The 576,716-nt window shown below is 42.8% G+C and overlaps 7 protein-coding genes across 19 annotated transcripts; 3 read left to right on the top strand and 4 right to left on the bottom strand.

Annotated features, from left to right (window-relative positions):
• Positions 1–80,948: 80,948 nt before the first annotated feature.
• Positions 80,949–89,105, top strand: LOC102689773 (piggyBac transposable element-derived protein 4-like). The gene is made up of 2 exons (XM_015360035.2): positions 80,949–83,267; positions 89,025–89,105. Exon 1 carries the CDS (start codon positions 81,253–81,255, stop codon positions 83,197–83,199), a length of 1,947 nt encoding a protein of 648 aa, XP_015215521.2. The 5' UTR covers positions 80,949–81,252; the 3' UTR covers positions 83,200–83,267; positions 89,025–89,105.
• A 21,716-nt stretch (positions 89,106–110,821) lies between these two features.
• atg10 (ATG10 autophagy related 10 homolog (S. cerevisiae)) lies at positions 110,822–198,885 on the bottom strand. Of its 2 annotated transcripts, XM_069187507.1 has the most exons (7): positions 198,530–198,878; positions 181,508–181,633; positions 181,220–181,342; positions 148,946–149,087; positions 147,436–147,533; positions 139,491–139,588; positions 136,669–139,084 (listed from the first exon to the last, which is right to left on the bottom strand). In XM_069187507.1, the coding sequence occupies exons 2-7, from the start codon at positions 181,631–181,633 to the stop codon at positions 138,973–138,975; spliced, it is 699 nt and encodes a 232-aa protein (XP_069043608.1). In that variant the 5' UTR covers positions 198,530–198,878; the 3' UTR covers positions 136,669–138,972. The 2 variants fall into 2 exon arrangements, with proteins under 2 accessions (XP_069043606.1, XP_069043608.1); XM_069187505.1 differs by lacking the exons at positions 136,669–139,084; positions 139,491–139,588 and adding an exon at positions 110,822–111,366 and having other exon boundaries at positions 198,530–198,885.
• Positions 198,886–231,200: 32,315 nt separating this feature from the next.
• ssbp2b (single stranded DNA binding protein 2b) lies at positions 231,201–389,177 on the top strand. Of its 2 annotated transcripts, XM_006626514.3 has the most exons (18): positions 231,201–231,332; positions 271,248–271,320; positions 274,521–274,582; positions 276,981–277,065; positions 335,189–335,278; positions 356,934–357,017; positions 360,461–360,520; positions 362,038–362,104; positions 362,490–362,560; positions 363,268–363,335; positions 365,916–365,964; positions 371,206–371,241; positions 373,858–373,912; positions 375,381–375,451; positions 376,393–376,471; positions 381,004–381,032; positions 383,018–383,116; positions 384,527–389,177. In XM_006626514.3, exons 1-18 carry the CDS (start codon positions 231,277–231,279, stop codon positions 384,554–384,556), a joined length of 1,164 nt encoding a protein of 387 aa, XP_006626577.1. In that variant the 5' UTR covers positions 231,201–231,276; the 3' UTR covers positions 384,557–389,177. The 2 variants fall into 2 exon arrangements, with proteins under 2 accessions (XP_006626577.1, XP_006626578.1); XM_006626515.3 differs by lacking the exon at positions 356,934–357,017.
• Positions 389,178–395,398: 6,221 nt separating this feature from the next.
• LOC102686048 (acetyl-coenzyme A thioesterase) lies at positions 395,399–421,144 on the top strand. 3 transcript variants are annotated; one of them, XM_069187502.1, is made up of 16 exons: positions 395,402–395,924; positions 403,374–403,443; positions 403,857–403,917; positions 404,745–404,846; positions 405,486–405,624; positions 408,197–408,353; positions 409,084–409,200; positions 410,101–410,251; positions 411,408–411,463; positions 412,068–412,131; positions 412,612–412,695; positions 413,742–413,960; positions 414,045–414,178; positions 415,199–415,327; positions 417,455–417,581; positions 419,496–421,143. In XM_069187502.1, the coding sequence occupies exons 1-16, from the start codon at positions 395,693–395,695 to the stop codon at positions 419,634–419,636; spliced, it is 1,983 nt and encodes a 660-aa protein (XP_069043603.1). In that variant the 5' UTR covers positions 395,402–395,692; the 3' UTR covers positions 419,637–421,143. The 3 variants fall into 3 exon arrangements, with proteins under 3 accessions (XP_069043604.1, XP_069043603.1, XP_069043605.1); XM_069187503.1 differs by lacking the exon at positions 404,745–404,846 and having other exon boundaries at positions 395,399–395,924; positions 419,496–421,144; XM_069187504.1 differs by lacking the exon at positions 413,742–413,960 and having other exon boundaries at positions 395,409–395,924; positions 419,496–421,138.
• Positions 421,145–421,168: 24 nt separating this feature from the next.
• zcchc9 (zinc finger, CCHC domain containing 9) lies at positions 421,169–429,121 on the bottom strand. Its single transcript, XM_015363928.2, has 6 exons — positions 429,039–429,121; positions 426,875–427,228; positions 426,250–426,400; positions 425,688–425,780; positions 424,084–424,152; positions 421,169–421,854 (listed from the first exon to the last, which is right to left on the bottom strand). The coding sequence occupies exons 2-6, from the start codon at positions 427,208–427,210 to the stop codon at positions 421,742–421,744; spliced, it is 762 nt and encodes a 253-aa protein (XP_015219414.2). The 5' UTR covers positions 427,211–427,228; positions 429,039–429,121; the 3' UTR covers positions 421,169–421,741.
• A 9,442-nt stretch (positions 429,122–438,563) lies between these two features.
• Positions 438,564–451,304, bottom strand: LOC102682289 (creatine kinase S-type, mitochondrial). Of its 2 annotated transcripts, none has more exons than XM_069187501.1 (10): positions 451,172–451,304; positions 448,229–448,398; positions 447,301–447,499; positions 446,956–447,051; positions 445,817–446,038; positions 444,938–445,023; positions 442,582–442,705; positions 441,218–441,352; positions 439,447–439,572; positions 438,564–438,802 (listed from the first exon to the last, which is right to left on the bottom strand). In XM_069187501.1, exons 1-10 carry the CDS (start codon positions 451,244–451,246, stop codon positions 438,686–438,688), a joined length of 1,350 nt encoding a protein of 449 aa, XP_069043602.1. In that variant the 5' UTR covers positions 451,247–451,304; the 3' UTR covers positions 438,564–438,685. The 2 variants fall into 2 exon arrangements, with proteins under 2 accessions (XP_069043602.1, XP_069043601.1); XM_069187500.1 differs by lacking the exon at positions 444,938–445,023 and adding an exon at positions 444,158–444,243 and having other exon boundaries at positions 451,172–451,300.
• A 3,330-nt stretch (positions 451,305–454,634) lies between these two features.
• On the bottom strand, positions 454,635–563,866 carry rasgrf2b (Ras protein-specific guanine nucleotide-releasing factor 2b). 8 transcript variants are annotated; one of them, XM_015363667.2, is made up of 29 exons: positions 562,718–563,866; positions 513,219–513,325; positions 509,156–509,303; positions 504,563–504,652; positions 502,708–502,961; positions 502,076–502,155; positions 501,450–501,643; positions 500,697–500,806; positions 499,690–499,808; positions 498,257–498,417; positions 495,223–495,289; positions 494,426–494,562; positions 492,124–492,206; positions 490,420–490,668; positions 488,200–488,292; positions 486,037–486,440; positions 482,528–482,653; positions 480,802–480,891; positions 480,168–480,274; positions 471,689–471,801; positions 470,260–470,320; positions 469,645–469,674; positions 465,647–465,750; positions 465,123–465,207; positions 464,341–464,538; positions 462,924–463,003; positions 461,373–461,490; positions 460,913–460,981; positions 454,635–459,830 (listed from the first exon to the last, which is right to left on the bottom strand). In XM_015363667.2, exons 1-29 carry the CDS (start codon positions 562,991–562,993, stop codon positions 459,738–459,740), a joined length of 3,846 nt encoding a protein of 1,281 aa, XP_015219153.1. In that variant the 5' UTR covers positions 562,994–563,866; the 3' UTR covers positions 454,635–459,737. The 8 variants fall into 8 exon arrangements, with proteins under 8 accessions (XP_015219153.1, XP_015219163.1, XP_015219186.1 ...); XM_015363677.2 differs by having other exon boundaries at positions 486,046–486,440; XM_015363700.2 differs by having other exon boundaries at positions 490,420–490,623.
• Between the last annotated feature and the right edge of the window lie 12,850 nt (positions 563,867–576,716).

Here is a 576,716-nt window from a genome sequence, read left to right as displayed (position 1 = left end):
GGGCTTAACTGTACTGAGCTGTAAAAGCTTCTCATCTCCTGCCTTGTTTTTAAAGACATTGTACTGCTTTTTGAGCTGTAGAGCTGTCGGTCCAAATGTTCTGGTGAAGTGTTTTCTTTCAGCATGAGACTGAGAAGAATCCAACTCCATTACCCTCACTTCGGCTACTGCGTTACAAGACAAGAAGCTAATTAAAGCCTTTCAAATACTATAGAACAAAGAAAAGAGTCACAGTACTGTATACTCACAAGAGGTATGTCCAGCTGCATTATGAATTCATTTTTTATCTATTTACGTATCATTTGTTTTCCACATTAGGTATTTCTATAGTAGTATTTCTATTTTTCTTGAATAAGTAAAAGCACAAAAAAAATGTCTTGTGCAATTACTGTTCATCCATTTTACAAGGGATATGACATGTAAAGCAGTACCAGGCATTAGAACATTAGAAAGGTTACAAACAAGATGAGCCTGTTCAGTTTTATCCAGTTCCTAGCCATTACTAACTGATCCAAAGATCTCATTCATCCTTTATCTTGAAATATCAGCTTCAACTACACTGTGCAGTCTGTTCAAGGCTCCCTCATCCTGTATACAAACGTTCAGTTCTTAGCCTCCTGTTCCCAGTTCTAAATGTGCGTTCCATGTGTGGTTAGTGCCTCACTACTGAATGTGAAGTCTGGTGTGTTTAATCTGTCAGTGCCTTTGAGGATGTTGAATACCTGAACCATGTGTTTTTAAAATATAATTAGATGCAAGAATCGTTGAGCATCATCGCTTTAGGGTATTCCATTTCATGCTCTGTACACTACATTTCACACTTACATTCGATGAGTAACCAGACCTGGGCACAGCAGCAGAAGAGGTCCAAAGAAGGGAAGAAACACTTAGGTCAATCATCACACAGGTCCTGCTGAAGTTGTATCTTTTGTTATACACTGTTTTCTTTTTCGCTTCTTTGGTTGGGCAAGATGTAGTTGAATTAGTTGACCCTCATTCAAACAGAAAGGCAAGGATTAAATCGGATCAGGTGGGTAGCTGCGTCAGCATGCGTAGGCTGCAAAGGAACGAGTAATAGGTTTAGTCCATGCTGAAAAGAGAAGAAAGAAAACACAACGTTTTGGCTGTGGAGCCTTCTTCAGGTGTGATTTAAGGATTAAATCATTCATGCCCGTGACTAACTGTGCCTTAGCCAAGGCATGATAATGAACACATTTTTCATTCATTTTACAAGGATCTTGAAAGCATCCTGTTCTAGAATTATGCAGTCATAAGATTAACATGAATGTTAAGTACAGCATACAGTTACACACACATTATATGTTTGGGTAGTTCCATGCAATTAATCGATCATTTTAGAACTAAACAATACTTTGCGTTCAAACCAGTGATTTCAAGGGGCCATAAATATAGAGACACTTTCACTTTAAGTCAATTTCAGAGTGTGAGACCCACTAAACCCGTCAAACCCTATGTGTATTTATTCGAGATGCTTTGAATGACCTGTTCTTGGTGTAACGGGTGCTGGTCCTGACTCCCATGAAGTGCGTAGTTTAGAACCCCATGCAGAGGGTATTATCCAGAAGAGACTGGAGAAGGGTTACTGGGAAAGGTGGGATGAGGAACAGGGGGTGGTGCCGACGGTGATCTAGGTGCATGGGGGGAGCGCAGGCGAACAAGTCCAAACAAGGGAAGTCCAAATGGGAAACTAGGGCGCAGTCCAGGGTCCAGGATCCAGGAGATCCATCCAAAACAAATGATTAAAACCAGGAACAGGATCAGGGACAGGAACAGGAACAAGGAAGTTAAAAACAGAGTGACGAGGCCAGGCGCTCCGAGCCCCGGACTCAGCTGGTCAGGACGGTGTTCGGAAGCCTGTGCCCTCAAGCTGCGGACGTAGGACCCTGAGCTTCGGGGTCACGGGGTTGAAGTAATAAAGGGGAAACCAGGGACAGGTGTACGTAATAAAACTTAACACAAATACAGTGCCCTCTAGAGGAGGGATGACGACTGTGACACTTGGGGTGTTCTGACGTCATTTTTTATATGAGGAGTATAAGAGTAGCAATCTTGTCAGAAAACACACGCTTCAGAAAAGCAGGTAGTCAAATCCGGCCCGATTAACTTTTCTGAGTGGCCCACAGCTCACTACTGTTTGAATCGCGAGGGTTACTTTTTGCATCAGAAAACTGAAAATCTTCCACCAGTGGCCTCTGCTTGTTAGCTCTGCTGCTCTCTCAGCACTAACGGCCGATTGCAGAAAAACACCTATTGCAAGATGCATTTTACTTTTAGCCTGTCAGACGTCAGCTTTAGCCTAGGTCACACGTGCCTGTGCTACAACTGACTCTTACCGTGAATTCATTTGGATTTTTGTTGCCTACTGGGATTGGCTCAGTCACGCAAATGACGTCTCCTGTACGCTATCTTGTTTGAAAGCAGGTTATGATTTCAAACTGTTCTAAAAGTTATAACTGACAATTAATGCAGAGGGTCGAAAATTCAATGACAAATGGTCAGAAGAGTACTTTTGTGTCCCTCGGAAAGAAAGGGTAATGTGTCTTGTCTGTCAGGAAACAATTGCCATGATTAAAGAATACAACATAAAAAGGCGTTACGAGACAAAACATCAGGCCACGTTTTTCAGTTGAAAAAAATCACTTCAGGGGCAGCAAACGTTTTTTAAGAGAAAACCTGAAGAAAATGTTGCAGCTAGTATTACAGTATTACAGCTTCTAGCAGCAACTGGCTAACCCTTCACGGGCAGTGAGTTTATTAAGCAGTGTATGCAAGAGGTCGCGGAGGAGAACCATTCCAGTCGCGACCTATTCCAGTCGGTGAGTTTATCCGCTAGATAGAGGATTTCACTCAGATAGTTCTTCAAGGTTAGTAGAAAGGTTTTAGTGGCCCTTGCTCTAAAACATTTGCCGACCCCTGCTCTAGTACTTTATCACCCCACCTGAAACACGAGGTTGTGGTTGGTATACATTATCAAGGCAGTATGTTCACACAAAGAAAAATAATTATATACAGTATACTCCTGTAGTGGAACAGTGAATTAATACAAATCCCATAAAAGTGCCTGTTATGTCCTTGTAGAATACATCCAAGCAACTATCATTATTATGGATCACAGGGACATTATTATCATATAAATTCTCCTAGCTATTCCAGACAGACTTCTCTTAACAACAAAGGATGCTGATCTCCTCTTCTTATGACAGGATCACTTAGTCACACTGTCTCACAAGGCTTGACTTCTCTAGCACATCCAATTTGGCAACGTTAAAAAGAAAGGCCACTCATAAGGTTTTTAGGGAATACAAACCTTTATTAACTCCCATTATGAGGAGGGCAAGGCATTTTCTATATTGGAAGAACACAGAAAGCTTCAAAGATGGGAGGGATGAAAGGATTATGCTAATAATGACAGTTGATGTAGTCGGCCCCTGGCAGTATCTGTTTCTATCAACATTTCTTCAATGGTAAGGGGAGGTGTTGATTACTTGACTTGCTTCATCTGGTATGAATTTGTTCTGGGCGTATTTGGCCTGAGCTGGAGTGGGTGTTAATTGGTTTAGTTTGTTAGATCTGAGCCTGATAGAGGAGAGAGGCTGGAGTTTGGAAAACCAAATCCCTCTAACTGGGCTCAGTGGACCCAGTAATAGGTATTACTATTAACAGTATTTATGTAGCTGTTGGATCATATGTTGCATGATCATACAGTATGTTGCATTTTTAATGCATCTCAGTACACTGTACATTTTTGAATATTTTTTGCCCCTGTTAAGAACAAAAAGTAGTGGAAATTCAAAAACAAAATCCTCAGTTCAGTCAATTTCCTTCTCCCCAAAATTGCACTGAACATACAAATGCCCAAATTACATATTTTGACATTCTTTTTTGAAGGAGTCTAAAAGCAAAACAAAAACATAATTACCTAAATACAGTATATAAGGAGGACCTAAATTCAATTAAAGTAGAAGAAACACAAAGTATTGGCTGTTGAGCCTTCTTCAGGCTGAAGACTACCAGGTGTCACCTGAGGACATTCAACAACCAGAACTTGTGTTTCTTCTCCTTTTAGCCTTTTACTTAAAATTGGGAACAGTCAGACAATGCGATAAGTTAGCATGGAAAAGTGTGTTTAATCATATTCACGGATGTTTACCACCGCACTTAAATAGCTCAACTAGGTAGCTGCGTCAGCATGCGTATCTGCTGACTTTCCTCTCCTTCTCACACCCAAAGAAGACTCCACAGCTGAAACGTGTTTCTTTTCTTCTCTTTTCAGTGTGGAATAAGCCTTTACTTGTTCCTCTACCCCTTTAGAAATGTTATCGAGTCAACGTCCAAGAGAATATGATTCTTAGTTGCCCATAAAGTTTCAAAAGGCACCACCTTAATAGATCGGTTTTGACCCTCTGCATCAGAGAATATTAAATCAGAGATCTGGTTTAAGGCTGAGAAGTAAAAGAATTACTGTATTTTTGTCAATGTGGATGTGGAGGAAGCACAGTCATTTTGGCAGCAGAGTTCAGAGAGAACACAATTTATTTAATCCGGTTTATTCTGTACCCGACATCCTTCCAAAACCATCAAATAAAGATATGGATGTTTGGATAAGATTCCATTACATTCGAAACAAATAACAGAATATTATCAGAGCAGAGAAAGCTTGAAATTGGGCCAATTGAGGTCAATTGTGCTAATGAGGGGTAATAGGAATTTATTTAATAATCTGTGCCAGAGATTCCAAAGGGAATTCAATTAATAAGGGTGACAAAGGGCATCCGTGTCTGGCACTTGTGCCGAAAGGAAAGGATTGAGATCAAGTATTACTAGTGAAAACTAAGGCCAGAGGTATACCATGAAGGGGTATCTGCACCATATTAATGAATCCAGGAGATAATCCAAAAGGTTCCAAAACCAACCAAAGATAATTACTTTCAGGCCAGTCAAAGGACTTCTCCACATCCCAGGAGAGGACAGAGCAGGAATCAGTCAAATGCATGTGAATGAGCCAAAGCAAGCACTGAATATTATCATACCCTAATCTGTCTTTCAGAAAACCTGTTTGATCAAAATGCACTGTAAAGCATTACCTGTAAAGCACTTTGATGGGAGTGTCCAGAAAAGCACTAAATAAATGTAAGGAATTATTATTGTTATTAATTATTTAAACACCAGATTTCAAAGCGGTTTTCTGATGTCCAGAATGTGTCTGATGTCTGACTCCCCCTGCACCCCTAAATTGGATGGATACATTTATTTCAGGACTTATTTAGATGGGAGGAGGAGGAGATACAGTTACCTCTTAAGTAACATTTAGTATCTTCCCATACATTTTCAGGGTTCTCTGCAGTTTATATTTTCATGCAGCGAGGTATTAAATCTCTGTTAGATGGCACATGACAATTTCGTAGTAGAACTGAATAAATGTAATACAGGTGAATAATCAAAGAGAGTAATTGGAAGGATATTAGTTTTAACCACAGATTTAAAACCACATAAAATGCATAGTCATTTTAATTAATATTCTTCAACTGCCAAACATCCAGGATGTCAAGATCATTACATTGTGCAGTCTTTGAGAAAACGTCAATTCTTTAACCAGGAGTTTGATTTGGGTCTCCAAGTAAATCCTGGCTTAGCATCACAGCTAAATACTGAACCACACAACAATTCCTAACCGTATAGATTGTACTTCTCTGTATCACTATATGGTTTAGCAAGAAGACCTGGAGTGATTGTTCTGGGTTTGTCAGCCTGATTAAGCAGAGCTTGCATCAGCAGACCTCAACATGTTGTGGTGTGCTCCACTTGGATTGTACCATTTGCTGTTGTCTCTCTTTAGCCTGGCAGGTGTCTCAGGAGAGGGACTGACAGAAGGCTGGACATAATATGTCTTCCCTCAGGAACACAAAGCAAGAAGGACCAGAACCCTTTTAAAATAAATAAATTAAATATAAATACATAAGTGTTTCCAATGCAGTTTGTAACCTGCCGAAAAAGGTCGGACAATCTGCATGTGAATGCTGGTCCAGACTGCATTCTTTTCCTGGTTACACTATATTCATTCTGAAGAGAGAACAATACAACCCTTTATATAGTAGCTAAGCAATGCTAGACTAATTGGTAAATGTAACCAAATTTATGTTACACCTAGATGAACAATACATTTACCTTGATGAAAAAAAAGCTCCAATCTGGTTTCTTACATCAACAGAAACATGTCCTATTTTATTGGAAGTAATCTCTTACTTCCATGAACATGTATTATGTATTAACAAAAAATATAGTTATGCTTTCATCCACCCTTAAATGATGTGATGTTGTAATGTTCAAGTAATGTTGAAAACACTAACCATGAATATGCTTTCTGGTTAATATTCTGAACTAACTCCAGCACAGTGGGCTAACAACCAATTAGGGAGAAGTAAGCTGCTGTTGATTAGATCCAGATTCTTTGGGGGAACTGCTGAGTCACTCAAGTTTAAAAGACAGTTTTAATTTTAAAAAGTTGCATCTGGAATCTAGGTCAATCTCCCACATTCTCCAGAAAAATCAAGGCGCTTCAAGCTGAAGTGATTCCTTTGTGATTCTGACATGTACTGTATGTCCCATTAATAAAAGAACATAGAAGGTAGCTGGATGTACTCCTTATAAATTATGGGCTCTCACTGTTTTACACTTGTGGGAAGAAACCCATCTAAACATACTTGGAATTTCACTTATGTACAGTATTTGAAGTTTTAGTCAGCATCCACGGACAGCTGTTTCACCCTTACTAGGTTTCATCAGCGTGGCACAGCTAACTTTGACTAGTGAAAGCACATACATACTGTATATATCTTATAACGAACGATTTTCAGTAAAGTTTCTTAGGAGCAAGCAGTCACTGTTAAAAACGATTCTGCTCACCAGTGTTGGGAAACTATTAAAATAATGAATAATCTTATTCTCAGAATTCATAGAGACTTAATGGGTTCCTTATAAAACGTACATAATAAATAATAATCCTTACATTTATACAGTAGCACTTATTCTCCACTCCAACAGCAGCCATAGAGCACCAGCACACTCCCCACACATCAGCTATCAGTGGGGAGGAGAACAGAGTGCTGAAGTCAGTTCAGAGACGGGGTTTAGTACTATAGGAGTTCATTATTGGAAAAGGCCAATGGGAAATTTGACAGGACTCTGGGGTAACACCCCTACTCTTTTTTCGAGAAACACCCTGGGATTTTTAATGACCGCAGAGAGTCCGAACTCCAGTTTTACACCTCATATCTGAAGGATGGCACCTTTTTTACAACATAATGTCCCCGTCACTGTACTGGGGCTTTAGAACCCACACAGACTGCAGGGTGAGCTATTGGTCCCACTAACACCTCTTCCAATGGCAACCTTAGCTTTCCCAGGAGGTCTCCTGTCCAGCTACTGACCAGGCTTACACCTGCTGAGCACAACTGGGTTGCTAGTTGTGAGCTGCAGGGTGATAAAGCTGCTGGATACATATACTGTACTAAATGCCTTAATACAATTATTAACTAGCTGTTAGTTAATAATCTAGGAATGCTTTCAAAGTTTAAGGCGTATTTGTGATATTTGGATGGATTTTCAATAAATGCTTAGAGATTACGATCCTGTTTCCTGCTATTAATCTTCCGCTTTACACTTTCAAGAAAAAATCAGGAGCTGAAAACTTGAGAAGACTATGTCACATGTTTAATGGTCCTGTACTCTTTCAGACTTCAGAATAAGGTTTCCATCATGAGCGAATCTGTATTCCAGCTGGTTCTCAGACATCTGACATGTTTTGTATGTTAGTATGAAGTGTGTATCAACTGAAACAGTAAACCCATTGCAGCCACTCTGTGGGTACAATGGGGAGGGATGTCAGAAACCGATGTTGTTAGGATGATCCTTCTTATAACCCCACTAGTGACCTGCACTGAAACCATGAATGACTCTTTCACAATGAATGAAACTCTCCATTCAATGAACAGCCTGGTGTTTGCAGAGTGATGGCCAAGACACAGGCATGGAGTTTTGTTTCATGTGAGGAAAGGAAAGAAAAAATAAATATCTGTGCTGAATAAAAAAGTGTGTTGAATCAGGATGTTGGGTGTTTTATTTAGCGCTGGGTATTTTTTATTTCCAGTATGGTCCTCTCACAGTAGGGAACCCTTCTTGCTTTCAACAGGTGTGAGTCCCAGAGAATGTCATTCTTCCCTTGCCTTGACTCTGATATGGTCAAAAATTCAAAGTTTACTGGAAATTCATTTCTAGAATGGCACTTGGTAGACCAAAGATTTAGCAGCTGAACTCTACAAACAACTTGCCTGGACTTCCCCTATGGCAGTAAAGACAATATATGCCTTGATACAGTATGTGTGAAACAAGAAATAAGAAGGCCAAAGACAGTGTTTGATATCCAGTAACTACCTACACTGATTATTATGACCTTCCCCTGGGCCACAAAATGGAAATTGAAGTAAAAAAGAAAAACTTCCAAAAAGATGAGCTCAGGTGAAAGTACATGGTTTGTGTCATTAGCAGTTTTTTTAGTCATTTTTGTCATTATACCAATTTAAAATGTCTTAAGAAATCTCGGATTGTCAAGTAAATCGGTTTAGTTCTGCAGAAAAAAGTGTCCACCCCCCCAAAAAAGTTTCAACTGAATTTTAAACACCCCAACATCTGCAATTGATCAAGGCCTCATCTTAAAAAAATAGCCGTTAAAAGTTTACAGCTTGTGACTGCTGTGTAATGTTACTGACCTAGCATGTGAACTTTGGGGTCATCTTGCCAATGTTTATATATTTATTACACCCTAGTGCTAAAAGAATTGCCACAAGCAGTGATTCAGAACTGAGTGTCTTTGTGAGTGAATATGCTTGTGACAAGAAAGGTCTCTGTGAAATTGAAAGCATCAGCTGAGATCCAGCTAGAAAGAAGGACAAATTATATATATTCATTCATTGTTGAGACTTATGGTTGTCTGATTTTGTGTGAGAATCAAAAAGTGCTCTACAACTACTGTATGTGTAAACATAATTGGGAAGATGAAACAATGATGACATTTTGATCATTTAAATGGTGTTGTTAGTTTTTGTTTATATTTGAATGTTCAAAGTCCAGTTCCGGGTTCATAATTTAAAATTACACATTAATTAATTAACAAACAGCCGCTCCATCCTGGTAAGAGTTGGGAACACACAGGGAACACAGAGAACACACACACTTTAGAGGTGTGAATTACACTAGGGGAACACTTCATGGGAAAAAAAAAATCTTTTTAATTGTTTGATAGATCATTTAGCCGAACTAAGGTTAGTGCACAATGGAACTACCCTGTATTCAGCTGTGGCCAGCTTTATTCCCATCTTTGCAATGGAATGCAATAAGATCTTCTGACCAGAGAGGTGAGGTTGCACAGTAAAAATGGATGAAGAGAGATTAAAATACCAGAAATCCCATCTAGCCTGTTAGGACAATTTTTTTTTGTCTTATCATCCCAAGCAGAAGTCAAGATATGCCTGCAGCCCCACTACAAGAAGATCAGCTGAGGAAAGAAATGATCCATTCATTGAATTAAGAAGGACATTTTGAGAGGCCAGACTGTGTAAACCAAGAATGGATTTTAACTACAACACCAGGTTTAACATCCCTATTCTTTGGGATCTTTAACAACCCTGAAGATTCACGGACAGCACCTCCTACAGTACACACTGGGACATTGGTTTGGAAATTGTGACCCTCAGGAAAGAGCTACTGGTCCATCTACATCGTCTACAGCAGTAGTAGATTTACAGTAAGTGATCTCACAACAGACAATTACAGACCTTAAATAACAAATTAACATGACCAATACATTATCCACTTGTCTGATATTTGATCAAACAAAAACTAAACCTCAGTAAAAGATTAGATGAATTACTTTGGAGCCCCCTTGTGATGAAAGTAGTCTAGATTAGAGAAGTCTTTCTGCTAACTTATTTGAAGTCATTATATATATAAAAAAAAACTTTTTGATTAACTTCCGCCACTCACTGAAACGTCTTTATTGATCTGATTTATTCTACAGATGTTGATTGAATTGCTGTTCTGGTTCAGAAGTCTCACGTCTGAGGTGTGCACCATCTTACATTCCCAGTGTGACAAAGGGGCAATTATCCTTGTTTCTAAACAAACAACTTGTCGGGTCACAACAAGAGGAAAAACCATGAATCTGTAGCCTCCTGACCTGCTCACAAACCGGATACTTCATGTACACATCTTTGAGGGCCAGCAGGGTTAAGGTCAGCCGTGGCTCCAATTACACAAGCTGACAAGCAATTCCTTTTCAGATCTGACAGCTACGAGACAGACATTTGTTATTTTCCCTTTTGTTTTATTTGTATTTGCTTGCCACTGCCAGATGTGAAGAGAAACGACAAGCGATATAGGCATGCCAAAAGACGAGTACTCTACCTGGCTGATTGCTCTCCTGCTGCTAATAGGTCAAGGTGTTGCAGGAATTACTGCTTTGGCACAGAAGTTCAGTAACAGCTGCTGCAGTATGTTACAAATCCCATTCCCTCTACTCTCCAGCCCTTGGAAACAGTATTTTAGACTGTAGGAGAGATTTTGTTTTCTCTCGGCATTTCCGCCACTTGTAAGAATTGCCCTGATGTAACAGTGACTCATACATATTCACACTAAGACCAGATGGACGGACTCTTCTTATTGGTTGATTCACTCCATTTATACCAGATTGAACCTCGCCTGTTAAGGATTTGGCAAAGCCTCATTTATCATAAAAGACCTGTATTCTTAAGTGTCCATATTTCTGGTGCATCTCTGTAAGATGGCCCCCCAGTTAGAGGCCAGTGTTAGCCTCCGGGCTACCTAACATCCTTAGTACATCAGAAAACGCCCAACTAGGAGTCAGCTGAAAGCGATTAACCTGTAGCTGTGCTTCAGACTTGAAAAGGCCGCTTCGCTGTGTAGAAACAGGAGGTGGCTGTTTATATTCTCCCAGGGCTGCTGCTTTTCCGGTTCAGTCCCACAAGCTGAGACCATAAAGAAAATGCACGGAATATAAATACTACTAGGTTTTACGATTGGAAGGGTGTTTTGAGAACATTGTCTACACACTCAGAAGCATGGTGAGCTGTAAAAAGTTAGGAATAACGTTTTTGCTTGTCAGAAGGTTTTTCACGTGTTGGTGGTCTCTCACAGCCTTAGCTGAGAAAGTCTGGGATTATGAGGTGCACGCAACTCAGGCAATTTAAATATGTAAATTATGTTGTCAGGAACAAACAGCGCTGTTTACTGATGGGTATGTGAGAATATGGTGAAAGAGGACAGTATAGTGCTGAGTTGTTGGCTGTTTGGTTGAGAGCCGGTTTATTTTATTCAGCATTGATACTACCTTCTAGCTTGACCTCGATTGATTGGAAGGCTGGTCTTGGTCAGTACTGGGATGGGAGAATTCTAAGGAAACCCATGCTGCTGCTTTAAGTCGGTGGCCCAGTAGGTGACGCTCTACCTTCTGAACCAGAATGTCCAGATCAATGCATCAGGGGTGTTCGGGAGCACCCAGATCCCATATTACAGCATAGGGTAATTAACCTTGGTGGCCTGACTAAATTCTACTCTTAAAGATACTTAATTCAACTGGTAAATCAGTTTCTCACTTTTCCAATTAATAAGCTGATAGTGAAGCCTCTTACATTGAAGTGCTGTAATGCTTCAGTGATGTATGAAGTGGGTCCTCTCCTATTTTATGAAGAGCTTCAATACACTCCGCAAAAGTGTAAGGAATGTGTATTACTGGGGTGCCAATAGACAATGCTATTTGTTTGCAAATGCACTGAAATAAATTGGCCCTTTGATTCTTTTCATTCAGCAAAGACATGCACACAGTTCTTTGCTGAGCCATGTTAAGAAGGGGGTCTCTTTTTAAAATTACCTTGGAAACCAAGATGGTCAGTAGGAATGTTGCTGTCCTTCTGTTTAAAGTCCAGGATGCAACAGAACATGAAATGTCTTTGTTCCTGTATACTGAGTTGGACCCTGACCAGGTCTTACCTGCTGTTGACCATCCTTTGCCTTGTTTATCATCTTTAACATTCCAGATATTTTAAATGACTGTTGTAGTCATGAAATCAAGAATTTGGGACAGAATCCATCCAGTTATTTCTTAAGATAAATCAAGACACTGTGATGCATCATACTTAAATGGCACTGTGATTTCAGTACCATTAAATATGATGACTATATGTCTTTTCATCTGATTTTCAAACTCCTTTAATGGGGTGGGCTTTCCTAGAAGAATAAAACACTTTATATTTTGATTTTTCCCAAATGATACAATTTATGTATTTATTTTAGCCTTAAACAGGATAAGTGACTAAAGATATTTTCAGACATTTGTTTTTTTGTTTTTTGTTCTTCCAAAAGTTCTTTTCAGATAAATCACCGTAGCCTCTGTCTTCTCCTGCGGAGTAAGCCTTTATATGTTGCTGCTCTGTGTAGCTTTTTTGTTAAATGTACCATCAGGACAGGCAGGCCTCTAAAGACATCAAAGGCCCTTTCTTGTCAGTGGAAGACATAAAATGGCTGGAGGCTGGAGGCCAGTTTGCTCTGTTCGAAGTCTTCCAGCTCAGTTGGAGCCCCAGCTGTGTCTGGTTGTGTCTGTCCAGAAAGCTCATGTTTGTTTCATGTAAGCAGTCTCAGACAATGAGCTGCTCCAATAATCAAGCAGAACTTTGACATAGAATATGACATCTCCATTTATAACAGGCAGCAGTTCCCCAGCAGGTAATTAGGCATTTTCTCCCAGGAAAGGATGACATTGACAAATGATGGACTTGATAATTAATCAAACATAAACCCCATGGATTACTATCTTTTGCAGTCTGAACCCATCCATACATCCAAGAAACGCAGTCTCAACATTAATAGTGTGATCACGTTTTTGTTTGGGATTTTTTTTGGGGGGGAGGGGGGGGCATTTTAGGCCTGCTCCCAGTTTTTTCTAATCACAACAATATCTGCCCCGGAAAACCACTACATGATTCACAACACTATTCAACAACAAGACTGTTCTGTTTGTAATAAGCATCTAAAATCTTAATCGGTTGGCACCTGTGTGGCCCAGCGGTTTTTATTCCAGAATACCAGCTGATGAAAACACTGGGTTTGAGTTTGGGTGGTGTCACTAGCTGGCTGTGATTAGGATAGTCCAGGCACTCAGTCAGTAGTGCCATGCACTGCAGGTGGCTAGTGTGAGGTTAGTAAACCAGGGTTATTTCTACGTCACAGTGAGCCCGGCTGTTTCCCGGGTCCTTGCAGGTGTGTGATGCTGTTGCTGTGAGATTTTTTTCTCTGAACCAACAGGACAAGGCTGTGGTGCCCTTGAAACCGTGTTAAATGGTGATAGGGTCAAAGATGGGCAAGTCAGAGGAGTCTGCCCACTCTTCCTCGATTCTCCCCTATGTGTAGCTACAGGGTGTGTACAGTAGCTCAGGGGCCAAGACGTGACAATTCTGAAAATCGATTATCGGAATCCAGGCCAGAGCATTGATTGATTTTGGTCAAGATGGCGGGATAGTGCTGCATCAACGGACTGAGACAGGAGTGGTTAGATCACCTTTCTTCAATGCAGTTGTGACAGGTCTGGTTTTCCCATCATTCCCAGGACCTGGATGGAAGAGAAGGCGTTGGCCTGCCAGTACTTTTCTTGGTAGATGATTTAGTTTTCAGCCGCAGAGTTATTCACAGGAGTGCAGCTTGTTGGGATAGGCTCCGGCTCCCCATCAACCCTGTATAAGGTTGGTTAGAAAATGAATGGATGGAGAAACTGATATTTCACAATGCAAAGTTAGGCTGCGCTTCCACAAGGTATGGTCCTATCTGAATATGAGTACTTTCATTTGGTCAGTGGTCTGATGTCTAGTTAGCAAAGATGTCATCTTAAGAGGACTTAAGAGCCATCAGACTTACAGTCCTGTCAGTCCTGTGTATTAGTTAGGATGTCTTTTAAAAACTGTGGTTCGTCTTTGTCGTAAACCACATACTGTAGTAACTCATTCTATTCTTAATTATGCTTGTTGACTTCTAAAGTGAGGTATTTCCCTCAGACGATCCGCATGCACATCTGTCTATATTCTGCTCCACAGTCTGACGCTGCATTTTTCCTGTGGTAATTTAAACATTTGTTTTTAATGATACCAGAATCAGCATCAGTATCATTTACTTGCCAAGCACACTTCACATACAACTAATTTACTCTGGTGTACTTGGTGCTGCAAAAACATTCTTCATACAGCAAACCATAAACAAACAAGACTATTAGACATCATTAAGACAGTGTACAGTACATATAACTACGAAGTCTGGTTAAGCAAAATGACAGCCCTAGGAAAGAAGCTGGTCAAATACCAGGTGGCTCTAGTTTTAACAGACCGGTAGTGTCTTCCTGAGGGACGTTTATGAAACAGGTGGTAACCTGGGTGAGAGGGGTCATCAGCAATCTTTCCTGCCTGCTTCTTTGCTCTGCAGTTGTAAAAATCGTCAATGGAGGGCAGATGACAGCCACTGACACTCTCCACAGCGTGAACAACACACTGCAGTTTGCCTCAGGAGCGAACAGACACGTTGCCAAAGCGGTTACAGAGGTAGTCAGAATGCTCTCAATAACAGCTCTATAAAACTATATAAGAACTGCTTTTTAGCTGGCGCAAAAAGTCGATTCTCTGCTGTGCTTCCTTTGTGTTACTGGTGATATCCATGTCCTGTTTAAGAGTTATTGGAGATAATAAGACCCAAAAGATAAACTGGATTGTGGTAAAAAGTTTACAACAAACAAGTTAAAGTTTTCAGTAACCAGCTGCCCTTTAGATTTGCAGCACATCAGATGTACACAGTAATCTTTCCAAATCCCAGAATTAAGCAACCATCAGTAAAAAGCAAATTCTTTATGACAGTCACTGACAAGGTTGAATACACACACCAAAGTGTCTCACAGCCTGCAAATATCTCCAGTAGCAGGTCTGTTCCTAGTGGTCTTTGTCAAAGTGAGCAGCTTACTTAAAGTCTTTTATAAAAGCAACAAGTCATCCTAACTGACAGGATTTTAAGGGACCAAGATGACACAGATGTATGTCACAATGGAAACTGCTGAGAATGTAAAAGACAAGACCACTAAGAGGGAAACTAATCAGTCAAACAGTCAGGAGCTCCAATTCACACTGTCTTTTGATGAATTCACTAACAATATTGTTATCCAGTACTTTATGATGCAAATACATCTTATATATATTTTAGATGAATACTGTACAAACATCCTAACTTTAGAATTTCTTTTTTTTCTGTTTCTGCTCCCTCCCCAATAAAGAAGCACTTCTTTCGTCTGTGCCAAAGCTCTCTTTTCATTTCCTTACTCTGAAAGTTCCATGTATCGCCCTGCAGTCCCTTCTGGGCAAACATTTCTACTCAAGTCCGATTGTTCAGATTTGAATACCCTGAAACAGATTTTTCACAGAAACAAGTATCACGTTTCCGGGACATCATACAGAAAAGCCACTTAATGTTTCTAGGAATTTGATCTTATTTCATACCGATAGAATAGTGAATACAATATGCCATATTTGGGATGTTGGTATATTGCCAGCAGCCATATCACCCTGCAGGTCACTGAAGCTCAGCAGGTGTGAGCCTGCTCAGTATCTGGTTGGGAGACCTGCTGGGAACTTGCTGCTGGGGCCAGTTGGGGACGCTCACCCTGTGGTCCTTTGGATGAGACGTAAATCCAAGCTCCTGACTCTTTGTGGTCATTTAGAATCCCAGGGCATTTCTTGAAAAGAGTAGGGGTATTACTCTGACGTCCTGTCCACATTTCTTCACTGGCCTTTACCATCATGTCCTCCTAATAATCCCCATCTCTGAACTGGCTTCATCACTCTGTTCTCCTCCCCACTGAGAGCTGGTGTGTGGGGAGCGTACTGGTGCACTATGGCTGCCATCGCATCATTGAGGTGGGGCTGCACGTTGGTGGTGGTGGAGGGGAGTTCCCATTACCTGTAAAGGGCCTTGAGTGGAGTGTCCAGAAAAGCGCAGTCTTTCCATAGCTGCCTCGAGTCATAAACAGGTGTGTTCGGTGGGGAGGCATGGCTCTCTTTTAAGAGCTCCACTTCACCGCCGAACGCACCCCGTAGATCTACACAAGGTTCAGGAAACTGTGGGAGCAGGTTCAGCCCACAAAAAATATGTCGTAAGAGATTCAGCTGACAAATTTTATGAGGCCCAAGAAATTTCCAGGGAAAAAGCAATGTTATAAACATGCCAGGCAATCTATGAACTTGTCATCTTTGAGTTACCTCCATGTATTTTGTGGAGTCTTTGTAGAAAATCATGGAGGTGAGTTCACAATGAAATCTTGAAGTCATATACTATACATGACTTTGCCTAAAGAAAAACTTGTAAACCCTAGTAAAGGCTCTAATGCAAGAACTTGGAACATGACACTTACTAAATTTGTGTCTGAAAACTGCATACTGCTGTCCACTATGTTCTTTTAGTACGCTATAATTTACTTGATGTATTTACTCTCCAAGTACTCCCGAGCCAACATCATCACATCCCTGCCTAGTCAGCAGTATACACATGCCATTCTTGGCAAAAACGATCAAGTTGTGACAGTCTGGCCAAGATGTCAAATTCCAGCTCTTGCTCAGTACTTTTTCATACAGTAATCAAATGCATACCTAAACCTTAAATTAAGATTAATATTAAAAGTTTCTTAGTGCTAATCCACTAATTCACAGGGCTAAGCCCACCTTACAGGAGAGTGCATGCATGTGCTAAATGAACAAATACTGTAGTTAGTGACCTTAGGTCTGTATGACAAAGTATATATATTTTTCCATTGAATCATTCCTTTTGCTCCTCAGATGTTGACTTGTACAGATGAGCCGGCCTAATGCTTTCCGGTCCTCCTTCCAAAGATCACAAATGTTTCCACTGAACTGCTTACAATAGAAGCCATAATCTCATTGGACTCCGGTCCAAACCTCAGATGCAAATGTGGCGCAGGAATAGGTGGAGTTGGGAAGTTTTTTTTTTTTTCATATTTTCTAACTCCTCAGGTCAACCCTTCTCCTGTACAGAAACCACTTCAGCCTCTTGCAGATCACCCGTGTCCGCTGGCAATGCCCTAATGATGCAGCTTTGCTTTATTTTCTGAAACCTCTTAGCTTTTACAGCCTGAATCTCCTGGAGCCCCGGTTGAGGGATTGATTGATTCGCTACAGAGGATTACTATAGCCTCTTGCTGACTGACTTTTGACAAGCCACTCGCTGCATTCAAAAAGGCAGACAAGAGTCCGCTTCTACATCAGCTGGCGGCCAGAGAGTCGATGAGTACTTCACTGTGTGGTTACTTTCAGATCCACAGCAACTCCTAGTAGCAACACAATGAGCTCTGTGGTCCCTTTCTAGTGAGTTCTTTAAATAAATAGTCACAATTTTCAATTAATCCCCAAAGATACGCTGGCTGCCAAGGTCTGTAGATGATCTCTTTTTCATTTCGTGAATTGGACTGAAGGGTCTAGGAGAACGAGACTCCCCTGAGCTATAACATGTCAGTTTTCCCACTCGGTAAGCTCTCACCCCTGCACTGCTGCTAATGGGATAATTGAGGCCCTTTTTCTGTTTTCTCAGGATACTGTTTTTCCATGTCGGAATCCCCCCTACTATGATGTAGCTTTCCGCTGTCTTGTGAGTGGTTCGCTGTTGACACAGCGCTCTCCTGGAATATCCTCTGCGAGCTTCAATGAGGCATTCAGACATGTCTTATCTTTTGAAGCCTCTGAGCTTTCACAGAACAAGGCTGCTGCTGTCCCCGTTTTCATCTTGGATTACGAACAATGGTTCCTTTTTCTGAGTCCATGTCGAAAGCTGGCCGAGAAACTCTTATTTATTTCTCCGTCAAGACGTTTCCTCACCCCATCTCCTTCCTTTGTGTGCCTGTAATCAATTTCTGTGGGTGAAACGGGGGCTAACCCCACCAAAACTCTGAAAGACACCTGGTTTTCTATAAAAACACTTCTACACGAATCGCTACAGAGTTTAGGTAAATAGGACATAGCTCATCTTCTTAACAGATATTCTGGTAGAATATAATACTGAACAGACTGCAAAGGACAAATCTTACATAGTTCACTTTAAAGAATGAAAAGAATATGCAGGGAGATTACTGAAGTGGTAACAGCAACAGTCAGAATATTAGAGTTAATTACTTTTTGTGTCAAATTATTATACTTCTTAGTAACAGTACGGAGAAAACAGGAACATCTCAAGCAGTGGAAAGATATACTAGATGAAGCAGAACAAAGAGCTAGACATGATCAATTCGGTAGACAGACTTTAAGCAGGCAGATAGGGGTGTCAGCCTCATTGCATGACACAAAACACATACAGCTGTGGCCCTACTGTTGAAGTCGCCAAGGGAACATCGAGACTGCAAGTGAACCAGAAGACAGAGCTCTGCAGACAGCGGGGAGCCTGTGGAGCAGCAGGCCAAGGGGATTCCTACCAGTGACAGCAGTACTGTTACCCAGCCTTGCTAGATCGAGAAATTGAGAACATCCAAAAAAAGGGTGGAAGGCTGCTCGTAAACGAGGCAAAGAATTAATTCCTTGTTTTTAACATTGCACATTTCATCTGAAGACATCCCAAATAGGACATAGAGGAGAGGTCCCACTTCTTTCACCACTGAAGTGCCGCCATTCTTCAGCAGCAGCCCTACGTGTCCGATCAGGTGGAGGAGTGGGGAACTGCCTCACCCATTGAATTGATAAGGGAGGCCAGATTGCACACAGTGACCTTAATCTTTCACCCAGCCAGCCCGCCAGGGCCTCAGTTTAACATCTCATCTGAAGAACCACACCTCCTACATACAGTCCCCCTTGTCGCTGTACTGGAGCATTGCTTTAGAAATTCGTAATGCCTGTGGGACTACCAACCACACTTACAAAAGGAAGCTGGTTTTCCTTGGAGGTCTCCCATCCCAGTACTGCTGAGGCCAGGCCTTGCTTGGCTGATTTTTTGTAAAAGGATCAGGCTACAAAGTGGCGATGCAGCTGCCTAAAGTGTAGGCAGTGTACTAAATTGAGTATTAAATAGGATTAAATAGGAGTGTTGACTTAATCAGACATTTTAGTGAACCTCCTCACCTTGAAGTTGGGGAAAAAACAGTCTTTTAGGAGCACTAGAACATAGCAGCCTGGTCTCATTAGTGTTCAGAGGGATGCACATTTATTTGGACCCAGGTGCATGAGCCAACATCCTCAACCCTTATGAATCAGCGCTCGGGGAGTATTTATATTAAGCTGTTTGTATTAAGGGTTAGTAAAATAAATATTGTAATTACACTGTGAGGAGTTCCAAACAAATGGGACAAAATTCACAGGAGCATCTGAGTTGATAAAATGTTACAGGAGGTTGCAGACATTTATATTAGTGTAGCAGTGTTCATGGGTTTGTTCCTTAAGATGAACACAAAGGACTTATATTCATCTATTCATGAAAAATACACTATTGAGTAAACATGCAAGTTGGTAGTGCTACTGTATATATTATATATTATGGTTTTGATTAACAAAACTATGCATTAATCATCTTGAACAACACAGAATGTTTACAGTTTGTACTGTGTGCAGACCTTGCTGCAGTGAACAACAGATGGAAGAGTTAAAAAAAGAACTACTGTATTTGGTTTAATGTAAAATACCAAAAAGTAGCTCAGAGCCATCATGATAGATACAATACAATGCTCTAAGGATTATAGCTCAATCTATAAATCTGCTGCAAAGTATCACAAAAAACAAGCCAGGCTCTCAAGAACACAAGAGTTTTTCAACTGGACAGTAGAAATAAATCTTATTTTATTTCTTAAATATTTGTCTCTGACTAATATCTTCCCATTATCTCTGACTAGAAAAAAACAGTAGTTACACTACAAACTGGTTGACATACCTGTATCAGAGTATCATATAAAAAATAATGCTTATGTCCTCCCCAAACTGAATATATTATTAATTAACATAGGAACATAAGAAAAAAGTAAAAATCAAGAAGACATCTAACCCATTTAGCCCATTTTGTATTTAGTAGTTAAAGGACCCACGTAACTCTTCCAGTCTCGTCTGTGGTTGTAATGGTTGTAAACCATTATCCAGCCAACATGTCAATGGAAGGAAGTGGTAAACTGGAAACTGTACCAACAAAGGCATCCCAGCCCAGCACTGAACCAAGGACCCAAGTCTACAAATATAATACTTAAACAAACTGCTCTTTGGCCAGGAGGGTTTTTTGCTATAACAAATTTACAAGCCCAGAATCAACAAGACCAGATAAAAATGATTGACTTATTCACAATATATTTTAGGGACTGCAGGCAATGTCTCTAGGTATGCATAAGCTGCTCCCTGCAAAACCACAAAAAGATCAGCTTCGTCTGAAGATATGCTGTATGCGTTTATATTGCACCTTTATAAAGGCAGAGCTGCAGTCACCTAATGTGACTGTTCAAAGACTGAAATTTCAACACAACATGGTACAGTACACCCTACAGGTACACAGCGACATCACAGGTTTCTTAATATTTTTGTACTTTTTTATAGCGTTTCCAGTCATGGTCTGAAAAAAAAATTGACAAAATTGATGAACAAATCTGCAGATTATTCAGTCAGTATGAAGCAAGGATTTGGGACCAGATTATAACCCATTTACTGTTTGTAGTAAAAAGGTCTGAAGTGGAGGTGGACTTTAGAACTTTAGAACTAATCAGAAAGCTTTAATAGGAGTAAAAAAAAATTCCAGGTAAATTTGATAAATCATGATTTCTATCTTTGGAGAAAACAGTTGCAGTTAGTTGCTTTTGGGAAAGCAAACCAAAACCCTTTTAAGATATCTGATAGTTTAAAGCAGCACATCACATCCGTTACAGTAGTGTCATTATTTGCATTTAGTTTCAGAGATTCAGAAATAAATTAATAAATACAAAATATAATAAATTAAAAAAATAACTGGCAAAATCAGAGTGCTCAACAGCATACTGAAATAATGTAATTTTGTAGTGTGGACTGGGTTAGCCATTGGATAAAACGGACCCCATTTTTGCAACTAAGGGAAAGGCTTGTCTGACAGCAAACTGCAAGACACTGAGGGAATTTGAGAGAGGCTTCATAAAACCATAAGTGGACAAGGCTAAAGCACCCTATCAATGAAAAACGGAATATATTTCAGCTTTGGTTTGGTATTATAAATGGTTTGTCTGGGGAGGGGGGGGTGGTTCTTCTTTGCCAACCACTAATAAAATTCCCCGGCGAGCCTCAGCACAATTTGGTTTCCTAGACCCTCAAAATGTAGGAGCCTTTCCAAAGGCTTAAGGATGGTCTTTGTTCTTAATGTTGTGGCCCCAAATTTTAAGTCCTGATTTTTATAAGCCTTTTAGTTTGCAGACAGACGTCTACAAAATGGGTTTAGCAGCTGTGCTCTTTGCTAGTGAGTGATGGTGAGAAGGATTTATATTATAAATGAGTAGGTAGGTAGTGACGAGGGAAAGAAGATCTTCAGTAGCAAAATAAAATTGAGGTTGTGCTGGGGAAAGTCACGGATATTATCCACAGGTTAAAAATGCTCTCTGAAAATTAATCACGCAGCTTTAAGATGGATGACCAGATACAGAAACACTAATCCCAGGTTAAGGCTGAGGAATTTGCTTTTCTGTATGTAATATATGCCATCTTATTGGAGCGCTAATAAAGACAAGACACATTTATCATAGCAGGCAGAGATATTAGCAATCTGAAGGGACGAGTATGAGAGACTCCATTCCTTCTTGTGTGGATGGTGTTTTAAAGGAATATGTGCAGTATAATTTCTGGGAATATCTGCAAATAACTGAACAGAACCCATGTAGGGGACCTCCAGGCTGGGGATTAGTGTGGAACCCCAGGGACATCTTACTAACTAGTGAGTCTATGTAACTGGGAGGAATTAGATGTACTTCCTATATTTAGAAAAATGTTTAAGGTTCTGAGCAGTGATCTTTTAAATCCTGTTTGTGCCCGTGGCATTGTTTTTTGGGTTGTTCATTAATTTGGACGGGGGTGTAAGGCATGCGCTATTACACCCCATACAGGATACGGTTTTCTCCAGGTGCTCCAGTCTCCTCCCAGAGTCCAAAGACATACTGTGTCTGTTAATTGGCTCGTATAATCACAGGCCCTGGTGTAAGTGTGTGGGTTTGTGCCTTTGTGTGCCCTGCGATGAACCAGCGTCTCATCCAGGGAGAATTCCCGCTGAAGACAATTGCCCCCACTTCTTCCCAGAACAGGCTCCTTCTCCCCTGTGACCCCGTACTGGGTAAAGTGACTAGAAAATGGACAGATCGAAGCGCATTACAGTACATATCAATATGAAGCAAGACAGTAAGGAATGCCTTAATCTACTTGTCTTTGAAACATCCATTGTAAAGAATTAAACAGTGGAAGAAAAGCAGGAAAGTGAATAAGTCTTTCATCAAGTTGTTTTAAAGATGTTTTGAATCGGAATGTTTGTATAGAATTCTTAACAAACATTCTGGAGAAGAATAACCCCAGGCTCACACTTACCTAAGCATTAGTGTCCTGTATCTAACATGCTGTACCAGCCCCTTGTGCTGTGACCCCAATGTGTCACGCCTGACATCCCTCCCTTGAGGGCGCCCAACTACTCCCGTTATTCCTCCTGTGATTGTTGCTAAGCTCCCCAGGTGTACCTTCTTAGGTGTATTATTTAAAGACCAGCTCCTCCAGTCCTCGGGGCTCAACATTAAGGTAAGGATGTCGCGAGGCCCGCCTAGCACCAGGAAACCCTACGTCCGTCTCCTGAGGGCACAGGCCTCATCCCCGACACCTCCCGCTCCCTGAGCCCGGGGTCTGGAGGATCTTGCCCCGTCACCCTTGGACCTCCATGTTTTGTCTGTTCGTGTTTTCCCCCTCCTGGGGATTTTAACCTTGTCGCGTCCCAGGATGGATTACTTGCTGCTGGACTCCCGGACTGGGCCCTGACCTGCCTTCGGACCTGTTAGGATTTGGATGCCGTTCTTTGTCTCCCCTGTCTCACGGACTGTCACTATTATTTTGTGCACTATTAAGTCCCTGTGTGTTCCCTTTTACCACGCCTCCTGTCTTCTCCAGCTCTTACCGCTTCGCAGAGGGTCTACCACAAGACCTGACACGGATCTCTGTCCGTGGACGTAACAGAATGATACTGTAGTGGCTGTTCTGCTTCACATCCATTTCCTTTTGCCTTCTCTCATCCATACTGTCCACTCACCTAGCGCTGCAGGGCCAGTGTCCAGGTCTCCAGGTTATAGATCATCTGCTGGAATCCATCAATAGCTTGTTTAATCAATTCACAGCCAGCAAACCCTCTCCATTCCTCCTCCTACCAGCTGTGTAGTCTTAGCAAAAAAATAGGACTGGAGTTCAATTGCACAAAACCTGTCATTTACAGTATTTAACCATGAAACAAAACATCATCAGTTTGGCCACTTTCCTTGCTCTCCTCATTCTCAAGCTTGTATTCCTTCCTGGATCATTCCTCTCCATCTGCTGAGTTTATATCGAAGGATCACACTGTTGTGACTTGTGAAAGTCTTTTCCCTCACACAATTTTCCTTGTCTTAAGGAATGAAGCAAGCACCTGGCAGCTGCTGTCATAAGCTCATCACTGCTCCTCCGCATACACTGATGATGTCACTGCCCTCTGGGGTTACAGTTAGACTGCACTGTCTAACAGTTTTGATAGTCACAAGAAGAATGTTTATTCCCATAAACTGAAATGCAAACTTCACCTTTATCTAAGGTTCATTTATACAAAAGGGTTTTAGAAAAGTAAAGTGTCAGCTTCATTTTAAAGCTATTACCTATGTTTAAAGACTGCTTCATACTGTATATACATAACTACTGTGTATAAGGTGGGTAGCTGCTTCAGCATGCGTAGGCTGCAAAGGAACAAGTAATAGGTTTATTCCATGCTGAAAAAATAAGAAAGAAAACACAACACAACATTCGGGTACACCATTGTGTTTTCTTTTTTATTTTTTTTCAGCATGGAATAAACCTATTACTACTGTATATTAGAACACCTTGAGAAATTCTGGGCATTACTGAACATTAATTTACTGCACAGATAATTTTTTTTAATAAACTGATTACATGAAACCTAAAGTTATGATATTTTTAGAAACATGTGCATTGAACACATAATAACTCTTTGGACCCCAACTTAAGATTCAAATCAACTGACAGTCATATCAAACCTCATTATTTAATAACAGAATTTTGACAAGTAATAGAACAGAATTCAGTTTAATGCAATTGTATATTTTTAGTTATTAATTTCTATTAAATTATTGAATTGTTACACACATTAAGTAATAGGTACAGTAAATCATTTAATAAAGAGCTCTTAGCCCATATATGAGTTTAAGAAATCAACAGGTTTTTATTATGTTCTTTATGTGGAATGTTTTCCACATTTTATTTCTGAGGAAACTGAGGAATACCTTAACTCATCATTAGTCTCTGTTGATATTACTTAAATCATCTACAAATTAATGCTGCATTTTGTCAAGTCAAAATTATGACAGAGTAGATTCAGTGTACTTTCTTTTAGATCATTTTTATTTCAGGGTATTGAGAAATACACATAGAAATGAAGAGAAGAATTTAAAAATGACACACATGCAAAAATTCATCAGCTAAATATTTGCTTGCATAGCCCTGCTCTTTCATAGTAGATGTACAGTATGTCAAAAAAGACCAGGAAAATGTTTTACATTTGCATGACTAAACATTTTTTTTCTCAATTATATTCTTTTCTGGGACGATTGTCAAATATTGCAGTACAAGCAAATGTAGCTCCTATTCTTAAATATAGCTCTTGTTTATTCATGTGTATTACTTATTCCATCTCTGTTGATGTGGTAAAATTGTCTCCCATTAAAAAGCCCAGAATACCACATGTACATCAAATCCTTCACCCTAATTAGTGCCATGCTTTCACAGTAAAGTATTACAGCAACTAAAATCCCATCCATCCGAAATCATAAATCTGGTTATTCCTGGTAAAGGTCAAGGAATCCCAGAATCCCAAAGGAATAAGGTACAAGTCAGGACTACACCCTGCAGAGCAAAGCATATTATATTGACACAGAAGGACACTTTAGAGTCAACCAGTTTACCTTGCCAGCACAGATTTGGAAGATGGTAGGAAACCCATAAATATTGTACATTGGGAGAACATACAGCATTCATTACATAAAAAATCAAACCCGAGATCCAAGCCTTCACATCCAAGCAGGAAATCTGGAACTTGTTTTCTTTACAGATTGAAAATACAGATAGAATGCTGAATTTGTTAAGATTTATAAGCACTCTGCTTATAAACATATACCTTATCACACAAATCATATTTGGTTTTAAACGGCTGTAAATCTTCCTGGGAAAAGGGAGGTGGCTTTCTGGGGTAAAGTGATGGGGCTTTTATATACCAAGGAAAAATAATCTTTCTATTTTCAGACACATGTTTAGGAATTTCTATTTAAAAAAATTGCACACAAGATGTAGCACAAGATACTTAAAAAAATAGGTAATTAGCAAAAAAGTGCAAGGAAATTAATCAAAATCACACAACAAAACTCTATGCTCTTCTTCAATCTACCAATCTACTACCAAGACCACTTCAAGTCCTTCTCTATACACACCAGGCAGCTAATCCAACAAAGTCTCATCCCAAGTTTTTCTTAAAAACATTCAAGAATCTCGCAAAACTCACATGCAGGTTCCATAGTCAGTCATAGGCATTATTCTGTCTCTCCAGACAGAAGATGTTGACGAACCAGTGCAAGATTCTGCTTTCTTTTTTATCATGATCTCACCAATTATCTTCTCCCAGCTGGCCAGGTGACTGAGGGTGGGTGCTTTCTCCCCGCAGCATCCTGGGTAATGCTGTTTAAAAATCCTGTCTTGTCTTAACCTACCACTTCTCACAAGGATGTACAGTACAACAGTGATGCAAAGTATTTAAAATCTTGAAAGGCGTTGACAAAGACACCCTGCATGGCTACATCTGGACTAATACTGAAACAAGGAGGTGAAAAAATAAGTTTAAAATAAGTCACCATAAATTTATGACTAAAAATGGACACTTTGCACATAGAATTGTGGGAATAATCCTTGGTCCTTCAAAGAACATCTGAAAAAAAAAACCTGGGATGTATAAACAAGTGGCACCTCGATAACCTAGTCTGGCTAAATGTCCTCCTCTTATTAGCAACCCTTACAGTATGATGCCTGTATGGTCTAAAAACCTATCCCCACCTATCAAGTATATGGTCAAAGTGACTCTGATAGAAGCCCAGAACAACAGACATACTGTACAATTACTGTAGGTAAAGGCGCACCCATCTAAAGCTTAATGAATGAATCTCAATATCATCAATATTATATATTGTGTATTAATCATGTTTTAAACATACTGTAATACCACGCCCAATGAATCTTTGTTGATGCATCATATTCATTTACTATGCTAATCAGTAAAATGCAATGGTTTTCACAAATGACTCTGGAACAAGACAGTTTAAAAAGAGTACAAAGCCACAAAGAATAGAAGAGGAACAAAAAGTATTTTTAAAAGGAAAATTCAGAAAGTGGAATTGATCATACTATTGTAAACGTGCTTGCTAGTATGTGTTAGTGTGAGTGCAGAAAGTGTATTTATTTATCTACTGTAGATGGTATTTTATTTTAGTTACTGTCATTGTTTTAATACTTTATTGCTTTTTATCTTCACATGAAACTTTAGGTGTCACAGCCTCACACAATCAGACACAAGCCTCCTATAATTGCCACAAATGCAGACTCATTAATTAATCACCCAATCAGTCACCACTGCACCAGAGTATTTGCTATGTGGTGCGGTGTGGTGGCTCTGTGGCTGGAAGGTTGTTGGTCCGTATTCTGTGGCCGACAGAGGAATCCTACTCCGTTGGGCCCCTGAGCAAGGCCCTTAACCCCAACTGCTCCAGGGGCGCTGTATAAATGACTGACCCTGTGGTCTGACCCCCAGCTTCTCTCCCTGTCTGTGTGTCTCATGGCGAGCAAGCTGGGGTATGCGAAAAGACAAATTCCTAATGCAAGAAATTGTATATGGCCAATGAAGTGATTTATCTTAAGGACTCTTTCCCATTATCTCAGTGGTCAGTATTGGGCTTCCCACTGGAGCTCCTCACTTTAGAGGTTGTGGCTTTGGATAAGTACACCCGGCTTCCACTAAAACCTGTTCCTCAGTTTTAACCATTCAACTTTAATTTTGTCTGTCGCACCGTAACATTAGGAGCTCATGAAAAATGCAACCTAATGGTGGTTTGCCTCTCACTTGCACATGGAACATCAGCTCTTTTAATCCGATTTCATTTCCAGTTCCTCACTGGTGTGAAATAATATAATTTAGAAACGCAAGGGGAGAGATGATAAATTAAGAATGGAAAACATTAGCTTATCAACATCAGTGTTTATCTGTGGGTTGAAGGTGTACTTTTGTAAGTAAATTAAGCTCCATGAATGATCCATCTTATGTGAGCTAAATTATCGTCTTCCAAATTTCATTTTTTATTCATCCCAGAGCAGCTTTTCTTAAAGAAACACTACTGTAGCTATTTCTGATATACTGTATCTCTTGTCAAAGTGATGTCCAGATGCCACGTTGACAACAAGGGAACATGTTTTTTCTGGTGCATATGTGCACTGTGTTCCCAGTTTCTTAATGGTTCTAGGAATTTATTAAAAATCAAGATTCTTTTGGCTTTACTGTCCCACATAAAATGGTTTCTGAACTACTGTATATGACTTTAGGAGGGATATAAACAAGTCAAGACTGTGGTCCAGTCCAGTACTCTGGCTTATAAGTACTTAGAGTTAGGAATCTCAACAAACCCTTATTTAACATGAATCAACAGCCTCTGTATTGTTAAATCATGCAGTCTCTTTAAAAAGGAGAGTCTCTTATTGTCTTTTCTGAATGTACTAACGCTTGAGTTCCATTTATGTCATCTGGTCTTAGTTCCGATGTTGCCTTTGAAGTAGTGGTTTGGAAGTACATTGTCATTTCTTTTTTGGGAATTTAAATGCCTCAGATCTCTTTAATGTCTGCCCTGTTCCCAGCTAAACATATTAAGAGTTCCTTTAAGCTGTCCATGTTAAACATACCTATCTGTCTTGGAGGTCTTTTTGTTCCTCATCTTTGGACTTTTTCCAAAGCAGCATTTTAATCATGTACAGTAAGAAGTAAGTACTTACAGAGAGCTACATCAGGGTACATAGCCTGCAAAGGAACAGATAAAGGGTTATTCCCCGTTGAAAGGTAAAGAAAAAAACACTACTTTTCAGCTGTGGAGCCTTCTTCAAAATACATTTTATAATGTTGTGACCGGAACAATTTTTCTTGGATCTTGTAAGAACAGACCTTTTTGATCTGCTATGTTCAAGGAGCAGCTTGTCTTACTGGTTCTAGAACTCCACAACACCGTAGGGAAATGTGTTAAATGGACACATCATAATTATTGTAACAAAATGCCCCCATCTTGTAGCCCAGAACTTCTTCCAAATCTTGGATATCCACTTTCATTCTAGTTTCTACTGTATATGGAGGCAAGAGCATAGGTTTGGCTTAACAATGTACATTACTGTCAAAGAACTTCACATTTCTGAATGTATTAAGGTGTTTTCTATGACATCTTAAATTAACTTAATATCTCCAATCCACCATTAACAGGGATCGGGCTCTGGGTGTATGACAATAACTGGCAAGGTTGACAACAGAGCCTGCCAGGAGTTTATCCCACTACTCCACTGGCCAGAACACAACTGGACTCCACATTCTATTTATCATAAGTGGCCTCTGATATTTGACTTGCTCAGCAGAAGAAGGGCTCTCTTCCAAATGCCAGTGAATGCTCTTTGTTTCAAGGAGTGCAGCTTAATGACTTTATTTACTGGGTTTGTGTAGTGTTCACAAAGGGATCATTTTGGGTTAGCTTTTTCCTGTAGGCTGAAAGACTCCCTTCTGTTCATCTGGGTGAAAGGGTAATCTGTTCATTAAAGTTAAATAGCAGGTATAGTAAATGTGCTGCTTTGCTACTTTTAATCCATGTTTATTATACCATGTAAATTAACACATGATGCTTTGCTTGCTGTTTCCTTTCTATAGCACAGTACAAAGTGTGAAATATTTTTTGTGATGGATCTTCTTATAATATCATTTCTATTTCAGAGGTCCTTCTTATGCTTCAGTGCACTTTAATCTGGTTTGATAAAAAGACCATCAGAAATTCAGGTCTATGCACTGTTTTTGGCTGATAGCACACAAAGAAAATAAGCTGAAATTTAAACTGACTGATGCTCCATATCACATCAGAAAATCATTAGGCTCACAGAAACAGCTGCAACAAATGGGTCTATGAACTTGGCAACACCTGAAATCAGAAATCTGAAAAGAAACAGTGAATGCCTCTGTGACTAGGCCTCATACCACTATGGAGCTGAAGTTCTTAACCACCTATGCCCCCCCAGCCATAATGTATGAGTCAGCATAAGATGTGAAGTGAGAGGAAGATAAGCCCAGTGGGATATTACTAATCTGCCTACAGCTAGTGCTGTAATTGCTACAGATGTTGTGGCCTGGGGACTGCACATTGACAAAGACTCTTACTGTCCTTATAGAACCTGTTGCAGAGGAATCTAGCAAGTATTCTTCAGTAGACATGTGACAACAGCTCATGGCCCCATCATTTGGGATCACAAACTGACAATTTTTATTCTTAATTATCAGAACTGCCCTCGACCTCTCCTTTGACGGTCACCGTAGATTACTATGTTATGGATAAATAGGCTGCACAAAGCACATACAGTAAGAAAGGTTACAAGCCAGTGGAGACCATTCAGGCACTTTCGCTCATCTGTTTGCCAGTAACCGACCTGAGGATCAGCCGTTTCTTCTACGAAGTCAGGATATCAGCTTCAAGACCAATTGACCGCTCTGTACCTGATTACGACGCCACCATGTGTAAAACAGTGCCCGCTTTTCTCCATTTTAAACGCACTTCCCTATAGTTTCCACTTGTGTGCTCAGTTAAATAAAACAAACTACACGCTTACTTCCTTTCCTTCCCTACTTTATTGCAGTAATACTGTCGTTTCTGATGCTGATTGTGCATATTCATAATAAATGCTGAGATATCTAAAGTGTTGAAGTGCTGTGTGTATCCTTGGTTTTCCTCTGGATGTTGCTCTCCTTTCACTTGATGTCAGTACAACACGATAAACCTGCAGTTTGTCCATGCAACTCAGATACGTCTTGTTGTAGTACATTAATTGAAAACAGGAGATGTGCAGCTTAAAATTATATGAATGGCTGCTCTGTTTTACGTTGTGCAACCTTCTCAAATTTTATCTGTCACTGAATTGTACAACAAACCTTCCAGTGATCACCCTTGGCCAAGGCCAGGCATTTTGTTGGCATTGGCACAAGGTGCTGCAAGGTATAATTTTACTGTTCCACTGGAGACTGGACCATATTTCACTTTTTTTTTACATTTATAAAACGTTGCAGCATGGCACATCACTCTTTCCCCACGTGTTCACTTTTAAATTCAGTTTGTAAGGTGATCAAATAAAATCACTGCTCAACTGAAACGGAAACTGCTCTGAGCAGAAATATTTAGTATGAGCTGATCTATGTATGTGCTATATACTATATCTGAGTAATTAACATTGTTTCTTTATGAGCAAAGATCAGGTGTATCTTGTACGGGCGAAAACAGTTAAACATAAAATAGCAACCCGCAGATCCACCATATTTTATTTCCTTGCCTTCTACACGAAAGGCAAGGCACCTTGTTTTCAGTGTATTTGTGCAGTAAACAGCTACAGCTGGACTTTTATTTTGGAATGTGCAGCACAAAAACAAGAGGGTCAATGAGAGGAGGCCTGTTTGGCAGTTTGATCCAAAAGTCTAATCCAGTCGTTTCTTGAAAGAAACCAGGGTATTACCCTCTTCAGTACAGCTGGGTAGCTTGTTCCATACTTCCACACAGTTTTCACTCATTCATTGTTCATCTGGAAGAAATCGACTAGGTTGACTTAGATTCTTTGAGGATTTTGAGTACTTGTGTCAGGTCCCCTCACAAACATCTCTGTTCAAGGCTAAAGAAGGTTCAGTTCCTTCAGCCTGTCAGTGTTGGGCGTTTCCTGGACCCCTAGAATGTGGCTGCTCTTCTCTCAAAGGACGGCAGAGCAGCTGTCACGATCGTCATCCCTCCTCTAGAGGGCGCTCCGACCCTTTTGTGTTTTTCATTATCATGTTCACCTGCCCCCTGTTCCGTTCTTTATTTAAACCCGTTGCCTGGGAAACCTGGGGCTCTGCATTAGAAGATGGGCACCTGGAGGCCCGCCTAGCATCAAGTAGCCCTACGTCCGCAGCTTGAGGGCTTAGGCTTCCGATCGGTGTCCTGACCTACTGAGTCCGGGGCTCGGAGCGCCTGACCTTGTCATTGTTTTTAACCTTCTGTACCCGTTACGGATCCCGCTCTAGATTTTAACTCTGTCTTGTCTTGGATGGATCACCTGGTTTTTGGATTTTGGGCTGCGCCCGGATTTCCCATTTTGGACTTCCCTGGACTTGTTCGCCTGCGGTCCCCCCTTGCACCTGACCACTGTCAGCACTGCCCCCTGTTCCCCATCCCATCCTTTCCTGACTGTGTTTTCCCCGTAGCCCTTTTCAAGCCACTTCCGGATTATACCGTCTGCACAGGGTCCTAAACTACACACCACATGGGAGTCAGGACCGGCTCCTGTTACAGCAGTAGCATCTTTTCTACACACTGGTGAAACGAGGATCTAGTAGCCCATTTATATGGTGTTCTAGCTGTTCTCTACTTTCCTTTCCAGCCCATCTGCAATGCCTGTAGCCACTCAGCAAGTGATTAATTACTGTCCCCAGTGTCATTAATTCCCTGCATGTCCAGTTGCTCCACACCACCTGGAGCCTGTCCTGGCCTCCTAAAATGAATATATTAACAATGATTAATTGGAATGTAATAACTCATTGCATTTTTATATTTCACTAGGAATGACAACGACCAAGATCGAAGCGTAATGAACTATTATGGAGCGGGTATTTGTCTTAACCAGCTTGGCTGAGGGCCGACCTCCTGGCCATAGGACGAGGAGGCCAGGACCCCCATGCAGGGTAACCAAGGGGTTGCTGCAGAGGTGGAGTTGGGATGGAGGTGGGATGCAAAAGTTGCACGCGAGGGAGAGAGATATCGCATTGGTATTTATAGCCTTTGTTGGAGGAAGGATGAGGGGAGTGATTGCTAATTACTGACGGCTGGGAACAATTGAGCGTGGTTGTTGTCACCCCTCCTGAACTTTCATTATATAAGTCATCACAAATATCTTAAAGTGCTTTACTGTAAGGAATCCAAGTGAGGAAGAAGGAGGATCCTATGCAGACGAGAGAGAGAGTAGAGGCAGCAAAAACTGTCCAATCCAAATCGTCAGACAAGTTTGTGGTCAAAAGCAAAACTAAGTCCAAAAAGCCAAAAGAGGTCGTTCGAAAGAGTTTTCCAAAAGGGCAAGGTGGGAGCTCTCTTGGAGAGAAATCAAAACCGAGCAAAGAGTAGAGAGTTCTGAGGGTTTAAATAGAGATGAGTGAAAACGATACAGCGGGTGGTGATGGTTTAACACATGTGGCGGCGCTTGTTGTGATTAGAACTGGTTCGCTCGTTTGTGGGTAGATCTCCGATGACTGGCTGTCGTGACATTTACATGTAGGAAGGGACCCAATTGATCAACCACTGAAGTGCAGCCCACCCCCCAACTGGATGATGTGCTGTACAACAACCTTTATACACAGCAGATCAGACGGAGAAGTAACAATAGAATTAAGAGTAAACTCTGCGGTGACCCAGAGCGGGATTCAAGCAGAATTAGAAGGTTAACATGCTATTCTTACGAACAGTGCCATCGCATCTTTAATGACCAAGTAAGGAGGACCTCACTTTAAATGTCCTATCCAATGGATGGCAATTCCTGCAGTTCCTACAGCACACCATCCCCAGTCACCACAGTGGGGTGCTGGTTTGAATTTGTTTGAATATTCTGGTCTAGAGATAAGAGCACCACCTACTGGTGCCCCGCCACTATGTGCACCAGAAACATGGTTAGCCTTTGACAAAGTGGTAACGTTTAAAGGTACGTTTTTTAATTGCCTTAAGTTGCAGGAACAGAGGGGTTTTGTCTTGCGTTCATCCGTTTGTTGAGAACATGGATGATTCATATGAGCAGATCACATTTCTCCACTGCTTGGTAGTCCACCGCCTGTGCTCTTTGCACTCCTGGACTCACACATGTGCACTGGCAGGTGTGAGGAGAGGTTTGCACTGCCATAAGACTAGGGTGTCAGGCTCTGCAGAGTTCTCAGCAGAACATGTTTTGATACAACTTTTTTTTATTTTTGACAGATTGCTGGCACCCAATTTCAAATTAATGCACAACCCTGATCCTGGAGTACAATCTGATCCTGGAGTACATGGTTTCTCATCCTGTTGCCCTTTGCTGATGATGCCTTTCCATTGGATATTCATGCTGACTTCAGTTGCTTGTAAAGAATCAGCAAAAAGTGCTTTGTATCACATGCTGGTAGCAAGTGTGTAGTACAATTTGAAACGTTTGCCTTGGGACTAAAAAGCTGTGAAGGCATTAAATTGTAGTCGAGATGCAACTGCTGTACCTTTAAACAAAGTACCATACTCAAATTGCTCTGCTGCCATGTTCTCCATGGGTCTCCAGGCAGTTATTGTAAAAGCAAATTTGTTCTTAATTTTCTTTCCTGGTGTAATACAAAAAGTAATAATTTAGATAGAGAGATTAATTAATTGTACATTTAAAATGCAGTGATATAGCGAATGATTTGTATGTAAAAGCATAAGTTTGAAATGCTGCCGTTTAATCTTGTAACACTGGTTCAAGAACATTTAGAATAGGGCAGTTAAAGCTCTAAAATTAGTAAATCAAGTTAAAATGTTTGCTTACGGTGGAAACGAAGGAACAATATAATTAAAAGGTGTACTGATGGATACAATTATATAACCTTGCATTACAGGTGAGTATGATCATTTTTTTTATCTACTGCCTATTCCTTTTCTCTCCTGAACTAAAATGTTAATAGTGTAATGGTAGCATTAGAAAATGTCTCCTTTGCTCTTTGGAAGCACGGGTGCATTTGAAAATCCAACAGAGGTACAGCACGACAGTATGACGAACAAAACTTGGAGAGCCAGCCCCATTTTGGCAGAATTTCAGCAGAACAATTGCCTTTAGGGTCTGAATTGAGGGGCCAGAACATGTTCTGCACATTTAATTTCTTACTAAATAACATGGGGGAAAGATTGTTCCAGACATTGGAAAACGTCCATATGGTGGTGTGTGATTGTCGGTCTATAATTTCAATGGCAGTTTTATATGTAAAATTACAAATGGCCTTTTCCTTATATACAATTGGCACAGAGTACAATAAAGTATATTGCTTAAATCTGGACACAATGTGCAATTTACTTCTTGGTGTGCTCAGTGTGAAACTGGAGGAGAGCAGGGAGGCCTGAGAAAGTAAGTCAAGCTAAAAGAAATGAAAGCGAAGGCTTGGAGATGTGATATTGCTGCTGCCTGGTGCAGAAATGGGCTGACCAGAAGAGGCAGAGCCAGAGCATGTTCTGCATCACAGAAATGCGGTAATGACCAGCCTCTATTGTAGATTAATGTGAGGATAATAGCAAAACCCCAATCCTGACCATTGCCCGAACCTTCCCTCTAAGCATAAGGGGTGTGGAATAATTCTTTTTTTTGTAATTGAGTATGTGTATCTGATGACGCAGAAATACACAATGCGATAAGCACGGCTTTCAGCCAGTTACATACAATGGGGACCTTGCTAATCCCCTGTAACCCACCTCATAAATCATTCCATATGACTTTCGAAAGCTTGTCGTTGGGTGGGCACCAGGACTGTTTTCTTGAGCAAGGTAGGCTACGCCGTGCCCCGAAGGTCTCCTGAGAGACACTGTAGCAGTGCTGCCCCAGCCAAGAGTCTCAACATGCCCTCCCAGAAGGGCTGACACTAAACAGACCTAGGGGTCAGTGCAATTCCAGCTCCCCGGCCGCCGAGCACATGCTGCACTGATTGCCTGCCTTTGTATCTGCTTATGTTTGAAAACAATACTGGCGCACAAACATCGGCCGCCTCCGTGGAGGGTCACCATGCCCCTCTGCTCGATCGCGCCGCAAGGAGAGGTCAGCGGCTGGACAAGCTGAGGTAGACAGGGTTTCTCAGGCGTACAACCAGCCCGACGCGGCAGCAGGCCAGGAGGCCAGTACGGCTGTGCAAATTGCACATAATGGCACCAATTTGTGCCGGCATTTCCCTGCAGAAGGCAATCCGCTCAGCTGCTGGGGAGGGACAGAGCCGTAATGTTCCACAATTTGCGAGGAACACCTCAGGCTGACTTCAAAAGGCCTTTGCAATTAGGCTAATGAGCCGCTTGTCACTCATTTTTAAGCAGTGACACATTATTCTACCGTGCGTAAAAGCACCCTACCCTGGCCAGTACAGCTGAAAAAAAAAATAGCAGCTTTGATTATCTCAGAGGAAGTTGAAGGAAGAGACTTGATGTGTGGTACTGTTTTGTGGGGATGCAAACACAACACTTTCCAGGCCAAGCTGTTGGAGCAGACATCAGGAAGTGTACCCACATAAGAAGGCGGGAGAGACCGAATTTAGGATCGCCACCAGGCTCCATAATCTTTTTCTGCTAAATTTAGAATCGCCAGTTTTTGTTATCTCTATTTTTGTTCTACCCACCCAATTTGGAATCGACTTGAGCACTAGGGAGGATGAGGTGGTGTTTGCAGACTCTTCTCATTATCAAGATAACTTTCTTTCAAGGAGTCACAGGAAATACAGCCCCATACCAGAGGTTCAGCAGCAACTGAAGGAGAGGTGTGTCACCTACACCCACCCAGAGGCCACAGGGATGACTGAGAGCCAAGAGAACCCTGGACAGCTACTGCCACTATACTGTAGGTGGCGCTAAAGGAACTACACACCCCTTCTTGGGTTTTTCCTCCCTTAATAAACTAGTGACCTGACCCAGGACTGGACCCACAATCATAGAAGTTGGGTAAGCTCATTTATTGGCTCAGATATCTGGGGGAACATACTTTAGTGCATGGCAAGCACTAAACAACAATAAATTTAATTTCTGAACCCCCTTCAGGAAACTCAAAGCACTGTACAGTAACATAGACGTACTGTAACACACATCACAAAAATAAAAGCAAAGGCGAAAAAGCACAGCCAATTGACCCAATAAATCCTAGCCAATAAAGCTAAATGATATGACTAGTGAAAATGTAGTTATTATTATTGGGCCAAGTATCAATCCCCTCACATTGATTGAACTTTTCAGGTGCAGAGCTGGCATAGGGTCTTTGAAATAACCTATAACAAATTAAATATATAACATAAATGAAATATACTGTATGTTATGTCATATAACAGCTTTGTTCCTGAACGATGACAATTGTTGCAGAAAGGTAACGACAACAATAAAGAGGTTCCATACAACAAAAAGGGTTATGGAGGATTTTTAGAACACATCTGGGAGATTATTTTAACAACTCGAAGACAATGGAATGACAACGTGTTTCGGTAACATGTCTTTACTGCTGGCGATTTGATTTGGGCAGAATAACTGTGGAGCTCAGGTGTCACACAGCTACCATCCACATACAAAACGAAGAATTCAAACAATGAGAAAAGAAGCTAAATACATATCATAGCTCAGAACTGCACAAACTAAACATATTCTGCACACCACTGTAAAAACAACCTTCTAAGTCAGTTCTTGAAAAAGGCCAGGAGTCTTGGCAAAAACTTGGCTTAACTTCTGCGGGTGGCCGGGTCCAGATTTCTCTCACATTGAGATTGTTGGCTTCCTACATCTTCTTACGCAGAACCAGTTCTTCTCCCTGGGTCATATACAGCAAACCCACTGACTATAAAGACACCAAATCAGTGTGCAGCACAAGCTTAGTCAGCGTTGTGAAGTAACGGTCAATCCGTACGACACCTGCTCCTGGGAGAGGAAGAAAAGAAGAACTGCTCTTCCCTGATATTGTTGGAAGCCTCATCTGTTGGTCAGGACAATTAAAAAAACACCTCGATAAAACTTTATATCAACATACCGGTTAATATAAATTTTCAATGATTTTCAATACCATGAAGTACAATATCTATATAAAAAATAATTTTAATAATAATTTCTTACACTTATATAGCACTTTTCTGGACACTCCACTCAAAGCACTTTCCAGGTAATGGGGATCCCCTCCACCACCACCAATGTGCAGCCCCACCTGGATGATGCGACTGCGGCCATAGTACACCAGTATGCTTCCCACACACCAGCTCTCAGTGGGGAGGAGAACAGAGGGATGAAACCAATTCGTAGATATGGATTATCAGGAGGCCATAATTGGACGCCAGGGTTACACCCCTACTCTTTTCTAAAGATGGCCTGGGATTTTTAATGACCACAGAGAGTGAGGACCTCGGTTTTATGTCTCATCTGAAGGACTGGGCCTTTTTACAATATAGTGTCCCCATCACTATACTGGGGCATTAGGACCCACACAGACTGCAGGGTGAGCGCCCCCTACTGGCCCCCACTAACACCTCTTCCAGCAGCAACCTTAGTTTTTACCAGGAGTCTCCCCTCCAGGTACTGGCCAGGCTCACACCTGCTGGGCTCCAGTGGGTTGGTTGTTGTGAGTTGCAGGGTGATATGGCTGTTGGCTTTTGTTAAAACAGGGTAATAATCTTTAATGCCTCTTTAATATTTTAATATTTAGAATTTGAAATTGTTAAACGTATTAGACATTAAATAGCAGGTAAACTGTATGAGTTTATTAGCTTGGTCACAGTTCTGGCTGTTTAAATAAAAACCAATTAATATAATTCAATGTTGGGATTGAATGGAAAAATTATTTGATTTGTAATATATTTTATTTTGGTTTTATGTGTAGAACGTCTGCCCATGCTGTAGAAAGTAAGACTGAAGTCTCACTGTTCTGAAACAGAGGCTTAAAGGAAGATTTACTATTCATAAATGTAAAGCCAGGATCCGCAAATGTGCAATGACATTTTGGTGATAGTTCGGGGAATATGCTTTTATTATCTTACAATTATTTTATTTAGAAATATGGTATCACTTGCTTGCACCTTTAGGAATTACCTAAAAACTAAAATGAATACTGAAATAGTTATATAATGTACTGTTCATATTATGTGAAAGAAAAAAGTGATTTTAATCTTTTAATGTTGGCTTCCAACGGATTTAATAGTTTATTAGCCTACTAAATTATTCTGTTTAAAAGGTAGGACTTTGATTTGAGAGGGAAAAAAGCAGAAAAAATAATTCATTATACCTTGTTAAAAAATGTTTCAAAATTGTGTTTTTGGTATAATATTATTATGTGCTAAAGTATAAAGTCAAGTTCATATTTTATCACTCTTGTTTACAGTTTTACATTTGGAAACATTTTGAAAAACAGTTTTGTAGAAGGGGGAATAGAAAAAATGTTATTGTAAAAGTTAGTCTTTGTGAATCTTTTTTTTCGGCAAGTCTTATAATCCAGACTAAATCCTCTTGACATGTTTTTTTTTCTTTTGTCTGGATTTGCTTGCAATGTATAAACATGCTAAAAGACAAGATTTACACTGCATGTTTTCCTCAATGAAATTAAAGAGCCTGTTTTCTCAGCATTTATTTTTAACACAAATCCGTGTTTGGAAAGCTCTCTGTAATTGCTTGTTGTAATAAGCACATGTTCCCAGGAAGTGTTAATGATGGAGTAACTAATAAACACATTTATTTCAGCTATGCTTTAGAAGTTGCTATGTCTTTTTCCTTTTATCTTCTTCTCTCTTTGGTAAAAATGTATCCAAAACTTGAACTATAGAACTATTAATCAACTAAAGAAAAAAACAATGTATAGGAAAAGGGTCTCTTTAAGTTTATTGTTTGTAAACGTACCTACAGTACTGGGGATTTAGTTTGATTGACCTATTATTTTAAATAAATCAGGGTAGAATTAAAGAAACAAATGTGAAAAACCATTGAAAACACCAAAATGTGAAAATGTTCATAAATTAATTTCAAAATTAAGGACATAAAAAAATAAAATGAAATATGCAAACAAATAAACAGATAAATAATCAAATAAGTGCCAACCACATGAGTATCGAAATATTATAAATCTTGAAGTATACTTTAAATAAAAGGATGGTTAAGCTTCAAAACCAATGTTAAAGGCTCTTAAAACAGTCAATTAAAGATATAAGTCAGAGTCTAGGAAAACATACACTAAATGGTTTAAAAAATCAAGAAAATATTCAAATCAATCAAAAGGAGTGTGATTCATGAAAAGACATTGCTCTACACACCAAGAAACAGGGCGTATGTACTGGGCAAAGCTGAGAAAAGACATTAAAATAGCCCCGAGGGAGACAGAAAAGAATATTTGGTAGTTTGGTAACATCATAATGAGCAAAATCCATCAAGCAGCTTGACTGTTAGGAAGAGGAATGAGCTAGGGAGCTGCTGCAAGGGTGTAGTTTGTAAGTTGGAAGGGGTGTGAACCAAACGCACAGAGAAATCCAGGAGGCAATGTACTATAAATATACGCAAAAGAGCGGAAATGGGACATGATCAGGGTCTAGCCTTCTTCTGAGCTTTTCTCATAAACTCCATTTGCAGTGGAGAATTGTTTACAGTGTTTTCAATAACCTGTAGAACATCCACAGTACTTAATAATAAATGAATATGCAGTGCAGGTTTTTCCAAAACAAGATTTCAATCTCTTTCAATATAATATAATTGTGCCTATTATATCACAATCTCCGTCAGAACTTGGTAATGTTAGTTAATAACCGACACTGAGTTTCTACAGAGAAACAAATGATGGAAGGAGACCTGATATGTTCAACCAAAGTAAAAACAGTTGCAGTACCCAATAGTACTCAGACACCTGCTTTACACAAGAAGTTAATTGGTTGAGTTAAGAGTTAAGTTAGTAGTTTATGTGGAACAGGCTTCTCAGCCAGGGAGATGAGACCAAAACCTAAGATTCTTTAAAGAAACAGTTGGACAAAATGTTAGATTAATTTCATTCACAAGAGAGCACATTGGCTGAGTTATCTAAAAGAGTGAATGGCCTCCTCCCCTCTCAGCCTTTCTTTTGTTCTTATGTTTTATAAAGAAGGGATTTTGTGTTTCATTTCAGGACATAGGACAAGTCACTGTCAGCAACTAAACCAGGGCCTTTTGTTAGAACCAGGGGAAAGAATTTACTTTACAACCGTAAAGCCTACAAACATGGGCCTCGCACTTGCCTCTGCACAGGATGAGCTCTTTAATCATGGGCTTGAGTCAGAGTCATGTCAACCTTTACTGGGATGGCTATCTCCAAGGAAAGGATTATCTATCTAGCTAAATACCCTTTCTGGCATGAGAGCACTTGACACAATGTCACAATGTTTCCGACTGTGATTTAGCAGGTGAGCTGACAATCTGAAAGTGACGGGCTGATTATACAGTATATGTCCACAAGGTTTTAAGTGGCAGCCTAATATTAGCCAGCTTTGATCCTTAGGGTTTACAAAAGAAGAGAGCAGGTATCACAAGTGACCATAGAGTCCTTGACTGAGGGCTGTTCTTTAGAGTTAAGCTTAATCTCTGTTAGACCTCCCCGAGCCCCTGGTCTGAGTGCTGCCTTGGCGGCTGCCTCTTCATGCGAGGGGGTCTGAGAAGCCTCATTAAAAGCAATGTTTTGAGTTTTTTAGTGTCAAGACCAGAGAATATGAAATGCGCTAATTCTGAAGCACAACTTACAGGGTTCTCAACATAACAATACCCTTCTCATTAAAAAAAAGACACCTAAGATTCTGTGAACATGTATTTTAGCATACAGTTTGTTCATGGGAATCTAATAATTAATCTTATTTTTTCTGATTAACCAACACTGATAAAGTAAATGTAAATGTGTATAACAGATGTGTTTGGAAAGTGTTAAACAGTATTTTCCTTTCAGTCATGTCACATAAAGTATAGACTTTTAGGCGTTATTCTTTAAAAGGTGTCATGTTGAAGGAATAGTACATAAATAGGAAAATATATTTTGTGGATATGATATGGCCTGAACAAAAACAACAAACACGGCAAACTATGTAGTTTATGTTATAATGTATGATCTTATTTACAAAGAAAATCAAAAGAACAAAGCACCTCAGAGACTTGGGGACTGCTTTGTGACTCTTAGCCAGAAGCCACAAATTCTGAACATGTAAGATCTCTCCTTCATAAATCAGACTGAGATTCACAAAGAATTTCAGGCTGTTGGAATGCAGTTCCAGCAACTGCTGTTCCTGGTTCTGTTACCCAACACAGGAAAAGAAGACCTCATCTGTTTATTCGTATAGGAAGGGGCAGGATTCTTCATTGGTAAAATAGCAAGAAAACAATTGCTATTGTTATACAACTGCTAACTTCTCTCTGCTGTGACTGGCTAGAGCATAAAATGTCGCCATTCCGTGAGTATCTGGGGGTAATTCCCTGCAGATGAGTCTGCCTGGAGAAACCTTCAGAGTAGAGCACATTAAGGGCAAATTGGGATCGCTTGTGAGCAAATTTAGAAATGGGACACCCTAAGCCCTTAAAGACATGAGCGATAGCACGCATATGAAGGGTGCAAAACCACTAGCGTGCGTATTGGGAGATGGCCCAAGAGTAGGCAGTGAGCCAGAATGGCTGCCGACAGCCCAGTAATTGAGCAAGGTGTTGACAGGGATCTTCAGGGATAATCAAGGTCCAGTTGCTGTATTTAAATCCTGTGAAGCAGAGCAGAACTCTTTTGGAAATGTCATGAGACGATGAAGAAGGTTTGATGGGCAATGTAAATAACCATCCACAGTGAAGCTCTGTGTCGTCTGTGCTGTGATTATTTGTGGGGAACAAGATTAAGTCTGCTCTACAGAGCCTTTAGAGCCAATCTAAAACATAGGCAACAGTTCGAAAAGAAAGCTAGGTTTTGTTTGTTGGTTTTCTTTGGTTATATTTATTTCCATATCCTGGTTTAAATTAAAAGAGTTAAACTGGGCCTCTTTTGTGGAAAATGAATGATTTTGTACTGCCATGAGATGGCTTCCTGACAGACCGTAACTGATAAGTTTCTGACATATCATTTTGCTCCAGAAATGCTCTGTATTGCATGTACCTTCAACTAATAATGGTACTGTTATAATGCCATGTATGGTTATGTAGTTACTTGTTCTATAATAGGGACTGTGAGTCAAAGCCCACCTACAGTATGAGCCAACTTCATTAAAAAGGGTGGCATTGCAGTCAACACCCAGCATGCAGTGTTACTAATAGGAAACATACTGTACACTCTCTGCCTTTATTGCATCACCAGTGCATTAGCATGACACACTGTGCAGAAGAGAAGTTTTCACTACAGTACCATAGGGGCTAGGGAGACAGGAGATTACATCCCTCTCCCAACACTACGTCTTTACCATTCAAACATACTGTATAAACAAATGTCACTTTATTTCAATTTACTCAACAAATCAAGAAAAATAAAATATAATTCATAGCATCTTCCTGGGTTCTTCTTTAGGTTTCATACATTTGTGTTCAATTAAAGATTAATTTCTTCTGTAATTTAGATCATACTTTATGAGGAATGAAAACATGTGCTGAATAAAAACTACTGGCAAGATTGAATATAGGATTTTTCTACTTTGCACTTTAATTTACTTTAATACTACGAGATTAATAATAAAGATGCTCCTTATAAAATTCACAGGAATTTTAAATGTGCAGTTTCAAATGTTTGAGCATATTTTTTATTGTATAGTAACACCTTTTGATAATAATAATTTTAAATCCTTTCATACTCATTTGAAAATCATTTTTAGGATATCCTTTTGATCACATAGTTAGAGTATGGGCTATCTTATGAGCAATGTTTTTTATTTTAATTTTACTTTGTAGTTTTAAGAATTGGCACAAATTTCCCCTGGGTCAGAATTTCCAAACTAATACTTCAGCAATAAGAGACACTCTGCTATAGAAGGTGTTATCCTGTAAATGAGATGCTAATCTGAGTTCCAGAATACATGGTCACTAAAGATCCTACTCTTCCCAATCGGAGAGATGGGAATCTACATTTTGCACAGTCTAGCGTCCCTAAATTTGTCTCTTAATTTAGCTGGTGAAGTAATTTCTCAATTATACACACTGATCTACCATATATTAAGCTCGCTGGTGGATAAACTGAGCTAACTCCTACTTCTTCATGATGAAAAGCACGATAGCAGTGCTTTATATTAGCAATTTATATTTTATTTATATAACTTTTTATAACATTAAAATATATTATTAAAATATTAATAATATATAATGTTAATAAGAATTGTATGCACTAGTGTTTGTCCAATCTTTACATCTACAGTATGTGCTTCATTGGTCATATAAAGCCATCTGTCTTACAGTGAACAGTGATTTTAAAACAAAATGGAAACACCAATATCTACACGAAACAGGGGAACATGCTATTTCTGCTTGAATATGATTGATCATTTTGAAAAGCTTGTTGTTATATCACCTATCCATTGAGCTAGATAACTTTACATATTATTTTATAATGTCACTTGGAGAGATTAATAAGATTTGCAATTGATTCGATTTGCAATTGAGTTTAGTGAATAGAAACAGAAAGTCTTTATTATATGGCTTTCATGGGGAAAAAAACTGTTTACAAAAGCGATTCATTTTGCATGTTTTAGGACATAAAGCAGTGCAGCAATAATTGGCCTCAAGTCATCCAGGCATGGATAACGACTGACTCTTTGACCCCATAACCTTGTATAGCTCAGTGTAAATCAAGAACTAAAAATAAACAAGCCCAGAGGCAAGTTTTCAAAACCATTTCTGAGTGTAGAAATGTTAAGCACCAGACAGCTTACTTTTACAAAATATAAAGCTTCTGGGTTTATTTGACTTGATTTTCAGAAACCGAAGTCCCCAAGCCCCAGTGCTTATCCTCTGAAAAAGGTAATACAGGTTGTTTAGTCTCTCTTCAACAGATCAAAAAGCTCTGTAGAGGCTAGGAAACACAGAGCCAGTCTTAACCACTCACCACTACCAGCAATATCTTATAGAAATGTATGTTTTTTCTGTGAACTCCAATTACAGTACTTGTGACATACAGAGGAACCATGCTCTTATAGAGCAATGATCGAACAGGTAGTATCTATTACTCTGCTTGGCTAATATTAAAGTGCAATGTTAAAGTTATGGCCTTCATACAATGGCTTTCTGTCACAGTTTGATTGTCTAGCAGTGCAATATTTGTTGTATTTTTGCCGATGTTTTTGTCATTACACTCTGGCACAGTAAGTGATCCACGTGGCAAGCCCAAAGTTGAAACCCCAGGAATCTGCAGTATATAATTAGACAGTAGTGCTTCTGTGACTGACAATGAGCTTTACTTTAACTAACATACAGCAGAATGTAATGAACACCCTGGCACTAGAGGACTACTACCACTAGAGGAGATACGTTGGATTCCTGGTTGGTGAAGCTTGGGCTTTTAACTTGGACTGGCTGAATTAAGACAATATGCAAAATCAGGATGTTGATTTCTCTCACTTTGGGCTCCATACAAGTTCATTTTCAATTAAAATCAAAAGCAGGTAAAATGCAGAGGTATAAGAAACAAATGAAGTAAAGACAGTACAGGACTTCATTCCCCCATAAAATCAGTGTCCTTTTTTGTTTATGTCTTTCCATAGCTGCACACTAAATCAGCTCTTGTTTGCTTAGATTGCATCATATCATATTGCATCATATTTTCTCACTTGTAACTCTTTAATGGAAAGTACCTGTACCTCACTTTTTTTTCCATCTACAGTAATTGGTTCATGACAAAAGAAAAGCAATAAAGTAGTAAGTCTATTATTATCACCTGCAATGGAGGCAAGATCTGGACTGGCTGCCAGTGCTTTCATGAGCTGTATGCATCAACAGAGAACATGTTACAGTACATGTTATTGAACTTCAGAACATAAGAAGCAGAAGAATGGTTACAAACAGGAGGAGGCCGTCTGAGACATCTCTCCTGTCTGGTAGTTTGTAATTAACTGATACAAGGATCTCATCCTGCCATTTTGTAAAAAAAGCCATGGTATCTGCTTCAACAATGTGACTGGGTAGCTAATTCCATACTCCCACACTCTTTTGAAAATAAATGCCCGTATAAATGCACTTCCACAAAAATAAGAAAAAGACAGGGAATATTCGATACTATTGCTTTAAAGAGAAATTGCAAACTGCATCACAAAAGCCCTATTCTTCAACACCTGACATCACCCTTTTCAGCCTAACTTAGAAGTTTTAACTTTCTTCAACAAGCACAAGATTTCACAGTGTGAGAGAGACATGAGGGGATAATACAGTGTATTCAGCAAAGCCTTTTAACTTCCTTGCCTCCCTACATAGCGCTGTGTCCTCTTCGATGACCTGAGATGCGTTTGTTTGTGTTTTCAGTGCAGAACCGGCATCTTTCCATCATAGCGCTGCTGGTGTGTGAAGGACTCTGCTGGAGAGAGCCTGACTCATGTGGGTCCTGCCTAGGAGGCTTCGCTGTGGGGGGGTGGGGGGTAGGTGGAGGGAGTAGACGTCTGTTATTCATTCACTGGGACAAACAAACGTGGCTCTAAAACACTCTGTACTAGCAAGATGAGGAGAGCAGCCTGGAATAGTAGGGAGGCCTTTCATCCACCAGCTCTGTATTACTCAGCACTAATAAATACATTTCTTCCATTGCCACATGCCCTTTGGCTAAGCTAGTAAGAGAAAGGCAACAACTTTGTTCTCGGTGATCCATTTCTAATCTACTAATGGAAAACATGTCAGGGGATGATATCATCAAAGGAAGTAGTCTTCAAATGATCCAACTACAGGCTCAAGGGCCCTGGTAGTATTCTTCTCTCATTGCCTCTTTTTGCTTTCAGTACAAATGTTGCACAAGAGCCGAGGTGTCCCTCCTGCTCTTTTAATTCCAGCAGGAAAAATATCAGCCCATGCTGTGTGTTGAATAACAGCAGACTAAATGTATATTTCAACACGGGATCAATTGAGTTTGATAATTCGGGAAATGTGTAATGGAATGGCTGTGCTGGAATGGAATTTCACTGCGATAGTGAAATAAGGTCTGTGAACATTACCTTGATGTCACAAAATTAGAAGTAAAACAACACTTGGTAATTTGCGTAAGGCACTTGAAGAACTGATGCTGAAATTTCCACTGAAGGGAGTTACTGGATCCAAAAGCGACTAATTGCTCCATTTTCCAGGTAGTAAAAGAGGTCTGAGGACATTTAACAAAGCAAAGTACAAAATGTTTAAATGGGTTGTTTTAAACCTGCTATTGAAAAGCCAATAAAAATATGTAGCATGTGTACAGTGGTTGAATGAGAAGAGTTTTTGGAGCCATAGCTCTATAGATCTCTAGATCTCTATAGACAGCTAGTATTATATCTACGGAATATGAACCACTACAAATAAAATCTACCAAAGAAAAGCAATTATCCACATTTTATATTCAGGACATGCCAATTTTATTTTGCTTTGGGGGGGGGTCTTTCAAGAAACCTTTGTTTTTCTGGAAAACACCTACAGTATGTTAAAGGTCAAGCTGAAAAAGATACAGCAGAAACCTCCTAAGGCATCAGTCTTAAAATTCATATGATCTACCTACAAAATTGGTGATTATGTTTGTTGAAGCTGTAGATGTGTTACTTCTTGTAAACCAAGATGTATAAAAAATGAAAATGGAAAACAGACCTTCACTTTTACAGCATTTGGCAAGTATGTTAATGTTGATATTCTCAATGTGTTGCATTAGAGTGGAGCCATGTGTAGTATGATTATTAAGTGAGGTACAGTAGGTTGTTTGATTCCGGTGAATAGAAAAGAATTGTGCATGCATTATTCCTACTTTGTAGAGTTAATAATTGAAGTCTGGGTGGAAAGTTAGATCCTAATCTCACCCTCTTCTGCTTGCCTACATACAGTACAGTATATTGTATAAAGTAGGTCTCAAACCCAGGGCTTCCCTTCCCTTATCTCTCCCTCCCACCACTCCATCTGCACCTTTGCAGCAGCTCCCTAGCTCATTCCTTGCGATAGTGAGGGAGGGAGATTGGGCAGCCTTATCCTCAGGGTTAGGCTGCCATTCCTTCAGCAAGGCAAGTCGTGCCAAATACCCTCTATATATCGTCCCTCTGTTGAAAACATTAGGATCTAATTGAACTTCTGAAAAACAGAATTGTGCAATGTGACTTTACCATAGCAGAATCACTTTCACTGATAGTTTTCCTAGAAACAATACTATTTGCCCATCATGTTCAACATTTTAATTCACAATAGCTGCACTATGTACAGTATGTGCAAATCGAATTCCAAATTAGACAAAAAGCACAAGAGTGCTATATTTGTTGGTAATTGATTTTGATTTTCCACGGGAACCAGACACCAGAAGTTTCAGAGAATGTGAAAATGAATACTTTAAGAATGAGCCCCCCCAAAAAACACACAGAATCAAAAAGGAGAGGCTCTGTTACAGTATGTGTCCTGTGGGTTAAATTCATAAGGAAATATAAGACAAACCATTTCATGAGGTTCAGTGCTACCTCTGCAGGGACTCCATAATCCCCTTAGAGTGCAGAGCTGTCTTCATACTACCATGAGTCCCTTAATCAGCTTTTGTGGAAACAAAATACCTGCATTAACTCCACTGGGCAATAACACAATCCATATGTTGCTACTTCCTAATACTGTAATCAAACCCCGAGGCTGTGTTTTACCAGGATCAGGGTGGTTATCGCTTTGTTAATAAAGAAAGCCCTTAAACTGAAAAAGAAAGGGCAATAAAATGGAAGAACAGCACTAGTGATTTAATCCTGAGATTGGACCTTTCCGATTAATTCTCAGAAATCACACTGGATCGCAAGCAGTACAAAAATGGCAATGGCAACATCTAAAAAATAAGGCATAGAGCTGTGTGTGTGAACTAGGTACAGAATCATGCCACAGGGTCATTAGATCACATGCCACATCCCTTACAGACTCAGTGAGGGGACTGCTGGGGAGAGGAGGCATGACATGACTCATTTTCTCCCAGTGACTGCAGGGCCCTGATATGGACGTTCTAAAACAGGAGCAAGAATGAAAATGGAAAACATACTGAGACTTTAAACACAGAGGGCATACGACTCTACTAGTGTTTGACTCCACACTTTTGTTTAGAATGAAGAGCAGCCTTTAAACATCAGTGTTGTCAAGTGAAAAGGAACCTGCGACTTCAGGAAGGAAAATCAGAGAAGCTGTTTAAACCCAGTAGACGTCTCCTGCTATCTGTGGCGCTCTGCAGGTGTGTTCCATCATGTTCTCCCTCTGTCACACCTCGTCACGGGCAGGAAGGGAAGGCTCTGAGGGAGGAGGCCAGCTGGAGCAATCTGTAGAAAACGTCAACAAACCTGCTACATCGCAGCAAAAAAAAAAGCCCCTCGGCACAAAATCAATCAGAAAGTTTGTGACAAAACCAATCCAACCATTTATCCACTCATCGTCAGTAAGCTGCTTATCCCGGTTAAGGTCACCGCAGAGTCAAAGTCTGCTCCCTCAAACACAAGTCATGAGGTGTCACTGGACTTGATGCCAATTTGTGGCAACATACACAAAGCAATTATTATCATAATAAGTGCACTTCCTTGCGTAACAGTGACAGTTCCTGTTTGCTGAACGCTAGCCAAGAACAAAAAGCCCCAGTCAACAAAAGCCTCAGAAGATGAAATGCAACCTGTGTGAGGGAAGAAACAGCAAACATGCCTTTAATCTTCACATGACACTACCTTTGTGTCAGGCTTCTGGATAGAGGGGGACTAAACAGAAAAATCAAAGCTAATAACTACTATGCATTAGTGACTGGAAGCTACTATACTATATATCTCCAAGGTTTTATCATGATGCTGTTATTTTCACACCTCTGAAATTTTTTCTAAACTAGTGAAGCCAATGCTCCATGCACAGCAGAACGATTTAAGTCACACATAAAGACTACCGAGGGCTTTGTTTAATGTATGTTGGGGTAAAGATCCCTTATGGATTAGGCACAAGTATACAAAGGTTTTTAAAATAGACTTCTTCAGGGTGGAAAAAAAAGTTTTAAAAAATCAGTTTGCTGCCATAAGTGAGTAATTTCTAATGCTTCTGGTCAAGGACAAGCTCACTTTCTCTAATTAAGGCCAGAAGCTCACTGTAGAATAGGACCCCCTTTGTTTAGCAGATCCGTGTGAAAGTCAGCAGGCAGGTCCCCTGACTCTCCTAACCACAGCGTTCAGGAGGACTAATTAGTGCTACAGATCCAGGTATCACACTGGTGAACACAATCACAGTGACTCCTTTCCATCTGAGGTGGAGCCAGATTAAATGCTTTTCCAACGCTGCCTAAAGTATAGACCTAACAGCGGCACTCTGTTGTATGACATTATGGATACAGATAGATCCAAGCTATTAACCCACACTCTGGGCTGTGAGTGAGCTTTCATTGCAGTCATAATGGTTGTGTTTTACTGTGTAGTTAATGAAATATTCACTCCAGTTGTATTTGGTTTATTCAGATATATTTTTACATATCGTTTATATTGTTGAAGTGTTTTATAACTGGGAGTTTTACATCTTTCTGTCACTGTTTTACAAGAATTTAGAATGATTCATGATCCGAGCTAGAAACCTTCAACATCCCAAAACTGTATGTGTTTCCAGTTTCGTGGCAAAGTCAGGGACGTGCTCTGGGAGAAGAGGGTCTCTGTTCTGCCATGGTGTTAATGGTTGCAGACCTCAAAGTGCTGTCATTGTGGAATAAGTGACACAGGAAAAGGTTCAGTAGGCTGTTGATTTTAAAAAACAGAAGCTATACAGTATTGTCTTGTACCTCAAAACTGGCAGCCCATTGAAGCTCAGCAGGTGTGAGCCTGGCAAGAGCCTGAATAGGAGACCTCCTGGGAAAGCTGAGGTTGCTGCTGGAAGAGGTGTTAGTGGGGCCAGCAGGGGGCGCTCACCCTGTGGTCTGTGTGGGTCCTTACACCCCAGTATAGTGATGGGGACACTATACTGCAAAAAAAGGCACCATCCTTTGTAAAATCGTAAAAAAGTCCTGAATTTCCGTGGTCATTAAAAATCACACTGCGCTCAAAATGTTTTACAGGTAATGCGTTTACCTGTGTAGCCCCCAGCTGGATGATGTGACGGCCATCCAAGTGCAAGAGTACGCTCACCACAGAGGGGAGGAGAACAGAGTGATGAAGCTAGTTCAGAGATGGGGATTATTAGGAGGACATGATTGGTAAAGGCCAGCGGGAAATTTGGCCAGGACACCGGGGTTACACCCCTACTCCTTTCAAGTAATCCCCTCGAATATTTCAAAACCACGAGAGCCAGGATCACAGTTTCTCATCTCATCACCAGATGCCGCCATTTTTACAGTATAGTGTTCCCATATGTAAGTTTAACTCTTATGTACGGTTTGTGTGTTTGGAATCTCTGTGGTTGTAGGAACGGGATATTTTGTCATCTCTGTTGTAAATCCGTCTAAAAAATGTGATGCTGTGGATCTGTGGATGGATCCAACTGGGATGCATTAGAATCAACTACCCAGAGGATTAGGGGATTTAAACCCTTGTGTTTGGTTGTTTGGGTAGAAAATAACTTTATTTTGGAGAAGTAATGCTGTTCAGGGGTGTTTCAGTAATTTCCTTGCTAGGAAAGAGCTGAAAATTATATTAAGGAATGGCTGCGGAAGGTTAAACCTAGAGTAGCTTAAGGTATCAGTTATTTTGTTTACTACAGTTTCTTGTTTATGGAAGAGGGTTAAGCCTTTGGCACAATACAGGGTTTTGTTTTTAAGACACTCTTGTGCTCTGTTTTTATTGGGGGAATATCCACCCTCCTTGTGATATCTTTGTTAGTGACAGTCCCTCAATACCAGCTCTTTGGGACATCGTTGCTGCTATCTCAATAGCCAAAGTAAGAGAATGCACATAATACAACCCATGAAAGGATGCTGGGTGTTGGTGGAGATTATACCCATCCAGTTTCCCAGGAAGACTGTCAGTACGAATGCAGCAAAGTTGGGACGTCCACTGAGCCTGATGCATGTACAGTACCATGTCTTGCATTCTTTCTTTTCCTAGTTTTGGGACGGAGCTTGCTGGATTTTCATAAAAAGAGCAGATTTTTATAATAATAATAATTGCTTACACTTATATATCACTCCTCTGGACACTCCACTCAAAGCGCTACAGGTAATGGGGATCCCCTCCATCACCACCAATGTGCAGCCCCACCTGGATGATGCGACGGCAGCCATAGTGCGCCAGAACACTCCCCACACACCAGCTCTCAGTGGGGAGGAGAGCAAGCCAGTTCAGAGAGGGGGATTAGTAGGAGGCCATGATTGATAAGGGCCAATGGGAAATTTGGCCAGGACACCGGGGTTACACCCCTACTCTTTTCGAGAAACGCCCTGGGATTTTTAATGACCACAGAGAGTCAGGACATCGGTTTTACGTCTCATCCGAAGGACGGCGCCTGTTTACAGTATAGTGTCCCCGTCACTATACTGGGGCATTAGGACCCACATGAGCCGCAGGGTGAGCGCCCCCTGCTGGCCCCACTAACGCCTCTTCCAGCAGCAACCTTAGTTTTTCCCAGGAGGTCTCCCATCCAGGTACTGACCAGGCTCACACCTGCTTGGCGTCAGTGGGTTGCCAGTTGTGAGTTGCAGGGTGATTTGGCTGCTGGCAAAACCTTGCAAAACCATTTTATGTATGGTTACTCCTTACAGACAGAGGTGGAAAAATATTATCTTTCCTTTCTTTGCTACAGTGATCAGGAGCTTTTTAATTTAATTGTACATGTTGCTGCAAAGATTTTGTAACCTACATGTCCTGCTCTGGTCTCTTATACTGTAAATGTGTATTAATTGCTACAATATTGATTCTGCTGGCATCTATCAGAATTACTGGCAACAGAATGGATATTCTGGCATGCATCACTGACTGCATTGATTAACTGAAATGAAAACCATGTTGCTCAATTACCACTGTCAAATTTTTCAAAGTACATTTTCCACATTTTCGGGCTTTGAAGCATATGTCAAATTGACCCTCTAATGATTTACTTTTTTAATGATTTAAAGATTTTTTTAAAAGAAAGACTGAATAAAGCATCAAGGTTGATTTTTTTTTTCAATTAAGATTTCAAATCCAATTTACTTTTCCACATTGTGATTTAAGGGGCTTTTTGTACCCACCTGGTACTAAAAGACAGCAATAACTTACCTGATTCCAAAGGTCTTGTTTCTTAATGTTGCTACAGTATGTATTGTATGCTTCTTATATTCAGAAATGATACCACAGTACAATGTGACCAAAATAATGTGGTCTACCTTTATTATCAGTTAAATTATTAACAGCACCATTCCTGGGCTATCTGTGCAAATTGGTGATCATCTTGGATTTTTCTTGGGGTGTGGCTTCATACAGGGGTGTGGCATTGTACAGGGGTGGGGCTTTAGTCAAGGGGTGGGAGTTCATGCAGGGGTGTGGTTTTACTCAAGGGTCAGAGTTCATGCAGGGGTGTGGCTCTGTAAAGGGGTGGGGCATCTCCAGCATGAGGAGGCTTGTTTTATTGCTGAACCAGCTATCCTTGAGAAGTGCACTGCAATAGGTGTCCCAAAAGGCAGTAGTGTCCCATCTCCGAAAAGCCTGGTTAGTAGCACTGAATTAGGTTCCTGTTGGACGCTTATTTACTTGTCATGTGAATAGTGTGTAGCCCAATGTACATTTGGACCAATCAATTGACAGTGCCCCCACGTAAAAATTAAAATAAAAAGGGAGATAGAAAAACTATTTAGCTCTACCTCTCAACAATCGCGGCCTCAAAAATTCTGCCTTCAATATTATTCACTCTGCATATGCCATAATTGTCTCTAAACTAGGTTTTTCAACCCTGTAAAGGTTTTTATTCCAGCCATGACTTAAAATGATACAGTAAATGATATGAATGCTAACTAACATAAACAATAATAGCTGTTTACAGCTCCTAAAACAAGTTAAAAGTAATTAAAATCTTACAGGTATCACAAGATTGCTTATAGGAATATCAGAATGTAAGAATGGTTATAAGCAAGAGGGGGCGATCTCATTGTCTGATCACCATGTTCAAAAAGAAATATGGCTGAAAAAGTAAACAACAAAACAAGCTAATATGTGTGTTACAACGCACATTGAAGAACAATGACATTTTCCCCTTTTTTAGATAACTCATATCACATTATTTTTCCAAAACTGTCACTTTGACCAATTAAGCAGGAAAGAGAGTTGACAAATTAGTGATACAATAAACGTTTTATCACAATTTTACCATTCCTGCCTCCAGTTAGTTATCTTTGGCTATGTAATCTAGGGTTAGGTCTAATGGCAGTAAGAGTGAAGGATAAGGTTCAGACAGCTTTAAAATGAATGATTTTCTCAGCAAGTCAAGATATCGTCATTCTTACGGAATCTTCTAATGTTTGTAAACCTGTGATTATTGACCAGAAACAGGTTAGATTAATCTTGAAGCTCCTGTCAGAGTTAAATCTGAAATGGCAAATACAATATAAACAGAGCATGTTAAATGAAACATGATACACTGGTAGTGAGTAGGGTTCTGTAGGAACAGCTAATGATGTGAATTATTTCAACAGTCTTTGGACCCTTCAGCCATTGAAGGTGATATAATCAACTAATATAACCCATTTAATCAGTAATTTCAATGTAAGAACAATTTAATACATCTATATCTGGTAGGGCCAGGAGCCATATTACCCAGCAGCTCTCAACTGGCAGCCCACTGAAGCTCACAGGGTTGAGCCTGGTCACTACCTGGATGGGAGACCTCCTGGGAAGCTATGGTTGCTGCTGGAAGAGGTGTTAGTGGGACCAGCAGGGGGCGCCCATCCTGCGATTTGCATGGGTCCTAATGCTCTGGTATAGTGGCGGGGACACTATCCTGTAGTGGGCGCCGTCTTTCGGATGAGACATTAAACCGAGGTCCTGACTCTCAGTGGTCATTAAAGATCCCCGGCCATTTCTCGAGAAGAGTAGGGAGTTATGCCGGTGTCCAGACCAAATTTCCCCCCTCGGCCTTTACTGTGGCCTCCAGATTTTCCCCATGTGTGATTGGCTTGCACTTGCCCTGATGGACTGGCGTCCTGTCCAGGGTGTACCCTGCCTTGCGCTCACTATTGGCTGGGTAGGCTCCGGCTTCCCGCGACACTGTATGGTATTAAGCAGTTTGGCAAATGACATGACATATTTGGTAGGATATGTCCTACCTGCTGTTTGAGAATCTGAGTTAGAAAGTAAGGCAGAAAAGCTTTATTTACACTTTCATTTTTATCAGTAATAAACCTCGAAAGCAAACAGTATTAATATATATATATTCATATATTTATGTGTGTGACTGTGAATGTGAAAATAATACTTTTGGAAACTGTTGGCTTGGCATTTCGATCGTTCTATAAGTATACATCTATTGCCCAGAAAGTAATTATTTTCATCTGTTGCTTTTCAAAATCCATTCTCAAACATAAATAAAAACTTGGTTTTGCACTAAAAAACCACAGATTAATTTTACCTGACAACAAATGACTGAATGGGGACATATATAATCCCCTGTCACGAATGTAATACGATGCATGCAATTGCTACAAAAAAAACCAGGAGATTAGTATTTCTTTCACAAATCACCATTGGAAACTGCTGTACAGAAACCTCTACAACTGTAAATAACGGTTTTAAGATAAAGACATCTCAGAATTTGGCAACTGTGTAGTGTTTCTGTCCTGCTATGAAGGAAATCTTGGAAGGTATTGGATACATTGAGAGAGTTGCGCATATTTAAATGGTGCAGGTGTTTTCCCTGGAGTCCGTTTGTAGCACAGAGGAGACAAAATCTGGAAAGACTGGAAAATACAAGTATTAAAAATCAGCCAGGCTAGTGTGCTAATAACAAGTCATTTTACTTTACCCAATGTTATCTAAAAATCATTGTAAAATTACTGCCAATTGATATGTAGGTAATTAAAAAACATAACCTCTTCTTTTTGCACAAAATAGTAAATATTAGAAATTTAAAGAGATGGTGGCTGATAATGTTCACAATTTTGTAAGTAAAATGATAACAGTGGTGAACCTGCCGTGCCAAACGTCATGGCATTCCAATCATTAATTCAAAACTGAAGACATAACAATTTACTCCTACAGTATCTTTAGCCAGTTAGGTATTTAGTCATGCACTTTGTAAGAACTAAAGAGTAAGCGAATGGGGCTTGCATCATTTCCAGAATCTGAGCACCATCTCAGCGGAATCACGATAATTTCGAATGGAGCTTTGTAGAGTGTCTTGCGATAAACTCCCACTACGAGTCTGATTTCTTTACAGTTTGTTTACTAATCTTCCTGTGACATTCATGAATTTTCTTCCGTATCATTGCGGGGGGCTTAAAGGACAAAATGCAGCATATCTTCAGCTTACCACAGAAATTCTTATGTTAGTTACTCATCCTTTATAGTTCTCCAGTGTTAATACTGGACTTACAGTTCTAAATATCTACTTACAGTGAATTAAAAAACACAATAATGTTTATTTAAAATGTCTAGAGGTGCCAGTTTCCCTCTCTGTCATACTATCGGAGTATTGTAGGCCCCAGAACCCAGAGTCTAAATCTATGACTTATGAGCTTTGTATGCAACTCAGCGAGAAACAGTTACACCATACATTTTTTCCAGCTTTGCTTGGATTATCGCCATGTTTGTTTTAAATTTAGATAGAAGAATACGCAGCAAGACAGAACAAGTTACGCTGAGCAAGGAAAATGACCAGGGTCCAGCAACTGGTGAAGCAGGAAAGACGTCCCAAGCAGAGTCCTTCCTGAAGGGGATGTTTAAAATTGCTCTCCTAGCCTCTCCTCGACAGCCCCCCTATAGAGAACTAAGAATATAAGAAGGCCATTGTGAGGGCTTCGTTTGTAATGTGCATGTCTGACACAGCTATCAGAGGTGAGGCTGCTTGCACATGGGAGAGACAAGCCAGCTGTACTTTATCTCCCATATCCCACCCTCTTATTGCCCAAACACTGACAGTAGAATGCTTTTAAGAATGAAAACAAGAACACACACCAAACTTGGCTATGATACACCACTGATAATTGAACAAATGCTCAAGCGTTACAAGAGGAAGCAGACATAATTCAGGGCTGAGCAGAGTCCTGACAATTTAAATTCAAATACGTGCCTTCAGGAATGAGAGATTTAAATGAACATTTCCCACTACAGCTCATAACCAGCTGCTAAGATGAGAGTCAGCAACCTTACCTTTGTATTAGAGGCCATTACGGACATCCAGTCACAAAGTGTACAAGCTGCTCACATTACTAAGCAACCCGTAGTTGTTACATTGGCACCTGTCACCTTGGTGTGTTGTTTAATTTCATAGACATTCATTACAAACCCCAAAACCCCATTAATTGTGTACAAGTTCTTCAGAATGGCAATTCTCATGTAGCAAGACTAAGCACGTTCCAAGCACAGACCCTTTAGAAAAGCATTTCCATTATTTGATGTTTCATTATAATACCTTCTGCAACACAAGACTCCCTTGGGATGCAATTAAACCAGTCCTCCATTAATTTGTGGCATGAAGTAATAGTGGTTTTGACAGACAACTGAAATGTGGTCTCAACGGGCACACACTGGCGTCTGACTGATGCATGACAAAGTCTCATTCTGCTTCGTTGTGGAAAACATCTAGACATAAATACACCAATGTTGAGGTAAATAAAAGATCAATGTAAAATCCTCACTTCTACTTTAATTTTGATTTAATTGAAAAGTATTTTTTTAGAAAATGTCCCTAGAGGAGTAATGTATCTGTTTACCTCAGAGATCAATATATGCAATGAATCCTTAATAAGATTTAAATAAAACAATACAATGCTGAACTAAAACACGAAACGCTATTCAGTTTTTTTTTCCTAAAATGCCTTCATAAACTCTGCTTTCAATCACTTAGATCAGAGAAATGGTTGCCAATTATATGAGAACAGATTTAAAAAAAATGCCCATCAACATTAATTCCCCTTTCTAGTAAAAACAGATTTCTTAAATGTCACAACACAATTAACAAGAAGTCAATGGCTATTATTAAACGTCAAGGTTTCAGCTGTAGAATATGTCCATGCTTTAACGAATAACAAAACATTTAGGAAAACTGCATATCGGTAATTATGTGAAAGAACAGATGGAAAGCATTTATTATCATACACATTTTTACAAGGAAGTGAAGTCAATAATTGGAGCACTAAAAAACTATTTCATGACAGAACTGGTTTTAAGGACAGTGCAGAACATCAGCATAACATTACCAGCCCAGAGTCCAGCCTTTCTAATTTTTCTCCCAGACACAATTTGCAATAGTGCACAAGGATAACACTGAAATGTGTCCTATCATTTAACACAATGGTGACACAAACATTGCTACTAGACAGTTTACCTGTTCTGAAAGTCTTGTACTAAAATCGAAGACACAGTCCCAAAATATTGCGAAAGAAAGCAGGGACTCTTTTTCAGACAGGCTTTCTTGACTGGCTCATCTGCTTTGTTCTCTTGGCTTTGAAATTTTCTTTTTCTAATTTTACGAAATGTGCTTTATTTATTACAAAGCACTCAGATATTATTGCTTTTTAAGGTGCAATATACAGTACAAATATATAAGATTGTGTGACCTAGTGGAAATTTCCTAGTAGATTTCCACAAGGTTAGACTGTCCTTAGTTTGGTGCTTTTAGAGCTGATAGGGATGTAAAGAAGAACAAGAAGGAATGGGAGTTCTCCTGTGGTCATTAAAAACCCCAGGGCATTTCTCAAAAAGAGTAGGGGTGTTACCCTGGTGTCCTGGGCAAATTCCCAGTGGCTTTTACCAATCACGACTTCTAAATAATCCTATGAATATAATCTATGAAATGTCGTCATTACTCTATTCTCCTCCCTACCGATAGCTGGTGTCTGGCTGCCGTTGCATCATCCAGGTGGGGCTGCACACTGGTGGTGGTGGAAGGGAGTCCCCATTACCTGTAAAGCGCTTTGAGTGGAGTGTCCAGAAAAGCGCTATGTAAGTGATTGAATATTATTATTCTAAAATAAAATGGTGGATGTTCATGCTGGTACAAGAAAATACTGTAATCAATGCTGGCATGTGGGCATTTAAATACTGAAACAAAGGAAGCACATTAACTTTTACAATTGAATTGTAATACAAAGATCAGGGTGAAGGTACACAGCTAATGATTTTCGTTGAAAATACTCGCCATCACTCCTCAAGAGTCCAGTCCGAACTGTTAAGAAGCTCCAGAATCAGCCTTGTGAATCCTGGGAGAAGGTCCCTCCACAGTAGCTTGATTGACTGACTGCCAGAAGCCTTTGGCTGCACTATGGTACTGGTTAATCAATCAACCAGACAGCTCAATGGAGACAATACCTCCTGATAATTAACTAATTAAGCTTCGCCTGCCCCAGTCCTTCAATGATAATGAGAGGTACTGTAGCTGGTAATGTTTGTATATTTGTTTCTCTACGTGAAATCTGTAGACAACTCTCCAGTTAAAAAGTCCATAAACTGTACAGTGAAATAATTCAAATATCCTTTGGTAATTTAATTAACACAATGTAGCTTGAAGCTGTTTGTAATGGTCCAGCCCACCAGTGTGTGAAGAACAGTGCTCTGTTGCCTGGATGTTTACAGAAGGGCCAGGCTCAGTTCCTGAAGGGCCTGGTGTCTTCTGGATTTTGGTCCACTCATTCTCTCAGTTACATCCATCCATTTTCTAACAGGGCGTATATGAACAAACAATAGCGAAACAGCACTGCCATTCTAGTCAATCTAGTACTGCACAAACGGTAAAATAAATATGACAAAATCATCCTTCCATCCATTGTCTAACCCCTTCATCCAATTCCAGGATGCAGGGGAGCGTGAGACTAACCCAGCAAGCGATGGGCGCAACGCAGGACTCACCCTGGACGGGACCCCAGTCCATCGCAGGGCACACACAGACACAAACACCAATTCCCCCCCAGGTCAATTCACCTACCAGTACCTACCAGTGGTCAGTATGTCTTTGCACTGTGGGAGGAAACTGGAGCACCTGGAGGAAACCCACGTGCACATAGGGTAGAACATGCAAACTCCACACAGACAGCACCAGGTCCAGAGATGAACCCAGGGCCCCAGCACTGTGAGGCAACCATGCAAACCACTACACAAACATTCACTTATACAGTAGGTTTAATTATTTAATTGATTTATTCATTTTGTTTTGTTTAGGTGTTTAATTGCTATTCCTCTGACCAGACTCTGAGGTGATGCACATGTAACAGTATCTTGTGAATGTGAATGTCGTGTGCAGTCAACTGTAGAAGACATTTGTAAACATGCTTACGTCTGTCTCATTTAGAAAATGAATAAGTTAGTTGTTTTAAATAACTGGTCAGGTTGTTACCCCCCAACCCTTTGAGCCCGAGACCCCAGGGTTAGGCCCAAACAAACTAGCAGTCCTAGTTTATTTGAACTCTTGAGTGTCCTGTAAATATCCCCATGTGAATAAATACATTAACCCTTAAATTCAGTAACTGGTGGCACATCCTTAAGCAGCAATGGGCTCCACTAAATGTTTGCTATAACTGGTTATCAGTGTCTTGCACTGACTTTGTCCCTTTCTTCCTTACAGAACTGCTGCAGCTCTGTTCTTTTTAGAAAGCATTGGTTTCTTCCAGCCTTTCCGCACACGAAAGCCAGACTTCTCCTCGTGGCTTAAGCATGAACACTGACATTGGCTGCAATGGGAGAGGTCTGCAGATCCTTGAATGTTACTCTGGTGTTGTCTGTGACTTCCTGGATGATTTTCCAGGCTTCTCCAGGGGAGATCCTGGCAGGATGTCTGTTCACCGTGGTCTTGAATATTTTCAATTTGTAGGCTCTCTTCCTGATTGAAGTGATTGAAGTGATTGAATGGTGCTTCAAATGTTTAGAAATGGTCCATCAGGGCATCTCGAAAAACATTGAACTAGTAAATATAAAGCCTTTTTGTTTATTTAAGAAAAGACTGGTTTTGATGAATCAAGAGTATCATGGCAAGAAATGGGAATTCATAAGCCTTCCCAAGAGGCACTGTAGCTGGCTTGACAGGCTGCCATTTAATTGTAGCGCAATGAAGCATATAGAATCCAGACATATCAATTAACATAGCCAGATTGTCTTTGGAATGGGTGAGGAGATCAGGAAACCTGCAGACAACTCACCAGAACACAGGAGACCATATAAACTCCCCACAGAAGGTGTAATAAGATGCTCAGATGTCTTCCCTGGAATTCCTTCTGAAATAAATCTTACTATCTAAACTGGCTACTAGCACACAAACCTAAACCCTTTCTGAAGTACTTGTGCTTTTTGGTCCTGACATCTACTACAAGTATATTATGGTCCACTGCTGTTCTTATCTAGAATATGTATCTATCTGGCGTGAAAGTTTTAAATCCAGTTGCCTCAATCATGTAAATGTCTCTAGATGATCTTACTTCTGAGGCACTGGCAGGCAATGAGTGTTTTTAAGGATTTAAAGAAACAGATGAAACAGGTCAGGATGTTCAAGGATATTTAATTTTGACCAGCTTTATTTAATTAGCTTTTTTTTTCACTGAAGAAGCTGAAATGGCTCTTGCCAACTGGGGAAAACATTTTCTTTTGGTTTCACGGGATTTGCAACTAGGGGCGGAATTTTTGTTCGGGCCAATGTCTTTATTTGTGGTTTTCAAAAGTCTCTTGGGTCTGAAGAGACTGGGATGAAAATTCACTAACACCTATCAGCAGTGGTTTAGGGAGTCCATGTTGTCCAATTAGATTCGAAATTAGCAACAAAGCATTGGCAGAGATTACAGCTAAAATTCGGGGTTTACCAAAAGAATGTCCTGACATCATTTTTCGACAAGATATCTTCCTCTTTGTTAGGAATAGAAGGAGTGGCCAAGCAGTGCATACACTGTAAAGTCACACAGCTGTGACTGCGGGGAAACACTGCCTTCTTTCTAAAAGCAGGACTGGAACATTTTGCACCATCCATCCATGGGAATTAGTGACACAAAACAGATATTGTATATATGAGTTTTAATAGCTGTTATAAACCTGAAGAAAGACTTAGAAACCAATGAAGGGGCACACAGTGACTCAGTCATTGATCTACATGTTGATTCATTTGTAACTCTGACAAAGACAAACAAGGCTAAAGCCTTGAAACAGGCCTATTGCTCAAACAGCAGGGGACACACCTCCTGCTTCTCACAGCTTATCTGTCTCTCATGACTTTCTCCTTATACAGTAGGTGCTGGTTAGTTCTGGAAAGAGTCCACATTAGCTGGGCACAATGGGCCAGAAAGTTGATCTGTATTTCTAAAGTATCCCCATTCTCTGTGAAATACCCTACTTACCATAAGTAACCAGAGTTGAATTTTGGGATATGCTTGGACGTCGTAGACCCCATTCAGACTTTGCCAAAGCTTTTTTTATTCTTATTTTCATTACATATTTGTTACAAAAAGATCAGCCAAGTGGTTGTTCCCTTAGGTCCAGTTGTTTTCTTTCTATTCTTCAGAAAAGCCAAATTTATCTCCATCAGTGACTGCCCCTCTGATTTGAATGGACACAGTTTTGACTTTACTGCTTTACTTGATACTCAAGATTTCCTATAATTTTTCCAAATCCTGGTGGTGCTTAAATGCGAAGAGATTAGTGCAGAGGTTTTCTCAGTGCTCATCATTCAATACCATTTTTCCGTTGCTTCTAAACCACTGTTCGAACATTAGTAAAGAATAAATAATGCACCATCTGTATTGTACTATACTATAGTAGGTGTATCTCTAGTTAATGTGAACATTCCAACTGAAAATTAACTTTCATTTTTTAGTAGTTACTACCTTCATGAGTAATGTCACGTAACAGATATTCTAACATTTTTTAATGTTGCATACAGTCTTGTTTCCTTTGTTAACACAATATTAGTGTTCTTTTTTTGCAGATTTACTACTGTATTGCACTATTTCGTGCCAGTCAGAATTGAACTGTGCTGCATTTATAACATTTCTGCATTGCCTGGAAAGTGCCTCCTCTCTGGCTGTAGCCAGCGTGAAACACGAGGGTAAAGGAGAAATATGAGCCCAAATTGACATGGAGTCTAGAGAATGCAAATGCATTGTAATAAACCTTGACTGCAAATAAAGATTGTTGGAAAAAAACTTTCTCAGGTAAAATTATTACTAAGTAAAAAAAACATACAGTGAAACAAAAAACTAAATTCACAACAGTTAAGTGCAGTATATGTGAATCACCTTGCATGATACCAAACAAGTAACCAACATTAACAACCTTCCTCCTTTTTGAGTGTTGCTCCTTGCAGTTAGATTTCACACAAACCCATTGGTACTAAGCTGTTCTTATTACAACAAAAGACATGCTTTCAAAATTAAAGTTGTTGCAAAGGTTTGCAGTTTGCATGAAGAAATCAAATATATCACGTAAACATCAATGTGCAAACAATCTGCAGTAAAGAAATTCAGATGGAAATTCAAGCAAACTTTGTACCTGCTGGATAGCTCAAATCCTACACTGTTCATCAGGCTCGTAGACATACAGTAGAGAATACTAAGGAACCAACAGATCAGCAATCGACCACATGTCTGATAAATAAATGAATGTGTGAGTATTGCTACATGGTGTTTAAATGCAAACAATACCTTATATTTATAAAGTGCCCATCTGTATTAACTATGCTAATCTGTTGCTCAAAGGACACAAAAGGGACTCACTTCATATGTCGCTGGAGGATAACTTTATAGCAGCACCTTGGTCAACCCAGTTACTCTACATTTTTAGTTGGGATAGCCTGGCATGTAGCCTCACTCAGCCTCATTAAGTAGCTTTATAGCCTGTGTAATAATGTCATTGTGAGTCTTGTTGGCCACCTAAACCATCAGAGATAGTAATACAAACGTCAATCCATTCAGCTGATAAGGTTCCAGTTAGTGACAAAGGAATAAGTAAAGGCTTATTCCACGCTGAAGAATAGAAGGAAAAAGTTTCAGCTCTTGAGCTTTCTTTTTCAGGTAACCAAAACATCATCTCTCTTTTCTATAATATCTGATGTAGTTTCACTTCCCAGATGTTCAATAAAAAGTTGCGAATTTTAGCAACTTTTAAAAAAGAACAGGACCAAAAAGATCAAACCCAATCAAAAAGACAATTTCTGTAAAAGTGTCTTCGTTTTGGCTTGCAGATTTAAAAATTTAATTTTTAATTGTGGTTAGCTATTGAGTTGAAATTCAATCTTTCTCATTGATTTGCTATTTTTATGCCTTAATGATAGTATCAAACCTTTTCACTCTTTTTGCTGTCCTACGCCAACCTACAGTACCACAGTTAAATCTTACGGTAATTGTAAGCCATAATTATGCTTTCTATACGGGAAAATATTAAAATTAGCCAGCAATTTATGTGTTGATATATACTCTGGTGAGTCAGAGCCCACATCTGAGCAATCACTAAACCCCCAGCTTTGAATTTTAACCATCGAACATTTTCTTTGTGCATTTCCTGGTTTTAATCAAATGCATGAAAAAATGGCACAATTCTGTACACATTTACTCTAGTTTTTTTTAATAATGGACATGGATTCTTTCCTGTGAGAATTAGATATGTGTTTCTCTTATGGTCACAAAAGAGTATGAAACTCATTTACCATGAAATTACTGTGGTAGGCTATATTTTAGCCAAGTAACTTGTACAGGAATATAGAATGAGAGCACAAGAGCAGTCTTGGAAGTCTACAGATGATCTATTCTTTTCCTCTCTCTCTACGTCCAACACTCATTTCTGGGTTCATGTTAGCGCTTTATTTCCTGAGCACTGGCATATCAGAATCAGGCAATAGTCATTTATTTCAATGAAAAAAATGAAAAAAAATGTCACACTTTAACATGTCAGTAAGAAAAAAAGGTACTTGGACCATTTACAGTAGTTGGATGTATTACAGTCCATCAGTCTGAAAAAACACAATTACACAATGGTCTTTATCTCCATCATAAATAATGTTCTATTCTGAAAATATTTTCATTTCATACTCAATATAATATATCAGATTAAGATGTGATCTGTTCAGCAATGTAATTCATTATAATTGTATCTAAGCTGAGATATAGTTTGCATGATGGCATTTTTCTTCTAATGCCTTATGAACAGGGGAATGCACTAAACCACCAGTACTTTAAAGCTAAAGACAGGAAAAGCAGCTAAAAAGAGAATATGTCAGTATTATGTGCTGAATTGTTTGCACTACATTGTCTCTGCATGAAATGTGGTGTACTGACTGGTTTTGACCTGGAAAGCTGGTCTTGAAATGGTCAAGCAGTGCTGGCTAGGTACAGCATAACAGCCACACCAGCTGTCCTGTTAGGGAAACATGACTGAGGCTGCCGTTCCTGTTCATGCAGAAAGCCTGGCGCGTATGTCATTTATAACAGGACTGACATTTATAATATTATTTATTTAGATAATGCCTTTGCCTGAAAGCTTAAACTGCCAAACTTATGTTTGCAGGCTTCTTTCAAGAAGCACTCAGTAGAGATCCACTGATTAATTGGTTACCTTCAACCAAACAAGACAGACTGTTGAAACTGTCTCCTGTGGTTTGTAACGTTTCTTATGTTCTTCTGTAAAACAGGTTGGTAACCAGCTCCTGGATGTACAATACTACATTTCTATACCATTTCATCAGCAAGCACATTCATGGCATTGTGGTACAATAGCACAAGTGCCCTTGCTAAGACAATGGGAAAACACATTATATTACTGATTATTTATATTAGTGCACATTGAAAGCGTAACAGTCTAAATTTTGTGTCAATAGCTTTCTTGATTATTTGAGTAGCACTATTCCTTGGGATAACAAAATACCCATAGTATTTTAACTGTATGGTAGAATTGAGCCTAGCCTTATTGGAGTTAAATGAATTAATAGGCTTTGAACTGGAGCACGTTTTGTTCCTACAGATCATGTATTGATTGACAAGAAACTAATTGGACATGGACATGGACACAAATATTTTGGCACTAATCTGTGAGCTGCAAGTCTGAAACAGGCTAAGGTGATGAAATCTGTCAAGTTTCAGTCCAAACAGTGAAATGGTTCCCAAAAAGATTTTGAAAGTCTTTTCAAACTCGTGGGTCAGGTTGCTCTTTTGCTTGGCCCAGGATCACCACTTGCATTGTTTCTGCCACTGGTTTGACCCAGTTTTACCAGTCTGGATTTGATTTACCACATGACTCACTAACAATAGTGGCTTAGCTTGGATACATAATTAAACTTAAATCAATTCTTTGTTCTGTTCAATTACAGAACCCATTAAAGAACTGTTAATTATAATTATCCTCTTTCTCTCAGACCAAAAATACAAGGGAGAGTAAACTGATTTACTAGTGCAGAACACATTAAAGACACATGCAGGTACTGTATAAGGCCACAATGCATGTATACCAAACAGTTTCTAGCACCTCAGCTGGAAGCTATGGTCAAGGTATCACGTTTAACAAAGATGTTCAGTCCTTGAGGGCTGCTGTTTCTTCTCATTTTTATTCCAACCTAGACTCTTGTGACCTAGTGTCTTGATTTGAGTCATTGATCTCTTAACTGGTCTTTTCACCACTGTTTTAAGGTCTGTGCTCACTGGCAATTATAAGTCACCCATAGAACCTAGTCTGTGAGTCAGTGGCCCACCATCACCAGGAGTGAATATCACTGGCTTAGGTAAAAAAAAACTACCTAGAGATCATCATTGTTAAATAATTGAAGACTAAAAGCAAATGCACAAAAATAAGTGAAATTTTGGTGATTTTCCTAGGCTCTCCCAGTCTCAGATGTTGTTTTTCAAATAGCGGTTGTCTTTATCCATGCTGTGTTTGCTTGTTAAATACTGTCAGTGCACAAAACATCAATTTGAGTTTGCCCTGGAAAAAAAAACCCCAACACATATCTATCACATCTGCACCAAGAACAGGGCTGTGCAGTGAGCTCAGCCTGTTTTTTATGTCTGGAATTCACGCTGACTTCTTATTGAATTCAAATGTCAGTTTCTGAATTCGCGGTCACATTCATGCAGCAATCAGAAGGATGGGTGTTGGCGATGGACGTTCATCTACAGACACCTTTTATTTCCAATCTTCTGCTCTGTGCTGCAACTAACATTTACGTTCTCTAAATGTTACACCTGTTATGACCACGCACAGCAGCTAATTAACCTAATCACCTAATTAATCCCTCGCACCTGTTCCCTTTACTATTTAAACCCTCACTTCCCACTTCCTGATGCTTGGTACTGGAGTCACTCACTCTAGCGAGCTCATTGCTTGCTCCTGGGAAACTCTCCCAGCTTCTTGACTTTCAGCCCTTACTCTCCGATTATTGTCTTTCCGACCTTCCCTACGGATCTGTTCGCTTCAAGATTCCTGACTCGCACCGCATAGGGCTGTGCTTACTTACCGGCTTTGTCGCGTCACAACACCAAAGCTTTTGCCAGGGCAGTGGTTTCCTTGAAGACTCCCTGGTCCCATCTGCAACCCTGGGCTCTGGAGCCATCTGCTGGCATGCAGCTCAGGTCAGAGTGCCTCCCTGGAAGAAATCAAGCAGACACAGTCAGCCTTTTGCTCCAAGCTGAAAGAGCACTATTTCGTTTGACCTTTCCATGTGACCCGAATCCTGACAGGAACTGGCAACAAACATACGTTTTCATCCTCCTCTGGGTTTTACCCGCTGAAGTGAAAGGACCCAAAACATCTCTGCTTGCTGTGTGGGAGGTTGAGGAAGCGAGAGTTGAGAACTTTTATCAATTAACGATGTATCGACGTATGCGATGTACGTGATATCTTACAAAGGAGAGATATATTCTCGATTGGTTTTCCTGACCGAAACAATGATATGCCTAGCCTGTCCTGTTCATTATTTCAAACCTAACAGAATGAACAACTTTGGTTTCCATGGAAAGGTTAAGATCAGTATGGGTTTTGCTAAATTTTGCAGTTCCTTGCAGGGGCTCGGTAGTTCTGTGCAGTGTATGTCATCTTGGCTCACTGCAGAGGAAAACCTTTTGGATCTCATCTAGCTTTCTTTACAACTCGGCCCTCATTCAAAATGAATAATTAACTCTTTATGAGAGCTAAATGCCTGCTCATCTTTTACTGGACTGTGTCTAATATGCGTGTAAAAAGCAATGTTGAAGTCTTTACTTTGAATATTCTAGGATTCCTTTGACTTTTTATTAATTAACTGCACAGGCTACATCAGGAATTACATACCTTTTTAATGCATATTAATCTGCAAAAGAATCCCTCAAAAATCATTAAAGGTGAAAACTTAGTTTTTTTCTTAAGATTTCTTTTTTTATACATCAGTATTGCTCATAATAATTCCAGAATGATACTGTGCTTGTGTGGAGCTCTGTATAAGAACAGTGTCTTCTGTGCTTCTGTTTTATTAGTGAATGCTGAAAGTTTGGTGACCTTGCTCTTTTCCTGTACTTTATCCTGACTTGTTCCAGTACCCTTGATCTTTCAGTGATATTAGAGTACATAGCTGGTGGTGTCCTGGCCAGATTGCTTCACCACAGAAAAGGGTAATTCAGCTACTGAGGACATATTGACTTGTCCTAAGCCTGACTCTTGAGGATCTGGCAGCAGAACTCAAGGACATGGAATTACAGATGTGTTACGGCTGTAAAAGAGCTGCAGTGCATTTTCTTTCTGTGTGCATTATCTGTGTACTGTAAATCTGTATTTGTCATTGTCAATGGCTGCCTTTGCCTTTCCCCTTCACTTCATGGTGCATCTGGCTTCTGGTAGAGGCATTGCCCAGGGCGGATCTTCTCGCCCTGGAAGAAGCGGTACTAAATGTTTGGCTATTGGATGTGCCTGAGCTAAAACCAGAGCTGGGGTTTCCATCTGCAATAAAACAGCAGACGGTTCCAGGCTCTCGGCTGTTAGACTGAAGAGTACCACAACACAACCCTCCTGCTCCTCTACCTGTGGCTCACTCTCACCACCAGGGCTCGGCACTCTCCGTTTCCTGGAAGAAAACCCATCACTCCATGCTGGGCATAGGTCCAGCCCATGAACGGTACACCACCCAGCCCCAGGGTGCCTGTCTCACACCTGGCCCGCCCATCGACTGTGACTCTCCCCAGCAAGGTCTGGAGGTCACTGCTGTTCCGCACGCAGGTCAAAGGAAGACTGGCGCCTCAGAGGCCACTCCTTGGTGTCAGTGTTGTCCTCCTTGCTATCTAGCTCCTTATTCCCGCTGGGAGAGCCAGGGCCCCTTCTTTCCCTCTCCGGGTATGACGCCTGCTGTGAAGCATCACCCACTTCTAACCCCCTTTCCTGAGGCTAGGCCACCAGACGTGTACTGCTTTCCCAGGGCAGAATGAGGGTACAGAACTGGCCTCCGTGAGGTCTGCCCCCGAACCGTGGCAGTTCATAAGGTTAGGTGCCGGCTGCTTCAGAGGAATTTTTGAATTACTCCCGAATACTGTTGTCTCTCCCTTCCAATATCACTTAGAACAAGGAGGAAACAGTTTAAAACTGTAGGATGGGGGTTTCCTGCTCTTTCGTTCATCCACAATTCGTTCCTTGTTTTCTGCAGCAGTCGCTGATCATGGGAGAAAAGCACGTCCTGAAAATCTAAATGCACACTCATCCCATTTATTGGCAGTGCACCCGTTGCAGGTAATTGTTTTGGGATCTGGGATGCAGGTACGTAACCTGCAGGTACTGTGATGGCTGTGAGCCTGAAGGCAGCCAAAAGGGAGAGGAATAATACCAGGTTATGATGTTCCTTTGCTCTCGGCGTGTTGTTGGATGTAAGTGGTGAAACCCGTGTTGGATATTGTTCTGCAAACACGATACATCCATATATGTGCAAGAGACAGAGTAGTGGGCACCCACCAGGCAATGAACAAGGGTCTCTGGAATGCAGGGGGCTAGGCAGCATAAATTAAAGATTGATCGACAAGATGGCACGGGGCCTTCATTGGCGTCTGGAACCTGACTACCCATGCAGGCTAAGAGAACTGCAGAACTGTGTCATTTTCCCTGCTGTGTCTGCCTTTCTCTAATCAAATAGAGGGAACCTGACATTTATGTTCTGGCTTAAGTTCTGATGTGGCCTTATTCCTCGGATCCTGCACAGCATAACACTAAATATGTCATCCATAATAAATCGTTTGCTTCACAGCAGCATAGCTTGTGTTAAAACACACGGATCCAGTAACCGGAGAAATTGTCCTGCAAAACCACACTGTCAAGCTGTCAGATTCAGACTGTTAGAAAATCATTTTCTTCTCTTCCTTCATTGGTACTGATACAGCATTTGGGCTGAAAACTCGGTTAATGCCATCTTGCAATTAACAAGCTACTAATTCCATAAAAGCTTCCTCAGACTGTTCTCGCAAAAATTGTACAAGGCATATTGAAGATGCAAAGATCATAATGAGACCTGAGCCAAATTAGGTTGTTTTTTATATTGAAACCCAGACAAGTACAGCTACCATTTAAAATGGTTCGTATGTCAGAAAATGTGATACAGGTTAAGGAGCAGGGAAAAAGCTTCTGTGAGTATTCAGGCAGCCACTTACATGGAGAAAGAAGGTAAGTACAGGTTGGCATTGTGAGGGAGGGCTGCATAACATAACAATTCCCTAAAACTATTTCCCACTTAAAACTATTCCCACAGCTATTTAAATAATTAATTGAAGGTCACAAAAAACAATTATGAGGGTGCATTTTTGCATGAACTGTAGCCCATTCCCAGCATTCTCTATGAACAGGTAGTACAGGGGGAAACGTGAGCTACGATTAGTGCTGTATCATTCATTGCTATCTGACATGTTACAATGTGGTTTAAATGGCAGATGGTTAAGTTATAATGTGACTCTCCTTAAATTCTGACACAAATTCAGAATGGGGCTCACCACATGGGTCCAAACCCGGGTCTTGCCGGCTGAGCTAAAGGAGAGCTTCCTCAGCCTGGGTGGCGAACATCCCTGTTACACACAGGGGCGTATTCGTTACAATATTATTTTAATTAATTGAGTACAAACCAATACCTCAACATGAAGAAACTGGTGCTGTGGGTTGTCAACTGTTATATACAGAATGGGTTCACTATATGTTCTTTATATATAGACAGTATTTGTGCAGACAGCACTGTAGCAGTTAGAAATTTTAGTGTCCGGACTGGACTTTTGAAGAATATTTACATTGAATTGTTAAATCACCCATCATAACACTGTAGGTTTTTAATTTAAGTACAATGAATACAAAATGAAACGCAAAAATGAGCAAAGAGCTAAATCATTGATTAGATCAGTTTGTTTGAATTAGCTGTAGATTACATCCTGACGCCTACATAAGCTTATTTGCTTTTACAAATCCCCTATTTTCCTGGAAATACAGGCGGCAAGAAAAAAAGGCCAGCACTCAATCTTGTTAACAGTGAATTGTAGGGGTTTTTGGCAGAGTTTCAGCTGCAGACTGGAACCAGATAAAGTGTGCTGTCCTTAAACCCAGACAGAGTGCTGTTCTTAAAAAAACCCAGCTTGGCCCTGCAATGTGTGCCCCACTGTCTTTGTAAGAGGCCTGCACTCGTTTACTCACCCAGAAAGCAATACCCCCCTCATCTTGTTCGGACAGGGGTTTGGACGCGAGCCGGTGAGAAAAGCCTGACATGGGGGTCAGAGTTATCCCGCACAGACCCGTTGGCCCAATAAAACCCAAATACAGTGCAGGGGAGAGCGAACACAGCCCTTTACAATCAGGAAAAGAAAAGAATGTACGAGCAGTTCACTGTGTCGTAAAAACCCACACAAAAAGGGTCATCTAGACCTTCGTGTTCTCCGGCAGTTTGGGGTTTAATCCCATGGAGGCCGAACAATGCTTCTTCACGGGAGATCCATCACAGGAACTCAATGACAAAATGAAGTGTGGTCGAGACCAATTAATTTGAACCAATTTGAGATTAGCCCAAATACAGCCCATTTATTAGGCTCTAACTGCTGTTTGGCTACTTGGAGCTTCTGTTTCCTTCACCCAGGGCAGTAATCAGCTGGAGACGTAACTGTGCTGAAATGATCTAATTCATGACTCTTTCGGGTCTTCAGGCACGATGCAGCTAATGTTAGCACGACCCCAAAAGGAGGAAATTGCAAGACAGTGGATCCTCTTCTGCATGTTAACTGTGTGAAAAAATACAATTGTCTGATTTCTTTCCTACTCTCTCTATTTCCCTACCTTTCCCATAAGGATCAAACACACATGAAAATCCAAATTTCCCTAATAGAAATCAGTACAAAACACCAAAAGGTCAAGACTAGAAAAGATCCATCTTTCCAGTGGGTATGTTATTACTCCTTCAAGCTATTCCTCTGTAATTGTTTGTTTAGTCTAAAACAAGCTAATATTTCAGCATATTTCTGGTGGTCATTCATTTTGTTTAGGGTCACATATTCATAAACTTTGGTGATGATGAAATCCAACAGCAATTTCCTAGTTTCCGCTGAATCACAAACTGAATTCTCTGCAATTAGAGTGCATCTGTGCTTTAAAACACAGATTCAGCCTACTGTATAAAGACTTTTGCTCTTTATTGGCCTTTATGTCTTTTCATTCTATTTTTGTCTATGGCAGAAGGGCCTGGAATGATTGGACAGCTTACTGTCTAGGTCTCCTCTGTGAAACCCTGCTAGTACAGTAGCTCTACATTAAGGCTCCATAAAGGCTCCATAAAGGATCTATTGAACAATAGCTGCGTTAGTTGTTTCAGCTTCTCACATGTGCGTCCAGCTTCTACAAGAAATTAATCCAGCCAACCAGTGGTTTTTATGTAAAGTCTTATTCAACAGCTAAGTTGAAGAAAGCAATATTCTGTAGGCAGCGGTGCAGACGGATCAAATTAAGAGCTGGTGTCTCTCACAGGTTTGCCCGATTACTTCTAGTTTTTTCCCTTACATTTAAAGCTACTAAATTAAAAGACAATGCTGACAAAATAAGGTCTAAAAATCTCATCACAACTGTAAGAATGATTGCTACGGTAATGATCAAGCATCTGCACTCACTGGCCAAAATATTAGGACGTGCCAATCAAACGAGTGCACTGAATGATAGAATGAGAATGAATGAGGCACTCGAGACAGCTTCCCCAGTCAGGACAGCCCCCAGTTCTCAATCCTCTTGAAAACTGCTGGAAAGCAGTGGAAAACACAGAACATGCAACTCAACAACCTCAGCTCAAGGTTATCCCATAGGGGGAAAGGGGGTTTGATTGCAGTATTTCAAAATCTAAGAACATAAGAATGGTTACTGACCAACGGAGGCATTTCAGCCCATCCCAGCCCATTTGAGTTAATTGATCCAAGGATCTCATTCGGCCGTTTCTTCACAGAAATCAGTGCACTGGCTTCAACCCCACGGCTGGCAGGTTGTCCCACGCCTCCACCACACTGAACCACCCCCTGCTCTTAGTTCTAAGTGCATGCCCACACATGAAGTGCATTTTATCAAAGTACAGAATATGCTTCACTTTCTAGGGGCACTAGAAGTGCCTGTGGACCCTGTACAGGACTGGGGGGAAAGATATAATCTTTTCCTTTCAGTACCTGAGGCGGTTTCATAGCCCGGACAGCTTAAAGAGTCTACAGCAGGTGGTAGGTCTTGAAGGGACATTTTTACGACCACTTGCAAAGTGGAAAGATTGAGAATGGACAATCACCTTGTGGGGTTTTTTGTACGTGGGTGGTGGTTAAGTCTTGCAATTTTAGAATCCTATTCTTTGTTTACATGTGTACATTGTTGTAATAAAGTTTATTTTCTTTAAAAAATTGCTGTGTCCTGTTCTTTCTGTTCAAATTTCAGCATCAGAATATTCACTGACCACGAGTGTAGTTCTTTTCCTGTCACGCCTCCCCAAGACAACAGGAGGCTTATTTTCAAAGGTTCTCTGGCTGTTAACACTAATACACTTTTATGCCAATATATTTAAAGGCTTCAACAGGGGGAGCTTGATATCAGTATGGTTAGTTAGTTATTTTCTGATGTGTTTTGTGAAAGAATAAATAATAAACTGTTCTCCTAAGGTAGAATTGGTAGTAAATATTAATACAGTATTTGCAAGTCTGCTTTCTATGCACTTCATACTGGACAAAAGAAATATTGTGCCAATGTGAAAAAAGACAGACAGAATTCAGAATCACTTACCGTTGTAGAATACTTAAGCTGGGCTGCAAAGGATTCAGGGTAGTACCTTCCTTGAATCAGATACATATCCGAGTCATCATTCAAATCCAGTTTTTTATTTGAAAAGTGTTCTGTGTGTCCCCGGTTTCTGTAGCGTTTCTACAGTTTTTGATAAAATATTGGTTGAAAAAAAAATGTACAAAAAAAAATGTCAGACTACTGTTCCAGCAAATACTCTTTGACAAATCAATAATCAAATTAATCTTATTTTTTTTACTATGCTATCCTTTTCTATATTGATTCAGATTATAAAGTTTGTAATCCTTAATTGTGAGCTTCATAATTAAGGATATTTGAAATTGAACTCATATACAGTAGTTTTGTAATATACAGTATAAACTAGTTATTTAATTAAAAAGTAGATCATGTTCTGGGTACCTACTATTTAGTTGCTCTATAAAAGGAACTCTGATCTACAACATTAATACATTTTAGGACAAGTTTATAGACCAATATTAGTCAAAACCCATAATTACTGTATGTCTCAGAATCTGAACTATACTACAGAATCATGGACATTGAAATATGTTTTCAGATATCTCTTAACAATACATACAAAGGCAAATATTAAAGAACTGCTAATATCACATATTCCTTTATGATATACTCAACTGCTATCAGTGACCTTTAACAGGAATAAGCAGCTGTCAGGTAATGGATGATAGAAGCAATTATAGCTTTCTAGCAACTGCAAAATACTCACATGGTGATTTGTAGCTGATAGAAATATTAGAAATAATCATCCTATTGTAGTATTTTGGATGTAAAAGAGCTTTTTCCCCAGTACTGTTTTCTCTGAATTGTTTCATGCAACAGCTATGTGTGAAAAGTCATTGCCTTAAGACATGACAAACATAGATGAGGAATAAGAGTGGAATGCAAGACTTCAATTGTATTCTAACTCTCCAATGTAAATAATACAAGTACATGTGAAAAAAGAGGATTTTGCTGGAGGTGCTCAGGAGAAAAATATACTTCACCTTTATCATCCAAAGAATGACCCTTTGAAGATCCTCTAGGCTACACTCTGAGAGCCACACCAGGTGCATGTTTCATTTTAAATTTTAAAGGGCTGTTTGTTTTCTGGAAATACTGATACACATGAAAACAGGTCCAAATTACACAAAACTGTTCTCATTAATCCTCCGAGTGCTGTATTTCACTCTTTACGGTCAGCTCCAAGCTCAGTTCGCCCCCATACCAGGTTTTAAAGATGGAAAACAGACCGCTGTATCAAAGCCTTCAGCGGCTAGTTGACAAACAGATTACACCTTCCACTGAAGGGATATCCTGTGACTAATACCTCCTCAACTCAGAGAGGAAGTTTCTGGGGGTCCACTGACCTGTTCGATCCCAAAACAAAACTGTCTTTGGTGCAACAAAACAATGTGCTGTGCCTGTCAAAGCATGCACCCATAATCCTGACACTGAAGAACACAACCCATAGCTCTGTCTCAACTAACCAGTATTATATATATATACAGTATGTGTGATGTGTTTAATTGCTTTTGAGGAATATGATCATGCTACCAATAAATACACAGTTTAAACTGTATTATACTGTATATGACTCCCACTGTATTCTTTGAAAACTTTATTTACCAAATAAAAGTAAAAAAAGTCATTTTATTCAGAACAAGCAACTACTGTATATGCACATACAGTATATAAACACAGAAACAGCAGTTTTATCCAGATGTAGCCAACAGTAGAATATACTGTATGATATGCATCAATACTAAAGCAAAAAATACCTGGCTGAAATGTAGCTGTTATTTTGGTTAACTACTGCCAGAAATTGATCTGCAATACGTGGTAATTTCCTGTTTGTGTATGTGTATGTGAACAGTTGTCAGACTACAGCTGGCTTTAAGCATCTTTACAGCGGATCTGGAAGTCATTCTGTTAAAACTTATGGTAATAGCATAGACTGTGCCAGCATCCAGACAGAGTCTTATGTATCATGTGAAATCTTCATTTTTTCCCCCAGAGTTTGTTGAAAACACTAACTTCTACCTCCCTGAGCAGGACGTTATTTCTATCCTGAGAAAAGTGTGTCGTCTAAAACAGCTCTCCATTCAATTCATAGTAGAAGTACACTTGCTTCTCTATAATGGTGGACCACAACACAGATTTGGCAAGAAAAAAGTATTTGCTGCCATTCTGCTGTGGAGAAAGTTGCCCAACTACTGACACTATCTTATTACACCCTTGTCAATATTCATTTTGAAATATACAGAAGACTTTCTGCTTCTTTGCTTTGTATATGCAGACTCACAGATTACAAAATGTAGCTCTGAGTCAGCGCATCACCTTAATACTTGCACTTCAGAGTATGGTCTTTCACTGCGTCTTGCAAACAGAACCCCCCCAGGCTCCAGGATGTACCAGCTGTCCTCTTTTGGAGAAGCCCATAAAGACCACTCTTCAGATCATTCCTCAGCTCTTCGTTAGCACAGTCGCTTTAATTCCTCTTCCAATCAACAGAGCACCACTTCCTTCTTCAGTCTCTGGAAGGTCAGAGTAGGTAAATCCCTCCTCACATCACTACATTCTATGAAACACAAACATGCCCAGTCTTCCCACTATACTTTAAATCAGCACTAATCACCTTCTCTAATGAGACACTGCAGCCTCAAACTAAATACTGGAATAGTCTGACAAAGTGATCACACTGATCAGATCATTCTTTCAATGATCATCACCGATCCTTAAAACTCAATCCTTGCAAGTTCTTCATTCAAACTCTGACTCCTACTCGACTCTCTCTGACACAGACTGCAAACCTGGCTGCTACTGCATGGGAGCCAAAAAGATCTGTTTTATCTAGACTCACTACATTAATTTCTGAGCTCTCCTGCAGGAACCTCGACACAGCCTCTAGCCCTTCTCCTCCTGGCAGCTAATACACTGTATACAAATGACCAATTACCAACAGAGCAAATAATATATGCTCTTTTACACCTGTGGAATTTCATTCATTCAATTAAGCCAGGTGTGTCTAATTTTCGCTGTAATAGCTGGCTTTAAACAAAGCCCCTACATTCACTCTCACAGCTCTCCTTGCCTCATAGAATACACACATACATAAATTTGCCACTGCAGTCCTTAACTTGTATTGAAAACAGTAAATGAAGATTGGGACTTTGTCATCCAATGATAAGACATACATTATATCTGCAAATCTGAGAACACAATGAAAATGATTAAATGATTATAGGGACAACCGGCACAACATCATTCAGTCAACAAAGGCTCTAATTCAAGCAGAGGTAAGCAATACATTAAACAAACATCATGTGGCATGCTTTGGTAAGACTGGTTTGACAGAGCTGAGAGTGACCCCTTCAGGACAGTAGAAGTACCAAAGAGCTGTCCTTTCTAGTAGCCTGAACAGCCAGGTCTGGGGGACATGGTTTCAAGTCTAAGTTTGGCGTGCAGCATGCTATGGCATGCAAGTTTTTATTTTCCTGGACCACAAAAATGATTGTTTAGAAACCATTACAACATAAAAACTGTAAATAGCAAGCATGCACACAGCTGATACTTGTTTACAGTACCAGGGCTTGTAGAGCTTGCACGTTTTCAAAGCCTGAAGAGTTCAGTTGTTATTTCCAATCATCTCTTCCAATAAAGCCCCATTTCTGGCCCCATTACAGAGTTTTGCTGTGTGCGTGGTTCGGGTCACTCCGCTGGTTCGCTAATCGGTTGTGGAAGCTGTTGGGTTAACTCAGCACTCCATGGTAAAATTCTCATTGTCCCTTTTATTTTCTGATTTATTACTTACTAAACTCACATTTGGAGGGTTTTCCACTAACATCCTCTCATGCCCTCGAGCCCTTAGAGCTGGTTTAGAGATGGAGAAGAGTTCGTTCCTGGGTTATATTACAGTATGTATCAGACAGCACATGTAAGCACTGATAGCCCACTTATTGGATTAGCACTGTTGAGTTTACCAACACAATAAGAAATTAAAGGCCGAGTTTCTGAAACTTGACCGAAAATGTTTAATAGGAGAATAAAACGAAATGTCACACACCACATTTTTATGTGTACTGTACCGAATACCTTACAGTATTGATTGATAACAATTAGAATGCAAGGCATTGCCATACTGTAACTGCTTGCCGGATAATGTTTTTCTGAAATGTATAACATAAGTGATTGTGTTCAGAATCTTACAGTACATCTGCATAAAATGCACTAGTTGTTCTATATACAGTGTACAGAACTATAACCTGTTACTAAACGTTTCACAGTGGATAGGCAGCTAGCTTTTCCAGTAAGGCAGATAAATTGTCTAGTTAGCTAACAGGTGAGTTTGATTTTATTGTTTTGTGTTTATATGTTCATTAAAGCCAGGAAACACCCTGGTCTGTTACTTCCAGCAGACAGACAATACCACAAGTGGGGAATGTCCACAGTAGGTTGATCCATACTCCCACAAATGTGTATTAAAATATGAAAAATAAAAAAACAGGACATAAAATGTAAAATAACTTTGACCTCATACATTCTGATATTGGTGTTCATTGTGTCTCAGGAGCAAGAATTGATCCGTCCTATTGTCAATACCTATCACATAAGGCGGACAATTTAGGCTACATTCTACTTGAGTAATTGCTCTTAGAACAGGGATCCCCAATTCTGCCCCTGGATACCAGTATGTCTGCAGGTTTTCTGTGTCTCTTTCAAGCCCCAGTTCCTAGAGAGCTGGGAGAAGCTGTTTAACAGGTCAAATTAAGCCAACAAGTAGGAGAGGATTCAGATTGTTAAGAGCCCAGCTAGACTGAAAACCTGCAGACACTCCAGCCCTCCAGGACCAGGACAGGAGACCCCAGCTCTAGGATTGTGTGCAATCCAAAATGGATCTCAAAACGACTGTCGTACAGTAGGAACCTTTAGGTATTGTAAGGCACGCAGTGCTGGTGCAGTTAATGGTCCCTAGATGGAGTTCTGGACGCAGGTCAGAAAAGATGTGAACCGGGAAAGTAACCAGCACTATCAAAGCCAAACCACTAGACGAGAGATGAAGTCGAGGACAGGTTCCGAATTCAAGGCCACTCGTAATATTAGGGAGAGGAAGAGAGGAAGTGCAAGGCAAGGCGTTCCTAAGGAGCTACCAATACCGAGCAGTGAGATGAGAGTGGGAGAGGGTTTAAGTACTGTATGTCTGGATGTGGAGGGTGCTGTAACCAGTGAGCTATCCGGAGTGGTTCGTGGGTCTGATCTGGGCCGTTTGCGGGGCCTGCCTCCAGTTGGTGCTGGGTTGGGGCGAGACCGTTGGTGTGGAGGGTTCCGACCAGCAGCGGGTGCGAGGAGCAGAAATGATCATAAAGGTATTACTTTTCTATTTATATCGGGAAAGCCTGACATAGCTTCACGAGATCCGATCTCTGGCGCAGACATGCCCTTGCTCAAGAGTCCCTATTATTACTTATTTGCTTAGCAGACACAATCCAGCTCAATCCTGAGCTGGTTCACCTCATGACTCGTAGTCAGAACACCTTCGAACTTTTTTTGGACTGGTACCCTTGATCCCCTTCTCCGTTTCCTCTTTCCTCCTTCCTTTTTACTGTCGGGCTGCTCTCCTCCTGTGTTGGAAAGGACCGAAATCACACGGCTCTTACGTAAGCCCACCTTTGCTCACATGTCCCTTCACGTCCCTGTATCTTGATGATGATTATTTGAACTGTTTCTTCTGTTTTCAGCATTATCTCATTATCTCATTTCTAATGGACAGACATGAAGCCTGGAGCAGACACCTTAAAGCTTTTTGAAATAATATACTCTATGTGTTTGCCAGCACAGGCAACTCTAAAAGATTTTCTGACTCAGGTTATTTCTAAGCGAACTCGACACATTTTAACTTGTCAGACAGCAGAAAAAACGGGGGAAAAGGTGGGAGGGTAAAGGATTAGGATTTATTCCCTTTTTGTTTCTTGGTTTTCAACAGATGTGTTTCAATATGCTTGGTAAGAAAACGTGAGCGGCACCTGAGCGGATTGATTTCTGTTACTACAGGAACTAAATACATTGAACCGTCATGATTCATATACGTCTATCCTAAACTACTGTTCATATTGTCAGAAGTACTGTAGCTATGCCAGTCACTACTGATTCTGAGATAATATAATTGGAATTGCAAGAAAACGTAGGGGATTTCGTTTTACACGCATGAAACGTTCTTTCTTTGATTGATTGAAGGACCACATGTCAAAACGTGTTTAAAGGAGAGAATCGGAAGTGTGTTTTTAATATTGCGTATTTTAACTGTCGGACAGTGTTCATTCATCAGTATTGCATTGTACAGAAGAAATGCAACGATATCCTACCAAAACCAACGTCAATAAACCGACACAACTATAATTGTTTAACTTTAGAATAGGGTTAAGCCGCAGATCATCAGGAAGAGGATTCTATGTTTGCAAAAAAAAACACAATAAATGAGTTTCAGTTTGAGAGATCACGCTGATTCTGCATTTCTCATCCACCTTAGGTCCAATATCGCAGACTGGGAACTAGTACCAATTTAAAGTACCAAGTAAAAACAGAAATCACCAGAGTATTCCTCAGTCTGTCCATTTTTCATTTTCTGATACTTGAGGGTTGCGAGACGCGACGGATATTATGTATACAGTATAGGTGTACCCTTTTTAGGTGTTACTCGCCGAAAGCGCCGAAGCTTAAAGAGCATATCGATGCTCAAAAACTGCTAATTTGAACTATTTCTGTTCTGGTTTGAAAAGGAGCAACTTGCAGACTTGACCAACAGTTTTCATGCAGGGTCCACAAAAAGCACCGCACGTCCCTGGATGCGTGCGCGTACTTTTTCAAACCTGCTTTCCCATTCATGTTTTACATCAAGGAAACCCCGAGATCTCAAATCTTCTCACTGCGGTCTGCGTCTCCGGTCTGTTTTAGAGAGGCGACTACAACCCAGCCACCCTCCGTGATCTCATACACCTCAGGGCTAAACCGCCGCTGCGGCTGCTGCTGCTTCTACTATTAATTGTTAATAAAAAAAAATGTGTTGACTTTGGTCTCCGTCCCCCCCCCGCAGACCTGGTTTCACGGCGTCAGGTATCATTACACCTTGCATAGCAGCAGTCTGACAGCCTGACGAAGCGCCCCCGTACTGTACATACAGTACTGTACAATACCGTTCAGCAGCAGGAGCGCCTACAAAGCAGGACGTGCACACAGCTTCTGACGTCTCTGGCCACACTGCGCATCCGAGAAAACTCGACCTCCAACGGAAACAAGGAGTTTCGAGCCGGGCAGACCAGGGGGCGAAAAGTGTCCAGCTCTCCGTAACGAAAAGAAAGTCATTCCTCTTTCCGTTGTTATGTTTTGCGGCTGGGTCTGGAAATATCCCCGCGCCAAAAGACCCATGCAAGGAGGCTGCAAAGCCCCGACATGGCGACAAGAAAGAGGGGAGAGCTTTTTACCGTTTTAGAGACCAGCGCCGAAACAGACAAGGACACGGTCTGCGACGCAGCCTCATTCCCCCTTAACCTGTCCGCAGACGTCAAGTGGCTAGAGATCCCTTTCAGAAAGCCCGACCGGGAGGGAGAAGAAGGGGCAGAGGACGAAGAAGGGGAGGACGGAGAGGAGGGTTTCGAAAGCGAGACGGCGGCAGCAGCTGCGGACATAGCTACCCGCGTATCAGCCGGCAGCTGCAAAGTCATTTTAGCCACTGACAGTGAGATCAAGCAGGAGGACTCGGACGATGCCTATGACGCCAGCGGCTGCCCGGAAAACACAGCCAACGACTCGGATATTGATTTCTCCGATCTGGAAGAGGAGCCGGCGGACCTCAGCGGTGCCATCGCGGAGCTAGACGAAGACTGCACCTCGCCGAGCTTCTGGGGGGAGCCTGACCAGCCCATCACGGTAGAGGAGTTCACTGCCAGCTCCGGCCCGCAGCACACGCTGGGAGCTGAAGCAGACGCCCGTGACTATTTCCGGCTGCTGTTCCCCGACTCCCTGTTCGAGCACATGGTGGAGCAAACAAACAAGTACGCCATCTACAGACAGCGGAGGAGCGGGAAAGCGGACCCACACTGGCGCCCCACTGATCTGAGGGAGATGCAGGCTTACATCGGCCTCAATGTCTTGATGGGCATCAACCAGCTGCCAGATTACGGCATGTACTGGGCCACTGACATCTTCATCGGCAACGCGGGCTTCAAGAAGACCATGACAGCCCGCCGCTTCGAGAAGCTGAACCAGAACATTCACCTGTGCGACCGGGAGGCTGAGCCGGCCCGCGGGCAGCCGGGCTACGACGGGCTCTACAAGATCCGGCCCCTGCTGGAGGTGGTGCAGGCCAAGATGTGGGAGGCCTACGCCCCGAACAGGTGCCTCACAGTGGACGAAGGGGCGATTGCCGTGAAGGGGCGCTTCTCTGCCACGCAGTACATGCCCTCCAAGCCCATTAAAAGGGGCCTCAAAGTCTGGATGCTGTGCGATTCCAAGTCTGGCTACTGCCACCGCGCTGACATCCACGTGGGGCGAGCCGGCGAGGACGCCGGCGGCACGGGCTTTCGGGTGGTGACGTCGCTGGTTCGGGGGCTGGAGGGCAGGCACCACCACATCTTCTCCGACAGCTTCTTCACCTCCGTCCCCCTGGCGCAGCGGCTGCTGGAGCAGGGGCTGTACGTCTGCGGCACCACGCAGCAGAGCCGCCAGGGCTTCCCGGACGCCCTGAAGCTGAAGAACGTGGGCCGGCTGGCGCCGGGCGAGTTCTTCCAGTGCCAGCACGGCAACCTCCTGGCCACCGTGCTGCGGGACACCAAGGTGGTCAGCTGCCTGTCCTCGAACGCGGCGCCCGGGATCGTGGGGATCAGCCAGGGCAAGCAGAGGGACGGCGCGGCGGGCGGCGTGCCCCGGCCCCTGCCCCTGCTGCTGTACCAGGAGCACATGCGGGGCGTGGACCTGTGCGACCAGCTGCGCGAGTGCTACCAGGTGGGCCGGCCCTGCAAGAAGTGGTGGCGCTACTTCCTGTGGTTCTACCTCAACATCTGCATCGTCGACGCCTTCATCGTCCTGCGGGAGAGCCGCGGCGGGGCCCCGCCCCCGGGCTTCGGCGGCAAGCAGTTCACCCAGCGCCACTTCCGCGTCCGGCTGGCGCGGCAGCTCATCGGCGACTACCAGGGCGCCCGGGGCGTGGAGCGCGCCTCCCGCAAGAGGCACGCGGACTCGCCGGTGGAGTACGGGCACCGCCTGGAGCGCATGTCCGAGCGCTCGCGCCGCTGCCGCAACTGCACCAACAAGGGCCTGCGGCACGAGAGCGTCTTCGGCTGCAAGATCTGCAACGTGCACCTGTGCCGCGGGGGCTGCTTCGCCGAGTTTCACAAGTGAACCCCCCGTCTCCAAACACGGTTGGACCACGTTTAGGGACTGCCGGGACCCCGGGGTTCTGGCAGCAGGTAGTACGATTGGGTTTTTTTTTCCGATCTGATGCCGATTGTGATCTGAAGAAAGCGGCAGAGCAATAATGAGCTTTTTTATTTTTTATACATCCATGTACAGCGTACGTCAAGATTTTAAAATCTCACGCAACTGTTTCGTGCCACTTTATACCGTACTTTCGAAAGACGATGCCCCCCCTCAGCTGAGTTATTCAGTTCAGTTTTCAGCAAAATGCTAAGCAAAGGTTTATCGTGCCATATTTGCAAAAAGTCACGTTTTAAGGAGATGACTCCTTGAAGGGTGCTCAGATTTTCTACAAATGTGTACTTTTTTATATTTTCAAGGCATTTGTAAGTTTAACCTGTAATATTTTCTTTCTTGCTTCTCAAATGGATAACAGATGCTGGTCTTTCAAATAATTGAAATTTATTTTTCATTGTTTCTAAGCAAAACATTATGGTGTCTTCAAGATTTCGAGGTAGGCCTTTTTTTTCCTCAGCCAGTTTTTTTTTTCTTTTGAGCTCCCCAGAGCAAAACCAGTAACTTTTTCCAGCCTCTTCATGGGAGCCTGCTTGAAAAGAAATCTGTGGGAGTTTTCTTGCATAACAGTTATCAAGGGAGCCCAGCTTGTAACTATTAACAAAATATTTTATTAATACCTTTGGTGAACACTGTATCTATTTGAAGGGACTTGAACCAATGCACTGCAGTCATCGATAGCCAAATAAAGACTTATCTAAAATAAGAATTAAGCCGTAGTGACTGTGCTAATTGATGCCAGCCAGTCAGAGATTAAGGTTAATAAATTATACCTCAAGTGCTATAAAGAAATCTGTGAAGTATATATTATAATGACCTTTGAGCATTCTTGCATTCAAGTCATTTTATTAAAACAAATTGAGCAAATTAAGACTTCTGTAGGGACTGGGTATTTCTACCCAGGGACTATGCAATATAGGATGATCCCAGCTGCTCTTGCGCCCAGGTTCCAGGTGTGTGACATCACCTCCTGGGACAGGTTCAGCTCTGCTGAGTCCTCTTACAAACAGCCATTGTTTCAGCCCATAGCGAAGTGGATTCCGAGTAGCAAAGACTGTGTGTTTCACCGAGCTGATGGAGACCCCCGGAACTGGGTAGTGGACTCGCCCTTTCCTCCAGCCAGATGGCAGCCGCACGTTGGGCTTGAAAATGGCCGTCTGTGCCCACTGCCCTTCAGAACAAGCGCTCATCCGCCATCCAGCCCCCCTACGGCTTTTTCTTCCACTGCATGCTGGAGCTTTTACCTTGCAAATGGGAACCATACTGAGAAACGATCTGCTGCAGAGGAGCAGCTGAAAAATCAAGGAAGTGCTGACAAGAGACTTTTACCACATGAAAGCTGCAGAGCAATTCCCTTCCCATTTCCTCTACTTATCGAGTATGACAGGGATAAGTGTGGGGAGGCCTGTGGCTTCCAGGCCGCTGTAGTCTGGCCACCCGTTTTACCACACGCAGAACTACTCCTGCCACACCACAGAACAGCTCATAAAGCCAAGCGCAGAGCATGGGAGACAGAGAACAGTCACTGTGCATGCAATGAGCTTACGGCTTTGCCGGTTTTGTGCTGCAAAAATAGGCCGTCTTCTGCTCCATCATTGAATTAATTGGTTCAAATACTGACGACCTCCAGAAATGTACAGGAGTACATTTGGGCCAGCTGCATTTTTTATACTCTTTTCTTGCTGCGTGTCCTGTTCCCTGAGTTTCTTAAAGGAGCCCGGCCCAGTGGTTTCAGCTGTTTTGCTCCCTGTCCATGAAACCCCATTCCAGTTGACGTCAGTAATGCTAAACCTAGATTCCTTGAGGTACAAATTGAAAACGTACCTTTTCGAATGTGTTTGTACTGTATGTAACTAGCTTGTAGCTAAAGGGTGCCGATTTAAACTCTGCAGTTTTCTAGGATGCCTCAGTATGAAGAACACTTTTTAAAAACGAACCAGAGAACACAAGTAGAAATTATGTGGAAGTGCATTCAAAACAGAGAACAAGACGGTACACCAAGGATTGTGGGAGTGTGGAGCAAACTGTCTGGCCATATTGCTGAAGCTGGGTCCTTTGCTCCTTTCAAGAAATAGCTGAATGAGATACTCATAAACCTACTATAACTTTCAAACATTTACCGTATGAGGTCTTATCTCAGTTGTAACATTTCTTTTCTTCTACCAAACGGGCTACGTGGGCTGAATACCTTCCTCTCATCTGTAACCTTTTTTATGGTCTTATGTACTTTAGCAACCTGAAAAAAAACTAATTTGCCTCTCAGTGTCCTAGTCTGTTTATAATTTCACTCGTGCCCTTCACTCATGTCTGAGGCAAAATTGTGTATGAGTTATAAGAAAAGATCACTTTATTGGCCATATACGATTTCTTTTATTAGGAATTTGTCTTTTCGCAAACTCCAGCTTACTCTCCATGGGACACACAGACAGGGAGAGAAGCTGGGGGTCAGAGAGCAGGGTCAGCCATTAATACAGCACCCCTGGAGCAGCTGGGGTTAAGGGCCTTGCTCAGGGGCCCTAAAGGAGTAGGATTCCTCTGCCGGCCGCGGGATATGAACCGGCAAAGGTGTTAAGGGTGTTCAAAAAAACTCTTTGCTATCATTTGTTTCAGTTTATGTGAGACAACTTGGATCATAAAGAAATTTGGGGCTATTACATATCACTTTCATCCCCATGTTTGACTGACTTGCACTGGCCCTGCGATGGACTGGCGCCCCGTCCAGGATGTAATAATAATAATAATAATAATAATAATAATAATAATTGCTTACACTTATATAGCGCTTTTCTGGACACTCCACTCAAAGTGCTTTACAGGTAATGGGGATCCCCTCCACCACCACCAGTGTGTACCCTGCCTTGCGCTCGCAGCTGGGCGGGTAGGCTCCAGCTTCCCACAACACCGTATGGGATAAAGCGGTTTGGCCAATGACATGACATATCACTTTCCTCTTGATTGTACTTTCTGACCATGCATTTCTGAAGAGGGAGGGGATGTGTTATATCCCAGGATCTCCCCAGTTTTCAACACTCTGCAAGGGACTTCTGTAGGCTAATCTTTAGACCGGTGAATGTTTATATTTGTTCATATTGAAAAGGCTACAATGTACACTAACGTTCCGTCTACTCTGTTTCTTATTTGATTGTAAGTGGGATCTTTTTTTGTATCTGTATCTGATTTTCCATTACACAAGGTTCTGATCATCTGAATGCTACATGGAGTAGAGTTATCACATCTCTAAGAACACTCATGAAAGAAAGAAATATTGGACACGAGAATGAACAATTGTCTTTGCGAGTGACAATTTATAAACAAGAAAAGACACTATTAATGTGTGTTTGGCTTTTTACTTTGTGAAAATGGGAGACACCTGGGTAAACATATACTGTACAGGACACCGAGGTAACTCTTTTTGAGAAACACCCTTGGATTTTTAATGACCATTCTGTACATTCTTTAAGAAATACGGTGAGAGTTAACACAGTAAAGTATTTGATAAGCCATGACTAATGACAGCAGGTGTACATTACAGCACTGTTGAGGTTCAGTATGTCACGATGAGAAGAACTTTGAGTTAGGCCCAGTAGTATCCTTTACTGAGAGGCAGGTACTGTGCATCTTAAGGCCACATATGTAAATTTTACATTTAAAAAATATTATTTTTTATTATCTGAAACTTAATTTCAGTGTAAAACATTCAGTGACAAACTGAATAAAACTCTTAAGACAATTTACCCCAATAACACACTGGTAAGTAGTCCAAAAGCTAAGATGGAACAAGTAACAGGCTTATTCCATGCTGAAAAGAGAAGAAAGAAAACAGGCTCCAGAGCTGAAACGTTGTGTTTCCTCTCTTCTCTTTTCAGTATGGAATAAGCCTTTACTTCTTCCTTTGCAGCGTACGTATGCTGACGCAGCTACCCACCTGAATCTTTCCACCTGAACAGATAAAGAATAAGAATCTGGACTCTGCACTCAAAACACGTTACAGGTAATACAGACTGGACTCCAGTCCCCTCATCACACACCAGCTCTCAGTGGGGAGGAGAGCAGAGTGATGAAGCCAGTTCAGAGATGGGGAACATTAAGAGGCCATGAATGGAAAAGGCCTGGGGGAAATTTGGCCAGGACACCGAGGTAACTCTTTTTGAGAAACACCCTTGGATTTTTAATGACCATAGAGAGTCGGTTTTAGTTCTCATCCAAAGAACAGAGCCTGTTTACAGTGTACTGCCCCTATCTCTATACTGGGGCATTAGGGCCCACTACTGGCCCCACTAACACCTCTTCCTCCTAGCCTTCCAGGAAGTCTCCTATCCAGGTACTGGCCAGGTTCACAGCTGCTGAGCTTCAGTGGGTTTCCAGTTGTGAGCTGCAAGTGATTTAGCTGTTAGCCATAAATAACAACATCCTTATTTTTCCATTTTTAAAACATCATTGACAGAAAAGGAACTTGAAAATGGCAAATTTCATTAACTTAAACCAGCTTCATCTGAAAAGCCTGTGTTGAAATGCTGAAATTTTATTATACGATGGAGATCAAGTTTTATTCTGGTTTTTGTCTAACTCTGTCTGTGTCCCTTCACTGTTTCAGTCAGCACCTCCCCTTCTCTGCCTTCAAATGTCTTTGATTTGGTTTTGGATGGAAGAACTCTGTCATCACTCTCATGTCCTCCTCTCTGGGTAAATAAACTGGAACAGGGACAGTGCCAGAGCAGATGGATCTTATTTGTTAATGACTGAGAAGCAGCGCTGCCTGTAAATGTTCACTGCAATCAGTTGTTCTTTTTCACATTCAACCTCGATCATCCATCCAGTTACACTAACGCACTTCCATCCATCAATTTTCTAACTGCCTCATCCAATTCAGGGTTGCAGGGCAGCCAACGGGCACAAAATGGGGTACACCCAGTACGGATGCCAGTCCATCGCAGACTAACACACTTTCTCATCCTTTTATTGTCCCACTGCCTGGATCATTAGACCCAGGATGGTGGACGCAGAAGAGCTCCTGTACTGCATTCAGATGACCCTGGTGACAGATACCAACCCTGGACTTTACAGAGCTTTTACAGAGATTGTCAATGATAATGAGTTTGAATAGCATTTGTGAGATAAGAATACCTGCAAAGTGAGCCTCAGGGCCCATGACAGAGCACAAAGGCAGCGCTGGGAATGAATACCAGATTGAATCCAATCATACATAGTATTTTAAAGGAACAAGTAATAGGTTTATTCCATGCTGAGTGAGTTCTCCCACTACATTACCTTTGCCTGCTGCCTTGTCTCTCTCTTACCTGAAGAAGGCTCCACGGCCAAAACGTTGTGTTTTTTCTCTCTTCTTTTTTTCAAATACCTAGCATAGGTATGCTAGAAATAAAAAGAAAATGGAAAGATTACAAATTGAAGCTTTTACTTGAATAAGGCTGTAGATGAAACAGAGGGAATGACATGCACATGTACGTACTGTATATACAGTACATATGTTACATTTAATATAGGGGACAGGTAAATACTGTATGTACATTTTATATTTAATCATAGCTGCCTCACACATTCCCTCTTGAGGAGATTGTGGATGTCCTAACTTTTCCTCCTGCCCTGCCACTTGGAACTTGTTGTCATCACTGAAGGTGACAAAAACCCGCAGTCCGATGATGAAGGCTACTAACTCATTTATTTGGCCCACACTTTCATTCACTGAGACTTACATTTGCTCTCACTTTTTATTTCAGTGGGATATTAAAGCAGCTACTGCGTATCGCCCTGGCAGCCCACTGAACCGGCAGCCCCACTGAAGCTCAGCAGGCGTGAGCATGTACCTGGATGGGAGACCTCCTGGGAAAAAGTAAGGTTGCTGCTGGAAGAGGTGTAAGTCGGACCAGCAGGGGGCGCTCACCCTGCGGTCCATTTGGGTCCTAATGCTCCTGTATAGTGACAGTGCCATCCTTCGGATGAGACTTAAACCAAAGTTCTGACTTTCTGTGGTCATTAAAAATCCCAGGGCGTTCCTGAAGAAGAGTAGGGGTGTAAGCCCTCTGGCCTTTACCAATTAGGTCCTCCTAATAATCCCCATCTATGAATTTACACTCTGCTCTCCTCCCCACTGAGAGCCGGTGTGTGGTGAGCGACTGGCACTATGGCTGCTGTCACATCACCCAGGTGGGGCTATACATTGGTAGTTTTGAAAGAGAGTCCCCATTTACTGTAAAGCACTTTATGAATAGTAGTAATATTAGTAGCACTTTGCTCCAGGGTCCAACAGCAGGGTCTCATCAGGAATCAGAACCTACAACCTTCCAGTTACAAGTCCAGAGCACTAACCACAGTGCTCCAGATCACAGATGTCCCACCATGGCACTGGGATTCTTTGCCATCAAACCTCAGAATTCTGCTGACCTTCAAATACTGAGCAGAATTGATCTGTATTTGCTTAATTAGCCCATGTCCTACAGATCCCTTTGATACTGCAATGACAGCTCCTGTAGTTCCATCAAACCCCAATTAACATGGGTGAGCGATTGGGACAGCTAGGTTGAGAAGAACAGTAGCCTGGCTGTCAGAACTCCCTCTTTAAAGAAGTGTGAGGCAGGGAGCTGGTGGAGGGAGGGCCAGGGAGAAAACGAAACACACCAAGGAGTCGGCAAGAAGCACAGTGTTTGTACATAGGCAGGCAGAAGAGGGGGAGGTTAGGATTCGACCATCTCCTGTAATTTTGTTTTACATTCCCTTAAGCTGGAGCAAAACCTCACAATGACATGGAATACAGGTCCATAAAATCAGTTTCTGTGATCGTCAATGTTTATTGTGTTAAAATAAAGCACAACTAAAGCTCGTAATTCATAATTGGCTAGATTCATAAAGCTCATAACTAGCTATGAATCCATTGTCTTCAGGGCTCCATAGTCATCTACATACAGTACAATCTTTCCAGATACATCTAAACAATATGAAAATATTGTGCTTTGAAATGTAATATTTAAAGAGATACCCTTAAATCCAGTCAATTGGCACTACATACATAGTGATAATCCTCACATGTGTTTGGTATCAGTAGTGTCTGATATATGCAATTTAAATGAAGAGGTGGAATTGCTTGAGTTCCTAAAATTTGCAGGACACTCACCCTTGCCTTCATGAAGAGAGTATGAAGTTCTGTTCATGTACTGCTAGATGGCTAATCAGCTGTATAAGCCTCTGTCTCTTACTGGCGGTCAGGAGAGAGTTGCCATAGCAACTTTGCTGGCATGGGCACAACCTGGAATTTATATGATGTCACTTGTATTTCCCAGAAACCACTGCAGGAAGCATAAGGATTGATAGATATAGCATTGTCATCTGGTAAAATGGTACAGCCTTTAGCACACTGTATTATAAACTGTATATGCTGTATTGGTTTATTTTCATTTGAATTCAGCATAGACATAATGATAATAATAATTGCTTTCACAGGGTAAAATATTTTTAAAGGTTTTTTTTGTTGTTGGGACATGGGGATTCTTTGGGATGAAAAGTGTTGCATGAAAGCAATTCCTTTTGTTGCTGAAATGTATGTGGGTTTCAGTGCAAATGACTGGTTTACAGAATCATTGTCAATACCCAGTGTCAGATGGTGCTAAGATATGATTCTCTGAAATGTGGATTCAATTGTGTCTGAACAGACAGTGTTTACATCAGATGGTAGGCATGTGTATTGATGCCATGTAGCATTTTTTACATGCTCATAAACATTTCAAAATGACAAATGAGCTAGCTAATGCAAAGTTTTGTTTAAAAAAATTAACCACACATTCTAAAATGCTCCTTAAAAGTCTTTTAAATGAAAGATGTAAGTTACAGCTGCAACTAAATGCAACTAAAGTATTTCAGATAAGATGTTTTAGGAGCTACACAAGTGTCTTTTAGGAGTACATGCGGTAAATCACAATTTAATGTCTTTGATCTGTTTTCCAACAGGAAGAATTTTTGATATTTTACATGCAAAGCACCAAAAGACAGCCCTGTTAATCTTAACCAAGAGCCCTGATGACTCTAATATAGTGTCACCAGACACTGATGTCTGGGTTCTCTACTTCAAACATACTTTATGCCACATCACTGTCATTGCAAGCAAGAGACGGATTCTGACATCAATACTTTCAAAGGGATTTCCTTATATGGATGTATTTTTTCTGTTATTTGTATTTCGGTATTGCTACTTTAAGATTTTAAGTGTTATTTGCAAAATATACAGTACTATTAGGGGTCCAGCCATTTGTTAATGAAAAGGTTTTATTTGATTTGATTTCTGGCCATAAAAATACTGCCATTTTGTTTTCTGTCAATAAACTTAGCTGTTCATGGCCAACATTTCTGAACATTTAGTTTATTTAAGCTTTATTACGGTATATTTCTAATTAATACGTACACCACATGGTTGTAGGGCAGCATGGTGGTGCAGAGTATGAATTAGCCTTGCAGCACTGGGGCCCTGGGTTCAATTCCTGGGGTGCTGTCTGCGTGGGGTTTGTACTGTATGTTCTCCCTGTGCTGGAGTGGTTTTTTTTCTGGGTGCGTCGTAGGCCAGACCCATACTGGTAGGTCGAATTGGTGTGAGTGTGTGTATGTTTGTGTCAACTCTGCGCTGCACTTCAGTCTCTCGAGAAATGCCAAATTAGCTGTAAGCTTCGTTGTTTTGGTCATATCAGCATCCAGATTTGTCTTCCATATCAATATCCAAATGTCCACTGCATTCTTCTTTGGCCCGTCTGGATTTACGATTCCACTTTTTTGTACCCATAAGGTGCACATCACACGTATCTTTTGGGAGTTTGCTTTCTGTGAGCACATTTTACCCTTTGCTACAATCGTAATGACCATAAGAGTTTTGCGAAGGCCCGCATCAGTAAGTCTTTCATTGTCATGAAGCACAATTCCCTTATCAAAAGCTACATTTCTTGAAACTATTGCAAGTCCTACTGCAAGTGGTAGGAGGTGAAATTTACGTTTCGACAGCTTAAAGAAAAATAACACTCTGTGGAGTTGAAACATCACCCCTTGATGGCTGACACAAGGATATGAATGGGGTGATAGCTACACAGCCATGTTGTTGGTATGATACTTTCAGGAAACAGCTCGATGATATGCTTGGATCAATTAAGTGTTACAAACCTAATGAGCTAGACAAACAGAATGCCCTCCTCTCATTTCTCATGTCCTCTCATTTCTTAGGCAATGTGGCTGAAGCATTGATTGCTATGACTCATAAACATAAACATATATAGAATTATATATATATATGTTTCACATCTACTGTTCTAGATCCACAGATTCCAACATGACCCCCCATGTTAGGAACCAACAATGAGGATTTTCTTGTTATGTTATCTGAACATTAGAACATATTTTCATGGTTGAACATTTTAAAGGCAATTTATTATTAAAAAAATAAATATGCATTTATTTCCCATGCAGGTCAAACTAGTTGTTTCTGTATGTAAAGTCATCTTAGACTTTATCCCATCCACCTTTAGACTAGAGTACAGTATATGGCTATGGACAAAGGCCAAAACAAAGATTTGCACACACTTTTAACTAAATGCATGCGCAAATCTTTCTTTTCCTCTGCAAAATGCATGCTGAATTACTTCCACGTTCAATTTCACATTTCCTTTCATCGCATCTTATTATACAGTACATGTCTTTACACATAAGAAAATTTGAATGCTTGTAAAAATAATGGAAAACATTTCAGTGGTTGCAAATGCAGAGTGTTTTATTGTCCCCATCTGTAACAGAAGCCACTAACTTCCTGCATCAGATGTGACATACCCCAAGGCACATATCGTAGAACCAGTGTTAACTACATTATGATTCTGCACAAATTCTGCTTTTAATGGACTTTCAAACATAAAAATTTGTGTGAAACTTTATCTCATTCTGGTTATTAGCCTACAGTTGCCCAGGAATTCATAAATCTATTCGTTTTCTCTCCTTTGCCTTCAGCCAGTCTCAAGGGAACAATCCCTGCTCCCAGATTACAAGAACTCGCTGATGTTTGAACTGCCACATTGTACATTACAACCCAAGAGGAAAAATTCCAACCACCACACCAGAAGGCTGCGATGCAGAGCCTTGACTCAGCTATTCACTCTCCTCCCCTCTTTCTCCTTTACAGGGGGGAATTTCTCCTAAATATGGTTTCACTTAGGACCTTTCAAGCAGTGGAGGAAGGAATGCAGTAACCTTGAACTGTGAAACAGCAGTTTTTCCAGCGTCCTAATAGGACAGGAGAATGCAAGATAAGAGGCCATTTCAATAATGAGGAACAGAAGGTGGTAATCTCTCTGAGTTGGTTTGAAATGCACTGCCTGGAGAGCAAATGTGTGAAAGAGGTCCCTCCTGCTAAATGGCCTGAGGGGCTGTAAGACTCCCGCAGTAGGTAGCACAGTGATTTATCAAGGACTTTGCGGGAGAAAAAACACAATTTTTCATTTAAGGATTTAAAGCCTGTTGTGTGTATCATCTAAGAAAGAAAATCCTGTGACCTTCAGAGTCTCTTTTGAACCCAAAAGTCAAAAAATGCCTTTTACTGTACGTTGTATTCGTCTTTATTAAAATATATCACTAACCGGTTCTTACAGTAAATGTGTGTTTTGCTCCAGGGAGTCTGAAGCATTTTGAACTCTTAATATGTTAAGAAGAGTCTTTAAATTCAGTATTGCGATAAATGAGCAAAACAAAGTAAATTACAGCTGTGTTCTCCACCTTGTACTGTACTCGTCAAGTCTGGGAAGCTGAGCAGGACTGGGTCTGGACAGTACTGTCCTGGGCAGGACAGTACTGGGATGGGAGAGCTCTGAGGAACACCTGATTGCTGCCATAAGTTCTGTTGGTGAACCAGTAGGTGGGGCTCTTCCCTCAAGTCCCCAGACTTTCCAGTTCAATGTCCCAGTCTAGACAGAATGCTGCTGTGGGAGGTGCTGTCCTTCAGATAAAGACATGTAACAGAAGTCCTGTCTCCTTGGTCACTGAAAATTTCATGGCATTTCATTTGAAAGAGTAGGGGTGACAGACCAGGTGTTTTGGCTAAAGTATTCTGTGATCTTCTACAATACAGAACAATCTAACCAAAAAAAACACCTAAATATGTTTTTCGGGTAAGTATTCAAATGAACTCAATACTTAATAGAAGCACCTTTGGCACTGATTACAAAACAGTCTTCTTGGGTAAGACTCTACCAACTTAGTTTAATTGTGCACACCAGCTTTGTGTCATTTCTGCCCATTATCCTTGACAGATTTACTCAAGGTCTCTCGTGTTGCTTGGGGATTGCTTACGGGCAGCAGTTTTCAAGCCTTTCCACAGATTCTTACTACTAGGAATCCAGTCAGAGCTTTGACTGGGCCATTCAAGGACATTCACTGCAGATCCAGTGCAGATTTTGCCCTGTCCTGCTGAAAGGTGAATTAGAGATAAAGATAAGATCACTTTTTTAGGCATATATAATTTTTTGCATTAGGAATATATCTTTTTGCATACCCCAGCTTACTCTTCATGAGACACACAGACAGGGAGAGAAGCTTGGGGTCAGAGCGCAGGGTCAGCCATTTATACAGCACCCCTGGAGCAGTTGGGGTGAAGGGCCTTGCTCAGGGGCCCAACGGAGTAGGATTCCTCTGCCGGCCACAGGATTTGAACCGGCAACCTTCCAGCCACAGGCGCAGATCCTGAGCCACAGAGACACCGCTCCACCCCCTTTTTTTTTAAGATAAGATCAATTTTCACCCCAGTTTTAAATGCAGAAACAGTTTTCCCTCTCGTGTTTGCTCCATCCATTTTTACTTTAACCCTGACTTTAACTCTACCAACCTTTCCAGGCTCTGCTGAAGCCAAACATCCCTGTAGATTGAAGTTGCCGGTGCCCTGCTTGAACGCAGGGATGGTGTTGACTGAGAGATGTGCTGTGTTGGGTCGGTTACCCTTCAGACCTTAAGAGGGTGCTGTGGAAATCACAATTTCAGCCTAATGGTTCGCAGTCTAGTCTAGTTAATGACAGTTTCAGATTTAAATGTGTAAAGCTGGCTTCCAAACAAGGTTGAAAAATCAACACTTACAACTCTTTTTTTAAGTCCTTTTCCTTACTTCTGCTGTAGCTCCCATGGAACACGTATTCAGAGGCAAAAAACAGATGGTCAGTACAGGGTATAAAGGCTGACTATTATTCTACACAAACTCCTAGAGTTAATTTTGTCCCCTCCCACTGACCTGCCACAATCCCTTGATTTAAAGGCAGGTGTCTGTGTTGTTCAAGGGCTACATGTCTGCCACGCTGTTCCTGTACAGTTCAGTTCAGTTGCTATCATTCATATTTCCCCTGAATAAATTGGTCTGCTGTTGTGCTTTATATTCTTGAGTCAATGGGGTCTCTTCATTGTAGTTTTTAAATGGAGACTGCTCATAATGACTTTGAGCTCATAACCTTCCATTGTCTTTATTAAGAGATACGCAAACAAATAATCTCCGAAGAAGTTTATCTGGGTATGTATGTACTTCCTACATACAATAATACATTGAATTGTCTATGTTGAAGCATTAGGATGTCTCTGGGGCTGGATTCTAACTGGATTGGAAAAGTCTGTTATACCAAATGCCTCACGCTTAGTTTATTTTTATATACAGTGACATGGTGCTGAAATTTTGCCTACCTCTGCCAAACTAAACCAAACTGGTGCCAAGTATCTGAGGCAGTTTTCATAACACCTTTTCAACAAGGTTAAAGTTTAACTGATTTCTGATACTTTTAAATACAGTAAACAAATTGAGAAATCATGGCAACATTTCAGAGTTTGTAACAGGCTTAAAGTGAATCAGAAAGATATCCTTTGATATGCCACTTATTTAGTAGATGGCTTCAATATTCCTTTCCCAAAAATAATGCAGTGCATCAAATGTGGTTTAATAGATTTTTCAAATTCTCTAGGGATGTTTTGTAATCCAGTATTTTGTTTTCAAGCTACAATCTTTAACAAAAGACATACTAGTCTTTTAGTGATTTGGTCAAATAAAGTACATTGAGTTAAGGAACCCAAATATAACAGTACCTTACAAGCAATACATTACATGATGAAAATTAATCATTCCAATTATTTACATAGCATTTTTGTATCCCAAAGTATCTCAAAGTCCTTTACACATACTGTATGAGGGGATCCCCCACTGAAGAGCAGCCCCTGTCCAGGAGACACACGGTAGCCAGTATGTCCCAGCATCTCCTCTACACGGCACATGAGGTGGCGAAGGGAGAGATGACTTCACCAATTGAATTAAAGGGGGCATTTAGATAGGCCAGATTGTTCAAGCCCAGAGAATTCAGCCAGGGCCAGGCCAGAGATAACAACACTACTCTTGGAAAAAGCACTTCAGTAGCCACATAGTTCAGGAGCTCAGTTTAACCTTTCATCAGAAGGAGTGCACCTCCAATACATAGACAGGGTGATGTGTGTAATATACCGTACATACTTTGCATGTATGTAATATACAAACAGTATGTAATAGTCCAGTTCATGATTTCAAATACCATTCAGGTCAAACATTTCAGCAATGGATGTTTTGGCATGCAATGAATATCTACGGTATGTAGTGATGGCACCGGTGGTTTCAATGTGTGAATGAGAGAGATGAAGCTGCTAATGAGACAACAGGTGCCGAAAATCAACTCCAACAAAGGAGCTCCCCTGCAGGGAAAGCCAGGGTGCCTTCTCATGGGAACCTGATGCCAAGGTATCTCCTGCCACCTGGGACAAAGCTTTTACCGGTGCAGAGCAGCTCCTCTCCTGCTGCCTTGTGTACATCTGTATAACCTGCCCATGGCCTGGGGCCCCTGTGTCTCACACATGCTGGCCTGCGCTCTCAAACATTACAACGTATTGAAGCTGTGCATTGTTTAGAGGAAATCATGTGTGCAAATGTGTTTTTACTTATTCCATATGTGCAAACGTAAGTGAAAGAATAGACCCTGTGCGCATATCACCAGGCACTGGCTTCCAAGAAACTCATCAATATATAAATGAAGTGGGTGACGGATGTCAGTACAAAAATACAGCAGAAACGTAATATCGCTTCACGGGACAGCAAGAAGACAGGGATAACTCAATCTTTATTTCTTAAAGAGGAGGGGAAAAAATTGTAATGAGCTGCCAAATCGTTATTAAAAATCTGGAACCAGTCAACAAAGCCCGTTCAAATATATCACGCTGTCTTTTGTAAGCCACATGCGGAATGTTAAATGGAGTTAAATTACAGCTGGGCACTTTGGAGCCAGAGTTGATAGAGCCCAGTTAGAGACGGCCAACCTCCACTGAGAGTTTTACAGTCTTTGTTCAGCATGACTGCAATCCGCAGAATTAATTCAACCTAAAATCGGTTCTGGAACGACCATCCAGAGCTTTCACAGTTTACTCATTTCAGTCTGAGCAATAACAAATCAAATCAGGGCTGAAAACGAACATTGGCCAGGGGTTCTGTATTTAAACAGCAGTTGCCCTGGATAGTTTCCAGCACATTGAACACCTCACTTGACAAAAGAAACAAAGCACAATCTCACTGTTGGCCAACTCATTTTGCACTGAATTAATTCAATTAAAGGGTGGCAGTGGTCTTTGACCTTTTGCAGTCATATTCAACATTCTCAGCCCTATGCCCACGTAGCAGAAATCAACAAAAGAAGGGATTTCTTAGAGCTACTGTGTGCTCTTGACATCTTATTTGCATCCCTCTAAAACTGCTGTAATAGCAGATGACCCCTACTAGTCAGATTAATGCATCAGTGACCACAATGCCAGTGTGAAAGTTTGTGATTAGCAAAACCTGCAGTGTACTTCAGGGAACTGGTAATGTGAACCCTGGAGTTTAAAGAATTAGATGCCGGCAATAATATGGCTTTCATGTTGGTTCCAGAAGTCAAATATGCACTACCAACTACTGTACCATAAAGTGTTTTTATCTACTTAGTTAAGGAAGAGAGCACAGTAACACCAGGAGGTTCCTTATTTTGCATATTTTGGAGAGCTGTTCCCCTTTAATCATGAGGCCAAGAGGGTTATGGCTTGAATGTTGTAATGGTATAAAAGTCATATTTGCCTAATTTACTGTGCATGGTTTTAAACTTAGGTTTGATCCATCATTCCTTTATAATGAACCTTTATTTTTCATTTTAGCCAGTATTCAGTATGTGCACTTCTGGCAAAAGACAAAATGTCAGCTTAAGCATCAGCTGCATTATAAAGACAGAAAACAGCTTCTATGAATAGCTGAATTTGTGTCTTAAGCAGACATGCACAGTAGTACTGTAAGAAAGGTCCTGTAAAACTGCCAGATATAACTCTGCTCTAGTGTGACAGTAACAGGAGCAATGGAATCATGGTGTGCTACATTACAAACATGGAACATCGTGATTTAATGAAAACATGGCATACAATAAAATGTCTTAGTGAATCAAAAGGATTTCTGAATAGACTTCTCGGGTACGTACGGTATGCACAAATACTGTATACTGAGAGGCATTAAAAATGCAGTAAATCTATTGGTTCCAGTGCTGTTGGTACCAGATCTGTTGATTATAATGTTGGTTCCAAGGCATTTTTATGCTTCTCAGTATATATATTATATTGTATTTGCAAATAACAAACAAAATGTCAGTTGAATGAGCCCAAAGAACAGCTTGAAACCCTGTTGTAAGAACTATACCCAATTGAACTGTCTAAGATTGAATTAAGCCCTAAACCCTAAAACCTAGACAAATTTCTCACTGATATAGCTCTTTAAATTCACAGGGAAACATTACAACCGGCACAAAACCATGTCACAAAATTCCCTTTATAGCAAAAGCCAACAGGGGCCCAACTCTACACCGTGGGTATAATGCACATTAATAAACCTTCTTTGAGATTTAGCCCCTGCATCTGAGGTGCTGCAGCTCTTTTGGCATCAGTGCTATTCCTGACCAATATACCAACTGCAAAAGTGATGTAAGTTCAGTTCAGGATATTTAACTTGTAATATAAAAATATATATAATAATATACAGATACTCACCATGAATCAAAATTTTTGTTTTTTGATATTATAATTTTCCATACATCATTCACGTTTCACTCTTTTCCAGAAAGAAGTATTTCCTTTCCTGTGGTTTTCAACAGCTCATAAATACTGAATTCAGGTTGTTGGCTGTTGAGACTATAGTATTATTACCTTGTCATTAAAAGGGAGAAAATATTATCTCCTTTCCAAGTGTCACATGGAATCTTTAAAGTCTTGTCATTTGCAATTCCCTGATGCCAGTTTGGTCCATTTAAAATCTGATCGCCTCCTTTTATTTCATCTACAGAGGTAAAACACCCCATCCAGAAGGAATACTCTGGGCCTTGCCAAACAGGTAAAAACACAGCACGTTCACAGATGCCATTTTGTTTTTTACTCAACCACTCTGACTGCAGGCAAGAAGAGGTTTCCAAAAACAGCATAGATAGAAGAGAGAACACAGCTCTCAGCTCTGCTTCACAATTTAAGCATCCATACGGAGTGTCCCCTTCTGCATCTCATTCCTGCATGTGATCGTTCCTCTGCTAGATCAATAATCAGCTCCACTGCAGGTACAGCTTTATTGCAACGAATGCCGGAAAAAACCCTTGTAGGTACAGCAGTAACCTTGTGCAAGGAGCTAGAAGAGTTGGAAGGCAAGTGCAGTGCTGGCAATCCAGGCACAGCTCTGGATACAGCTCAGACTTGTGCGTGTTCATCAGAGCACATCTCCGTCTCTTCCAGGAGCGGACTCTCGAACCACTCTTTGAACCCCAGTCTGCCATTCAGTGAACAGGGCAAGTGAGAAGACAGGACAAGAAATGTTTTTAAAGTCTAATCTGTTACTGGTAATATGGCTTCCATATAGCGGTATGAAGAAAGAAATCCATGAAGTGGAAACATTTTTGATCATCTGAACAGTTTCAAGACAGAGTCTTCTGCATAAACATCCATGTGTTTAGGGGAGGCTAAAGATGAAACAACGGACTTCAGGCCACACTATCACAGGTCCGTTTTAATCGCCTCCTAACCATTGGTGGCATATGTTAATGTTTATAAAGCACAAGAAACAGGGTCATCACACCCCTTCTCCTTCCTGGTAACGTCTCCAAGTTCACACTGAAGGCCATGCAAGAAACTGTGACAGGCAGGCCTTGCAGTCATTATACCTGACAGCTGGGCTCTTCTCAATTTAAACCTGCATTCCCCGGTAGTAGAAATGTGAGTTAGCCAGAGGGAGGCAGATTACTGTGCACCAGGGAGCTCTGTATCCATACAAACCTGTGAGCCGAGGAATTCTGACATTAGAGAGAATAGACAACGAGCCAAAGGCCCTCTTCGAGGCAGCCTGGGAAACTACTGAAGAATTTCTTTGTCTTTCTGGCTACTGTGTCCTGCATTCACATTGCGCACATTTTTCAGGAAACCAAGTTGTTTTTGTTAACAAGAGCAAAGGGCGCTACACTGCTGTTGCTACACCTACAGTTGGCCCGTTCATTGGCCACCCGTAACGGTCTACTTTTAAGAACGTCTACATCCCTCCTCCAGACCTGGCAACAAGTGAACTCCACCGGCTTCCCAAAGCGAAGGAGCATTCCGAGGATGGTGGGGAATTAATGGCCGTGCTGGCATGTTTAAATGGGCTGGAACAAGTGTTCTGTCTGGAGAAAACTGGGAAGAATTGAGAACACAAAGGAAATTGGAAGTGGTAAAGGACAGCGAGCACGCCTCCAGATGTTGTTTTTCTTAAATGTGTATGAGGAATGAATGAGAGACTGACATCCTGTCCAGGCTGTGTCTTACCTTGTGCCCATTGTCTCTTTGGACAGGTTCCAGCTATTTTCTATGACTCTATGTTGCTGATAACAGAAAAAACATGGATGGGTTGAATGAATTTATATCACGAATTTCCTAAGCATAGGATCTAAATGACTAATCTTCTAAGTGTTCTAGGGATACAAGTTTTTATTTTTATCTGGATCTCTGTATAGTGTACCTTCCTCAGTTTGTGGAAAGCGGTCTTCCTTTCTAGCCTCCAATAATCCGAGCAGAGATCATCTTTACGGGAATCTCTTCTCTAGTTTGTTGGATAACATCTTCACTTACGAACAAGAAAAATTATAAAACGCTCTTAGCACAAAGCTCCGTCGCTTTGTGTGTAATTCGTAAGTGTATTCAATTATTGTGATTTGGTCATTCCAAATATTCACAATTTATAAAATACAAATGACCACAAACAAACAGTTATTTTACATTTTGCACTTCTTCGGTTGGATTTCGCATGAATGCAGGATCTTATTTATTTCAAGATGGGCAAAAGTCTTCCCACATGCCCCTCGCAAGACACACAGTACTGTCTGACTACCTTAGAGGATCCTGGGAAGCCTGTTGACGGCCAGCCGCCATGTCTCCCTGCAACTCACAGCTGAGCCCACTAAAGCTCAGCAGGTGTGAGCCTGGTCAGTACCTGGAGGAGAGACCTCCTGGGAAAAACTAGGGTCGCTGCTGGAAGAGGTGTTAGTGGGGCCAGCAGGGGGCGCTCACCCTGTGGTCTGTGTGGGTCCTAATGCCCCAGTATAGTGATGGGGACACTATACTGTAAAAAGGTGCAGTCCTTTGGATGAGACTGCAAACTGATGTCCTGACTCTGTGATCATTAAAAATCTCAAGGCATCTCTCAGAAAGAGTAGCGCTGTATCCCAGGTGTCCTGGCCAAAGTATCCCCCTGCCCTTTACTAGTCATGGCCTCCAAATAATCCCCATCTATGAACTGGCTTCATCACTGTTCTCCTCCCCTGTGTGGGGAGCGGACTGGTGCACTATGGCTGCCGTTGCATCATCCAGGTGGGGCTGCACACTGGTGGTGATGGTGGGGAGTCCCCATTACCTGCGAGTGGAGTGTCCACAAAAGTGCCATACAGTGTAAGTATTATTATTATTGTTGTTGTTGTTGTTATTACATTTTTGAAAAATCAACCAAAAACTCTGTTTTAAGGGTAAGGTACAGACATTACTTCTCAGGTGCTTCCATCCAAGAAAAAGTATAAAAGCAGATGGCCACTTTCATCATTTATGGTAAAGGAGCTGAAACAATTTCCCGAGTCCTTTCCAGCAGCTAATCAAGGTTTTACCAGAAACTGCTGGATCACAGTCAAACCTGGAACGGCTGTGAAAGAGCCCTTTGCTTAGTCACCGTTGCTACTGGCAGATGCAGCTTCCCAATCCCTCTGTACCCTCTGCCCACTTTCCAAACGGAGGGGCATGATTTTATCCAATACCTCAAATGATAAACATTAGTAGACAGTACAGCTTCTCGGTAGGACGTTGCTACAAACAAAGAGCTATTCAATTTTCTTTGTTGTCCATTCTCATTAGTCTCGGCATTTCAGCACCTAATATTTTCTCGTATTCTGTCAATGGTGAAAACCATTGGAGACTGTCTAGATGCTGATTTGGTCTACTGCCCTTCTGCCCACATGCGTGAGCTGTGAGTATCCTAACTCCTGGGACTTCTTTTGGACCACAAGTCGTTAGAAAAACAAGAATTCTCACATTTGTACAGTTATCGTTCTCATACTTCGTCCCAGTGGTAATCTTTAATTTTACAGCTTCTGAAATCCTGGGGATTATCCTTGAGCATTCACAGAATCCAAAACAATGTAACACGATCCTTAGTAGAACAGCAGACTTTTTGGAACTATATATTTTGTATTATCAAAAAAAACAGGGGATGACTTTGGCCATACTATTGGCTGTTCACATTGTAAAATAAGCAGAACATTATAAATGTATCTGTCGTGATTTCTTTCCTGATGCATTAGAGAATTCTGAAGATATACGAGCGCTCTGTGTCCTTTTGGGGAAAAAAGAGAGCAGAGTACAGACCTGGCCCATAGTCTAAAACAACATGAACAATTACCATTTCATGGTTAAAGCGTTACGTCAGGTGACAGATCTTTTTTGTTTTTATTCGGGAAATCAACAGCATCAGAGAAGTCACAAGTACAATCCCATGTAGCTCATTTAGTTGCTGGTAATTGATCAGAAGACCTGGCCCAATTGTTTCCTGAAAGAATCCACAATCTGGCTGGATACCTTGTCCCAGGCCTTCATTTAAGTTAGAAAACTATCGAAATGACTAGCGACAACGTTTGGAACAAAACAGGACGGCCTTGCTTAAGCAGATCAAAATGATGTGAAGAAAAGCGTAGATGTGGTCAACTATGATAACATGTTGTGTTTTCACATGTTGTAAATTGGACAATATCACAAAAATTACATAAGTGCCAAATGCAAAATCTATGTACATGTATACTGACCATAACCTTGACGTTTGGAACTGAACCTGCCTTTAGCACTAGCATTTTGTTTGCCTTTGTAATTGTTTCTCGAAATGAAATGATTTTGTATGAAGATGAAAATTATGTGTCAATATGAATACCTTTTAACAGTGCTATTTGCTGGAAATGTAGCGCTAACAACTTTGTGGACAGATTCAAAAGTTGATCCCTGTGTTTCAATTCAGGATATCACATTTTCAGTATTTTACAAGTGTTTGCAATTGTAATGATTTGGCAACTGTTGGCAAAGGGAAAGAAGAAAAACTTTATCATAATGGATCAAAATAAGAATCAGAATCCATCTCTGTCATTACTGACAACTTTGTTGATCAGATTAAGTTTGAACACACATTTGAACTGAACACAATGTTCCAAGTGAGATCCCATGAGGGCATAGTACAATCTTAAAATAACACCCCTTGTTTTAAATCCTGTACCTCACTACCGCCTCATTTTAATCTTTAACGAGGCAACCTTTTAAAGTACTTCAGAAAAATCTAAAAGTACAGTACCACGTCATATACTCATCAGAGCTGATGCTTGTTGAAATACTGTAATTCTCTATTACATATCTTAATATCGATATAAAACTCAGTTCTACACTGAACAGTCGACGATCCAGAAAAAAAAAAAAGGTATTCCAGGAAAACGTCAAGCTAGCAGTCACATTTAGTCGCATCTTGTGGTCTATTTCTCAGGATCTGAGTGGCGGAATTTGGAGCATTTCTCTCAACCTGCTGAGAGTGTCAGGGGAACCACCGGCTGAAAAAGTGCGGACGCCATACCGAACCGTGATGGTTGAGGCTGGAGCCGAGTTTTCCGACGAAGCTCCCGGTCTTCCGGTCGACCTACTGTACAGTCCCCGTCCTCGCCTGTGCCGCTGGGCTCACTCGCTGTGACGGGCTGAGCAGCTCAGCAGTCTGGGAGGACCCGGGAGTAGAGTCGCTCAGCTCTTCTGGGTCGGGAGAATCACGTTAAGGGGCTTTAGTGGCAACGCCCACGGGAGCTGTACCAGGCACCGGTAAGAGACCCCAGAGCACCTCCAGGACATACAGTACTAAAGGGATTATACTGTATCTCTCAGCTAGCCTGGAAATGCCTGGAGGAGCTGGAGACTGTTGCTGAAGAAAGAGAAGTCTGGTCTGGCCAGATCAGCCTGTTATCGCCACAACCCTCCCCAGGTGTTAGAGGTTAGGAAGTAAAACGAGACGAATAATCCATTCTCAATGAGTTACATTGCTCATACTACACCCCAAACAAAGAACATCACGGTTAATTAAAACAGAAAAAAAAAATGATAAGGAGGATTTGTCTTTAAAATGGGAAAAGGAAAAATGAAAACCTGCTGTCAAGTGAGAGTTTAATAAGCTTTAATTACAGTACCTTTTGGACACAACTTAAACTATTGCACATTTTCCGTTTTGTCTGTATTTTGCAGTTGGGCAGTTTTATTGAGCTCACATCACTAAATATTAAAATGCCAGTGAGCTTGTAAAGACACCCCGTCTCCACAGGGGTACAGTTACATGATGAACAGAACCTCCAGAAGAAACTGCCTGACCCCAGCTCTTTACCAACTGAGAGACATCCTTGTGCTTGGCTGAGTAAAAGCTTCTGTAGTTTCATTATTCTGTGTGGTACCACTGTACCACAGTAGGTCAATGTCTATATACTGTATATAGTATATTGTAAACAGCCCTGAAGCAGTTTTCTTGGGCTTCTTTCCAGTAACTTGAAAACCAATAAAAGAAGTTGGTTTTAATTGACTAAACTTCAGATTTAAAAAAACCAAGGCCATTGGAGAGTTGTGCGAGACAAAAGCTGAAGCATGTATGCTTCTGTACAAACACAGTGTCTACATGTCTGCTTCCTCTTTGGATGGAAGCACACCGATAGTGTGTCTTTCGCCCAGGTGAGAAATCCAGATTGTGATGCTTGTTCACATCAACAAGAACTCAAAAGGCCATTCCATCGAGTAGCTGTTGAATTTAACATCTGGAAATCTGTATGTTATAACTGAAAGTAAAAATTAATCACAGCCTAAATTGCTCTTCTGAGAAAAAGGTAAGAAGAGATAAACATCTGTAAATCATAGGATGTATGTGTGTGTGTTCACTCCTATTAGCTGTTTTCCTCAGTACACTGTCACGCGTAACAGGGCTCAGACAGGGCTACGTCCATTATAGGAATTGACATCACACTCTTGGATCAACACATGAACTACAGAACTTTGTCAAGCGAAGATTGTCTTTCCTTCAAACATTTAGGCTATTTTGATTGCTTTTCTAACTTGTAGTTTAGTTGTTTGCAGGTGTTATTTTGTAATTACTTCTTTTAGAGTATTTTTTACATCATCAATTTGTGTAATTACTTGTGAATTACACACACAATGAGAGTGGAGGATCTACAGCTCTAGAAACCAGAAAGCATGGTTGGCCCTAAAGAGATTAAATGAAAGCTAATGACCACTTCATCTTATCACCATCACTAGCATGCAGGAAGTTATATTTTGAACACTGTCACTGTACTCTGTGGTGAATCCACATCAGTTTGCAAACATGGAATGAGGGCTCCAGCAGGTTGAACATGTCTTTTAACTAGGAGCATGAAGAAAACAGAGTGGAATTACACCCGCCACTTGTCATCAGGCTGAGGTGTTGGGGAGCGTGGCAGGTGAATGGAAAATGTGATAACCAATCACACCTGTCACTCTTGCTCCGTGGTACTGATTTGGTACTACGAATGTGAGCTGAAGAGGAAAAAGCTCATGGAACCATTGCGAGTGGATTGAACTCTCCGAGAATGTTCTTCATGATGTGTTTAGCAAAGGTTTAAAGAAGAAGGTAAGACCCTAATCTCACCCACTTCTTCCTACCATTTTCCTAGCTTACCGATTTAGTGTTTTGTTTTTGGATTCATCCCTCCACCCCATCTTTACCCTTGCACCTTCTCCCTGGCTCATTCTTCATAAGAAAGGGGTTGGGGCTGGGGGAGGGCTTCTAACAAATTCATTTTCAAAGAGAGGTCATTCTCCCCAGCCACATGAGTTATGCCAATCAAGCAAGCTCGTTTAAATCATGCCTCTACTGCACTTTAAATTTGCGTTTGGAAAAACTACTGAAACAACAATTCATGTTTTTTCACTTGATGATTTTCTATTACACGTTGAAAGACCTGCGTTCAGCAAACCATTTATGAAGACACATGTCGCATTGAGCATGAAAATATTGATTGACTTCAGCCGTGCATCTTTCTCACTCATATGTTCACAAAGTCTATTCTTTGCTTTTGTCTTCTTCTGTTACCTGTGCAGAACACGAAGCCATTCAAGGTGAAGATGTTTGGCAAAGTGTGCAGCAATTCAAAACGTTAGTTGATCCTCTGGGATCTCTCTTTACCCTACCTGTAAAATACATACTTCCAAAGGATTGGGCTGTGAAGCTCACAAGCCTAGGAACAAGGCAGAAATTTTTATTTTGTGATACAGTAGGTTATTTTAATACAAAATAATAAACATGCAGCCTATTATGATTATGTGCTTCAGTGGTGAGGAGTAGTAGAAAGGTACCTGTTCAAGCCTGTGCTTTTCTGTGATTCCACAACCACAAATTAGGTTTATTGATTTGGGAGAGAGAAAGGTTACAAAAGAGAGGCCTTTCTGCCCCTCTAGCCCGCTTGGTTTCTAGTAGCTAATTGATCCAAAGATCTCACCCTGCTGGTTCTTGCAAGTCATAAGGATTTCTACTTAAACAACATGGCTGGAAAGCACAAACCCTATGGGAAGAGATTGGAGGACCTGCTTGTGGACTGTACCCTGGGAGCTGAATCCAGGCTCCCAGTGCTGTGAGACAGCAATGCAAACCACAACGCCACGGTGCCACGCCCATTCCGATCGCCACACAGTACCTATAAATGATAGCAGCTGGGGTAGGAAGGCGATGAAGAAGCTCCCTTTATGGAGTGAATAACAGAGGTTTGGGAGGAAGGTTAGGTTATAATTTCACCCACTTTCGCTTGTGTACATACTGTATAAGTCTCGCACCCAGGACTTCTCCTCTTGTATCTCTCTCGTGTCCCTCCCGCCACTCCATCTGCACCCTTGCGGCAGACTCCACAGCTCATTCCTCACAACCGTGAACAGTGGTTTGGGCAGCCTTATTCTCGCAGCTAGGCTGCCATTGCCTCAGGTAGGAGAGAAAAGCCAAATACTCTCTACATATTTCATCCCTCTGTCACATGCACTAGTTTCTTACTGAACTACTGAAATAAGAGTCCTTCAGAATCTGTATTATGCCTTTCCATGATTTCACAGTGTTTTCTCACACTGATTTTAATATGGTATTTCACAGTAAACATGAAATCTCACTGCTCCATCACCATACCCATTAAAAGCTTGTAACAAATGTAGTTAAGCTTATTTCCAACATGCTGTGACTCTTAGATGGCTCTGCCAAATGTGATTTTCCCATAGACTTCACAAACGGAACTTTTAACATTGATGTAGAACACTGACTCCACACAGAAGCCTAAGGGAATGTCTGAAAGTACATCACAGAAGACACTCCTGGATCTGGATTTATGTACTGCTTATGTCGCAATGGGACCATAGCGCTGGCCGAGCTGCAGCAGCTGTCTTTAAAGCTCCCAAACCAGTCTGCAGCTCTTTGAAGTTGAAGATTCATAGAGTATTCACAAAGTTCTTCAAGTTCCCCTCGCTACAAATCACTTTGAACACAATGACAGAATTACATATTATATTTGTTATGCACAGATCATTAATAACAGCCATCCATGGCTGTTAATTTTGAATTTTTATACCCTAAGGCACAGTTAGAAGTCATAAGAGCCTTCATTCTGCCCGGCATTGTAATTGGCAAGAGCTCATTAATATTCATGCCCATACTTCTGCAAATTTGCTAATTTACCGCATTCTGTGTTGTACTACATCTATGCAGTAGTAGACATACTGTATATAGAGGTGTCTACATATTCTAAGCAGCATAGATGTGTCAGAGCTACTGTAGTAATATTGCCTCTCTGCTGTTAGATCCAAGATTTGATTTTGAGCTGGGGCACCTTCTGTGTTTGCATGTTCTGGTGTCTCAATCCTGGGTATGGTCCCCTCTGAAGGCCAGTGTTCCTGGCTTTCTGGTAGTGCATAGATACACATACATGTATTCCCATCTCACCACAGTGGCTTCTGGCCTTTCAATCCTGAGCCCTGTGGGCTCTTCAGAGAGAGTTGCCCCCTGTGTCCAGCTGCCATTATTTACTTTAGAGGAGCAGGGTGTATTTAGGAGACTTGCTTTTATATTTTTCCCCGATTTGACACAAATGTTGTAGATTTGAGATTTTGCACCCAATCAAACCTGTTTTCTTTGCATTCCCTTAGTCTCAGATGTACACAGCTAATGTTGATGAGCCCTCGTAGACACAGCCTGACTGTGGATACACCTGAGCATTTTTGATTCTAGTTGAGTTTGTGTATTTTAATGCTCAGATGTTACTGCACTCAATCAGAAATGTGCATTCATCATGTAAAAAGTTCCTTTTCATCCAGGTCTGTCAGGGTGGACTGACAAGCACCACTGACTGAGTCATAGTGCAGACCAGCAATGCCAAGACAGCACCACACGACAATCAATAGTACTAGTTGTAACCCTGGACAATAATAATATTTCCTTAGAAAGTAGCTTTTGCTGTATTTTCTTTGCTTCGTCAGTTTAGCTGCTAATAGTGTTGGCAGCCTCACAATTTAAGATAGGTAGGTACTGAGTGTGGTACAGAGAGATCGTCATGTGACCATTCTCAAGAAAGACATCCTCTGGGGCAGAGATGCAGGCAGGTGTTCTGGGAATAAAGATTTTCCAAAACGCTTCAAAATGTATCATGAATCCCCCAGAGTCTGTCGGCTCTGATGTTCAAAGTGGTGTAGATGAAAATGCAGTCAGCAAAGTCACCTTCTCCTTCCTCATATGCGTCTCAGGATCCCTTAACGCACTGTGGCTCCTTTCTTTAGTCAAGCTTCAAGGAGTGTTAGTGCAACCTGACAGCAATTCTCCACTGACCTGGTTGGACACTTCCTTTGGTTTGATTGAGCACGGTAAGCATAATATATACATACTGTATACTGTACATTACGTATGTTTCAAGGGGTTTCTTGGTACAATCAGAGTCATGTACTGTATATTGTACATTTCTTTCCTTTACTTCTTCTCTTCAAAGCTTGGGAAGAATTTCTTCCAGGCTGGTTTACATTTGGGCTACCCTTATTTGTGACAGAAATTAATAAAAGGACTTGAACAGACCACATCCTTAATACATAGAGTACCTTAAGTAGGAGTACATACTAAAAGCATGTACTCATAGTTTGCATAATGCACAGAAGAATCAGCAGTTAAATACCAAGGAATGAACATGCACAATATTTTTTACTATAAAAATGATTCCTGATGATTTCATTTCTGTTTTTTATCCAGTTTCCTCCTGGCTACAAATAAATGTATTCTCTTGTGTGGGAGAAGACATTGAGACCTTTAGTAAAGATTTGTTGCCTTAATAGTCAATGTGTGTCAAATAATATGAGTTGAACCAGATAAATGTCTTATCTATACAGAGTTTAAAACTCCTTTCCTCTTTTTTTCCTCAAAATCTGTGTAACAAGCTTTTTGCCAATTTTTCTCACAAGAGGATAAGTAATTGCATACAGGCAAATAATGTGGCCCTTGTTGCTTTCCTGGTAATTAATCATTTGCAGATCTCAAACTTCATGCGTACAATTATATATTAAAGATTAACTTTCCCCCTCAGTTTGTAGTTGAGGGATCCCATGGGTAGTAAACAAAGAATTATTGCTGAAACTGGTATCTTTTTTTAGAACCAGTGTCATGGTTTTCTACACATAAATCACTTTTGGAGTACAGGACAGTACAGCATTGTGGCAATAGATACTACTCTCAGATTGGCCTGGATTTCTTTAATTTTTAAGTTTACCAACTGGAGATAAAGGCTCTGATGGGTGTGTTAAATCTGTGAGATACAAGACTCACCATATTAATCCTTTTGAAAGATACATTTAATCAGCACCTGACACAATATGAAATGGCTTCAGATTCATAGATCTTTCCAAAACATGGATTGCAGCATGATTCTTTATTCAGAAATATTACAGATTATACAGCTGTATGATATTCAAAAGGATATTTTGGGAGGGTAAATGCGTGATACATATTTCAATGTTATTTTTTAGAAATACAGGACTAACTCGGAGAAAGCTTTATTTTGAATCAAACTCTGCCAAAATATTTTATTGTACCAACTTAAATGAAACTCGCATAAAAGCATATGAAAGGATAGAAATGAGAAGAGGCCATTATGTTTCCACACTCCCACAACACTTCGGTAAAGCCGTGCCTCCTGTTACTGGTTTGAAATGCACTTGTGCCCCCTGGTTCATGTGTTACTGTTCGTTCTGAAGAAGTGCTTTGAGGATTTTGAAGAATCCGGATCTGGCTAGCCAGGAGAGACTCGGAATTGGAAGAAATGGGAATGGACAGCTGGGTCGAGTCACGTCGTATCTTCTCTCTTCAAGCCTGGATAAGTCGAGTTTCTTCAGTCTGCTAGTGTAGGACATTCCCTTCAATCCCAGGAAGATCTGGGTCTCTGGACTGGAGCTTTTCTGTAACATGTGTGACGAGACAGAAAGATTTTTTCTTATTTACAAATGCATTTACAATAAAAATGAAATAGTGATAATAACCACTACTGATAACAAGTTAAAAGAACAAACTCAAGTTCACGTATCTAAGAGTCCTTGTCCGTAAAAGCGCTTCCGTCACGTTCCTGTAGATTAAGATGTTCCCAGGATTTTCCCTTTCATTTGTATGTGTCGCGCCCTCTGCAGCCAGAGGGCGCTCCTTCTCTGTCCTGTCCCTAGTTTCCGGTCTGCTGTCCTTCCGGTCCCTCTCTTTCCCTTGGGCTATATATTTCCGGGTCTTGCGCTCTGTCCTCCCTCAGCATTGACGTTCGGATGTCCTGAGACCCGCCTAGCACCAGGGCGCCCCACGTCTGCTCCCTGAGGGCATAGGTTTCTATACGGCATTCCTGAACTCTTTGCACTAATGAGCCCGGGCCTTTTTCCCGTCTCGCCGCTACGCATATGGGTCTTTTTCCGCTCTCCTGCTCCCCACGGTTAGTCCCTTTGGACGTCCGTGACAGTATGTCCACCAGAAACCGTTAAAAGAAGCCGCAAAGTTCAATATCCCTCGATAAATGGTAAATCCAGACACAAATCCCATCAGTACGTCAAGTGTTCTTAAAAACTGCTGAATCCTCCATAAGCAAAGTATACTTAAAGACTCCTGGAGAACAAAAACTCGTGTAACTGGGTCTGTCGTTCTTTAGAGACCCGAGCCACTTCTCGAACTTTCTGAACCCCTCACATGACCTGTCCACACCCAATGGATTACGTAATCATTCTAGTACATTCTGATTACAAAAACACAAAATCATATTCATTATTTACATAAAACAATGTTAGTAACAAATAATGAACATTCTAGTAAATATATAAAAAACAATTTAAAAATAATTATTCTGAAAACACATGGAAAAAGAAATTGCTCACGATGTTCTAAAAGAGGTCTTGCTGATGCAAAATATGATCTGAATCTCATATACAAGATTGTTCATGTGTTTGCGAACTATTTCCACTGTTCAAGGTCTTCACTACTGTGAACCAAAGGAAATTAGTTAAATTATTGAAGAAACGATCAGAAAATAATTAACAACCCTCTTACCACCTTCTAGCCAGATCTCGGAAGTTAAGCAAGGCTGGGCCTGCTCAGTACCAGGGTAGGAGACCTCCAAGGAAAACCAGGTTACTTCTGCAAGTTGTGCTGGAAGACCAGTAGGGGGTGCTCTTCCCACTGGACCTGATTTACAAACTCATGACCGTATGGTGACTGGGGAAACTGTGCTCTGGGAGGTACCATCCTTCTGGTGGGAGATCTGGATGACATGGACGTTACAGATCCCAGTTCACATACTCAGGGATCACACTCGGTTCAGTGACAGTCTTCTCTTTTCTCCATTTTTGCTCTGTTCCTTTAATCAAAGGGCTCTAAATTCAGGCATTTATATTTTTGGAAACATCGTTACACTATCTATATATACCATTTACTTTTGCCTCACTGGCTTTTCTGTATGCCAGTTAGACCAATGTTAAATTGGCACATTTTATCCACTGAACAAAATCAGGGGTTTGGCTGAGTGTTGGTTTTCTGTGTGGTATGGCACAAGGTTACACTACACTGGAGTAAAATAAAGAATTGATTTAACAAGCAAAAACTAAACAAATACAGTATCTTGGCATAATTTTGGAGATATTAAGGTAACAAATACAATTTTCTTTGGAGAGCAGTTTGTTACAGAATATTTAGAGAGACCACATGAAAATACAAGAATAAAATATTAGATGTACAGTATTTTGTACAGTCAATGTTTTAAATCAAAGAAGTACACACAGATAGGATTCGATTTAGCATCCATACACAGATATTTAGACCTTTTGAACAGACCTATTAAAATACAAACAGAATAACAAATCAATGACAATAAATTACATATCCTGCATATTGCAATTGCTGCAACAGTCACACTATATAATGACCTATGCTTGCATATTTTAAAAAACAAAGTGCAAATTAATTATTTTCATTATTCATATTATTCATACAGTATTTTGTAAGAATTGTGTTCTGAATTATTGCACCTTGAAATTAGAGCAGAAAAAGCCAGATTACATTCCGAAATTAAAGAATATCCAAACAGCACATTCTGGCAGGAATCCCAATGCAGAACGGAGCACAGCGGAGATGATTACACTAGGCGTGCAATTAAGAGAAACATTACTTTGCAATAAGCTCCCATGACTGGTATGAAGTCCAGAGAGTGGCAGAGGTGACAGAGAAACTGAGAATACCTCAGAAAGCTCTGACCCAAAAGAAAGACTGCATTCATATGAGCAGCACTTGGGACTGAAGGAGCATTTGTTTACCAGAGGTTACACTTGAAACCCAGGGGAGAAAACACACATGTAAAAAATTAGCAAATATTATTTGTTTAATTTCACCCTTGCTTGCCATTGGCATAGGGAAATAGGCTGTAATGTGCAAAAGGTCGGGTACAATTGCACCTACATCAAAAACAAGCCGTCTCTGACGGTAGAGGGAATCTGTAGCTCACTGATAGGTTGCTTTCATGTCTCAGTTCAGCCTGTGCTGTGAACACTTACTGTGCTAATAACTTCCTTCCTCGGCAGCTACAGTACATGGAAAAGCAGGTAAGGGCATTGCTGTTTGTCATTTCTAACAAACAGAAACAATATCCTTTGTTTGGTCCCCTCACGTAACCGAAGGCTGTGACGTAATTCTGGCATCTGTTAAAGGTTTGGTTTGCTTTTCTCGTTACACTAAGGCACTCATTACAATAAATTAAATCCTTTGGGAATCTTTTTCATAGTTACCCCAGGAATGGGATATGGATAAAAAAAATAGTTTTAGTTTTGGAAAAGTATGATTAAGAATAGGTTAACATTTCAGAATTAATGCTATATATTATACTGTATAAGCTACCAAGTTAAAACACGTTTTTTTTTAACCCACATTCAAGTTTAGAAATGGTGCCAGAAACTATAGCAAAATCCAGTGATGACTGTGGAAGAGGTGAGATCGCGTGTGCAGAGAGCACATGAAACAGTCCAGCCTTGTAAGGCTAGCCCCTGCAACACGTGATTCTCGTTTACTTTTTGGGTCGATTGTCTGGAAGTGTGGGGGTCGGGTGTCGCACAAAAATGTAACAAAAATGCAAGTTGGTTACACAGAAATAAGATACTGCTGTACAGTAAACAGTCTTACCTCTTCAGATTGTGTTTAGTATAATTTGGTTACAACCTCTTTACCTTAGTGATGTGACAAGTACAAAAAAATCAATAAATGAATGAAAAAGCAGACCTCCACTGCCCTCACAGGGATTCGATCCCGGGCACTTACAAGTTCCAAGCAATCACAGTGCCACTTCTGAGACAACAGAAAACAGCCACTTCAAAAAACCAGGTCTGAGCACTGAGCCCTGTTACACTTAAGAAGACCTTCAGAAACACAAAGCATTGTGTATTAGAAAACACATTACAAGAAAGGATGTCTTTATTCTATTTAGAAAGCCTGCAAACTGGCCAAAACAATACCTCATGATAATCAAGCCAGCCACATCAGACGAAAAGCAAGAAGAAAACGACAATGAACAAGAGAGAAACAGCATCACCACCTCAGGCTTCAGAAGGCTTTCAAATATACAATAATTTACAGTAAATATAGAGATGACGTTTACATCAATTATTGTAAAATACATTAATTCCTTCCTGTAAGCAGAGCAGTGACCAGAAAGATACTCACAAAGAGTTCAGAGCGATGACATTATGTCAGCTTTTTTCTATTTAATTTATACCAGCCTACTGGGACAGGTTGTACTAAGCTCACTTTACCCACATGAAAGCTTTTACAGTGACTTGTGTGTGTGGTGTCTGATGCAAAGCAGACTTGCATGAAAAACCAAAAGCCAGAGGGGACAAAGTATACAGGAACTGACTGAACCTGAGTGAATTTCTGCCTGCAGCAAAAACCACAGGATCTCATATAAAGTTACCTGCCTCAACCAGTGTGTGTCACTCCATGTTAAGCCCCTTGCAGCAATACCAGCCTGTGATAAGCGGTCTGTGTAGGACAGAACTGGCTCATAACCATTTCTAGAACCCAGAAAACAGCTTCTCTTTCTGTGCCCTGTTGCCCTTTGCCTGGAGATCCTCTTTCACAGCCCTGTCCGGGAAGGAAGAGGAGCCCAATAAAATGCCAATAAAATGGTCTGAGCTTTTCCTGAGCACCTGAGGTGCACACTCCTCTACTGGCCTCCCTGACGAGCCATTATCTCGACACAGCCCACCCTACGCTCAGTGGCGCTCCATCGGCTGTGTGATACCACCGGAAAAATCCTGGTCACGGCCACCTGGTATCCTGACCAAGGCCCAGACCCGTGACTCCTGAGTCATACAGCTCAATGCGCTCTCTGGCGAGCATCTTTTTTTGGGTTGAGTCTCTTGGGAGGCTCTGTGGTTTTGTAAATTTATCACATCATGAAACGGTGATCTTTCATCCACATATTCTCCCTGGTAGGTAGAGATCTAAGCCCCGTGGGCCTCGGGGCTGGAGCACTCAACCCCTGTCCTAAAGCCCACAGCTCAACTGCTGTGGTTGACAGAGAAGTCTGCGGCGGGCTGACAGGTACATAGTGTCTATCTAGCTGGAATCAGAAAGCCATTTCTTACTGTAGCAGCTGTAAGGAACAAGCGATTTGGAGCTTGATCACATAAGCAAATGACACAAGACAATACTACAGTTTCTAAAAGGATTTCAGAAACTTAGACTCTCTATCAGGCCTCAGGAAAAAAATGCTTTTATTTGACAATGTCAAGCAATCCAGACTGGGTGCAAACATATGCTTTGGTCTCTTTCATTTATTCCAGGATTGAACACACTTATTGTACACAGCTGCTTCACTGGTAAACCAAAAAGGTTCTGGATATTTGGTCTTAGTAAGTTGTTTGTTATTTACTGCACACGTTCAGCATTTTCTTATTAGCTTAGGTCAAGCCTAAGCGCTTCATGTTATCCATGTTGCAGTTGCGTCATTACAGTGAGGGTTCTGTCTCTACAAGAGGTTGATGTCACGATCGGAAACCCCTCCTCTTAAGGATGCTCCAGCCCTTCCTTGTTTATTCTTGATCTCCTGCACCTGCCTCCCGTTCCTGACCCCGTCCTATAAAAGCCAGACGTTCCTGGGCTCACCTTTGGAAGACGGACACCCAGAAGCCCGCCTGCCCGCCAGTCCAGGAGCGACTCGAAGGCATAGGCTTCACAACGGCGTCCTGACCATCTGGGTCTGGGACTGGGAGCGCCTGGCCCTGTTACCCCCTTTTATTCCCCCGACCCTTCGCCTGATCCCTCTCCGGCTTTTTAACTTCGTCTGTGTCAGGATGGATCACCCGGCTTTGGACATTGGCTTTCTCTGGACACTCACACAGAAACCCTTGGACTTGTTTGCCCTGGACACCCCCCGAGCACCAGTTCACCTTGGACACGCCCCCTGCTCTTCTTCCAGCCCCTATCCTAGCCTTTTTCCCCGTGTTTTCTCCCTCCTCTCCGGATTGTGCTGTCTGTATAGGATCCTGAAAGACGCTTCGTGACAGTTGGATGTTTTCTTTCTAATCAAATTGCCAGAACACAGTAGGTTCCGGGTTTGTGAACTTGAAACCATGTTGTGACACAGAGACATGGCGAGCTCTTCCCTGAATGATGATGCTTATTGTAGCCAGCAGTATCCTGTGAACTGTCCATCTTAAAAACAACATTGTTTTAATCCAGGTCCATAGATTAATTTCTGATTAGAGATATTTACTTTGTTTAGAAAAACAGGCTTTGCAACCAGAGCATTTTAAGGTAAAGAGTGAATTCATTTTAGAATTTAAAATTGTTCTTGAAACATGCATCCTTAAATAAATCATTCAGAGATTAAATATGGAGTGTGAATCTTGAATAAAGGAAGGCTAAAATCTACACAGAACATAATTCATATCAGGTCCTGACAGTAACTTGCTCTGTAAGCAGATTCTAAAAATGAACACCACAAATGTGCACCAGGGAACAGCAAGCAATAACATGACACTTATATTCTTTGTTGATGCAGTACAGTGTGCTAACAAAGTAATAAGCTGGAAGCAAACTTAAAATTAACATTTATTTCTTTAAAATAATACACACATACCCAATACACAACCTTCTAGGCTTTGTACAGACATTTACAATCAGGGAAGCATCAAAGCTCTGTTTTCCAGAAAACAAAGCTGTGTCTGGCAACTGGGGCATAAACAACATACAGGGAAAAAAGGGAAAACTGTCTCTTGTTCCAATGACGGCCCAGTCAGGATTAGATATCCCAACAATATCTAACAATATCTAACCACTGTAATATCTCAGCAATGCTTACTGTACCTATGCACCACCATGTCCCTCAGGAGGAAATAAGTATTTCCACCAATTTGAAAAAATAGTGCCATAGTACAGCGTCTGTCACTTTTGTGCTCAAATTATCTGTCAGACCTGTATTCCAGGTATTGTGAAGGAGGAAACTCTCCCAGGACTAGTTGCTTCTTGGCTACCCACTGCTCTCAGTTTTTGAATGTTCTTTATATCCTGTTTTAGTTTTTTTTAGGTTGTCCTGTCCCCCACAGAAGATGACCTAAAGATTTGACTGCAATTAGTTTAGTCCTAGTTAAAACTTAGTACAATGTATTGATCACCTCACTCTTAGGCCTGTGACTGACTAAAGTGATAAAATAAGGTATAGCAGTCTGGGCAAATCCTTGCACAGCTTCCTGTTATTAAACCTTACAGAATAGGATACTTTTGATGTGAAATTTAAATACTTAGAAAACCATAACACAACAATCCCAAAAGCTTCAGAGTGTCTAATGTTGGTAATGCTGTCATTTCTGAGATTTTAAAAGGTAGGCATTTTTTTAAATGTTTTAGCATTTTTTTTTTGGCTCCCCTAGTTGTAGTTATCGGTTGTCAGCTTTTCTCTTAAAGTTTGGAATCACTAATTACCTTTCTTCCATATCACAATCACTAATATTAATCAACTCAGCATTGCTTCTCCTATATTCATGCCACCACTACAGGGTTATGGAATTTCCTTCTTCAGAAATGTCCACTGTCTTAACCTTGTGCTTCTTATTCATACTTCAAGTATCACAGTACCTTGGCAGACGGAGAATGGAATATTGGATTAGTGGTACTCTCCCAGATAAGATTACAATTTAAGAGGAATGTGGGAGGATACATGGGCTGCTCGATGATCAGAAAAAACCCTGCCAGATGAAGCCCACCTGACTCCATCAGTACAGGACCAATCACATACCTCCAGCTGAGGAATCCTAATCAAATTCGGCTAATATAATCCCGATAACATAGCCCAGAGGTTGACCAGCAAAATCTGAACTACAGGGCTCAACCTGAACTTGAAATGTGTCTTCATCTTACATAGTTTTATACTGGAGGAATGTATTTCTCTGCATTACTCTTCCCCGTTCCCATTTAACACTGTGTCTTCGGGCTGGTTCCTGCTTGTAATCTAACACCAAGTCCTTATGTTCTGAGCCCAGTCTCTCAATATTCAAGTCTTTTCTAGCTTCAGATCTTGCTTGTGTTCCAGTTGTTAAATACTAAGTATCCTTGGGGCTTTGATTTGGATTAAATTCCTTTTTTTCGTGCTGAACTGCATCCTTCATTTGCCTGGCTCAAAGGAGATGTTTGGAAATAGGGGCTGATGTTTTGTTTGAGGGTGGTGGGGAAAGTGTCACTGTGCAAGGAAAAAGAAAGAACACTTTGTGCGTTTTGATGCCTGTGCCCACTAACCCGTTATAACAAACTATTCCTCTCCACACAAGCCTCGGTCTAAGAGCTCAGTCAGCCAGTTTTCTGCCTCACAAGAGAGAATGGCTGAAGAGATCTCAGTCCGACTGTCTCTTGGACTACAACTCGGTCGAAATGAAGCCAAGGAGGCCGTGGTTCATCATCCGCTTTCTGGCCCACCCAGCAGTTTCCAAAAAGTCAGAGGAGTATTAGGGGCTTGGAAGGGAGAGCGTAACAGTGCACCGGGAGTTTCTAACAATAGACAGTGAAACCCATCAGCTTGCATACTTCATTTTCAACCATCAAGCCGGGAATTATTTGGTGAGAACTATCTCGTGAAATAATTCTCACATACCCCATGGAAACATGGTCTGTTGTTATTTACAGTACGGTGAAGCAGTTCAGCAATATATGAATTGCATTTTGGCCTGCTAGTATTTTTTGTCAGTTCTTATTTTAACAAATGTGTGCTACTGGGACTTTACATGCCTAAGAGATTACATGGTTCATAACACTGCATGAAAGTGAAATTAACATAAGCAGGACCTTGCAGAGATTACACTGCTACCATTCATTATGCTCCTTCAAAGACTAGTTCTCCTTGTTTTACTTTCTGAGTTACAATCATTCTAAACATATTAGCGTTTTTTTCACTTGAAGCGGATATAGACTTACTGCATTCTTGACACTACTGCCTTACAGCAGCGTCTGTTACACCCTCGCTGTAGTCAGTGCTGCAATCTGTACTGGCGCTGTGCGTAACATGTCAGCAGCAAAGCACAGTGAAAGGGCCTGCATCCTGTTTTCTACAAATCAAGTTTTACTATTTACTAAGCATACTATTTGCATGCTTCTATGCACATTAACTGGAGTGTAAAAACACAAAAAATAGCTGTATGATTCAATGGAGATTTCATTTTCTAATTATACCATGTCAATATCCTGTCTCAATGGTCCATTGCTGCCAGAAAGTAATAGGATGCCTGCAGTGTTGCCCAATTACCATTAGTGCACCTGAGCTGCCTGTCACATTTTATGCTTTTTGTCATATTTAAACCAGATACTATTCATTAGGATTCTATTAAATTGTAGTTTAATACGAAACAATGACATCTTCGGCCTTTTGACTTCTAGTTTTGATATTCTTTGAGTTACTCAGGCGAGACAAGCAAAGCACTGACTGCAGCTTGAGTTGGACTGAAGAGTATCCTATTTGAAGTTAAAAGGGTCGTCACGGGCTCTGAATAAAAGGTGGTTGCAATGTATTTACTGAGGCTACTTTCTTAAAAGGTAAATGGCACGGTTTTGTCCAAAGCACCTGAGAAGATATACAGTTTTATCCCAAAGACTGAGATGTGATCAGACCAGGATCAGTGCCTGCCTGAGCTCATCGGGGACTGGAAAACTGTGTGTGACTGAAAGAAACGCAACTGCAGCAAAATGCCATGCCACTTGACATTTCCTTGCCTGAAATGGCACCAGTGAATGAAATCTGAACCCTGCATGCCAAGCTACAGCCACTGTCTTCTCACTCCCATGAGACCCTTATGATGTGGATAGTCACTCCTGCCTCCAGATGAGCACCAGTATGGATCATGGCCAGATGCCAGATGAGACACAACACTGTGCACGGGTATGAGCAGCAGGCATGAGTAAGTCTGACATGTGCCTGCTTCACTTCAGTCACAGTTTTGTTCAACCAATAAAAGGGTATCAGGTTTTCCACTGGTGTTGAGGCTTTCAGTGGAGGAAACATTTCCCCAGCTGAGCTGAAAGATCTGCTAAGCAATACACTAAGTCATGTAGACTGAGACATTGACTTAAATGATGCCTTTTCACAGTGTCTGGAGGAAAACTGCTGACTAATCGTCAAGGATGACTTGATTCGACCCACAGACTAGAGTCTAGACTGAAACTTTTAATCAAAACCAAGGTCTCCAACCTACAGCAGATGGAGAACAAAAGAATATTGCTGTGACCGTGTTGATTTGATGGGGACTCACAGGGTCACAGAAAACCTCTTTTTATCCAACGGGGTGGAAATTGTGGCCAAATGGAGGCCTCTGTGTTCAGCTCAGAAAAGAAGATCTTACTACAGTAGACTGTAGTAAGAGTACAGGAGAGTCAGATTGTGAGTTGAAGACACGGAACAGGGCAGGGAATGGGTTCTTCCAAAAAAGGGATAAAGAGGAACGTTTCATGCTTTTCCTAATTTGTTTTTAAGAGCGGACCTTCAGATTTATGTAAATTCCCTGGGAGAGGAACTTCCCCTGTCATCAATAATCTTTTACATGTTTTATCATGAGGTGCTCTAGTTTCTTTGCATTTAATCCCACCTAGTGGATATCCTTAAAAATAAAACATTTTTGCTTTTGTCCTTTTTATTGGATGGAAACTAAAGGAATGCCATAGGAATTATTTTCAATATGGACATCTCGAGTCTGCAACCAAATCACTTTTTTATGTGCAACACAGTCAATTGCCAAGAGCAGAACTGGCTGTTCTGACTTTTTCAGGCTCCGGAGGGTATTGCTGTGCAACAGCTCTGAGGCAAGCGAGTACCCTCACCCACACACATCCTGATAATTATTGTGTACAGCAACCATGCCTTGGAAACTTTCATCAGTACACTTTGTTTTAAGACAAAACGGATCTTTTATTTCTGAAACTATACTCAAAGTTATTTCTTCTTTCTTGGGAATTCGGCCTTTAAACTATTTTCAATTTGTCACTATTTGTTTACAAGGTGCCAGAATCTCAGCTTAATCACCGACAAGCATTTTTATTGCTCCGGAACAGTGTATGCGCAGCTCAAGTCCTCAGGAGTCCCATTCCAATATGTTTTCCATGTCTCTTTCATATAGTAATCAGTGTTGTAATAATATCAATACACTATTTTCTGATGGGTAGCAGTTTATATTGTGAAGAAGAAAAGGGTTTGTTTCAGCACAAACAGCTGTCATGGGGGATGCGAGTAAATACGTGCCGTTTAATCATTAGTGGTATCAGTAGTTCCTTCCTTCCTCCAGTGGCTGGAAGTGCTTTACCTCATCAGCAGCATCATCTGCTGCCCTGCCGCCCTCCTGGAAATTTGGGTTTGGAAAGTTGACTTAACGTTAAGAGACTGGCAGGCACTTGTTTACTTCTGTTGTCTTCCCATGGAAACTGTAGCCTGCAGTCACAGGGGCACCAACAAATGGATGCTGTGTATCAAGAACAGGAAAGTACACCAGCCACCACAGCAGGACAGCAGAGATACCTTCCAGCCTGGCCTGTCCAGGCTGGGGAAACAGACAAATCAGCCCCTCTGGTCCATCAATAAAAGGCCATCTGTTACACTCTGAGCAGTTGGGTAGCCAGATTAACATGCAACTTCCTTCTGATAGCCCCCCCCCCGCCAAAAAACTGCACAATTTGAGGCTATTTGGAGTCACTTTGAGAGACACAACTTCATTTGTCATTAGAATACAGGAAGGATCACAAATAAGAGGCCGCTTGGCCCATCTACTGTAGCTCATTCGGAAGATAGCAGCTAACTGATCTAAGGATCTCATCCAGGTGCGACTTGACAGAAGCCAGGGTATTATTCTTCCACAAAACTACCTGGCAACTGTACCCAAAAGTGAGATGCAATCTGCCTAATTATATTGCTGAACACAAAACCAACCCACCAGACTCACACCGAGCCTCAGTCTGAGCGGATGCCGATACAAGACTTCTGGATGACCTGTGACGTGGCCTATGTTGGTACAAGTGTGGTTTCAATACAGTGTTCAATAAAAAGGCCCTTGTGTTAATACACATATGGAGGTAATAGGATGTGCTGTCAATTATAAATGTCCTCTTTTAGGGTTCCTTCCCCTGGTTAGCATCCCACAACTACACATGGTCTGAATTGACTGATTATTGCCAAGTGGTGAATGTCGCTTGGAGACTGAATTAATGGACTGATTCCAGGAGAGGAGAGCACACTGGATAATAGTCTAGCAGTATGTGGACATTGCAGACAGTCAGTGCTCAGAGGAAATCATGAAAGTCCCTGTGTTTTCCTTTTATGGGAAGAGAAATGGCAAATGGGATGAAAGGAGCAAATTCATTTTTTGCTTTATTGGAACAGCAGAATGTCTGCTTTGTACTGTACTGCAGTAAACACTAAAACACTCCCTCTGACTCACACATGCAGTAGGCATACTCAAACCTCGTCTCTAATTCTGTGAAGTTATCGTGTGAAATAATACCTTCCCCTTCATGATTTGATTTTGTCTTTGTCAGATCCAAAGTATACTTTCTAGTCTGAAAACATACAACAGTGTTTCAATGAAGTGTAAGCAGAGTGTTATACTACAGTGGACAGGAATTTGGGTAGGTTTTATACAGAAAAACTGGAAATCACGCTCCATGTAAATACCTGATACTCACTGGACTGGCTTTTCCTGACTTCTATAAGCAATGTTGTCTAGAGAGCATCCTTCCTGACACATGAAGAATTGTACTACTGTACATACTTCGAAACCCAGTTCAGAGGTAAAGAACAACATGGGCTTCAGCCATCACCCTCAATACCCTCAGATCGTCCTCACACTCATCCTCCAACACAGACATGATGGCAAGGTTGTTAAGAATGGTGGATGGGCCTCTTTACACTAGATCAGAGCGCAAGCATTCACTGTCTTCGTTCACCCAAGTACATTCTGCACAAATTATCGGATGGCACACATGTCCCATCACTTTAATAGAAGTCTCCAGCACCTTCTACAACTCAACAGACTGTTGCTGTAAAATGCTGGAAAAATACTTTATTCCCACACAACAGCTGTTGGTTTTGGTTTATGAAAAGAACTCTGAGGAAGCAAACCTACAACACATACAGTACAGTATTTTAAAAAATCTGAATACAACTGGAAATGAGAAGACAATGAGGTACACATTAATCTTGGATTTGGCAAACCGGATTGTGAAAAGGATACTCATGCGTGGCGAAATACCGAGAGAGTTCAGAGTCCGTGTGGCAGCGGGGAAGCAGCCGAGGTGAAAGCGGGCGGTTCTTCAAAGGAACGATTTAAAGTGTTTTTCCGGAGGGTGGATCTGGAAAAGATTGTGAGCTAGATGAGAGGGGCCTAAAATAATCTTGTGAGCGTGATTGGGAGTGCGGCTTGAGCAAACGCATGGAATGGAAGGGGATTCTCAGCCTACTATATTTAAGGCTATTCTTCTGAGATAATATTGTACTGTTCACATGAACTGGAGGTCCAAACCAAAAGAGGCAGTGATCATCGATATTCCACAGCCCTGTAGATCTCGGAGGGCATTTGAAAAATGACCAAAGGCCGTCGACCCGAGAAACAGACAAATATCTGAAAACACTTGCAAAAGGACGCATGACAAAAACGTGTCACTGTAACCACAACTCAGCTTGGCCAAGGCCTGTAAGATCTCATTCATCATCAGCAGAGGGGAAAAACAGTAGAGTAAATTTGGGATGAATGTTACTAATGCCTTAGTCTTGCATAATCCATGCCAATGCTGTAATGAGAACAAGTGATTTCCCGAATGAGGTCAGGAAAAGACAGCTGAGATAATCAGCATCTTCTCACTGCTTCACTGCTAAGGAACAGACACGCCAGCTTATGTCAAGAAGCAGCTGGATGAGATCTTGAGCTTCTTGCACCAAAATGAGCTCAAATGGCTGAATGGCTTCTCTTGTGTCTAATCATTCTCATTTTCGCAAATTTTTATGACGCATCCAAATTTTGGCGACTGGGACCTTCAGAATACCAAAATAGTGGCTTCATGGTCTGGATCTATTCTGAAAGCACGATGCAGTCACATCAGAGCTAGTAACACAGTGGTGCTGGAGCGCTCCGTGTATGGATAAATTTACTCGGGCACAAACGGGAATGATGAAAATAACGGATGGTGTACAAGAATGGTAGCACGTTTCTAATTGTCTCCAAAAATGTGAAACAGCCAGAACCACCAGTGGGAAACTGTATTGGTCGTAATTCCAGCAGAGATTTACAGGAGCCCCGCTGCTGAGAGAAAGTTAAGACCAGATGTCTGCCTCCTGATAAAAGCATTTTAATCAAACAAGCTCTGTAGCTGTCCGTTCTGCTAACCCATCAAGACTAAGCAGATTGATCAGTATTACAGAACTGAGAAGGAGCTCAGTTAAATCCTCTTACCTGTGGGGTAGAGTACCCTTTAAAATGCATAAGATTATCTACCGGCTTCCACCCAACCCATGTCTGTGATTCCACACCTTGACTTTCTAAAGCCCTCCAGACCTGAACTACTATCAAAGAAAATACACCGCGACTGAAAATACAGTCAGATGCAGTCACTTTGAAATTTAAAGCTGCATTTGACCAGGTTGACTGATACTGTAGTGTACATTACTGAAGGCAACAGCTGAATTGGCTAATGTATAGTAACAGACAGCCATAAGTTCTTCTCATGCAGAGCTGCTGTCAAAGCGTCAAAGTTGCGATTTTCACAGGAGATGGACTCACCTACTATTGGGGATGTTTTATCCTTTAACAAAGCATCTATACTGTACATGACAGTGTTTTTTTAATACACCTGCAATTAAACATTTGCAGGGATTTTCAATGGCCGGTAGGTTATTAACACAAAAATGGAATTTGCCACTTCCAACTCAAATTGAAGTTTCTGTTACCGTGAAATTTAAGTTTGGGTTACCGTTATAAATCGGGATGTGACACAGTGAACAAACAGTCCTTTATTCACCATCATACAGTATATATTTCATCACCCTCCTGTTATTAACTCTTTAACTGTCACTCATCAGAAAACAATTTATTCAGAACAAAATAACTGACTTCTTTAGCTGACACTTCACTAAGCAGTTCATATTCATTTTCATATTGACTGAACCAAGATAATTGCACGCCATGAGGAACATGTCTTAACAGCCCAGTTGAACAGACAAAGGGCTGCATTATGAGGCTCCTCCATGAAATAGTTATTAGGAAACAGTGACTCTGTAACACTGAGAAGAGTGTCCCAATAAATGCTAAACTGGAATTATCCTGTAAAAACATTTCTTTGATAAAACTATACCATACATTTAAAAACGGATAGGAGATAGCAGCTCTGGTGGACGTTTCGGAAATTAAACCGTAAAAGAAAAGAAATAAGTGCTTCTGCCCAATCTGGACAAAGATGTAAAGCTCTCCAATTATCATATTTTGTGGAAGCATCCAATTGAGGCAGTGTGGCCTCAATAAAAGCCCTAATTATTGGCAGTGTTGTGGCAGACCTCTCTCTGATGTGGTTTGGAGTTACAATAAGAAAACATCTGCTGGCCACAGGTGGCTTTGCAAAAATGATTTGTCTTTTTGTGGGCTTCCTCTTGTCACACTGAGACAGGATGGCTGCTTGAGCACAGCCTGCTCTCCCTCTTCCAGCCCACTTCTCTCCTGCGTCTCTGGGCACTTCTGAGCCCTTGCTAATTTGCTGCTCAAGCTGTGGCGAACCAGAGGGCAGGTGTTTTCATTTCTGCTGAGGGATCCACCTGGGAAGAGGAGTTCAGACGAAGACAGGCAAAGGGATGTTTACTCAAGCAAACAAGTCTTCTGAAGCTATCTGTTTCCAATCTGTGCACGTGGGATATCATTTCCAAAACATTATCTCAATTTGCAATATTTAAATAAATAATCACAGGATGTGACACAACACTTCCTGCCCCTCCCTCTTCTTTCTTGAGGAAAAAAAATATGTATTTATGTATGTTCACAGAGGAGTTAAATTTAAGGCAGACTTAATAAATTCTAGCAACAGTTACTCTGTGACTTCTATACTAGAATAGAATACATGCTAGAGATAGCATGTCTCTTAGAAACAGCATCTTTGTTGAAGTGTATTTAATCTATGGTTTGATTCATGATAATTTCATGTTTAACCTGTGGTAACCCCTTATTGCTGGGGTACCCAAATTGTGACCCTTCCGATCCAATTCATTCTGGAATATTTCTATTCAGAAATCATTACTATTAACATCAGCACCTTAATAAGTTAGCTGTAAATCAGAAGGTTGCTTTGAGAAATTCAGTACTTTGGAAGAGCTATAATAATTGTCATGCAATGCACACCAAGGCATTATGGGTAGGTTGCACTAAATGTAAGCAGTGAGCTCTTACACCACTTTTTAAATCTTGGACTGGCAGTGAACCAGGCTGTAAATTTACACACCACATTTCCACTTGCTGAAATGAACAAGCACCACCAAGACAAAAACAAGACAATCATTCACAGAGAAGCAGAAATGACATACAGGGCAAATTTCTTGAAATGTGGAGCTATCACTTCGGATCAAGTTGGTGGGTCAGATTACCTGAAGTAGAGATTTCAAAAAAAGATGAGGGTGAGCAATGATGCTGAGGTGTTTCATAGAGGTAAGATTGTCAGAAATTATGCGTGAAACCCCTGGAGACCTGCATGAGTCTGTGCAGACTCATCTGAGAGCCGTGCTCAGCAGCTCTCACACAGGTGACAGAGCTAAACCTTTGAGGTCTCTGTTGCTCTTTCCCTTTGCTTTAATTTCCGTAGACCGTTTGCCTCTCGATAACCTGCATGCTGTTATGTTTTGTCTAACTGGCAGCCCAAACAGAGGTCCCGTGTGCTTCCTGGTTGTCCCCTGTAGTTAAAGAACAGAGGAGGCTGGGATTGAACTGGACAGCTCCTTACAGCTGTACCATGCCTGGAAGGTGACCCTTGACCCGGAAAGACCTTGTCCTTTAAAGTCCTAGATGTTGCATTTACTCAGAAATTCTAAAGGAGCAATTCAGAAAACGCACATTGGCAACAACAAATCACCACATTTAGGAGTGCATGTATTTGAAATGCCCATTTCATCACATCCTGTGAGGTATTTTTAATGCTGTTACTTGTAATGTATATAAAAACAAAGGTATTCAGAGTAGAGTGAGCTGCAGTGTACGGACAAATAAGTGAAAAGGAGTTTTCAATCATTTCAACCCTAGATACATCATACAAACTACCCTTTTACTTAATAACTTTTACATACCTCATATCAAATCCATCCAGGGTTTAGTTTGGATTTATTAATCTGGTAAAGTAAATTCTAGAGCAATACTAGTGTTCTCAATATGAGTATTTCTTAAAATGAAGCAATTTTACTGCAGCATTAGAGAAGGAATTAGTTACACATGGATATCTTAAAAGGAAACAGAAATCAAATTCTAAGGGTATTAGAGGTGTAGTGTTAGCTGGGGCATAAAAAGCCTATTTTTAATCCTGGTGTATTAGAGACTGTAATATACTAAAAGACAAAATGCAGCAACACAGTTGGTCCATGATGCAGATCTTACGTTTATTGTGGATGTGGAATTATTCTATTAAAGGTTTGTACAGTGTTTTAACAAAGCTGTGATGGTCTTGAGCGTTTAAAAATAACAGTCATTGGATTAGACAGATTTTTTTCCCCTTAAACCTGAGACAGGTTCTGAAGCATAATACGCTTTTTCGGATTACCTTGGAAAAAGGCTGGCACATCTTCTCCTCTTTGTGTGAAATGCCGTCTCCCCAGAAACACTGCAGGAAAGCTCATTAAACGGACAAAATGTTTAAGAAAAACCAACCTCTTAAAAAAAAAACTTCAGGTTGAATAATACCACAGTCAACTGTCATCTGACATAACATGGTTTCATTATGGAATGAAGCCCTCAGGTTGGAAGGGATGTCTTAGCTTGAATACACACAATTACAAAACGTAACATTTTGCAGGACTGTAATTTGTTTTTCACCCGCAGGATTGCTGTTGACTTCAGTTTTGGCAAGTGCGATTCAAACCGGACATGAAGCCATCGCCCTTACGCAGCCAAAGCCTTTCCGTCAAGTGTTCAAAATGGCAACATGTACAAAATGTTGTAGACGCTGCCAAGAACTGTAGTATGTTCCTCTCTTTCGTTGTCTCACTCACGTTAACAAGATGACACAGCCGTAACCAAACATTGTTGTATACCTGTACTGTAACCCGCCTCAAGGCATTACAGAACTAGAACAGTCAATATCGATCTTTGACAAAACTGTTGGTACTGCAGCTTGTTCTATTTTTTTTTATAACAATGAACAGCATACAAAGTCAGCAAATCATTTCTAACTTGAGACTGTATACTAAAACCCAAAACATTTTGAAAAAGCGTCAACACGCTTTGTATTGCACTTCTGTAGATATGTAGTTAGCGATTGTTTAAAGTTTAAAGTTCTCAGGGGTGCCCTCTATCGATCGGCTATTACAGGTGTATTACATATCTAACAGGGGAAAAGTGTGAAACTGGTCCAGTTATGGTCAATAACTCGACCAATGAGGGAATTTAGAGTTTGGGTAGAATGATACAACCACCCACCACTGACTTGCATCATGATCCCTTGGATCAAAGTTTCCTGACTTAAATGGTGGGGTGTTCATTCTTCCCTGGCCTGTGTACTGTATGTTGAGGATCCAGTACTCTAATGAACCCCATTGGAGCCACTGAAGAACATAAGGTCACAGACAAGAGGAGGACATTTGGACCATGTAACCTGTTGTCAATGAGTAGCTCGTTGATCAAAGGATCTCATCCAGCTATTTCTCGAAAGCGGCCAGCGGTTCAACTTCACCATGATGGCTGGGTAACTTGTACAGATACCGCTCTTTATCCAAAGAAAGGCCTCCCTTCATGTTGTGATGTGCTTGGCAAGGAGGAAGCACAGGAGGTGGGAATTAACCCTTTAAGAGCACAGTGGTGGTGCCCCTACAGAAAGGCAGTTACAGGTATGCTGATTTTTTTTTGTTTGTGGTGCAGGGGCTCTAGGTCCAAGTCCAAGCACTGAACACAACCCAAACGTGCTGAGAGAGGAATCATTCCAGAGAAAAGTTGGCAGATACATTACTGGGTTTAACATCCTACACTGCCTTGCTGAAGAAAACAAGCCTTTTCAGTCTTTAACAGACAGGATTACAAGGGGACCTGAGCCAAGCATTTAAAACCCTCTAAGGCAATGACAAAGACAAAGCAGTGCACTTCTTCAGAACAGAACAGCTGTAGAAACCCAAACTAGAGGACAGTATTAGCTATGAAAAATACTTGTTAATGCATGTAAACGGCGAATCCTATACACAAAGTGTTGTGGGAGTGTCGCATAAAGTCATGGTGCCAAAGCCAGGTCCCAAGTTCTTTCAAAAAATGGCTGGATGAGGTCCTTGGATCAATTAGCTACTGTGACCTAAGTGGGCTAAATGAGCCAAATGTCCTCATGTTGTTGGGAAACCTCCTCACTTTCTCAACAGGTCAGAGGTTTTAAAGTAGTTTTAAATAGTATAAAGGTTTACAGTACAGCTGTAGTTCTTACTGATAGGAAGAGGAGCACAAGTCCTGTTATCAGGGCCATACCGCCATCCAGTGGCAAAAATGTGCAGATGTAGTCACGACAGGCCTCTGGACCTGCACTTGCTGTTGGGCAGCTGAAAACTATACACGCTGTATCTATGGGCACGCTCCAGGTGATTGACGTAAACGAGAATTTAAAAAAAACTGAATGGCCAGCAAAAACTGTGTTTTCAGCCATGAAACACTGCAGAGAAAGGAGCTGAGCACCAACACAGAAGAAACTTCCCGCTTATGAAAAAGCAGTACATTCTACATTCTTTATAACAGTAAGAAGAGGATGCACACCTCGCTTACATGCTCGCCTACAAGACAGTGGTAACTGCCTAGATCGTCTAGGGTTTTTGAACATGGATCACATTGTAACAGACTGATCTTTTCTGACCCATATTGTGTAAATAGCAATACCTCATTCTCCGGCAACCTTAGGCTATAATACCCTAATTAAAAGAAAGACAGCAGGACACGTTCAGCTTTATTGAAAAATTACCCTCTTGCCACCAAACTAAGCAAGAAACCCTTCTGTGAGTAGTGTCATTAACGGATTAACGGACTAACCAGAAGCACTTTTGCAATTGGGTACACTGAGAGGTCATGCACACCTCATAAAGTGGGAAAAAAAGTGAAAAGTTATTACAACATTATCATCAGGCTTGGGATTTAAAGATCTGTTCGGCGCTCCAGAGGCTGACGAATACTGTATGTACTCACGACATTTCCTAAAACAAAACTGCTGTTTAGATGAGGCCTAGTTTGAACTCGTGCCTGCTGTTTCACGTTGTAAAAAAGTGATTTCCCAGTGCCGAAAGGAAATATCCATCCACACAGGAGGTAGTTTTATGTATGTCACATCAGATGAAATTGTTACAAACATCATGAGATACACTGGATTTACCCAAAAAAAAAAAGATGAGGCTTAAATCTTTAGCACAGGATTAAGTGCAATCATTGCATGGAAAAATTAGTTATTTAAAGGGGAACTGCAATGCTATTTTTCTATTTCAGGGTTGATGAGTGCATTTCAAACCACAATACAACTAAAATGTAGACAGTAACTTGTAAAACCTCCAATTTACAGCACAAAATGGACTCAATTTCCTGGATTCAGAACAAGGCAACAAAACTCGTAGTGATGTGATGAGGCCTTATTACATTGTAAACAAGCAGACTTATGAACACATTACTTTTAAATGTAACAGAAATATTGCTTTCAATTTCAAGATGGTTTTGCCAAAAAATACTTCCTACTTATTCACTCTGCATGCAGATAAGGTTGGAACATACCTGTGGTGAAATGTCTGCTGCACAACGCTCGTAAATCACATTAGTCGTTAAGGTGGCTAGTGAGCAGGAAGGGCCTCATCGCATCACTATCTGTAAGAACTTGAATAGAAGTTTGCGACAACATGGCGACCTACAGTACTTTCACCAAGTTCGGGCTTTTGTGCTTAATTCAAAATTTGTAAATTTGATATTCAATAACCGGTCTGAGAAATTGGTATTTTATTGTCTGGCATAAAGTCAATCACATTTTTATTTCCTATTTTATTTGCCATTAAATATATAATATACAATATGAGAAGGATACAGCATTTCAAGCCATAATTGATTGGCTATTATGAACAGTTTTAAACACCAAAAGGTGTAAGGTGAGGTGCACAGGGAGAACACACAAACGTCATCCCTTCCGAGAAGTAAACTCATGTAAACCAAAACTCATGAGGCAGCAGTGCTAACAGATTTTGCCATTCCCCCAAACCTGCTCGCATTACGGAGGACAATAAATCACACTAGTTGGCGTAGGTGCAGGTTTACAGAGTGTCTGTAAATAAGAGAGTAACTGGTTTGGGGACAGAACTGTTAATGTGACCCATAAACCCGAATTGAGTGCAGAACTGGGTACAGGATGAAAAATTTTGCCAACCAGGAAAGTGATATGTGAGAGGATGGAAACTGTAGAGACTATTGCAGACAACATCACTGGCTTGACCAGCATTAGGTGGACAGGCCGCCTGGGCCAGGACAATTCTCAGAACTCAAATCCTGTCAAAATTCAATGGGGAACATGGGATACACCATTCATTCATACACAGTAACCCACATCACAGCTGCGATGGAAGACAATCCTACAAGAAGCACAGAAGGGAATTGGGCTGTAAATGTTTCCGAACCTTGTGAAAGGAAAGGCAACACGTAGTTCAAGCTGTTCTCGCTGCGCCCAGAAGAAGGCTCCACGCCAGAAACGTTGCGTTCTCTTTCTTCTCTTTTCAGCATGGAATAAACCTTTACCTGTTCCTTTGCGGCCTACGCATCCTGAGGCAGCTCCCCACCTGAACTACTTCATAATCAAGGTGCTGGCTCCCTCTGCTGGTGATCTGAGGATTACTACACACATTCATAAACTTGAACGCAAAACCTTCACGCCCTATCGAATGCATGCTACATTAGACACCAAGAAACGGTTACAAAAAAACAGGTACTGCTTGTACAAAGCACTTTCTACTGCATGTTTACCTTATTTGCTCACTCAGAATAGGGTCAATACCCATTGAAAGTACATCTGCCAATGTAGTGCCCATCCATAATAACAGAGACAAAACCAAACAATTATAGGTCATTACGTTTTATTTCTTATTAAATGGTTATTAAAAAGATCATGTGAAGTAGAAGATTATCTGCAAGGTAGCAGGATCCTTGAGAATGGTCAACATCGATTTATAAAAGGCTTGTTTTGCAAAACTGGCTAGAATTCTTCGAGCAAACAGCCGCAGTAAGGGACATACCCAGAACATACAGTATGATCTGACATTTTTAGACTTTCAGAAGGGTTTTGATTATTCAAAATACTCAAAGGAACGAATGGCGAAAGAGGGACCAAAGAAAACAGACAGAAACTACAGGGTAGTAAATTTAGAACTGAGATCAGGACAAGATGCCCAGCCATGCTGTTGGAGCCATTTGTAAGCATTCTTAGAACCAAACCTGTTAAACTCCCCTCATCCCTTCTGTAGAGAACAGTTTATTTCCCTAATAAAATCTGTCTTGTATGACACTATTTGAGCCAGCTCAAGTAACGTACTGAGGAATTTCACTCAGTACTGTACTGTATGTCACCATGAGAAAGTTCTACACTTCGTTTAGAATTAAAGAAAGAATACACAATTCTGATTTTTTTAAAATTTTTTGGTTAACTTTTATTTTTCTTGAGTTTGTGGAACATTCTCATACAGTCTTGCCACCCAGTTAAAACAATTCTTGAAAACTAAAACACTCAGCTACGAGCCTCAAATTGTTAAGATTCGTAAAAATATATTTTTGTTGCAGCACTACAGGCGGTACAGATAAGGGTTCTGTGGCCCCACTCACTGGAACTGCCTGGTGGGCTGGGTTTGACATTCTGGCTTGTGCACTCCACCAGGTTCATTCAAAACTAATAGCTACTCAAAAATCATTGTGCTTTTTCATCCCTTTGGCCCAGCATTAACTGATGAAGAATAAAGGAATCGCAAAGCCTCAGGAACCTTCGATGTCCAGGACAGGGCCCGTTTAACAGCGGCACATCACTGTGCTCTGCCATTCAAGGCCCATTTAACTGGAAATAAATCTGAGTGCCCTTGCCACCCTTCCTCAGACACAAAGTAAATCTCAAGCTTGTGTTTGTATTAAACAGCACACCTCTGCGCCAGCTGATCAGCTGCAGCCCTTGAGAGCTGGTGTATTTACAGAGTGTGCTTCTGTACCTGTGGTGCACAAAGAGAGGGGGGGGGGGGAATTTTAAAACTGGAATTTTACCCAACTGGTCCTCTCTGCATCGACACTAAACAACGCTGGGGCAGCTGCACATCCAGAGATACTGAAACAACAATCGTTTTCATCTGGAAGCTCTACTGCACCTGTTTAATTTAATAGCTTCATTGTGCCAGCTCTTTGTCAGCTTTCTCTAGTGGTTTGTGTGACATACAATTCAATAGCTATCCCCTGCAGTCAATGATGACTGTCTTGCATGAACTGGTAGGACTGATACAGGATCCACACTCTGTGACAAGTTAAGCAGGTGTCGTTGCAGGAGGCACCTGGCTGTGAACCGCACAATCTAGACTATCTCTTCCTCTCGCTTTACTCCCTTGTTCTGATATCTTTAGGTCTCGAACTGCTGTCCTCTTTACCATATATTCATCCTCCATCTGGTTTGGGCAATACCTGGAGTCTCCCAGGACTTGATACTGAGTTTGGTTTTATAGGGGCGATGTAACACCCCTGTCTGACTCCTGTCCAGACTTTAAAGGGCTCTGCAATGAATTTATTAGCGAGAATTTCTGCATGCTTATTAATATGACGCGGACGTAAGATGCCGATTAATTTTGGAGAACGTGAGTACAGTATTTCAGCAGGATTTTCAAGAGTGCCTCGCAATTCACAGAATCAAAGGCCTTTGTCACGTCATTCACATGAGATCACTCCTAAACTGATCTGACTCGAAGCCTTCTGGTCTGGGATCAAGAGGCTGTGGAGTAAAGTACAGTACTTCCTGTTTTTAAAAGGTCACTCCCAGGGGGCAGGGAATGAAGAAATAACTCACTGGCGTTAGCTATACATGATCTTTTTACTCTTAGCCAGATTGCTTAGATTACATCAGAGTTTGACATTTTGGAAACAACATAGTAAAGAGATGCGCAGATAGAGACCTCCAATTACTGTAATCGTTATAGTCTCTAATAACTACAGTATGTATCTGTGGAAGGATACTGGTCTCTATTTGTACTGTCAATCAGTGCGCCTGGATCTTTACTGTTACGGTTTTGCACAGTATTGACCTCTAGCCATTGCATGTTCAAGTTTCTCTGAATAGAATACAATTCTCAGTTATAAAATACTCCAGTGATAAAGAAAAGATACAAATTTGTTCTGATACAACTTTATCAATCACATTGTTTACAAAATGTTTACAATAGGCAGGGGAAAAAAAGGTTCAAAATATGTTTTCTGATGTCTGCAGAATATTTTAAAAGAAGTGACGGGTTTCTGTTCAGAGACCCAAAGACAGTAGTGGATCTAGAAGTTACCACTTGCCCTAAAAAACAGCATCTAGAACACAGTTTATTTGAGCTGCAACGTGTAAACGTGCAAACGTGTAACTAAAATGTCCTGAAACTTTCAGTTCCTGTTCTTCCTGCTGAACCTGAAATAAAAGAGAATATGAGCTTTGCAAACCCTTTGAGACAAACTTCCCAAAGTTCTGCTAGCCCCACATGATATATCAAAAAGCACAGGACCTAAAGAAAGTCAAGAGATGTCTTTTTATCATTATGTTCAGGTGGGTAGCTGCGTCAGCATGCATAGGCTGCAAAGGATCAAGTAATAGGTTTATTCCATGCTGAAAAGAGAAGAAAGAAAACGTTTCGGCCATAGAGCCTTCCTCAGGTGTGAACAATAATTATAATTATATATTATTATTATTATAATATTATAATTATATAATACACTAGTAAGGAGTGTATAGTTTTTTACAAATTTAGTCATAACATTACATTAAAGATATTGCTGTTCCGGAATTAGTCTAGAGAAGAGCAACGGGATTTTTTCCAGGGCAGAAGGGAATTATCTTCTAGTATTCAAAACCTCAAAGACAATCCTTCAAGAAATGTCTGGGTGAGATCCTTGGATCAATTAGCTATTAATTACCAAACGGGCTAGCCTCTCGTTTTAATCATGTTTATATTCCTATGAAATATCTGCCTGTGCAAGGGGAGGGTAGTGCGGGTGAAGTTAAAAATCCATCTGCAAGAAGAAGCAGTACGGTAGTCGAATCACCATTTCCCCACTCAACAGGGCAAACTGTAATGTTCCACCTCCGCCACTAGATGTCAGAGTTGCTTTGCAGATGTCAATTCTATTACACGCCGAGCCGCACGGTACATCCGTTTTATTTTGTCTATTGCAGACGCAAGATGATTTTAATTTTATTTGAGAAGATAAACGACGGGAAAGCTAAAAACCGTCACATGTTAAAAAGTACTCCAAATTCAAAATTACAAGCATGTCCATCCATCCATTTTCTACACTCTTTATTCAATTCCGGGGTCACGGTGGAGCCCTCACCCAGCAAGCAACGGGGGCAAGGCAGGACACACCCTGGACAGAACACCAGTCGGCTGCAGGATTATAAGCATGTGTTTATAGTGACTATTTTTACATTTGGGGGTAGAAGGCTACTCCATTGCTTTACTGGAATTCTCAACAGGGTAGTTTTAAATTCAATCGGTCATAAATCCTTGCAGCAGTGGTCACCGAAGTGAAACGCCAGTTGAATAGGGTCACCTTTTCTCCCAAAACCCATCTGCGAATCTGCACCCAGCACCCCGCTTTTCTTTTACAGAAAAACTCCTACTGGAGCCCTGCTGTAGCTGACATTCACATCTCAGTTAATTGCGCAGATCTGTCCTTTTACAGTATTCTCCCATATGTGCCAGAACAGGACAGGAAAACCCAAAAGGCAGAAACAGGCGATGCCCAAGCCAATCGACTTGCAGGGAGTAGCCCGGTCCCCCTGCTGGGCCTTGGGGTCCCATTGATAACCCACACACCTTTGTCTTCTGCCTGCCGCGTCCCAGGAAAATGACAGCATTCTCAGAAGTCATTTTGCTTTGATCACACTTTTTATGCGTTCATTCAGGAACAGGGGTCTCTTTCCGCGCTGCTGGGGAGCCCCAAGTCGGCAGGTCTTCACAGACCACTCGTTTCAACAGGCTTGGAACAAATCGATCACCGTTCACATGAAGTTAATTGACCATTAAAATAAGTAATGCAGGGATCATGTGGGACTAAACCGAGTGTCCTTCATCCCTTGAAGACCAGAGAGCTCTTAATTGATCAGTATTTTACGGGGGTTCAGCCATCTGCACTGGGGCTCTCCAGGCGATTAGAGCACAGAATACCACAGAAACAGACATTGAACACACAGCTTCCAACTGTCTGACTTTAATCATTCTTCTCGTAGTAGTATTATTCTCCTATAAAAAAAAAACACATTCATATTGAAATGCAGCAGTTTTATCCTTTCACTGTTAGACCTACTTTGTTTTTTTGCTCTTTCGGTTGACCGACGTGAAATAAAACTGAGGATCCCATGCAGTCCAGCACTCCCAGCACCCTGCCTGATCCCGAGAACAGGCTAGTGTTCAGATAGTGGAAAGATAAGTCTGTGGAAAAATCGAACAACATTGCATTACAGATGTTGTGATCAGCCCTGGTGTTTTTCCTTTTCCAGTGGAATGGAACAGGCACATCTGAGAGCCGATTACCTACAGGAGGACTAATTACGTCGCAAGCCTGGGGGGTCCTTGTCCAGAAGGAAGACGGCTCAAGATGAACAGCAAGGCTCAACTTGCGTCACAAGAGTCGAGGCTGGAGAGGCTCTTCCCGAGCTGTGTTTTTCTCCTCCGGCAGTAGGGGGAGGCACGCCCTCGTGTGTGAGCTTGGCACCCACACTCCCCCGATCTGTTCAGTCACGTCCGCCACAACGGTGCTGTGATCTCCTCTGATTTCACTTCCAGATGTAGGCAATCAGAAGAGCTCGCCCCTTCTCGCCACTGAGGGTTGCTGTGTGGCACGGGAGCATTCCGCTTCCCAGGCCGCTGTCAGCTGATGGATGAGAGAAGGAATTTTTACAATTCGAATGGCTAGGCACCGACACCAGGGCCCCCATCCTCCACGGGAGGGGACGAGCTCGGAAACGGGCCGGGACTTTCTTTGAGGCTTCCGTTAGAGCACCGAACGGTCCGCGTTTCTCTTCACTTCGGCTCAGACCCCACGCAGTTGGTTGCCTTCCAGCACAGACCGCCGGCTTCACCTCCTCTACGGCCACCTAACAACTCGAGTCGCACCACTACGTCAACGATGGCAGGGGTGTGAAAAAAAAAAATGAAACGTTATGTATACTGTGCCACCCTAATAACTGCAGCTATTAAGAGGTCCCAGGGGGATGAGGCCAGGAACTGGCAGAGCAGACCAGTGGCTCCTCTGGCTGCTACAAAGACAGCAGTGTTGCCTTGGGTCCGGTTAGGACAGCATTCCTCTGAAACAGACCTGGTGGTAGAGATGCCTGTGGGTCTTGGGGCAAGACTAAAGAGGAGACTGTACTTCCCTTATTATAAAGAGGTTGCAAGGTTGGCAGCAGGAGGCCAGGAGCGTTATAACCGTGCACGCCTTAGGCGAAGGTTCGTTTCTTCCACCTCTGGGACGCACAAGCCCGCGCCAGTCTCTGAGAAGTCGCACGCCTGCTGGAAAGTTACCGGGCTGTAAAGAGCTCTCTGGAGGAGCCCCGGCTCACCGCAGGGCGCAGGCGCGGGCGCATCAGTCTGGGGCAGCAGGGCTCGGCCACGCCGCGGTGGCGTAGCTCAGCGGCAGGGAAAGACCCACCACAGGCCCCACCACGCTCAGCCAGGCTGCGATGTAATTCAGGCTCCTGCAGGGAGGAAGAAGCACATAAACGGAGTTGCGTTTTAACTGCTGTTTATATACAGTATATAAGTGCTGCTCACCAGCATTTGATCCGAGAAGCTTGTCTTATCAATATAAGATCTAATATAAAACCCAGGGTCGGAGAGACTAGGATAGGCTCCCTTATGATGCTGTTTGCAGGTCAGCTCAACAGCTACAGTAGCTCCTTGTTCATCAAGCTTTCTCTTAAGGAGAGAAGGTTTAATACCTTACATGGTTACATCTCCAGAGTCTTAGAAATGAATTAGGGCAATTCAAGAAAATGGAGAAACGCTGAGATGACAATTTTGAAAACCAAAAGAGGATCTTGTGCATAAGACTCAAGAAGCTGCTTGTTCAGGTAAGGGAACAGCACAAAGACACAAACCAACCTGTTTTCTCCTTTAGCTGCAGTTACTATAGGACTCATAAACTCCTGCGTCCTACAGGGATGGAGAGCGAAGAAAGGCTGCCCAAGGAGAGGATGCTCCTACAAACAGACAAGACAACAGTTTGTAACGACAAATCTGTACATTTTCTGTAAAACAACTTGCATACAATGAAGCAAACAAGCACTGTAGGCCTTTCGTTTTACACACAGAAAAGCTCCAATCCTTTTTATTCCCAAGACAAAAACTCAGAATCACCCTAGAAACAAGTTTAAAAAAAGCTACCCTCTTGAATGGTCCTCTGCACATGTACTGTAGTTTTCCCTCTTTATATCACCCTTTCAATAAAGCCAACCTTTCTCACTGCCAATTTCAATGCCCATCCAAGACGTGGTGTTTATATACTTATGTATTATACTATTCACATCTGTAAGTTAGAGATCATTTGTGCGCTCAGTTCTCGTGAATCAAAACAATTTAAGGAAACTATATTCTAGGAGGAAAAAGAACAATTACACCATTATCATCAACACGCTCCTTTCTTCCCCGAAAAATAATTTAACAGGTACATGGGGGGAATCGGGACACTTCAGCATATTAAAGGACACTGCCCAATAATGTCAGAACATTATTTACAACATGCCAACGCCCTCAGCATGCAACCAAAGCTAAGCCGAACTTTCAAACACAGACTGGCCAGCTCAACCCCACTGGACCTGAGTCTTCCCTGAGCTTGAAACATCAAGCTGGAGGAAGTAGGCAAACAAACTATCAAGCAGAGGAGCCCAGGGATGATGAAACGGTACTATAGCTTGCAGCGACTGCAAGCAAGGCACCCAAGACAACCACACGAATGGCTCTGTTCCTTGCCAGAGAGGAGTCTGGGTAATACAGTTCTTGAACTCAAAAACAAGATGTGCCTTTGTAATAGAATTCGATGAAATGACTGAAAAGATCAGATCATTTACTTGGCTGATATTTTAGACCTAGACCCAATGTGGAGGGTGGCACAAAGTAATCATCCAAAGGAACGGCCAATGCCAGGCGCTAGCTGTTGCGATTGTCTCAGCTGGGGCCTGGTTCTGCAAGTGTGCACTGTCACCTTCAGAGAAAGAAGGACATGATCTTGGGTAGGTGGCTCCAGTGAAATGTAATTAACACCTGATACATTCAATCACTCTTCGGCATTTAGGGGCTTATTTCGCTTGTTTAGCCAATACTAAACTTTGTACTAGAAAATAATCATCATCAAGAATGACAACGGCTTTTCATAAACTCAGAGAGAATGCCACCTGAGCAGGACTTCTCTTATACTTACATTGCAAACATCAGTACAGCCCCACATATATTGCTGGGTCAGCAACACATCCATTTACATTCACACATTTCAACCTACCATACAGTACATGTATTGGATTTCTTCAATGAATTAATAAAACAATTGTTAAAATAAGCAGCCAATAAGCCTCTTGCACGTACTCCACCCTATCCATGTCTAGGTCACATATGCCAGACAGTTGGTTGCTGTTTTCCCAAATTTTCCAGAATGAACATCGAAACACAAACCAGAGGGCACAAGTGAAAATGACTATACGGGGAAGTGCAGCTAAAACTGAGAACAGGAGACACTGAACGCAAAGGATTATGGGAATCTAGAATGCATTGCCCGGCTGTGTTGCCAAAGCTGATCCCATGGCACCTCTCAAGAAAGTGCTGGATGAGATCTTCAGATCAATCAACTACTGTCAGATGGGCTAGATGAAGTGATGGCCTCTCGTACTTCAAATCCTGGTCAGGATTGCAGCATCTCCAAACCCCACACTGCCTGCGGACACTGGACACCACGTCATAACGGCTGACAGCAGTCACAGACCTTATATCGACCCTGCCCATCTTCTCTAAACATCTCTCTTTGCACCATTCAGAAGCCAGTCTCAAATAAACGCCACCATCTGCTGCTCGAACGCAGATGCGAATTCTAGTTCACGAAAATCTCTTCAATTAACACGGAGCCACAACAAAACTGTCAGCACCAATATGGGATTTTCATCATAAACAACAGTCCAACGGTTGTTCTGTGCTTTAGCGCTGTAGCAAAGTACTGTGCCCAGCTTTAAAGACGTTCAGCAGGACATTAGTGTGTAACAGCATTCATTCCACACCGAAATTCCAAGTGTTGTTTTCAACAGCATGCAATTCACAAGTGTTTACCCCAAACCATTTTTTAATGATATGCCACTGTAACAGTACACAGAAAGACAAATTGACGCATTCTTGATTTTAGAACAAGCTGGAAGGCTCAATGTACTTATTTTATTTTGATTTTACAACAGGTATTTATTTTTTACAGAACAGACTTATTCAGTGCCATCAATAAGTATACTGAGCCTTCCCAGCTTGTTTACAGGCACAGTATTTAAACACTGACGTGACTTTTCCCCACAGGTGTGTCTTTACGAGCTTTATAAAGGACTGGTATGTAAACAGCAACCAGATCTCTTTGCATTTTTGACCAGTCTTTGGCACGTACAGATATAAAAGTTGAATACAGAATTACATAAAAGGGGTTTGCAAATACTATGAAAATAATTCACTCCCTTTTGTCCCTCTTTTTAAGCTGAAATTGCCAATAGGTTTATTTTTATTTTCTACCTCGGGTCTGGAAACCGCTGTTAATTAACCGCTTGATGTTTTAACCTTTCGGACCAGTGCGAGAGAAATGACCAGCAAGAATCGCGCACAAATAGGGCTCTGAGGGATCCGTCTGTTAATCTGTTAATTGTTCTGCGAGTCTCAACTGCAGGAGTGGAGTGATTCGTTATCGATAAAACGCCCAGCTCACAAACTGTTCAAGAAGTCATAAATTAGGTTCTTTCTTTTGCGGAAAGCTAGCGATAAACTGGGTCAGCGTTTCACGACCGGTGTGCCTTCAGACATGAAAGAGTCTGCCACGGAGTCGCACATGAGACAAATAAAAAATGAGTAACAAATTAAAACGTTTACGTGTCCGTTGTGTGCTGCAGAAACGGCGTTCGGTGTGTAGACAGACAGAGGTCACGCTCTGAGTCCGTGGGGGAGCGGTGTGTGGTTTCCAAGTCAGACGGACACAAAGAACAAGAAGAGAGAAGGCCCGAGAGCTGCCGAGCAGGGGCCCCGTGTGTCACTGCCACCAGCTCCTGCCTGCATGAGGAGACTGCGCACTTCGAGGCAAATTCAAGTCAAACACTGAAGTAAGTTTTGCTTGTTTAATGTTTTTTTCTTGTATAAAACCGAGAACAGGAGGCACTTGTTTGCCTGAAGGACTGTGGGAGTATGGAACAAGCTGCCCAGCCATGTTGTTGGAGCTTCAACATTCATAACCAGCTGACTGAGATCCTTGGATCAATTACCTACTAACTACTAAATGGGCCAGATGGGCTGAAAGGCCTCCTCTTGTTTCTAACCTTTCTTATGTTTTTATATTAATTAATAGTAATGTGTTTGGATGATGATGTGATGGGTTATGTGTGAGGAGGAGGTGGAAAAGCTTGAAAACTAACCTGGGCTCACTTGACCGTGGCAGCTTTGAGCTAACTAAGAGATGATGCTCTCTAGAAAAGTAAGAGCAGGATCATAACAAAGACCGGGCTCAAAGAGGTGAAGTCTGGGCTACTGGGCTCAAACTACGATCCACAAACCCGGCCTTATCAGTAGAACCTGTCAGAAACCCAGCGCTTTTCCTCAAAACAAGTACGATTACCTCACTCCCCTTTCCAAAAACCTGCGCAAATGGGTAGATAAAACTCCAGAACAGAGCGGTCGGGGAGTCTTTTTTCCTTCTTTCAGAGAGCAATAAAGTAGTTAACTTAGGAGTTCATTAACATGATTTGAACTCAGACACTAGTGGCTCGGACCTCAATCCAAGGTTTTGAGGTCTAGACTACTAACGTGCCCCCTGAGTAAAGGCTGATTTTAAGGAAAGAAAACAAATTCATGTTTCCCCACGGGAGCACAGCGGAATTTAGCAATTCCACTTCGGTGACTTGCTCTCACAGTGTCAACTTCTACTTGACAAAAAAGTTAGTTTCATAATCCAAACGGTTTAGGATCCTGATGTAGAGCCAGTAATTTGCTGCCTAAAGTGTTCTGGCTCTCTGCCTCTGCGCTGTGGGTTCAAGATGTTCTCACAAGAGTTTGACCAAAATTATAATCATCTGAGATCTTTCAGATGCCAGTATGCAGTATACTAAGATTACTTCATCTGAGGTTCCTGGTGAGAGACAGCAAACCACTAAATATCCCTGAACAGCCACTTCGTTTAAAAATGGATATGAGTGACTTAAGGAATACCTCATGCTGCAGTGCGCTCATCTTTTGGGATGAAGATGTCCACGTTTGGTTGCTCTCCCCACTTCTCCGTTTTTAATGGTTTTTGAATTCACTATACCCATTTCAAAAATAGTACGTAGTCATAACTTGAAAACCGCACATTTCGAAAAGCAAAGAAAGCTGGTTTCAAGGTTCAAAAACAACACTTGAAAATTGCCGTTATGCATACACACATACTGTACAGTACCACGCTAAGAACACAGAGACAATCCACAGGCTCAGGCAGGAGCCTCAGTGACATTAGGTTGGAAATCGCAAAATGAACAAAACGCGCAGAGGGTGAAGGTGGTTTCAGAAGCGCTTGTTACAGAGAGGTAATATAATAATCCCTTACAGTAAAAAGAAATGTATTATATTTACAGAACATTTGCTGACTTGATCTTCACATTCACACACATGGAAACAATGACACCCCTCCTTTCTGGCACCGAAATGTGCAGAACCTGCACAATGTCAAAGTGTGCCACCACTTCTCTATGGCATCTTAAGTTGAAAGCCATTAAAGGAGCATTCCTCTTCCTAAATCTCTGCCACCCTGCAGAAGAAAAAGGGTGTAAAGACTGCCTGGCTCCTAGCAGACCCCAGCTGATCCGAGCATTTCCAGCGCCGACGCCCTGCACAAAGGCAGTGGGGAACCGTGTGGATTTCAGAGCTCATCAGCACACGGTTGTTTGCCTTATCCTGAACTCCAGTCGGGGATCACAGCAGCTGACCCGCTAAAGGATCCCCCACTTAATATCCTTTCTTCAAATCCTAAACCTTTTCAGTTAAAAACATGCAGCTTGAAACCTCACTTAAATCCAGAAGCTTAATTTCTATTTATCTGTAAGCTAAATAACTCCTATCGTCACGCTGGCAGTTTTTCTTTTGGTGAGGGGGGAGGGGGGCATTTCTCAAATGATTTCTCAAGTGCAGGAATGTAGGTGGCTTCAGTAACGCCCTGCGAAATCACTGGACGATTCTCAGCTTATTTTAAGGTGGCCGTGGGTTTTATTTCTATTCGTGGCAAGTCTGTGTGGACGAGCTGTGAGTTTTGATGACTCCAGCGCTGAGCAGCACCACGCTTTACCCTTGTCACTGTACCAACACCAAGTTGCCTCCCCAGGCTCCGAATGTAAATTACAAGGGTTTCATGTTGAAACTGAAATTATACCCTTGAGCACAATATAGAGGTAGAAAATCAATATCTATTAGGGTGCATTTACAGTGCACAGGGGTCCTGAAATGGCTCAGGCACTACTGTGCCCTGAGAGATAGCATTCCCTCTGAAGATTTCAGTATTATCATTCTGCGCTGCTTGCAGAAGGAGGGTGCAAGTGGAAGCTGGCTGAGTCAGAGCCACATTTCTGCTGCCGATGGCCCCAGTGAGTCAGTAGCTCATGGGAGCTCCTCTGGCTTGGGGCGGCTGGATAGATCTAAAATAACACCAGCGTTACACAGGCGCCTGCGTCTCCGCTGGTCCGGGTGAGTCACGGCGCGTGCGTCAAAGCTCAACAGCCCTCAGCCCTTTCTGGAGAGGCGCGGATTCATTCACAAAACGAAGCATCTTCTCGGGGCTCGTTGGCAGGCACTGCAGCGTGGGTCTGCCCCCGCTGTGAGGAATGCAGGCTCACGAAGGCGAAGAGGCACGAGTGGGGTCCTTAGCCTCGCTCGGCGTGGCCGGGCGATAATTAACGCAAACGATTCACGGACTCCCGAACGCAAGGCCGGCAAGCCCGCGGGTGTCATTTCACCGGGGCTTCAGACATGCAGCCTGAAGCCAAATGTCTCACTTCGCAGCCCACAACGCCATGGGAGATTTTCTGCTGGGAAAACAACGTGCAGCTTTTCAGGTTAACCAGATGGACGTTTCCTGTGACAGACAAATAATATTAAAATGCATAACATGGGCTATTTCTAATTTGACAAATAGGCATTCCAGTGCTGATTAGAAAACAATTACTTTTTGTCATAATTAAGCACCGCTGGCAGATGGAGTAAGACACTAATTTAACTTTGCCACCTTTGTATCTTAAGAAAACATGTGGAAGGAATTCATTGCAAAGTTCATGCACAGACGATAACAAATCAAAATGAAGCTGCAGAGTGTTATGCAAATACGTTTAAGGTGCAGTTTCTGTATTTCATATAGCTGGGGAATTGTTACCGTCGCCGTGCAAATGTAAAGAATTGGACTGCTTCTTTGAGAAGCTCAAAATTGCATTTGTTTTCTGCATTTCCTATTAAACACCCCAGTGCTCTCATTGTTAATCACCTTTGATCCTCTATCACAATAGAAGCAGTCAATTGAAATGCAAATGCTCCCCAGGAATACATATCTGCATTCACGTCACTGAGCAGATCAATAGGGGACTGATCCTCGAGAGGTCTCACTGCTGAAGGCGTCAGGATTAACCCCTGCTGAAGCCCTTTAAGTGTTTAAAGGGGTTTGATTAACTTATCACTGCTGAAAAATATGGTAACAAATGTTTCGTGCCCCCCTCTGAAAGGAAAGCAAGACATATTCCTTACAGATTCGGGACTCTTTTCAGACGGTTTGCCTCGAGACCTTCCATTCGAAGGCAGAAGCGAGGCAGTACAAAGAATCCCCAAAACAGCTTCCAGGAGCTTTTATTAGCAAAGGGGGGCATCGTCTTTCTCCCCGAAGCGCCCTCTTGATGATCTCGGAGCACGCAACAGACAAAAACACCACATTTGGATCTGTACCCAAAAAAAAAAGGTCTCGGACAGAAACAGGATTTGTTTTTTCCCCCACCCCCGAGAAGACTCAGCCCGTGAACGGTTACTAACTTCCTTGGCATGTCGGCGTCGCCAGCGCCCGCCCCCGCCAGGTGTTGCAAACTGATGTCATAGTGAGCCAGGAGGAAGTGCCCACTGAGACCTGCGGAATTTCACTCCGCAGCTGTGCAACGCCGCCGATTTACAGTATATAAAAAGCGAGCCCCCCCCCCGGGCACACATGACAAGGTTTAATGTTTAATGTTTCTTTATTAGCCCTATACAATTTCTTGCATTAGGAATTCATCTTTTCGCATACCCCAGCTTTTCTCCATGGAGACACAGACACACAGACAGGAAGAGAAGCTTGGGGTCAGAGCGCAGGGTCTGCCATTGTACAGCGCCCCTGGAGCAGCTGGGGTTAAGGGCCTTGCTCAGGGGCCCAACGGAGTAGGATTCCTCTGCTGGCTATGGGATTTGAACCGGCAACCTTCCAGTCACAGGCGCAGATCCTTAGCCACAGAGCCACCGCTCCGCCCTAGTGGGGGGGTTAGAGACCCCGCAGGACAGGGAGCCTCCCGAGGCCTTGCTGGAACGTGGCTTGAGAGCACCTCCGAAAACACGCCCCCCGCCCCAAAACCCAGACACAGAACCAGGGAGACGGGGGGGGGGGGACCCTGGTGCGGCCATAAACTCAACTCGACTTGTTTTCGTAAACGCCCCGCGGGGTTTCAGAGCCAGGGAACCCGCTGTTCTGGTTGTTGTTGGTTTTTTTTACGACGTCTTTCTGAAAACGAAGCGACAGCTCGGACGGCACGTTGGGTTCGCGTGCTCGCCTCTGGAGGCACGGGGAGAGGGTTACCTGCTGTGTTATGGTGTCCCAGGGGCCCTGCAGTAGGCGCTCTCGGTAGTGCTCGTGAACACCAGCCCAGATCTCCTCCAGGCCCAGCGGCCGTCCCTCTGTTACAGGCACACAATTCAAAGTCACAAAACACTGCTATATCCAATCACTGCCACTAACATTAGTAAGACTTCTAGTATCACTGCCACTGCTACAGTCACGGCCACTACGATAAGATAAGATAAGATCACTTTATTGGCCATATACCATTTCTTGCATTAGGAATTCATCTTTTTCGCGTACCCCAGCTTGCTCTCTATGAGACACACAGACAGGGAGAGAAGCTGGGGGTCAGAGCGCAGGGTCAGCTATTGTACAGCGCCCCTGGAGCAGCTGGGGTTCAGGGCCTTGCTCAGGGGCCCAACGGAGTAGGATTCCTCTGCCGGCCGCGGGATTTGAACCGGCAACCTTCCAGCCACAGGGCAGATCCTGAGCCACAGAGCCACTGCTCCACCCTATAGACTATTGACTACTGATACCGTTACGTACCGCTACTACTGTAGTAACTACTACTGGCAATTAATACAGCTCCTTGAACTTCTACTACTACTGTTGGCAATTAACTCATAATTCTGCACCTCACACACTACTGCAAGTAGTGCTGAAAAGTCATAATACCACTACTCGCATGACAATTAATACTATTACTGACAATCCATTGCTGCAACTCCAAAAATGACTACCGTATCTTAATACGAGCTGTAGCAAAAGAAATTAGTCACAGAATTCAAGGACCATTTTAATGAATCTAAAGTATTTTGAACAGATCTTTCCTTCTTCCTTTGATTGTGAAAAAAGTCACAGTCAAAAAAGGAAAACAAAACAGTTGTATGGTCTGCACAGGATATGTATTGTTTAGTTGAATCCCAGTTTAGGCATTTCTTTACAGAAGGTGTTAATAACCTTCTAAGATTATTAATGACTTCTGGGGCCCTGGATTCAAGTCCTGGGGTGCTATCTGCTTGGCATTTGTATGCTCTCCCCGTGTTCGCATGGGTTTCCTGCGCAAGGACATACAAAAAGCTAGAAACAATGCTAACAAAATGACTTGACCTTTTATGCACACGTTCTGTCATTTGAGCATACCCCTGTAAAACATTACATGTGATTATGACATCCTGTGCAGCAGTTACCAAACCTTCTGTCCCTTGTGGAGCGGTGGCTCTGTGGCTCAGGATCTGCGCCTGTGGCTGGAAGGTTGCCGGTTCAAATCCCGCGGCCGGCAGAGGAATCCTACTACGTTGGGCCCCTGAGCAAGGCCCTTAAACCCAGCTGCTCCAGGGGTGCTGTATAAATGGCCCTGCACCCTGAGCCCCAGCTTCTCTCCCTGTCTGTGTGTCTGTGAGTCTCACTGAGAGCAAGCAGGGGTATGTGAAAAGACAAATTGCTAATGCAAGAAATTGTATATGGCCAATAAAGTGATCTATCTGATCTAAAAAAAGATGGAAAGATTTGAAAGGATCCAGGGCACCTAGGGTGGAAGCTCTGAAGTACAGCACTGGAACACGGTAGCTGCAGGAGTAGACCACATGGTACTCGTAGCGAATTACTTCTGTCGTTTTTACGATCGCGTTTTCTGTATCGCCTTCACCCGGCTCCTCTTCAACAGGTGTCTGAAAGGAGAGGACAAGACGCATTTTACTCAGGTTTGTCCGCCAACTCATTCTTCCATTCCAGAAGAATATTATCAGGTCTTTTTCTTCTTCTGGTCTTTTCTGTTCGGTTTTCACAACATGTATGGTCACTTGCTTTGTCAACCTTGTCGTGAAAGGCGCTATATAAAAACAAACTGATTTGAATTTCAACTTTCGACAGGTGGGTATCAGCTGAGCCTAAGATGCAGAGAAATGGGTGCAAAAAACTGTGAATTACTTAAAAAAAAACAATTTCCATTGACCCTTTTTCCTATAATAGTTTTTATTTGATGTTGTAGTTAAGGTCTCATTTATTATGGAAACTACTTTTAAAACCACAGAAACAATCTCCATTGGCATTGTATATTATATAAAAGATACAAACCAGCTGACTGAGAGAGTATGTCTATGGATTTTCTTATACCACCTACCTTACAGCTGGAGGATGTACTGTTGACGTTTGGCTTACACTGCGAACAGAGCATTATATTGTCACCTAAAGGCATCCTTTTAATGTGATTTGACTTCATCAAGCTTAATGTGGTTAACAAAGATGTAACTCGTGCTGCCAGCTTTGTAAACTATCCTCCCAACACAACTGCCTATCAGATTAGCACTTTAAACAGGCTTGTCTGCTTCAAGGGATCTCAGTAGTGAATAAACACAGACTACCTTAATCAGCACAGTGTTAATCCCAGAACCCTTGATAAGATGAGAGCTGTCATCCTTGAGTATTCCCTCTGCTGAGCAAGTGACAATGTTTATTCTTATTATACTTTTTTATATATTTCCCTTTTGAAACGACACCAACAAGACCCACACACCCCCCCACCGGCACAAAGCGAAATTTAGGAGAAAGAATATAACTGCTGTACAGAAGACAGGTCAAACACCTTAACTACAGCTTATAAAAGATGTGCGTTTCTAAAATCTCACAGAGGAAAATGCAGAAACTGCCTGAAAAAAAACAAAATTCTGCAACCTATTTCCAAGTACATGTACAAGCTACAGGTCAAACTGATGTGAAGATCTGTCGTTCCAGTCTTCCTTTTTAAAGCTCACAACAACAACGTGAAATGCAGGCAACTTGAGAAAGCATTCACAATAACCATATTATTTTGACATTCAAGAGGGGAGCTGTGTTAGTGTGCTTTGGCTGCAAGTGAACAAGTAAAGGGTAATTCCACTCTGAAAAACAGAAACGAGGAACAGCATTTCAGATGTGTAGCCTTCCTCAGGTATGGCATCAATTGACCTCTACTTGTTCCTTTGCTAATAAATAAGACGCCTAACTGGAGCTCAACACTGAAATGTGAAATTCAGACTTTTTTATAGCTTTGTTAAGCATACGACTGCAGTGCACAAAGCGCTGTCCAGAAGTCCAGAAGTCCGAACCTAACCGCCTGCAGATTGTTTACACAGGTTGTGCAGATTTTAATTCCGGTCCTTCGGCTGCAGTCTGATTAATTGGCTGTCAAAAGTTATCATTAGAGGTCAAGTCTTGGCACACTGAAAATCCAGAATAGACAGATAAACAGGAAATTGTTTAATTGGCTGAGGTTTTGAGGTTATCCTCGTGGTACTACTTGGTTGCAGTTTTTGTTTAGCTGGTGCCTGTTATTACAAGAGACCAAACTGTGCGAATATAAGTCACATCCTTTTTTATTGACTCCCTGTTAGTCCTTCTAGGAAGACGTTCGAGTCCAATTATAGATTTCACATTCCCCTGTTCATCGGCCTTCTCAGTTTCCTGAGCTGGAAACACTCACTACCTGCAGGGCCTGCTTACTCATCTGATGGAAGCGATAAGATCTTCTTTAGACTTTTCAAGTGCCGTCTTGAGTAACAACTGCCGTTTCGTGCCCAATGTCTGACAGGAAAAACCCACCAATTTAAAACGATGACATACTGGGTACTGGCATCTCCATAGAGTGTTGCTGTTCACCAAGTCTCACTTTGCTCCATGTGCTTTTGTTTCACAATTACAGCCCAAACACAAAAAGGTATTGTTGGCTGGTTCATAGCAACATATTGCCACAAAGAAACAGATAAGAAAAAGACATTCGTAATTGTGGTGTCAAAGGGTCTTTAAACTATAAGGGTCCTACACATAGCATAAGACTGCGTAATTAATATTCACGAGTTGAGCAGAGGTTAGGGCCCTAATCTCCAGACCAGAAGGCCATAGGTTCAATTCCCAGATGAAGACCCTGGCGCTCTATCACTGAGCAAGATCCTGTACCCCCCTTAGCACCAGGAAACCAAGCTGTTGAAATGGGTACCAACATTTTTATGTAAAAAAAAAGGTAATTGCTAAGGTCTCACTCACATTGGAAAAAAACAGCTGAACTAACACCTCAAAAAAATAACTGACAAAAAATTACTCTTTAGAGTATGATCATAAGAAAGATTACAAACAAAGCAGCCATCTTGCATCTTTGGATGCAGACAGCAGTATTTGCAATGTTTTTATTTTATAAACAAGCATGGCGGCAATCTAGTAAAAAAGAGTGCTTCAATTTTAATTATGACCATTAGGTATTATGCAATTATTAGATTGTTAAAGGTAACATTCAGTTTTTCTTATTAAATCAAGGTGCTACTTCATAGACACGTTTGTAATTGTGCTTTTTTCTACAGGACTAGTTCTTACAAGACTGGTGCCTGTTGCTCACCACTCTGGAGACATGTTTTCAGCGATCCATCTTAGTGCTTGCATGATTTTAATGAAACGAGCAACTCTGGCCAGCAGGAGTTTGACACACAGAGTATATAAGGAGCTACAGTACAAACAAGAGGAGGACATTCTGCCCTTCTTGCTCTTAAGATGTAGTTTAAAAGCTAAGTGATTCTCTTTCTTGAAGGAGCCCAGAGGTTGGGTCTCAGCCACCTTGGCTGGAAAGTCTTTTTCAAACATCCAGAACTCTCTGTTTAAAAAAGTAGGTTTCCAATTCTCCGTCCTATATTTATTCCCATTTAGTCTCCAGTTGTGATTCTGTGTCCTGGTGTCACTACCTGACTGATAAATAACCTTCTGGATTCGGCCTTTTTTGTATCACATAAGATTTTATTTACTCGTATCAAAAGTCCCATCTCTTTTGCCCTGGACTGAAGAGATTCAGCACCTAAACCTGTTCATGTACAGAATCACGCAGGCTGAAGGATCATTCCTGTTGTTCTCCTTTGAGCCGTTTCTAGGGCTACAATACCCATCCTGTGACATGGTGACCCCAAGTGAAAACAAAATTCAAAACGAGGTCTTACTCCAGCATTATAAAACTTCCCGAATGTGGTTTAAATTCCACATTTTTGCTGCACAGCCAAGCTTCCTGTTAGCTGTTTTCTTTGCTTCCTCACGTTGTCTTGATGAGAAGATAGAAAAATCTACACAAATACCTTTGTTCAGATAATTATATAATTCTAGCCTTCCTCACCCCTTTAGAACCTCAGGGTCCAATTCTAAAGTTTTCCAATACTGACAGCACCCGTTCCGTATTGAGGTCTTCTTTTGTGAAATTCCTGTGTGCCTTATTCAGTTCTCATGGTGACCATTTCATTTTCATCCTCTATTATTAATGCCCTACTATTTTATATGCAATTAGCGTGAGTTTTTACAGTTTTATTACTGTTATAGTATGCTCTGCATTAGTTTTGGCCTCAGTTGCAATGCTCCATTGTGCTTTCTCAGCCATCGCAAATTTTCTTTTTCTATCTTTGAATCTTAATCCCTGTTACACAGCCAATGGAGGGATCTCTTCATGATTTTTTTAAAATTTCTCCATAAACCATCAAAGGCATATGTTCTTGTGATTAAACTTATTTTAGTAAATTTTTGGTACCTTTCAACATTGTGCTTCTGATGTGTCACATTCCTTCTTCTACTAACCCCGAATTCATTTGTTACCCTAATACCGGATTCAAGCTTTAAAGATTTAGGGTAGAGAGAACTGTCACATCCAAACCACATGCACCAAACCTCTTCCTTTTCAGGGGGAGGCACAATCAAGATGGAGAACAGCAGAAGAAGCCCAGATAACGTAGGAAAATAGCAAGATAGAGGACAACGACCAGGCCAGGAAGACCAGCTCTGTCAAGGGTCAGACATAATTTTCACCCTCTGGAGTGGATGTCACATTGTCAAGAATCTCTGCAGTTCCTGCAGTTTAACCCTTACGGTTTCAGCTTTGAGGCATAAACATTGAAGAATGGATGCTACTTGCTTTAAGCTTGCTGTTAGTGTGGCCCTGTTGTTATTATGTTGTTGGTAGTGGGATTTCCTGATCCCACCAGAAATGGTTGGATAGGATCTCCCTACTCCCTGTTCCCTTCTTTCAAGACTTGTCAATCAAGTGTAACCTATCCTGCTTGTATTTGTCCCATTTGTTCCAGAAACCCATGAACCTATCCCCTCTTTGCTGCACCAGTCTTTACACTATCTTTAAAATCTCCCTGATCCCCCTAGTTCATTGTTACCACACACAACAGTCTTCATTTAATGTGAGAGTTCAGAAAGAGAAATTATTGGCATATGGCTATAATTATGTCTAGCAGCAAGTTGGAAGGTCTTTTGAGCCACTGTATGAGCTAACCTACAATTACAGTTTCAGTTTCGTTTACAGACCAGTCATTTTCAGCACCTGATGTACTCATACTGTCAGGGAAACAAGAACCTGAGGACTATGCAGATGCAAAAATATCAACTGAGATCAGGGGGAACTTTTTTAGGCGTCGTCAAAGCCAGTACCCTGGAATCTTTCAAGAAGTGACGGGAAGAGATCCTCATTTTTGCAAGAACCAGATGCTTTCCCCTTTCGTCTTAGCAAAACCCTGCATACTTTTTCAAAGTAAAAAAAAAATAATTAAAAACGAATCTACCTCTCTAACGTACTAAAAAAGAGGCGACTAAATCAGAATTCACATAAGAATGGTTAAGATGATTAAAATGACTCGAAGCCACCTACTGTAGCTCAATTCGCTTTTCAGCAGCTAACTGATCTGAGGGTCTCGTCCAGCCATTTCTTGAAAAGTGCCATCTATAACAACATGACTGGGTAAGCTTGTGCCATACTTCCATAACCCCTTGTGTAAAGAAATGCACTTCCCCTGGTGCGCGTTTCAGTGCTGATTCTGAAGAAGTCTGCTGGGTTGATGTCATCAGTGCCTTTGAGGACTTTGGAGTTTATAGTTTTAAGACTATAATTTCGGGAAATTTAGGGACAGACTGGGAGCACGCAAAGCACATTACTGCATTAACACAGCGAGAGTAATATTTCAATGTACAGCCAAATATATTACTTGGGCACAAATAGCGTCAATAGACAAGGGTGCATTTTCATTGCATTTTAATTTTAAATCACAACAAAACACATTCTGCCCCTTACACGACTGGAATTACAGCACGAAGAACAACGAGATACAGAGAGATCCTTCTTCACACCTTTATAAAAACACCCAGGCAGACTTGAAAGTTTTCTGTTCTGGAAGGCACTGATCCCATGTACAGTGAGCTCTTGAAATTGCCGATGAACTAAGGTGCCATTATCAATGCATGACAATCTCACTCTTGTAGTACCTTGTAAAATGCACTGTATACCTAAGTGCTGAAAACGTCAAGGTCATGTGATGAGTACTTCAGAAGAGTAACCCTTCTCTTGCCTGACATCACTTTTCCCATCTTGCTTATACTCGTCTATGTTTCTAATACTGTACATGCAAGAGCTCCTGGATGATGGGGACGCGGAACAAGGCTGATCCCTCGCCAAACTAAAAAAAAGACCTGGCTCTCTGCTGGCTCAACGAGCAAACAATGAAGAGGCAACAATGAGCTCAGATAACTGCTGTAGGTGTGGACTTAAACGTAGAGATATGAACCATTCAGCAATTGATCTCGAAGCTGGAGTTGGTCTTGGGCGAATTAAATGAACAAAAACAGGTACTGGGGGTAAAATGAGAACTCAGTGCCTTTCCTGTTTTATGTATGATGTGTGCTGCTTTCTCTAATTAAGACTGACTTTTAGTTGCCTAGGATGGTGTCAAAACCTTTTTCGTACTCTGGTCATCCTTATTGGGAACTAAATTCTCAAATTTTTCCATGTTTGTTACTTTGGATGAAATGAGAAATGACTCTCTGTATTTGCTTAAAATATACTGTGTAATAGATAAGACCTTCATATAGATATGTCCTTAATGATGTTGTATGCATTCAGTACATCAGCAAAACAGTGCATCTGTCTGTTAGAAGTGAGATTCTTTATTTGTGTATTGTCAGATGGAGGATCAGTCTTTTGACTTCTTATGACAGTATTATGAGGTTCACAGTTGGGGTCCACGCTCTTCCTTTGTTTTGTTTGTTGTTGTTTGTTGTTTTTTTGGGGGGGGGAGTTTCCTGTTTTGTTGTTGTTGTTCAGGATGGGGAACAATGGTACCCTTCTGAGACACAAGAGTACGACTAAGAATATTGTTTCTATCACTGATTTTGTCTTTACATTATCACTTATTAGCTTGCCATGAGACAGGAACCTCATCTGAAACAACAAGATGTCTGTAGATCAAATCTGTTTTACTCACATTACTCCACACTTCTGGAGAAATCAAAGCAAGGGGTGCTTTAATAATATTACCAAGGAATTTCTGAACATCTGTTTTAGGCTCAGGAAGAGATGAAGGTGGGAGACTGGTGCATTTGAAATCTACTATTTCACGTACAAAATGTTTTGAGTTTATACTGGGAGAACACGGAAATGTGATTCAGGATTCACATTTTGATCTCAATATCAATCAATCGAGGTTTATTTATCGATGCACGAGCAGTACAGCACACAGCGGTGTTGGCGGCAATGAAATGCTTTGTGTGTGAGCTCGTTAAGAGGGAGAGAAGAGTAGAAGGACAGCAATTTATAGAGATGAGATTAGGATTATAGCATTAGGATGTGCAGTTAGCAGTACGGAAAACAGCATAAAGTAGAGAAACAGACAGAAACGAACAGGAGCTCGTGGTGCAGCGGCCTTCCTCATCAGCGCCATTATGTCTTTTTTATACAGTACTTATGTCTGGAACATTGCTGTTATACAGAAATTACTGTATATAGTACCACCTCAAAGCAAACAAATCCTGTGAAGACTTAATTTTATGACATTATAATATGCAAGAATTTACCAAGTCCTGACTTAGTGAATATTAAACAGTCGTTAAGGATTCATGTAATTTTACTTCGGAAAAAAGGTACCATCCCAGCGTGTTTTTAACTGGTTATTGGATACAAAACCTAGTGGGCCGATAAGCAGCAAAAGCTTAAACGGAGGAGATGCAATTAATGGAGTACCCCAGGGATCTATACTGGGACCATAGCTCTTCTGAATTTATATCAGTCTGGATTCCCATGTAGTTAGTAAACTAGACAAGTTTGAATATTATAGCAAACTGGGAGGAATGGGAAGCACTGCAGAAGCAGCAAAAAAAATGAAAGAAAAAGGCTTAAAATCTGGCAAAAACCTAGGTGACATTTAATGTAATAATAATAATAATAATAATAATAATAATAATTGCTTACACTTATATATCACTCCTCTGGACACTCCGCTCAAAGTGCTTTACAGGTAATGGGTCTCCCCTCCACCACCACCTATGTGTCACCCCCACCTGGATGATGCGACGACAGCCATAGTGCACCGGAATGCTCTATGGCTTGTAGACAAATGCAGAGTGCCAATGCAGACAGCCTAAATTAAATTCAAATCCAAGATGGGAAACTAGTGTTAGTTTGACATTTTTACCTCTAGACAATGTAGAGGAGCATGAAAACGGACGAACAGAATGTTGCAATACTGTATATAAATCAAGGTATTTTGTGTTAAAACCACAAGTTTCACTAGTAAGACCTCATTTAGAGTACCATGCAAAGTCTTGGTGACAACCTGAAAAAAATGTAATGGCTGATATACACTGTCCAAAAAAGAGTGACCAATTATATTCCCAGGTTAAAGGAATGTCATACTGAGCAAACTAAACCTCAATCCAACCACTGTCAGAAACCTACAGGAACTCAAAAGCAATCTGAAAAAACATAGAACAAGGCTGGATGACCAGTCAGTCATACACACCCATGGACAAACTCCGAACACAAATCAACCCAATCCATGCCTTTGGAAGATACGGGGAAATCGGAGAACCAACCAAAACCCACACATATCTAGGGGGACCATGCCAAGTCCTCTCAGAAAGTAGGACAGTCCAAACCAACACAGCACCCAAAAGCTTCAGGACAGTAGTGCTCCATCACCATGCCATGCAGAAGCAAACATTCAAAAAGTCTTGAACAAAAAAAAAAACAGAAGAGTACCCGATTCAAATATGCAATGGAAACTCAAAGTTTGCATTTAAAACCTAAACAGGGGACACTTTATTTACACAGAGGAATGGGAATCTGGAACAAGCTACCCAGCCATGTTGTTAAAACCAACCCCCTGGCTTCTTTCAAGATGTAACTCCATAACATCCTTGGATCACTGAGCTATTACCAACCAAATGAGCTTGATGGGACATATGGACACTTCACTTTTGGATTCCTGTGCTCATATGTAAGGGATTGTAGTGTTTCATTGAATCTTAGGATTACTGTTAAAAGTTCAATAAGAGACATAGTTACATTAAAACAATCTTACAGTCAGCTTCATCAAATGTATCAAATGCTCAGTTAAACAAAAAGCAAAAAAAAAATCGAACTTAAGTACTTTTAAGGCATTCACATTGCAGGTCTGTTGTCAGAACTGAGTGTGAATGGGCAGAATTTAAATAGTTAAATATGTAACTTGAGATAAACTGTATCCTGGTGTGGAAAAAAGGGGTCTCACATCTGGCTTCTCTGTCTGAATCCATACATCACTTGAGGCCCCCACTTCAAAAATAAATTACCTGTGAGCACACTGAAACAATTAACCAGGAAAAGACCACGTAACCTAAAACAGCTTGTGCGTGGCACAGGAGCTGTGTGTTTCAGAGAGAGAGAGAGAGGGAGAACAGAGGTGTGGGTGGCATTGCACAACGGAAATCGAACTCACAAAAAAAAAGAATCTGAATTGTGCTATTCTAAAAAGGCAGCTTTTGTTTAAAAAATAGAAGCTCGGCAATGGGTTCCCACCGGGTTCAGCTGAAAATGCAAGTGGAGACAGGCAGCTGGTGAAAAACCTTGGGAAACGCTTCGACTTTATAGTGCCAGCTTTATCTGGTTGCTCCACTCACTGGAATATCTGATGACAAAACACGTGGGGAAAGAAGCAGAAGTTCACCGTGTTATAGAAAAAGAACTGCCGCTCTGGAACCGGGGAGGGAATGTCCCACACGGACACTACGGAGTATTCAACACCCTCAAGGGCACTGACAGACTCAACCCAGTGGACTACAAAATCAACAGCAACACATGAACCAGGGCGTACTATGTGGAAGCACATTTACAACCGGGAACAGGAGACCCATCTTTACCCAAAATAAATACTTGCATAATCCTTACGCTTACGGTACATACCTCTTTTCTGGACACTCCACTCAAAGCACTTTACAGGTAATGGGGACTGCCCTCCAGCACCCCCCAGTGTGCAGCCTCACCTGGATGATGCAAAGGCAGCCAAACAGCACCAGTCCACTCCCCACACACCAGCTCTCAGTGGGGAGGAGAGCAGAGTGATGAAGCCAGTTGATACTGTAGACGGGGCTATAAGGAGGCCATGATCGGTAAAGTCCAGGAGGGAAATTTGGCCAGGAGGGCTTTCGGAGTATTGACCAAGCTAACCAGGCACATTGTTAAAGCGGATATCTTTGCTTCTTTCACAAAATGGTTGGTTGTTATGCTTGGATCAACTCAATACTAACTACCAAAATGGGTAGATGGGCCAAATCGACTCCTCTTGTTTTTAAGTTTTCTTGTGTTCTTAACCAACAACAAGCCTTCGGGGGAAAAAACTGGGGTGTGGTGAGCAACAGCCGAGCAGGTTTTATTTTGTTGTGGTTGAGACTTACAGCTAAAAACAAAAAAAAAAGATTTTTATTATATCAGAGCACATAAAGTCCCCGAAACAATCTTCCAGCATAATGAGATTGATGCCTCAAACTTGTTTACGGGTGCAGAGAGAGAGAGGGGGAAGGAACCAGCAGATTTCTAGGGACAGCTGTAGGAAATGCGTTGCCTCTCCCACTAATTTCATCCTCACACTCGCTGGTCCAGACGTCCTGAGGTTCACAGCGAAGGTAGTACCCAAGACCACTCATTCATGCAACGCCTGGAGGGAGAGTGACTACTGTCAGAGAGAGAACCGATCATCTTTCGTGTCCGAAAAGCCCTGTTTCTTTGTTATGAGCAGAGCACAGTAACTAAGTAACTTCACAGCGAGTGTGCGGATCACTTGTTCTCATACTACTATGCAAGAAAATACAATGGTGTCCTTATGATTAAACTGAATGACTAAAGTTCACGGGCTGTTTTCCAAGCCCATGGCGAACAACATTACTAACAACATTAAATTATTCAGGACCTGCCCTCACTTATTTAGTTTCCAGCATGGTATTGTTCTTCAGAACCTCATCAAGCAGTTATCTGAGAGATCCCGATCAATCATTCTCCACACCACAGCTCAGCCCGCAGCTCTGGCAGCTCTCCCTCACACCACATTCGCACTGCTTTTCCACCCCCAGCCTCATCTCACTTTGCGAGCTTCGAACTTAAAATCAGTTTCTGGGCAGAGTGTAAAAAAAAATTGGGTTTTACTTTTCCTTCGTGATGACAAGTGCGAAAGATGTCCTTCTTTCCAACATGTGTGCACACGATTTGTCTTTTAGGCCTGTAATTACTCTGCTCACTCGTCTCTGGGCACCTAACAGAACAGTGTTTTGTTTCATTTGGAAACCAGAAATGAACAAAGTACTCTAAATAAGATTGCAACTGCAGTGTTGTGTAAACACGCCCAAATCTTATTTCAGAGCTAATCGCATTGTCCAAGCTATCAACTATAAAGATACAAGATACAAGAAAACAAACATATTGCTTGGATATAACTTTATAGAAAAGAAACCTAGAATGTCATCAAAGCCTCCATTTAACAGAGAAAGCACACATTCAAGCCACAAAATGGATACAAATGCGGGATCCAGTTCAATACCTTCTTGCCCACTGCAACTAAAACAATTCATCATTCATAACCATCATTCATAAACGACAATTTCCTTCTTTCCCTGGAGATTTCCTGTTTTAACAACATAAAAACTTTCCTTGTTTCAGGATTTTTCGCCATGCACGGTTAGTACTAAACTCGACAGCTCATTCAAATACCTCTCCAAAGGAGTAGAACAAAGGTCACAGGAGCCTGAGCAGTCCCGTTCTTTACTTTCAGCTTCCCTATGTTAAGCATTTATTAAGCGTATCGGCCTTGCAAATCCTTGTCCCAGTCTCTTGTAACAAATGCAGAACATGTCTTTAAAACCCACGCTGAACCCCGGTCGGCGATCTTTCTTTCAGGGCCTGCTTCATTTGTGAATTTGTGACGGGCTCGTCGTGCCGAGCACAGTTCCTTCGCAGGCCTGACGCAGGGCTCCGGCTGTTCCTGTGAGACAGTGCCCCCCCTGCGTCTGAGCTTGTGAGGCTGTTTCTCACAGGGTCTCGCCCTCTGACCAGTGCCTGCTGCCCTCCACTCCCTGCCTCGCAGCCAGGCCTCTCTCCCAGTCTGAAAGCTGAACGCCTGTTACAGTACCCAGCGGAGCTCAAGGGACATCACACACCCATCGGGTCATTTTCCACTACCGCCGATCCCGGGTGAGGGGGCATAATTCAGTTTTTGTATCAGAACTGAGAGGCAGACAGGCCCATCATGGCAGAAAAGCAGTATTCTTTAACAGACAGAAGTAACACTGACTGGAGATTAGAGATTTGTAAACATATTCCAAACATAAAAGCACAGAAACAACTTAGGATGTGGTGACTGGGTTAGAAAAGTGCAAGGGGTGGACATACCCAATACCAAAACCACTTCTTCTGCAGTTGTTCTCGACTGAAGTAAGAGGCACTCCAGTCGCAAGGGTGATGTTTAATTTGAGATGAGACGTAAAGTCAACATGGGTTTAGACAGAAAAGGTCTTGTTTAACTAACTTGAATTGTTTGAACAAGCAATACAAACAGTTTATACTCCTTAAGCATCGGATTTATTTAAATTTTGATACGGATGGGGGAAATAAAAGGTCAATTCTCAATTTAAAAGACATAGGAATCCAACAGAACGACTGCACATACAATACTGTAGATTGGCAAGAGGTTAACAAACAGGAAACAGAGCATCCTCTTCAGGGACATAACCTCTGACAGGGCAGCTGTAAGCAGAAGTGTACACAAGAGATCTGTATCAGGTCCACTGCTCTTCCTGACCTATATCTATTATTTAGATTCTGGTATAGTGAGTAAATTACTTAGGTCAGCATATGATACACAAATCGAGGAAGAAGCAAACACAGCAAATGAGGAGCAGAGGAACGACTTAAAAAACTCAGGCAAAACCATGGATTTGGCAGACAGCTGGCAAATGAAATCTAATGCAGATACGTGCCAAGTGATCCACACAGGAATTAGAACATGTGCTCTAACATTGCATTGTTATATATTATGTGTTGGAGGAAAATGATTGGGCATGATCATGTAATGATAAATCTAGGGAGCTTTATCTTCTCAATCTAGAAAGGAGTCTGAGAGTAAATAAAATCGTAAGGGGTAACGTTGGGGTCAAGCTAGGGGACTATTTCACTCACAGTAGCAAAACAAGGTCACGGGACCACCCCTGTTAACTAAAAGGGAATCCGTCAAGGTTGCAGAATAGCAAACGTTTCTTTGTGTGGAGAAGAGTATCTTCAGGTGGCCGAGATCCTTCAGAAACAGTCTTTTGAAATTTCACAACGGCATAGCCAATAATCTGCCAAACGAGCAAGATGGTCTACATGAACCCCTCTCATGCGCAACTTAACTAATGGTCCTCTTAACATTAGTTAATGTTACAGTACTGTGGCACCTTCTGTCACAAAGCCAGGGTTCCTAGGAGCTACACAAGTGTTTCAGCCATAGTGCAGCACAGGCGCAGAACTACAGGTAGCTCAACCCAGCCTAGAGAGTCAGGGGCGTGCTTTCCACCCTCAGTCTCCGCCAAAACAATGTTTCAAAAGCAAAACTCACCTGAAGTGTTTTATTGTGAGCGTCAAAACTTTGAAATTAAGTTTTAAATGAGGGCAATGGGATGCAAAAACCATTAGAAAGATGGTCGAACATGTTATCATCAACACAGCATGCTATGGAGTGGACTCTGATTATTATTCTAATATTACTATTAATGCTGGTGGGTAGCTGTGTCAGCATGCATAGGCTGCAAAGGAGCAAGTAAAGGTTTATTCCATGCTGAAAAGAGAAGGAAACACAACATTTTGGCTTCTTCAAACCCGAAGGCGGCTCCACAGCCGAAATGTTGTTATCTTTCTTCTCTTTACAACCTATTACTTGTTCCTTTACCATTAATTCTTATTATTCGCAGTCTGGCAACGACTACACTGTACTGCTGATGGAGACTTCTTTCCTTGTATTTTACCAGATAACTGAATCCAGGGATCCCATTTCCAGTGCAGGGGCTCCCTCCTAGGATGTGAGACCAAAACCCTGCAGGGTTAGTCTGGGGTCCTGAGCACCACTTCACACAGGCTCGTGCTTCTTCCTGCGACACATTCACACGCGGCTCGCACGCCCATCCGAGATCACAGAGGTGGTGGAAAAAAAGCCTACCACGCATCCAGCTCGAAAGGGGTTAATTTGCAGAGCGAGACGCGCACAACGGAGGACTTTGTGGGGGCCTGGAACAAGCCACCAGGCCATGGTTGTTAAAGCCAATACCCTGGCTTCTTTCAAGAAACAGCTGGAAGAGATCCACAGATCAATTAGCTGCTATCCACCAAACGAGCAAGTTGGGCCAAGTGGCCTCCTCTCGATTGTAAACTTTATGTTCTCATGTTCAGTGTCTCGCTGAGCCTGAGGGAAGCACACAGCACACAGAGGTGCATAATCAAGTGGAGATAATACCCTGCCTTCTTGCCTCTCATCATCTACTGCATCAGTAGAAAATACAATCTGATAAAGTGCAATAGAAAAGGCTACTGCAGATTCCCATAAAGCAGAATAAAATGCCAGTTATCTACACTGCACCTTTAAATTCTGAAAGAACACAAAAATGTTTGTTTTTTTCTTTAATCCATGGCACGGCGGATGAAAAGATTCGCATGCACTTGTAGCGGAGCATTTGCAATGCAAATAAGAAAAAAAAAACTGTGCTCTTCCATCTCCCTGCCCTGATTGAATGGCTTGTACTTTTGCCCAAAATGTCTAAAATGGTCTTCTTGCTTGTCTGCCAAGATTGAGGTTCATCTCACTGCATTCAGTTCATATTGTCTTACATTTAATGTGCTTTATTGAACAAAACATGCCTGAATGAACAGGAATACAATCACAGACAATTATTTTGTTGGAGTACCTAAATTCAGCTTTCTAATAAAACCATAAACAAAATATAAAAAGTAATTTCATACTCCTCACAAATGTATTTTGGCAATTGGCATAACTCTTATGACACAGATTTGTTGCCAATTACTGCAATTCCTGACAATTATAGAAGCATAAATACAATTATGATGAAATGCTGAAAAACGAATGACAAATTTGCGATGCAGAAAAGCAGCGAAAATGATTAAATTTAAAGAGCAAGATGACAATCCAGGTTTTACTACATATGAAAATTTGCAGAAAGTCTCAGCTCACTCAGAACTACAGATATACAGTAATTGCTGTGACACTGCATGTGAGCGAGCCCTTCTGGGGTGGTCTGCAACACAGCTTCGTCAGCCCATAAGCTGTGGAATGGCCAATTTCACCCATGACTATCACCTGCATAATCACAATGATGCATAGCGTACAGTATATGCCTTAAAATCACGGTTATGCATTCAATTATTTTCCATTTTTTATTTTTAATTAATTTAGTAAAAGTATAGATTTGTTTTCACCTTGACATTATACTGTAGAGTACTTTGTGTTGATGAGTGGCAGAAATTCTCCGTTAAATCGTTAAATTGTAAAAACGTCCAACGGGGGTGAATACTTTTTATAGGCACTGTAGCTGCGTCAGCATGCGTAGGCTGCAAAGGAACAAGTAAAGGTTTATTCCATGCTGAAAAGAGAAGAAAGGAAACAACGTTTCGGCTGTGGAGCCCTCTTCAGGTGTCAATAATATATCAAATTAACAAGTGGAAATTTATAAAATTGCAGTGTTTTCAAGTAAAGGCTGCTGTGAAGCTTTAACTAGGGACTTCTGGTCATTTCTTTTGAAAGTAACACCTTGTAACATTTTTACTTTTACAATAATAAAAAGCAGCCCTGGTCACAGATCTATTTTAAAATGATCGAAATGCAATTTGACAAAAAGGAAACAGAATGTATGAACTGAATGAAAAGACATTCAATGCTATATTCAAAAGAAAAAGAAATCAAAGAACAGTGTTGTGACAAGATACTGTGAAAGCTGCCTCTCTAAACCACTTGTGAGCTGAACTTCAGCTTCTTATATTTACTTAGTTTTAGCTGTGATGAGAACGCACTGGGCTCATGGGATTGAAGAAGTGGTTCACACTGTTCAGACAAGCCCCTACCTGAAGATTTTGTTTTTCTACGACTTGCTGAATTAGCAGCTGGGATAAAAATTCCTGACACTAAGGGGTCCTCTTATTTTTTCAACAGACACTTATGTCTTACTTTTAACCAACCACCTTCATTAAAAATGATTAATAGTGGAAGCTTTTGTTGACATTGCCCTCAGTGGTATTCCCTGACTCCAGCTGTACGGTACATTTGGAACAGGGTCACCCCAGCCTAAAAAGGACCAATTCACAAAATGATTAAATCCACAAGAGATTGCAGCTAGCAAGGATGTGCAGTCTTCGAGAGACTTATTCAAATTTAAAACACCATTCCTCATCACATCACAGCAACTTTTAAACAATCTAATTATATGAAGAACTGTAGCAAATAAGGAATTATGACTTAACTGTAAGAACAATAAAAACAGTATTACATGACTAATGGCTTCGTTTTCAAGGACAAGCTTTCCTTGAAAAACGTACCTGTACTTTAAGATATAAAATTAATTATTTTCAACGTGCTTGGAATCCCCTTTTCACTTATCTTCAATCAGAAGGTGTTGACCCTCTGCTTCTTGCACTTTCAATTAAAACATTACAAGTAGTGGCTGATAACTTCTGCTAAATTATTTAATTTTACTCACGGACATGTATATTCCCTGTACGGAATTATATGTATACCCCTTTTATGAAGGATGTTTTCGAAGTTTAATGAAATAACTGCAGGGATAACAAACTTGTAAAGGTAGTTTCTGAAAAGGTTTGGCAGTTTAGCGCGCAGACCCGCTCTCAGCGGAAGTCTGGTCTCAGCCATGGCTCTCCTCACAGAAAAGCGAGTGGTTTTCCACACGCTGCGTCACAATCAAAGGCCTCTCTCTCATGACTCTCCACAGCGGTTCATAAACATGAACTGCTCTCCAACTTTTTATTTACTTCTGTCTCCAGAAACAAGTCCTGCAGTAAGAGGGGATGTGAGAAACCATATCGCTGGTTCCTTCACAGTTTTCCGTCTTGGATTGCGATTAATGGAATGAGCCATGTTTAAGTTTAAAGGGATGTTACACGATCAAAAACAATGCAAGAGAAACTCATACACTAGAAACAAAAGGACTGCAAAAGATACGGGCGACATCATACAAGGACGATTACATATTATTTTTACGTATTGTGGAGACTGCAATCCACTAAGGGGTGTTACTTTAAAATGGAGATGGGTCAACTGGATTTTTCTCACTTTGAGTTGTCAAATAGTGTTGTTAATTCTGGACACAATCTATTAATTGATTATTAGGTGGTATATTCAATTCCAGAAAACTCCTCCGGATTACTCTAAATGACTCCAGTGAAGGAAAGGGATTATATTAAATATATGGCTTAGAGTAATTTTTGTGGTAGGGGAGGGGTTCAGATAATTAGCAGAATTACACCATGCTTCATTTTGTAAAGCTGTCCACGGAATTCAATTTTGATTCAACAAAACAAAACAGTTAAGGAATACTTTCCAGAGTTATTAAAGATAAGGATCGTTTCCTGTTATGACTGCTGTAGATGGGGCACAAGATATTAGATCTGTTAAGGACTAAAATAAAAAAATAAATAATGGAACGGATCAGATATTCATTATTTAAATAAAACTTGCTCTGGATCGAGGTCTATTCACACAGTGACAGGCTTCAGCCAAATGACAGTCTTAGACCAGGGTGTCTGGTGAAGTGATCTTTAATTCCAGATAGGTATCAAAATGTTGGTGCACATCTGGTACTAATTGAGAGCAGCGCCTTACATCAAGTTCGTACTAAACGCTTTGCCCAGAGTGACCTAGCTATTCTGGATTATGGGGTAGTCGACGGACTGATCACAAGATTATTTTCTGCTCAAAAGCCTGTATTTTAATACCACTTTATCACCATTTTCACTCCTGTAAATATGGGCTTCTTTTTTTTACCTTAACTCTGTGAAAAGTAAGGGATTTACGCACACACATCTGACAGAGGATATGTAACCATTCCATGTGCAACAGGGTTTCTAGATGTAATTAGGATCCATGCAGCAGTACCGAATTCAGCCCTTCAATCCTATGCAACCAGAAAAGCACTGTAGTATTGTATTGCTGGTCAGCTGTAAAAAGCTCTGAGCTTTTAAGGTCAGTCAAGACTTGCAAGTCATTTTCCCTAAAAAGTGTTTCCTTTGAGCCTTATGAAGGTCACCATGAAGAGCAAAAATCAGGCTCAGCTTAAGATTATTCCCTCATTCATCAAACCTTGCGAAACTAATAATAATTAACAAGAATTCCTTACACTTATATATTGGACACTCCAATCAAAGTGCTATAAAGGTACAATGCGTAGTGTCCAACTAAATGATGCAATGGCAGAGCCGGTACGCTCCCCACACACCAGCTCCCAGCGGGGAGAAGAGCAGAGTGATGAAGCCAGTCCAGAGATGGTAGTCATTAGGAGGCCATGATTGGTAAAGGCCAGGAAACCAGGGTTAAAACCCCTACTCTTCTCAAGAAACGCCCTGGGATTTTTAATGACCACAGAAAGTCAAGAGCTTTGTTTTATGTCTCATCTGAAGGACAGCACCTTTTTCACAGTATAGTGCCCCCATCTCTATACTGGGGCATTAGGACCCACACAGACCACAGGTTGAGCGCCCCCTTCTGGCCCCACTAACGCGTGTTCCAGCAGCAACCTCAGCTTTCCCAAGACTCCCATCCAGGAACTGGCCAGGCTCACACCTGCGGGGCTTCAGTGGGCTGCCAGTGGTGAGCTGCAGGGCGATATAGCTGCTAATACAAGGGCTTTCAAGAAAAGCATACTGGAAGAAGCTGATTTACTTTTGACATGAATGCACATTATGTTTTAATATCCAGGTCAAGCCTGATCTTATGTGGGATGGTGGTACAGATGAAAAAGAAACTTAGCAACTAATCTTCTAAATTCTATGAAAAACTCCAATTTCAACCCCACCCCCAAATCTCCACAAAATCACATTAATACAGTGGTTCCCTACATTGGTCCTGGGGGATTGCTGTCTCTTCTGCTTTTCGCTCTAGCTGAGTGCTCAATTGCCAGCTAATTGATTTCAATTTTTTGTTGGAGGGGATATTACTGAATTTGTGTTTAGCTCTTAAAGTATTGAATAGTTTTGTAATGGTCATCAAAGCACTACCTATTTCTGAGCTTCCGAAGCGCCCTCATTCAGCTGTCACATTCTGTGCAGCTGTGTCAGTCTAACTGACTTATACTGCATATTGTCATTCTTCTTTAATTAATTGCCCATTAATACCTGCTCAGAATTAAGGGTAAGCAACTTAAGGTGAGACTGCTTGACGCTCTGTGAGCAGAGGTTGTTGGAAACAAAGGGGATTTTTTCAACTCTGGACTGAGAGCAGAAACCAGTTAACCAAAAACCTCAACAAGCAAGAAGATTAATTAAAAGCATCAATTAGCACCACTGATTAAGAGTTCAGCTAGAACACAGACCAGGAGACAGAGCAGTACCACAGCACTATGGTTGAAAATTACGGCCATAAGGCATTTTTGGCCAGATGCTGATAAACTGTACAAGAGACGAGCAAAAAAGGTTTGCTGTGCAGTTTTTAGAATGCCTTTCCTCAAACTAAACGAGAGACATATTCTTCGACTCTCTTAAGATCCAAACTCAAAACGCATCTTTTTAGCAGAGTCTACTGTATGTCTGAATGCCCTGCAGTCAATCTTTATAAACCTACTGTATATGTTCGTTTAATTCTTTTCAGTTTATATTTACTTTTTTCTTTATCAAGACATACTGCACAGCATCCTTGGGTTTAGAAAGGCACTTTATCAATGAAAGTCATTATTACGTTGGGGGGGGAGGATTTTCGAAGGAGCTCCGAGGTAGCGTTTGCATGGCATTCCGGCTTTGCTGAAGCCAGTGTGGTGAGGTTCAAGTACCATAGAGTAAATTGGCACAGCTCCCCATCTGTGCACTGAGCAGGACAAGATCTAGAGGAAAAGCAACAGGGCGTTCCTTCCGGCAGCAAGAGCCTGGAGCTGAGGGATCATGAGTTTGCATGTAGGGCTCAGGTTTCTTTACGGTAGTACCACGAAGAAAACAGGAAGGCATGCCAGCCTATGGGGGGAAAAAACAGACTGAGCTTTTTTTAAAACGAACGGTATGTGAGACAAAACACTTCCATTTTAACTAACCCGAGCTAATTTTGTGGTAATATCATTTGGAATTGGATGCTGTCGAGATAAGAGAAGGAAAAATAAGAACAAGCATGGCAGACAAGAGTACTGTACAGGACACACTCCCTGTCTCAGTCAAAAAGGACTGGGACACCAAAAAAGGCTAAGCTGAAGTCTTGTTGGCTTTGTCAGTCAAGCATCTGTGTTCAGAGATAAATACGATATAATGTGCGTTTTATTTTTGGTAAACAAATAAAACTTAAAACTTCAGTCAATTCATTTCAAGAGATCACATGTATTGGGAAACTTTTACATGAAGGTAGATGTCAGTTTTTAGGTAACTGAATGATGTCCTACTGTAAATCCACTTTCACCATATTTTCTATGTAATCAGTTACACTGAGTTCTTGGGGTGTTCTCACTTCAGTTCTTCTGCAGTGTGTAAATTGTGTGCTCAACTGGAATTAAATCTACCAACCAACTTGGTCAAATTTGAGATTTTCTACTTCTTTTTCTCCTGAAATGCATTGACCATACATTTTAGTTTAGCTGCCTTCATTACTTCATCAATAAAGATGAGTGGGACAGTTGGTCTGTTCTGATCAGTCCATGGCATTACCTCCATTCCTATTCTAATATTATCACACACAAGGCATGGAATTACCCAGAAATAAAATCTATATTCTATGCATCATTCCCGTTTATCTCATGATCGCAAGCGCAAAGTGCTTGATGGGAAGGCAGAAATAAAAGTTTTAACTTTGTCATCCCTGTACGGTTGAAAGGAGAATTGTATACGAGACCTCCAAACAAGAAAACGAGGTCTCCACTTCTGTGGGTTGTGTGCTGGAAGGGTTAACCCAGCCAGATTTTTCTAAACTGAGACATTCTGCGTACCCTGAAAAGCATTCCGATTCCAAAACAGGAAGCCGCAAAAAGAACAGTTGGTTTTGCTAATCTTGCACAGATCTTTTGGAACATTTTTTTTTTCCTAAACAATTGTCGAAAGGACTCTCTCCCAGTCTACGTGCTGCCACATGCAGCTGAAAACCATCACCCGAGCCAGTTTACAGTTTGATTATCTGGGGTGTTTTCCAAGACGGCCTTCTCATCCACCAGCTAGCGGCGAACATCAGTTTGTCATCAACGTCTCCTCCAGTGGCCTTACGTCAAGAACCCTGCTACCCATTAACAGCAGACGTGCTTGTTGTGCCCTTTAACAGCCTGAAATATGTGGAGGAATGCAGGAGAGAGCAAAACTGTACAGAGCATTTGCGAGGCAAAAAACGAACTGTTCAGCTGTATCAAGGAGAAAACAGCTCCATTTTATTTTTTAGGCAGAAAGCCTGGCTTCTTCAAAAGGGATTAAGTCACTGTGAAAATATCCTAACATTAAAAAAGGGCAATGTGGTTTGCTTTTTAGTGTACAAAAAAGGAGGGGGGTCTTGCTATAAAAACAAATACTCCTACAATGATCTCATGACCACAGCACAAGTGATCCTCTAATGACTGCATAGCGCACGACTCAACCAGAACAAACCAAGGCAATGAAAACAGACTCCTGCAGTTCACACTCCGGAAAGTGGGGAAACCATGCCATTCACCCCCTTTGTTATCCTAACTAAAGTAAAAGGCACCCGGGTTATAAAACATGCTGCTGTATATTCTGATGAAGGATGCTATACTGAATGATAGGAAACCGAGTTCCCTGTCTGGATGCAACCAGCTTTCTTTTAACACTCTTATTTCTGAAAGCCGTATAGACATGTTCCTGCAAAGCTGGCTCTTGCACCAACCAAGGGCAGAAACAATGTCTGAGATCTGAAATAATCCACCCTCCACATGGCAAATTACAGGAGTGCCACTTGAGACAGACACGTCTGCAGATTCATAAAACCCAACTTAGCAGCAGAATGGAGAGCGAGACATGAAAACAAATCAGCAAACTGTAACATACTGTAAGTATTTAAGGCCACACAACCTTTAACATCGGACGTGTAGTCTCCCATATACCTTCACATGCACCTGGGTATGCAAATGTCAGACTAACCCCCTTGCCAAGCACATAGCTCATAGCCACTACAGCAAACTCAATCCAGGAAGAGACCAGTTTTGTGGACCTGTACGCTTATAATTGTTCTTCTCTGCAGGGTCCTGCAATGATCCCAGGGATATCGTTTACAACGGAAAGAATCACCACGTTAATAATGAGTTTGGGTTTCTGCAAGCGACCATCCTCTGACCGGTATCGTCTCTTAAAGCAGATTCCAAAATCGGTGGAGGTGTCTTAGGCACTCAAGAGTGTTCATTTTGATTACTGTGGTCCCTATTTTTTTTTTTTGGTGTCAGCCAAATAATACATTTTACAAATAAAGTTGAAAAAATTCATTCGAATTTTCAGATTGAAGTTTATTACAAATGTCTACATACTGTAAATAGTGAAGCTGACAACAATGGATCAATACTGGAGTACCACAACCCATAGGTAGATGTCTGGGTTCTGCTTTTAACAAAAAAAAAGGGTTCAAGTCTGTTCTATAGGGCTTAGTGCACCAGAACGAATCTGATGAAAGAAAAAACTGTTTGAAAGGGCTGAGAATCCATTTACAGAAACATTTCTTGTCAAGTTGGCACCAGCATTACTCTCCAACAAGACCCTTTATATACACCCAATTCATGCAGAACATTTTACCATGCTGATAGAGTCCTGGTGTAAATGTACTTATTTCACACCTGGTAACGCTGGCTCGAGATCAAAAGGACAACACGAAACCAACCGCCAAAACAGTACAAAATCTCGACCTCTCAGACTGATGTGAAGACCAATATTTAACCGACGCCAACTGCGCTAAATCTTAAGATCTAGAGGCACAACTTTTAATGTTAGAAATAAGATAATGGCTTATGGACTGACTCCAAAATATGTTTTATTATTATATAATTGGCCTAATCATTTGTAAATTATGTTTTTATTATTACATAATAATAAAAAGCATGAGGAAAGTCCTGGAATCTGTAGTACAGGTAATGTACCCTGTATATCATTGCAGTACTGAAATAATTATTGAGGTCTGGGGACACTATGCATGACCAGAATGATGATAAAAGACTTTTAATACATTTTAGATTTTTTCAGCAACTCTCTCTCTCTCTTATGAATCAGAAATGAAGCAGTAATTGATTGTTTTTATCTGGACTGCATTTTTAAAAGTACTTTAAAGCAATTACGAATTGTTGTGTTCTACAGAATGTTAGAACAAAAAATAATTTTCTCTATTCAGTTTGCTGAAAAAAAAAAAAGTAAATCACTTAGTGTTTAATTGCTCAAAAGATAACCAAGCAGCTTTCTCTAGGAGACACTTGGAAATTACATTTTCAAGCTCAACATTTCTTCATGGAAGAAAAAATGTTTAATTAAATGAGATGTTTCAGAATCAGCATACAGATTTAGTGCTTTTTCCCCCCCTACATTTTTCCAAGAGGACAGTAACATTATTATAGTTATGAGACACCACCATTTCATACACACTGTGTTCACAGGTCTTTGGTAAGTACCCTATACTATGAAGACTTCACTATAAATATCACTATTTGGTAAGCTGTTTGTGAGCCAGACTCCAATATCACCACAATATTTCATCTGAATTTTCCATAACAGAGGCAGAACACAAACATCTGGACAATCTAATGTCAGCAGTGTTGGTCGAACACTGGTGATCAGCTTGTTGGAGAGTGCATTACTAATGTCCTCTCATTAGAACAGTCCGAGTTGTAATTTTGAAATGATAAGCTTGCTTTGCTTTAAATTTAAATATTTGGGCTACCGATTCTCTTTGCTATATCAAGTATGCACCTGTTTACATCAAACCAGCTAGACTAAGCATTAGTCACAGTCAGCCTCATTTCCAATTTATGATGAACCAAGTCAACTGTCCCAAACTCTCCCACTGAGACATCAAGATGTCAGACACAGCATGCGACTTTTCGAACAACTACACGCACAAAAATGGAATATCTATGGAGAGAATTAAACACATAAATTATTTGAATTTGTACACCTGTCTGCACTCGATCTATGTGCATCTTAAAACATTTTATTAGCAAGTTAAACAGAAAAATTACCTAGGGGGCAACATCACATAGTCATAAAATGTGTTTATTTAAAGACGCATGCTTTTGCAACGTGAAAATTCTTGGTCTTCTGTTACCAGATCCTCTAGATGCTCTTCAAGCAAATTCACAGTGTTGTACACCTAAAAATCAACAGCAATTTTTACACTATGTTTTGTCATTTTAAGAAATTATTTAAAAAGTAAACAAAACTAAAGTTATTAGGCTGTCACCTTGCTACTGCTAACTGTGATATGTGATTGTTTTATGGAATAACCATATAATGGAACCAGCATCACCCTGAAGCTAGCCAGGTCTGCTGTTGGCATCAGCAATATACCAACACTCTTGTAAGGCCACTTACAGTACATCAGCCTTCTTTCCCACAGGACAGAAAAGTAATCAATTAACGAACATACGACATCCTTGGTTCAGCAGCCATATCGCCCTGCAGCTCTCAACTGGCAGCCCACTGAAGCTCAGCAGGGTTGAGCCTGGTCAGTGCCTGGATGGGAGACCTCCTGGGAAGCTATGGTTGCTGCTGGAAGAGGTGTTAGTGGGACCAGCAGGGGGCGCCCATCCTGCGATTTGTGTGGGTCCTAATGCTCTGGTATAGTGGCGGGGACACTGTCCTGTAGTGGGCGCCGTCTTTCGGATGAGATGTTAAACCGAGGTCCTGACTCGCTGTGGTCATTAAAGATCCCCGGGCATTTCTCAAGAAGAGTAGGGAGTTATCCCAGTCTCCGGGCCAAATTTCCCCCCTCAGCCTATACCGTGGCCTCCAAATTGTCCCCATGTGTGATTGGCTTGCACTGGCCCTGCGATGGACTGGTGTCCTGTCCAGGGTGTACCCTGCCCTGTGCTCGTTGCTGGCCGGGTGGCTCTGTGTTCTGTGACACTGTATAAAGCTTCACAATGTGACTTTTATTTAATCATATCAGGATGGAGAGGTGGTGTTGCAGAGAAGAAGGAACAGCCCTGGTTGCGGTCCAAACAATATTATTTTTAGGCAGTGGGGTCATTGAAAAAGATTAAAAGTGTCTTACTACTTTCACCATGCTGTGTGGGTTCCCTACTGATGACTGCTCGTTTCAGATAGGCGCTTTTAAAGATGCTTCCACCTTCAACAACATAATTGCATTTCCTCAGTCTTTCCATAAACCTGGGCTTGCTGGGATACCATGCAAAACAGCACTGCAGTCTTTTATATTTTTCTCTGCCATTTCCACATTTCCACTCACCCGAGATGATAAACAGATTGCCTGAAATGCAAAGACCTGCTGCTCAATTCTTTTTTTTTTTACCATGACTTTAACAGGCCTGAGGTGGAAACATTCACCATAAACCTATGAACAGCTGGCATTAATCTGACTTACCTGCTGCCCAGAATTTAAGAGTAGCAATGGGAAAAATATTTCAGTGTAGGATGTGGTAAGTCATCACACAGCATGTAGTACATGTTAACTTCAGTTCTAGAAAGTGGTCTGCACATAAGACAACATGCTTTCATCCCAAGTCTGTCGTAACATAGGTTATTAATATCCAGGGAGAGATTCAGGTCTGAAATATAGCAGTGTTTTTTTCCTTTACGTCAATAAAACAAGATAAATAATTACAATTCCTAAAACTGACTCCACCGTAAGAGGATGGAGGTGTATTGAATTTAGGTTTGATTTTTTTTTTTATTTTGAAAGTTATCCAGTTCTCTCAATGAGCATCAACTCTATTTCTAAACACATTAACTGCCCACGTAGGTTACTGCACATTTGGCTGAGAGTTCAGCACATCGGAAAGGTCACAGAAGTGGGGAGGCGATGCACTGTGTTCATCCATCCATCTGCTACCCAATTTATCCCGTACAGGGTTGCGGGATGGGGAGGCCGCAGCCTATCCCAGCAAGTGATGGCTGAAAGTTGGGATACACTCTGGGAGGGACGCCAGTCCATCGCAGAGCCATGATTTCACCATAGCTTATCATATACTTTCCACACCTCACAGCAGGGCCAATGTCTCCAGAAGCCATTTAACATCTGCAATTTATAGTCTCGCAACCAGTACAACACCCCACCACCACCACCACCATTAAATAAAATCCCTTTGAAACACCTTCCGGTGGGGCTAGTTTAGAGTAGCCAATCGAATTTAACCCACATGTGTTTAGGGGTTTGGAGGTAAGAGGAACCTGGAGAAACTGGCCAAAAGCCCATGTGAACACTTGGGGAAAGTGCAAACTCAGCACAGACTAGAGCTGCAAGCTGGACTTGAACCCGGGATGCTGAAACTGTGCCACTGCGCCGCCCGGGACTAAGCCAACTGCGACCTGCGTTACGTTATTAAATACTTTAAGTCTTACGATTCCCATGGGCATTACCTTGCTCTGAAAACCCCTTCAAAACTGGCATCGTAACGTCAGCATGCCAGAAAACAACTGCACGTTGACCACCGAAAGAGGTCCATTAGTCTTTTACCTCGTACTGTTATCATTAGATCAATAGAGACAGATTCTTCTGGTCTGATGCACGAATAAGAAACCACATTTAAAAATAAGAGCCATGATATTGGTAGAGAAGCAGGCCAGCACATGGTATATTTTGGCTGTGCTAATTGGACAGCCCCGGAATTATTTTACCCTCCATAAATAATAATAATAATAATAATTGCTTACACTTATATAGCGCTTTTCTGGACACTCCACTCAGAGCTCTTTACAGGTAATGGGGATCCCCTCCACCACCACCAGTGTGCAGCCCCACCTGGATGATGCGACAGCAGCCATAGTGCGCCAGAACGCTCCCCACACACCAGCTATCAGTGGGGAGGAGAGCAAGCCAGTTCAGAGAGGGGGATTAGTAGGAGGCCATGATGGGGTAAAGGCCAGGGGGGAAATTTGGCCAGGACACCGGGGTTACACCCCTACTCTTTTCGAGAAGCACCCTGGGATTTTTAATGACCACAGAGAGTCAGGACCTCGGTTTTACGTCTCATCCGAAGGACGGCGCCTGTTTTCAGTATAGTGTCCCCGTCGCTATACTGGGGCATTAGGACCCACATGGACCGCAGGGTGAGCGCCCCCTGCTGGCCCCACTCACACCTCTTCCAGCAGCAACCTTAGTTTTTTCCCAGGAGGTCTCCCATCCAGGTACTGACCAGGCTCACTCCTGCTTAGCTTCAATAATTCTGACATGTCAAAAACTTCAAAGTGAGAAATCCAGCAGAAGTCATGAGCCTGATGATGGGGTGTGGAACCACAATTACCTTATCAAACAAAAAGTCTTCACAGAACAGTAACATGATGACAGACAAGAAGCAATGAAGAAAAAATTCATTTGTTTTGGAAACATATACTGAAACCACATTAAAAACATCTAACGCTAACAGTTCAAATACTCTTATTACATTATTTAATCCTGTGATGTATAAAACAAATGTGATACAAGTAAGAAAACCTGGATTTTAAACTAATTTTCACAGTCAGTCCTCGAATCCCAAATTGGCACAAACAGGGGGGCTGTGGTTGCTTATGATCACCCACCAAAAAATAGAATTCAGCTCCACAGCAGTTCTTTTTATTAGCATGATAGATACATTTGTACTTCTTGGGTATTTAATTCAATAAATACAACTATAATATAGAAATAAGTATAAATTTGAATTCCCTACTAAATTTGATACCTTGAACTGTGAATCTATAATATAGTGAAGTATAAATCTTAAACTTGGTGCAAAGAGAAGGCAGTTCAGAACTTTGCATGGTTTTCTTGGAAGTGGCTTTGAACTAGTACAATAATCACAGTTAGTAATGATTGGGGCATTTTAATGTTTATTTTGTAGCAGTACATTTAATGCCCATTGGAGGGCGCACATACACACAGGGGAAGAACATGCACACAGCTTCACACAGAAAGCTCCCCTGCCTCAGATCACACCCAGGACACTGGACCCCTTCATCTATGAAGGAAGCCAAGTTCAAGTCCAAATGAGTTGTGCTTTTGTTGGTGGGGTTCAGCTCTTACCTATTTCTTAAATTTAATTAGTGATGATGAGCTGTAGGAATTCTTAGGTAATATAGTATGTCATCATACAAACATTCAGCTTACCCCCAAAAATGGAGATTTTATGCCTCAGATAAGCCACATGTGCATAGTCTCTCTGGGTACGTGTGTGAGGCCTGAGCAGACACGTTTCCCAACAGTACATAATTCAAACTCATAGTCCCAGGCAGATTTACAAAGCAGTTTCCTTAAGGCTCCAGGACATTTCAGTTAGTCTGCAATGCACTTACGCTCTGTGGAGTGGAAGAAAAAGGCACTAGCTCACTGAAGAAGCTATCCAACTTTGTATGTACAGTAGATCCGATGTGCTCTCTGAGGGTTACAAACCACTGTACAACCCAGTGTCATCTTAAGGATAAGGAATTGTGTCAAAATACAGTTGAGAAAAGTTTTGTGAACCCTTTGGAATCATCTGCATTGCTGCATTAATTGCTACTCATGTGTGATATGATCTTCATCTAAAATTATAATAATACATAAACACAAACTGAAATAAATAATACAATTGTACTTTTCTTGTCTATATCGAACACATTGTTTGAACATTCACTGTCTGTGCTGGAAAACGTATGTGAACCTTTAGATGTAGTAACTTGAGAAACCTCCTTCAGCAGCAACAACCTCGACCAAAAGTTTCCTGTAGCTGCTGCTCAGTCCTGCACATCGGTTTGGATGAGGATATTAAACAAACAGCCCTTACACTGGAGCAGGGGTGTCCAACCCCAGTCCTCGAGGGTTGGTCGGGTTTTCATTTCAAGTCCACTCTTATCAAGCTCCATCCTCCTTAACTGGACAAGTTTCAAAACTTCTCTCAGCCATCCAGGTACTTAAAACAGATCTTGAAAACCTGCAGCCACACAAGCCCTCCAGGACAAAGGCTGGGTATCCCTCTACAGTGGACACCTCTGTAGAGTCTTGAGCATCACCGTTATCTGCATTATGACAGTTCTTCCCTCTCACAAGAAACTGCCAGGTATTCTAGGTTGGAAAGAGCCAGATTCTGGCACCGGGGAATCATGCCACTCATTCTGTAAGAATCTGGAAACGATAAAGCCCTCAGACAAACACATCCAAGAAAACATCCTTTGCAGAGCTCAAATAAGAAAAAATCTCATTCATTTCAGAAAATCCCTGACTGGTGCACACTCCTTGGACTCCTGGTTGTCCACCAGCTTCTTCTCAGATGGGCCAGCACGATGGAATTAAAAAAAAAAACGTTTTTCAAAATTTGCAACCAGGTGATGTTTATCTCTTACGATTTTAAATCAATCGCATGAGCCGAACTCTCTCTAGCAAAATGAATTCCTGTTGTCCATTTTGATATTTATTTCCAGGATTCTGCGGCTAAGCGTTTCAGATCACAGCTCCAAAAGCGAAGAGAATTTCTTAACAGATTTGCACGCTACTAGGCTGGATGGAGGTGGACGCAGATTATTAAAAAATGATGATTCTAATAAGTCCGGCCTGTCAGACATAGAAATCAATTTCCTGACCTATTGTTGCTTTTGCTAAGGGATGACAAGTGCAGCGAAAATTAACATTCATGTGGCAGACGACAGAGCACTCTCGACAGAATGTTTTACATTGTCATTAATAATATCGTCCAAGTTACAATCTAGTTCAGATAAAGCAACAAAATACCTGCCCTCTTACTCACATATGACCAGAATTTCAACAGGAATGAAACGTGTCCCTTGTGGTCACTGGCGATGGTCATTAATGAATCCAGAAAGCCAGTGCCCCAGAGGAAGCACTAGACAAAACTCTTTTATTCCTCAAACCAGACACATTTACCGACATTGTAATTGAAATGCAAGTGGCGAAGCCGACATGCTACCAAATATTTACAGTACTGTCCTGTAGTCCCAAAATGCTGATAATATATTTCCAGAAATGCACGATCAGCCCTGGTTACAAGAACAGGAAAAAAAATCTCCATGGCTATGACAGACAATCAGACAGCCCGTCGTCAGTCAGATAAACTGGTATCAATCACATCAGTACTGCTGTGGATGAGGAAGGAAATAATTCTGAACCACATACGGACTTTTATGGGTTGTTTATTTTTGCAAAGCGCAATTATTTTAACTATGAATACAGAAAATTCAAAAAGAGCCCCACATGGGAAATATGTACATACCAAACCCGTATAAACCATATGTAAAACGTGCACACACAAGCAAGTATGCAAAAACAGGCACATAAAAACATATGCCAGCATTAGCCAGATTTTCCAGCATTAAACCGAGCTCAAATATAAATTGTAGGATTTAGTTAAAGGCTCTCTCGGAGCTTCCTCCAGATAATTGGTACAATGTGTGAGAAACGCACAGATTTTTCCTTTTTGAGTTTTTGCTCAGGCCTCCTTGTTTGTATCAGAAAGAAGAGAGGAGAACTGTATAGAGCAAAACAATAAAAAAAACCTGCAGCTGCCCCTAGGGTTTAGGTTACGGGAGAGAAGCAATCAAAATAATTTAATCCGTTCAGGACGCAAAAACCCAAACGTGTTACTCACCACTAGTTTGCTGGCCACAAATCTAATGGTCACGTGCGTTTCTCTAAGGACTGGTAATAATTACAACCCTTCAGATCATACAGGCCTATCCCCAAAGAAGCTCTTCACAGCTAGCCCACATACCCTCGGCCTGTCTATACCCTGCCACAAACTAACTGCCCCCATGAAAAGGCTTCGGGCCTGAATGGCAGACCACCTTGACACATTAATGGCTTACATTTTTCCCCCATTGTTCACTGGAGAGTAGACCTTCCTGAACGTACAGAGGACTGACTACGCAGGACGCTGCACAGGACGTCTGACATAGACCAAGTCTCCATCACAAAAGGAAAGGGATGGAAAAAAAAAGTCCTGAATATTCCTTGTCCAGTTTCTTCCATTGTGTAGGTCTTTAATATTCCTCTTCACCCCCAGTAGACAAGTGGTGTGAAAGTTTAAAATGTATGAAAGGGGAATTATGATTGAGGTGGAAGACTTACCTCTGTTCCCACACTCTGCAAATTTTCTATATTCTATTAACAATGGAAACTACAGTATAAGACAGGGATGAGATATGAAAAAAAGATGCATACTATAGAGTCTGGATGTCTAAGTGGTGTTAGGATTTGACAACACTGAACAGATGTAAAAATAAAGTAGTTTCAATCCTGCACACACAACAAAAAGAGAAGAGGTTATGGAAGTAGAAAAAATAAGTATTTCAGTAGAGACAGCAATATGCACTAGATATTAATTTCTTGATTTCTTCCTCAGCAGCTTCCTAAGTAGTAGAGGATGACAACATTATGCCGCGAATTACAGAAAAAAAAAACAATTGCATTAAAAAAAATTAAAAAGTAAAATTCATGTTATCATGGGAGTTACCATCCTTTGATCCGACAGCTTGCTAACCACAAGATACATCAGCTAATCCTGCACTAAAAACAACAGAGCTGGAATGAAACACCATTGTCCCCGATGACACAAAGATCACAGGGCACACCACTAAGTGCTAGAAAACTCCTCAAAGAGTGCATTTCTTTCACGGTTAATATGTCAGATTCTTCAGAGGTAGCCGAAGAAGCAATGTTTTCTTTTATTAATTACAACTATGCACCCTCATTTTAGCACACATTGAAAGGTGATGTCAATTATTTATTTTTTTTTACTGTTGTGTTTTGTATTTTCACTTTTTAAAAAACAATCCCATTTGGACCCTGCGTGGCCTTGCTCGGTGTGTGGCCCGCCATCGCCAAGCCTCTTCAAAGTCACCACAAAGGCTCTCAAAGATGCGCTCCAGAGACTGCGACGACTACAGAGGTTTCGTCAAGAGCCTCCTGCTGGAGACGCATAAATCACAGTTCAACTTCTGACACACTGGTCAGGCGCCTTCAAGTCCTCAAGAACAGCAAGTGTTTTCATGCAGGTAAAGCAGCAGTACATGCTGTAAACCGGTGGACGCGCACAATCGATTGCGGTACTCTCGAGCTGTAGAGAGGTAATCCTCTCGCCGGCAAAACCTTTTGCGCACTTTTCCGACCCGCTGGCTTTTCCAACAGCCTACAAACTGAGCATTTACCTGGGCTTCAAGCTCCAGCTCGGCTGGCTCATCCCTGGGGCTCCTCTGGCCACAGTCCCTGGAGGGAGCGCTGACCGGACCAGCTTTTAGGAGAGTTTTCTTCATGTAACCATCTTCGGACTCCTGCAGTAAAACCCATCGATCACTTAAAGAGCACAACTAATTTTATTTCAGGCACCCTTAAAAAAATAAAAAAAAAGTATCACAAATGCTGAATCCTGGCCGTACATTGTTCAGCAATTGAAATAAATGATTGTTTTAACAGTGCAGTGTACACACACACAGTACCTTCATGTCTTCCCAGACCCATCCATCACCGAGAGCCTGGGAGTGCAGAACGAGCTGCTTGCAGAACAGTCGGAAAGCTGCCTCTTCCAGGTAGAGATCCCGAGCTTTTTCCAGCTCACCTGACATCTACAAGAACAAAAACAGGTGTCCCATCAGCAACTGCATAGGAGACTAACCGATAGCCTATACACAGCTTGCATGTGGGCTCAGTATCAGTGCTGGCCTGCTACTATTACCCTGGGAGGCCATCTGGAAGGCAGAGCAGACCGAGGGTTAAAGGGGGCGATTGTGAGGGGGAAAAAAAAAGACACTAGAAGAAGATGGAAAGCATGAAAGAAAGTGTGTTCTTGAGTATCAAAACATTAGTCAGAGAACCAAGGTCAGAGAAGCTAGAAAGTTACTGATTGTGTGCCTCATCTTCTTATCTACCCTGAGAAACGCAAGTAAACTTGCATAGAGGCTGCTGAAAAACATGCATTCTTGGAGCCGCTGCAGGAGAGAGCTACATCACGTTGTAAAATATTTAGCTTTGAAGACAATTCTACTGGGTAGCTCTCTTTCCAGCAGGGGCCTGGAGGGTGCCAGCCAGTTGAGCCGTCTTTGGAACAGCTGCAGTAAATAAATGTGAATGTGTTCCATATTCTTGTTGTCTTGAAAGTCGGCTTTTTACCATTACACCCTATCGTCGGCTGAGGTTATGACTCAAAATACCAAGACCACTGTTAAAAGGGTTTCAAATTAGATTACTCCCCCAAGCTACCTTAAACTCTTCCACCAGAGATTCAATTAATGAGCTGTGGGAATACCTCCCACTTACCACTGCTCTAATACTCAGCATTACAATCCAATTTCAAAAACATAGATGAGCATATTTCTTAAAACCAGGAGCCAGACAAGTGATTCTAAAACGCACATACCAGTACGAATACTTCTTTAAGGTCCTAAATCTTTATAAACAATCTTGCTGTAACATCTTTAACCTTCTAGTGCCTGTCCGCACCATGGATCTCTTCTGACTGCAATCCGAGAACCACTGACTATTGTACAGAACCCAGTTCAATGCATATATTGTACTTTTGTTACAATGCATTTTGTTCTGTATTATTTCTTGAACTATCTAAAACAGTTTCAACAGTTTCAGAAACTGCATTATGCAAAAGCTTAGCGTTTACCCATTTTGTATTGTACTCATGGTATATTGTTCTAATTGTAATCTTTATGTCACCTTGGGTAAAGGCATTATTCCAATAGATTATATACTACTTTTGGCTCGGGGTCTCTGTGACAATTTGTTCAAGAACCAAGAAGAGGAGGTGCAAATATAGAAGTTATAATGATAGCATGGAAATGCTACATGTACATTATGTTCGGACAAGGCACAAACCAGAAGAATTGTCCTTGTTCACAAGAAGGAAAGAGGTCACCCATCCATTTTCTAACAGCTTTGTCCAATACCGGAATGCATTAGAGCCGGAGCCTATCCCAGCAAGCAACGGGCGCAAGGTGTGGTACGCCCTGGACAGGACGCTAGTCCAAGACAGGGTACACACAAACAGGCACACTCGCGGAAAGGGTTCAGGTTCAAGTAATTATTTTTCCCCTGTAGCCTATTACCATAAAAGCGTGATTAAGCATAATTCAGGAATCCCTGTACACCAACGTACCTCTACACTGCTCATCTAATGAATGAACACCCTGTAGTACAACTGATCACGGTCGCAAAGCAAAGACTGTCGACGCTCTGTTTTCAATGCACGTTAATAGTCAGGAACCACTTCTCACACAATAAAGTCTCATTCCATTTGTACCGAGTTCACCTCTATCCCTGTCGGAATGATTATCATTAGAACTGTTGCTGCAAAGTTTGATATTCTCTTCACGTAGCCTGTGGCTCAGATCATCAAAAATTTCACAAGCTGAAAACCTGGACAGAATCTGGAATTTTTTTTTTATTAATGACAGTTAGTGATGAAATTTCCTTGCTTATACAACACACTGTGCAATCCTCTACTATCAGACCTCATGTCTGTGCTGATTTCTTTAGTTTAGCATAATGCACAGTACATAATGTTTTATTTACAATTATGGTTCAGCAATGAATGACAACCTGGAAATATTTATTTTGTGTTTTACATTACTCTGTACCACTCAGTTTTTACCTTCAGTGACTAATGCCTGGTACTTTTTCTAGTATATAAATAGGAATGTAAGCGTGACTTTAAGTCCTTTTTGCAATATTTTTTTCTTGGTAGTGTACCATAAAGAAGTATTGCCGTTATCCACAGCATGAAACATTAAACTCAATGAATTTGGGAATTCTACCAAAGCACTTTTCAGACATGTATTTTTACCCATGATTCGGCGCTCCCTCATAGCGTCTCATGTGTGTCAGCTATGGTTCAGCCCACAATGACAGCACAACTAAACCCCCACAGTTCTGATGTCACAATCCTGAAATGGCTAGAAGCAACAGTCTTCCTTCTGGACCATAATTTCCAGCCCATTGCCCCCAGCGGGGCAACTGGGGCAGTTTGTTGTAGGAGGTGCCACTCTTCAGATGAGAGGTTCAACTGAGGCCCTGGATACTCAATTATTAGAGATAATCTTCTTGGGTCTTCTTCCAAAGAGTAGGAGTGTTAGTCTGGGACAATCTATACTATCTGGCCTTCTTAACATTTCACCTTATTTCAAATGGTAAAGTCTTTTCTCATTCCTGAGAAATGAGAACCGCTGTGTTTAATGGCAGTAATGGTGGATGAAGTAGGACCCCACTTATATGTAAAGAATCTTGGTGTTCTGCATGGAATTGCTCATGTTAAATTATTATTATACTTGTATTTTTATTAAGGAGTTTCATCTTGCTTTTGTTTGTTAAAGTTTCAAGCCTGATCCTTAAACCCTTAAACCCAGTAACAAAAACAATGAACAAATTTGACTTGCCTGAGCCTCTTTGTAGGAAAAAACAGCATACTTCAAGGGCAATAGTGTCCCAGGTGTTTGTTTCTAGAGATACAGTAAGCTGATAAATGGCACAATCACTGGGACCAAGTCAGAAGAAAGCCGGTACTACAGTATAGTTGGCTAGTTACTGATAATAAGTGGATAACTTCTGTACCGCAAAAGTGCAAAAATCAGAAATTAGGCTTACAAGTTACATCTGTAAATCATCAATTTTTAAAGACTTCGAACACTTCTTGGTCTTGATCAATTTAGTTAGTTGATTCGCTAAGCCAGGAACAGCCAGATGCAATCCTTGATCACTACTTGGCATTGGGGATTTTCAGAAATAACCCCTAGGAGCGGATAAAATGAAACTTCCATATTTTAAGGGTTCGTGGGTTAAAGGCGGCCTGTAAGATGCACTGGACTTTGGATTCCCCCAATCAGAACTGACCACCCATGACACACACAGCCAACAACTCAAAATTGACATTCCACTCAAAGTGCTTTACAGGTAATGGGGATCCCCTCCACCGCCACCAGTGTGACACCCCACCTGGATGACGAGATGGCAGCCATAGTGCGCCAGAACGGTCCCCAGACACCAGCTGTCAGTGGGGAGGAGAGCAGAGTAATGAAGCCAGTTCAGAGAGGGGGATTATTAGGAGGCCATAAATGGTAAAGGTCAGGATAACACCCCTATTCTTTTCGAGAAACACCCTGGGATTTTTAATGACTGCAGGGTGTCAGGACCTCGGTTTTACATCTCATCTGAAGGACGGCACCTTTTGTTACAGTACAGTGTCCCCATCACTATACTGGGGCATTAGGACCCACACAGACCACAGGATGAGCGCTCCCTACCGGTCCCAATAACACTTCATCCAGCAGCAGCCTCAGCTTTCCCAGGAAACCTCCCATCCAGGCACTGGCCAGGCTCCCACCTGCCGAGCCTCAGTGGGGTGATATTCACTGGAGTAGCAGAGTGATATAGCCGCTGGCTATCCTAGATTTAGGTTTTCACCGACCCATTCCTGACATTCGCAAAATTAAGAACAGGGAACTTTCTTGTGGTCATTTGTTTCTCAGAGGTTCATGCTATTGCCCAGTATAAACTCATCACTAAGTCTTGAAATTGAAATAGGAAGACGATTAAAACTGCGACTTTCTTTTCATATCGGTAAGAAAAAGGGCACAACTGGGGAAAACTGAACGTGGTCAAGATGCACAGTGCACATGGCTTTTCTGCGAGAAGTGTGCTTTCTGAACTCTGAAATCTAGATACAAGTATAATTCAGAACTAGGATTATGCAACAACCAAGTTACACATTACACATTTTTTTTACATTAGTTTAATTGGAAGTTTACTTACAACAGGAAGCATGAGATGGGTTTTAATGACCTTAATACTGTATCACAACAAATCAGCATTTGCTAACACTCTTTAACTTTTCCATGGCATTATCCAATTTAATTACGGACCACTCAACTAATTAAAAAACTAGCAGAATCTAGTAGTTACGTGTAAAGGGCCTTGTGACTTACCATGATATTGCCATGACAGGCCACCACATACAGTAGTTCATGTAAATATTTTTAATAAGCCCTTGATGCAGACCTAGGTCTAAATGGGTACTGTTAAGTGGCGATTCCAGTGGCTTATAAAGCAAACCATTGCTTATTATAGAGGTTACTGAAATGCATCTGAATCATTTTACCATTGAAGCCAAACACCATGCTCTCACTGCTTTGGCATTTAAAAAAAAATGTTCAAAAAGTATGTTCAAAACACAACAATCTCAGCTAAAGCAAGCCCATCCTTTGGACTCTAATGACACAGAGCACAAGGAACACAAAGACGAGTTCTTCTTTTGAAGTATTGACACTTTATAATATAGTCAGATAATCTCCATTTTTTAACCTTTGGCCTTTTAACCTTTTTTTAACCATTTAATTCACTTGCTTTAAATGTAGTTCAAGAAGGAAGCTGCATCACCATACGCAGGCTGCAAAGGAACAAGTAAAGGTTTATTCCATGCTGAAAAGAGAAGAAAAGAAACAGTTTTCGGCTGTGGTGCCAAAGAGGGCTACACAGCCGAAACATTGTGTTTCTTTCCTTCTGTTTTCAGTATGTTCCTCACTTGTTCCTTTGCTTTAAATGTATGCATTTTACTTAAGATACCATGCTACTGCTTTACTAGAGAATTGTATTCATTGCAGAAGCCAATTTTAAAATAAAAAGCACGTTATTTTACTTCTATAGCAGGCTTGATGTGTTTTAATGGCCAAGCACTTTAAAACTGGATTGTTTAAGAAGGCCATGATGGAGACTGATGTTAAAGAGACTGTATAAAATAAACTATTTTAGGATAGTTCCACGTTATTGTAATGCATTTTACATGTTGGTTAACAAAGCACATGTGGTACCACACACAGTGTGAAGTTATTCACATGCTATTACACAGCAATTCACAGAATGCATCTGAAAGAGACAAGAAGATAAAGTCTGCCTCTAAGCAAGAGCAATCCGTGAAGTTAATACTGAAGGACTTTCAGTGACTGATTAATAAAAAAAAAACATCAAGAATAAATTCACCAAATAGGTGGAATGACTGCAGGTCATAAGGCCAGCGGTCATCTCTTTGTTTTAGAAGTACAAGTTCTCCGATATTAAGAGCTTGTTTTGCATTTATTTTACACAGGCTGAAACAGAAAAGTCTTGATATGTTCCAAAGCCATAATTCTATTTAAAAAATATTACATTAAAAGATAAAATGTTGAAACTTCCCATAATAGTTAAAGTAATGGCTCTTAATACTTACAAAAGTTTTCAATATCCACAGTACAATGTGTACTTACTTCTAGTCCCAGTTTTGCATACTTTACTGTGGCAGCAGAAGGTGGCTCACTGCACACAAGAAGGTACATCACTCGAGTTTGTTAACATGAACTCTGAAAAAACCTTGCAAGCAATAACTCTTACATTTTACTGCACTGTTTTTTTTTCTTAAGACATGATGATTTGTTCTAGGAGCTTAATAGCAATGATGATGGCTAGTTACAACTAACTAACTAAAGGTGGAGCCCTAAGGGAATGCAACAGAATCCACTTTACCTGGAAGCATTGAGACAACTACTATCTATACATGACAGAAGTATTCAGATCAATGGAATTACAATGCAAAGAGTGATGATGATGATGATGATGATTATTATGGGAAAACTAAAAAAAATCACAGAAAGCTTAGTTTAAAGAGATTAAATGCAACATTTTTCCAAGGCAACACAAGAAAACTTTTTTTTTTTCTGGTAAGGCACTTTCTTGAGGTTTTCCATGTAACATTATCACAGAGTTTGTGTGCCAGGGATCAGGGAAAACCAAGCAGATTTATTCCACATGCGTAGCACTGCCAAGTAATGTAATGAGCCCTCCACTGCCCTGACTTTGGCTTTAATGACAGTGACATCACAAAATAACTTCTCTCAAGTTACTGGTGGAAAGGGAAAAAAAATCCCCCAAAACTGAACTTTCTACAAGTTGTTTCTTAGCATTTATACGTTTGAATTCATCAGGGTTTTCTCCTAAACCCGCTATCCTATATTATCGCTTTAGCACAGGAAAAAAAAAACCGTCATGGGAGATGTCTTCCCAAGAAAAGAAAATACTGTACCCGACTCAAATCGAGTAAAGCTTGATTTTTTAAATTAGGGTGTTTTTCCCGACAGTGGATTTAGAGCAGGAAGCACAACCTAAGGGCGCTTGCTGGTATTGAGCAGAGGCAGATTCTGGACATTACAGAGGAAGCCCCTTTGAACAACAAAGGCTAGCAGGCATATGGAACCCGTTATCAAGCCATCCCTAGGCTGCTGATTCACAGAGAGCTTACAAGACTGAGCTGGATGAAGCTCTGGGATCAATTAACTCCAAGGAACCAGATGAAGAGCAAATGGCCAGACGGCCTTCTGTTGGTTGCAACTTCCTTATTTGACTTATAAAGAGTTCAAACAGGCAGGGACACTGGGCACACTTTCATCTGCGGGTAATGGGGAACTCATGGCAGTCCCAGGCATGGGTCAGCTCTGGACAATAAACACGGGGCGATCAGTGAAACACCCTGAGCGTTGCACTTCTGCTTACCAGTAGGTCTTCTTGCCGATACAATCAACAGAAACTGACGCTCAAAAGGCTTATTCAAAAAACCCATCAAGTTAAAGGAAACTCTGTGCGCTGCTCAAAGGACATGCGCCCAAGAAAATTGCAGACACACACCAGGCTGGAAACAGAACAGATGAGACTGGATGCAGGAGAGAACTGGATGAGCCTCTTCATGTCCTGTAAGCCGCCACTGCTACACAGCTTCACTCATGTTCTAGCAGGTCCCAGTTAAGACAACAGAGTCCGGCCCTCCTGGCCTTTAACCTCCGCAGCTCTCCTCTGCATTAGGGCTCGCTGAAGGAATGAAGGACGCATGCTCTGGCACTCGCAAAAACACAAGATCAAGGTGCTGCATTGGAGGGGGGGGTGGGGAGGATAATCAGACACAAAACAACCGAGCAGATGGAGAATTAAAACGGGGAAGCCAGACCGTTCGAACAATCAGGTCACTGTACAAGTCCGAAGGAAGAAGGGTGAAGTTTTTAGAGCTGGATGTGGGTCCAAAAGGTCAGCTTGACTAATTGAATGTTAATGGACAACAGGAATGCATCTACACTCTCATGCGGACCAGTCAATCACCTCATCGGGACCCTCTCACTCCATCACCTCCTAACAGAGGGACAGCTGCTCCTGCATTTTAACCAAAAAAAGGCTCAAGTACTACAGCAGGAGTTATTCAACTGGAGGTTTGTATTGAAATAGCTTACTGTAGCACACGTAGTTGACAAAAGCACAAACGATTTGTTAAATATGTTACTTCCCCTACATTCTTCCTGCAGGGCTGTAGCAAAGTGGGGATGAATTCAACATTTGAAAAGGTTGTCAGATACTCTTCACAGACATGAGTAGCCAAATGGAACATTTTCACTCCTCTTCTTATCCAAATCGCGTAACACAAGGGTGGTCAACACTGGTCCTGAAAAGCCACCGTCCAGCAGCTCTTCAAATAATTCCATTTGTAATGTGGAAGGACTTTGAACTCATTAGCTTTGATCAGTTCATTAAGTTAACAGCTTCAGTGCAAAAATAACACCTACTGGAAGACCCCCTCCAGGACAGGACATTGGCCATACCATACATAAGACAACATACTCAATGCACAAAAGCAGTTCAGCCAACAGATTTCAATCAATAGAAAGCATCCAATCTATTCAACTTTCATTGTGAAGGCCCACTTCAAACATTACCTCACAGCCACAAACTTTACAGAGTAGGCGTCTTTATAATTCACTTTTCAGAAATACCGTTCAGAACAGCAGGACATTGTGTTTAGTCAGAATGCATCTAAAGCAAAAATTATTGCTACTGCTATTTAGCAAGAGGCAGGCAGAATTACTATTATACTACAAATATAGATGGATATTTAATTCATATTTCAGTTCAGTTCAAGAGTAAAGCTGGTGATAAAGACAGTCACAAAAGCAGAGGAAGCCACAAGGCTAAATAAAATGTTGCCAGCAATGCGGAGAAAGGCTTCCTGAATTCCTGAACAATGCCCTGGATCTGCAAGCACGCCCCCCCCTTCCCTGGACTTGGAGCTGATCCTGAGGCAATCCAGTATCGGAAGTCATCGAGGCAGGCCAGGAGTCAGGCCAGCGGGATGGTTTGTCACTGTATCAACGCACGCTGTTGTACACTGAACTCGCCAGTTAAATCACCCAGGAGACAGGGCCATGCCAGATCACGATTACACAGACCAAGGGGGTCAAGCTCCACAGAAAACTCCTTGCTGTCAGGCAATTCTGCGCAGGTTAGCAGAGCACTGCATTAGCTGCTCAACAAGGATGAGCAGATCAACCCTCCTAATAAGGCCTGATCATGAGGCTGACTCATACCGACACTTCCTCTAGCCCAAGGGTTCCCAATCCTGGTCCTGGTGACCCCATACCGGTGGGGTTTATGCCAGCCAAGCCCTCAGTTCCACAATCAAACCCTTCACCAACTCAAGAATAAGAGGAATTTGTACTGTCTGTTCCCAGGTCTTAAAGCCAGCAGCCATATCACCCTGCAGCTCACAGCTGGCAGCCCACTGGAGCTCAGCAGGTGTGAGCCTGGTCAGTACCTGGATGGGAGACCTCCTGGGAACAACTAAGGCTCCTGCTTGAAGAGGTGTTAGTGGGGTCAGCAGGGGGCGCTCACCCTGTGGTCCATGTGGGTCCTAATGCCCCAGTATAGTGATGGGGACACTATACTGTAAAAAGATGCTGTCCTTTGGATGAGACATAAAACTGAGGTCATGACACTCTGTGGTCATTAAAAATCCCAGGGTGTTTCTCAAAAAACTTTGGCTTGGCTGCCAAAGAACTGACGATCTACAAAGCACCAATGATCTCTGCAAAGCAGATTTCAGCACAACTCCAGAATAAAGACATAAGGCTAGGGTTATAAATGATTGGATATGTTTGAACTGCAAGGTGTAAAGTCCTTCACACAAACTAGATCATTAAAATGTCCTGTTGGAAAAATGGGTACAAATGCAAGCTGCCTTGGATGAAAGCATCAGACAAAGAAAACCGTAAATACATAAGACCCATTCCTCTACAAGATGTCTGTCTGTCATAGGGCCAAGTTTCTTTTTCAGATATTAGTGCACTATCACTGTGCTCTCTCTCCTCCAAGCACCTCTGGTGCTTGTACTGCTGGTCTTGACCTACACCCGCCACTCCCAAATACGAAAATACCAAAGCAAAATAAAAAATGAAACAGGGACAAAACCTTTTTGATTCTTCCTCATTTGTCTAAAGAGACATGTGTGCGTTATATTCAAGGAATTTCCGGGCCTCTCAGGAACAGCCTGTAGTGGTAGCATTAACTACCTGTTGCATCTGCAACACAGCACAGAGGGAGATAATAAGCACCACTAGATCCTGAGGGCAGGGAGGGTCACAGTGAGTCCGAGTCTAGCCCTGAACGGGATGTCAGTCCATCACAGGGCACACAAACACGTATAGAGCAAAAAAAGATCAGCGCTAAACCTGGACAGCATGCTTTCAGACTGTGGAGGGAAACAGGAGCATCTGGGGAAAGGAAAAAAACCTACATAAGACGAAGGAAGAACATGCAAACTCAACACTAACAGAACATGGTCCAGGAGACAAGATCAGTGAGGCAACAGCACTGATCCTCGCGCAGTCATGATGCCATTAAGAGGAATTTCGTGGCAACTTCAGCAGCATGAAGAAAAGAATTTTAAGACGAGGAAGAGCGCTGCCGTCGAAAACGTTTGAAAATCCAGAACCGGTGTGGTTTTTACATGACTTTAACAAAATACCTCCTGTAGAGTGCATAATAATTAGATTACTCAGACTTCACTTATTAACCTTTAATAATTTGATTTCAAACATTTTCATGCTGTAATGGAAAGCGTTTTGTTCATAATTGGCTCTTCAATTAAGAAAGCTAAGCCTTAGCTACATTGTAGAACAATTAAACACGGATTACAGTTTTACTCTCAGCCTTGTTTTACTTCAAGAAAAGTATGCTTTTCATTTAGGTCTTAAAAACTATTAATTAGTTGCATTTATATGGCACTTTTCACACAAAAGAGCTTTGCATATAGAAGGGAACCCAACATCCATCACCAGCCACTGAAGATAGGATCGAGCTGATAAACAGCAGCTATTCGGCACCAACTGCACTTGATCTGAAGTAAGAAGAATGACTTCATCGACTGAAATAAAGGGAAACTTCGGGGCAGAGAGATTGCGCAAGCCCAGAGTGGAATTTAGGTAGGACACCAGGATTAAATTAACATCCCTACCCTAATGCCTTCACAGTAATTATGATTTAACTGTTACTTCCAAAACGACTGAACAGATTTTTTTTCAGCTTTTTAAAAGTGACGATAAGCTAAAAAAAACATACCAAATGCCATGTGCATGATGCATCATCAAAGCCCACAGGCAACTTTATAAGAGAGCAGGAACGCCAGGAACCTCCTTATAACCCCATAGACTATTCTCCCCAAGCACAGCAAAGCTATATATCCGACTTCTGTGCCGTTGCTAAATGCTGGTGCATGCAAGGAGACCCGTGCTGGATGATTTTATGTAGCACCTTTCACGATATCCACAGTCCAAAAAGCATCCAGGTCTACAGGACAGTGTAACATTACTATTGCAGTTAACAGTTCACTCATGTAATCGGGGAAACAAACCTTTCAAACTCGTTAAGGCAAGCAGCAGCGGTTTTAATTTGATTCTGAAATCCACAGGGAGAAACCGATAGCGACTGGAGAGAGATGCTCACACATTGTAGTTAAAACCCAAGCAGCTCAGCCACATCCTTCACATTAAGAACGCAGATGAATCCCCAGCAAGGGGACACGCTACAGGCAGCACCACACTGCTCAGTCTGCTTTTTGCTGTGCTCTGTGTTTGCAGACATTCCCATCACTGCATGAGGTTATACAAGATGTTTCCACGGCTTTAAAATGCTATTTTTGACAACACCTCAACCACGACAGAAAACAAAACAGTGCGCAGCAACCTGGGCGCTGGTGGCAACATGAAGTAGTCTCCAGAGAGACGGGACCAACAAACCCAGAAACCCTCTGGGAGCAGAAGAGGCGGACCGAGATGCAGGACAATCGCAGCACTGGAACATCATCCTTACTCAGGCTACATGCCCTGCACAACCGCAAAGTGATGGCGAATACCCCGCGCAGCAGATAAAAAAAAAAAAGAAATCTTCAGCAGGCCTATGGTCGTATTATTCAAACAGCTCCCTACACCCCTTGAGCCTTCACATAGTCTGAGGGACTGAAATCAGCTTTATACCCATCAGAACAAGCAAAGGGGGTAACGGGTTTTAAAACAGAACTCTCCTACATGCGGCAGAAATTCTGGATTCTTCAACAGTAAAAATTAATCAAGCCGGCCAAGAAAGCCAATTTACAGCTACGCGGACAAAACATTTAAGACAGGATTTGTAAAAAGGAACAGAGAGACCATGGAGCAGACCCACTGCACCACCCCAAAATACTGCTGTTGTTTTTTTACTAAATGCTAATGATATGGGTCGTATCTGAACATTTCGGTTTGTAGCCGGCAGAGGAATCCTACTCGGGCCGCTAAGCAAGGCCCTTAACCCCAGCTGCTCCAGGGGCGCTGTATAAATGGCTGACCCTGCGCTCTGACCCCCAGCTTCTCTCCCTGTCTGTGTGTCTCATGGAGAGCAGGTTGGGAATGTGAAAAGACAAATTCTCGATACAAGAAATGTCTAAATTGCCAGCGATACGGCGCCCCTGGAGCAGTTGGGGTGAAGGGCCTTGCTCAGGGGCCCAATGGAGTAGGATTCCTCTGCCGGCCGCGGGATACGAACCGGCAGCCTTCCAGCCACAGGCGCAGATCCTTAGCCACAGAGCTACCCATCAGCTCAGTTCTGGCACTCAGAGAATATAAAATAGGTCTTTGTTGTGATACAAACAGCTGTTTTTCCTGGGGCTTCAGAGGGTTTCACTACATGCAGCTACGCAGCTATGACGGGTAAAATTTTTACCAAATACAAGCAGCAAAAGAAGGTACAGTGGGCACCAATCACAAGGCAGCAGTACCTATCCAGGTTCTTCCGTTTTCTGACCCGAGTATATTCTTAGTTGAAAAGTAACCAGAATTAAAACTGCCACTTTTCTTTCCAGGAATCACAACTACACACTTAATAAAAAAAGAGAAACTGGAAGCAGTTTTATAATAAAAACTTTTTTTTTTTTACCGTTGGCTTCTTTTTTTTTTTTTTTTGAGAGAGAGAGAGAAATACATGACGCTGTAGCCAAGCTCACATCAACACTCTGCCTGCGCATCGACCAGGACTGAGTCTGGAGAAACTCCAGGGCGGGGGTCCCTGTGCAGATCACCATCAATGAACTGTTATAACTACATTTCATTATGTTCATCATTAAATCCCTGCACGGCTAGCGGCGCGTCATGTACCGGGTGTCCCCCCCGGACAATGAGTTTTCCCACACAAGGCCGAGGGGAGAGGGACCATCTTCATCCAGCACAGTCCCCACGGCAACCCCAGTACACGGCAGACCAGGCGCCGGAGGGAACAACTACTGGATTAACCACCGGAACGAGAGGGAGCTTTTAGGAGGGCCAGGTTGTGCAAACAAGGGGTGAGCAGCCCACTCTCCTGAACGGTGCCATCGGGGGCCTCAATCAACACGAGCCACCTGGATGGACTTCTGCGTTTATCCTGAGGGCCCCCGGCCCCAGTCCTCAAGAGCCTCTGCCCAGCAGGCTTGATAGATCTCTCTAAATCGCCGGCTTATTAAGAGCGAGGACAGGTTTCAACGCGCCCAACTGAGACAATAACAAATTCAACGAGATAATTAGGGACTCGGACAGGATGAAAACCAGAAACCTTATGGTGGTCCTGGAGTGGAGTGGTGTCGCCCTGGTTTGACCACCTCGTGCACGGGGCGGCGGCAGTCGTCCGTGTGTCCAGTCCCCAAACTGGGGCGCCACTTTGTAAATTCTGATCCAGAGTGAAGAGCACCACCTGCTGGTCCATCAGCGCCACCAACAGCAGCAGCCTTGCCTTCCTTAGTTTCTCCCTTCCCAGTGCTGACCAGACCCTGCCCTGCTCAGCTCAACCACAGGCTCTAGAAAAGGGGAGGCCAGTTGGCTGTTCTGGGTTACAAAAGCAATGCTAAACTATTGCAATTAGTTTGGCCATCTTGCCAGTGTACATTTAATTAGTCTTTATACAGGAGGTTAAAAAATGAAATCACACGGCACGAGCTCACTGCTTATAAATGGCAGCGTCCCTGACTAGCTGGGAGAAGAGAATGGCGCAGTATGCGGAGAGGGCAGGTAACAGACAATAGACAAGGAAGAGAAATCTGACGTATGGACAAGGTCTCGTCTTGGCCCTTGAACATAATGTTTGTAGCTTGCACAACCATTCACCATTCCCGAGGCTAAACGTATCTGTAGTAACATAAAAGTCTTTATTGTGGAAGTGTAAGATAAAATAATGATTTACATGTTTTTTTCTTAATACTTTGCTGCATTTTTATAAGTAGTGATGCTATTCTGAGCCCATGTAGTGCGTGAGGCAGTGGACAGAGGTATTATTGTTACATGTTATTTCCTTGCCTTCATCGAGACAGAGCCACAATTTCTCGTCTACTGACAGTGTGCTGTTCAGCGAAATGAGTTTGTGCAAGTAGACAGGAGCGGTTTCCAGCTCTGTGTCCTGCGTTAAAACCTCCCTTTTGAGGCTAGGCTGTTCGACGATGTGACATTTTAGCCGAGACTCGGTTTATTACAATAATTGCTTGCATTTGCATAGCGCTTTGTACCCCAAACCACTTTGCATCCAGGAGAAGACCCAGTTGGTCCTCCCCTGAATTGTACCCCCTCCCTGCGTGACAGCAGCTGGCCATCACAGTCCCCCTGCAAAGCAGATCGGGCGCAGCACTCTAACGACCCACACTGCACCGACAGGTCTACACGGCACGATTCTGGCTTGTCTCATCAACGATTCAGGTGCTTTTCTCTCACCAAAGCATCATTCCCAATACTAAAGAAGAACGCACACCGATTGCCTCAGGTTTAGTGCGCAGGAGCCCCATTACATTGACACCGGAAAAGGAGAGGCACATCTCTCACCGATGTTGCTACAAGCCGGCAGGAGGCAGGGACGTCACTGGCGGCGATGTTCAGCACGGAGCAGAGGAGACCCCGGCCCCCCGGCAACTCCCAAACCCCCAAATCTAGCCCGACAGCACACAGCCCTGAGCGCACCCACACTTAGGGAATCCCACTCGCAATTGGCCCAGGTTCACCTGGGCTCAAGAGGGCACCAGCCTGTGCCCAGTGGAGCCATCTTTATCAGGGCCTCAGAAGCTCTATCGATCCAATCACAGTCTCGCTAAATTCGCACTTTACTCTTCACCGAAGGATCACGTAACAACATCTGACAACGGTAAAAGTAACCCGGGTAAGAACACAGTGTCTCGCAAAAGTATTCATCCACCTTGGACCTTTTCACATTTTATTGTGTTACAGCATGGAATCATGATGTATCCAACTGAGAATTTTTGCCACGCGTCAACACGAAGTACTCTACAACGTCAAAGTGAAGAAAAAAAAATCCAGGCATCTTACTCAATTAATTAATTCAATTACAGCAAAAATTCTCAGTTAAGTACATCATGGTTCCATGCTGTAACACAATAAAACGTGAAAAAGCCCAAAGGGGGTGAAGACTTTTCCAAGGCACTGTACGTCTGTACCACTGAAAACACAAGGGGGCCCAAGCCTCCGAGAAGCTCAGCAACATCAGCCAAATGGGAGAGCACCCCTCCCTCCTTCCCCAAGGGTGCAGAGGAGCATGGCACTCAAGAGGAGGCTGACATCGGCCACTGCCCCCACGAACCCCTTTGGCTTGCCAACGAGTTTCGGCCCTCGGCACCTCCACCGGCGCTTAAGCATAAAGAGATTCTACGGGCTGCGTGTCGGTCCCCCTCTCGCTGCCCACAGCACTTGTGGGTGTACTCAAACAGCCTCTACCGCAGGCGTGGATGTTGGTACGCAGGTACTGAAAAGAGCAGAGGAGAACGCTCAGAAACCAACTTCCGTCTCTGACGGACTCTTCATACAAACAAAGGCGGGCCGGGCTCACCCAGCTGCCTCGGCGGCCGGCCGGGTTTCACAAGGGAGGCCGTATGCACAGAGACGGGGGCTGAGAGCACGTTTTTGGCTACTGCCCGGGGGGCTCAGAGAGTGCTGGGGCTACAACTGCCGCGCAGCTGCTACAAACAGCCCATCAGACATTCCTATTCGGCGATCGATCCGTTTCTGAACGGCCGCCAGACGCCCTCCGTCTCGGGGGTGGGTAACCGCTCGGTGGCTTTGTGGCAAGAGCCCCCTGCGTCACACGGCGGCTGTATAAGGCGGTCTGTGTCCGAAACGAACTGGCCTGGGCAGGCAGGCCTCGCCACTGGACCCTGCAGGGACCCGGCCATCCCAGAAGGAATACCATTGGGTCTTCTTCAACACCGCCTCCAGAAAGTCTGCTGTAGAAGTTGCGGTCGGTACTGAAGACAGCAGGGCAGCGGTATTTCTTTCAATTTGGCTGTTGTGCACTACGATTTCAGAAAGCTGGCGTTTTCCTAGACTGAGATTCCGGGGTGCTGGATGGTAAACAAGAACTACCGACAGGTGAACCCCAGCAGGCACGGTGCATCCCAGGACCAATAGCAATTCAGTCCCACTACAGTACTGTACTCCAGGTTCAAGGGGGTTATAAACTGCTGAATCTGGTCGAGGAACTGATTTAGGTGGCTACTTTTGTTTTTCAAGCGAGCTTCCAAGACAGACAATCCCGATGTGAAAAGAATTACTCGTCAAAACCCTGAAAATGGACGAACCACGCGGATAATGTAACCACCCTTTCTCACCGACAAACTGACAACTGGGGGGGGGAAAAAAACCCGAAAAAACCGTAACGAGTGTTTTTTTTTTTAAGCCGAATCTTTCATCTGTGCAGTTAACCCCCTTTCCCCTCCTTGGAAAAACAATACCGCTTTAGCTTTGTATCATAACAAAAAAAAAAACGAAACACGTCCTGGCTTTAGCTTTTGCTGCACCACATCCACATCTTTTTTTAAAAAAAAACAAGAAATAATTTGCAGTCAAAAACAACAAGAATGTGGTCGAGCAAAAAAATCCAACCCCCCCCCCCAACAAACACAGCAAGCGACTAAATGTGCTCGTTACAGCAGACCGGCGTGTGTCGCTCCCCCCAGCAACCTTAATGACCGTGTTTGACTATGGATAAGTTATATATGCCTGCGACACTCGCGTTACAGACAGACAGACAGACAGAGAGGTAGATGGGAGACGCACAAGACAACACAACTTTTTTTTTTTTTTAGGTTGACAAAACGTCCAGCAGGAAAACTCTCCGTTTCTTACCGGGGAACTTCCGGGATGCCGGCAGCGGAGGGGGGCTGGCGGAAGAGCGACTGCCGCTCGGCGCGGGCGGTTTCAAGCCGCCCTTACTGGGGAATTACTGTGGACCAGAAAGGTCTTTCCAACAGGCTCGGAAGGGAGAGGGGAGGGAGAGGCCGCGCAGGCCGGCCCCGATACCTGTAAAAGCTCCCCCGCCTCGACGGGACGCCCTCCCGGGGGGCCGGCGGCGAGGCCGGGCCCCGCCGGCCGCCGCGGCTCCGTGCGGGGCGGGGGAGCGGCGCGTCTCAGCCGCGGGCAAACTTAGCGTCGCCCCGCCGGGCACCCGTCGGTATCTCACAGTAGGACTCTCCCAAAATTTATTCTTGGGAAGACTGACAAGCGGGGTCAAGAAACAGCTGTTGAAGTTAATGTTTCTCCCTCCCACTCCGTCTGACTGTAGTGCCCTGCCAAGACAAAATGGATTAGTTAGCTAAGCGGCCCTTTTTTTTAAATTTTATTTCTTATAACCCCCCCAGAAAAAGAGAGTTGAGGGAAGTGTGTGTGTGTGAGGCGACGGGGGGGTGAAAAAATCGCTTTAAACGTTTATTAAATCGGTTTAGGTTTTACCAGTAAAAAACCCTCCTTGGGGAAAAACATTGAATTGTCACAGGTAAACTTCGATTGGCTAATATGTAAAAAAAGCTCCTTTAAACTTATGAAAATACATTCTTGTTGCCATTAGTACTTCGGAAATATTTTTGTTCCTGTTTGTTGTTGTTGTTTTGCAATCTCTGGCCTTTTGCTTTTTATCAGACAATTTTGTTTTATCCAAATAATTTAACAGCTCTCTATCAAAGTATTGGTACTCTGTTTCTGTTGATCTTCTGTTGTTGTAGTATAGGTTGTGTAAGGAGTGGGTTCCTCACATCGAAATATCAATGCTAAGTCTCAGTTCTATTTCCAAGAACAGAAGGAACAGTTTTACACATCTATCATCTCAAACAGGTGTGGGAAAGTGCTGTTCCAGAGTGCCATCATTTCTGATATTGATTTTGGTCTAGGCTGGCACAGTGGCACAGCAGTTCACTCTTGCTGCTTCCTAGCGCCGGGGTCCCGGGTTCAATTCCCAGACCTGAGGTGCTATCTGCTATATGAAGTTAGTATGTTCACCCTGCGTTTGTGTGGGTTTTCTACAGGTGCCGCAGTTTTCTCCCACAATCCAAAAACATGCTGAGAGGTTAGTTAGCTTCTGGGGAAAATTCGGTGTGCGTGCCTGTCTGTGCGTACCCTGCAATGGACTGGCGTCCTGTCCAGGGTGTATCCTGCCTGGTTCCAGGATAGGCTTCAGATCCTCTGCGGCACTACAGTATATCGGATCAAGTGGTTAGAAGATGGATGGATGGAACGTGCTGTCTGTGGACCGATTGTCCTTACACCCTCCCAGACTCTAAAGATGAATATGACAGAGAGTTCGTAACATCAGCCATACAGTTCGGGTCTAAGTAAGCACTCATACAAAATTCGCACTTCTAATAAAAGTAAGGTATTTAGTGATTTTCCTGCTGATTCAATATAAGAAATAAATATACAGGCACTGAAAGGCATGGCCATAACAACACTATCAATTAATTTAATTCAAATAGCAGCTTTCATCCTAAAACGATCATAAAGTGCCTCAGTTATAGCAGGAGACCCACTTCAAGTGAACTGAAGTGCAGCCCCGTCGAGGTGACACACAGCAGCCGTGCGGCACAGCAGATGTGGAGGAGCAACGACGTTTCTTCCCCAATTCAAGCCAAATTGTGCAAACCCAGAGCAGGACCGAGCCAGGTCACCAGGGTAACACCTGCAGGCTTATGAACAGGGCCATGGGATCTTTAAAGAACAGGTACCCAGGACCGCAGTTGAATATCTCATTCTGGGCCAGAATTTCCAAACCAATGCCCAAGTGTGGTGTCAGGGAAAACTGTCTTACAGGAGGTGCTCTCCCTCATCTGCCACATCAAACTGAGGTCCTGACCTTTAAGTTCCTTAAAGACCCCATGGGATTTCGCAAACCTAGTGCTCTGGGCTTGTCCAATTTGGCCTACCTCAATTTCCCCTTAGTCCCAACTGGCCATTTCCCCATGTCAGCAATTAACCCACAAGTCTAGCTAAGCAGGCCTTTTTAATTAATTTATTCCTGAAGTGACCCCCCCCTTGGCAATTGAAAATCGCACTGTAATATGCCACAACTGAAGCGGGGGTGTTGGCGGAGGCTCATGGGTCAAAGCACGAGTCCTTGAGCTGCTGTAGAAGCAGCAGGCGGGCGTAGCAAACGGACAGGTCGCCGTCCAGAATCGTAGGCAGAGAAACCAGCGCAATTCTGCCCCGCAGAGACGCCGTGGAGGTACAGGGGCAGACCTGGGGCCATGGGGGGGAGGGCAAAAGGGGGTGTCACCCCCTCAGTTTTGGACAAAAGGATTTTTGAACACTTTCGCGTACTTAACGTGCGCCCTAAAAAGTAGTCGTGCTTTGTCAATGGTCAGATAACTGCACTAGCCCCGAATTCACCGTTACGGCATCGGACTGTTGGATGCGCAGGAGGGCTATCCGTCCAGGAACATGGTGTCTACGTTATCGGGTGTCGGCATTATTACGATCTTGTTTGCTCAGGTGGACCGATTCCTTGCAGTAGTTTATCCTCATACTTATAATCTTTATATAACTAGGACTGTAGTTATAGAAGTTGGTGCTTTGTGTTGGTTTTACAACTATTTTTTCCTAACGATTCAGAACCTTGTTACCGTCGATGAACGCGAAATGAACGCGTGAGGTATTTGGTCGCTCCAGGCAATAATAATCGCGAGAGTGCTGATGAATGTGAAACTGTACTTCATCACTAAATGCCAGATTGCTCGTCGTTATCTTCTATCATGAAGTACTAATCAGTGGCACAGTTGCGAGATTTCACTTGGGTAGTTGCACCGTCCCCCTCAGAATTTCAGATGCCCCCCTACAGATTTTTCCCCTGGCGCTGGCCCTGTACAAGGGTGTATCCAAAACAGAACTCAAGGAAGATTCAAAGCCAGAGTTGAGACATAGCAAGATCAGGAGTCTAGAATATAACATAGACAAAGCTAGAGAGCACAGCACCGGCTCTATAACAGAGACTCCAGCACTGCTCTGTTCTGTCTTAAACAGTTTGCTTCACCAGGAGTCGGGGGCTAGTGTGTTCACTCACAGGTGAAGCAAGCTTCTTGTTTAGTTTGGTTTCCGTGGCAACCAGCCTGATTGTCAGGTGGAAGAGGCGTGGCCGACAGACGCGACAGAACTAGCCTGCTCCACAGCGCCCCCACGAGGACGGGCCCGGCATTTTTTTTCCCCCCAGAAACGAATTCAAAAACACTGATCCCTTTTGGATTGGAAGTTTCTTCCTTGAGTATGCATAAGTACGGTCATCTTTTGTACTTTGCACAGAGCTTTACCACTTTCACATCATATCTTAATAATTTTTTTAGTTTTGTCTCAGTTTAATTGAATAATTGCATTTCAGAAACAGAGGGGGTCCCTTAACCCCTGATGTACCGTATATCTAACGGAGTGATCAATGATAAATTAAAACATATTTGGAAATGTTAATTATACTTTCACTCATTTTGTAATTAACTAGGGAGTATTGCCAGCTGGGAAGTAAGTGTCTTTTTTAATGGATCAGTTCATCCTCTAGCCAAGTTACATGAGTAAAATCCTGAATTTGTATTTCACATTCAACTTCATCATCACTTTATTTGGGTTTTTCTAATTACTGCACTGATCACCTATCAGATTTAGAAGTTGTTCTGCAGTTATAATGAAATATAAAGTATGAAGGGCTCTGCATCATCAAGACCCTTCTGTCACAGAGATGTTTTGTTTTATGCCGTATGTGTTCAATCTCACAACTAATTAAATAAAACAATAAAGCTATTCTCAAAGGTGTTTGATTTGTCTAATCTGACTGTGAAATAGAAAGATTTCTTAAATACAGATTGAGTGTAGCTTGTAACCTCTTTTGTATAACATTATACTACATAACAGTTTCTAGGAGAAAAAAATACTTTGAAATCTTAAATCAAATGTAGTACTTTCTGATCATATGTGACAGAGTAAGACAGTACACCTTTGATGCACTTTGATACCTTTTCTCAGAATAATACCTTGATGATTAAGATTCAAAGTACAACTACATAATACATAATAATGTCTAGTTTCTGTTAACATTAGTTTCTGTGGACTAGAAGCTGAAAGGTGGTGGTCTCCAGTTCTGGGTGGGAGCAGAGCTGTTGTGCTTTGAACAAGGTACTGTACTTGACTCACACAGCCTTGTTAAAGTACTCAGGGGTGTGAATGGGCACAAATGCAAGCTGCTCTGGATTAAGATACAGTCATAGCTGGACAAATGGATAATGCTCAGTTCTGAAACACTTTGTCGGTCCAGAGTAGCTCCGTTGTCTTGCCAGGTGTCGGGGGCCGGACAGTGACCACCGAGAAGACGACTCCCCTCACAGCAGCGATTTCGTGGGTGGCATGGCTGTGCTGGTACATGTAAGTGGTTCCAGTTGAAATGCTGTTTTGCGATAACATTACACATGCACAGCTTCAAGTCTTTTCCTGTCCACTGGCAACTCTTCATTCATTTTTGTCACACAACCGGGATTTTCATACCCCAGTTTTTGAAGAAGCAGGAGAAGGCACAGAGAGGGAAGGAATCTTTCATCGATGTAAGTAAAGTGCATAATTGCCGTCTTTAACACGAGTTTCATACATCTCGTTACACTTGATGCGGCCATCTAAAAGATGCAGTAAATATCACTGCTTATGGGCCACCTTTCCGTTGCACAACAAAGGTTGCGCTTGCACCTTTAACACTGAGAGGTATTCAGATACCAATATGAAGTATATCAATATTTAAACAAGCCTCTCAGCGGTCTGCACCAAACACGGCTTGAAAAGAACTGAACAGTATCAGTTCTATTACACACACAAAATTACAGCCCAGACAGCTTGACAATTCCTAATCTACCTGGTTAGTAGGTCTGTATAAGAATCAAGCTCAGAAAAAAGAAATATTATCTGATATCACACTTTCAGACACTTGTCCCATCTATGCATTAGACCAGGGTGTTACCCACCCTGGTCCTAGAGGGCTATACACCTGCTGGGTAGAATCCCCACTCATCTTAATTACCTCATTGAAACCTTAATTGTACTAACAATTTGCTTGATTGGAACTTTTGCAAGTTCCTGCTCTGAAGTTTAGGATTTAATGTTACATGTGGAATGCAACAGCTAAAAGGCCACCTCCAACAGGTTTAAGAGCTGAAAGCAGTCAAACAGTTCAAATTAATCCCATTGTTAAGTCAATTGAGGGATCAGGTGTGTAGCTGAAAGTTTGAGTGGGACAAAAAACAGCAGTTGTGTGGGCCTTCAATGGCCAGGGCTGGGAACTCCTGAACTGGAGAAACCTACTGTGAATTTAGATATAAAACTAATTGATCATTAGAAGGGAAAATGACAATCCATTATTGAGGTTTTGTCACTTCCTTCATGCTTCATACTTCTGAGAGCAGCAGTTTCTATTACTGAAAGTGACTCTACCAGTAAAGAGTTGGGCTTTATGATCCAGGCATCACTGGAGTGAGCTGGATTTTCCAGGTGGAGATGCAGTTAGCTGGACTCTGCCCAGATGAGGGTGGCGTATGTTACTCAGACAGTGCTCTCAGATTGCAACACACAAACCCCATGGCTTCCAAGGCACTTGAAGGCTTATAGTACAGTGCTCCTGTCAGGGAACCAGCAGGTAGCTTTCCAAGGAATCCTGTGCATAGCTATGAATCCTGCAGCATGCAGAGGCAAATAATCAAAATCCAGAAGCCAGGTCAATAGGAGAGGCTATAGATCAAGACAAACCAAGAAGGGAATGAGATCGTGAAACAGCGGGTTTGGGAATGTAACGGTGTTTGTGAGTCTGGGGCGTGAGAGCTCCTCCGATCAGTACTGAGCCACAGGTGTAGCCTGTGACTTCAGAGGACAGGATCGGTGGGTCGAAGATACTAACTAATTAAGGCAATTAGATTTATTTAGATTATCAATCTGCCGGTGGGGATAGATACACCATCTAGCCCTACATATCCCTTAATGCATAGGTACTGTACAACTGTGCTTACGAAACTGTTTGCTGTTGGACTCTATTTTAGAAGTACTGATATCTTTAATATTAAAAAGAACAAGGAGGCTATAGGTCATATTGACCAAATGTGTTACTTAATGGAGTTGTGAAGATCATTTAAGCCATTACAAATAGATTAGGGGAATCTTTTCCCAGAATATATCACCATGATCAAAAGTGTTTAATTCACGAAAATCAACACATCAGTTTCTTACAATATTTTTTCATACCATACCTCATACAAAACACCTTGGGAGGAGTGCTCTCACCTGATGCTGAAAAAAACTTCTGACCACATAGGGGTCACACTTTCACACCCTGAGATCCTCAAAGAAAACATTTTCGTTTTAAAGGAGGGCCTTCATACCACCAACCACCAAATCTGCTCTTGTTCAGAGTTCTCTCAATCACCCACAGTCAGCATCTGCCTCGTGCACTTTTTCTTGCAACAGAAGCTACATCACCCTGCAACTCACAACTGCCAGCACACTGATGCCTGGTCAGTTCCTGGATGGGAGACCTTCTGGGAAAGCTAAGGTTGCTGCTGGAAGAGGTGTTAGTGGGGACCAGTAGGGGGCGCTCACCCTGGTTCTGTGTGGGTCCTAATGCCCCAGTATAGAGACAAGGGACACTATACTGTAAAAATGGTGTTGTCCTTCAGATGAGATACAAAACAGAGGTCCTAACCCTTTGTGGTCATTAAAAGTCTCAGGGCGTTTCTCAAAAAGAGGAGGGGTGTTTTCGCTATGTCCCGGCCAAGTGATTTCACACTTGTACAGTGTATGTGGTATACAGTATGTGGCACTTGTGACCATTTCAGATGGCCCAGGGAGCATTGCGCCTAGACAGCAATCTCACTTGCTGTGTCTCTCGCTCTGTATGTCGGCGGTTATATCACCGAGGCAGGAAGAAAACCGGCAGAACTTATTAGCGCACCTCAGAGCAGTGAGTGTCAAAGATCCCACCACGGTGACTGCTCCTCATTTCATCTCTCCCAGCCATAATCAGACTGACCTTTCTGTCTGCATCCCTTCACAGGAATTCCAGGACACATCCTGCAGAAAGCCAGACATTAGAAGCCAGAATTATCATGAAATGAGGATAACACCTTCCCACAGCTCTCAGCGCTCGACTAATTTCTTTTTCAACCGTTCATTTAACAGATTTTAGCTTTTCACACTCCTCTTAGAACTGGCTGCCAGAGTTCCATTCATTTGGACACTTTCTTACCTCCTCTGTCTTTTGTTCTCTTTATCAGCCCTTTTACTTCATGTTTCTGCCTCCTCCCTCTTTCTGAAGAAGACTCTGTCTCTTCTTGCTCCTGTTTTATTTCGTTTTACTCCATTGTATTTATTTTTATTGCTTGGACTGTGATTTTAAAATGAATTAAAATGTATGATAATTTATGATTAAAAATCGTCAATGCAAATCATAGCTTAAAGTGTAATAATAATAATTACTTCTATTATTAATCCTAATAATTATTGTGAGGTATTTATGTAAAAATACCTTATTTGCCAGTTATGGATTTAGTTTTAAATTAAACTTTTCTTCACCATCATTAAAATGCTCAAAAGCATCGTGAGCACGACCAGCTAGCTAATAATTTTTCCTCCCTCTCCTGAAAAATGTAACACCTTCATGCAATTCTTTTGCAGCAAAATATGTAATATTAAAAAGCAGTTGCTGATTTCATCTCCTGCTGTCATGACAACTGTGCTTTCTCCTGCTTTCTTATTTTACATGCTGTTTGTGTGACTGGGTGGTAGCTAAAATGAGACCTTCTGCTTGTGTCTTGAACCCTATTCCTATGCCCTTGCTGAAAGGTTTGCTTCCTGGAATTCTGTCCATTTGCTACTGACCTCATCAATGAGTCACTGAAATATAGTCTTGTTTACAGAGGCTTAGATTCTGGATAAATCCTGGTAAGGATACGCAAGTATTTAAAATCCAGTTTTCTCACCAAAAACTGCAGCAGTTCGATTTCAATCCCATCATGCATCAGTTCCATTCTCTAGAGTTTCAGGGTGTAAACAGAGATACGGCACAGAAACAGTTAATGATGTGCCAAAGGCTTTTGTCTCTAGGTCACTTCTGGGAGCATTCTTCTCCTTCTTTTCACACTGTGAGCTGTGACATCCCACTGGATCACATGAAAAATTATCTAGGAATCACGATACTGATATTTCCATGTGTTGGGTCGTCTCCTGTTTGGCTACCAGAATCAAACTGGGCATCTCTTGTCAGTTTTAAATCTTCCATTCACTCAGGTGTTCCACAGGGGTCTGGGATCTTTATTTGTCATATTTCCAATGTTACCTCTTAATCAGATTAATTGCCCTCACAGATTGTCTTCACCACTGTACTAACGATCTTCACTTTCATATTCATTTTGAGGTCAAATAAAATCCTACTTATTGCAGTTTCTGCACTATACGGGTATCTCTCTTGAGAAAATCACAAGAAAGGTTATTCTTGTGATTTCTCGAAACAATCTGACTCGGTAGCTTGTTCCACACTCCCACAACCTTTTGGGTAAAGGGGTGCCTCCTCTTCTCTTTACACGCACTTCCACACAGTTTTCACTTGTGGCCTTTGGTTCGTGATCCATTGTTCTTTCTGACGAAACCCTCTGGGTACACTTTTCCAATGCCTTTCAATACCTGATAATCCTCAAAGGCATTGAAAAAGCGTACCCAGAGGATTTCATCAGAAAGAACAATGGATCACGAACCAAAGGCGATGGTGATGAAAATTGTGTACAATATTCTAAATGAGGCCTTACTAGTGGGTTATACATTATATGCTTTTAAGCATATATCCTGACATTTTGTTTGCCTTTATAATTTCTTCCTCACATTGTCTAGAGGGTGTAAATGATGTGTAATAGAATGTTTGTGATGTAGCATAAGTCCCACTTATCAGTCTGTAATGATTTGGTTCAGTTTTCTCACCCTTTCTAAGGATGGATTACATTAGCAATTCTCCTGGCCATGGCTGAAGTAAACAATGTGATGCCATTTTTATTTTCTATCCAGAAAGAAAGAAAATAATAGTCAAAAGAAGCCAATTTCAATCAGAGTTCTCTTTCTCCCAGTGTGATTTTAATGATCTGTGCAGAAGCAATGATCTAAAATAGATACCATTAACCAATGGATTTTTTTTCATACAGGCAATTTAAGAATTAAAACAGGCCCCGGCTTTAATTGCTTAATGAAGCACATGAGTGCTGCTGCAGATTCTCAGACATGGGTTTAATAAAATCTCCTGAGATAATTAGGATCACCCAGTATATTTACATCAAATGCAAAATGTATATACTGATGGATATATGAAGCACAATACCCAGTTCTAATGGATTTAAGCAAATATTTTAAACATAGATAACAAAACAAAATCACAGAAAAATGTGAACCAAAAATACATATGAAAGAATTTTTATTTTTATCAGTTAGAAATGTGACATGAGTTCAAAATGAAATAATTACCAATTCAGTATTAGATATGATCTCCCAGAAAATGACCACCGACCAGGCAGCACTGACACACAGACCAGATCAGCCTCTGGACAGACTGCTGTGGGATAGTCAGTTGATCTTCCTGTGTAGCAGCAACCAGTTGGGGAAGGATGCTCAGTTTCAGTTTCCTCCTGTAGATGGCAGATAATACATGGAACTGAACTGAGGAGAAAAATGTCCTGTTGTTGTGATTCTATGTGGTAGGCTACAAAAGTTGTAGAGGGACTTGCAGAAACAGAGAAACTTGTTCAATCAAGGGCATTATTAGTGTGGCATTGAGCAGCAAAGGTGTTAAAAGAGATTCCTTCTCCCATCATTGCACTTCTGCCACTCCACCTGAACAATGAAACACTACTACTCAGATGTTCTCTGGCTCACGAAAGAAACTTTCCGTCTTCCAGCTGTCAATGTCCTGAATTGTTTCCGAGTAAGCAGTTCATGTCTATGCAGAGGGCTCATGATAGACATTTTGTTAGTGTGCGGATTATTCCTGGAATTTCTTGTGCTGTAGGCTCTGTAAACAATTATGCAGATGGATCATAAACATGAAGCAACAAGACAAAGCCATTCATCCTGTCTAACGTATTTGGTTATTTAATCAAACAATGCAGATCAAGTGGAATACTGAGATCCTCTGATCAAATATCCAGCAGGAAACCCTGTGGTGTCCAGCAGTGACATCAGTGAAGGATGCAATGTTCCGCTTCTCCAGTCGGCTCTGGATCTCCTGCAAGCTGGTACTGTTTGAAGCTTATAACCCCAGAAGAATGGCTCAAGAGACAGACGGGTCAGAGTCGCCTGTCTGTTCTTATCCATGACCCTCATACGGGTACAGGATTGTGGCTGTAAACGAGATGTAGAAACACAATTGGCATTTCGAAATATGGCGGGTAGGCAGTGTTAAAGAATAATAGGCAGTTCATTAAAAAAAACACATGCAGACAGCATGGCTGACTGAAACATTACATATAGACCACGGGGATGTTCCTCTACTCATTCAGAAAAGAAACATCCACCTCATATGACAGTGAATGATGTTCACATTCAGATCTTGCCAATACTTGCAATACTATTGTTATACGTGTTGGCAAGCAAACGCCAGTCATTGAATCGGGCACTTCTTGTGTCATTCCTGGAGTCTTTCAATGCTACATTCTGACTTTAGATGTTTTCAACCAGCAAAAGCTTCTCTCCTTCTCTGTGGAATGGAACCACTGCAGTGCAATTAAAATTAGGCAGACGTGTATTTGGTCTGTATGAAAATGTGCTTTGTGCATGACTTTTCAAAAGCTCATCCTTCTTAACAAATTTTGTCATATTTTATGTCATTTCATACATGGTGTTAACTGAGGTGCGTGGACACGATGTGAACTGTAACATCACCTACAGGTATACATACCCCAGCCTCTTATAACATTTGTATTTTAACACAGTAATTGTCTGTCATTGCATAATTCATTTTTTTTTGTATATGTACAAGGTCAACAGCAAATCTTTGTAATCCATTCATAATTAATGGAAGACAAAATGATTAAATAAAATAAAATAATGATTAATTATGCAGTGAGAGGAAAAAAAGGAAAAGATCGTTCCAGTTATTGACAGCAACTGTCATTAGCTGCTCAAGAACTTCAATCTGATAATTGTACACTTTAAATTGCAAAACAGCAGAGAGAACTGCAATAAATAATGAAGACAGGAAGGTGTTTTTCCAGTTGAAGATCTGTAAATGAGCTTGACCCAATGAACCGTTCATCTAGTATTCTGGCCAGTCAATCACAGAGTCAAAGATCACAATGATATGATCTGGGGGGCACCAGTCATAAATCATAGAGTCACAGAATGATAAAACACATCATTTCCTAAGAGAAACTTTAGAAGGCTTCCTGTGAACAAGTTATCCCTAGTCCAATATGGTGAATATAGACATTTGAATGAGTGCCTGTCTGGGAGAACGTGTAAGACAAGATTTATTGTAATAAAGGAAACCAAGTCTAGACTTGACTTAAGCCTGCAATGTCTTAATATGAGTTTGAAAAGTTAAAGCACTTTCCAAGCCATATGCTAAGATACTTAGAAACCACGACTTCCAATGTAATCTTTCTTAACTGGTCCCACAGTACCAGAAGTCTAAGATAAACTATAAGTAGTTTATGCATAAATGTGATTTAATCAAGAGTCATTATAATATCACAGGCAACTTTCTTTGCTGTAGTAACACATGGCCAGAAAGAAGAGCAGAATGCATATCAGGAAAAGATATAATTGCTGTCTAAAAAACCGCTTCATGATCTTTGAAAGGCAAGGCAAAATGGATATAGCAGTAGGTGCTGACTTTTTACCACCTTTTAAAAGAGACAGAACAAGGAAAGACTTTCATCAATTTTAAAAGAGATTGAATAAATGGGTCAGCAGAGCAGACGTAAAATGAGCAGCACCTTTTACATAAAAATGGGTGATATCCCTGTGGACTGCAGACTTTATTACTGTCCATTTTCCATACCTCAGCTAGTACTTCTGATTCAGTAAATGAGCTGTGTCACAGAACTGAAAGAACTCTGAAAACACACAACCAAATCTGCATTACTGCTACCTAACATTAACTCACGGAGTATTCCGTTAATGCCACGTGTTTGCTCAATTATTGTGCGACTTTAATGTTATACCGAGATATAAAACCTCAAAGACAAAACTACTAATAAGCTGGTGTGCAGTTACTAAAAAAAAATGTGTTTTTTGGAGAAATTGTAAGAAAGAGGCTTGATTTCACAATTAAAGAACTTGTCAGAAGCGGGGTGGGATAGCCCTTCGCCGGGGACGGCGATTTAAGCGGGGGAGAAGGGTGGGAATTAGTGTGTGTAAGAGCAGGCGTACCAGAGCGGGTGACGTCACCGCCCTTCCCTGTGATAGCAGGACCACAGCTACTGGGCTGTGGAGAGATCTCTCTTTAGCTCACGGGGCTAGGTCGCTGCAGAGAGACGCGGAAGTCCCGGGTTCAAGCCTCCAGTCGGGATGGGGCCGACCAGATGCGGCAAGGGCGCCCGCCTGAGCCCCCGTTGCGTTACATACTCATTGAATGAATTCACCTGTTGTTTTGTGATAGTTCTTTACAGAATAAGATGGGAAAACTGAAATGTCCAAATACCACAAAAAAATAACGACACGGTAATTGTGAAATTCTGTGACTGTGGTAATGAGTCACTTTCTTGAATAAGTGCCATCACACACCACAGAAAATACATTCTGGACGGCATGCCAAAGCAGTGCATTGTTGAGGGACGACAAAACGAATCTGCATTGGATGAAACATTCCTACAACAGCGAACCATACAGTGACCATTTATTTGCTGACGCCTGCCCATATTCCCATGTCACCATAGCAGCAGGATTCAGCGGGGAATCCCCCCTGGAGTCTCAACTGGATCTGTTAATTCATCTAAGGCTGTAACGACAAGATATGGGCGATTATCAATACCACCTACGGGCAATTAAGCTTGCACTTACCCAGTTACCTGCCTTGTCATTGTCCCTGCTCAGTCACTGGGTTTTCTTGCCATGACTCGGTGTCCTAGCTTGATTTCTACTTTCCTTCCTGCTTTTGAATCTCCGTTGTGTACCGACTGCGCTTTTTGGGTTCCCTTGCGTTTGGCATTCTTGTCCTCTGTGACTGATCTTTGATCACGTCCTGGACAGATTCTCATGCCTCGAACCCCTGCCTGTTTTTCTTTCGGAATCTCTACGGCACCGTGATCAGTCTCTCACAGCTTGACCTCTCACGTCTTACCACGGCTTCGGATTCCCAGCGCAACGTTTATCAGGCTAGAGCCTGCCTGTGGATCCAGTCTCCTGTCTCTTGGCTGCTGTCACTGCCGCCGGGGCAGTGCAACAGTTTTTACACAAGCTGTTGCGTCTGGCTGTCACAGGAGCTACCCGGTGGCAATTGCAGAGACAGTAGACTGTGACAGGATCAAACCCGGGTGGTGTCTGAAGGGAAGATGCAATTTTAGGATTCAAATAGCACGTTCTGGTCAACAACAGCTACCTTCCCTTCCGAATACTCCAAGACACTTGGGCAGAAAGGTGTAACACCAGGTGGAACAAGACTTCGACCGCCAGTATTCCAACAAGCATTGATGCTTCACAGGGAGTGAAGGCAGAACCAAGCGGCCAGGAAAGAGCTTCCACCACCAAAGGTGCTGCATCAGGACCATCAGCCAGAACACGACCAAGGAAGAGTCATCTAAGCTCTTCCTCTCCACAGGACAGAATGGCGAATTCTTGATTGCCTCAGTCCAAGGCTGCAGCCTGTTTTCTTGAGGCTCCACTACGCCTATGCTGGTTCGAAGACTATCTCTGCTGCATCTTGGTGGATTCTGGCTAGGGCAAACCACATCACTATAGTTCCTCTCCACAGGATTAACCCCATCTCCATGCCAGGACCACAACAGCAGTGGCCAGACTTGGTTTTCTGTAGGTTCTGTCCATAACCTGGGGTCTTTTACTTCAATCTTCCACTCGGCCACTGGCAGCTCTGTCTCATCATCAGCACGGGTGGCGATACTTTTCCACCTGCCTGTAGCCTGCGGTCTTCGTCCTCTGACTCAGACAATTGGGTCAATGCAGTAGGTTTCATTGTTTGTGCTGCTTGTAGGGGTGCCATGTCCTGGATTTTAATTTCCAAAGCAATAACAAAATAAAACTTGGTAATAGCAATTCTCGATTACACTCATCAGTGAATCATTGTGGCATCACAGTGTGCGGAACAGGAAGTTTCTTGTTCTGAATTTATTGTTGTTATACAGTGGATATTACTCTCTAACTATTGCATAGTTCAAGCCTGTTTTCCAACGTGCAGTAATCTGTGATATGTCATTCTTGAATCTATTTTTTGGAACAATATGTAGAGTACACAACAGAATATCGAATCATAATACTGAATTCTCTTTTACGTTTTGGTCTGACAAAAATTGGAGACGTTTATAAAGATTTATTTTTATAGGAAGTCTGAAGATAAGCAAGTTTTTTTTCTTCACTTTACACACCTTTGTTACTAAACAGCTCTCATCTGTTCAGCGGGTAAAAGCATGCTGTTGTCAAAATACTCTGGAAATTCTGGAAATTGACAGTTGAATAAAATGAGCAAAAAATGTTCTTGACTTCAATAGCTTTTGATTAATAAATGTCATTAACAAATGTTTAATGTTTGACCACTGGTATTAATGTAGTTATTTCTAACTCAGCTGAGATTTCCAAGTTGTTTTTTGTCTGTAATTAGTCTGGCAGAAGGTAGTTTTACAGAGGGTTTATACAGAGATCAAAAAACAAAAAGCAAATTTTTCAATGGAGAAACAGGCACCCAGATCAGCCTTTTCATCATTTGTCATTTAACTATCTGAAATCAGTTTTTAAAAGGAAAATTATTGCATTAAATCTTATTGCTGGCAAGAATAAGATATAATGTGGGATTTAATTATTTTAAAATGAGATGCAATTTTCAAAATTCACTTACTTAGCTTTTGTAGGATAGCAGCAAATGTCTTAATAACTTGGAAAATAAACAATCCACTTTAAAGTGTTAATGTAATGATCCTCTTTGCTCAAATTGCTTTAGTATCACAAATAGCTTTAAATTTATCCTGCATTGAATGAGTAGCTGGAATACTGATTCTCCACTTGAACGCTCCAGATGTACGTAATCTAATGTGTGATTTGCTACAGCTCACACTGTACACAAGCGTCATGTTGTCAATGCTGCTTATGTCGTAGTAAATGATAATGCAATGGCTTAACTACCTTAACCGGTAAAAATCGGGACAGCCCAGATGGGCTGTCTCAGATCTCAGCGAACAGCGACTCGTGGGCCCCGTCGGTGCGTACAGGCGTTCAAAGGCGTAGTTGAAAGAAGAGTTTCTCTATACGGTTTCACATACAGTACTTCTCCTCCGTCTAGGACTCCGGGTGATGAATTTTCCGAACGGGGCGCGTCCGTCTGTGACGCAATAATCGACCATTTCCAAGGTGTCTGCCTACACTGCCTGGTTGTACCCCGGTCAGGAATGGCAGTGTGAAAACACAAATGGTCATTTCAAAATCGTGCCGGTTTAGCACAGATCATGGCCGGTTCAAGATTTAAAAAGACGAAATGCAACAGGTCAGATATTTTTGCACTTTATGAGCTTATACTTCGGTTAAAAATGTTAAGTATTCTTTTTGAAATCTTCGTAAGGTAAATACACACCACACACACCAAAAACACACACTAAAAATCACGTTTTAGCTGATTATCTCTGGAGCTCTGTTGAGTGCAATTTCTCTTGCATGTGGCGGATGGCAGTTTGAATGAAGAAGACATGAACCTACAGTAGCTCACACAAAGTGGATACTGGCAAAGGTTTCAACATGGCAGCAGTTCAAGCATAGTGTGTCATGAAGGAAAAATACAGTAGTTGGTTTCATGGTCCGAAAGAGTGCAGAATGTGTAGAAGAACACCCACACAATATAGAGACAAATGCATGAACCGGAGAGATGTTTACAAATGGAATAGTTGTGGATTTAATATAAGGGTTTAAGAGCTCTTTGCTGGACCGTGCAAAGTCCCATCACTAGCAAATGTTGCATGAAAGCAAAGGAGTAGATTGACTGAATAATCAGAAAGCCAGAACAGAGTCTGTAATAATGTTAGACATATGTGCCTTCCATCATTCACAGCCATCTCAGTCTTCGCAGTAGTGGCTATGACATCAGCTTAAAAACGCCTTTGCTGCAGGAGTGTGAGCCGGGATAAATGTGGTTCTTTATGGGAGGACATTGTTGAAAATGGGTACATTGCTTATCTAACAATATATTAGAAAATGCTATGTCCCTTATGGGTGATTCATCCCATCCATAATAATATTAAAAGCCATGTAGTCATGTCATTTGCCAAAATGCCTTATACCATACGGTGTGGCGGGAACCCGGAGCCACCCGGCCAGCAACGACCACAAGGCAGGGTACACCCTGGACAGGGTGCCAGTCCATCGCAGGACAAGAGCAAGCCAATCATCAGCTTTGTGTATGGCATTACACAAGAGCTAACAGATTTGTATATATCTAATCAAGGTGTATTTGAATGTTTATGTTTATTTTGTGAAGCTGCACGTACAGGGAATTTGCACCATGTGATATTAAACACACACACAGTTGTCTTTCACTTGACAAAAATGTTGTAACCTTCATGCAAATCCAAATTCAACCACAATTCATTTCTGACAGTCTTTAATTTGAAGAATACCTGACTGGTGACTGCAGGAATTAGACAGCCGAATGAAAACTCAAGACAGATTAAAAATCTTTTCGAAGGATAAGTGTACGTTCAGCATCAGAATAAAATGTCAATGTATTGTAATTACAGGGTGAAAACCTCTTTTCACACTGAATCTCAATTGGAAGTAAGTCAGCGTATGTGAAGTTTTGTCTTTATTGCCTGTTAAGGTAAAAATCTTACGGTTTACTTACCAAAGAAGTAATTGAAAGCTAGTGGAACTAATTTTAATGAAACATTGCTCTGGGACTGTTTATTTCAAAGCTGCAAGGTGAATCATTTGCATCCTGACAGTACCGTAACATATTCTAACCCTGGATACAGCTCAGATACGGATACAGCACTCTTTATTTGCTCACATACTGTGTGTTGTCATTCAAAAGTCTGAAAAGATTACATACACTCCCTCTTATTGTTAGCTGCTCAGCCTTTAACCATTCTACCCTGGTCAACAAGTAACGTTAATGCCTTTCGTGACGTCTTTGATGACAATAGTCTGCACTTGTTTCAGAATCAGAAACATGTCCCTGGATTTTTGCCTTTTATGAATCTCAAGCTCTTTTACGCCCATTTTGACCGTCGGAGGGGCACTGTTTTACCTCTCGCCTGGCCGTTGGAAAGACAGTTTCAACAGACACTCGAAGAGTCTCTTCATGACTGTCTTCTCTCGTCTAAAATCAGTCATATTTAAATGAGACAGAGGGCTGGACAGGATCAATGGCCACCCTGACATGAATGCAGTCTGGCACACTGCACTGGCAATTTCTTTTCCTCTGACAACCTAAAACACCTACTGATTCGCTCAAAATTTCTGCAAACCATATATTCAACGCCGTGCCACTGGCTCCAGCTGAAGACTCTTCCCAACTCTCTCTTTGAGAGGGCATTGAAGGTGCGCTGGGTTCAGTGCCCGTGTTTCTGAATTTTTGTTATTCAGGTCACTACAGTAATTAGGAAACATACGAGGGAAATGAAATCTCTTCATAAAATGATTCAAAAACAACAGGGTTCGATTAAAGAATAGGAATACAAAGAATTACTTACATAAAAAAGTTGTTGGACTTGCCACTAAAATGAATAATAAAAGTATTCAGTACTACAACAGCAAAAGAACAGTAAAGGATGAAGTATTCGGGATAATAATGGGAAACATCTACACGATAAAAGACAAATGGCAGATGTACTAAATGAGTTTTGCACTGGGGTGTTATGTTATTAGTATTAAGAATGAAGAAACGTAATTGTTTTGGGTATGAGAAGTACTCACAAGTTAATAAATCTTGATGGTATTCTACTAAACCTTGAGGAAAATCCGTAATTCTCAAATCTTCCCATATGTGCTGAAGATCATAGCAGTACCCATAGATTGGACAGTCGATAATGTAATTCCTATCCAAGACAAAAAGAATGAACCAATCTTAGACCCATAAGTCTGACTTCTATAATATGTCAGGTTATGGAAACAGTTATTAGAACTAGACAATCTCCTGTATGGAAACAGAAACCTAGTGGATAATCAGCCTGCATTTGGAAAAGGTACTGTAGCCAAACGTGTAGAGATTAAACCAAGAGATATTACATTAGCTGTCATGTTATAAGAACATATGAAAAGGTTTAGTAGGTAATTGATCCCAAGGATCTCCTCCAACTGCACCTAGCAAGACGCCACCTTTAACAGAGGTCAGAAACATACTGATGGGAACAGAAGGCACCCCAAGGGGTTTGGGGGATATGGACTCAGCCATGTTGCTGAAGCCAGTACTCTGTCTTCTCTTGAGGACTAATTGAGACTTCCAAGACTAAGCCACTTTTTACCAAATTGGCTAAATGGGGATTTGATTATGTGTTCGCAACTTGTACACTAAGACAAGAAGCCATTACTGTTCTGAGCAGCTCAGAGCTCCATCCCATTAGACAAACAGGAGGAGCATGACAGGAGTCTGGTTGTATTAGGTATACAAGTGGTTATTTTAGTGCACCTACTTCATTTTTTTTTCTTTCTCAAAATCTTCTTGTGTACGTAAAGTGCTGTATCTAATGAAAAGTTGAGGTGCGTTGCGATTATCGAGCCGATACCTCATACCAAGGCGTGTAAAAAAAACACACACACACAATGGAGCGACTTTGTAACAAAAACACAACAAGCAAACGAGGCACTCTTGGCCGGGGACTTTCTCTGTTCAGAGGGAGTGGTGAGAAAACTGCAGCGGTGTGCAGGTTTATTTTTATTTTTGGCTTCCCTGGCGGTTCTTTGTGCCCCGGAGAGAAGCGTCACCGTAGCAGGGAAACCGGCGGCTCACTTCGCAGTGGCGGGTCACGGCGCCGACCCAAACTCCAGCTGCCAGGGGGAAGAGAAACTGCAGCCCCGGCTCCCGTCAGTTACCGCGCCGCAGCCCGGTGGATTCATCACCCCTCTCTCTCTCTCTCCTGCTCCGGTGGCGCGGAGAGATCACGCCTGGGCGGAAAAGGTCGTGCCTCTCGCCGCCCGTCGACCCGGCTGAGGCGGCCGGCGGCACCGGGGGCTCGGCCGCGGAGGGAGTTTGAGCTACTCGCTCTGAAAAACTTTCTTTAACGACCTTACTGGGAGCGTGAGCGAGGGGGCCGGGAGGAGGGAGGAGGGATGAGGGAGGGAGCGGAGAGGTGGAGGGGGGGATGAGGGATGAGGGAGGGAGCCAAACTCTGGCGCTGTGGATCCCTCTGTTTTGAAAAGGGTTCACCGGGGAACGAGGGCTCTTCTGAAACCTGACGCAGACCACGCACGGGAGGACGACAAACAAATTAAAGAAAGCTCATGCAAGCTAGCTGCATTAAAATGGGGGTATTTCTCACATTTGATCTATGTATGCTTTTTTTTTGCCCTTGGTTTTTTTTTTTTGTAACGTGCATTTAAGAGCACGGGAACGTCCCGCTCATCTGTTTGCTTCAGAAACGTCACGGGTCTCTCTCTGTTTCACACCTCGGCGCACGTCCTCAAAATGCAGACTTGGTGGTCGTGTGTAGATGCCAGTCCCGAAATTGCCTGTAGGTTGACGTTGTGGGCCCTTGCCTGAGGTTTGTGAATGGTCGAGCGCCCTCACGGCCTCCAAGCGTTCAAGACTAGAGAGGTTCGATTATTTTCTCCCTTTTCAGGGAATGGTTTTTCCTTGTCCCGGGAGACAGCCTTGTCGGGCTTCTCCGAGCGCACACTGCGATGATTCCTCTGTCTCCAGCCGAATGAGTCACAGGTGGGGCATATCTCTTGTCTGGTCAGCGGATTCAGTATGTTTGTTGTTCAGGATGCTATAGGTCTGCTAAAGAGGAAGGACAGTCTTCCTTAGTAGGTTTGAAGACATTGTCCACTGTACACAAACACACATTCATAGGCTTTTCTGGCCAGCCCTTATGTAATGCATTGTGTTGTTAAAATGTATCTCTTTGCACTGTGTTGTACTCACATTTTGTTGGACTTTCTGAAAACTTGCCCATGCAGCCCAGAGGAGAACAGAGGCAGTGTAAGCCCATAATTCCTTCATGGACTGCATCTGTGCATTCAGTGCTGCTGCTATTATTTTTAAAATGTAAATTCCTATTACCTGCTTGCAATGCTTTTTATCTGCCAACATAAAATTTTGCATAGATTTCTACCAATTCAGAAGTAAGCTTCAAGTTATTTATTTCTTTTTCTGCTTTTACACTATTCACTTTTTGTGTTATAAGCAATTTATGGCCAGTGGGTCAAAAGAAGAAAAACCAAACACTGGCTTTGCAATGGATATTTAATGTTTAATGAATCTACAGATCGTAGATTCAGAGACTCTTGAATCTCCTAGCTTAAGTTCCCGATCCTGAATACTCCATTCGATATGCTGTATAGTGCTTTACCTTCCTGGAGCAGCACGTATGTAATAATGTTGTACTCCTCTCCATCATCTTTATTTCAGCCAGGTTTCTGTTATTCCAGACACACGCCTGGTAATGTGGTAGCTTCTGTCCCACCTAATTCGTTCACAATAGTACCAACATTTAGGCTTTTAATAATTATCTGATCGTTTGTCTTTCTTCCCTTTGGTTCTCTCTAGTCTTTTTCCCTACATAACTTCCTGTTTGAATCTCTTGAGTGTCTCCACCCCTTTCCTTTCTAGTTTTAATGCCTCAGGATTTCTTTGTGGGTTCTTGTGCCCAGATGACTGGAGCCTCATTTGGATGTAACCTGTCCATGCAGATGTCCTGGGACAGGGAAAGGTTTTCCAGTGAACCAAGTGTTGTGTTGACAAATTAATATTTGTAATTGTTTGCTTTAGCCAGTGTGCTGGTAGGAGGTTTACTACAACAATTATTTTATTCTCTAAAGCTTTCATTGAGTCTGTTCTAACACTGTGGTAGCCTGGTTTGGTAACTTTAAAACACCCGATAAAAACAGACTGAGCAGAACTGTGAAGGTAGCCAGCAAAACAATGGGTGTACAACATCAACAGATGTCAGACATACAGTATAGTGCAGTGGGCCAGTATAATCACTGAGTGTCATGACCACACTTTGCACAGTGAATTTGACCTCCTTCCTTTTGAGTGTGAGTTTAGACTGGCTAGATTCAAATTCAATAAAACTAAATAATCCTATAGTTCTACGGCTATTAACCTGCGTAATTTGCACAATTGATTGTATATTTTACTATATTATATTTTTCTTTCTCTTCAGACACATCTTAATGGGTCCATGTTGTGAGAAATGTACTGTGGTGTGTCCTTTACCTGCCTGCAAAGCAAATTTCCCATCTGGGAAGGAAATAAGGATTCCTGAAAAAATCAACTGATTAAGTCCGGTCCTTCAGTTACTTACTAAGGTGTTTGACTTTGTTCTGGATATTAAACAGGCTAATTAATCCAATACCATTGTGCACACATGGACAATAACTGGGTTATCACCTTATCTAGCAAGGAGCCTTTTGAATTTGTGGACCTTAGCTCCTTAGGAAGACGGCAAACTATTTTTATCTCTCAGTATTTGGTGCAACTTTCACTGGAGAATGTGGTCTCAAAACAATCACAACTGACTCCTGATGGAGTCAGCAATGGAGGTGTCCTCGGTTTTTCTAAAAGGTGTTTTATTTCAACTCAGCATCCACCGTTTGTTTTGTCACTTCATTTTAGACTAAAACAGCAATGTTTTAGTACTGTAATCTCAACACGAGGTACTACAAAAGAGATGTGAAATAGTAGTTATAATGATGATGAAGATGATGACAAAGAAAGGGCGTCGTGCTGAAGGAGGAGAGGAAGAAAACTAAAAACTAAGGGAAAATAAAAAGGAAAGGACCAAAGACTTAAGTGGTAGGTGGCGTGGTGCGACAGTGACTACCATTGCTTGCTTGCAGTGCTTGGGCCCTGGGTTCAATTCCTGGGGGTATTGTATTTCTGTGTTGAGTTTGTATGTTCTCTCTGTGTTCATGTGGGTTTCCTCTGACATGCTCTGGTTTCCTCCCACAGTCTGGAGACTTACTGGTAGGATAATTGGCTTCTGGGAGAACTAGCCCTGATGTGTGTCTGCCCTGTGACAGACTGGTGTCCTGTCCAGGGTGTACTGTATTCTGCTTTGCGCAACCAGGATGCATAGCCATTTCTGTTGACATGACACAGAAGGCAACTGTATTGTAGTGCCCTTGTAATGCACAGTGCACAGTACATCCACAGAACTGTAGCTGTATGGGTGTCCCTCAAATGCTTTGTTTGGAATTAATCCTTTCACAGATTAACATTTCAGACTGTGGCTGTTACTTCACTCTTCAGGATTTGTAGGTTTGGGACCAAAAGGTGATCAGCGTCTGACTGCTCAGATAGACAGGCTTGCTGTACTCCTTTGTGCACAGCCAGAGCAACCCCAGTCACTTCTGTTATTCAGGATTGCTCAGTGAGTCATCAGTACCAGTCTAATTATCTGGCTCGTCCTTAGATGAACTCATGCTGCTTTGGAATAACAAAGTTTGTTGTAGTTAGAAGGCCCAAGGACCTAAACCTGGCAATTTACATGCTTCAAGGAAGAAGTGAATATAGGTTTGTGCATAAAATGTAAAAAAATGCACATTTTAAAATAAACAAACAGAACCAAAAAATAATCTGGATATGTAAATGACCGTATGTTGACTCCATACACAGCAGAAGGTCTAAAACAATCCAGCATGTTCTGCTTTGGAAACCAGTGTACAAGCTCTGAGGACAATAGTGAAGATCAGATGGCACAAATGTGTTAAGATGAAGAGCTGGTCTATCGGAGGATGAGAGTACAGGTGCCAGTTTTAGGAAAGGCACTTTTCCTCTGTTACTGGCCTTGAACCTCAGATAAGAGGATAGTGTGATATTGTTTCTGAGTGAAAGAAATATGTATTTACACAAGGTGGTATTGATACTGGGCTAGTTTATATGGCAACTATAATCCTCTTTGTGTCTGTGAGGGCTTTACTTATCCTATAAGTACATAGCTTATTCTAACATCCAGCTGCAAATGGTGGTTGATAACAGAGGGAAATCCAAAATAAATGTTCAGTAATCTTTTTAAACATTGCCTCTTGTCCTGCAGTAAGTGCGGTACCAGAGTCCCTATAAATACCCTATGCGACATTTATTTTCAATGAGTAAGTGTGTAACCTTGGACAGTGTTTAAGGGTGTGAGCATCAGTTGGAATAACAGGGATTTGCCACTACAGATTGTCAGAAAAATGACCCTGATTCCATACAAAAGCCTTTATCTCTGTTTGCCAGCACAAGAGGTCTCATTTTTCCACCACTGCTGTCTAACCTCTGTGTTGCTGCAGAGGTGCTGGCAATTAACTGAAACAGCCCTGTGTGCAGCTCAGTGCACTCTGCCTTCTCTGACACGCGAGGAACTTCACGGACGCTTGGAAAGCGCACCCCTGTCATTTTGGAGTCCAGTACTCACTGCTAAAACTTCAACCTAATGGGCTATCTTTGAACCCGCCCAGATAACATGTCTGCACACAAATAACGTCTGCATACAGATGACATCTAAACACACGTCTGCCCACAGATGACACATTTGCACCCATGACAAGTTTGCACGCAAAATAACACATCTGCACATGAACAGCACATGTATAGAGATGACATGTCGGTACACAAATAACAGGGCTGCTCACAGATACAGTAACAGTGACACACAACACATCTTCATATGGAGGACACATAGGCACATAGATAACAGGTCTGCACACACATTTCACACCTTGAAGGTTAAAAATACTTTTCATGTCTAAAAAAGTATCCATGTTTGTAGCCAGTGGAATACAGAATTTTTCTCTAAACCTCACTCAAAAGTATTTCAATGTGGAAGACTAAATCATGGGATGTAGCGGTAACATTTATTGATCTTTAAAAATATTCTTAATAAGGTGAGGTGAACCACTTTTTCCACCAGCCCACCTGATGGTATTCCTGCTCAATTTAAATAAATGAATAGATCTGATGGACAGTAACTTTTCATCTTTTGGACTATAATCGTTAGTGATTAATTAATAAGTCCAACCTGTTTCTGTCTGCTCGTGGGTGACTCTGATCAGCCAAAGAAACACACTCAACATTATCAGAGGCTAGCTTCCAGCAAATTCCTCTTAGTAAGCAGAACAGCCTGCATCTGAACAAGCAGTTTCTGAATTGTAAGGAGGTTTTTTTGTCTTACTGGATGTGCCTTTGTTCACATTGCAGGATAAATGCACCAACGAGCACAGATAAGAAAACCTGAAAAGTTTTTGTTCACTCTTATTTTCCTTTTATTTTATTTAAACAATATTATAGGAGCTTACTATTCAGAATGAGCTGCTTTCTATTTCATATTATTATTCATTCCAGAATTGAATCAGGCATCTTTCAGAGTTATTTCGTTTCAGAGCTAAGCGGAAGTGGATTTAAATCTGAGAACCAGGAGGCACTTCTTTACACAGAGGGCTGTAGGAGAGTGGGACATGCTACCCAGGCATGTTGCTGAAGCCAAAACTCTGGCATCTTTTCAAGAAATAGCTCAGATCAACTACTCACAGTAAGCCTTCACACCTTCATCAGCCCTAGAGATTACAGTGAAACACAGCCCTATTGTTTCAAACAATTTGGGAAGGAAGGGGTATTTCTTTGTTCCATTTAAGGGATTTCTTATACTGTAGTTCTGGTAGACCTTTCTTAGTCTTGTGTCTAGGTGTTTCTTTCTCTTGAAGGCTAGCTGATATTTTCCTTTTTTCCTTAAAATGCGATGTTCTCTTCGGGGCAGGTTCCTGTTGCTGTTCTCCATCAGTAATGGTGCTTCCTCTACCTTTTCTTCATGGCTGAAGTGTGATGTCTGTCGGCTTGCATAGGCCCTGGCTCTTACCTTCCACCTCCCACCACCTCATCCTGCCGTTTCACACCCACTGATCTTCATGACTGACATCAATCCTTGATTGCCTGTTAGCACCATAAAAGCAGGCAACACTGAAGATCTAGGGAGGCACTGATTAAGGCTATCTTGCATCACTTCAGGGGGAAGAGAAGCTTCCTGCTTGGATCTTAATTAGGTGAAAAAAGAACAGAATGACACCTTTGTTGCGCATACGGTCTGAGCTTTGTCTCCTTTTTGGACATAAGAACTGCTACAAACGTGAAGAGCCCCTCAAGCCCATTTAGTATTAAGCAGCTACTGTAAACTCATTCAGCTGTTTCATGAAAAAAGTCAGGGTGTCGGCTTCAATAGGTAGCTGGGTAGCTTGTTACTTATACCCACAGCCCTGTGTGTACAGACTTGCCTCCTGTTCTCTGTTTTAAATGCAATTCCACTTGGGCCTTGTGATTCGTATTTCATTGATCATTCTGAAGAAATCTGCTGTGTTGACTGTCAGTGTCCCTGAGGGTTCTGAATACTGTATCAGGTCCCTTCATGGTCTTTTTTTTGTTCAAAATCTAAGAGGTTCAGTTCCTTTAGCCTGCCAGTGTAGTGTGTCCTCTTCAGCACCAGAACGTATCTGGTTGCTCTTCTGTTCCGGAGTAGGAATGTCTTTTCTATAACATGCTGACCAAAATTGTACACGGCATTCTAAATGAGGCCCCATTCATGTATAATAAATTTTAACATAGCATCTCTTGATTTAAATCTGATGCTGTTAACTATAAATGCTAGCATTTTATTTGCCTTTTTAGTCACTTCCCCACATTGTCTAGAAGATGTAAGTGACATAATTGCATACTGTGAACTCCCAGTTCTTTTTTAGAAGTCCGGTGCAGCAACAGGACAGTCATCGACGTACTGTATTCTCTTTCATGACATGCTCAAAAGCTCCATCTTTACCTGATCAGTAACAGAAAGGCTTTTCAAAGGGGCACTTGTTCCAAGCTCTTAAACATGTGGGACCTCTAACCCCTGCATTTTGTACATGACCAAAAAAATCCCAAACCTGTGACTAGAAGCAAAATGCAAATACTCAGATGAGGCACCTTCTCAGATCAGGTAAGTCTTGAATGATCTAATGGAGGTGGGCTGGAATGAAAACGAGCAGGAGTGGGGCGTCACCTGGACCAGCACTGGGAACCCCTGTGCTACAGGATGAAGGTGGCAGTATTGAAGGCTCCAATGATATAGCAGCATCGCACTGAACAGGACATGAGCAGAATGCTTCATTTCTGCTCCTCCACACCCGAGAGTCCCCCTAGAAGTAAACATGGCCTTTTCTAGTGCCATGATGTTCATGGACTTTTTCTTATAAATCTGGGCATTGAATAGATTAGATTGTTTATTGACAGAGCACTAATCAAGGAGCATACTCCGGCTCACTTAGAGCTGCATTCCAAGTCTGTCAGATTGAATGTTGTATACAGGAAAGGTTTCTGTGTTGACTTGTAGTCCAGATTACTGTTTTTCAGGTGATCGGGCAGAAATTGAGCTGAACGCGTCTGGAAAAGACAGAAAAGATGACTGTCATGGCTTTTTGACGGCAGCTTTACCCAAAGGGGTTGTAGGAGTCTGGAACAAGCTACTCAGACTTGTTGATGAAGTTAATTCCCTAGCCTCCCTCGGGAAATGCCTGGAGGAGATCCCTGGATCAATTAGCTACTACCTACAGAACAGGCAAGAGGGGATGAAAGGCGTCCTCTCACCTCTAACCTCTCTTGAGTTCTGTGGAGTTTGGTATCATCACATCTGTGAAGCTGGACAAGGCTGGGCCTGGCCAGTACTTGGCTGGGAGACCACTGAAGAAAGCCAGATTGTTGCTGTTAGAAGCGGAGGGCGTGGGCCAGTAGGTGGAGCTCTTTCTTGGGGCCCACAACGTCCCAAACGAACGGCTCATTGTGGGGACAGGCAACAGTCCCCACACTGAGTTCTGGGAGGTGCCGTCGTTTGGTCCTGCCCACTTGGTCATTATCGATCCCATGGCCCTGCTCAGGCGTGCAGTAGGCGTGTTAACCCCAGTGTCTCAGGTACCTTATTCCAGCTGACCTGCTGAGCAGCCAGGCGGCTTGCTGTGCGCCCAGGGCGGGGCTGCCCTACACTGACAGATGAAGTGGGTCAACTCCCATTCCTAAAGCACCTTGGGATCCGCCAGGATGAAAAATTGTGCTATAAATGCAAGGAGTCATTAATTACACATTTCAGGAATCACACAGTCCTGGAGGTCTGGGACAGGGATTTCAAACTCAGGTCCTGGTGGGCCTTGTGCCTTCCGGTTTTTATCACAACCTGGGTAAGTAATTAAACCATTAACCTATTTATTCTCTAAGTCAAACATACATGGATTTTACTTAAGGTCTTTTGAATACACAACACTTTTCACTTTATTAAAGGTACAGTATCTATACATCGTCTCAGAGCTTGGTAAGAAGCTAATGCAGCTAATTAGTTAATTACACTGACTATGTAATTGAGAATGGGTATGGAACAAAAACCAGAAGACACCAGGCCCTCTGAGACCCCTGGTCTAGAATCGGTTTTAATTTTGATTCACGGATATACTGTATGCCAAGAAAAATTAATGCCTGCAATTTTCTTTTGCCTGAAATCGCACTAATTCCAGTTATTTTCTCTGCTGTATTACATGCGACAATGCATTGTTGTATATCTGTGAGGAACTATAAAGGCAGAAAAATTGTTTTAAAAATTTGTGAGCATGGTAGATGGCAATAAATGCCACAACAACACATCGTATTCCTTTAAGTGAATTTAACTTAAAAACAAAACTGTATTTGTTTAAAATTGTATGCAATACACCAAAATTAATTTTCATGAATTGCACTTTCTGAACACAAAAGAAACCATCTGTCATGTTCACCTAATTGTCACATAATTCTTGTGTCAAAACTGAAGGCACACATAAGCCCATGTTTTCTCAGGTATCTAGAGTTAATTCCTGGAGTCACCACCTGCTGCGACTTAACTGTTTAAATGAAAAGCTTATTTATTTCCAGCAGCCAGTCAGGTCAATGACAGGATTTAACAGGCAGGGCCACCCACTTACAACTCAATGACTTGAAGGCAGAGTGTCAAAACTCAAAGCATATGAAAATGTGTGCAAGGCGATGCAGGATACACTTTGTTTCAGGTGTGTCTGAATTCTTCATCTGGTTTGAAGGATAGACCAGAATGTATCAGAAGTAAAGTTTTTTTTTTCCAGCTGGCAAAAAAAAAGTCTTGTAGGCTTGTACCTTTTCACCCATTTTGCTTGATGAAAGCACATAAACAATAGTTAAATTAAAGAGACGAGACGTACTCTGGAGTCTCACTGGCAGGTCTGTCCAGAGTAGGGTGAAAAGATGTTCGACTTAACCCACGACTTAATGCACTGGTCAGGTATCAGTTTGAAGACCAAAGGGAATAGATACATTGCATAAAGCAATATCAGTACTCACAGGATTAAATAACTGAACCTTATTAGTCTTGCAGACAAAGGACTATGAATGAAGCTGTCGCAAGCATTTAAAATCCTCAAAGGCACTGACAACTTTTTGGCCCAGCGAAAACGGGGATCACATACAAACCCCACACAGACAGCACCCCAGGTCCAAAACTGAACCCAGGGCCCCAGCGCACTAGGGCAGCAAAGCTGATTACTGCGCCACTGTGAACAGGGCAATACAGTTCAGAGGACACAAGTGGAAACTGTGAGAAAGTGCATTTAAACCAAAAACCGGAGGCACGTCTTTACACAAAGGGCTGTGGGGGTCTGGAACAGCCTGCCCAACCGTGTTGTTGAAGCTCCTACTCCAGCTTCTCCCACGCAGTGGCTGTATCTGATCCTCAGGTCAATGAACTACTAGCGACCAAATGACCCAGACAGCCCCCAAACCCTCCTCTCACTTCGCTGACCTTTCTTCCTCTGACAGTAGTGCTGTTCAGATCATGGGCGTCGTCATGACTGCACAGGCCCGCACAATGATTGTGCCATCTTTCAGATCGGGGCGGTAGTCAGTCAAAAGTGTTTTGTCAATGAAGGAAGGATTTGGCCTTTCCCGCGTTAAGTATTGGCAGATTAACCTGAGATGAAAGGCGATGTTCTAATAAACACGCCTCATACAGAGCAGAGCTTGCTTCCCTGGCTTAGCTGCGTATGTCTAACAGCAGTAAATGTTCTGTAATGTGCCGATCGCGCAGCCTGACCCCAGAGCTCTTTACACGCGGCGGGAGACTCGCGTCATCCACCAGCGAGGTGCAGCGTCCAGTCAGGGGGCAGCAGCGCGCCGCACGGCGAAAGAGGCGAGTGTCACGGATGTCGGAAGGGACGAACCGTGGAATGGCAGGAGAGCAGAAAAAGACCCTGTGCGAAGCGGCGGGACGGGGGGTTAGACCGGGCTCAGCAGTGCAAAGAGTTCTGGAGTGCCGTATAGAGACCTGTGCCCTCAGGCCACGGACAGAGCGGCGGCCTGGTGCTCGGCGGGTCTCAGGACATCCGAACGTCAATGCTGAGCGAAGGTGAATCAGAAACCCGGACATATATAGCCCCAGACTGAGAGACACCGGAAGGAGATCAAAGCACAGGAAACTAGGGACAGGACAGAGTAGGAGCGCCCTCTAGCCGCAGAGGGCGTGACAGTGAGGTGTGAATAAACCACGTCTGCGTGGGGTGACGTGACAAATTCGGGCACTGAGCAAGCCTCAGTTGGAACCCAGCCCGAACAGCGCAGTCAGTCCTCCTGCTCTTGCAGACAGGAGCGCAGGAGCTCCCGGTAGCTTCGTCGGAACATCACCTCCGAGGAACAGCATCCCTGGCAGGGCAGTGTGGCTCCAAACCACTTCCTGTCAAAGGGAAACAACAATTCTCCCCCCCCCCCCCCAGCCCGCCAGCCACGCTTCAAGCAGAATCAGGATTTTTCTTTGGACAAAAACATCGTGCCCTGTTCCTGGGCAGCCTCTTTGAGTATTTTTTCCAACCTGAGCTCTGAGTGACTCAGTGGAGTGAATCAGTTACTTATGTAACAGGGCTCGTTCTGAGCGCGTTATAAGGCAGTTTAATCCCTGAGATTTATGTCACCTTGTAACTGGCTCAGACTGAGCCCTGCTAAGACTGACGTGCTTATGAGATCTTTACTTATTGGCCATTTACGGCCTGCAGGACCAGGGACGAGCACCCCCTGCCTTATACAGCAGGGCTCCTGTTCGCAGGGCTGAGGAACACCGGTCTTTGCAGAGCTCCCGAGCTGTGAAGAGATTGGGCTTCGAGCTCTATGCTGAAACGGGCCAGCCAAGGTCCACAGTATTTCACCTGAACGTTTAATTCTAAGAAGCAGTCACGCTTTGGAAACACAAGAAACAAATTAAAAGCCTCCTTCATAGCCAGCAGCCATATCACTCTGTAACTCACCACTGGCAGCCCAATGGAGCTCAGCAGGTGTGAGCCTGGTCAGTACCTGGGGGAGAGACCTCCTGGGAAAAACTCAGGCTGCTGCTGGAAGACCAGGAGAGACCAGCAGGGGGCGCTCACCCTGCTCTCTGTGTGGGTCCTAATGCCCCAGTTAGCGACGGGGACACTATACTCTAAAAAGGCGCCGTCCTTCGGATGAGACATAAAACTGAGGTCCTGACTCTCTGTGGTCATTAAAAATCCCAGGGCGTTTCTCAAAAAGAGTAGGGTGTTACCCTGGCCAAATTTCCCATTGGCCCTTACCAATCATGGCCTCCTAATAATCCCCATATATGAATTGGTTTCATTACTCTGCTCTCCTCCCCAATGATAGCTGGTGTGTGGTGAGCGTTCTGGCGCACTATGGCTGCTGTCGCATCATCCAGGTGGGGGTGACACATAGGTGGTGGTGGAGGGGATCCCCATTACCTGTAAAGCGCTTTGAGTGGAGTGTCCAGAAAAGTGCTATATACCAACCTTAGTTTTTCCCAGGAGCTCTCCCATCCAGGTACTGGCCAGGCTCACACAGCTGCAGGGTGATGTATGCAATTATTATTATTATTATCATCATCTTATATCTAGAATTATTCAACACGTGTTTCCAGCTTATTCTGTTCAGACCGGAAGCCCCTTCAACATAAATGTTTTGCTTCAGGTCTAATAAGGTTATCGCTGCTGCCAAAATATTCCTTGAACAGTGTAAAAATGAAGTGTGCAGTTATAGCTTTTGACCACGTCTGATCCAGTACCAAGCAGCTACAGCTGAAGCTGTAAACCAGGGGTATCAGACTCCTGAAGTTCCTGGACAGCTTAGTGTCCTCTGCTCTTTGTTCGAACCCGAGCTCCCCGCTACATAATGGGTCTGATTATTTACCTAACTGCAGAAATGTCACAGAAATGTAACCTGGCTCTGAGGCGTTTTCTAAGTACCTGGACCTTTAATGAGGTGAGCGTTTTAAGTGATCAGATTTGAAATACCTTAAGTAACATTCTGAAAATGAGAGAATAACTGGGTTAATTGTTTAACTGACTACTCAGGCTGGTAGGCACGCCAGCAGATACCAGGGTTTCCAGGAAGCGAGTTTAACACCCCTGCTCTAAAACCACGACTAATTGAAATTCACGAAAGTATAACTCCATGTACAAATACTCTATATACTGTATACATCACATGCGTATCTAATATTTTGGCAGACGCTTTAATCCAAAGCGATTCCCAGTTGCAGGATTTAAAGGGTGCATATGACACTAGATTAAAACAATACAACCACAGAGAGCACTAACTTTATATAAGAACAAAGAAAAAAGGGCATTTTCTATCGCTCATAACGACTTATAATGGAGTTTAAAAAGGCACGAAGGAATAACGACAACCCCTCGTCTCACCCACAGTGAGGCACGTATAGTCTATACCTGCACAAACCCCACAGTTTGCTAAACCCAGGGCCGCTCCGGCTCCGCCTGCCCCCTGCGCAAACTCCAGTCCGCGTTTTCGAACCGACTGCGCACTGCGCCGCCTGAGACTGCGGCGGGAGTGAGGGCCAGCGCACGGAGCCGCCAGTTGTTTAAAAATCCTTCTCGGACGGTTTCTAATTCCCCTTCGCGCTGGGGGGAGGAGAGGCGAACGAGCGGAGGGGGTGAGGAGGGAGGGAGGGAGCGAGGGAGTGAGCACAGCCAAGGCGGGCGGAGAGAGAGCGAGCGAGCGAGCGACAGATAGGGAAGGAGGAGGAGGAGGGGGGCGAGGGGGGAGGAGCGTGGAAACTGTCGGTCAGGGGGGGTTGCCACGGCGAATGGGCGTTCCCGGCGCGCCCGGCAGCCAATAGGAAGCGACGCTCCGTGTGTCACCATGGTGACGGGGTTGTGCCCGGGGAGTCTGTGATGGGTTGACAGGTGCGTGACAATCGGAGCTCTCTGCAAGCATGTACGCCAAAGGCAAGAGTAACAGCGTACCGTCCGACAGCCAAGCCAGGGAAAAGTAAGTTTATTTATAGGGAGGGGGGCACCGTAATAACGCGGAAAGTGCACGAACTGCGGGCGGCCAGCCGCGGAGCCGCAGCGGGGCAAAGCGAGGGCTGTGGAGAGCGGCGGGTGGCGGAGCGCTCGCCGGGGTTTGGGGAGGGAGGAAGGGGGAAAGGAAAAGTTGTTGTTGTCAGTTGTCAGCGCCCAGGCAAAATAGAAACTTGGTGAACTTTCTGAAACGCGTTTGTCCGGGGGGTTAACGCGGGCGGGCGGGCGGGACCCCCCGTGCAGGCGTGGGGGCACAGTCTCCGTGGCACACCGGCGTGGAAAAAACACCACAACAACAGCGGCGGCAGCGGCAGCGGCGACAAGCCCACGGAGAGTGCACAGCGCCAGGCGGCCGCTGCTTCGCCGGGGCTGTCGGCCGGGGCGAAAAGTTGTTGAAACGCGGGGCTGTGTCGTGGGCGAAGGCGGCGCGGACTTGAACTCTCCGTGGGCTGGACGCGTGAAACGTGGTCGGTGGTGTGTTTTGGGCAAGCGCTGGGCTCGGTCTGGAAACAATAGGGGCGGCTCGCCGCCGGTGCGGGGTGATGGATATCGGCGTCCGGGCTGACGTGGAGTGTTGCATGCTGTTGCATGCTGTCGCGACGTTTCTTTCTTTTTTTTTAAATCCCTCCAAAAATAAATAAATAAAATAAAATGAAAGGATCGACTTGACAGTTTACCGACGCGGTGGCGTAGCCTTTCCCAAACAAACTGTCTTGCCACAGTCCCACGGCACCTAGTGCCGCACGGAGCAGCTCTCCGCGGCGTATGAACCCAAGTTTGTTACCAGAAATGCGTGTGTGTGTGTGTGTCCCCCAAAATAAAAGTAAAATCGCGACCCTTTGGGGGGAGGGGGGTTGGTTGTGCCTCTTCCGCGTTGAGCATTTTTTTTTGTGTGTAAATGCGCGTTTTCAGTGGGCTGCACGGTGACCTGGACACAGGCTTGTCCCGTGTTGACGTGCCCCGCCGCTCCACTCCACGCAGGGGGGAAAGTCGGCCCTGCGCGTCTTACAGGAGCGCTCCTGTCTCCGGGGCAGGGGGACACGTCTGCGCCGCTTTCGGGCTCCTCGCTCCGACGCCTGCTGCAGTTTGTTTTTGTTTAGTTTAAAAAAAAAAAAAAAGAAGTTATGCAACAGTCCTGGCTCGGCGTCCACGGTGCAGTGCGTGCTCCCCACGGGGGTCTCGTCTTCCCTCCCGGGGGTCCGGTCGGGGTCTGTCCTGGCTGTCGGGGGGACGGGGGACCGCTGTCGTGCGCGTCCGGTTGGCATGGAGCGCAACACGTCACTGGCTGGGTTACTGGGGTCCCGGGTTTGAGCTGGGGGTCCCTGTCGGGGGTTCAGTACCGTGAAGAAATCGTTTTCGGAACGACCGCCCCCCCTGGCGTGTTTCTTGCCTGGGTTCCGCCCGTGGAGAGGACCCCGGTGGAAAGCGCTGCTTTTCACTTGTGATCTGGAGGAGGTGGGGGGCTTTTCGGCGTGTTCACCTGGGGAGAGATCTCCCCCCCCCACCACCTCTATTTCTGACTTCTGTCGGGTTGTGTGTGTCGGAGTCTCCCAGCTTTGCATGGAGGCGACTTATGTTTGGGACACACTGTCAGTGACGGCGTGACACCACCACGCGTGTGTAGGAAGACACCTCTGTTGGTGGAAGTGAGCTTTCGGTGACATATTTAGGCGAAACTAGAAAACCGACCAGAAAAAAAAAAAACAAAAACAACTTGAGGACACAGGGAGGATTTTGCCTGTAAACTGATCATAATCTCATAACTCATAATCATCTGATATTTAAAGGTAATGCAACCGAATTTGAGGGTTAAAGGAATGCACGGGAATAAACGTTGTCAAGAAATGTTTTTTTTTTTACAAGAGTTGTTAATGGTCTTTGTGTAGCAAAATAACAGGGGGACTCCTATTTAAAATGTTTTTATCAGCCTTGTTTTTTTCAGTTTGATGTAAGGAGCCTTTGCTATAGAGTGAAACTCCTAAGGACTTGGGATGAAACAGAAACTCGCGCTGAGGTGCCAAGAATCAGCTCATTCATGTACCAGGTTTTCAAAACGTCACCTGACGGCTCGTCGCTTGCGTGTAGTTTGTTGCGTCGGTGAAAGTGCATCGTCCGAGGTGTTTTAAAAGATGAAAACGGGATGTCGAGAATATTATTAGTAGTATCATGAGGGAGCGAAAAAAAGTTCAATCGGATAGCTCTTCCAGGGGGGAAGGAACCCATTTCATTTACTTGGCTGACGTTAGGTGAGGGCCGGGGTGCCTGTGTCTTCTGCCGGCTCAGGAGTAGAGTTGTCTGCGATCTTGGCAGTACCCTGGCTTCGCAAGAGGAGCAGCTGGCTGACGCCCCCTGGTCAGCGAGCTGCGAACTCCCAAATGTGTTGGCCGGCCAAATGCCCTCCTCTTGGTCTTGCGCGCCTTCCTGCGTGATCTGGGCCCGGGCCCGCCGGGGAGCCCTGCCTGTGCCGGGACAGACCTCTCTTGCCCCTTCAGGATGTAGCCTGCGGCGGCATCGCTCTGCATTCGCGGCGTGGGCAGGCCCAGCCGTCTGAAGGCGCGCATGATCGCACCTGGCGGGATTCGTGTCGGGAGGAGGAGGAGGCGTTGTCCTGGGCAGCTGGAGCACGGTGCACGGAAGGGATGACCAGAGAGCTAACAGAGGCTTGCTTCTGTTCCCAGAGATTACCTGTGGAGGATGTGCGTCGTCCTCTTCCATCGCCGTCCTCACCGTGACCGTGATCCTCGCGTCAGTCCGGAGGGGGAATAAGGGACCGTGTTCCCTAGGCGTCGCTGCACCATTAACTTGCCAGTCACCCTAGCTTTTTTGAAAAGGGAGAAGAAAGATCGGGGGTATCCACTCAGTGTGTCCAGATGTTGCGCTGCTCAAAAGTCCAAGGAGCGCTAGTATGAGTAAAAAAAAACTAGTGTTCTAGGTCTCAGAGGGATTGTTTACACAAACAGGGTTTTCAGTTTTGCTGAGTTTTGTGCTGCCTTGGTCAGGGGTCTTGATTTTGTTTAGTATTTGAAGTTGGATTCCTTGTTGTGGCATCCTCCTCTAAGAGTGCTTTTGCAGTACCAGCTGACTTCCCTGGAAAACCAAACCCCTCCGCAGCCGGGAATCCAAGAAGTTGAATGTGGAAAACAAAGGAGATGAGGAAACGGCCTCAGTGTGGGATAGGGATTAAGAACATGGTGATTCACCTGTGGCCTCGAGAGCCTTCTTATGTTTTCATCTGCCACTGTGTGGCACTTCCTCCTAGCCAGTTCTGAGAATAATTTGGAAGCTGTTCTTTATTGGGGGTATTGTTCAAATAGCATGGACTTGTAGCAAGAAATGAACACTGTCAGCAGAACTGGATCCTTTCAGAATAAAGTGCATCAAAAGTATTGCGATGGTTATTGCTTACAGAAACCCACCTGTATTAAAATTGTATTGGGTAACGTGGATGTAGAAAGAGGGTAAAAGGGTCTATACAGGTCAGGTCTGGGAGTGATCTGTGTCTGTACTGGGAGGTCAAACCAGGTCTCATGTCCAGTTGTTGCTTTTATTATTATACTTTGTTTGCTTAGAAGCGACAGAGGCCATTTTGTCAAACCTAAACAGGAGAGTCCCAGATGCTAAAAAGGTCCAATTGTGCTTTTGCAGCAGTGGGTCTGACCCCCTGGAAAAGCTCAGATGGGTGATTCGTTTTGTGTATTGCCTGCATAAGGATTGATGTAGAAAGCGAAAGACCCACGCAAAGCTGAATTTACTGGGTGTCTCTTCTCACTTAAAACCCACGAAGGAAACCCCACCTCCCTTAAATATTTCTGATCTCTTGATAAGCTACACCCTAATTGTACCCCGTGCTCCTCTGACATTGGACTCGATTGCGAACTGTGGGCAGAAGGGCTTTCTGCTGTTACAAACTGTCGGCCGAAAATCTCAGTGGTTGTGTCCGAATCTCGTGTTGAAAATGCTGTTTTATGTAAGTATTTTTGAATCTGAATATGTAGTTGTTCTCCTTGCTGAGTTTTTAATTGTATGTCTCTCGGCAGCGTGCTTGGTCAAAGCACTGTCTGATTGCAGTAGATTGGGGCTCGTCTGGGGTAGTCAAGCTTTGAAGCCTGTAGTAGTCAATAAGGGTCAGTTTGGCTAAATAAGGTTCAGTCATGAGCGAGAAATCAGTTCCCAACAGTAGCTTGTCGTGCAAGCAAATTTACGAAAGTTAGATAATAAAACATTCCATAGTCAGGGAATGTCGAGCGTGGTCACATGGGTGCTTTGTTCCTGGGTTTCAGAGTGAAAGAACAGACAGCAGAGACAAGCATCTATTTACAAGGTTAGCACATGCAATTATAGGTTATTATTTACAAATATTTCCAAGATGTGCAAGCACCTGGTCACACTGCCTTTTACAGAAGCTAGGCTTTAGCCACCTGGGTCTCGCTGTGTCGGGTTCACTCTCCCACAGAGAGGCCAATACAGCACAAGGAAGCTAAAGCCACTTGTGTAAAACAAAAGGCCTTGCCCTGGACAAACACTGCTCTCTCTCAACCGATGCAAAACCAGAGGGAGCCTTTCTCCCTGTGCCAAATACAGCATCAACACACCCCAGAGTACGGCACTGCTGGAGAGCAGTGAAAAGGAGATCCGTGTCTGCACAAGCAGAAGCAGAAAACTGCCCTTTTGCTCTAGATGTAAATCTGGTCTCTTCAGGCTCTGAGTGCTGGAGGTCTGACTTGTAAAAGGTGGTAACCACCCCCTCTGGGGTGGCTCTGATCTTTGAGGACGTCTGAACCTTCTCTAATGTTCTGAATCAATCCTTTGTACCGGTCTTCCACCTCTTAGCTTGTGATGTCCTGACTGTGTTAGAGCGTCATTCGCACAGGGGGATAGAGTACGTGACCAGAGAGCCCATCTCAGTCAGCAGCCATGTCACCCTGCAGCTCACAACTGGCAGCCCACTGAAGCTCAGCAGGTGTGAGCCTGGTCAGTACCTGGATGGGAGACCTCCTGGGAAAAAGTAAGGTTGCTGCTGGAAGAGGTGTTAGTGGGGTCAGCAGGGGGCGCTCACCCTGCGGTCCATGTGGGTCCTAATGCCCCAGTATAGTGACGGGGACACTGTACTGTAAACTGGCACTGTCCTTCGGATGAGGCGAAAAACTGAGGTCCTGACTCTCTGTGGTCATTAAAAATCCCAGGGTGTTTCTCGAAAAGAGTAGGGGTGTTACCCCGGTGTCCTGGCGAAATTTCCCATTGGCCCTTACCAATCATGGCCTCCTAATAATCCCCATCTATGAATTGCCTTCATTACTCTGCTCTCCTCCCCACTGAGAGCTGGTATGTGGGGAGCGTTCTGGCGCACTATGGCTGCCGTCGCATCATCCAGGTGGGGCTGCACATCGGTGGTGGTGGAAGGGAGTCCCCATTACCTGTAAAGACCTCTGAGTGGAGTGTCCAGAAAAGCGCTATATACCAACCTTAGTTTTTCCCAGGAGTTCTCCCATCCAGGTGCTGGCCAGGCTCACAGCTGCTGAGCTTCACTGGGCTGCCAGCTGTGTGCTGCAGGGTGATGTGGCCACTGGCTGAAATGGCGCCCAGGCCAGATCTTTGCTGAGATGTGTTTGTGCGAAAGCGGGCTATACACGGCCACACCTCCGGGACCACTTCCGGACACGGTCTCCCCCTTTCCCCGCTCGTGTTCGCGGGGGCCTCGTCCGTGCTAGAAATCCCTTCCCAGGAGGAGGACGCGCAGTTCCTTTCTCCTGCCGGTAGAGCGAATAACTCCGGGACCGCGGGATGAGCGCACGTCCTGGAAGCTGTCTTGGGATTGTTGTCCGGAAGAGCAAGTGGCTTTCTCGTCGCAGGAAAACTGAAAGGCAGGACCGTAAGGGCGGCCTCGGCCTCGTTCTTGCGCTACTCCCCTTCATTTAACTTGTACTCTGTGCTCTGTAATGTCCATCTTCATTGACACTGTTTCATACCCGTTTTTAAATGAAGTGGAGGTACTTTCCACCATTGACGTGCATATCTGATGCCACCCAGGCGTTAAATAAGTTAAATTCACTTAGCGTTGTGGAGAGGGCCAGTCTGTTTGCCTGAGGCCATAATGTGCATGCCACTTTATACCTTAAATATTTTATAGTGGGCTCCCTGGTACAGTAATGTTATCAGTATGATTTGTACTGCTCAATAGTACAGCACCATTATTAATAGTGGAAGTAGGAGTGGCCTCTTTCAAGATGTAGCTTGACAAGATCCTAGTGTCCAAACAAGCTAGCTGGACTGGAAGGGCCTCCTCTCGTTTGTCATCGGTCTTGCTCTCCTGATTTCCACCTCAGAGGCTCAAGGCAGGTTAATCACATCGTGCTTTGGTTTACAGAACATCTCGGCACTTTGTTCACTAAAAATACTGTATCGTCTTGTTGAACTCCTTTGGCTTTGTTCCTTTGGTCCTGTGATCGGAGCGAAGCAATATTCTGTTGGCTGATCATGTGTTTTTAGTCCACGCTTGTTCCAGTTGGGCTTCATGTTGATATGGTGCAGATTACATTTTATGAAGTAGAGGCTCTAAGTAAGGTGATAAATGATTGTGCTGTAAAAGAAGATAACTCAATTAAAAGGCACTTTTAGATATCATCTATAATTTAAAGTACTCTGTCTTTGGGGAGAAAAGTAGTGGAATAAAAATACTTAAGATTAATGGGTTTTGTTGTTGGTCTTCTTTGACACCTTGAAAAGCCATCCACAGTCACAGGGTGATTTTCAGAGCTTTTTCATGTTTTAGAGAAAAGTTTCTGCTCTCTTTTTTTGAAATTATTGGAAAAAGTTATACGGGTACAAATATAAGCAAGTGAAAGTGCAGGTCATAATACATTGGGGTAAATCTAAGTATGATGCTGAAATCTCATGGAGCCTAATGAGGTTTTAGTTAAAATAATGGAGCTATTTTGCACCAGGGTGAATACTTTGAAGGCTGCCCTATAGGAAGCTGTGCTGTGCTAGTGTTTTGTATTTCTTTGCCTTAAGCGCTGTTGATAATTCATCATCTGGAGAGTATACAGTGACTGCGTCATAGCTCAGTCTCTTCCGTGTCAGTTCCCATGCCGTTTTTGAGCTCAGCCAGTTCATTTAAAAAGCTGATTTAAAAAGCCCCCACAATCTCCTTGGCTGTTCCGTGACTGGGCTGTATGCGGCTGGTTCCAGACAGTGCTAACTTGTGCTTTTTCTGAAAGTCCACCTACCCATTTTCAAACTGCTGCTGCTCAGAGCCTCCCCCAACCTGCAGCTGGCGCAAGGCGGGACACAGCCTAAACAGGACGCCAGTCCACTGCAGGGCGCACACACACACACCCACACCAGGGCCAATTCTCCTGGAAGCCAGTTTACCTCCCAGTCTGTCTTTGAACTTTGAACTGTGGGGGGAAACCCGTGCAGTCCCTGGGAGAACGTGCACACTGTTGAACCCAGGGCCCCAGTGCAGCGAACTTTTATGAGACAGATGTTAGACCGCATGTAAGGGTAAGGTCTTACTGCTTGATGGGAGTGTTTTTGTTTGTTTTTTCACTCTGCAAATATGAATGATCAAACCAGGAAAGGGAAAACTGTAGGTGAGGACGGGCTTCCAGGAGGAAGGATTGTGAGGTTGAACCCAGGCTGTGCCGTTTGCAGACAGTGACCAGACGGGCCTGATATTAGTGTGTCTACCAGCTCCCAGTAGAGTAAAGGGAGTCGAGACACCTGCAAGCTAGTTTCCATGTCCTTGGGGGAATGTGGACACAAGCAGGCTGGGGGAGGAGGTGGCACGCTTCAATCTCGGGTCCGAAAGGAGACGTAGGCCAAACTAATAGTTATAATTTACTGGAGAAACAGGGAAAGGCGACTGCATCTCGTTCCATACTGGAGGCCAGTGTTGTTACCGATTCGGTGCTCGAAGTGTCTGTCCCGCGAAGTTTCCGTTTTGACCTGCAGTTCTGCTTTCTGTCTGTTCTCGCAGCAGACAACCCTTGATGCGATCTGGCGCTCTTATAATCTCGCTCGATGTTTTGTTTCTGGCCTGTTTACGGAATCCGAAGCAAAACTGAATGCAGTGATTACTCCAGCAGATTGGTGGTTGCTCTTCTCTTACTGTACAGTAAGCAGTGGAGCATTTGAGGGTTCAAAATGTGTGATGGCATCGCAGCTGACAGAGCTCCTGCTGTGTGGTAACAAGCTTACAGTATGTGCTGTATTATTCGCTCGTGCCTCGTGCTAATGATAAAACGATCTGGGTGAATGCACATACTGTTTTTGTTACACGGCATGGAGTGTCTGCAACAACTTTGTACAAAATATTCAACACCCTCTTTTTTTAAATTTCTAGAAATGTTGTTTTTGTTTTTCGATATGATTGTTTATTGAAGCTTTTCATTTTTAAAGCAGCATTGTTCTTCAAAATTCAGTACCCGTGCAGTCTGTACAAAATTCCTAACGTTTACAACCTTGTTTTCAACAAAGCATATAAACTACCTCAGTCTTCCAGGCCTGTTCAAGTAGAGGCTAAACAGAAACATCAGTGTTTTAGGTGTTTAAGGAACTACGTCTAGTTGAATGAGTTTTTAAGCTGTTGTCACCAACATGAAGAGTAGAAGAAAATGAACTGAGCAAAAATGAAAATGAAGGCTGAGGGTCTAACACCTGCATTTTAGAGTAGCCACTGATGCAGTCTTAACAGTAATGGCAAGTAATTCTACAAATATTTCTGGCCCCAGTCTGTATTGCTGATTCATGTCTCGGAAGCTGCACATGGAGACACCACTTGGGAATGTGTTTTAAGCTTTGTGCGTGTGTGTTTATTCTAAAGACAGTGCTGTTCTTGTTTCAGAAGAGTAATTCTTCACATTTTTAATAAAAATAATAATAATAATAATAAAATAATCATTATAATGGCCCGTCTTTCTCGGAGTCCTGTTGAATCCAGAGGGAAGAGAACGCTGTCCTGAAAGCAGACGTCTTGTTGAAAGTGAAACTCGGCACCAGCTCTCACAAGCCTTCCTGCGCGCAGGCGGTAATGAAACAGTGCGGGCCGTTGTTCTGGGAGCCTCCCTCCTGTCCCAGTCCTGTTCTGTCTCACCCTTTTGCCCTTGCCCTTGTGCGTCTCCACCTGGCAGCCTGGGGCCCCCTGGGGCCCGTGCTCCCTGGCTGGTGAGGACTGGGGGGAGGCCAGTAATTGTGTCGGCCTGGCCCGTGCCGGAGCTGTGGCTGTCAGCCCTCCTGCTTCTGTGTGTGCAGACGGTGTGGTGAACCTGAGGCCGATAGCGGTCCCTTTGCATGCGGCACCGGGCGGGAGGAAGCGCACCGGCCCTCCAGGGGGTGCTGTTGCTCAGGTATTGGGCAACATTGTACATCGTCAGGGCAGCAGTAAACATCCCGTAAGGCCCTGCTGTTCTTTGTGCCTTGTCTAACCAGCCCACTGAGTGTGAAGCAAGCTGCTGCGCTTGTGATTGAGTGCTGGATGCTGGGTAGATAATGCGCCAGCCCTCTGTCTTCTGACAGGTAACAGCGAGACGCTAACCAGACTGGCAGGAAACAGGAGACCTACTGTCACTTACTTCCACACGGCAATGCGGAGCTGCGCACACTGCGAATGTTTATGACTTCTGATGGGAAGTTTAATGATGCTAGCTGCCGTCAAGCAATTATTATCAATTAAATAGACCAGCATGCTCCTTTTCCCATCCTCGGAGCACCGGTCTCTGCGTAGCTGATGGGAATCATGTCGACATGTATATCATACAAGGTGTTTATGGGTGTGTTTTCTGTTGTCCAGTCAGTCCCACAATTTCACACAATGAAGGAAAAGGGAAAAAAAAGTGTCATTCACAAACACGTGGCTGAGTACTGTTCGTCATTTTAGTGTTATTATTCTTACTACATTGCCTGCACTGCAGAATACGAGTGTGTGTGTGTGTGTTGACTCTGTGTTTTGTCCTTGATTGTACTTCCCTTACCTAACAGTCCAGTTTTATCAAGGTTCTGGATATTGACTGTAAGGACAAAACATCTTAACATGAATAGGCAAGAGAAAGACACTCAAGGTAGCTTACCTGATCGTCTTTGCCTATGTCCAGTTGTTGAATAATCACTGTAATATCAAAATCAACGTTATGATTTAGCAAAGCCCTTCCACACACAAAGGATTTTGTCAGGTTTGGATTAATAAATTTGCAGGGGGATTTTCAGATGGCAGAGCATAATGTATCTTTCCATCTTAAAGTTTCTTTGTTAAAAATTTAGTACTTGTGCAATTTGTATTGGAAGAGCACTTCATATGATCTTGTAATTAATTATAACCTTTATTATATATAATGCTTTTCTTTATACATTATTTTGAGGTGCTTAACAACAAACCACAAAAGATGCGTATACATAAATTAATCCTGTATATTAAAATAATTACTGGAGTGTAAAAAATGACTTCTAAGACCTGCATTATTATTTGGTGCTACAAAGTCTTAGAGCAATAGATCAGAAAGTACCATACAGCGCAAGCACCATACAGGCGTATAAGATGATAACACTTCACAGAGGAGTTTTGAATCTTATTCTGATTTATACAAGTAACCAGTGTAAGGAGCCTAAAACAGGTGTTACACACTCATGCAGTATGAATTTGGGTAAGATTCAATCAGAACCTGCTGAAATGTTTTGCGAGCATTGTTGGGATACACAGGTACAGTAAAACCTGTATCAGGCCTGGAAAAGTAAAAAGTGTGCGTTAGCTTTTCTGCATGCAATTCAGAGAGATGTGCACTGATGCACGCAATGTCATACACCATGAGCTTAAAGTGCGAGGTTTGTGTCAAGAGTTACATGATTATTCCTGACCCGAGTACTTGAGACTGATTCCAGGACTATCAGCAATCGCAGTTGACAAGTTTGTAGAATTGATAAGGAGAAGCAATGAGCATTACTTTGGTCTTAGCGTAAGTTTGGATGTAAAGTGTTTTGTTTTTTTAAATATTTTTTTAAACATTTATAGTGTTTTATTAACATCAGGTTTCTCAAATTCACAAAATTGGGAGTCATTTACATTGAAATGAAGGCTGATGCCATACCTGTGTAATGATGTGATGGTTTACTGCAGCAATTAGAAAATGGATCAGTAAGTTGCAAAAGTTGCTTTTATGGCTTCTAGGTATCGTTCGAACAAATTCAGCAATATAGCCACACAGATTCAAAGTTTACAATCTAGTAATACAACAGAACATGCATAGCAAACCAACTACAACAATAGATTATTTGTGAGTCGGTCTGCTTGGTTGCAGATGACTGTTTATTCACTCGGGGATTTAAAAAAATACCAACAACATGAGGGATTACAGAGGTTATAACCCTGGTTACAGTCAACCTCATCAGTCACGTCATTCATGTTTTCGAAGACCAGCAAATACCGAGTTGCAGTCACTCACCAGTCTTTTTCAAACATATGTTTGCTCCGTAGATTTTGTACTGTGAACAGTGAGTTTTGACTCACCTGAACCCGCAGGCTGCTCACAATTTAAGTCTTGGGGAGAGACCAAATTGGGCGGGTTTCGTTCCTGCTCGTCCAGCCTCCTCCCTCCGTCTCGAACCCGGGACGTCCCGTGGTGTGGGGGGAGAGAAATGGGGCGAGGCCTGGCCTCGAGCCAAGGGAGGCTCGCGTTGCCCTGAGCTCGTCTCCTCAGTGGGCTGTGCCCAGGCCCTCGGGTTCAGTTGAGTGGGGCGAGTGGGAGGAAGACTGGCTTCGTCCTGGGGTGAGGTGCTTTTACTGAACACACTTTACGTACTCAGGCTGCTGACAGCAGGTCCACCCGCCTTCGTTTTGGATTTTGTGGAGGAGGGGCCAAAACTACAGCCGGCTCGTGAGTTGCAAGATTTCTCTTGCCGCAGAGAAAGCCGTGGGTGAAACTCTGCTCTTGGTCCGACCCCGTCTCTCTCTCAGCCTGGCGCCTTGAGCTGAAGTTCGGTCCCCTGCCAGTCCGGCAGCGTGCTTCTGCTAGGTGTCAAGTTCAGGTTCACTTTTATTTGTCATTCCAGCCATATGCAAGTATACAGTGGAACGAAATATCGTTCCTCCTGGTCCATGGTGCAGATACAGACAGGACACTGGCTTAGACATTGTAGACAGGGTACACATAGTGCAGAGTGCTTATAGTGCGAATTACAAGGCAAATACATTACACAATATACACAACACACTGGGGGATTTAAACCCTGTTTCTGGAATTGGGGTGGGTGCAGGTAGATTTCAGGGTGTTGAGGAGCCTGACAGCCTGTGGGAAGAAGCTGTTCCAGAGTCTGGTGGAGCTGGCCCGTACACTGCGATATCTTTTCCCAGAGGGTAGGAGGGCAAAGAGTTTATGGGAGGGGTGTGAGGGGTTATCTACTATACTGGAGACCCTGTGTTAGCACCGATTGTGATAGATGGCAGAAATGGAAGGGAGGGAGGCTCCAATGATCTTTTCAGCTGTTTCCACAATTTGTTGCAGGGTCTTGTGGTCTGAAGTGTTGCAATTCCCAAACCAAACAGTGATCCAGCTGGTCGAGGTGCTCTCAATGGTGCTTCTGTAGAAAGTGGGCTGGGGAAGGTTTGCCCTCCTCAGTCGCTGCAGGAAATAGAGACACTGCTGTGCTTTCTTGGCTAGGTTTCAGTTGAGAGATGTGGAGGAGCGCAGAGTGAGCTCTGCAGCTCCTTCTGAACCCAGTGGTCCCGTCTGACGATTGCTTGCGATGTCATCAGGTGTTGTTTCCTCCTGTGCCCAGCAGGCTCCACATGGGCTGGTCACCCTTGGATATTTGATTGGCTAAGGTTAATCTTGGGGGAGGAGAATCTTGGTGGAGAAGACTTAAGAGGCTCCAATGTTGGCATTTCTTCATGGGGAACGTCACATGGTGGATCTGATTTACGATGTCCGGGTTTGTTTTGGAGTCAGGACACTCTGCTTATCGGAGAGGTCCGTCTCGGACACACTCCTAAGCTGGAGTTGGCAGAGCTGAGCTGCGAAAAAATGTGTTGTTTGTTCAAGTCAACATTCATCTTAAAACACTTCATTTTTAGTGTTCAAATCAAAAACCACTTTAATTCTTAGTGCATTAATAAGCCTTGCTACTATGAGCAACGTGACCAATATTTATATGGGGGAGAGGCTTTTAACATTTCATATTTTGTCAATTGGAAGAAAGTCAGAGGTTGGTCCTCCGAAACACTTTGTAAAGCCATTTAAGATACTGTTGTGTGTGTACCTACGAAATCTTTAATGTGGGTGTGAAAACCTAGGACAGTTATTCAAAACATTAATTGTTCAAAATATAAAGAAATTTGAAAGCTTTTTATGCCCTTGACCCACATGAATAATTTCTCATTGATATACTGTTTGTTTTTCACTAACATTGGATCAAGATTCACACAGCTTCAGGGTGGCATACAGCAGTATGGTAGGTGGGACAGAGACTCGAGCTGCTGTCAGATAGGATTTGGAATAAAAAAGTGAATTGTCTGAGAACGTGATTAATTCAGTCCAGATGTTGTATGTTCAAATGGCTGGTACTGTCCACAAGCGGAAAGGGTGAACTGTAGATTGTGGCTGAAATGTGAGTCCCAGCAGTGACATTCCCATCCAGAGCGATGGAGACATTCATGAAGAGCTTTTGTATATGGCCTCCTTAAATACGAAACAGAGGGAGCTAGTTGAAAATGTGACCTTGGTGCTTTTTTGCAAATGTTCGGTGCCCCTGTACTTAGCGTTGTCCCAGGCTCTTTTCCTGACGTTGAGCACTTGGTGGTTTGGATGATTCGGTCTCCTCATGCTGTTGAGCATGCTGTTGGCTGTTAGATGGACTGTGAGTCTTTGTTGCGCAAGCTAGATGTACCATGGATCATGTTCAAGGAGAGAAAACATTGCTATCTTTGCATTTTGTTCCTGGGCTTTATAAAATAACAGGTGAACTGTGAAACCTACAGTACTGAAGCTAATCCAGTGTAGACACTCCCTCTACAGTTGTACATTCTGCCATCATTGTGCAGTGGCAGAGGGCTCCGTTAAGTGACTCCAGTGCACTCAGTAGTCACTGAATGCACTGTGGTGTCTGAGGAATTTGACTGCTTTAGCTGCAAGTTTAGGAGTCTGTTACTTTTTCAGAGGTTTGGAAAGATTGGACAGCACGTGTGTGCATTGTACATCTAGAGCTCCGTCTGCGATTCGGAAGCATCCGTTTGATTAAAGGAGTGGAAAGTGACATCTCGCTTGACAGAAGGCTTCTTGGCTGTCTGTCTCACAGGACCCAGCTAGAACCAGTGGACGTGACAATAGCACAGCACAGTATCAGATAACATTAAAGGCTGAAAATGAGTGCTTACAGGATTTTTGAAGTCTTTTATCATGCTCTCCAAAGGCTGGAAATGGTTGAGTATTTACCATTCAGGGAGGAAGGGAATCCCAAGACTCTGATGTTGAGAGGGCTCAGAACTTTCCGCTTTAATTAGGTCTAGCTTTTTTTGTGCGCTTAGAGACCTTAGACTTATATCTGTCTCAGCATGTAAACCCCAAAATGGTTCTTGAGAATGATGCTTTTCTTTCAGTTGTTGTCCTAGTTTTGGAAACTAGGCTTTTTTTTTTTCCTGTAGCTCAAGTACAAGCTGCCAGTGATTTTTCAGATCTGCTTCTAAAAAAATGTTGGTCCATCATTCCTTTGGATTGGAGGCGATCCAAAAGATACACTTATCCAGATGATACGATTTCTAATCTTTTGTAAACCATGTTATGCTTGTGCCTCAGCGTTTCTTCAGAGGCTAAAGGTTAGGTCTGTCAACCTGCGAAGGGTATTGAGCTTCTGAGCCCTTTTATGAAAACAGCTGTGACAATTTACATGTGTGTCATGTTGCACACGGATTTTCATACGGTTAGAAGAACTTAGAGGGGCCTGATTATTTCCCCTCCCAGCTGGGATTTGACCTCCTAGCCCCCCCCGTCTAGAAGACAGACGCTCTGCACTTCAGCTAAAGAGGAAATTTCCCTTTAACAGGCCAGTAGTTGGTGTGTTATCAAAAGGCTGCTCTCGTGAGCAGGAGCCTCTGTTATGAGCTGGGGGGAACGATCCTAACGGGCAGATCAGAAAGAGGCGAGGCAGTGTCACACAGTCTCGGCAGAGGAAATGACACGATCTGTCGCGCGTCACGTGTGCCCCGCGCCTGTTGTGCGCGTTCCAGAAAGGGTTACAGGAACGCTGGCTCTGGCGCTAACCAGCTTGGTTGTGGCAGGAAACCCAGAGTAACCGACGCCGACATCAAGCACCTCGTGTGAAGCAGAAGGCACGCGAGCAGACGCAGTGCCAAGGAGCTGGCTGAGAGAACAGGCAGAATGTGACGGCTCAAAACACACGCCTCACTTTAGGTTTCTGGGAGCCCGGGGGAAACAGCAGCTTTTTTTTTTAGCTGGACCAGTTCGGTTATTTTTCTTTTGTTTGGGGGTAAAAGGTATTACTTCCCACAATACCAACCGATGCAGAGAACAGCATGCCACTGGTATGGTCATATCCGTTTCTTGGAGCTGCAGGAGCTGCCTTTCCAGTAACAGAATTAGCCTAGCTGTGAAGCATTTATTTAGTTTTTGCTCTTTAACTGAGCCCCCAGCTCGGTCTGTGTTTCTGAATGACAGAAGGGCAAACAAGCCTGAGTTTGTCTGTCACGGGGTCACACGCTTTGCAGGATCTGTACAGGAAGCCCGTGGTCCTGAAGCTTTGCATCTTCAGCAGTTTCAGGAAGTGATGGAGCTGCCCTTTTCTTGCATTTCACTGCTTTGACACGCTTAGGTGACATCGTTCGTGTGCGAACGCAAGGAAAATCTGCATGACAGAATAACACCATACAGTAATCGCAATAATCAACAGCACACACCTGAAGAAGGCCCCACAGCCGAAACGCTGTGTCTCTTTCCTTTTCCCTTCAGCAGGGAATAAACCTTTACCTGTTCCTCTGCAGCCTACGCACGCTGACGCAGCTCCCTACTCAAACCTAATTATACAATAATGTTCGCTTTAAACATTGCATGTCCGTTGTGTGTCTGTTGTTAGTTATATTATATCATGCTGTTTGATCTTCAAAAACCAAAAGTATAATACTTGTCTCTTTTGAATACACGGTTGTAAATTAATAACACAAATGTATTTACGTAAATACCTTTCGAGTGTCACAGTTTGGCAGTGTCTGTTGTAGAGGTCTTTCATTTTAAATGGTGTAAAATTGCACGGATGTTATTCATCTGCTCGTTTAGTGTCCTTTGCGTTCAGACAGTGATCTTAAAATTGTTTTGAAGTATAAATACACCTGCTGGCATGGCACAGGGTTTTTTTTGCTGAGCTATGTTATATCATAGCGTTAATGCATGAAAGCGTGTTCTTAAAAAATCCTGGAAAAAGTGAGCAAAACTAATTTGAATTTACTTTTAAGACGAGCTGTAACATGAATGCATTATCGTACCTAGCTGTCAGTCATGTTGATTTGAGGTAGTTTCATTCTTGTGGATAGTGTGAGTATGACAGTGTAATACAGTATCAATGACGTGTGGCTTTGGTGAAAGTGCTTTCTCTGCCTTTTGGTCCAACAGTGATATATGCAGTTGAAGTGCAGATTTTTGTAGAGATTATGACTTAAGGAACATATTATTATTAATAATTATTAATTATTAATATATACATATGCAATATTATTGTGAAATGTACAGCTCTGTTCCTGTATCCTGTTGCGGCCAATAGGCTGTAACTACATGCAAGACGTACCAGTTCTCACAGATGAATCAGATTTTGTTGTTAATTAATTTCTTAAGCTCTTTATGTGTGTCTTTATAAAATAGAGGTAGTGGCCTTATGCACTCTGTAATAATTGAAATGATAGCACAAGGAATATGAACTTTGCACAATATTCAGTTTAATACCCATTGGTATCATTCAGGCACCTGGCAGTGTGAGAAGAAAGGATACTGTACAGCGGGGGTCTCTAACCCTGGTCCCCCGTTCCGGAGAGAGGAAGAAGAAGAAGAAGATCACTTTATTGCCCATATACAATTTCTTGCATTAGGAATTCATCTTTTTCGCGTACCCCAGCTTGCTCGCCATGAGACACACAGACAGGGAGAGAAGCTGGGGGTCAAAGCGCAGGGTCAGCCATTTATACAGCACCCCTGGAGCAGCTGGGGTTCAGGGCCTTGCTCAGGGGCCCAACGGAGTAGGATTCCTCTGACGGCTGCGGGATTTGAACCGGCAACCTTCCAGTCACAGGTGCAGATCCTGAGCCACAGAGCCACTGCTCTGCCCCAGTCCAGTTATTTTTTTAATAGAACACCTTAAATTAACATGTTTTGAACAATTGTTTAATCTATCAGTCATTTAAGCACATAATTATCATTGAAGGGAATACTGGTCTTTGAAGGCTATTCTGATTTTGTTCCAAATTACCTCTGAATTACTTGGTTTAGTGCACTCCCCATTTAATTGATCATAGTTAAATTGTATGAGGCCTTTAGAGATCGATGATTTAAGTCCTAGCTATAAACTCTGCTGGAATGGGCCTCTCCAGCACCAGAGTTGGAGACTTGTGCTGTACTGGATTGTATTGTCCAAATACGGAAGCATTAACTCAGCCCTAAACATTGTTTCGTCAAAAGTCGCTATGTTTTTTTTTAAATCTGCCCAGGTTTACAGCTCAGTAGCTGCATTCTAGTTTAAAAAGAACTTTTCCTTTTGCCCACAAAACAGGACTTGCCCTTGTCCTGGAGGTCTGGGGTGTCTACGGACCTACAGTGTTCTCATTCCACCTCTTGATGAGCCAAACTGGCCCGTTGATGGCCCGTCTGGACCTTTTGAACGGGTTCTCCCAGGTCTTCAGGTGCTATAAAGAGACCTAGAGAACCTGCAGATACAGCACCCCCTCCAGGACCGGGACTGTCGAACCCTGGGGCCCAAGAGACTGTCAAAACTGTGATCCAGGCTGACATACTAATGCAGCTGTGGTGGGCGAAGTCGTCGTCGTGCAAAAAGTCGTCGTCGTGCAAAACAAAGATGAGTGTTAGTGCTGGGAGAATATTAATAATTGCTCACACTTATATAGCGCTTTTCTGGACACTCCACTCAAAGCACATTACGGGTAATGGGGACCCCTTCCACCACCACTGGTGTGCAGCCCCACCTGGATGATGTGACGGCAGCCATAGTGCACCAGTACACTCCCCACACACCAGCTGTCAGTGGGGAGGAGAGCAGAGTGATGAAGCCAGTTCAGAGATGGGGATTATTTGGAGACCATGACCAGGGTGAAAGCCAGGGGGAAATTTGGCCAGGATGCCTTTACCCCAACTCCTCCAGGGGTGCCGTATAAATGGCTGACCCTGAGCTCTGACCCCCAGCTTCTCTCTCTGTCTGTGTGTCTATTGGAGAGCAGGTTGGGGTATGCGAAAATACAAGAAATTGTATATGGCCAATAAAGTGATCTCTCTCTCTCTTTCCGAGAAGCACCCTGGGATTTTTAATGACCACAGAGAGTCAGAGCCTCGCTTTTATGTATCGTTCGAAGGACGCCACCTTTTTTACAGTATAGTGTCCCTGTCACTATACTGGGGCATTGGGACCCAGGGTGAGCGCCCCCTACTGGCCCCACTAACACCTGTTCCAGCAGTAGCCTCGGTTTTTCCCAGGAGGTCTCCCACCGAGGTACTGGCCAGGCTCACACCTGCTGAGCTCCAGTGGGCTCCAAGCTATGAGCTGCAGGGTGATACAGCTGCTGGGAGAGTGTTGTGTCTTTTGTCATGTGCTGTATGTACAAGGGATCCAGCACCCTGACAAGGCTGTAGCCAGAGTGTGCTGTTGAGACAACAGGTTAAAGGTTAATGTTCGTTTTCTGAGGGTTCAGCGTTCATCACTACAACAGGCAGCAAAATCCTGCTTGTCGTACTCATTGTGAAACCTGTGGGCGTTCCCCGCAGCTGACGGTAGTACAGTTATTAATGCACATGTTACATAATTATCTTAAAGAAGCAGTCGCGTGAAGCTATTTCGGTTTTGTGACATCTTTTTTTTTTTTTAGTTGAAACACTGCATCTAGAACGTGTGTAAAATCGAAAACGGCCTTAGTGTGCATCTTGGAGAAAAAAAAATTACTCAGCCTTAAAAAAAAAAAAAATAGGGCAGCACTGCTGACCCACTCATTTTGAGCTGCTGCATTTTCTTAATTACTGTTTTTCACTCGCTGTAATGGAAATGCAAGCAGGAGGCTAATTTGATGGCATTGTATTTTATTGCAGTTGGCTTTGGCTGTTGGCACCCTGTTCATGACTTGGTGAACAGTCCCACTCATTTTCAAGTTTCTATGGTTTCTGTTGAAAATGCTAGAAGGAAGAAAAATCTGTTGCCCTATAACCACAAGTATAATTATAGTATAATAAGCTTGTTAAAAGAAATTTATTACATATACTTTGAAGTCATAATGGCAAGTGTCTGCTCTTTCTTTCCTATTTTGTGCTTAGTGCAGTGAATGTATAAATTTTATGGTCACAAGCTCCTAAGCTTTTTTTCTGTCAACGAGTGATTTCCAAAACCGTTGAGGCTATAATAAAAATCATGAGTAATCCATAATTTCTTGTTCAGTCAAAAGTGGCAGAGGGAGCTGTGAAGAGTCACCAGCTGGTTTCATCATCGGCTCTTGGTATTGAAACATACGGAGAGACGAGCAGTGCGGGCTGCTTGTGCGTCTGCCAGTGGCTCAGTTACCTCTGCCGCCAGGACCCTCGGTCTGCTGGCGCTGGTTCCTCAAGAATGCGCTGTGGCCTTTCTGTCCATCCGTCCGTTTTCTCATCCGCTTATCCCGTTCGGAGTCGCAGGGGGAGCCAGAGCCCAACCAGGCAAGCAGCAGGTGAACAAGGCAGGAGACACCCCGGACTTAAAAAAAAAAAAAAAAAGTTTGAATAAAGTTTGCATCAACTGAGCCTTGAAAACTGTGTTTGAATACCCTGACCGGTGGCTCTTACACTTCTTTTTAAGTAGTACATAACAAACTTTATCATCTGAAAGGGGCAAATGAACCTTGTGAAACGCCCCGTAACATTGAAGGAACACGTCAAGACCGAGCCACAGGCTACTCTGCCTACTCTGAGTGTCTGTCACACGAGCGGGCTGCTGCGTTGCAGTCATCGTAGGTTTTATTGACCGAACACCAGCAGAGGAGATTGCCATGCTGAAAAGTGCAGAGAGGAGAGACGGTTGTTGCTGAAGGCATTCTCCCCGTTGTCAGGAGAGAGTGCAGGCACGCGAGGCGAGGGGGAGGGGGGCGGAGAACAGTAGACAGAGAAGGGCAGACAGTCGACAGGTGGGGACAAGACGCAGAGTCTGCAGAGATGAAAATCCTGGCGTGAGCTCCAGGGCCAGAAACCTGTAACTGACTGGAGAGAATTGGAAATCACGGAGACCTGTGTAACTGTGTGACCCTAGTTTAAGCACAGTTCTGGCTTCTGATGTCCAGCTGGAGTAGGAGTGCCGAGTCCCCTGAGAAAGGACACAGACAGAACGGTCCGTCTTATCATGCCCGGGACAAGCTACATCAGGAGCTGTCATCTGACGAGATCTTTGATCTAAATTTGTAATTTATACAGTATATGAGTCTGTTATCTTCATGGAAACACATATACATACGCATGAACTTGTCGTGTTTTAGAATAATTAGGTATTTGACAAGGTTTAGATAACATAGCATTATGCAATGTACATTTTAATGTACTGATTATGCTGAGAACTGTGAACTCATCAGTTTGAAAAACTTTAAACATCATAAAGATGGACTCGGTTACAGTAACGAGCAACTAAATATGCCCTGATGACATTTCCCATGTCAGTGTGCTTCACGTCACTGGACATCTCCAGAATGGAGATCATTTACAAAACCTTTAAAAAAAAAAGCTCTCCACATTGCAGAGATTAATATAAAGGAATGATGTTCAGCCCATGCCTACAGAATGCATTTCTGAGCACTCGTTTTTAATTTTCCTGGGAGGGAACCCGCCCACACGCACTATCCCCCTGCGGTGGGACACCCCTGCTTGTCTCCTCGTCTACACTCCCCTCCCCACTTTTCACATTTCCTGTTTTCTTGCCTGGGTACTGACCTCCCCAGCTCTGCCCGCTCATGAAGCTCTCATGAAGCTCTCGGGCTGGAAGGCTGCAGATTTTCCTGCCTGACAGGCGACAGAGCTGCGCTGGGCTGTGCCGGCTGTGGGCCCATTCCTGCCTGACTGACTCGGTCGAGAGCAGTAAAGAAGGATACACGATCTCTTGTTGAGGACTGTGCTGTCTTGCCTCTAGTTTGTGAACTCTGAAGCCCTTATCCCTGTTCTGTTGTCACTTTCATGCGACGAGACCTATAAAACTGCGTGAAATAGTCAGGGAAGATAAACACTTTGCAGCTTTTCTAAAGGAAGTTCACCTGCATTTTTACATTGGAGGTGCACTGCAGTGGCCGAGATATTGAACGTGGAAGAGGGTTGAGCTAGGCCTCTACTCTTTTTTTTTTTACTGCGCCACAACGTGACCCTTATCAGACGTCCTAAACCAGATAGCTGCGGTTAGCTTCAGTCACCGTTATTGAAAGATAATTCAGAAATTTAAAATGTACTCTGTAGGCGCCACATAAATAAAATAACGCACAAGTTTCAGTTTTAAACCAAGTGCGCCGTTATTTTAAAACCGACGTGCAGTGCTGGAGAACTCTGGACTCATCGCATGTTACGAAAACATGAGAATGCTTGAGAATGTGAATGGTTCTTCCCCAAATGTGTTTTCATTAAAACTGCGCAGTAGCTCTGTCTGTTACAGTAAGCCAGTGGCCTGAGGTCTGGTCAGCCTTCAGATTCGTATTTACTCTCCCTCGCTGGGCTTGATAAGCTGATGGTATTTCCTGTTATCCAAGACAACAAGACATGTTGAACTCCTGGCTCCCGCGTGGGAAGGGCTGATCTGAAGACGGAGTTTCGCTTTCCGTTGGCGCTCCTTCGTCAGCGCCGGCGCCCCGTTAGGAGCAGAGCGCAGCTGTTTTTAGCTCCAGTTCCTGTGGCACGCTGTTCTTGCTGTGTGGGGGATCTGATAGACCCAGGAAAGAGGGGTGGGGGGTTATGAAGAATAAACCTGTTCTTCATTCTGCAAGAAGACATTCATACAATAACCGAGATGCACCTTCTGGCACTGAAGGCAGTTTTATTTATTTTTTTTATTTATTTTTATGCTGTTGGAATTGGTAACACCTGCTGTCGCATACCAGGCCGGCTCAGACCCGGGTTGATGGTTGTCTTTCTGCATGGCGAGAAAGAGGACCCGCGGACACGCCCAACTGTCGCAGCCAGGTGCCCGTCTGGATCTGACGTGACCCCCCCCCCAGTCCAGCATGTGCGCCAGCCAGGTCCCAGGGGGTCGCCGTTGGCGCAGAAGCCGGAACGGACTTGCCCAACTAATGCCACCCACCACCGCCCTCAATCCCAGCCTAGCTTGGCGGGCTTTGCTCCCCACCTTGGAGAGTTCTGCTCGCGGCCATCGAGTGACATGGTCCAGGCGTGAATAGGCACGCTTGACTTTGAACACTCAGCCATCCTCTTGTCTGGGTCAGATGAGTAGCTCTCCTGTTTCCCTGATGAAGCAGCGCACTTCTCAGTCGTTTCTATGGATGTGAGACAATATTTTAGCATGCCGTGGGGCGCTGTTACATGAATCGAATAATGATTCGTCGATTACCTGTATACGTTCATGTTTTCTGAACTCAGGTGTGGTTGGGTGGCTGGAGGAATGCGGGGCTTCCCAGAACAGCGCTGAGAGCAAGCGTTCCCCTCCAGCAAATCCGTTGTATGCGGTTGTGTTGCTCCGCATTTAAGAGTGGCGTTAAGAGTGGCCGTAAGAGCTCATTCGAGCGCTTGACAACAAAATGATTTGTCAGCGTCGATGAAAGGGTGCTGTAGTTTGGTGCTATATGAAAGGGTGCTGTAGTTTGGTGCTATATGAAAGGGTGCTGTATTTTGGCACACTAAAGCAGTTGCTAAGACGTGCCAGAAATGGGCCCTCGACAGGCCGCAGGGGAGAAGAGACCGCAGCCCGGGGACACACACCGTTTGGGCCTTCTTGTGTTTAAAAAAAGACCGATTTTCACCCATTCATTTTCTGCTCCATTCTAGCAGCAGGGCATTATTTTAAGCGTTGTCCTTTGTATTGTCTGTAAGAGATGCAAAGGGAGCTGCACAGTGTCTGTAACCGGATACATGTATTAATATGTACTTGTGTACAGAGTATGAATCAGCCTCCTGTCACAGATGCATGCGTGTTAGTGATCTACACAGCGGGTGCGTGACATGGGAATATGCTTTACGTTTCATCCAGTATAGGTAAGATGTATGGGTCCGCACCATGCCAAAAGCTTTACACTGCATAGCCAGTGGTTCCCCAGATGGTTCCTAAGTAATAAAAAATGGAAATCTGTAGAAGCTGTATGATGCATCCCCCATGTGATTCCAATTAATTGTCCCGATGTCAGTTTTTTTTAATGCATAACCACGATAGAAATTCATTTTATGGAGCGTTGCTTAACCATACAGTTGGCATTCAGTTTCTATCAGACAGCAGAGTAAGGCAAAATTGAACAAAAACGCAACATTCTTGTCATCTGCATGAATGCATGCAAAACCGTTTATTAGATGTGTTTCCTTTTCATGCGTGGCGCTCAGAACGGTTGCGCTGTGTTGTATAACGTTGTCCGACCGGAAGACGGAGCATTTAGAGGACTTGCTCTGAAAACACTTGTTAACCCAGAGGCTGGGTCTCCTTTCCATGTCACTTTGAGTTGAAGTTGGAACCCTTATTTGTCAGTTTGTTTCCTCTGACGCGGATGCACTGTCCACACAAGCTCTCAGAGCGCAGGGCTGTTTGAAGAGTCCCGGGGGAGTCGGTATGACCCTGCTGTCTGGGCTCCTCTCAGTGCTGTCTGACAGAGTGAATGCAGCGCTCCGGGACAGCTCCACAGGGTATATAAATTCTGGTTGGGGAAGAGAATGAAAAGCAAATTAAATGAGCCTGGGGTTTTAAATAAACTAGACTACTGCTCAAACCAAAGTAGGAGTTTGCTACTGTTCTGTCTAGGTTGGTTTTCAAGTTATTAGTATATTGTGACTGAAGGAATGGGACTCTAAAGCATGAGTGTGAATAAAGTAAGTCGTTGTTATTTGCGCTTAATTCATTCCTCAGGAACCGCTCATTAGGCGAAAACTTGTATAACAGAAATTAAATTCCCTTGAATTAGGTTACCTCTTAGTTACAACCTCTTTGGATTAAGAACTCGAAAATGTTCCATCAAATGCCAGACTTCACCTTAATACTGCACAGAACGGTACCTAAGTATGAAAGCGATAACAATCCTGATTTTATTTAATTATTTAAGTAACATGCTTAAAGTCATTAGCTGATGCATAAACAATATGTAGGAAAACAATAACACTCCAGTTCATTGTTACAGTCATTAGCAAAGGCATGAACACGAGGTGCTGTATGCACTGAACTCACGCAAGCCTTTGTTATAAAAAAAGTCAAAATGTAATACAAAATCAAGTTCCTCATCTGAGAATCTCAGAAATGCTTTACTAGAGCCCAGCTTGTAAGGTTCAAAACAGGTAGGAATTACTACATCTCGTATAAAACAAAAACTGGTATAGTGGTTGCTCTATAGCGAGAGATTACTGTACTCCAAATTCTGAGGATGAGGTTGTCCATCTTCCCAAAGACGTGCTTTTGCAGGCAGTGCAGGCTGATGGGCTGGGCTGTGTTAAGGGCCTCTGCAAGCGTGGCCCCTGGGTTGTGTGGCACTCAGCTGCAAGGCTTCCAGAGTGGTAGGCATACGGTGGGGGGTTAGGAGCAGGTCTGAGGACAGTGCTGATAGCAGTGGGCTCCTGGGCTGTACCCCAGTCTGGTCCTGATGAGGAAGGCAGCAGGGCGCCTCTCTCATTAGCTGCTTACAGGGAGAGGGGCTGAGGTCCCTCTGTGACCTGTGACCCGCACTGGGTGTGGGGGTATCAGCTCATGCATGTCAGGAGTATGTTACGCCACTTCGCCTAGCATCTCCGCAGGCTCGCTTGTTGCTCTTCTTGCACTGTGGCCCACACGACACCGGCGCAGTCTCTGAGCTATGTCCGATACCGGTAACCCTCTGATGTCGCTTGCTCATTCATCTTCCTCTCTGAAATCGGCCACAGTTCGCCTCTGTGTTGAGACCTTCTGCGGATCTGCCCGTCTCTGGCACAAGATGATCTCCCTCTAAAGGGGAGCTGCAACGCTGTTTTCATATTTCGGGGTTGGAAAGAATCAGCATTGATGAGTGCATTTCAAACTGCAATAAAAGTAAAATGTACACAGTAACCCCTATTTTACATCACAAAATAGATTCAACGTCCAGGTCAATTTGTGGGAACTTGAATACGAGTTTGCGACTACTTGGAGACTTACAGCACTTTCACAAAGTTCTCGATTTTGTACTTAATTCGAAATTTGAAATTTGTTTCATTTTTTCTATAACGCCAATGAATTTCTTTTGTTACCGAGATTTAACAACTGAGAAATTGGGACTGCGGTTCGCCTTGAGGCAGACCTCTGTGTCATCAGCTGCACGTGTTACTGTGGGAGCCACAGCAGGCAGTGAGTCCTGAAGAGAGTTCCTCTCCATGTCAAAAGGTGAATCGAGAAGCGCGTCTCGAAAGCCCATGTTTAAAGCCAGGGTTTCCTTTTTCAATTCCCCAGTAGAAATGTGGAAAGGTGAGGCCCACGGCTTCACTAAAACGGGCTGGTGCGGCAAGGAATTCATGGACTGCTGTTTAATAAGAGAAATGGTAAATGAGCTGACTGTGGTCAGGACCAGCGTACGGTACAGTATGAGTGAGAAACACAGTCTGCCGACACCTGATCAGATATATGTGATCTTACCCCTATGTAGCTATAAATGATCTAGTATGCAAACACTTCCTGTTTCCTTCCTAATTAATTCTTAGTTTCTTTTTCACATCAAAGTCGGTGGCTGCTACAAGGCTCTTGTTCTGCCGGGTGCGTCTGCAGGTCCCTACACGCACGGCTGGCTGGCTTCATCTGCCTGCCTCCCCTGCTCCACCTCGGCTGCAGTTCGCAGCTCCCCAAATTCCTCCTTTCATCTCCGGTGCCTGACCTCTTCCCAAATGAAATTCCTCAAGAGTGGAAAGCGGAGGTTCCGCTTTTCCCTACACCCCTTTAGTACTGGTGGGCAAAAACAGACCATGCTGCAAGTTAAAGAAATCCTCAAGGTTTTTTCCGAAAGAGTATTAGGACACCAATAAATAAGGTTACATGCGATTGGCCACATCCTCTGTGCATTTATGTGCATTGTCCTGAATGTCATTTATGGTTTAAAAGGCTTTCTTTTAAAATGGCTCTGTTATCTAATCAGATCTGACAAGTATTCTATAGGCCTAATTCGTAAATGTCAGCTTTCACTTTAAGAATTAGAGGTATTAATAATTCCTAGTGTCTTTATCAGCTTGTCTTTTCATTTGTGTTGGTGGTTAATTCCTCCTCTTGGTGCACGTGTGTGCTTTTGATGGCTTTATCCGAGAATCTCCTCAGTTACACTAGAGAAACGTAAGGAAGGTTAGAGCCGAGAGGAGGCCGTTCGGCCTGTCTAACCCCATTGGCGGTAGTTCTAGTTAATTGATCCCAGGATCTCATCCAAGACATTCAAAAACAGACTGTTAAAAACAGACAGAATGTTTTAGTTGTTTTATGTGTGGACAGAAAGGCACTTTAGAATGCATTCCTGAATGAAGAAAAGCAAAACGTGTTTCAGTCAAATGGGGACAAAACAGAAACAAAGTTAGCATTGTGGGTGTTTTTTTTTTTATCCAGCATTCAGCTTGCTTCTGTCACTCCTGTCAGGTGTCTGTATATAGCACATGGAATTAAATCAAGTGTTCATTTGCTCAAGCGAGAAGCTCTGTGAATTTTGCTGTGTTTCGCACTCGAGTTTGTGAAAGTGAACAGTCTAAAAAGTTACAAATCATGTAGATTCTCATGGTGCTTCTTTCTCACTTGGATTTAGCTTTTCAGAATTGTCACAGTGGCTCAGGAATTAGGACATTGAGATACTGCTTTACAGGCTAAAAATCATGCTCTAGCATTGAGTTTCCAGGTTGGGTCAAGTTCAGTTTAATCCACAGAGCTTCTGGCAGAAATCGGCTGGCTTAAATCAAGCTTCTTGTTGGTGATATAATGTGTTTTTAAGAATAAGCTTGATTGAACAAGCTGGCCGTCCATGCTGGAGAAGTTACCTAACAAAAGCCTGGATTTTGATCCATTTTATGTTTATTTACATTTGGTTTCAGGTGTCAGCCTGGAGTTGTTAAAACAGTTTAAGGCTACCTTTCAGTGTAGGGCTTGTTTTACTGTCTATCTCTCGTGTCTTGAACCTCTTGGTACTGTATATTTGTTACAGTATTGTGTTTTTGTTTTTAATGTTATAAGAAGTAAGAAATAAGTGAGTGAATATTTTTCTGGATTTTGAAGAAACCAAAATGTTTTTGATTAGTTCTATAATAAATGTCTAAATAAATAGGAAGTGGGCAGTAATTTAGATGTCATTTTTAAGGCACTCAGAGCAGCAGGCCAGATAGAGTCTGCGGATTTGTACCTCGGCAGTACACAAAGATGAATCTGACCCTCGGGTGTCCGCAGGAGTGCTGATGACTCTACAGAGGGGGCGCTGTCATGGCTCTGTGGCTTGTTCTGCACAAGGCATGGCTGTGTGGGGAAACGCCCATCTCTTTCACGCTCTCCCAGTGGTAGCCTTGTAGTTGCTGTTGAGCCGGACACTGCCCTTGTCCTTGATGGGTACTAGCTGTTACAGCCTGTCCTGCACTGCAAAGCACTCTCTCGAAAATATGTGTCGGATACGGCCGGTTGTTTTTTGCATCGAGACATGGCCTCCGCGTGCTAGCGTTTCGGCTTGCTCAGCAGAGCTTGTAGCCTCCTGCTGAGTGGAGCAGTCCGGGGCCGGACAGACCCCTCACGCTGCAGCTGCTGGAAGACGAACGTGTTCTGCGAGGGTCTCGTGCTGGAGGCAGGCGAAGAACTGGGGCTGTCGTACCCCTGGGTCACAAACTCTGTTGCTGTTTTTAATTTTGCCTCTGCAGAGCTAAGAGAAAAGCTAATGCTCTTACAGGCAGGACATTGCGGCTTTTATTGTATTATTTTTTAGATGTTCTTAAGCTGTGGCATAGCACAATTTCAGAAGCATTCCTGAATTATTTGAAGGTAGCCTACTTTCATGTTATTCCAGCTTGGATTCTTATAATTTGTGGAATGAGGGCACAGCAGGTGGCATTCCACAGGCTGTGCCTGTTCTGTCATATGCATCACGATTGAGAATATGAAGTTTTTCCGACCTCGGGAGTATTAATTGTCATTCCCCCCTTCGCTAACACCCCCAAACCCCTTGTATTGAAAGGTACGTTTTACTTAAAGACACAGTCGTTTCTGCGAACTGTAGTGGGAATCCGATTTATTTACTTTTTAAATCTGTTCTGTTATCTTTTGCCAGTGAAGGGATATGGGTGTCTATCTGCATTTTTTGCCTTTTCTGCTTGATGTCAGGTTTTGTCAGTGTTAAAATACTTCCCATAGAACGGTGCGCGCAGTACATTACCACCTGAAAAAGAAATGCTGCTGTTTGTACTACTTCTGGAATAAGCCATTGTGGTTTGACTCTCTCCTTCAGAATCTTCAAAACGAGCTGGCTTCCTATCCTGTGTGAAAAAGATACAGTTCTTCTTTTTGCCTTTTTATTCTCTTAGCAAATGCTGCATTCGAAAGGCAGACTTCTCTTAATTATTTGCGCTGGCTGTCATTGATGGGCATCAGTGGGTGTTGAGATTGTCAACCAGTTATCCATAAAACAGGCCACTGATTTAGAAGGTTTTGGAATCCAGTGATAAAATCCTTTCCCCTTTAATCCAGTTCGCCTGGTCAGATAGGTCACATCTTCTGGCCCACAGCTTGTTAGTTTTGCAAAGTTTTATCTTGTAGGACAGAGGGCACTGGCACAGAACATGCTGCCTCTTCTGAATGCTCAGCGCTTTTGATTTTTTTTAAAAGTGCTTATAAACGCACAATTATTATTATTAAAGCATTTCTGCATTTCTGTATCCTACATTCCTTCTAATGTTTTGCTTATATCCTTCTAGAATAATTATACCACACTCAAGTGCAAGAAGGCATAAGCAGAAAAAAAACACAGGACATTCCGAAAGGTGGTGAGACATTTCAGCAGTGTAAGACACCAAGACACAGATAAAAGCAGAAGACAGGCGAACGTGTTGGGTTAGTTCTGTAACCCCTCTGTAAATAAGCGACGGAAATAACGAAGGTTCAGGACACTTGGGAGAAAAGCCTTGGCTTTGTGCTTTTTCTGAAGGCATTCACCTTTAGCGCAGAGCTGCTTGCTCGTTCGTGGTCCTGGTGAGCCGCAGGGTCTTTGTCCCAGCTGAGCTCAGCGTGGCGTTGCTGGTGAACCTTCCCTCTGCTTCCACGTCTTCAGTTTTAAGATCCCTGTAAAACCTCCAGCCCTGTGGCTCTGCAGGATCAGGACGGAGTATTGCACCTCCAAAGTGTGACGCTTTCAGGCTTCGGGAACGGGGTTCAACTGGTCAGACACTTAATTTTACCGCTTTAAACTTGCTCCGCGGGTCTTCAGGTGATTATTATTACGAGACCTGGAAAGCCTTGTGGTTTGCATCCCTTACGGGCCTCGTGTTGCGGGCTTTACCTTTGCATCCTGTTACCATTATACCAGCGCTGCGTCTTTCCGAAACGATTGAGGACCAGGTGTCCCGATGGACCTTGCGTTTGAGACATCTGTACTGCTGCTAACACTGTACCTCTCAATAAAGAGCAGACCAGTACTGCTAGGGCGTTCAGAGGCTACGGCAGACAATACTGTGAACACGCACACTGTGATGCACTGTAGAGACTGAACCTAGGAGAGGTTCATGAAGTCGCATCTGTCTTCATCTAAACCAGAAAGTTCATGATCATTTCCTTTAAGGGAAGGGAAAGTGGTACGGCAGAGTCCTTGATTTACTAGAAGTGGCCACGCATTTTTCACGCACGTTTATAAGAGCAGCACAATGCTGCATATGGAACACTTGTGTGCTGGAAGAAGGCTGTTTTTCTTGTGCTGGGTCTTTGAGATATCCTTGAATGCTCACAGTACCAAGGACAAATCCACAAGCTTAAGAAAAATAATGCTCACATAATATACGGTGAATCTAAGCACAGCAGAATTTGAGTGGTACTTGAGTGTGTTTTTACTGTTCCTAGTTTTGGGGCAGTGCTGCCAAGTCACTGTCAAAACTCTCGCAGTGACTGAAAGGTCGGTGAGCATATTTGTCTTTGAGGAGGGTTCATCCGTTTTGAAGAATTTGAGACCGCAGTCAAGTTCATATTTATTGAGGCCACTTGAAACCTTATTTCATTGTAGCACCTAGCAGTTTGGCTTGTGTTTTAGCAATTAAATTCAATATTATACAGAGCTAAATTGTGCAGCATACATAATTCGTGTGGCTTGATCATGCACATTCCCTTTCCCTGTAGTATAATTTTACTGCTGGCTGTAATGTGTGCCTCAGACATGTTTCTACAGATTGAAAAGACCCCTTAAACAATGTCATTTCATCCAAATGACCTAAATTAGAATAAAATTTTTCAGCTTCTAGCTAGACAACTTTTACAGAGGCAACCCCCAAGGAGATAAACGCTCTGTGTGTGGGCATGAAAATGTCAACTTTTCTTCAACACCCACAGAAGAATTGTACTTCAATGTACAGTGGCTATAGAAAGTCTACACACCTTTTTCAACATGAAATGTTTTGTGGCCTAACAGCCTCAAATCAGGATGCATTAAATCAGAGTTCACTTTTACCTGCCTTTACACATTGTAACACATGACCTCCGAGTGAAAAACAAACGCTGCTCAAGCTTCCTGATAAGTAAAAATGAGAACGTACTGTAGAAAAATGGGTTGGATAAGTATACACACCCCATAGTTAGAGTAATGGTAAATTAGCTCTGGTGTAACCAACTGCCTTCCAAATCATACGATTTTAGCCCCCACCTGTGCTCAAGTGAAGTGATTCTGATGATTTCAGAAGACAGTCAGCTGTTCCTGTGTTTCTCCTCTGCTGCGTAGTGAAGTGAAGAGGCAGCTATGGGCAACAAGGAGCTATCAGAAATCCTTCGGGATAAATGCTCTATTTAAATGTATTTTTATGAGTCATTTCCTCTAACTCCGTCACAGATGGAAACTGTTAATTAGGTCCAGTTTGGTCTTGGTTAGGACAGGTTTTGCCAGGATCCCGGTTTCAAGATCATGCCTGTGTTGTATTAATGTTTATTTCTTTTATTGCAATTCCAGTTTTAAATCACTATCCCATTGGTTAAAACCTGTTAACCTTAAGCTTAACACTGTGCTCATGTTAACTAGAATCACGCTTTGGAGGTTCCTTGTTCTCAGTCCTCGTTTAGATTGACTTTGTACAGATTTCATTGATAAGATTTGTTAAGACCGATTCATTAATGTGTGGTGCACAGGTACTGACTGCGCTAACTGCTGAATTAAGTAGGACCAGTGTATATGGGCTATGGACTCTTGCCTGTTCTGTCGTAGGGCTCCTCCGAGTCATGCTGGTAATGCTTTAGATTAAGCTGAATAAATAAAGGTTATTTATACAATTTGCAGTTCTAATGTGTGCTATAAATTAAGGTTATCTAGATGATTTATTAACAAAGAAAATAATTAACAATCTATAAATACACAGTAGATATTACGATAATGTTATTTGCTGCTGAAAATACTGTATATATATATACTGCTATCTTATTAATAGTCTACAGACCCTTAATTTGCTTAATGTTTTTAAAAATAATTTGTTGTGAAACCACCTAAAAAGTCATGATGTAACAAGACTTCACGTGTTTGGAAACATGACTTTTTTCGTGCAATTATGATAATTGTTATTTCCATTGTTTTATCATAAACCTACCTGGTTTAAAAAACCCAAACCATAATTTGTGCGTAAGCCACAATATAAAAACATACATCTACACTGGTAAGTTTCTAATAAGCAAAACTACGCAGACTCCGCTACAAATGCTAAGAACCGAGTACTGATTAGTTGTCTAACATGGGAGCTCTTGGTCATGTGTTTATATGTTGGTATACTGATGGTGCAGGATCATCAAAATGTAATCTGTACAAAAATTATTTAGCGATTTTTTAATTTATTTTTTAATCTGTATTAAAATACTGTGTACAAAATATTGTGTAATGCAGAAACTAGGTTACAGAGATTGTTTTTGTTTTCCAAAGAGTGTTCAGCCATTGTTTATTCTAAATTATTGCTCTTAAACCAGGTAATTAAGAATAAAAATATATGGGAATAAAGATTAATTCTTGCCGCTTCAAACCACTGAGGTGGTTTTTAATGCTAAAAAAATTAAAGGCTAACCTACTATACAAACATCTGTTTCAACCAGTTAGAGCTCATCATTGTCACATATGTAACTTTGACTAGTTTATATACCGCGAAACATCAAAAACCCCACAAATGCAAATGGTTTCAAAACTAGTTTTTGCAGTTTTAATGCCTCTTGGTGTGTGTGCAGTATATGCTGTATGTATCTCATACACAGAATGATCTGGGCGGAAAAAAAAACACGAGCTGGAATGTACAATAACCACAGCGTGTCACTTGGAAGATGGTCTTGATTCTGTAGGAATCCAGGTCATTCTTTCTTCTGACTGAGCTGCTCTGTGCTGGAGCAGAAGAGGTGCTCGTGGAGCGCGGTGTGCGAGGAGGTTTTGCTGCACGTGGCCGATGATGTCACCTCGCTCGCACATCTGCCAGCAGCTGCTGGAGCTGAAGCTGCTGTGAGGAACTGGCCTGCAGATGTTGAACAGAGCCCTGATGCACCCACTGTACAGCTCGGCTGTGCAGCTCAGTGAGCCCTCCTGTCTCGTCCCAGGCCTCATTTGAAGTGTCTCAGGAAGAGCTGCGGAGCTCATTGTCAGTAAACGGACCAGGAGCAGCCTGCTTCAGACGCTCGGTACTCCTGCAGGGAACACTAAACCCTCCAGTGGGGAGAATATGTTCTTCTAAATAGGAGAAGTTGGGATTCACTGCCTGACTGAGGTTATAAGAGAAATGGATACTTCAGTTGTCTAGCAGCTGACTGTAACCTAGTGAAATTTGTGTTCTTACTTTGCACAGTACACATTTCTTGGAGGAAAAAAAAAACGTTGCCACAAAATTAAATAGTTGATCGTTTTGATGTGTTTTTTACAGGTTGTACAATTTTGCCAGTTTGGGCAAATTATTAAACCTTTTTTTGCAGAATATCCCATAGTTCAAGTGTCATATAGTATCATACTTGCACCTACTGTACATTTTAGTATTCAGTTGTAAAAAGCAGCATAGCGAAGATTTTTTTTTAGTTTCCTTTCTGTCATTATTCACTGCACTTCGCCTTCCATTTCAAATGAAAGCTCACCTGTCGGTGGGTTGACGAGTGTCTTTTAAAGATGTGCTGAATGAGATTGCATGCAACAGCTCTGAAGGCTCACTCCAGCCTGTGGCTGTGGCTGTGGGAGGCTGCAGTTCAGCTTCAACAGCAGTGGAGTCCAGAGGGGTCCGAGTGCATTGCATTCATCGGCAGGGCTACTGACTCCTCAAACCATGTCATTCCCTTCTGCTTCTTCACTTTTCATGACAGTCTGCCCTGGGTCGTTGGGACTTCTGTTTCCGTTTTCATCTCTTCTGTCTTGTGAATTGCATTCCCAGCAGGACGCTGTGCCACTCATTCAGTTATTCGGATTAAATGACTGCATTGAGCACGACAGCGGATTTTGTCCGCTTGCCAACTGGAGCGTTGCTGTTCGCGTCCCTCCTGGTCCCCCCTGATGATGTGGTTGAGCCTTCAGCGTCAGGCCTTCCCAGGAACAGCGCTTTTCTGTCAGCTCTGTCCCGTGCACGTGCACCAGAGATGTAAAAAAAAAAAACCAGCGTTAAGACACATCTGCCCCTCTTGGTGGGTGGCTTGCTCGCGTTCGCAAAAGGCATTCCAGCGCGGAGCGTGGCTCGGGTACAACAAAGTTCAAACTGGACAGAAGAAAGACTTCAGCGTGACAGACCATCTTGGGCCGTGTAGCCCTGGGAGCTGCGCCTCTCTTCCGTCTTCCCCCTCGGCAGCGGTCCGCTGGATGTGCCTCCGGCACGGCAGGAGCAAGCCTGACCTGCTTCTGGGAGCAGGGCAGTGACGCTGGGCTCGCCGGGGGCGTGTTGCCAGTTTTGTTCGCTTGCCCTGCTAGTTTTTATCTTGTTCTGATGGGACAGATAGTGAGGGAGTAAGGAGTCTTAGTGACCTAATCCCTAGTGACGCCCTTTGTCCAGAATGGGCCGACGACACGAAACCTGCTGCCCAAACAGAAGTGGCACCAGTCCATCATCTGATGGTAATAATGGAGATGAAGCAGGTCTCTCATGTGTAGGCACTGTACAGCGAGTCAGCTGGATATAGAGCCTCTGCTTGTTGCCAGGAAGGCACACAAGTTTCCATTTACCCCTTTATATGCTTCCCAGCGGGTCAGCCGCAGAGGAGGTGCGCTGTCGGGGTCACTGGTTCGGCTCGTGATTTTCTGGGTGATTGGCTGTTGAATAGGGGCCTTCGGCTGAGAACTGGAGGCTTGACGAGGACCGTCTGAGGCCCGGGAGAAGGGCTCGTTCGGAGGCCCAGCCTGGTTAACGCTAGGGAGACAAGCAGCACGGGAGGGGATTTAATAAACAAATCACTGGAGCAGGGGGGGATCAAAGGTTTTTCTGTGCAGCTGAGAGAGCGATGGAGCTGGAGTGAGAGGCATCTTCACTGCAATAGGTGCCATAGAGGCTTTAGACTATTAGTAGATTAGTATATTCGTCCAGTGGTTCAAAATATTTAATCATCTCATCACTTCCAGTAAACACCTATCCAATCCAGGGTCTCAGAGGCCCGGGGCCTATCCCAAGGCGCATTGGGTGCAAGGCAAGACACATCCTGGACGGGACGCCAGTCTGTTGCAGGGCCCACACAGACACACACGCACACACTCACGCCAGGGACAGTTTACAGGAGCCAGTTTGTCCTCCCACAGTCGAAAGACATGCTGGTAGTAACTCAAGCCCCCGGAGGACACCCACATGAACTTGGGGAGGACATACAATCTCCACACAGACAGCACCCCAGGTCTGGAATTGAACCCAGTGCTCGTATTAACCACTGCACCGCCCTGCCGCCCCGTAAGTCATCAGTCGTAGTTAAAATGTGCACCTGTGCAGTGGAATCGAGCTTCTGTCCAGGAGGCCAGAGTGAACAGGCTGCAGGGCCTGGAGCAGCCATGTAGAGCTGAAGAATGTGCAGTGCTTCTGCACAGGAGGAAGTGTGGCAAAATACGGCCCTCTGGTAAGGAGCAGCACAGGTGCTGTTCATAATGATCCTCACGGCTGTGCCTGTGTGAAAGATGATCTTTAGCGAGAAGTTATGCTTTTTGGGTAGAGCGGGCGACAGTTTCTTTGGGTGTATAATTATGTCGGATAAAAATGGTTGGGCTTTCAGTTGTACGTCTGTGTTTTTTTAGGTGGCTAACTTGTGTGTTATGTTACTGCTGGGCTAACTTCTGATCCATACCTCTGCACATTCGTCAGGGGGAGTCCAGCAGAGGTAATAAGAACAACATTAACACGGGTCCGAAACATGGTATGTGTACCTGCCTGAAAGCCATGGTTTTAGACAGTCACTCTGAATTGCGTTTTGTGTTATTTTTAACACTTCTTCTGTTTGCTTAGGAATGATGGAAAATCCTGAATCCTGGCACTAAGACAAGTGTTTTGCACTGTGCCCTTCCTTACGCATTTGCTGAAAGTGTGTGCCTAAGCCGTTAGACACTCTTGTTTCTTTTAGGATTATAGCTAGGTATCCTTTTCAGAATGGAACTGTTGCTTCTCTGAAGGAAGGATTTTTACCATTTGAACGCAAGAACCGTACATGAACAAAAAGAGAAAGGATAAGGAACAAGAAACCGAACGGGGGGGGTTTGATAAGGGTATGGGGGCTCGCTGTTCAGTATCAACGAGCGTCTCTGCCGTTGCCAGCACAGCCAGTCTTTATCCTCTCGCTGCCAGCTTGTAACGCCCCTCTGTAGATGTTTTTATGAATTCTTGGCCGTGGTGGTTCAGTTCTGGCCTGCTATGTTCTGTGGGGGGGGTTGATTGGACAACAAAGGAGAAGGACTGGGCCCGTTGCTGAGGTGTGGCAGGGCCCATGACCGTCCGAGACCTCGCGCTGGAACAGCAGCAGGCAGGCACGTCCCGCAGGCCTGTGGCCTCAGGCGAACCCTGCTGGCACAGCCTGCCCTCTCCCCCTCCCTCCCTCTCTCTCTCTCTCCTACAGTGCCCCGCTGCCGTTTCTCATTGCCGAGAACCACATTCTGTCAGGGCAGCCCTTTCTGAAACCAGTAGTCACACTTCTATTTTTTGATCAGACCTGGATTGTTTGTCCTCTTGTGTGTTGTTGTTCACACATTGTCAGGCAGGCTCTGCTCGGACGAGAGCATTGCAGGTGTGCGGCTTCATGCAGTAAGGAGCAGGTTTTTGTGCTTCTTGTGCTTTCGTTGCCCAGATCACGTTCTAGACTGTTGTTTGTAATGCTGTTGACTTTGAAGGTTTTGTGCTTGGAGATTAGGCTCACCTCTCAGGCTGCTAAAAACATGTTTATTTTGCTTGCAAAGTGTGCTGCACAAATCCAAAGTGAACTTTAGTCTTGATAGTAGAAGTTGGAATTGATATTCCCAGCTTAGAGGGAACAGTGTTGCATGAACACTCTGAAAGCCTGTCTGCAGAGTGTGTGCTAGGTGAAGCAGGCAGGCAGACTGGTGTGTACTGAAGGATTTATGGGTGGTTTTATCAGCGGTGCAGCAGAGGTCAAGTTGGCACAGCTATAGACGTCAAGCAGAAGAAGACTAATGAAAACAAAACATGTGATGTGCATTCCAAGCCCTTTTTCAATTTTTCTCTGTTTAGGTTAGTTTGAATTCTGTTTATACAGGGCCCTCAGAAAGTACTGGGATGGCAAAGCCACAACCATTATTTTTAATTTACAGTCAAGTGATTTGTAATTGTTCTAGTCGGATTAACATGAATAGGTACAGATTTATTTTTAAGTAATTCTTTGCACAGGACACATACAATTCTTTGTATTAGGACACATTGACTTCAAGCAGAAGTCAGTATTGGTGTGATCATTTGTGATACCTTGAAGCAGCCATTCTGTCCATCTCTGGGGTGTTTATTCATAAATTCAGATATGTTTGCATCACATCTGCTTGAATGTTTGTGGTCCAAGTTAACTTCACAACAGTTTCTGCCGTGATGTGGAACCATTGCTCAGCTCTTTGTGAGGCACTGTCGTTATGTGCACACGGTACGATTTGTACATAACAAACCACGCTGCCAGTGACCCCAGTCAGATGCCAAATTAAAGGAATGGTTGTCTAAATTCTTCTCAGTCCAAAGTTTTTGGTTTTTCAGTTTGGCTAAATAAGTTGAGTTAGTTGGTGACACTGCACCCATCGTAAAAGCGCTAGTTATTTCTTTATTCTTATCTTTCCTTGCAGTAAAGTGTTCTGTGTTCACCTGCAGTTCCTTAGAGGACTCCAGTTTCTACCCACCTCCCAGATACCTGCACAGGATAGGTTAGGTTTGTAGGCTCAATCAGGTTTCAGACTTGTAGAATTCCAGTGTATTTGTTTCCAGCACAGCCAGGATTGGCTCTGGAACTACAGAAAAATAGAACCATATATGTCTGAGGACGTTGTATGACCTCTTCTCGTGTGTGGACTTTCTGATGCTTTGATTTAATTAAATTTCCTGGTCTTCAATCTGACTAGAAATTAAAAAAGAGTAGAAATCTACTTCTCCGCTTCTGATGTGTTGTTCACTGCTCTCTCTGCATGTTGAAGGCTTCTTTACTCGTGCTTCTGGACAAAGAACTTCATGACCACTAGTATATAGTGATGGCTATACTGTGCAGACACCAACAGGACACAAGATAGCATTAATATTTCATTCTGAATGCTTGGACCATAGGATCTTTAAACGTACCCTCTCAGAAAATTGTAATTATGAAAATAGAGCATATTGCTGTCCATTAGGATGGAATTTAGGCGGTTAAAAAACCTTTATAAAATCCTGATTCTTATCAGTCCCACTATACAGTAGATTCACTCTGCTGTCACTGGTTTGCATTACTCAGATTATTATGTGGTTATCAGATATTATACAGTACAGTATGTTATACAATGGTAAAGTAAACTGAGTCTGGAATATGTTTCTTGCAAACCAACGATTAATTCCAGGTGATCAGGAAGGGGTTGTTCTGAGTGTGTTTTAAGCACTGATCTCGTACATTTGAAGTCGTGGCTGAGTCCGTGGAGTTCAATAGAGCCAGATTCAGAATTGGGCCGGCACAGTGCTCCAGGTGCTTTATGGTAACTGTCTCTGAAGTCAGTCTACGGAGGGGCGTCAGTCTACAGAGGGCTGATTGAACCTGACAAGAGGACCCGTGGAAGTCTTCCAGTTTGGTGTCTTCGCCCTCACAGTTTTTGGAGGATTTGACCTTCCTTGGTTGGTCTTATGGACCACCCAGCTTCAGCATCACCCCTTGGGTCCTTCACGACTAATCTCCAGGCTTCTCGTTTTCAGACCGGCCCCTTGCTTGTTTAACACCTCAAGCACCTGTTTCCCCAATCGAACCCGAAAGCCGGAACCATGAGCCTCCCAGGGACTGGGCCTCTGCTGCTGCTCTGTCTGGGACTGGCCCCTGTCCTTCCAGGCGGGATGGCTGTGGATAAGGAGCTCCGGTTATCCAGGCTCTCAACAGCTCGTCCTTCCCACTCTGGGGCAAGGGAAGGGGCAGTGTACTGCAGCGCCAGGCCCCAGCTCCCTCTGGGCTGCTCTGATTAACTGGCGCGGCTGGGGACAGGGGCCTCCTGGCCGCTGGCCTTCCTTCCCCTGGCTGTGCAGTGGGCCGCCGGACATGTCCGTGAAGCAGAGGGCCTCATCTTTTCCAGAGGTCTATTGCGCTATTGTCGGCGTGCTCGGCTTACTGCTGCATTTTCATGTCGGTCTCGTATTTCCTGGGACGTGATTGGAGAGGTGGGGGGTGGCGCGGTGGCGCAGTCGTTAGCATTGCTGCCTCCCAGCTCCAGTCATAACCCGGGTTCAATTCTGGACCTGCGTGGAGTTTGTACATTCTTCCCGTGTGTGTTCGCAAAGGGCTTCCTCCATAGTCCCAGAACATACTGGTGTATGTTGTGATTGGCTTAACATACTGGTGGGACCTGGTGTGAGTGTGCGAGTGTGTGTCTGTGTGCGCCTTGCGATAGGCTGGCAAGGTGCATCCCATCGTGTGCCTGTTTCTTTGGCAGGATAGGCTTCGGTTCTCCAACAACCTGTATAGGATAAAACGGGGATAGGTAGAGGATAAGTGGACGTTTTCGGGGAAGCAGGTTAAAGGCAAGATGTCTGTCCTGGGTTCTTGCTGCAGGGCCATGTCCTCTCTCCACACCAGGACCCTGTACACTGAAAAGGGCTGGAGTCTTACCAGCCCTAGAGGATCAGTTTCTTCCCAGTTGTTAGACATTACAGGGCTCCAATCTGCCCCTTTACTAGTGCAGATGAGCATTAATGCCATTAACACCATTTGTGTTCTCTTCCAGGTTAGCGCTCTACGTGTATGAATACTTACTCCATGTAGGAGCCCAGAAATCTGCCCAGACTTTTCTGTCAGAGGTAAGTCTCATCTGACACTTGTCTTTTGTGGAGCGAACTTACGAAAGTGGAATGTCTGATCTGCATCGTGCTTTTGTCTTACATTTGGTGCTAAATAATTTATGTAAGGTTTTACTACAAGGGTAAACACAGTTTTGTTTAGTGTTTATTTAGATGGCAGAGAGTGACAATTACAAAACATGCTTTTGGCACAGAAAATAGCTAGTGTGACTTTCAAAGAACCTTTCCCAGTTTTCAGTGCCTCAGTGTCTGCTTTTGTTTTCTTGCTTCTTGCTTTTGGTTGTTGCGGCGTTTTCTTTCCTTTTCCTTTGTTTGTTTCGGTCAGTCAGGTCTGTAGGCGGAAACCCAATGTCTTTAAATGGGAACAGCGTGCAGTTGTGCAGAAGAATGCGCTGGTGAGGATTTGACCCTCCGGATTCCTCCAGTCTCTCGCTTGTGGCTCCTGCGTGGTATTTCAGGCGTTACAGTGGTCCGGGGAACAAGTGGGGGTTTGTGCTTTCACTTAGCGGAAGATCGGGAGATGAAAGGGAGATGGCCTCAGTTTGAGTTTAGAGCCCATTAGCCGAAAGCCTCCGCATAAACACTGGTGTGCTTTGGACATAAAACGGCTGTAAATATTTCCATTCCTTCTGAAGGGTGAATACTAAAATTGTTTGAAAAATGATTATCCACTTGAACTCTGTTTATGGTAGAAGCCTGTGCTCCATCCCCAGGCCTGCAGCTAGTGTACAGAGTCTACAGAACCCTCCTGTAAATGCTGAAGGTTGGAAACTGAAGAGAGCAGTAATGGCTTCTTAGTTTGCTGCAGACCGAGTGAGACACAGGCCAGACGATGAGGTATTAGGAGGGCTGAAGCAGTGAGTCCTGATGTTTTGCTTAGGCCGGTCTATGCTTATTGTGTTTCTAATCGTAGGAAATGTTTTTTGGACATGTTACAGAGCCCTATCAGATTAGATACAATGTGTGGAATTTTTACTTAAAATATTTTCTGACCCAGCGGCTCAGCAGTTGGGTAACCCATAGAAATATGAGATGGAAAAAGCAGGAAGATTTTCCCAGTGCAGAGGGCTGTCTGCACGGCCTGGAGGTCACCAGCTCAGGTATAGGCTGAGCCCTGTGCCTACATGTGCTGTGGCTGGGACTCCCCAGTGGTGGCGCTCCAGTGCACTGGCCGGGATTTGATCTGGTGGGGATGGAGAGGAGAGATGCTGGTTGCAGCCCATAAGCGGCGCCCGGGTCTTACTGCTGCCCTGCAGGGTTGTGCAGTTTTCGTCTGCCTGTTCTGTGGCAGGTGAGCTTTGTGAGCTGAGCCCAGTGCAGGCCGGGGCTGGGACAGTGACAGTTTTTAAACCATCAGCATACTGCTGTCTCATTCAATTACATTACACCAAAACCTAATTTGAACATGACTAGTATAAAATTGTATTTTATAACACCGTTTTTTAAATAAAGTTTATAATTATGCCTTATTAAATATTAAACATAAGCTTTGTCTTCTCATTAGTGCCTTTACACTGGAGTTTGAATTAAAATGAAACAGTGCAATCATTTGGGATCTTACACAATTTATTGTAATAATATCTCATGTAATTACATTAATGATCACATCAGTGAATTCCCTCGCTCTGGCAGTTCCTGGGTCATTTTCTTGGAACAGCAAGCCCTCTCTGTGCTTTCAGTTCTGTCGTATTGGGAAGGATGTTGCCTTGCTGTAATTATGTAAAGTGTTTAAATTTACAGTGTTCCCGTATATATTTGATGGGTTTCCACAGTATCTCGGCAAATTCTCGGAAAAGACGCATTTACCCCTCACGAGCTTGATTCCTGGGTGAGCAATTTGTCAAAAAGCTGATGTCTGATGGCATTTCTTTTATTTTTGCGCCGCAGTTCATAAAACACTTAAGAAGGGTCAGTCTCTTTTTGAGTGCTGCTGGTAAACAACAGTCACAGCCAGAAGACGTCCGTCCACGTGTGAGCTGTGTGTGGGGTGGGGGTGTCTTTTAAGCTTGCCGTATTTCAAGGAAGTGTTGTATTAGCAGCGTAATTTCTTCCCCAGAAGAGAGGATTCCCAAAATCTGTTACGATTTAATCCCTCTCGGTTCTTGAAAGTCGATTTTTATGTTTCTGGATGGCTTTTGCCCATTCTTTGGACAGCAAATGTAAAGTCTCATCGGAAGTACAGCACAGTGTCCCCAGTCACCACACCCGGAGCATTAGTTTAGGGAATTCTGGTCCAGAGGGAAGAGTGCCACCTACTGGGCCACCAATCTGTGGCCTTACAGAGCAGCTTCTGAAGTGAGTTGGGATCAGGCTCTGCGGTCCCTGTGTGTAGTTCCAGGTGTTTCAACATGGAAGATGGCGTGCAAGCAGTACAAAAAGCCCTCCACAGGAACAGCTACAGTAGTTACAAGAACACAAACTGTAGTGTTCGTCAGCAGATAAGATGAAGGAGGGAGAGGGATTTTTTTTCGGTTGAGGGAGGAGAGAAAGGTATCGTGTGTTTGAATGTTTTGATTCCTGCCGTGTTTCAGGGTGCAGTCATTCACACTGGATCCTTTGAAGAAAAAGTCAAAGTGCAGATGAAACTGTTAACTTATTTTATTTTATGTTTTGGTCCTTATTGTTAAATTGCGGATGAATTTGTGCTAAACATGGAGCTGGTAATATCAAACTGTGATGTTAATCCATTTTACAAAAGGGATGTGTTATATTTCATTGACACTTAATTTTAATGCTAACACACGGGTAGGTGAATGATTTGGCATGAGTTTATATATATACTGTACAAGTTGAAAATAAATCGGTTTTACATTACAAATTTGTATTATTATTATTTTCTCCTTATGGCTAGAGGACCTATTGAAGATATAGAAACAGATTTACAGTACGTTATATGAAACAACATGACTCATTTAAAGTTAGGAACAAGTGACTTGATCATGGGTGAAATTATTTCTACCAAAACGAAAACATTTGTGTCCTTTTTAAAAAGTATTTCCTGTTAAGTCTGCTCAGTCGTTATTGCTCTGCTGTGTATAGAGTGGTATCGATTGTTTATTGTTTGTGGTGTGTGTTGTATGTCTGCCTCATGAGTGTTTTCTTGCTGTACCAAAAGCATAAAGACTAAAGAAAGAAAAGAACGCTGTTCAGTAGGGTCAGCAGTGCTCTGCTCTGAACTCACTTTTTTCCACTTCTTCAAGATACGATGGGAGAAGAACATCACACTAGGAGAGCCCCCTGGATTTCTTCATTCGTGGTGGTGGTAAGTCCGTGTTCATCTTCATTTCCTCGCTTCCTCAGTGAAAGAAAGCTCACCTTTCTTTCACTGAGCACTTGTGTGTTTGCCTCACTCCTGTCTTTTCCGTAGGGATAGGAATTGCTCCCCAACACAAGGCTTGTGGCGTGAAGTTTCACCCTGAGTATGACTCTCCCTCATGGGAGCTATCCGCTGCAATTCTGCTGATAGTCAGTCGATCGTCATTACTGGATGTGATGCAGACGCAGGGAGAAGTGGCCGAAACTAGCTGGTAGATTTTATTCTGATTTGGAAGGCTAAGAAAATCAGGAAGGGAAATGCAAAGCGTTGCTGTAAAACTTTCCACTCGATGTGAGTTTTGATAGCTGCGGTGCACGAAGGCTGAGATGGCACATCTCTGAGCAGTGGTGTTGTCCACCCACTGTGACTTGGTGTTGGGCTGTGCTGACAGGCTTTCTTGAGCCTCCCTGCAGTGTGGGGCATCAGGAGAGCAATATGAGTGACAGTTTGAAGCGGTGGGAGTGTTTCCGTCTTTTCCTTGTGATAGCGTTTGTACCAAGTGAAAAGAATCTTACTGCATGCCATAAAGCTGAATTATTCTTCCTTTTGTGAAGAAAAAAACACTCTGCTAGAAAGCATCTCAGTTGCGAGTGCATATCTTGCATTTTTCCTTTTAGATCCTTTGGAATGCTAGTAGTTGAAGTTATCATTAGTACATAGTGTGCAGCGAAATGAATTTTAGTTCACTCTGTCTGCAGTGTATTGGTTTATGGATCAGCAAATTGTAGGATGTTCATGAGCAAGATAATACAGTATTTTTATGCTACCTTATAGAAATGTTCAAGTAGAATTGACAGCTGTATTTTTTTAAACACTGCATGATGTCGCTGCATACTGTACGTTTGAACACTTAACTGTGGCAGTGACTGCAGTTATAAGATTACAAATACCATTTAGTGTGTTTTTGCTCTGTTCAAAAGGTTTCTTCGTACACTAATGACATGAAACAAATGTGCAGTTACTCAGCACTGGCAAGCACACGGCTGCTTGTTGTCTTCTTCAGAGTTTTAAACCAGTGTGGAGTGGTAAAAGGATGATTCTCGGGACAACAGGAATGTGGAGCATATTCGGTTTACTGTATGGACTGCAGCTGTTTCAGAGACAGCTCAACTGGCGTGCACCCTCCAGGCTAGAACTGTAGAGATTACTCCCCAGTAGAACTGTCTTCAAACCTAACAATTTGAAAAAGCGCTGCAGTCACCGCAGGAGAGAGCCACAGTATGCACGTTTTCAGCAGCTTATATACAAATAAACTTGCGTTTCTCAGGGCAGATGAGAAGATGAGGCACGGAATCAGTAATTTTCTGAATTCTCTGACCTTGGTTCTCTGACTAATGTTTTTGATACCCAAGATACCCAATACCCAACACCCTTTCCTGTTATCTGGCTTCTTACAGTTCTCCTTCATTGTTTCTCACACAAATCGTTAATTGCACCTCATAGTCCACTTTAACCCTCTGACTGCTCTAGATTCCTGAAGGCCTTCCCAGAGTCCCTGCAGGATGGAAGTTACTAAATGATAGAACTGATGAATAATGTTGCCTTTCAGAACTGGGCAGCAATTTGCATGCCTAGAACCAGACAGCCCATGTATTTAGTTTTCTTTTCACATGCTTTTATTGTTTCTTCTGTAGAGCCTTTGTTTCCTATTGTATTTCATTCTTATTATATAATTGTTTTACCCCACGATTAAAAATACCTGTAAGATTTTGACTAAAATATACGACAAAAAGCAGAATAAGAAAAGAGTTTCGTTATTTTGTTTGTAGTGGGTATTTTCACCCACTGTCACTTTGTTCTAGCATTTTTTATATCCAACGTATGAAATGAACCAGATTCTTCAACATAATTCACTGCACGCAAAGAAACATTATTTTTGCACCCAGTTAAGCACCCAGGCTGAAAAAATCAAATGTAGTTTTAAAATAAGTTTGTTACTCCAGAGAGCAAATTGGAGAGAAAGTTTGTGTCCGCTGACATTCATACAAATTATTTTCCTTATTTTACACCATTGCAAGTACTAAACAGCCTCCCATGTTTCCTGATAAAGAATGATGTGCTGAGAAAAGAGCATATTTAGAACACTGATTTTTAATTTCAATTCCTTACCTAGAAATGCAAACATCACAAAATATGCAGCTATCTCTGCGAGACCTGTCCTGTTCAAATAATACAAATACTACTACTAATATAAAAAACAACTTTTATTTATAAAGCACCTCTCCCAACACAAGGATGCTGTACACATTGATAGAGAAAAACACAAAAGTGAAAAACAAGATTCAAAACGTACAGGACTGGAGGAAAAAGGTGTGTTTAGAACTGAGACTTGTTTGTATTGCAGTGTGTTCTGGGATCTGTACTGTGCGGCCCCGGAGAGGAGAGAGACCTGTGAGCACTCCAGCGAAGCAAAGGCCTTTCATGACTATGTGAGTATGTCGGTTGACACTGCAGCTTGTTCGTTTCTTTTCTTGCAAAGACTTTTTTTTAAATTTATTTGAGCATCTCAATTCCAGCCCAATTAGGCTGCTTGACCTTAAAGAAGTTTAAAGGTGTTGCATCTTACCTGCAGGGGAAGGTGTTGCTTGTGCTCTTGGAAGGAAAACTGTCTGAGGTGTTTGCCAGCTTGAAAGTTACCGTGCTCTGTGATTATTTGATGTTTAATTTGCCGCAGTGTTTTTTTCTCCTTGTTAAGGGGAATAAAATGTTCAAAAAATGGTGGCTTGCTATAAAGATATAAGAATTAAGAGTAATTAATGTAAGAGAGGAAGGGTGGAGGTGTGCCAAGTTACTTTGCTTTTTTTGTGCTTGCCTGGATTAAATTTCGTTTGTGCCTTCGGGTTTAATTTATTTGACATTCAGTGTGGTAAGGCCAAGCCTTTTGCTGTGAGAAGCCTATAAAGTGATGTTCGTACGTAGTCTATAGGAAGATGTCCTTCGTTCCTTCCACTGCAATGCAAGAAGACAGTGGTGGTCTATACAACGTGCTCCTTCCCACCCTCATCCATCTCACGCTCCCAGCGAGCCAGATTGTAAAGACTGTAGGTAGCCTTGGACAGAGAGGTACAGATAGAGGAAGCCAGTCCTTTTGTTCTGTAGTGTTTTTAAAGCCCGACAGATTATGTATTGGGTGTGTAGACAACCTCCCCACCAGGGAGTGCCTTAGACGTGCATTGCAGAGTAGTAGTGCCGTAAGTAAAAAAAGAAAGAGAAGCCAGGAAGTTTGAGATTGCAGATCCTAGGATATGTGAAGACCACCTTGAATGTACTGCAGCTGTCTTTATGAGCCCACAGAGAAGAAAAAAAGGGGGCATTGCCTGTAAGGAATTGATTAGATATAAGGGAGTGGTCAACAGTGGACTCAGTTAGGTTGTGCCAAGGATCTTGGTCTGGTTGATTTTAATTTGTGCAGTGTGAACAAAACTGTGATCTTGAGTCCTTTTCCAAATGATCTACACTAGAATGCGAATGTCTGGATGTGGAAAATACGTACAGGGTGGGGGACAGTATACGTTGCTCAGAAGCATGCCGCTGTCTCCAGCAAAATAATACTTTTTGCACAGAATTTCATGATGATTTCATTTCATTTAAATGAAAGCTATCACGTATAGTATCCAGCGCAAGGAGGTATGCTCAATAATAGCTCAATTATTATTTACTATGACAACCTGGACAGTACCCATTTGCACCTAGTTCCCAATTGCAGGGCATTTCTCTGGTGTGATCTGAGTGAAGTGCCTTCACTGGGGTGGAGCAGCACTATCTCACCTGCAAGTTGAACCCACAACCTTCAAGAAGCTATATAACTGTAAAGGCCTGATGTGTGCTCCACTCTTCTGCTTTACTGTCATATTTGTATTTTTGCATCTATTAAACTAATAATAAGCTGGAAACATAATGCAGTTAATTCTTACAGGACTGGATAGTGTGCCTGTATATCAGCTTGTCAGCTCTGTTTTTTAGTTGTTAGGTACATTTCCCTGCATTACATTATACTTCATTCAAATAGGGGATTCATAATGAGCAAAGACTTGTTCTTAAGCTCCACAGTCTTTTATTATATTCACCCTGAATTCATTTTCAAGGCTTGGTGTTCTATAGTAAGCTATCATGTAACAATGGTGTAATTTACTGTCATGTAATTGATAACTTTCATGTAATTATGTCACGCTTTACTATTCAAATAGTTATCATGCAAACGTGCGATAATTATTACATAATTATGTGATAAATGTTTTTTTTTTGTGGATGGCAGCAATGCACTTTCACACCAGCTTGCCATCAAACTTGAAAATGAAAAAAAAAATGCTCTTTGGCGATGTCTGATTCATGATTTTCCCTGAAAGCTGCAAAACAAAAAAAAAAACTTGAAAAAAGAAAAAGCTGGAATAAACAGCATAGATCTTCCCAGCTGCCATCTTCCTCAGTATGCCAAGATGCAGCGTTTGCTCACCTGCGGTGTGCAAGCAGCGTTGCAACAGAGCAGTGTAGAAATAAAAAGAACTCCATCCACAAATCTGAACTGGCAAAAAGAACCCAGTTCTCTTTGAAGTGAACGCCGTCTCTTTCATAGGTGAAAACAAAAGGAACTAAGCTCCTTTTTGTTTTTATTTTGACCCTGGAGCTCGCTCCCAAGCGAGCACTGGCTCACTTAGAAAAAAATGATCTGTGAAAAGGCCTTTAAAGTTTGTCAGAGCTGGGCACCCTGCAGATCCTTCTTGCTGTAGAGGTGAGAATTTAATACTGTTTTGCTTCCCTTTCCTCAAGAATTTGGGAATTCGAGTTTGCGGCTCTCATATCCCAGCTCTCTAAAGGGGGAGAAAGGGGAGTCGTGGGTCTGAAACAAACCCACGCGAGGAAGTGCCTCTCGTTTTTTTTTACGGAGAATCAAGCTGGGAAGAGAACTGGGAAACCATGTTCTCTTCTTGACGACTGTGTTCCCCATTTCAAAATGTTAATTAAAACTGCAAAGGAACAAGGAATAGGTTTATTCCATGCTGAAAAGAGAAGAAAGAAAACACAAAAACGTTGTGTTTTCTTTCTTCTCTTTTCAGCATGGAATAAACCTTTACTTGTTCCTTTGCAGCATACACATGCTGACGCAGCTCCCCACCTGAACTACTTAATTAAAACTGTTTGCTGTGATGGCACGTGACATAAAGAGGAATCGATCTCAATACCGGGGTGTTTGAAATGTTTAACCAGCAGCACGACTGAAGTTGAACCGGTTTTCTCCATTAAAGAAAATTAAAGGACGATGAAGCCGACTTTGATCAATCAATTGCATTCCCTGACAGAGGGCCAAGAACCATGAAGAACAGTAAATGAGCTAGGGCTAGCATGACATGGACATGGTCTAGGAAGAACAAGACTGCCAGCGTGGAGTGGTGTGCAGAGCTGGGTGTTGTTGACAGAAGCAGTAGGCAGCTGGAGCTGGTGTTGGCAGAGACAGGGGCCAGAGTGGGCATCCTTGGCGAGGGTCTCTAGGGGCAGCGCACTGGGCTGGTTGGTCTTCTGTCCACACCATTGCTGAGGGCTTGGCATGTCCAATTTTAACCATTTTAACAAAAGCGGATCACAAATTTGCTGTGATGTTAAAACGATAAATTAAATTATTTCCTAACAGCGTGCACGGCTTTCTAAAAAAAATGCCGGCTTTGATGACTTACAACCAGTATGACTCATGAAGAATAGGGGACCACTCTTATCGTGCAACGAGCCCAGAAGAGAAAATGACGCACTGCAGTCGTGCAGATGTTAAGGGCAAAACATTATAATTGTCCACCTAGTGCACAAAGACGTGCCCACGTAGTTTTGCTGTTTGATTCATTACCTTTTTCAAAAATGTAGAGATACAAAGGAAGGCTGTGGCACTCACTCGCAGTACTTGGTGATATGGTGAAGAGCCACGGTCTACCATGGTTAATTAATAAGGTAGAGGGTGAAGCTCAAAATCGTCCTGGTGCTTCACAGGCTATCCCACTCATTGTACAATGGCAGAATAGACTACACGTGAGTCATAAGAGGAGGCATTTATCAACATCAAATTTAATAAGAGGCTGGGGAAAAATAATTGTAAAATTACAGTATGTGCATAGTTACTGTGTAAGTTGCAGATTTAGTTCTTTAACACGATTTCCCTCAGTTTCTTGTTCATTTGAGACAGTCATGCTTTTGGCACTTGTATCTGAAACCAGTTGCTTTTTAAATGTAACCTCCGCCTGTTCGCCGGGGGCTTTTGAAATGAAATGTTATAAAAGTTAACCTGAACATACTGTACAGTACGTACTCTACATGCTGTCTCGAGAAGCACCAAATGGCAAAAAGCAGTCATTTCGGAAGACAATGGATACATACAGTAGCAGAACTCGTGATGTTTGTTATGTCTGTTGAGGTTCTTGTATGGTCACTTAGCAATAATTCAATAAAACAACACCTCTGCTGTAACTGCGCTGGAAGTGGCAGGAAGCATGATTTAATTTCCCAAGCGCCTCCTACCGTAGGGCACTCTAGGGCGTCCTCACTGAGTGGAGCGACATACTGACATTTTTATTTCCTTTGTCGTGAGAGGGGGTTTTACAGAAGTGGATCTTTAAAAAAAAAAAGGAGGACACAGCAGTTTTGCTGAGCTGGGTTCTGTCCTGCCAGCACCTGGGTTAACGCATTTTCTGTGCAAGGACAGGTAAATGATATTTCTCCTGCAGCCCATTATTTTTAGTTACTGCCATATCTGCTGTAGCTGTGTTGGTATTGGAAGAGTGGGTTACAAACAGACAGACCAATGCAGAAAATGCTGTTTTTTAAAGCTTTGTGTTGGACGTTCATGGCCCCCGTACTTCTTTAACCTGTGGTACGTACCGTCCCCTTCCTAAGGCAGTAGAAAGCCAAGGGTGTGGACAAGTAGCAGGTTTGGCTGGATCCTCCAGTCACTGGCTCTAGGATCTTCCTTTCTGGCAGGTCTGCTTTGCATAGGCTGACGAGCGTCGCAGAGATGATGACGAGATGCACACTGTGGGCAGGTTCAGGATTTCAAAGACAGTTTTAAGATGACCCACTGTTGGCTGATGCTTGGTTTTCAGCGGGCCATGTCTGACCTGTCCTAACCAGGGAGCTGTTAAACTTGATTCCCCTAGCACAAAGCCCTGTTTCCATACCCGGGCCCTCTTTTACGGACGTATTCGTTTCTAAGGTAGCAGCATGATTCACGCAGGTTTTACTTGCGTTTGCAAACTGTTTAAAAACAGTTTGCAAATTAGGAGGGAAAAAGTATCACGACACAGCTGGCAAGAAAATGAAATCAAGCACAAAACGTAGGAAAGAAGCATGTTTGTGCTGTACAACAATAACAGAGTCATGAATGTATAGAGTTCTGTCTTTGTGAGGAGCACCGACGCTTGCATATGGAGTATTCTTCAGAGACCAGAGCCACAGCTGCATGTTTTGTATGCGTCAGTTTTTCGCTCCTAACTTTTATGCCAAGAAAACTGTGGTGGAAAATCGCAAGTCCCCTCCCCCCCAAAAAAAATAAACCTGAAGGAAAAAGTACTCTATCTCCGTTTCTCTTTTATTCGTAGAGTTTGGGGATTTGGCTCTTGTTATAAATGCACTGCAGCATGTTTGCTCTGAAACGGAAAATGCCGTTGCACGATTGAATTAGATAATGTGTTTTATATACACTACCCCCTTGTGTAAACATCAGTGTCTTGGAATAAAAAAAATTAAAAAGTGCTGGACTGAAAAAACAAATCAGCAAAACAAACATTTTGGTGCTAAAGTTTATTAATAGTACCCATTTGAGCAAGAAAACATCTTCTGGAAATGGAATTCTTTTTTTCCTCATCCTGATGCCACGGATTTGTTTTGATTTTTTTTTTTGTGCTTCATGGTACCTTAGTGTAACTTTGTTAATTTCTTCTTTTTGGAGTAACATACATTTCTTAAATAATATCTGGCTGGGTTTGTATTAACTAGTACGGCACAAGTGACACTAGAATGTGCTTCTTTTGCTTCCAGAAAGCAGATACAAGGTCCTTTTATTTCATTATGTAGGCTTCTAAAGATGGGGAAAAAAGCCAGGTATTTAGCATGGACTAAATTATTATGTAATTGTTTAAAACACAGAGATTCAGTACCTGAGTTTTTGGCAGTATTTGGATTTCTGTTCTCAGAGCAGCAGATCATTCCAGTGTGAATGTATAGATATATATGGTAAAGTGGAAGGCAAGGGCGTTTACACAGAAAATGTGATATGAAAGCAAATAAAGCTGATGTCATCTCTGGAAAAACAGCTCCTTGAGAACTCAAGTTCAAATTCATTGTAGAGCGTGTGGCCTGGCCTTCACTCTAAACGCAGTGCTCGTCTTCTTTATTGCCAATTAACAGTATTTCCTTGGAGTGCCGTTTGAGTAGCAGGGAATGTGCCTAATTATAGGTTAAAGGCACAAATTATAAGTTCTCAGTCCCCAAGATCCTTGGTAATATGCAGTTATAATTTGTTATGCCTACAGTGCAGGAGGAGACGATAAATAATGTAGCCGCTTTTTGCTTACACTAAACAAACAGAGGTCTTGCAATTATAGTACACTTTCAAATGGAAGACGGGCGAAGATCTTAATTTGTTATGTATTCATTTCGCTGTTGTACATTGCTGTATACTTGGAACAAATTGTCTGTGTGTAAGTATGTCCCACAGTACATTAATAATGAAATCACGATTTGATTTACTGTTGGCTTCGGCGTGTTTAACCCCCCTCCCCAAAAAAAGATTGAAGTTAATCTTTTAATTGTTTAATAGTTTGTTTTTTCGTCACCTGTTTCCTGTAATTGTTTTTGTAATAGCCTTTCGCAAACTCTTTTTCCTAATCTGCCAAATGGAAAAAAAAAGGTAGAAGTATTATCCTTTAATGACTGAAATTCATTTGAAATCACATCGCGGGTCACTTTCAGTAACCCGCTTACCCAGCGCAGGGTCCTGGTGGCCCAGAGCCCGCTGTGGGAAGCACTGGACGCAAGGCAGAATACACCCTGGACAGGCTGCCAGTCCATCGCAGACGATCTTTTTTGTCTTCTTCTTTGATCTGTACATTATTACAGTACTTAATAACATTAATAACTATTATGGTGAAAGGCCTTATGTGACACTATTATTGCCTTATCAGTGCGTAGTTAAATCAACTTCTCTGTGCACCCCTGTGTTGCAGCTGTACGGACTGCCATTCGCTTCACTGTTACTGTTATTTCATTATCAGTGTCCCAGACTGGCAAGATACCGCGGCGGCAGCAGGCACATGCACTTGATTATGAAAAGAATCTGAAACACAGCGTTTTGAAAAGTAGCGCCCGGTGTCAACTGAGCTTCAGCATTTTATTTTAGCCACGGGGTAAACCAGCTCAGCTCAGCTTCCCCCCCCCCCCTCATCCCCGTGAATCCAGTTAACCTACCAGTATGACTTGTGGGAGCAAACCGGAGCACCTGGAGGAAACCCACATGAACAAGGGGAGAACATGCGAACTCCACACAGACAGGACCTCAGGAACTGATCCCAGCACCTCAGTGCTAACCGCTGTGCCGCCCTCATTTAAAATCATTGGATTTTTATTTAAGTTTTGCAGGATGTACGTTTGAGGGAAGGATAGTACAGAAAATCACGTTTTGTGACGGATTACACGAGGTTCTCGAGGATTTCGAAACCTGTGGCAAAATCAGTTTTACGAGCTCGGATTATTCAGTTTTTTTTGTAAGCAAGTTCTACAACAAAACTGAAATGTGCTGTTTACAGGTAAACAGGTAATTTATAACGTGGAATTAATAAAAAAAAATCATTTTGAGTGAGGCCAGCGCATTGTACTGTGCATGCCGTTCTTTTCGTTTTCATGGACAATCCTCGTTGTCCCCTCAGGCGGTTGCGTTGACTGAAAAGACGAGGAGCGTTTTCACATTGAGGAGAATCTAATTGTGAAACTAATGGTGTTACAGGCATTCTTAATTCCTGCTGCAAATAATTATGCCTGAGGGTAATTTGCACTTGTTAAAAAAAAAAAAGAAAACAGATCTTGTGCAATAGGATGTTTGGAATAATTTCAGAACTTGACAAATGCATAGCGTGTGCTCTTAATTTCATTGAAATCGTTTCTGTACTGCAGATCTGTCAGCCCTTTGAGCTTTCACAGCGCCACTCTGACATGCTGGTCCACACTGGGAGATAGCCGGCATCACCCCGCACCCCTAATATCCCCAGTGGCAGAGCGGAAAATACAAGCCTTAAGGCTGCTGCCCCATTGGGAATGTGGACAGTGGCTCTTACACTCCCAGACACATAGCCTCATCTACAGACCCATCAGCTCTTCACAAAGAAAGCAAAAATGCGGGAAAAAAATAATTAATTCTTAAGAACGCGCCGTTCTTTTCGTTTTCATGGAGTACCTTCGTTGTCCCCTCAGACGGTTTCATTGACTGAAAGGCGAGGCGCGTTTTCACATCGAGGAGAATCTAATTGTGGAACTAATGGTGTTACAGGTATTCTTAATTCCCCCTGCAAGTACTTTATGCCTGAGGGTAATTTACACTCGTCGGGGGAAAAAAAAGGAAAAGGATCTCGATTTTGGCTTCCCAAGTTCCATTCTGAGCGCAGCTGTAGCCGAGGTGAGGCTGTGAGATATCCTTCCCCAAGACGAGAGCGCATGACATGACACCACACGCATCGCAAGCCCGACCCGCAGTCTGAGCAAAATGACCGCTGTGGAAGTGGCAGCGGTCTCGTGCGAGGGAAATTCTCCAGCAATATCACAGCTGAATTACGGTGAAGGCAAAGGCAATGGAGACGTCTGCTGGGACAGGTGGCGGATGTCACGGATTTGACCTCCGAAAGGGGTCATCTGTGTGCTGCTCCGTGTCTGGGTCCCCTCTTTGGTTCATCCAGTGGGGTTCCAGCGGGGGCTCGCTGGGGGCACTGCGCCTGGGGGGGGGAACGTGCTGCCCGTCCAGCTGGCGTGAGTACTCGTGCCTGGGGTCTGCTCAGACGAGGGCCGCAGGGTCCGCTGCCTTGTCCTGAAAGGGCTTTAACTCTTTCCCGCCCACCGACGGCTCCTCCACCCTGTGAGGAACACGGGCTTCTCCGCCACCCACCTGCGGTCCTCCGTTCATGCTTACAGCTGCTGTCGGAACACCGCACAAAGTGCCTTTTTTTGTGTATTTTTTCAAGGATGCTTCTGACCCGCCCTGCTAAAATTCAGTCTGGGTATTATTTTCTGATATTCTGAAGCTGCTTCTGTGTTAACAAACTGGAATTTCAAGGCGAAGGTCAGGAGGAGAGTAAAAGAATTATAATTTGTCATTTTTGTATCGCCAGCGAAAGAATGCCAGACTTGTTGAAAGACAACACCAGGTTCACGTGGTGCCTCTTTTATCTTACTGGTACCAGAATTGATCATTTCTAAAGGTGCTTTGCAGGTCTTTCTCTTTTTTTCTCCTGCAGTTAAGGACATAAAGGCGTAAGAAACATTACAGAGCCGTGGCCGTTGGGCCCGTTTTGCTCATTTGGTTGCTTAGTGTTTCATTGATCCCACGAAGCCATTTCTTAAAGAATCCAACACAGTCAGCTGCAACAGTATGGATAAGGAGATTCTTCCAGGCTCTCTTGTTTTCTGTCCTAATTGTCCATAAACCCAATTTCCAGTTGTAGACCCAGGTGGGTCCTTGTATCAGAGTCAGTCTTGTAGCTGTCCCCTGGAATGCCACGGTCGGGATCTTTCAGGCTTTTGGTCACGTTGCCTGTTCAAGGCTATAAAAGGTTCTTTTCCCAAAATAAAATTATGGCTTTCCTTTCTGGCCAAGATGTAGTCTGGTTGCTCTCCTTTGTGCTGCCTCATTAACTTTAATATCTTTTATTATTGTAAACCAAACCACAGCACGGTCTGTGAAAAGCAGGACTTAACTATTGCTCAACGTCATTTGGAGATATCAGCCCTGCAGATTTAAGTAAACCATGCATTTTGCTGGTCTTCATTTTCCACTTTTTCTAAGCTCCTAGGTCTTGCACATGTATTGCCCCATTCTTTTGAGTGTTGAAAATGGATGTTCTTGCTGTCTGCGTGCAGCATCTCGCTCTCATCCATGTTGAATCTCAGCTGTATGAAACCTGGCATCATTTCTGTTTGGAGCGCATGGGGGCACCAGCCCGCTTTTATCACCAAGCTCAGTTACCGACCCTGGTGATTGGAAAATAAATGCTTTTTTATCTGTCATAACTGAAAAATAAAATGAGCAGGTCTGTGCTGAACAGGGACAAGGAGACCTTTCTCGTAATGAGGCGTCGTTGGCAGTCCTCCGATAAGGACTGCTGGCAGCAGAAGGGGCTGCCTGCTCTCTCTGCACTTCAAGCCTGGGCCGCCCGCGTTCCTCGGCTGCCCATTTCCTGCGGCTCAGACCCAAATGACTGATCTCGCCTCGAACGCTTCCTAAAATGGCATTTTCTGTACGCCACCGATATAATTACCAGCAGGGATGAGCCCGCCGACAGTAGAAATCTGCAACCGAGGCTGCAGTCATTAGGAACCCGCAAGAGAAACGGCTGTGCTTTGCATGCTGCTTGAAGGGAATGAAGCAAATGCAAGGTGCGGAAGTATTGATTTTACCCCAAGAAGCCCTGATACGTCCGTGTGTCAGTTTTGAAAAATAAAGTTTGCTCTTTCATCTAGAATTTCTAATGTTGTTCCGGTTCTGTGGCTCTTCAAAATTGGGTTGGCACAATAGTGATTTAAATGCCAGTTTTAGGTCTGGCAAAGACAAAGAAAAAAAGAGCACAGTGTTGCTTTCCTTAGTACCAAAGTAGCTGCTACCTTCAGTATGTGTCATACTGCAGTTCATTTTGCAGCAGCTGTTCTCCAGTGCTATAGTGTTTCCTCTCTGCATGCCGATTTGAAAGAGTGTAGTTCTGTGCTGGGTAGATAATGCAGCAGACACCATTGTATTCGCAGATATCGTGGAAGAGCACTAGCTCAAAGGCATTACAGTTCCCCAGGGTACTTCTATAATTGACCCAGTGCACTGAAGGGGATTTTATTGGGTTAAAACTTGGAGCCTGGTCTCAGATGTTTTATGGGTTTTATTAATGATTTTGAATGTCAAAAGGGGGGCCCAGTTTACCCAAATACTGACTCACTACGGTTGTTCCAAAGAGCTCTGTGGTTTTACAACAGAGTTTCAGAAAAAAATGATATGGTTTTGATTAAGGAGCTTGGTAGACTTCCCTGTAGCTTGTATACATAATAATCTTTCGTGTTTATATTTAGTATCTATGTACTGTGTTCGAGCGTTTTGCTTTTTTGTCCGTTTCACGTTTCCTTCCTGACATCCATCTTACTGTGTCTCACTGTGGTGTTCTGTAGTAACCCATGGCAAAAAAAAACAACCAGACATTCAAATCTGAAAACAAATAAGTACTGAGATAGAAATCCATACCATTGGAACATCTTTTTATCGTCTTACATGTGTAGAAAACCATAAGGTTAAGTTCTGATTACTGAAGCTTGGAACTGCTTTTCGGGTTGCTAAAATACATAGGAAGTTTCCTAAACCATTTTTTGTTTATCCTAGATGGCCAGTTTTGGTTCATGGAATGCAAAGTGGAAGTTATCTATCGTGTGTTTTTAGGGTTTTCGGTTGCTCAAATGCACTCGCTCGCTTCATGGTGCAATGTGTATGTGGCGCGAGAGGAAGAAAGCACCCCGTTATCTGAAAGGCAGTGCACTGCGATTGTGAGGTGCATTGGAATGCACAACATGCAGTCTCATTGTTCAAAATGCAATAAAAACTGCAAGTCACAGGAAGATGCCTGGATGACCACATTATGGTTGGCCACATAACACAGCTGTGGGTCAGGCCCGAATCCATCAAAGACTTACACGGCGGATTAGTGCTGGGAGTCGCACTAATGTCATTGCAAATCACTGAGCAGGGGGAGAGGATCAATGCCTTTCCTTTCAAGCTTGTTAAAATTCATTGTTGTGGTCATTGTATGTAAAAAAAAAAAAGATTTACCTCTCCGTCTGACCATTCCAGATGCGTCTCACCATTTCAAACGCAGAAGCAAATGTCAGAGCTGTTGTTTCTTGTTTTAATATCCTGCAAAAGTTGCATCCTGTTATACTTTGTCTATACATTCTCGGTTAACTCACTGCGTAGGTTAATTAGTGCCGTTCTACCTGTTCAGATAACAGCGGATAGAAGGGAACAACCGGTATTCCTTCCTTTTAGGAGGAATGTGCATGAATTTGAGCGAACGGCAGAGGGACAGGTATCTTTGTTGGGCCAGCCGGAGTGGCACGCCTCTTCTCTGGGGCTGTGTAAGTGAGTGAATGTGAGTTTAATACTCTCATGAATACTCTTGTGCTCTCGTCGGAGAACTTTCAGCTTTCCTTTTCGCCAGCTATTTTATTTGCTTAAGTAGGATATTCTCCAAGAAGGAGAAGAATATGGAGATTTTAATGTTTTTTTTTTATAAAACTGTAAGTTACACATCTTGCATTTATCCAAAGTAAGAGCAAAATGCTGTACGTTTGTTTGAGAACTTATATATAACTTGAGTTTTGTACTGTGATGGTAGTGCTGGTTTTGGTCCCTTTCCTGATAATGATGGTGAAGTGCAGAGCAGAATATGTGTGTTTTTAATAGGGGGAGTCATGGTGTTATCCAACATGTTTCTCATACCTTATGAAAACTGGATTTCCTTTTCACAAATCCAGAATCCCGTGCATATTCTCTTCCTGTTCAGCGGGGTCGTGCTCCTCACGTTTGGGAACCTGGAGCTGCAAGAGCAGGAGCGAACCCTGCGAAAACCTGGCCCTTGACTGAGGAGGACATCAGCCCTCTTTCCTCCTGTTCCGCCTTGGATCACAGCGACCTGCTAGACTCTGTGCAAGGCCCAGCCACAGGGCAGAGGCACGATTCGTTTCTAACGGCATTGCTTGCTTCATGACAAGCAATGCCGTTCAGGATTCTGCATTTAAAATAAAAAACTTCAGCCCGAGACAAAACCAGTTTTGAACACGGGTTTTCGGGTTCCTAGTAGAAGCTCGCTGTTAACAGAGGGCAGACTGTTGCCAGATCAGCTCCCAGGAAGTTGTTATTCACCTGTTCTGAAGAGGGTCCATCATTCACGATCCCCAGGGCTTGCTCTGTTCACTGTGCCTTAGATCATCAGGTTGATGCATCCCCCTGTTGGTCTTGGCAATTTGTGTGTTGTGGTATAAGTCTGTGGAAAGGTTGCTTTAAAAGCATCAGCAGATCAATAGTGCTTCTCCGAGAATGTGTGTGGCACCGTTTTCTTTCATAATAGGCGCTGGCTTTCACACAGATCTGTGCAGATGCGGGGATGGAAAATGTCAGTACGCGTTTCTCGATCAGCCTAACTGAGATTTAAACGTGCTGTTGAATTGCAGAAGTGGACAGTCTCTAACTCCCGTTGCAAAACGTTGTCATAAGCTGCATTTTTCAGTGTTTTCTACGTGGTGCGACTAATCACAAGGGTGCCCACTTGTACAAGGGCCTTTTCTCATCTTACCAAACCTGTGATCTCTTACGATTAGAGGAGGAAGTGTGAATCAAGTGGTACTAAGGGGAACATTTTAATTGCTTGAAAGTGTCATTGCTTTCACTGAACTTCTAGGAACAGAGGGAGTTCTTATTGTTTTAATAATTAAATTGCTTTAATTGTGAATACAAATTTGCCACATTCATTTAAATATTACGGCTGCCACCTTAGTAAGTTGAGTTAAACCTGTCTTTCCTCCAAAAGGTAATCATCTCTTATCCAGCTAATTATTTGTTTATTCGCCGTGTCCCCATTTGCGGATCTCTGGTCCGGATAACTTTCGTCATGCTGAAACTTTAGATTCTTTTAAGCACTAACCTGGACCTTTTTTTCCTGGCAGTGCGCTTGGTTTGTAATTGGGCTGTTACCACACATGCCCTCTGCTGTCCTGTTTTTAATGCTGTGCCTACAGCACTCCAGGATTGTCTTGGCAGCCAGAATGCTGGACGTGTGGTACCTTCACAGAGGAAAATATTCATGCAAGCGCTTTAAAAAAAATAATATTCAATATTTTCAAAAGGAACCAAAGTGTTTTTTTTTTATTTTGTGTGTGATTTCCGGGTTGAAGAAAACTTTTTTTGGCTTTTTGTTCTTTGGTAATACACAGCTGCTGGATTCTTGGCAACTATGAATATTAAAGACAAAACTATGCAAAAGGGGCTGTTTTGGCACTGCGAAGTTTAGATCTTGCCTGGCGCATTTTGCAGAGAATGTCATATAAGTGTATTCTTTTTTGACCTCTGTTTATATCAGGAGAAATATTGTGGATCTGTTTTGTTCACTTCCTACTGTTGCAATTCAGGGGTCATTTCCTATGAGTATCTCCACCTACAGGGCCAAGGCTGGTATGCAGGTCTGTGTGGTAATGTTGATATACAGTAAATGATCGGAAGAGAAGCATCATATATCCGCGCACTGCCAGGGCCTCGTTAAAAGTGTGCTATTGAGCTGCCTTTGGAATTCCTCAGGTGGGCAAATCTTCAGTCTCTCCATGCGTGGCGGAGCAGTGGCTCTGTGGCTCAGGATCTGCGCCTGTGGCTGGAAGGTTGCCGGTTCAAATCCTGCGGCCGGCAGAGGAATCGTACTCCGTTGGGCCCCTGAGCAAGGCCCTTCACCCCAGCTGCTCCAGGGGTGCTGTATAAACGGCTGACCCTGCGCTCTGGCCCCAAGCTTCTCTCCCTGTCTGTTGGGGAACGCGGAAAGACAAATTCTTAATACAAGAAATTGTATATGGCCAATAAAGTGATCTTATCTTATGTAAGCCGAGGCGATAAACCTGTCGACGGTACAGGGTTGGAGGTACATTTGGATCTTTGCGAAGGAACAAATAAAGGTTTATTCCAGGCTGAAAAGAGAAGAAAAAAAAGGAAACGTTTCGGCTCTGGAGCCTTGTGTTCTTTAGCGCACCTGCACGGGGTGTGTGGGGCCATATCCAGCTCTGGAAGAGGCTTCCTCTTCTGCCTCGTCCCTGGAGGCCGAAGTCCCGGGAAAGGTATCCGTCGCCTGAGCGGCGTCTGAGCGGCGCCGGCGGCCCCCGGAGGCGTTTAGGGAGAGCTGCCCGTCTCGGATAGAGGAGGAGAGCCACAGCTCTCGGGGGCCGTTCACACAGAGACAGGTGTCCGCGGGGGGAGGAGCCCCGGTCGTGAGCAGTCGCTGCCCATCGCCGGGCTTCTGGCTTGTGTGCAAGTAGGAAGTTGGGAAAGAAGGCAGAAATAGCAGGCATTCCTTGCAGACGCTTCTTGTGTGCTGCAGAGCCCGTAAACAAAGGTATTTTCATTTTATGTGAGTTTATGCAAACCAGCAGTTCATTAAATTGAAGGAATTGCTTTGGACAAAACCTTCAGCTCAATGAGTTAAACATTATTTTTGATTTTTAACGTGAGCCCCTGAATATTTATTTTATCTTACTGTGTTCCTTTTGCTTACAGGTAATATAAATTGCAAATGCAAATCTGTGCTGTAAGATCACCTGGTTAAAGCCATTTACAGTTAATAATATAAAGATCTGTTTTTCGACAGTATGTATTGCATGTGTATACAATATATGTATATTTAGCGAGGACATTGTTTTTATGGGCCGTGAATAATCCTGCTCTGTTCTTACTGTATATTCTTTTAATTTACATTATTCGTCCAAAAATACAGTACGTAATTACAGTACAGTATGTATTCCCCAAAATTTCAAGGTATAATCAAAAGTAATACTGTTGACAATATTATGTGTCATATTTGCCAACTTTATATAACATGTAATGAGCATCTTGTCGTGCTCTGGGGTCATGTCAGACGTGACCACTGAGCTATCTACAGCAGTTTTAACAGGGTTTGTTTTCGGTGCCCAAGGGCCTCAGCTAGTGGGCCCCAAGTACAGTGCGCAGGGTGGGGACTGCTGCACCCCAAGAGGTGCTAGTGAATGTCATGACAGTTGAGCGCTACAGCCAACAGGTTCACATGCACGAGTCAGCAGGGCTCAGCAGAAATACCGTACCGCGTTTTTTCAGATTTTTTTTCTTCTGCGGATTTGTATACGAAGGGGGAAATGACTTCCAGGAGTGTACAACTTCCTTAAATAGCTTCCTGTGTTTAACCCGCGAGTTTTTCTTTTTATTTCCACAGAGATCCACAAATTATTTTTTTCCATTTTACTGAAGAAAATTTTGAGTGCGTTTTAATTACAAAAGCCGTGAATGGGGGCAAAGCAGTACTTGGAATGGGAGAGGAAACTTTGCTGCTGTCAAGCTAGAAAATAACAGAGTACTATAACAGCACGTGTGCATGGCTTTCTGGCACAGTTACGCAAGTCAAGGAGTGTCTCTAATAATAATAATAATTGCTTACACTTATATAGCGCTTTTCTGGACACTCCACTCAAACCTTAGTTTTTCCCAGGAGGTCTCCCCTCCAGGTACTGACCAGGCTCACACCTGCTGAGCTCCAGTGGGCTGCCAGCTGTGAGCTGCAGGGTGATAGGGCTGCTGGCATAACTGTGTTCATGTGTGGGGTGGGGGTTAGAGATCTGAACTGTGGGGTCACATCCCAGGTGAGACACTGATCCAAGTGCTTTGCCTTCATTGTTCCCAGTCGGACAAACATCGGATGAATGCGTCGGCCAAGTGCATTTGTAGTAGTTACAGCTGTTCCTCTCACTACTGGAAACAAAGGAGTCTCAGGGAGGGACTGCTGATGGAGAAAACTGACTGATTCTGTCTTGCCAGAGAATGGTGCAGGGGCACGCGGTGAGCTCCGTGAGTTCATCCAGCCGTTCAGAAATAAATTCTTGATTCACCTGTTAATTAACAATGTTATGTCACCTTGGCGACTGATTTCTGCCGCTCTGTCCTTGCTTCACCTTGACATGTTTCTAGCATTTTAAAGCTTTCGTTAACTGCCTTTTCCGTCCCATAACCTGAAGCGCCGCCGGCGGTTGGTGTGTCCTCGGTCCTTTCAGTGCCGCAGGAGCTGCGCGTGTGGGATCTGGGAGGATCAGGCAGTGTCTGCGGAGGGAAGGGCTGCTGGATCCCCACCTTTAGGAAAGGGTTAAGCTGCTGCTGAAGCGCTGGTAGACGGTTTGAGGTGGTGGGAGCTGGGTGTTGGTAAATGATTAATGAGCGGAGAGGGGAAAGCGCTCAGAACGGAGGCAGGCTGGCACTCTCCGCTCAGCTCATTCTTGTATAATGCAGCAGCCTGCACAGAGAAGAGCTGCCTGGGGATTTGGGAAGATGCAGGTGGTCCTTCAGTTTTTCGGCAGAGATTCATTTTTAATAGGATCTGAAGCGGCAGTGGGCCCTTTCCTTAAAAAAAAAGAAACCTCTCTGTTCCGTTGAACTCAGCGAGTTTTGAATATCTCTTACAAATGCAGCGCTTCTCACGAGAAGGGCTGAGACATAGCAGTTATTGCTTCTGTGTAGGCGATGGCGTGTGCATGTATGCTTTGGATGCGTCTGGTAGCAGCATGAAATCACTAATCTGTATCCCCTTGTTCAGAGGTAGAAGTCACTGGTGTCTCTGCTGCAGTCCTGCCCATTGCCTGCTTACTTTAGCCTCAGTAGCATTGCCCCAGAAAATCCACCTTCCCCTCTGAGGCGCATTATTCAAACGCTTTTGCATGGTGATGAACAGATCACATGGATTTATTCAGTTTCAGCTCCTTTCCTTCAGTCGAGCCCGTATGCTCCAACAGGAGCAAAATCATATGTTCTCGGATTTTGACACAATAGCTGTGTGTTTAAAGTTGACTGCTCAGGACGTATACAGTACATCATGAATGCGCTTACATGCAGTGCAGCTAAACTGTGGAAGGCCTGATGATGATCTTGATTTCTAATAAACTGTTTTCTTTTTATTTAACTGTGATTCCTTCTTTTTCTCGTGGTGCTCGTGCTCGTGCTTCATGTTTTTGCTAAGTATATGTTGTACTGCGTCGTGATTTATCCCATAAGCCTCTTTGCATGCAAGGAAAAGTATCGACTGCCAGCAGTTCTAAAGACTACTTTCTATTCCAGTAGCAGCTTGCTTCATAAAAAACTTCAGGAGTGTGGTTTTCAGAGGTGAAGCTCTGAGGATGAGCAATGTACTTCCTTCTCTCCCAAGATGAGAGTTGATCAAAAGAAAACCTGGGTCGTGTTCGTTCGAAATTGTGCTACACCACTTCTTGTGTGAACATTCGCTTGGATGACTACCTTGTCTCTGCAGAAGCCACTTTTTTTGTACATACGATCTTGTTTTCCCAGTCTGCTTCCGTACGTTTCCACGTTTTTCTGTCTCCTCTAATAAACAATTCCCAGTGCTTTTGGTATTGCCAAACAAAAAATAAAAGTTTTGTTGTGTTTGAATGACTTGCTTTTCAGTGCTAAAAGTAAGGCTTCTTAGTTTTGTGTTTACTGCCACCTCATGTACCACCATCCTTCATATAAAGTGAAGAGAGTCCAGCACTGGAGCACTTTGGTGAATAGTGAAGTATAGTAGAATTCTTAATTGCAGGGGTACTGGGCAAGTTGCCCCTACAAGTGCACAAATGTTCCAGTGTGATCACCAGAGCCACAGAAGATCAAGAAACTGCACAGGTGGCTGAATAAGCTCCAAAACCCAAGACTGTGGAAATTATTACAGCCTACCCTTTCACACGTTATTACAGCTTTTCAACGTAGGACAAGGTACCCTCAAACACAACTTTCAGTAAGCGCAACGTCAATTGATCGAGTAAATGTACTTGTGAATGGAGAAGATTGATAGATTGTTGAACGAGCCGTAATAGTAATGTCAGTACACATCATAAATACATTTTTTTAAAAAGGCCCGTTGCAGCAAACAAATGAAGCAATTCAATGTGGCAAGTTAGATTAGCAATATGTGGTCAGTCGTACTTGCGGTTTTGCTCTGAAAAAATAATTTTTGAAAGTGTTCAAACTATAATCGTGCATTTATCAGCTTTTAAAGATGCTTTTATTTTTGGCTTCCTGAAGAAGCGCTGATGGCTGTGCTCTGGCTTCCCAGGATGGGCTCCGGCTGCCCTGCGCTGTCCTGTTGGATAAAGCAGATTGGTCCCGTTATTGATCCTGGTGGATGGGCGTGGCTGGCAGCTGTGATTGCTTTTGACTGCTGTGTTTGACTCAGCATTGGTGTCGTTGGTGCCATCCCTTAAGACAGCTGGTCCCCTGCTCCAGTGTAGCACAGCATGAAGCCACAGTAAAATCACAGGGAAAGTGCAAAGATCTGAATTTACAACAGAAAACTGTGAGAGATGACCAGGCTCTTAATTATGTTATAAATCTGATGGGTATGGGTGGGTTGCGTGTACTGCAAATTTGTTATTCATTTTACCCTTATCTCGAGGAGAATAATTAATCACAGGAATGTCCCTGCATATTATTTGCAATCCTAATGGGCGTCTTATTTAGTCTTAATCCAGTGTCTAGTGCAGTAATGTCAGAGTTCTTCAATTGCTGAAAGCCAGCCTTCGTTGTTGGTTATTAATTAAATTCTTCATAGATGGTTATGATCAGCTAGTATCTCCAGAGGGGCGGACAAGGGATGTAATTATAGAAAGTCTCCCAGAGCTGTTTATTTATTGATAAATTGTACTTTAGATTGTGTAATTCAATGCACAGAAAGGATCTTCCCTGACTCCTATGTACACCACACAAAACACTGCAGCAGGGAAGGTCTGTAGTGTTCTTTGTCTTTTCAGTGCTGTGGAGGGATAATAGCTCTGGGGTTATTGTATGCCAGTTTTCTGTTATGGGTGTGTATTTGTCACCTCTGTGTTGAGCTTCAGCTTCTGCCACAAATTAGTTAAGGGCTACTGGGGTCGAATGGCCTCCTCTTCTTTGAGACCATTCTGATGTCTGTGTTAAGGGTGTTTTTTTTTTAATACTGGGATAGGCAAGTTCCAAGCTTTGGATGGACTTTTCAGGATGGGTACGTTTTGTGTTTCTGGATTGTTGAAATTTTTAAGATGTTTTGTGGGCGGAGGGATTCTCTTAAGAAATCTGTTTCTAATAGCAAAGGGTGATTTCCTGACGAGATGCATAATTCCATATGCTTGCACAAGTGAACAGATGAAATCTGAGCAGCTAGCAGGGCGGCTTTGTTAAAACACTCTGGGATTCCTCGGCATACGGAGCATTATAGAGAACTATATTTTGTATTTCATTGTATTGGTAGATCTGTTTTTGAAGTCTGCTGCTTATCGGTGGTATTGATTGCTCTGTAACTGCTGTGATTGCTCTGTAAATGCAGTTTCAAAGCCATGTGCATTATCTTCCCTAGTTCTCCTGGCTGTTCAGTGAGTGGGACATGTGTTCCCGAGCACAGCAGTGCTGTGTGCCTTACATTCCCTTCAGTGTAAATGTCAAAACCGTAATGTTGCCAGGCTTGTCTCTGTAATAATATACCACTGCTAGCACGTCTACTGCAATTACTAATAGTTCTGCAGCTACTGCTAATAATAATTGCAATCATCTGTGGGATGTGTGGGTTTTTTTTACTTCACAAATATAATCCTAGAACATGAAAATGTGCTTTGTGAAATGATTTTCTGTGAGCAGAGTAAAAGGGCATTGACACTAATGTAATTAACTGGATTTAGTTATTTTGGGGGATGTGGTGGGGTTCGTAACCCTGAAGGTTTTTATCTGTGTGTCTTTTCACCTGTCCCCCTGGTTCCCCACCCCCCACCGGGTGCAGCACTGTCGGTGAAGTCTGCTTCTTCCTCCCGGTCCTGGTGTCACCACAGCTGGATTTTAAATTTAGCATCCAGAGACTCCTGGCAACCAGACGCAGCAGGATATGAAGCGAGCGAGAAGTGAAATTAGAGGAAAGAACAGGTGATACTGACTACCCGTTTAAGCAGCAATGAGATTCTTACTGACAAAAGCAGGGCCCGTGGCTAATCAACGCGAAAGCTGCTTGTTTCTCACACTTTCGGATTCTCACTACAAAGTGCCCTCCCTAAGCGCTGCAGAACATTTTGAAGTTGACATTTTTCTTGCACAGAGTCACTTGGAAGCCCTCTTTTTTTGTTGTTTGGCAGGGCTGTGCTGTAGCTTGAAGGGAATCTGCTATTCATTGTGTCTTGTGTGCTGCAATCGTTCTGCAGGCCTGTTCGCCAGCTTCTAGTTCCAAGTAGCATGCTTCTTACTCTTTCAAGATGTTTTGAGTGGCTTGTGAATGGAAAGTAGTTTGGCATTTTACAGTCTCCTATGAAGGCGCTAGGAGTATAACCATCTAGATTTTTATGTTGTCCTGAGACGCCCGAGAACACAGGTCCCTGTTGTCTTTGCAGGGACATTTTATAATGAAGAGTGAACCTGAGCAGCTGTCAGCAGCAGAGCATCAGGAGCTCTATTGCCGGACAGCAGTGTGGATTCTGCGTGGCCCCGGTGCGGACACGCTCTTACCAGAGTTTGAAGAGAGCCAGGCTGTGCATGCTGGTTAACGGGACAAAGGCATTGCAGCCCAGCATTTCCAAGTGTCCCTGGGCTCTCTGTTACTGCCGTCAGGCTTGTTCAGGTCGCTGTTTCAGCCTGTGAAACTCAGCTTGCACCATGCTTTTCTTCTTCACAAACAAACTTTTACTCCGGGTATTGCATGCTTCAGAAATGGGCAGTTGTTCTACATATGTAATATTTCCTCTAGCTTGGAATTGGCTAACAGACAGGCTATATTATCAAGGCTGGAATGAGATCTTGGCCTGTTAGAGGAAGTGAACCTCACTACAAGAAAGGCTCTTTACCAATATAGAGCAGCAATATGAGACTTCTGGGATTTTCCTTTTTAGCTGTATTGCATGAAGCTCGTCACTTTTATTAGCATACGCAGCAGACACTAGATAATGTGTGCAGTAATTAGCTGGAGTTAAGAAAATCCACTGCCTGGTCCCCTGTGGATGATGCGGAGAGAGGCGAAGGGAGACTTTGCAACACGGTGAGCAGTTTGACTCAACTGATGTAGCCAGTCAGCCACTTGCACGTTGAGCTGAGCAGCAGCTGCAAGTTTCAGAGCTCGTCAGCAGCAGCCTTTCCCCCTCTTCTGTACTTTTCCCAAGCAGGGTATTAGTACATTTGTCTTTACAGTACAGTGTTCACCTCTGCTCCTGCGTGCTCTCATTGCGAGATCGTAGGTGATCATTCCAGCGGATTCTTCAAATGCTTTTGGATCCGTTTTCTTCCTGTTCAGCCACTTTAAAATGTCTTTTTGCGAAGGTGTCAGAAGGAATATATAGCCTATGTAATAAAATATAGTCTTGCTGCTGGTGCATAAAAGGCGCCACAACATCTATCGGGGTGCCGCAGTACAGTGATGGATGGAGTGGATTCCCTCATATATACAGTATATACAGTCTAAAGCGCTTTGGGGTGAAAGGCACTGTGCAATTGCAGCTAATTATTATTAGCTAATATTGGTCATTGTGTTATAGTAATTAAAAACGGGGCAGAGCTGTTTCATTGAGCGATTAAGCCGTGTGTGTTTGAAGTTGATTAATTACATTTTTGCGCAGTGAGTCACCTTGGTGGGCAGGTTGCAGGTCACAGTTGGCTCTGGATGTTTTCACAATGCTTTCTGCTGTGCTCCTGCAAATCCATTGTACCCAACAACAGCGGTGACGCAGACCTGCAGACAACAGCATTTGTCAGCAAGTCTCCTTGAGGGTTGTGTAGGTGTACCGGTGAACGGCATTGGCGTTTTTAAAAATACTTTTTTATTCCCATTGCTCTCCCTGGTGATGCTGTATGCTGAACGGGAAGGCTGTGCTGCAGGTACGATTACATTTGAAAGTAATCAGAGAGGGACATCGTGCCACTGAATTCACAGTTCAATCGCGGCTCCTTTATATGTTCATTTCACCTAAATATTCATGGGATTTTTGTTTTATTGATAATATATATTTATATATTTCACTGTAGTGATTTAGTCTTGAGCTGCAGGTGAGTTTGAGGTGTAGGTCTGCGTGATGTTTTCTGTAGGCTCTGCTGAAAGTTGCTGACAGCCCTCGCTCACAGACTAGGGGATTCAGACAGTGGTATCCAAACAAGAGCAAAAGGCATCCAAAGCAGGAACCACTGCACCAGATCTCCTTTAGAAGAGTGGGAGACTTTGCTGGCCAGTGACTAAAACAGGTATTGATAAACACTTACATTAGATCATGTATGTGTTTTTATCATGCGAAATGGCCTTTATTTGACAGTGTTTCAGTTTCCGTGTCATGACTTCTTGCTGTTTTAAATTACATTGCGTGAGATTCTGTGGTGTTTGGTGAAGTTTGCCTTGATCGAGGGTGGAAATGTGTTTTTTTTTTGTATTTGTTTGCATATTAATACCAATAGCCTGACCTGGAGTTCCTGTAAATGACCACATTGGATGATTGGACTTGTCAGCCTGCTTACACATTTTCAGAAAAACGACCACCACTGACATATAGGTGCACATTTATCAGAATATATTCTTAATAAACTGGATATTTGACCACATCTACAGTATTTTCAGTCTCCAGTAGTGTAGAAAATGTTTTCGAGACACTTTGTAGGTACGATGACATTACTCTACTGAGCTTTGACTTAAAGTGATGTATCGTGGTTGATTAATTCTTTGAACCACAGCCTAAGAGTGTACTGATAATCTGTGGGATTTTTAAATCTCATAGTTATCCTGATAATGTTTGCAATGGCTATTTTTGCAGCCGTGTTGCCAAGACCTAGAACAATTTGTGAAACACCCAGAGACAGATTTTGAACCTCTTTAGCAACGATCTGTGTTCTTTTTATGTTTATATATGTAAAGAGTAGCAAGCACAAAATGACATGATCTAGCATTTGGTGACATCAAAGCAAGTTTAAGGGGATGGGAGTTTAAGGCTGTGATGCGTGGATTTGCTTGCATGCTTTCTCCTACAGTAAACTGCAACCTCTTCTGCAAAGCTTTCTTGAGGATTAGGGAAAAATCTTAGACTAGGCAGCCTAAACCTTTAACCTGTGAATACTATAAGAGAAACGTGTGTTTCGTACTTCTACTTAAAAGCAGAATGTATAGGGGATATAGAGACATGTTTATTGACTCTTCCAAAAAAATGCTTGCGTGAGATAGAACATCACTCTGTGCTATCTTTTGGTGTGAGCAATATCAGATTACGGTGTTTGTTACCCCGGTGTCCTGGCCAAATTTCCCCTGGTCTTTACCGCCCATGGCCTCCTAATAATCCCCATCTCTGAATTGGCTTCATCACTCTGCTCTTCTCCCCACCGAGAGCTGGTGTGTGAGGAGCGTTCTGGCGCAATATTGGTGCCGTCCCATCATCCAGGTGGGGCTGCACACTGGTGGTGGTGGAGGGGAGTCCCCATTACCTGTAAAGCGCTTTGAGTGGAGTGTCCAGAGGAGTGATATATAAGTGTAAGCAATTATTATTATTATTATTATTCGTTTACTTAATTTATTAAGGCTTTCAGATTTGTGTTTTTTAGACCCCTTCAGTATTTTGGGGGTGCTATTGAAAACACAGCTGGTAATCCATGGAATATGAAGTCTACAGGACGCCAAATTATTCTCAGCCGTACCTCCCAGTCAGAATGAAGGAGGTAACCCTCTTGAGTGTGGCGTGATGTTGAATGTACACCAGAGCACTTCGGCTTTTTCAGTGCAGCTCCTTGCTCATTTACAAGTCCTGATGCTGATCTGAGATGGTTCCTCAGAAATGCATCCTAGTCTAGGAGTGAAATGCATCCTGGTCTAGGAGCTGGGCCACCAAATGATTGGCAATTTTGCCCACTTCATCGTTTTAAAGGAACTCAAGAAAATGTTTTCTGAGGCTACAGTGGTGGCAGGTGTCCAGAGCCACCCCTGGGTGGGACGGCTTGACGGGAGGGCAGGGCCGAGTCTGAGGTTAAACCGAAGAAAGCTGTGTGTTGCTCATGACGTGGGATTCCAGCTCTTCGTGTCAACCTTTCGCGTCGCAGCCTGGCACCTGTGAAGCCACAGAAACCACCGCGATCTTCAAATACAAGCTGAAGTGGTAAAAGCCAGCTCTGCCAAGTACACAAGCACAGATTCTTTAACCGCCTCTTGTTTAGCAATCCCCGGTCTTCAGTTATTGCTGAGTCCGTTACTTTGCGGCACCCCCTATTAGTAGACTCTACAAGAATCCACTTTTCTAAGCCTTTATTGCCAATTCACCACAGTTAACTCTGACATGACAGTTCTGCCATGTCCCAAGATTATTGAACAATCATTCAGAGCCTTGCTCATGTAAGAGATCGGACATCCCACCAGGAATGATACAGGATTAAGTGGCACATAAGCAACCTTTACACTTGTCTGGCCCCTGCGGATCTTAATATTTAATATTTTGCCACTTGTCACAAGGCATAATATGCAAACTGAAGCAACAATACAGGTTAGTGCTCCTGTGCCTGAATGCCCTGTGATCATAAGGGCAGGTGTTTTCTCCATTGTTACCATCTTTAGCCCACAGTAATAGCTCTGCGTGTCTCCATGGTTGCTTTGCTAAAAGCAGAAATCAAACACTATTATTTTCTCTGTTATTTATGAGCATCTACAAAAAGCAGTGTATACAGTAGGTCTATTCTTCTACATTGGAGTTAGCAGAGGGTAGGGTCATGACCAGTAATTAGACCACAATCTGGATTTAACTACTTTTTGAGTGTTTTTTTTTTCCTGGTACTAGAAAGCATTTAATTTTGGAAGAATCCACACTGTAGGATTTTAGCAAGAAACACAAAAAAAAAGATGACTATAAAGCACTATACATTCTGCTGCCCTGTTTTATTCATGAACAAAACATTTCCATGTTTGAAACGGTTTCTTAAAAGCTCTTGAATATGAGGGAAAGACATTGATTGTTTGATTTATTCCTCTGCTAATTCATCTTGCTGTTACCTTCGAGACCGAATGCCCTTCCTTCCTTGGAGCTTGTGGTTGTGATCACTGGCTGCAGGGCTTCAGACATGAGCAATAAAGGACGTAAAGGGAGGAATTATTCAGTGTCTCCGAGTGCTTGGCACTGTCTGGGAGCCTTCGCTCACCCTGCTCTGAAGCTTTGAACAGAAAGACAGTTTGTATTAGACAGGCCACTGCCTTTAACGTACCATATCTAGGGACTCAGGGAAAGTGCTTGATTTTCCATTAAATTAGGATGCAATGCAAAATAATACTTTATTTACTTCTGAAGTCTCAGAAGTTGCATCAATGCAGCTATGTGTTGTCCACACAGACACTTACAAAATATGCGAACGGTACAATTACATTACAAAATAATCTAACACAAGCGACTTCTACCCATACACCCCCACACCCATATATATTCACTTCAAACCTATGGGAACCCACACAACTACAGTTAACCCTGCAACCCTATTATACTACTGTACGTATCACCCCTTCACTGTTGCACCTAATCCACTGATTGGACTTGCTTATAAACCCTTAGTCCTTTATTGTGAACTCATTCATTCATTCAGTAATTTGATTGAGTGCAAAATAAAATAACTCCTCAGTTTGATGAATTAAAATCAATGTTGAAAGACAAAGTCAGGGAAAGGGAGAAGACTCATGAACATAAGGCTTACAGGGCTCATATAAAACTTGTGTACTTTATTGTTACAGAACACTGACCTATGGATCAGGAGGTCCACTGGTTTTTATATCATTTTTTCTTATTTATGCAATTGCATTCTGTAGTTCAGTTTTTAATAATGAATAATTCAGAGGAACTCTACAAGTAAAATGTCCCTCTGGCAGCCTGACAAAGCTGAAATGCTCTGTGTAGCCAATATGCTTCCACCGAAGAACAAACCACATTTAGATTGCTCCCTGGGAAACACAAATCTATTGTATTACAGTATAAAAATGTTTTGTTTTCATTTTCTAAAACAATATTTAATTACAAATGATAATGCTATTTCTAAAGTGTAATATGACAGAACCATGTTACCGAGGCTCAGGTCTGAGAGATTCATTGTAGACTTGGAAACAGAAAAGGATGGACTGTATAACAATAAGGAACACTACGGCATGTGCACACTAGCTCTGAGTTTCCCTTGACATCTGAAATGTGAGAAGGCTGTCAAAATGCATTGCCCCTCTGGGGCACATACAGAACTGCAGGCCACGCCCCCTGCACCCACAGCACATATAGAACTGCAGGCCACGCCCCCAGCACCCACAGCACATATAGAACTGCAGGCCACGCCCCCTGCACCCACAGCTCATACAGAACTGCAGGCCACGCCCCCTGCACTGACAGCTCATACAGAACTGCAGGCCACGCCCCCTGCACCCACAGCACATACAGTACTGCAAGCCACGCCCCCTGCACCCACAGAACATACAGAACTGCAGGCCACGCCCCCTGCACTCACAGCACATACAGAACTGCAGGCCGCTCCCCAGGCCACTGGGTGCTCCAGTTTGCTCCATTAGTCCAAAGACATACTGTCTGGGTAAATTGGTGTCTGTGTTCTGTCCCCATGTTTCAACATGTGAGTGTTGTGCGGTGGCGCTGCCTGCCTTTTACTAGTACACCCAACCACTCTCTCCAATAACATTTAACATCTGCCTCCTGTATTGTACTCTTCTGGGATACTTCGGTAGGCAAACTGTTTCTGGGTGGCTCTGTGGCTAAGGATCTGCGCCTGTGGCTGGAAGGTTGCTGGTTCAAATCCCGCGGCCGGCAGAGGAATCCTACTCCGTTGGGCTCCTGAGCAAGGCCCTTCACCCCAACTGCTCCAGGGGCGCTGTACAGTAGCTGACCCTGCGCTCTGACCCTGTCTGTGTGTCTCATGGAGAGTAAGCTGGGCTATGCGAAAAGATAATACCTAATGCAAGAAATTGTAAAGGGTTAATAAAGTAATGTTATGTTATATTATAAGAATATCAAACCCTAACATCGACATAAGGAAATAAACCAAGTCTTACCTGTACGTAACACTAAATATGTAAAATAAGTACTATGTTTCACTTTAGATGGCTTGCTACTGTACTCCAGGTAGTGAGCTGCTCAAGTAACTGGCAGTTCTGGCAGTTGGCTACTGTGTGAGTGAACATGTGTGCCAGATTACTGCTCTTAATGACTGAAGGGATTCAGCAGTGGCTGAGACCAGGGTCATTCATTTACCAAGGCTCCTGAGAGTTTTGCCTTTAACCTAATACTACTGTGGAAGGCATAGAAATAACCAAGGGAGCAAGTGTCTAGACTGTTATCAAAGAACTTAATGGGTCCAGCTGACACACACTTGTAAACCTGGGTGGGATCAAAACAGAGGAAGTTTAGTGCAGAGAGTAGGTTGTGGCCATAGTAGAACTGATGTCCTGCGAAAGCTGTAGAGAGGTGTTAAACTACCAGCCAAAGGGTAGTGGAAACAATAGACTTTGTGCCTGTTAGTATACAAAACCAAGTAGCTTTCTCACATCTGTTTTCACTGTCAGGAGAAATGTGCATTAATTGTCAGTCCTGTGGTATCGCAGAAGTCATGCAAGGACGTAATATTTCCAAACCTCAGAACTGAATACATTTAAGTTAAGTGAATCCAGAATATTCTGGCAGTTGATAGTTGATATACAGCGTGACATGACGGGTTATTCCAAGATGGTTTAATTCCTCACTTACGTTGTACCAAAAGACAGTTAAGATTATATGACCTAAAACCCAAACGCTTTTTCTTCGCTCGCAGGTGTTCTGTGTTTTAAATTTCAGTGCCGCTGTTTGGCTGTGTTTTTTATACAGAGATACTTTCCTCTCATATACTGTACATGTCCCCCTAGAACAGTTAGAAGTATAAATCTAGTGGAAATGCTGATCTAACAAAACCAACTCCTAAGATGACATCCCGAAATGGTTTGCCAGCGATTGTGCTGGAGAAGGAAATTAGCATATTATTTATGCTGAAGGTCTTTGGCAAAGCACTGACAGGACGGTTTTCTAAGCACTTTTCTTCTCCTGCAAAATTTGTCTATTTTTCTATCTTCAAGTATAGTGCAACTGAAACTCCCAAAATGAAATTTAAGTGAAAACAGCAGTACTTTTCTTTCTAGTTATCTTGCCCCTTTTTCTTGATATGTACATTTATGGTTCGCTATTGCTTTATGAATTTCATAAACAAACTTTGCTCTGGTACAACACTTTGAGAGTCACCTTGTTCACACTGAAGGCCTTGCAAGTCAACATGCATCCCCTGCCAAACCTCTTCATTCAGGTCTGAGAAGCCTTTTCACTTATTTTCACACACAAAGTATCAGAGAGTGTTGAAGAAGCAGAGAAACAAGCAGTATATATTAAACCTAGCCTGTTGAATAGGAAAGAATGAGTGCACCTGTTTGAGAAAGCTATAGAATACCTGTTGCACTGCTTTAAGACTAAATTAGCCAGCAGCCATATCACTCTGCAACTTACGCCCTCGAATGACCACACCAGAGCAGGACCGACAAATCAGACTGGTCCATCTGAGAGATCGTTTCAGTGGCAACCCACTGAAGCTCAGCAGGTGTGAGCCTGGGAGACCTCCTGGGAAAAACTAAGGTTATTGATGGAAGAGGCGTTAGTGTGGCCAGCAGGGGGCGCTCACCCTGCTGTCCAAGTGGGTCTTAATGCCTCAGTATAGTAACGGGGACACTATACTGCAAACGGGCGCCATCCTTTGAGACATAATGAGACGTAAAACCGAGGTCCTGACTCTCTCTGGTCATTAAAAATCCCAGGGCGTTTCTCGAAAAGAGTAGGCATCCTGGCCAAAGTTCCCATTGGCCCTTACCAACCATAGCCTCCTAATCCCATCTATGAATTGACTTCATCACTCTGCTCTCCTCCCCACTGAGAGCTGGTGTGTGGTGAAAGTTCTGGCGCACTATGGCTGCCGTCGTATCATCCAGGTGGGGCTGCACACTGGTGGTGGTGGAGGAGAGCCCCCATTACCTGTAAAGTGCTTTGAGTGGAGTGTCCAGAAAAGCACTATATAAGTGAAAGCAATTATTATTATTAATTATTAAATTCCAATTAAAAGACAAATATATAAAATTTTGTGTAATGAAAGTTAGAAGTGCTTTTTATACTGATGGAAAAAAGCAACTCAACATTTTCTGGAATGAGAATACTATAGTTATAGCTTACGTACTTTCACAAAATGTTGTCAATTTGTTTTAAGCCCCCTGACCAGCAATGCAGCTTGTGCAGTGAGGCACTGCAACTTGCCAATCACACGAAAGCTCGTCAGGTGCACTTTTACCCAATGAAGTCCGGGTGGAACAGTGCCTGATCAGGTCACCTTTAAAAAGGCCTTAATTCAAAGCTTAGGCCACTGCAAGAGAAGGGCCACACTTAGTCAGTTTTCTGTGCATTCCATAATGCCTTGAATGTCACCAGAAGCAAGGGAGAGGGCCATTGGTATGCTGCAGGCAGGCATGTCATGTGCTAGCGTTGCCAGACACTATGAAGTAAGCCACTCCACTGTGTCCCAACTGCAGAGAAGGTTTCAGCAGACCAGCAGGACGGATGGCCATCCAAGATCCGGTTGCACTCGAGTGACGACACCAGAGCAGTACAGACAAATCAGACTGATCCATCTGAGAGATCAGTTCAGATCTGCCACAGTGTGGCTCCATGCTGCTGGCCACAGAGCAAGGCGACCTGTCAGAGGCCCTCTGCTCACACCTCCTAGACGTCACACCCGACTGGCTTGGGCCAGACAGAGGCTGCGATGGACTCGTCAGCAGTGGCATCAGGTCCTCTTCACGGATGAGTCACTCTTCAGCCTGTCCCACGCAGACGGGAGGGCAAGAGTGTGGAGGAGGATGTTTCTTTTTTCCATCAATATATATTGTAGCAATGGATTATTTGATAAAATATTTGGTAAAATAACTCAAAGTTTTCAGTGTTGTGCAACAATATTTAGTGGGATTCAGAAGTCTCGACATTTCTCTTTCCATCTGTGTTGAATATTTTGAGGTTATTAGGGTGGCCAAATTGTTTTTTATACAAGTGGAGCATATACTGTGTCATGATGAGTGAGATATTCTTAGAATAATGATTCAGCTACAAACAATGGCTCAGGAGCTCAAGAAAACATGTATGTGTGGTGAAACTCAAAACGAAACAAAAGTTATTTTTTCCATTCATTCACATTTTCTCGTTCTTTTTCCACTGTGGCCGAGATTCAGTTTTTCTCGTGGCGCACAATTCATGTCAGAGTGTCTGGGAGACGGGTCAGTTCCCACCTGGATTCTGCAGTCTCGTGTCCTTGGACATCATGTGCAGTCTTACCAGTCCGGAAGCCCAGATTCAGAGTTCATGCACCTTTTCTGCTGGGGGGAAGGGGGGATTTTCAGGTCTCGGCAGGCCATAAGGTGGTAAGAACAGAGATGAGTATGGCATTTACAAAAATATGCTCTTGCACAGTTTCGTTCTAGGGACCTTTATCACAATAATGAGGATGCATTTGAAACCCACACATACTTAGCTACTAGTCCACAACTATATAACCACTGCCCAATGTACTGCCTGTGGGGGACTGGTGACCCGTCCAGGGTGTACAACTGCAGTGGTGCCCTGTTCTTTCTGGATAGGCCACGGGTGGCTACGTCCTTGACCAAGAACAAGCAGCTCTCTGATGATGGATGGACTGATGAAGATTCTAATTTTGCATCACAATTGAGTAAAAAAAAAAAGAAAAAGATTTTTCAGTTCTTTCAGCTGAATCTGCTTCAGCAGAATATTTTATCTTGCTCACCAGTGAATGCTTCCTTTCTCCGGGACCTGGTTTCTTATGAGCCCACTGTATTGCACAGTCCAGCTCTTTTAGCTGTGAGCAGCTAATTGAGAACCACATCCAGCTGCTTCTTGAGAGGAGTGATTGGTATCAATTTCGACAACATGGCTGGCTAGCCTGATCTACATTCTCCGGGAACCCACAGTGTGAAAAAATACTTCCTGCTCTCATGTTTAAATTCACTTCCCTGTAGTCTCCACTTGTGCTCTCCGGTTCGTGTTTCACTGTTAATACTGAAGAAGTTCACTAGCTTGACTTTGTCACTGCCTTTGAGGTTTTTAAATACAGTGCTTTACCAAGTGTGTTCGAATTCTCCACTGTTACAGGTTAAAACAGTTCAGTTGTTATAGCCATCAGCCGCATCACCCTGAAACTCACAGCTGGCAGCCCCCTGAAGCTCAGCAGGTGTGAGCCTGGCCAGTATCTGGATGGGGAGACCTCCTGGGAGAGCTGAGGTTGCTGCTGGAATAGGTGTTAATGGGGCCAGTAGGGGGCACTCACCCCGTGGTCTGTAGGGGTCCTAATGTCCAAGTGTAGATGGGGACACTATACTGTAAAAAGGTGCTGTCCTTTGAATGAGGAGTAAAACTGAGGTCCTGACTCCGTGCTCATGAAAAATCTCAAGGCGTTTCTTGAAAAGATTAGGTGTCCTGGCCAAATTGATACACACCTCCATATACAGCAGTTTCCACTCGTGTCCCCTGGTGCCCATTTCACTGCTCATTCTGAGGTCCACTGGGCTGACCTTGTCAGTGCCTTTGAGGCTTTGATTTGACAGGTACTGAAAGGTTTAGAAATGTTAAGCAAGTACTGTTGTAGATAATGACGGTTAAGGATGTTAGGAATATTCTCTGTCCTTGTGCTGTAGAGAGATTAAACATATTTGGGTATTCAAGTCCTTCATGAAGGGATAATAGAACTACATTTCTCTAAGCTGCCTTAAATGTCAATAAAATATATACATGTAGTTTTAATTCACATTCAGGGCTTTATTTTTAGTGGAAATTGAATTCTTACCAGCTTTACTTCTCTGTAGAGTTAGATTTTTTTCACTGCTGTCTTTCACACTCTCACACTCCCTTATTTATTTTCCTTATTGTACCTTTCTGTCTGTCTGTGATGGAGACAGGGGCTGTGTAGTGTATTCCAGTGTCTTAGTGTTCGGATTTTGGAGTCTGGCTCGGTCACTGTTTTAAGCCATTGCTGCCCGTTTCCATTTAAACACTTCAACAATTTCTTTTTAAACACTTTCCTCTAACGAGCATGCAGCCTGTCATCAGATAATGCTGGCTTGCACAGGGGAATGAAGATGATGTCTGCACACACACCAAGGCTGAGAGCTAATTTTATCTGCATTCTTCAGGCAGGAAAAGAAGACATTTCTGAAGGCTGGCCCTAAAACACTACCTGTTTCCTCTGTCTCGTTTGAGGCAGTGAAACATCAGCTCACCAGGCCTGGTAGTGTCATTCTTTTCACTCCTGTGTCAGGTTGTCGATGGTCCTGTTCACCATCTCTGCTTGCCAGTAATCCACCGACCTCAGTGCTCTTTCAGAGCTCTTCCCTATTGCGGATGAACTGCTCACTGACGGAGATGCTCCCCCTGACATTACAACCACACAGATTCACAAACACAAAACCCGGTGGCAAACAGATTTTTTCCTTCAACCCCTCCTTTTGTCGTGACTCAAGCTACAGTTGCTAAGTGCCGCATCATCTGACCCCAGACTTAAAAATTCTGCGCGATTCGTTGTAGTTTAAGAAAATCTCGAGACCCACCAAAAAGCAGTAGCACAATGCGGCATCGTCGCCAATCCGGAACGATTCTCTTTGCAAGTTTCTAACGGAGCAACAGAGGAGCAGCAACTCAGCATGAACAAAACTATTTGTAGACGCCCCCCCCCACCCTCTCCCCAAGAAAAGGCGCTGATAAATTAAAAAGCCTTCTTTGAATAAAATCATTTTATGGTTGTGAGAAACAAGGGCTGTGTTCGCATGAAGCAACTTTTCCGACACATTAATTCAGTTTGGGATGTAGTGTGTGTATGTGACTGTAGTGGTGTGCATATGAATCCCTTGGGGTTTTTTTTCCCTATATATATATGGATTTGTTAAGACGGGGGAAACTTGTAAGTATCTTTATCGTTGAGGAAAATATGGGTACAAGCATAATTTGATTCTGGTGTAATACTGTATACCTTGGGGACTGCAAAGTACTCGGCCGGTTTCCAAGGCAACGGATTTCTTTTGCATCGCTGTGAAATGAGGCTGGACGTGATTGGCAGGCGCCAGCATGTTTGCTGTTGAATATGCAGGTCTTCAGCTGCACTTTTAAGTGAATGGAGGGTAAGCTGAAAAGCTGCACTAGTCGGGGGTGGGAGAAAGCATTTAACCCCTGACTGGTTGCAGCCCGGGCAGCGGAGGCCGGAGCAGGTGTTTGAAACTGAAACTCCAGCCCCAAGAGATGTGGCTGAGGTGTTGTTTCAGTCTGCGATCTTGAATTTTTGTTTTGGGGGTCTTTTGCCTTTGCGTGCCTTTCACACAAACTCGGGGACTGGACGCTGCCTTCTTCACTGTAGGAACCAGTTCCAGTGCCTGTTATTTCTTTTGTCCTGAATGGATGAATAATAAGACCATTTACTTTGTACCTATGTAGCTACAAATATGCAAACATACAAAATAAACTACAATTGTAGATGTCTGCTTCCCACGACCCTAAACTAGTGATAAGGTTTCTTAAAGGGGTTTGGGGATGAACTACACAGCACTGCAAGAAGCAGAGTGTACTGTCGTTTTTCATGTCTGTACTCATCACAACATTTTACTGCTCTGTGTAGGTGTATGTTTACTGCTCTGTGTAGTGTGGTGTGACTTGTCTTCTATTTAAACTTTGGAGAAATACGATTGCCAGAATTCTGAACAAGCAGCGAGCAAAAAAAAAACAACAAATGGATGCTAGCTGCATTTTAAACTCATTTTCTGTGCTGATCACGAGCATAATGCAAAAATAATTTCCACCATAGCTGCACGGATCTTTCTCTAATGACCAGAATTACCTCATCTGAACTGAACTGGTTCTTCACAGAAAAATGCAGAATGATTGACAAAACATCCCTACCCTTACCCACTTCCCAGTCGTAAATTGGGTGTAGAATAGTTGTGAAACTGACTGCATTAAGAAGAATGGTTTTAAAATGTTCTGCTATTCTCCCAGGTTTTGTTTGTTCAACAGCCTTCTGTGTTTTGCAGTTCACACAGAATTAAACATTGTTCACTAGGAATTGGGGATCAGGTTTTTTCTGACAATTTGCTCTTTCTTCCTCGCATTGTGCTCAGCGTAACTCCTGTTCCATTGAGATGTAGCAGTGACCTTGAGCAGTGCGTTTCTGCATGGGTGCCACCACAGTGAAGTGCCAGGAGAGGGAGAGCAGCAGTAGAGCATTCCGTTTCTGCAGTGACCTCTCATCATTGCTGGGCCCACTCACAGTGAGCTGCTTTGTCTTACTTACAGAACGCCTCGAGAGAGGACTGTTTTCTTCGTTCAGAAAGAAATGTTTTCACAGCGCTTGCACCAGACTGCGGTGAGCCCGACCCATGAGCCGCGAGTCGCAGCTCTTGGTCAGCCTGCCCCTTTAGAATCTGCATGTTTGCGTGGCCTGCGGTCTTGAATTTTTGTTCTGGTGGTCTTTTGCCACCAAAACAAATGGAGCCTGGCGGACAGAAGCCCTCTGGGCTCCACAGTGCTCTGGGTGTCCCCTTTCGAAAAAGCCCGAACAGTGGCCTGCAGCTGTTCCTCTGCTCCTCTGAGATCATCCGTGGCAAAATCACTATTATTCCTCGATTCTTCCATCATTGATCTTAGTTAGTCCAAATTGGGATGATTCCTTTTAACTACTCCTTGTCTCAATTGCAGTACATTCGCAAACGTGTCCCCTATAGACGGTGCGCTTAACTTGTCTGAACCCTTTACACCCCAGTTTTCCCACCTTCACTTTAATCGGTACTAATTACTTTCCAAAACGAGACATTGGAGCCATAGATTGCCCTGTAAACTAACACTCGAATAGTCTATGTGAGTGACTCTGAGCTGCAAATTGCTCCTTTCTTCCTCATCATCATCCTTCTAAACCTGCGCTATCTAGAGTAAATTCCAACCTCTTACTCCCTTCCCTTCCTGCGGGAGCCTAGCCACAGACTCCCTGTCCTTTACCCCTGCACCCCTGCCTGCTAATATACACCAGCTCACTAATCCAGGGGAGTGGCCAGTTCCACACTGGGCCAATCCTGTTCGCTCATTTCCTCGTGCGGAATCTCATTCCCACTGTGTGACAATTTGATAAGGTAAGAAAGACAAGATCACTTTATTGGCCATATACAATTTCTTGCATTAGGAATTCGTTTTGTCGCATACCCCAACTGGCTCTCCATGAGACACACAGACAGGGAGAGAAGTTTGGGGTCAGAGCGCAGGGTCAGCCGTTTATACAGCGCCCCTGGAGCAGCTGGGGTTAAGGGCCTTGCTCAGTGGCTATGAACCGGCAACCTTCCAGCCACAGGCGCAGATCCTTAGCCACAGAGCCACCTCACCACCCCCCGATTATCTCATTAAGCCAGGTGTGTCTCACTTACGCTTGAGCAGGTGGCTCTCAAACAAAGCCACCTTTTGTAGCCGCACGCAGATAACAGGTCACATCTCCATTATGAGATATTTGGCATGTCTGAAGGCATTACCTTGGAGTAGAAACGCCCCCCTTCATAACTTCTCTACCTTCACCTTAAGTGGCAGACACAGCACGGGGTGCAAGGCAGGACTACACGTTGGAGGGCAAGCAACACGCTGGAGCGCCTCCAGGGAAAACACGGAGACGCTGATTAATCTAACCTGCGTTCCTCTGGAGCGAGGGAGGAATTCAGTGCCCCTGACAGAACACGGGCGAGCGACGTGCAGACCCCACACACAAGGTGCTTCAGTCAGGAACCTAATCTAGAACCCAAGACACATGAGGCAGCAGCCATGCCTGAAAAAATAAAAGGCAAAAATAAGAAAGCTCTGTTTTTGTTTTTGTTTTTTTTATTGTCCGGGGGACGCTTGTTCCAGAGTAATATTTAATTGACCTCTTCAGTGGTAAACCCCCAGCATAGAACGGGTTGTGCATATGCTCAGTCTGGGTCAGCGGAAGGTCTGACTTTTTTCAGATTTTCATTTGCTGCGTCATATGCAAATTCAAATAACATAAAAAAGTGTGCCGCAGTGTAACGGCGAAACTTCATTTACACCAAACCGCCAAGGAGATTGAATAATCAGTGCATTTTCATGGCAGTGCTCCACTGCCTCTCATCCTGTCAGTGTAATACCCCTCGTCGCTGGCCGTTCTGTACCACAGAACTTACCAGCCTGGCAACAGGACATGCCTAGAAACACAGAACACCAGGAAACTGAGCTTAAACTTCATTAAAGTCTTAATTTTACATCCACTGCAGTTCTATTAAGAAAATTAGTTATGAGTAATTTATATCTGACACGTTCCACCTTTATCTATCTGTATGTACCTAACTCTTTTGTGTTTCGGGCTTGAATAAAAAGAAAAAGCTAATGATAGCTGTCATGTGAGTGAAATGGTACAGATAATTTTTTTTTCCAGAGTTTACAGTAACTATGAATAAGAGTCAGATTTCATGTAAAGCTCTGGAAACAAAACAGTCAGCTGGCTTCTCCAAGAGATGGTTCTCAGGATTAAAAAGGACAAATGGATTAAAAGGAAAGTTTGTTGTCATCTGCCAGTCTGTCATGGAGGAAAAGGGAGGAAGCTTTAAGACAAGTGATCCTCGGAAAATAAAACAAACATTTCTGTTTATTAAGAACCCCGCTATGGTCTAACAAGCATTTACTTTGGACAGCTCTGTAGACAGGCATGTTTCAGTGGTTCTGTGGTTTTGTGCCAGACATTAAGCTGTCTGACACAAATGTCATAATGGCAAATCAACTATTTTAATTTCAAAAGAGCGGTGGTGTTTTATTAACTGGAAACCACTTCATTTACCAAAAAAACAATCAAACTTACCAAAAAATCATTTTGAGAACAGAGGTGTGTTATAAATATTGGGGGTATGCATTTATTATTAAGTAAAATGCTACAATACTCACCATCACATCTGTCCTGCCCACAGACTAGATGTTTAACCCAGGTTCTCCGTGAAGAAACAAGATTTCCTGGCCTCCAGACCACACCTTTCTGTTGTGCTGTGTTCCTGGATCTGCTTTCTTCTTTCTCATTCATGCCTCTCCTCCACCGCTGGTTTCTGATACGAGTAGTCACAGCCCTCAAAGGCACTGGTCAAGTCAACCTGGAGCCCAGTTCTTCAGAATCGGCAGTGAAGCATGCACCAGAGGTCACAAGGAGGAACTATGTGGAAGTGTGTTTAAAACTGAGGACAGGGGGCCCCTCTTTCCCATTAGAGTTGTGGGAGTCTGGGATGAGCCAGCAAGCCACGTTGTTGAACCCGGTTCCCTGGCTTCTTTCAGGATGCTGCTGGATGTGGTCCTGGGATCAACTAGCTTCTAACTATCAAACAGGGCAGATGGGCGGAACATTCTCCTCTGCTTTGTAAACTCTCTTACCGTTCATATGTTCTCTGGTGCTTCAAAGTGAGAGCATGGTGTCACTGGAGTCTAACTTTTAAGATCAGGTGCTGGATAACAACAAGTAGACCTTTTCCTCTGTAGGCCTTTTAAATCTCCTGTCAAGGGCTGATTTAGGGCGTCTGCTTACCAGACACCTCAGCTTGGTCTGCAAAACTTGTGTGTAACTTAGTCTATTGTTCATAACAGCACACTCATAGAAAATAGAACATGCTGATATTCTTTAGCATGAGGGGGGGGAAAAACTGAAGTGCTAAAAAGACAGAAATGTGTAATAAAAAAGAATAACAATATCATAAGAGATCTTTTATCCAGATAAAGGTATCATACTGGTATGAAACATCAGAATTCACATCAGTAATTGTGTGTTTGGAACAAATCAGTCGGGGAGTCCTTGACCTGTCCTTGTGACCTTGTGTTCATAGGCATGTTTTCACTGGTAGACCACATTGCCTCATAGAGCTTCAGGTAGCATTTGCCTTAGAGAGACTTGTAAATAAATTTTGACTGACAGACATCACATTCATTTCCCTAATGAGGAAGTGGGCAGCTGCCGCTGTCCAGGCAGCGCTGCCAAGTGTTTTCAAAGTCAATACGGGTTTGTAGCCAGAACCCGCCCAATGGGTCACATCAGGATAGGAGTAGGTAGGGATAATGTCCTTATTGAGCACATCTGCTAAATAAATCATTCCGCTCTGATTCCAAACAAAAATCATTGCTACTGTACCTTCTCAAATATGTAAAAATGTGCAAGTGCAGTACTGATTATCAGGGTGATTGACATTTCTCCCCTTCAGAGATACAGTATAGTGTGCCCTACTACATAATGGGCACAGAAAAGCCTAAGCTGTTTATTTTAGGTAATCAGACAGTCTTTGAGATCATGAGATTAATATGCATGTGTTTTCATATTGCAGTGTTAAAACAATTTAACTTTATTATTTTGGGTTAATTCCGCCCATACGTTTGATCATATGGAAACAGTATCATGCTTTATGTTCAACCAAGTGAATTTCAAGTGCTCTTAAATGTCAGGACACGTTCACCCTCAATAAAACTTTCAGAAGATAGAAAGTGATAGAAGTGTTCAAGTTCAGAGAAAGAGAGGAACTGCAGATGCTGCAAAGAACATTATCTCCTCTGTGAAGCCTGGCCTGGCCTTTATAGGCAAGGCTATCTCTGGAACTGCCTCTTTTGCCTTTATTGGTGATGTAACTGATGATGGCAGCAGCAGAATGCATTTGGAGGTTTATGGAATCCTTATTACTTATTTAGTGGCATTTCATCTTGCAGCACGACAATGACCCAAAAACATAGAGACCATACAACCAAGGAGCTCATCAAGAGAAACAAGTGGAAGGTCTGCGACCGGCCAAGTCTGTCTCCAGATTGAAATCCAGCTGTGCGTGGGTGCAAAACGAGGAGTCAGAACACCGCACAAACAGGCAAAGAGTCAAAAGGGCTGCAGCGGAACATCTCAAATACTTAAACTGTTTGGTGAGCTCAGTGAATACTCCATGATGTTATTGCTAGAAAGGGGTATCTTTAGAAATAAAAGTCATTTATGCAGAGTCTTCCCCCAAAATAAGATGAATTCAGATTCATGTCATAATCACAGGAACAGATTGCTTGACTACAGCACAAAAAACAGTTTTTACTTTGCTATCATTTACTTTCATAGGGCATTGTTTACTCTGTTGAGATAAAAGTACTCTAGTAAACAGTGAATTTGTCTGCATTTTATGCTTGATTTAAATTGTTTACAACTGGTAAACATGAATGCACACAACACCATCCTGGCAGTTCCAGTTGTATTGAGCTCCTGCCCCTTTCTGTCACAGGGGCTCTCAGTGTGACCCGGGTTCCTACCTGTATATGTTTTAGGAGTGTCCTGTAAAAGCACTCCCGTGTGTTTGTGACTCCTGGACTGCTCCTTCTCAGGGACGATTCCCAAGTTACTGTCATCGTTCAGACAGCATTTGTCCGTCCCGGTTCATTCTGGTGTTTGTTTCCGTACGAACAGTGAAACACGACCGACGGGGCCCAAGTGGAAACTACGTGAAAGTGCATTTAAAATCAAGAATAGGAGTCACTTCGCTGCACAAACGGCTGTAGTAGAGGATGTAACAAGACACCCAGTCCTAATGTTGAGGCCCATAGCCTGGCTTCTTAAAGGAAACAGATGGAAAAGGTCCTGGGATCAGTTAAAGGGGAGCTGCAGTCACAATTTCTCAGACGAATTATTACATCTCAGTAACAAAATCAATTCATTGACATTATAGGAAACAAAATACACATTTCTAATTAAGCATGAAATCATTAACTTTGTGTGAAGTCGCCATGTTGTCGCGAAGCCCAGGTCTCACAACGGGCGAGAGCGAGAGTTCCCGCGAATTGTGACGTGATGCGGCCCTTCCTGCTCACTAGTTCCCTTAACGACTTATGTCATGTGATGTACAAGCAAATTAAAACAGATTGTGTAGCAGACGTTTCACCGCAGAAATGTTTCAAAGTGATCTGCATGCAGGGTTAACAAGTAAATAGAATTTGTCAGCAAAACTGTCTCGAAATTGAGAGCAATATTTCTATTGTAGTAAAAGAGATGTCTTCACAAGTCTGCTTGTTTACAATGTCATAGGGATGCACACGTCACCGGGGGTTTTGTTGCCTCGTTCTGAATCGCAGAACATGGCGCTGCACAGACCTGGACATTTTGTCTGTTTCGTGATGTTAATCGGAGGTTTTTCAATTTCTAACCCCAAAAGATGAAAATATCTTTGCAGTTCCCCTTTAACTACTAACTACCAAACGAGCTTGATGGTTCGAACTGTTTGTAACCTCCTGTTCTCATGCTCTAGATCGCCAGTGGCAGCCACAGGCACAATCATCTGTTTTATAAGGCTGGGGGGAGACTGGAATACCCAGTGTTCTTTTGCAGGGATGGTTCTTATGGAAATAGGTTAAGCTGGATTTCATCACTGCAAGAACTGTGACAGAGTAGTCAGCGGCTTGGTCTCATCTTCGAAATTTGTTTGTTGCTTTTCTTTCTAGTTTGAAGATAGAAGAAATGCTTGAGAACAATGCTTGGAAGTGGAAACGGACTTGTGCACACCTTTCGCACGCCTTGGTCCCTGTCTTGGGCTGGGAATCGGTGTTGCCCACTGGTAGAAAACGAATAGCTAACTGGCTACTTTGGATGCTGGTGTTGGTGGCTCCCCTTTGGCTTTCTGTCTTGGTTCTGGCCATGCCCTGCCTTTGGCTTTCATACAAGTATTTTGGTGCTTTTAAAAACTCCGGCGCTCGGCATTCCAACGCCGGAGAGCCTTCAGGAGCCTCCCTTCGTCACTCCGGCGAAATCTGACACGGCAGGGCTGAGCGCTGCAGGGAGATGAACAAAGGCAACAGCCGCGAAAGTCGCCGTCCCCCCAAAATAAAATTGAACGCATAATTAGTTTTTCATTGCAGGTACTGAAGTTTCACTCCATGACCTTTTTGATGATAATGAGAGAGTTTATTGTGCAAGTGGTTCACCCGCAGGAGTAAGTGACTGGCAGACGCTGGGTTACAAAGGGAAATGTTCTCCATAATTAGAGAATGTTGAAAGGCGTGTTCTGTATAACGGGGGTCTATTCTCTTTGCTGAAAGTTCAGAAAATGTACTTCATCAGTGGGATTTCTCCGACATCGCTCCGGTTTCCAGCGCTCCCGGTTCTTTCCATGGGAAGCGCTCCCCTTTTGGATTTGAAAAGGCAAGGTGAATTTTTCCCATTTGGTATGCCTGACCTGTTCAGTGCATAAAAAACCACTACTGTTTATAGAAAAAAATAAAACCTCTTAAATGCATTAAATGAATTGAAGCCCTTAATTCGTTCGTATTTGCTGGATTAGGGGTCAGGGGTTTGCACACGCATTACTGTAGTGTTAACACTTTGTGTCAGTGATAAATCCATTAGAAATATACACAATGAAATGAAAGCGCTGGCTTGTTAAGCCTAGCCTCGGTGGCGGTTAAGGGTTTAACTGTTCTCCGTGCATGATAAACAAAATGTGGTCTGAATTGTCTGCTAGCGCTGGATCTGAGCCAGTCTAGACTGGAGTTAAATTTAGTGGGAGTATCCTCTCCATGGTAATAGTTGCCCCATTGTTCAGAAGCGCACTGTGGCGCGGGTTCGCAAGTACTCGTAGCCCCGGGCTGTTGGTTTTGGCTGGGAGTGCACATCCATGCATTTCAGAGCTTGCAGAGCAGCAGCAGGTCTAGGAGTCTGGTGTCTGGTCCTTGGCACTTCTTTTTTTTTTTCAAAATCTTTGATTAGCGTCTGCCAGGCAGGGGAAGTGACTAGACCTTACCCAGCCCATCCTCCTGCTGCAACGCCTCTCAATCAGCAGCAGAGCACAGAAAACAAGGAAAGCTTTTAAGAAAATAGAAATAGAAGCAGCCCGAAACCTCAGAAAGGGGGCAAGGGCTTTAACCTGTTACGTGCCGGTGATTTATTGCTTCCTCTCGGCAAGCCGACACCAGGCCTCTCTGCTGTGCACTGAGGGCGTAGAGAGGACTGCTGTGAAATCCAGAAGACCGTTCCTGCTGCATCTGCAACACTTTAACCAGTTAACAGACTCCTCTGTTTGCTTAGCCAGCTTCAGCAACAACATTGCCTTTTAACCCTATAAATACTACCCTTCATTGCAGTACTTCATTTACCCGTTTTTTTTTACGACCTGAAAATTCCTAGAGACAGACGCTGAAGGAACAGACAGATTTGTCTGTTTGTTCTTTATTAACTGAAAAATGGTTAATGGCCCGCCTGTCTCTGAATGACACGCCTAAGATGAAACAGTCCGGCCCTTAATAGATTCGTTTCTTTTTTTTTCCTCTGCAAATTTAGCTCTGTTATCGCGCAGCGTGATCTGGTTAGTCTTGAATTAGCCCCCCGCGGACATTTGTCCACTCTTGAAGCCATCCAGCGCTGTGGCTGGAGTGGCACTGTGGCAGGCAGTCTGGGTGTGCGTGGCTTGGAAGGAGGGAGGTCTTGAGCTAAGAGGCTTGTTAGGGGATTGTATTCCTTTAAGCACACTTCTTTCACTGGCTGACTGCAGGCACAAAAACAGTCAATTAATCTTTATTTGCTAGAGTGCCTTTTCACGGCCAGTGGCAGCTCCGAGTACCTTACAGAGAGGGCATCCTCTCCCCTTTCTGAGAGCGTCAAGTTCAAAGATGCCAGACAGGTCCCGGTGTTGTCATAATGCAGCGTGCAGTGCAACAAGCAGGATAATACAGGCCATCAGCCCTGCAACGCGGGAGTGCATTGCTCGAATTTCAGCCTCCAGGTGGACCTTTGTTCTCAATCTGTCTGATCTGCTTTAATGCTTCACATACTATGTGATTGTTTGGTGTAAGTGTGTTTATTGTTGGTGACAAGAAAACGTTTTACTGCCTATTGGTAGTGGAGGCTATTAATTGGTTAATGTAAAGTAATGTGTTACTTTTTTGTGAGAGCGATTTAAACAGTAAACTTTTGTAACTTTTCTCTCTCTCTAATGCAGCAATAGGGACAGTACATGAGTGCATGTTTGGCCAAGTGGAACTTACATTTTCTAGGCTTCCTCTGAGCGCTCTGTCTCCTAACTTATTCAGGAAGTAGTCTAATGGCATTTGGAGGAGGGAGGGAGGGGGTTGTTAACTTCCTTCCTGAGCACTGTCATTTGAATTTCCTGTTGTAACCATGGCCTTGAAACCAGAGAAAAGATTGTCCTCTAACCTTACCGAACACAAAGCTGAAATGGTTATTGATTGACCTTCTTAAAAAAAATATTTTCTGTCCTTTTTGCACAAACATTTTATGCTGAACCAGCTTATTCCCCAGTCACCGTGCTGTGCTCTGTGTTGAATCATGTACATTTTTAAATGTAAATTAAAAAATTATATATCTGGGCAAATAAGAAAAATACTCATTGCGTGAATGAAAATTTACAGCAGTTGATATCTACAGTGGTGTAGGTAGAGGACAAAAGTCTGGGTCAGTGATGGAGACCAAGTACATTGAAAGCCAGGGCTTCCATACAAGTATTGTTCAAGCATTAAGTAAGCACAGGGGATCCCTGTATGAACTGGATCATGTATAAAAATACTGGACAGTCCTGGTTGTCTATGATTATGTTTGGTCCGAGTACCTTACAGAGAGGGCATCCTCTCCCCTTTCTGAGAGCGTCAAGTTCAAAGATGCCAGACAGGTCCCGGTGTTGTCATAATGCAGCGTGCAGTGCAACGAGCAGGATAATACAGGCCATCAGCCCTGCAACGCTGGAGTGCAAGTAACAGGTGACTTGGGAACAGGGGTGATTACTGGGGCGGGTTTGGCAGGATCTTCAGTGAACAAGACAGGGTAACTTGCTGATGTTTCTAGAGCTGTGGTGTCTAAGGTGACGTCAGCATGGAAATCTGTGGGCAGGACATCGACAGCAGAGGGCGACAGTGGGTGTAAGAGTGGAATCGTGAAATCTGTGCCTTCATTCGAGGTGCGAGGTGAAACAGCCAAGCCGCTAAAGATCAGTGGCCTGCAGATTTCAGGCTGGGGCGCGAGCAGCCAGTTTCATCAAAAACAGTCTGCTGAGAACTCTGCAGAGCACAGAGGCACAGAGGAGACCATCGCATAGCTGGAGGGCACAGACCTGGCGGTGCATGTTTGCGAGTCCAGTGTGCAAAGAGAACAGGCAGTGGGTTACCGAGCAGTGGAGAATGTGCTTCAGTCAGATGAATCATCCTTCTCCATGTTCTTGACAAACAGATGAGTGCACATGCCGTGCCAACCTAATGACCTCCACAGCCAGGAGTGCCTGGTTCCAGCAGGGCAGGGCTCTGGTGGCTCTTCATCTTCACCCCATGTTGCTGCAGTTCTTTCCTGCTGGGAGGGGTTTCCACCTGGATGACACTGGCCCCTTCCACAGCCCATGTGAGGTCCCTCCGTCGTTTGTGGAGCATGACGAATTAATATGTTACGGCCTCATCAGTCACCAGATCTGTATGCAGTTGAGCGTTCATGGGATGTTCCGGAACAAGGCCCGAGACAGCATTTTTCCACCTCCGTCAACCAGGCATGAGGTGACTGGCTCTCTCATGGAGGAATGGTGCCACATCCTTGCTGCAGATTTCCAGACAGCGTTAGGCACTATGGCACAGCTCATCCAAACCAAATTAGCCACACATGGTAGCTCAACACCCCATTAAGTGACTTTACATTGGTGTTTCTGTATTCTTTATAACGTTTTTCAACTGAGGTTAGGTAGTTTTATAATTGTTTTTGCCTCTTAAAGGCTGAAGTCACAGTGTGGTTTAAGGGGTGTGAAAGAAAATGGGAATATATGCGTTTTAATAGTTGTGTTTGACTCATTCATTTGGTTGTTACATTTAAGTGAATTGTTGTGGGAAGTCTAATAAATATAATAAAATTACTCAAGAATCCTGCAAAGTTTCAGCTGTAAATCCTTTGTTAATGTTTTCGTTCCAGCCTTGTATAATTAGGTTTTAGATACGAGATAATTTTTTCCGTTAAATAATATCTTAATGGTTCATATAGGTGTTGTCCTTGGCACTTATTTGTTCTATCCATATATGGACTTACTTAAAATAATAACAATAACATTGTCATTGGACCATAAAAAACTCAAGTGATTCTAGAGGATTGTTACTACTGTATATTCCTATTTTGTTGTCTTTTTCTTTTAATGCAATAGCCCTGTTTATTCCTTATGCTTTTAGCATTAAGATGTAAGGATTTAAGAATGAACTTATTTTTTAAAAGTTTTTTCCTAATGTTGCTCTTGGTTCCCCTGATCCCACCAGAGATGGCTCCCTGCCCCCCAGTTTCCTAGGTTAAATACCCTTCAGCCATTCCACAAACGTTCATGCCCTAAATACTCTCTGGCCCAAGTGCACCGCATCCTGTTTGTATTTGTCCTGTTTGCTCCAGAATCCTAAGCCACCCTTTTCGGCTTCAGTCTTTCATCCACATGTTCAGTCCCTCCATTGACTCCCACCTCCCTGGGCTGTATGTGGCAGCTGTAGAAGTCTTCATAAGGCCACACCGATGTGATGTCATTTGTTTCAAACTTTTGACATCAGTTCGACAGACAGATCCACCCTGCCTGTGGCCGGGCAGCTTTTCTTGTCGGGGATGTCCGCAGCCTGGGCATCGTGTTAGAGTCTCCATCAGTCTGCATGCTGGATCTCACGCACGCGCGCACACACGCACGCACGCACACACGCACGCACTGTTCCACATGTCCACCGTTTCGATGTCATTGTAGTCTTGTCTGGTGTTGATGAACACTATTTTTAGAAATCAAGACTAAATCAAGTTTAATATTAAATGTTGACTGATTTGCAAGCATAACCCATCTACCAAATATTAAATATACAGTTATAATATCACTTATCCATGGACATTTTTCTGCAAGAAAAATTACATAGGTGGAAGAAAATGTATAACGCGAAAATGTCAGGCTGTGTCTTTTCAGCTGTTTGCTGAACTTGTATAAAGCACATTATTTTAGTTTTCTATTTTAGTTTTCTGCTGATGTATTTTTCATTCATGTGTGTTAAACTCCAGTATGTGGCCTGTAGCCATTTTTGTACATTTACAGTGCATTCGTAGTACTTTCTCCTTTCAGTTTGGGAGTGAAAATGACTACTGATGAAGCCAGCAGTAAGCAGGGCCTTAAACAAACCTTAAATACGTTTTTACTTGTACTTTGGTAAGTCAGTGTGCTCTCTGTCGTATTTATCCTGGCTGACCTCAGATTTCAATTTGTCAGTTTCTATCCCAGAGTCTAGACAATGTATGACTTAGAATTCTGATGGCATTTTATTAAGAGTCTTTATAATGAGATGGGAGTGTAATTATGCCTATTTGTGTCTCCTGGGGACAGCTTCATTCCAAACAGCAGTGTGAGTATGACTGATTTGGTCTTGAAAGTTCAGGAGTTCAGCAGTGTCTCCACTATAAAGAAATAGTTGCTTGGGTTGTGATAGTGATGTTTTAGTAGTTAAGGTGTTTTGAAATGTGAATACACCGTTCAATCGGAGCATTAGCAATGAAGTTCTTCTAAAGGGTCTGTCCCTTCCAAATACGTACAGTATCAGGCTTCTCAAATAAGATGAAGAATTTCTCAGTTTGCCAAAAATAGATGAGTACTTCCTAATTAAATTGCACTGTAGTTCATTCTGCTTTAACCAGTACGATGATGATGATAATCATCAGAGATAATAATGGTCTCTGTAGTAACAGATATAAAAGAGGCAGATATCCATAAAAAGCTTGATATTTTCTGATCATAAGTCAGTGGGCCACTTATTCTGTACCTGCTGTCGCATTTTCTTCAAGATCAGCCAGCTCACAGCGGAGCTCCAGGTATCATAAATGTGTGGTCGGATTAATGAGTTTTACAAGCTGTACCACAGGCATGGTGGCATTCTATTCTTGTCACTCAAATGCATGATTAGGTTTTCTGCTGTGGCTAATTAATTTCATTAATTGCTACTAATTAGAAACCCACTCGCTACCAAAGAGAATCATATAGATAGACAGTGAAGGGAGAAGCTTGCTGTGATGTTCAGCGTTAATTGTTTTACGTGAGTATAAAACCCCCAGACAGGCCACAGATAGGGATGTTGCCATAATCGATAAACTATTAGGTTTCATATTAAAGTAAACTAAGTAACAGGCCATAGCAGAAATACAGTATTGGCACCTTGCTTTACACAAGTCTCATGCTAGTCATTTATTTCAAGTTTATCGCAAAGGATTAGCAGTGTTCTATCTTCATTGTGATGTGTACAAGTTGATCTATTTTTTTTTCTTTTATTTTTTCCTTTTTTGGCCCAAATCATCCACAGATCTGATTAGACATTTAACAACTAGATAAGTGAGAAAAGAATCCACCTTGAATCCAAGAATGTCTTAACTTTCCATGGCAAAAGGATTTTTTTGTAGGCGTGAGAGTGTATAGTTTTATTTTTCTTTTAGTGTGCGAAATCCAGCTGGTCTAGAGCATGGTGTATTTATTCCCATTGAGTCAGCAAGCTGGAAAAAGGGGAGTGAATTTGTGTACATTCATGGGAATATGGAAGGTAGAATCAGGTGTAAGATCTGAACAGCAAGCCTTTCTTTGCTTTGAGATTGTGTGCCAGTGCCAGTGCCAGTGATGCCCACTTGCTGGTGCTAGGTGTAACCTGAGTGCACTCAAGAGCCGCAAGGCACACCTTTGTAACAGGGGGAGCTTGTTTTGATAACAGTGTTATTGGACCCGGAGAAGGGATTCTGGGGTCAACAGCAGAAATAAGGGGTTCAGAAACCCTGAGCCGGCTTTCTTACTCAACGGTAGGTAATTTCATTCCTTGGAATGTAATGTGTTAAATGATTCAGAGAACAAATATGTTTGACAAAAGGTGCTAGGTTTTCTTTCAGCAGTGATCAGATGATAAGGTTCACACCTTCAGTACCTTCCCAGCAGAGGCTGTTGTTTGTACTTTGTATTTAAGGCAGATGAGCAGTTTGATGGATTCTTTACCTGGATCTTTGTAATATCAAGATTTGGTACAGGGGAAAATTGTGAAGGAAGCAGCAACAGAAGTGAATTGTGGTCAGGTTTACGGGCGGCCCCCAATTTTCATAAATGCCATGAGTACTGCAGCAGTGCACCTGTGACAGACGCACACCTCACCGAGTGTAGGCAGGAAGACTTTGTGCTGCTATAGCGATACTTAATATAATAAACCTGCAGACTGCGGGAAGTTTCCAGTGGTGTCATCCGAGCTGCTATATAAGGAGAAGGAGGCCGGGGATACGATAATTGGGGGAGACATTGATGGACAGCGCTTGTTAAAGCCTGCCAGAAAAATGTACAGAGCAGAACGCCGACATACACACGAGCACGGGGGCTCCTCAGGCGCGGTGCTGTGATCAGCAGAGAGCGGCGAGAAGCAGGTGGGGGCGCAGGGGAATAATACGAGCCGCCACCCCGCTGCAGAAACATCTGTTTACACTGGCGCGCGGGGAGGGAGGTGGCCACGGGGAGCTGCGTGTCTGTGCGGATTGCATGGTGCTGACCTCGGACCCCCCCCGTAGGTAGGCAGTGCCAAGCAGAGCAGCATTAGAAAGTGGGTATAAAGCACGGGTATCCTGGACAGGATGCCTGCCGCCGCAGAGCACATACAGCAGCCATGTCACCCTGCAGCTCACAGCTGGGAGCCCACTGAAGCGCAGCAGGTGTGAGCCTGGTCAGTATGGGAGACCCCCTGGGAAAAACTAAGGTTGCTGCTGGAAGAGGTGTTAGTGGGGCCAGCAGGGGGCGCTCACCCTGTGGTCCATGTGGGTCCTCATGCCCCAGTATGCCCCAGTATAGTGACGACGATACTGTACTATAAAAAAGCGCCGTCCATCGGAAGAGACGTAAAACCCAGGTCCTGACTCTCTGTGGTCATTAAAAATCCCATTTCTCAAAAAGAGTAAGGGTATAACCTCGGTGTCCTGACCAAATTCCGCCATTGGCCCTTACCAATTCTTCCTAATAATCCCCCTCTCTGAACTGGCTTCATCACTCTGCTCTCCTCCCCACTGAGAGCTGGTGTGTGGGGAGCGTTCTGGCGCACTATGACTGCCGTCGCATCATCCAGGTGGGGCTGCATGGAGGGGATCCCCATTACCTGTAACGTGCTTTGAGTGGAGTGTCCAGAAAAGCGCTATACTGTATAAGTGTAAGGAATTAGTCTTTTTTATTATTATTATTCAGACACAAACACAGACACCAAGTCCAGTTATCCCAGAAGCCAATTAACCTAAACAGTATGTCTCGGGACTGTGGGAGAAAAACCCCCCACGAACACAGGGAGAACACGCAAACTCCAAGCAGATAGCACCTCAGGTCCAGGACTGTGCCAGCCTCTCTCAGGATTAACTTAGTTCAAAACAGGATGACTAGAAGTACAGTAGAAAGTCAGTGTAGAATTCATTCAGTAATCATTGAAACATACAGTATTGAGAAGAGCAGCACAGTGCAAGATAGCCATGACTTGTACAGCAGTGTATATGAACAGTGTATATCACAGGTGGGGAGCTGCGTCAGCATGCGTAGGCTGTATAGGAACAAATAATACGTTTATTCCATGCTGAAAGAGAAGAAAGAAAACAGAATGTTTCGGCTGTGGAGCCTTCTTCAGGTGTGATGTATTACTTGTTACAGTGTATATTACACTGAGCAGCAAAGGTGGAAATACCGTGTGAACACTTTTTCCTGAATTTGTCGATTTTCGGCTTCCAAGTTTCAAGAATTGAGAATCCTGAATGTTTTGAAGAGCACACGAAGATTTCTGGTCATGGGAAAGTTGTGCCAGAATGACATTAGCAAGTCAATGTGCCTCCAGTTCCCTTCCCTGATGAAGTGTTACTTGGCTTGACATTATGATAATGTAGCAATAAATATCCTAGAAAAATATCCAAAACATCTGTCTTCACTGTTGTGCAGATGTTGAAACATTTGTTACCACTCTTTGCTTCTTTTTGTGATAAGACCTGATTTTGAAACTACCGAATTCTTGATTAGTTGGAGTTCTTAACAGCTGTTCTGACAGTGCCATCCCGAATATACTTTATCACCCGGTTTCCACAGCGTTTTTTCTGGGTTGGAAAAAAATGTTTCCCTTCCTCTAATTACACAAGTAGTCATTTATTGATTAAAAAAAACTAATTAATTTCTTAACCTGATCTGGTGACTTTGTTTTCCTTGCTAATAAAAGGAACAGTAACATTGGGGGATGATCATGTTAATTATTCTTTTTTTACTATATTGAAGTGTCAGGATTTCCATTGTTGTTTCTAGCCCAGGAGAAGTTTGTTAGGGATTTGTCAGATGGCATTTCAGGTATTGCATTGAGCACCCTGTAACCATTTTGCCAAACAACTCTCAAAAAAAAGCATGTGACTTCAGTGCACAGTAAGCGAACCAAATGTGGAGGCTTGGTGACAGTGCACTTCAGATGGGATCATGATGCAGTTTCTTTAAAATGAGATGAATATATACAGTAGATCTATTTTTCAGTTCAGGTTTTATTTTTTGCAGTGTTATTGTTAGAGTACCATGTCCACCAGCTTGGAAGAGTTCAGCAGAGGATCAGAGGACATACCAGTTCTTTTATTTACAAGGATAAAGATGTGTCAGAGGTCACCCTTGATTGTGCAGCTGAAGCAAATCAGAGACAACATAGTTTTCACATTGGTCAGACAGCAGAGCAGGGAATAAAGCTGCCTTTTGTTGAGAAGTCTTAAGAGACCAAAGTAGTGTTTGAGGTTAAAAGACTGCACCAGAGTCTCTTAGGCTCTGTACTCACTGTGTTCAAGGGATGAAAGAGTTTCTGAAAATCAAAAGTAGGCTTCTTGTTGCAGGGAAAGTCTTTGCTATATTAGTTTTGAAATTGCATTTGACTGCTTAGGTGTGTTTCCAAAACAGCTGCTTTGGTTGAAAACTGTATCCAAGCTCAAATAATTTGCCTTTGGAAAGTATAGCCAAAGAAGACAGCAGCTGGAATTGCCGCTGTGTTTCCCCTTTTGAATTGTGCATTTCTGCCTTGAAGAATAATAATAACTACCTCTCAGCTATGTTACAGTGGTGTCTGGTACCTTTGGCATGGAATTACAAGATTGAAAATGAGCACTCACGTACCATTTCGTCAGTCGAAGTATTTTGTATGGTCGAAACTTTGAGTGCCTTCTTTTCAGTATTCCACACTGAATTCTGCCGTGCTCGGGACTTTGCTTAGCAACACGCTCAAGTCTCAGAAACAGCTTTTGGATGTAGCGCAGGTATCTGAAATGCCATGACGTGTCCAGTGACAGTAACTTCAGGACACGAAAATGCAGGTTATTTTAAGCCACCATTAGCGTGCTGGTTACAGTTTTGCTTCTGAGTCCATTTTTATTAACTAAAACATTTTCCATTTATCAAAATTAAGAAAAGAGGACAAGCATGTACAGCAGTTTCACTGGTCACAGCACAGAGCCCCAGCACAGAGGGAAGTCATGGGGCTGCAGGTAAACAGCACACCAGTCCTACGTTAGACCAGCAGAGCATCCTTGTTTCAGGGGGCTCTAGGAGTGAAGGACAGAGGAAGGAAGAGTAAGCAGAGACAGATGGCAGTTTGAGTGGACTCTGCTCTGTTGCTCTGATTTCAGTCTGCCGCTCCGACCTAAAAAGCCAGCCAGATGAAACTTGAAAAGATATCGCAATATTTCAGAGCTGCTTTTGTGCTGAGTGCATGAAGCCTCTTTGGGCAGAGCTGTGTGCAGAAGATCATCAGTGTAATTCTGCTGAGATGTGATCTGGAGGAGCAGCAGGGAAAAAAAAAAAGATTGCAGTGGGTATTTGTAGTTGTTCAGGCAGCAGACCGAAGCAGGCTCGGTCTCAGGGGAAATGGGAGGGAGGGGTGTGCTGTCACTGTTCGCCTTGCTTTGAATATCATTGCAGCTTTTCACAGGAGCAACAGAAGTGCTGGGGAGTGAGGCTGCAGGCAGATTTGATAGGGAACAGTGTCACAGCTCCGTCTGGAACTGCTGTACTTAACAAGAGAGCTGCATCTTTCGGAGGAAATTACCCCCACCGAGCAGGCAAACATCTGTATTGATAGGTGTTTGTTGGAAAATGCTTCATTATTGTTACGACTCTCGTTTCTGTGATGGTTTTGAATACAATTGACAGCATCCCAGCCCTGTAGCTTCTGTATTATTTCTCTCACCTCTGTATATTTGAGCACAGAGGTACAGTACCACACTGGTCTGACGGCTGCGTGGCAATGTGGTTTAAATGTGCAGAATGGGCAGTGTGCCCACCTCTCTCCGCGCTGGATTTATTCCTGGAGGTGAAGAGTGGATTGCTTACCCCTGCCCTGCTCACTGACTCTGTGTGTCCATCCCTCGCCATGGAATGGGCTATTTACAGCACTGCTCTTTGAAAGGCTTGATCGGCCTTCAGCCCTGGCCATTGTCAGGGAGACTGGGTTTGGCAAACCGCACCAGGAAGCGTCTCAGAGTGACTAAATCTGTCCTTCCCCAAATAAACAATGAAAAGCACGCGGAGACGCGGGTGTCTTCAGTGTCTTAGGATGCAGAGGTGGAAGTCACAGAGATCATTACTAAGCTGCTGTTGTGTAGACTGCGGATAGGAGCTGCCCCTCGTTTTTTTTCTAGACTGGGGCTTCTGTAAGAATGGGAAAGGAATGTGCGTCCCAGCTCATTACGCCAACAAACGTGTAATGAATTGGGACAGTTATGGATTCATTCGTGTGGATTCGTTTGTGGCAGTTTTAAAAATGTTTTTCTTATGTTAGAACAAAGCAATCCCAGCATAAAAGCTGAGGCTTGCGTCCTTTAACGAGGACTACACCTAGAAAAGCAATATTGCATTTGGCCATGTCAAAAAGAGAGCGATGTTAATGAGTAGAAATTCAATATACTATTGGGGTGGAAGAAGCAGCAGTCCAGAGTGAGGCAGGGGCAGATACGGTGCATTCTGGGATAGCAGCAGTTTTGTTTGAGGCAGGGGCAGATGATGTGCATTCTGGGATAGTGAGTAGTGAGGAGGTGCTTGGCGGCAGTTGGAGATGGGACGTCCCTGGTGCCAATTATCAGATTCATAATAAAAATCTGTAATTGATTTGGGTTAGGGGCTTGCTAGCCAGTTCAAATCTCATTAGGACCTCACAAATTACTTTTATTCAGGTTGAGGTGTATAAAAGCTTTGATCAGACAGCTGAAATAAAAAAAACAAGAAATATCGGAGAAACACTGCATACTCCTCTAGTCCGCTATCTCACCGCGAGGTGTGGAACTTAGTTCCTCCTGCTTTGGGTCGACACCACAGAAGTGGGGAAGGAGAGAGAGGGAAAATGGTTATGGCATGAGTGATGGATTGATGGGAGGCAGAGATGTGCCACGTTGGTGGTACTCTTCCGCCTGCACTCACAAGCATTTGATGGATTGCTGGGTTTTATTGTGTGAGTGCTGCCGTTAAAGGATCTGATTGAAGTGTTTTGAAGAGAGCAGCTTCCTGACAAAAGGAATGAAAATCTGTGGTTACTTTCCCTTCATCGGTTTTTCACCTTGATCTTGTATCCGGCAATATTAGAACTTCTGCTGTAGCACCAGTAGATGGATTCAGAGGCAATTGCAGATTCCATTGGTAACACCAAACCTAAGCTGTTATCATTCCAGGCTTTGTTTTAAGGCATTCAATCTAATTAGTGTTAATATGTACAGTAGTTTCTGAAGAAATTCTAGCATGACATGGCTGCTGTCTCTCTTTGCTTGTTTCCACTTTCTAAGATAATTAGATATTTTTTTCTTCCCCTAATTTGTTACAAGATAAATCTACGTTGCTGCTTGTCTAAAAAATTAAAACTGGCTATTATTTTCATTATAACCCACCCAGTTTTGATTAGCTGTTTGTGTGTTTTGTGCTTCTCGGCTCGCAGCGACGGACACTGTGTCCGCACATGGGGGATAATGAGGGGGTGTGGCTAGAATCCTCAGCCCCGCCCACCTTCACGAACCCTGTCTTTTAACACATCAAAGACAAGGGTCTAAGGGCTCAGCTCCAGCTGGAGAAGAAGTGCCCCCCACACCGACTCACTACATGCCTGCAGGAGCCCAGGAGGCCAGTGGGGGCCGTAGTGTCGCTGAGAGCGAATACTAGTCTCTACCAGCCCTCGACAGCTCTCAACCAGTTGTGTGCTGTAATTTGGGGACTGGCAGGCGCGGCCAGCTAGTGACGTGACATGACCCAGGCTTGAATCCGCGATCCGCATGTGCTTGGGGGAGTTCCTTTACCGGAGGCAGCCCTCAGGAGTTTTAGTCCTTGATTATCCATGTGATGATTTCTGCAAAGGTTTAGATTCACTAAAACGAACAGGAGCAGGTCCTGCCAGGCCCACCCGATCACAAAGGGCAAAGATGAGCCAGGTGTGAACGGAATTCCACTGCAAAAATATGTATATCTTTGCCACAGTCAGTGTGCCCGCTCTGCGAACTTCTCATTTGCATGAATGGAAAAAAAGAACTGCCGTTTTGAGTTTCGCCACAAATAATTAAAATCTGTTTTTTCAACAAACTCTTGAGTCACTGTAGAAGAATCATGATTCTGTAAATGTATATCACGGATCATCCTTGAAAAAAGGTTAAAAAAAAGATTATTTAATGGATCTAATTAAACCATGTATGCACACCATGTGAAAAACAGTATTTGACAACCTGCTGTATATGGATTGGTACATTCAACAAAGAGATCAATGGGGACTTCTGAGTCTGGCTGCCTTTAACAGTTAAATGTTAATGAGTTATTTTTCTCTCATTCCTGCAATGTATGAGGTGTTGAGGTTTGGTCTTCCATGGGTCGATTTAAAAAGTTAATTTTCTGACTGGGTGTTTAATGGTTTGGAGTTTCATCTGAAGTGTTTGAGGAAGTGTGTCCCATGTTTAATTGAACGATCTTTGTGAATTTAATTACAGTAAACCCTCAGTTTAACGAATTAATGGGGGGAAGAGGTATATGTTATTTCTGAATATCCATTAAAAATCACTAATGACATTTTTCAGCCCCAAAACACTATTATATGAGATATATATATACAATATTTATGCTTTTAGGATCATTTGACTTTATGTAACAATTGCATTCAACACTGCCAATTAAAATTGTTCCTGTGCCCTTTTTGTCATATACAAGCTCTTTATTTTATGTAGCATAAATATACCATACAAAATTCACTAAAAGATACCAAAAGAACCTTCTTAAGCAATTAACGTACCCCTTTAGTGCACCACTGATTTTCCTGAATTTTATACTTACCATATGTAGTATTTATTTTTACTTTGTTTCATTATTTGTGCATTTCCCAGAGTTTTTTTAAAGAGCCTGGCCCTGTACCAGTTGCCCTGTACTTCATCTGTTGTTTGCAGGGACCTCTTTACAGGTGTGTTGTACAAGAACAATGCTACTTATCGTTTAATTACTTTAGCGTTTTTGCTGTGTCCGTAATGGCGGGGAAAGTCCAGTATTTCAGAGTTTGTAGACATAGCTCCCCTTGAAGCCGATTTTGTCAGTCAAATCTGAAGACTGTTAAAGCGAAGTCCTTTAATAAAACCTACTTTAGGGTTTGCAGCACTTGCAGTGCCCAGATAGTGTAGCCAGTTAGCTGCAGAAGCCCTTGGTTGAGACGGTAGTTCATTCCAGTTTCAGGCCTGGTTATTAGCAGGCAGTGCACCCCAGTATGATTGCATCAGTTCGACAGCACTTCGTAGAAAGACTGCTGACAGGGCTTCGGAGATGGGAAGAGTGCTAATAAGCAGCTTGGCAGGTTCTGTGGTACGGCACAGAGAGAGAGTTAGACAAAGGGAACAGGAGGAAGAGGGAGAGAGTAAGGGATTAATCTCCAGATTGCAGGGGTCGGAGACTGACAGGAGTCAGGCTGTGAGCCGGGGCTGTGTGAAACTAGGCCCTTCCTCGACAGCTGTGTGGGAAAACACACGGTGAAAGCTAAGTGTTTCCTTGGAGTCGGAGCGAAAAGTTATTGTGTTTAGTCACTCTCGGCTAGAAGGGAGCTTGCATGAAGATTTCAATTTTGTCTTTAATTTGATGTGCGAATATTTAACTTTTTTGTGCTGGAGGAAAGGTTAAGAGTGACAGGAGGCAATTCGCACTTTCTGACCTGTTTGGCAACAATAATAACTTCTTACACATATATACAGTAGCACTTTTCTGGACACTCCACTCAGAGCGCTTTACAGGTCATGGGGATCCCCTCCAACACCACCAGTGTGCAGCCCCACCTGGATGATGGTGGTTAGTGGGTAATTGATCTGAGGATCACATTCCACTGTTTCGTGAAGGAGGCCCTGCTTACACCCTGTCTAACATACGGCGAGGTTGAGGACTCCCTTTAATCACTTTCACTTGGTTCATGTGTTGTGTTGATTTTGGGTTGAGATTCCACCTCAATGTCAGTACGGTGAGCTGGGAGAGGTGTCAGTGAGGTTCCAAGCTGATTCCTGAAAGAAACCAGGGCTGGGGGGGCTTTTTTCTTTCCCAACTTGTGTTGAGGCCACCAGCAGCCTGTTCTCTGAGTAACCAGCTGGAGATCACCTCTCCAGCCTGTGTCTTCTGTGCTTGGTGGAAGGCTGGCTTCCGTTTCTGGTTTGGGAATGGTCTGGAACTGCAGGACAGATCGGAGTTTTCCTGTGCTTTGGGGCCATACTGTATGTAATTTTTAACTCTCTTCAAAAAAAGACAAAAAAAACAGATCAAAAACAGACTACGTCAGCTTGCTTAATGAAAACAAAGGTGTTGTCCAATTACTTTTTTATATTTTCATTTTTTTCGGACGCAGAACGGTTTTAGTCTGTATCAGAGCCTAGAATTGATCTGTGCAACCAGAATCTCTGACATACATTCATTAAAACTGAAAGATTTTTAATTTTTAAGGAAATCCTGTGAGTTTGCTGGCAGAAAATACTAGCCTATAATTGATTTTGCGTAATAAAAAATCATGCTCTTGTATTTTCGCTTCACTGTACTTCTTCATCTCAGTGTTTTCATGTTTTTAATTTTCTCTTATGCCTGTCTAATCAACATTACTCCTAAGACCCAGACTACAGCAGCAGATGAACTGACACTCCATGCCAGAATATTGTCAGTCTGGGAGTCTGACTGAGCTTGAACAGACAGAGACCGCTGGGTTCCTTCTAGTGGATATAAATAGATTAGAGCAAAAGATCGTTTTATGACAAGAACAGGCCTTTCAGCCCATCACATCTTGCCATCCTCTGGTGCATGGAGTGATTCTATCAGAGCATCAAGCTCAGTTTTATGGGATCCCTGTCCATTAGCCTTAACCCTGTGGCCGTACAGCCCCACGCCTGCCTCCGAGTGAAACAAGATGGACAGAGAGGCGGGCGCGTAGCGTTTCATGCGATGCTCTTGGTATCTGTTGACAGACCTTGTTGCTCCTCTGTGTCCCTCTCAGAGTGCCGCCGCAGCTCCCAGTCCGGTCCTTGGAAACATGCCTCCAGGAGACGGGATGCCAGTGGGACCGGTTCCTCCGGGATTCTTTCAGGTACGGTACAGATGTGAGAGCACCTGCTGGAGCCTCTTGCCTGCTCGCTCTGCCCAGCTTGGCCACGGCAAGCTTCAGAGCTGGGGGAAGGAGGAGGAAGGGGGGGTGTTAGTTACTGCAGACGGAGGCAGGAGGGGTTCTTGTGTGCCTGTGTCGTCTGAACACACTCCGCTGTTCGTGTGTCTGTGTCGTCTGAACACACTCCGCTGTTCGTGTGTCTGTGTCGTCTGAACACACTCCGCTGTTCGTGTGTCTGTGTCGTCTGAACACACTCCGCTGTTCGTGTGTCTGTGTCGTCTGAACACGGAAATTGAGGCTAAGAAGCGTAGTATCAGAGCTGGAATTTGGCCCCTTCTTGCTTGCCACTCATGGGTTATTACATAGCAGTGCTGGGAAACTAATGTGTGCTAACAGACAAGAAAATTGCCTTTGTCTTTTAAGATTTTAAGGGATTCCATCATTTTCAGGCATTTGTAATAGGTTCTTGAGTCATTTTATTATTTCATGTCATCCCGTGTTACCAGTGGAATCAGGATAAAATGCTGGCGTGTTTTGAAGACTTCTCAGAGTGTATTGTGACTGAGTTCTCCGTTTTGGCTTCAGGTGGTATTCATGCCTTCTGTCAGTAAATGTTTTTGTGCATTCCTACACATCATATAGTAAATGAATAAAATCAACACTTAGAATGATGGTGCCTGTCTGTGTTTTATATGGAGCCTCAAAAAAACTTTGACTAAATCCCAAGATCACCTTTGTGCCCAGGGGTCATTAGACCACTTCAGACAACGGGAGGTTTGAGGAAGGAGCTGCCTCAGCGGACAAGCTGCTGAGGGACCAGTACAGGTTAATTCCCTGCTAAATTTAAAAAGAAGGAAGAAGAAACGCAATGTTCCGGGTTTCTTTTAACATGACGCAAACTACCCAGTTTAGTGCACTGTGGCATTGTTGCGTATTTGACTTCTGAAATTGGGATTTTTAGGCCCAGTGTGCTTTTAATAGCTGGGAAAATAACCTATATATTTTTATAGAGAATTGGAATATTTCTACGGATCTACAGAGTCCCTTTTTTATCATTGCCAGATAAAATTGTGAATTTTGTGTGCGATGACAGTTCACCTAGTTTTCTTTTCAGAGCTGATATTCTTACGTGTGGCTTCACTCGGTATCTGCCTGCTAATGAGCGGATAATCACACCTGTAACTCTATCAGCGCTCTGTGATGTTTTAATAACCCTGTGGTTTGTAGGCACAAGGTGCTGGGCTTTGAAAGAATAGAAATCCAGCTGTTTTCCCCTTTGTTGCTCCTGATAAGCGCAGGTTGTATCATTGAATCATACGGAATGTGAGTCCCCTTCTCCCAGAGTCTTCCAGGGCACATTTCTGGTCTCGGTGTCTGGAATTTTGTTAAAATTGTCAGAATTGCAAAATAAATACATTATAGGCTCCCGAGAACTCAGTAAGCAGGCTTTTTTGAGTTACAGGGTGATATGCCAGCAGCCATATCACCCTGCAACTCACAACTGGCAACCCACTGAAGCTTAGCAGGTATGAGCCTGGTCAGTACCTGGATGGGAGACCTCCTGGGAAAAACTAAGGTTGTTGCTGGAAGTGGTGTTAGTGGGGCCAGCAGGGGGCGCTCACCCTGCAGTCTGTATGGGTCCTAATGCCCCAGTATAGTGATAGGGACACTATACTGTAAAAAGGCGCCGTCCATCGGAAGAGACATAAAACCCAGGTCCTGACTCTCTCTGGTCATTAAATGGGGCGTTTCTCGGGGTGTAACCCCGGCGTCCTGGCCAAATTTCCCATTGGCCCTTACCAATCTTGGCCTCCTAATAATCCCCATCTATGAATTGTCTTCATTACTCTGCTCTCCTCCCCACTGAGAGCTGGTGTGTGGTGAGCGTTCTGGTGCACTATGACTGCCGTCGCATCGTCCAGGTGGATGCTGCACACTGGTGGTGGTGGAGGGGTCCCCATTACCTGTAAAGCGCTTTGAGTGGAGTGTCCAGAAAAGTGTAAGCAATTATTGTTATTCAATTAATTATTTTTACCTTTTGATGTTTATGTAACATGCCACTGTATTCTCTGTAGCCGAGTTTGAAGTCTGAATTTGAATGCAGGTAACTGGAGTCACAGATTTCTTTTTACAAATGTGTTGGTGAAGTCACTGTGTGAGAGTCTGGCTTCGGAACATGAGGTGTGCAATGTTTGACTTCACTTTATTTATTCTTCAAGTGGGTAAGCTTTTGCATCTGTTTCTTGTGAAAAGGGAGAGATAACAGAGCAGCCTGCCCCCCCCAGCCAGGGGCCCAGGGGAGGTACAGTACGTGAGCACTCGTACCCAGGCGGGAACACCCTGGTTACCCAGTTAGCTCACTGGCTGCAGCGGAAATGTGAGAGGCATGTATTTGAGAGCTGTGGTTTGTGAATGAGTGGCATAGGCAGCTCGGTTTTGAAGCCCCCCCAAAAAATGGCTGGCGTTTGCAGGCGAAATTCTTGCTAATGCGTTGAGATTTCTGGGGCAAGCCAAATTGAGAGGTTTTTGGAATACTTGAAAAACTCCACTGCAACAGTAGTTGTATTTCTACAATGATCTAATTACTGCTTAGTAAATATCAGAGGTGAAAGTGTTTCAAGGAATTGTCTGATAAATCACACCGCTATATAAATGTCATTAATGAGAAAATGATGAAGGAGCAATAAAGGAGTTAATATGCTTCTGGCTGTGTACCATCACTAAGAAAAGTGTGACTTCAGTAACTTATTAATAACAATGAAACTCATCCCAAAATTAGAGCATTTCTTCTGGGTTTAATTAGGAGACCACAGGAGCTCAAAACAGACAAAGTTGAATCCATCCAATTCTAGTCGGAGGTTGGCTTTCTTTTTGATGATAACAATTCCCCAAGAATGACTTTAAAATTAAACATGTTGGAAACCAAGCTAAAACAGTACACAACACAGTGATGAGAAAAGCAGACCCTTGATGAACTGAATTGGGATTAAATGAAAACATATTTCAACTTTGCCGAAGATTTCTTGGTGATTATGACTTCCTTGGCAGTATTTTAAAATTAGTTTGACCTAACAGTATGATTCTCAAATGGGGAAAAAAGAAATCAATTGCTCCACCTCACAGTCAATTTGAGTTCCCTTGTGAGTGTAGCTACGCGGGAAAATACAATATATCCCACATCCGTGGAGGAGCTGCGCAGACAATCCTCCATCATGGGTTGATCAACAGGAACTCAATATACAGTAGTAGACCCCTGGTTTTAAAAGACTTCATTGGATTTAATGGACAATATCCGTTGAAGGGGAACTTTCTCTGTTAATTTAGAAATACTGGACTTTCCCTGTAACAATGGGCACAGTAAAAATGCAAAATAATAAAACTATAAGTAACATACTGTATTGTGTACAACATACCTTTAATTGGGTCTAAATGAACGAAAATCAGTGGGTAAGGGCAGCTGGATTAGGGTGCAGCAGTATAGGTGGAACATGTAATCAGTGTGTTGTTTTTAATTAGTATGGAGAGGAAAGTTGTGTGTTTTTCTCAAGAGTTTCACAGGTTGTCCATGATTTGTACCACAAACACAGTTCAAGAAAAGAAAGTGAACTTTGCAAAGTGAGGTGGCCATTATTGTCGACGTAACCCAGCTTGCAACATAGGGGCAGGTAACTTGCTTCCGATAGGTGTTGTTTGCGTTTTGTATGCTTTTTTAATTTTAAAAAATCATTTAAAAAAATACACTTAAATAATTTTAGGATAATCATATAAAAATGCTAATGCAGAAATAATGAAACGAAGAAAAAATAAGCACTACATAAAATTCAGTTGCTCACGACGGGTGTTGTGTTTTGTATGCTTTAGCTAATTTTACAACTACAACATGAAAAAAAGCTTGTGTATTTATTATATAAAAGGCACAGGAACAATTGTCATTGACTGTGGTGATTGCAATTGTTAAAATGTTAGTCAAAAGACCAAGAAAGTATGTATAGTATATATATTCTCATAGAATAGTGTGATAAAAAACATTATTTGTGATTTAAAGGACATTCAACAATAATGGACACCTCTTCCTCCCTTTTATTACGTTGAAGGGTTTACTGTATGATTGTTAAGATATACAAAGAGTTCTTCAAAAATTATTTCTCTTATGCTATAGGTTTTCAGGAGAGATCTAAAATAAACCTGTGGAAATCCTATTTTAGTTTTTGCCTTGGCTCTGAGCATCACATATGCATTTGGAGTGTAAGAAAGGCGATGTTGTTCAGAAGTCAGTGAAGCGTATAATGTCATTGAGTTCAAATCAAACTCACCTGGGACACTGCTCTGACTTTTAACTCTCTCGGCTCTGCTTGGGTCAAACACTGTTGTTTCATGCATTTATCATTTTTAATTGACTAGGGCAGAAATTAAAAGAATTAACTTTGTTACATGACATGGTTCCAAACTAAGTTCACAGTAACAGTTTAACAATTTATTCCAGTAGATCATGGCAGTAACATCACAAGCTTGTAGTAGCATAGCCCTGCATCTTTCTATCAGGAAAAAACTAAATGTAACTGAGCTCGGACCCAAAAAAAATTTGCGGATTAGATTTCAAAGTAGTAACTTCAGTTAAATTGACCGTACATCATTTGTAGGCATGCCAATCACTTTCAGAAATTTCAGTCAATAATATTTCAGGCAGTCTTGGTCTATACAGGCATTGACGGGGTAGCATGCCACAGCAAGAAGCATCCACGTTATTACAGAAAAAGCCCACCCGTCTTGCACCGGCAGATCCTGCATGACACGGTGTGTTACACAGTAGGTCATAATCGCATGTGAGATCACCTTGAAATGGTTTCACCTGAACGAACCACTTCTTTTACACAGTTAATAAAACCCTGAGTACCCAGCTCTGCTTTGGCCTCAGTGTAAGCGCCTGTCTCTGTTATCGATTTTGTGCAGCTCTTTTGTTCAGTGGGCAAGTAGGCGACTTGCCTCCAAGTCATGCTCCACAAGCCTCTCTCTACGACCGCCTGTTCCCTCCTGCGCTCACTCGATATCGATGGCTACAGCTGCCTCTCCCCCTCACGGTCGTTGTGACATATATGATAGCCTGCAATGACCAGTGCTGCAGAGCAGCCAAGTAGTGTGACTCTAGGGTGCCATTGGTCCTCTCTGCTGTCCCCCTTTCTGGCAGACTGTGTGCTTTCCCCAGTGCCTCACAGAGCTCCTACTGTCACTTCCCTTCAAGGGATCTACCCTTCTGCAGTGGTACCTGTCAGTCCTGTTGTCCCAAATACAGACTGTCCACCAGTTGATGAATAGTGGTCAGTCAGAGCAACAGTTTTACGCACATCTCAAAAGGGTCATCCGCACAGGATCCCACAGGAAGAAAGCAAGCCACTCTCTTCCAGGAACTGTAAGAAAAATGAGGTTGCTTTTTGAATCAAGGCAAAACGTCCAAAGGAAAACCTGATCGCACAAACGCAGATTAGACTTTAACCAGGACACTGTGGTTAACACCCCTCCTCCTTTGAAAAGTGTCATGGGATCTACTGTATAATAGTCAAGTAGCCTGTTTAAAATGTTATCTAAAGAACAGCACTTTCTACAGCACGGTGTCTCCAGTCACCATGCTGGGGCATTCATTTGGAAATTCTGGACAGTGGGAAGAGTGCCCCCTACTGGTCCACTAACACCACCTACAGCATCAACCAAGTGTTGTCTTGAAGGTCTCCCATCCCAGTAGCGGTCAGGAATAGCAGAGCGGTCATAGTAATAATTGATCTAACCCATTAACTAATTTAAGTTAACTTGTAAATAAATGTTTTGTCATATCAGAATTTCAGTAGATGGGCAATAGGTAAATGATTAACCTCCTTTAATTTTAAACCCATTTTAGACAAGCTCTTCTGTTTATGCTGCGTTTGGTTTTCCCCCCAAAGTAAAAAAAACCACACTCCATCATAATCATTTTGCTGTTTTACTTCATAGCTTCCAGGTATTTGTTACAAGCTTAATATCTAATGACCCCGACGTTAACTTACAGCAGAAAATCAGCTGATGAAGCACTTCAATATAATATCTATTGTGTCTTTCCCGTGTCTTGGAGAATTTTGTTGACGCAAGGCATTTTGCGTGGAGCGGGAGAGGTGTGTGGTCCTGCCTACAGCTGTGTGCACCGGAGTTTCGCCTGGAGAATGGCTGTAGCCGGTGTCCTAGTGGATAAGACACGGGCTGCCGGATCTGGCTTATTCTCCTCTCTCGTCACCGTGCCCCCTTGCTCGGCTCCCTCCCAGACAGGCCAGGTGGAGCCCGGCTTTCCATCCCTGCCCCTTCTCCATTCAGGATCCCTGGAGCGGCTCACCGGGGAGATTAGCACAGAAAGAGACAGAGAGCATGCATTGATGACCTTTAAGCACTCTGTTAGCAAAATTGGGATGAAGAACAAAGAGAAGTAAAAATGGGACATGATCATGATCCTGTACCAGGCCAAACCCCCTGCTTTCTTCTGGGGTTTCGAGAGCTTTGTCTTCTGCTTTGTTTTCTGACGGTTTTTGGTTTTATTTTCTTAAACCCCAGCCTCATGGTAGAGGGGACACAAAAGCAGTTACAGACCAGAACAGACCACATGCACACATATTTCAGAGACGCAGAGTGTACGTTAAAGCCAGCTTTGGTTTCTCTCACGTTTTTCTGACATTTAACTGCTGTAGAATTCTCATTATACATGTGTACCAGGGTTTTTGCATTTGTAATTATGATTGCATTACTTGTTTTTTTTTAATTCTTGTCAAAAAACATGCTCTTAGTTACGGTCATGATAAATTTTAAGAGTAATTTAAATGTATCACATGCAAGGAATGATTGCTGTTAAAATGTTTTATACTAAAACCAAAGTTGTTTGCTCAGTGTTGCCATTCAGGAGCTTCTCAAGATACTGTTGTTTGTTGCTAACATTAAAAGAAGGCATAGTGAGCTCCAAAATCATAAATTTCTACCTGAATACAAGGATTTTTGTTCACTTTATTAATTTATTTGAAGAGTATTATTTTGTGAGCCAGTGGCTGCAAACAAAATAAAAGTGATTTTGTTGTTGGAGCTATGCAGGATAATTTGTGCAACACTGCCCTCTACTGTAACTTGTGGGTTTTTGAAAACTTTTTAGCTGAAAGTTCAACTTTTAAGATCAGGATAATTTTTTAATTAATGAAGGACCTCTATTTAATAATATCCATGAATGAACCCATTACAGAATATTCTCCTCTTATGTCTACGTGGGATCTGGGAGTTGGCTTTTCTGAACTAAGAGTCTGAACAATTTTGTATGTCAAGTAGACTGAAGACCCAGACTGTTCAGTAAAAAAGGGCCAGGTTCTCTGGAAGCCATGTGGAAAGAACTAGACGAAAAATAGTTGCCACTTCTGTCTTTGGCGCACCCTTTTCCTGAAAGCTTGGGATTATATTTCGTGTGCTGCCCCCTCTGAATAGCCTGTAGTCTTTGTGCCGCTGAGAAGTTTGTTTGCACCCCCTCCTTGTGCTGCATGTGTACTGAAGTGATCTGACCCTGTGGCAGCGCCGAGCTCTGGAAGACTTCCTGTGCTGGGCACCGATCCACCAGCCTCCTTGAAAGGATAAACAGTGCTCCGAGGCCCACAAGCACTCGGCAAGCAAAGAAGCAGTAGGGGAGTGCTTTGCCTCCTCCGGTTCCAGACAGTCTTTATGTCCTCATGGTCCAGACGCCATCTCGGAAAGCCCCTGACTGCCACCCAGCGGACCTCCCTCGCGTGAGCGCCCTGGGAGCCAGCGCTGACACGGCAGGGAGACGCCGGAGCGCAGCGGGAAGAGAAGGCAGTTGAACTGAATAGGGCCCTTGAATAGGGCCAGCAGCCATGTCACCCTGCAACTCACAACTGGCAACCCACTGAAGCTCAGCAGGTGTGAGCCTGGTCAGTACCTGGATGGGAGACCTCCTGGGAAAAACTAAGGTTGCTGCTGGAAGAGGTGTTAGTGGGGCCAGCAGGGGGCGCTCACCCTGCGGCTCATGTGGGTCCTAATGCCTCAGTATAGTGACGGGGACACTATACTGTAAACAGGCGCCGTCCTTCGGATGAGACGTAAAACCGAGGTCCTGACTCTCTGTGGTCATTAAAAATCCCAGGCCGTTTCTCGTAAAGAGTAGGGGTGTAACCCTAGTGTCCTAGCCAAATTTCCCATTGGCCCTCACCAGTCATGGCCTCCTACTAATCCCCCTCTCTGAACTGGCTTCATTACTCTGCTCTCCTCCCCACTGATAGCTGATGTGTGGTGAGCGTTCTGGCGCACTATGGCTGCCGTCGCATCATCCAGGTGGGGCTGCACACTGGTGGTGGTGGAGGGGAGTCCCCATTACCTGTAAAGCGCTTTGAGTGGAGTGTCCAGAAAAGCGCTATATAAGTGTAAGCAATTATTAGAATTATAACTGTGCTTTGGTCGGCATTTTGCCAAATGACAGTCAATGTGATTGAGCAGTCAAGAGGCAGTCCCCCCCCCCCCCCCCCCCAGATTGTGATGAGCAGGGATCAAAAATTCATGAGGCTGCAGCGTAATATTCTGAGCTGCAGCACGGACATCACAGACAGTAGAAAGGAAAGTCTGCCTGCTGTTTCAATGCCTCGTCCATACTGGCAACTGAGTTTCAGTTACATAACAGGTATTGTCACCTACTGTACTCAATGTCAGTTTAGGCAGTTGGCTCTTATTTTGTTTTATGTGGTATTTTGAATATCTTTGTGGTATATATATAAATATATCAATTAAATATGGATGAATACTCAAACAAATTGGAGTGATGGCAGTAGTGGAGTACCACTGGGATCTGTACTAGGACCACTGCTGTTCTTAATTTCCATCAGTGATCTGGGCTCCAGAATAGTTAGTAAACTAGTCCAGTTGGCAGACGATGCCAAAATAAGATGAGCCACCATTGTAGAAGCAGGAAATGAAATTCAGGAAGATTGAAATAAAATTTTCAACTGGGCCGTGCAGTGCAGGGCAGAGCACTGTATTGTGTGCAAATAGTAAAAACACAACAAAATACAAATGTTGAAACATTGAGCCAGAAGTGGCTACTTAAGAAAAAGAAAAAGACGTACGTGTTTGTGTAGACACATTGTTTAGATTCTTCTAGACAAAGTGTGGGGAAATTTAAAAAGGCAAACAAAATGCTAGGATATGTAGTTAAATCAAAAGAAGTTATGTTTAAATTGTGTAACGCACTAGTTACACCTCAGAAGAATATTCTCAAAGGAATATTATGCACAATTTTGATCACCACGTTATAGAAATAATACTGCTGATAGATTCAGAGGCTTAAGGGAACGTCCTACACTGACAGCTTGAAGGAAGTGATCCAAGTATACTCCAGTGGACTTCAGAATGAACGGTGAGTCATGAACATGTGCACTGGCTGCAGAAAAACAACTTGGAACTTTTTGCAGAAATGACAATGGAGTTATTGTCATTGTTTGAAAATATCCTTCATCTTTCTTTTAGAAAAATATCTGTATGAACACACTTATAACCAAGTTTGAAAAAATCTTAGGTATATATATTGGTGTGTAGGCGTGCTATAAAACTTTTATTTCAACTCAAGTTACTTAGTTAAGCTTTTGAATTGTGTTCTTGCTTTGTTTTCTAATATGCGTAGAAATGGACTAAATCACAATCTCAAGGCTAACTGTAGGTTTGTTAAGCGATATTCTGCCTGCTTCTTACAAGCCAAACAGGTGGACCCCATGATGTTAGAACACTGGAGCTGAAGTAACTCTTGAGATGCTTCACAGTGGTGTTTATTGCTGTTGTTTTTTAGATTGAACTCAAATGTCACAAATAACATCAGACATAGAGGAAAACAGCTGGCTGATAACGCAGGTTTTCTTGAAGTTGCTTTACTGTATATCGGTGATGTGGGTTTCCTGGCCTTCACACCTCCACCTCAGGAGGTTTTCCAGTACTCATTCCTTTTGGATTTCACTCTTTCCTTACAGCTCTGAATCCAGGGCTCTTGTGTCACTGTAGTGTTGGCGCTCCTGCTGCATCTCTGGTGGTGCAAAAGGGAGCCAAAGACTGAATCTGTTGACCCTCATTTCCACTGCCCTTGTCAGGGGGATGTGGCCTTAGAAAACGGACAGGTAGCAGGAGACGGGAGCAGAGAGCTTCTCGACTCTCCAGAGCCCTGCGATTAACAGGGCAGAGGTGCTGCCGGGAGCCTGGAGACTGGGTGTGTAATAGAAATGTCACACATGACTAAACACCAGAAGAAAAAAAAATATTTAAACATACAGCAGATGCTGGACATAAATGTAAAATGTAGGTGATGTAAGGTTTTTAAAAGTCCGCTTTAGTCAAACCGGAGCGTTTACAAAAGAGCTGTGAAGTCGATACAGGCAGCCTGTGATTTGTGCACTCACTATTTACAGTGGAACACATGTTTACTAGCTCCATCTGTCTCGCATGCTGGCTGATTGCCTGGTCTTAATTGGGAATTACTGTGTGTGGAGCTTTGCACATTTCCTTTTTTATTTTCCTTTTTTGTTTTTCAGCAAAAGCTTTTGCTGCCTTCCCGATCGTGTTCCCATTACCCCCTTTATCATCTTAATAATTTCAAGTGTCTGTCTGAGTGCAAGCCTTGTTTGTATGTAATCACCGCATTCTCACCCTTTCACTGGGAAACATTCTATAATTTCTGTAGTTAATATGCTAATGATTTAATTTGGATCATTTCGCGGTGAAGACTGAACTGCATCTATTAGCCATCTACACTAAAGTGACAGCTGTAAGCTGCACGTTCAACTGTCGAGTCGGCTCTGGCGAAGTCATCTTGTATGACATCGCACCGGACTCATCCTTTAGGGTGTAATCCCATCAGAAAGCCATTGTGTCATCTGTAATACCAAGATTAAATATATTCTCCTTCAGAACTGTGCATTATATCTGTTTGGGGCTGGAGGAAACAAGACAGAGGCTGGTGGCAGCATCATACTATAAGAGATGCAGAACTTTCATGACCTACACAGAATGAGACGGCAGGTTTTTATCGAAACTTTTGTGTTTCAAGTGTTTAAATTGCCCAGAACTGGAAGCTCTTTTGCAAAGGCCAAAAAATCCCGTACAACTTAAATGCAAGTTCTGTGTAGGTGCCAAGACTCAGTTGTTTTTTATCAGCACTCCTGGGCTTCCCAGTGCTTTCCCCCAATACAAACTGGAAAACTTGTCGGCCGGCCTCTGTAATCTGATGCCCATCCGCGATTTGCCTAACTGTCAAGAGTTACAGTAGCAACAAGAGATGATAAAACACTGCCTGCACAGCCTGCCAAATCTGGAGCCCTGGGGTTCTGTCAGCTTCGGGAAAAAAACACAACTTTTAATTAATGTTAATTCACATCACAAAACCGCAACACGTTTCTTACACGTTTTCACAATTGAGCTGCCTGGCCTTGTGATAGAAGATCTCACCAGATGTTCACACAGTACACTCTAGCTCAGTTATTTGTTTTCTTGTCAGCATTAGGTAATAAGGAGGTAAACCCCCGTCAAGAACATCTGTCAGTACACTTGCTTTTGTCTTTGGAATTTATCTGATCATTTTTGATTAACTTGATCATTCCCTACAAAACGGAACAGCAGCTTGAGTGGATTCACTGAAACTGTTTCCATTCTGGATAGCACACAGCATTTCCCACATACTGTATGTCACTGGTCACTCCCAGTCTTCCTTCTAATGTTTAATTTGTTGTTGTTATTGTTGTCGTAAGCTTTATGGTGTATCATAATGCGAAATTCCAGCCTAAATTAATAAATGACTGAATGGATTACTTGGTGCATCACAGGAAAAATGCGTTGCAGGCTCGGGAGTCGTGATCCTTATGGGAAAACGTGGAGCTGATCAGATATAAATCTTCCAAAATGGCCATCGGGGAGCTGTTTGAAGTGGTCAGTGGTGAGCTGAGAGCACGCTCCATGAAAGAAAAGGCTGGGATTACTGTTCCGGCATAAAAGCCTCCTGGCATTCCGCCTTATACCGCCAGTCATACTTGGGACTGGGAAGAATTAGAGAGCTACGCTAGGAAAAATTACAGGCGGATGCTGATCATTTCTAGAATGTGTTGGTGAAGCAGGTGAATGCAGGAGGTATCCACTGAGTACACTACTTGGGCTAAAAGAAGACCTGCACATCTCTCTGCAGAACTGCTGTAGCTAGAGCTGCTTCAGATGACAAATTAGAATATTAAATAAGAAGCACTAACACTTCATTATCTGTATGTTTTAATGCTGAGAGAACAGATTTGCAAACGTTTTGCTTTTTTATGTTTCAAAGAAGGGAATGAGCAATATTGCACTAATTAGTTGGATTTAAAGTGTAATCAGACTTTTATTAAATGTTCATAATAGGTACTTCAAAGGGAATTAGGAGGAACATGCATTTTTTTAACATTCCACTGCTGCCGGTTAAGGTGGAATTGTAATTTCTGTGATAAAACGATGCACTGTGTTAATAATCTTGGAACATAATATCTGGTTTGGTCGTGACTCATTTAAATGGAAGGAGTGTTGAGGTCATTGGTATTTTCTGCACAAGGCACAGGATGTTAGTTGGCGAGATTGATATTTTTGTATCGAGATTTCGAGGATGGAGGCAGCAGTTTAGCGGGAGAAACCGAGAAAGTTAGCAACCAAATCCAAATGCAAAACAGAATCTCATTATTATTCCATTTAGACAGCGAATTGCTTGAATAAAAAATGTCTGGATTTATCTTAAGTATAGTAATATTCCGTTTTTATGAAATGGGTTGAGGCCAAGTTTATTTAATAAAAAAAGTATTTCCCTCAAATACTTAGATATTATAGGAAAATACACACAGATATTAATTACAGCAGGAAATAAAACATGCAGGCTTGACTGGGTAATCACAATAATAGATTAATAGACACCTGAAGAAGGTTCCACAGCCGAAACGTTGTGTTTTCTTTCTTCTCTTTTCAGCATGGAACAAACCCGTTACTTGTTCCTTTGCAGATTTTATACATGACTGTTTTATACATTGCTGTGACAGGTGGGGAAATCGGAAAACAGTGATACAATTGGACAAAAAAATCATCAAACAGTTTAGATGAAACAATTTCCTCAAGTCCAGCACACCGATGGGTCCGGTGCTGTGCTCACTGATGAGTTTGCTTTCCACCTCACCTGCATTGAAACACGTCCGTGCAAATTGCAGGTGAAACTTGTTTCCTTGCAGTAGCCAGTGAGGGAGGTGTAAAATGATGAGACCTGTGGGAAAACAGACATCTGAAAGCTTGCACAGGGAAGTGTGCGTTTGGGTGAGTTTGAGTGGTTGATGTGTAACAGTCAGTGCACAGCCTGCTCCCTTTCATCTCGACAAACCTGCATTTCCAGAAAAATAGGACTGTGTAAAACTGGGTTTTTACTGGAGGACACAACTGTAGAATTTGACTCAAGAAGAGACGCTTCACCATACTGTATGCCTGAGCTGCGGACCTTTTGAGCATTAATGAGAACAGTTCAGTTACTTCACTGTGTGGTTCTTGTCGCATTATTTAAATAGCGTTCCAGTTTGGCTGTAAACCTCCTTACAATGTCAGAGATGAAAAGTGTACTGAAGAAGTCTTCCAGAATGGGAGCACGGGATATTGTCCCTTTTTTTAAAAATTATTTATTTTCTGGAGTGTTAGAAATGTAATGGCCAGGTTTACATCGGAAACTGGTGTCTCAGCACAGCCAGTGGTGAACATGGACATCATGTTAACTGAAAGATCCAGCGTGGAGTAAATGAATCACTTCGGCCTTGGCACTTGTTATGCAGTGAGCACCTCCTCCTTTGCACTTCAGCTGAGCACACAGAGGACTGTTAGGCAGGATGGGTTGGGGCCTGATGTAAGCGCTACAGTACACGGCCTAATGTCTTCTGTTGCCTTTCTTATTGCGCTTGTCTTCTGAAGTCAGTCTAAATGATCTTTTCCAGCCTCTCACAGCGTATCTGCCTGCAATGGATCTGCTATTCCAAGAGATGAAGAATTTTCTTCCCCTGTGCTATGTCATTATATTTAATCGGCAGTATTGATAGTCCAATACCAATGAAAGGTATAAAGGCATAGAGATGGTGTATTTCTATTCTTCATATTTTAGTTGTTTTTTTTTGCCTGAGGAATAAAATTGGTCATTGGCAAAATTTCAGACTGATTAATGAACTGTTATGCTGAATAAAGAGCCTACACCATATTATATTGTGTTGAACCTGCATTGGCTTTATGAATGTGGAGTCAGGCAGTTGCTAGAGAACGAGCTAATGGGAACGTCCTGTAATGGCCTCTCCTAGTCCATAACTCATGTTCTCATTTCATGATGCTCCTGTATGTGATGAACAGCCTGATGGTTTACTGTTGCTAAGTGGACTTTTGGGGCTTCTAAGTACAATCCTCAGGAAATCAGTCCTATTCATGAGAAGGCAGGCTTGTAAATGCGAAAGACAGGAAGGCGAACAAGCACAGTGACAATATTTGCAAGAAATCATGTGGCGCATCCTGTTTGTCTCTTTGTCAGCTTTTCTCTACTTCTTGTGATGTTCTGAGAATCACTCCCAATTACAACAGCATTTGCTGAAACATGCTTGCAACAAACATGCACCAACTTGACATTGATTTCAATACTGTTGTTTTCAAAATCCCATTATCTTATATCTTCTTCACAATAAAAGGGTTGTTGGTGCTCAGTTTCTCTAGTTATTGCCTATTGCTGGTTTCATATTCCTTTGTGTGCCTTTTCTGTAACTTCATTGCCACTTTTTCCACTTAGATTGTTATTTTCATTTCTATCTCAGCCACACACAATTGCTTCTGAAAAGACTTTGCAATTCAGGAAGCGAAATCAATGAGGCAGGAAAATACAAGTATTTTCAGAGAACTCAAGCAGCGATGTCTTTTCAGAAGATACTTTTGCAGGAATGATTAGTTTACTTGGTAAAGAACTATGTGAGTTGTAAAATACAGAAATACACAGGATGTGCGTAACATTGCAGACATTCAGCTACTATGACATTAAATATATGTTTTAGAAGTCTGGTCCTGCAATATGTACAGTAAGACGTGACAGAGTGAAAACTATTAGAGAATATCACAGTTGAAGAACATCTTCAGTATGTTAACATTCCTGTTTCTGAGAATCTGTGCTTTCTCTTTCTTCTCAGACTTTAGAGACAAAATATTTAAATTCCAGTGTTAATAATTTTCTAAGTAAAGTGGATTATGGTTTAATTATTTTGTCATGATGCTAGGAATACCTTGCATTTACTTTTTGACCTGTAATATTTAGGAATTGGAATATTTTAATAGGAATTGTAATATTTTGAGGCCTGTAAATGCTTTGTCAAGTGTTTTAGTGGAACCCTTGTTCCATGATTATCCTGGCTGTCACATTAAATACGAGAACACATGTCTCAAGGAAAAGATACCTTACCTTTTTAGCAATAGGACTTTATGTGGGAATAGTAAAATGGTCTATCTCTCTGTGAGACTGCCGAGGATTCTGCAGTTTGATTAATCGTTTACAGTACAGAACAGCGTGGGTTGCTAAAATAGTTTTATAAACTGCCATGCAGAAATTTTTATTTTTCTGAAGGGCTCCACATAAGAGTCTTGTGTTTTTCTAGAATCCAGATGATGATAAATGACTCCTTTGGTATATTCTTTTGATGACTTCTCAGCATGAATAATTTAAAGTGATTTTGCAGACATTTTTTTTTTCAGCCCCAGGGCCAGGTGAACAAATTACAGTCATCTGTAGACATTTAACTTGCAGACTCTCTAAGTGCAGAGACTGGGCTGTTGCACTGTAGTTGTTCTTTCTATAAACGTAAAGAGATAGGAGTCCAGTGAAACTGCCGCTACCTGATAATTTTAGCTGTAAAGCTATCCTATCAGTATGGTGGAAGCAGCATAGGCCTGTTTTTGATGTTCTTACAGTATCTCTTCAATTTTTGTTTAGGTACATGTATTCCTTATTTCAAATCTATGTTTGAATACCCAGGCTAATTAATTAATAAAAATATCCATCTCTTCATTTTCTAATAGCTTCTTCCAATTCAGGGTCATGTGGGAGGGGAGGAGGGCTATCCCAGCATGCAGTGCACACCCTGGGCAGGATGCACAGACACAGATGCACACACTCACACTCACAATTTTCCTAGAAACCAGTTAACCTACCAGTATACTGTATGTCTGGGCTCTGAGAGGAAAACGGCCCACCCAGAGGAAACGCACACAAACACGGGGAGAACATATAAACTCCACGCAACTAGCGCCCCAGAACCCTTATTGTGTCCAGGGCCCCAGCCCCCCGAGGCAGCAGTGCTGCCCACAGCAGCCCCACGCCCCCATTCATAGAAACAGACAGCGCAGTTACAACTCGCATACACGTTGCATACCTCTTACAGTTACAGCGGTGGAGAGCATACTGACCAGCTGCATCACAGTCTGGTACGGCGACTGCACCGCATCCGACCGTTAGGCACTACAGCGGGTGGTCAAAACTGCCCAACACATCATCGGCAGTGCCTTACCATCCATCCAGGAAATATACAACACCAGGAGTCTGAAAAAAGCCACCAAATGATGTCTGACCCCACTCACCCCAGTCATAACTTGTTTTTCCCCCGAACATCTGGCAGAAGGTTCCAGACGGTCCAGTCGCACACAACTAGACTCCAAAATAGCTTCTTCCCCAGAGCCATCAAGCTGGTGACGCCCCCACTCCCTCCCATCATGCTATGATCTCTCCTCACTTCTTCCTGTACCCACAATGACTGTAGTCCTACACCACTACACACACGACAACCGAATATAAGCCAAAATTTACTTTAAACCATACTGGTTACTGTTTAATAATCGCTGTATTACAGTACTTTTGCACTGTTTTTGTCCTGTTTGTATACTTTTCTCTGTGTATTTCCACAGTTTTTGACAATTTTGCACGGGCACCATACTGTTGTTTACACTGTTATTGTTATTGTATTTCTGTCTATTGTCTTGTCTGCTGTTCTGTTTATATACTGCACCTGAGAGACTAATGAGAAACACTTTTCACTATACTATGCACCCGTGTAGGTATAATGACAAATAAAGTTGAGTTGAGTCAGACCTCAGAGTATGGCAGGTTTCCTGACCTCTAGCTGGAAAGGAGTATTTGTAGGTTATGAAAGGCAACTTGTCATTCAATTTTACTTTCATACTGTATGAAAGAAGCTTTCTTCCCAGAAGGAATACAAGCGGTATGAGATGCACCAAGAATTTCCAGTGTCATGGAGATTCTCCTTTGATGTCTGAGCTCCTTGGAATTAAGCTTTGAGGGAACCTATAGAACTTATAACAGCTCCTGTCATCGTCTCAGTAATTGACCTTAAATAAGTAAACCGCTCCTTCTAAGTCCTTAACCAGTTCTGGATCAGTCATTTACTCAATATATAAATAAATCTCAGATGGAATGGTCCAGAGGTACAGCACAGCAGGTGCCTTCTAACTCCCCTCCGAGTTTGTGAGGATCTCAAAGTACAAATTGTATTTCTTTGAAATGAGTTAAGCAGCTCTTTGATAAAAGGAAAAACAAAAAGTGCCTGTTTAGTTGTCCAATGTAGAAGACAGTGCTTTCTGGTCAGTTTCTGTCCCATCACCTCAAAAGAACGCGATGGTCACTTTTTTGTTAACTTTTAATTGTTTCTGTGCTCCTTATTGGCTCAGTAAGTAGTATTTCGGTCCGATCAGTAAGCGGTTGACGGGACAGAGCTGTAGTTTAGAATGATTGCAGTGTCCAGGGCTGGAGGAGGCTGGGTGACATCAGTCAGACGGAGGTTCTGGAGACTTCAGTGCCATCGGCCAGCTGGGCTGACCCCCAACCTTAGAGGGGGTCACAGTGGAACCCTCCCCCCCCCAAAAAAAAAAACAGGCCTTTGAGATGTAAGAGATGTCAGGGCTGCTCAGGTTTTATGTTTGCGTCTCTACGTGGGAACGGGAAGGAAAACAAAACATTTAAAGGGGAACTGCCATGCTATTTTTATGTTTTGGGGTTGGAAAGAATCTGTATTGAGCAGCGTTTCAAACCACAACAAAAGTAAAATACAGACAGTTATTTTGAAAACTCACAGCTTTACAAAATAGACCATGTTTCCTGCGATTCAGAACGAGGCAACAAAACTTCGGTGCCGTGAAGCAGCCATATCACATTGTAAAGAAGCAGGCTGGTGAACACATCTCTTTTAATGCAGCAGAAATACTGTACGACTCTCGACTTCGAGACGGTTTTGCTGAGAAATACTACTTTCTTGTAACTCTGCATCGGATCATGTGGAAACGTTTCTGTGGTGAAATGTCTGCTTCACAACCTGTACTCATTCGCTCGTGCCGCACATTACATTAGTCATTCCAGAGCATCACGTCGCAATTCTCACAGCGAGACCAGGGGTTTGCGACAACATGGCAACTTATACTTTGACAAAGTTCATGATTTGGTGCTCAGTTCAAAATCTGTACATTTTTTGTATGCCATCAATTTACAGTATCTTATTGCCGAGACTTAATAACTGGTAAATCTGGGACACTGGGACTGTGGTTCCCCTTTAGGGCACTGTAGGTTAAAGTTTGGATCAATTTTGTGGAATGTTAGATAAGCAGAAAACTCAAGTTACAACACCACGAGGAAGGAAAATAAATTACAGGAATTGAAACATAGATGAATAAAAAATATATAGCATTTATTTGACACTTTTCTGTCCTGCGAAGCAAGGGTGATAGAGCTCTCGCCAGCAGTAATAGGATAGGATGCCTTAAAATGGGGCACACTGGCTTAATCGAATTAGATTAAATTGGTTAACAGGTTCTTTTATTTATTCTTAGTGAAAAATAAAAGGAAATGAAACAGCAGTTCAGACCGTGCAGCTTGGTTTCTAGAGTCTTACTTCTCTGTGAAGTCGCATTGTGTGACCGGCGCATAATAAAGTCAGTTTTCCACAGCTGCCTCACCTGTGTGCAGGACTGTGTCATAATCCTGTATCAGGAGGGTTAAGAGGACAGCTGGCAGTGCCTGCTCAACATAGATTAAACCTCTGGGGTGGCAGCCGGCCACCACTCTTGAGCTAATTCTCTTGTTTATTTCTGAGTCTTGCCTGTTATTGTTGCAAGCCATGTGGCTGTGCTCGAGATTTGGATCATCTAACTGTACGCCAGCTGTTGAACAAAATCTAAATGGAAAATACTATTCTCTAAGCTACTAAAGGACGTAAGTGAGAAGCACTTTAATTTACTTTCACTGATGTTGCTCATGTTTTAGGTGTTGTAGGATCTGATGCTCTTGTTGAATCAAATATGCAGGATTCTGTGTGGGTTTTACACTATTTTCGTATTTTCAGTCGTATTTTAAAAATGGGAAATAAATCATACTGGCCCACTGTGTTGTATTCATCATTATATTGATCTCTTCAAAAGGTTTGCATGTGTTAATGCCTTCTAAAAAATCTGATGATTTTTTTATTGTTCACATAACTTCAAATCCAGACTCATGATGAGAAAATGCTCTTGTCCATAGTGAAATATAGCAGTGGGGTCTATATTAATTTGGGATGGCTCTGCAGCTGTGGCACATTGTTAGCAAGGTCTTGTTAAAAAAAGCAGAGTATCATGAGCTCCAATATGTGCCACGACATTTTGACAAAACAGCTGGTGTCCTCCGTCAAACTCAGGCTTGGCTGAATAAGGACATTCCAGAATGACAGTGATCCAAGGATTGCATCCAAATCGACAACAAAGTGGTTAACTGCCCACATTATAAACCTTCCATACTGCCCACTTATATGGGCAGACCTCGGCCCGGTCAAGGATCTGTGGCTTGAAGTGAAGAAGTCAGAGCCAAAAGGCCTGAAAAACCCAGAGCAGTCCTGCTTTGAGGAATAGTCACAGAAGAGCCAGAATCTATTAGTTCGCTACAGAAAGCATTGTGTCAGCGTATTCCTTTCCACAGGAGGATTTACAAAACACTACAGGGTGTGAATTTGTGTGACTCTGTTTTCCGGCCTTGAATTATTTACGAGAAATGTTTCTTTGTGCTGTGAGTTTACAGTACAGGTGTTCTTTCTTGACTGACATGGTTTTGGTCAACACAAAGTCACTTTGATGTGATTTTAAAAACCAGGGTCGGTCCTCATCTAAAGAATTCAGTCTTAATAATTTTTTCCCTGATCATGGTTAACTTCATTAAGGGCGAAGCCATTCAATTTCACATCTGTACAGTCTGGAATACCCGTGTGGTCAGGGTCAGAACTGTGTTTACCCAACTGAAGAAAGACTCTGCTCCATTGTTAGCTATAAATTCTCTACTTTTTGTTGCATTAAAGGCAGGTGTTACATACAGTACAGTAGCAATCCTTTACTGTGAAGGAATATTATATAATTATCCACTCGATGATGTGCTTTTCATTTAATCTTTTTAACAGTCCCATTGGAGTATCTCCTTATCGATCTTTAAGGGTCATTGGAGGTTTACACTGAATTTCAAGTTTATTCATGTCAACCTCATGCCCCTTTGACTCTTGCTTCTGCATAGCTCTTATGAGGCTTGAAATGCTGTCAATGTGCAGGTACACTGTCAATACCAGGCTCTCAATAGCTCATTTTTACACTCCACGCATACAATTTTCTGAATGCGCCTTTTGAGTTTGCAAGTTTATGATGCAGAACTGCAGAACAGAACTGTCTGCTCTAAGTATTTTTTATTAACCAGACTAAAGGTCGAAAGATGTGTACTTTACTGATTATGAGAGTTTAAAAGCATAATGAGAGAAACCACCATTTCCAGTGGCAAGACATAGATCACTTCACTGTTGAATCTGAAGAGTTTTTTGCCTGTTTGGTATTGTTTTTTACTTCATTAGTAAAATTTAATAGCACAGTTTAAAAGTCACTTTGGTTCTCCTGACTGAATTCTGGTCTTAATGGCACTTTAAAAGCCATTGTACTCCACAACATTCAGTTCACCTGTTAGGCTTGATCAGGAGGGGCACACAAGCTAATGAGTGTGCTGGGGTACCTGCAGGCAAGTGGCCAGTAAGAGTTGTTATGAGGTTGTGTCAGGACAGACTTTCCTAACTCTCAGTGTTGGTGTGACCTTTCATGAACCTCAGCTACAGTAGGACCACATTAGCAACTTCACCTCTGAAGACGTGTTGTATCCCTTGCTGGAGATAACAGGAGAATTTAGTGGTGGAGCCCTTCTACAAGAAGAAGAATATAGGATATTGCAAGAAAAGGGAAAAATAAAACTTTTTGTAGTTGTCATTTACCAGGAATTAGCATGTTCAGTAGTTGTGGGCTCACCAGGGAAAGTGTTATTAGATCTTGCCACTCATTGTAACAACCGCTAGAGGCTGTTTCTTTATTCCCCAAAAAAACAATCACAACAGTGTTGCTGAGTTATAAAAACACAATTTTTCCCTGGGCCGATTGACTTTCCAGGTTATCTCAGAGAGCTTGCCACCTGGGCAGCTGCAGTTTTACGATTTGAGATCCACGACTTCTGTTTTGTAATCTGTGGATTTCCTTCTCTCCTTAGGGACCTCCGGGTTCACAGCCATCACCACATGCACAGCCTCCACCTCACAACCCCAGCAACCCCATGATGGGCCCTCACACTCAGGTAATAACAGTAGACTGCCACTGTAGCGCACACAGTCACAGGGCACACTCCCCACACCATACAGTATATTCCAAAATATCTGGGCGTATTTGCACTTTCTGAAATGCCAATATGAAGTTATAACCATGCTCAGATGGGAATTTCAAAATAGTATTTTATCATACAAGCTTTGACATTTTAAGGACCGAAGCAAAACCCTAAAAATGTGGGCCATTTTTGTTACGTTTTTTGAATACAATACATGCAGTTCTCTTGGGGGGCAAACTTTGATGGAAGAATTGAACAATGGGAACAGGAGCAAAGTTTATTGAGTCAGCTTTAAGTGGGCACCCCCAGGTTAGGGAGTTTGGAAAAGCCAAGATGGTAGGCCACTCGGTTTAACTTATTCTCCCTCCTCTCCAGCTCCCCTCATGATTGATCCAAGTCCTAGCCAAACTCTGCAAGGATGGCCTGAATAGCTCTTGGTTGCATTGGTCATGTGCCCTCCTGGCCAGACACGTGCCGTTCAGTTTGTCGTGCATCTGTGTCTGCTCTGTTTGTGAGCCGTGCAGAATTATTTGTACCAGCAGCACATGGACCACAGCTGACGTAACTGTGCCACCGGTAAGAAGGAGACATAACGGCAGCATGGTGGTTAGTGGAGCACAGCCATTCACAGCTGTTTCAATCCAAACCCCACAGCTCTGAGTCCAGAGGCCACACTGGGGAAGATCTTTTCATGTGTGTACAGCTGTGTCTCGCACTAATTGCACTGCTGTTTAATCAAAAGCCGCGTTACAAGGAATTACACAGCACAGAAACGGTTCCCAACGTCACCAGTTTCACTCTCACCTGGAGTGTGGCAGAAACAGCGGTAGCCGAGTTTGTTCTGGAAAAAGTTTCTATACATACAGTATTTTATTATAATAATCAACAGAAGATTATACATAGCCAAAGACAGCAAATAAAAGATAAAGGTCTGTTTTTCGGTGTGAATAAGTCAAGTTTTGCGTTATATCAGTTTATTGCATTCAGGAACAGAGGTTGTACCAGAGAGTCGAAGTAGCGGCTATCTGGTTTAAAAGTTTGAGCCTTATTAAGCCTTCTCCAGGCCAGCAGATGACGGCCAGGATAATACACGGCCAGGCGGTACAGTTTCCTTATGCGGTTCTGTTACATTTTTTCCTGTTACTCTCCTACCATCCTGTCATCGGTTCCACATCCCTTTCTTTCCTCCGTTGCGCAGTTGTGTTGCCGGACCTTTCTCCCCAGCTTGCTCAAATGGGTTTTCAAGATTTTGCTATTCTAGACAAAAGTGTCGGGAAAGAGAAGAATTGAGCAGTTTTTGCTGTTGGTTTCTGCTGATTCCCAGCGCACTGCACTGTCTTGTGTTTAGCCTGTCTGTGGTTGGACGTCAGGTGCGGGGTAGCATGGTACATGACTGGGAAACATGCTTGCTTATAACATCTCTTTGCTCTCCGGTGTGTGGTTTAGGCCTGTAGGGTTGTGAAAAGTTCAGTGAAGGTTCGAAACTAGTTTTAATTAAAGTGCTACTTTCCAGAGAACGCACAGAACCACACAAAAAGCACCTTCCTGTAATGCTTTGCAAAAAAGTTTTTACAATCTGAGTATTAGCCTTGGTCAACCTCTTGTGTTACTATAAATGGGTGTTTAGGAGGGCCTAATGAATGCTTATGCATTAAAACTCGTGCAAAGTTTAGTTTTGGCAGCAGTTATCCCTGCCTTTCAGTTATTCTGAAATGTCACATACTGTACAACAACTGTCTGTCTCCCCACAAAGAGTGAATTGCGAATGACCCCTTTCACACACCCAGATCAGATTCTACAGGTCCCTGACCATCCTGCAGGCTGGGGCTTGACTGCTGGCCTGGTGCTGATGCTGCATGTTAGCACCTCAGTGGAAGTGCAGGCTCCCATTCCATACCGGCTTGATCTGTTCCTAGTTTTAGAAGTTGCATTCTCCTGCAAAACCAGTATTACATTGCATGGATATTATTTTTGCTCTTTGTTTGGTTAGACGTATTCACAGTTAGGTCATTGTGTTACAGAGGTAGCTCTCTGTTGGTATGTCGAAGACTACAGCTCACAGAACCCAAATATGTCTCCAGCTACTAGGCAGTGGGATTGACCCCCATCAGCAGCGCGTCGGCCGGGGGCAGAGGAGACGCTGCGGCGCCTCTGCCTCAGCCCTCTCCGTTCCTCTCCCCCTGTCCGTTTCCTCCCCAGTGAGGGCGCGCAAGCCCCGGGATCCTGTCGCGGCATTGTAGAGCGCCGAGAGAGAAAAACAAAATCTGTGAGGCTTTGTGAAGAAGCTGCTCCTGAATGTCTTCCTTACGTGTCTGTTTTTTTTTCTCCAGCGTAGGAGGTGCAGAATCAGCGACCTGCGATTGTATCTCAGCTATCGCAGGGTTTTTTTAAATGCACATAACGGGCTTCTTTTTCGAACAGGAAGGCCAAGGATTGACCTCGTGCTTCTCTGTTCTCCTCCACACAGTGTCTGAACGTGACTGAGTGACAATGTTTCTCACGGCTGTTCCTCTGGGAGGGTGGCGTCCCTTATAGATCAGCACCTAGAAGCTGCCTGGAAGAATTGGGCTTTAGTGCAGAGGAAGTGTGGCAGATTTGGTTGGGTGTTTGGTCCTACAGAGTAGGAGAGATGTACACTTGTCTCCCTACCTAAAAAATTCAAGTTCTAACAAAAAGCTTTGATTTTAAATATGCTCCAGTGATGCCAGTTCTGGGTCCCCAGTAGTGTTCGATTGGTACAGTGGGTCTAACCCAGACCAATGGTGCCCCTGCAGGCTTGTCAGTCAGGGTCAAGCCAGTGTGCAAGCTGCTTGGCTCAGCAATGACTACATATACTGTTTATTGTCCCTGAATTCCTAGTGCACCATTTCTTCCTGGCACATGTTTCACAGAGGGCATTTGTCCCAGCCGAAGCTAAACGCAGCGAGAATTTAGTTTTGTGGTCGAGCCTTTTATTTGTAATTGGGAGCCTAGGAAAGGTCAGAAACAAGAGGCGGACATTTGTCCCTAAAATAAACACAAATGTTGTGTCGGTAGGGGTTTGTGGGTTGAAACTCTGGGAGTCTGGCTGTCTAAGATCGAGGGAGGGATAGCACGGGGCCAGTTCGCCTGTTGTTGAAATGGAGACTTTGACGGCAAGTTTAAAAAAGTGCTTCTGCACCGTAGGGAAACGAGAAATAATGTGGTGTCGCCATTGAAAATATGATGAAAGCCATGCTTTGCAGTTTACACATATGCTTTCCCTGTTATTTAAGTGTCTTTCATTTCATTTGTGAAATGTAGTATTATTGTTATTTGCTCTGCCTTGGGCTCCCCGAAGGGCGTTTTGGGACATCTCCACAGGACGAAGAGCTTTGTCTCTCAGGACAGACAGGGGGGCTGCTGTTAACCTATGTCTCTTGCCATTGTCTTTGCAGCCCTTCATGTCACCCCGCTACCCCGGAGGCCCCAGACCACCCCTCAGGATACCCAATCAGGTAAGAGAGGGTGAACCCCCCCCCCCCAGGTGTTGATTTCGACGCAGACCCGCGCGCGAGCACCTCCGCCAGAGCTGCGCCGAGCTCCGGCTCATCCTCCGGCTCATCCTCCGGCTCTCCCAGGATTTCCGCCAAGGCTTTCGGAGAGGAGATGCTGTCATTTCATTCCGGGAATCCGCAATCAGTATCTGCTGGAGTCATTTTAAGGGCTTTGTTTTAAAGTCTTTAAATTAGAAAATTTGTGGAATAACTCTGTGGAATAACAGGGCCATCTCATAGTTTTGTGGGCTTACACTTTAAAAAACACTGATCTATTACATTTTATTTCAGCTTTTTGGATTTATCATATTGAGAGTGTTGCTGTTTATATTTCACCCACCGTACCTGGGGCAGTAATGCTTTGTTTATAATTAGTCTGTGAATTGTGTGCCAGATTTTATTAGATGAGGTTTGTTTTCTCTTGTTTTTTTTTTTGTATCGCAACCATAATTTTATTAGCTCGGCCAGAGCTCCGGTGATTATTGTATATTCAGATGCAGTAATTAAGTTCCATGTCTCTCATACAAATGCTCAGTTTAGGAAGTGTCCATTGGTCATTTGTTCTGTAGCGTCTCCAGTTTCCAGTTGTTTCCAGTCAAGCGTCAACGCCTTGACTGTCTCTGCCTGCTTCGGTTCTTATGAGTTGCTGCAGTTGCCCTCCTTTACGGAAGAAAAAAAAGATAAACACCGTATGAACAGCATGAAGCACAGGCTGAATGTTTCTCCCGCGAAAGACGTTGCTGAAGCTGCACTGGCTGTGCAGGAAAGAGGAAACCAATTTTCTTTTCCCCGCTACGTCGGGTGGAGATAATGGCAGTAACAGTATCATCATGTGAGACTAAATGGATAGCTCCCACCAGCTCCTTCAAACTGAATACGGCAGAAAACTGGGCTATTACACCAAATATAACAATATTATATTTTAGTAATAACACATACTTTTCCTGTAATGAGGAGCCAAGGATGGTGTTTTTCTAGCATTGTGCACATAATTATGTGAGATGATTCCGTTGTGTCATGGGGGAGCGGTGTAGGTTTTATGTACTTACTAAAGTTCTCGGGAGTACTTTCCTCTGTTTGAAACGGCAGGAGTAGGCTTTTAAACCTCCCCGAGAAACAATAAATGGAGGCCACACCCTTAAAAGAACCCCAAGAGCTGTTATCCTTTTGAATCACAGTTTTTGATCTTTTTAAATTAAAATACATTTTGTTATTGCAACGCAGCCGTTTTAAATAGGCTTCCGTCTATGAGGTGACAACTTGCCATTTGCTCCCGATTTTATGAATAAGCGAAGCCATTCCTGTGATCCCTGCGTTATGCTAACAGGGCTCCAGGGCTTCTCTGTCATTGTGCTTCTTTCAGTGCAATATATCGGACGCTCTTTCATACGCACAATGGCTCTGTGATGTTTATGTACGCCAGGCTGACAACAATAATAATTTAGTTTACGCTGCTAAATATTTTCTTATCTGTCTAGGCTCTTGGGGGAGTCCCAGGAAATCAGCCATTATTGCCTAGTGGAATGGATCCAACACGGCAACAGGGTCAGTCTTGCGGAAGTGTGTTTTGCTTTATTTATAAATTGGCTGAAATTTCCCTTAGATGTGATCTAATATCTAAGGAGCATGTTGCATCCCGCGTGAACAAGACCTCTTGCTTCAGTTTGTTTTATCGTCCTTCAGTGGAATGTTAAGTTTCTAAAAGATTTAATAACGGACTGAAATCATTTCGAGGATAATTTTGTCGACTCTAATTGGTATTAACACCTGATGTGCATCACTGTTTCTGTTAAGGGCAATGTATGGAAAAAACAAACTGCCTACATAAACTCTACTGCTTGTGCTGACACTGTCATCGTTGTATTGACTGATGCTTAAGCTTTCCTTGTTTCTCTGTTTTTGATTTAAACATGTGGCAACTCTCTCACAGGGCATCCAAACATGGGTGGGGCTATGCAGAGGATGACTCCGCCCAGGGGGATGGTCCCGCTGGGGCCTCAGGTACGTGATTGGCTGGAGGGTATTTCAGCGTCTCTGGCCACTCTGAACCCACTCACGCACAGCTGCGCAGCAGTCACAAAGTTTGACTCTCTCTGCATTTGCATCTCCCTGCCCCGTTTTTGTTTCAACTCTTAAGAAGCTGCATGGATGTTCTCCTCAGTCCATCCTGCTTTCCTGCCATGCTTTTCTTTAACCACATGGGGCTGGGTAGCTTGTGTTCTTGTGGTGCTCAGAAAAATTATGTCAATTAGTATTTTAGGAAAAAAGTATCCATGAAGATTTGTTTTGAAAATACATATTAGTGCATTTCCCTTAGAGCCTTCTGCCACTGCCTTCCCTTTCTGTGACCAGAAGTGGCTCAGTTTGAGAAGCGAATACCCTTTGACATACCTTGATAGTACACAGGGTGGATCAAGTGCCTACCTTGACATACTGTACGTATTGATTTAATCATGCAAATTGCCAGTGCTTTCCAAGCGTTCCCGTTACTGTCAGCTGGTGTGACTGTAGTTGAGCTCTGTTCTTCTGAGGGGTTTGTGGAGCCTCTCTCGCTCCTCCTGCAGTGTAAGACGGTGACGTAGCGGAGCTCCTCATCGCTGTGTGTGTCTTCTCATCCCTTCTTCCTGTCCCAGGGCTGCCATTAACTGCTTTCTCCTTTCTTTCCCCTTCCTCTCCGGTTTTCCTCGGATCCTTGGTTATCCCTGCAGAGCTATGGAGGTGCAATGAGACCCCCTCTGAATGCCTTAGGTGGTCCTGGGATGCCCGGGATGAACATGTGAGTAATCTCGGCAGTTTGGTCCTAAAGCTTCACTTTCAGCGTGCTTTCAGTGATGCAGTCTGGGCCAGCCGGGCTGCGGCTGCATGCAGCGCAACTAACAGTTGAACACTAGTCCTGATTCCTGATCTGCATGCTTATAGAACATAAGAGGGGTTAGCCACCGTATCAGCTGAGTCGCTTGTTCTGTACTCCCACAAGCCTTCACTAATCAGTGTTCTGAAGCTGCCGCCAGTATATTCTAAAGTTTGCGTCTCGGTAGAGGAATGTAATGCAATAACTGTTATTGTAAAATAACATTTTAATACAGATACCGTAAGCAAACGGTGTCGAACAAAGCAAACAAATGACAGTCTTGAAAAACAGTTTGGTTTTCAAGAAGGTGGTCGGAGGCAGTGCAGTCCTGGTGTTTCTAGGTACTGTAGCTACAGTATCACCATCTCTGCAGGGAAAAATGGAGGACAAACAGAAAGGACAGCTCAGTGACCAGTCAGGATAAGTGCAGATGGTACAAGGACACCTGCGGGACTCAACACAGGACGCAGGGTAGTGAACAGTAGGGACAGCTCAGTCACCAGTCAGGATAAGTGCAGACGGTACAAGGACACCTGAGGGACTCAACACAGGACACAGGGTAGTGAACAGCAGGGACAGCTCAGTGACCAGTACAGAATAAGCACAGAGAGTATAGGCAGACCTGAGGAATAACTGGACACAGGATTAGTTAGAGTCATAAAAACAGAGAGGGGACAGGGATGTTGGGATGTTTCAGAAACGTGCCAGCAGGGATAAGCAGCCAGCAGAGAGAGACAGAGAGAGTGCACAAGAGCGTCTGAGTGGGAGAAGGCAGGCAGAGGAAACTCCAAGCAAGCAGCTAAATCTTGGATGACTTGAATATGTCGGACAACTTACAGGATACTTACCTTATGATTCCACTTTTAGAGCCTCATAATATACGGCTTGTTTTCTGCAAATGACAAGATAATATAAGCCCATCCATCCATCTGTCCATTAGTAGCCTCTATTCCTGGTGAGGGTTTCGGTACTCAGTGGGCCTGGAAGTGCACAGCTCCTCTTTTCCCTGGACAGGCTGATCTTCTTTTGCAGGTCCACGGATAAAATTCCAGTCACATTTTTACCATCCTTTCCATCATAGAAAATACACAAAATAGCAATAATCTTTTTGTAGATTTTGGCTAGTGTTTTCCCCAGTATTGATGATGACTCTGCTTTCCTGAAACAAGAGAAGTGTGCTGTTTCTGGAGGTCCCTGTTAGCGGGTACAATGCAAGCCACTTTATAGTTTTGGAAGAAAAAAATGATAGGATGAAGTAGTAATTACCATTGTTTTTAAATCAGATCTTCTGTCTGGTACAGAGTTTTGAATTTGTACTATAGTTCATAATTATGGTGTATTTCCTACAAAAATCTTTTATTGAAGATTAAAGGAGAGTTGCAAGAAGGAGATTATTTGTGCACCGTAACAGAAGATAGATCAGCCAGGAACAATCCGAAGAGTTGTGTTGTGTAAATAAGTGCAAAGAATCTAGTTGCAGGGCTTGATAAATGATTTAGTAGTTGCTTGCAATCATAGGACTGCTGTTTTAAAATAGTTCTGCATTTTGATTCTGAAGAAAATGTCTTTTAACCAGTGTTTTAGTGTAGCTGGATTCACAGAAGGGCGAGTTATTTGTTTACTCTCTGCTTTCTGAATTAAAACTGCAGCAGTTGCATTACAGAAGCATTTTTGCAACCTAGCAAACCATTTAAGCAACAGAAAGACAGTTACATGGTTACATGGTACAAGGACTCGTCAGGCTCGTAGACATCTTCCACCTGTTAAACAGCAACTTCCCATAGAAAGTGGAAAGATATTGGAAACTCAGCTGTGTCCTTGACCTAAGGTCTGAAGACAGAAGTACTGGGCATTCATTAACCCTCTTAATTATGGATGTGTTTCAGTTCTTTAAAAAACACATTCAGTCCATGAAGTATACAGTGGGTTTAGTGTATTGTTCATTTTGAAGTGTCTTCCAAAGCTTGTAAGTAATGAATATTTCAAAGATGTGTACTACTGACACAAGTTAGTTATCAAATGTTCTGACATGTGTCTTTATTGATGTTTTCCTGAGTAGGTCTACCGTCCAAGAAAAACACTTTGCTAATGGCACCATGCCACGCAAGGCCACATGTCCACTTACTGAATTAAACATGTCCGCTCATGCAAAATCAGTTCTTTTTAGTGGGCAGCTTTAATTGATCACAGACGGCGCTTCTTAGAATCTGTAAAGTCACAGCACAGGAGACAGGAAGTAAGGCAGCTTAGATGTGGACATTCTGGCTAGGAGCACACGCCTCAAAATTAAAAGTGACACTCTAAAGATATGGGCTTCAAACCAGAACAACTCCAAAGGTTGTGCTGTTGGCATCCTAATTCGGGAGGCATGCTGGGAAGATGGCATTCCCCCACTGGGACCGGAGTGTTGAGTTTCTCACTGGCCCCAGTTACTGGCTGGTAGAGAAGCCTAAAGCATGTTTGATTGTTGTGAATGAAACCCCCATCTGCTGCTACATTTTGCAGGGGTCCTGGAGGCGGCAGAGCATGGCCAAACCCCCCCAACGCCAACTCGGTAAGTACACCTCCGGCGTGAGCGGAGAGCCGAAAGTCGGCCGCGCCTGCGCCCGCGCCGCGCTCTCGTTCCCCGCGGGGCCGGCGGGCGAACCGCCGAGCCAGGGCTCCCCTGCTTTGGCCAGCGGTCACGTCCGCGGAGCCTGCAGAGCCGCTAGCGCGCCTCCTCGGTGCGGTCCGAAGCTGAGACGTGCCATTGCACACGACGGGCACGAGGCAGGCGGATGAGCTTCCTAAGCTGAGAAAGTGGGTTGGAAATCGAAGGCTGCTGGGGCTTGTAACCATCTGTCTTCCACATATCTATCCTTTTATATTATCGATCTGAGCCAAATGGCTTCCTCTTGTTTGTGACGTTTCTTACGTTTTTATAGTCCTTCCATCTTGAAGCCAGGCACTCTGTGTCTCGCGCGTCTTCCACGGCCCTAAGCCCGTCATGACAACGCAAGTTCGTTACAGACAGGAGGAGGCCCTTCTGCTAATCTAGCCTGTTCGGTAGTCAGTAGTTAAGTGGTCCAAGGATCTTAGGTTTTTTTTTTAGTGATCGCTGATCATTGAAGCGCTTGCAGATGCTTAACAAATGGAAATGAAATGAGAATTAAGGTTCTGATTTGTAGATCTTATGGATGTTGAAAAGGCCTAAGAACATATCAGACATAATGAAAAACATTTAATCATTTAATCCTACTTCATGAGGTCAGTTTGTTGGCACATTCAGTCATCCTTCTGGAGTTACTCTGCTGTGAAAGAAGCAATAGGTGCTTTAATAAGTGCACGTTGGGGACGCTCATGTATGTCAGGTTTAGAATAAGGCATGAAGTGAGACAGTCCTGGAGCCTCTTTGACGCTGACAGGGCTAACTTGAGGAAAAGACAGTACAGGCTGAAGAGGAGGAGAGTGCTTTTGTACCTTAACTGCCTCCTGGATAAAATGGGGGGGGGGGGAGTGAAAAGGGTGTGAACCCAGTAGATCACACCATGCAGCCACAAGCTCAAAAATCATTGTACTGTACCTAATAAGCTAATAAATCTAATAAAAACGTTTTTGTGCATCTCCATTTTGCTCTTCAGCCATGGCAAAAAAAAGCAACAAAATTGATTTTATTGAAGATAGCGGCACAGGCATTTTAAAAAGTCCGCTTGATTGTTGTTCTAGTCTGGCACAAGCGTTGAATTTTCTGTCTACTCTTTGAGAGAAAGGATGCCTTAATCTGCAGTACTCTGAGCAGCATGGTGATCTCTACTGTAAATCTGAGCCTGAGCTCTAGGAAATTAGTAATTGAGGCTTAAGCATTGTTTAAATGGCATCTGTATTATTTGTTAACAACTGAAATGATTAAGAACGTAAGAAAGGATACAAGACAAGCTAGAGGAGGCCACCTGGGCCGTCTACTGTATCTCAATTGATTGCCACTTGATAAATGACGCAAGGATCGCATCCTGTTGTTTTTGAAGCTACATGGCTGTGCAGGACCTTCCAGAAAAATAAAGTGGCTCCTATTCTTGGTTTTGACTGCGCTTCCCCATCATAATCTGACAGCCCTTAATTGCTGCACGAAACACCCAGTCCTAAAATATTTGACCCACTGTCTCTGCTGAAATAGCAGATTCATGAAGGGAACATGCTTTCAGTCTTGTGCAGCCAGTCTTATAATGAGGTAAAAATCACAAGGATTTTATTTTTCATCAGAAAAGATGGGGAAACATCATAAATGAGGTTGTTTTTTTTCCTCACACTTTGTCAGCCATCTCACTAATACTGCAGTCTCTGCCTGAAACCAAGTCCTCCAGTATCAGCTTCATTAAGGCTGTGGTGTGTCAAGATTTACTGAATTTCACCAGCGCTCCTTGCATTCCAAGAAGGTGATTTCAAATGCCTGGCAGCAAGTGGCTCTTGGGAGTTTTTATCACTTCAGCAATTTGCAACTTCTTCAGGGTCTTTCCTGCTCATCCTTCAGATTTGGAAGCCTTAGGATTTGAAATGCATAGCACACTTGTCACCTCTTGTGATGTACTGCACCATGGGACAGGGGATTGAGGTAGACCGGTCTTGTAGAAGATATTAACAGCACAGACATACTGTACCACCGGAGCAGCATACCGTATAGATTACATACAGATTGGACCAAGCTTCTTTTTCCTAAGATTCAATTTTATGGTGTCTGCAAGTTTCCAAGCATTCCTGACCGCGCTGAGGCTAGAGTGAGCATATCTAAACCCCGTCTCTTATAACTGCAGTACGTCTCTACATCCTATTTGGTTAAAAGGGCAGCACAACAAATGAAACTCCTTATATCCAGCAAGAGGTTGGCTGGTGGCTGTAGTTCTTCAGCAGTGCTTGAGAAATCCCACGGCGCTGAGTGGGCGAGTGGATTTGACAAACTGGGGGCAGCGCGATGCTTCTTCATTGTGTCCCATTGGTGCCTGCTGTCTGACTGCTGAGAAGGAAGAAGTCTCAGCAGCCCGTTTTCACAGACACAAACAGCACAGGACATTCATCTCGGAGCGAGCGGACTGTTTGTGTTCTCTCGGGCTGCCAGAGACACCAAGGCAGGCATACTTAGGCTGTGCTCCATTCCAGAGTTTGTCACAATTTTGTTGTAAATAATTTGAAGAAAAATACTGGATCATAAGTGAGTTGAGTACAAGCCAGAGCATACATTGTGTCCTTAGCACTGTTTTCATAGTTACTATGAAATCTAACTTTCAGGGGAGAACACAATGCAGATTTGTGCACTAAAAAGATATTTTCTGATTTTTTCCCCCTAGTGCCGACAATTTATATAAAAATGTAAAATTAATGTTTTGAGTTAACTAAGCTCGGTTAAAGAGCATTATACTGTGTGTTCTTAAAATGTATTACTCGTGTTTCAAGTATATCCAGTATATCCAGCTGAGGTACAGTATGGTCGAAATCAAACATAAAGATTCCATCAGTTTATCATAATGAAGAACAAAATACAGTATGCAATAATTTATGATGTTTTAAGATGTTGTAACAGCCCTGCATCACTAAAACATCACTTGTGTATTTAGAATGCCGCACAGAATGCTCTCAGTTGTGTACGTTGTTTACATTTCACTGGAGTGAAGTAAGCTTTATATTCTCCCTATAGATTAAATGAGTCATTGAGACTAATTCTTTGTTTACGTAGAATTGAGACCAAAATCTCTTTTTCTCGAGCAAGGTGAAACCAGTTTTGTGGAGACATTGCCTTATAGACCTCAGTGCACACACTGAATTTCATACAGACAATACATCAGTGGAAAAACTGCCAGATAGTTTTAAAACTTTTCATGCCAATGCCCTAAAAATGCAAATCTCTACTCAGGTATAACCAGCCTAAATGAATGTACAAATTTCAACTGTGTTAAAATATTAGGCAGAGCAACAAAGTGACATGCATGTTTTCGAAATGGGACAGGGACAGGTTACTGTCAGGACTGAGGTTCCCAACGTTTTTGTTTATCCTAAAAAGAAAGTTTTATCTATTAATTTCTGACCAAAACAATGTTATTTTGTGTCCTTAAAGGGGGCTAGCACTCCCAGTTTCTCAGACAAGTTATTAAGTCTCGGTAACAAAATAAATTAATTGATATTACTGAAACGTTTTACAAATTCCAAATTAAGCACAAATTTGTGAACTTGGTGCAAGTCATGTAAGTTTCAAACTTGCATTCGTTTTCTCACGAATTACGAGGTGATGCAGTCCTTCCTGCATGCTAGTCACCGTAAGGACTAATGTAATTTGATGTACGAGCGAATAAGTACAGGTTGTGCAATAGACATTACACTGCAGAAATGTTCCACCGTGATCTGCATGCAGGGTTATCAAGTAAGCAGTATTTGTCGGCAAAACTGCCTTGAGGTACGAGAGCAATATTTCTGTTGTATTAAAAGTGATGTACTCACAAGCCTGCAACACGTCACCAGAAGTTTTGCTGCCTCCTTCTGAATTGCAGAACATGGCGCTGCGCAGACCTGGACAATTGCCTATTTTGTTATGTAAATTAGAATTTTTACAAGTTACTGTGTACTTTTTACCTTTATTGTGGTTTGCAATGCACTTATCAATGATGATTCTTTCTCACCCTGAAATGTAACCATAGTGTTGCAGTTTCCCTTTAACATGTCCAGTGTTTAGTACAGGCATAGCTTTGGCAGTCCGTTAGGGCATGTACCATAGAACGCAAAAGACTAGTAACAATGGCAAATAATAAAGGAATTTAAAAAAAACCCTTGTGAGGCGCTGTTAGAAATGGGATCGAGTTGAGCAGTAGGTCTGCAGACCTGGAGGCCCTGTTTTGGTGTTCAGGCGGATCCTTTTTCCGCATTTTGCCAACACAGAGATAAGTGACGATGACCAAAAAATTATCATTTTTTCAATTGGAAATGAAAACTGGGAGTTTGAGCCTGGGTCAGCTGTGACCACATTTCCCTGGGGGGTGTTTACATTTCACTGGGGGGCCGTGTGGGGTTGGTCAGTCAGGGTTTGGTCACTTTGTCGCGACACGGCACCCCCCTGTGGCCTGCAGAGCGTCTGCAGGCACTCAGTGCTACTGGTGAGGGACGTGTCTCCTCTCCCATTGGCGCATCACCTTCAGTAGGAAGCTGTGGTGCCTGTGACGCTGAAGGACAAGAAGCTGGAAGGTGAGCGGGTCACAGGGGTCTGCCCTCACCTCCTCATTCTCTCCCGTGTGCGGCTAGAGGCTTCACGTCTGCTGCATAGATCACGCCGATGACATCTATCGGCACATACTGTAGATGTAAGGGAAAAAAATAGAACTGGTGATTCCAAAATCGGAAAAAAAACAACAAATTATGTCACAAAATAAAATTGGCAATTCAAGTGAATTCAAGTCAGTCCCTTAGAGCTGAGCTCCTGAATCTGCAAGCCTAAACTCTTAACAAGCTGCGTGTTCCGCTTCAGCAGAACATGGCCCTTTTCCCCTAGCAATATCCCGAGAACAGTTGCTGTGGACATTCTCACTGTGTCTGGAAATGGGATACGATTGAATATACTGATTTTGTGTCCATAAAAATGTAAAATTACATTAGTGCATGTTCTTGTTTACAAAATGCCCGTGGTTCTATGACTGTTCAGAGAACATATGGTCAGGGAACACATGGCATCTCAGTTGATGCAGTATGTCTACCACAGCAGTGCAGCGATTTCAGTAAATTATATGTTTTCTTCTCTGGATCAGCAGCCGCTAATGTATTTCCTCATTTTCTTTCTTCTCAGATACCATACTCTTCTGCTTCTCCTGGGAGTTATGCGGTAGGTGATGTCTTTACTTTTAAGTCTAATGCATCTTTATTCATGTGTGGAAATAGCTGTCCAGATGTAGAGAAGGCTGTCTTGCATATTGGCTGAGAAGTGCACATCTGATTCCTGTTTTTTTGTCCTGTTGTTTTTTGTCTGGCATTTTCAGTGCATATGCTGATGTTCATTAGCAGAGCAGTAATCAGTCTGGTCCAAATTGCCTGAAGCAGTGCATTTTCCACAGGCATATGGTGCTACAGCAAATTGTCGTCAGTAACAAATTTGAAAAGACAAGACGAATGCTGAGGACAAGCATCAGAAATCAGAAAGAAGAGGAAAGAGAGTCTCCTTTCATGACTCTGAAGTCATCCCCAGTCTTTTTAAACACTACCTTAAAGCAAATTCTAGGCCCTGCCATGCCTACGTGCTGCTTTTAATGACACAAGAGAACACAAGAAAGCTTACGAGGCCATTCTAGTGCCTGAGCTTAACTGTGACATTGATTCACAATACATTTCCTGTTTTAATCAGAGGTATTAATTAAATGTATGCAGTCCTCTGCCTCCTGATTGCGGTGTTTTGTCTGTCTCCCCCCTGCTGGGAGATTGTGGTTGGGGGGGAGGGTTCCAGTATGTTGGGCATCCATTTGTTCAAATATCAAGTTGGTCAATATCAAAATCATCCTGGGTCTGTTTTTGCTGATTCACTAAATATCTTGTAATATAGATAGATAGATAATACTTTATTAATCCCATAGGGAAATTGATGTAGCTAATATATAGTGCTTATATAGTGCTAAACTAATATATAGTGCTTTGCATTTTTATCGTCATAAATTACAGTCTGCACCGGGGTGTAAATCTTTTGACAGTACAAGCTGTTTTGAAACATTGTTTACAGCAGTTGTTTTTAAAACGGCATATCATGCAAGTTGCTGTGGTGTGATGCTTTATATTTTTAACATTTGATTTTGTGGAAACGCCTTGTAATTAAGTATTTCTCTTTTTTATGTGAATTGAAGGAAAGTAAGAGGGAAATATTGGTGTTCTAGTTAAAATACTTTAGCAAGGGTTCGTGTTAATTCATCTCCTTTGCTTTGACCCCTGGGGTGGTATGTCTATTCTTCACGGACGTTGAAAAAGATAGTTTGAAATGCTGTTGATGCTAATTAAAATCTTTGGGTTTTTCTGTTTGCGCTTGGAGCATGTTCCGATTCCACTCTTAAAGAAAACACTTGGCTTGGGTAAAATAGTTTCCATGTGTGAGTAACTGGCACAGACTCGGCACACGACCTCATCGGCACAGGAAAAGTGAGAAATTTAGGCTGATGTACCGTGAGGAAAAGAAGGGAGCACTAAAAAAATAAACCTAGTTCTAATGGGCATGCCAGAGGTTTTAAACAAACGTTCATGCTCCATTCTTCCTGTTGTCATTATTATTTTTATTAGCTGGTTTTGTTAGAGGTTTATAAGGAGGAGATACCTGCATATTGTTTTAGGGGATTAAAAGACATTTTTAAAACATTCTGTATGAGGCCCATTGCCTGAAACATTGTTCCACAGTGCTTCTCAGCTTCACATGCAGTGAGCATGACGTCTCTCCCCAGCCTCTCCCTGAAGAGCAGGCTTCCTCACTCCTGGGCTCTTCTCTGCTGAGTAGGGCTTCTGGAGCACATTAAAGAGTAGAATAGGAATGAGACGCCTGGATTTAGAGTTGAGGTGACGCATAACAGTTGGTACAACAAAAACCAGAAAGCAGGTTTGGGATTGACAGATGGACAGGTCAAACTAAAACAAATGGTGTTCTGTGGCCTTCCTCGGTTTAAATGTGTCGTACAGATCAGCATCTGATATTCTAGCCCTCGGTTGTATTTTGCTTGGAATGATAGATTGCTGTGCCACAGGCCTGACTCTGCAAAGCTCTTCTTAGAAGGAAAAAGAAATAAATCAGCATTTCCAAAGGCCAGATTTATTGTACTGTACAGGGTACAGAACCCTGATAACTGACCTTAAGATCCTGAGTTTGAAAAGGCTGGGGTCACATATATATGTACTGTACACATTTATAATGTCCAGAACTGCTAAAGAACATAAGAAAGGTTAAAATCAAGAGGAGGTGTTTCGGCTTATCTTGCTCGTTTGGTCCTCTTCACCTGGCTTGAGTGTTTTCCCTCAAAGTATTAACTGGTTCGTTTGCCTGTTGCTGTTTCATGCTGCCAGCTTTCCTGCCTGCTGTACATTTAACACCTTTTCAGCACAATGTCTTGCGACAATCAGACCTGCAAACTGCTTGTTAACAATCATCTATCTGTGTGGTCTGTCCTTACCTTTCCCCCATAGCATTAAAACTCTCAGCTCGCGCACCGCTGCTCAAATTACTTTCCTTCGGCAACGAGTCAAATTGCTGGGCTCAGCATTTGCCATTTGGCGAACAAATTCTTACACCACTCTAAAATGATCTTCACGTGGCTTGATCGGTCTCCTCCTGTGTTCTCTTGGCTTTGTGATTTTTGTTAAGGGTTAAGGATGTCCGGACGGTGGCGGCTTGCTCTTACACTACGAGCCAGACCAAGGATCCGGAAGAGCTCTGCCATGCCTGTGTCAATGACACCTGTCTTGTGTTTCTTTATAGGGTCCACCGGGAGGCGGGGGACCCCCAGGAACTCCCATAATGCCCAGCCCCGCAGGTAGGCAGTCTCTATACAGCTTATATATAAACTCTATACAGCTCTATAAAGCCGTCAAACGCTTTGAATTTTCCCCGGTGGGTGTCCTCACAAATACCCCCGGGACCAAAAAACATGAAACAGAATAAAAGGTGCTTCGGCTTCACCCGAGAGGCTGCTGCCACTCTGCATCCTGTGGCGTGAGGCCCGCTCTCCTCCGGGCTCGGCGCTGTAATTGGTTTAGCGCTGGCTACCGGCCGTGCTTTTCCAGGAGCTCTTCTGAGAATCCCACAGCAGGGGGAAAAAAACGTCCAGCTCAATTCCGCCCAGAGCGCGTCCCGCCTGGCTCAGCAGGAAATGCACATCGACCTGAAACTCGGCCGAACCCGCCGACTCAGCACTGTTACCTGGGAGGAGAGTTTTGGTACATTTTGTTAAGGGGGAATGGTCATTTTTCTTCCCCTTTTTTAAAACAATGCTGGGCGAAACACATTATCCCTTTTTCATTAATTAACTGATGTCCTTAACTATATAGTATTTATGTGCATTAAATGTATTTACAGGTATTTTGCCTTTTGATTTTCAAGATGTTTCATGCCTGTTATTGTAGTTTGCTCCCTGCGAAGGTCTTAGTGTGGGAGCTTTAGAGTCCGCTAAATGAGGAATCGCGCTGAATTTGCGTTGCCCTGCGGGGTCCTGTGATTAACTCCGGCAGTCAGTCCACAGCTCGCTTATAGCACGGGGCCGCTTCTGTCTGTCTGGAAGCTGTCTTACAGCACCAGGGAGTCAAAAGCCTCTGCACTGTTTTACAGTAAATCTGTTTTATTTGTGGACTTCTTTTTTTATTATTTAAATACGGCAATACACTTCTTCCATTTCCTCTTTTGCTTTTTATCAAATGTAAGACAACCAGCCTGCTAGCGTCTAAACTTGATGATGATTATACCTTCTGTCAAAGACTTGGTTAGATCCATAAAGATTATTTTATGGGAGCTCAACTGTCTTTGTCCTGTATTTGCCCGCAATTTGCTTCAGATGCCTCCTTATTCGTGGTGAAAGTGGCTTTGCAGTGATAAGTCAACAGCAGGCTCCTGATGGCTTCAGAGGGGAGTGCCTGACAGGAGTAGCCTCTCTTTTTAAATACTTTTTGTAAGATCAGTCTGAGCAGTTGTAAATTTCAAATTTCACATTTGAAAGCATCATCAGTGTTGCAAGTTTCTTGTTAATTGAGATGATAGAAATGTAGTTTTTAATTATTTTATGATATCTATTGTTTGACCCTTTTTTTATCATGCTTATTATTTTTAACGTTACAGACTTGGTGTCCGATGTCCTATATGGCACGTCCTAAGATGTGCTAATGGTCCATATATTTCTGTAACAACGTTATTAAACACTGAACATAGCGTTGAGTGTTATATACAGGATGCTTGTTTTTCTGCTTGTTATTCTTTTAAAACTCTTATGTTAAGTTGGTCTTCTCTTTCAGATTCAACAAATTCTGGTGACACCATGTACACTATGATCAACGCAGTACCGCCTGGAGCAAACAGGTCAAATGTAAGAAAATGCTGGCTCTCATTTCGAGACTCTGTACAGTGTATGCAGTGTGTAACGAGTACTTGTGATTACAATGAAGAAAGGGGGAATTGTAATTCTTATGAAGTCAGTTTCCGTCATTTCAGCAGAAAGTCCATAAAGCTAAAATGCTGTACTTTGGCCTCTCTTCACAAAACTCACTTTGTGGACTCAGGTGAAAGCCTTTTCTCAGAAGCAGTGTTGAGTAGTCTGCAAAACAAAAATCCGGCCTGCACCTTCTCCGTCTCCTAAGGGCCTTGAATAACACAGCTGAGCTGGAGATCAGCTGGGACTCAAGAGTCATACTGTAGACAGTGGGAGTGATTCTCCAGAGCATTCCCCTTCACAAAGGTGCAGGATGTCAGGGGCCACATCTTTAGCAGGACTGTAGAGGAATACACCGATTTATAAACAAGGTCAATTATTTTTTTTATGTTACACCGTGTTTAGAAAGAAAGTGACTGAAGGAAAGAAGCAGTCCATGTCAGAACAAAGCTCAGGCCAGAGTAATTGATTTTATTTTACTTTGTTGCTAAAATGCAGTTATGAATACTTGCTTATCAGGCCTTGCAGGGCTTCGGGCTTCTGGGAGGAGAAGCGTGTGTTCAGAGTTGAAAAGCATAAGGTTGTCAACATTATAAAAGACAAAAAGAAGCAACGTGGACCTCAGTACCACAATCACACCAGCAAAGTCAGAGGCCTTATTCCTCGTTGTCTTATTTTCCCCAGAACGGAAAATATTAAATTAAAAAAAATGCCCCGAACGTCTCATTCTCCCTTTTCGACAGCCGGTGCAGGGAAGCTCAGGTGGTCCTAATGCGCGACCAGACGCGAGTTGCGGGTTCATAGCCCGGTGCTCCTCGGCACCTCCTGCAGGGCGGGACGTGACTGCGCCTCATGTCTGCGTGTCTTTCTGTCCGCAGTTCCCGATGGGCCCGGGCTCAGATGGCCCCATCGGCGGCATGGCAGGAATGGAGCCACATCACATGAACGGGTCATTAGGTAAATATCAGCCCAGCTGGCCTTTTGAAAGCCAATCCCACTCCACACCTTCAGCCTGGGTGAGAACCCGTCTGCTCTGCAGGTGTTAAGTATTTGGGGGGGGAGGCATTGCCCGTTATAGCTGGAGAACGTTGAGACTGCAGAATTACGAAGATCATTTCTGAATGTAGGCGAGAAGAAATGGTCTGTTATTGCAGAATCCTCTGGAACGACACATCGATTTTAAAGCCGAACAGCTGCAGTATCCCCCCCCCGTCTCTCGGTTCTGAATCTAGAGGGTACCTGCCGTTGAAGGATGTTATAAAGACTTTTGCTTGAAACAATCAAAAGAAACCTGATAAATCGGGGCTTCAGCAGAGCAGGTGTAGGTTGCATTTACACAAAATGTTAACGTGTTGCTTCACAGTATACTGTCCTTGGGAATGTCCTTTGGGTGTGTGATGTGAGAAGAGTGTGGGTGCACACTTCAACCTACAGTATCACCTCAAATTTCTTCGAGCATTATCTAGATCTGTGATTCTCAACCAGTGGTCCAGCAGCATAATCAATTAAGATAGTCCATTAACTAAAAGCTGCGTATTAATAGTGTCCCACTATGCACTGTCAGACACTTTCTGTTTGCACATTTCAAGTCAATAGTGACTTGGCACTGTCCATGTACCATCCAGCAACACTACAATTTATCTTTTAACCTTCCTTACATTCTAAAGATTGATGCCTTTGAATTGCTGTAGAAAAAGCTGAGGTTACATACATACATTTTTGTATGTATTACTTGTCAGTCACTTCTGTTTTACACCAGCAGTGTTATAGTTATGGGTTTGACATCAACCTTGTAATTTGCTTGGACAAAAATGCTAGTGATCATTTCAGCTACAGTTTTGAAATATAATGAATTCCTTTACTTTCTATAACACATTGGTTATCCAGAAAGTGATTCTGTCTTCTCTGGCAGTTTGATAAAACACAGAAAACTTTGCAAATAGATTTACAAACTTCAAAAGACTACATATGATGCCAGCTACATTAATTTTGGTTTTACCAGAGTTAGCTGCAGTCACTGGACACATCACAACATATAAAATACAGGACATAGACATAAGTATAAAACATTTATCAGGACATATTGAATGATAAATACAAATTACTAATGGTAAAGTGGCAAAATAATGGCAATTTTCCAAATTTATGAATATATCAAGGATAGCAAAGGTCACATTAGAAGACAATCACTTCTCAAGATCAATGACATGATGTGAGTCATTAAAAGAAATTTCTGAATTTCAGTGATCACATGACGAAACCATGCTTGGACCTGGGAGTCCTTCTTCTTTTTGGTCCCTCTTGCCTTTGGGAAATTTCCCAAGGCAAAACTGGGAAATTCTCAGTCCTCACCAGCATTAAAAACTATTGAAGAATGAATGATCTCGTGCTTGACTGAAATTACCCTTCAGCTGTGTGGTGTCCAACAAGATCAGGGGGATTTGTTCAAATGTATTGATTTGTTAAAATAATGGCAATAGTTGTAAAGGAGCAAGTAGAGGTTTATTCCATGCTGAAAAGAGAAGAAAGGAAACGCAACGTTTCAGCCGCGGATCCTGATTCGGGTGTTTTTCTGCACACCCGAAGAAGACTCCACAGCCGAAACGTTGTCTTTCCTTTCTTCTCTTTTCAGCATGGAATAAACATTTACTTGTTCCTTTGCAGTTTGCACGCTGACGCAGCTCCCTGCTTGAACTAATAGCAACAGTTTATCCTCAGTGTTTAGGGCAGGCAAAGATTTAGACTTAATCTGAGAGTGGGGAGTTGTAGGTGTGAAGCTTTGTGTGTTATGAGAAATTTGATGTTCTTGATGGCTTTTTTCCCGATCAGAGCGGCACTGATTGCACTCTCTTGCTCTTCTAAATAACAATGAATTGGGCCACATTCTCTGTGTTCTCCATGTTTGACCATAAGGCATTAACTGCTCCCTGAAGATAAATAAAAATACAGAAGCACAGTGGGGGCTAGGACTAGACCTGTTTTTCAAAGAGAGTCTAAATTGCATTAATATTTATTCTAGCTTTCTTTTTTCACTGAGCCGTAAATTATACAAAAGCAAGTGGCGTACTTAATTTACTACAGGAGGATCCCATATTCTCCTTTATAATAGTAATGATCATCATCCGGAGGGATTGTGGAAAAGAGCATGTTTTTACTCAGCAAGTCAGTTTCATGCATGGGGGCTGTAATATTTTTTTTTAAATAGTTTGGATCTTTCAGTAATGCACAGAATGATTTAAAAGAGTGAGTCATTCATCCTTTACCTTGCACTTTTTTTTTTTAATTGCATTTGCCGGCTGGTGCTAATACATTTAAAACATTACTGGAAATTGGGATGAGGTAAAGGAAGCGCTACATGCTTTGGAACACCCCCAGAGTCAGCAGTGAGTTTTCGCCGACTGATCAGATAACAAACTCATTGCTGACAACGGATGCAGTGAGGGCAGAGAGCAAAAACAGCACAAGAGTGAGGACTTGGAGACTTGGCACTGAGGAAGCACCTCGGCTGAGGAAAGCAGAGAGCTTCTGAGCTACCTTCTTGCTTTGAGACCTATGGAACTGCAACATGTCCCTGTGGATATCTCATTCCTGTTTCGTTCTGTAGTTGCCATTAGATCCTACTTGTTTATGCCAGCTTGATGGAAAATGATTTACTGTACCTTCCCACCCCCCCTAAAATGCAAGTACTAAACGAAAATGATGTTTCAGTCGGAATTCCAAAAGAGTATCGGATCAAATGTGTCGCAATTCCTGTGTTCATGACAAGATGCCTTTCCATAGTTTTCTCCTGATCAACTCTTCCTGATTTGAGAGCTTAGTTTGTTCGTCTTCATTTCTGTTTCACAGATTTTTCTTTGCTCTTTTCAGTGACACATTCTTGCTGCCTTCATATGAACGTTTATTTAGGCATTCTTTCCCTAGAATACTTTTCCTGATGTGTATTTTGAACAGCAGCACCTGTTTGGCAGTGGATCCCAAACCAGGGAGCATTACAGAGCTGTGTTCCTTCTCACACAGACTAATTGAGTTGGGGAAAACGCCTCCAAAATAAACATAGCATGGACAGTGAAACAAGCCAGCTCCAGAAACCTCTCCACATCTGTCCACATCTGTTTTCACAGACCAGGGCATGAGTCCCGTTTGTCTACTGTGAATATAAATGCTTAGAAATTGAAATGCCCAAGTGACATCCTTTGCAGATGTACTGTATCCTTTTGCTGAACCACTACAGGAGACAAGTCCTAGGAAGGATCAACACCTTTTCAGCTGCACAAATCAACTACACCTGTTGATTGTTCATTCCGACCTCTTGCAAGTCATGCTTGATGGTCCTGAGGGTCCCTCTTGTGGTTGCTCTTGGTATTTCTCAAGCACTCTTATTTACTCTGATTATTTGTACTGTTATGGCAGAGGGAGGGGGTGGAAACCCATGTACAGTAGCTGCAGTTTGAACCAGTGAACAGGCATCTGCTGATCCAGGGTCTACAAGAGATATAGGACAGGATCCCACAAGACAGCATCTTCAACCTGCTGTGAAGCACATGTCGCAGGTGTACAGCTTGTATTGCTTCTAACAGGGAACAACACGCACCTCTAGCCTGTGATTTTTACAGGAGACCACCTCCATGGCATGGCCTCTCCGACAAATGTCGACCTGCATGAAGCCACTTGCTGTATGTTTAATGAGAGGCCAGTGAACAGGGTACACAGAGTGAATAAGTGAATAAATTACTGAAAACATGCAGTTAATGAACATTCTGGAGCTTGTGTTTAATTCTTGTTTAATTCTTGAAACCATACAACAGGAAGCTTTGTCTTCAGTGAATTACTTCTTGGCTGCCCTGTAAGAACAGACATTTGGCCTGTTCACACAGGTCTTGCATTCCTCCAGAGTGGACACTCGCTTTTTGTGATTAGCTTCTACTTTGCCAGAAATGGATTGTTGTTCTTTTTAGCAGACTGTGATTTCCATTGATAAAATTACCATTATTACTACAGGTATTGTCAAAACAAATGTTACCAATTATTAATGTTATATTCTTCTGGAAAGATAAGCTCTGGGAATACAGCTCTGGTTGTTGTGTATTTGTGGTATTTCTTTTGTCAAAATCATTCAATGTTTTTCCTTTTTGAGAGCAAAAATAGATCAATTGACGAATTTCAGAAGGAATGTGAAATTAGGCTTGAGAACTGGCATTGGTGTGCAGTTGCTGTCTGAGTCCTCTGTGATGCATTATTACTAATGTATGGCTTTAGAACTGATGGAACCCAGAGAGAAAAATGAAAGGCAGCACACTGGTGCAACATGTGGATTTGAACGGCAGTGGAGATAACAGTGTGCTCTGGTTAATCAGTGGGTAGCTCCTCACCAGTCAGAGGCCCAGTGCAAGTAGCCTCAGGTCAGTGAGAGTTCTCTAGGCTTGTCAGGAAGCTGCGCCTGCAGTTGCATGCTGTGAAAAATAATTGCAATCTCTTGTTTTTATATCCAGGATCGGGAGACATTGACAGTATTTCCAAGGTAAGAGTGATATCCGTCCTCCATGTTTTTGAAGCACGCTTTCAAAGGAAGTCAGTAAATGTTTTGATCTTGAGAAGATTCCCCATGAGGACAGAAAGGTGCTGTGTATTGTGTTTTTCACTACATACATCATGAGGGTCAGTCTGTGACGTGAGGTCACATTTGGATCGGTGGGTTCTAGGCGTTGTGTCAAGGCATCTACTGCTCTCAGAGTGTGACCATCTTTGCTCTCTTGCAGAAGAGAGAGTGTCCCTGCAAAACAAAAAATGTTTTTAAAAACTGGAAATGACAGAGTTCAGGAGTTAAGTCCTCCCTTGACAACTGTATATAGAGGGAAAGTTAATACTGCTGATAGCAGCTTGTCTGATTTGATACCAGGACCAGCAATCTCTGTGTACTTAAGCAACTTGAAACATTCAGTTAATGTGCAACATACAGTAGTTTCCTAGACTTTTTTATAACCTAAACTTTACGTTGCATGCATACTTATTAATTGAAAAAGGATGAAAATGTCCATTTTGGTAAATCCTTCATTTGTATATACTGTAGTAGCTACTGTGTTCATTCCTATTCATTTCATGGAGCAGGGAATAAGCAGCACCTTTTTTTGCAAAAATCCTTTTTTTTTTTTGTATTACCTCCCAGCTCACCTTTTGAAAGATTAATCCTTCCACTCTAGTGCACAATAGTTTATGTGAACTGTGCATCTGATAGCAAAAAGGAATGTTTCTCACTTATGCACCAGACAAATCAACAAACACAGTGCAGCAGAGATAAGGAGCCACTTGACAAGTGGGGCCACATGACCCCACTTGTCATGGTCCTTCACACTTTTGCTGTGGTTATAGGTCCAGCTGGGATTAAAACACTTCATTCATGTAACAATCCCTGTGTTTTGCAAGAGATTAGTCTAGCAGACAATTTGGCTACCAGTTGGCCTGCTTGCAGGCTTGTGGTGAAGTCAGTGAGGGACGTCCCTCCAGGTGACACGTCCTCCTGGGCATCACCCCTGTTGGATGAATGTCAGAAGTGTCAGAAGCTCAGTGGGTGGTCAGCTGAGAAGGATCCTGTCTGCAGTTCTCCATTCTCCCTGTGACTGTTATTGTAATGAGCCAAGACATAAAGACAGTCAGCTCCCAATTGGGTGAACATGCCATAAAAACAGTGATTAAATAAATTTTAAAAAACAAAATTTTTACCATGGTATCTCAAGAGATGTGTTCTTGGTTTGTTTTGAGGATTATGTTTCATAAACTGAAGTCTCATGTTTGTTCCACTGTAGCTGCCAAGTCTGTGTTTGTTTTAGTGTGTTCAGCCCCAGTTCAACTTTTATTCTCTGTTAATGCCAAATATTAATAATGGATACAGTGCAGACAGACACTGAGAAATGATGAGATGGTGATTTAAATTTTCTTTCACATTTAGTCATTCTAGCCTTGGCCGGACTTGAGCATTTTCTCATCTTTCCCAAACAGTCAAATCTTTGGCTTTGTGGTTGGCTAAGATTGTAGGCCAAGACATTGGTACCCGTCAGTCACAAGGGCATGACAGAACTGATGCATTGTTTTGAATTTGGCATTCAGGAAGTAGGAGAAACTCTTGGGAAAAACAGTTTAAAAACACAAGCGAACTATCAAACCACATTGTTGTTGGGGAATATTTGAACGTGATCATCAGTTGATTAATGCTTTTTTCCAAAATAAATGTCAAAATACTTGATTTCTTTGTATAGTATGTCAGCCTGGACCTTTAGGTATGAGAGCAATACAATTAAACAAAATCGCAACACTTAAAATAGGATGGAGGACTAACTCTAGTGTGCCACTTGGTGGCGCAGTGCGTTTGTAATAGTAACCATTCACCCTCATGACCAGAGTTCCACGCTCAGTCTGTTTTAACAGACATACATCTGCCTGCACTTTAATTCTGAGTGGAGGGCTACTTTGCTGCCAAGAACCTCAATAATTGCTCTCTATATTTTGCAGAGCTCTCCTGGTAACATGAGCATGAGCAACCAGCCCGGCACTCCGCGAGACGACGGCGAGATGGGGGGGAACTTCCTGAATCCCTTTCAGAACGAAAGTGTAAGTGGACTCAATCTGGGGTCTCTCCGCAGGCTGAGCTGGAGCTCCTGAGCTTGAAGTGGCATTTAAACATACAGCTTGCAAACGTCGACCTGGACATCACGGGCAGTGACAGCGGATTTCAGTTCATGACCGAAATTTCCAGTCTCGTGAACTACAGCTAAGGGCTTATTGTTGTAATGTGCTCGGCAGTAGCTGTTCTTGTGTTGTTTCATTTCTCCCCTTGATTTCTGGTGTATAACGTCCTTGGAAGAGCACTTGTAAGTGAGCCACAGGCCTGATCAGGGTTAGATGATAGTGGATTGCCGTCCTGCCATTCTGCGGGTGTGCATGGCGCGCTGTTGTCTGGGTGACACCGGAGAAGCGCCTGTCACTGCCCTGAAGAAGCATGTCCTTACAACCACACATAACCCAGTGAGTTAAGAATCATAAGGAGATGCAGTGCAAAAGCCTGTGAAACCCTTTGTTGGATTAATATGTTATTACTAAACACCTCCCCCCCTAGCCACAAGCTCTGTTAATTGTTGAGCTCCCTTTCATTTGAGCGAAGCACTTTCGCTGGGCTGGCAACGGCAACTCCTGTGCACACTTTCTGTCTGATCCCACATTCGCCCTGAGACAAAGCCAACCTGTCGGCGCTGTGAATAGTCACTTATACAGTAGGCAGGGGCTGACGGGCTCCTGTCGTAAATTTGCTGGAATACAGAATTGGCGTGTGTAGACCTGATGTTTTTTAAAACCCGTTCAATGTAGCCAGAGCCCCACCTTTTTGCAGATTTTCTTTCTACTTGGTGAGTCTGTCCTTGGATTTGGACTGACCAAAGCCTTTAGTTGAAAAAAATATACCCATACATCGATTTCCCAGCAGCAAGGAAGCTAGACTGGGTGTTGGCCCAGGCTGCATGAACACGTGCAGCGTATACATCATCTCGTATGTACGGTAATGGGGAAACACTGATCTTTTGTGTTGAGAAGTGAGTGATAGTCTTGTGACTCAGTTAATTTGCTGGAACGGGTAGCAGCAAATATGTCCCCTTTTTAGCAGCAAGTCATCCATTCGCCAAATAATGACGTGCGCAGTGACTGGTGAGGTCTTGTGTTAGAAGGTGCCAAACGACTTTCATGTCACCACACGGAGAAAAGAAATTGTAATGTGGTCTTCAAACCCAAAGCGTTAGCATTTTTTGGAAAACCGATGCCATTTCTTTCTTTTACTTCCATTTTTCTTGAGTTCCTGCTTCTCATATTTAATCTTCTTTAAGATTCTTCTGTTAAGCTCCCAAGAAGAGTAACATTTAACTTTTTGATGGTGTTGATTATTAAAGAATATGCAGTTGAAAGTGAATTCCGGTCACTAGTGTGGTAAGGTCCTGTCTCATGTCACTGTGTTCTCTTTCTCTCTATATACAGTACTCTCCAAACATGACAATGAGTGTGTGAGCAGCCATCTCCGGGGGTCACCGAAGAGAAGTTTATTTATCAAGTGTACAGTGAACAGAGGATCAGTGAACCCACTGTTTCCTGCCTTCATCAGCTCTGTGAAGAAAGTGGGTCCAAGCCTTTCTTTTCTGTTTTCGTTTTGTTTTGACATAATGACTTCTGACACCTTAAAGACTGAACTGCGTTTTAGGAATCACCCTGACAAAAAAATAAAGAACTGCAAAACGATCATTTGTATATACATCTATATAAATATTCCCGCCAAGATCATCGTATGGGTTAAGCGTAATTGAAAACTTTACATTAAAAAAGGCAAGAATTGATTTTTTAATATTCTGTTTCATGTCCACGTTTACAAATTCTGATTCTTGAGAAAGGTGTTTTTTTTATATATATATTTTCCATACTTGGAAGTCCATACCGTGTTGTGTATACCACTTGCAAGTAAATTATTTTATAGGAAAGGGAGACTTCCAAATTAAAACAAGGTTACCATGGTTGAAAAATTTTAAAATTTAAGGCAAAGAGCTCCATTTGTTATGTTTATCCTGTGAATAAACAAAAGCTGTTTATTGTGTCTAGAAACAGAAAAAAGCCTGTACTGAATGCTTAAATTAAAATATGTATACATATAGTTACACTCCAAAATATTATCTTGATTAATTTGATAAAATACAGGTTTAGATGTCTTACCAGGATAATTGATCTATTGGGGTGTATTTTTTTTTGTTGATTTGAGTTTTAAATGTTGTATTTTATTATGTATTTGTGTTTATAAACGTACAATGGAGAGAAAAGTTAGATTTAGAAAAAATGTAAAGGTTGCTTTGTATAATGTACTGTACTGCATCAAGATAATTTTTTGAGTGTGCAATCTAGAAGCATGTTGAATGGTTCCAGAAGCAATAGTTTCATATATCATCTGTCTCTCAAAGTTTCACAGATAGCAACATATGCTGTGCGTGCTGTACTGTAGCTCGTTAACTCGGATTGTGCCCAACGTCATTGTAGACGAATTGTAGACAAAGCCCCAAAATGCAAAGAATGCAACTATCCCTCTTTTCTTGTTTGTCCATGTGCTTTCTCTGTCCTTTCCCAGATTCAGTATGCGGATGTTGTACTGTATATAGTCTGTTTCACCTCAGCCTGTCACCACTAGCATTGTGAGGCGGAACACTAGGCCTGCCTTCAGTTCCTATTCAGATCCATCAAACCGTCCTTTCTGTCGGTGGAGTGGTTATAACGTTGAACTGCAGGTGTTCAGTTGAATAATTTCTTAGTAAACTGACGAGATCACCTGAGAGTACGTTTTTTTTCAAACTTGAGTTACTTGTTTCTTTTTCAAATGAAAAGGCAACAGAAAAGCTGGCCCTCTTGGTGCAGGTCAAGGTGAAGCAGACAATATTGTTAGGACTTACATTATGATCTAGGGACAGTGGATCTGGGCCCAGCTTCCTTGAAGGAAAGATTTTGTTCGCCTCTAAAAGCTTTGTTTCTGTGATTTCTACGAAGCAGGCTCTGTCTGGTGCCTCCCCTGTGGTAGTGTGAGTGTAGAAAGGCTGGACTGACTCCTGAAATGAAATAGCCATCCCCTCTCTAAGCGATGAAGCTCCAGGAGTTGAGTCTCTTGAGCGAGAGGCTGGTGCAACTTGCAGGGAAACAAAATTTGAAACTGGTCTTTTTGCCCTGCTTTTTTCATCTGGGCTTTTTATGAAGCCGAAACGAATTGTTTGACACTTCTGTTTTGGGCAGTTTATCTTTCTTCTGGATTTCGTTAGAAGTTCTTTGATAACCCTTATTTCATGTTTCATGTCATTGACTGTGTTGCGCACTAGCCTTTGGCACTGATAAGACTTGCTCTGTTATGACAACTCTGATGGGTTTATACATATTTATATTTCATTCATTTGTATCAAATGCTTCTCAACTGGGAAATGCAACAGGCTAACCCCCGCCTGCTGTTAACTGCCATTGTCCTTCAGAGGAGCCCAGACGCAGGCACATAGCTTTTTATTTTCTTGTCGACACTGATATATATCCAGAGCTAAAAAGACTTGCAGTCTTATCATGTTTTCCTTTGCATTCAGAGGCCAATAAGCGCTGTTATTCTTTCTGTTTTTAATTGTTTTAAAGTTTCACGGGCAGTTTGCAAAATATATTTTTCGTCTCACCGTCTTTACTTTTCTGACTTTTCGAAAAGGTTGTATGAAACTCGACTAGGCCACTTCGTCAGCCATTGAGTTTTGTGTTGGTTTGTTAAGAGGCATCCCGAAGGATTCCTGCCATTCTCCGCAATATTGAGCTGCAGGTCTGAAACACCTGGCGCTGCTGGAAAAAATGATGGATGCAAAGATAAAAGGGTGTTTGGGATTGACATTATTATAGATTGTTTATGTTTTTTGTGAAAATAACTCGTTTCCTGTTATGGTTTTACTGTACATCAACACGGTACAATTTTATGTGTTATCAGGAAACCCATCAGAAAGTGTCCCATACTGATGCACTCCACACACTGCAGAGTTTTAAATACTGTATGTGGTGAACCTATTTGCTAAAACTGTGCATTATATGCCACCATTTTACTTCGTTTCCATGATTTGTGTCTATATATACCTGCAAATATTCTCTCCCCGTTTTGTTTTTGGAATTTGTTGCTTCGCACCCTGAGTAGCCACTGCCAGTCAACGCGCAGCAGAGACGGACAAAGGCAATACACGCAGAGTCTGCCGCTTAGCGTGTCCTTCCTCCACCAGGGAGCCAGGTTTCAGTTCAGTGTAGGATCTGATGCCTCTTGCGGTCTAAGTGCTCTTGCAATATTACAGTTTTAATCGTAAGTCAACCTGATCTTCTCTACAATTGACGTGGGATGTGAAGGGTTATCCTTCTGCATTTTTAAGAGTCTTTTATTTTTAGATTTAAAGACACCAGAGAACACAGGTGTTGTGAAACCAGCTCATCCATTTCTCAATCCAAAGTGACCCTTTCTTGTAGGGACCGTGCTCTGTCTGACTCATGGCCACAGTGTGAGAGTTGTCTCTCTTAAGTGGCGGTTTGTTTTCCGTCCCTGCGTGTCTGCACAGTGCGTCTGTGTTTTTCCTCCTGGCTGCAGTCTTGAGAGAGTTGGCTGCTTCGTTCATCACTGCCCCGATCCCCGTCAAACCTTCACTCCTCTGAGTGCTCCACCAGGGTCACTGAGGGTAGTGGTGTCAGGTGGACCCTGAGAGTGGACTCCTGGGCCGGAGAATTGCTGTGGTTTAACAAAAGGAGGCTTTTCTTCTTCTAGCTTCCTCTGCATTTTGGGTTTATGAGTAAAGATTAGCCGCCACATGTGCTGCCTCCATTCCATAACGGGCAACACAAACACCTAAATAAGCATGCACATGGGAGCACTTGGTTCTGTGTGGCAGTGTGTTGTTTTTTGTTTTGAGGGCAGACCATGCTGTTGAGTAGAAGCACAGAACAACAGTCTGTCAACAAAAGTTTCATTCTGCAGGAAGCCACTTGGGTGGGAGAAAACTGTTGTGTATGTAATTTGGGCTGCAGAATGTATTAGTAGCTAGGACAACTCCCTGGAGCTGGAGGTCTGTGGGTTCCGGTCTGATCTGGGATGCTGCTGTGGTACACTGGATCAACATACTTCAGCAGAATCACTCCACTAAATGCCATAGCGTGCATAAATGGGTCTCCAGGTAGTCATTGTGAATGAGAGGTTCAGTTGACGTGTCTTGATTAAATAAAGGATAACTCAAAATAAATTGGACAAGAAAGAGTGCATTAATGTCACATTTTTGGGGGGACATATTTAGTTACCTGTTGACTCGCTCTGTGTTGTGCAAATGCATGATGATGAAGTATGACAGAGGTATACAGTATGTTGCATATTACACGATAATATAGCTGTCAAAACGTTTTGGAATGTGGATTTTTTTTTAAAGAAAAACAATCCTGGAATTTGACACACAAATGGGTGGGATTTCAGAAATTGTCCCAAGAGATGAAAGCAGCAGTGAGCAAACTTTGTAAACTAAAAGGTTCTGCAAACAAGGATAAAGAGGGAAATGTTTTAAAGAGTTTTGATAAAACCTGTATTTATCCAAGCCAGTCTCTTTAAACTCATGTCATCCGGACAAACTGTGATTTCCTTTCTTTTCCTTCTTGGTAAAAAAAAGGCTTTATTCTGTTTCTTACCTTAAACCACTGCCCATTATTACTATAGTAATTATTATTAATGTTATTATTAAAAAGCTCAAGTTTCGTGAAATTTTATTGTTTTCTCCAATATTTTTATGCAGCAAATGGCAATTTTATAGCTTGAAAATCCAACTCATGTGTTTTTGTGAATTATTTAAGAAATACATAAAAGAACGTTGTTGTTTTTTTGGCATACGTATCATTGTAATAGTATCTGCCATTTTGTTTTTTTTTAATGAAAATCTGCGAGTTGGAGATATGAGGGAGCCTCTTTTGTAAATGAAAGACTTGTCACAATTTTTTGGATTCTGTTTTTTTTTTTCATTTGTGATGTGTTTATTTTTTTACCTTGTGTTCAGTTTCTGTAAATACACTGAAAAGTATAATATGGGTTTTGGATATACTGATATAAAGTTTCTCTTCTCTGTTAGAGCACTTGTGTCTGCTCTCTTGTTTTTTGTAAAAAAATAACCTCTCAATTAAATATCTACAGTTTACACTCTGATTTTAGAGAACATAATTCAGAGCTATCAAGGAAGTACAGTAATTGTTTCTAGGTCCTGGGTTGCAGATGTGTTTGATTAATTCAAGACCTGTATGATTTACAAAATGAAAGGTGGTTTTTCTGTGAAACAATTGCTTCCCATAAAAAGAAGTTCAGATTCTGAGACAAACACAATATTGGCCTGGTACAGGTAGATTGTTATATTCAAACATATCCTACAAAATCCAATTTTCAGGGAGATCTATGGGAGGAATCTGTTGTTATCCTAGTTAAAACTTTGTGGTAATACTTCACTTGAACAAGGCTAAAAATCAGCAACACGATAAACCATAAAGCAGAGTGCGATTTCACATGAAACATACCAGAACCACTGTTACTGTGCTACGTCTGCAGAAAGTCCTTTCCAACTCTCAAATCCTTAATGGCGTCTTCCATTGCTGTTCCCTTATTTCTCTCCACCTGGAGTTCTGCTTTTAGCTTTGGGTTGAAGCTCTTTATGAACTGTGATAAAAAATTGCACACCTGTAACGTCATGTGTGCAAATGGTTATAAAGGATAATGCATGTTGTTATTGTGTGTTGTGTCGTGTTTGTGAACTTGTGCTGTGAGTTCAGTGGAGTTCTATTGTTTTTAGCCTCTCACAATTACCTAATATTGCTCTACAATGAATTCATTGAACATCTTTACCTTTCACCCTGGAGGATCCCAGAGTGCTCTACAGAAAGGAAGGGGACCCCATCATCCCCCATTGAGGAGCAGCCCCCGCCTGGGGGAGTATCCACAAGCCCCACTATACAGCAGATCAGATGAAGGAGAGAAGAACTGGCTTTGACAGTTAAATTAAGGAGCACCTTTAGGAAAGCAAGACTGTACAGCCCCAAAGTGTAAGTTAACCAAGACGCAGGATTGAACACCCCCTAATCTAGCGCTCAGTTCTGTGGGACTGTTAATGATCAGTAGTCAGAACCTCAGTTTAATGTCTCATCCAAAGAAATGACATCATCTATAGCACCGGTCACAATTCTGAGTCACTGGTTTGGGAATTCTGATTCAGTGGGAAGAGCACCACCTACTGGTCTACTTACACCACTTGCAGCATTACGCCAACCAGACCCTGCATAGCTTCTGAGATCTGACCAGATCAGCCTTGATATCAGTGTTTGATATCATGTCCACCATAAGGTCATGAATTTTCTGCTGCTATGACGTGTTTTGACAGGGTGTATGCTAGCTTAAGCAATTAAGGAACATTACAAGCTACAGAACATAGGATAACAAATCAGCTAATCGATGTCAGGTTTCAAAAATACATGATTAGACAGCGACAGGCGCAGATCCGTAACCACAGACCCACCTCGCCACCCCTACAGTGTATCTTTGGCCCTGACTTTGAATGTGGTTTCAGCTTTGGCAAGTGAAAGTTCAGCTGCAACCCTAAATAAAATATCATAACATACTGTATTTATTAACAATTTGAATAGTCTTGTCTTTCCCTTATCCTGCTCTCCGCACTGTTACTGCCTTAAATCCTGTGGCACATGGTTTCACCAACAACAGATAAGGGAATTGAACGTCTATTATTAATCAAACAGGTTTTTTTGCATTGACATGGCTTGCGCTTTGCACTCTTGAGGCTGAAGAACATCATTGCCTAAGGAAAGCCTCAGGTATATTGCACCTCTGTTTTGGTCAAGGTGCATTATACCCATTGGTGATCAGTCCAGCGTCATGGATCTTGTGCAACACATCACTGAGCTGCAGTGTGCTCAAGATGTTGCTCCCAGGTGGCACTAAGTATATGTTGAAGACTACACTGGAGGATGGCCAGGATTTCCTGTAGTCCAAAAAACATCACTAGATGGCGTCTAAAACAAACCAAATGGGGTATAGAATGCTAATTGCTAGTTAACAGTCAATTTAGTTAATTGCTTTGCGTTTGACCTCAGTAGTACTTGCTAAATATCCGTTGTTTAAGGTAGAAATGTACTGGGCGCTTCCCAGCTGCTAGCTCATCTGCTGTATGTACTGCAGGGTTGAGAACACATACAGGTTGAAAACACATAGCAAACTCTGAGATTTCTTTTAACCGCAGGGCAATTCCAGGAGCTGCAGGAATCTTCAATAACCTGCATGCATAATGTAGTATTAGTTTTCCTGAAGGCCATGATCAGGTTTTTTTAGAATAAAATAAAATCCGGGTCCTTCCAGGTTTTCATAATGACTGGATGTTGTTTTGTACCATTGCAATTCATTGTGATTTCTGTATCTGTATCTGTTGCTGCTGCCCTGTAGTCGGGTTGGAGATGTCTGGCAACTCTTCAGCTATCCCATTGGAGAAACCTGTTCCTAATTTTCTTCATCTTGGACGCATTGAGTCAGTAACATCTGGGCCCACGTTCAGTCTTTCCATTCCATCAGGAGATGTACAGTACAAAGAAGAAACTGCAGAAGAAAAACCATTCCTTCTTACCTTAATCTGGCATGCCGATCTCAAAGGTAACCAGACTGGCTGTGCGCAAGACTTGCCATTTCACAGAGAGCTTCTGTTCAGATCCTGTTGAAAGCAAGAGCACTTTTTGACCTGGTTTATGTAACATTTTCCTGGCTCGCGTGTTGTAACTAGACGTCTCGGCCAAGATGTGTTGAAGCAGAAAAGCGAAGTCCTCCAGCTTGTTCCAGATCTTTAGTTCGTTCTGCAGGACGTTTTCAGCTGCTCCCCAGTGTCCTCCTCCTGCAGCCCTCTCAATGTCCTGCCATGGTGCAGGGTGAGGAATCAGCTTAGGCCTGAGGGACCTCTCTGCGTGCAGAGAGAGGGGGGACGATGACTGGAAGCCGCAGTCATTTTCCTTTATCACCCACTCAAAGTGCTAAAGCATTGTCTTCAGGATCTGATTATTCCACCAAATCCCAGTCAGTCTGTGAGTCTATACAGTATGTGATCGTGAAAAGCTTTGATCAAGATCAGTGGTAATCTTTCTGGGAATACACAAGGATAGGAATGCATTTAGCATCTTTACTACCCAGTTATCCTTAATGCTACACAACAGAAATGCTTGCATTAGGAAGTCGGGCTGCATAACCAATTAGCACTAATACAATGTGCTACCTGATCTGCCTAGGGACTTGCAATATCCATGGCTTCCTTACTATGTTTAAACACTGCAAAAGATGCTCTAGGCTTTATACTTAGTATAAAGGGCTTGCCAGCAGAACCTGCTAGCTATTCTTGTTAGTCTTCTCATGGCCCACATGACAGGGTGTGAAATGGCCCGAAATCAACATTTAGGCTCTGACTGCTTCAGATCCTACCAACTTCCTGTCTTGTGCTTTCTTCTTTGTAACAGGGCAGTACTGTACATTGAGGCAAAATGGAAATTCTTCATTCCCCAGTGTGCTGTAGGAAATTAGTTTCTGTCCTCAGTCAGCTGTCCAGGAGCTGGAAGACCATTGGTCAGGTGACAGTTCAGGAAGCAGGAAGCAGAGGTTTCTGATGGTTGGTCTTGTCTGTCATCTGTCTTGATTTGATTTTCCCCACTCTGTACATAAAAGAATATTGTTCGGGTCTTACGGCTCCTTTGTTGTGGGTGTGGGTTCCTAAGGTCCCCTTCCAGCGTCCCAGCCCTCGGGTATGTTGCACCTTGTACAGCAACCCATCGTCACTTATGTAGGCCTCTCCAAACCTACTGTAGCCTTGCTTTTCCCGCAGCTCAATGGAAAGGGAATTGCAAGGGTCAACCTGCCCCTTGTAAGGCATAGAAATCACGAGGGACCTGCCAGTCGATATAAAACTCCTCCTCTTTGGGTTTTTGCTTCTTTTGCCACCCTTGCCAGGTGGTTTCAGCCCTGGGCGTCATGTGGGTTTTCTGTTTTTGCTAGAGAACCAGGGAACGAGGAGAAGGGCAATGCTGGAAATCAAAAAGAAAGAACACAACATGACTTGAGAGACAGCACAGCGGGTGGGCTTGGTTCTCAACAAGCTCACGGCAGCTATGGCTTTCCTCTTACATGTGCTGTGACATATTATGCTCAGGAACAAGTAACAGGTTTATTCCACTCTGGAAAGAGACGAAAGAAAACAGGCTCCACAGCCGAAACGTTGTGTTTTCTTTCTTCTCTTTTCAGCAGGGGATAAACCTGCTACTTGTTCCTTTGCAGCCTACGCATGCTGACGCAGCTACCCACCTGAACTGCTGTAATATATTATGTTGCTTTTGCTGACATGAAGCGCTCATTTTGATTTATATCTTAATGAGTTCTTCTTATATTGTCTGTTCAGCAGCGTGTATGTTGTTTTGTTGTGCATATACGTCTCCAGCTTCCAACATTGTCAATGAGCATAAATATGTTAAAGTATTAATCAAACAGAGTCTGGAAAAGGCAAAGCACAATGGATGATGTCCCTTTGGTTGGCAATTGTATGAGACAGATTTTTTAAAACACAGACAGTGCACCTTCAAGGAGAGTACAGTAAATACATTTTAGAGGGAAATACATTTTTGCTGGTGTTTGAGTCTTGCAGTGTCTCATACTATATTTAGGGAATGAAAAACACTTTTTGCTTGCTTTTGGATAGCATCAAAGAACAACAAAGTGCCCTGTAAATAACATCTGCGGAGCCTTTATGATAATCAAGACACACTGGTTGTGACTAGTTAATCAAAACTGGTCGGGCTGTCAGTTTGGAGGAATAAGAAGGGATGCGCTCCAGCTCTTGTGAGATGTCTGCGCTGCTCCGTTCTCTCTTGCGGAGCTGAAGGGAAGGTGAGTGAGCCTGTGTGTTGTTTGTGCTGGTCGAGGTTCTGTGTCTTGTTTGTTCAGGCTGATTAAGCTTCCACCAAACACAAACACAGAGGTAAACTTTGCTGACGGAGAACACTGCCCGCATCTTCGATCAGATCGGTGTAGCTCAGGCTGTATGCTGAAGTCTTTCACTCCCACTCTGTTACAAAACAGGAGCTTTGTTATGATGAAATGTCTGCAATTTCTTTCTTGTGCGTACATAAATTAGTTTGCACAGAAGAGGCCCATAAGAAAATTATGTCTTATCCTCAGGTTGCAAATGGATATCTTGATCAAGTTACCCACCCTTGTTGCTGAAGCCTATACTCTGGATTGTTTCAAGAAACAGCTTTTTGGCTAGATGGACCAGAAGACCTCCTCTCATAGTTGATCCTTCTAGTCTTGTTATGGCAAGAAGATAAGAAGTAAAATTTATTGCATTTTGTTCTTTACTTACGGGAAATATATCAGCATCATATTATTCTCATAAGTATACCACTAAGATCTGATATACATATTTTTAAAAAGATGTCTTTTTGTGCTTTGTGTGGTGTTGATAGAATTCTTCTGTCATTCTCCTGTCTGTGCCAGAATGTCCAAACCAATGGCCTAATGTAATGAAAATGCACTGTGCTGTTGGAGGTGCTGTTAATTGGGTGAGCTGTTAAGCCTCAGTTCTGATTGCTTGGGCCTTAAAGATGCTAGTGCTCTTTTGAAAAGTGGGCCGTTAACTCCAGTGTCCTGCAAAGGTCCAGTACATATCGGACGGTCCAGTACAATTCCTACGGTTTCCTTTTTTTTCCCAATTTCTCGCTGCTCCGCCTGATGTGCTGTGCAGGTGGGCATCGGCCAGGTGCCTTGGGATCCTTGACAGTGGTGGTTACTCTGGTTACGATGGCAGGGTGACGTAGGGCAGACTAAAATACACTACCTTTGTGCTGAGCGACGTAGTGCCAAAGTCACCAAATTACAGTTCGACCTTTGGTCTCAGTTTTGACTACATTCTGCAGAGAGAGAGGAGGGAGCCCGAGCTGTAGGCTTCTTTATGCAAAGGGTTGTGGAAGTCTGGAAGAAGCTATACCCAATCAAGCTGGCTCAAATCCTTGGATCAGTTAACTTCTAAATGTGAAACTGGCCAGGCGGGCCACATGAACTCCTCTCATTTGTAATCTTTCTTATTTTCTATGAGGCTCCAAAAATGCCGACAACACAGTGTAAATGTGTAATGTCTTCTTGACACAGACTATTATAGGACTTTACAGCAGCACAGCTCTGTACTTTAGAACCCTCCCAGTTCAGTGGGTGTGAAACAAACAGTTATTGTATTGTAAGCATAAAGAAGTGTCTAAACAGGTATAAAAAAGCTGAGTCTTTCCAGAAAGTCAATTCAGCCTTTAAATCTTTGAGCTCTGTTGACATGCAAATATCAGATACTGTCAGACGACAAGACCTGTATCAGTTATCTAACAAAGGAATGACAAGCTCTCTCCCCTAACTGCGCAGTCTGGGAAGATCGTGATATATGATCTAGTGTCTATTACAGCTCTGAACGGGAGCCATCTTTCCAGTGTGATAGTTTATTGACCCTGGAAGTCAGTTATATAGATAAGCCAGGCAGGGGCACTCAGACAGCATGATCGCCGGCTGACAGAAGAGCAAGCATGAGCCTGGAACACACAGGAAGCCAAGGCACAGGAGCCAGGGACCAAGTGACACCGCCCCAGTGGTCCCAGAGTGCCCCAGCCCTGCCAGAGGGCACCAAGGAGCCCCGGTGTCTGAGGCCTGCGGACGTGGAGATGTGCCAGTCCGTTCTGCCCTGCCACGCCAATCACAGGGGCGAGCTGGGGGCTGGACAGCTCCTGAAGTGGATTGACACCACAGCGTGCCTGGCAGGTAAGCCGCAGGGGACCAGGGCTCTCGTGGCTGCCTCCCAGCAGAGTCAGCTCAGGCTTGTACCGATCGAGGGAGAGATCAATGTATCCGACACGCTGAAGATGACACAAACGCACAAGCACAGAATTGCAGGCACTGTTATTTGGTATTAGCAAATATTTTTTCTGTCTGCTTTTGTGTTTTTCATTCATTTTATAAGCTATTATATTATTTGATACATCTCTCCTGCAATGTCTTCTGCACTTATTCATATTAGTTTCATATTACCCCTGTATAAAGGCATCAAAATACTTTGACAGATATTGTTCCTGATACAGTACATAATGGCAACATTCTAGAAATGTCGTTCCTTGAAATGAAATGGAAAGGTGCAAGTTGTTCAGAACTAGACTGTCTTCTGTCTGGTGAATGTCCCTGTTCAGATGCTGTACCCTTACCTGTCTGTAAGGACTGTATGTGAAATTCACCTTTTTTTAACAGAGATAAACAGAATGTTTGCTTAGTTTTGCTTAAAGTGCTTAACACTGTATCAGTTTGCAGGTTTTATGAAACTGAAATGCTGAAACATTTCTGAACTCCGTTATTCAAATGCTGGCATCCCTGTGGAGAGTTTATCTGGAGTCTGGCTTTAACAGAACTACAGGCAGTGTGCTATTCAGGCTATGGATTTTTTTTTCAATCTCTTCCACACCTAATGGGAAATAAAGACTACTGATGTTTTTGAAGTACATCACAATTGTTTCTTTTCCAAATTCAGGCCACATGTTAACAGCTGGCAGTGACAATGTCAAGCTTTCATATTACACAGAATGCTAACAATATAGATTCAAATTGCATTTTTTTCCTGTCAGTTCCAATAATGATAGCTGCCAGGATTTCCCTATTGAAACTAAAGAGTCTGGATACACTCAATTTCCATACAAACTATTTTTATCAATTCAACACAAAGCTTTACAGGCGTTTTACTGCTCCCTGACCTTCTGTTATTGAAAAAAGCAGCTTCCATAAGAATGTGGAATAATACAGCATGTTCTTATTAACGAGAACTGCCTCAAATTAGTTCCCCATGAGAGGGTTCAGGAATTTATCCGTGGTACCTGTCTTTAAATGGTGTCTGGTTATTCTCTTTTTAATTTTATTCAGATATGAACATCAGCCTGTGCACTTACTGATTATGTACTGATGGTCTTTCTTCTATATTCTAAAACATACAATATCTGTACTGTATAGATGTGCTTATGTACTACAGTATATATGATGGAAGAAAGGGCTACAGTACTTTCATTTTCCTGTTTGAAGAATACCAAACTACTGTACTGTATGTTTCCTAAATGATAGGTCAGATATGTTGCCACAGTGAAGATAACAGTAAGATACATTTAACTTTTATCACAGCAACTAGTATTGCACTTTTAAATTCAAATTAAACAAGACACTAATATTTACAGGGAGACTGATGGTACTGGCTGGTCCTTCAGGAAGTTTTGTTTTCCCTCTCCCTTATAGGTTTTTGTTTTTCTGGATGAAAATTGAATAGATCTGAATAATATCTATTGTTCTGAAAGTTCTCAGTGCAGTACTTTGCTATGGAGAGCACTACAGTCATTGATTGTTCTGCTTGTTGCAGTCTATGCTTGTAACCTATTAACAGCATGTTAGAAAGACGTGTAAGAAGCCCATCACCACTATAAAAACAAGGCATTCCTGAAAACCTGGATAGATCCTTCCCTCTTCTAGCTCAAGGCATGGAAGTACACATCACTTGTAAATGTTCAATGAGCACGTTTACTGTACCTTAACCCACCCGTCCTTCTGCACGGGTCTGCCAGGGAAACCTTCTTCTGGTCCCGATGAAGACTGAAATCAAAGTGCTGTTTTATAAGCTATGCTAACTTTATGAAGCGAATGTAGTTCTCATGGTGGATGAGATGCAGTGTGGGAACCAAAATGTGTCACGGGTGTCGGAAGGGACGAACCGCGGAATGGCAGGAGAGCGAAAAAGACCCTCTCCGTAGCGGCGAGACGGGGGTTAGCCCGGGCTCAGCTGTTCAGGAAATGCCGTATAGAAACCTATGGCCTCAGGTAGCGGATGTGGGGCGACCTGGTGCTAGGCGGGTTTCAGGACATCCGAACCTCACAGCTGAGCGAAGGAGCAGAGCAGAAGCAGGAAGTAAACAGGCTACACAACAAGACACACCAGAAAGACATGAATAATTACAGGGAACTAGGAACAGGAGAGAAGTACAGTAGAGCACCCTCGAGGTGTACTGGGCGTGACAAAATGAAGAGTAATTGTTCTGGAACACCTGTCCTGCAGAGTTTTTTTGCGTTGGTAGCAGTGTTTGTCTTTTTGCATTTTCACTGGTACGGTAGGTGTGCTGTGACCTAGCCAATCTCAGCTCATTGGATCGATTCCCAAGGCTCTGAAGTCATTAATAGCAATGCAGAACGCACACAGCCAGCACTGTTGTCATGTTGAACTCTCAGTTCATACAGTACATGCATACTGAGTGTTAAAAACTTCAGATCTGTCCAGACGTACATACAGTGCTTAGGACTGTACTTTGGTGGAAAGGCCTGAATGAAATGGGAGAATATGTGTGTACCAAACAAATCATTAATATACATTTTACGCAATGTATGATATAGCTCTTACTGTTCATCTAAAATTTAAGTGCAGTAATGACCTGCTGTTACCTCATGATTTCTCTGATACAGGAGTGAGCTGTCTTCAGGGTGAAAGGAGCATGTTTTGATATGTGAGAATATAAATGATTTACATGGTCCTTAGAGTTTCACTCTTTACTTTTATCAAAGGCCGTTTTCTGCTCCAGTTCATGTGATAAAAACAGATAAATAGATAAGACTGCCCATGCCGCATGTTTGTAAACAGGCTGTCAGGGTGGAAAGGAGGGCAAAGTCTGAGAAAACTGAAGAAGGTGAATGGGAAAAATGTAAGGAAGCTGGATGGGTTCATTTGTGTGCATAAATAAATCACAGTCATGTAAAAAACACATCAGAGCATCACACAGTCCTGCATTAAAAATCTTGCTTTATTTGTATTTTGCTTGTTGCTGTTGTTTTAAATATGTGCTGCACTATGCTGCCTTGGACAGTGCCTTTAAAAAATATTCAGGCCCTTGCTGTGGTGTCCTGTTTTGTGAAGTTACAAAAAGATGTCTACACATTTTTTTTACTTGATATTTTATTCAGAACCTGAACTCTCAAGCCAAAGACCTCTAAGGGTAAGATGACAGTGACTGTCAGCAAAAGCTAAAGAGAAAAACCCTTGAAATACAGTATGTTGATCCAACGCTGTATGTACTGTTTTCAGACCTGTGAACTCAGTATTTGGTGCAGGACCTTTGGCGACAGTTACAGCCGCAGGTCCTTTTGAGTAAGTCTCTACCGCACACTGAACTGAATACGTTGCACACAGAACTGGTGCGATTTTTGTCCATTCCTCATGATAGACTGGCTCACGCTCTCTCAAATTGCCTGAGAATCACTGATGCATGTTCAAGTCCTTCCACAGATTCTGACTAGGAATCAAGTCAGGACTTTGACTGGGTCACTCAAGGACATTCAGTCCTGTGTAGCTTTGGCCCTGTGCCTTAGATCATAGTCCTACAGGAAGGTGAGGCTTATGTCCCAGTTTGAAACAGGTTTCCCTCTAGGATTTGGCAGTACTTTGCTCCATCCATGTTCCAATTAGCTTTGCCAAGCCTGGGGTGGCAGCCTAAACTAGACAGTACGGAAGCACCTCCCACTTCTTAGTGACTGATTTCACCTTGCTCAAAGAGATATGAACCATTTGTAAATGCTTTATATCCTACTTCTGATCTGTGCCTTTATACAACTTTATCCCTGAGTTGTTTTAAAAGCTCCTTAATGTTCTAGTTGACTCTGCTTATAATTCACTAGCTGACTGAAGGACCTTACAGAGACATGTCAGTTTATTTTGAAAATGTGACCCACCATTATTTCATACAGTACAGTACTTAGCTAACTGTGTGGCTCGTTAAGATAGTTTTGTGCACCAAAATAAATGTACGTAGCAGTCATGGCTTTTCCATTTTTCTTTCTTAGTAATTATTTAAATCTTTATTTTTGTTTTTTGCTCTGAATGTGTGGAGTAGGTTGTGTGTCTATGAAATATTAATGGTTGCATCAAAGTATTTAAAGCAACAAAATGTGAAAAGTGGGCAAGGGTCTGAGTAGTTTTAAAAAATACTGTGTACTACTGCAGTTTGGTGTGAAATGATGTTGAATAAGCTTTCATCATGTTTTGCTTTCTGGGCACTCTGGAGTTTTTCTCTGTGTCAACACTGAAGAACAGAGAAGTAAATTCCAGTGCTTTGGTGTTGAGTCCACCCTTCATATTAATGGATAACTCCCAGGTCTTATTGACGTTTGCTTGACCTCAGTGCTCGCTTTCTTTTTGAACTTTTCAGAACATGATGCTCTGTGTCCCGCAGTGTAGGGCAGCCACCTGTGCTCTCTCTGGCTGTTTACAGGACACTGACTTATCGGCCATGACGCCAGTGCGTCTGTGGGACCCTTTTCCAAATTGCCTCAGATCTGTCTTTGATTTCTTTGATTTGCAATGTCTTGCAATTTTGTTTCACTGACCCCTAAAGTTTCATTGCCCTCTAAAATGGTTAATCCTTGAATCGACAAAAGCAGAAAAACAGTCTATTGTTCACCAAATGAAAAATAATTAATTAATTTGCACGCCTTTTCTTTTTGAAATAGGTTATTTTTTCTTTTCTTTTCTTTCATTTTGAAATAGGGACCAAATAGGTTCAAAGGTTTCAGGCTGCCTGCTTTTTTGTGGAAAGCACAATTTATAAGAGCACTGTACAGTACCACTGCATTACATACACTTATATCTTCACAAATACCACAAGCAGGCACAATTGCGTTTGAAATTAATTTTGTAGAAGATGGTTATAATTATTATTGCACTGTTATCTGTTGATGATCTACTGTATGTAATCACTTCCTTAATTAGACGGTCTTATCCTGTAGCTCTCTGTGCTAGGGATACTAATGTAATGACAATTCAAAATAACTTCCGCTAACTACCATCATTTACATTATAACAGGTCATATTTATCTTGTTACAGGTACATACAGTACAGAGGGTAAGACAGTTATGAAAAGTTATTCCTTGCAGTACTTTTGCATTGCTATTGTCTTCAAAGTGACTAATTTATTTGGCTGACAGTCGCTAAAGTGCCTTGTAGAGACTATGGATGCATTCTGATTAAGAAATGCATAATAATATTGCAATATGTATGTTTCTGTTTGGTAATTCTACTGTATGTGATTGTACAGATACATAGATATATATATATAGATATGAAACAGACAAAGCAACATTTTCAGGAGGGACATTCCCAGTCTTCAGATGCATTGTAGCACACGAAGATGTCATTAGTCCAGAGACGACTGACTAGTCTCTACAAGGCACTAGATACTTTCCCAGGCTCAAAAGAAAGTCTTACACTACTGAACAGACACCCTTATCCAGGGAAACACATGATCTTCATAAGGTTTTCATGAAGTGCACATACAAAAGGAAAAAACAATACGGTCAAGTAAGAGAAAGATCCAAAAATATTGCAATAAAGGCAAATATAATAACACTAACGGGCTCAGGCTACACTAAGAGTGTGAAAGAACTGAACCTTTTTAGTGTTAAACAGAGAGGACATGGAGTCCTGCTAGCACACAAGATTTGAAAATCTTTAAAGATGTTGACAGACTCAACCCAGCAGAGGAACATGAACCAGAGAGCCCAGGTGGGACTAATAAAATGGACTAAGGTGATTTATTCTTAGGGAAAGTCCTACAAATAATGAGAAACTAAGGAGAAGCTTATTTAATACCGATCCCAGGGGACACTTCTTTACACAAACAGCTGTGAGGGTATAGATCAACCCACCCACCTGTTGCTGAATAAATTGTCAACTAAAAACCAAATGATCTTGATGGACGAAAGTCCTGCTCTTTTACTTGCCCAAGGAGTCCAGATATGTTATGACCATGTTGTGAAATCTCCTCAGTAACCATTTCTACTGTGATAAAAACAAGTATAAAACGTATACAGGATTTATTGCTCAGGAAATTTCAACATTATTCATGCTGTGGTCTAAAGGTTTTAGCTAAAATCATTGTGGAAGAACCTAATATAATTAATCTCTGTGAGCAGAGAAACCTTTAAAAATAATCTTAGGGCATGAGAAAACCAACACATGAAGTTATTTGCAACCTGGTTTGTCCTGCTGTCCACTAGCGTATCCGTGAAAAATTCCTAAAAACAGATTAAAATCTGACACAATGAAACCATATAGAGGGCATGTATAATGCAAGCAAGACCTCACCATATCATGCTGTTGATGTCGTATCTCATGTCCTTAAAATTCAAATGCGTACTTATTGCTGCTGCGCCAAAACATCTGTTTCCTGGTTTACATGTACTACAAATGTCTTCATGTTGTGTAAATGAGTTTTTAGAGGGGTATTGCTAAAATAAAAAAGACTAGATTGTAGAATGCAAGCAAGATTGTAACAGGAGCCGCTTCAGACTCCCGTGTAGTGCGTATTTCGGACCCTGTGCACACGGTATATTCCGGAAGTGACTGGAGTAGGACATCAGGGGAGACACAGCAGGAACAGGACAGGATGACAGACAGGGGGGCGTGACGGCTGTGATCCGGGGCTCTGGGGGGCGTGGCGCGGGCGAACAAGTCCAACACCGTCCAGAAAGGGAAACCGGGGCGCAGTCCATAATCCGAAACCAGGAGGTCCATCCAAGACAAGGACGATTAAAATCACCGGGAAGGTAGAAGACGATCAGGAACACAGAGGTTAAAAGGATAACGAGGCCAGGCGCTCCGAGCCCCGGACCCAGACGGTCAGGACGCTGGGGTGAGGCCTATGCCATCAGGTCATCCTGGCCCCGCTGGTGGGCTGGCTTCCGGGCGTCCGTCTTCCATAGCTGAGCCGAGAGCTACCGAAACACCACACTTACATAGTAAACAGCAGACAGGGGGCAGGTGCACATCATAACAAAACTAAAATAGTGCCCTCTAGAGGAGGGATGACGATCGTGACAAAGATTATATAGTACTGTATGTGGGAGCGGGCATAAGCAGTTTTTCTCACTCTACACATCTGCTACAAATACAGCACTGTACTGTGTTCTTCAGTTCAAAGAAATCCACCTCCTGGTCTCCTGTCCTGTATTTGACAGTGCATGAACAAGGCTCACCTAATTGGCACAATGGATTAAGCGCAAGTGTGGCAAACCTGAAACTCAATTATTTCATTCCGTTTCACAGACAGATGGTGACGAGCTTCAGGCTGTGGTAATGAGGCCGTATTAATAAATCTCGTGTACTGTGCCCGGGTAATCTGGATCTTTTCCTGGTTTTATTCCAGCGGAGAAGCATGCTGGAGTGCCTTGTGTTACGGCTTCGATGGATGACATACAGTTTGAAGAAACCGTGAGGTACAGTACTTATTTACTCCCTGCTTCAAGAGTACAAAAGGAAACATTAGGCAAAAAACAACAACTGGTCTCTCCAGAATTCTTTTTTTCTGGGGGATGAAAATGAGAATGATATTAATTTTTCAATCAATTCTTATCTCAGTTTTGATTCGCAACATTGATTTGAAGCAACAGATGTTGGTAAAAACTCACATAGTAAATTTTTATGTGATAATTTACAGAAGGTACAAACACCACTTTAAAAAAATATCTGATAGAGTTATCAAAACGTGAAAAGAGTTACGTTATGTTCCAAACTCACTGGTGAATTTCTTATAAATGTGATATAAATGTATGATGTATGACAATAATATGTTTAAGTAGCAGTGCATGTTCTTGTTATGGACTAATAATCCTCTCTTTGCTGTTTGTAGAGTTGGGCAGATTATCAATGTTAAAGCCAAAGTGAACAGAGCTTTCAACAGCAGTATGGAGGTAAGTGGTTGTTTCAGAGGAGCCTGACTGCTGCTCCACAGTTGTCCTGGGTTCCTCTCAGGGGTCACATCAGGCTAAGACTGATGTCACATGTTCACTCAGCCTTTCTTTTCTCATTGGGTTCTCTAGACATAAAGGACACGGACAATTCCTCAAAGTGAGGTGAACATTTATTCTGAAAGGGAAATGAGATCAAATCAAAGCAAACAGTACAAAGAATCACAGTAATCCCATCTATACTTTCTTATTCATTTAAGCAAAAAAAGTGCACAATGTAACAAAATGAAAAATGGCATACACCTGTGTACTGTATATGACTGTTTCACTATTCAGTCAGCTACGGTACATCATGCTGATGAAGTGCAAGTGTAAAACAGCTGTCTGTTGTTGATAACTTTGACTTCTTATTTGTATAGGACGGAAATAGAAGTTTTAAGTTGCAACATAGTAAGAGCTAATTAGAATCCATGCTGCGTCCCATATTAATTAGCATATGTAACACATATGTTGATATAATGTTCCCTGATTTGTTGCTTTTGGTCTTTCTTGTGGGTAATTTTGTGAACAAATTGTAAAACAAAAATGGCTAAAAACATTCACACAATTTATCATATCATATTTCTAGATCATTTTTTCACTTGAAGAACTGCAGACAACCCCCGATCAGACTGAGATTATTAATTTCGATGTTTTGCAACTGAAGAAATTAAACGGAAAACAACAACAAAAAGTCTACCCCATCCCACAAAATCCTTGGTACCCTCTTCCCGGGTTTCCAGACGAAAGTGCTGTGATGGCTCAGTGGCTGTTGTGCTTTGTGTGTGCAGGTTGGCATAAGGGTGTCTGTACAGGATGTCCAGACTGGCATTCTGAAGCAGGTCTGCGTGGCATATTCAACGTTCGTGGTGAAGCCAGTTGGATCCCAGAAGGTGAGACAGCCAAGTGCCATCACATCAGTTCCATGATCTCACAAGTTGTTTCTAGACCGAAAGCAGAAATCGGCGGGCAGTCTGAACAGAACAGAAGGGGTACTGTACGAGAAACATGGGAGACACAGACCTCTGTTGCCCCCAGAGGAAGCCCGGAGAGCTCAGGCCTGTGTCTGTTTCAAGGCCTGCCGATGAGCAACACCACTTCCAAGGGTTTCCCTCTGACTCGGCGCCCCACTGTCAGGCAATAGTCACTGAGCAATTGCCATACTCTCATCGGACATTGCGTATTTCCATGAGTGGGAACTGAACGCCGGACAATGGCAGCCACAAAGCCACAAGGGAGTAAGATCTCTTGCGATAGTGGAGGCACGAGTACCATTGCTAGTAGATCAGGAGTAAATTGTAGTCATTTATATTTTTCACTGGGACAACACAGGAACTTTTCATGCTGAATTCTGAATCATACCGCTGTCCGGAGTCTTTGTTTTCTTTCAGAATGAGCCCCATAAGGCACGGACAGCTGCGCTCACGTAGTGTACGGAGCGAGCCTGGCGATATCGCGCAGCCCCCACCAGCGGTTTCAGTGCGGCCGGCTCCAGTTCTGCGCAGTGATGCGTTTTTCCTGTGCCGTTGAAGGTCAGCCTGGAGCCGGTGGAGATCCCCAGCACGGCAGAGGAGCAGCTGGAGCACTCCCTGGCCTCAGAGAGGAGGCGGCTCAGGCTCTGCAATGAAGAAGGCTTCAACAACTTAATGCACGACAGCCACTTGCTGAGAGGTAACGAGAGAGAGAGAGTCTTTATTACCCCTGGGGAGTAAGCTGTTTTACAGCAGCAGCGTTGGTGTACAGACAGACAGAACAGAAGAAAAACAAAACAATGAGGAATGAATGAGGACTTAAATCTGTTGGTTCTGGAGTTGGGGAGTAGAAATCTCTGTTCTGATGGGAGTAACTGGAAATGATTTAACAAGGGGTGTGGTGTATAATGTATAAACAAGTACAGTACTTGCAAAATTATTCAGACCCTCACACACTTTTCACATTCTGTGGCTTTAAAGCCTGTAGTGCACATTGAAGTAGCGTTTAATATTTGTTCAGGAACAAGAAAAGGTTTATTCCATGCCGAAAAGGAAAGAAAAGAGACACAACATTTTGGCTGCGGAGCCTTCATCAGGTGTCACTACACAACCAATACACAGCCTACCTCTGTTAGGTACATAACCTACTCCACACATTCCACAGCAAAAACAAAAACAAAAAGAAAGAAGTAAACAGATAAGTAATGTGAAAGCAAAATGGAAAAGTCATGATTGTGAAACAACCCATTGTTGTGGTAAACCTAAATTATTTCAGGTGCACAAAATGATCTTAATGAGCCACCAAATTAGTTGAGTGGCCTCTGCTGGTATATATGAAAACAGTGGTTCACACGATTTCAGAATACTTTATATATATATCTGTCTTTTATAAGGTCCCTTAGTCAGTTAGTGAATTTCTGCCAGCAGCCATGTCACCCTGCAGTGCTCATCAGACAGGCCCACTGAAGCTCAGCAGGTGTGAGCCTGGTCAGTACCTGGATGGGAAACCTCCTGGGAAAGACTAAGGCTGCTGCTGGAAGAGGGGTTAGAGGGGCCAGCAGGGGGCGCTCACCCTGCAGTCCATGTGGGTCCTAATGCCCCAGTATAGTGACAGGGACACTATACTGTAAACAAGCGCCGTCTTTCAGATGAGACATAAAACCGAGGTCCTGACTCTCTGTGGTCATTAAAAATCCCAGGGTGTTTCTCGAAAAGAGTAGGGGTGTTACCCCGGTGTCCTGGCCAAATTTCCCATTGGCCCTTACCAATCATGGCCTCCTAATAATCCCCATCTATGAATTGGCTACATTACTCTGCTCTCCTCCCCCCCCCCCTCCTCCCAACGGCAGGCGGAGCGACGCGCTGGTTGGAGTATTCTCGGTCGCATTTAATGGCAACGTCAGCTCAAAGATTTGATTCAAACCACCAAATGGAGACGGGCGTGCCGACAAGCGGACCCTGCTGATGCAGGATTAACGCTAGGGTGAGAGAGAGAGTCAGTTAGTGAATTTCAAGCAAAGAATCAACAAAGAAGGACAAGGAGCCTTCTCAACAACTCAGGGATAAATTTGTACTGGGTTAAGGCACAGATCAGAAGAACAAAAACATTTTAAAGACCATTAATACTGCGCCTCTTTCAGCATGGCAAAGTCATGATAAAGATACCGCTTAGGTCAGGCAGATTCTCCACACAAAGAAGCAGGCAAGGAGGAGGCTGGTTAAACCTCATGCCACCATGAGGCCAACATTGACTTTGAAAGAGTTACAGAGTTCAGAGGTCACGCCACAAAGAGAAATGTTTAGGAATGAAAAAAAAACCTCTCAAAACTTAAACTTTAACAAATCACCTAAGTAAAACTGCGAACAAGCAGAAAAGGTTTTGTGGTTAGACATGACAAAACTGGAACTTTCTGATCTAAAAGCAAAATATTGCGTCTGACACAAACCCTCAGCACACACTATCCCTACAGTCAAACAGGGTGGTGGCAGCATTATGGTATAGTTCTGCTTCTCATCAGATGGGACTGGGCACATTGTCAACACTGATGGGGCAAATCACTGGAAAATGCGAAGCTGCCTTTGGCAAGACACGGTACATAGACGTTTTGGTGTTGCTTTCAAATTCAAATGTGTCATTGGACAAGACCTAATCCTAACTCTCATCTCTCAGGTGCCATGCTCGTCCCATTGTAGGACCAGTGCCGAAACAGATCAAGTAATCCAAGAAGTGTCATAAGTGTTGCCTAGGGGGATGAGTAAAATATTTCAGTATCCACGTTTTAGGATCCATGCAGAGTATATTTATTTTTTTCTTACTTAGGAAATTGCATAAGATAAATGATCCATTGGACTAACGCCCAGGTGTTAGACTGAAAACACCACAATGAACATTAGTACAAACCCAGACTGAGACTGAAACTCATGTAATACAAGTGACTTGTCTGAGAAGCCTTGAAGTACTGCTCTATCAGTGATAGTTATCTTAAGGTTTAGGGCTATAACCTGAAATCTGTCCCTCTAGGAAGACTGACAGACACATCGCTTCATTTTTGTTCTGACAGCGACGGGGCACACACTGACCTCCTACCTCTGTTGAATGCCCCAGAGGTGTACAAACAGGCTCTTCATATAGAAAATAATAACGTTGCTGCTACTACCTCAGCACAAAATAGGATAGGCTCTAAGGGGTGATCAGCAGTAAAGTCATTTTCACAAAAATAGGAACCTCTTAAAAGGAATTAAGACCTCGTTTCCCTTTTGTTTCACTACAGATGCAGCTAACAGAAAAGACAGCACGCTGAAATCAACAGAGAGCACTAAAGTAGAGAGCATCGAGCTCGTCCTGCCACCACATGCTAATCACCATGGCAACACTTTTGGTGGGCAAATTATGGCCTGGATGGAGAATGCAGCTACTGTCGCAGCAAGGTATTTGAGTCATCCCAGTGAGCTATTTATAACCACAGTGTCACTGGAGCACAGGGTCCCGTCTCCCTGTCCACATGACTGCTGCAGTTAGGATGTTGCCATTAGTCTTCAGGATACGTCTGATTCCTAATAAACAAAGCAAAAGAAAATATGCCAGAACAGTTTCTCTCCTCCTTTGTTTGTATTTCATGAGCAAAAAGCTGGGGGTTGGGGGCAGGAGGGAGAGTGTGGAGGGAAATGGTGGCTAATTTTCATTCAGTACTGTTGTGTTCATGCAGCTTTCCATAGCAGAAACAAACAAGGAATCACTTTCAGAGTTGTTCTACACACGGGCAACATTTTTAAAAGGTTCAACTTTTCATACTCGCAAATACAGCAAAAGCTTGCTCAACCAAAAAATGAATGATTTTATATGATATTCATTGCCTGAAACTTTACTTTTATGAATCTTTACATCATCTTGTGCCATAAAAATCCCCTTTTGTCTTTCACTTAAGGAATAAGTGGTGAAAGGCTTCTACAGAGGTCTACTACAGAAGAAAAAATAATAAATTCCATTCATATTTAGCTACTCAACAGTGCATGTTGTTTAAGGATGATCAACAATGAAAACGGACTTTTTCGTGGACTTTTTTTTGCACTATCCCTCATTCCAATAATTCCAGTTTCAAGTTTCAATACAAAATGTGGATTCGTTCAATCCGATGTTGTTTGTTTGTTTGTTTCCCAGCCGCCTGTGTGGTTATCCCACCCTCAAGTCAGTCGATATGTTCAAGTTTAGAGGCCCTTCCAATGTGGGCGACCGACTGGTGTTCAAGGCTGTTGTTAACAACACCTTCCAGAAGAGGTATGCTAACCCGAACCCTAGCACTACACCTTCCAGAAGAGTTGTAGACTGGTACTACTACTACTATGTATGTCCCAGAAGAGGTATACTAACCCTGCCCCTGACCCTACACCCTCCATTTAGGAACCTATACCTACGCCAGACGAGGTATGCTAACCCTAACCCTAGCCCCGACACTGACCCTACATTTCCAGAAGGGGGCACTAATCTAAACCTCACCCTAACCCTACACCTTCCATTTAGGGCTAGAGTCAGCTAGAGTCAGCTAACCCTAATCCTACAACTTGCAGAACCTTAGCCCTAACCCTAAACCCCTACATTCCAGAAAAAAAGTGTGCTGCCGCAAATATTCTAATGAAACTTTGTGAACCATAGATGGGTTTATGTCTGGGTTCTTCTTTCAGACCAGATACTTAGATGAGCCTTCTTGCTTATTTATCCTTTTTGTGAGAAGCATGCTTCTGCTGTCTCTTTCCTTTATCCCATTATTTCCATCTATTGTGTGGGTTCCAAGAGGCCGAGGAAACACGTTTTAGCACAGATGTCCAAATCCCACTTTCACCTGTGTGGCTTTAATCTCACAGTATTGATCCTGATCCTTTTGCCTTGACCAGACAGAACGATTAACCCCTTAAGATACAATGTCCATTTCTCTGGTTGCATTTCTGGATTCAGAGTCGTAAAAATGAAAAAGGAGTTGTACACTGTCCCCCCAGCTTTGTAAATCTCTGCTGTGATTTGACCTAGTTGAGGCAGACACTGCCATTCATGACCTTGCTGATGTTCTGGTAGACCAGTTCACACCCTACAACTGTGGGAACAGCAGTTGCAGAGGTGGGGCAAAGTTCTGAAAGCTTGCGTTTTATATACAATACTGCCTGTTGGCCCGTGTGTCTGCAGTCTGGAGGTGGGAGTGCGAGTTGAAGCATATAACTGTGAGGAATGGAATCAAGGGAGACCCCGGCACATCAACAGTGCGTTCCTCATCTACAACATCTCCAGCGACCAGGAACAGACGCAGACCTTTCCTGATGTCAAGTACAGCACGAAGGTAATTGTCTCCTGCGTCCCTTGGCATGAGAAACAAGAGACATGCTTTAGTGGCCTTCAAGAAAAGGGAGAGTAGGAAAGGTACATGGTTTGAGAGTGAGAAGGAGCAAGAATCTAGAATGAAAAGATTCCATTCAACTCATCATAGTGCAAAGTTCCCTGGGGGACCCTGCGTCTTAGCAGTAGGTCTTTTTATAGGTGGACCCCAGGACAACTAACGCAGTCGTCAGGTCCAAAAAGAGTTTTCTTCATTTACAGTGCTGGTAACACTAAGCAAATCAAACAAATACCTTGCTCCTCTTTCGGCTTGAGCTAAACTTCTTCAGGCACCTCTTTAGGTCAATATTACCAGGGAGCTAAGATGCCTACTGGCTCAAGAAATCATTAATGTCACACAGACTGACAGGTTCACTGTACCACACGACTTCTGTCATCCAACCAACACAGGGTCCTCTATCCTCTCCTATCTCAAGGCTCACATTAAAAACAGACCTCTAGTCCCACAGTAATTCTCTCCGTCCTTCACACCTCAGCTTCCTGTTTTCAAACTATTACCTGACCAATCACTTTCCAGCTACTGGTCAGGTGACTGCAGGACGTTTCCCACAGCTTTCTGGGGAATGCAGTTAAGGTTACAGCTGTCATCACGCCTATCCCTGTCATCCTCAAAATAGGTTACTATCAGGTCGACAATCCGGGTCACTGAAACACAGGTGTTTTGGTAGATCGTGGTACAGTACAGTAAAATTCAGAAATTTGACTAAGAAATCTGTGGCAGTCATTAAGCACTCAATGGGTTGCTTTGTGCCTGTAGCAGTTCTCATCACTTTTTTCATGTTTGAGCCCATGTTCTGATTGAGTATTTTAAGAACTAAACCGATAACAGTGCTCCACGTTGTCAGGATCCAAGCAGCTCCTGCTGGCCCAGTGATGATGGCCAATGGAAATCAGTCTGTTCTGCTTGATTGTATTGCGTTTCATAAATGATTGCTGTACTTTTATTGTAAGCACATCACGTCAAACACAGATCAAACTGTTTATCCAGAAAAGGGGTTTTCCTTTTTCACCCGCGGTTGCAATTCTCCTGACCGATCGTTCGGCTTGCAGGAAAACCAGCAGAATCCCAGTCAAGCTTTTCGGTTTGTTTTGTATTGAAGGATGGGGAGAGAAGATATCTGGCAGCAATTGTACGGAAAAGAATCCGTCTGGCCAGGTACTGCACCCTTCTTTGTGTATTTCTAATGCACTAATTGCTGATTTACATCATGTTGAGATCATTGTCAGCCCAGAGGAAGAATAATTGAGAAGTGGGAAAATGTCTTCCTTAAGACGCCCACTTTTTATTCTGGTCATTCTTGTGGTGCCTTTGCACTTGTATTTCAATGAGTTATGTGCCTTCTTTTTTCATTTTACATTTCGTATTAATCTATGAAAATCTGGACTTGTCGTCTATGTGTTGTCTAAGGGGAGTTCCGGTTGACTGTTCACTTTCCAGCTGCTGTAGTAGCAGTGGTGGCACCAAGAGCAGGAGGAGGAATCCTCCAGTGAAATTTTACTCAACCAAAAATTTCCTCTAAGCTTCCCCTCCCAAAGAAAAGAGAACATGGGAACCCCTCCAGGCTTTGAAAAACGTGGGATGCCTTGCCGGTTTGCACCTGCTGACAAAGCCAAGAAAAACCCTGTCTGGAGCAATTCTGCCCCCTGCTGGGTGGGGGCCGGTGTTTCTCCTACCATAGCAGGCAATAGTTTTAGTCTAGTTTTAGAAATTCCATTTCTGCCTGAAAAGCACAGTGAGGGGTTCTGTTGTGTTCCCGTAGAAAGCACATCTTATCACACAAAGAAGAAGAGTCACTCTCTGTTCCCTGGGACAAAAATAATCAGGTAAATAAGCTCAGTATCTTCATTTCTTTTAGGCTGTTTAAGTGTTTAACATCTTTATTGACTTTATTTTTAGGCCTTTTGTCTTTAGGCTTTGTACAGGACATCACACTGCTTAGCTACACTTTAAAATAGGAAGTCTTCCATTTCCTTAGCCATCTTTCACTTTACCATTGAAGAAATTAATGTAACATTCTTCACTAATTCAGTATGTAGAAGAATAAATGATCTCCTGTTAGAGGACCGTGGCATCTTTACCTGGTAAGAATCGTTGGGCTAGTGTTCTGTGGTTAGGGATCTCCTGTTGCTGCTGAGACTCCCTGCCTGCTGGTTGTAATGAAGATCTTCTGTGGAAAGGCAGTGTTTGGTTTTCACCACACAAAACCTTTCTCAGTGTGGCCAAAATGTTCAATTCTTTACAGCTGTTGCAGTTCCAATATCATACAGATGTCTCACCATCTCCCCCATACTTCCACCTTCCAGGTGTATCTGGGCTACAAGAATGTTGCTGCTCTCACTGTTCTGGCAGGAAAGCAGGAGTGGGAAATCAGCAGTTTGCAGCCCAAGGTACGAGATCTCCAGGAAAGGGTGGACCAAGGCTGGGAAATTGACTTGACTGCACAGTTTAAACAGTGGCAAACAACAACAAGAGCATCGAAATCTACATTTACATGTTTTAATTCTTATGTTCAATTTATTCATTGAATGAATATTAAATGGTACCATATACAATACTGAACAAATGTGACCAATCATCATGGCATGAAAGACTTGGTACCTAAACAAACGGTGTAAACCCATCAATAATATAAAAACTGGAAAAAATGAGTAGAAAAAAAAGTAAACCAGAGATCTAAGCAAAGACAAAACAAAAAATAAAAAAAATCAAAGATTTTTTTAATTGTTAGAGTGAGATAATAGTCATTGTAACGGACTCAGTGCTCAGAATGAGTTACAGAAGAGATGTGACCCCTCCTCTGAAAGCTAGACAGTGTAGGCTCCTGCCAGAGCAGAGGACCTGGTCTTGTGGAGTGGTGGAGCTGTCTGCCATCCCCCGGAAGTGGTCCTGTGTGTGTTTGGAGCTTACACTTGTCACGTATACTGTACATTGTCTCAGTGTTGAGAAGACATTTGGGAACCCAACAGGTTAGTTCTTTTATGTTTTGGACCTTAAACGTAATTAGATGGAGATAACCTCAATAAATGTATAATCTTAATAATCCAACAGTAAATATCCTTCTGGGAATAAGTCTGTGAACCCTTACGTTCAGTGAGTGGTGTCACCTCCTGAAGTAGCAATGATTTCACTAGACATTTCCTGTTACTGTTTATCAGGCTCTTGCATTGCTTTTGGGGAATTGCTTCCTACAGGATTGTTTAGGGATTATTGAGGGGTTCCTTGCATGAACTTCTTCTGTCAGAACATTTCAATGGGGTTTAAGTGCAGACTTCGACTTGGCCAATCCAAAATACAAACTTCCCTCTCCTTCTTCGTCTACTTCAGGCATTCTGATTGTAGATCTGTTTGTATGTTTAGGATCATTGTCTTGCTGCATGGCCCACTTCAAGCTCAGCTTTAGTTGACTAATGGATGACCCGATATTCTCCTCCAGACACTGTTGATTGGCTCCATCAATGATGGCAAGCTGTCTGGGTCCAGAGGCAGCAAAGCAGCAGAAACCACGGTTCTCCCTCCACCATGCTTGACAATCAGGATGAGGATCTTCTGTTGGGCGGCACACCACCCATGTCTCAGTGTGGCCAAAATGTTTAACTTTTTACTGGTCTCTTTTTCAGATGTGCAGCATGTGAAAAAGAAAACGAGTAAAAATGTAAGGATGTTGTAAGCAGAGTTATAAAAGCCCCCCCCCCCTTCGATTTATGGGAGGCTGGTCTTCTCTCTGGCTTGTTTGCAGATCCGAATCTTCACGAACGAGGAGGAGGAGATGCTGTCTGTTAAAGTAGAGATGGAGGTGATGGCTCCTGTGTCCCAGACCTTCTCTGTGCTCTCAGACCTGCAGCTCCGGCCCACTTGGGACAGGCACTACGCGTAAGTACTGCAGTGGTCAAGGAGATATGAGAGAGAGAGAGGGGTGGATGATGACCCTGTTCACACTATAAGGAGCAAGAGCTGTTTCAAACTGAGGCATCACATTCAGGCTTCTCGGTGAGCAGTGGTTGCCCACGAACTCTGAAGACATTCAGATGTTGCCAGGCTGTCATAAGCACACACTGTTGTGTTTATCGGTCTCCTGCGTTGTTGCTGAAAAAAAGTCTGTCATTCCACTAATGGATTTCATGACATGATAATTTACTGTCGGATCAATCAAGTCTGAACTAGGACTGACAGTTGTGCTAGGAGTTTGTCCCAGTGGCGTGTGTGTGTGTTTAGTCCCAGGATTAAGTATTTGTGTTGTTTGGAACACATACAATATTATACTGTAGTTTCTAATAATTCCAAGGATGTTTGACCATTAGTAGTGGTATTGTTATGTATGTAATATGAAGCACCAGGGAGCTGGAATGTCATAGCCAATGATATTTTCATGGGCAGGTCTCAGGAAAACAGACACAAATGCAGCCGTAAGATTTCAAACAAAAGCCTAGCTCTTCTGGGAGCTAATAACACCCTAACTGCACACAGTTGACAGTTATGCGGCCTGCCGGCTTCCGAGCATAAACTCTTAAGATTCACACAGAATATTGGCCCACACAGGATCTGTTCCCAAAACCCACAAGTCACACAGACTCTCGGTTTCACACAATAAAGTTTCTGTCCATACAGTAATTCCACACGGTGCCTGGTCACTCTGTTACTCAGGGTCCTGTCTGTATCTGTTCCTGTTCCATATAGGTTCTCTTTTTTGCTGATCTCTTCTTATTTGAAGACTCACAGCTCGACACAGGCCCACACTCAAGTCACGTCCTTCTCTCTCTCTGTGCAGAGGATCGTTGCCCACATGGGAAATCAGATGGACACCAGGAGCCTCCGTTTCCTGGCTTTTAAATTGTCACCTGACCAATTGTCTTCTTGCAACTTAAACAGCAAACCTGATTATTCTCTTTGCAGGAGTTGTGAAGAAGTGGAGACTGCTGGTGATGATGAGAAAGTGTATCATATTAAATGCCCCTCAGTGAACAGTGACAGAGGCAGAGACTTTGTGGTACTGATGTCCAGAAGACAGCCATGCAAAGAGGGGTTTGTATTAAGCATTGTGTCTCCTAGCTTCAGTTAGACCTATGCTGAAAGTGCAATAGATTAGCTGTTTGCAATTTTTTTTTACGGTAGGCAAGGCTGTTTCATATACGCATGATCTTCAAAAAATCTGATCTTGATGTCTCTCAATACACATTACACTTATCTTAGTTTTTTGTTAAGATTAAGATTAAGTTTATATTTGGGTGAAGATTTGAGATATACTGAGGCAAACACTTTAAGTAAGCTTTGGGGTTATAGAGACTGATTCCTACAACTACAGCACAGTAATCCCAACTGATTAAGCCATTCTATGAGCATAATATTTAACACTTCTTATCTCAAACTTAAAACGAACCTTGTGAAACTCCATATATGCAGACTTTGAGGAGACCAAAATTCAAAATCCTCAAAGGCATCCAGAAATTCAACCCAGTAGATTTTACTTATCATTGAAATAAATTTCAATGAAATGTAATGCTTGAAATATGTTGTATACAGTACTTCGTCCCTCTCACTATCTTGTGAACGGTTTTGTGAGAAAATACTGCTTGTTCCACGAATCAGACTAAAAGAAGTCTGATGCTGTGAAGAGGGCAGATCATTTAGCTTCCAAGGGAAGTGAATGTGGGTGTTCAAATTGCCAGACCATTTATATCTCAAAGGATGTCTGCAACCAGTGATTGCCTGCAGTATATTAACCCGATGACTCATTTGGAAATGAACTTAACAGCAATAAAGTGTATGAGCCTTATTGTCTTCGTTTGGAAGATGCAGCTTTCTGTAGGAAAGGGAGTTTGCATGACCTAAGATTTGGTCTTCAATTACTTGTGTGTACAGTATTAGTTCAAGATGCAGGTCACTGCCACATTCAGTGCAAACTGATTCAGTGTAAACTGAAAATAAGAATACAAACGCAAATCAGTTATCTAAAGTTTGGTTGAAGATAATCCATGGTGCCTTTGCTCCAATTGCAGCTAGTATTAATGAGCAGCTTTAAGCTGCACCAGTTAAATGAAAATACCCAAATAGAGCCTTCATATAGCCATGCAGTGAGTACCAGAGACAAACAAAATCAGAAAATACCACTCTAAAAGAGTGTCTGAAAGTGTAGGCACGCATCGTTAATCGCTCTGTAATTAACTGCTTTTTTGTGTTATGCGTATGATGCAATGACGCTCTATCTGTACACTCCAGTAATTGGACGCAGCACACTGAGTTGTGAGAGCAGGAGTCAGTCTTCAGTAAGGGCTCTGTGGATCTCTGGCTTTCTCTTACAAATGAGTTTGAGAACATTCTGTCCTTAGCTGGTCTCTCCCCCAGTAAGCTGTTAGAGGCATTGCACAACGAGCAGAGCTTCCTCTTTGAGGGGCTGTGGATTTGAGGGCCAGATTGAGATTTTTTTTTTATTAAATTAAAATATTTTTCCCTTCCTTTTTTTTCCCATTTCCTCTGCATTTCTCACACAAACAGCACCTCTCCACAGACTGGAGTTTTGACTAAACTGTGGGAACAGTAACACCTACTGGCTAGATTTGGTACACACATTATCCTCAAACAATGGTAAAAAAGGGTTCTTCATCCATTCAGTGAACACTATGATGTCCTTTTGCAGTCACTAGTGGACAATTCTGTGCTCTGGATTTGCAGTCCTGTAGGTCTGGTTTTACTATTTAATGTAACAATATCCATTATTATTATTATTATTGTAATAATGACCAAATAATAATTACCTATTTGCAAATGAATCGATTTAGAATTAGCATATACTGCGCATTGCTGTTGCCTGTGACAATCTTCACTTAATAATAATTCAGATTTGGAGTCAGGAAGTTGACAAAATGAATGCCAGTCCATGATTTTGTCTTTTTTTTTCATACTGTATGCATTTTTGTAATTTCACATGCATGTTTATAATCACCCCTGATAATTCTCTGGATAAATATGTTCCTATAATTCAACATGAAATCAGTCTATAATATGGAATTCGTAATACTGTACCATGGTCCAGCATGGTCCTTTTCAGGTTTGGAAAAGGTGAAAGCGTTGTTTTGCACTTTGGTCTCACCGTCGTGAATGTGTCTCTTGGGAAGCTGCTGTTCATTAAAGTCTGCTCTGCTCTTCCTGAAGGGAACCCTACATCATCGCTCTGCGGTCCGTCACTGTGGCAGCTGTGCCTCCGCTGGCTGATCACACCCGCAGTGAAGCTCTGTGCGCAGGGTTCCTCATCAACAGCACTGGCTGCAGCTCCTGCAAGGTGGGCTTCCCTCTCAAGAGAGGTCACTACAGGTCACAGAGAGGTCACTGAAGGTCACAGAGAGGCTGCTGCCGAAAGAGGCACTGTATCTGTAGCCCTGTGCTCCTGCCTGTGTGCTGTGCTTCTACCAAATTCCACTGACCCCCCCCCTTTAAAAAAATCATCTTTAGTTGAAAAGGAGTGAAAGCATCACTATGGAATATTTTAAAACTAAATTCAGACTTCAACACTTGTGTACAGACATCTCTGACCGTGGACACAACAAAGTAACCCATTTTGATGCATATGTACATCATTCTTCAGCCATTATTAGAGTTTAGATTTGAATATGGCAGCGTATGGGTTACAGCAATCAGGTATTACATGTATGACACTGAGAATGATGCATTATTTAGAGCAGCTCTATAAATCTGGGATGTGTTCACTACATGGTAGCATGGTTGAACTTAAGTACTGTCCTTATTTATTTAAAAGAAAATACTGAAAATGTTCCAGGCATAAGACAAAGTAAGGCAAAGAACGAGATAGAAACAAACACCAAGCAGAATGCTTTGCAGAAAAGCCAATATAATGGCACAGTCTGTGCAAACTGTTTTGTTGTTTCAGTACAGCGTACAAGGTTTTGGCCATTCACATATATCAAGAATATATGGACTTTACAGACAATAGGAGGCCAATTATCCAGTCCTGCAGGCTCAACCTGTAGGCAGTCGATCAGAATATACTGTACACCAGTGTTTCCTATTGTCACATCTGAATGTACCTTTCGATAATTTCACCTGCACCATTCAACATTGGTCTGCCGGTAACTCATTTCACCAGGACAACAAAATCCTTCAAGTAACATGGAGACTTTCTACATATTCTTACATTTCTAATGTTAACCTTTTTATACCCATCATACTATATCAGATAATTTTTTTTTCTTCATTGGCTTTTTAGCTGCTGCTGAAACTCAAGGGACAGTGCTATTCAAACATGCCAGTACACATCATATTAACATATGATGACCTTTAACTTGCACAGACATTGTCATGGTATTGCTTTTATACTGTAAATCAATGCCAATTAAAACACCAGCTTTTAATTCCTGCCATTTATGATTTTAATTGCTTCCAGGCTGTAACAAGGCAGTTGTTAGTCTAATCTTGGCTTCTGAAAACGCAACATCAGGCATTTCACTGCTGAAGCTGGACCAGAGACATCAGCTGATTGAGTTGCAGTTGGGCACAGTGGATTTAACGTTTCCCTTTCAAAGTCCACAAAGCACTGTGTAGAGGTGATTGGGGGGTAAGGCAGGTGACTACAATCACAAGGCAAAGATTTTTTTTTAATCTCTTATTGCCACTGGAGCTGTCCCTATTTGTACACAAAGGTCAATGTAACTGGAATGTTTTCATTAACCATTTTTTTTTAAAAAGATTACGGACCTATTTTTGGTTTAACTTTGCACAGCAAAACAGAGTGATAAGGGTTGTCAAATCTCTCTGCAAAGAGCTGTCCAGGGTCCTGAACTCACCGTACAACTACCTTAATCAAGCACTTTACCGTCCTGCATTAATTGCACTACAATTGCGTAAAATGTGAAAGAGACCCATAATACTGACTAAAATAACAGTGATTTGTGTTAAAGCAAATATTTTCAGTTTCAATGAGTATTTTGTTCCAGTATTACTCTTGGATCCACTTCAAAGTGAACTTAACAATGAGGCGGAAAACGTACTTACTAGGGACTGTCTGAAAGATTTAGGTACATTGTAGTACCTTGGTAAGTGCCTGTCTGGCTTAAAAGTGAGCAAAATTAACAATAGTCTTTTGTGCTACAAAAACTGTTTTATTTCCTTTCTGTTCCATGTGCCGTTCTCAGACTGCCAAGCACCACGATTAACACTGCTTCTTGCACCGCCTTCACAGGTCTCGTACTTCAACCAAGTGACATCTGGGGTTTTACCATACATCGCTGGAAACTTGGCTGGCTGGTCGAAGTCTCTGGAAGAAACAGCATCTTCATGCATTGAATTTCTAGAAAATAGTATTAAGAGCACCAGGTTCTGAGGCAGGCTTTAATTCCTTTTCATGCTTTTGGTCTGTGGCTTTCAAAGCCCACACTGCTCCTCTGGCTCCCTCTCAGTGCTTGTGGTGTGGCATCAACAGCTACAGTACATCACTGTGTCCAAAAGTCACGCCTCTGTGTATCAGGGATTGAAACATGTGGAAAGACAGCGCTGTAATGGAAAAGTATCGATGGCCATCCTGTTTGTATAGTCCCTGCAGCAGAAAACCACACAAAGCTTTAAATGTGCGCGGCGGGTGTGTTCTCCACTTCGTCGGACTGCGAGAGCTCTTTTCTTGTCAAAACATTTCATGGGCACACTGTGGTCCATTACCCAAGTGCTCTATGACTACTTCTCTGTTAGAACCACACATCTTCTTAAAAAAAAAAAAATATGTGATTTCAACATGCAGTAAATGGAATAGTTTGCTTTCTGTAGGAGAGGAGCAGCTGGGTCCTTTGGTAGCTACCAGGGTAAGCTGCACTTGTAGCAAATGGAACTGCTTTTCTGGAACATTAGGACACTAAAAACATGCAGCTTTTGGAAAAGCACAAAACATTTGACTACGTAAGAATCCCAGCAATGCAACAATGACTCAGTCTGTCCCTCTCTTAAAGCATGTGTATTTTTGAATACTAGTGTATAACCATCAGGCAACTACCCTAGCACAGGCTTACTACCATGACACACAGATAAGATTAGCTCTGTTTTGGTCTCTTTTGTTTTGGGTCAATAGACAAGCGGGGGTAGCCTTATAGGAAGCTATTTATATACTTGCAATAATACTTTGGATGGCACTGGCAGATATACTTTACTGTAGTCATCTGTTTAAGAGATGCTCTGTTGTTTCAGGCTTACTTTTGCAAAGCCCCAGGAACAGCTTTACACATAAGTTGGAATTTAAGGTGCTACTCCAATTCCATCGGAGAGGCACCTCGGCTTCAGGTCCGCAGACACATCAAGCTGAATCTGAATACGCTTTAAAGAATCCCTACTGCTGATGATGCGATATGTATTTGTGAAACGCATTGTGTGGGGATGTAGTTTAAGGTATTGGTCATTTAAGGCCACAACCAACATTAAGCTGTGTCTAATATGTGCAGTTTTCAGCGCTGCTCAAATGCGAGCCTTACTGAATTACGTCTTGATAACGTCACTTGTACCATACAGGATAACGCCAAAATGCAAAACAAAATGAAGACTGTTCAAATACAGATACAATATATGGGTATAAGACTATTTCCCCACTGGAAGGAAGTTGGAAATATGGAAATGTGTACAGACCAAAACCCATGAGCTTCTGGCTTTTACTAACGACATGTTCCCTGGCAGTGTATAAAAGCCCTCAGATACACATTTTGCCTACATGACATTGGATTTCAGCCATACCTTTAAAAACGTTATTACTAATTCCGATTATTTTTTTCCTTATATAAATGTCTTATATGTTAATATTTGTTTAGAATACAAAATTGTAATGTTCCTCCATCGATTGATCAGAATGATAAAAAATTAAATATACAATCATTCACCTTTTCCTGGTTTCATGGACGTATTGCACACTTCTCAGGCTGCCTCCAACCCCTGAGCTCAACCTGAGATATTTATTGAAGTCCCATGTGATTAAAGTCACATTACATGAAAACAGTTTTGACACAGTGCACAGGAACAGCCCATCACAGGGGACTCATACAACACAAATGCCTGGGGGATTTCTGACAGGGTCTTCTTCGGCACTGGCCTGCACCGTCTCTAACTGCTTGGCGAGAGTGGAGCCCCTCTTCCACTGAGGTCTCGCGTGGTGAAGGCCGAAGGCGGGCACGCGCCCTGGCGAGCGAGCTGTCAGAATCAAGGCCTGCAGCGAACGGAGAGGCTTTCTGTGGCGCCAGGCAGTCAGACGTCAGGACCAGGCTGGAGCGTCGGGTCGGGGGTGGACTGAGAGGCACGAGGCTCCCCCCCTCAAACCAAGGCCCAGTTCGCTGCACAGTCCGGCGGGACGTCACAGACTCCAGAGCTCAGGCAGTAGTCATTCCCTGTGGTCCCCCACCAAGAGTTCACATCTTTCTAGAAAGATCCCTTTTGATGCCTCGGGGAAGATGCACCCCCTCAGAAAGTAACCACCTTCGGCTGCTTCGGTTTAGCTTTTTTGACAGGCCCAGCAACGTCCTCGTGGTCCGCACTCATATTGTTGGACAGTCGGCCCACAGTCACAGCTTTCCCTGAGGGAGCACAGAGAGGACAACTGAATTAGATTTCTCCCAAAACACAGGAGGACATGTGCCCTGAGGGTCTGCCCAGGCATAACGACCCAATGCTTCGCCTTGTAGAATAATAATAACAACAACAATAATAATTCCTCACACTTATATAGCGCTTTTCTGGACACTCCACTCAAAGCGCTTTACAGGTAATGGGGATCTCCTCCACCACCACCAATGTGCAGCCCCACCTGGATGATGTGACAGCAGCTATAGTATATAGCTATAGAGAATATATATATTCTCCCCACACACCGGCTCTCAGTGGGGAGGAGAGCAGAGTGATGAAGCCAGTTCAGAGATGGGGATTATTAGGAGGCCATGATTAGTAAGTGCCAATGGGAAATTTGGCCAGGACGACAGGTTTACACTCCTAACTTTTTCGAGAAACAAACTAGGATTTTTAATGACCACAGAGAGTCATCCGAAGGACGGATAGAAGCATTTGACATCGAGTGCACATCCTCAAATCATGTCAAAAGGCTTCCACAGCACAGCAGTCCCAGCTGGCGAGACCTGAGGCTCACCTGCTGTAAAAAATGCTCTAAAACGTGAAACGTTTTTTTGGGTTACAAGCGAATTTGAATCAAGGACGATCGTAGAAACCCACAATTTAAAAGGCTCAGATTATCTACAGCTGGTTACTTCCAGTCACAAGAATCTTAAAAGTGCTTGTCAAGCCATCTCAAAGTGCTTCACAAACCAAAACAGGATTGGAATATAGAAACCCCATAATGAAACTGTTAACTGAAAGTAATAAAAATGAAGACCAATGTACAATGGACACAGTGCAATGGGGTGAAAGGCAAGTGGAAAAATTTTACATTTCATTCCTTCCCCATTACAGAGATATTTTACACTGGACACAGGGCCGTTGCTGGCAGTGAGGGTTTTTCCCTTTGATCCCTGCTGTGCACGCATGTTTCCCGTACTCTCTAGTGAATCATTACCAGCCAACAGGATCAAAGAAATCACCAATGGCATCATACCCCCGCCCCTAGTCTTCTACAGTGCTCCTGGCAGCAACTAACAGAGCAAAAGAATGGAAATTCTGGCACTATTTCAAAAGTGCCAAACAAGCTGTGAGAAAATCTGCACCTTGACATCTATTTCACAAACTGAAAAGTGAAAAACACAAAATTCTTTAACTTTTCCATTTAAATTATTTTTTTTACTTTCACTATATCTATGAAAAACATGGTAACACCAGATGATGTATCATCATAAGGCTCTTTGTGCTGTTTGGGGACGAAACCTGCTGAGTACCGGGTGAACTGTTTTGTGGCAGCAGGACTATCACCTTGTAGCTTGAACGTGACCACCAAGGAAAACCAGGCAGCTACTGTAAGGGCTGATGGTGGACAAAAATCAGGTTACAATCACCATTCAGTTCATTTTTACTCTTTCTTTTTGTTGGTTGTTTAATGAAACATATAGTGACAACACTAACTCTTGATTTAAATTAATGGGTTGATCAAGAAAACATCAGATACCCTGTATGAAACTACTTTGCCAAAGGCAAATTTATACCATGATGATTTAAAGAGGCATGCTCGGTTTATCCATGTTTTATGGACAGGCTGCCAATAACTGACCTGCCCAATAGTGAGCAGTTCTCTCAAGAGTGAAATAAAAACCCCTCGTCTGCCATTACTAACAGTCGTGTCTGTCTCAACCTTGCCACCCATGTCCAGCGAGAACTGTGCTTTAACAGGTTAAAATGCTCTTAAAAGACAGAATTACAATAGTTTATCCAAGGGCCTGGCCTTAAAAATAAACGTCTGTATCCTGACACATAAAACCTACTGAATCATTCATGCACCTTACATTTTCGGTTACACTAATCATTTTAGTATTATTTGAACAGGAATACAATTTCTCAAAGACTGTGCTATTAGATAAGAAAGATTAAGAGCTTTACAGAAAGAGGCTGAGGTCAAAATTCTTTCTATCAGAAGAGAATTTTATTGCAGAAATATACAAGACTGACTCCAAGTAATAGTAAAATAATATTCAGCCTGCTTGTGCTCGTACAAAGATGCATGATGTTAGTGTGTAACTCAAAATGATTCTTTTCTAGTGCAAAACAGGAAAAAGTCACTGTATTACAATAAACCCAGTCCTGATTCTCTCACTTTCAGCGAATGATAATTGATTAATGATATAAGTAGTTATATACAAGTATCTTACCTGAACCCTGGTGCTCTGGACAGTCTTTCTGAAAGTGCTCCACTGATCCACACACCCTGCAGCAGCCACCTAGCAAACCCAGCAAAAAAACACGCGGAAGAGTTCATACAGCCCATTTTCCAAATCCTCATCTTAAACCCTTTGCAAAGCAACACCTTTCCATCTACTTATTAAAGGCATGATAAACTAAAACGTTTGAAATTAGGCCTCTTTTTCAGAAGGCAAGAGAACAGCACTTCACTTGAGCAATGTATATTGCTCACAAAATATATCTTAAGCAATCACATAATATATATCTTATACAGTGCTTTTTATAATTCATAATTCCAAGGCAGTGTAAAATTAAAAAAAAACAAAGACAGGTCACTAGGGGGCAGTGCGGTGCCTAAGGATCTGCGCCTGTGGCTGGAAGGTTTGCTGGTTGGTATCCTGCAGCCGACAGAGAAATCCTACTCCATTGGGCCCCTGAGCAAGGCCCTTCACCCCAACTGCTCCAGGGGCGCTGTATAAATGGCTGACCCTGTGCTCTGACCCCAAGCTTCTCTCCCTGTCTGTGTGTCTCATGGAGAGCCAGTTGGGGTATGTGAAAAGATAAATTCCTAGTACAAGAAACTGTATACGGCCAATAAAGTGATCTTATTCTATTCTTACTCATTCTTATTAGAACTGCAAACTGTACTCTGAATTACCATGCAGAGCATAGATGTGAGTTTTATGACAGCTGGCTGACGTGTAAGATCTCATAATGGGCTCGGAGATCATTCCACAGTCCTGGAGTATCAGAGCTGATAGAACAGTTTCCAAGTGTTCGGAGCCGGGAACTGGGAACTGGAAGAAGGCCTGAGTCCAGTGAGAGCAAATGACTTGTAGGTGTGTGGAGAGAGAAGAATTCACTGCCATCAAGCCCTTAAAGCTGAGGAGCAGCTTTCTGAATCTTTATTCTGAAATCCACAAGGATACCAGTGCAAGGTACCTCAAATAGGAAGGAACAGCTCTTTCACACTATATATGTCTAGAGAAAGCTTTATTATTTGAAAATATTTCAACAATCTTGATTTTCCTACATTCTTCCTAACACTCGTTTTCAACCGTTCGGTTAAAACGTCTACAGGTTATTGACACCAGCCTGAACCTTGGATCTCAACAGTACTCGGCTCACTAGGCTCCTGACAGCCAGGGCTCCCTCCATGTTGTGCAGCAGAGGTTTGCCTTCTACAGCTCACAGATTGACAAGAGTCCCACAATCCTCTGTGGAATGGAGCGTCTCCAGTCTTTCATGTCCTAAATTTAATTTCAGCTTGGGTCCCCAGCTCCTTGCGTTGCTCTTCAATCTTCACCGAGATCATTAGGTCAACACCTTTCAGGATTTGGAATATTTCAATCACGTCTCCCCCACAATCGTCTCCATTTCAGGCTCAAGGGATTTTTATTCCCTTAGTATGTCAACATATGGCTTCACTCAGGTCACCAGCACTTTTTTAAAACAAATTTCAGAACCATCTGACGACGTGTTTTTACTTTTCCTAGAAAACACACTAAACTGCAGCTCAAGGCAGCTGGGGATGGATCAAGCGATGTTAAAGTCAAGCTCAGTGATGTCATACCTGCTGCGTACATCCCTTTGGGGTTATCAGGACACGATTTCGACAGGTGGCCAGTCTGCCCACAGATGAAACACTTAGCAAAGGGAAAGTCACCTGTAAGGGCATTAAGACAAGAAATTAAATCACCAGCGACAAAAAGAAAGTGAACAAAACAAGCTTATTCATCAAACCTGCTAAATGAATACCTACACGTTTACGTCTGAAAACAGTATCAAGAAGGGAGAATTCAAACAACCGCTGCATAGTATGGGATACAGCTCATCTTAGATTTGTCAATTAAAAGAAAGTATGCGACAAAGCCAACACAGACAAAAGTATTCTCATCTGTAATGCTGAATTCATGACACTACTGACTACAATTAAGTCAATATCCATGTTCCCAGGCACTCAGCTGGATCCATTCCACTCTCTTGCTCACAGCAGAGGTGCCCCACTATCTCAGGGCACCCCCGGGCAACATTACCTAATTCAGTGACGAGCTGCTGCAAAAAAAAAGTTGTAGCAATCCACAAAAAACACACCTAGACCACTGCCGTTCTGTCCCGAACCTCTATTTTCTTACCAAGCGCAGGGTCCACTTTAGCTCTGCACCTCTGCAGCTCGTGCTCTGTGGAACCACAGCGGTAACAGATCCCCCTGCCCATCTCCTCGTCTTCGTCGGCCTCTGGGCAGTCAGCCAGCCTGTGCCCAGGCTTCCTGCAGTTGAAGCACACCTGCGAAACAGCAGTCGGTCAGCAAACACGCGACCACACACCGCCCGGTCTCGTGGCTGGAACAGCAGGTAATCTGTTCGTTTTCAGCCATCCAGGGACGTGTGGATAGTAGACAGGTTTCTATCTGCCAGCGTGAGTACACAAAGGCCAAAGCTGCCAATGACTTGTGTCCCAGTGCAATACCATTTCACACCTCATCTTCCTGTCATGTGCAGCAGCATTACTGTGATCGGGAGCTCGAGAAGGATGTCCCACCGGACTGTAAATAAATCAACAGGACAACGCTGATGCAGCAAGACCTTACATGTGCAAGCCACTCTACTGGTGCTTTCCTGAGCTCAGGGCGCTAAATTCAAGCGCACCACGGGGCCAATCTTTTCCTACGTCCTCGAAATCGATCACCTGCCACCACGCCTTTTCGAGATGAAAACGATGTTTTTGCAGGGTGTGACAGGAGGGCGAGGGCTCTCTCACCATGTGGGTTTTCTTCAGCTCCTGCCTCTTCAGCCTCCTCTCCTCGCGCCTCTGGTCCTTCTTGAGCGCCAGCGCCACGTCCTCCCGCGCCCCGGAGACGCCCGCCTGCCGGAGGTGCGCCAGGAACCCGTTGACGTCCTCGCCGTCGTACTCCTCCTTCTTCTTCCTGCCGGGCTTCCGGCCGAGCGGGCCCCCCCGGGAGGGATCCCGTCCGCGGCGAGGGGACGGCCCCGGCCCCTGCGCCCCGCGGCCACGCCCCTCCTTCAGGTCGCCCCAGGGCGTCGCCTCGGCGGGCTTGCGCCTGTGGACGTTGTTGGCTCGGGCCCAGCGGGTCATGGCAGCCCAAAGGGAAACCTGTACATGAGAGCACAGGGCCATCAGCTTCCCCTCTCCTACCAGCACGGAGCGCACCAGAGTGGGAGAGAGGCTTTAAAGAACATGGCTGCAGCCAGCAGTTACCTCACCCCGCAGCTCAGCAGGTCCCTGCTCAGAGGCTGCCAGGACCTGCATGGGAGACCTCCCGGGAAAAACTAAGGTTGCTGCTGGAAGAGGTGTTAGTGGGGCCAGCAGGGGGCGCTCACCCTGTAGCCTGTGTGAGACCTAATGCCCCAGTATAGTGACGGGGACAGTATACTGTAAAAAAGGCGCCGTCCTTCAGATGAGATGTAAAACCGAGGTCCTGACTCTCTGTGGTCATTAAAAATCCCAGGGTGTTTCTCGAAAAGAGTAGGGGTGTAACCTTGCCAAATTTCCCCCTGGCCTTTACCAGTTATGGCCTCCTAATAATCCCCATCTCCGAACTGGCTTAATCGTTGTGTTCTCCTCCCCACTGAGAGCTGGTGTGTGGCGTGCATACTGGCACACTATGGCTGCTGTCACATAATCTAAGTGGGGCTGCACACCAGTTGTGGTGGAGGGGATCCCCATTACCTGTAAAGTGATTTGAGTGGAGTGTCCAGAAAAGCGCTATTTAAGAGTGAGGAATTATTATTAACATAAGAAAGGTTACAAACGAGAGGAGGTCATCTGGCCCATTAGGTTGTTTGGTAGCTAGTAGTTAATTGATGCGAGGAACTCTTGAAGGTTTCTTGAAGGAAAGCAATGTATCATTGGGCTGGGTAGCTTGTTCCAGGCTCCCACAACTCTTTGGGTAAAGAAGTGCCTCTTGCACACCCATGCAAGTTTCCACTTATGCCCTCTGGTTCATGTTTCACTTTTCATTCAGAAGAAATCCACTGTGGTGCCTTTGAGGATTTTGAATATTCAGGTCCCTTTGTAACCTCCTCTATTCAAGACTAAAATGTTTAATCCCTTCAGCTGTTTTAAAAATACATTCACAAACAATATCTCTATTCACCTGCAGGACAGTTGATCAGCAATGTAAGAGTGACCAATGATAAATGCGTATTCATCTATAATTAATACTGCTTGGTGGTGATAGTGTAATTGTTTAATAGTTTGCCTAATTTTACCTCTCCCCTGTCTTCTACTGCACTTATTGCTGACACTTAGCTTTAAAATCTTTCCCAGCATCTTTAACAAACATTTCTGTAATAAAAATAAGTCTATTACCAAAATGCAAGAAAACATAGATCCATTTCCGCCCTTACTCATAATGGTTACTGATGGCAACTGGTTATTAAAACATTGCCAGCAGAATCAACTTATTATAACAATATTACGATTCTGTAATAAATAAAAAATATATATACCTGCCATTAATACTCACTTTTTTCTATCTCGGATAAAATACTCACTCACGGTATCAACGTTCTGCATATAGAATACAGCATTATGCTTATGATAAGACCATAATTATATTATTTAGACACGCATCAGGCGCCACCTCGCAACATTCTTTAAAATGTACTATGAAATAAATTTACAGAAAGCCAAACATATAGCACAATTCTATATACATAAAATCAAAGCAATATTATTACTCTTGGGTGTAAGTACTCAAAACGAATCTAAGACGAACAAATGCACGTAAATTAAATCTGATGCATACTGCAGCAACGTAACTCAAGAAAACGTGTTAAAATGTTAACGGTGCAATTTAAATAAACTGGCGTTCACTGTTAAAGACAAAGTGTTCTCGTGTATTCATCTGGAATATAATTCGACATCTGTGAAACTAAAAACTTAGCAAATTAAAACTTACTTTCAAAGTAGACGAAAAATTAATTCACGTGTTCCCCCACGCCTGTTTCCTCTTCCTGTGTACAGTTCGTGTAAGATCCGGACTGCAACTCAGAAACCAGACTTTAGTTCCTAGAAGACTGACGAACAAACATTGAAAATTACAGTACATTACTGAGGAGACCAGCGACCTGTCAGGGGTGTTGTCTCGCCTTGAAGAACATGATATCACCATTCACACAGATGGTGAAGAGATTATATAACTTTGATTACTGGGCCTGGAAACTTCACGCTAAATGCCGTGTACTTAAATATTACAACTAGTGATATTAAGTTATTAGCGAAACTTGTTTTGAAACGATGTGGTTTTGTTTTAATAATGGTGTTTTGAAGGTAACAGACCGAAGTGAAACAATAAAAAAACACATTTACAGAAAAATTAGGAGCCTAGTTTTAACAAATTATTATTTTATAGTATTATTATTATAGTATTATTTTATATTTTCACATTTCTGCCACTAGAGGACAGATGGAGACTCTAATGTAATGCTCGTTCCGGCTGTATACAGAAGGTCACTCATGTTTTACCTCAACTGTATGCACATTATTACAAAGGAATTACATTTTACTTGGGTAAATGTATTAACAAGTATTTTCTGCACCCTTTAACGACACATTATTAGTTTCTGTAAATTCTAAAATGAACTGGGAGACAAATAGTTGGAAACACTGTTTTTTTATTTTCCAAAAAAGCAGATTAATTTCCCCGGTAAGATTTTACATCCATTATCCCATTGGTTTTGACACACTCCCCAGTTCCTGCTGATATAAAGTGGAAATACATCACTATGCTGTCACCACCATGCTTGACAGCAGGGATGCTGTTGACTGATGATGCACGATGTTGAGATGGCATTAGACGTAGCACTTTGCATTCAGTCAAAAAGATCCAAATTTGTGTTGTGTCTTTTGCCACATGTTTGCAGTATCAGTCAGGTGCTTTGTTACAAACCCCATGTGGGACCAGATTTATGTTTTCAGCTGCAAGCCGCCCTTTGTGCAGTGAGTAGGATATCATTGACCCAAGAACATCTCCAGCTGCCAGCCACTGAACTGAACCTTTCAGTGAACACGGGAGGTTTTATACCCTTCTCCAGATCTGTACTTCTACGTTGCAGCTGTATTCCTGAGTTGTTATTTGGAAAGCTCTTTGGGTTTCATGGTTGAATCTTTGCTTGATCACTACATAACCAGGACCTCCTGGATATGATTCTGAAAAGATGTGAACCAGTATTATTGTACAACACACTGACAGAGACCCCTTAACGTATTGTATGGCTTGTTAAGGTGAGTGTTTGGATACTTCTGTAATAATACATAACTATTTACTTATTTTACTTTTTGCTTTGATTGCGTAGAGGAGGCTAAGTATCTACCGAACATTGTTACAGTACTTCAAAGTGTCATGATCACAAACTTTAAAGCATAAAAATGTTAGAACTGTGCAAGGCTCTAAGTATTTTTGGAAGGCACTGTACACTTGCAAGTGTCCTGGAATGTGCTTATGAAGTGAACAGACATTTACCTCTCATTTAAGCTTCGCATTTCCTGGTAAAAGGAAATAAAAATAAAAATATCAGACTTGATTGGGATGAGGTTGTTCTATTTTTCCACAATTTGAAACTTCTACTGAAAGGGATCTTCAAATGAAGAGCATTCATGACTACAGTAAATCCACCCCTCTTCTCTTGCCTGGGTTTGCACTCTAAGATGATCCTGATCAACAGCTAAAGGACTTTCAGTGAGGAGGATGGAAAAGACCCCACACTGGCATTGCTAATCCAATTTCATCTGGCATCCAAGCAAAAGGGAGAGATGGAGAGAATCCTGAAATGATAACCCTGGTGCGTTTCTGGCAACCACAAGATTCGGTGTGACAAGGATGAAATAATATATTGAAATACAGGAGACATGAGTGATCGCGCTCAGCACGATTAACACCCATAATATTTTAAAACCATTTTAATATCTGTTGCAGCCAGTGTTTTTCCGTAACCTCCTAGAATTATGCATACTGTACCTTCTTCTCTGTGCACTTGTGCTCACATGAGCAGAGAGAGGGAGAGCATGTCTATGTGTACCATGTTGTGTGTTATGGATCATATAGCAGATATGCTTTCCCTGTCTCCTCTCGTGGTTAAGCTAACTTCTTATGTATAATTTCCAGTGACAGCTGTTAATTTAAGCACTGCATTTGTATGAACGGTGCTTGAATTTCAATATATCAATCTTTAAAAATAGTTTATAATTATAGCTTTTCATTTTGATAATTAACAGATAAGCGTTTTGTTTTTACAGTAGTGTGATGTGCATCTGTCCTACAGTGACAGGATAATCATGTTAGTTTTGTAAAGAAAAGACTGTGTTGGGATCTGGTTCAAGTGTTCAGAATCCACAAAGGCGTTGATAAACTCAACCCATTGGACAAGTGAAACATTGGAACCCACTGGAATAGTGAAACATAAACCATTTCACCTGAGAATGATGGTGAAAATTATGGGAAAGTGCACTTAAAACTAGGAAAGGATTCTTCACAAAATGGCTGGATGAGATTACTAGATCACTTTTTGACAATAAGCATCATACAGTAGCAGGATCTATAACACTTCTGTTCTTTTAGTGTTGCTAACATGTTGTGAGGGTACACTAGAGACAAAAGAGATACACAAAGATGGCTTTGACCTGTACGGTATGTTATGAATTATTTCATGGAAAAACTGTTGCACAGACCCATGTCACACATTCTCTTCACACCCACTGCCTTTACAGCAACAAAAAGGACCAGACAGCATGCCGCCCTCTTCTCTTAAAATAGTCAACTGCATTTTGTTACAAGCTGCCAAATGGCAGTTATGGTCTGTAAGCCTGGTTGTGATACCTACAGACAAAACATATGGGGCAGAGTTGAATCACTCCCCCATTCACCAGCATCTTCCCTGTGGCCTTGGTCTAGACAGCCATCGTGATTCTTAAGTATGGCACACTAATAGTATTATGAGGATACGCGTCACAAGCTTCTTTGAAGAATTTAATGAGCTACTGAAAGACTTTAAGCTTTCTTAAAGTGCAGATGGAGGATGATGTCCCTCTGGAGTAACCAACTGCACATTTCACCGGAGACACTCCTGCACTGCGCATGTACATTGACACAGGACCTGCGTGAAGATAAGAAGGTTAACACACAAGAGGAGGCCATTCAGTCACTGCAGCCCATTTGCTAGTTAGTGGCTAATTGAACCAAGAATCTCATTGAGATATTTCCTGAAGAAGTCCAGCCTGTCAGCTTCAACAACACAGTGGGGTGGCTTGCTCCAGACTCCCTCAACCCTTTGCATGAAGATTGCGTATAGCAGCTCGTCCAGTTTCCAATTTTAAATGCACTTCCACCCACAGTAGTTGCCACACTTGTGTCGCCTGGTTCACGTTTCACTGTTGTTTCTATAAAAGCCCGGTGAGTTGACTTTTGTCAGTGCCTTTGAGGACTGTGAATACTTGTATCAGCCCCCCTCGCAGGTTTTAGATACTTTAGTGTGGAGCTTTACTCCTTTATATTCCATGACTGTGAATGATTTTAAGAACCTTTTTAAATATAAATGGTTTGAATGTGACAAAAATTGAATACGATTCCTTGTTCAGGATTTTTTGCCATATTTGAGAATTCATTTTGTCAGTTTTGTTTTGCATTAATTTTTACATCTGGTTTAAACCCTGCCACCTGGGTCTAATATCAAAGCGCGGATTTCAAGGTCTGATTTTCAGTGAGGTAGAGTACCTCTTATATACTGTAGTGCATACAGTACCAATTGTATGCTTTAGCCCTAAACAAGATTTATTGTTCAGCAGAAGAAGTCACAAAATCACAGAAGAAATGGTACAGTATAAGTTCTCTTTAGATTGAATTCTTCTTTCTTTTTCACATTGGAACAATAAAATAATTCACTTTCTTAAAGGTGTTAAGAAGGATAGTCTTTACCAGCTGCAGGGCCTTCTCTTTGCATTCTGCAATATGTACCAGTGGTGTTTCCTAAGGGGGGGATGCGGTCTATACATGCAATGAATAATTTGTTTCATACCAGGGGTAATATGAAGGGACTGGCTCCATCTAATGCCTTTCAATTAGTAAAGGCTTCACATAATCCTTAAGCAGTGATCACTATTTGTAATAAGGATTTGAATGTTGCAGATGAGGCCATTTCCTGGGACAGCATTTGGAATGATACAGTACATATCCTGCCTCCAAGAAGGCACAAACTATCTTAATTAATTGTTAATCATAAAAGTCATGAAAAGTGGCAAATGTCTTATGTTTACGGTGTTGAGGAAAATAAAGCTTTGCTCACAAAATGAGTAGTTAAAAGCTGTACTATTTCAATTACAAGTAATAGGTTTATTCCACGCTGGAAAAAAAAAAAAAGAAAGAAATCACAACGTTTCGGCCGTGTGTTTTCTTTCTTCTTTTTTTCCCAGCAAGGAATAAACCTATTACTGTACTTGTTCCTTTGCAGCCTACGCATGCTGACGCAGCTACCCACCTGAACTATTTCAATTACAGTAAATATTCAATTCAAAATACTTCATTCCTAAGGGTGCGATCTGAAATTAAATTAATAGTTTAAATTGATAGTAATTTATTTATAGTTAGACAAATTAAAAATGTCATATAACTATAAATAAAATACAACATAAATAAGTGCATTAAGCACATCATTAAACCTAAGACATGCAAAAAGGTATTCACACAATTACATGGACAGATCGTGCCCAGTGGCTACATGATAACCACGCTATCTCTCGTACAAGCTAATTATCCCAGTTCACAATAGTTGTGAACAGTGACAAACTGCCACTGAATGCATGGCGAGACGATGAACATCAAAGCAATCGTTTTCACAATGAACAAGGCTAGTGCGAGATCTAAAATGCAAAAACGAATTAATATTTCAGAGAAAGAATGCGGTACAAAGCTGAAGAGAGCATTTGGTGTCCTTTAAAGGTCAATCGTGAAGACGTACAGATAAGCAGAGGCAACAAGGACACTACGAAGATCTGGGAGACTAAGCCGATTACCTGCAGGTGGCAAGTGGTGCAACATGTCCTGTAATTGAAAAAGCAGGAGGTCCACTGGTTATGTGCGACAAAACACACAAAGCTACTGTATAAACCCATTTTAAATTCCAGAAATGTACTGTAGAACACTGCAAATCTACAAATAACATAGGACCCTTTTTTAGACATTTCAAACTGCCAATTGTTTATGCATCTCCTCAGTAGCAGGAATGAGGAAGTGTAGACGAACTCCTCTGACCCACCTTAAAGCCTCTCGTCTTCTATACACATTTAGACATGCCCCCTACCGCAGACTCGGTGCCGATTGGAGGAGAGGCATGTCCCCCACCGACAGCACTGCATGCCTACAGGCGTCACCCGGGACACTGTTGGGCCGAGATCCAAGATACGCAGATGCGGGTTTGACGTTCGCTGGTCACAGTCAGCTAGTAACATGACCCAAGATTGAGCTGCAATCATTGAGCTCAACCTGCTCTCTGGCCCCAAGCCTGAAGGGGTTGAAAAGGAGAGACCCGTGGCCTCTTCTTGATGGTGGGGGAGTTAACAGCAACACCAACAGCCAAGAATGAAGAATTTTGTGGGTTTTTTTTATTTCATTAAACCAATTTTGAAAACCAATTCTGAGAACATTGTTTGGGTTACATTGCTCAAAGGTTTTTTTTTTAATCACAGGTCATTATGTACGCTGCCCATGCAATGAGTGTAGTTTTTGGATGGCAGCGATTCCTCCACAAAACATTTCTTTCAGGTCACGCTCCATAACTTTCCTTGGGTTCGTCAGAAAGGCATGGAGGCCTGCACTGCCCGTATGCCAGGGCACATTTAAAACATGATTGAGGATAATTATGGCCATCGGTACCAAATGATGGATCTTTTGATGTGCTTCTCTGTCCCCGACTCTCGGAATTTTAAAAAGCACCAATCACACAGGCAATCATGTTAGGCCATTAGCTCTAAGCTAATGTTCCCCTATGCCGTACTGTTCAGTCCTGCCTTGGTAAAAAGAAATGTGGCTCCCGTCTCAGAAATGTTGGTACTTATGCAAGGCCTTTTCAATTGGGTATAATCTATGAGACACCAGGATGGTCAGGTGTTTAGGTACATCTCTAGAGGAGAAGGTTGGAAACAAACACTTTGAAGAAAATCTTGCTAGAGAGAATAGTGTTTGATTCCATGTACTTGTACTAAAAGAGCTCCTATTATACATAAACTACTGCAAGTTCTCGAACTGGTGGATACGGGTTCATTTCACATATATTTTTGTGCCTTGATCGATATTGTAACAAAATGGCGGGTAAAGGTCAAAATTATTCTGCCACCAGTTAAAAACGCCCGATAATACTGTATGCCCCCGCGATAACGCCAGCGCTCATTGGCTCATTTTCACTGGTCGGCGCGTCACATGATTTCTGGTTGTTTTTCACGGTTCCCACCTCACGACTGCTCGCACCCCCTCCAGGATTCAGGCTCTCGTGTTAGCCTCCTTCTGGGTACAGCTGAGTGGACTCTGCCTCTTTCACATCTTGCCCCGCTTCTCCTCACCTGGCAGCCCATCACACGGTCTCTTAACTATGCCCAGGAGCGCTCTCGCCAGCAACACCATGATGCTCAGCTTTCCGTCACGAACGGTTCTTTCCGGGCCCTATGCAGACGACACGATCCGGATGGTGAGGAAACAGTAGGGAGGAAATCATGCAGGAGAGGGTCTGGAGACGGAGGGGCGTGTCCAAGGTGAGCAGGTGTCCGGGGGAAGTGAGTCCGGGGCGAACAAACAAAGACAACGTCCAAACGGGGAATCCAAAACAGAAGAGAAGTCCAATGCCAGACGATCCATCCATGGGAATTAAAAACCAGGAGTCGGGACGGGACCGGCGGGGGGGAATCAGGAACAGAGGGTTAAAAACATAACGGAGCCTAGACGCAGCTGGACCGCGGGCTCTCGCGAAGCGGGATTCAATGAGGAACCAGGAGTGACGGCTGCGTCTGGCTTTTAAGGTGGAACGTAAATAAGAAACAGGTGCATGTAATGGGGCAGAACAAGGAAGTGCTGGAGCGCCCTTAAGAGGAGGAGCAGCAGCGATCGTGACACTTTCTGTCTTTGTCTCTCTATACACTAATTCTCAACCCTTGACTAGACTAGACTAGACTAGACTAGCATTTCCACTCTTTGGAGCCCTGCTCTGTTTCATTTTCATCTTGCTCTACACACTGGAGATCTCAGTTCATTATTGCATAGTTCCTAGCTCTTTTTCTCCAGCAACACTCCTCTTCAATAGGAATAAAGTACCTTTGGCACCCTGCTCTCTTTCATCTTACACTAAGCACCACTCTCTCTCTCTCTTCACCACCTTCCCCCAGCTCTTCCTGTTTGGCCAGGGATGCTCTATATACCAACTTTGTCGTCCATAACGCAGCAGCAGCGGGTTCTCTTCCATCAACGTTCAAACACACAAGGTGCCTGAGTGGCTTTTTACAGTCCAAAGGTACTGTACCTTCACATATCCCCTTAAAAAAGAGTCAACCTTACTACAAACTAACAGAGACATAGAAGTTTAGGGGAATCATGCTGATTGTTAAACAACATAGGACAGGACAACAAATCCACAAAACAGTGTACTAAAGCTGATGCTAAATTATGGGCACCATTTCTCTAAACCAGTGGTCCTCTTTACTACCTTTTTTAAATACAGAAGGTGGAAATCCTTCACTACTTCTTACTTCTTCTACCCCAGAGAACGAGAGAGAAAGCTATGACTGACCTTCTTACTGATAAAAACTGTACTACAATCTTTCCAGACCAATTCACGTTAGTTTATTCGTCAGATGCACCACTGCACTGAAGTGCTTATTTGCATGTACTGTATGCTCCAATACAAAGACATTAAAGGAATCACCAAGAACACAAACACTAGAACAGCAGCAGCAACAGCAACAAGTTAAAAATCATACAAGGTAAAAAGAAAAGGAAAAGTTAGACAATCAGGGTGAGCCAGTGGTGGGGGTAGAGTTCAGTAATCTGACAGCTTGTGGGAAGAAACTGTCTCTGAACCTGGAAGTTCGTGCCTTTATGCTCCTATAACCCTTACCAGAAGGGGGGATTAAAGTGAGAAACCAGGATGATTCATAGCCATTCACATTTACCTTGTTATTTTGTTACCTTCTTTGGCCATCTTTCACAAAGGTCTCTATCTCTATTAGCCCCCAGAAGAAGACATTTAGCAGATGTGACTAGGGATAATGAGAATTCTCTGCCCTTAACCCATTGCCACCATCCTGCTGTTCCAGGTCATAATGACAGTCTTCTGTTCAGTTGGTAATTGCTGAGAACACACTAAACAACCCCTGAAACTCACACTTTACAGTTTGCATATCAGGAGTCTCTGAGTTCTTCAATATCTGGACACGAACAGTTAGACTATGTTATCCATGAGAGTGGACTGAGATGAGATGTCTAATTCACTGTGTTTTAATTAGCTAATCTCTGAGGATTTTGTCTGAACTCTTTTTGCATGTTTCCTTGGTATCAGTATTTTAAGACCTGTACTGAGTTGTGATGGTCTGTTGAAAAGTTTGCTTGCAGTCTCCAGCTCTTTCCATCTGTCACACAGTCTTGTAACATAAAGTCTTACATGAAGAGGAATCATTTCACTTCTGATACTTGCGGTGTGAAAAAAGGAGAAAAATGATTCAAAGACATCTGCACAAATACTTGTTCTTGAAGTTGGTTATCGTTTAATGAAATGCTCGTTATTGATGTTTGTGCTGCTGACTTTGTTTTTGGTTTGGAAGATACTGAACTACTGTAGCTTCAAAAAGTATCAAGTGACTCTTCCTACTGTTAAGTTTTTAACACGATAAATCCAGCTTAGTCTTTAAATCCTGAATATAATGCCTTAAATATTGTTACTTAAATCATACCTTAGGATTCAGTGTGCAAATTGAAATAATAAATCATATTATGGTGTTACAGGCACAGTAGGCTCAGAGTGTTTTAGGTGACAATATCTTATTTCCCCCACTCAATTCCTTGTGGTGAGTTTTGAAATATCTCCTCAAAGTGTCATAGCTATTATTGGTTTTTAAAGCACATTAAGTCAGAAACAAACGGGTAACGATAATTCTTATATGCTGTATATCTATCAAAATGGTCCGCTGTGTGTCATAATTATGATTCCTCACACTTATATAGTACTTTTCTGCTGAGTTTTAGTGTGTTGCCAATTGTGAGTTGCAGGGTGATATGGCTGCTGGTAAATTAAAAAAATATATATATATATAAAACAAAATTAAAAAATATATATTAAAGAAACAATCTATAGAATCTGGTTGTAGGTGTTTCAAAGATTAAAAGTTCATTGCTAAAAGAGAAACTAGGGTGCAGATGGATTTTTTTCACAGAACATAAGCACAGACACAGAGCTCTTTACTAGAAGAATTTATTAGAGGCTCTATTACGTGTAAGACCTTCAGTTCTGTCGCTCGTGGAAGCAGGGCTGTGCCTTTCTCTGCAGCAGCCACCCTGCTGCGCTCAGATCGAGGAGCTCACTTTCGAAACTGGGACAGGGGGGTGGGGACCTTGATGTCTTGACCCTTCTCCAGTCTCTTCTCACACTCAATGAGATAGTTGACTCCATCGATAACGAGCTGGACCAGCTCCACCTGAATGATAAGAGTGCCACAGTTACATCCAGAACCAGCGCTTACTTACAAAAACCAGACACAATGAAACCGTCCACAGGGAAGGACTTCTAACGCTATGAAACATAGGCCTTTTCTGCGGATTTCTTTTGGGATTTTTCCTCTGTACGAGGTTTTACAATAGACAGATATAAAGATAATTATTTAATCAACAGAATTAAATAACAATAAAATTGTCTGTAACAATAAAAAAACAATTATGATTCAAGAGAGCTAATCTACAATCAGTGCATTTTGCACATGATAAATCAAACACTCATTTATTTAAAATTGGATTGTTTTTACATAATAGGCTAATGAAGTGGAAGAAAAGGGACATTGGACATGTATCTGTACCTAGCCCTTTGACTGGACTTTTATTTTCTGGAAATAGACAGCAATCTGGTAAAGCGACAAACCCGGACAAGGTGCAGAGTCACTGCATTCAGGAATTTAACTGCAGTTTCAGGTATGTGAGGATAAGGGTTATGTTAAGGGCCCTGCATGAACAATTTTAGTTCAAGTCACGGCCTCTCTTTATTAGAAAGAAGTTGCTTCTGTTCCTGTAAGCAGTGAATCATTTTGTTGTTTCCCACAGATTCCAGTCTCACAGTAAGAAGGTTTACCTCCGATCGACCAATACGGTCATTATTGGAAATATCAAACACGTCTCCCACTGCAGCGGTGTCCACCCCGCCGGTACCCCGCTTCTGGAGTCGCAGGTTATCCAGGATCTTGCTGAAGCGGGGATCCTGTGAAATCGAAGATGCTCGTTATGAAAGTGCAGCTTCATTAGCAAGGCGTTGTTCAACACACAATATAACTGTATAACTGCCTAGGACCAGGCAGGGGACACCACCAATCTATCTGTAATGCTTGTCCCCAGTGTAATCATAACTGTCAGACTCCTGATTTATGTGTGAGTACCCCCCCTGAGATTTTATTTTTAGCGGGTTTTAGTCATTTAAAGTTTGTTTTTCTCCATCTGGTTCCTTACATAGGATCTGTCCCTGTCGCCCCTAGATTCTGCTGAATTATAGTAGACGTCGAATCGTTGTTTCTGTATGTTGAGCTACCTGCACATCGTAAAGACTCTGAATGAGGCGAGAAATCGAGAAAATTAATAAATAAACATACAAAACCTTATAAGCTCTTTCCAAGTTGTTTCATCTGCAGTTTAACCAACAAATCTTCATCTAGAGATATTCTGCACCTGGGTGCTTCACAAAGGGTGTTACAGTACCAGTTGTGAAACAGACAAAAGAAACATGACCTGCTGGACAAACACACAATAAGTGTAGACAAGTGTAGGGTTTTACGTGCAGGTAGTAAAAGCATAAAGTATTATAACAAGTCAGGACACTGAGCTAGAAGAGGCTCTGTATGAGAAAGATTTAGGTATTTATGTTGACACGTCATTTACAGTTCATCCCCTAGATAATGTTGAGAGGCAATAACATAATGTCTAACATAATGTTTGGATATATAGCTCGAGATGTGGCATTTAAATTAAGGTATGTCGTGTTGAAACAAAGCTCTAGTGAGACCTCATTAGGGATACTGTGTGCAACTTTGCCATCGTTCAAACAATATACTGCTTCTCTGAGATCACTTCATTCCCAGACTCAGAGGAATGTCCCACACTGACAGGTCAAAGTAATGAAACCTTTACAGAGAAGACTGCGAGAGGACTCAGATGGTTTCTTCAGAATGAACGGTGAGACATGAACCAGAGGAGGCATCTCTTTATACAAAGGGTTGTAGGAGCCTGGAACAAACGACTGCACCACGTTTGTCGGTGTAGATACCCAGGCTTCCTAAAGAAACAGCTGGATGTGGTCCTTGGATCAATTAGCTGCTAATAACCGAACAGACTCGACTGGCCAAATGGCCTCCTCTCGGTTGGACCCTGTCTTGTGTTCTTGTGGGCGGCGGCTGGTTGGACCCTGTCTTGTGTTCTTGTGGGCGGGGGCTGGTTGGACCCTGTCTTGTGTTCTTGTGGGCGGGGGCTGGTTGGACCCTGTCTTGTGTTCTTGTGGGCGGGGGCTGGTTGGACCCTGTCTTGTGTTCTTGTGGTTGGGGGCTGGTTGGACCCTGTCTTGTGTTCTTGTGGGTGGGGGCTGGTTGGACCCTGTCTTGTGTTTTTGTGGGCGGCGGCTGGTTGGACCCGGTTGGTTTTGGTGTTTAGATTTCTCTCTCTTGCCTCGCCCCAGTCGGATTCGCTTGCTTCTCCTCTTGCCTACAACCTGGACTTAACCCTGCCTGGAATAACCATCCACTCTAGCTCGTTGCCACCCTTGGATACCTCAGCTACCGGAGCGCGCCTGGAGACCCGCACAGGGTTCGTAAATAACACCGTTCTGACAACGGCTGCATGTGGGGGTGCTGTCTGCTCACCTTGCTGAGGAGGGGCAGCCTGACATGCACCCCGGCCCGCAGCCCTGTGCCCAGGTTGGAGGGGCAGGTCAAGATGTAGCCCAGGTGCTCATTCCACATGAACTCCCAGCCGCGCTCTTTGATTAGCTTCTCGACCTTGAAAACACAACGAGAGAAGGCCTGCTCAGATCCTCTCCTCCCTCGTGTGAGGACCACAGCAGCAAGCCAGGAGGAAGAGCAGCCAGAAGGTTTCTTCAATCAACAAGCGACATTGCGAGCCCAGGGTGAGCGGGCAGTGACCCCTGAAAATCTCTGGAATTCAAAAGGAAGGGCTCTTTTTAGGCAGGTCTCACGTCTAGTAATTCACTGCTTCATCCTCGTGTGCAATCGTACAAGAACACACTGTTCTCACCAGCCTTAAGGGCCATGTCAATCCACTTTAAAATAAGAAACAAAGAACAGGCGCACATCAAATTGAATCTTTCATATTGCCTCCATTGTAAAATGGACTATATTGCCCAAACTTCAGTTTTTTCTATGATGTAGCATACTAAACGCCTGGTGGTCACTGAATACTAAATGCACAGTTTCTGTACACTGTCAGAATAGATCTGCTACCACCAGGTCGTGCTCTGAATTTACTCTTTATAATGGGCCTTGACTATGTCCTCGTTGAGTGATAAAGGCAGCTTTGTCTAAAATACACACGTGCAAAACCTGTGTCCAGTCAGTACATCACAGCACATCTAAAGCCTGCTCCTTCAGATATGTTCTAATCCAAGCTGTAAGATTCTGAAACGTGTGGGCATGTGACTGAATAGGACACACATTTGTGAACAAGGCTCCACAGTCAAAGCGTTGTTCCTTTGCAGCCTGCGCATGCTGACGCAGCTCCCTACTCGAACCTCCTGTGACTGAATAGCCAGGTTTCCCTTCACACAGCCCTGAGGTAGTGCAACGACTGAGACACCTGGAAGGTCTTAGACAGCTCATCTATAGTTTTGCCAGCATGGAGGGACGGACGTGGGGTCTTGTAGCTGTCAACGTGAGCCTGCTGGGATACGGACCTGGTCACTCGTGGGATCCCAGCAGACACAGAGCCACATCCCAGACAGTGACCAATCCAGAGACAGGAGAGACACGTCACTGTTGTAACTGGATCAGTGCACCGGTCCCATTACATTAATTACTGGCAAGCAAATGGATGTCCAATTATTATTATTATTATTATTGTTGTTGTTGTTGTTGTTGTTCTTGTTGTTATGATGTCATTGGTAGATATAGTGACCTCAGGAGATGGAAATCAGATGAAATCACAGGAAGCTGAACTCCGGAGATCTCTCACTATGTGGACAGTAGCTGCAGTGAAGACAGACAGACTGTACCTCTTTCAGGCCCCGGCAGAACCTCTCAAACACCCGCTTCATGTTGCCGCCCTTCTCCATGGAAATGACTCGGGTGTGGTCCTCCTCATTGATCCATATCAAGAAGGTCTTGTCAAAGTTATGCCTGCCCACAGGAAAGTAGAATTCGAACACATTTTCCGAGCCGAGTACGGTAATATAACATGCGCAGATTTTCTGGTGTGAAAAACTACAAGAGATGTAAATGCAAGGTGAGCTAAGAAATTATTCCCAGTCAACCCCATGATTTCAATATTGTTTTAGCTGTCAAGGGCAAAAGCATATCCTTTCCTGTAGACTGTAAAGGTCCAATACAAAACAGCACTGTTATTTTAAAATATATTTCCCTAAATCTATAGAGATTTTGCAGAGATCTAAACCTAAATATTTTTGCAAAGAGACTTTTTTTTTACCACCCTATGGAATTTTGGACTTACCCCATCTTATCCTGTTATATTTATTAGCTGTAAAAGGGTGGTTGGACACTGTTTTTCATTCTTTCATAAACAGGTTGAACGATTGATATTAATTTACTCTTGCTCTAGAGTTACAGGTGAAATGGTTACATCTCTGTTGGATGGAATCTGTGTGAGCATTTTATTCTTTCGGGGTATAATAGTTAATCCACAACATCAGCATGAAGGATTTAGCTTGTTTTACAATTATCACGAACAATATCACAGAAAGGCTCCTTCATTCCATGGGGTTAGTTTGGCAAATAGTGATGATGGTAAACCGATACCAGGGTTATCTGCATCACCTTCTTTTAAAAAAGTAAATATAATAGCATTCATGTCTCTTCAAACTCATTTAATCAAACCGGTGTAAGTAGGTGATTTCGAAGCTTAGTTTTATACATCAGGAAGCAAAGTTAATTTCAAGCCCAAGGTTTTTCTAATCCAGCAGAAATGTGCATGTTTCAAGTATAGTGCTGGGTGCCATCACAAGGCCACACTGGTGCCATCCAGTGTGGCCTTGGTAGGCTGACGTGTCTGCAGCTTTTCTAGGTCTCTCTAAAGCTCCAGAATCTGGAGAGTCAGGAGAAGTTGGTCCAATTAAGCCAGCAGCAAGAAGTTCCACTTCAATCAGACTACGATAAGTCTTTAGTGCAGTGCACTGAAAGCACCACAGCTATGCAATTCAGATTTGACTCAAATATACAGACAGGGATTTCAGATGTGCAATTGTACAGTATTCAATTCCCAACATCCTCATGAATGCTTATACAATAATCCAAGTTCGTGTGTTCATGTTCATGTGATCATTCAAATTGGGAATGTGTCGATAGTTAGAGCCATGCACCAGCCCTTTGCACAACTGTTTACGGATTTTTAACTGCATGGTCTTATTGATGGGGGTGATTGAAATGACACTGCATCACTGCATCACCTGTCCCAACACGTGGTTGCACGCTAAGCTGTCAGAATTGTCTTGCGTGGGCGCAGCCCCACCGAGCCAGCCTTGAGCTTCCTGAGATGCATGCCACGCGTGCAGGGCTCCGGCAGGAGGTCAGACGGGCATGCGGTCAGGCACGCCCACTCACGCCCCCGCCCCCTACCAGATTCCCCTGGCGTCTGGCCAGTCGCGCGCCATCCCGGCGCACGTCAACAGCGGGGAAACCGGCTTATCAAACAGGAAGTGGTCCTGAAGGTCAGAGAGGTCACAGGGAACAGAGGGTGAGGGAGGGATCCTAGCCAGCTAGCAAACGGAACGGCTGTGTAGCGCGTTCGGACAAAGCTTCTTTCTCCAAACAAGCAAGGAGCAGGGCTCAGGAAGTCACCTCACATTGCCTGCAACCGTTTCTATTGAAGGTCCAAATCCTGACCGGACTGCTGGGTCTCTCGGTAATAAAGTCCAGCACAGTCACTAATCACCTGTCCGTTCACTGCAGCAGGACAGTGGACAGCACCAGGGACACACAGCAGGGGGCAACTCTAATGCACTGGGATTCATGAGCTTACCAACAGCTGCAAGAAAAAATACTGGCTCATAAAGTTGTTTTTGTTCAGAACCCTGTTCCTGCATAACCTTAACACTACCTTTATTTTGTATTACTATATGTTGTATGTAATAAAAACTGAATTGTATCTTACAAGAACATACTTACAGTGAAAAGAAAGACAATGGCTTCCTTCATAGACTAACATGATAGATTTTTTGTGTCACATTTTTTTTTTGACACCCGAGCTGTGGTTGGGATACACAGTACAGTAGATCAGTGGTGTGCGGGGAAAAATAAGGTCCGAACTCAAGGGTGGGCACTCAGGGCTAGGGTGAGACTGGGGATGCCCTGTAAAGGCATTTTCTGGGGTTCTCGGTTCTACTTCTGCCTGCTTACCAAATCCCGCGAGCGTCAGGCCAGTCTCTGGCCATGCCAGAGGCGACGAGCAGCGGAGAGACGGGCTTATCGAAGAGGAAGTGCTCCTGAGGCGTGCCGGCAGGGAAGGAGCAGAGAACCCCGATCAACGGGCGGGTCAGGCGGGACCGATTCCGATTTGACACAGACCGCTTCCAGCCCCTTGCTGCCAACGTTCATTTTTCTCTAAAACCGGTCTTTACAGATAAGTCATCGGATATTGTAGCTTCGATTTACGTCCAACAGGGGAAGAACTGTTTCGCGAACATCAGGAACCTCATTAGGGAAGGGGTCTGCTGTGGTTATGGGACGTGACTTTGAATACTGGCTCCATTTACTGTAGATGGTTTTAAAGATCCAGCGGAGAGTGAGAAAGACGATACTGTAGTGCAACCAGTATACAGTACATACAGTACTGTACAGTACAGCAGGATCTCAAAGATTATCAGGAGCGAGAGGACGAAAATAGATGCCAATACACCTGTAAACTTTAATGACAGGTGGTCAAGAGTATGTGCAGCGCCAGCTGGCACAGGGAGATGTTGGAAAGATGTTTTACACTCATGTCTACTCAGGATATTGTTTGCTGACTTAGATATATTTATATAAATTAAATGCCGACTTTGCCTTATATTTGTCCAGTAATTTTTTTCTTTTACAAAAAATATGTATTGCTGTTGTGCGTGTACTGTAGAAAAAAGTAAAATCTCTGTTTCAAATGCAATTCCGACTCGTAATGCAGCTGGGGGTGACATTAAGGGGGGTCACTGTGCGGAACATCACCCGCCCCCTGCTTTGTGAGCGAACCTCTACAAACGCCAGCCCCCTCGGCCATCGGAGCGCGAACCCCAGCCAGCTCACGTCAATGAGTCTCTGCTGCTCCTGCTCCGTCATCTCGTTCAGCCGGTAGTATCTGCCGGCCAGGTCGGCTTTCAGGCCGGACAGGGCCTGCACGGCGACCCGCTCCACCTCCCTCCGCTCGGCGCGGGAGCAGGCGGGGGGCAGGCTGAGCCCCCGGATACTGCGGCCCGTGCGCACCCGGGACGACAGCACGTAGCGCTCGTCGAACTGGCCCGAGGTGATCTGCCGGGCGCAAAATAACAGGGGGCAAAGATTTTAGTGGGTTTGTGACCTTGTTGTGCATCATTTAATATTCGCGCGATACGGTCCGGAACCACAGCGTTGCCACCAGGGAAAAAAAAAAAGTTGATTTAGTCATGGATTCCAATGCTCATTCGACTGTATCCACAACCTATTGCACTGTCAGTGACGGCACCCACAGTATAAGCGACTGACAGCTCAGCTGGAAACACTGGGTTTAATGCTCCTGACAGTGTCCAACCCTGCAGAATGTGCACGGAAAGACTTTCCACCGGAGCTCATTCAATAATGAAATGTGACAATATGTATCTATGAAGTTCACGTTGGTAGCTGCGTCAACGTGCGTAGGCAACAAAGGAAGAGGTTTGGTTTGGGTTTATCCTTTACGTTTACCTGTCCCTTTCCAATATCCATCTAATGTGATCACAGTCTGTATAGCCATGAGGAGAGTCACACTTGGAACAAGAAAGAGAGTAAGAGTGTACCCTGCAATCAATTCCATTGCTTAAAACTAAAACAAAAGTCAGCTGTTGGTAGCACTGAAATCTCTCCACATTACATTTCAGTTAAAAAAGCCTTATACTCACCTGGAATCGCTCTTGATTCAGAAAATACTACACTGTGTGTGTAAGACAATCCCATAGTATTATTTTAAAAAAAACTTTCAGTAACTATTTCACATGCAGTATGTGGAAAACTATTACTTATAGTTTAGCAATCAAATATCTCTTTGCTAGTAAGGGCATTTACGATATTGATAGGTAAAATATATTGAAGAATTCCCAGGAACTTCCAATGAATGCACACATGTCTAATGTACAGTATAGAAGAATAACCATCATTGTGTCTTTATTGTGTCAGTAACAATAATAGTACAGCCTATAATAATACGGCCTTACCTTCGAGCTGTCCAGGTCAGTAACGTGTTTCATGGTGCGCGGATCATACCCATTGTGCCTTTCCTTGATGACAGGATCAAACAGATCAGCAAAAACCTAGGGATTCAAATAGCAGACCTGTGATGCTTCTCTTCTTTCAGATCATTGATGCATTTATACAGTAAGTGCATTTTGTACAGGTGCCCAGTCTAGTGACCCAACCCCCGGCCATGTCATACTGTAATACAACAGTATTTTGCATATACATGTAGTATCAACCACCTGTTGTATTCATGGGCTTCAAGTTAATATATTGTGTCAGTGAGTTCACCTTGTCTCTTTCCCTGTGAAGATGTGCTACAGTACCTCATAGCACTCCTCATCGCCAGCCACCATGCCCACGGTCTTAATGAAGGGGTGCCCAGGGTTGTCCACTCCGGTCTGGATGCATTGGTCCAGAGTCCAGTTTGCGGGGGTGACTTTGTCTCTAAGCCGGCTGTAAATGGCTGGGGTTAGGTTGGAGGCCATGCAGTTGTTGTGTTTGCGGAGATCTGGGAAGTCAGCACTGGAGGAGCAGAAGAGAGACAATTGCATGAGACGACAAGATACTCTTGGAGCGAGCCACACTCCCTTTAGCAGCTATCTATGGGAAAAACAGCACCACAAAAATATTTTATATCATCAGGCAGGGATGGTGGCACCGAAGGGAGAAGCAGTGGGGCGGGTGAGGCCAGCCCAGGGAGAGCGTGCTGTGAAAGAGGGGAACTTGTCTGGGAGAGCTGGGAACTATCAGGGACATATGTGAACTCCTGGAGGTAGATATTTGTTTGATTTGCTCTCACTGTAATTAAAGAGCACTGTATTTGAACCTTATGGAAGTGTATCTGATATCCTGAACCTACCTATGCTAATCTCACTATATATTTCAATATTATGGGGGATACATAATACTGTACAGTATGTCCAGGAAAGAGTCTCCTAAAACAGGCATATCTGACTTTCACTGTTGTGGACACTGTAAATAGTTAACTAGCTGCCTATTAACAATCACATACTGTAGCTACTCCTATGTAACTAATAACCTTTGATTAATCTTCCTCCCATTTCATTGAAAGTTGCAGTCAGCTCTTAAATGAATACTTTATGATACAATAAAACTTTACTACTACTAATCACTCCATTTCCGTAACAGAATGTGTATCCTGTGGCTATGCTGGCTTGTATCGCATTCGGTACCACCATTTTCAATTGTTTAAAAAGGAAACTGTCAGCCTAGAGCAGGCATCACGCAGACCTTGGTGGGTAGAGTTTCCTCCTCTCCAGGTGGGCAGCCTGGTTGGTGTCGCTCACAAGGTACCCAGTGGCCAAAGCGCCGGCGCCCAGGCTGGCCAGGAGCACCGCGGTCTTGCGGCCCGTCAGCATTCTTGAGAATGTGCTTGCCATCCCCGACAGTCCGTGAGTCCGCTGCAGAGCCAAGGGTGTACACAATGGCATGAGTTTCACCGTGGAGGCTGTAAAGGCAGAGACTGCCAATGTTCCTCGCGCAGGCAGGATTAAATGCCTCCATCAGGAAGTAAAGTCGAGAGTTTCAGAATGACACTCTGCCCAACTCATTCATTAATACAAAGGGCTTTTTCTATTCCCAGTCTCAATGGCTGACAGAAATACTGTGTGTCGATCAACACAAACTGCGGCTACTGCCCGGAGAGGCACAGACGAAGCTGACTGTCACGATCGGAAACCCCTCCTCTTAAGGATGCTCCAGCCCTTCCTTGTTTATTCTTGATCTCCTGCACCTGCCTCCCGTTCCTGACCCCGTCCTATAAAAGCCAGACGTTCTCGGGCTCACCTTTGGAAGACGGACACCCGGAAGCCCGCCTGCCCGCGAGTCCAGGAGCGACTCGAAGGCATAGGCTTCACAACGGCGTCCTGACCATCTGGGTCCGGGACTGGGAGCGCCTGGCCCCGTTACCCCCTTTTATTCCCCCGACCCTTCGCCGGATCCCGCTCCGGCTTTTTAACTTCGTCTGTGTCAGGATGGATCACCCGGCTTTGGACATTGGCTTTCTCTGGACACTCACACAGAAACCCTTGGACTTGTTTGCCCTGGACACCCCCCGAGCACCAGCGCACCTTGGACACGCCCCCTGCTCTTCTTCCAGACCCTATCCTAGCCTTTTTCCCCGTGTTTTCTCACTCCTCTCCGGATAGTGTTGTCTGCATAGGGTCCTGAAAGACGCTTCGTGACAGTGACTGAGGAGGTGGTGAAGGCCACCGACACTGGTGGATATCAGGCAGCAGATACAGTGTGGTCAAAGTGCGAGTGACATCTTTTAATGTCTGCTTGAAAGTCAGCCATGAGTCTGGGGTTTAGGGTTTAAGCTTCGCAGTGCAGATTGTACAGTACATCTTCTCTGGAATGATGCAAGCAAAGACGAGACCTGATTTACTTACAAAAAGATTTTAAATAAGAACACATGATGAACCAGAAATGTTTGTCAAAACCTGAAGAGAAATTTACCCAGGTTCAGCACCCATTCTTTCTACTTATGCTATGGCTCTGAGACAGCCAGAAACCATATGCATTTCTGGTCTAGGAACTGGCATTGCTCTTGTAAATGGAATTGGTGGATCAGTATGTCCATGGTTCATCCAGATGAAGATGTACAGTAGTATATTACAGGTCAGGATGTGCTTACTATCTTATACAAGATCAAGTTTAATGCAGGTTTAACTTCTCTTACTGCACTTAGGCATCATCATTGGAGCCAAAAGGTTTTCTATTTAATTTCAGAGATCGCTAAGCCCTTTATCCAAATACTTTTATCAGCTACTGTAAAAGTGTTTTTAAAAAGCAACTAAGAAATCTAGAAATTTACTACTGGGCACTTAAATTCTTCACATCTTTTAATTTTTTTTCACGGTTTAATGCAGCCTTTGTTTTTTTCTAAAATCTTGTCTTCCTGAAACAAATTTTATGACTTGGCACAAACACAAATCCAGGCATCACTAAAAATGTAAATACATTTTAGGAGACAAGGAAGAAAGTGTAGCTTTTGCCACTGTGCAGTAAAAATACATTTTTTGCATATACATGCACATATTTAGATTTACTGTATATCAATATAGTTAATAATTCTTTTATTATTTATTTTCTATATTTACTCCAGTCTGAGGTTGCACAATTTGGAGCCCCAGTCGGTCCCAGTGTGGTCTGTACACCAACAGAGCAGGAGCAGGAGTCCTTGTAGGTTAGTGACAGGAAAAGTGATATTAATAGAAACAGAGCTAGATTAAGCCATGTCCCAGCTGACATCAGACTGAAAACCGCATGATCCCCTGTGACATTCTTAACAGGTCAGGAGGATTTACAAAGGCCACCAGGCCAGAAACCAGAGCAAGGAACTGGGGAGCTTCTGACCAGAGAAACAAAATGAATTATTTTACTGATAGGACATTTGAATGTCTTCCTTTCACAACAACCCCTTGAAACTATTAATTTCAAATAGTTGAAACATTGTTTGTTTGCTGCGAAATGTTTCACAAGTACATTAAGAACGGGGATGATCCATCTCACGTTTTTCATTTTTTCGGAAAACACGCGGCCACAAAGGAAAGATGTGAGCATACTATGAAAAGCAGAAGCTTGTTAAATACCAGTTTTGACAGAGCCATTATGTTTCAAATTACTATAATAATAGAAAAGCTAAATCATATGTTGACAACTACGTTATTGTTCCTATTAAAAAGTACTTGTAGTGAATACTAACACTAATAATTTAGTCCTGAAGCAGAAACCTCAGAGCTTTCTCCAAGAAAAAAAATGAACTCTGATAAAAAATTGATTCATAAACTTTTGCCTTACTCACCCACACCTTTTTAGTGCAAGTTTAATTGAACAAAGAGGATTGTTCCTGCTTAGGATTTGAAAACTTTTTCAAGGGTTATGCTGTGTAAATTCCATGTTGACATTCAAATGATAAATTCCAGTCTTACATAGTGATGCAAAGGTATATGTGTTTAGTTGTTTTCTAAAATCTTTCACTGATTTACAACCTAATTTGTCCTGTATAATTGGACATGGCTAGCTGTCGTATATGAGTTTTCATTATCATAAAGTTCCCTTGCCAGTCTTAAACACATCATCTCACCACTATCTGTAGAAAATCAAGGAGGAGATACAGTACGTACTGTATACTTGTGTGAATAATCTAAATAGGAGCTGCAGTCACAGTACCTGTGGAGCTGTAGAGGTGAAGTGGGTCCCTGCTGCGCTCTTCAGGAAAAGCCAAGTGTGGAATGAGCTAACCATATCCCTGGAGCAGGATTAGTGCTGATTGCCCTGGCCAATCCTATTTCCACCGACAGCATGCAAGCCACATGTGCCTGCAGGGCAGTGTGTGCCCTTGAACACACACGCTACGGTCATCAGCTGCAGGTGGCTCTGTTCAGCTTCCTCGTGGAGCACTTTTTCCTGGAAGGCTCAGCATCACACCTCTCTGGTCACCACAAACACTTGCTGCTGTTAGAGCTCATATCCTTGGAGATACGGGGTGTCAATTCTTCTGTCAGCTGGGTTTCAAAAGGCTCGTAATCAACACTGAATGGAAATGTAATTCTAAATGTCTTATGTTTCCTAAATGTTTGACAAATGCCTGGATGGTTTTGATAACTGCTCTTCAGCAGTGAGCGTCAGGTAGTTTTCTTTCTTACAAGCACTAAGCACTTGGAAATGTTATATTATGTTTTTTTATTATCCCAATTATCTGTTTTATACCAAATGACAACCTTTCAAAAGTATTGGATGGATGGCACAGCTGTTCAAAATGCTTCTGAAAGGAGAAACAAAAGCACAATCAGAAGCAAAGTCAAGAGAAGACGAGAAGAAAGAAGAGGGCAGAGAAACAAGGGTCTTCTGTGAAGAAGAGGAGGAGATGTCAGATAACATATGAGTCTCTCTGGGAAGGAATCGGGGCTAGAGGCTGTCCAAGAGGGGACAGAAAAGATGCTATGGATTTTTTTCTGTGGAGCCACAGACGGTACACTTCTTTTTTTCTCATTTAATAAAATGTCAAATATCCCTCATCCAACAGAGATGGGTAGGTGCAGTAGTGCCTGTGTGACTGAGGCTTTCGAGAGCTGAAAGTGCTGGATGCCACCCTGACAAAGGCAATGAGAGAGCCAGGCTGACTGGGAAGCTGTAGTTTCCATGACATGTCAACAACAGAAGTCCAATGGGAGTTCAGAGGTCTGAGTGGGGAGGAACATCGGTCTGCACGATGCAAAGGGACAAGTGGAGACTAATTCCACACTGAAACATATACAACAAAATAATAAAACACACATCGTGTTGGCTGTTGCATCTTCCTCTGACTTTTTCTTCTTTAGTTTTCAGTGTGGTACTCACCTTTGCGTGTTGCAGGGAGACTTAAGATGGACGTGTTTTCAGTCCTTGCAGAAGAAAGTGGCCGTGGCCTGTTACGACCTGTCACAAGCAGAATCACGCCCAGGGTGCACTGTGGAACGTTTAATCTTATCAGTCACATAATTGTGATGACCGACCTCCAGTGATATGAAGCCATGCCTTTTACCAGCAGAAAAGGTGTGGATATACTGCAGGACAGCACCTCTTCTCAGTCACCCGAGATCTCTTGATTTGAATCTTATTCTGAAAGTATCATCATGTAGACGCGAGCAGGAGCAACACTGGGGTGTATCTTAAAAACTTCAATTTCAGCATTTGGGATCAAGTCACATAAATAAAATGGGAGTATCTGAAGGCTAATATGGGAAAATAAGTTTAAATCCGGAATGGAAAACTCCGGTCCCAGAGAGCTACAGGGTTTTGGGGTTTCTATGGATACAAATGTGTTCCAGACACTTACACATTGCTGATTTAGGGGTGATGTGAAATTCCTACTGGATCATGGCTCTCCTGGACCTGGGCTGACCATCCCTGGTCATATTAAAAAATGAATTGAAACCGAAAAGTTTTATTTGAAACACGTTGGTTAACTTTACTCAATGTCCTCGACATCATGTGAGGTTATTTTTGAAGTTCTTCTTTCTGGCTGCTTCGTTAACAGCGTTTTGCAGAGACCAGAACGGCAGCCTTATCACGTGTAGTAGCCAATCGCAACGTTGCTCGTAAACTCATCGGGGAGTCTTGACCATAAAACTGATTTGTTCATCTTCATTGAGGAGAAAAACTCCTTGCATGCGTACGTACGTACTACCAGACATTGCTATGATTCTAGCAGACGCAGAAACTAACCTCAGAAAACTCTCTTTCTGTCTGTCTCCTAACTGCAATAAATACCTGAATTCAAGCCGATCTTTTACAGCAGCATTGCTCTTCTATTGTCCAGCTGCTGTACAAACCGTAACTCAACCGGTGAAATCCCATTGGCACAAACACTAATTAGTTGTGTTTTAATGGCCCTCCCTGTGACTTGCATTCTTATTGGAGCAGCAGTATTTTAATGGGAGGTTTAGTTTCCCCCTGTAAATGACTGAACCCGAAGATGACCTCCGCTGCGTCAGAGCCAACAGCTGAAACAACCCAGGAAGGCGGGTTTTGAGAAGAGGTAGTGCCATTTTAAGTTACAGTACATTGACAGGGAAAGGTCAAACACATGGTGTTCTTGGAGTTATTGGCTTTTTTGGTACATATGATTTGGTTAACAATCTAGCACGGGTGTCGGAAGGGACGAACCGCGGAATGGCAGGAGAGCGAAAAAGACCCTCTCCGTAGCGGTGAGACGGGGGTTAGCCCGGGCTCAGCTGTTCAGGAAATGCCGTATAGAGACCTATGCCCTCAGGTAGCAGATGTGGGGCGACCTGGTGCTAGGCGGGTTTCAGGACATCCGAACCTCACAGCTGAGCGAAGGAGCAGAGCAGAAGCAGGAAGTAAACAGGCTACACAACAAGACACACCAGAAAGATATGAATAATCACAGGGAACTAGGAACAGGAGAGAAGTACAGTAGAGCACCCTCTAGGTGTACTGGGCGTGACAAATCAACTGCATGTTGCAGGTTTGCATCAAATTGTTAGTAGTTGAGTGGAATTTCAGTTTGACTGGAACTGGAAGAAACTGCAGCTCATCTAAGATACTTTTATTTTTCATATAGGCATGGAATAAGAGCAGATATACATTCTGTTTTTAGTTGATGGGGGACAAAACGAGATCTCATATAGTAATGTACAAAGAAGATGCTCAGTTGAGCTGTTATCAGTCAGGAACATGCTGGAATATAGTCAAATCGACAACTGAAAACCCAAACAGCCTGTCTTGTAGCTCCACAGTTAGTCATTCCTGTCTTAACCAATCCAATTAACTGACTCAACTGATCAAATATCATACATTATGTCCCATGTCTTTACAAATCACTGTGTAAGGGTAATCTGTAAAATCTGATGGATTATGGCTCCTGTTGTCCACCCCAGTACTATCCTAACACACTGCAGCAAAATGGATACAGTGTCATTCTCTTAAGGGAGAAGATACAGTACCTGAGTTTTGTGTGATCTGTGATCGGAATGTCTGAACAATCTGTTTGTTAAGGCCTCTAGAGACTTGCCCTAACCCCATTGGTCTCTTCAGAAGACACAAACATCTCATTGTTGTGACATCAGCAAAATAACTATATTTATAAACTGAAACTAAAAAAGGTCAGATAAGCAAAAGAAACTTCAGCTCACTTGAAATACTTTTATTTTACATATAGGCATGAAATAAGAGTAGCTGTACATTCTCTGTTTAGTTAATGGGCAAAAGAACAGGATTTTATACAATAATGTACAAAGCAGATGCCCAGTTTAGCTGTTATCAGTCAAGAACATGCACAACATGCTTGTCTGTGCACTTGTCAATTAACACAGTGTGGTATCTGGCTGTTTAAAATGTATCAAAAAAGGTTTCTCATATCAACTTGCTACATTTTTTTCAATTTTTTTTTGCGCAGTGAAACATCCAAGTCTACCATAGCTTACAAAACAAAATCAAAATAAAACGGATGAAATATGTCACAGCAGAACAATTCAAAAACTTTAAATAACAATGCTATACAATACAATTCTTAGACACGCTATATACAAAGAGGATCAAATAAATATCTGACAAAATAAACACAAAGACACACAGAGCTGGCAACACAAGCAAAGTTTTACAGCTGAGAGTGAGGCTTTCTAACTACTTTCTAACGATGTTACTGCTCTCCCTTTCTTCAGACCTTATTAAGTGCTTTCTTTTCACTTTGCATGGAAGAGCTACAATATGTCTTTTCATTTGAACTCCTGTGTGATTTTCCTCTACTTTCACCTGGAGCACACAGCAAAACAGAAGGTGTTTGCACTCTGAAGGAATAATACCTTGCTACAATACAAAGAAAGTCTACTTTGGTCCTCAATATCTCTTATTTCAGAGACCGAAATCTGAAGGTCACATGATGGTATTATATGTTAAGGGTTCTGTAGCAAGATAGTGTAACCCACTATATCAATGAATTGGTATTAAGCAAACCACTTTCAATGGTGACATTAACTCTACACTTTGAAAGGCATAAGGAAAACATGTCATACTACAGAAATTGTTCATACAGTATATCAAAGCGGACTTCTTTTTAACTTCTCTTAAGTAGCAACTCCTGGCTTAATATACAAGAATTCGGTGCTTTTCTAAAATAAAAAGTCTCAATGTAATAAGCTAAATAGCTAAGTACATGGTATTGACCAGGCTCCCTCAAAGATGCTCTTGTGTTTTGAGTTTATTTATTAGAATGTGGTCACTAGAATGTGAAACCAACTGTTAAAGCTAAACTGCATTAAGACAAGAGGATTATACACACTCAGAGCAGCTAATCCTGAATAAAAATGTCTGAAGCATTCAAATAGAATATCCATCTATCTATATTAAAAATAAATACATTGATACATATACTGTATACTATAAAAATAGTTACTGACATGGGATAATATTTTAGATCAATAGCAGCATATCCATTATTTGTCAAAACATGCTTCGTACCAGTGGAAAACCACTTGGAGGATGATTCATGTAAGAGTAAGACAGATTTCCACAGAACTAAACCTCAGGGGTGTATTTAAAGAAAACACCGAGCAGTGATTTTCTGTGCGCCTCTGTTCCTCTGTATAATGTTGAAAGACGTTAAATAAAGATTCAGAGCTTTTCTTTTCATCTGTTGTCTTAGATAGATGCTTGGAGAAAATGGGTCACTTGCTCCCTGCATAAACATAATTAATCTGGGCAGTTTTAAGAAAGAAAGGAATGGGGAAAAAAAAGTGGCCCGAAAGCAAATGCATTCAACTTCACCATAACAAAAAAAAAACTGAGCTGCAGAATGAATCCTTCTTTTGAAGCTTTCAGTATGGTGTGCTGATGACTACTGCACTTAATAATGGAGAGAATGGGAAACCGACAGACGAGATTAGTTCAGGGATGAAGACACCAGGGGGAGCCACTAGCTCGATGGAGAATATTATTTTTTTCCATGTTCCGGTCCAGGCACTGGTGTGTGTCACACAAATATAGCACGTGGACGTTCACTATGTGACTGGGTCTGAGCAGGAATCACTTTTCCACACACTGCAACGCGTGCAAGCGATTTTCAGACAAAGGGAGTGTTCCTGCATCTTGTGCTTCACTCGTCAGAACTGATGCGAAAAGACGCCAGAGAGACAAGCCCGTGGAAATGCAGCACACAGTGATCACTGCCTGCCCGCGAGCGCACAGTTCATGAAGCTTCAGTCACGAGCTGTACTTTCAATCCTGCCGTGATTAAACGCCTTTAAAAAGAGAGAGGCTGAGCATACAGTACTAATGTTAGAATCGCTTTTCCTCACCATTGCGATTTTTTGAGCAGATTTTGGAACTGTTCTCCTGCATAAATGAAATCAAATGTCTGACAAATGTTTGCACATCCTTTACAGAACACTTAAGTTGCTATAAAGAAATGCAAGTGTGCCATGTGATTTGTTTAAAATTTAATATGTATAAAACCAAACTTCACTTTTTATTTACTCATTTCCATTTCCCTCCATTCAGAAATATTACCGGCAAACAATTTTTAATCTCTTCTTGCATGCTCGCTGAGCAAATCTTTGTTCACAATACAGAGCAACAGTAGAACACATACTCATTGATGGCTTTATTCTGTACTTTTTTTAGGAACATAATCGACATACTGTAAACAATCCATTGTATCGACTACTGTAAAAGTAATGACTTTAGCTCTCTGAGAGATTTAAATGTTGCATGTCTGTATGAAATGAAATACAATAATCTCTCCTCCTCTCACCTTAGAATTTCTTACACAGCTAGCTGGATTTTAGCACTCAAAGCTTAAATAAAAATTTAGATGGGGGTGATTAAATATTTACTGCTCAAACCATTACTTATTTATCTACACACTGCATGCTGAGAAAAATGTAAAGCATGCACACAGTACCTATTTCAGTGCAGCTACCTGTAGCACAAAGCAACACAATTCAAAACGAACAATCCTGTTCCAGTATATAAATAGAGTAAATTCACTTGTGTGTTCACCTGTTAACTACTGTTTCTCATACAAATCTTGAGAATACCATCAAAGAAACTTTCAGGTGAAAAATCTAAAGGAACATGCTTAAAAGCAGTGCCTATTTTAGTTTAGCCTGCTTAGATTATGATTTATTCTGCTTCATAGCTTGTAGTCTTAGCTCCCTTAGAAGATGCAAAGGTTACACAAATGCCTTCCTATTTGCATTCTCTGTCAGGAAGGCAGCCCTGGATTGTGGGTGACATCGTAGCATTTACAGAAAGGGCAAGACTGTGAAATGTCATTAGCACCGCGCTGAGTTCAAACTGGATATTACAAAGCAATGCAAGAAATGACTTGGAAATACCCGGGAATCTTAAATAAAAGATGAGGTTTGTTTAAGGAAAAGCACATGCCACATTGCAGTATTTTAAAAATGTCCTAACAAATTTGGAAAAGTGGAATTGTCTGCTATGAGGTTTTTTTTTATAATTCTATACCAAAGAATGTTGCTGCATCTGAGTTTTCATATGAAAGGCCCTTAAGTAACTGTTTAGAGAACGGGCAAGGAGATGAGAAGTACATTTGTTCACAGAGAATTGTTATCAACTTGTGTTAATATTTACTCATTTTTACTCTCCCACCCCTACTCTCCTACAGCTCCCTCTGTAGCCTCTTCCTGACCAAACCCAGTGCCCCTGACGTTTAAGTCTGTTGCCTCTCTGTGATCCTTGTAGTGTTTCCTGAGCTGGGTTCAGGAAAGGTACAGGAAAGATGAAAGGAGTAATAATCTCCCGTAACCTCAAAACACAATTTTTTGGGTGGTGGGGAGCTAGATGAAGCTACCCAGGTATACTAAGCCATATAGCCCAGACCCTGGCTTCTCTCCAGAAACAGCAGGATGAGACTCTGGGATCAATCAGCCGCCCAACTACCAAACAAGCTGGATGGGTCACCCAACCTCCTCTTGTTCATAACATGTCTTATGCTCTTTTGCACCTCACCGAGTTTCTCACACACTACACTATGATTCTGACTGATGGGTTATTTGAGAAAAGGAAGAGGTGAGATTGTGGAGGAAAGGGATAGGTATTTCCTTTATCTTTTCCCTCCCTACAGACTTTATCCGTTATCCTCTGTCTTCTATCCACTGTGGAGAAAGCTGTCGTGTAAAATGTGTTACTCCAGCATGTCTGCAGTTCAGGGAGGAAGGAACAAACAAGCGGGTCTTCTCCTGCTTGTGAAGGGCTGTGGGACGCAAAAGCAGTTTACAAATCCTCTGTTTTTATTGGAAATATTGTAACATAAAGCTACACTAGGATGCGGCATAGCCATTCTTGGAGCAAAGTTCTCTGTTAAAGAATGTAATTTCTTCCTGATAAAAATTAAATATATGTATAATACAGTGCAAATTTAACAGAAACTTCTAACATACTGTACAGACAATCTAGTCTGTTTTGATTCAACTTTTAAATTTCACAATGGAAGATGCCTTTGACACAAAACCTTTAAATTATTAGTCAACCTTTCTGGTGACGCAATAGCTAACAATCTTAAACGTAACCACGGAACAGGAGAATGCAGAATAGACTATCAGGGAACTGGGACTAAGCTCAGAGTAGCAATATTCACAACTGCCACCGCTTTCTTTCAGGCTTTTCAATTTCTGCTTGTGCAGCCACAACCTGGGTTTCTCAGATCGGATTAGGAGCTGGTAATCCAGACCTCGTAAGATTGAAGAAAATACTTTATCCCGTCTGGTGCGGAACTGGATCTGAGCCTGGTGACTTCTGCAACTCTGCAGTCTCAGGATCTGAGGGTGAAAACCATGAAGTACTCATATTTATGTGTTTTTACATGCTACATTACTCCTCCACGCATGCCTTCTGTCTGCCCCTTCATGTTCGGAAAAGGAAAGATAGCTATGATGCCCTCTCTAGTGCTTCTACAAGACCCACACAAGCCCTTTTTTCCCTTTGATCCAAACTTAACAGTCACGTCCATCCTGGACAAAACAGTGCATCCAGTAACAAATATCTCGACTGTAAGTGTTGCTCACCTCCTGCTAACATGGGGCTCTTACCTCTGGCAAGAATCCCCTCTCCAGCTCGCTAGTCTATGACTTGCCCCCTTCCTCTCTTACCGCGCCCCTCGCTCATTCATGCTAGCTCTGCCTGATTCACTCCGCTCCTGTCAGTTCAAGGGCACGCCTGTGCGCCAGCTGCTGCTCTCCCTCCTTTCTGACGTTGCGGGCGTGGTGGGCCATCATGCCGGCAGCCTGGGTTCGATCTTCAAGGACAAGTCGTAAAGGGTGTCTTCATCCATGGTGAGGGTCTTGTCAAGTAAGAACTGAGTAACCTGGCAGACGGGGAGACACCAGCAATGAGACGCACTCCGGAAAAGACACGGCGATGCTCAGACAATGCCCACAGAAAAGCTGTATTAGAGATGCTAATCTGCCCGCCACTAACAACGTCAAATGAAATTGTACATGGGACGCTGCCTCTTTTTGTCTCTGGCCCTGCCCTCTGAACCTCCAGGTCTGGCAATGCTGTGATCAGTTTGTTGCCTTTGTCCATAACACAACTATTTCTAAACTAATTGAAATGGCATTCAGCATTGTAATTGATCATATGGCGATACTAGTGATTTTGACTTACTGTACTTTATTGTGCCAGATGGCAAATTTGCTTTGCAGGCAGGTAAAAGACGTAACACAATACACTGTACATAATACATTTAATTCCTGTCATATATATGTCACATATAACTTGTCACAAGTGATAATGTGGAATATTGACTTTAAGTTTTATTTTTATTCTGAACCTGGTCATTTTGTTTTCTTCACCAACTTGGAAAGTCCAGGTCACTAAAACATATACTTGAGAAACCCATACTCCTGAGGGGGATTGGAAATTGAGTGCACACAGCTCTCATCATCTTATCAAATTCCACAGAGAGCCAGTGCAAGGAAGCTAAAATGCATTTAACTTTTGGAGCAGCTGAGGCTTGAACAAGCTGCAATTTATTAGAAGCTTGACTGAATACAGCTCCTCTCGAATTCCAGTTGCATCGGGAGATTCATGGTGGATATCACTCTCTTCTGAGAGAAAGTGCTGACAGCGGGGCCCTCTTTCTCTCCCCTGAACCCTGGCAGAAACAGGTAACATACCACTGAGATCAGGAGGACAACCAGGGCTCACAAACGCATCCCAAGATCCCAAGTGAAGATGACCATTGAAATTTTCCAACTGGCTACACCTGACAGTCCCTCTCAGTACATTCCAGTCCAGCCACAGCATTGATGTCAGTGGCTGGACACAGCACCTGTTCTAACCAGCATCTTCTGGTTTAATTGATCTATAGCAGACATCAGAGAATTTTTAATAAAAAGTAGACTCTGTGTGGCGACCGGCAGGTGACTGCAAGGTGAGTGATACCTTTGGTTGGTGCTCTATTCTGTAGGGGGTCTGCTGGAACTGACGAATCTCCCGAATGATATGGGATATCTGTCACAGGGACAAAACCAAGCAGCAAGAACACGTGTTTAAATGTGGATCTGCACTTTATGTACTCTGCATTCCTTTTTGGATTATCCGCAGCAGAAATTAAGACGCTATTTGTTGTTTTTGGAATTTTAGCTAATGACTTTAAACAGTGACAATAAGATCACAACACACAGAGAAAAAAAAAGTGCTTATGAGAAACTTCTGTAAACACGGGACATAAAAAAAATGGGAATTCTTAAGTTGAGCAACATACTGTAATTTAAGACATGACTGAAACAAGAGGAACATGTTTATTTAAGATTTTTCTGTGTTAAGTTACAAATATTTTAACCCTAATGCAGAGCAGGAACACAAAACGATCTAAAGTCCTCAATAAACGTTCTCCTCATACCATCCTCATCTTGGAGAAGTTAACCAGGCCCTCTTCAGTAAAGTTGGGGGTCCCCTCTTCAATAAATGCCAGGTCTGTTAAATACATCCCCAGGTACGGAACACAGGGAGGGTTACAGCTGAGAAACAGAGCAGGCAGATGACAATTAAAACCGACCTCATGGCATTTCTGGCTCTCCGTGTTCTGTGATATAATTTGTTTCCCGGCTCACTTTTGAGCCCCAGTCACTGACTGAAATCTCGTTTCATCATTGCAGTTAAAGGTACTTGTTATTGCAGGTACTGTAATATATTTAGGCACTGTATAACACCAGAACATCGGACACAAGAAATACAAGAAGACATGAAACATGGTAAAAATTGAATGATAAGAAATCAGGTAAGGTCAACTGTAAGGTAAACTTGCACCTGTTGAAACCCTGTATATGGGCTGACATTTGCTGTCGAAATAGGTGATGCCTGTGAGCATTCGGACACACATTCATCGCATTCTCAACATGATGAAGTCAGAAGAATGAAATATTCTCCTACAAATCAAAGTAAGATCTGCCCATCCATGCTGACATAATGTAAATAATTATATCAAAAATAGAACTGTAAAACAAAAGATTAAACCAGAACATTTTTACACTTTGCATAAGTTCTAGATGTAAATCATCACGAAATAAAAAGTAATTATAAAAAATAAAAAGAAATTGCATAAGATTTAGTTTTCGCAGAATAATACCAAATTATGGAAGCACATTGCTGCCACTAAGGGAAAAAAATTCTTTATGAATTATCTCGTAATTACGAGATAGCAATGCTTACGTCAGTGTATGTACAACCTGTTACGCTGTGCACTGAACGCATGTAGACGCTACGATGAACTTGGCTGGCACTTTCAGTTTAATGAATGACTTTCAGCAGAATGTGTACAGATTTCGACTGGGGTTTGGTCATAATGAAATCTTGCAATTTTGAGCAAATATGAACAGAATCATTACAAGCATGAGGACCAGTTTTGTGGGATTTAGAGATCAAAGCAATGATGGTCCCGTTAAGAACAGTTGCACATGCTCTCACTTCCACTGCTTAAACCTGTAAGTCCGCACATAGTGATATAGGTGATGTTACGGACATGGCCGACATCACAGGTTGTGCGAGCTGGTTGCCAGCGCGGTGACGTCACCGCCCTTCCCTGTGAAAAGCAGGGATCTGAGGGGAGGTCTCCCTTTAGCTCAGCTGGCTGGTTCCCTGTTGAGCGACGCCTTTTCTTCTCTTTTCAGCATGGAATAACCCTTTAACGTGTTCCTTTGCAGCCTACGCATGCTGACGTCACTACCTACTTGATATACAGTAGGTATTATATGACAATCAATTGCGTGAGCACATAAAGTATGCGAGAATTACTAAGTCATAATTACGAGAGAGTTTTCTCGGAATTACGAGATAAGGGTGAGGATTGTTTTTTTCCTTGGTGGAAGCAATGCGCTTCCGTACCAAATAACTGGGATTATTGTCAAAGGAAATGTGAAAGGGATTGTAAGAAAGAAAAAGAAGAATGACCTACTTTTTAAGTGTTTCTCTTAGGTTTTTAAATCTGCCTTCTGATGACACCGTCTTCTGTAGCTTGTCCATCAGCGCTTTGGTCTACATGAAAGCAGAGGTGAAGCGTCACCTTCATTGTCCACTTTCATTCAAAAATGAAAATGCTTCTGAAAAATAATGTCTCCTGTCCAGCTTTGGAAATTCTAATATATGTAGTATCTGAAATATGCCTTAAGCCTTAAGGGTGCTGCTGGAAGAGGTGTTAGTGGGGCCAGCAGGGGGCGCTCACCCTGCAGTCCATGTGGGTCCTAATGCCCCAGTATAGTGATGGGGACACTATACTGTAAACAGGTGCCTTCCTTCGGATGAGACATAAAACCGAGGTCCTGACTCTCTGTGGTCATTAAAAATCCCAGGGCGCTTCTCGAAAAGAGTAGGGGTGTAACCCCGGTGTCCTGGCCAAATTTCCAATTGGCCCTTACCAATCATGGCCTCCTAATAATCCCCTTCTATGAATTGGCTACATTACTCTGCTCTCCTCCCCACTGATAGCTGATGTGTGGTGAGCGTTCTGGCGCACTATGGCTGCCGTCGCATCATCCAGGTGGATGCTGCACATTGGTGGTGGTGGAGGGGAGTCCCCATTACCTGTAAAGCGCTTTGAGTGGAGTGTCCAGAAAAGCGCTATATAAGTGTAAGCAATTATTATTATTATTATTATTATTAAGCACATACATCTTTTTTCCGATTCAGAATGACAATATAATTTTGCCCTCCCAAGTGGAATAACCCGTAGAGTGTTTCACTTCTTAGCTGGCAGGTATTAATCTTCGAATTCATTAGCTACTAATTAACAAAGGGCTTAGATGGGCCAAATGGCCCCCTCTTGTATGTAACCTTTCTTCTGCACTGATGAATTGTCATTCCCCGCTACCTCACACAGGGGAGGGCGAGAACAGTGTATTCAGAGCTTCTGCTCAGGATCACAGAGCTCAAACCACAGTCCAGCCAGCGCCTTCACTGGCACAGACAATCAGGAGGCCCCAGCATAGACTTGTACACAGCAACAGGTGGCAATAGTTGCAGTTCTACATTTATGGACACTTACCCCTCCTTCTAATTAAACAGGATTCATAGGTAGATTCTGGGGGGGGTGATAGCAGACAAGTTCAACTCACCTCAGCTGCCCTTACTTGTAATCATTCGTGACATCCTATCCCCGATTTAAAAAAGTATAAACACTATACATGAGCCTCTTCTCCTGCAGATTCATCCACCCTTGCAGCTGCCCTCTGGTGTGCACCTCGCTCTGTCCTCAGCCCAGTGGGCGAAGCCAAATCTTACTGTGACTGAACACTCAACACACATCTTTCACTGCTTTACATTCTTGGGTGCTGTTACTCCTCGTGCACAGTCGACCTGGGCCGAGCCCCCCCCACCTGTTTAGACACCTTGGCCCATGTCTTCTTCAGCCTGTAGATGGCGCTGCGGTTGAGGGCGGAGATGATCTCCAGCACCCCATTGTAGTTGTGCAGGCAGCGGCAGATGTCGCCCACTGCTACCCACTTCTCAATGGAGTTGGCCCGCGAGCCCACGTCCGTGTGGCTCATGATCTGGGAGGCGACCAAGTTGCTCATCTGAGGAGAAACAGGTGGAGGAGTAATGGCAGACAGACAGCACGGACATTAAATCACGAGGAAGCCCAGCTGCACAGTGCATCAGAGCAAGAAACACGGGCGATTTTTAAATCGCCTCCTGCCCCTCTCCTGTCTGTAGTTCCTCAAGGCCCAGTCCTCGGTCCTTACCTTATCAAAACGTACTGTATATGGTTACTTTTAGGTCAGATTGTTAATAAATATGCTGTTGACTTCCACTGTTCTGCTGCTAAAACAGATCTTCCTGCATACATCATCAAATCCTTATGTTTCTCGATCAGGACTAGTCAAATGTCTAGAAGATATACAATTGGGTGGAGGGGGCAAAAATTATTTCCAAATAAATAAGTCCGAGATGTTTTTAATTGGCAGACCTCATCAGATTTCTAAGGTGATCACTTTTGGTGACATAGAAATTGTACAGTATGTGTATTAGAATGCTTGTGCTGCAATGACACCTACAGTATTTGAAAACCATATTTTCTAAGAAATGGCAAGTACGGTGTTTTTTAAGTACAGCATAACCAGAATGAGCTGTCTTGCAAGATCAGGGAGGCCCTACTTACATCATTAAAGTGCTGACTTGTCTTCATGATGTAAGGGGTTCTTTCCATCTTATCTACCTTCATCCACCCTTGGCCAAGAAACTCCCTAAAAGAGAAGAAGTGTCAGAAAACATGAGCATTCATACTAATACTGTAGAATGTAGATTTGGTGACGCTCTGATGATACAGGTGACCTCTGATGTCTAATTATCATTAATAGATGAGTTAATGCAGTCCCACTTTCTCTGACCGGTTCTTAAATATTGGGAACAAAATAGATTCATTGATTGTATCGAAAAATTTTACAATGTTAAAAATAAGCACAAAATCGCGAACTTTCGTTCGTTCTGAATCACAGAACATGGCGCTGCGCACACCTGTAAAATTCTGTCTATGTTGTGCTGTAAATTGGAAGTTTTAGAGGTTACCATGTACATTTTACTTCTATTGTGGTTTGAAATGCACTCATCAATGCCAGTTCTTTCTAATGCCGAAATATAAAACTAGTGTCGCAGTTCCCCCTTAAGCAAAGTTGGTGGACTCACTCGTAGGGAATGCTCCTGAATACGATGTGGTCCAGCAGAGTGATCTGCTCAGCCAGCTCCATGGCTGACAGGGTCTCGAAACACTCGGCCTTCGGGCACTCCGCCTGTGAAAGGACAGACACGCTGGTGTTGGCCAACCCAAACCCTGCTTCCGCTGCTGTATCACAGCACACTTTACAAGCAAGACTAAACTGACTGGTCTGGTCCATCACTTTGGGGTAAGCTGTCCAGAAACATTTCAGGAGCTTTTTAGAGGATGGCTGAAGCGCAGGTGTAAGAAAGTCTCCTTCATACAGGAATGCACTCAAATTAAAATCCAGACATGGTTATTGCAGAACCCTGAATTGAGGATGGATGGATTTGGTTTTGAGATTCTGTAGGGCCGATACCCACCTTCGCCAATTTTTGATAAACCACAAACCTCAGATTCCATGTTTTCAAGCACACATTTTTTGTGTCCGAGGGTGGGTTTCAAACAGCTGCTGAGCTGGGAAGATTTCTAAAGGGTTCAGGGGGCTTCGACTTCTGTCCTCATTATGAAACTACTTGTAGATGCCGATGCTGGTCTGATTGATATAGTCCTGTCTGCATTCCCATCGACTGGCAATGGAAAACATTTATTTTTGCAACAGCTTCCACGGTGCAAGGTAGTGAAAATAAACTGACCTGCAGGGCCTGAATACACCTTTTGAAATATCAGAGCAGGACTGTTTGCCTTTTGTGCTACAGTCCTATAGAAATTCCCCGAACACATGCTCCACCACCACTGTGAAAGACCAGCATGCTAGCTAAAAAGGAAGAAGCAGAGATCAACTACACACTGAAAGTAAAAAAGATAGCAGAAAAAAACACAACATTGGAGCTGAGGAGCCTCTTCAGAGTGTCTAATTCTGTAGATCCATTTTTATTAAGGTTGACCTGACACACCTGAAGAAAGCTACACAACCAAAATGTTATTTTCTTGGCTTTTTAAAAAACTTTTCAACGCGGCATTTACTTCAGCTTGTTCCTACTGAGCTAATTCCACTGAATTAATACAACACAGATCATACAATTGTGCTTGCCTTAGCAGATTATACATAAAACAACTTCAAAGTAATATTAGCACACTGCACTGGACAATTGGCATCTCCTGTCGCATGCGGCGCTATCTGTGACTTGTGGCTATCACTCTGTATTAATATATCTGTAGTAGAAGCTCATCAGAAAACAGCCATTCTAGTCCCCAAAGTTCAGGTTACAGCTAATTCATTCAGCAGTAATTGGGGCACAAAATTGCAAAATACATTCATTTAAATGATAGAGATTTCCACAATGGTAATATAATACCTTCCTTAAAAGATGTCTGTGGATGAATGTCAATTTTTCAGCATTTTTCTGGTTTCTGTTTTAAGATGGAGTAAAGTCATGTACTTTGACAATGGGCCTGCAGAGGGCGCACAAAGACCAGGAGCAGCACCTGCTACAGAGCTGAGTTCACATCATAGGCTTCTTTCCACCGGTTTGGGTGAGAGGCAGAATGAGATACAGCAGGAATCATGAATGTGCAAGACTTTTGCAGAGCTAAACAGATATTTGTAAAAAAAATAGAAATCTCTCTTAAATGCTGAAAATTGCATAACCTTTACAAAAATTGAGCAATGCTTTAGCAATCTAAGTCTACTTAATCTGAATAGGTAGTGGCAAACAATGATTGGACCTAACATCTTGAATGCTCTATTCATGTTTATTTTTGGTCTTTTGCAAAGGTCATTGTATAAAGCTGGCAGACGCACAAGGGAATACCTTCCTCTGCATCCACCACGTTTATTTCTCTGACACTGATTATACCCTGTATTGTACCTCCAACCCCACAAGTCCAACAGCCACCCACCTCCTGACACGCCATGCCACTGGAGATCAGTAAGCCACACTAGGGAAAAGCTGTAATAACAGTATTTGGCACTGAGGAGCCACTGCCTTCTGTCTCTGTGTTAATGGCACTATCTTATTAGAAGTAAACCTCCAGTGTATCGACTCCCTCAAAGAAGCAAAGCCAATTTGTCTGAGGCACTCAGGCAAGGGTGGACAAGGATTAACTAACAGAGCCGTGCTTTGAAAATGTTACGTAAATATTCACAGCCAACATATAACTACACTGTGGACATTGATTTCACACGCATAAGAAATGGATTTTAATCACCAAACCTTCGAGATGGGTGACAACTTCTGTATACTGCTGAAGATAAACAGGCAGCGATCTCCTAGATTTACAGCTGTGCGATTGTCAGAATGGCACAGAATGACCAAGCACATGTGCTCAGGCACATTTAAAACCAAAAACATTAAACGTCCCTGGGCCTAGCGAGGAATTTCAGCCTGTGACCTTTTGTTCTTTCACTCATGAATATAGAAGAAGGAAAGAGGGGTTTCGGCCTCAGGTGCAGGATGATTTTCAAGTGGCCTTGCTCCACTTCCACAGGGATGTTCTTAGGCACTAGAGACTAAATATATACAGTAGCATGCTTTCTGAATGCACCTCATCAACCAGACTAGATCTGAAAGGAGCTCTACGTAGAGAGGTCAGCTGAGAGGCCACATTGCTAGAGATTCAAAGTTATTGGGCAGATCTGACTGCAGAACCCAGAGGACCCAAAGGGTGCTGGAAATGTATCCTACAAATACAGTACTGCTATTACTGAGACGCTTACTGGAGGTGTGGTGTGTGTCTCCCACATCACACTATATTATAAATGATAATTTTTGGTGAATTGAAGAGGCCAATAACTCCAGAATAATTCCCCAGGATGCTGTGAAGAATGAGGTGCTGCATTTAGTCACCTGACCTCTTCCTACAAGACAATTGGTCGGGTGAGAATTTAAAAAGCAGGGCGCTGGGGAGGACAAATCTTCTGCAACCTAGGCTGCACCAGAGGGTGTGAGGGAAAGAAGCCACAAACTGACTGAGCAAGTGGAGCTGAGGAACTGTGAGTTTTGATATTCTGGAAGCATTTTGAAGAGTTTCAGAGAGCGGCTGTTGTGGAGAACTGTTATGCAGCTAAGCTTCCCAGTTTGCTAGTAAAGAACTGAAGAAGGCACCCAAGGAGACCGAAGAAGAGAGAGGTTTTTGTTTCTTTGTCAGATTTTAAGTTCCTATGCATAGTAAATGTGCCGTTTGTTTTACCATGGCCTGCTTATCATGGCCTGGGATGAACAGGCATTTATTAATTAATTCATTGTTTTTTTGCAAGGCTGCCTCTGATAGACAGGTCATTTCAACAGCCAAGCTTTTAAGCTTTTTAACTGGAATGAGAGATGTCTAAACTGCATCTTGCAAGCCCAGCAGCTGACTTCTGCCCCAATCCCCAGTGCCATACATGGAAATTCTGAACTGAACGTCTGGGGGGATGATGGCAAGCAAGCCTTTCTCCCCAGCTGTTCTGAATCATAACCATTCCCTGGGTCATTTCTCAATGCTGTATATACAGCACACAAATCGCTCTTCTCTCATTTTGCCTCGCCCCGTATCCCTCCTCCACCCCGGCTACATGTTTACCCAGCTGTCCCCTGGTCACTCCTCACTGCATGGGGGTCCCGGTCTCCCTGTCCCGTGCCCCTCAGCCCAGCCAGTCAAGCCAAATCTCGCTTTACTTACAGTGCCTATAAAAAGTCTAGATTTGTTTTTTTCACATTGACATTAGAGTACCTTGTGTTGGTGAGTGGCAAAAGTTCTCAGTTAAATAGATGGTTCCATGCTGTAACACAATAAAATGTGAAAACGTTGATGGGGGGGTGAATACTTTTTATAGGCACTGTAAATGCTTAAGAAACTCTCTTAAATGCATCTCATTCTTGGGCTTCGATTATTCCTCAAGATTGTGGCAATATCCTCGTGAGCTCCAGTTCCATAGGGATGAGAGGAAGGATGGTAGAACTAACATGTACTGTACAGGTCAAACAGCTACAGCTCCAAACGACTGTGGCTTCTCTCTCGGGGCAGAGAGAGGAACGGTGCTTACCATGATGAAGTACAGGAAGGGGCAGCTTTTCTGATCCACAGTCGAAGGACAGATTGAATAAGTGTGTTATTTGTGAGAAACGGGAGGATTCTCTCCCCAGGAAAGGGGAGATAAAATGATTTCAAAAGAAATGTACACATGGGGGCAGGCATTATGCAAACACATGAGTGAAAGTTTGACAGGATTTATTTATTTGAAAAATAAGTTTCATAACCGTGTAAATGGTTACATGGCGAAATGGGAATCCTGCCTGAGTCTTTGGCCGATGGAGAGCAGCTTGCTTAGTAATTGCTTCTGACATGTTTTGAAATCGGGACACTGCAGAATTTGCACCAGCACACTTCTTTGTCAGTGAGGTTGCCAAAAGAGACTTTGATGCAGTCACAGTGTCGTAAGTTTGCATGAATTTAGAACTGGCTGTTTTTCCAAGTACTGTTCATCAACCCTTTTAACTTCAGCACAATCAACATAAAAAAGTTACAGCGGATTTACAGCTAAACCGCTATTGAAAACACATGCCTAGCTGGCCCACCGTGCACAGATATCAGATGACATGGCCATGGGCTCCTGACTGTTCATTACTGGGGTCAGGGCTCCCGGAATGACTTCACTCACCATTTGAAGGATGTCTTCTATCCTTAGCTGGGCATCCTCTTGGTCATCTTGAGAAAGGGCACTGGCAATAGCAATGGTTAAAACATTATCCATATCCCCTTTTTGCAGATATCTAGGGTGGGATACTGAATTGACCCTCCACGAAATCTTTACTCATCACAGTAGAGTTGCGACTATCCGACCTTCGCTTTTCCGACGTTCGGTTTCATCCGACACAGCCAGTCACCACAGTGTATGGCATGTACGGTACTTTGCCCAACCCGATGCTGCTCTGCCTCTCCGTGTGTCACCTGCTTCGCTCGCTGATTTTGCGCTCGTGATGCTGATTATTTTTCCTATTGTGTTTCCGAAGTCATGTTACCAAGACGCTGGCGACACCCTTCCGCAGGGAAGAGAAGCACGTCTGTGAGACAGATCCCAACCACCCCCTCTTTTAAATAATAACTAACAATAGCTCTGTACTCTGTTAGTTTTAGTATTACAGTAGTACAGTATTACATTTAGTATTAATAAACCAGATTTCATACTTATACTGCACTTCCATTAATCTATGATTTGTCTCCTCAGTTTTCCGCATTATCCGACATTTTCAATTATCCGACATACTGTCGGTCCTGTTTAGGCCAGATAATTGCGACTCTACTGTATTTTAATTTGTATTTAATTAATAATTTAATAATGATTCTTATCACTATCGGCAGACCATGCCAATCTCTGAACTGGCTTCATCACTCTGATGAACTGAGAGCTGGTGTGTGGGGAGCGTTCTGGCGCACTATGGCTGCCGTCACATCATCCAGGTGGGGCTGCACATTGGTGGTGGTGGAGGGGATCCCCATTACAATGTATTATTGTCTCCTTGATGATCTGCTGTGTGAGTCAATTTGGGATGACATGCAAATTAAAGCAATTATTCCTTATTCCTAAACTTTATGTGCTAACTTGTGGTTTTCTGCATTGCAGTTTTAGACTTTATAGATCAGTCGTGATGTAGCTGTCTGCACATTAGTCCGATAGGTTTATAAGTATGCACTTGTCTCTCTGCATTTTTAACCGTTTAGAATCTAGATTTGTTTCCAGCACTGGTTTTGGCATTGACCGGAAGTTCAGATGTTACTAAGTATAGGATAATCACATGATAAGTTGCCATAAATCCCACAAAATCGAGGTAATATACAGGATGCCTATGTTGCTTTATAAATAGGTGATGAAATGCTTTGATCACACACAAAAAAACACACACAATGCTGTACATGTCATGTAGTGCATTCCTTTGTCACATACTTACAGTAGGTAGTTCAGTAAATCACATGTACTGTAAGTAGTAAAGTAAGTCAAACATCCTGTAGGCAATATAGTATAGGTCACATGTAGACAGTAAGTGTACAGTAGGTAGTACTGTATAGTGTCGGCAGTACAGAATATATACCTTAGTATGTTAGCTGTTGCTTTCCTTTCTTGAGGCAAGAGATCAGGGTCACGAAGTACTTCTTCCAGCAAGCAGATCACTCCCATTTTCAACTCCCCATTCATCTCGAAATCCTGCAGAAATGTCGCTGTCATTATGAAATCATTGACATTTAACTGTAACATACTGGAGTTAGACCTGTTTTTCACTCGTCTTGAATTCAAAGAAGGGCTGTTGGGCTGCAACACCTTTTGTTTCTCCATTTCACTGTGGTCAGTAAAAATACAGGAACAAAACGAATGAAAGTGTTTCCTAAAAACAGATGAGTAAGAACACATTAATATTATCCTCAACAATACTAACATTCTGACAAAGTATAATATAACCACGAGTGATTGAGTGAAATAAAAAAAAACATCTGATGCAATATATACTGTAGAAACTGTGAAAAAAGAAAGATGCAGTAAAAATCTGAGATAAAAACAGAATCTCCTATTCAGATATAGTGAAAAGGTCTCCAAACACAATCTGAAACCAAGATATGCCTTTACCAGCAAACCAAATAAATCATAGCTATGAAATGACATTATTACCTCCATACTGTATACAGAACGTCTGGCCTGACACATGAACACAAAATGCGTATACAGTATACTGTGTATTTTCTATTATTTGTATTTTTCAGCTACACTGGCCGTTGTCTAAAACGTACTTGAGGAAAGAGACCACCAAGGAAATCCTGAAGTACAGTATGCGTGTTTCCTTGAAGAGGATAAGCTATTAGCGGCTCTCTCAGAACACATCTTTGTCTCCTGCCAACTGTGAGCACACTCGCAAATCTTGAGAATCTGCTCGCAGGCTTCGGTGAGCAAACGCTCATTTAAAAAAAAACTCCACACAGCTCCCGTGAGGAGCTGCATCAGTGTGCAGGCTTTGAAGGAGCAAGCAGAGGTTAATTCCCTGCTGAGAGGCAGGAGGGAAAGGTAAGACACACCTCTTGAGCTGTTCAGCCTTCTTCAGGTGAGAGAGACTCAAGGAGAATAAAGTAACTACTCTCTTTTCATTTTCACCATGGAGTTAATCTCTATTTATTCTTTTAAAGTCCGTATGTTACTTCTGGCTGCGCCAAATCTGAAGTCTTCATATGCCATATGAGAAAGTCACATCTTCGCTAGAGCTGAATGCTGAATGACAGACAACAATTATGAGGTGCCTAACCATGTCGGTTTAGAAATGCTGGGAAAAGAAAGTAAATTACTTAGAGAGTATTTTGACTGATCATCATGGATGATGCTACGGAGAACGAACAGCATTACCAGTAGCAGGTTAATGAGTTAAATGAGAAAAAAAAACAACAGCTGTAGCTGTACATTAAGATCAGACTCTTGTTTAACCACAGCTTCTTTGACAGTTTTAAATGCTTGTATTTGCATTTGCTACGTTAGGTTTCTGGCATTTAAATGTTAAAGAGTAAGACAATATGCCGTATGCAGCAAATTGCACGAGGCCAACAATAAGGCCAATAATCAGGTCTGGGCCATGCGTGATGACTAGTCAGAAGGTCACTGCAGCAGTGACAAAACTGGCAGCTAAAAAAAACTGAGAAGGAACTAAAGGACACAGCTTATCTGAATAGGTTAAAACAATGCGCTCAGTGAAAGCTACCCTTAGACAGTCCTCCTGCCTGCTGCTCGGATTCATAGGAAGCCTGTGATATGAAGACACGAGAAAGTGGCAGTGATTCGGCACCAGACTGAGTCGGCTCTGTGCAGCGTATCAGTATTGTTACAGCTTTCTTATGGCCCATTACAAAGATGATGCAATATTTTTCTAAACAGCTAAATATATACAGTAATGAAGAGTATAACCGATTTATTTTATTTCACATTCACAGTAGAAACTTTATTTTATTCAGGAGTTATATGGTATGTCCTTTTTCCATTGTGGTTGGATGGAAAGGTAATCATATTTTGAAACACAATTCACTGCAAATCCTGATCTTAACACTTACCTAGCGAAACTAACATTTCAGATTTACATATCTGTGCCTTACAAACATTTTTTGCATACGGATTGTTAATTGGAAGGTAGCAGCCATGTCAAAAATGTGGATTGTGATGATTGACGCAGTATGGTGACCAGGGACACAGCAGTAGGAGGCTACAGTACTTATGACAGTGCCATACTTGTAACAGTGTGGTTGTTAATCCCACCAATAGGGCTAAAAACCACCTTGACTTTGCACAGCCTGGGTCAACTAAAATTCCCCCCTGAAGCAATTTCTCACTCCTCCACCCGATCTGCTATATTGTGGGTCTGTTGGTGCAGAATATGTGACAGTTTTTTGAGATACTGCATAAACCTGTATATAAATCCAATTTTATTTTTATTATTTTCCATAGCTGTGCCTCTTAACAAACCCTGCTGTTTGCAGAATATTCAGGAATTTCTTTTCAGAAAGACAACACTTCCATTAAAAAAAAGCATCTAACCAGTTTCTGCAGACATTGTTCAATACGTTTCATGAGCTTGTAAATTCCTTCATCCATTCATCATAAAAGTGTTCCTTATGTTGTCTGCACAGTATGTTCTCTGTGAGAAGCTGTTTTTTGCTGACACTCCAGTGGTTGCTCCCAGCTCAATTCAGAAACCTAATATCCTGCCTGTATACACAGCTAACAGGCTGCTCTCTTATGTGCTTATGTTTTTTGTCCTTATGTTCCCGATAACCTGGCTTCTTTTAAAAAATGACAGGGTCAGATCCTCAAATAAATTAACTGCTACCAAAGGAGTGGGAAGGGGCAAACAGCCTCCTCTCGCTTGTAAAATTTCTTATGTTCTTAAAAACGAAAACAGTCGCGCTGTCAATTGGCAGAAATGCTCCTCCTGTATATTCTCAAATCCAGCTTTATTGCAGATGTGAAGTGAATTTAATGGAGAGGAGAAATTGTATCAATTATCTGTCTGAGGCAGAATCCTCCAGCGACAGGCCTCAGCACACATCTGCATAAACAGCACCGTTTCCTTATAATTTCTATAAGTGAAAAAAGCATGCATTACCAATCTGTTCAGGAGGGTGAAATGTACTGTCGGTGGCGGCTAGCTCTGTTAAATGTAAATTCAGGTATACTTGCCTGCTCACCTAAGAAACTACTTTTCTTTCTTTTGTGCTAGCAACTGCTCTGCATCTCTTCGTGACATGTTCTTGCCTGGCTGCCATTCAAGAAATTGCATGTACTGTAGGGGGCTAGTCTATCTCGCATCCCCTCACTTGAGCAAGCGTGATGCAAGCTTGGGCCAGGTCACTACCCATCTGCCACAGGGGATCCCCAGCTACAAGTGCATGACTGTGCACCATCAAGGAGGGGATTCTAGAGTCAGACCAGGCTGCCCTGCGTCCCCAGGAGCTTCACCTTCTGCTTGATTTCTGCATCACCTGAACATGCTCAGGCAGATTGCTTTTCTACCTCCTGCCTAGGTCTAGCATCTCCTGCAAAGAGAACTGCGTGGTTTTAATATGGGAGAAACTGAACATTCAGGTCATCAGTCTGCTTGTACACCAAAGAGAAAAGGCGCAGCGGTAGTCGCTAAGCTAATTTAGGGAAGCCAGTTTATAAAGGGCATGGTACCGTACGCACTGTATGACAGTAAATGAAGAAGGTCTGGCTGACTGAGTTTTAATCTTAAAACGCTTTCTTAACACTTCGTTAGTGAGCTGCTGCGTGTCGCGAGCTGCAAAGCTATGCAAGTTTAATTTACTGCCTCTGAAGTAAGGGTGAGTGGGATACAGGCAAGTCAAAGCAAAGCTTTAATAGGACAGTGGATCAATAGAGCAAACATCATTGGCATTGTCAGCTCGTCATTTTTTATTAACAGAAGTGTGGCCTACATAGAGCAAAGGCTGCTGTTTCAAAGCTTTTTTCCTGTTTTAATTATTCATCCCCGATTTTCCTCATTTGCAGCGATTACGAAACATTCTAGATCTTGATGCTTCTTGGAGGCACGCCACCTTGCTTGGCAATAGGCGCGCTACTCTGCCTCTGTAGGCAGAACACTGCATCCTCAGCATGTGCAAAGGTTAAGGGCACCTTATGACATTTGCAAGGTACAGGTCTGAAGGGAACGCTGGGTCTCTAACAAACTAAGGGTGACAACGGCGAAGCTGTGTAACAGGGCACGCATGACAGACTTTGTCAGATGTGGAGAGGAATCTGTGTCTCAGTGTCACAGGTTACTCCTGTTCCCTGAACTGATGCCTTTGAAGACTGGAACAGAGAACAAGCAGGCCAAAACACATAGGACGGAGTGGAGTGTATTCCTTGCAGAGCTCTCTACCATTCCAATTACTGGCCACTTTTAGATTTCTGGGTTTCAGGGAAAAAAATGTGTATTGTTTTTAGTTGTTAGTTTAGTGGCTGCAGATTTCAGATCCTTATCTATTCGGTATTAGGATCATTACTTAAATTCTAATTAAATAGAGTTAAAACTGGTTTTGATTTGATTTAACAGTTGGGATATGCCTATAAAGATGATAAATACCCAAGAGGAATTATGGATTTTTGTACTCCCAGAAATAAGGAAATAACATGTGACCACCATGAAAACATATGAACACAAGGCTTACAAACAAGAAGGGCCCATTTTGTAGCTACTACAGTAAACAGCTGATCTCATTCCCATTCAGCCTTTTCTTGAAAGAAATCAGGTTCCACTGGCAGCTTGTTCCATACTCCAACCATCCACTGTGTAAAAAAACACACCATCTCTATCATAAACCATTCAAATCACAAATGGATATGGGATTGAACAGAGCCAGCTCTGTTGGTTTGCAGAGTCAGCTAACAGTCTTGCTTAAATCCTAGCAATAAGTGCTGCCTGCCGAGAACCTTCTCATTTAGGTGTGCTTCCTTTGAGTCAACACGGGTCTCTAGGCAGCTTTTCTCTGCCCTGCTGAATTATTCAGTCCAGCCTGTCATGATCTCCTTTAAAACAGCAAGACTGCATATTTTGTCACCCTGCTCTCTTTACAGAACAAAGCATCATTGGTGAAAAGAAACGTGAGTTGGGAGGGTACAGTGCAAAGAAAAATTGTGTGAACCCCCAGTATAATTCTGGAATTTGCAATGCCTTACAATGATATGCTTGATTAATAAGAACCGGCCTTCTCTCAAATAAACAAAAGGATTTAGATTCACATAGTCAATGTTTTTTTTTAGATGAAGTGGGGTATGAATCACACAAAATGTATAATGAAGAATTAGTTTTATTAGAATAGTGTGCAGTGTAATGAAATTAGTGAATAAAAATAAGTATAGTTTATTTACAGTACAGTGGTTAAGGGGGTAATTAGAATCAGGTGATTAAATAATTGGATTACATGTAAACAAGAGCTGAGTTTGGGCCGCCCTGTCCTATATGCTGTACTTTGTGAGTTTGATCTTCACCATACAGGTTAGTGGAAACATGAAATGCCACAATCAATAGAGATTTCAGAGGATCTCAGGAAACAGAAGTTCATCAGTCTGGAAAGAGACACAAAACCATTTTCAAACATCTGGGGCTCCATCCATTCACGATCAGACTGATCCAGTCTACAAATGGAAAATATTCAGGAGCACAGTGACTCTACCCGGGATCAGTCATGCAGCCAAGATCAAATCAGAGAATCATCCAGGAAGTCTCAACGAGCTCCAGGGTAACATCTAACATTATGTAGGCCTCTCTCACGTTTATGCTTCAACCACCATGAAACGATTTTCATGAGAGGACTGCCAGGAAGAAATCATTGTTCTCTAAAAAAAACATTGCAAACCATCTCCAGTTACCCAAAGAAAACCTGGATGATCCCCAGGACTGCTGGAAGAATGATATTTTGGCACATGTAAAAAGTTTGGACTGCTTTCTTGTTTGAGGACCTAGATGGTTTGCCATCATTGAATTCAACCATGAAGTCAGTGCTGTATCAGCATGTTCTGGAGGAGAACGTCAGGCTTTCCAATCATCAGCTGAAGCTGAGCAGAAAATGGGTCATGTAGCAAGATGATGATCCTACACAAATGCACAGCATTCAAGCTAAAGCATTTTGGATTGGCTCAATCAAAGTCTGGACCTAAACACTACGGAAATATTATGGTGGGACATGAGGTGTGGAGTTCTTGCAAGGAATCCTTCAAATGTCATCAACTTTAAACGGTTCTGAAAGGAAAAATGGGCCAAAATTCAAAAGTGGATGCGAGAGGCTGAAAAACAGTTACAGGAAGTATCCAGTTGAAGTCCTTTATGCTCAAGGAGGTGTTTAGATTCAGTTGCTGAATCTAAGGTTTTACAAACTTATTCACACAAGGATATTTACTGTCAGGTCATGTTGTTAATCAGATAACCCAAATGTATCTTATATCTAGATGTGTTATACAGTATACAGTAGTAGTTTCATCAGGCTATCCTCATCTTTTTTATTAAGATTTTTTCTGAATATCTAAAAATGTTTAGGTCTAAAATATACCAGAATACAGACCAACCTTGAGGGTTCACAATCTTTATCTTGGCACAGTATGTCCCGATGTACAGTATGGGGCTCCAAATTTAGCTTGGGAACCAGAGTTTTCTGCACAATGGCACTACTGATGCTTCATATCAGATCAACCTTTTACTGCACGGAACTTCACAGACAACAAAGAAATGTCACCTTGGAGCATTTCCTTCCATTTAATACCATGCTTGTGATTTTATCACAATTACCCATTGACCTTTAAAAAAACTGGAATATAGGAGGGTCCATGCAGGAATGTAGCCAGAAAAAGTTCCCCTTGGCTCTTTCATGCCCTTTATTTTTAACTCCTAAGTTCATTTCCAGCACAATACGCCAGATGAACTTAGCTGACCTTCCTGTTTCGGTGAAATTACTGTCAGAACTCTGAGAGAAGACAAGCAATCCTGAGATACATAAAAAACAAAGGAGAAAATCTTTCCAACTGCATGGAGGACTGACCATACCACAGTTCCTTTTCTTCACAGACAACCGAGGGACAAAAGATAAGAACTGTGCTGAAACCCTCTGCCACCACAGTATCCAAATGTGTTTTTTTGTACTGTAACTTTAGATTTGTTGTCAGAACCTGACTGTGAAATTTGTTCCCATTCTTCAATGTATAAATCCAGCTGTACATTCATATCGGGGGAGTGGAGATTCTGGCAGCTGAAACTTTTCTTCACATTTTTTGATCCACCCAAAACATTTGAGCGGGAATCAGATGACTGCGCTGGTGAGCACAGGGTTTTAGTGCTTTTCTGCTTTCACTGGTAAGCTGTGTGCTTCAGCTCATGTTAATTGCAAATTACAGCTTATACAGTAAGCAAATAGCAATATTGTGCTATTATTGTAATGCTATGATGCAATGTACAATGAACATACAATTACTAGGTATCATTTCATTCAGCACTGCAGACATCTTGGCATATGAAATCCTCCCTTCCCTGGAATTGTAAAATATACCCACAGCCTTTGGAAACCAAGCAGGTATGACAAAACCTCTATTCATTGCAGGCCTCTAGTTTTTACATCCCTGCTTAGAAACCATGTCAGAGATTGATTTGTCAGGTTACAGGAGTCTGCTAAAGAAATCTGCAGCTTTATCTGTGTATGATATGTATGACGTTAGCACTGTGACTTAGTCCAAGAATGCTCTAATTGTTCAGGCATGTTCGAATCAATACAGCAGCACTCTGTATACCGACCTGTATCAGTATGGCCATACATTATACAACTGTCAGCATCAATACATCAGCACTCTATATACAGCAGAGCTCTATATTCTCATCTGTATCAATATTAGCTCTGCAAAACCACTTTAATGGCATACAGGATATGTACCATGGGCAATAATAATAATATTATTACACCAGCTATTAGTGGGGAGGAGAGCAGAGTGATGAAGCCAGTTTAGAGATGGTGATTATTAGGAGGCCATGATTGGTAAAGGCCAATGGAAACTCTTTTCGAGAAACGCCCTGGGATTTTTAATGACCACAAAGAGTCAAGACCTCGGTTTTACATCTCATCCACAGGACGGCGCCTTTTTACAGTTTAGTGTCCCCGTCACTATACTGGGACATAAAGACCCACATAGACCGCAGGGTGAGCACCCCCTGCTGGCCCCACTAAAACCTCTTCCAGCAGGAGCCTTAGTTTTTCCCAGGAGTCTCCCATCACACCTGCTGAGCTTCAGTGGCCTGCTGGCTGCGAATTGCAGGGTGTTTTGGCTGCTGACATGGGGGCAATCAAAACCCGAATCTGAACTGCCTCTCGGGTTCTTCCCAGTACCCAGCTTGCAGAGCCCCCAAAGCAGTAGAAGAGCACACTACGAAGAAGGGGCTGGTTCCACCCTACAGATAGTGTGAGGTCCTGAGCAGAGATGCCCCTGACATGGTCCGATCTTACATTACATGGCCTTTTAGACCCCAGAAGTGACAAAACCCTGCTAAGAAGACCGTGGTGCTTTACCTGTGAATGTTTGGACACCCAGTGCCGTAAAACATTGAGAACCCTATTAGTAGCAGCTCTGCGGATGATGAACTCTTTATCACACATCCTTTCGGAGTTGTTAAACCCTAGAAAAAAGAAAGAACATTGACATTGAAAGCACATACAGTACAGAGGGCCTCACCTGGACAGTGCTGACTGTGTACAGAGAACCTCACCCGTACAGTGCTGATTGTGTACAGAGCCTCACCTGGACAGTGCTGACCGTGTACAGAGAGCATCACCTGGACAGTGCTGACCGTGTACAGAGAGCCTCACCTGGACAGTGCTGACCATGTACAGAGAGCCTCACCTGGACAGTGCTGACCGTGTACAGAGAGCATCACCTGGACAGTGCTGACCGTGTACAGAGAGCCTCACCTGGACAGTGCTGACCGTGTACAGAGAGCCTCACCTGGACAGTGCTGACCATGTACAGAGAGCCTCACCTGGACAGTGCTGACCATGTACAGTGGGCCTCACCTGGACAGTGCTGACCATGTACAGAGACCCTCACCTGGACAGTGCTGACCGTGTACAGAGAGCCTCACCTGGACAGTGAGGACCATGTACAGAGGGCCTCACCTGGACAGCTGTGTTGTCTGCTGAAGCTCACCTGGAGGGCTGCTGTGTCCAGCTGCGGCTGTGGCAATGGCGAAAGCAGACGCAGGAGACACCGAACACCGTGTGTTCTCCGCCGACTGGACTGGAGAGGAAAAGCGCAATGACACGGTTACTAATTAAACATACAGTACATACAGTAGAACATAAGAAAGGTTGCAAACGGGAGTGAGCCGTGTGGACCGTCTGGCTTGTTTAGTTGCTAGTAGCTTGCTGATTCTAAGATCTCCTCCAGCCAACTCAAAGCCAAGGTTACTAAAGGTTCAGTAAAGTTGCGCTGGATTATTACTGTATCATAATTACATTATATTTAATTCTCAAACTTCACTTAAAAGACTCCCAAACAACTTCCATGGCCAGATTCAGTATCCTGCTTCACGTATTATCGAAGAGTAAAAAAAAAGTTTAAAAGATTCGAAAAATAACATACGGCACGATTTTTCAGTCAATTTTCTGAGTTTGCTAAGGCTCGTGTTTTATTTTTTTATTTGCAGTTACATTTTTTGGAGGCTGAAATGTCTCCTTCCTAAAGGGAAAGGGAACACAGCTGGCTCAGGAGTTTGGACCAGAAATTGATTGGGATAAAAAGTGAATTCATCCACCATGTTTTGATGAAAATAAAAAAAAATATTGTTTCACTTTCATTCCAAGATTTTACAGTTTTTTTTAATGTCATCCAAGCATTTTATGTAGCTGACTTGGGCACAGTGAAAAAGGCGCAATAGTGTGCAGTAAAACCAATTTCATCATATTTAAATATAGTTTAGGTTTTTCTTCAATTTGCTAAACTTGCTAGCTGTGACCCCAATACCGTTAGATTCAGAGCATTATGAAAAGTGAACGTGTTCTGGAACATTAACTGAAATTACTTTCTGTGCCTTAGGCTTTTTATGTTTATTCCTACTTAAAATACTTACAGTACCTTTAAAAGTCCCTGTGTCAACAAACTGATTAACTGCTAAATAAATGAACCTCTTTTCGGTCCCTACAGAAAAACAGATCTTGCTCCCTATTTTATTCTTCCACAGATTCATTATCGTGTATCAGCCAAGAGAAATTTAAAAGGATACTTGTTTAATTAAAGTATATAATTAATCTTTCCACCTATTAATCTCCAGTATCTTCCTCTGTGATAATTGCTAAATTTAACAAGGTGCGCCATGAGACAGAACCTTTATTTTACCAGACAAACTGGGTGTACAGTAGTAATTATACCTACTTCACAGTGCAAGAGAAGAGAGGTTTTAATAATGCATGTGAACAAGGAAAAGTGTCGAGGCTGTTTTATTATCATCAGATAACCATGGTTTAATTAAAAACAAACCCAGATTAACGATGCTAATTAAAAGCAGGTAGATCAGGACAGAAATAAGTGTTGAAAGGCCGAAACCTCTTTTCCTTACACAGGTTATGGCCACATGTACTTAACAACCATCTGTTCTATACTGTATGAACTAACAGCGAAGCCAAACAGGAGTACAGCCAAACACACACAGCGGAACACGCTGCTGCTGTTGCACAGCACAGAGCTCTCAGTGAGCACAACTAATCCCTGCCTCTCTAGTGCAAATATCGGAGAGTGATCCCATACTGGCTGCACCACACCTCCCATGTTCTGTTCCGGCGCTATTAATGTGCTCCTGCCGGTCCAAATCAAACAAGCCCCGCAGGGCCCCGAGAACGCAGGCGATTCTGTGTCTTGATGTGGGCGTGTCTCTTACCTCCGGATTGGCGGTATCGCATGTGTCTGGGGGTGGAGGGGGAGCGGCAGGGGGAGATCTCTCCGGGCTCTGCCGCCGGGGGGCTCTCGGGGATGAACTTGTCCAGCGACGCCGATTCCAGCACGGCTGTCAAAGACACGAGGAGAATAAGAACCAAGAGCCCAGTGAATTCCAAGGTGCTTTGGAAATAGGAGGGGACCCACTTCACGCACTATGGGTCCGATTCTGCAGCAGCAGCTCCACCACACAGCAGAGGAGAGAGAAACTAATGAATGCATTGAATTAATTTAGGGACGTCAGACTGTACAAGCATAGAGTTTAATTAGCCAGGACACCACAGTTAACATCCCTACTCTGGAACGTTGGTTTAGGAAATCATGCTCCATTTCACAGCAGAAACCAGGTTTTCCTTGGAGTGCTCCTCTCCCAGGACTGGCCAGATGAAGCTTGGCTCAGCTTCTGAGACCCAGTGAGATCGGGCCACAGGTGGTAACAAGGTAGTCTCACTGGGAGACGTGATCCTACTGGAAATGTGTTGATAAAACTGGAACTCTTTCTTTTAGAAGTCTGAAATGAGAAGCCTTTACTTATGCTTTATTTATTTGTGGGCGGCACGGTGACGCAGTGGTTAGCTGTTTATTTTTTTCCTGTATGAATTATTTTTTTAAAATGTTTGGGCCACTCCTTTACAGGCAATATATGCAGATATAAATGGCACATAATGCAGAATGGGTGGCACTGTGGCGCTTTGCAGCACTAGGGCTCTAGGTTCAGACCTGAGGTGCAGTCTGTGTGGAGTTTGTATGTTTTCCCTATGTTCATGTGGGATTCCTCCGAGTGCTCCGGTTTCCTCCCAGGGTCCAAACAAATACGGGTAGGTTAACTGGCTCCGGGGAAAACTGGCCCTGTGTTTGAGCATGTGTTTGTGCGTGCACAATGATACGACTCCTATCACTACGTACTGGCGTCCTGTCCAGGGTGTACCCTGCCTTGCGTCTGTTGCTTGCTGTGACAGGATCCGGCTCCCCTGCGACCCTGAATTGGGAGAAGCTAAGCTGTTGGAAAATGAATGGATGGATGTACAGTATCTGGTTTCAGCAACTATTAGTGCTGGTCTCTGCGGATCTTGATTATATGGTATCTGTGCTTTTGTGAATGCTCAGCAATGAAGCTCATCGTGACAAATTAGTGCTGTTTCAGTCCAGCCACACCAGAGCACAGGGATAATTAGTGGACACGTAGAGAATAACAATCCATTTCAGGCCCGTTCTCTGCCACACAGCTATGAATTCACAGAAGACTTCATTGTTTCATTTAATGAGAGTCTGATTACAACTCAAACAGAGCACAGCTCCAAGTGACACAACATTGCAACATATTTCATTACAAGGCAAACTTGTTTTCTCATTTCCATGTTTAATGATGTCTGCTGAAGATTAAATTACAAGGCCCACTAGGGGGTGGATAGGAAACAGTTTGTACTTTTCTCAGGAGCCATCATTTATCAGTACCATTTTTTTGGGCCATCAGATAGACTGAAGCATAACTTTGTTCCTTCTTCTGCAAGAACAGCTCTTAAAGTGCACTTTGAACCTGTGCTTGCCTCGATTTTTCTCATGTCTATCCAATTCAGCATCTTTCTGTTGGACTCTGCTCAGAATTTTATGCCCACTGGTGTAAAATATTGGAAACAACAGAGGTGAATTTAATTCTTGTCTACAAACAGCAAAACATTACAGGTTAATTATTACTGAGTGTTCTTGGATTAAACCATTAAGTTCACACTGGTCAATGCCATCTGTAACTGCTCCAATAATGTTGAGTGGCTGATCTCCCTTTCCACTATCACATGTGGACTGTGGCATAGCTGGCAGTAATAGGGAAAGGGTGTTTCCTGGGAACTAAACTGAGTGACAGCCCAGTGAGAGCTTTACACATTTAATCAACCCTCATTTTACTCAGTAAGCTCTGGAGAAAAGTTGTAATAAGACAACCATATAAAAGCCTTTTACCCTAACTGTATGTCAGCATTAAGTCTTGCTCTAAAAACACTAGGATTATTTTCCTGGTAAGCTTCCTGCTTTTTGGTTTGCGTTGCCTCCAACTTTAATGGATGCTCTCTCTGTGTGATCCTCTGTAATACGAGTGGATCATTGTCGCTCCTTTGTACACAACTAACTTGGTGGATACAGTTATAAAGTGGATACAGTTATAAACAAAGAGTAATCTGTGCTTGATGCATACATGCACAAGCTTTTTGAAGGGGTCATCGTCAACATAAATGTATTAAACACATCGGAAACCAAGAAATCTTAAAAGAAAGCCCACAAACAACAGGAGACCATCTACAGTAGCTTGTGTGGAAGCACCATCCAGGCCTTTTCTAAAGGATTCAAGGGCATCACCGTCAACAACAGGACTGTGCACTTTGTTCCAGACGCCTGCTGTAAAGGCTGAAACACTGTATCTGTACATGCACGTCCTGAGGCAGGTTCGGTCAGGTGACTGGGAATTTTCGGTTAGGAGCCTGAGCCCTTTGTGAGGGACTGTGTAGCAATGTTGAGTGGCGCAATTAGCAGGTGGGTCAGAGGAGCCCGTCAGTAGTTCCTCATTCTCCCCCTGAGGGTCTGGAGTCACCACAACTGAGAAGCCAGCAGACATCATGGCTGAGGTCCAAACTGACCGGGATTTTTGCATATCAGTATTTCTGAAGCCTTTTTAGAGTGTGTTAACCAGAACTATACACAATGATTAAAGTCAGCTCTGGCTACTTCCTTTCTTTGATCTGAATTCTACAAAACTTAGAACCCTGCTATTGTGACATTGTTCTACTGAGAGAAATGGGCAATAATAATAACTCCTTACACTCATATAGCTCTTTTCTGGACGCTTCACTCAAAGCACTTTACAGGTAATGGGGTCTCCCCTCCACCACCACCAGTGTGCAGCCCCACCTGGATGATGCGACGGCAGCCATAGTGCGCCAGAACGCTCCCCACACACCAGCTCTCAGTGGGGAGGAGAGCAGAGGGATGAAGCCAGTTCATAGATGGGGATTATTAGGAGGCCATGATTGGAAAGGGCCAATGGGAAATTTGGCACGCCAGGGTTACACCCCTACTCTTTTCTAGAAACGCCCTGGGATTTTGAATCACCACAGAGAGTCAGGACCTCGGTTTTATGTCTCGTCCGAAGGATGGCATCTTTTTACAGTATAGTGTCCCCATCGCTATACTGGGGCATCACCATACTGGGGCATTAGCACCCCCTGCTGGCCCCACTAACACCTCTTCCAGCAGCAACCTTAGTTTTTCCCAGGAGGTCTCCCATCCAGGTACTGACCAGCCTCACACCTGCTGAGCTTCAGGGGGTACAGCACTCTATCCCAGAGTCCCAAGGGTTGAGGGGGTACAGCACTCTATCCCAGAGTCCCGGGTGTAGTCAGGGTTCAGCACTCTATCCCAGAGTCACAGGCATAGAGGGGGGAAACTTGTCTGAGAGAGCGTTACCTTGCCTACCTCGGCGGATGCTCCGGCGCAGTTTCCCACAGACATCCATCCGGGCCGGCTCGGAGCCGCCGTCCTCGCCGGCGCCGGGGCTCTGCTCGGGCGAGGAGGGCCCGCGGCTCAGGTCCAGGGGGGCCTTGGAGGCGGCGGGCGGCGGGGACACGCTGGGCGTGTGGGTGGAGGTGGGGCTGCTGGCGGCGGAGGACGTGGAGAGGTCCAGGGCGCCCGCCTTGCAGCCGACGGGCGAGTTGAGGGACAGCTTCCGCGCGCGCACCGGGGAGGAGGTGCGGGACGCCGACAGGGGCGGGGGCGAGGAGAACTTGCGGCAGAGCCGCGGGGACTTGCCGTCGGCCGCGTGCTCGCCGCCCCGGCTGTTCTGGTTGGTGGCGAAGAACAATTCCAGGGACCTGACGTTCGAAAAAGGGAGGGGAATTAAACCTCCGGGGGAATAAGGGGCAGTTCCTGACATTTCGGAGATGAACACACCCTGCGCACATACAGTATGAGAGCCTGCTGAGGCTGCCCGAGCTCTGCTTTTGTGTTTTTTCAATATTCATTTAGAACCTGCTTAGAACCTGGCAAGGATAATCTCGTTTTATTGCTGTTCTATCAGATGAGGCTGAGAACGAGACGACGTTGTACGGATTGTACACTTCTCCCATTGTTCTTGAGTGACAGCTATGCAAAATCCCCGACTCTTCCCTTAGGCATTCTAAACTGCTTTATCAGATGTCATCTCCAATTTAAAAACACCGGTTCTTCTTCACACGGCTATTCTGATTGATTCTCTTCGGGACGTGGCAAATCAACACTTAGAGGTGCTGCTCCCTTTTTTCACTCCTGTGATGGTTGAAGGAGTCATACTATATAATCACTCCTTAAGACAGGTCAACTGAGAGCAAAATCTCAGTTGCAGCAGCATGTTTAGTGGAGCAATTTGCGTGGATGACCTTACTTAAGAGTACGACAGCGGTGGCCCTCCTAAGAGTCGAACCCAAGGCCCTCCACTGAAGAGCTTGTTGCGCAGATACAGGAACACGAAGCAGGTTTCCAGTGCAAATGCAAAATTACTGGGAAGTACTGTCTGAAATTACACCATCCCAGTTTGCCACAGAAATAAAACCCTGTGTACTGTAAGTCTACACTCGAATGGAGAATAATAAAGACAGTGATATTAAAGTCAAGGTATAAAGCCGTTATAAATACATTTCTTAGAAAACACACTGTTATGTAAAAGCAGGAATGTATGAGCAGGTCTCAGGATTGGTTTTGCATGTCACCAGTAAATCACCTACTGTATTTCTAAAGATACGGAACAATTCCATTTTGATGAGGGAAAGAGGTGACTTTTTTTGTTCAGAATTAAGTCATCTACAGCACTTTGAAAACTGAAATCTCAGCGCTCTCCAGCTCTTAACAACCAGAGTTCTCTTAGCCAAACAGATTACTTGCTGGATTCATCAAGAGGTGACAGGTGTTGCTAATATTTTAAAAACAAGTGACATACTGTATAAGACTATCTGGATGGGGGCTCTCCAGGGACAGGACTGGAGACACCTGCTCTAACAATGTATGCGCATATTCATTTGGCAAAGCTTAAAAGTGTAGGAGGAAAATAAACACTACTGTACATCAAGCCATATGGTATAGAATTAGGATATTTTATACAGAATAAACTGCTGCATAAAGGCTGACTGAGGTGTGGGTGTTATGTAGCCTAAATAAGCTAGTATGTTAGGTAGTGCTGGATGAAAGAAGAATCACACTGAGCAAATGTTGGGAAACCTATTATTCACTGCATGGGAGCCAATGCAAACCTGGCACCCTGAACTCAGGCAAGAGAGTAAATCATGTTTTTTAAAAGCAATCTATATGTGTCATCTCAGGACACAGTGTATTTTCAAACTTTTTTAAAAAATCAAATCAAATAAAATCCTTTCAAACAACCCAGATCTGTGCTTTGCAAACCAATCCAGAAATTTGGCCAAGTCGGTAAAAAAAAAAAAAGAAAGGCTGAACTTGAGAAGGCAGTTTTGGAAGCATACGGCAGAGGAACATAAATTCAGAGAATGTGTCAGACTGCTGCAGAGACCAGGCTTGCAGACAGAGCCTGCAGTACACTGGTGAAGGGAAAGAGTTCAGGAGAAATCGGGCTCGGAGAGTTACTTTGATTGGTCCAGAGCTAGTCTTGTGATCTTCAAGCTGTAGTCGGGACAGATGGAGGTAATGGACAAACGGTCAGACGAGTGGTACTGGACCCTGTGTGAGATGAGGGAGAGGGAGACAACAGAACTGGTGATGAAGATGGAATGGTACTGCTCCCACACAGCAGGCGAGGGTTGACATTGTTTATTGTACAACACAGACAAAGCACAAGAGGAGAACGAGTCTTAGTTTATGATGGGTTTCAGAGTGGGCTTACCTCCTTGTGTGCTACACAAACAGCACACATCCTCACACTCAGTGCATAATGAAACAAAACCCTTGGAATACCATCCAGCACTGTAGCTGAGGGAATAAAGGCACTGGAAATGTAGTTTGTGTAACAGTCTACCGTGACTAGAAACAAAACACATCAAATGAATGTCATGGGATCTTAACTGACCGAGTGCTTTGACCTCAGTATTCACTTCAGAAGGGCAGTATCTGATACAGTACAGAGTCCTGAGTCATCTTACCGGGAGATTGGGTTGGAAATTCTGCTCCAGGAGGTAAAACACCTACTGTTCCATTAAAACCAACCCAAGCAGCAGCCTGGGTATTCCTTAAAGGTCTGTACTGACCAGGCTCAGCCTCACCTAGCTTCTGAGATCACGCTACAAGGCAGTAACCCTGCTATTAGCGCAACAGATGTCATGCACATCTATGCCTACTACAATAGATCATATGAAGAATACAGTATGTACTTCGAAACAGAAAAAAAAAATAAACTTGAGTTCTTGAGAAAAAAGAAGCAGATCTTGTTTGGAAAAACTCTGAAGCTATCAAAGAGATTTCTGAAGTCATTTAAAAGCCAGTAAAAGTCATTTTTCATCTCTAAAAATTGAAGAAATTTCAGACGAATGGGATACCTTCTCAGATTGGTAATCCTGGTAACATAGTATTAGAATACAAGAAAGGCAAGTGGCTAACGCAATAAATTTTAAGATAGTAAAAACTCAAAGATTCTGACCTTTACATACCTATTCTTGCTTGTGATATTGTGCATTTGGATTTACAAAAAGATTTTGTCAAGATACCTCTGATAGAATAATTCAGAAAGGTAATACTGTAAGACTTAATAGCCCCTCTTACACATGGATTCAAAACCAGCTTTTCTGTAGAGTAAAAAGTAAAAATAGCAGTTGTATAGATTAGTGGATGAAAGAGGTAAAATCAGTAAAGACTCAGTGCTATGATATTGTATATACAAGTACAGAAGGCATGGAGTAAACAGATAACTGTACTAGTCTATGGGGATGACCTGCTGCATAATGTCACCTAACTATCCCAGCAATATAACTACAGACAACCCCTGTCAGGGTACCCACCTACTGTATTAGGGTACCTCCCAGCACATAAGTCAAATTTTTGGATTATATAAAAACTAGGGATTGCAATAAGGACAATAGAGGATTCAAAACAAGACAGACGCAAGACAAATGGAATTCGTAAATGTAAAGAAATATAAAGCTCTGGATACATGAAAAAAGTGTCAGGACTATATACTGTACACATATCATTAAAGGTGGCTTAAGATTAGAAAAGGCATCATGGGAAATCACACGGGATTCATACCTGTTGGCTTCTAGGCAATATACAGAATCAACAATGAGGCAAACAGGATGCTCTGGACACACAGCAAAGACTGGGAGTCCAATGCAAGTCAAGAGAGGCTGCACTGAAAATGTACAGGACAGTCGTTTGTTTCTAGGAAAGTGCATGTAGTTTCTCATCTCCAACACTACAAACAGGACATAGGAGCCACCCAAAGGTCCGGTCAGCAGTTGTTAAATTGTTGCATTTAAGCCCAACAATGAGCTGGTTAAGGCAGTTCAGGGCGGAGATGTACTGTACTAAAAACCCACAGACACATCTGCCCTGCGGGAGAGGGATTTCCCGGGGGGGGGGGGTCTGTGTCAGGATACCTGGGTTATTGAGAAATTACACTGTATCAACATATAACTGCAAATTATCTGACAGCTCTGACCTTTCAGGAACAGAAACATGCAGCCCAGGAGTATCACGATCGGCACCTGCAAGTGCAGTGGAAGTGCTTTAAAAAACCCTCCGGAAAAAGAAACGGAAAGTGAAACCCCAGCTTTTCTGGCCAGTTGTGGGGGGCGAAGAGCCTCGTGGTTTGAAATTAGAGCCGGGGACACGGGCAGCAGAGCTCTCGGGAGGTACCTGACGGGGATGGAGGTGAAGGGCTTCTTGTAGATGTCGGCCAGCTTGTCCATGACCACGGCGGCGGTGGTGAAGATGCGGTAAGTGTGCAGGAAGGTGTTGAGGAAGTCGATGGAGAGGAAGCGCAGGTCGGTCAGCCTCTCCAGCAGCCGCTCCACGCTGGCATAGCGGATCTGGGGAACCTTGCAGGAGTTGAGCGTCTTGCTGAAGCAAATGTCAACATCATCTTTATGGAGACGAGCATCGGATCTAATGGAGAGCACAACCAGCGGCTTAACCAGAAACAGAGGCCTGGTCACCAGACAAGCACAAGTCTACTGTCAAGAGGCGCGTCTCGGGCGGAGGGAGAGGGGGAGCGGAAGGGGGTCTGGGGATCTGCTGCATTAGTTTGTGAAGGGAGGGGAGACCACCAGGAGATGTTCCATGGTTCAGTTCATTGGCATATGCACAGGTGCACTGAGGTGCTTATTTGCATGTACAGTATGTTCCTATACAAAGACAATAAAGGAATCACCGCAGACATAAACACAGAACAGCAGCAGCAATAACAACAAGTCAAATAACATACTGGACAACAGAGGAAAAAAAAAACATCTGTCTCTGAAGAAACTGTCTCTGAACCTGGAAGTTCCTGCCTTTATGCTCCTATAATGCTTGACAGAGGGGGGGGTTAAAGTGAGAAACAAGGATGACTGTCACGATCGCTAACCCCTCCTCTTAAGGGAGCTCCAGCCCTTCCTCGTTCCTTCCCATTGTCTGCACCTGTTCCCTATTCCCGTTCCCCCTTAAAAGCCAGACGCTGACCTCACTCCTGGCTTCTCATTGATTTCCGTGTCGTGAGAGCCCGGGGTCCTGCTGCGTCTGGCTCCGTTATGGTTTTAGTTTCCTGGTCCTGATTCCCTGCCCCGCCGGTCCCGACCCGGTTCTGGTTTTAACTACGGATGGATCCCCTGGTCTTGGACTAAACCTCTCGTCTTGGATTCCTCCTCTGGATTTACCCTTGGATTGTTCGCCCTGGATTCACTCCCCCCGGACACTAGCACTGCATGGACACGCCCCCCTGTCTCCTGACCGACTCCTGCATGATATTTTTCCCCTTGTGTCTTCACTTTTCTGGATTGCGTCGTCCGCATAGGGCCCGGAAAGAACTGTTCGTGACATGACTGGTATCCATAGCGATACTTCCAGCCTTCCTGAGACAGCGAGTTGTAAACATGTCTGCAGTAGAGGGGAGCTGTACTCCAGTGATGGACTGGGCTGACCTGATCACCCCCTGTAACGCCTTCCGGTCAGACAGCGAGCTGCTGCCAAACCACTCTGTAATACCACACGTGAGCACACTCTCAATAGGGCCAAGATTTACCAAAGATAGACCAAAGTTTTTTAACTTTTTCACATTTACAGTGAAACTTCCCAAAATGCAGACTAGAAAAACTATACAGCAGCCATGACAGCACCAGGTCAACACCAAACCAAATACAGTTCCCATTTGGATTCAGCAGCAGCCAGATAAGGGGACTACAGTATGTATGATAAACTGTATTTGGTTTATTATACTGCAGAAACAATCTCCTGCTTTCTAACAGGACAGAGGGTAGAACCATCTATGTATTTTGGTAGGGTCCAAAGGAGTTCAGGTTTCTCTGATATTAACTGCTCATTACGTCAAGGTGTGTGTCAAGGACTGTGAGGTGTGAGACTTACTTGATCATGTGAGGCACAGTAACTTTGGAGTTTTCTTCAAACACGCTGGTCATCAGGCCATTACAGCGGATGTTGTCGATGCACTGCAAAGATGGATTAAGGAGTTTGCTCACTATAGTCAAAAGTACAGTTCAGGATGTGGCACTCAGGTACAGTAAATGTCCCAGCCTTTGGAGGTCTAGGAAGAATAAGGCTGCACAAGATTAATCAAAAGCATTTTAAACAAAAAGGCTGAAGATGATAATGTCTCCAAAGTCTGGTTTCTCACCAGTGGTGATCAGTGATGAGGCATGCTGTTAAGGGAGTTCAGACTTCAGATTATTTGTCTTATGCACAGGTAAAATGAAATGCTTATTTGTGTGTATACCCCGATACAATGACATTGAGGAAACACCAAAGTAAACACAGAACAACAGCAGCCAAAAAAATTAAAGAACACGCAGCAGCTTAAATAAAACTCAGCACAAGCAGTGCGCAAAAAACATCAGTGTGAGACAGCAGTATAGTTAAAAAGCAGTAAAAATAACACTTTAACTGCAAAACTTGATTCATCACATTACGGTATTATTGTATTAAAGCAATCTTATAGTAATAATATAAAGCTATAGTTTACGAAAGTTAACACATGCAATCCAATAAACACAAACTGACACTCAGCATGTAAATTATTAAACTTGTGACAGTTCACCCAGCACCGGAGAAGCCCTGAGAACACTGCACTGATGCAAAAGCAAAACAGCCCCATTTAGCATTTGGAAAGTTATCATCCAGTTTCACTAAGCGTTATCTGCCGGTTTAAATGAGTTGAGAGTTAAGAAGCAGCAGTCCCTTAAATGCCCAGAACAGTAAGCTTACATTTACACTGCAGTTACGTCTCATGAGATGCATGGAATTTGAGATGTGTTTTATTTCTGCATACAGTATATTACAGGGCAAGTGTTAAACTTTGTATCCTTTACAATTTCACACTCGTTATTGTGTGTGTCCCAAGCTGATGCTCAAATTTGACCTCAAGGAACCCTGAGGGACTTTCTTTTTGCTGGTTACTTTGGAAATAATTCTGTATTTCACGTCAGCTTAATCAGACTCTGGGAAATCACTGGGCAATATGCTGTGTTAGGCAGAATGGAAGAAAAAGAAATCGCAAATTTACCGTCCTGTCAAAATGTCTCATAGGTCATTAGTCTACACAAACAGCTGTGCTGTTGTCTGATGCAAACTTTCCTACTGTATGTCTTTAATGTGCGCACTCACCAGCAGACTGCAAATGTGTTCTGTTATTTATGGCCTTGGAACTGTGCTAATGACAAATCCACCTGCTGCAATATTGCGTTTGGGAATAAAGGTGCCCCGGTTCTACAGCTGTGAATGAGACCAACACACAGGGAAATACAATACATTCTCAAAAGCCTGGATCCCTTTCCTTGACGGTCAGAAAATATAGAACACCATCACATTTCACGGCAGAATAAATCCTTTTAGCATTTCTCCCCCCCCGCCACCAAAGTACACATCGTATAATGTGCAAAAGAAAAAGAAGAACGCAAAAAGAAAGGCCCATTATTTTTACTTCATTCTGCAAAAATATTCAGCTTTGTCAGATTAATTAAAAGAAAGCACTTCGAAAGCCTGAAGCATTCTTGATGTGGAAGATGCCTTCCCAGTGCTGGTCTTCATGACCTGTGCTGGCTGAGCTGTGAAACTGGGGGTGTCACGCCCGACATCCCTCCCTAGAGGGCGCTCCACTGCTCCCATTATTGTTCGTGTGATTTAGTTCCCCAGGTGTACCCTTTTAGTGTTATTATTTAAAGACCAGCTCCTCCAGTCCTCAGGGCTCATCATTAAGGTAAGGATGTCGCGAGGCCCGCCTAGCACCAGGAAACCCTACGTCCGTCTCCTGAGGGCACAGGCCTCATCCCCGACACCTCCCGCTCCCTGAGCCCGGGGTCTGGAGGATCTCGCCCCGTCACCCTTGGACCTCCATGTTTCGTCTGTCCGTGTGCTCCCCCCTCCCGGGGATTTAAACTTTGTCGCGTCCCAGGATGGATTTCCAGTTGATGGACTCTCGCACTGTGCTTTGACCTGCCCTTGGACCCGTTTGGATTTGGATGCCGTTTTGTCTTCCCCGTACACCGTCTCATGGACTGTCACTATTATTTTGTGCACTATTAAACCCCTGTGTGTTCCCTTTTACCACGCCTCCTGTTTTCTCCAGCTCCTACCGCATCGCAGAGGGTCTTCTACAAGATCGGACACGGATTCCAGTCCGTGTTCGTGACGGGGGGGTCCGGTGCTGGCTTACCTGGCTGATGTCACTAGTCCACGCTGCCTTCTCCTGCCTCGACGGCGCCAGCAGCACCACCGTGGACGAGGGGGCGTCCGGGGGCTCCACCACAATCTTGAAGTCAAGGTGCCCGAAGACTTGGCCGGTGCCTTTGGCTGTGAGGAAGAACGCCCGCTCTCAGGGAACGCACAGCGCGGATTTGACACGCAAACCGATTTAAGAGAGCAGAGGAGCGCACACGCTTTACAGAGGCCTGGCCTCCCTGCTCCCTTTGAAATTAAAAAGGAAGACATTAAAAGGTACCTCTAAATCAATAACCCTCTTTATACAAAAGTAATATAGTAGGAAATGTTTCAGAACAATAATATGTCCAAATGCATGCAGTAAAAATACTTTAAGTCAAAGTCATATCTGAGTTACACTTTCCAATACAAGGATATTATCCTAGTTAGTTGATCTGTCTACTGTAGATGCTTTTGTAATTTGAGAAATTGCTGTGCCATGAGCTGACTGGGACCAGGCTACACTAAAAGGCCGTGAACTACGTGGAAGTACATTCAGGACTGAGAACAGGAGACGCTTATTAACACAAAGAGTGGTGGGGGTCTGGTACAAGTCACCCAGCCATGTTATTGACCATGGCTTCTTTCAAGAAACGGCACATTTTGGAGGAAGCCCTGCAGTTTCCTCGTCCCTTGAATGCTCATACAGGCCGTGTGGAATACATTTTACACCTCGCCTCCACACCACAGGGGAGAGGCTGTGAAAAAGCTTGGTGACTGAATTTAAAATAAATCAAAAAAGATTCTACTCACAGTCTTCGTCACTGGCATCTGGCTCCTCAATCAGCGTGCATTCAATGAGAGACAGGACTCCGCCTTGCTGTGTGAAGGAAGGGGAAAGATTAGAGGTGTCTGTTTCCAAAATAGAAAGAATGAGGAGTATAGAGAATTTTTTTTTTCTTTACTTTTCATATTTGCTGATTTTCTTCAGTAATGTATGGGTGTTAAAGAAAGCATTAGTTACCATTTGCACTGGTAACTAATTCTTACTTTGTCATCTTTGGCTCATAAAATAATACTAAATTTAAGCACATGCGACCACTGAGAAATATCGGAGAAATAAAAATATTTTTTTTCTGCACCGCAAAGATCTAGGCTCAGCTTGCACAGTCTCTGTCTGTCTTTGCCGCACTTATGGCTGGGCTACAAGAGAACGCATTATTTAACTGGTGTGTTATACAAATTCCTCAGCTCAGCATAAGCCAAACAAAGAGAAAGACATTTTTTATAAATTAAAATAGCCTCATGTAAGTGCAGGACATGCAGAAGAACTGGAGCTTCTGATAAACCCTATAAGTTTCAATGTATTAAGTGTTTTAGTGAAATCCTTTAGAAAATTAGTGGAAAATAATTTTTCTGTATAGAAACTGTTTCCCGGCTGCTTAACAGGAGGATCTGTAGGGGTCTGGAACAAGCTACATACACTTTTACACATTTAGTCACACAGAAGTTACTAAAGGAATCTAATTTGATGGTACAGGAAGTTAACAGTGAAAGTATGAAGGAAACAAGAGCACATTCCATTATAATGTAATGATAGTACAGTACCTGCATTAACATTGTAATATCTTGAAATTTCCACTCTGTTGTCCTCACATTCTTAAGTTTCATCCCCAAAACATCACCCTTCATTTCAACACAATTTTTTCTTTTTCGTAAGATGATTTTCCATTTTGGGGTTTAATAACCCTTGAAAAAGTCAATATGGAACTCCGCTAATCTCCACCAACAACTAGCCAGTTAAGTAGGAAGCACGATACCCGGCTGAAATACTAAATTTCCCTTTATTTGCGACTGTATTCACAAATGGTTTTGAACAATCCAAGTGCTATATACAGTAATAGCATGCAGCAAATGCAGATAAATAAAGTGAAAAAAACACATGAAGTGCTATCGTGAAAAGGTACAGTAGGTGTTTAGGCACATTAAAGCACAAGCTGGAAATGATGACAAGACAGACTCCTAGTGGATGTTGGCTGAGAGCTCCCTGGATGCTGTTCCGCACATAAGAAGCTCTACCGCCCACCATGTGGAGCCTGGGCTTCTAAAGATTAAGAGTTGGACCACACACAGGCGATAAGTCATTATTCAGTGCCTCTAAATTTCACAGGGAGTCAGTGCAATTTAAGAAACAAAGGAGTTATGCACTTATGCAGAGAACTTTTAGCTGGAAAATACTCTGGAAGTAAGGTTTTTTTTTTTACAGCAGTCTAATCTTGATTAAATAAAGGCGTGCATCAATATTTCAGTGTCAGATAGACAGAGCAAGGGTCCAATGCAGAACCAATGGTATACAGATAACCCTGTCCTATCCTAACATGCACTTTAAATCTTAGCACCTTGAACAACAGTATTGACGTCTTGTTTCGCTTAAGAAAGTTATTTTGCTTCTATATCTCACTGTTAGACAGACACCTGACCTGAAAGGTATAACAGTAATTTATTTAATAGCAGTCAGGATCATTCCTCAGTGCTGGTAGGGGCTAAGCAGTGAGCTGTGTTTGTCTTTACTCATGTGTTCTCTCTGAATGGGTTTTTCAGGGAACTTATGTTTCATCCAAGACGATAAGGGTCACAGAAACAAAGCACATCTGAACATATATTCTTCATCATCCGTCCATTTCCGAACCGCTTCATCCAGGTTAGGGTCATGGGAGAGCTGGAGCATATCCCAGCATGCAAGGGGCGCAAGGCAGGATTCACCCTGAACGGGACACTAGTTCATCGCAGGGCAAACATAGACACACACACTCACACCAGGGCCAGTTTAGCCAGAAGCTAAAGAAGATCTGCCAGTATATCTGGGTGGACAGCAGGGCACCAAGAGGAAACCCACGTGAACCCAGGGGGAACTTACAAACTCCACACAGACAGCACCCCAGGTCCAGAAGTGAATTGAACCCAGGGCCTCAGAGCTGCGAGACAGCAATGCAGACCACAGCTCCACCACGCTGCCCATTCCTTAGCTTACATTTACATCTACAAATATTTCTACAGAGCCTTGCGGGAATACCCATTTATGTAGCAAAAAGGAAGAATGTATTATTATTCCTTACACTTTTATAGCACTTTTCTGGATACTCCACTCAATGCTCTTTACAGGTAATGGGGATCCCCTCCACCACCACCAGTGTGCAGCCCCACCTGGATGATGCAACTGCAGCCAGAGTGCACCAGTACACTCATCACACACCAGCTCTCAGTGGGGAGGAGAGCAGAGTAAAGAAGCCAGTTCAGAAATGGGGATTATTAGGAGGCCATGACTGGTAAAGCCCAAGAGGAAATTTGGCAAGGACACCGGGGTAACACCCCTACTCTATTCGCGAAATGCCCTGGGATTTTTAATGACCACAAAGAGTAAGGACCTCAGTTTTACATCTCATCTGAAGGTCGGCGCCCTTTTACAATATAGTGTCCCTGTCACTATACTGGGACATTAGGACCCACACAGACCGCAGGGTGAGCGCCCCGTGCTGGCCTAACACCTCTTCCAGCAGCATCCTTAGTTTTTCCGAAGGAGTCTCCCTTCCAGGTACTGACCAGGTTCACACCTGCTGAGCCTCAGTGGGCTGCTGGCTGTGAGTTGCAGGGTGATATGGCTGCTGGCTTAAAATACAGGAAAATACTCATACAGGAATAAATACAGGAATCAGGAGAATACGTTTGGGAAAGGAAGCTGGAGCCTCTGGGCAGTAACTGCTAAAACCCTTGGTAGTTTATTCTTTGGTCCTGGTGTTAGAGACGCTGCTATGACAACACTAAGAGAAGGGAAACGAGATGGCCATGCCTTTAGAAGGTGCAGCTTGCCTCCAGAGCTTCTGGTGCAGATGAGGAAGTGCTTGGTGAACAGGAAGCACTGCCTTTCTCCTTCCTTCTTGAGGGACAGGGACCCCAGGCGTACTTTGCTGAGCTTCCCCCGTTCCACAGAGGGCAGCTGGATGAGCGAGCCTGGAGCAGGGATAGAGAGCAGACACAGTGGGCTCCTCAGTACCTCAGGGTGGCGCAATGCCACGGCGCCCTCAGCCAAGACAGGAAGAAGGCCGATGCAGCATAAGGCAAGGGGAGTCTAAATCTAACGAACAGGACACGGGACGTGCTGCTTGAAAAGGCCCACAAACACAGGCTCCTGTCAGTATCTGTGGACCTGCTGTCTAAGACGTACTGAAGCCTCTGGAAACCCCCTACAGAACACAATGGAAAGCCAAGGAAAATACAACAGCTGGAGGAAAGCATTACCATTATTTTCTGGGATCAGACCGCAATAACACAGGACAACATTTGCTCGTGTGGCTCTGCTGCATTCTCTCACTTGAAATTGCTTTTAGCAACATTTTCGTAGACATAAAGACATTCTATTTGAAGCTTAGGTCAGCTAAAGAGTTTACACTGGGGCTCTTAGGTTCTGTGGCAAGACTGTTACTGGTTTTATATTTTAAGTACTGAAAAATAAACGTATTGTTCTTTTTTAACACTGTACTCGACACTGAAAAAGAACTACAGTCTAATTGTGCATGTACTTTTGCTTTCCAATTATTTAATTCTTCTTAAAGATAATATGAACATTGTATATTATTTCACTACTAGGAAACTGACATTATGCTAGAGAGCTTCTTATTTTAGGACAATTAATTCCATTCCCTGAAGGAGTTGTAAAATGTAGCAGCTCATTACTTTTTTTTTACTATTTTGTTCTGTGCAGTGTGTTCTAAGATAAGATCATTTTATTGGCCACATACAGTTTCTTGTATTAGGAATTTGTCTTTTAGCATACCCCAGCTTGCTCTCCATGAGACACACAGACAGGGAGAGAAGCTGGGGGTCAGAGCGCAGGGTCAGCCATTTATACAGCACCCCTGGAGCAGTTGGGGTGAAGGGCCTTGCTCAGGGGCCCAATGGAGTAGGATTCCTCTGCTGGCTGTGAGATACAAACCGGCAACCTTCCAGCCACAGGTGCAGATCCTGAGCCACAGAGCCACTGCACCGCCATGGTGAGATCCCCCTCAGTGCTGAGGAACATATGTCAATGTTGTTCTACAGTATGTCTTCTGCTATAGGTCTCTAATGAAATGCATGGCGGCATCATCTCCAGAAGCCACATTCATTAATCAGTCCCTGGGAATCGGTGTGTGTAAATGAGTACGGGAGTTTAGGCGCACAGTGGGCGGGGAAATTGGCGCCGGCCGTTCTCTCGCCAGAATGAGCGAATGCCCTTTCCCTCACCTTGCCGAACAAACGTTTGGCTGGTGTCGAGCAGTATGTCGCACCCTTCCACGATCATCCTCTCGATGGCCAGGTTCTTGCGGATGTTCTCAGTGTCACTCACTTCGTCGTGCATGACCCTGGAAGGACACGCAGCGTGCTGAGGCCCAGAGCAGCAATATCACAGCCCTTGCTGCTGCGATACACGCCCTCTCAGCTCCCCTCAGTGCTGAGGAACATACTTCAATGTTGCTCTATGTCTTTTAATTAAAAAGCTGTTTTGCATTTGATTGCCAACAGAAAAGAATGCAACTGAAAGTGGACAGTGTAGTATAACAACTACAGACACAGAAACTTACTGCTTCCCAGTGTGGGCTTATCCTTCAAATGCTTGTTGTTCAAACACACACCGGACAAGGATTTTACTCCAGAGGACACAACAACAAAATAAATCTTTTAGCCAGACTTATGTGTTGCAGTGTTTCTCCATGGGTGTTATTTGGGACTGACTGCTAGAGAGATAAGTCACAGGAGTGTTTGTTGACTAAACAGAATCTATTAGGTCTGCCTGATTGAGCTCAGCACTCAGGGCTCATTCAGAATGAGTGAAAGGGGGATTGGAAAAGATGATGAAAGGACGCTCACTGGCTTTCAGAATCGCTATGCATTAAGCCATGAGGAAATTAGATTGAATTACGAAGAGCAGGAATCCTGAATTATTAAAGCAGATTTTAATTCTTGAAAGGACAAGAAATATTATTTTCAACTAATGCCTGTTAGTGCTTTAGTAGAAGCTAGTAGTGTTCTAAATAAATATGCCACAGAATGAAGCTAACATCATATGTTACAGATGTTAAAGGAGAAGTGCAGGGAGACGCTATTGATTTTTTTCTTTGGGAGTAAATTAAACTGTTAAGGAAAGCATGAGAAAACAAGAGTGTGGGAAGGCCTGCCTTGTATTTAGAGCCTTGTTTACTGTCCAGCTGGGATCACTCTGATCGACACTGGCTTGCCTGGAAATGGCTCACCTGGACAGCTCCTCCAGTTTGGATTTGGCAAACTCCAGGCTCTTCCTCTCCACGTGTTCGTGCGGCGTGTGAGCCAGGAGCTCATGGAGAGTTATAATATACCTTGGTATCTGTTGAACACAGAGCAGCTGTGAGCCCACTGCTGTAAATCACAAATCTGTCGGATTTAACTGAAATCATATTCAGGTTTTACGTCCAGAATAAGGTACTCCCTCAGTGATTAGCATGGAAGGACATCCAAACCTGAGATTATGTTAATAGCACACAATGAGATTTCTTTTCCTAGCTGCAGTTGCATTCCAAATAATACTTTTCCAACCTGCACACAGTTTAGGGTATTATAAATCTCCAATAAAAGTCACTCAAAGTTAAAATGGATATGTATTAGCCAGAAATGGATATTCTTAATCTAAATCAAGGACTGTAAAATTACCAGAGTCAAGCTTCAACTTTTAATCTACTTTTTACAAAGCAAAGAAGTGGCTTCTTCAAGGGGGCTGGTTTTCATCCTGACTCCAAATGTGAAAGAGTTCATTTGTTTTTATTTGAATCAAAAGAGTTCATTCATCATTGGCTTCATCTAAACGCGTTTGCCATTTAATCAGAGACCTGGGCTTTGGTGATTCAAGAATGCTAGCAGGGTTGGCAGAAGGTGTGCACTGTGAAGTGCAAAAGACCAATGCGAATTATTAAGCTGGGACTTTGACAAACCCTCTGGTAACGGGGGAATGGCAGGGAAAGGCAGATGTGTACCTGGAACATGGGATAGGTGAGGAAAGTCTCGAGCATTCTGCCCTCGCAGGCGGCGTTGGCCTCGTACTGCTTCAGCAGCTTGTCAAAGTCCCGGTTCTGCTTGCAGTTCGCCAACACCTGCAGGCTGTACTGGTGATTGCGCACGAACTCCTGGTAAATGTTCAGCATGGGCAATAAAATGTCAAACAGATCAGCTACAACAAAGGAAGAGAAAAAACAGAGAGAAGGCTGTAAAAATGAATCAGGCCCAGCGTCTATAACATGGTTTCTTTTGGTGGAGCAAAATAACATAGGTAGCTGCAGCCTAGGAAATGATTAGCAGTAAGAGCAAGATGCGGTTTGTCTTTTAGAGCGTTGATTCATGGAGTATTTATCCCACAAGCCATTGTGTTAGGGCAGCACAGTCTTCTCTGGTGTCTTTACTTCTAGAACATAGGATGAGGATCATGTTTCTAGGCAGTCTGTGTGAATACATTTTGCAAAAATGACACATTGCCCTTTCAAAATGTATTCCTTTTCATGCATCTGTATATCATGTGCTGCAGGGCTTGCTAACACACCTTCAGACATGCACACAGATTCACAGTCACAGGTCTGCTCCCTAAGGAGCCCCGTGCAGCACTCACCTAAAACTAGGGTCGGCCAGTTTGCAATTCTTGCCTTCAGGCCTTGGTGAAATATTTCATGAAGAAACATTATAGTCTCACTGCAAAAAGAGTAAAAGCAAGAGTCTGTTTTTTCAAAACTATACAATAAACATTAAGACACAATACAAGCTGTATGTCATCTACTGTATGCACGGTCTCTATAACACCATGTAATTGCACATCTTTTCCCTGTTTGTCCTTGTTTTTTTACATAAAAACGTATAATACAGTAGGCACTGATAAGATTGTCCACTTGCGTCTTTTAGAACTCTTTTAGAATATCACGCTTCAGTGACTGATCAGCAGTTTGATAAAAAAAATACAAAATACATTTAATATAGATCGGTGTTACGAGTTTAAAATGCAGGTCACTAATACTGCACTTTTTTTCCCAAAGCATTTTATTAACTAGGAAGGCTCAATGAGAAGGCTCAGTTTTGTTTTTTCGCACCAACTAAAAGGACATTTCCAACTTCAAGGCCTTGTTCTCTAAGTCTTTAGACTCGTCAGTGGTTTAAAACGATCTCCGGCTCTGGGTTGGATGCCGTGGAATCGCTAGTGTGCCGAAACAGTCCCACATCCCGCCGAGCGTCTCCGAGGCCGACTGGTACCTATTGAGGAAGATGCTGCTGACATCGTCGTGGCTGATGGGCGGCTTCTTCGAGCTGGCCGCCATGCGCAGGGGCCGCAGGAAGCAGTTGACCAGGACGTAGAGCTGGTGGACGTACTCGGTCTCGGCCTCCACCATGTTGAAGACGATCTGGTTGCGCTTCCTCATGCTCTCTGCGTGGGGAGAGCAGATATAGTCCTGAACAATGGTCTTCCACTTCCTCCTGCACAGCCAGCCGCGCATGAAGCTCTGCACCTGCAGGACACGAGACACAACGGGGCCGACTTCAAGAGCCACACCGGCAGCAGCTGTGAGGGCCGAAGTCTGCCTGGTCACTGGCCGTGCCAGATCACGCTCTTAGACAGCAATGTTTTCTTCACAGTAGGACACCACGTAAATACACACCAAGTAAGGCTTTATTTACTCATGTCACACGACATTTATGTGCACAGGGCCCAGTGGAGGGCTCTGAGTGCCTTAACAGCAGCATCTATCACGTTGCCTTGGAGTAGCGAGCGAGTGTCCTGCTCATATCGTTTTTTTAAAACTAAACATAATTTGTGGTCTACAGATTGTGCTCGAGTAAACCCCAATTCAGAATTCCTCACTTCACCTGGGGACAAAGTATTCTTCTACAACACACAAAGGCAACTGAAGACCCAAGTCTGTGTGTTTTTTAACTTAATTTCTTCAAATCCACTTTTAAGATCACTCTTTTTCTAATATTTCAATTAAAAGCTTCAATGTTTTAGTTGCTCTGGAGTTATTACAGAGAACAGCATCCAGATAACATTTTAGGGCTGAAGGGAATGTCCTACACTGACAGGGTGAAGGAACTGAACTTTATTAGTCTTAAGCAGAGAAGACTCTACTGGTCCCCTGCTTGTGGGGGTATAGAGCAAGCTACTCAACCATGCTGTTGAAGCTGATACCCTGGCTTCTTTCAAGAAAAGATCCCCACATCAATTTGCTATTCCCAAACAAACTAGATGGACTTAATGACATCTCATTAGTACCTATCCTTAAGTATTAGGATTTAATTTGTGTGCCATTTTTGTAGCACCATTTCTGTATTGACCGCAGGTTGGCTTGTTGTGACAGAACTGTGAAGGATTTGAACATAACCCTGGGAATTCTGCTTTTAACAAATTGTATGTACAAACGTAATTCACTGATGATGCAACACATTGTATATGGAGTCGCTCCATAAGTCTGCAGCATAGAAACACAGACAGGTCTATCACAATCAGCTGGTTCTGTGCCTGCTACTCTGCCAGGTCTTACCTTTGCATAAGCCTCAAGTGGGAGGGTAATTGGCCGAAGGTTTCATATAATCTGGGAACATCTACTTATAGACTCCCAAGAGTGTGGTCATCAGCAAGGGACTCTGTCACTCTTTTTGTCACAACGCTGTTTCTGCTCCTCTGTACTAGTTGCGGTAATGGCCAATGATTAGATGAGTGAGAATCCGAATGGGAAACAGGTGGTCCAGCCCAGCCTATTAAAAACCCAACCTACAGGGGCATTTTCCATTCACGCCGCTCATCGGGGACAATGTATAAGGGTGTTCCAAAGAGATCTGGGAAAAAACTCCAAGACACCTGCAGTTTCAGCAGGTGTTGCAGCGCGCGTTGCATGTGCTTCATGTTTCAAGAAGGAGTTCAACTGGTGCCATCTGGATCATGTCAGCAAAATGATTTGAACCTTGAATATTGGGGTCAGCCTGGTACTGGAAATGATGTGATATTTAGTCCATTTTTATTTATTCTTTCTCTCTACCTGGCCTTTCCGTAGATCCTATCTATCTTATCCAAAGCACGTACTGCACGCACAGAGGAAGGAACACGTCATGCTACCTTTTTAATCTTCTTGATGTCAGGATCTTCTTCCTCTTGATTCCCCTGGTAGGGCCTCATCCTCTCCTTTGTTTTATTAAGGGCAATGATCTAAGGAAAGAAAACACACTGTCATAACTATGGGAGCCAAACACCAAAGCACACATAGAGGAGGAGAGTGAGGCACACCGGCCACCTATTGACACAGCAGACCAGGCTCAGAAATGAGAAACAGTTTCACTTGCTTCAGTCAGGGGCAACTTTAGAAAGGTCCGAGCAGACTCATGTTGCACATGACGTTGTGTTCATTTGGAAATGAAAATTAAAATGGAATTACATCTGTGTAAAACCTGGAAAGCTGAGGACATACAAATACTGTACACAATGCAATACACAGTGCAAGCTGGAGCATCAGGAATATGGTAATACTTTCAATACAAATGTTGTAGAAACCAAGCCTGGTTTCCAACCTCTACCAAAATTACCACTACTATCAACTGCAAGACAATAGCAGAAACACAAAGCAAACCAAAAAAAACACAGTTTCAATAATAATGTTTATCAGCCCCTTCATTAAATGAACTTTCACAGCATTTCTGCAAAATCCATACTTTGGAACTGAGCCAGATTTGGGAGGAAAGGAAAAAAAAACCTTTTCAGCACGTCCATCCATTTTCAATAACCACGTAACACCTTGGATGAAACCCCAGGCCATTAAAGGTCACTCATACACAGGGGACAACTCAGATATGTCGATTATTTTCGAAAGCATGTCTTTGGAATGTGGGAGGGCCCCTGGAGAACATGCAAACTCCACCCCAAGGCAGGCACCCTAGGTCACAATCATACCCAGGACCCAAGATCTGTGAGGAATACAAGGCAAACCAGCAGTCTACTGCCTCTTTTCAACACATTTGCATGGCTTTTGCTGGTATCTCCACTCCAAAATCACCAGGCAGTTTTTTAAGAGTGTTTTCAGTATAGAGGTGTAAGAAAACCGGCTCAGGGACGCCAAATATGTAATCATTGCCATAGCAAAATTAAATGTAGTGGCTCTCTGAAGTTACCAGTTCTGTAGGGTTTGGACAATTATTAATTGTAGCAGTAAATCACAAAGTTGATTCTTTTGATGGCTTTAGAATCCAACCATGCGACATAACTCAAACAACGCACACACACAGGTACTAATACACGAGGATACATTTATTAATACATAAAATATGTAAACCTAACAGATCTTATCGAGAGGGTTATCAGAATACAAAAGGTATATATTCAGTCAGTTACAAAGAGTTACACATATCAAGAGGACATACGTTCAGTATATCATTCATTAAGACCGTTTCATAAATGAACTTGGTTATAACTTCTACATTAGATACTCAAAACAAGTACATAACTCTTAGGAATTAAATTGATATCAACTGGTTGGGATAACAATTGAATTCTCGAGCTGTAATGCATTGAAGTTGAATACTCATCCAATCTCTGGGGATTCAGATCTCCTGCGGGCACAAAGAAACAGTTGCAGGCTGTTGCTGTCCAACTCTCCAGCTCTCTGGCTCCGTGCCAGGCTGTGCTGTGCGGCTTGCGACGGTGCGCTGCAGATGCTCACTGACCGGCTAGTTAGTGTTGGCTTTAACTAGCAAAGTTTCTGCACAGGAGAAAAGATGACTGTGGGTCCCAGCAAGTCAGGAAGAGGACCGGTTCGTTCCTGATGAAGAGCTAGTTCTGAATAGTGATTCAGCTGTCCACAGTTCCGACCTGTTCACGAGGCCTGCTGCTGGTTACTCTCTGGCAACCTCCACTCTAGACTCTTAGAACAAAGGAAAGTTCTGGCACTCGGACACACTGGCCGTTCCGTGGTTGTCCGGGCTGAGTCTCAGGATGGTCAGGAGGCGCGCTGCGAGAATGTCCTGCCCTTGGGAGCCTTCTGCTCCTGGGCCGTCCTGCCCTGGAATTCTCCTTTGAATTCCCTTTTGAATTGTCCACTGAATCTCACTGAATCTTCCCTTCTGAATCTCGAATCTCTCAGGCTCTCTGTGTTGCCTGTTTTTACCTGGAAGAACTTCAGCTCGTTGATTGGCTGAAAGTTCCATGGGCATCAGAGTCCCACATGGGTTACTCGGCCCTACCAGTCCCTGATTGGTTGATCAAGGTGAGATATGAGTCACTTACTCCTGACACTTAGGAATGCAGTCCAGATGTCCATCTGGCACTCCCTAGACAGATAGGCGCCAATGGATGACCATTGATCATGATAGCCAGGCTTAGCTAAGTGCATCCCCCTTTGGGAGCTGTCTTTTATCAAAGGAACCCTAAATCAGCCTGCATGGATAGTTTCTCTGTGGCTGCACCACAGAGATGAACAGAGAAATGAGGCCTAATTTGGGAAAGCTCAGAAACACTTAATTCTGCCTTATTAATAAGCCTCACCGCTACACAGGGAGGGCTTGCCCTCTGCAACACTCCAACACACAATCTGCACAGGAATCATCATACGGGTTCCTCAAGCAGAGACACTTTCTAGCTTTCAGCCAGACGTCTCTGTTTTTATTCCAAAATCAGCACAAACCTTAATATAGTTAATATAGTGTTTTTTGCACCTGTTGAACACCAGTGTAATAATACATGGCACCAACAAGGCTTATCGGAGCCTCCCTGACCTCTGAGAAGCCAGCGGCACCCCTCTTTGAGAGGTTTCCATGCCCAGAACTTTCCAGCAGCACATTGTCTTCCTGTTTCTGCCCTGTGTGTCATGCCCCACACTCTCCCTCGTAGACGCCGTTACATTCCCAAACCCACTGTTTCACGATCTCATTCCTAATTGAACCCATCACATTCCCACAGGCACCGGATTCCACAAATTCTCACTCCCGGACCAATTATCCAACCACGTCCCTCTCCCTTCAGGATTTAAAGTCCCCTCACGCACCAACCCACGCTCACTATCGAGGAGCCTCCCGTAGTATTCTCTTGTGCGCGGTTCAACCTTTTTGACTGATCTCCTGGTTCCTAATCTTTGCTTCTGCCTTTTTCGACCACGCTCTTTGGATTTCGTTTTCCGGATTGTCTTTCTCGGATTCCCCTGGTTACCGGACTCATTGCTTCTCCCATCGACCAAGCTCTTGGATTAGGTGTTTTGGATATTGCCCCTGTGCTGCTCTACATTCTGCAGGATTCACGGCTACGCAAAAGGATCCTCCCAGTCTTACCACTGATTCCCTGGCATTGTGTTCTAAAGCATGATTGCGAGACGAGATCCAGAAGAATCCACAGCTCACTAATGAGGAAGGCACTCTGCTTAACCGTTGGAAATTTCCATCAGCAAATAAAGGATGAAGGCATTGGTAGCGAGTGCACATGAACTACACCAAGCAGAGATTAAAATCGATTCAACTGCAGCACAAGCATTAGAATATTGTCAGTTATAGGACTTCCACTTTAGATAATAATCTTACTTCCTCCTGAATAACAATCCCTTCTCCTACAGCTATACGCCATCTCTTTATAATCATGAGCAGATCAACGAGATCAGAGGCAATGCTGAATATGGCTGTACAGTAGGTTTGTAAGCAAATCAATGTTTTACTTCATTTGTGCCTTAGCAGACACCATATTCCACAGGCGTAAACTTGTTTTTGAACAGGAGGATTTTTCATTTTGATTTCTAATGTAATGTTTTCTTTCTTTCTAGGACAGTGTGGGGCTCTTCTTGGCAATACATGGACTTATACAGTACATGAGATACAAGGATATGTATACCCAATGCAATTAAGGAGCTTTGAGGAGCCTGGTATTCTGGTGAACACAGGCCTTGTTCAAACCAGCCCATGTTCAGCTGGGCTCAACAGATACCCGCCCAGTAGGGGTCACTGCGGGAAAAAAACCTGAGGAGAGTCAAGTCCCTCTTGCGGTTCCCCTCCAGACCTCATGAGCACTGACGTGTCACGAACAGTTCTTTCCAGACCCTATGCGGACAACACAATCCGGGATGGAGTGACGAAACACTAGGAAAAAGTCATGCAGGAATCAGGAATGAATACGGGGGGGCGTGTCCAAAGTACGCAGGTATCCAGGGGGAGTGAGTCTGGGGCAAACAATCCAGGAAGTCCAAACGGGGAATCCAAAAACGAGCATGAGTCCATGGCCAGGAGATCCTTCCAAAACCTGGGTCGGAACCGGCAGGGGGAACAGGAACAGAAAGTTAAAACCATAACGAAGCCAGACGCATCAGGACCTGGGCTCGCATGATATGGGAATCAATGTAGAGCCTCGATTGAAGTGATCCTCTGGCTTTTAAGGGGGAACTGAAAAGGGGGTGGAATAAGGAACATGTGCGGGGAATGAGGCAGAACGAGGAAGGGCTGGAGCGCCCTTAAGAGGAGGGGTTTGCGATCGTGACAGATGTTAGCTGTTCACCCCTGAACATGATCAAGTGCAACTGCAAGTCTCAGTTACAGAGGTTGCTCCTCTCCATTGCATGTATTAATGTTGACCTGAGAAACTCTGTATCTTGAAATGAAGGAGTAAGGCCAGCTGCAAGGGCAATGAGTATATAAATATAATTATCAAAGAACTGTTTAATATTTCCTCCAAAGAGGAACACCATACCTCTGCTTTCAGCCTCTCTATCTCGGTGTCCTGGTCCTCCAGCTGGTGTCTGAGCTGATTTGCCGCCACCTTCTCTGTCTCCACGATCTGCACCAGATGGATGTACTTCTGCATCAGCACCTCCCTCTCAATGATGATGTCAGAATAACTGCAAAATAACAGCGGCAATGATGGCTTAGGACAGAATATGGATGCGTGATTTCAAGACTATTTTGTGTGGTTCAGAAATGAATAGGAATGAGTTCTATTTTTATAAGATCCACCCAACAGTCTAGAAAACTGTTACTCACTCCTGGTCCTGTTGCAAATCCTACAGTATACACATTGGAAATTTATTTCACTGGTCTACGCTTATCTGTAATGTTCGCCAACCTGAGAAATCACAAATGTGGTACAGGACAGTACCAAATACACATTGTAACTCTCTTTAATGTCTCACAAGACCGTGGAAATTTCTGCAGTATCTCATACAGAATGAAATAATACAGAGATCAGAGGGCATACTCCGGAGCGCAGATGAATCAGAATTAAGTAGGTAGTGTCATAATTTATTTCATCCTTTATTCCGCAGTAAAAGGGTAAAGTCTGTCCGAGGGTGATGGGGCCACAGCTCCTCCTGGTTTCTGTAGCATTGCAAGGAACAGAAAGCATGTATCTCCCCCTCCCCCTGGGGATTAGAATATCTCAAGGAGTTATTCAGTAGGTCCCTTTTCAGGCCATAAGGTCCATGGGGAATGGGGGGCAAGGGCCACCATTTTACTTGACCATCCAACTCTGGAGGTGGATGTGATGTGGTCAGCATCACGCTCCGGCCGGCCTATTACCCCTGGAAGGATTAACCCCCAGTATTCATATGGAAAGCAGGCTGAGTGGACCTGGGAGCTGTCTGGAAGGAATTAGAGCAAGCTGCATCGCTTGCCCCTACCTGGAATTGAATTGAATTGAACTGAATTTCAATTTCAATGTAATTCAATTTATTTTTATATAGTGCCTTTCACAACAAGGTTGCCCCAAGGCGCTAAAGGATTGATCCCCAAGGATTGAACCCAGGACCTTCCAGTCAGGAGCTAGACACCCTTGACGTCCCATCTCAAGGAGTACTTCTTAGAAATCCCCTCCACTTGATGGACAGGAGCAGCTGGGGAAAAGCACCATGCTCAGGGTTTGCAGCAGGGACTCGAACCCACAACCCGCCAGTCATGGGTCCAAGAACTGACCCACTGTGCCACCCCCTTATTCCACAGTAGGAAAGAAGAAATAGAAATTGTCATCCATTTATCCACATGGAAGCCCCCAGATTCTCAAGATCCTTTACAAAACCCTCCAGTGAAACGTTTAGATTGATAAGACAGCAATATCAGAGCTTTTGCTCTACATAAAGTATGAGAATTGTATTTTGTATTGTATTTCACGCTTGATGGAAGCCCTTTTCTGAGATTTCCTGAATGCAGCCACAAGGAAAAACTCTTTAGTCTTTAGTATGGAAGAGTACAGTGCTTCTACAGTATAATAAGCACAAAGGTGAATGGCGAAATTTAATTATAAAATTTGGAAGTTTGTTATCCAAATAGAAGACAAACTTCACAATCAAAACAGCTACAGCACAAGCCAAAAATATGATCTCATACAAACCTCTTGCAAAGAATTATGTATATCACAGACTCAGAAACTACAAAATAAAACACTTTTGATATGTTAATGCCAGTCCACTTCAAAAGAAAATCTTTCACAACAGCCTCAGGTTATTCCTAAATAGGTAGCGGTGTGATAGAAAAGCTCATTCAGTTTCGAAACACTTAACCTTTACATCAAATGGCCTTCATTAAAACAAACAAAGCAGTCATGATATGATAAATATTTTTTTCCTTTCAGGTGGAGTACTGTATGTCTTCTTTACAGCCCCCAGGACAGCCCAGAATTTTGGCCAATACAGCTTGAAACTGCGTGGCCTTTAATGGCACGTCTTGCTCTATTATGAGTGCAGAAGTTATTCATGATTAAAACATTAAAAAAATAATCTGCAATAAAAGGGGGGATTCACACTGATACCGAAAAAGCATGCCGTCCAGCCTTATTGCTGAGAGTATGATCTCTCAGCTCATTCTGGTAAATGTCACTGGGACTCTTGAAAAGGGCACGTCCTCTCATCGGATTTGCCTGTTTCATGCCAAAGCCAGATATTTATCTTGAATGTGTCCTGGGTGTGGTGTGGCTGCCAGCATCATTTTCACCTACGATGCTCTACTGTGTCTGTATGATGAAACGTAAATAAATCGCAAGGGAACACCTGATGCACACCCTTTTAAACCTAATTGCTCTGCTTAACACAGGTTACCAGTGCCGACGAACAAAATAAAAGCTAGACCTTGTCCCTCCTTGGTTTGGACATAAAGCGTGCCAGTCCACTCTTGGAAAAAAAAATCTTCTCCTTGTAACTTCTCGGCTTCTCACTTGCTCCTCCCCCCAACATCTCTGCTCCCTGCTTCTTTTCACCTCCCTGTCTGTGATGGCTGCAGTCTCAAGCATACTTGTCAGGATCCAGCCCGCTCACCCCTGGCAAGGGTCGAACCTGTCAGCCACAACCCTTGTGACCACAGTCCTACTGTAGGAGCTCTAGGGAGCGACTGTATCATTGCAAGAGCATCACACGCGCCCTGTTCCCTATTTTTTCCATTGTGTATCTCTAACATTTAAAAAATATCCAGCCTGATCTGACTTTTTGACTTTGGATCTTTTGTTACGGGACAGGGTGCGAGTTTGGATGTTGGGCATGCTCATTTGATATCACACCCGAATCAACTTTTTATTGGCCGGAATTCCCTCAGTCTTGTAAGTCTGAAGCTGGTGGTAGCCATTCAGCCAGACTCCTCATATCAGAGCCAGGCCAGAGCTCACCGCCTGTCATACTGTGGAGGAAAATCTGATCCATCTGACAGCTCTGCTTAGGATTGTTTCATTTCTGCTCTGAATCAGTCCAGCAGTGTCGGCTCAAGGCATTTAATACAGACAAGACAGGCAGCTTAACGCCACAATGAAAAAGGAGCAGAGCTTGTAAACAACCTGCAGTCCTGCTTTTTCTATAATGAAAGGGAACTGGGACCAGCTGTTGTTGTCATGAGATGGCTTTTAATTGTGTAACAAACTCATTTATGACTTTACAACTAGGTTGCCTTTCAGAGAGTGGAATTGTATTATCTTTATCTATTGATCTAGCTGTCTGCCTGTCCTTTCTCTAGGCATTAGAACAATTTGAGATTTTGCGATTTGAGTCACTTTACCGACACCTATCGAATAGTGAAATATTCTGTCACAGAATGCTTCGATGACTGGGTGTCGAACATAAATACGAGCAGACATTAGTTTTTCTGGTGGGGGTTTCATGTCAGTCTGGAAAGGGCCTTGGGTTACGGGCTCTTTAGAAAACTCGGTCTACAGTATAGGATTCTACAATTCCTCTGCTCAGCACTAATAGTTGTTTATGACCATTTTCTGCTCCACAATCTGAAAATACTTTTTTCCAACAGATGCAGTAAATTATTTCTAACAGCTCGGCTGTTCCAAGCATCATCAGAAAAAAGAGCCCGAACCCAGTGTGTAACTGCACTGTCACTCAGTGAGCAAGAGAAAGGGCTTGAAGTTACTCACAATACAAGTTTTTCACAGCCTGTTGATTTTGATGGTAGATTGTTTGTCTCCGCGGGAAGGATTTCCAGGCACAACGGGAAACACATGACATTTTTTGGAGGGCAAAAGAACTGCCTGCATTTAATTTTGTGGTTCAAAAAAGCATTTTCAGCTTTTTAAAGAGGAAAGTGCAGAATCAACCTCGTATATGATCTAAAGTGAAAATGTCATTTTTGATACCCTCACAACACAGACATTAAAGTCTCACATGTAACAGTATCAAAACTGTGAAACAGGGCCTGTCTTCAGATTTCAGATTTTTTAGGATGTATCTCTAGAATGATACACCTCACAACATATTAAAAAGAAGATTAGAAAGACGATATTTATATGTTGAAATAAACAGTCTCGTCCTCATCCCCCCGTGTTCCCAGCATACCTTGCCTGCTGAATGGCTTCCACCCACTCCTCACAATCGGTTTCCTCCTCGGTCCGCAGCTCCAGGGGCTTCTGCCCATCGTGGCCGAAGGTGATGGTGAAATAGTGCTGCAAGAGAAAAGGGACCGCTGTCAGAGTCCCAGAAACGGCCCTGCTGGGGCGCCGCTGGGGCGATGTGGGGGAGCCCTCACGGCCACTCGTCCCCAGTGACAGTGCCAGCCATTCACAGCGACACACACACACCGCCTTACCGCAACACTGTCCTGACACGATGTGGTGATGGCGATATGTACCCAACACCCAACTGACCCGCAGTAGAACAGTGAAACACCCCAGAATACGTACAGCTGCACGGTCAAATCACCATCTCTCGTGCGATGCCAAACCCCCCCACAACAGGAGACCAGGAAATGCAAGCATTTGTAAAAATAATTTTAATTCTGTACGGTTCAACCTTAATACTGCCGCAGTGATATTAAATCCTATCGTGATCGAAAACAATTCAATTCAGCCGTAAGGATAGAAGTGGAAACTATGTGGAAGTACCTATTTAAACCTGAGAACAGGAGGTGCTTCTTTATGCAATGGATTGTGGGAGCGTGGAACAAGTTACCCACTGCACCTACTGACGGGTTCTCTGCATCATCGTGGTCCCATTACACTGGACAGGCACAGTACACTGTACCTCTGCTCCATCCATCTGTTTTCTAACTGCTTCTTCGAGTTCAGGGTCACTGGGGGGGGGTCCCCCAGCAAGCCACAGGCAAAGGGCAGGATACACCCTGGATGGGACACCATCACAGGGCACAGAGACACAGACACGCACACACTGACCCCAGGGCCAATCTTCCCAGACGCCGATTAACCCCGCCAGTATGTTTGTGGACCACGGGAGGAAACCAGAGCACCTGGAGGAAACCCACATGAACACGGGGAGAACATGCCAACTCCACACGGACAGCACCCCATGTCTGGAATTGAACCTATCCATATATCAGTTCCTCTTTTACCTAATTCACTGTTTCTGCACTGTATTCTCCACGACATGAACGGCTGATTTCCATCATGTACAACCACTAAAATTAAAAAAAAACATCCAGATACGCCTCTCATTTGGAACTGTTTTAAATTCTAACACTTGTAAATAATCTTGTATTATTGAAATGAGGACTCAGGAAATAAGTGGATCCACTGTCTCAATCCGGCCGCATGAAACGCAGTCCTGCGCAGTGGCATGGACTCTGTGTGGCAACACCTGGAATCTGTGGTTTACAGCCCAAAACCAAACCATATTGCAGCACTAAAGGAGAGCACGAGGAATGCCAGCTCTCAGATCAGTATTTTTATGTCGGTGGAATCATTCAAGAATCATTATGCATATGGATGTTAATAGTAGCCAATCTGAATAGAAAATAAAATAATGATATATTGTTTAATTTTCCATATGGGTCCAGACTTCTGATACAGCCTGTATATACTGTAGCTCATTGAACAAAAATTGAAATATGGTTTGCGCATAAAAATGGTTAATACAATCTTTCTCTTTACAGTACTTCACATATACAGAAAAATAGTCATTTATAAACAGAGAAGAGGTACATTATCCTTGCACCAGTAATTTTGCTTTAGGTTAATTGTTATTAGGTATCATAAATAATTAGCAAAGCTGTTCAAACATCTCTGTGGGAAAATTACCGCATTGGTATTTCAATGCATTTTTTCTTTTTTTTTCTAATTACATTTTTAATGCATTTATTGGCATTACTATATTTTTGTTTCAATGCTTTCATGACCAAGGTCTCTATCAATAGTTTCTAATCAATACACATCTAGCAAAATACAGTATACTGTATACAGCACTGCTAGCCCACTTGAACTCGTATATTTCTGTAACATCAGAGTAATAGTGTATGGGGTTTGGCAAGTGGCATTTAAAAACACAGAGCCCACAGGGCTGGAAAGTTTTCTTCTTTTAATTTATTTTTGTATGGGTGGATACACACCTGCCTCATGTACCAGTCCCTGTGTGGCAGAAACATCAGAGCAAGATGTTTCATGGAGTCCCATTTGTTCTTCAGACAAAATCTACCGTCAGTCAGAGGCAGTATTTAAAAGACGTCTGGTTTCCCTCATTGACTTTGCAACCTAAAAGCTTGTCACCTTTCGTCAGCAGAAGTTCTATCTGCTCATAGCCCTTTGGGATGAAAAAGTCTTTGAACAGAATTTTCACATTCATAAACCCCTCCTCTTCAGGGCGCTCCAGCCCTTCCTTGTTTTTCACTCACCTCCCGCACCTGCTCCCTGTTCCAGACCCCTTTTCAGTTCCCCTTAAAAGCCAGACGCCTACTCTGTTCTGGGCTCTGCATTGGTTTCTGTACCAGGCGAGTCCGGGACCTGGAAGCGCTTGGTCCCGTCAAGTTTTTAGTTCCTGTTCCCGACCCTGTTCCTGTTTTTAACCCCGTTTGTCTTGGATGGACCGCCCAGCTTTGGACTTTTGCCTCTTCTTGGACTCCCCTTTGGACACAGTTTTGGACTGTTTGCCTCGGCCACACCTCCCCCGAACACCAGCGCACCATGGACACGCCCCCTGTTTTCATTCCTGACTCCCGCATGCTTTTTCCCTGTGTTTTCCTCACTCAACCCCGGCTTGTGTCATCTGCATAGGGTCCTGAAAGAATGCTTTCGTTACAATAACACTCGGATACTAGTACTGCAGACCCTTCCAAAATCCTTTTTAAGGTCATTTGCTGCTTATCCTGCTGTTCGGGAATCAGTAAAGAGAAAAGCACCAGTCACATTCCGGGGCTTATGGGAATGACCTAATGACAGGCTTAAAGAACCCAAGAAGCCGAGTATTTCAAATCTTCAAAAACACTGAATCAAGAGTGACACACAAACCAAAAGGCACAAGTGGAAACTACATGGAAATGCAGTTAAAACCAAAAAAATAATGTACTTCATTATTTCAATGGTTTTGGGAGTATGGAAAAAGTTACCTAGCCATGTTGCTGAAGCTGATATCCTGGATTCCTTCAAGACACAGCTGAATGTTTCCACCCAAACAGGCAGGATGGCCAAATGGCTTCCTCTGCTTTGTAACTGCTCTTGCGTTCTTAAAACAACGGGAAATTACAAAGCCTCTATCACAATGCAGGGCTCTTCACAACCGAGTCCCAGTTCAGCCAATGAAATATAGGGTCTGGAAAGACACAAAACGGACTTTAACGCAGACCCAAATAAGACATTTTACACAGCCCTTCAAGATTTTACAATAAGCTGTAACGTGGTAAAGCTATAAGATGGTGCTGAATGACGAAGAGGAATTAGATAGGGTTCAACTTCAAATACACCCACCGCCACAGAATATGTGAAGCTTTAGATAACCCGAATCTTACCTAAGTCAGAAGCAACCCTCTCTTAGCAATTGCGAGACTACTGTTCGGTATGGAGAATTAACCATGCCCAAAGTTGCAGCGATCCACCTTACTTTTCCTAACTGTGCTGGCAAGTGAGGAAGAAGCGGTAGGAGTTGCAGGCACATTGGGATTCATTGTCCTTAGGAAGTGTGTGTGCTAATAACAGAGGGGGGGCTAGAGAGCCAGAGAGAGTGTAGCAGCTGCTGGGAGGTCAAGAGACAGAGAGAGAGATGGGAAAATTCTCCCATTTCTACAGAGAGAAGTGAAATAACAGAGGATGAAATAAATCTTTTTAAAACCCTATAATTAGTCTAATCAAACAACAAACACATCTCACACAGAACAGCAAATAATTGAACACTGGAGAATTGCAGAACAAATGTATAGATACTGTACTCGATACCGGCATCCCGTCCCTACACCTTACACAGTACTGCTCAGTAAACAAACACAAAATAAAACGGACTGCAAATAAAAATAAGACAGCCACTCGGGTGCTTTCCTGACATGATGTCAACACACGTGCGTCACCACACCTGATGCGCAATGCGAGGCGAGACTGAAGCACCACACAGAGGCCAGGCGAAGAGCTGCTCGCGTTTACTCCTCCGCGGGACGAACCTGCTGCGCTCCTCGCTCTTTACACTAGTGACAGACTTTCTGGAACCCGAAAGGTTTGTCATGGGACCCATGGGAGGTTTTTGACAACGAGTCGAGCCTTAGGTAACCAGAGGAAAGCGTGCAAAGAGGGGTTACGGGCTGTTCCTGACAATAGCTTGCCACAACCACCAAAATAAAAGGACATTAAATTCACCGTCACGAGGGGCCCGTTTGACACAGCCAGCTTATTTGTTCGGCTCTACCAGTCCACAAGGAAAGAATAAGACAAAAAATCATTCAAAATGCATCTAGCACGAATTCAATAAGTAATTTAAAGTGCAAAAAATAGCTCACTGACTTTGCCAACTATAAACTTGTGATCTTTCTCAAGCTGAAGCCAAGAGAGCAGATTGCTCCTCAGGCTTGACAGAGAGCTCACTGGCAGGGCTGTCAGCTTTTTATTACTGAAGCTCCTCCCCCTTCCCCCCCAGGTACCACCCATTAGTCTCTTAAAGACATACCGCTCCTTTACATAGACTTTTCCAAACAACAGTGATACGCAAAATCACCCTTCTCCACACAAATGCCCCTAATGTTTTAGATTTGAGGTTTTCTTAAGATTTGTTTTTGCAACATTGTAATTCATGGAAAAATGGTTGAACACTAGTGTTTTTAAAAGGCTTAGGGTAACAAGCTTTCCTCCAGGCACTAGAGGGCGCTGTGGAAATAGGGGAGAAGCCAGCCAAATATTATTTCCCAGGCTTGATCTTCTTGACCGAACATGTTCTCACCTATGAAGTTCCTCTTCTTTATTTTCCTTTCCCAGCCTGATGCTGCCAAAACACCACAAGTTTTCCGAAAGGTTTGTGCACAGTTTCTTTGGTAAAAAAATTGAAATAAAAGAAAAGAAAGGTAAAAGGTAAAAGAAAAGGTAAAAGAAATGAATAAAGAAAAAATGATTTCCCAAAGAGTGGCATCCCATCACACTGCGTTGTGACATAATCAATTAACTACCAAACGGGCAAGATAGGATGACTTTGCCGTTATTTGTAACCTTCTGTAATGAAAGCGTTCTTTACGGACCCTATGCAGACCACACAATCTGGTGCAGAGTGAGGAAAACACAGGGAAAAAAGCATGCAGGGCTCAGAAATGAAAACGGGGGGCGTGTCCGTGGTGCTGTGATGTTCGGGGGAGGTGTGGCCGAGGCAAACTGTCCAAAACTGAGTCAGAAGGGGAATCCGAGACAAGGCAAAAGTCCAGAGCCGGGCGGTCCATCCGAGACGAAGACAAAAACAGGAACTGGGTCGGAACCGGCACAGGACAGGAACAGGAACTAAAACCTAGACGGGACCAGGCGCTCCAGGTCCCGGACTCGCCTGGTACAGGAACCAGTGCAGAGCCCAGAACAGAGTGAGCGCCTGGCTTTTATAGGACGGGGGGCAGGAACCTGAGGAGTTAATTGTCTTCATGTTCTTCCTGATTTCGTCTTGGGATGGCAGCTGCTTGGAAGAGTTTCAGTTGAAGTTAGTTACTTTATTTTGTTTTAATTACTTTGAAGCTCCATAATTCTTAGCTACCGTAGCACGCCATGTCACATTTATTTTCTATCCATAAAATCGCATATTGCAACTTCATACAGTATTTAAATTCCTTGTGCTATCACATAAAGATATAAAGACACTTGGGTGTGCTATTTTTAAAACTTCTAACTTCCAGTATCAAAGACATATTTTATACTTGTGTTAAAATTTAGGGAACACCAACTAACTCCACAGAAAACGAATCACTAAACTGAAATTATCCTTTATACCACTATATATTACAGTTCTCACTCTTCCCCCACCCTCCCATCGTCACCTGAGCTCAGTCCCGAGGAGACACTAAATTGCACCAGTTCACAATCAAAAAGGACTTATAAGAAAGTCCTTATGTATAAGGCAGCAGGCATTCTGTAGGTACAAAAGGAAAACCAACATTCATCCACCAAAAAAACCTCTGGATCCCAGAAGAAAACTACCACCTGCCACCTCCCACAACAAACCTAAAGGAACCCAGAAAACGAACTAACTGAAAATAACACATTACACCTAACACAATATATGAAATATTCATTAAAATACACATTTTCCTTAAAAACAATTTTACGGTTTGGGTTATTGCCTTGAAATGAGAGCTGTAGTCCCAGTTTCTCAGACTGGTTGTGAAATCTTGGTGACAAAATAAATGGACTGACGGTGTGGGACTGCAGGAGGCGTGCGCAGTGTGGAGGTGGAGCCTGTGTCTAAGGGTGAACCGTTGCCTTGACAACCACAACTGAGGGGGTTAGTTGTGGATGGGAGCTGTTTGAGAGCCCACTGAGCACTGCCCCTGAGGGACCAGCGGGCAGGACCTCGGGCCTGAGGTACAGCAGCTGCAGCTGAGAGAGGGGACATCTGGGACTAGCTCTCCTATAGTACGTGCGAGGCTCAGCTGTGATGAGAGAGAGCCGGGTTTGAAGCAGGTGGAAGACGCTGCTGGCGCGACTACCCGGAGAGAGAGAAGAATCATCCAAATGCTGCAACAAACAAAAATACCCCCCCCCCTCCCCCCTGCAAGGGGAGAAGATTACTGCGACAGTCCCGGAGGGGACTGTGGAGAAGGAGCGTAAGGAGCTTTTTTTCTCCTCCTTTCCTGTCCCAACGTGTCTGTTTTCAGGTCTCGCTCTTTTCCTCCAGCCCAAACAGGGTTAGTCCAGTCCAAGCTGTGTATTTTTCCTTTCAAACGGGGCATTGACTTTTACCGGTGTACGCTGTGGCTCTTCCCAAAAACCTGCACTGGTAGAACGGTATCACAGAGTTTTACGAATTAAACACAAAATGGTGAGCTTGGTAAAAGCACTGTACAGTAACCATGTTGTCATTTCATTGTAGTTTGAAATACATTCATTAATATTGATTCTTTATAACCCCTAAATATAAAAACAGCGTTGCAGTGCACCTCCAGCCCAGAAGAGGGCACTGTGGGAAAAGGCCTTTGGCCGACTAGAGGCTCTTTCACAGGGTTTAAATTTGGCCCTGACTGATGGTGAGTTTTTGACTGTCAGACTGTTAAACCAGGTGTTTGAAACTAATGAGTATCTGCCACTAAAAAACAATTCATTGCTCACCCAGCTATCTCATTCCCATTTTGCCCATTGTGTTTTTCTCCCTTCTGACCTACTGCATACTACAAACCAAAAGGTAAGTACTAAATTGGTTTGTTTTTTCATTTGTTTTACAGGCCTGCAAAAGGCCCATCACACTATACTTGTATAATGTATGAGTAACAGTGATTGCAATACACACCAGTTAATTTATACAGTAACATATTTGCACATGCTGAATGAAGAATAGCAGGCTTGTGTTTGAGGTATCCAGAAATGTTCTGAGAAGCTGGATAGCAGCATGGAGCAGTGATCAGGTTCAAATCCTGGCTGGGACCCTACCTCACTCAAACTGCCCCAGTAAATGTCTTAATGTATAAATGGGTTTCCAGGGCTGCCTTTGTGAGACTTAAAAAAAACATAAAACAATCACCAGGAAAGTGGGGCAACAAAGTACAGAACGAAAGCCAATGACCAAGGAAACAGCTACACCTCAAGACCAGTACACGAAGACCATCAGCTCTTGTGACCATTGAGAGGACGAGGTTGCCAATAGCTACTGTAGTGATTGCTCTCTGTATAACCTGGTGCTCTCTTCAAGTGGGTGTGTTATAAATTTAAGAGGCAAAAGGAAAACAAAATGAACTGAATTTCCAATATGGAACCACAGTATCTGCAGGTAGATTTGTATGGACCAAAAGAAGCGAACCAGACCAGCAATGATACTATGCCAAACCTTTTCCATGGGCTAAAGTGAGTACAGAATTTTATATCTGTGCAGTAAATGATATTACATCAAGCTACATGAGTTGATGTTCAACACTTGTCAGTAACACTATATATCTGACGAAGGAATGATATACCATATGTTTGTGTCCAATAAAAGCATAGGGAAGTGTCTGGAAAGTCTGAGGGGGTATATTTTCCAGAGGTTTTTGAAAAGGGATTGAAACTGAAGGAATCCTCATCAAGGAAAATGTAAGGAGGTTCTCTGATACCATTCTATACAATCTGGAAAAATATCAAACAGTTATTAAACTAACAAAAACACAGCTGGAGAGCTGGACAGAAGCGTGGTCTGGACAGAAGCTGGACAGACTCCAGATCCCAATCCAATCGAAACAATCTAGCAGTACAGGGACTAGAGAGAGACATTTTGGACAAATGGTTCAAACCCCCCCTTAAAAATACATAAGCAAGCAGAAATGCAGAGTGCCAGCAAAACAGTGAGAGGTTAGAATAAATATATGTAATAATACAAACTGTATAATTGCACACACCTTTGTAAAACTAGTGCACAATAAAGGAATGCTGTCTTTATTAAAGGTTTGTTCTTCAAAAAGGCAAACAACGATAGGATATACTGTATGGTTAACTGTAAAAGTTTAAACCAAAGGTTATGTTCAGATTTCGCAATGTGCTAATGAGAAAATTGTGTATAATTCTGGTCACCGTATTGTAAAAGATAATGTTGCTCTGGAATTGGTTTAGGGAGGAGCAATGGAAAACCCTGCATTGATAGGCAAGAAGAGCTGGATCTCTTACATTTTGAACAGAGAGTACTATAAGGTTACAGATATAAGTATTCTCAAAGATCCTGATCTGGTAAACATAGTGGATATCTTTAGAATGAGCAGTGAAAAAGAACTGGAGGGCCCAGGTAGTGCCTTGGAAGTGCCTTCAAATCTATGAACTGGAGGATCTTCTTTACACAAAGGGTTGTGGGAGTATGGAACAAGCTACCCAGCTTTGCTTATGGGGCTGCCACATTGACTTCTTTCAAGAAACATGCAGATGAGATCCTAGGAAATCTAAACTTTTTTACAGTTATTAAAGTATTACAAGATTGCAGACCTTTTAGCTATTGACTTAACGAATTACCTCCGCTCAGTGATAGTTTTCGATCTGAGCAACAAGGTTTCTCTGTCTTCCATTGGGGCTATTCGTGGACCAGCACAAGTACAGTCTCCTTAAGGGGGAACTGCAGTCCACATTTCTCAGACTGGTTATTAAATCTCAATAACAAAATAATTGCATTGACGCTGGAGACAAATTTTACAAAGTTCGAATTAGGCACAAAATTGTGAACTTTGTGAAAGTGTAAAAGTGCGCTGTAAGTTACCATGTTGTCACAAACTTGTATTTGAGTTGCCATGAATTGTGATCTCACACGGCCCCTTCCTGCTCACTAGTCACCGTAATGACTAATGTGATGTAAGAGAGAACAAGTACAGGTTGTGCCGCAGAAATGTTTCCACGTGATCTGATGTAAATTTACAAGTAGTGTTTTTCAGCAAAACTGTCTCAAAGTCGAGAGCAATATTTCTATTGGATTAAAAGAGATGTACATGGTGCTGCGTGTACCTGGAAATTTCTTAAATTGGAGGTTTTACAAGTTACTGTCTAAATTGTACTTATATTGGGGTTTGAAATGCACTCATCAGTGCTGATTCTTTCTAACCCCGAGATATAAAAATAGTGTTGCACTTCCCTTTAAAGGGCCAGTAGCCCTTAGGAGAAGCCAGTGTCCAGAACAAGCAGCCACTGTTCCTGCAGTAGACTTGCCCTTTAAGAGTATCCTGCAGTTTCCGATCCCCATGTCCTGAGGCGGTAGGAAGGATACAGCTGAGCCTGGAGCTACGCACCGAGGTACATATGCTGCCTGACAATGCGCTATTGTGCTGCATCGTACTTTATGTATAGGGGGTAAAGACGAGTCTTTGAATATGGAAATTGAACAAGTTTTAATTCTCTAAATAGAGTCCTTGAGGGGAAATAGAGAATGACACATGCAAAGCGCAGTGTGTTGATTGTATTTAAACGTTTTGAGAGAAAACATTTCTGATGCTTGCTTACCGTAATTGTTTATGCCAAAGATTTAGATGGGTAAAGAAAAACAAAGACTATTTTTTCAGTGAGGATGAACATTCAACATTTGAAAATGGTGTGAGCTGAGTGAAATGTTCTAATTTAATTTCAAAAGCCTGTTTCACGAAGTGCAGTTTTGTGTTCTTAGATGAAAATATCACCGCTAAGCATAGAAGAAGCAGTACAGTACTAGTACTCCAGTTATCAGAAAACATTTTCTTTCCATTACATTTGTCTATTACTTTCCATGAACAATAATTCAAAAGAAATGTTATTGTTGGGGCATTTAACAATAGTGTTTTCCTACTTTGGCATTTTTGTGATGTTTGAGCAGATCTTCTGTAAATCTCCAACTACTGCTCATCTCTGCTCATTTGCCGGACTTCTGATTAAAAACTCATTTTTTCTTTGCAATAGTAGATTTCAATTTACCTGTTCTATGGAGATGTAGAATGGAAGTGCATTCAAAACTGAGACCAGAAGGCACTTCTTTACACAAAGGGTTGCGGAACTATGGAACAAGCTACACAGCCATGTTGCTGAAGCAGATAGCTTTGCCTCTTTAAAAATTAGATGGAGGAGCGTCTTTACTTAATTAGCTACTATAGCTTTACTTATATATGCTATATATGTCCTTATAACTGGATAAACCACAGTGGTGTGCTATCAAACTTGATCCACTGTTTTTCTGATCAAAAGAGCACAAGAAATGAGAGTATAAACATGTTTTGGTTGCTAGTGGGAGAGGTAGCTTTCTATTCCCTTGGGAGGGTCAATAAAGAGTATTATTTGAGCAAACCAATTACTTGTCCTAACATTACTCGTGTAAATTGGTTTACAAATTCTCAGCACCGAAATGAGAAGCAGGTAAAAAGCCCTCAAGCCCCACTGTCAGGAGCATGCTGTATCTGCCTGAAATGCAAACTTTGGCTCCTTTTCTCAGAAACGCCCCCAACACAAAAACCCTCCTGCATTTGAATTTAAGCAAATATTTCATAGGACATAGTCCCCCAAACAATAATGTGTCACAAAATAAGACTTATTACACCCATGTCTCATCAGAATCTGGTCAAAGAATGCTTTTCTCAAAAGGAACACCAGACCTCTGCGCAAACTATTGGAACAACATTACACAGATCCACAGAACCTGGAATGACTACATCTGTTACAGTACATTGCTGGATATAACCTTGGATTTCCCAACGGTCCTTGGTTTCGTTTATAGTGCTATCATCAGTGCGCCTAATTTGTGTGCCATTTTAAGCAAAAAGTTTTTGGGGGTCTTTTCCAATTGGATCTTCTGTCTGTCACATGGCTTTGTCCTTCAGTGGGATCTCACAGAATAGGAGTTTCACTCTGGCTGCTTTGAAATGATACACTTTCTGTGCCTTTGTTTTGTGAAATGTTCTGTAAAATATGCAATTTCTGCCTTTACTGTGCTGCTTAATTGCTATTTGCATGGTGTACACAGCAGGGAAACCACTTTTGCCTTTGACTTCACACAGTATAGTGTAATATAATATTAAAACAAGATCTGTAAGGTTTGAATCCACATTGCTCTTTGGCAACTGATCAAAATGTCACCAGGAGGCACAGACAGCACTGACATGTTCACAGATCTTCTGTCACGTCATCTTTATTCAGTTCCACGCGGTGTGTCACTCTCAGCTGCTGGCATAATGGATGCACTGCCAGTATCATAACTCATGCCTCTTTCTTGCTGTTTTCACTCCAGCAGAATCCCTCTCTTAGTTTTTTGTGAATATTCTGGTCTTTACTACTAATGGCGCTTCAGGAAACAAAAGTCTGTCTTTGATCAATGGCTTCTCCCCAAGACTACAGAAAAGGTATAAAGGTTTCCAACAGCAATACAAGCCAGCTATTGTCTTGGCACCATAGGAAAAACCTTGGCATTTCTTGCTCATATTCTGAAAAACACATGTAATACTGTATGCTGTGTGGAGAACAGGCAGCAGAAAAATTCCAGGGCTCAAAGAAATGTCCCACCCCGACAGGCTGAAGAAACTGAAACTATTTAGTTACAAGGGAACCTAATTAAAGTATTCAAAAAAAACTCAAATGCACTAACAAAGTTCACCCAGTGGACATTTTCAGAATGAACAGTGAAACATGAGCCAGAGGAAACAAGTGGGAAATAATCATTATAATAATAATTGCTTATACTTATAACTCAAAGCGCTGTACAGGTAATGGGGATCCCCTCCACCGCCACCAGTCTGCAGCCCCACCTGGATGATGTGACAGCAGCCATAGTGGACCTGTACACTCACCACACACCAGCTCTCAGTGGGGAGGAGAACAGAGTGATGAAGCCAGTTCAGAGATGGGGATTATTAGGAGGCCATGATGGGTAAAGACCAGGGGGAAATTTGGCCAGGACATTGGGGTAACACCCATACTCTTTTTGAGAAATGCCCTGGGATTTTTAATGACCACAGAGAGTCAGGACCTTGGTTTTATGTCTCATCTGAAGGATAGTGCTTTTTTTACAGTACAGTGTCCCTGTCACTATACTGGGGCATGAGGACCCACAGAGACTGCAGGGTGAGCGCCCCCTGCTGGCCCCACTAACACCTCTTCCAGCAGCAACCTTAGTTTTTCCCAGGAGGTCTCCCATCCAGGTACTGACCAGGCTCACACCTGCTGTGTTTCAGTGGGCTGCCAGCTGTGAGTTGCAGAGTGATATGGCTGCTGGCTATGTGTGAATATGCACATGGAGAACACAAGACACTTGTTTAACCAAAGGGTTGTGGGAGGATGGAACAAGCTACCCAGCCATCTGTTTTTAGTTTCATTGTTTTGATACACCTGAAGTCAAAACAAAGTTGTTTGCAGAAATGCGTGCACAGTGTATTTTTCTGATTTAATCACACCCCACCTGAGCAAAGACACATTCTCCCAAGGGCTAAAAGTGTCACGAGCTTGTAGATGTGGCCCCGATAATGCTCTTATTATGCACACCTAGAAGCTGACTCATTGCACTGCTTGATACTCTATAAATAGCCAGAATTACAGCACTACAGTTCAATTTCAATTCAGAAATGATCACAACCCCACTAATAAGTGGCAAACAATAGCTTCATGTTACATATTTGTAATTCTAACAGAACACCATCACATTGAGGACATGGACTAAGTTGCTGTATTTTAAAGAGCTACCTCAGTCTGATCCCACCATGTACAGTACTTCGTAGGGATTAAGGCTCTCCCACTTTTTCTCTCAATCAGTCTCTCATTCCACCCCCTTCTCTCTGGAAGGGGCCTGAATTTTGCCCTTTGTTGGATCTTCCCCACATTTTTATTGAAAAAAACCCACTTTAAAATGATGAGGGCTTTTATTCAAATTGCAGCACGGCACCCAGGGGCACCCTATAACCAGAAGTGCTTCTATTCCTAGCGAGCTGCAATCGTTAGGCCCCCTCCTGCTTGTCGCCTCTTTGCTCCTGTCACAGGCACAGTGAAAGTTCACTGTTGCTCGGGTAAAAGCATTTGTGACAAGGCAAGAGTAAGCGATCACCGCAGGGCAGAATCGATCGGCTTCATCAAAACTAAACAATGCAGCTCGCTGTTAAATCTGTCCGAAATGTGCAGCCTACTTCTGTAATAACCCTTTCAATTAAATTAAATTCATTTTTATATAGCGCCTTTAACAACAAGTTTGCCCCAAGGCGCTTAACAAAGCTGTGTGAAAATACATGACATTACAATACAGAAAGAGAAGAAGCCAGAAGACAATGGAGGAAAGGAACCAAAAACTCCTCTGTAAGGAGAAAAGAAACCTCTAGGGGTCCAAGGTCAACTGGCTGCCCAACCTCTCTGGCCATGCTAAGATTATACAATTCTAAAAAAGTACTAAATGTAGAGTATTAGTAGGTCTTCCATCATGTTCTTCTGTGTGCCAGTACTCCATGCAGATCTCTGTAGACCAGCAAATCCTCCTTTCTAAACTGAATTTTTGTATTTGTGTAGAACAAATTAGGAGGTGCTCATCTATTGTAGGAATGCTTGCTTTGTAAGAAACATTTACAAACAAATGAATGGTTTTCATTTTTATACAATAATTCACAGGCAGTGGGAAGTACCTCTGTTGAACATTCTGGTTTTGTTAGATTGACAAATGCTGGTTTTCTACAAGCTGAGCATACAGTATATTGTTTTTATTAGATGTGTGAGACACATTCATATGATGACGATGCAGCTACAAACGGTGGCTGAAGAGTTCAATAAAAAGGTATTTTATGTATTTACGAACCTCAAAAAAGCAGCTCTTTTTTCATTCACTCAAAGAAAAAGCATGCAGAGCGTCCACCCCGAAAATGGTCAAACCTGAATAGTTTTCAGAGGCACACGGTTCACGTCTTTCACTAATGAAAGTTCATAAAGGGTTGAACCCATACTGTACATTGCATGATCAGCAATCATTTGACATTCATACTTTCCCTCAAGTTCACAAAGGGGAAAAAAGATTTCTTGTATAACACTTCCTTCCACATGCTGTGCACATTTTTAGTGTCATTTCACTAACAAATCTGATCTCCATGGCAACCTGTTATTCCGCGCAGCACCGGTTTCTCTGATTGACTGTATGTTGTGTTTGGATGAATTGGTTTGTTTACTCATTTATGCATCTATTCCTTCACTCGTGCCACAATTCGTTCATTCCACCGACGCTGCCGAACAGGCCGAGCTTGGGCACCGTCTGGAGCTGCGAAATGATGACTCTCGCACCCAGCGACACCTGCCACAAGATGTTGTCTTTCGGATGATATCTACTAGCGCTGCTGATCTGTTATCTGCCAAGAAGTGTAACAGTGTCACACACAGGCTGGAGCTCAGTCCCTTGGATCTCCAGCATCTGCGAACGTGATCCTTGTCAAGACAGACTCGTCTTCCAGCTGGTAGCTATCAGAAGAGGCCTCCCCTGTGTCCAGTGAGGACCATCTGATCCCACAGGTTGAAACAATCCTAGTGACAGTTCAGGGTCCTCAAGGCAGGGGGGCTCAATGAGGATGACAACTGATATGAATATGAATGAGGATTTCATTAGAAAAAAATCAAAGTGTTATCCAGTACTGTAGGACAGTGTATGGTCAAAAATACGTAGATGAAGAAACAGGTTATGGTGTTTTATATGTATGCCACCATATTGCTTGACTGACCACTCATATCAGTATACGAAACATTTTGATCTTTTTCCATCAGTACACTAATGAGAGTTAAGGTTTCAGCAGTGTCAAACAAACTGTTCGAATGTCCTGAGAAGCAATACATGAGGATACTGTTTTAGTGAAGGAGCATATAAAAGAGCAATTTTTAAAATATACATTTGTTCAGTCTTTGGACTTCTACAGAGAATTCACTTAAGTGCAGTCTTTTTATTCAACGGTGAGTCCAATGTTTGCTCTGGCCTTCTGTTCTAATCCCTATTGCATGCTGCGTCTTTACAGACATCTGGGCATTTGATCTTGAAATGTGTGTTTAGTATTGCCACATAAACCACAGTAATATCTGAATTGTAGATGGCAACAATTAGGTAAGAGAGCGTTGTGCAGTTTATATAAAAAAACATTTAATTTAATATTTAAATGTAAAAGGCACAAAATGAAAATATTAACAAAAATGAAAAAAATTAACTTCAATGGTTACTAGTTATGTAGTCTGCTAAAAGAAAAACATTCTTGTGTTTCAAGGAATTTACATAGTATCAGCACTATAAACTCTAGCGCAAAAAAAATATTTTTAGAATGGTAACATTTTTGTGTAAAAAAAAAGTAAAAGTAAAAGTTTTGGTCATGAAGTTAATTGTTGCTGTTACTGTTATTATTGGAGTTTATTTTTGGACTTCTTACCCTCAAATCACTATTCAATTTCTCCAGCTAAATTCCAGCTCTGAAACTAATTTTGCTACTGCTTTTGGAGTAAATGACTTCCTTATGTGTAAATGGTGTTTGCTCGATCATTTTTTTTCATCTTCTGTAAATGCAAAGAAGACCAATCACATTAACTTAAAACCATTCTTATTCTAAACACCCAGTCCTTGTAAGAAAAGAAGGTCATCAATCTTACACAGTCAAGAAAACATTCTTCTACTTGTGTAGAGTTCATATCAGACCCCAGCCCTCCAGAGACTCTTTCTACAGGAAGGTTGAGCCCTTGAACAACTTGCATTATCTTGGAGAGTATAGACAGTAGAGGCCTGAGGAGAGCTTGAATTGAAGCAAATGTATCTTTAAGGATCATTAACAGAAACCACACTTAGTATTTCCTTCGGTATTTAAGAATAGAAATGATTTCAACAGAAAGCAACCCTTGTCCATTCTCAAAGCTCTCACACTCTGGCAATATATATATTTTTTAAAACTGGGGGGCAGTGTGATTTTCTAAGGATTGTAAGTTATCAGCAGTTTGTGAACAGCTGATTTCCTAAAGCCGTACAAGAGTATTTATGGTCAGCTCAACATCTCTATTGCGGTGGATCTGTTTAGTGAGCTTGACACAAATTGTGAATGAAGAGGAAACTGCTCTGTTATCATGGGTGATACTTTCACAGTCACAGTAGGTGATCTGTTGTAGCTGAATAACAGTGATGCTATCGCTTATCATACAAAAACAGCTAGAGAACTCTGGGCCCTAGATACTTAAAAAAAGTGCAGCTTAAATATTTTGACTAAACAAGCCATTACTGTCTGACTCGGGAGTATCTTTAGCCTGATGTATGTCAACCTCTAAAGTTCTAAACCTAACAAGTGGAAAACTACAGTCTTTTCATCTGTCCGCTCTGCTCTGTATCTGCTTTTCAGTACATAATCTGTACCTTTAGTACCTTACAGAGATGGGGAGCAGTGTGTGAAACACATTATCCAGAATATACTGAACTCAGGCCTAGCTAGCTGGCCTACATTTTAAAGCAATGCCTTACTGTAGATTACAGGTATTAAAGAGGCTGATACCCTAATATGTTTTGGTGGAATATTTTGGGATTAGTGTGCTAGTAGAACAGCCCAGATAGAACAAATATGACAGGCTGATCCTCTGTTGAATTATTATGGTTAATACTCAATCTATGACTTTTAACCCACAAAATACAATCCATTTCCCCAACAGTCGGGTGCCAAGCCATCCACAAAGGTCAAGTGTAAAGTCAATTTCCCTCTTTCGGCCCAATTTACAATCACATTAATGAATGACTACCCATTTATACATAATACGTATTTTTTAAAAAAAGACAGAACAGTGGCAGCAATGCTAACTAACTGTGCCTCGTAACACTGGGACCCTGGTTTCAGCTCCTGGGGTGGCCTCTGGGTGGAGTTTGCATGTTCTTCCGGTGTTCGACTGGGTTTCCTGCAGGTGCTGTGGTTTCTTCCTGCAGCCTAAAAACGTACTGATGGGATGATTGACTTCTGGGGAAACTGGCCCTGTGTGATTGTGTGTGTTTTTTGTCTGTGTGTGCCCTGCGACAGGCTGGTGTCCTATTCAGAGTGTACCCTGCCTTGTACCCGTTGTTGCTGGGACTGGCTCCAGCTCTCCCATGATCCTGAGCTGGGAGAAGCAGTTAGAAAATGCACAGACAGAAATATCTGGGGGAAAAAAAATCAAAGTATGCACATAAAGCCCCATAACAGAAGTAAAAACAAACCGCACAGAGCTCCAGTACCTAAAATGTAAAATTATGAGCTATGAAAGAACTATATAAAGCAAAATTAATTTTAAGAAAATAAAGAGCAAGGCATGGTTAACCACAGATTTGATAACCACAAACCACTGGCTTTCGGATGTCTATGAAATTCTGTCAGAAGGTTCTTGGAACTTATCTGAGGATACAGCAGGGGACAGAGAGATCTCTGACACAGGCTATTACAAACACAAGCACTAGGGTGATATCTGAGAGGCCAAGCTTGCTGTTTCTGGAAGAGCAAATAAGTAAAGAAACTGGTCCAGGAGGTAGCGAAGGCATGAACCAAAATCTCAGAGGCTTCCTGTTATCCCAGGTCTGAGGAGAGCTACACAGTTCATTCCTTAAACTGGAACCCCTCCCTCCTCCCATTTTCCTAATACTAGACAAGGAAAGCTATTTTAACAAACCTGGAATAAGCTGTGAAATAACTGAGTTCAAGGCTGTAATCTGGCAGCAAAACTCCAACATCTTGTTACTCAAAAAGTGACCAATGTTAATTAAGTGGTTTAATTTTGCCGTCTTTTTAACATTAGCTATGCCATGATGAACAACATGACAAACAAAAGTGACAAAAACAGATGTATCTTTTGTCCTCGGTCATTACCCAACAATACAGCTGTTGAGTCATTAAGCACACTATCCCCAAGAGTGAAGAAAAATGATCAGACGTAACAATTAAGCAGAGTATCAGTTTTAATGGGTAACAATCGTGGCACAACAATCTAGCAGCAATGAAACTGATTAATGTGTGGTGATGGAAAAAAATAATGAACACCAAACTGCGTATGATAAAAAGGAATAGGCTTGGTACTTTGACTGACTATTAGAAATCTGGGTACACACAAACCTGCTTATGAATAGAGTACTGTGTTCTTGTTCTTGAAGAACTGGGATCTTCAGTTTTGTATTCTTCCTCACTTGTTAATTGCTCCATTTAGCCAATTATGGAGTTATTGGACAACGTGTACATTTTTGTACTTTCTCAACTTAGCGGGAACTGCTGTCCTTCATGTTATATAACCATTCTGTTTTGAATATCTTTAAATCATCCAATGGTTAAATGCTCAATATGTTCAATTAGGCAAATAACTGGTAAAGTTATGTAAAGTACAAGTGGGAAGAAAAACAAATCTATATCCTGTCTGTTTCGAGGAATGGAATTACAGACAGGAGAGAAAAACAGTATCACACGAACTCTTCCACGCTTCTGTGCAATTCTCAGTACCGTACTAAGACAGCAGGACTAAGAGACAGACAGCACTCCCATGCATAAACACCTATCTTTGAGGAAGACAAACTGTGCTGGATCTCAGTCCAACTCTATCTGCCTTTAAGGTAGAAACTGCACAGCCTGGTGAATTTGCTTATCTGCCATACAGCTTATAGATTAGTTAAAAGTGATGGAGATACTGTATAGGAAATACCATTTCATGAAGTCAGACAGAAAATGCTTTATTCAACAAGAGCAGCTGGCCTTGTTGATACCACACTAGGAGGATTAGCAAATACTGCACATTACACAGCAAAAGGAATAAAAAAAGAGACCAAATTCAGGATGCAGGAAATACCTGGCAGATGACATTTAAGGCAGACATCACAGAGTGTTGCACCATACAGTCCCTCTGAGATACTGACTCTAGATTCTGCATACAACTACGACAGCACTTCTGTGAGAGTATGGTGCGGCGTGGAGGGGAGGGGGCGTTGTGCATGCTTTGTTAATTGGGCAGCTTGTGTCAGCATTCTGTAACAGTTCCTATTCCAGAATAGGAGGTGCAATCCCTCTGACCAAGCCTGTCGGTGGCAGCCATCCGTAAAGCTAAAATTTAATGGCCAGGAATGGTTAAGCTCTGGTTCCCGTTGTCACATTCGCAAACCCCTCCTCTTCAGGGCGCTCCAGCCCTTCCCTGTTTTCTACTCATCCCCCGCACCTGCTCCCTGTTCCAGCCCCCTTTTTAGTTCCCCTTAAAAGCCAGGCGCCCACTCTATTCCGGGCTCTGCTCTGGTTTCCGTACCAGGCGAGTCCGGGACCTGGAAGCGCCTGGTCCCGTTAAGGTTTCAGTTCCCGTTCCCGTGCCGGTTCCAACCCGGTTCCCGTTTTTAATCGTCTGTCTAGGATGGACCGCCCGGCTTTGGACTTTTGCCTCCTTTTGGATTTCTCCTTGGACTCGTCCCTGGATCGTTTGCCTCGGCCACACCTCCCCCGACCAACAGCACTTCATGGACACGCCCCCCTGTTTTCATCCCTGTATCCTGCATGCTTTTTCCCCCGTGTTTTCCCCACTCATTCCCGGATTGTGTCGCCTGCATAGGGTCCTGAAAGAACGCTTTCGTTACACCTGGCTTGTTTAATTATACAGCAGTGCCAGGGGATGTGGATACCAAAGTGAACGTTTCCACTTTGTTTCTTTTAGAGCTCGACTTTATGTGCTGCTGGTTGTGTGAAATGATGAATGAATGTCTCATACAAGACCCTGTTCTCATTTCTCAATGAAGGCCCAGATCATACTTACGCAAAACAAATGCATACTAGAGCTTTACTAGTTCTTTTATAGTTGAAATTGCAGCAATACAGAAATACAGACATACCGTATAATGTTCAATATCACAGCAGTCTTTAAAGCCTCTTTCAATAATAATACTCTTCTCATTTTGTAACTGCTTACTCCTGACTCTGGGGCTGCAGTGGTACCAGGCTGAGCTGGGCGGAGCAGACTTCCCTTTCCGCAGCAACAGCCTCCAGCTCCTCCTGAGGGATTCCCAGACACCCTCCCACACCAGCTTGTCCTGGGTCTGCCCTGGGGTCTCTTTCCAGTGGACTGAGCCTGGTACAACTCCAGGGCGCCCAGGCGGCATCCTCACCAGATTCCCAAACCACCTCAGCCGGCTCCCCTCGATCCAGAGGAGCAGCGGACTCTACTCCTGACGTGCTCCTGGACTGCCGGGCTCCTTGGCCTGTCACGGAGAGGAAGCCCAGTGACCGCATGGAGAAACCCCATCTCTACTGCTTGTACCTCATGCTTTCAGTCACTCGTGTCACCGCAGGTGAAGGTGGGGATGTAGATCGCCTGGATGACTGAGAGCTTCATCCAGAAACTCAACTCCTCGTGACAAATGACCCCTTCACTGTGCACCTCAGCTGAGTAGGTTGTTTGGGTAAAGAAATGCCTCCGGTCCTCACTTTTAAATGTGCTTCCACATATCTTCCCCTCGTGTCACCTGGTGGTTTGCCTTTCACTGTTGATTTTGAAGAAATCCTCTGGGTCGACTGTCAGTACCTTTCGGGATTTTGAATACTCAAAACTCCTTAGTGTAGGAAAGTCCCAGAATGCGTCAGGTTAGTCTTCTCTGGACTGATTTCTCCCAGCTTCACCATCACGTTTCAGAAGAGCGTCTGCATTACTCAGCTGTTCCATCCCACAATCCCCTCTGCCCCCACTCATGAGCAAGACCTCAAGGTACTTCAACTCTGAGGTAGTCGCCTGCCTGACCTGATCTAAAATCTTTTGTTTTTTTTAACCCGAGCCCGCCCGACCTGCGGGTCAACCCGCGCATCACTACCGCCCACGTCAGGTTCTCAGGAGTGGTGTTCGCTGGGCTCAGTGGAGCCGATGTGCGAGCTCAGCTCCTTCCAGGTGGCGATGGGCTGGCACCAGTCGGGTAAGGGGCATAAGCAAGGCAGATCTGTACCTGCCAGACTCGGGCAGTGGAAATAATCATTCTGAATGTGTTCAATGGCTTTCTTGGAGCATCCAGGCCACAGGAAGGCTTATTAAAGGAGATGAGCTTCCATTCTGCACGGTAACAAAGTCTCTTTCAAAGAGAACACGTCATGACTCTGTTTTATAGTTTTGAGGAGGAAGAAAGATGTGTATACAGTACGTTCACTTTCCAAAGTGCCTGACAAATAAGTGTGTCTGAAGCAAGTCTCCATGTACTGTAGCTTGGGGGATCAATGTTGGAGTCAAAGGACACTGGGTCTTTACCACTATATCTGGTAGAAAATGTTACAATGCATAATAATAATGCTATTTTTTTACAAAGCAGGACTCAGAGCAGTGAAATGACCAGCACATTTACCCAGTATTAAAACTACAATGCCTACCTTAAGGGCTTTAGTGGATTAAATACTTCATAGAAGTGCCCAAAATAGAGCAGTTTATCAATATTTAAAACAGACAGGAGACTCAATCATCCCCTGCCATCCCAAAAATATATTATGAGGTACAGCATCAGCATCTAAATGACCTTTTGTTCTGCTCTGTCCTCCTCACAGTCTGTGTTTCAGATATTCTTTGGTTTAAGGAATGGAAAGGAAATTTTAAATTGCTGTTCAATTAAATATTGTCTTGATGTTTTATGGCATATTCCAAAAATCTGCGTAGTTCATTTTCTTCCCACTAAATCTGAATAATTAAAATGTGTCATCGGATTTGTGTCAGTGTCCATCTGTGCCCCGTACTCTTAATATCAGGTTGTATTTATCACCAAGTGAATATCTGTTGACTTTTTATTTGTCTTGTAAAATGACACTTCATGAATTCACTTAATTTCTGCTAAACAACAGAAACTATCATAAACTGGTCCCAGTTTTTTTTACATGACAAGTTATTATAAATAAGTAGAGTATATATTTTTTTTTAAATAAAGACAAGAATCAAGATCAAACAAGAAGCTTTCTTTAGAGATTACTTAGTTGACTGGTCACAATACGGTAATGTGTCAAATATATAATAACATTTTATTTTGTTTCGTATACTACCTGTATTCTTGCAAATTTCTACATTATAGGTGGCTATTTCATTTCAAATGCTTATTAAATTCTAGGTCAACATTGCCTAAATAATAAAACTGTCTGTAACAGAGAAATAATAATATCCTGATAGGTTATATACAAGCTGTAGTTCCCTTGAGCAAGGAGCTTCACTCAGATTGCTCTAGGAAATTGCCCAGCTGTGTAAATGGTCTCTATCATGTGTAAATAGACACAGCAGGTGGGTATTAATGAACTGGACAATTGTTTCAGGGCTTAGAGTGCACATTTCCACATGGATGTGAGTAGTTTTGATATATACAGTAAAGGGCCTCAAACTGTTGCATTATCTGCAAACCTGACAACTTCACTATTCCAGATCCTAGATCATTTACAGTATATAAATTAGGAAGAGAGGTGGTCCAAGTAGAGATCCCAGTAGTACTCCACTAATTATATCAATTTGAATACTTATCCCTTATCTCTACTCTGCTTCTTATTTATTAACAAGTTCTCAATCCAGCTGCATACATTTTCCTGAATGCCAATGGCCTATAGTTGGAGTATTAAGCTTTTATGAAGAACTATATCAAAAGCCTTCTGATAATCCAAGTAGATCATATCTCATGTTCTGTGCGTGTCCATTACTGTTGCTTGTTTACAAAATTCTAAGGAGTTGGTTAGACACTATTAATTCTGTTAATTACATACATTGGAAATAATGTAGTGTGATTAATGGGAGTAATCATCTAGTCTAGTTCTTATAACTTTCAGTAACCTAACATGTAATAAAAGCTAAGTTAGTGGGACCAGTAGGGGGCGCTCGCCCTGCAATCTGTGTGGGTCCTAATGCCCCAGAATAGTGATGGGACACTATACTGTTGCAGGGCTCCATGGAAAGCGAAGGGCATGACAAGGCACAGAAAGGTGTCATGGCCATCCACTGCGACCAAGGAAGTCTCCAGTCGTGACGTTTCTGAGGTGGAGAGAGTGGGACTGCCCCAGTGCAAGAGCTTTCACACTTCAAAAGGCTCTCCCCCACAGGTTTCCTCCTGCAGCTCATCTTCCAAATGGATGAGCTGCACAAAGTACAGCCATCATCGTCGGACACGATGGACAACAAAAAATAAATAAAAGCTAAAATCTATTGGTCCATAATTACTTGGTTCAGTCATGTTACCTTTTTCAAGGACAGATATTACATTCGCAGTTCTCCAGTCCCCGGGTATTAACTCTGTCTTCTATAACTGTTGGAAGAGTCCATAGTTTCTTTTATCATTTCTTTGAATACAGGGCCTTCAGGTCCTGAAAATCTTGAGTGCTTCTAGGAACTGAAACACTTCTGCTAAGTCTGTGCTAGTACTGTTTAAGAAAGAACTTCCTTCTGCTGCCTGAGCTGTGTTGTCTCCTTCTTGTTTCATGAAGGAATCTGCTATTTGTCTTTCTAGACTTTTACTATTGTCATCTGGGATACATGTTCCTTCGTCCTTTGTGCTCTTTTTGCTGTTGTGGTACTGAAATAACCTTTTTTTGTTTTAGGAACAGCTAAAGGTCCATTTCATGTTGAAAGATAAATGAAATAAATATAAAGCTAATGTCTGTGGAGCCTTCTTCATGTGTGTGTGTGAGAGAGAAGGAACGTAGCAAACAAATAAGACAAAGGAAAACAAAAGACAGAGCAGGGAAGAACAGGCATGAAGGAGGTGGAATGGAGTGTCTAAACTAAGGGAGAGCAGGAGGAGAGGTGAAGAAAGCCAAAAATCTGCAAAGAAACGGAGAGGATTTAGAAAGAGATCAGTCTGTCATCGAGAGAAGGAGGGTGATTGATCACGAAAAAATTGTTTTTAGATGTCTTCAATAGGATTTCCAAAACCCATTTGGACGCAGATGGAGAGATCGAAAAGACTGTGTCCGATAGAGGTGAAATGGGAAACTATGGGTTGGGAGTGGTCCTTGATCCTCACAGCTCTGCCGAGTTCCTTGAAATGGGCTGCCAGTCTCGCCAATGTAAATAGCTGGGCATTTTCTGCAAGAGATGTGGTAAACGAGGTTGCTGGAAATACGGTATATGATGTCATCTGGGTGACCCAGACCTGTCCAGGGAGGCCTTGAATGTTTTTTTTTTGTCTAGGCCTTTATTACAATTTTCCTCACTCTGTCGGGCTAATCTCATTTTTACCATGTGCAAGTTCGTTTTACTTCGCCTTTGTGCAAAGTAATTCCTTCATGTTTCTCCAATGAATGCCCTGCTGGGTAATTGAGTGTTCTCCAGTTTGTCACTGCAAATAAGAATTTGTTCTCAATTGAGTTCTCTATTAAATAAAGGATTATAATCCTTCATAATTCACACATCACTGTGAAAGGAGATGGGAGACACAGGCCAGGGACTCCCAGCTGTGAAATTGAAAAGGAAATTTCAAGAGATGCCATTAAAAGCTGAACAGATTCTAATAAGGTGTGAGACTTTTTTGACTAAAGTAAAGAAACCGGCAAATCCCATCATGTTACAGTAGAATAAGCATTATTGATTCAGCAGATGGCAAGGTGCGTTGGGAGAAAATTTAATTTAGCGCTTTACTAAAAAGCAATGTGGTAAAATACACAGACACTCTCTACCTTGTGGCTCAGGACTGAAAGACGTTTGCACTTGTCAGGATGCTAAACCTGTGAGCTACGAAATTATTAACTTGAATGAGAGACAGCTGACTGTTTTCCCATTCTTTTGATACTGAATATTTTTGGGGAATTGCATTTAGCGTACTTTTCGAAGTGACTTTTTTAAGATAGCTGAAGATCTAGAAAAGATCAAACTAACCAGCCTTTGCTCTTCAAATCCAGTAGGGGGATGTAGTGATGGGCTGAAACGTTAAAGAGATTTACAAATTTACAGATTGACAAATGAGTTGGAAGAGAACTGTTTAAATGAGGTGCTTAGGGCACCATTATTTTTTTTCCTTGTCCTTACATGCAGCAGAATTGTGGTACTTCTGTCTAACTTGATTCTCATAACTTTATCCCTGTGGGGCCGCAGAACTGAGTGCTACTTGTATGTGACTCCTGGAAATGGGAGAAGATAAAAGATACAGTTTTCAGTCCCTGACCTATGGGACCTGTAAGCACATATGTTCTGGTGACAACAAAGTTCCATCTCATTTTCATATTGCTTTGCTTTGACCAGCTGTACCGTTACAGCATGGAACATCCTCTCCAAGGCTGTTGTCTCTCCAAAAAACCATGACCATGCTTCTCTGTACCACTTATACCATGTATAAGAGTATGTGTGTACAAACTAATTCTTGTGTGGAAGAATTCACGCAAAGATTCACAAATCTGCCCTGACTTCAGATGGCTGGACGCACAGTTAAGAATGCACAACCCCTACGCCACAAGGCAGCTGCTCTTGCAGGCTGGGAAGCAATATCTTGTCTCCGATATCCACAGTGTATCACATGTTTCACATGCAGATAATAAACTTTTGTTGTGTAATTCACCACACGTAGTGTAAGACTGTTGCACACTGGTCTACACAGAGAGGGCAATCTCATCGGCAGTGTGGAAGATTAAAGTTAAGAATAAGCCTCAAGATCCCGCTTGATCTTGAAAAAAACAAATCAGACACTGTTAAAAAAGGTTAATGAGCAAATCAATAGCATCTTTTTTTTCCACTGAGTCCTGACTTCCCGCAACACTTCACCATGGAAACCATTCATTACATGCTTCTGCACTCCACAGCCAAGGCTAAAAGTTGTGCAACATGCCATCTTTTCAATGAGAATGGTTTTATTTCATTCTGATAATGCCGACGCTCGATCCTTTCAAATGTGTATTTATCACACGTGAAAGTCTTCGTAACACCTACGAATTCTCAGCTGTGGCACTGGAAGTGAGAACGCATCAAGGATACAGGATGTGTCCTGGAGTGTACAGAATCCTGTGCAAAACCAGACAGCCGTGCTGGACATTGTACAGCAGTGAGGCAAACTCCCACAGAACCAAATGCACAACCTTGGCAGTCCAGTACGAGTGAGGGATGTCAGCAGGAACAACACGACTACATCACTGGTTGGCAGCTTTTCCTTGCATTGCCTGCTGTGACTGTTCAGTCCTTTTCTCCAAATGTCTTTAATTTTGACAAAACCACATTTTTGCACTTATAAAGTAACAACGGCACATCCCAGCTGATCTGAAGGATTACTGCTCTGTGACGACATGTTTCATGAAATACAAACAAGTACAGGTATTCAGAATTATCTACAGTACGTACCCACAATAGGCAGTGTTTTAATTCCCGCAGTGCCGGTGCAGTTAAGACTTTGTCACCTAGTTATTGGGGAAACTCTTAATGCAAAATGCTCCCAGATTGCACATAAAAGAAAATCACTAGAGAATCAGGCTCTCCCCTCCCCTTACACAAATATTCTGTATTTTTTTAAATAAATCAGAATTGACAAAAAAATATGTTAAAAATTGCACACCCTTTGGAAAACCTTGGTAGAAGCAAATTACCTTTCTTTAAATAGCTTTTTAATAACAGAAATCATAATAATACAGTACCAGTTATTAGCTGGTACAAAAGTTTTGTGATTCACAACAACATACTATAAAAGCAAAAAAAAAATGTACAGATATCGGTACACACCTTCAGTCACCGCTACTTTAATTATGTGATATTCTGTCTTATCTTTCTGATGAATAAAACCCTTGGTTTTTGTCATTGGTTGGACTGTCACTGTGGTTTTAATGTTATTTAAGTGACGGGAGGTCATATTCAAATGCCAGTGTTTCCCAGTTTCTCCCATGTCAGGTCAGGCCCCCTGTTTAACATCACATCCAAAGGAAAGCACCTCCTACGATACAGCATTTCCTCTCGCCATGCCGGCGCATTGTTTTGGAAATTCTGGTTCAGAGATAAAAGCGCCACCTACTGGTCCACCAACAACACTGGTCTTACTCATCCCAATACTGACCACAAATACTGGCTTGCTTATCTTCACGGATTTGACCAAATACCCGGTATTATTGCTTAATACCTAGGAATAATAATGCTAATAATTAATCATTAATGCTGCTCATCTATAACATTTAAATTCAATGGCTTATGAAGCTGTTTTTTCACTATAAAGTCTTACCTATTACTTCAAAAAACAAATATTTTCCACACCTACAATGAAGATTGGAGGTGCACGCCCAAAGAAAGCAGCAACAGTAATATTCATCCTTCAAGTTTTTAGTCATCACTAAGCCTTTTGGCAAACTGTCTCAAGTCTAATCTACTGAAACAAAAAGCTCAGAACAGCCCACTGATCTGCTCATGAGATGCCGACAGGTCTTCAGCACTGAACCTAGCAGCTATCTGCAAAGTTCACCTGTCGCTAAAGCACACAGTGCAACAGCTGCTTGCTGACAGTTTTTTGAATGCATCTTTAACCATCTTGTTCAAAGTGGGTGATGTACTACAGCCCTAGAGAGGATACATTCTCTTTGCACTATGTATCATGTTTTAAACCTTAGTCTGGTCATCTAAAAAGTACTAAACTGCAGAGGAGAACTACAAAGTTCTCAATATCCATACATTTATTGAATTTTAAAGATCTCAAGTACTCATAAACCTGAATAGATATACACAAGAGTATATGACACATTCAATACATGTGGTGGTTTGATCACTTTTAACAACCATCTTGGAAGGATTTAGAGGTCTCAAGATTGTATTTGATGCATTGTGGATCTTCAGGCAGCTTTTTAAACAAAACTAAAATGAATTCTAACATTACAAACCATTATTTTCTTATCGTTGGGCCCTGTAGCTCAATCAAGGGGACATAAGTGCTGGACCTTTAGGAGTGTACAGTAATCCTGTGACTTGATTAAATTTTAAGTAAGATACTGGGCCCTAATTATGAATTATAATTATAATGCAGCCTACTTTTAATTAGACACAAGCAGATTAAATATTAAATAAATGAATGTCATGTATATGTGAAAAATATCAACCTCCTGTACTGTGGCAACTGTGGGTCTTGAAGCAAACTTTAATAAACCTCTAAAAAGAACCTGTTTCTATTTCTAGGTTTGCGATGAGTTTAATTAGAAGGAAAATGGCCACTTCCGGAGAACTGAAGGAGACACACACAAGGTGTATTTCCCACAGCGTCCCTGTTACGCCGGGCCTGACAAGGCGTTGAAACGGGCTCGGCGAAAATGAGAGTCAACGAGCCAAGATATGCAGCAGTCGAGATAATTTATTCAATGACAGCACTGAAGAGGACAAACAGAGCTGAGGCTGAGGAAACAGCTGAGGCAGTAGCTGCGCAGCTGAAGCGGGCAGAGCAGAGGCTGAGGTCTGAGGTGATGAAGAGGTGATTAGTGGCAATAATGACTGAGGAAAACTCAAAGCAGGGTTAGTGACTCAATGTCTGAGCCCTGAGCCCTGAGGAATAATAATAATTATTATTATTATAATTGCTTACACTTATATAGCGCTTTTCTGGACACTCCACTCAAAGCGCTTTACAGGTAATGGGGACTCCCCTCCACCACCACCAGTGTGCAGCCCCACCTGGATGATGCGACGGCAGCCATAGTGTGCCAGAACGCTCCCCACACACCAGCTCTCAGTGGGGAGGAGAGCAGAGTAATGTAGCCAATTCATAGATGGAGATGATAAGGAGGCCATGATTGGTAAGGGATAATGGGAAATTTGGCCAGGACGCCGGGGTTACACCCCTACTCTTTTCGAGAAACGCCCTGGGATTTTTAATGACCACAGAGAGTCAGGACCTCGGTTTTACGTCTCATCCGAAGGACGGCGCCTGTTTACAGTATAGTGTCCCCGTCACTATACTGGGGCATTAGGACCCACATGGACCGCAAGGTGAGCGCCCCCTGCTGGCCCCACTAACACCTCTTCCAGCAGCAACCTCAGTTTTTCCCAGAATACTGTGCGAGGTTCCCTAATTGGCCTGATAGGCCCGGCCTGATCTCGTAGAGGATGGCCCCAATGAGTCTCCAGCATGTGTGGAATGCGCACTGGTAATTGGTGGAGCTCATGCGGCGGTGCTGGAGCTCGTCAGGGCGTAACAGCCCCCAGTTGCCCTCTGTGTTACAGTTTTATAGTCAGAGTCCAGCCATGTTATGGCCATGAATGGGGGTTTAAGAGTGACCATTCCCTTATGGTCCAGTAGCTATTCCTGATGATGTTATCCTATGTTTCAGCTATTCCTGAGAATTACAACATTACAGCAGGTGTCTGTTTAAAAATTCTCTCAAGTCAGGTCAGGACCCCGGGCCAGATTCGGGTTTCTACAACGTATTCTAAGTTGAGGAGAGTTGAGTGATGTACAGTGACCAAGAGTCTGCACACAAAGAGAAGGTTTGGGAAATGCCGTTGAGTTGCACGTCATTTAAAAGAGTAGATAAAAACTCAGATGTCCATTTCCTTTCTAGATACATTACATATGTCCTACAGTATGTAATAGATACCAGAAGGAAAGCGCAGAACTCAGAATTTTTTTCACTTTCCGCTTTGGAAGCTTCTGCAGGTTCTGTTCTATCTGAGGAATTTTAACTCAATTCAGTCAGAGGTCATAAAGACGCTTCTTCATCCAAGTCAAGCTGCAGCGCTTTCGTCGTAAACAACATGCAGGCCTCATTTAGTCAGACTTGCTCTATTCCGTCCTTTAGCTTCTAAACAGCAGAAGAAAGTAGCTTGCTCACATATTAGCTTCAAAAGTAAAGCGTATTTGTAGGCAGTACAGTACACAATTCCTACAATATACAGTATATGTAGGACTAGTATGAATTTGCACTGTAGTGGAAAAATATTCTTAGCAAAGTATTAAAAAACAGGAAACAATGCCAAATTGTTTAAAGCACAGAAAACCATTTATTATAAGAATATGAAAGATGAATAAACAGCATTTTGGCTGTGAAACCTTCCTTGTGTACAGTATGTCCAGGTTTTTTTTTATTACAGCTGTCTACCCTGCGACACTCCTAAAAAAAGACTACACAGGCAGTGGAAATAAGATCACATACTGTATATGGAAATAATATCATAAGAAATAATCAACAGGGTTTTGTCAATGTAAGACTTCTTTGAACAAATAACAGCAGTAATAGACACACACTGAGCATATAATTTAGTACTGTCTACTAAGATTTTCAAAAGGCTTTTGATAAAGATGCCCATAAAAGAGTACAGGTAGCAGGCGTTTAACAAAACGTACAGGGAAAGGGATTGACAGACTGAACAGAATGAACATTTCTAAGTCTTCAATGTTTAAAACTATGAGGGAACTGGTTTCAGGTATTCAAAGTCCTCAGAGCTAACCCAGGAGATTTCTTCAGAATGAACAGTAGAACATGAATCAGAGCGCACAAGTGGAAAAGATAGTGAAGTGCACTTAAAACTGAGCATAGTGACACTACTTTACACAAATGGTTGTAGGGGTCCGGAACAATCTACTCATTTGTTGACGCCGATACCTTGGTTCCTTTCAGGAAATGTCTGGATGACATCCTTGGATGAGCTGGCTATCAAACAGGCTGGATGAGCCTAATTGCCTCCTTTTCTTTGTACTGTAAATGCTCTTACATTCTTAAAATATTATTATTGTTCTCATTCCTCGTTATCTTTCACTGTGAAATGAACCTCTATTTGTCTCAAAGTCATTTTCTGATATCCCCTCATCGTTGGTGTTCACGGTCTTACCTTTTTAAGCTCTAAGCTCAAACCAGACAAGAAGCATATCTACCAAAGGGCAGAATGTAAGACGACTACTTTCCAGCCCTAAGTCAGCTGTAGATTCTGATCCTGAACAAGAAAGTAACAGTACTGATAACCACTGCTATAAAAGCTGCTAGGACTCTCTAATGGATGAGGGAAAATAATTTCTTGTAATAAATACAATAAAATATGTGATTCACAGTTAGACAATTATAGGTTTTGGATGCATACTGTCAAGTATCAGCCAGTAAAGGCTTGGAAAGAGTCCTGAACCCTGTGATCCAAACATGAGCCAAATCATTAACCAACAGAGCCCAGGATTCCTCAACAGGAAGAGGCCCAAATTTCACAGCGGCTCTGGGGCTGGGGGCTTCAGCTAGGTGCGTCAGTGGAGAACAGGAATCGCTGGGGAACGGGCTCTCGTTCTCTCTGCGGCGTTAGCATCTCAGCTGTTTGCTCTCCAGGTCTGGGACCCTTCTGGGGTTCCCTAGCAACAAGCCTTTGTCAAAGCAACTAGCAAACTATCTAGAGTCTGTCACTGCAGGTACCGAACACTTTCCAAGCAGGGTAATTTCATACCACCGCGAATGATCCTCACAGATCCCTGACATGCTTTATTCATTGGGGGGGGGGGGGACATCACTTCCAAATTGATTTTGAAAAATCTTTACATTGCCCGACCTCAGAAGCCACAACTACTCTCCTTCCTTTGCTGAGGATACAGTCCCAAGCACAAAAACAACCCCTCTCACAAACCCCTCCCAGAAAAAAAAACACACCCACCATTCTTACATTTGGTGGAGGTCAGCTGGCATTTAGGCAACTGTAGTAGCTCTCCGAGGCAGATCAATCCACATAAAGCCTGTATCTGTTGCTGCACGTTGAGTGGCTAATCTGCAGTTACTAACCTGGAGAGTATCTCTCTCATCCTAGTGTTAATCCTGCATCAGCAGGGTCCGCTTGTCGGCACGCCCGTCTCCATTTGGTGGTTTGAACCAAATCTTTGAGCTGACATTGCCGTGAATTGCAACCGAGAATACTCCAACCAGCGCGTCGCTCCGCCTGCCGTCGGGAGGAGGGGGGGTGGGGAGGAGAACAAAGTAATGTAGCCAATTCATAGAGGGGGATTATTAGGAGGCATGGGAAATTTGCCCAGGTCGCCGGGGTTACACCCCTACTCTTTTCAAAAAACAGAGAGATTTTTTAATGACCAGAGAGAGTCAGGACCTCAGTTTTACGTCTCATCCGAGAGACGGCGCTTGTTTACAGTATAGTGTCCCCATCACTATACTGGGGCATTAGGACCCACATGGACCGCAGGGTGAGACTAACCTGGAGAGTATAACACAAAAATGATCCCATCTTTTAAAAACTGATATCCATCATATTCACAGGGGTCTGAAGTTCATTCTGGAGGCCTTAGTGTCTACTGGGTTCTGTTCCATCCTGTCGAGTCAATTAACCTAATTAATTTTTGTAATAAGACGTATATAGGATTTTTCTTAATGGTGTATGAAGCTGACAAAACAAAACTTTTCCTTTGTTAAAGACACTGTATAAATCACCTCCGACATCGGTCAGAAGTGCTAACATTACGCATCTTCTCTCCACAACTGCAAATGTTTGGCATAGAAATATTTAGAATATTTTATCTGCACAGTTTTGAATAAGCTGCTGGCACTGCGCAATAATAGGAAATTTATTTTCATTCCTTTCCTGGGAGTGATTGTTAGATCCGTGGCTCTAAACATCATACCAGAGAGACCACAAATTCTGTCGGGTTCTGTACAAAGTGTTTAAGGTGGTAGAAATGATGTCCTGACACAAAACAGTGCATACAGCCACGTCCATTTAAAGAAAATCTAGAAGACTGTAATCAGTTATGTTTGCATTAAAACAAGGCAGGACAAACATTCCCAGATGTATTCCTGCATATGGAAAAAAAGTTGTAAAATGAACTAATGTGTTAAGCAATTCAGACATTATTTATGTAAATTAGACTTGCTGAGATGTACTGTACATACTATCAAATAACATGATACCAGTCCAGCCCATTGAACAACCACTTTATTGATAATGAGATATTTCACTACAAACAGACACGAAATGCCGAATGATTTTACGTTCAATCAAAAGCTTAATTAGGGGAATTTGTTGCTCATTCCCAAAATCTCAGTATGAAGCACGGAAGATTTAAGCTTTCATCTTTGTAACTGCTTCCTACGTTGACCTCAGCTTTTCCACTACAAAACAAGACTACAAATCTGCCTCGTGGCTTTAAGCTAATCCGTGTTTATTATATCCACATTCCCTGTGAAAAATATTATTACATATTATCAGGAACAGAGCAGAAGTATTAAAATAACAAAAGTAGGTCAGAGCTAACATGAAAACGGTTTTAATAACTGAAGGTCAAAACAGACACTCTGTTCTTTCATACTGCAGAGACCCACACCAGATCAAGGCGCTTGCAATGTTCAGAATTTGTGCTTCTAAACATGGCGTTTGATTTGTCAAGCTTTTGCCATAGAACCGTATTTCTTAACTGGCAGATAAGTTACAGGCCTTTTCGTAGTAGAGCTAATAAACCAAATCATCACGATTCACAAAAGTCAGTCAACAGGAAAATTACAGCACATGGCGTTTTCTGATTTCCCCCAAATTAAATCCACATGTTCGTATCACTGAAAGAAAACACAGACTATTTAAACCAATTCTTCATTTGTACACATGGATGCTCCTTTTCCTTATACCTTATCCCTTCCTGTAATGCAGTGACTGCACCTTTGTGATTGTTAGCAAGGCCAGAAACAGGTGGAATAAAGGTCAAAAGGCAGAACTGAAAGCTACCAACACCCTCTCCTCACACACATGCCTTATAATTTAGACATTTATATAGCACTTCCCCTGTCTGTTTCAGTAATATGGTTCACACACACAGCATTGCTGTGTGAGAAGGTTAATGGAACAGATTAGCATCATTGTGTATCAGCAGAATAGTATGATGTTGCATTGTTTAATTTTATTTAATCCTCTGTTAACTGGATAAGTCAACTGAGAACAAATTTTCATTTACAATGATGACAAGGCTAACACCTGGCGTTTCTGCCCACACTTCTGGGGATTACATGTAATTTGGAATTTCGATGCAAAACCATCTGGTCCGAAGGTTATCAAGATTCATTTCTGTCGATCCTAAACAGATGTTATGCAAACATGTTCTATAAAAACCGCATAACGTAGGGATCTGAGCTCAGATTCATGCTCCACAAATATTTCCAAAACACAATCTAAACAACTTATTCAGGAAATAAGTGTTTTTTCAAAGGCCACAGTGCCGATCAGAAAACTGTGCAGTATGCAGCAAGGCATTTGTACTGTAGTTAAACACCAATCCCATTCGTATGAGTATTTCATTTCCTGTGCACAATGTATTGTCCACAGTTTTGTGATTATTTTTTAATCTTTTGGAATTTGTAAAGAGTCATATTACTGCCCTTCACTCACATAGCGATGCCGTCAGGCATCCTGGAAGAGCCATACAGTACTTTCCCTGAAGTGTTTGCCCATACAAAGACGTCTGACCAGAGCTGTCAGCCATGAAGTGCCGGATTCCAATCATTAGCGGGCTGGGTATCGGCTGTATGCACTTACCAGACAATATAAGTCAATCACCGAACCAGGAAAAGAGCAGGGACCAGAACACAGGGTGCAGGTATGGCCCATATGAGGGACAGCCAGAACGCAGTGCATGGGCTTGTGGCCCTGAACGAGCTAAACTCAGGTTTAGGATCATTTCTTGAGCCTGCTCATTAATATGAGCCTGCTATCACTAACATTTAACATTTCAGCATGATTCAATTTTCCTTCACAGGCATACCATTTGTTTTTTAGGACGCTTGTTAGAGACAAAAACCCTCAAGATTTCAAATCCATCACTCCCTCATGTGATCTGTTCAGACTCTGAAAGTTAAAATTTTTCCATTGAACTTTCTGTTTTCTTTTTTGAACAATAATGAATGGAAAGTTGATCGTGTTACTCTTCTGACTATATCTGGGGCTATTGTAGTCAGACAAGATCTGTCTTCAAATTCACAATTGCTCATTCTATTATGTACATGTGATCAGAGACCAACAATACCTCAGACAAGCAAAAGAGCAATGGGATTAAAAGCACAGAAATTTGCTCTGCCATATACTTTTTAAACTGAGACAATAGAAGAAACTTCTATACTTGTGAATTTTTAACATGAAAATACAAGACTAAATTGTTCTTGTTCAGAGCAGAGTGACTCAAATAAAATATTTAAAAAACAAACTAATACAGTAGCTGATACCACATGCTCTTAAAAGAAAATACATTTCTGTAACAGTTTTACTATTTTTAAAACCATTCCAGGCTAGCACCATTAGTGAAAACTCAGAAGACTCTTAGCAGGGAAAAAAATATTATTTGCATTTAAAAGAGATAATTTTGAGTTTACACAAATTATCTTGCAATATATATGCAATATTATTGTACCACACAAAGTAGCAAAGTCTTTAATAGATGAATATCATCACCCTCCTCTTTGTGCAAATGAATTAATCTTAAGAAACACATGTACTTTCGTATAAGCGAAGTAGAACACCCTGTCATTGAGCATGCCTGGGTTAAACGCATCGTTTCCCCATTTCTGTGAAAAGCAGAAATGACACAGCTTTACAAACATATTTTATTTTTAATGGCAAACTGCAGAAACATGTACTACACACAGGTTTTTACCTACTCTCTAAAAATTACACAGAATACATCAACAATGACTTAACAGTAAGATTTATACCTACTGTCTGTTTATCATTGAATCTTCAAGCAAAAAAAACTCAAAAGCTTTTAGCCTATGTTCACATAAAATACATTTAAGTCTGGAATTACACAGTAAAATGCAGGAAGTGAGTATTTCTGTGTCAGTTTGCACAGACATGAATGTGAAGAGATATGGGGAATACATTTATGGAGTCTTGTTGCTGGTGATGTGTTGGCAGCACTATCTCATTGAAACACAAAAGTATCTCGTTAAATGCAAAACATTTTTTTTTTCTCTGTGGCGCTAATCAGCTTCCTCTTGCATCGGGACAATAAAAGAATTTTGGAACGTGTACATGACAAAACAGGAAAAGGCCATTTGGTGCAATGCCCAGCCTTATCACCCTGCAGCTAACAAATGGCAGCCCACTGAAGCTCAGCAGGTGGGAGCCTGGTCAGTAGCTGGATAAGACTTCCAGGGAAAGCTAAGATTGCTCCTGGAAGAGGTGTTAGTGGGGCCAGCAGGGAGCGCTCACCCTGCGGTCTGTGTGGGTTCTAATGGCCCAGTATAGTGACAAGGACACTGTACTGTAAAAAGGCACAGTCCGTCAGATGAGATGTAAAACTGAGGTCCTGACTCTCTGTGGTCATTAAAAATCCCAAGGCGTCTCTCGAAAAGAGTAGGGGTGTCACCCCGGCATCCTGGCCAAATTTCCCATTGGCCCTTACCAATCATGGCCTCCTAATAATCCCCATCTCTGAACTGGCTTCATCACTCTGCTCTCCTCCCCACTGAGAGCTGGTGTGTGGGGAAAGTACTGGCGCATTATCCAGGTGGGGCTGCACACTGGTGGGAAGTCCACATTACCTACTGTATAAAGATCTTTGAGTGGAGTTTCCAGAAAACCCCTATATAAGTGTATGCAAAATTATTATTATTAACTACTCAGCAGGGTAACTTGTTCTATCCACCCACAACCCATTGAGTAAAGAAGTACCTCCTGCTCTCAGTACAGTTTGAAATGTACTTCTACATAGTTTCTACTTGTGCCCCCTGGTTCATGGTTCACTGGTTACGATGAGGAAACCCACTGGCTTGACTTTGACTCCAGTTGTGGAAACATTTCCAGATCACAATGTAGGCATCAATCTATTCCTTTTCATGTTAGAAAGAGGTATACCTTTGATGCCAATATTGTAGTGAATAATGTTAACAATATATAACAATATTATAAATACAACAGGAAACTTGGGAATAATATGGTTACACTAAAATGATTTTCTTTTCAAGTTCAAAGAATCACATTAGTATTTCAAAGAGCCTCACTTTCATCAAGAAACAATGCAAACCTTCTCTTTCCTAAACAACCAGTACGCAGTTTTTCAGCACAAAGGAAGTAATTATGTAACGTTCAGAGAACAAGCATACTTCTGTTGAATCAAACGGACGTGCTTCATTTATCCAGTCCAAAAATAAAAGCACTCGAGACCATAGCCGTTGTGTGTGAATGTGTTAGGGTTTGATGTTTCGTGATGCTCTGTGCTCTCGGGGCTGCCATTGTACATGTGTTTTATACAGATTTTGATTATGCTTCAAAACCAGCGCAGACACAGGCACAAACTGTTTTTCACAAGGACAATTAGACAATGATGTCAGCCTCACATTTACAGTAAAAATCCCACTAAACACATACAAGGAAATGTTTTCATGCATATGCTTTATACATCAGCTCTTTGAGAAATTATTTTTCAGTAAAGATGTATCCCACTATTCTTTATTAATGTGCTGCTTATGTGCTATTGACAAAAACAGCTCACTTGCAAATTATTCTCAAGAAACGGCCATATACACTGTAGTACAATACAACAAGAGCACTAATTGGCTGAGATTTTGTTTCTAAATTGTACGGTTTGTACTTATTCTGTCATGTTCAACTCAAATGGCAAGCGAAAACTGTCTGTTCATGAGGTTGGAATGAACAAAAAGTTGCTCACAAAAAATAAGTGAATATCAACAGCTCTACTTTGTATGCCACCATTATCTTTGTAGTTGTGAGTGGCCTATTTTAATTTCTTAGAACACTGCCATTAGTACTGCTACGAAAAATTGAGAATCGTTTTAACCAACTGAAGTACTCACTAAAGCCATAACTTATGAATACTAAATCGTACTGCTGTTCTTATTTCCCAATGAAACACTAAAGATACAGTATCTTTACTACTGCTTTGCTCATGGAGTGCCCTTTATTAAAAGCCATGGGGAAATTGTTTATAACAGTGCAACGGTGCCAGGTGTCATTCTCACCTTTTGTGTTATTCAATTCAGTAGACGTTACACACCTACAGTCCAGGCAGGCATTCCATGTCTCTGTGCTGCTATTGTTGCTTAGGCTGTCTGCCATGCAAGCTACTTACAGAGAAAAAGTATTCTGAAGGGGAGAAATGAGAAACAAATCAGGAGGTTGCAAGCACAAACGAGGCTGTTAGTCTCTTGCTCAGTTGGTTGCCGATCTGTCCCAGAACCTCTCCAATGAGGAGTGCTACCCAGGCGTCCTTGGGCTGTGCTTCGGATTTTCAGATGGAGGCAGAGGCTCTATCCATGGTCACTGGGATTTCAGAAGGCCTGGCAATCTGCGTGCTCTTCTCTGTGCTGTACCAACAGGGCTTTGCGATGCTTATTTTGCAGCCTATGTCCACCGCCATAAGCAGTCAGCTGTGACTGGCCGCCTTCTCAAAATCTACACTTCTCCAACATGGTCGCAACAGATACGCGACAAGTGCAGAATCCCCAAAAATGTTTATCCCCGGCAAGAGGCTTGGCAGTCCAGAGCCGAACGCACAAAGCTCTGTGAAGGTGGCCCCTTACAAACAGGTCAAACAAGTGCATGTTTGAAGGGGTGCTAACCTGCCCCCTACAAGCTGGGCAAGTTGTCCTCAAATCAGGGGCCGTAAGGTACATTTAAGAAGCCAACATTCAACAGTGCACTTCCAGAGCAAAGTCTGGACATCCTCATCCCTTCTGGGCTGGTGTGAATGACGAGTCCCATAACCCGGAGACGCAAAATGGGTGAGAAATGACCGTCACTTCAAAAATAATGAAGATAAGAAATGTAAAAAGAATGGCAAAAAGAGATTCTACAGCCACAGTGTAACCTGTTTTATGAGGAAACTGAACCTCACAGCACCTTGGCAACGGCAACTACAGCAGTTTTGAATCTGTGTTTTTTTCTGTGGGGAAAAAAAAGCTGTTTTGGACAAAATATGTCACTGCTCTTGAAAACGTTTTTTGGAAAACAGAAAAACTCATTCATTGAACTGGACTGGATATGACAGAAGGAAGACCCTCCTTATCTGCGGAAAAGCATGTTCTGTTTTTCAATAAGTGCAAAGTGTTGCATACAGCAGTACATCAGCAAGAATACCACACTACAGTACCTAACCAGCCCATAAATCAAATGTGCAGAAACACGAATGCTGAATATAATTTTAGAAACACTCCTCTTTTGTGGAGCAGAATTCCTGCTTTTGCTGTCGAAAGCTTTTTAACGTTTGAATGAATTTGCTTAATTTAAGGAACATTATTAACCTCCACGCTGGGAAAAGAATTCTGAAATCTGGCGCCCCGTTTCTCACTGTATTCTGTAAAAAAAATATCAATTTCTCGATTCTTTAAAATGGAGGAGTGTGCTGGAACATTGACCACGCTCTGGGAGTGTGGCAATCCTGTGGCAGCCTGGCACTTCAGCGCTGGTGATGCAGACCCCCAGGTGACAGGCCGATCTTCTGTGTGTGCTGAAAGGGGGACACCGCGGGACAAGTGCCATATGGCTGCATCAGCAGCCATGTCACCCTGCAACTCACCACTGGCAGCTGGTGTGAGCCTGGTCAGTACCTGGAGGGGAGACCTCCTGGGAAAAAACTAAGGTTGCTGCTGGAAGAGGTGTTAGTGGGGCCAGCAGGGGGCGCTCACCCTGTGCTCTGTGTGGGTGCTAATGCCCCAGTATAGTGATGGGGACACTATACTGTAAAAAGGCGCCGTCCTTTGGATGAGACGTAAAAGGGTGACAGGGTGGCACTGAGGTCCTGACTCTCTGTGGTCATTAAAAATCCCAGGGCGTTTCTCGAAAAGAGTAGGGGTGTAACCCCGGCGTCCTGGCCCAATTTCCCATTGGCCCTTACCAATCATGGCCTCCTAACAATCCCCCTCTCTGAATTGGCTTCATTACTCTGCTCTCCTCCCCACTGATAGCTGATGTGTGGGGAGCGTTCTGGCGCACTATGGCTGCCGTCGCATCATCCAGGTGGGGCTGCACACTGGTGGTGGTGGAAGGGAGTCCCCATTACCTGTAAAGACCTCTGAGTGGAGTGTCCAGAAAAGCGCTATATAAGTGTAAGCAATTATTATTAATTATTAATTATTCTAATGCTGAATTTAACTTGTTGGATTGTCTGGGCTCGCTGGCTTGTTGCTCCATGTGTAAGAGCTGGTGACAAGGCGCTGACCCTTTGAAAGGCATGCTGCTGTTCCCTTTTCTGGGATTACTGCTGTCTGTGGGCTGTTGCTCTTGGGGATTTGCCTTGAGCGCTAATCTCTCTTTGTGTGGTTCTGGAGCAGCACTGAGTACACTCGTCGCCAAGCTAAACCACTGTTGAAAAACGCAACACAGCGACCGTGCAAGAAACTCTTCACAGTTCGATCTCTCCTTTTCAATTTGTCTAGGAAATAAGACTTCACGTCAGAAGGACCCCCTTGATTTTGTTCTCTAGGCTTCCGTAGCGCTGCGCCGAATCTCAATCCGTTTTGTTCTGCAGATGCAAAATCCAGCATGATCTGATAAACATCATCCTGTTGCTGATGATGTTGATGAAACAACAGAGACGAGTAACCATCCCCCTGTGGAACGTGTGAGATTGTTTCACCAGAAAGACAAAAATCAATGCGCAAGGGCCAAAGATGCTGCATTAACATACATTCCACGCTGGTGAAGATTTGGTTTTAAAAACAGTACCCTTTGTATTTCAAAGGAATTACTGTCTCTGTGAACATGCAGTGTACCCGTGCCCTTTCGATCATTAAGAAGTTTTCTGAATTACTTCATGGCGCAGAACAGTTTTCTCATTATCACTGCATATTCTGCGCCTGAAAACAGAGGATCACGCAGGGTTGATTTTGCTGTTTGTGCAGAGTGTCTGAGCTGGTGTGTGGGTGGCTGTGGGTGTGTGACTGAGCAGGAAGGCTGTTGGCTGCAGTCAGGGACTTGCACAGGGCTGCACTGAAAATCCCTTCAGAGAGAACGGCAGGGTCGTCTTTTGGTGTCGGGAACTGACTGTACTCGCCAGGCGAGGAGGGGAACAGCCAGAAACACACTGCCAGCATCTTCAGCACGCATCACCCAAGACCACGTACTGTGGGGCAAATGAATGTGATTTTAATTCGATTCCCTCTCTTATTAAATACTGTACTTGGGCAGGTGCAGCAAACAGAAAACGCCGCACTTGGCTCAGAGATTTCCATTCCATAAACTGAACACGAACAACGCAGTCTGACAGTTCACACAGGCGTAACAAGATCCCCTTTTTAACGAGGGGTAACAAGATTACACTAATGGGATGGTAATGGCGGCGAGAGACAGGCTTCCATTCTTTGCATATAATGGAATTTCACCAGAACCCGACAGTCTTCTGTTTCGATCACTGACCCGTCTGGGGTATTTGTTTAAGGCAATTTGCGAGGTTTATTCACTCATTAATGTGGTGAGGATTTGATCCTGTCTGGTGCTGTTACATACTTGGTCGAGGTGTTAGGATGCAATTTAATGTTGATGAGTCAGAAGAACATTCACTGCGCGGATAAGCGAGCAGCCGCTTGAGGAAATTAAAGGAAACGCTAAAATTGTGCATTGCTGATGTCCCACTGGTTTGCTTTAAAATGCCGACAAACACCTGTTTCCTTTACCGTTAGCAATCTTCTGCATCATTGCCCTGAAGCAGAGAAGATCGTGCGATGAAAAGGAAGAATCGACACTGAAAGGAAGAAGACCAAGTTAGCTCTTCAAGACTTCTTCAAGGTCTGGGGACACAAGTGGAAAATTAAGTTTGGGAACATTCAAGACAACAGCCCTGCACTTATGTCTCTATGTTGGCTGCCTATCTAGGCACATTTTCAATATAAGATCTTGTTACTGACTTTTAAGGCTCTAATAATAATAATAATACTCTGGCTCCATCTTACATCTGTGGACTCCTCCATGTTTCTACTCCCTCTGTTTAGGCTCCGCTCAGGTGAGGCTGGCCCTTTGATCACTGTACCTGGGAATGAATCCCGGACTTTTGGTGACCATATTTTTTCTGTCGCTGCTCCAGTGTTATGGAACGCCCCTCCTCCAACTCTCCTCGAATCTAAACTCAAAACTCATCTCTTTGCTAGGGCCTATGCCTGACTGACCTACTGTACATTCGGTCTGTATGAACCTGTATGCTCTTGTTTTTTCCCCCCATTTACTTTTTATTGTACTTTTTGTCTTTTTCTTTATCCTTGGGTTTATTACAATAATTCACCCATGGTATTCTTTAAATAAAAGTTATGAATAGAATTATTTGATACGGTACAGTACTAGCACCCAAATAAGCAGGATGGACCAAACGGACTAAACATAAAGGATACAAATGAGAGTAAGTCATTCAGCCCATTTAATCAATTTGGTAGGTGGTACCTAAATGATCCACTGGCCTTATCCAGATGATAATAATAATGAACAAAACCTGGGTATTGGCTTCAACAACAAGGATGTGTAAATGGGTTCCACACTCCCACAACTCTTTGTGTAAGCACCTCCTGTTCTCAGATTCAAACACATTACCCAGTTTACCCTTCTCTGGCTTGTGTTTGACTGCTGATGCCGACAAAGGCCATGAGGTTAAGTTTGTCACACCTCCTCTTGTCTGTAACCTTCCCTATGTTCCAATGTAAGTACAGTACTGTGGATTCCCCACTCTAAAGATGTTTCACTTAGTTGAAACACTTGCTTGTTCACTTGTGCTCCTCAGTAACGGCTCTTACTGTAGTTCCAGCTAGGATCTCATACATCCTCTCAGTGTTGTGTAACCGGTTCAGTCTTTCTATGTAACTTTACAGCTTGCTTGATGCCTGCCTATCAAATCACTTCCCCTGTTGGTCACAGATTTCACTTGGCTCACAAGAAACCCTGAGACTGCTTACAACAATTTACACAAAGGGTCTCTGCACAATGGGGGGCTTGTTATACAAGCTATTTAATTGTTTGCAGAGTTCAGGCATGTAATGGCATTAATATTTGTTTGGTCGTGACACTATTTTTGCCATGTAATTTTCTTTATACAGTACAGCATAGAACTGTTTTGTTACTCTGATGTTTTTTCTACCAGCGTAATGTAAATGTGTGATTATCACCTTGATTACTCTGCTGTTTTACACTGCACATGGAGTGAAGCCAATACTGTATATGTTTTTTTTCAATTTTACCACTGTGCATTGTTCAAACATTTTAACAATGTTATTAACCTATACCAACTTCTTATGCAAATGATCATTAAACATTATACATTTTCCTGTTTCATAACATCCCCCAAGAGCCCACTCCTCACCTGCTGTCTTTTGAAACCTCTCCAGTGCACAGGTAAGCCAGCTTTTCGGGCACAAATACCCAGAGCTGCATACAACAAAGCCCACCCTCGTACCATCACATGATGTACTACACTACTGTATATAATATGTATGGTTAAAAGACAATAGTAACCCTCTCTTCACACTCTACAATGTCAAATTGGCCCTCGCTCTCGACCTGCTTTGTAATCACTGCACTGCAAGTCACCTGCAGTCTGATCCTGCCTGGCAACACATCCATGCTCAAACCTTGTAAGTTTGTAATTTATAATTTTCTTTTATTACGAGACCCATTTTGTTTAGCCACGTATCTGACTGATCGTCTCTCACTGTAGCCTGCCAAGATCGTGTGCGAAGATACATGCTATTGGAAGATTTGACCATCAGACTGGTCTGAACATTTTCCTTCTACTAATTCAACCATCCATGGTCTCACTGCTTAATCCAGTTCAGGATCACAGGGAAGCAGGTGCCTATCCCAGCAAGTACAGGCCACAAGATGAGATGTGCCCTGGATAGGACACCAGTCCATTACAAGCCACACACAGACAGACTTTCCCAGAAGCTTATTAACCTACAGTACCTGTTCATCTTTGGGCTGTGGGAGAAAACCACAGCACCAGGCGAAAACCCACGCACCCACTGGGAGAATATACAACCTCAGGTCCAGAATGGAGACCCAGGCTATTAGCAATGTTAACAACTGTGCCACCAATTCAATGCAGCTGAAATAAAAGATGACAGTCCTTGGGTTTTTAATCATAGCATCTGATCTGCACAGGAGGTTTCGAGATCCAGGCTAACCTCTAAAGGAGGGCTTGTTATAGTCTGACAAAGCTTTTAGCTCTGAAGGACTGTTGGATGAGAAATCTAACAAAAGTTCAATCTGCAGGACCTGCATGACTGAAAAAAGGTTCCCGAAGACTGATTTTAATTTGCTGGGGCTCCATTTTTTTGTCTGCTTAATCTTTCGGAAATGAAAGCAATGAACCTTATAGGATTTTTTTACTTGCACGCCTAGTAGGGAAAATCATTTCTATCTGTGTTCAACTCTCACTTCTAATCTTCCAGTTCTCTGCTTGAAACAAAAGTCTTTCTATGCTAAGTTACATAATTTACCATATCAGTTAAGCACTGTACAATTAAACGTATGAATCAAAGCTTTGATTTCAAATTATTTTAGTGATCTTACATTTCACTACTCCCTACCACCTTCAAAAAAGGTTTAGATTGGAATAGATTAATTTTGTTTAACCAACCCACCTGACCTGGCCCACAGTAAGTCTAGTTTTCTTCTCATTAAAAGGTGCCCATTGCCCAACAGTGGTGGGTGTAATTTCTGCTTTCTCTGCAAGCTCCAGATCTTATTAAAGCTCATAACACTATGTTTACATCCATGCATAATGTCTAAAGGCTTTCACATAATACAACCAGAGGCAAATCACTCATGCAATGAAAATTGTTTCATCAGAGCATTAACAAACATGAACAGAGACAGCTCTTACTTCAGCCCTGCCTCATTCCTCACACTTATATAGCGCTTTTCTGGACACTCCACTCAGAGCTCTTTACAGGTAATGAGGATCCCCTCCACCACCACCAGTGTGCAGCCCCACCTGGATGATGTGACGGCAGCCATAGTGCGCCAGAACACTCCCCACACACCAGCTCTCAGTGGGGAGGAGAGCACAGTGATGAAGCCAGTTCAGAGAGGGGGATTATAAGGAGGCCATGGGTGGTAAAGACCAGGGGGAAATTTTGGCCAGGACACCGGGGTTACACCCCTACTCTTTTCCAGAAACGCCCTGGAGTTTTTAATGACCACAGAGAGTCAGGACCTCAGTTTAACATCTTATCCAAAGGACAGCGCCTGTTTAGTATAGTGTCCCCGCAAGGTGAGCGCCCCCTTCGGGCCCCATTAACACCTCTTCCAGCAGCAACCTTAGTTCTTCCCAGGAAGTACTGGCCAAGCTCACACCTGCTTCACTTCAGTGGGCTGCCAGTGTGAGTTGCAGGCTGAAATAACTGCTGACTAGAGCTGGAAAGACTTTCACACAAATTGCAGTTGCCTGCTGCACACATAGTGCCCACAGATTCTGTAATGTGTGTTATATTCTGAGCTTCATGTTGTCCCTATGCACTTCCTACAACCCACCTCTGCATTCAATAATGTCATTTACTTGTACTTAATTTTGTAAAATGACAAAATGCTGCATACACTACAAGACCTGGACACTCATACTGAAGATTTCTAGGGCAAAAAGAATGATAAATGACAGCAAAAAGGAAGCATCAAAAAATGAAATATTGTGATTGTGGAATTGTGAGACCTGTAAATTCAATATTTGGTAGAAGTGCTGTACCCCTGGCAGCAAGACTTACAGCCATAAGTATTTTGTAACAGTTTGCATCCGGATCAAAAAGGTACTATCTGACCACAAAACGCTGACATGTTTGCAGCACCATTTACTGTACGTGCTTTGTTGCAAGCACCATATGGGATCCGAGATATAATCATTTTTTTTCAGTTACATACAACCCCCGTTGGGGGAATGGCGAGGATACTGTTGATCCACAGACATTTTCTCCCATCTCAGCCACTGGGCTCTGTAATTAGCTGCTGGCCTCATGGTGACATCTCCAGCAGTGTCCCTGTTGCCTGGTTGCTCAGCTGGAAAGGACAGCGTGATTTAGGCAGTGCCTTCCACTTCTTAATGACTGACTTCACCAGGCTCACGGCAATGTGTTGAAATGTGTTTATCCCCTTCTCCAGGTCTGTGCTTTATGCAACATCTACTGTATTATGCAATCATATGAACCACTATTACTACTCACAAAGGCCACTCATCTAAATGTGCAGCTCATTCAGCTAATTGTAAGGTAAATTAATTTAGGTTTACCACAGCAAAGAGTCTGAATACTTATACGGATGAAAAATGTCATTGCATTATTTGTTTTACCTATCCCTGTTTATCTGTTTTGAAATGTGTGAAATAGGTTGTGTATCTAACAAATGTTCAGGAATTATTTTGCAAGGCACTGTAACGAAATATTGGGATTAAAGAATAACTTCTCTGTTCAAGAACTATAGATTGCAGATGAAGTGGTGTGCAACCCTAGCTTTGAAGTTACATCACAACACTAATTATCCAGAAAGAACAGAGCAGTACAGATGCTAGTGAGCTAATGAGACACGGGTAAGGATTTTCTCAGTAACCATGAAGCACAAGGCTTCCGGGAGGTAAGCTAAAGCTTCTTCTTGTGACTGCAGACTGGCTGTAAAATGAAAACTGGTAGCACTACTTGCAAAATGACTGCTGGGGCGATTTAAAATCACACTTGTGCCTTCTGGCCTTACATATGAGCAGACATTGATTCTATTTAATATTTATACGTATTCCAGATGATTGAATCATCAAATCAATAGCATACGGGATTGTATTTACCTGCAGCAATCCCAATTATTAACCATTATGAACAGTAATGGTTTTCAGATTCAAACTCAATTGGCCTTAGACATCTCTGCTGCTCAGGGCCAGAACAAGACAGCTGTGTAAGACTTGGGGGTCTTATTTGGGGGGAATTTGAAATTGATGCAGGAAAATGCCCCAGTTTTGGTTGTGTACTCAGTCTGTAAAAGTTATTATAAATGTAAAATAATCAAAAAAAGCAGGTTTTTAATGATCCATTAGAAATAAGATTCCATCTATATACCAGCCTGCAAAAAAACTCTTAAAACATTGATATACTGTAGTGGAGAAATATCAATGTTTAAGTAATACTGACAGGTAGGAGCAGTAAGTGGCATAAGCAAAAGTTAATTAACTTATGTCACCATTAGTGACAACTTAGCTGACACTATCGATAATGTGTAAAAATGGTTGTTTTTATTTTTCATTTTTTGTTTTTTAAAATCTATCATTTTAAAGCAGCCCATAATGTTAAACATTACTTAACGGTTTAGTTAAATTACTGAAGGATCAAGAGACGACAGAAGATCCTCAGTAGGGGTGTATGGTAAAGTTTATTATACATCACTTCACACGTGACAGAGAAAAGACCGAACAATTTGTTGTTTTGTGTCTCAACTGTTCTGCTCTATATTTCAAGTGTTGCACACGGCTGAGATTTAAAAGCCAAACCAAGAATCTTAACTGAAATTCTACTTAACGCCTTCCTAAAAGCGGCTTAGCTTCCCCCAAGTTTATTTAAAAAGTTGTGAAAACGAACGGTTTTGTAGCGCTAGATTGAGCACGTTTAACCTGAACGTATTTTAATCATCGATCGACAAACAAAAGTGCTTCCAAAACGATAACACGACAGAAGACGAGACCCGCCTCTCAGAAGAGCTCGCCTCCCCGCGGTGTCGAGGAACTGAGCGCTGCGGGTGTCAACAGGTTTGCTCCGAACTTCAGTGCGCGCTTCGGTGGAGCCCGGACACACGCCCAGCAGAGAAAAGAAACCTGATTGTAACGAGAGGGTCGACTGCGTTAAAAACCAGATATTATCTTTCGTGAAGTCAGATTTTTGTACTGTGCGTAAATAACTGTTTCCACTGAAGATTCGCGGAAGCTGGGTCTTGATTTGCAAAATGTTGGTGCGTTCACATGCAGTGCCCAACGTGGCTGTACTGTTGAAGACACGATAAAGTGGCACAGGTACGGTGCAACAATGTATTAAAAATAAATTAATATTGTAAAAAAAAAATCGTACCTGTTAAGTACTGCATTTCCCCCCCGGTACGATACAATATGTGTTGTACGGGGCTTTTATGTAATATTGCACAAAACTTAACACCGAAAGAAAGAAAAGGTTTTTCCCATAAAACACGTCTTTTCTGAGGAAAACATACTGCCACATGCAGGACACTGACCCCCTAAACAGCGATAAGCCGGGTCGTATTTTGTGACGAGAGGGCGATATTCACTGCGTTCAGTCTTCGACGTGTGTGTACCAGGGCTGAGCCTCGTCAGGCGCCCAGCAGACATCGAGCAGCCCCGCATTTCTCATTTCTGAAGGCGAGTTTGGTTGCAGAAAGTCCGTCCATAAGAGCTTCGGGTTACCTTACAAGTAACTCAAAGTCATACGCAGTATTATCACAGAGAAGAGAAATACGTGTTAATCTTCAGGATGTTGTCGCTAAGTACAGTATAGTGTTCAGAGCTTTCGAGGCTGATTTTACAAAAAAAAAAGTCCACCTTTTAAATTGGAATCACAAGCCCTTTGCGTCTCCACTAAATACCTAATTAGCAAAACCTTTGAGTGCGGGATGCTTTAAATACATATTATTAATGAAGATGTAGTTAAAATGTCAAGCTTGCAATTATCTGCACGGTACATCTCGGTTCAGTTGAGTAGACTGTCTCAATCAACAGCTGGCCAAAATCAATGCGCCTTACTGTAAACTACACAGGACTGAAATGCGAGTTAAACGGGCTTGAGGATTTGTCATAAACGTCACCTGTTAACTCCGATTGCGAGATAGGTGCGGTACCACACGCAGCGCCAATGGTGTTAAGTGAAAAGCAAGTCGCCCTCTTGGGCGATCGGTAGACTTTTGGCGATTTTAACCCAGGAGCACAGTCGCAACTTTGAACCGGCCAAATGACAAAACTCCCGAAACCGAGCGACGTTAAGTGCGATGCGAACACACTTAACGCCGATAAAGCCGTTTGCCGCAAATAACAGCGAGCTAGACTTCAGAATTTGCGCGGCTGTCAATCTGGTAACGGAGGTGCTGACGGATCTCCCCCTGCAGATATCCCCTTCTCTGGAGTCCTCTGGACAGTGCCCAGATGCGCTAACAACGGCCAGGCGTGCCTCACGCCACAGAATGGTTTGGAAAGTACATCTGCGTGGACATTCCCCGAGTTATATAACTTACCTGTTTGTCCAGAGTTTCCTTGCCCGCCGCGGACATTTTCGGCGCAGGCACCCTCTCGCACGTGCATCCCTCTAACAAATAGATCCCAGCAGGTCTGGCGCTCTGCTCGTTCTCGAAGTAAAAGAGGACATTTTGGTAGAGAGCGAAATACTTTTCGTGCCACCGACTGTTCTCCGCCGTCTTCTTGCTGAGGTAGCCGCGCTTGGTCCCCTCTTTGCGCGCAACCACGGAGAGGTATAAAGCGTGCCCTTCATTGTATCGAACCGTCTTCTGCATTTTCCACCCCGATTAAAAGCGCCGTTCCCTCGACACCATAGCCTTCAACTTTCCCCCGTCGTCGGAGCGAGAAGGGTGAAAAGGGGCGCATTGACGTGCAAGAGAACCCCAAGCTCACCAAGGCGCACGGAAAAGTTTGCGGGAGAGAGCCGCGCCACAAGCCATATCCAAATCAGCCCAGGCGAGGATCTATCCGGAGGAGTAACGGGACCAATCCATGACTGCTTCGTTGACAAAATAGGCACAATTAAGCCAAACCCACAGATAAGAGTGAAGGAAACAAACTGGAATTAAAAGAAGGTCGAAGCTAAACGCAACAGGGAATATTACATATATTTACTGTATATTAGCATCCACCGAACAGACGGTAAAACAGAATCACGAGTGAAATCTGCTTTAATCGGCTTTAACACCAATTTAAAGAGACAGGGCTGGTCGCCACTGGCTGCTTTTATCTTGTGTGGTTCTCGATTTTAAAGGGATGGCACCGCGGTTCAACAAAACCCTCTTTTTTTTTTTTGCATTGCTAGAAAAATAAAGGCGGAGCCAAACTGCTTTGTTCCGTTTAAGTGTCCAGGGTTTTAATTAGGAAGAAGAAAATTGTTGGTTCACAATGCGTCGGCTTGTGTGTGCTTCTCTCTCCCTGTGTGACTGCGCAAACACAACCGTTCATTAGTAACACCATCAAGATTCCGCTTTCTCTTTCTGACAACGACTTTTCGAGTCGCTGCTTCTACTCGGAGATATGAAAGCCACAGGTCCTCAGGAGATAAAAGCCAGTGCCCGCAAATTAGAAGTTAAGAACCTCGTTTTGTTGTATGGTATTACGTCTTCAGCAATGAAAAAAAAAGAGAGTACGTGTGCGTCAAGAAAAATAAGAAAAAAAACATGAATATTTGCAAATTCTGGCAAGAGATTGAATAGCTTTAGAGTCGGTATGAATTTAAAATATTTTTTGTGTGTTTATATTGACTTGCTAACCTGCTCTTCGCAAGCTTCTGTTAGACGTCAGTATTGTACAATTGTCCTTTCGTCATAAACTTACCTATAGAATGTATTGACACTGTGTGTAATGACGTCGGTGAAAGCTCAAAGTTTATTGTTCTGCACAACGTACAAAGTGAAGGAAGTTTTAAGGTTACAACACCGTACTGTGCGTAATAAAAATTCGCCTTTTACGCGTCTCGGAGTTTTTAAAAACAGTTGTATAAAATCGCTGCCGTCGCCTGGAATGAGCAACATTTCTAAGGGTAAATTCAAGAACCAACGAGGCAATAGATGGGTGTTTTATTTAGCGTGAATAGCCCTTAAGATAACTCCCTAACAACATGATTGTACACCTTTTGACTCAAAGATTTAACCTCCCTAAAAACAGAGGAAAAGCACAGACGTCAGCCCAGGTGAGCAGTAGGTGGATCTACAGTAGCTACTGTACCAATTAAGTAACTTCATTAAGATTCAATTACAAGACCTGTGTGCTGAACTATAGTAGAACTCCATAAAACTTGACAACTGAGGGTGGGATTGCTTCACCACGAAAGGGATCTAACTCGATCATGATGCTTAGGCTCCAGTGCAGACGCCGACTGAGAGAGGCCACGAAACTGGTGTCATGTTTTTTTGTTTTTGTTTTTTTTACCGCGGTCACCTGCAAGCAATAGTTATAATAAAGTAGTTCAGGTGGGTAGCTGCGTCAGCATGCGTAGGCTGCAAAGGAACAAGTAATAGGTTTATTCCATGCTGAAAAAAAGAAGAAAGAGAACACAACGTTTCGGCCGTGGAGCCGAAGCTGAAGAAGGCTCCACGGCCGAAACGTTGTGTTCTCTTTCTTCTTCTTTTTTTCAGCGTGGAATAAACCTATTAATAGTTATAATAAAGCCAGCCAGTCTTTCTGATGTCCGCTTCTAAGAGTAAGGCAAGAACCGCAGCGCAGTCATTAACATCAGCCACAGACTCTGCACCTGCCGGTTTCGAGTACACGCCACGTTCCCTAGACAACGGCAAATTCCGCTACGCGACCAGGACCGGGTCCGCTGCTCTCGGACAATTCTACCCGGTCGTGAAGGATTCGAGGGGTGACGTCACTACGTAACGTTCAGTGCCGCTGAGCCCTGTTACACCGGGGACGGTCTGAGTGCAAAATAATAGTCCATAGTCCATTACCGTTGTTAACGGCGTAACTAAATTACTGTATATTCGTTTTCATGACGATGTGGCTGGACTGGACTTCCATTTTGACTACACGGGTTATTGCAGGTTTCAAGCTCTGATGATCAAATTGCAAACACGTTCGGTGGCACTAAAACCTTAGATTTTAAGTCACCTGTAACTTCTATCAGAGAACAGGTCATGCTGATGGAAATCCGGCTTCAGTCTGTTGAGTCTGAAGTGGAGATAAGTAATGCCATGGACATGCTCAGTCTAGTTGAAGTGCAAGCTGGTTATCAGAGTTCAGACTCAATAGTTTCAGTAGTGAGACCGAACAGTCAGCCTGTCAGTTCCATGGCCTGGCGCTAAGCCAGACATCAGAATGACTGCACTGATATCCGTGTCGCACATTTTAAAACCATGCACTGTGTAACACAACTGAATTCAGTAATTTGGCAGTGTGGTGACTAGTTATGCTGCCTCATAGCAATGGTCCTTGGTTTCTCTAACAGAAGGCCAGTGTGTCTGCAGGCTGTCCAGTCCTGGTTCTGGAGGGCCGGTGTGTCTGCAGGCTGTCCAGTCCTGGTTCTGGAGGGCCGGTGTGTCTTCAGGCAGTCCAGTCCTGGTCCTGGAGGCTGGTGTGTCTGCAGGCTGTCCAGTCCTGGTACTGGAGGCTGATGTGTCTTCAGGCAGTCCAGTCCTGGTCCTGGAGGGCTGGTGTGTCTTCAGGCAGTGCAGTCCTGGTACTGGAGGGCCGGTGTGTCTGCTGGCTGTCCAGTCCTGGTTCTGGAGGGCCGGTGTGTCTTCAGGCAGTCCAGTCCTGGTACTGGAGGGCTGGTGTGTCTGCTGGCTGTCCAGTCCTGGTCCTGGAGGGCTGGTGTGTCTGCAGGTTTCCATTTGAGCTCAGCTCTTAACGAGGAAAACCAGTTCGTTACTGGTTTAACTGGATCAGCCCTCTTTAGGAAACAGCACTTTAAAGAGACCTAGAAAACCTGCGGACACACTGGCCCTCCAGGACCTGAATTAGAGTGCCCGGGTTCAAAACAATGTCTAGACGGTTTCCCGGTTTGTCATAAATATACAGTATTTACTTCATTCTGTACTGTTCTTTTGCTGTTACAGTACAGGTAGTACTTCATTCTCTTTATTTTAGCCTCCTTTTCAATTTCTCTCTTGGCCTAATATTCTTTTTTACCCATGTTTGCAATACATTGTGCATATACTTGAACTGTACCCCGTTGTTTTGAATCATTTTATGAAGTGCTCTCTTTTCTCTTACATTTGTCCTTATTGAGTTGTTGAACCATTTGGGTAACTGTATTTTAACTTTTGATTTACTAACTTCTGAGATACATCTGTTGATATTCAAGCAGAATATTTTTCAGCTGTTGCCGTCCAGTTTTAATAGATACAATAAATGCAAATGAACTAATCCGAGACAACCACAACCAAAAACATCTTTTTATTTGCTTGACGGTAAATATACACAGAACATCTTTTCATAATATTCTATAGCTCGTGATGTAGTTTCATTAACAAAGCTGGACTCATCACAACTTTTAGCATTTTTGAAATAAATATTCAAATTGCCTTGGGGGGGCTCATACCAAGATGTTTATTGTGTTTTGAACTAAGATATGCACAAGGATTTAGAAATAAATCAACATCATGCTACTGTAAACTATCATTTCTACTTCACTGCTGTTTTCATCATTCTGGTTTCTGTTGTTTTCCGCAGAAAGACATTTTTAGAGAGACAGGCCAGGGTATGAGGCAGTAGCTTTCTTCAAGGTGTGGCAGGTGTAGATTGCAAAAAGACCACAAGAACAGTGTTTTTGCAAAATTGAAGAATGACGTTCCCTCAAACCTTGTGTTAAAGACACCTACCTGAAAATGCTTTCTAATTGCCTATGCCTGTAATATCTTCACAAAAATCAAAAGAGAATAATGGGTAAAAAAAAACCCTTTTGATTTCAGCATACTTACCTTTGCTGCCCAAGACCTTTCAACATGCAACAGGCAAATAGCAGGAAGATATTCTTCGGTACACTTTTGCATTGCTCTCTACACTTCATTTAATAAAGCCTGTTAACAGTAGAATAGGATAATAGCAGTGCACAAAAACAAGATTCCCCCTCTCTTTTGCTGTAGGGTTTCTGTCTGTACAAACTAGCTGTGATATGATACCTGTGATATGGCCTCAATGTAAATGTACTGTATGTCTGTGGCTGCACACATAGAGATTGTGTTTGCATCCACCCAGGGGGCTCACTGGATCATGGTTTTTTGGTTCTTTGACAGTGCCACTGCTGGTGATGGTAACTGGATAAGAATTCCCTACATTCATGTAGTGCTTTTCAGCCCAAAGAATTCTGAAGCGTTTCACGTAGTGAACGGTGATACATTTAGCACTGAACTGCATCACCCACCTACTGTAAGTAACACATGATAACCCTTTCGTACTATAAGACATAAAAAAAAGGTAGACAAGTGAGTCCAGTAAATAAAAACAATTACATTAGTTGAAGGCCAGATTGTACAATTCCAGAGCAAACTAGGGTTAACACTCCTGCTCCTTACGTACAGTGCCATGGAGATCTTTAATGATTAAGTAGTCAGGACCTCAGCTTAACATTGGAACCAAAGGACAGCACCTTCCACTGCACAGTGTCTCCAGTCAGCACAGTGGGATTGTGTTAGAAAGTCTGGTCAAGAGGAAAGAGCGCCACTTACTGGTTGACCACCACCAGTTGAAGCAGTACCTTGATTTTCCTCGAAGATCTCTCATACTAGTATTGATTAGGCCCAGCTTCTCATAGCGTCTAAGAGCTAATGAGATCAGGCTACACGGTGGTGCTGCTGCTGCTTTCACTATTATCAGACACCAACTATATATTATTTCAACTTATTATTACACAAGTCTTCTATAACATGCTCCAGCTAAGACACCCAAAACTCATCATATACTGTACACCACCTAGGCAATTCAGTAAAAAGGCAGTAAGCGATCAACAGTTAAGTATAAACATATCACAAAGTAGTTGCTTCCCATAAAATCGCGACTCCCTTGAGTGACAGTGACAACATTGATGAAGACCCACCCCTCCTCACCTATCAGTTTATTGAAGAGGGACACCACCTTACTCCTCTCGTTATACTTTAAAGATTTTCTGCTGTTTGAATTAACTGACAAGTTGTGAGACAAAAGTCGCTCCAGAGCACCCCTGAAGATGAAAGTCGGCAGTCTGGGGAAAATAAAACTGCTCCAGCTGTGACACAGAAGAAGCCAGTGTGGAATTAATTTCCTTCTCAAATTGCAAAAGGCTAAGCTTTGTATGTTCAAGTCACTTTGCTATACTCTTCAAAAGAGATCGCACTGGAGGACCTCTGCAGCTTTCAGGGACGATGCCTTTCCTCCTAAAAAGGTTCCTCTTTTAAAATAGGACTTTTTTTTTTAGCCAGTATACAAATAAAAGGGTGCAGGTTCAGCTGAGATATTGGAGAAAATATTTTGTTTCAGCCTCTGGGTCTGGAGGGAATTTAGATGAGAGATCAGGATAGAAAGGCAGAGCTGAGCAAGGAATCTGCAGAAGAGAAGACAAATAGTTGCTGCACAATGAAAAACAGAATCATCAACCGCAAGTCGGTTTTCTGACCAAAATAATTCTTTGAAACTCAGCAAGAACTTACCAGTAAAACACCAAGAACATTTTTTGAACCTTTCTGCCTACTGCTTTTTTCTTGCTAGTTAAACCCTAACTCGTTGCCTTTTCCTGTGGTACATTCAACCATATGAAAGTTTCCCAGCTATATCTTTTCCACCTCGCCAAAATAATTGCTTTTGTAATTGTAGGTATGGAAACGAACACGATGACTTCAGTATTTAAATACTCAGTCTCAACTAAACTGATTGTTTGAATATTCCAATATTGTTTTCACAAAAACAGATATTATTTGAATCATATAATTGAATAAATCATAGTTATTTGAACAAAATCTTAATATATAACTTCAGTTATTCCCAAAATACTTAAAGAATGATCACACAATAAAGCCTGATGAATAGTTTAAAAGTAATAATTAGGTTCCAAGTGGGTCTTGAATCGTCCGATGGTTCAGAGGGATCAGATATGAGCAGGAGATTAAACAAAGCTGTTCTTTTGAAACTCAGAAATCAGGGAGTAATCATTACCTTGAAAATCGAAATGTGTAATGCATAATGTAAGCGTAACTAACCCTCGCTTGTGTTTACATTCTCAATGTCTGAACTCGATGGTAAATATTTCAGCCCTTGTTCCACAGTAAAACATTTTACATCGCTAGTAGGCACAAATGCGAACTGAGTAAGGTTTTACAGAATGTTTATTTTTATATGGTTTCCAGTTTTCTCATCATTTGGGTTTATTTTAATTGTTTACCTTGTTTTCATTGCACTGGACGGACGTCAGATAGTGAATTCATTATTCAGCGAGCACCTATCTGGTCTAAATGTCCCGCAAGTATAAACACTGGGCTGAGGCTTCTGACACTTGGATAGTGTAGGGTGTGACTGGGTCATCTAAAAGACAAGGGGGTCTGATTATTGGGAGATATGGGACACCTCAGTGGTGTTAACAACAGATGTGTTAGGGAGCTCCTAAGAAGGCAGACTTGCATCTCTTTCTCAGGTTATCATTTCAGACCAGTGCCAAGCTGAGAAGGTTGAAGAGATGACTTAACACACTTCTGCTGAAAAACAGGCTGTGATTGTTGCTTTGGGCACCTCTAAAGTGAAGATCCAGCTGCCATCTTGGAAAGAGGTCCCTGTTCAGGGAGAGAAGTTTTTTTTCCTCAGATTGCTTGAGGGCAGTCAGCAGCCCGGCACTGTACTGTGTATTAAAGTTGCTCGGGAAGTTTTTGAGTCTAATGATGCTATAAATGTCACGCTATAGGTATCAGTAACATTGTTGGAATACTGACTGAGTATTACCTTCAAATGGTTCCAGATTGGCCACAAGCTCATAAAGGCACTGGGCATCTGCTTTAGTGCGTTCTATTAGTGCTTTAATTTCTCTGGGTGAGCTCTTGAGATGTATCATATCCGTATCATCTTGAGAAGAGAGATTGGAAGCAGAAACCGAACCAGCTGACTTGTGTATCCAGGACATGAATGAAGGACATTCAGGTCAACAGGTCTACAGGTCAACATGAATTCAAGTCTCTACCAGGAACTCATTCACACACACTGTGGTCATGCCAGAAAATACAACTATATTGGAAATTCATACGTCCTGCGCTTACTTATATACTAAACCTAGACATACTGTATCATTTGAATTCTCTATTATGTATTTGGGTAATTTTACTTTTGACTACATGGAACTCAAAGATAGATATATACCGGGAATTTTTTTAGCTGCTAGCAAGAAAACCATCACGAGAAAATGGTTTACTAAAGATCCCCCAACACCGGAACAGTGGATCAATGTTTTGAAGGAGATTTATATGATGGAAAAGATCTCCTTTCTCAGAAAGGTTTGGCAAATACTGGCAAGGCTGGACTGGGTTTGTGGACCCATTGAGACCTGAGTTTAGTTTGTGAAAGGGAATGAAACAGTGTTTTGTCTAGATTGTTGGTCATTTGTTGCGTTGTTGCTGATTATATTTCTAGATGTAACCTCCCATCCATGTTGTCATAATGTAAAATAATGAATCATATAAAAAATATAACAAAAATGTGAAAGTTGAAAGCTGTCAATTATTTTACTTTGTATTGTATATGACGTATTTGTAAATTCTTTCATCGTTAAATAAAAAAAAGATTCTACCAGGATATTTGGACAAACAACCACGTACTATATCCCTGTCAAAGAGCTTCAGGCTTGGTTGAAAACCAATATAATAATGATAATGATCTGAGGAATGTCTCCAAATCCACAACAAAAGCTTCCAGAGCACAAAATCAATGTTCTTGACTGGTTAGCGCAATTTTCAGATCTCGTTCTTGGTCTGAGGTCAGAAAAACGATTCACAATCAAAAACCACAATCAGAATCGAAAAAGAAATCAGACGACTTAGAGTGCGGTATTTCTGCCTAGAGGAGGGGTAAAAAAATCCCCCTTCAGCGCTGACAGAACTTTGCAATACAATACAGGAGGCATCTAGAGAACAACATTACTGCTAGAGGAGGATTCACAAAATACTATCTGTGGGGGACTAAATAATAAGTCTCTATACTGTAACGGTTTCTATTGTGATAGCACTGTTAGAAAACCGTATCTTCACTCATAAATACATGAGGAGCGAAAATATTCTATAACACTTATCCTAAGATAGACAAAAAGATTTGAGGTTGTACTGTAAGCTGCAGTGCTTGCAAAAGGCTTGAATTTGTTAAAAGTAAGGTTTAAGAAAATGAATCACAGCTTTAGAGCTTTATAGATGTTATAGCATCTTGAAGCAGTGGTGTTTCCTCAGGATACTGTAGGTTTTTTCAAGCGTTTTAAACTCGTTACTCGTTTAACCAGAGTATAGAGTCAATCCGTTAAGCTTTTTAACACTACCTTTGGGAATGGACTTGTTGTACTTCATCAGTTATAATACCTTAATAATTTTTATAGGTTTTAATTCATTACTGTAATAAAACTTGCACAATTAAAAAAAAAACTGCAAATTCAGGATAATAATTAAAATGCTGTATAATAATTTCAATATTTAGCATGCCAATGTACTTCAACAACAAAAAAACACTTTTTGGGATATGTTTTAAGCTGTTTTCAATTGCTTAAAATGCTATTTAATATTTTTTTAAAAGAGCTACTTTCTACTACATATATCTGATTAATTTTCAAATAATAATCACTCAAACCATATCTAAAACTGTATTTATCCCTGGTCTGCTCCTCACCATAACCTACCACTCTGCACCTTAGGAAGTTGGTAGTGAGGGGACTCAAGAAGAAAGACAAAATCTTAGGAAAGATAACAAGCAAGAAATTAAATCTGGTCATGCCTGTTTAGAGAATAATAAGGCTTGCAAAGGTCATTTGGCTGCATTTTGCCATTTGGTTGCTTGTAGCTGATTGACCCTCATCTGTTTCAAGAAGGAATACAATACAGTAACTAGGCTGAGCCCCATACTGTATCTTATTGTGCAAACACATGTCTCAGTTTTTCACATCTAAATTATCTCCTCGTTTCCAGTTTTCTCCCCAAGTATGCATTTTGCAATTGACCTTGAAGTACAACCCAGGGTTAATCTGACTGATTCCTTTAAGGATTTTGAAAACAGCAACAAAGTATCGCCATCCTTTCCTTCAGTTAAGTTCAGTTACTCCTGCCTTTCAGCACATGACATGACCTTAAGATCGGGGATTAACACGGCTGTTGCTCTCTGAACTCTCTCCAGAACAGCAATGTTCTTTTTGTAATATGGTGGCCACGGCAGAACAAAGTACTCTATGGTGTTGATTAAAGAGGTTTCTGATCTTCAATGTTGATATGAATGTGATACGAACATTAGACAAACACTGTCTACCAAATCAGTGCGCACTGAAGATGCTGATGTGCAAGGAACATGTACAACACCCAGAGCACATCACCCTACCCTTGGTGTCAATCAGTCAATTGGTCGCCACCTATTCTGGAGAATCACAGTCACAGACAGCTGAATCACAAGCACGGGCACAGTCAACATGACAGGACGCCTGGCTTGAGATCACTCTGCGCTCAGTGAGCACAAGTGCTGTTCGAAACACCTGGAAACTGCATGCTGCTGTGCAGTGTTTATTTGACGGCTTGTTTATTTGTGAAGCTACAGATACAAAAAAGATGACCACCTTTTGTGATCTCAGGTATCTTTAAATATAGTGCCTCAGTAATTCTACCCTTAGAACATCTTTAGGACACATATGTTTTCCATCATTTTACTGATGCTGGATCAGTAAAAGAAAACAAAATAGAAATGGTTGAAATGCCTTATCCAATTGGTAACCTTTCTCATGTTCTTAGCAGCCTTCAAAGAGGTGACTACAGCTACCCAAAGATGAATGCTAATTGGGGCTTGTGGAGCTGGCTAAGGATTTCTTTTGATCGAGCGCGTCAAATTAAGGCTAAATACCTCATTTTTCATCCTAATTGTCAGAGCAGGCAAGCGGAAGACGTCTTTAACAGGGTCACAGGTGTTAATGGCTCAGAGTGGGTGTGCGTGGCGATCTGAAGAGAACAGCACAGGTTGCTGATAGGAGTTAATAAGAACAGTTGACCCTGTCTCCTGTGGTGCTGCAAAAGTGTATTTTTTTTCTTCTAGGCATGATTCACAGCCGGCAGGAGGTCTGTCACCCCATATAGCACCCAGCCAGACACATTACGCCTCAGAAGACTGGGTCTGCTTTCTGTAGCTTCTACTGCAATAAATTAGTTGTAAATAAACACAAACACTTTGCTTATTCTCACCAGTTACTTAAATGCAATTTAAAAATGAAATTGTTAGACTGATAAAAATCTTTTGTGTCCTGATCTTTGGGAAAAAAAGCTCCGTGTTCTGGTCTGCAGCATGCATTTTGCTTGCATATCTGTTCACGTGTTCAGCAAGGAGAGCATTTTTCCACTTAAGACGCCCAATGTGGGCATGTCTGCTCCCATAGCGAATTTGACTGCTTACATCATTTTCAGGAGACCTTGACGTCCCTCAGCCAGGGCTGCTGTTTATGATGTCATGGTTGCAAGTGTCATGTGATCCGATGTTTTAAAGCATTTAATATGTATGCAAAGCGTTTGGCAGCATGGTGGCATGAAGGTTAGTACTTCTGCCTCACAGTGCTTCGATTCCATGATCCTTTAACATAGGCCTATAGAAGGCACCTTCTATGCGGAGTCTGCATGTTCTACCTATGTCAATGTGTGTTTTTGCGCTAACACAGCACATAGTAGGCTGGCCAAAGGGCTCTCCTGCTGCTCAATAAGCATCTATGCCACGTTCTCCCTGGGAGCTGCAGGTGACGTCGGAGTGCTCTGGCGTCTCTCAGGGACGCAGCCTGGGCTCAGGCCAGGACAGGTTTGGTTCCCCGAGGGCTGCTCGAGGTCAGCGTGGTCCTGCAACGCTGTTCTTGAAGCCAGCATGATGCACGCAGCGTTCATCCCCTTGTAGCACCTGAAGAGGCCTGTAGGCTCTCTGGCTGGAGGTCAAATCATGCCATCTTGGACTACTCAGCCCAGAGTGACAACACAAAGACCGGGGCATACCCCACAATTATAATGCACCTCCAGCAGTCATCAAAAAGACAATGAATCTGTCATCCATTCTTTCACTTTCTGATCGCAAAAGGGCTTTCCTGCTGCTCAATAAGCCCAGGGTACTCCAGCCAATCCCCTCCCTGCCTGTCCTGTTTTTGTGCAGCACCCAATAATTATAGGCCTCATCCTACTCCTTGTTCACCGAGGACTCCACTCAACAACGTGCCCAAAGGACCCAGGATCTCCATGGCCTCCAAGTACAAAACAGAATTTCCCCAGAGGACAAAGAGAACCAAGCCAGGCATTTTTTACATTAGAGCACACAACCATAAATCAGAAAATAGAGTAAAAATGGGCTTAGGTTCATCATGTTTGGAAACCAGTCTTCAAACCTGACATATTCCCCTGGGGCTGATATTGCTTCATAAATACTCCTCACAGTTTTCACTTGCTGCAGTGCTGCTAAAGTACCAAATAAAAAAAGAAGGCCTTGAAATTTCACGATGTGACATCTTGACATCTAAAACGCCTATATTGACGTTATCTGCATAATGTGTTAGAGACGTGTAAGTGCTCGAAGCTTATAACTGCTGTCGCCGTGGAAATTGCCAGGCCTGCACAGAAACAGCCTCGCCAACACCAGTACAGGCCGAGAGGAGTCAGAGAAGCAAGGATAACAGCGCTCCTTCCAACTCTGGGGGGTTTATTCCACTTAAAGACACAGGACACTGCTGAGGAATCATATTTCTAATCACGTTTTCATGTATTTATATAAACTTTTGTGAAAATGTAAGCACACCCCCTCAAGATTTTACGGATTAACATACAGTATTCAGGCAAATCTGACCTTCACCTAGACCTCACCAATTCCTAATCGTAAATACAACTGACTTCATTTGACGTATCACACACAAACATTTCTACCTTGTCATTATTTATTTAAAAAGAGCTCAGCCAGCACTCGATTTCTTTGTGTGAAAAAAGTAAGTGCAAGTGAATCACTGCACCAGGCACGTGACTGAAATTCCAGTGTTTTATCCTTGCTGTCCTTCATTCCCGTTGGCACTCCCTTGCTGAAGTGCAGCTTCCCTGTTGCACTGCTCCTGCGCCTGGCAGCAGGAACGGGGAAGTCAGCTCGCGCCACAGTGCTGCGCCTCTCTCTGAAGTGCGGGAGGAGCAGTCGCGCGTGGGCGCCCAGCTGGGAGAGCAGAGCCGGCCCCCAGTCGGCCGCGGACGCACGAGGCCAGCGAGGCTCACGTGGAGCTCGTCCGCCCAGGGTCCGAGAGCTCGGCTGAGCGCTCCGCAAGGAGCGCCCTGTGGAAAACAGACAGGAGCACCTCACCTTGCGCTGGTCCCATGTGGTTGAAAGTGGGGAAGGGTGGGGAACGTGGTTTTGCACATCAAATGCCAGGGAGGACATAACAAAATTTGGCAGCCAGGACCCTGACAGGTCTAGTGCACATTACTTCTGTCCTGGAGTCCTTGCACTGGCTTCCTGTCAAGTTTTGTGTATAAGGCTCTGCATGGTTTGGCACCTCAGTACCTGACTGAACTATTATCACCCTACTTCCCACCTTGCAACCTTGGCTCTTCTAATTTTGATCTCCTATCTGTCTCCCAAGCCCGTCTACACTGTGGGTGACAGGGCCTTCTCCTGCTGCCCCAAAGCTCTGGAGCTCCCTCCCCAAGGATATCGGAGAGTCAACTTCTCTCTGATGGGGTACACCCTGAATGGGACCCGAGTCCAGCACAGAGCATTAATTTAAATGAAGTCTAATTATGCAACAGTATTATTCTCTTTCACAACACTATTCTTCTGAAGACCCTTGTCCTTGTATATTATGAAGCAGATATAGGGCTTTGTTTCTACATGATCTTAAACAGGAAAAAAAAAATTAATAGAGGAGATCTATATTTCAATCCGTCGGTCTGCGTTGGTTTTTTCCAGTAATGTCATACATTTATCTTTGAAAGTTGGTGACCGCAAAGTGCCCATTACAACAGAAGCCCTCTCCTGCTGTTTGATTGACACAGATGATTCCCTGGTCTGTAATCCCACAAAAAGATGCCTATAGCTCTTCATGAGCAAGGTTTATCAGAGCAGACATGATGGTATAGCATTTCTGCAATGGGATTTTCTTCAATGAGTGGAGTTTGTATTTTGTCTTTCGTCAGCTATTTTTCTTAAAAATTATAATGCCAGTTTGCACTCTCATTGTCTGCATCCTTCAAGTACTTACAGTACTGTACTTAAACCCAACCTGGCCAGACACTGTTACTGTCAACAAACAAAAGAAGATGCTCACTCAGAGGTGGTTGTTCAAAGACCTGTGTACATTGACCTCATGTGACAAAGGCATTC

Source organism: Lepisosteus oculatus, chromosome 3 (assembly GCF_040954835.1).
Source record: "Lepisosteus oculatus isolate fLepOcu1 chromosome 3, fLepOcu1.hap2, whole genome shotgun sequence".
In the NCBI taxonomy this organism is placed as follows: domain Eukaryota; kingdom Metazoa; phylum Chordata; class Actinopteri; order Semionotiformes; family Lepisosteidae; genus Lepisosteus; species Lepisosteus oculatus.
The sequence above is the reverse complement of the archived record's forward strand: the minus strand, read 5'-3'. Positions and strand labels throughout refer to the sequence as shown.

Bases quoted from the DNA above. Each gene is read 5' to 3' on its own strand.
- ssbp2b (XM_006626514.3), top strand. From the start codon at position 231,277: ATGTACGCCAAAGGCAAGAGTAACAGCGTACCGTCCGACAGCCAAGCC. The intron at 231,333-271,247 runs GTAAGTTTATTT...GTTCTCTTCCAG, and splicing joins GACAGCCAAGCCAGGGAAAA to GTTAGCGCTCTACGTGTATG. The intron at 375,452-376,392 runs GTAAGAAAATGC...TTCTGTCCGCAG, and splicing joins CTGGAGCAAACAGGTCAAAT to TTCCCGATGGGCCCGGGCTC.
- rasgrf2b (XM_015363667.2), bottom strand. From the start codon at position 562,993: ATGCAGAAGACGGTTCGATACAATGAAGGGCACGCTTTATACCTCTCC. The intron at 500,807-501,449 runs GTACACATCTGC...TGTGTTCAACAG, and splicing joins TCACCTATCCCATGTTCCAG to ATACCAAGGTATATTATAAC. The intron at 461,491-462,923 runs GTAGGTCATTCT...TCTGTTTCTCAG, and splicing joins CTAAGAGAAACACTTAAAAA to CTGTAACCCTCCCTGTGTTC.
- LOC102686048 (XM_069187502.1), top strand. From the start codon at position 395,693: ATGAGCCTGGAACACACAGGAAGCCAAGGCACAGGAGCCAGGGACCAA. The intron at 408,354-409,083 runs GTATTTGAGTCA...TTTGTTTCCCAG, and splicing joins GCAGCTACTGTCGCAGCAAG to CCGCCTGTGTGGTTATCCCA. The intron at 413,961-414,044 runs GTAAGGATGTTG...GCTTGTTTGCAG, and splicing joins AAAAGAAAACGAGTAAAAAT to ATCCGAATCTTCACGAACGA.
- LOC102689773 (XM_015360035.2), top strand. From the start codon at position 81,253: ATGGCGACAAGAAAGAGGGGAGAGCTTTTTACCGTTTTAGAGACCAGC.
- LOC102682289 (XM_069187501.1), bottom strand. From the start codon at position 451,246: ATGGTTAGCTCATTCCACACTTGGCTTTTCCTGAAGAGCGCAGCAGGG. The intron at 441,353-442,581 runs GTACAGTCTGTC...TGTGTTTTCAAG, and splicing joins TCTGCCGGGGCCTGAAAGAG to GTCGAGAAGCTAATCAAAGA. The intron at 439,573-441,217 runs GTGAGCAGACAG...TCGATTTCACAG, and splicing joins GGCTGCCCCTCCTCAGCAAG to GATCCCCGCTTCAGCAAGAT.
- atg10 (XM_069187505.1), bottom strand. From the start codon at position 181,633: ATGTCAGGTGAGCTGGAAAAAGCTCGGGATCTCTACCTGGAAGAGGCA. The intron at 149,088-181,219 runs GTAAATGCTCAG...CTCTCCTTTCAG, and splicing joins AGCTGGAGCTTGAAGCCCAG to ACACCTGTTGAAGAGGAGCC. The intron at 147,534-148,945 runs GTGCCCTGGATC...TGCCTGTAACAG, and splicing joins CTTCAGAGCTTCCACCCTAG to AGGGACGGCCGCTGGGCCTG.
- zcchc9 (XM_015363928.2), bottom strand. From the start codon at position 427,210: ATGACCCGCTGGGCCCGAGCCAACAACGTCCACAGGCGCAAGCCCGCC. The intron at 426,401-426,874 runs GTGAGAGAGCCC...GCTGTTTCGCAG, and splicing joins AGCTGAAGAAAACCCACATG to GTGTGCTTCAACTGCAGGAA. The intron at 425,781-426,249 runs GTAAGAAAATAG...ATGCCCTTACAG, and splicing joins TAAAGTGGACCCTGCGCTTG to GTGACTTTCCCTTTGCTAAG.